This window comes from Phodopus roborovskii, unplaced genomic scaffold, assembly GCF_943737965.1.
Source record: "Phodopus roborovskii unplaced genomic scaffold, PHOROB, whole genome shotgun sequence".
NCBI classification, from domain to species: domain Eukaryota; kingdom Metazoa; phylum Chordata; class Mammalia; order Rodentia; family Cricetidae; genus Phodopus; species Phodopus roborovskii.
In genome coordinates, this window is record NW_026125489.1 from 11430711 (window position 1) to 12007426 (window position 576716).

General features: G+C 37.8%; 1 protein-coding gene, 1 non-coding gene and 1 pseudogene across 2 annotated transcripts; 2 read left to right on the forward strand and 1 right to left on the reverse strand.

Annotated features, from left to right (window-relative positions):
• The first annotated feature begins 8439 nt into the window (after window positions 1-8439).
• Trhde (thyrotropin releasing hormone degrading enzyme) lies at window positions 8440-344401 on the forward strand. Its single transcript, XM_051176235.1, has 19 exons — window positions 8440-9494; window positions 21732-22005; window positions 109560-109686; window positions 185268-185422; window positions 188073-188186; window positions 206889-207026; window positions 238566-238631; window positions 253625-253690; window positions 254672-254859; window positions 258886-258974; window positions 267129-267262; window positions 267375-267430; window positions 306077-306224; window positions 308167-308264; window positions 309601-309708; window positions 331456-331623; window positions 332156-332296; window positions 335634-335715; window positions 344258-344401. Exons 1-19 carry the CDS (start codon window positions 8566-8568, stop codon window positions 344399-344401), a joined length of 3225 nt encoding a protein of 1074 aa, XP_051032192.1. The 5' UTR covers window positions 8440-8565.
• Window positions 219878-220730, forward strand: LOC127215749 (ras-related protein Rab-9A-like; annotated as a pseudogene).
• LOC127215868 (U6 spliceosomal RNA) lies at window positions 340309-340415 on the reverse strand. The gene has a single exon (XR_007833986.1). It is a non-coding gene; the product is annotated as a U6 spliceosomal RNA (small nuclear RNA).
• Window positions 344402-576716: the final 232315 nt, after the last annotated feature.

Genomic DNA, 576716 nt, shown 5'->3' on the forward strand with positions numbered 1-576716 from the left:
CACCGAGAATCAATTCCCACAGGACACCGTTGCAGAAATGATGATACCAAGACAAACATTTTTTTTTTTCTTATAGAAAAAAAATTCACAAGTTAGAGCTTGCCATTTATGCTATCCTAGATAAGTTTGGAGATTATCCTGTAAATGAACATCGATTTTTGTGTAGACTCCAATATTTTCAATCTCTGAGAAACTTTTCTGGTGTCCTGAATGGACAATTGCAGAATTACAGCAAATAACTTTTGGTGAAGAGTGTGTTTATTTTAGAAAAAAATAGAAATTGTTTCATATCATTTACTGTTGCTGTTTTCTAGAACCAGCCTAAAAACAGCAGAGAAGGAGAGATAGAGAGGGTCAGAGAGACAGAGAGAAGCCTGACTCCAAACTCACACCTCTGTAGTAAATATTATATTACTGTCTAACCCACAAGGTGGCAGTAGAGAAAACTGTGACAAAATGAGGACCCCAGGCAAGTGATCACTAAGTCCATTCTGTTCTATTAAAAGAATTAATTCCATTTGACGAATGGCTAGTGTCTCCAAATGTCTGTCTTCAGGTGGTTATCGTCCACAGGCCCTCGTGGAGCACAACGCTTCCTTCAATTCCAGGGTTGGCCATCATCTTCCTTTTGTAAACAATAAAGCATGATAAGATAAAAACAAAAATGGACATGGCGAAATTGGACAAAGCAGTCAGTCATAAGGGTAAGGTACAAGAATCAGAGATCCACTCATTCACGTACTCAGGAATCCCATAAAACCATTAAACTGGGAGCACCCCATACACAAAGAGGACCTGGCGCAGACCCGAGCAGGTCCTGCATGTGCTGCTTCAGTCTGTGAGTTCATATGAGCTTTGACCATGTTGATTGACAGGGCCTTGTTTCTTGGTGTCCTCCATGCCCTCTGGCTCTTACATTCTGGATGCCTCCTCTTCTGAGGCGTCCCCTGAGCTCTGAGAGGAGGGACTTGACTTTTGGAGACATCTCATTAAGGGATGAGTGTTCTAAGGTGAGGGATTGTCACTCTTAAAAGCAGCAGTTCTCAAGCTGTGGGGTGGTGATCCTTTGGCAAATCTCTGTCTTCAAAAATATTTCCATTATGAGTTGTTGCACTAGAAAAATCACAGTTCTGAAGTAGCAATGGGAATAATTTTCTTCTTGGGCATCTGTCATCACAACATGAGGCACTGTATCCGAGGGTCACAGCAATAGGAAGGTTGAGAACCACTGTTCAAATGGATCATTTGGTTGATGCTTTGTATATATTTATTCTGTGGGAAATTTTCATCTTATTTCCTTCCCAGATATAGATCACACAACTATTGCCTGGTCATAGATCATGCCTAGTTTCTCTCTCTCTCCTCCCTATCTTGTACAGCACCTAGCATTTAATGTTCTTGGTATAAAGTTTTACAAATCTCAACATGTGTAACCTTAGAGAATATCTAGTACAGGGCTGTATTTGAGCTTTTAATATTTATACCATTATAACATACGAATGGTTTTTCAATTTATGTATGCATTATGTGTGTGTGTATGTGCACGCAATGTACATGGGCTGGCATGTATGCCATCAAAAGTCCGTGGATGTCAGAGGACAATGTTATGGATTCAGTCTTTCCTTCTATCTCTATGAGAGTCCCTAGATTACTAGGCTTTCACTGCAAGGACCTTTACTTGAAAAATCATCCCTTCTTTCCTAAGTAAGGTCTCTTAAATGACCAAGAAAAAAGGCATTCTGGTCGAAGTTCATTTGTCTGAACCTCAAGAGTAACTCCTGGACCTAGGCTCTGAAGGTAAGCTTACATTCTTCCTTAACTTCAGAGCATCGTGCATGAGAGTGTCCCTGAGCCTGTGTGGGGTATGAAATAAGGTGCTCTCAGAACAGCTTGCACAGAGAAAGAAAAGAAGGCATTACAATGGTATAGTTCTCATATGCAATCCTAAAATTAAAGAATGGAGAATCCATCCACCATGGGATGGACAAGGCTGGGTGTTTCAAGCTTGTATCATTGAACATAAGGGAAAATGTTGGGCCAGGAAAGGGTGCTGTCCTTCACTTCATGTTAAAAAGATGCACAGGCCAACATCCTATGTGCCACAATACATCTTTTCCTTTAATTTCAAAGTTCAGCCTCGTTGGAAAATTAATCTTAACTTTCATCACAATTATATACATATGCACATACACAATCCATATATGACTGCACTTTTGGCCAGAATATTGATTCATCAAACCTATATACTATAGCTTATGTTGTTTAAAGTAGTAGTTAAAAGTTATCTTCAAAAATCTCAAACTCAAATATCAGTGATATTTACATATGGAGATTACATATGAAGGAAACTTTGATTGCGTTCTAACTTCTCTTTATCAACCCCTTCACCGTGATCACTTGCTACTTAAATTAAAAGAGCAAGTCACTCACTTCGCTTAAAGAGCTATACTGATACGCATTTATACCTTGTGAGGGTCAATCTGCGATCAGAAAAGGATTTACACAGGTAAGTGGGATGTTTTATTAAAGGAAAGAAGATGGGATAAATTATTGGAAGAGCTACATGTGTGGAATAGAGGATGCGGGGCAGGGGAGAAATAAATAAATCAACACATTTTGTATCTTTATGTGACTTTACATTATTACCCATGGAAGTGCGTTTTTGAAGCAGATGCTGTTCCTTGTTTCTAAGAGGTCAGACACCGGTTAAGCCACTGTTTGAGCTGGACTGTAAATCCAGGTTAAGGATATGTACTTGATGTATTCAAGGGTCAAGATTTATGAAGATATAAAAACGCTGATTTTGTGTGAAAACAGATCTAGTCAAGTCTTCCATTACTGTTTTCTCAATCCAGGATGAACAATACTGTCCCCCCCCCCGCCCCCGCCCCCATCCACTTTCTCCCATTACTTCATAAATGGCTACTTTGCTCAGTCACATTTTAGTACAATTTATCTATTTTGTTTCATTTAGCAACCACGCTAATAGCTGTAAGTCATACCCAGAAACTGGTCTGCTCCGAGGTGCTTGAGACCAAGGTTGACTGGCTCTATTTTAAGGTCTCTACTATTGGGCCTAACACTGACCTCATGATTTATGTATCAACTATCAGTTACACAACTGGCTAGTTTACATTGGTTTACCTTACAGAAACAGTATGCCACAGTGTTAAAGGGACACTGCTTGGTTTTGAATTCCAACTCTGTCATTTACTAATTAAGTGTCCTCATATGTTTAGTTGGTCTGTGAGCCTCAGTTTCCTTATTTTCAGGATGGGGGAGGCAACAACTTTGTCCATATGGTGGCTATTATTTTATGATTACATGAGCTAGGACAAACCACTTGAACAAGTGATGTGACACAAAACAGTTGCTAGCTATGTTATTCTACTAGAACAACCACTAGGAACTTATATTCTAGGTGGCGACTGTAATTTGTAAATTTGATGTTCTGTTTCTTCAGCTACTGGACAAGTTGAGTAGTTCTGTGGGAAAAAAAATCGCTAGGTTAACCAATTTCTATTCTGTTTGTAGACTTTGGTATATATTATCTTTTGCAGCTTTCGTGAATACACTATAAACATTTCCATGATACATACTTTGCTTTTTATGGAGCTTTCTTATAGAAATCATAAACCAAAAGGCCCTGAGTGAACACTGAAGAGTTTAAACCTAGCAGTAGAAACCCCCAAAGAAAAATAGAACGTTCTTGAATTCTCCATACTTGCTCCTCTGCATATAACACACTGAATGCTGGGACTGGGAATTTTATCATAGATTACAGTCATACTTTTTCTTATATTTGCCATCTAGAGGGGCTCATTTTGTGCTAAAACTTATTCTGTTTTCCCTTCAGCATAACTGTAAGACTTCCCTAGGACTTACAATGTGTGCTACTATATATATCGATATTTTAGTCGTTTTAAAAAACAAACAAACAAACTTCAGTGGTTTCAGGTGGTCTAAAAAGATGTATGCAGATTCAGGTGAAACTTCCATTTAGGTTAATCCCTATAAATAACAAAACTCAAACAACCGACAGTTAAATTAAGGTTTTAACTTTAATTGGCAAACTGTATACTTCATGAAATATTTTTGAAAAATCCTATCCTTTATCTTCAAGGTCTTGAGGAACGTTCTGTTAGATAAGGAGACTTTTCTGTAAGAATGTCTTTAGAAAAGATCCAGGTCAAAGGTTATGGAAATTTCAAACTGTGCAATATATATATCATGAATAACTTTGACACAATAAATATGGGTTTGCACAATTTTAATTTTTTCATCAAATTGTCACTGCTTTGGATTTCAAAGGTGCCATTTTTTTGTTGCCACATGGGGGCGCCACTTCAGCTGGTAAACAGAGATTTCTAAGTTCCACTGTCACCAAGAGTCTCCAACTGTGTGAGGTCTTCAGAAATGTATTTCTGTGGTAGAACCCACCACTGTTTTTGACTGCCTGAATAGAAGGTTGGTTTGTGTACTGACTGTTTCCTATGTTTTAGCCAGTATAGTGTGTTTTTATAAAGTCGTTTTACTCCCTAAGGTTTGAAATGGAATTTTGTGGTGTGTGTGTGTGTGTGTGTGTGTGTGTGTGTGTGTGTGCATGCATGTGCATGAGTGCGTGTGTGTATGTGTGTGGAGACCAGAGGTTAACTTGTGGTATTGATCTTCAGACACAGTTCACCTGTCGGTATGCTTTTTATTTTTATTGGTGTTTTGTGAGACAGTGTCTGGCATTGCCCTGAAACTTGCAAAGTAGGTTGAAAGGTCAGAGAGGCCATGGACTCCCTCATCTCTGCTTCCTTAGCATTGCACTTACAAGCGGGCTCCACAATGCCTGCTCCAAAGCCCTCGGGATCCAACTGACTTCCTCACGCTTGCAAAGCAGGCACTTCATTTATTAAGCTTATCTTCCCCAATATAATTTTCTTTGTCTTTTATGGAGAAGATTCAAAACCTCTTGAGAGCATGAGAGCCTTGAGACCGCCAAGGCTGCCTCCTCACATTCTCTGGTAATACCAAATGTAAGTTAAGTGGGCTAGGATAATACAAGGTGGGAGAGGGTTGAGGAAAGCAATCACAGACTTCTTACAATAAATAAATGGTTCCTGCTAAGGGTGAGACACTCTGGGAAGGTGCCTCCCCTGTGCAAAGCACTTCCTGGTTATAGCATGCGAGAGCCGAGCCATTCTCCAATCAAGGGACTTAAACACTAAGTACAACTTTTAGACCAAATATTAGTGGTCGATCCCTTCAATATTCCTCTTAGGTGCACAGCCTGAAACTTTGCCTTCTCCTTATTGTTTTTGGTTTGAAGTAGAATGAACATTTTCTAGGGAAATAGTACAAGAATATGTCCTGCCAATGCCTATTTCTCAGACTCTTTATACTTTCGGAAATTACAAAAGAAGAAAAAAAAATTACCGTTACATTAACAAAAGATGAAGAAATAGTTACTTCCTCGATCTTTGATACCGAGTTTATTGAGTAAAACTGCATTAAAGGGGAATCAATGAGCTAATAAATTGTGCCCACTTTATGTTAATAAACTTGAATTTGCTTCACTTGGGTCACAGAAACAATCCATTTGCTAATTTAATCAGCCCGGAGAAACTTTTGTAACGGTAAGCGATTTTTTAATTGCAAAGTGTTTGAGAGTTACGTTGCAGTAGTTTTCACAAGTACATAGACATTGCTGAGTTAAGTGAACAGTAAAAACCTTCTTGGAGTCTCCATGACAAACATCACAAGAGAGAGAGAGAGAGAGAGAGAGAGAGAGAGAGAGAGAGAGAGAGAGAGAGAGAGAGAGAGAGAGAACCTTAGAGACCCCATAGATTGTAGACTCTCTTTTAGGCAGTGGTTCTTAGACTCCCAAGGATCATTCTAGAAGCTGTTGGTAATCTGTGTCCTTTAGGTCAGTAACCTGAATGACTAGATTAGATTTCTGAAGTCCAGAAGAATATGGCAACCTCTCTGAGGGTCAGATGCTCTTTTGGCTTGCTAAACTGTTTTTCCTAATTCTGGGTGAACAATCTAACCCCTGAGCCCTCAACTCCTAAAATGCACACAGCCAGAGACATATGAAAGCCCAAGAACAAAGATGCTTAAAAACAGCAGAGAAAGTAACTGGAGCAGAATGTGGCATTTCCCTTGGTCTGTTACTGACGGCCCACATGCAACATGCTTAAAAATACCCACCCTGGCACCTATTTCCATCGTCATTTATGATGATGCAAGTGGACATTTAGAATACGAGGCACTGAGCAAGTACTCCACCTAGGGATAAAGAGGAAAGAGCTTCCTCAAGCAACGCTGTGAGCTCTGTGGCTCCCAGATTAAAGTTCATGTTGTGTAAGTGGGCTCTTCTTACCGACCAGGTTTTGAAATATTTAAAAATTCTCAGTATCCCAAAGCCAATAACATTCCTTCTCCTCCTCCTCCTTCTCCTTCATCATCATCATCTTCTTCTCCTCCTCCTTTTTCACTCTAAGGAAAATGACAGGCTTGACTTCTTAAAAGTAGTCTGGACTTAAAGAGACAAAAGAAACGCATAAAGAGGAATCTCTTCATTTCCTATTGGCTGAGCCACAGACTTTGTTAAAAAGCAGAGACAGTAAGTCTTTGACTGTCCCTGTCGACTTGGCTGTTTTCTGAGCATTGTTCTGGATACAGCCTTTTAGACACATTTTTGAAGTTTGGAGAGCACACTCTTCCACTATAATCTAGAACTCCAACTCATGAGAGTTCAAAGCCAGCCAGCAGGCTGTGAACTGGGCGCTGATGATGCTTGCTGTCAAACTCTGGGACTCATAACTATCTGAATGAAGTTTAAACAACCATCACGATAATACTGGGAAGTTGCAAAAAGTAATTGTGGCTAGGTGAAGTGACAGACTGACCAACGATGGGTTGTATTTATCCACTGTAGTAAAATCCACAGTCATGGAGCCTCTGTCCCCAGTTTTCTTTATAAAGTTTTATTTTTAATGTTGTACTGTAGGCATTATGTTTTAATCCTTTTCTCAATCTAAAAATAAAATGTATCCTCGTCTTCTTTCCTGGGTCTTTACTTATGGAGGAATCTACTGCTTCATTGCTACCATTATTTCAGTACTGAGCACCTGGGCTCACTACTCCATAATAATATATGCAGTCAGGCTTTGGAGAATTTATTTCAATTTACATACAATCCTCCAAATCCTCTGGCAAGCTTGATGTGTGATCTGACTCTGCCGCTTCTCCCCAGCAGTTTCTTCCTTTCCTCTAGATGCTAAGAGCCCAAGGCTCCAGCCGCCCCTCTGGGGATCCGCAGTGGGGCTAAAGAGTCTGGAAGAGGGGTGACTGCTGGGCTTGTTGCACTGAAGATTTACAATGTACTCTTGCAGGCAGCTCAGCAACCCCCTCTGTGGCTGTGGGTGTCTGGTGTGACAGAGCGGAGAAAAGCTCTCTAATCTCCCCGCGCCTGCCTCTGCCGCTCAACCTCTCCCCTCCCTCCCGCCTTCCCTGCCTTCTCGCTCTCTCTAGCTCCTTTCCCGGGGAGTTTCAGTCCCTGAATGCAGCTGGAGTAGCCTTGGCAATCTAGACCCGGAGCCCGTGTACACACACACACACACACACACACACACACACACACACACACACACACACACGCACACGCGCGCGCACACATGCACACGCGCTGGCACACACGCACTTCGGTTCTCCCCCCGGGGACAAGGCTCAGACCTTCATCTACCTGAAGTGGATGCCCCGGCGGGACACTTCTTCACTTGTCTTCTCCGGAGGGCAGAGGAACATCGGAACGCGGGAGGCTCGCTGTCCAGTCCGCATCCTCACGCCTTTTACCGCCACCACTGCTTAAAGTGTCCAGGGTGGAGAAGGCTTCTCCAGGACGGATGCTCCGCGGCCGTGGGACTTCCTCCGGCTGGCTCACTCCAGTCTCTCCTTCGGTCCACTCGTCCATCCTCTCCTCTCCCGCTGCGGGGTGGAAGGCTCGGGCGCCTTCCGGGCTGCAGCCGCCGCCGCAACTGTCTTTGCGAGCACATCCCACCCAGAAGACCGAAGGCTGCCTGAGTGCTGGGAGCTGGGCCAAGCCCTAAGTTGCCTGCCTGCTCTGTCGCTCTCCCCGGATCTCTCTGTCCTCCCGGCCCGAGGCCGGTGCAAGAGCCGCCGCAACCAGCCTGGGAGAGTGCGGCGCCCGGGAGGACGCGGGAGCCGCAGGCGCACAGGGGCGGGGGCGGCGTGTGCCCGGGCGCCCGGTGGCAGCCCGGCGAGTAGCGCGCACACTGCGAGCGACAAGCTCCCCAAGTTGGGCGCGTCCCAGAGCTGCTTGCCCCGCGATCCGCAGCTGGTGTCCGGAGAGAGGCGGGGCTGCTGGGGGTCGCCGCGTTCGTCGCCAGCCATCAGAGCCTGTCTCCGGAGCACCGGGGCTGGCCTCCCCAGGGTCCCGGCCGGCGTTGCGCCCTCCTCCCGCGTGCGCTCTCCGATGACTGCGCCGGCGGTGGCCCGGGTGGCCCGCCCGCTGGGGGTGTCGGAGGGGGCGGGGGAAGAGGAGGAGGCTGTGTGATGGCCCTGGACGGCGAGAGGGGGGAGCAAGAGGAGGAGAAGAAAAAGAAGAAGAAGAAAAAGAAGAGGAAGAAGAAGGAGGAGGAGGAGGGGGCCGAGAAGAGCAGCTCACCCTTTGCCTTTGCGGCCACTATGGGAGAAGACGACGCCGCGCTGCGGGCAAGCGGCAGGGGGCTCTCGGACCCGTGGGCTGCCTCGGTGGGAGTGCGACCCCGCACCACCGAGCGCCACATCGCGGTCCACAAGCGGCTCGTGCTGGCCTTTGCCGTGTCCATCGTGGCACTACTGGCGGTCACCATGCTGGCGGTACTGCTCAGCCTGCGCTTCGACGAGTGTGGAGCCAGCGCGGCGGTGCCGGGCTCCGACGGTGGCCCCGCGGGCTTCCCAGAGCGCGGCGGCGGCGGCAACAGCAGCCACCCAGGATCCGCCCGGCGCAACCACCACGCGGGTGGCGAATCGTCGCAGCAGCGCGAGACCAGCAGCGAGGTGGACACCCCGGGGACCCCGTCTGCCCTGCCGCCGCCGTCGGAGGAAGAGCCAGAGCAGTGGCAGCCTTGGACGCAGCTGCGCCTATCCGGCCACCTCAAGCCCCTGCACTACAATTTGATGCTCACCGCCTTCATGGAGAACTTCACCTTCTCCGGGGAGGTCAACGTGGAGATCGCGTGCCGGAACGCCACCCGCTACGTGGTGCTGCACGCCTCCCGGGTGGCGGTGGAGAAGGTGCAAGTGGCGGAGGACCGGGCGTTCGGGGCTGTCCCGGTAGCAGGCTTTTTCCTCTACCCACAAACCCAGGTCTTGGTGGTGGTGCTGAATAGAACCTTGGACGCGCAGAGGAATTACAACCTAAAGATTATCTACAATGCCCTGATAGAGAACGAGCTTCTAGGCTTCTTCCGCAGCTCCTATGTGCTCCACGGGGAGAGAAGGTACGGAGGGAGGCGGTGCCCCGCGCTGCCCCACCCCGCCAGGCGGCTCGCACTGCTGAGCTGGTGCGGGCGACCTGGGGACCCCGTTGGCTTCCAATATGTAGACACCCTGGGGTTGAGGAAAGGAAGCCAAGGTGAGGTGGGATGGTCCTCTGGCCCCATAGGGGTCTGTCTCCCTGATGTCTGCTGTCTCACTGTCGCCAAGTCCACAAACTTAGCAATGCCAATAGATGATGCTTGCTGCCCTTTCCTCTATTTGGGCCATTGCTCCTCTTGACCAATAAGGTAGCCATCTGGGCTTTTGCCGTTTCCCTCAAATAAACAAACAAAAATATCCCCCCCACCCATCCACCCACCAAGAACAACAACAACAACAACAACAACAAAAACAAGTTAAAAGCTCAACTCAGGCATCAGGCCATGGCAGACACGCCCACCTCCCTTGACTATGAATAGTTCCTCTGTCCCCCTGGGATACTCAGAACACAGACTAGGTTTGGGCTTTGTAAAGTTCTTAAAAATTGCAAGTTGAGATTTTGATCACAAAGAGAAGTTAGAGGGAAAGGCAGGGCTGGGGGGGGGGCTGGGGAGGGGAGCTGGGGCAGGCTGGGGCAGGGCAGAGGTCTGAGGTCTGGAAAGGCAGGGTTTGGGGGGGGGGCTGAGGCGGGCTGGGACAGGGCAGAGGGCTGAGGTCTGGAAAAGCATTGCTGTGGTCAAAATCAGAGAGAGGGACTTTTAAGGCACTGTGATGTCTCCTCTCCGGAGGGCTCCTTTCTCCACTTGGTCCCTCAGCTGTTGCCAATGGAAAAGACTACACCCTGAAGGGAGGGAAAGTTAGCAGCCAGTCTCCAATGCCTCTGCAGACCTTAGGTTCGGGGGTACATTCTCTTAAGTTTGTGTGAGGTGGGACTTTCTTTAGAACCAGCAGCTCAGTGTCCAGATCTTCATAGCTCTAATAGCTGTGGTGAAAGTTTGAGAAATGTTTAGAAGTTGACAGTGTTTGGCAATGATTGACAGCTGCTTCTAATGTTGACTGAGCACCCCAGGTGAACTAAGTTTCATCAGATCCCTATGGGGTTCAGCGCTGTCTGTGTTACAAGTAGGAAACCGAAGGCTCAGCAAAGTCATAGTCTGACTGAGATCACAAAGTGAGACCCAGATAATTTGGCTCCAGAGCTCCTACTTTAAATTCTAACTTGGTGATAATAATAGTCTCACTCTCCATTATAGCGTAGATCAATATGGCCTTGAAAAGTACTTCACCCAAGGCCCGGCTGCGATAGAGTGATTCAAAGTTCAGATGAGTGTCCTACGGTAGTCAGCTTTCGCATTTACTGTTGAATGAATGTATGGGTGAGTTTTGTTTTCATTGCCTTTAAAATAACTTCAATTAGTTAAGTGACTATTGGGCAGGTGGACAATCAGAGTGAACTAATACATGAAATCATCGGGGAGACTGAACTGATCATTAGTAAGTGATGAGGCAGAGCCTTCTTCAGTAAGTCCCTTAACGGCAGGACACCAGGGCTCAGAGCAGCACAAGGGGCCTGAGGCCAACAGGCTGTCTTCAGAGAACCAGAACTTGACCTTTGGTTTGCCCAGTCCTGGACCAGAGCGCTGGATGCTTGGAAACACTTGGAAACACTTATTGTTAGAGGCTGGGAAGTAGTTTTCCTTGTGGTGTAGAAGTGTACACAAGTTTTATCATTTATAGACTGCTGTGAATTAGCCGTGCATAAAGTACTCCATGTGTTAGCAGTGGTGTGATAGGTACAACTTCCTCTAAGTCAATACATAAAGTATTCACTTTCTAACACCCAGGGTCGGGTCTGGGTAGTTTAAACCCTTCAAAACCACTTCCTGTATCACAGATTATGGATTAATAAGCACACAATTATGTAAAACATGCAGTAAAATCTGCAGGGGGCAGATTTGCCTGTGAGGGTTGGAAACAGGTTCATCATGTCAAAATGTCAACAGAGAGAGTTGTGAATCCTCACCGATACAACTTACTGTGGTGAAGAAAAATTGCTTCCTCTCAAATTCTGTATTTTTTTTCTTAAGCCATGCCAAGATGTATTTGGCAGAACTCAGCTTGTTTTGGTCAGTGCTTTCAAATTAAGAGGACTCTAAAAAACGACCAGATGTTTCCACTTGCCCTGTAACGGATTTCTTGTACCCACAGTCCATGTTTGTATTCAGACTTCCTCCTTCAGTTTTCCCTAGAGATGTAAATGCTTTGGCTGGAAGTTTAACCTCCGATGCACACGTGCTTTCCAATAGAAATGCAGAAGTCAGTGTTTGGGAAATCCCATGATGGATTTATTTTAGAGAAAGTTTTTGTCTTCCACCCACAATAGCAAAGTGAATATTACAAGTTCTTGGCTTTTATGCCTGGAATAGATGAGGCAAAAATAATCTAATAATTTCACATATATACCAACATTCCGTACATCAACTTTTGTTGTTCTTGTTATTACAGCTACTTAGAGGATTTAAAGCTGACCAATATTAGGAACTCAGCCAATGATGGCCTTTTAGTGATAATGATTTTGTACTAAAAATATTCAATGTAGATTGGCATTTAAAAACCCACTTTGTAAAAGGACACAGATGCAAACTCAGAATTTTCATTTGATTAATGATTACATATCTTGATCTTTAGTTAATCATCATTTTTGCCAATTTAATTATAGGGTAATTTCTGTAATGAAAACAAATATTTAATCTGCCAACAGCAGTTACACTGAATAACCTGAAATATTTAGGAGAGACACCCCACTGCTCCCTTACTTTCTTTAGCTCAGTAACCTTGTCTCCTTTCTCAGAGATCCAGGAGAAGGAGTTTCCTTTTCATTGTTTGCCTGAGAAAGAGTCTCAAGACAAAGGCAAGGCTGACTGGCGGCTCTGGGTCCTCCTGGCTTCCTTACACTCACTCCTGAGTGATGAGCTTCTAGGTGCTCACCAACCTACCAGCAGTAAGAAGGAACTTCTGGAGGGATGGTCAGCCTGTGAGCTGAACTATGTACCCTTGACCTGGAAAATTTTATCCTCCACTATGTTTTGGAGAGTGCTTGTGTCTACTCTACAAAGAAGACTGTGTTTCCTACCCAGTAGACGAACTTCTCAAATTGAACTCAAGATTCCTTAATCGTGGACATATCTTCCATTCTTACTTATTCAGTTGGCTGGGAGAAAGCCTGCCACTTGTTGAATACTGGAAATAGCAAGTTACCCTAAAATTAAGATGTCCGTACACATATAATTAATTATTGCCTTTAGTCAGAACACATACTTACCCTTTTCCAAGTAGATGTGCAGCAGGCAGATAAAAGGGGTGTGTATTTATGGCATTGCCTCTTATGGGAGAATACACTTCTTAGAATTAGGTAGAATGTTCATTTACCTGAAGTAATTGCCGCTCTTGGGTAGCCAGATGGTGTGCACACCCGTGTTCAAAGTAGGGTACCTTAATTTAGATCCAGATGGTCGGATTGAGGGCGGAAATTTACCCAAAGTAAATGAACATTTTATTCACTTTTAGAAAGGAGAGTATTTTTCTTTGACAAAACTTTGATTGGGTCCATAACATGCCAAAGTGACAGAAGACAGAATAAAAATAGACATTCATTTTCTATAAATGTTTGTTTTTTTTCAGAGATGCCATGATCTTTGAAAAAATGAAAATAATAATTCTTGTGGTTCTCAAAGGGAATCAGGGGCCATTTTTCCCCCTAAAAATCTATGGAATCTGATGGACTTTCTTTCTTGGTGGCATATAGTCCTTTGTGACTTTATTATACACATATATAAGTGTTAGAAAGCCTAGTCCATTGTTTCGATGGGGAAAAACCCTCATTCCTCCAACTCACTTTAGTGAGTTGCACATGAGTAAATGGAATATATATATATATATATATATATATATATATATATATATATATATGACCATTTCTCCCTCTCTTGAGGATTGTAAACCGAAAAATCCAGAGAGCATTCATTATTTATTTATTTGCTGCCAACCCATTTTTATATGATTCCTTGATAGATTTGGCTCAACGTTTTTTTGTCAGACACACATAGCCATTTGGTAAAACTGAGTCCAGTGTTGGATTTTGGTCATAATTCAAAGTGTTCTTCATTAGGCAGCAGCAACAGTAACACAAGTCCGGGACATTAAATAATAATTCATTCTGATAGGAAAATTCTCACAACTGGTCCTCATCTTGCGGTATTTTATTTTCACTTATTTATTTATTTGATTTTATTTTACCACTTTGGATAATGAGCGAGCACTCAGTTCCTTTGAAAAAGTCAAATGAGTTGGAGTGTGTTTTTTGTATCCAGTGAGACTTGGGACAGAGCCTATCTGCTATGGATGGCTGGTGAATGAAAATAGATCTGTTATTGAGTTTCCCAGTATATACTAGGTTTGTACAATGCATCATTTCCTTAAAGTATTTTTTCTGTTGTATATGTTTGGTAGGCTTGAGGCAATGGTACACAGGATGGTCTAGAGTTACTGAGGTTGGTCACTATGACTACAAGGACAGGATTCAACACTTCAAGTATGGTTTCAAAGAATGATACAAAAGCAGTAAGGGACAAATATTGGCTTTTAAAACATAACTGCTCCGTGTTCCCTGTGTTGATGCCACCCCCCAGCAACAGTTATCCTCATTGCTGTCAACATAACCATTACTCCATTCTCAATACCCCCATCACATAGTCATTTATTATTCTCTTAGTTTCTTATGTGCTCTTTAATATTTCCAGGTCTACAGCAATGCCTGCTTCTACTTCATCTGATTTTTGTTAGTTCTTCAAAGCTGTCTGCCATCTTTCCATCTCCGGAGAGTGGATGCTTTCTCTGTCACTGATAAGAGTTTCTCGAGGCATACATCGGTGAAAATTCAACAGTGAAAATTCATTCCCGGGTCTCCTAGCTTTTCCACACACTCTTAGAAGATTCATAAACAGTCACAGATCAATGATAGTGGTAGATGTAGGGTGTGGTAAGGGGCTGGGTTGGGGCATAGGGCCCAGGCTTCCTGCTCTCTCCAGCTCTAGGCCTTGGTGTGCCTGGGAAGTCCTGACTTATAGGGAGCTCTGTTATCAGTGTGCAGAAGGATGTGACTGAGTCCTCCCTCTGCGAACGCACACGCACACACACACACACACACACACACACACACACACACACAGGAGAATTAATAGTATAGACCTTTTCTCTTGCAAAGTGCATAAACAAATAAATAAACATCAACCAGAAGAAGTTTAAAAAGTACTGTTATCTTTTTCTTCACATTATTATTTTACTATTTTTTTTTGGTTGTTCTGCTGGAAAGAGAAAAGTATGAATGCATGCATGTGTGTGTTAATGTTTGTATGTCTGCATGTATGTTTGCATGCATGTATGTATGTATGTATATTCCTCACCCTGCCTACTTGATTCTGTGTCCTGCCTCTGCTACTGACTGCTTCTGTGACCTTGGACATTTCACCACTGCTTCCTGTTTGGGGTCCTCCTCTGGAAAACAGGGACAATAGCACTGTTTTATAGGGTTGTTGTGATGATTGCATGGGCACTGCGAATCGTGCCTGACAGTTTGTAAGAGCGCCTTTGGGTTAAATGTCATTGAACCAGTTCCGTGACTGGCGATCTGCTCTGCAGGCTGGCACAAGGTGGGCTAGGATTGGTGTTTCTGTTTTGACATTTTTTTACCCCATTCTGCGGGTACCGGGGGAAAGGTCACTTTAAAGGACTAGTCACAGTGTCCTTCCTCTGGCCGTTGTCCATTCTCTGCCCAAGCAGAGGTCAAGGGAGAAGAAGCCAAGGCTACAGAAACCCAGGCTGAGATCAAATCTTACCAACTAGAAAGGCTGGGTGGAGGAAAAGATTGTTCAGCAGAAGAAAATCAAAACTCTTTTATTATGGTAGCACAGCCTGCCAGCAGCCACCAAGCACAGAAGAGTCCGTATGGTACCCTTACAGCATGCAGAAAAATGCTAAGTATCCAAGCAATGGGTCTTAGTCTTACAGATTGCTCCCAAGACTTCCTGTGGGTTTTTTTTTTCCCGCTCAGTTGTAGTGCTTTATGATACTCTCATAACGCTTAGCCCGTTTCCAATCTAAAACAAATGAATCTCAGACATTAATTTTATTTATTATTATCAAAAAGTTATTATGACCTGGGAAAGTGATTTTAGTACATGATCGTACTTTTTATCAAGGGTGATCCATTACTCAGTACTCACTTTTGATAAAAGTACTTAGTACTACATAAATGAAAAGCAATTACGAGTATTATGCTTTGTTTTTATAACACGATTATTCACATATGCACCACTTCCTACATACATATTGCTGGCATTATTGCATTATGTTTTTAGTTTACTAAAATGGTTATTTAAAAAATAGACTACACACTTGCTTAGAGCATTGAATATTCAGTAGGAGTGCTTCTCCTCTGAAATGGCAGAGGTTTAATGACTCATTGAAGTACATAAAAACACACAGTCTAAACAAAGACCCATTTTGGCTTAAAATGTTTTTGTCATTGAGTAACAATTTGCATTTTGATTAACAACCTGAACTTGAAATGGTGTGTGTGTAACTTGTATGACCTTGTAACTTGGTGGACTTTAAAAGTATGTGGGTAGCTTCTAGGACTCTGTCACAAACTAGCCACCACAGCAATATAGTAACCACTTTGGGTTGGTGGCACTTAAGACTGTCCTTGAGCTACTGTGATCCTGTAGCAGCAGTAGCTGTTCTAATGCCATAGAATTCAATTTAAAAATTACTTTCTTCACTGTATGCTATGTGTGTGTGCACATACATGAGGCCCTAAGGACAACCTGGTAAACATGTCCTACCACATGTGAAGGTCTGTTGGTTTTGCTGGATTCAACTGAGAAGTCATGAATCAATCTTCATGCTAAGTGTTATGCCAATGCTTTCTTCCTCTGCATATTTTACCTTTATGAAAAGGCAGAACTGAAAATAATGGAGCAGAAATTGTCTTGTATCACACACACACACACACACACTGTAATTTGTTGGCAGTATCAACCAGCGTTAATGGATTACTTCTGCTAAATGGTATCATAATGACTTGACACAAGTAACTTGCCTGGTGAACTTCCGCAGAAATAAGACGAAATCAATTCTTTGTACCCTTTAGAGGCAATGCAGAGATTCAAGCCCTCCCTCTTAGCTCAACCAAAATGTCAAATAGACAAATTGTTAGGAAAATCAAATAATTTGATTTAGAGAGGAGAGAATTAAAATATATGCATGTTGCTCACATTTTTTTCTAGTTATGCTAAGGTGACATTCTTGGAATGACACTTCCAGAATATCACTTTGAGGAGTGGAATTTTTTATGCTAATAACATATTCATTAAAAGATAAAGATGACATTAGTTTTTTAAACAAGGCAGAAGGAAAATAGACAGTGAGACATTTGACCCTGTTACCTTCTTTCTTATTTTTCTTTTTGCTGTTTTTCTGCACATGCACATTTGGGTGTGTGTATATGTGTGCATATGTATGTGTGTGTATGTATGTGATGTGTCTATGTGTGTGTATATGTGTATGTGTGATGTGCATGTATGTATGTGTATGTGTGTGATGTGTGTGATATGTGTGTTGTGTGTCTGTGTCAGGTGTATGTATGTGTGTGTATGTGTGTGTGTGATGTGTGTGTATGTAAATGTATGTGTCTGTGTGTGATGTGTCTGTGTGTGATGTGTTTCTGTGATGTGTGTCTGTGTGTCTTCTATTTATGTTGTACTTTAAAGTGGTGTCATCCGTTAATTAATTTCTTGTGTTTCTCACACTTGGCATCCCATCACCACCTCATATTCACCTCAAATTAACTCAGGCATCAAAATCTCTATTTTCTTCTTTAAACCACCCTTTCTAGAAGCCCCTTTGAAGTTTTAAGTGACAGGGAACAAGGAAGAGGTCTCCTTTCTCCCAGCTGAAGACACTCATGAAATGTAAGCAGTGGCAGTGAAACCATGTTTCTAAAACCATGTCATCCTGCTCTCTGTGAGGGCACCCACCTGACATGTGCTGCCTGTTGGAGGACAGCATTATCAGGGTGAAGGAGGTGGACTGATAACTCTATTCTCTAAGGGAGAAGAAGGTGGACTGATAACTCTGTTCTCTAAGGGTGAAGTAGGTAGACTGATAACTCTGTTCTCTAAGGGTGATGTAGGTGGACTGATAACTCTGTTCTCTAAGGGAGAAGGAGGTGAGACCCTGGAACTGGAAAGGACCAGAGTCCTCACAACAGGCGCAGTGTAGCAGCTTCACGTGTGCCAGAACTCTCTGTCAGAGGGCTTTCCTGGTGTTCCATGCAGTCTGCTCCTGCTGTCCTCGCTTCTGCACCTTAAAGTTCGTCAAGTTCTCAGGCCAGTTCTTATGCTCATTCCAGAAAGCCTTTGCGTTATTTGGGCTATAGGTTCCCAATTGAGGCACCTTGCCTTCAGAGGAAAAGTTGAAACATTCAGAGAGAGTTTTGGACATCTAAACTGGGGAGAAAACATTGGACTGGCTGGTCAGATTGCTTCACATCCCACACAATGAATGATTATTCAGCCTAAAATGTCACTAATGTCAAGGTTGAGAAGCCCCGCCTAAGCAAATTCAGTTTCTTCATACATTGTCCTTGTTTGTCATGGTTTCCGGTATAATAATTGTTCAGGCTTATATTTATTAAACTCTTTATAGGAAGGAAAGCATATATATATATCTTTTTCTCTCAAACTTAGAACTCTCAAAACTGAATTGGTCGAGAGGAGCTAATACATTGAAGAACTTGCAGCATCTATGTAGTGCTTGTATAATTTAATGCTTTTTATAGAAACTTGCCAGATTTGGGGAACATTTTATTTCTAATTGTCTAGTTATAAGATTGTGACCCTGGAAAAGACTCTAAATGCAACCCAGTCTAGCTGCTTTTGTTTACAACCTCTTTTGATTTTCCTAAATACTGAATTGAAATTCAATTGCAATCGTTCTCAGGTGCCAGACTGTGAAATTGGTATTTCCTCATTTAGACATTATCAGAATATATGGTAGCCCTCTTTGCATAGATATATACTGTGTGTATGAATTCATTAAGAATATTAATTGCAGAAAAAGTCACTGGATGATCTTGATAGCTCTTCTCAGCCCTGACTTAAACTGCTACCTTCCCTATCACATTTACTTACTAAGTAGTGTGAAAAGAGACGGCACGATGCATCTCCTATGCATAAATACCCAACATATTAATTTCTCTTGGGCCCAGACACATTTAGATCTTTACCGCTAATAAATTCCTACCCCTTCTTTACTTAATGTCAAAGGCATCTTTTATTTTATTCTTTATTTACTTAAAAACTATTAGGGTTTAATTGTGCCTTTGATGATAAACCCTTTTCTTTTTAAAACAAAAATTATTTTTCATTTTACATATCAGTTGCACTTCCCCCTCCCTTCCCCTCTCCCTCCCACCCTTCCCACCTCCCATCCACTCCTTAGAGGGGGGCAGGCCCTCCTGGAGGAGTCAACAAAGTCTGGCATACCAAGTTGAGGCAGGAACCCCTCCCCCATGTATGATTTGATTGTAATGACTTTTGGAACAAATTGCTGCACCCTCTTAAAAACAATCCAAGTATGGAATACAGTGAGAAGCTTCATACAGCAGAGTATATCTCTTCACCCAAAGGTTGGAACTGGAGTGTTCCGATAATTGGATGATAAAAGGAAATGTTTTTCCTCATCTGTACAGTTCATGGTATCTTTTAAATAGCCCCAGGAGAGAGGAATACCAAGCTCCACAGTTTAGTTTTTTAACTAATAAGCCGAAAGATAAGATTCTCATATGTTATGTGATATGAAGGCGCAGGAAGACAAAGCTGGGAGCGAGTGCATTTTAACATAAAGGTACTGACATTTCATTATGCAAAATAGCATTACTATCAGCAGAAAATAACTAGAAGAGTATTGTGATTCAAGAACATTCGTTTTTACTTAGAGTTGACTTAAACCATTTTCGTTTTATTGCTAAAAATTAATTGTATTGCTTTTGAAATGTATTTATCTTTTATTTGGATAAAGAGCATGTGCATTCTAGGCCTTTGGGCAAACCTTACTGGTTGTACATTTTTATTTTGGAAATTTATAGGAGTGGAATAATTTGTTTCTAACAGTTTTCCTACATTAATACTTTGTATGAAGATTCATAACTAAAACTTCTTTACGATATATTATTACATTTTATCATTTGGGCAGTTTCGTGAGAAAGGCCAAGAGAACAATATTTAACCTTTACAAATGAAAAACTAAGATCAAGCAGTTATGTGACTTAACCAGGTCTGGGATGAGCCCTAGCACTTCAACCCTCCCTGGACAATCAAGTTTTAAAACCCGCCGTTTTGCTTTATTTCAAAAATGAAACCTTAAAATGTACACCACTGATGGCACATATAAACTCCATATTTAAAAAAATGGTATGAATATTCACACCTCATTTACCCAGAGATAACCAATAAAATAAGATCTGCTACACATAACAACCTATAGAGATTGGATAGCAAATCGAATTCAAGATGCATGTCTATTTGTTGAGATTGGTACATCTTCCTGTATCCTAGTCTGGGAATTAATTGTCAAGCCAAGTTTTAAGTTCTGTATTGGAAGTGTATCCTGTAATATTAGCCACATATACCCTGAGCAATAGAGAGCAGGGTGGTAGAGAACTAGTTATGGACAAAAGAGCCTTTGAAAGAAATGCCTTGTGGATTTATTAATGTCTTATGAAGGGTCTAATATTGACCTGCCTTACAGCAGATGCCATATCTGAAAGGTTGAGATTTTATTATAAATTATTCCTTAATTGTAAGGGTGTCCTTTACTTGAGGTCTTCACTTGTAACTGTAGACTATGATAGCATGGAGAAATTTCTGATTAACTAATTAATACAATACAGCCTTTCCAGAGATGTATTTGATACACATGTGATACATATCAAATATATGTGTGTATTTGTATGTGTTTTGTATATTATACATACATGTTTAGTTTATCTATTGTACAGATCACATATGTATTTATTGTGTGTGTGCACGTGTGTGTGTGTGTGTGTATTATAGTAGTTTCTCATTACATATGGGCTAATCCTGACCACTATATATACTATATTTGTTACAGTGTGTATATACATATGATAAAATTTAATTTATAAATTAGTAATGCTAAGGGTTTAACAGCTAGTAATAAAATAAAACATTCTAATAACATGCTTAGTAAAAGATATATAAATATGGTCTCATCTCATCACATATTCAAGTTGCATCACTCTATGGTGATATTTCTGAGCTTCAGGTGACTATGGGTGACTTAAACCCAGAAAAATGAAGCCATGTGTAGGCTGAACCATTTTCCTAAAAATCAGTACTCTCTGGACTGTGCGGTGCAAATGTAAATGATAGTGTTAAGAAAGGATGAAGATCTTGAGAACCAATGTGGACACTCTTGGCCTTCCTACTGCAGCTATTCCTAGCAATGGGGGATTTATAACCCTTTTATCCTCCATCTGAGCTGTGCAATACTTTTGGAGTTAGAATTGTGGATTTCCTTATTTGGGGGGTGGGGTTTAGAATTCTCAAACTTGATGCAGCTAAAAGAAGTTTTGGAGCCAGAATTCAAAACAAGATTTTAATAGTTATCAATGTAATTTATTTTAACATAAATAGATTACTGGATATAGATTTGAGAGTATAGATATTTCCCAGTGAAGACCTTTAAGACTCCCTCCCCCAATTTGAGGAGAGTGTTTGGGTTTCTGTTTCATTATCTCTATAAGCTGGATGCCCTAGGCTTCAAGAGGAATGTGATATATACAATAAAAGAGCCATTATTTCTCAATGTTTGCCAATGTACCCGTGAGTTGTTTCTCTGTTGAGTGTAGTGTTTCATCCAACAAGGACTGCTCCGGGTTTAGAGAGTTTACTTTAATTGAGACAAAAACTTCCCTGAAGAACTTTTATTGTTGGGGCAGTATATTATACATGAACCGTACTTTTATGTTATTCACACATAGAGGCACAGTTTAGGGGAAAAATGTGAATTTTCAGATTTATCAAAATATACTACCTGAAGTATGCAGTAGGGTCATTACCTTAATTGAAGCGGTACATGTAATTTGCATGTCACTTTCTTTTTCTTCTTTTCCCCAGATTCCTTGGTGTTACTCAGTTCTCGCCTACGCATGCCAGGAAGGCGTTTCCATGTTTCGACGAGCCAATCTACAAAGCCACTTTCAAAATCAGCATCAAACACCAAGCAACTTATTTGTCTCTATCCAACATGCCAGTGGAGACTTCAGTGTTTGAGGAAGATGGATGGGTCACAGACCACTTTTCACAGACCCCTCTTATGTCCACATACTACTTAGCCTGGGCGATTTGCAACTTCACGTTCCGAGAAACTACTACCAAGAGTGGGGTTGTAGTAAGTATTTTCAGCCTGATGATGCTTTGGATAACGTGTTCCCTGTAAAGTGACCTGGTTTATAGATTCATAGGTGTCACTTGTAGCGTGTTCACATCTGACACAAACAGTGTCTTTAGTTATTGGATGTTAGATGTGATCCCCATGTCAAAGTCAGACAAGAACTTCCCTGTCCCTAAAGTCTCTGTTTCTATTTTTTTTTTAAAGCCAGCTCCATTTCTCCTCTTTTATGGGTCCTGGTTTTCTTTCTCTCCACCCCAGACCTACGTATTCCTAGAACAGCTCTAGACTTTTCTCGAAAATTTCTTGATTCCTGTTGCATCTTTCAACTGTGACTTTTTTTTTGTCTTTTCAAATATATACAAAATGTACCCAATGGTACAATGAACTCTACATACCTATTAGCCAGGTCTCAGAAGAAAGTAAATGATGGAATGATGGTAGTATATAGAACTGAAACTCTCTGGCAGGAGTCTCTTGGGAACCCTAGCCTAAATGTTGTGTTTGTCTTTCCCATGCATTTTATCGTACAGTTACTATATGTTTCTATTCACTTTATTAATACTTAGCATACTTTAAGATCGTAGAGGCTTCAGAGAATAACTGTCACCCTACATTGTGTAATTATTTCGTTTACTTTTCTTAGGTAGTGTAGACATTGTCTGCATTAAATTTGTGGTAAAGACAAGTGGTGGTCCTCCTTAGTGACATTAAGATGTATACGCACTTTTCTATTGCGTTGTACAATGCTAGGCTAAGCCATGTTGAAAGAGCAATTTCTTCAACAATGACTATAAAGGCATTGTGGTTCTTCTTTTCCCATATGAGTAATTGGGGTTTAAATAGATTAAGTAACCTTCCCAGGGTCAAAAACCACAAGTCAAATCTTTCGGTTTGTTCCCAAGGTTTGGGTTTTCTCTCCTATGTCCAGGGAATCACTTTTATAGCTCCTATATTCCACTCTCCTTGCTCATAACATAATAAGTGAACAGAAAGCTATGTTTTTAACCTGTAGGGATTCACAGCACTATAATAACCTGAATTTTGAAAAAAAATAGTTTTGGATAAAGATTTTTTTCTCACTGCTACTTTTAATTTAAATCACTGTGGAGCCTTCCCCTCCTTTTTTTTTATTTGCTCGTATACAAAATTAATGCCATTATTGATACAAAAAAACCGTACAGGGTACAATTCCCTAAATGCTGAGTATATAGCGCTAGCAGGCATTTTACTCTTTGGACTTTTAATAATTTGAGATGTTGAGTTCTTCTGATGCTTGTCGATGTCTTCTGTGGACACTTTACGACCGAGCTTGTTGGACCATACACAGAAAAGGAACACGGAGACATCCCATTTCTTTTTGTGTCTATGACTTCCGGTAGCTCAGCTGCCAAAAAAGATACTGGAAATGCTTCAGCCTGGTATATTTTCCTTAAAAGACCACGAGAGTACCTCAGCCTTACATAATTATGCTTGCTGCTAAGCCCTGTTTGTAAAACCACTCTTGTTTTTCAGACGTGACTTCTTTTATTGTTAAGAACCTCTAAGTAATCAGTGAGCATTTTAACAGCTATACTTAGTAATTTTAATGCAGAGAAGATAAAACACGGTAGCAACGAACATTTAAAGGTCAACCGAAAGGAAACTTCAGACTGCATCATCTAAAAACACTGAGACCAGTAGAAAGGAAAGCAGGATCGCCACCGGGAAACCCTGTTTATCAACTGTGGAAATATAATTTGAAACTCCACTCTCTTTCCCTGTCACCCCCTTTGAAATGCAATCTATTTTCTTCTCACTGACTTTCCCCTTTATTACTGGGGGCATGCGGGAATGGCATTTCTCAACCCTTAGCAGATGGGAGGAGAAGAGATTTAGCTTCAGAATCTTGGCTGTGGGATGGTTGTGTGAAGTCCAGGTGGTCATTTTAGATCAGAAGCTGCTTCAATTTTGTTTGAGCTGTGAGGTAGGAACTTGAGTAGCATATTAATAGTATGGAGCTGAATCTCACAAAGCCCCAGGTGTGAGTACTAGAGCCACTGTCATCAGCATCATTACCTGCTTTGTAGGCTACCCTTTCTTTGCAAAGCACTGTTCAAAATAATTACAAAGATGTCTAAGGTACCCCTGGTATAGAGGTTGCAAATGCAAATTAGATATTTAATCCTAATCTGTAAATGTATTGAGTTTAATCATGCCTAAAACACCTTACCAATTTTTTCTTAAACGGTGTTAATATTTACACATTGAGAGATTGCACATAAGATATTTTTTGTCTTTTCCTGAAGAATCAAAAATGTAAATGGAGGTTTCTCTGTCCTACCACATCCCACAGCTGCTTCTAAATAATCACTCAGAGGCTTAGTATTAATTACAAACTGCTTGGCCTAGAGATCAGGCTCTTATATCTAAATTAACCCATTTCTATTCATCTATGCATTGTCACATGGCCGTGGCTTTACCGGCCTGCTGGCATCCTTCTTGCCCGCATCTCCCTCAACTCCTGTATTTCTTCCTCACCTGTCTTTCCCCCTCTATTGAGTTTGGCTTTCCCACCTAGCTATATTTTGCTTTGCTATAGGCCAAAGCAGCTTTTAATATCAACCAATGAGAGCAGCATACATTCACAGCCTACAGACCAGTTATTCCACAGCAAGATCTTGTGTCACTCGACTCACATCCGTATTGTGTGATATTTTCTCATCCATTTATTCCTTCAAGAGACGTTTATTGACTGGATGCTACAACAGATACTGGACGCTGGTAATACAGCAGCAAACAGTGAAAGGGTTGCTTCTAGAGATCTTGTGTTCTTGTGAGAGGCAATAATCATTCAAACATGTACCACATAAAGTGATTATTTATACTGTGAAGAAAGTCAATGGGCTGAAGTTAGGTGGAGATCAGACCATTTACATTTGGCATTAACTTCTCATGACAACATACTCAGGTTCAGTTTTGTTCTTTGGGGCTCAGTCTATCTCATAGTTATATATTACCTGCTACAATCCTGTACACAATTAGAGTACAGCCTTAATCTATGAACACAATTCGGGAGTAGAATCAGGGACTGCACGAAAGGAAAACAACAAATTCAACAGTTATGAATTAGCATCACTACTATGATGGGGGGTGTGGTCATTGCCATTTCCAGCTCTCGTACACATCATTTAGTAGGAAAACAATCCCAAGACCACTAGAAGGCAGAGAAATTCCTAGCAATTGCCATGTAGGCATGTGTCTCATGGAGGAGAGGGGAGATAGGAGGACCTTGAATGATGGTTTGGTCCCAGGGAAGCAGATGCTATGTGCATGCTGTGCTTGGTTGGGGAAATATTATCAGGAAGAAATATAGATATCAGGAAGAAATATAGATATCTGGAAGTCTGTATGGAAACTGGTGTGGTAGGATGACTACAGATGGGGTTTTGCCATCAGATAGATCTGTTTCCGAGTTCTTGCCTTGCTTCTCTGTGACCTTGGTTCATTAGTTAAGCTCTCCCCTTTCTAGTTTTCTTGTTTGAAAACTGAAAGTATGACTTCTACCCTTACCATGCTGTTTTAGTTCCTAAACTTGCAAAGCAAACAACTGTAAAAAGCATTCGCATGATGCATTATGTGAATTATATCTAGAGCTTCTGTGGTATGTAATTGGGACACACAATGGGAACAACTTGTCTCTGCTCAGCATTGTCTGGGTCTCTGATGGGGTGGCATAATGACTGGCCTCTTACAATCAGGAATACAATCACCTGGAATCGTATTTGTTTGGAGGTTTATTGTTATCCTGAGATATCAGCTGGGGCTGTGTGTCATAGCCTTTTTTGTGTGGTGTCTGCATGGCTCAGACTTGCTTAGAATATGGTATAGCATCAGAGAGATTCCATTTCTTATGAGGTAGTTTAAAACACTGTTGTAGTCAAGGTTTCTATTGCTCTGATGGAACACTATGGCCAAAGCAACTTGGAGAGGTTTATGTGGGTTATGTAACCCTTATGTTTATTTTGCTTATGTATTTGTTACAATTCAGTGAGGGAAGCCAAGGCAGGAACTCAAATTGGGAAGGAATCCATAGTCAGGAATTGAGGCTGAGGCCATGGAAGACTACTGCTCCTCATATTTGCTCCTCATCCCCTGCTCTCTTGTAGAACCCAGGGCCACCATTCTACAGATGATGCCATCTGTGATGGGCCCTTCCTTATCAATCACTAAGAAAACGATCTACAGGCCTAGCTATAGCCTGATCTGATGGGGACATTTTGTCAACAGGTGTTCCCTTATGTCAGATGACTCTAGCCTGTATCAAGTTGACATAAAATTGACCAGTATAAACACCCAAAGTAAGTGCCTTAAGTAGCCACAAGAAAGCTATTTGTGATATTATATCTTATTATTTTTTTATGATCGTCTTCGTCTTCGTCGTCTCCTCCTCCTCCTCCTCTTCTTCTTCTTTGTGGTCTTCTTATAAAATTAGCACTCTGGTCTCTCTTCACAAACTATTTATATCCAATCCACATAGAATACATGCTCTCTAATGGGAATCAGCTAACATATAACATAATAACATATGCTGGCATTTGAGATCCAAACTCTTCTAAGGTAGCTGAGATCCAGGTGCCGATGAGTAGATTTCTTGGGCATGTTTCCCCTCACTCAGGAGACCTCTTACAAAGATCACCAACTAATTTATCTTTCTCCCATGCCCCCCCCAACCCACAGTCCATGGTGAAGTTAGACTATGATTGTAGTAGCCTCCTGTATTCCAGAATAGAAAATAATGTGTAGATCCAGCAGTCAATGGCCTGTAGCAATTCTGAAATCCAACTGGGCGGTCTTGCCAGTTCCTCAGCTACGGTTCAGTGCTGTTCCCTGTGGGTTGTTTTCTTGGCATTTGACCTCATCCTTTGGGCTTTTAATTTTGCCTCTGAAGAAATTCTTTTCCAAATACAAAATAGTTTGTGTCTATGACTGGATCACCTCAACTCCACTCTCAAATGTGCAAAATGGGATCCCACAGGCTTTGCAACTTTACAGCTAAGCAAGAATACATGATGAAAATCAAGGTTTTTATCCCACCAGGCTACATCCAGTCTCTCAGACAACACTAGACCCACAAATGTCTTTAAGATAAACCTTTGTCTATGTGGAGGCTTCATGGAATAAAGATTCTCATATACTCATTGTTTAACAGAGAGACTTCATGAGACATCTTTTTAAAATTTTTGTAAAGACACTTATCTTTTGAAAAAGCCTTGGGGTGCTACTTCAAGAGAATCTCGGGGCTTAGAGAGCACTAGCTCTTGCTTTTAGCTGCAGGCCGTGTTTCATGTTGGTGAACTGCATGTACTATTGTTATTTTCTTGCAACTCTTCTTTAATAATCTTCCATCTAATGAGGCTAAGAAGGAGAACGTGTTTACGGTTCAAATTCAAAGAGTCTTAGCTCTTTTGTATTTCTCCTAAATTTCAGTTCACATTAGGCAGTTTATTCTTAAGCTTATATATTCTCCTTAAAAAAAAAAAATCCACAGCCAGCGAGAAGAATCAGATGTCACTTTCAAGTTTTTGCCTGGAAATCTCTTCCGCCTCAAAAATTTATTTCTGTAGTTAGATTCCTTATTTTTCTTGATGCCTAAGGTAATCAAGTGGCAATGCTCTTTTGTACTGTATAACAAAAACCTCCTTTTATTCTGCTTAACTTTTTCTGTGTAATGTGTGCATGTGTGTGTGAGTAGATGTATGGGCTTGCTGAGCCACACATACACATGGGAGGGCAGAGATTGTTTAGTGTTCTCTCTATTGTTTGTGAGTTTTTGAGAAAAGGACCCTCACTGTACTCTGAGATCACCATCTCACCTAGCATGTTTGGCCAGTGAGCCCTTGGGATCTACCTGTCTCTGCTAACCAGACATATACAGTACCTGGCTTTTTTCAGCTGTTGGGGATCTGAACTAAAGAGTGTTTCAACAGAAAGCATCTTAGCCACTGAACCAGCTTCTTATTCAGCTTTTCATAATATTTGCCACATTATCCTTCAAGCCCTCACTACCCACCTCTTAAGGCCCATAGGCTTCAGCTATCTTCTACTGTCTCCAAGGCTTTTCCAGTTGTCACAATAATCTGTTCTCAAAGCCAAAGCTATGTGTTTCTAAACTTTCTTTTCTTTTCTTTTTTTTGTTGTTATTTTTTCTTATTTTACATATTGATCCCAGTTCCCTCTCCCTCCCAACTTCCCCTCCCTCCCCACCTCCCTCTCCTATTCCCCCCCCACTGCACAGGAAGGGAGATACCCTCCAGGAGGCATCATCAAAATCCATAAAGTCATTTGGAGTAGGGTCTAGGCCCTCCCTCCTGCCTCTAGGTTAAGGGAGTATCCCTCTATGGGGAATGTGCTCCCAAAGTCCTTTCGTGAACCAGGCATACATCCTGTTTCCACTGTCCGAGGTCCCTTAGACTGCCCAGGCCTTCTAACTGAGACCCATGTTCAGGGGGTCCCAGCTATCAGTCTTGGGGTCCTTGAGCTCCCCCTTGTTCAGGTCAGCTGTCTCTGTGGGTTTCTGTAGCCTGATCTTGATCCCTTTATTTATGACAAGGCTCTACTTCCAACATTTGATTTAAGTTGTACTGCTGAGTTAGACATGATCCTAAGTGTTAGCAATAAAACAATCATGTTTATGTGTGCTGTGGGTGAAGGGTTTGAAGAATGCTGAGCCCGTAGTGACTTAACAGGGTTTCACAGTAGCTAGGGCCTTAGGTCAAGAAGCTCATTTACTTGGTTAGGGCTCACATATGAGCTATCTACAGTGTTTCTCCATGACACTAGAGCTTTCTGATAGCAGGTGGCCTCATATTGGTGGACTTCTTAATACTGATTCCATCTCCCCCAAGAGGACACATGATCTGTTTGCTCCATTATTAATGATTATATTGATCCCATTCATCTCTGTCATTTTTATCTTCCTCCCCTTTGGCAGAAAGGGCTGAGTGCTCTTTCTGATTCATTCTAAGAATTGGAAGTGTTGCTTTTGGTGAATTATGTGAGCTGATAATCTTTTGGTTCATTTTCCAGGCCCTAGAAATCTCGGAGCATTAACACATAGTGTCTTTCAATGGCGATGGTGTCAGAGAAATTTGAAGCTCCATTTAAAAGCTATCACAGTTGTTATCAACATTATAAAAGATCAAGTATATAAAATCATAATTTTATTACTTAACATAGTGTTCATTGGGGTTATCCTATTTAAATAAATAATGCTCGGGCTCAGATATCCTACAAGGGAGGAGTGATACTTAAATTTGAACAGTATATTGGAACTAGGTTGTTGCAAAGAACTTGATGCTGGTTAAATTTTATTATTTCACTTTGTCAACAGCAAGAGCTGCTAAAAAGCTAAAAGCCGGGGACATGATATGTATTATTTGATGATCTGTCTGCACACAACGTCTAATACATCTCACTAGGAGGAGACTGGAACCAGGGGGATTCTTTAAACTAAGGTAAACTGGAACAGAGCATCAGTTACAGATGATATAGATATAGACATGAAAGACATTTGAAGGCAAGAAATGGTAGGATTTGGGTGAGGAACATGAAAAGAGACCTTGGAGAAACCACAGATTACATGATCAAGAACAATTGTAACATTTACGGTAGAAGACCTGTACAATTCCGTGCTCTGGGTTCACTGTGTACTTTTTTACTTTTGACATCATTATGTAAGGAGTAAGGTTTTTCCTGATGCCGGGTCCCACTGCCGTGCCAGCCCCAAATAACACACTGAGACTCTGTATCCGATATTATGCCATTGGCCAGTTACTAGTTTCTTATTGGCTAGCTCTGTCTTAATTATTAACCCATTTCTATTAATCTAAGTTTTTCCATGTGGTCTCATCTTACCGGAGAGTCTGCTCTCCCCGTCTCTCCATGTTGACTCCTCCCTACTACTCCCTCGAATCCTCCTTGTCTCCTAGTCCCACCTATCTTGCTTTCCTATTGGCCAACAGTGCTTTATTCATCAACCAGTATGAGAAACATATTTACAGAATGACATCTCCCATCATTATAATATTATCTCTCTATTTCATTTCCTCTTTTCAAACCCCCTCACATTTTCCTTCCCTCTCCCCTTCAAATTAATGGCCTCTTTTTCATTAGTTTTTTTATTGCATGCATATATGTATGTGCACATACATATATTCATAAACATAACCTGATCCACTGTATTTAATGTTATTTGTATATATGTTTTCAGGGCTGACCATTTGACACTGGAGAACCAATTGGCATGCTCTTCCCTGGGGGGAAAGACTACCAGCACAACCAATGAGAGTTTTCATTTTCCAAAACTAACCTTTTAGAAGTGTGACTTATATGGCTAAAGTGATCCATTTACTCTATTAAAAATGACTGTGTAGAGGCATTGTGTGTATGTGTGTATGTGTGTGTGTGTGTGTATGTGGTGTGTGTGTGTGTGTGTGTGTGTGTGTGTGTGTGATCAGCAAGCAACAAAACAAGTTCGAGTAAGAAGGGAAATATATCAGAAGTAGATCGGAGAATACCCTCTCCCTCTACGTCTCTGTCTCCCCTCTCTGTCTCTGTCTGTCTTTCTCTTGTGTTGAGATAGGATCTCATGTGTAGCCCAGCCTGCCCTTGAACATGGTATGCATCTGAACTCTCCATACTCCCAAGTGCTGGGATTACAAACCTGCACACTCTGACATATTATTTTTATCTCCCTTGAATATTTAGTTCATATGCTTCAATATTATGTGTTTTGCATATTGCTGTGTCATTAATGTGACCATTATCAACTTTAAGTCTCTTGGGAATACATTACTTGCCCTTGCCTGCATCAAATAACTAACTGCAGATGCTGAGCATAAAGCACCCATGTGGCAAATAGGAACATTGATACCTTTTGTTGCAAGGCAGGGATTTTCTAGAGAGCGGGTGTTGGGACATCAATATATTACAAAATATAATTTTTAATTTTTTTGTTTAGACTGACAACAGTAGGAAGTATGTACAGCATGTGCGTATATGTGTGTACACCCGTGTATGGGATATGTATGTACAAACAATGTGCCTTTCTGTTACTGTTCTACTGAAGAGATTCTGCATTTTTACTACAAACATGGGACTGCCATTCTGTGTAGTGTTCTAGTGAAAACAAAATTGGATTTCATGTTAATAAGAGAATTAGAGATGTGTCAGTTATACAGTCTCAGCACATCTTGTTGTTTATTTAAATTATGATACTAATAGCAGCTTCTTTGTCATTAGACATATTGGTTGTATTGTATTACAAAAGTACCAATGGTCCATAGAGAAAGAAAAAGAAACAGTAAAAAAGGAGTTGAATTAAAAACTATTTAGGAACATGAGGCAAAGCTTCCTGCAAATCCTAGGAGAGATATCCCTCCTCTTCCTCTATGCTCTGATAATTCATTGTTTGCCCATGTCTTGTACCCATTGTTCTGCTGCTCATGTGTTATCTTGCTGGCTGTGCTGTGTCTCTAGAAGGTATTTTACTTGCCTTCGTAGGATCAGCGGTTCCTAACACATATAGAAAATGGCATTTGCTTGGTAGAATTCTACTGGATGACTAAATGATGAATCTCTTGAGAGATGGCGCAATGTCAAGGGGTTGCAAACCCGTTTCTTTAGGTTAGTGTGTGGGAACTGAAGACTCACAAAAAGTAGTTTTTATAAATATTGAGATGTAGAGAGCAAACGATGAAAGGCAGATACATCACCCACAGGGAGCTCTGCAGGGAAATGTCAGCCAAACGTGTGGGTAAAGAGAGTTGAGAGGCAAAAGATGAAAGGGGTCAAGTACATACTCTAGGCTCCGAGGAACTGGTATAAGGCATAAGGAATGAGGTAGATCAAAACAACCAGGAATCCAGTACTCATTGCTCTCTACTAAGGAAGTGAGGTCCGAATATTGCTGGTCAGCCAGTGAGAGCTGGGAGGTAACTGGGTAAGCATGGCCTGACTGGGTGATGTGAAGTCATATGCATATCTGTCTTGGTATTAGATGAGAGAGATGGCTGATCGAGGTTTGGGATTACCCAGGCAGTTTTTCAGGGGCATGGGTAGAATAGATAGTGAGATTAAGAGTCTGAACACTTAAGAAGTAGAAAGACAGAACTAATGAACTTGCAGAAATTTCATTAGTGTGGTAAAAGCAAAGCCAATGGTTTCTATTAAGAAATGAATACACAGTGGGGGAAAATGTGTGTAGTGTGTCAAAGTGCACATAGAACTGTGTGGAGCTTCCATCTCTCCCTAGTTAAAATGGCTGTCACCAAGAAAACAAACAAGTAATATTGGTAAAGGGGAACACTATTCACAGTTGGTGGAAATGCACTCTGGACATCAGTATGGAAGTTTCTCACAAAGCTAAAAATAACATTACCATAAGAACCAGCTATGCCATTTCTACGTATATCCCTGAAGGATTCCAGGTCTTATACAGAAATGCTGGCATGTTTATGGTTATTGCTACCCTAGCCACAACACCTAGGAAATGGAGCAAGCCTAGATGTCCATCAACATATGAATGGATAAAGAAAATGTACATAAATGTAATGGGAGTTTACTTAACTATAAAGAATGAAATCTTGACATTTTTCAGGATAATGCATAACACTGGGAATCACTAGGTTAAGCATTGTAAGCCAGGCTCAGAAAGACAGTCACTATGTTTTCTTTCATATAAATGTTCTATACTGTGTGTGTGTGTGTGTGTGTGTGTGTGTGTGTGTGTGAAGAAACTAGAAAGGGAACCATGACAAGGGAAGAAGAAAATAAAGGGTAGGGATGGGATAAAACAGAGAAAGTAATAAGATGCATGTGACGTTGGAGCAGAACGGGGCGGGGATATCATGTAGAGGAAGGGTACCAGCAAGAGGAGTCAAGGGGAACAGTGAAGGGAGAGGGAAAAGCCATTGCCTAAGAACAAAGGAACAAAGTATGTGTAAAAATGCCACAATGAAGTACATTATCTTTTCTGATAACTTAAAAAGTTTAAAAACTTTTTGATAGCTCCATTAAAATGGAGGAAATAGGAAGTAAACCAGGGGTTTGCTTAAAGAAGGAGAGCAGTAGATGTGCATGGCAGGCGGCATGGTAGGCTGGAGGGTGTGTTAGGAACAGGGCAGGAAGACCATACAGGCCAAATCTAGTTCATGGGGAGGGTTTTAGGACTCTCCAGCCTCTGGGTTTCCCACTGGATCTCAGTGTAATGGAGTGTGCCTCAGCAAATCTCCATTCCCTAGTGACTGGCTTGGGCTGAAGGTGGATTCGGTGATGGATGTTAATGGGTTTTGTTATACAATCCACTATTTATCAAATGCCCTGAGGTTTAAGAATCTATATATTAAGGAGGTCAGTAGACAATAAGGGAAAGCCAAGTAAAAAGCCCTCTAACACTAGGCGCAGGTAATTTGGGTGGTATGCTGCGCCATTATTGCAGGAGAGTCACACTTGATAATGTGTGTGTGATAGGCTGTCTGGTGTCTGGCCAGGTATATTTCTCTCCCCCCTCTCCCTCTTTCTCTCCCAACCCCCCTCTCTCTGTCTCTTTCTCTCTCTCTCTACCTCCCCCCCGCCCCCCCCCCCCGCTGGAGTCTTTCTTCCTTCCATTGTCCCAGAAAGACTTGGAGTGACTGCACCTAGTTAATGCCCACAGGAAAATCTGATAGAGGCAATTCTCAGCCGAGGTCCACTCTCCCCAGATGTGTCAAGTTGACAACCCCAATGAGCTGTCACAGTAACCGTGTTCTATTACAAACAACGGGGAAGGCAATCATACTTTAAGGTTGTTGTCACTCAAATCTAAATGATTCTTACAGGACCTACTGTTAAATTTCAGAAATACCACAATGCGCTGTTGAGATCTGTGAATATGTCGGGAATTGGACTTAGAGTTTACGAATTAAAAAAAGCAAAACTCTTTCCTGAAGACGGCTGAGAGGCCCTTGTATTCGGATGGATGTGCTCAGTGTTCAGAAGGGATGGAGGAGCTATCCAAAGTACTATCAGTACTATCTGTCCTTAGCCAATGCCACCTACTAATGTTTGACTTCCTTATCAGACCAGATGGCAGGAGAGGAACTCGCTAGGTCTGTTCCATGCTGCTGTTTCCTGATTAGGCTTAATTTCGGGAGGAAATGGTGACTGTCAGAAACCAATCACTACCCATATGCACTGAAGATTAAAACCAAAGAAAACCATTCTTTTATTCATTTCAAAGACATACAACACAGCTCTGTTTAATAACAAAGGGCTACGTTAACAAAAACAAAAGCAAAAAACCAACCTGTCATAATTAAGGAGATCAAACAACATTTTATACAAATGCCTGAGAAGTTCACATAGAAGTAGGACTTTGAGTGATAGGAAGGGGCAAAAATTCTTAAACTTTTCTGGTTGACTTTGACCAGATAGCTAAGTAATATCCAGGGTCTCTGGTGGGTAAGGCTTAGCTTCCTTTTTTAAGAGGCTTAGTAGTCCATTGCAGATAAACACCCTGCTACACGCTGGAAGGTACAAGGCAGAATTTCAATTCAGAAAGCCATCTGGTCTGATAAAGAGTCAAGAAACATTGGTAGGTGGCAATGATTGAGCACAGACAGTACTGTTAGTACTTTTCATGCCCTGCTCTTCCTCTAAATATTCAGCCCAATCCATCTGAATATAAAGGTACAACACACTTACTGCATAAAGGATGGGTAAATCAGCTGGAGGAGAGATACCACAGGAGAAGGAGAGGATATCCGTAAGAAGATGGATAATAGTTCAGAAAGCATTGGATTTGAGGGGTGGGAGTCAGTGGGTAAATAGAAGGTAATTAAAGAGACCTCTCTGGGAGAGGTAGGGTGCCAGGAGGAAAGGGAAGAGCCTTGGGTTTTCTTTAGAGTAAGGTGATTGATATATAAACTAGTTCGTTGTAAATATTTGAAAGCAACTCGAGCAAAATTAAGCAGAGGAGAAATTCAACCCTAGAGTCCGGAGAAGCTCACATATGTGAGGAATTAAACCATCAAGTCTTAAAGAGGATTGCTTTGAGGTTCCATAGAGCAGGTACAAATTCATGTCTTCATAGGCAACATCAGCAGATGCTCAGAGCTGCAGTCTTCAGGTTCCAGGGAGGAAGAATGAATGTTTTCATATAGATACTGGATTTGTTTTATTAGCACCTAACAGTGCAGGCAGACTTCAGGAGAGATGGTTTCTTGGCAGAAAAATGACAGGACATTATTAAGAAAGGGGAAAACATGTCTTGTAAAGAAATATCCTCTAACACACACAGGTATCATTTATTTATTGCTTATTAGCTGCAAGACATCACTCTAAGTATCTTCTTGTTTAATATTTAATTCGAGGGTTTGGGGCATTGACTGTTATTAATCCTTGTGACGATTAATCTTAGCAAGTTCATTAGTTTGGGGAAACACCTAAGAGACTAGCAAGCACACCTGTGGTGTATGTATTAATTGTTTCTAGATCCAAAAGGATCATGAGGACTCTGACATAGAGAATGCATTTAATGCATAGGTTCATAATATGAGAAGTGAATGAGACATAGTGCAAAGTCAGAGGCGGGACCCATCAGGAGGAAGTAGTTCATTGGGGGTGTGTTCTTGGGGGCCCTGTGCTCCCAAATGCCTTCCTGTATTCCTTTTCCTATGCTCCTTTCTGAAAACCCAGCTCTATCAACCTCCATGGCATTCTATCCAGGTGTTTAGGATCAAGCAACCATGGGCCAAACCCTCCAAGGCTGTGAAGCTAGGAGCCTGCATCAGTAAGCCCTCCCTGTCTTGAATTTTGTCCTTGCAGTGATGAGAGTAGTAATGACTATATCTGGGATTCAGGTGACAGGAAAACAAGGGAAAGAATACCCGCCTTTGCCATGGTTCTGTAGCCCACTTGTGGCAAAGCTAGCATCGACCTCCAGGTACAGACATGCTCCAGTGCTTATCGGCTTAAACACTTGGAACCCAGAAGAAGATGCTGGGTGGGGAGAACTGCAAGAAGTGAGGTAGATTCAACAGAGAAGGCTTAGAAGACAAATGCAGACCAGCAAAAAGAAAAGAGAAAGGACCCTAATAGGAAAGGAGATGAGTAGAGTGAGGTTTACATATTACAGAGAAGTATGCCAAATAATTTGGAAGGAAAATGCCGAGGTCTTGGAAATCCACCAGAGGGTCATGGCTGAGATTACAAAGTGGAAATTTCAGCCCGGTAATGGCAATTCCCTAAATACTCATTTGCTTTTCTCACACATAGTTGCCATAGAAGCCATGATTAAATTACTGAATTTATATTTGAAAGAATATATGTATTACGAAGATGAAATATCCTATCCTCAGAGCATATTATCCTTCCAGGCAGTTTTAGGTTTCATCTCCTCCGTGAAATCTTTGTGAATTGCACTAGGCCTTCCATTGAGATTGTCTAATAAGTTCATATTGTATTGTGCACGTCTGATCTCACTTACTACATTGCAAGGCTATGAGGATGAGAACCATCTCTAGTTTAATAAACATGCATGCACTATATATGTGTGTGTTACTCATGGAGTATTACACATGCATGTACACACACACACATATACAGATGCAAATATGCACACACCACACATACCACACACACATATACTACACACACACACATGACACATACACAATACAAACACATCACACACCGCACCACACACATACACACACATACCTCACACACACCACACACCCATACCATACACCACACATACACACACACACACACACACACACACACACACACACACACACACACAACACCATGGTACATAACATAGTTGTTTGCCCACAGCAGTCATTTAGTAAATATTCACAGTGTGGATGATTTTAAAGGAAATCAAACTCCCTTGACATGGGAGGAAGGTGAGAGAATCAAAGGGTTGGTTAAATGATGGTTTCTGACATCAAGGTGCTTCCTCCACCCTGTCTTCCCTCTGTGTCCTCTGCAGAGCTCCTGGTCCAGGCAGCAGGGTGGCCGGAGGAGTCATTTCACTTCCCTTTTCTTCCGCAACTTAATGCTCCACAATCTTGTCACGCCAGTGAGAGAAAATGAAGAAATAAGGAGTTCTCTCTCTCTCTCTCTCTCTCTCTCTCTCTCTCTCTCTCTCTCTCTCTCTCTTTAATACAGCAAATTTATTATATGTGTCTCTCTGATGAAATGTAAATTTTTAAAGTGGGAAGTCAGGCTGAAGGGTAGGTTATCTCCACACATGCCCAGAATTAATGCAGAAGTGTTCTCCCAGCAATTCAGATAACGGAGAATAATCAAATGAAACATACTCCCTTTGTCTGAGTGAGAATTTGGTCTTCTTTTTCAGTACTTCACTACACAGTGAGAAATTCCATCAGAACAGCCTCAGGGGATTAGAGGAGGTATTCATGGTGGAGGGAACCCTTTTACTCCACCGCCCCCTATAGGGCAATGGGAGCCCTAGTAGAGTGAAACCTGTCCTGTGTACAAGATCAGCTGAGTGCCCAGGGATTCTGTTAAGTGCTGTGTTTTGTTTTGTGGGGCGCTATGGAGTTGTCAAGCACAGGTTGGCCAGGGAACATTAGTGGAAGTGGCATGGCTGTTCAGTAGGCTGGGTTGGGCTTTGGATCCCATCCCTTATTAAGGGCAAGTCACTTGACTGGAGCCGCAGTCTCTTGTATAAAACAGGGATAACAGTGTGTATCGCAAACTACTTAAGACACAATGAAAGTGATGTCCTCATCGAGTTCCAGTCACATAAGGACTCTCAGTGCTTGGCAGTATACAGATAAAAGTAGCCAATTTTATGTGTTGCTGGTAGGCAGGCGGGACTGAAGGATGGCTAAAGGAGAATGGGCATAGATGTTTAAAATGGGAATGTTTGCGTGAACAGCTTTAATAAGTTAGTTTGCAAAAAAGCAAGGAGGCATAGCTCAGGATGAGAAGACAGCAAGTACTGGCGTTTTATCTACCCCTACCCCAAGCACGATGCCACTGTGCACAGCATCGTAGAAATTTGTAGCATTTATTTTTCTTGGTATTACCAACATTGTGCAAACTAATAATGTAATTATTAGAGGAAGTGAGGCTCTGTTTTATGTGCAAAGAAAGAGTGTTTGTTTGTATGCTTATGGAAAAATTGCTCCCAGGGAAAAAAAAATACCAGGGTGGATAAGTTGTTTGAAGAACGATGGAGATTTAGCCAGCCACACGAAGGTGCCTCCGACTGTTATATGAGTCCATAGATTAAAAAAAAAAAAGTAGCACCCTACCAGCTGTCAGACTGTGATTAAAAGTGGGGTGAAAGAATAGGGCATAACAAATGAAAATGTGGAAAAGATCTTTTATATTCTGGATGCCATTAAACATTCATTGAATTTTTTTTTGAAAAATAGCATCATCTTATTAATTACTTATTATGTATCAGGTTGTGTCCTGAGACAATATGGATTAGCTACTTTCTTTCTACAACCCTCATTCCTGTAGTGTGCTGATAAGGGAATGTGGATAGAGGTGGCCTGGCTTGCCTGTTGTCCAGTGCTGGATCACGGGCTCTGGCTCAGGGGATCTGACAGCACAGCTCTGTTCCTGCTTCATTGCGTTGGCTCACACAAGTGAAGGGTGAATGTCTAAAGGCAGGTTTAGGGGTAGAATTGAGAAACAGTTACACTCTCACCAGAGAACTTATTTTCTGCTAGATGTTAGATGCTTCTTAGAGAATATGTATTTAGGGAAATATCAATATTTATGTAACCAAAGGACTCAGTTTCTACATGGTGACATTTTGTGCTAGATAAGACTTTTATTCAGGGGGTGGTCTGTCTTACAGGATGTTTATCAGCAATAGCACACACAGCCATGACACATGAAAGTATCTCCAGATACTTCCAGATGTACACTGACAGAACCATCCCAGATGAAAAACTGCCAGTGGAGAACCATCACTGTAGACGGTAGTCTTTGGTCTTTGATGTCTATGCAGTGATGGCGTAGATGGTCTTTGGTCTTTGATGTCTATGTAATGATGGCATAAATGGTCTTTGGTCTTTGATGTCTATGCAGTGATAGCATGGATGGTCTTTGGTCTTTAATGTCTATGCAGTGATGGCATAAATGGTCTTTTGTCTTTGATGTCTATGCAGTGATGGCATGGATGGTCTTTGATCTTTGATGTCTATGCAATGATGTCGTAGAGCCTGTTGCATAGAGACGTGTCACAAACCTGGAGATTCCCAAGAAACTACAGAGGGCTTCCTAAGCATCCTGTTATTTACTGATGCCTTCTTGCTTCTGCTGGTAACTGTGGTACATGTGCAATTAAGAATAATCTATACTCTACCCATGGAAAGTTTAGGGGTGGGAAATAAAATATGTATTTGTGATAATTATTGTAAATGAAAAAATAGCTCTTCATGCAGGAAGAAAAGAAAACAAGAATCTTTTCATATTCATCTCATGTCTGGCAGAAAATAAGTTCTCTGTGTTATATGGTCATATATTGCTTGGGTGTTCTAGGGACAGACCGAGGGTTGTTCATTTTGCAGTGCTTCTAATGTAGTATTTAATGTTGATTTACCCTTTATATTCTAGATGAATGAGGCTTGGTATGGTGGTTTCAAATTATATTGCATTTTGGAAACAATGGGTGTTTTTTTTTTTTTAAATTCACTTTTATAATTCTATCCTAGACTTATTACATCTGAACCTTCAGTTATGGGCAGAGATCTTAGACAGTAATGTCTCTGGATATGGGTAGAAGCTGTTCATCCCATGCTTCCTAACAGAGATGATTTTCTGTGATCCTGCCTTCTCCTTCAGAGTGTACATCTTGGATGTCACATACAAAGCATTCCTCTTGAGTGTCTGTTTGCTATAACTCTCATACATACTCTACATAGCTGCAAGGGATTCTGGTAAATACTGTCTTTATTTCACAACATCATGAGTGGAGCTAGATATGAGGGGAGCAGGGGGATGGGTTTTGGATAGTCATTAGCAGCAGTCATTGTTAGGGACAGTTTTAAGAACACAATATCAGCATCGGGTCTTTACTGAACACTAAGTGTGCACTCTGGTAGGGTAGAAAAAAAAAGGCAAAGCTGTGTTGTTACTACCCTCATCATTGCTGTCTTAAAGATGGAGAATGGAACATTGTCTTATATTGGATGATAGAATAAAGGGCTGATGGAGTCTATGCACTGTTCCAGTATTTTCCACAAGACATCAATTGACTATCTTGATTTACTCAAGAAGCATACTAGCTGTAAGGTTTTTTCTTGTTGTTGTTGAGAATTTAGACTTATAGAAAATATATGAATCTCTTGTCGATAATAGGAATGTCAACAGTCATTTACACTTCAGGTTTTATTAGTATTTTAATCTTCTGTGCTTCAAACTTAAAAGATTCTTTGTTTTCTTAGATCTAAGTGGGAGAAAGAAGAGGCCATCATACGCTCAGGCAGTTGGAGAAAGTGACTTTGCCAATAATTGGAGTTTACAGTGACCAGTAATCCAGAGGCTTACACACAAACTAAAGAAGTGTGGGAGTCACACTGGTCTTGTTAGACCACGATTCATAGAAAATCTGCTTACATTTCTGTGAATATATAGGCCTTTCTCCATGACAGCTCTTTTGTGAATCAAGGAGAAACATATGCAGTTAAACTTATTTATCATCTTGAGATGACAGAGTCAAACGATAATTTCTCAGAAGTCAGCGGGGCATGTATTTCTAATCAAGAGGAATATTTGTAACAAGCATTTTACAGTTAGGTTCTTCTGAGAGGATCATTCTCATTTAGTCTTTCTATAAGCTTGGCTCCCAGAGTCACTGAGTCAGAGTCTACACAAGTGAACAGGAGTTGTGTGAGGAGCTGGGTGATAGAATCCATTTCCCCAAGTCTTTTCTATAATAAGCAATCAACAGTACACTCATCTCTTTAGGGAGGTTTTTATTTTTCTGAATAGATTGTATGAGATTCAAGATGATAAGCATAAATCAGTCATATTGTCCCATGTGTCTGTCATTTTATCTTGTGTTTGGATAATTATGTGAAGAGAAAGGAAGAAGGGAGAGCAGTGGGGAGAGGGATGGAGGGAGGGAGAGGTGGGGGATTGGCTTTTTGGTTAGAATACTTTCCCTTCTTTGCAAAGAAAACCACAAAGATCTAAGGAAATTCCAACAACTATAAAATCTCTTTATTCTGGGAAATAGTCACATGGAGATTAGCGCATACACACAGACACACACAGGCATCCACACTAAGGAATAGTGTCATCATCATAGCAGTGTCAACCAAACAACTATGACGAAGACGAGGAGATGTCATATGCTCAGTAGAAAATAATAAATGCTAGTCTACAAATTAGGTCAGATTATTTTAACTATTTTTCTTTCCTCAAGAGTGAGTGACAGGGTGCTGTTGGAGGGCTCTGGACTGGGTAATAAGGGACAGCAAAGCCAGGTGAAATTACAGCGTGATTTCCGCAAATAAACCACACAGCTCTAAATCAGCATTAAAGACAGCTTCAATAAGTAACCAGCTAGCACTGACTATGAATCCGGAAGAACTTTTGGCTATAAGAATTATTTGCCTACTCAATGATTGTCCCTAACATATTCAGTGGGATTCAGTGTAATTCTGTGAGGACAGTTGTATCGGGAACTGTCAGCAGCTAGAGAAAGTACATTTTTCTTTCTGTGTAATATATAGGAGCAAGGCATTTCCAAGGCAGGGCTTTTTTTTTTTGTTTTTGTTTTTGTTTTTGTTTTTGTTTTTTTAAGCACCAGTTCCTGTTCAGAATGAAAGATTTATCTAAATAAGTGGGTATAATTAGACAAAAGTAGATCATTTCTTGCAAGTAATTTTATTGATTTCACTTACTCTGTGTCAAGTGATCTATATTTCTCCTTCATCCATGGCTGTGTTACATGCCTTCCTCAGGGACACTCCAAAACTTAGAGGATTCTCCAGTATGTCCCTCTTTGTTGTCTACCTTCTTATGTCTTTGCAGTTATTGACATTGAATTCATTTGACTTGCGCCCCACCTTCTGGGGCTTATAATTAGGGATGAACACTACTCTAGAGATACGTGTTTCATATAGGTTGAATTATCTGCCATCCACCTTTGCCCCTTTTGCCTCGTGGCTGAGAGTATGTTTGTCCCACTGGTATGCGTCCAAATGAAACATTTTTAGCCTTTGAAATTAGAAAACTTAATGCAATATTTTACTGGAGAATGAAGGATGTAAACTCATTTTGTTCCTTGTGAATATTTCCCATCTTTGTAGTTTTCAGTGAAAACAAGCTAAAAAATAATATTCATTAATGTCCCCATCAGTTTATGACTCCATGTCAAAAAGTAATTACAGACTGTGTGTAATTTCTCTGTACATCACAGGCTACTAAGTGCCTTTTGAAAACTTGCATAATACAAACACTGTTTAGTCAAGGAGGGCGGGAATCATTTTATGACATACACATCTCACTACTCAAATATGTACAGTTTTGATTTAATGTGTTGTTTATTTTGACATGGCATTGGCTGACTGACAATGGTAGTAGAGGGTGTAGATGTAGTTACTTCCTACTGTGTATTTCTAGAACGAAGATGCTCATTCTTGTGTTCCCTGAAGTCATTTTTCTCCGTTAGCCGTATAATGATGTTCACTCAACAAATACTCCCTCAAGCTATGTTCCAGAAATGTTCTCAAAAGTAGCCTTCTAAAGCTGGAGCGGAGTGGCTGAGTTGTGGGATATGTTGAGCAAGCAGTTTCCAGGAAGAGGAAACAGCCAGGACCAAGGGGTCCAAGCAGGAGAGTTGAGTATTACAGGCATTGTTAGAAGTGTTATGGGGAGGAGAAGGGGATGGCAGATGATGCTTTCAGATGTGTATACATATGCATGTGCACGTGAATATTAGGCCCTATTGGTGACTATGAGGTCTTTTGTTTTTAATTGGAGTCCTATGAGAAGGTGTGGAATGGTTCAGATTTGTATTTCAGAAACATCTTCACTTTAGTCTCTAAATAGTGAAGGCAGATAGAGAAGCTAAGAAATTACTGCTAAGTGTAGACATTGGGGTTTGGGGAAAGTAGTGCAGTTTGAAATAGAGTTTAAAGGCGGAGATGCTAGAATTCAGGAAATGTAGGATTGTGAGAAAATGAGAAACCCTGAGGAATCCTCCCATTTTATTATACACTAATACGATATCTACAATTTTGAGGTTATATAGGGAATAGCTGAGTTTAGTTGTTCATTGCTCTCAGGGAACAGTTCCAATTTGGCTTAGCTAAAGCTAAAATAGAAATCTTTCCATTGTCTAAATAGATTATACTAAATAACTACCTTCAACAAAGTTGAGCTTTTGTGAGTGTATTTTGCAGCAACACATATTCTACTCACCTATGAAGTTCAGTTTTGATTAGGTCAGATAATTTTGGTTAAGGGAATCTGTCATCCATTTCTCGTCCATGTAATACTGTGAGGAGCATTTGCTATTCGACCAATAATGGCCCAAAAATGTAGAATCTACACTGATGTCATTTTGGAGTCTTCTGATTTGGGCCATTAGAGAGAGGGGCAGAAGAGAATCCAAGGTGGCTTCATGAGGCAAAACAGCACCAACTCCTGCATAGCATGATGTCAAAAGTGGATTTATTCCCCTCATAGTGTTACAGACTATTGGTACTCCATGGAAACTGACTGTACGTACAGATTGCCAGCATTTGCCAGTGCCTTCTTCAGATAATTGATGTCTTTGAGAAATAATTTAGTGGGCTTTTGGACAATCCTCTCCTTGATGTCAGTGGCACAGTGGATAGATGTTAAAGATTGACACATCCTGGAGCTCATTCTGGTCCCAGTATGTATTAGCTGTGTTAAGTAACCACTTTACACAAGTAATCTCATTTTGCCTAAGAAGCTTTTATCATGTATGTTAGACAAAATGAGATTACATGGATAAAGTACCTGGCTGGTGGAAGGCCGTTTTTCTTCAGTTCTTATTTATTCCCACAGTGTGCTATATTGTCAGGAAGTAACAAGCCCAATCCAGGCCAAAGCAGTGGCTATAGAAATGCTTTCATGGGGTAATAATCATTATATACTCATTTTTAAATAGAAGACAATATATGAAATAGCCAATCAAATGTTATTTCTGCATTCTTCAAAGATGTCCATTACCTAAAATCTCATCTGAGAAGACTGGGTGATGCATTCTTTGTTGAACTACTGTACCAAGAAAAATTTTCTCCAGTCCACTACTATTTCCTTTCTGACTTGGTTGAGGAGAAACTCACATTTCACTTCAGCATCTGGATGTGTAATTAATCATATTTCACCTTTTAATAACTCCAGTGTACTTTCTTTTACTTACACTCTTTGTTCTTTTAAAAATGTTAGAACTCTTGTCGTATTGAGTTTATTTTTTAATCAACTTCATTGAGGTGTAATTTATGTGCAGTAATTGGTGCCCTTTTAAAATGTTCAATTCACTGGGTTTTGACAGATAGGAAATCACCACTATAATTAAGACAGAGACGATTTCCATCACCCTAAACTTTCCTATGTCCCTCCCTTTATCTTTAGTTTGAGGCAACCACTGCACTGAGTGTAATTTTGCAAACTTTTGCAAAGTCTTTTTTTCCCCCCTTCAGTGGAAGACAAATGCTTCTCTTTGAAAGGAGGGAGCACAGTGGACCTCTATTCTGTCAGAATATATGTGAAAAATAGCACTGGTCAAATACTTTATAGGGGTTGTGTTTTGGAAATTGACAAGAGATTTTAGCATGTGCATGAGTGCTCATAAAAGTAGTGTAGAAGGAGGTTTTGGAGTGATTAGAAATATGCTTGGCAGTCGATGGTGGAAAGGAGGGAAAGGAGAAACTCTGGAAGTGTGCCCTGGGATCAAAGGGACACACCCCAGTGCAGGTTCAAGATGAAGCGATGGCAGGTACATCCTTGTGCTTGGGGGACAGCTGAAGCATTCATTTTGGATGGCTCAGTTTCTTCAGTCACGTGCAGGAAAAGTTCACCTGCGGAGAATTATGGTTGTGTGGCTGGAGAGGATCGGGAGGCTTTGAGAATGCAGCCATGGTGACATGGGTTCTGAGATTCTGACAAGTGTTATTAAATAGTACCCATGCCTTGGCTGATACTACGAGTCTAGCTTTGCGATGGGATCAATGACATTGGGGTCTCCCCCTGCCCCAATCTCCATGCCATTTGTCTCTTGGTGGCCAGGATATAGTTGCAAAAAAAATGTAAAATAAAATTTATCAGAGTTGGGCAAAAGTGGCAATAAGAGTATAGAAGGAAGACCGGAGCAAGTAGGAGGTTGACAGGTGATTGATTCCTAGCATAGTTGGGCACCCTGACATGTAAATTAAGGAAGTCAGAGAGCCAGGACTGAAGGTAAGGAATGGTATGTTTGCACTACCAAATCTGAAGCCCTGTTGGAAAAGAAGGTGAAATAGACCATTCTGAATTGTTACAGTGGTACTAATTTGCACAGTGATTTCATTGAAATAGATGAGGGGTGTACGTGGATTCCAGTCAATCTTAAGCCAGCAAAGGAATAAGGGAAAATAGCCTGATACCTCCTAACTGCCTGCATTGGCACTCTGGGCTGCTTGTTATAATTTCTAACTGTGTGACCTTGGATAAATCATTTAATCTCTGTTTCCTTGCCTGTTAAACGATGACAATAATATTGCTTACCTCATGGTGTATTATAGGAATGAGGTGCTATAATAGATGCTGTAATTGAAGTGGAGCTATTATTTATAATAGCCTTAAGGCCTGAATTTGAGATTCACATTGCATTTTAGACCCAGGCTCTGCACTCTGAGCAAACCGTTCAGCCTTTGCCAAATGCTTTTCATTTACCCTATATGTAAAACAGCTTTAACAACTTTGACTGCACATCTTGTAATGACAATTGAAGGGGGTAATGTACCTAAAAGTGTTCTAAAAGTCTGAATGGCCATGTTACCTCAGGAAATGCAGTATTAATGACATTCACCTTACACAGAAGTTGCACATAGTAATGAATGTTGGTGAAATGGTCCGTCCGACAAGCAAAATGTTGCCACGAACTCAGATCAACGTTGAGAACTGGAAATATTAGGATTTTTAATGGAATAATTTTGATTAGGTATTCATATAAGTATATTGTTAACCTGAAGAAAAAGCATTAGTGTCCAGAAGACAGCAATTTTAAATCATAATTAAAGTGAAAATTTTGCTTTCCTTGTGACCTCATGTCCTTCCTTAGCTTTAGCATGTAGGGTTAAAATTTGAGTTTGTAATCAATACCAATTTCAGTTGACTCTGACCTCTAATCCTATTGAACCCAAGAACTTATTCATGTACAGAATGTTGCAAGCTCCTTTTAAAGATTTGTGACAACTAGGCATTTTAGCTTCATGGAATATTATTTTTCTTTGGGTAGGAAAAATTATAGCATTTGTTATTCACAAAAAGTAGAGACTTTCTTTTTACCCGTTCACAATTAGGTTTATTATTATTATTTATTGAACTCTAACCACAGATATGGAAGTTTTATTCATGTTATTCATTCTGCTTAGGTGTGTAGTTGCATAGGTTTTGACAAATGTATGTTGTGGTTTAAATAAGTGTCTTCCCCTAGACTCATGTGTTTGAATGCTTGACCTATAGGGAATGGCACTAGGAGATGTGACTTTGATGGAGTAGGTGTGGCCTTGTTGGAGGAAGTGTCACTGTGTGGGTGGGATCTTAGGTCTTATGTGTTCAATCTATGTCCAATGTGGGACCCAGTTCACTTCCTGTTGCCTACAGGTCAAGATGTAGAACTCTTGAATTTCTTTGCGCCCTTTCCAGCATTGTGTCTCCCTGAATGTGGCCATGCTTCCCATAATAATGGACTGAATCTCCATTAAAAATGAGTCAGACCTAATTAAAGGTTAAAAATTAAATTAATTAAATTGATTTTACTTTAATTTTAAGTTAAAAGAGACTTTGAACTTTGCACCTTTAAACATTGTGGAGACTGTGTGAAGTTGGACTAAATGCATTTTGCATTATGCTATGGTTATAAGGCTGTGGGGATCAGAGAGTTAGCTATGATGGTTTGAGTAGGAATGACCCCCATGGACTAATGTGTTTGAATGCTTGGCCTATAGGAGGTATGGCCTTGTTGGAGGAAGTGTGTCAGACCCAACTAAATGTTTTCTTTTCTAAGAGTTGCTGTGTTCATGTTGTCTCTTCACAGGAATAAAGACCCCATGTCAGAAGTATGTGATTCACAAATTACTACCGCAGTTAAGTTAGTAAACATTTTCACTATTCCCAAGTGTTCCTTCAGGCTTTTAATCTCCTTCTGATTCCTAAGCCTGGACAGCTACTAATATATATTCTTTTTTTATTTTGTCTTTCCCAAAATGCTATTATTATGCCAAAGAGATATTTTTAAAACAGTAAGTTTTGGAAAGTAAGTACTAGATCCCATCACTAACTACATTAAATTTATTCATCCACGTGTGACTATGGAACTCATGAATGCCTCTGTACTTGTGGTTAGCTTTGGGCAGTTGAAAGAGGATGGTGCTAGTGAGCCCATGGATGCGGGCTCCATTCATAACGTAAGTCACCTAAGGCTATTGCTGCGGTCTTCCTAGATGGAATCATCATACGAATATGGTTGAAAGCCTGGTAAATATTGCCGACTTTGTCAAAGAAAGGATGCTTTCATGGAATACTGATTAAATAGCTTCACCTATGGCCATAGGGAAGCTCAGTTAGTCCATATAAGAATGGCAATAAGACCACTAATCCCATTTCATCCATCCCACCATCCATTTTGGAGGACCACAGATGAGTCAGTGCATTCAAGTAGGTGTTGAGTAATACAGAAGCTGGAGAAAACAAAATTGTCTGCAGATGATAAACTAAGGGAGAAGGGAAATTCTTCTCACAACTTATGAAAGCAAATGAAACTCATTTAACTATCATCTGTGATAGCTTCAAATCACATGGTTACTTCCTTTCAGAAAGGCTTCTTTCCTAAAATTATCTTTTCCCTTCCTTTCATACTCAGGACTGTTTGTAAATTTCAATGTTTGGGCTATAGCATCAGCATACTCGAGGGCTCATGTGTAGCTCAGTGGACCAGCACCCGTTGAATTTCTGCTGCATGTGATAGACTTTAAACAGATCTTGCTTAATCCTCACGAGAGTCAGGAAAAGCAAATATTGCTATTGCCATTTCTGAGCATGGACTTGTTCAGGATCATGTTACTGGTGAAATTCATAGTTACAGCCACCATACCTTGCCTGACTTATTATCACTTATACTGCTGCTCATTTCTCCAAGTGACAAGCTTCCAGAGTCATTACTAATGTCCCATTTATCTTCTGGGTAAATGTATTGACATGGATCACAGTATATCAACCTTATGATTATGTATAATTGTCTAGCAAATAACAGGAATTGTTTTTCATTTTCTATATTTAGGAGGGTTAGAACAATTTATAATAAACACGATGACCTTTAGGTCAGGCATTTCCTGTAAAGCAATGACCGGGCCTTCTCCAGCCTGCTATTAATTATGGTCCAAGAGCACTCAGCCATTGTTCTAAAAATGATAAAAAATAATAAATAACACAGCAAATGATGCTTTGGCTATTATGTAACACTGTGGTGGGTGTTAAAAAGGCAATATCAGTAGCCTACAAGTATTTCCCGTTACTGTACTCACAGAGACGATGAATACATTTTCCGGTAGGCCACATTTACAAGGTTTCATGGCTCTTCTTCCAAGCACTAACAACAACAACAAAAAAACAAAACAAAACAAAAAAATTCATGAAGGTCAGAATTCTGTCAACTTTTTAAGCTTATGCCACTTTAAAAAAGTGAGGCAAAGATCCACTTATGGGAAATGGAAAGATATTGGTTCAGCCTGACATTGGTGGCACATACCTTTAATCCCAGCACTCGGGGGAGGGGGGCAGAGGCAGGCGGAGCTCTGTGAGTTCGAGGCCAGCCTGGTCTACAGAGTGAGTGACTGTATTAAGTGATAAAGGAGCGAGTTAAGTGTCCACTCTTCCTCATCCTCTCCATTTTCTCTGAAGAAACTTCGTGAGTGAAGAAACACCATCTGAAAGTTGAGGGCCTTAAGCAAGTCTTCTCTCCAGTCTCTTGTTTGAGTCTCTCTTGCCTCTCCTGCATCGCCCCGAGCTTTCATCCCTTCTCATTCACTTTTGTTCTTTGCTTGCCCCATAATTTTAACTTTCCATATAAGCTCTTAGAGCAGCTGTTCTCAACCCGAGAGCTGTGATTTGTGGGCGGAGCAGCTCTTTCATGGGGGTCACCTAAGGTCACTGGAAAGCACAGACATTTGCATCATGATTCAGGACAATAGCATCATTACAGTTATGAGGTAGCAATGGAATAATTTTATGGTTGGGGGGGGTCACCACAGCATGAGGAGCTGTATTAACGGGTCGCAGCATAGGAAGGTTGAAAACCATTGCTTTGGAATGTCTCTGATTCAATTAGGAGTATTAAAATTTCTTCTAGCTATTAAGCTTACCATTGCACCAGTGGGTAATAATTATAGTTTCAAACAACTAGGACACAGACTCCCCACACTCTTTTCTAAGATTTGATACATTTGTCTATTTTTTAATAAAGTATGGCTGGATTTCAATGATGTATAGGACATACCGCACTTTCTGAATATTGCCTGTTATCATCTTTCATAGATTTTACTGAGCATGGAATGTGCTGTGTTTTGGATGGTGCTTTGGACTGAACCCAGAGGCTTGCACATGCTGAGCAAGCTGAACAGACCAAATACCAATCTTCTCCCCATGTTCTGTGTGCATAGCTGTTGAGTTACATCTTCAACCCCCAATAAAAAAGCTTGTTAGGGGCTCAAGTGAATGTTTATTAAAGCCTGCATTATGAACTTAATGTAGTATGTTCATTGTATTTAAAGTGATTACATCTTCAAGGTTTGTCAATTTCAACAATAATTTTATCATTGAAAAAATATCCTTGTATATTAGGGATAAATACTGATCCATTACTAGTGGCCCCATAGACTGCCCAGTCCTCCTAAGTAACATCCACATTCAGGGCATCTGGGTTGGTCCTATGCTGGTTTCCCAGCTATCAGACTGAGGTGCATGAGCTTCCCCTTGTTCAGTTAGCTGATTCTGTGGGTTTCTACAGCTTGTCCTTTACCCCTTTGCTCATCACTCCTCCCTCTCTGCAACTGGACTCCAGGAGTTTGGTTCAGTATTTAGCTGTGGGTGTCTGCTTCTGCTTCCATCAGCTACTAGATGAGGGCTCTAGGATGGCATATTATGTAGAAGTCAAACTCATTATTGTGGGAGGGCATTAAAAGTATTCTCTCCACTATTGTTTAAATTGTTAGTTGGGTTTATCATTGTAGGTCTCTGGGCATTTCCCTAGTGCCAGATTTCTCCTTATGGATTTTGGGAGCCCATCCCACATAGAGGGATTTTTTTTTCTCAGCCTAGTTACATGGGGGAGGGCCTAGGCCCTGCCCCAAATGATATGACAGACTTTGAAGACTCCCCATGGAAGGCCTCATCCTCCCCTGGGAAGAAGAAAGAAGATAGGTTGGGGTTTGGTTGGGGTGATAGGGGAGGATGGGAGGGTAAGGGAACTGGGATTGATATATAAAAAATCTTGTTTCAAATTCAAATAAACAAGAAAAAAAGAAAACCTTTTACCTAACAAAAACAAAACAAAACAAACAAACAAACAAAAAATCCAAAAACAAAACAAAACAAAACAAAAAACAAAAAACAAAAAACAAAAAACAAAAAAAAAAAAAAAAAAAAGGAAAAGAAAAATTATTCTCCTCGGACTGGACAGTTTATGGGGCCTCTGGTAACAGATCAGTACTTATCCCTGGCTTCTCCTTTGGAGAAGAGGGTGGATTTATTTCCTTAGTTTAGGAACATTTGCTTACAGCTCTCTGTATGTCTGAGGAGTTCCCAAGTTTAGGGTTTCTCAGCACAAGGGGCCCTGTGCACAGCAAGTTCCTACTGCTTCTTCTCCCAGGCTGGCAATCTTTGCTTTTCTCTGATTGGGACTTAGTCATCTTGCCATGTGGAGAAACTGTGTCAGGCTAAGCTGTGCACTGGAAGCAAAGTGAAATGTTCAGGTTCTTTGTAGTTCTTGGCAAAAGCTGTTTTATTACATGTGTGCTAAGTAGTATTCACCCAAGCACCAGACCTTTCTTTCCTTTTAAAAGAGAATTAAAAAACACCTTATACATTGGAAACTTGTACTCTATTACTCTGCATTTCGGGTTGATTTTGTCAAATACACCGAAAAATAACCATCTGTATATAATACTTGTCTTATAAAACAGTTTCCACTTGGTGGGGTTTACTCTAGATCAGCAGTTCTCAACCTATAGATTGCGACCCTTTGGGAGTTAAATGACTCTTCACAGGGTTTGCATATCAGGTATCCTTCATGTCTGATATTTACATTATGATTAATAACAGTAGCAAAATTACAGTTGTGGAGTAGCAACGAAATAATTTTATGGTTGGAGTCATCCCAACTTGAGAAACTGTATTAGGGGGAGTCACAGCTTTAGGAAGGGTGAGAACCATTGCTCTAGATACAATATATGAAGGTGAAAGTAATCTCCTTTGTAGAACATGGAATATCACTAAAGGAAAAAATGAATTTGCTCTTGACATAGCTGTTTCTTTTGATTCTTTGGTGTTCAACCACTTAGATCTTACAAAGAACTGCAAGGGAAGTCTATACCTATTGGTAGTAGAGACATTTGTGTTTTTCTTTTATTTTCTTTTTTCTTTTTCTTTTTCTTTTTCTTTTTTTTTTGGTGGATATGTAGGTGATGAGCTGCTGCCCCCGAACCATAAATTTCTGCTAATTTAATTCACGACTTCCATGCAGTTATATCAGCTTAATGTGATGCTACCTAATTAAAACTCAGTTTAATTTGGCAGATTACTTTATGTAATTTACTTAAAATGGTGTACTATAGTTTATTTAGAATATTTTAGTCTTTAGCCTTAAATATGTTCCATTTTTTCCCCCACTTTAGGACAACTGTGTCCTTTATGGGGATGCTGGTTTGTGTGAAGGCCTTTGTACCAGGCTTCTTATTTGCATGACTCATGTGAGGAAGACAAATGTTTACTTAGACATTGGTGATACTAGAAAGTGTCTCAAGGTGCTAGGATAAGAGTTGCTTTCTATTGATTCTTTTATTTTTATTTATTTTTTTTTGCAGCTAAAATAGAATAAGTAGGCCTTATGTAAGTTCCTCGAGGTGGAAATATTTTAAGGAACGAGAAGTTTTAATTTTGTAAAGTTCATACCTACTTAAAATTTCTTTTTATTCCAAGATGGCCAAGCAGCCATCTGTGCCATAACTCATGATTTCTTGTGCATTTTAATCAGAGCCTAGTTACGCATAGCCAGATCCTCTTCCTGCGGTCTAAACACTTGAGACAGTAAAGTGATTCAGCATATTAAGACGCCCAAAGTTATGGCATGCACTTTCTCTTTGTACCATGCTGATCAGCAAATCTAGGGCTCCGGATAGCTCATGTGGACTGGGAATGTGGCTGGCACCAGGAGTCCAGGACTACTGTTGGAGGCTGCCTGGGGGCCTGACTTCTTTTTGGTTCAGCCATGCATCCTGTCCCTAAGGAGGGCAGCTTGCCGCCTTGCCTGGTTTTGACAGCCTTGCAGTCTGGAAACAAAAGGAGAGTTGGCAGCATGACATTATCGCCATGTCGCCTGGTTTTCTTCAGGATTTTAATTGTGTTGCATGGCCCTGTAATGGTGGTTACTTTAAATGGATATACAGCATTTCCAGCTCTCTGTGTGTAATTTAATGGGGTGTGTGTGTGTGGGGGAATGCAACAAAATTTCATTTCAAACAGAAATATGTTGCTCCAGCTGCAGATTGAGGCTTGGCCTTGATTTGCAAATTTTTGCAAATTCAGGGGATGTTCTGGCAGCAGCAGTGTAATATCTGGGATATGGCCAGAGAGCGGCTTTTCATTGGATATATTCTATTCCAGCTTCCGAGTGCACAAATCCAGGGAACTCTGCTCCTCAAGACGACACTGATGTATTTACTTCGAGTAGCATTATATCCACATAAATCAGGAGCTCTGGCACGGAGATCAGCACTTGCAGGTTTTAGTTCTGAGTCATGGATTTGTTATATGACTTTGGGGTAGTTACTTATGCGGCCGCATCCTTCTCATTTTAAAAGCGAGTTGTATTACCCATGAGCAGATATCACTGCAGCCTAGCAGCTTCCATGGGGTAAGGATAATGTTTGGGGGTATAATTTTTTAAAATAAGAAACATTTATACTAAAATATACACCCAGAAAAGTGCTCAACTCATACACTTATTTTTCTCGACAAATTTTTGCAAGACAAAATAAGCCAGAAGCTGCTGCTCAAAACAAACAAACAAACCAAAAACTGAACATCACTGACACCCACCAAGGTCTTCCTCCAGGGCTCTCCCAGTCACTGTGCTCATATCCTTCCCAAGGAAAGTACTCTCTCTATGTTGTAGGTGTTTCTCGAGCTTGTGAGAATGCTTCTGACTTAACTCCCTTCACTAGCTTGTTTGTAAAATTCGTTCATGTTGGTGCCGTAGAAAGCAATTCCTTTCTATACGAAGACCTCTTGATTTATCCAGCCTGCAGTACAGTGGTTCTTAACCTGTGGGTCACAACCCCTTTGGGGTCAAATGACCCTTTCACAGGGGTCACCTAAGGCCATGAGAAATATCGAACGGTTACATTATTATTCGTAGCAAAACGTGAGGAATTATATTAAAGGTTGAAGGGTAGGGAGTTGAGAAGCACTGCTTTAGGTTTTTTTTTTTTTTTTTTTTTATGTATTGGAGCTCATAGAGGGGCGTTTAGTATTTAGTAGCACCTTGAATTCTAGAGAAATTAGGTTGTAGCAGCATTTAATATGAATATGGATTTTTAAAGAGGCACCATGTGTACTTTGCCCTGGAATATTTCGTTTATTAAGCACATTCTAAGCAACTGATGCTGTATTGACTACTTTTAGTTCTCATGGCAACTTTAGGTGGTGTTAAAATCACCATGTTTTTTTCCAAGTGGGAGAACTCACATTCAGAGAAGTGAACTTAGTTGTTCATTTTTATAAAACATTGAACTCATCAATCAACTTAAAATTCACAATTTTGGGCTGGATTGATGGCTCAGAGGTTAAGAGCATTGGCTGCCCTTCCAGAGGACCTGAGTTCAACTCCCAGCAAGCAAGTGGTGGTTCACAACCATCTGTAATGAGATCTGGTGCCCTCTTCTGGTGTGCAGACATACATGCAGGAGGCAGGACACTGTATACTAAATAAATAAATAAATAAACCTAAAATAATTCACGATTTCACTATTGCATCCCCTTGGTGATTATTAAGTTCCATTGCCAATTGCCTGGGGCTGGTATTCTAGTAGGGTCTGGAGATATGCATAGGCAAAGCCGGAAAATAGGATGAGAATTTGGGGATGGTGAATAGAAATTTCAGTGTAAGCATCTTGCTGTGTTTCTCCCACTATAACAAGATAATAAGACTGGATAATTTATAAATGGAAGTAACCGATGTCTTAGGAGTTGGAGACTGGAAGACAAAACGGTGGTACAGGGCAGATTCAGTGCCTGGTAAGGGATCCCTTTCCTCTTGGAACATGGCAGCTTGCTGGTCTTACCTCCCGTTGCAGAAAGACCAAACACTGTGTTCACTTGGCAGAAGTATTGAAGAGCTAAAGAGGCTTTCTCAAACTCTCTTGTGAGGGTGCTAAACTGCTCTGTGAGGGCTGCCCCTACCGCCTGCTAAATGGCCTACTTCTTAATACTCTTGCAGTGGAATTAACTTTCAATAAAACTTGGGAAGGTCACAAACCATCAAACGATAGCAATGTGTTTGAGGATTGTAGGCGTGTTACAGAGAAGGATACCAGTGCTAGCATACAGAGTATGGAAGGACAGTAGGTAGAACGTGTAGAGTGAACTCAAGGAAGAACAGCAATAAGAACAAAGGTGTGGAAAATCAGAGAAACATTGCTAAAGTAAGATGTTAGGGGTGGGTTGCAGGGTGGAGTTCCAGAAAGAAGAGTAAGGCTTAAAGAGTAAGGCTTGAGAAGAGCCCGTGGGCAACAGAACTGGATTCCGTGGCTTTCCTTTCAATGAACTTGGACTTTCTAAGTAGATATTTGCTGCAATCAAAGTTTCATTATGGAAAAAACTAGTTGGGGCTGTAGTTCCAACTAGTATTGTGAATGTCCTTCAGACCAAAGCCGCCAGCAACACGTCTTTAATGGCTTGACTTTGATTCAGTGCTTGAGTCAATGATGAAAGTATCCCAAGTTGTGGGCAGTGAGAGGGGTGTCTTGGTCAGAGGGTATGAGGAAGGACTTTCTGGATTTGGGTTTACTCTACATTAAGGTGTATCAGAGAACATCTGAAGATGAATGAAGATAATTCCATTATCTGGAGGAAGGAATGCCAGAGGAGACGTTAGCCTTTAACTGTTAAAGAAGTCACAGGAACTCTAATGAGCAATACAAAGAGATGTTTGGTGTTTCTGTCATTTGCACAGCAAGCAATGACTTTGTGTGTCTGCTTAGACCAAATGAGGAAGATGTCTTGGTGATGAGTTTGCTCTGTCATTGCAGGAGTGACCTTGGCTAATGCAGATGTTCACTGAGATCATTTCTCCCAATAAGAGAATGGTGCTGCTCAGCCATGAGTGACATTCCAACTCCCTGACATCAGAGGTGTTGTTCTCTTTGATAGTGGTTCGATGTGCCATGTATGAGTTCAGCTGGAATCTTCCCATATCCTGGCTCCATTATATCATACCTGAGTGATACTTAGAATTTTTACTTTGTGTCTTAATTTCCTTATTGGGGCATTTCAAAGAGCCATGAGGACAGTATCGGAAAATGTAGCAAAATACATACAACAATGACTAGCATTAGTAGAGGCTCAAATTGCAGTTGCTATTACTATGATTACTGTTCTTTCGGAGTATTTATTAGAATGAAGGGATAGGTATGATGAAGAAAAAGGCAGAGAAGTCTCTTGAAGGGTGACTTTGGAAGGCAGATGAGAGGTGGGACTAGAGACATGGAGAGAAAGCATGGTCCCAGAGACCTAAGGCGAGGACAGGCAGCAGGACGGTATGCCCTGTGTCCTGGGTGCGGCAAGTGGCAGGGAGGTGGGTCATCACTGAGGATTGGGAATACAGGAATAGAAAAACATAGATAAGGGCAGACATGGCCAGGTGGAATATTGAGCATACTGCTGTTAACACAAGAATGCAGCTCCAGAGAGTGGTCAAGTGCTGTAACCTTGGTCTCCTCCACTCTTCAGATAGTAGCCTGGGCGAGGAAGGAACGCCACTGGTCTTGCCCTCTTGTCCTTTCTTGGAGCCACTCTTTAGGACTACACAAGCACTTCTACCCTTTCGTGTGAACTATCAAACCTAGGTCTATTTCAGCAGACTGTCAGAAATTAGATTTGCTTTAGTGGCCAACATAAAATATTTTCATGGCGAGTTCTTGTCAGGGATCTTTAACCTTATAGTCTTTTATGCACAGATTATTAATATGTGCCTGGTGGAAGAAGGTGTTATGTATATAAAGTCTGAAAGTTACGCTGTTAAGACATTTTCTTAGATGATCTACTATATTTTATTATCATCTACCATTCATCTATCTGTTGTGTATCTATGTAGCTATCATCTATCAATTATCTGTGCAATGATCACCTATGAGTTGTCTAGTCTATTAATCATCTGTTTATCTTCTATCTGTCAATCATTTATAATTATCTATCAGTATCTATCATCTCAGTCAATTATATATTATCTCGATCTCTCGGTCACCTATCTAATTATCAGTCAGCATCTGTATTTCCATCATTTAATCTATCATTCACTATCTCTGTATGTATGTATTTACTATCTATATTTACATCTATCTTCTGCTTGTCAGTCTATCACTCTAGTCTGTCCATTTTAACTAACCACACTGTCAGATTTGCTAAGTAACTGGATTATATTATGTTACACTCACATGAAAAGATAGGAATATACATTTTAATTATATATAATGTGAATTATAATTATTTAAAATATTTTGATAAATTCGTTGAGAATTTCATGCAACGTGTTTGGTGGTTTGGGTGAAGATGACCTCCTCAGGATCGTTTATTTGCTCACTTAGTTCCCACTTGACAAACCATTTGAAAAGGATTAGAAAGTGTGTCCTTGTTGGAGGAGGTGTGTCATGGGGAGTGGGCTGGGAAATTGCAGAAGCCCATACCAGGCACAGTCTCTCTCTCTCTCTCTGCTTGCCTGCATGTGGATCATGACATGAGCTTTCAGCTCCATGTCTGTCTGCCTGTCACCATGCTCCCTGTCGTGATGATCATGAACTAACCTTCTGAAACTGTAGGCAAGCCTCTGATTAAATGCCTTCATAAATACAACTTGCCTTGGTCATGGTGTCTCTTCACAGTTACTATACTTTGCAGAATGCTAACACAGAGAAATTCGCTCCAGGGCTGTACTCTTGCTGCAAGTTGGACGAATATGGAAAAGCTTGGAATTTAGGACCAGAAAAGTAGTTGGACACTTTAAGTAGGGTTTAATGAACCATCTTAGTAGGAGTATGATAGACATTGATGCTGAGAGCAATGTGGATTGTAGTGTCTCAGCTCAAGAGATTTCAGACAGCGAGAATATTAACAAGTGTTCTGGAGACAGTGCTTGTGATACTTAGGTAAAGAATTGGCTGGTTTCTGCTCTTGTCATAAAAACATCTGCTGGAGGCTAAATCGAGTTTTGCTACTAATGGCACTGGCAGAGGAGATTTCAAGACAGCCTAGTACTGGCTGTGTCACGTGATTGGGCGTGATCACTCTTGTGAAGATCTATAATGAAAAAGAGCAAACAGAGCACCAAGAAACACAAAGTGCACAGTTTGAGAAAAGGAGCACCAGTAAGTATAACGTTCAGGCCAAGGCCTGTGCTTAACGAGAAAGGCCTGTTTTGAAACGGAATAAAGGGCGTGGTGTACATTGAGCAAGACACCACCTGGCTAATCTCAAAACCTGTGAAAGGAATAAGACAGATATTGCCTTGCCCTAGACACTATCAAGAAATCAAACCATATACGAGTGCAAGTCATCCAGGGAACCAGGCATCAGCCCAACACAACAGCTAGCACAACTTGGCCATTTTGGCCGCGTGGTTGTGGTTCTGGCTTAAGAGTCAAGGACCACAGGAAGCAGGTTATGGAATCATCCTCTGGCTAAGGAAAGCCACTGAGGTCAAATATTTGGGCAGGACTGGCGAGGCATTTGCATGACGTTGTAAAGGTGAAGTCTGGATTGCCTTGAGACCCCGGATGTCGGAGATACCAGAGCTTTAGGATAACTGCCAAGGAGAGCTGAAGACAGGGTGAACCACCAGCACAAGAGAAAGACGTGTGTTGCAGTTAACAGAGATGAAAGGGGTTGGGTTTCTGAAAAACACTTTGATATCAGATATGGACATGCAGAAATTTGAATTTTCTCTCCTGGGTTTCTGACTCTCCTTTAGTTCAGAATGTCCTCAGTATGTTCTCTTTCTTCCTGTTTGGGATGGTCATATATCTGTGCCAGTGTATGTGGGAAATATGTGATCTGCCTTTTTCTCTAACTTTGATTTTATAGGGTATAATTATTATATTATTACCTTGAGTCTCAGAAGAGACTTGAATTTTTTTTTTTTAAATTATAATGACCAATGGCTCAGGCATATTGCTAACTAGCTTTCACAATTAAATTAACCCATTCCTATCATTCTATCTTTTACCACAAGGCTCATGGCTCTCCTCCACTCAGCCTTCTTTCCCTCCATAAGTCTGTTTGGATTTCCCACCTCGCTCTATTCTGCCTGGCCCTTGGCTTTTTTTTTTTTAAAACAGAGTTGAGATGGTGAAAAACGTTGGCGACTATTGAAATTGGACTAAATGCAGTTTACATTATGATATGGCTACAAGCTTATGGGAACCAGAGAGAGTGGAAGGTGTTGGTTTGAATGAAAATGACTCCTCTATTTGCATGCTTGGTCTCCAGTGGAGGAACTGTTTGGAAGGATTAGGAGGCATGGCCTAGCTGGAAGAGGTGTGTACTTGTTGAAGAAGTTGAGTGCCTGGGAATGGGCTTTGAGGTTTCAGAAGTCCGTGCCAGGCTATGTCTTTTTGTGCCTGCCAGCCTGTGGATCATGCTGTAACCTTTCAGTCCCATGCCATTCTATCTGATGTCATGATTTCTACCATGATGATAATGGACTAATCCTTTAAAACTATAAGCAAGACCCCAATTAAATGCCTTCTTTATAAGAACTGCCGTGGTGATGGCACCTCTTCACAGCAATAAAACAGTACCTAAGACAGTGTATTTTGGACATATTCAGCACCTCAGCTTCTTAGCTTAACACCCTCTCAACTATCCCATTCCTTTCCACCTAACTTTGAAATTACTTGTTTTTTTTCATCCAATTTGTGTTGCTCAGCTATTATTGGACCCTGCTCTGTTGTGTGGATCTTCTCTATGGGGGCATATCTTTAAAACAAACTGACGTTTCTTCTCTCAGTAGCTACCAAATGCTAGTAGCTCCTCGGCTAGTGGTATGATTTTGTATCTTTCTCAGTCCCCCCCCCACCCATTCTGGGGCTTTGTCTAGATTGGGCAGGTCCTGTGCATCCTGTCACAACCACTATACACCCATATCTACATCCGTCCAATTAAATCAGGAAAACATTATTTCTATGAAGCTATCTCCCTCCCCTGGCTCTTATAAGTTTGTTTGACACTGGTTGAATGTGTGTGTGTGTGTGTGTGTGTGTGTGTGTGTGTGTGTGTGTGCACTTACATGTGTGGTACTTAGAGAACAGAGGTCATCCTTGGGGGTAGTTATTCAGACGCTACCCATCTTGGTTTTATTTTGTGGGAACCTGTCTTTGTGGGCCTACAGTTGGAACCAGCCAACTTGCCTGGTTTGTACCTGAGGGGGAGTGTGGATTGAGGAAGGGCAGGTAGACATGTAAAGAAGACAGAGACACAGGATAGAGTCAGGATGACATTCCAGTGAACACTGAACACCCCAAGTTTATTCTTCACCACTCTTAAGTGCCCCATCCCAAAGGGGTGACACAGCAGAAGACTTCTACCATCATGTTTAAGGATCAAATAGACTTTCTTTCCTTAATCTTTCAAGCATTTGGTAGCCACACCTGCTATTGAGGTTCAAAAGTGAACACACCTGAGCCCAAGTTTGTTGGTCTCTAGATAAGACAGTAGCCAACGCTTAGACCTTTGAGTCTTTTGACTTACTAAAGACAGTTTTGAACTCTCTGACCTTGAGGCAAGATGAAGGGGAGCCATTTTTACAGGGCTCCTACAGTTTTTAAAACAGGGCATCTCATTGCCTGGAACTCACTGATTTGATTACAAGTGTTGGTCAGCAAGTGCCAGAGATCCATGTCTCTTTCTTCCTCATCTCTGGGTTCCCACAGCTCCTTAAACATGGGTTCTGAGGACCAAACTCAGATCTTCATTGCTTGCATGGCAAACATTTTGTCAACCATATTCTTATGTTTCTCATTCTGTGTTGCTATTGTTGATGGTATAATAAGAAGATTCATTTCATAGTTTTCAAAATGTGTATTTTTAATAACAACTGCGGATGATATGAGCGAAGTCCTCATTCCAGTGGAGCTGGCTCTTCAGTGCGGAAGCAAAGGCAGCACATACACCTGCCATCCCAGAGTTTTGTCTTGATGTCAGGATATATTAAAAATGTAGTATGTGAGAAAATTGTCAGCCTTTCTGTTGATGCACACTCTGTGTTAGACAAAACTCTGGGATTGAAAGTCAGGAGGCTGGATTTCACCCTTCTACCTGCTGCAAGCTGGCCAACTTTGTGCTAGCCGATGGTCTTCATAACTTCTTGATAGTTGGGGATTGAAAGTACTTGATTTACTCACCTTTCCATTATCATGAAAATTAAGCTAGGTGATGCAGGAGCCTACACAAACTGTAAGAGCTGTCTGTAAATGTTATCTGAGTTTTGATTTTGTGTGAATATTTTAATTTCCTTTAAAGCCTAATTTACTTATTTTTTTTGTGTTCCTACATAGAATCCTTACTCGTTTTTTTATAACTAATTATTGTTTTTATTTTATAACTTTATGGCATGTTGTGGTGTGGTATTTCAGTACCTGTATTCAGCTTGCAATCATCAAGCAAGGACCACTAACATTTCCCTCACAAAATCACATTTAGATAGAGGTGATTGGTTTGGGTGTTCTCCAGCATATACTGAGGCTGCGGTTCATAATCTATCATATATAGGTATAAAATATAACACTCAATATAATATATATCACATAATAAAGTCTATCATCTATCTATATAAAACTAGAAAGAGAAGCTAGAAGTCCCCAGTGAAAATGAGGACTATATAAAAACATTAATTACGCTGACTTCTTCAGTACATAAATTGAATACATGTACTGGGACACCATATTGTCCTCCATGAACATTTCACTTAAAATTTTTAAATAAATGTTTAACTTGGTGACCAGGGCATTTTCTCATGTGTAGAGCAGGAATCAGCAGCTCCAGTGCCAACATAGACGATCAGGCTGTGAGAAAATAAATAAATAAAATAAAGAACTGCCGTTCTTTCTTATTTGTTTCATTTGTGGTGTAGGGCATGGGTAATTAATGAGAATGCTTTACCTATCTCTAAATTTTCAGTAGGAAAGTGACCCCTGACCTTCCTCCATGGTCTGAGCTGTGATAGGAAGCTGTAGAAAGAGAGGTTAGTAGGACAGAGAGATACCCTGTGCATGAGGCAGGGGCTCTTTCGTGCCAGCTAATGGCTTCAGAAGAGAATTAGGGATGGGCTCCACCATCAATGTTCTAGGAGAATTCTGAGCATTGGAGCTATTGTAATTAATCGAAACTTGTAAGGTTTGACAATTTCAAATTGAAAAGGGAACAACTAGCAAGGATGCCAACCCTTTTGACATTGAAATATGCCATTGCCACCTACAAAGAGTGTGGCCTAGAACCTTACAATCAGCCATAGGAGGGCGGGGAATCCTTACCACAGTTCCTTTGGGCACGGGTGGGTCATTTTCTTCTGTGGTGTAGCCACTGACAGGTTAGGGGTGGTGCAGTCAATAACCTTCCTCCTCCCGTCTCATGCTAATCATGCTGTGGAAGATCACACGCTTCCCATGGTCAGGATAATTGTGTTGTTGTAGATAGCCCCTTCCATGGGCATGCTAGCCATGCTGTAGTAAATAACCTCCTCCCATGCTTATGCACTCACTAAACTCAGCAGCTCACTCGTAGGAAGAAGACATGAAAGGCAGAGGGGGACTTGGGTGGGTGGCAGTGTGCCAGTGGGAGAGGGAACAAGGCAAAGAAAGGCAGCAGAGGCTGACAGGGACTATAATTCATTTCCTATGCGTATCAAAGATTTTTGAAAAAGAGAAAAATCCCATGCTTTAAGTAGGTCAATTATTATGTGTTGAGCCTTCTTCACAGCTGTCCTCAGCACATGTGGCTCATGGGTGATAGTGAGATAAAACTGTTCAGGTTAAGTTGGACACGATTTTCTACCTTCAGTGTCGCCTTCTGTTTTCAAAACTCCATGTCTGAGGAGCTTCAGATCTAAGGAAAAGACATTTCTAAGCTGATTTAGCGCGAAAGTGTGCACCTATTTTACCAAGTGTTAGAAAGTTCTGTCTTTGGTGAATATTCATTGAATGTATATGTCCTGTTCTAGATGTATTCAGCTTTGTTTACAAAGCAAACCCTTTACTGTGAATGCATTGAACACGTGTACCTTTAAAATGAAAGGTTAATGTAGATACAGAGTACCAAGTAGCAACATTTATAAACAAAGATTTGTAAATAAGGTTCAATTTGACTGACCGTTGCCACTTTCTGCCTGACTGTAGATAACATAATAACATAAAAACAAAACAAAACAAGAGATGAAACCCTCCTAATCTCTCGGGCTGAGTTCCACAAAGACCAAAGGAAGTCTTGAATGCTGATTTTGTCAGTTGTGGTTCTTATGGAGATCCCAAAATAGGAAAAAGTTTAATAGTTCAGACCACATATTAATCTTCTTCATTATTAACGAGTCTTCATTAGTTACCAGTTCCCAAGTTTTGAAATCTTCGTACTTGCTAAAATTTGTTGGTAAGTTCTACAATCAATACTTGTTTCACTTTCATGATTACTTCTAGACAAGCATGTGTAAAAAGCAAGGAAAAAAAAAACAAAACAAAACACAACAACGAGCCGCCTTCTGTGGATGTGATCAGTTTAGGGCAAAGAGGTGTCCACATTGTGAAGAGTCTCTGTTGTGGTGCAGTAGGTGCTGCATTGTTTTGCATTTCGGGCTTTCTGTTTTAGGGTTTCATGTTAGCATGACCCTCAGTGTAGTGCTAAATTTCTGTCTAGTATTCTCCTCCCCTCCCACCCCTCCACCCCGAGACAGGGTTTCTGTGTGTAACAGCTCTGGCTGTCCTGGAACTTGCTTTGTAGGCCATTCTGGCCTCAAACTTACAGAGACTGGCCTTCCTCTGCCTCCAAAGTGTGATCTGTCTAGTATTGTTAAGTATAAGAAAGCTATCTGTCGTATATTTTAGTGTGCATTCAAGTATGTATGTGTGCGTGCCTATAGGTAAGCTTTGTTCAAGTATGTATGTGTGCGTGCCTATAGGTAAGCTTTGTTCAGCCGTGAGTTGTGATACCATTGATTATAGCTCAGTGTTCATGCATGAACAGTATGTCATAAATTTAGTAGAACCACACACAATCAGGTTTCCTAGTGTCATGAATGTAAGAAGGCTTCATAGAGGAATTGAGAGAATGGGGTCAGGGGTAACAGATGAAAAGTGAGACATAAGTGATTGCTAAATTTGATCTCCAGGAATTACTATAGAAAGGCTGAGGATCTAGGGTGGGACAATCAGACACCAATGGATACAAGGAAACGACTTGATACTTGTGACATCATTAGCAGCAGCATCAGATGAAAACAGGTGCCGAGACCCACAGCCAAACATTAGGCTGAGCATGGGGAATCCTTCTGAAGAGAGGAAGGAAGGATTAGAGGAGCCAGAGGGCTCAAGGACATCACAAGAAAACCCAAAGAAACAACTAACCTGGCTCATAGGCTGCAAGAAATGGACCTAGGCTCTCTACATATATGTGACAGCTGTGCAGCTTGGTCTACTTGTGGGACTCCTAGCAATGGGGACAGGGGCTGGCTCGTGGAAACCTATTCCTCATACTGGATTGCTTTGCCTAACCTAAATACAAGGGGAGGTACTTAGCTTTACTGCAGCTTTGTTGCTACCCATAGGAGGCCTGCCCCTTTCTGAACAGAAATAAGAGAAGTGGATGGGGATGGGTGGTTGGGAAGGGAAGGTTGGGAGAGAGGAAAGGAGGGAAACTGCAGTTGGTATATAAAATAAATAAATACATTACATAAAAGAATAGAAGTGGCTGGATCTGTAGATAAATCACAGCCAGAGAATTACAAAATTTTCCACAGAGAAGGAATGTATATGGAGGAAAACTTGCTCTTGTAAGATAGAATATATTTCTTCTTTGAGTTTTTAAACATGGGCCTTTATCATATGTTTAGATTTTTGTATCAAAAAAAGACCATTTGCACCTTATTTAGTATAGAGTTGTTTTGTTGGTGGTGAGACTTGGTGTCTCCTGTGTATGTATGCTGGCCTTGAACCTGATATCCTTTAGTCTTAGCCTCCCAGGAGCTAGATCTTCAGAAATTTCCCACCATACCTGGCTTAATCGAGTTCACGAATGGTTGTTATCTAAGTACATTTTGTGCTGTTACAACGGAGTATCTAAGACTGTGGGAATAATGAGTACAATGAATTAATTTTTTTTACAACTAAGAAGGCTGTGTTTCTATGATCAGCATGAGAGCTTCATTGCTTTGTTGTATCATGGTGAAAAATGTAAGTCAGTAAAGTAGGAGTTTATGATCTTTAATTTTTTTTCCTCTAATAAAGCCATCGATGCTATCATGGTGGGGGGCATCCTCATGGCATCATCTGACCCGAGTCATCTCCTAAGGGTCCCACCTCCAGGTACCATCATGGTTTGAACTGGGGAACCAAGTTCTGACTCATGAACTCTTGGGGAGGCACATTCAAACCAAGGTGATAGGTGATGGTACTTAAATGATACTCTCTCGTTTGTCACAAAAGTTGCTCTGGGCTTTGAGTATGGCTTGAGTTTTGAGCACCATAATGATAAAAATGGCAGATGTATACAAGTTGTTTTTCTGAGGAGCTGATTACCAGTTGGGAGACTTTGAGCTGAACTGATTCTCTCAAAGATAACACAAGAAACGAACGAACTGAAACAAAATGAAAATCATTTAGAAAAGGAAAACAAATCTCTCAGTGGAACTCTTTTGACTTAACACACTACCCATAGCTGTTTGCTCCATTTTGAAACCTAAGAAAACCCTTTTATATTTCATACGTATACATAGTATTGCTATTTCAGAAAAGAATTAATTCTAAATGAAATTGTTTTTTTTTTTCATTTTGAGCCTGCATCCTTCTGTTTCATTCTGTGTCACAATTCTTTTTGGTTTTTGAGGTTAGGTTTTTTTGTGTAGCTTTGTATACCAGGCTGGCTTCGAACTCACAGAGATCCACCTGCCTCTGCCTCCCGAGTGCTGGGATGAAAGGCGTGCACCACCGACGCCTTTTTCTGTATAGCTCGCCCACAGTTGGACATTCCCCACACCACCGTGGGAAATACTCCCTATTGTAGAGGCAAGTTTAATCCCTTTAAAATGTGGAGCTATTTGGCAAAATTGACAGAGCAAAACCAGTTTTCTTCTAAGTAATAGGCTTGAGACATTTGTTGAACTTAACAACCCTATGTTTATTTGTTCAATTTACTTGTGTGTAAAATTTAATTCTTGGTATATGGAACTGTAGAGCAAACATTCAGTGCAATATATCCAGCCAAATAACTAGCCAGTTTGTTTGGGGACTAAAAGCCTTTTACATGTAGACTACTCAAAAAAATTGTCAATGTCATTCTTGAAGTGGGTGACATTTATTAATAAACTGCATAAAGACAACTAGAACCGCTCAGACATTGTAGGGGGCTGTACTTAGCCTCTGGCTGCTCCATGTTCATGAACTAATAGTCTAATATTATTTTTGAAAGAATGCTTACATGGTGAAAACCCAAAATATATTGAGTTGTCAACAAAAGAAAGTAAAAAAAAAAAAAAAAAGTTTAGATTGAATAAAATTTCCAAGCTTAGAGAATTCATAAAAAAAGAAAACAAAATTATTGTGAACCAAACACATTTGGCAACTTTTAGTTTGTTAAGGAATGACAAATAATTTCCCCCCAACATACCACCACCGTCATTGCCCTAATCAAATCCAATAAAAAATTGTACTTGATATGAAAAGTTAGCAAGTGCATTCACAGAAAGCAGGTCCTTCATCACACTGAACAAACTGAGCTCTGCCAAAATTCACCCCTTTGTCCTCAGGTTTCTCATTTTAATTCAAATGATGAAGGCTTTGATAGCCACCTTCAGATGCCTATTCAGGAAGTTCCAGATTGGGTGATTATTATGCATCCATTTCTGTATCTATCTGTATCTGTCTCTTTGAGTTTGAAAGCCCCTAGATTGGCTGATTTTAAGCTTCTCCCCTTCCTTCAAGGGACACCTAACATAGCAGAAAAAGAAATAATATCTATTACTATAATACTTAGAAAGTCTTTGTGAGGTCTTTTTTTTATTTCTAGCATATCTTTCTTTTACAAAAATCAAACATCTTAAGAAAATGTTTTGAACTGACATACCCAGTAAGGATGAAGACACAGGGGTTGGAAATACAGAACAGAATCTCCAATTAGTGAGAATGAAGTCGAGTTGAAGCAGCCTTCCTTCTTTTTGCTTCTTACTAAACATCAAAACTTCTGAGAAACGTAGAACAGAGAGACCCGAGGTTTTGATCAGTGATAAAAATACAGCGACTGTTTCTTAAGTCACTAGTAAGTATTGTTTGCCAGAGCAAGTGAATGAATGAATAATGTCCTTTTCACATCATTAAATCCCCCTTCCTATTAAAGTACTTAGGATAGATTTATGGCAGAACCATCACACTTGAGTGGGTCATCCAGCAGAACACACTGACTTACTGAATCATCAATAGACACTTCTTTTCAGATTTCAGTATCGCATTCATAATGGCATTATCAATAGAGGAAAAAGCTCTGAGATCACAATTAAGGGATGCCACATATTTCAGGGGTATGTTTTTTTTCCTGCGTATAGACTTGAACATTAAAAAAACAAAACACAACTTTCTTTGAAGTATGCTAAACCCCAGATGAAACTAGTTCCTAGCTCTCTTTTGAGGGAGGGCTGACTCTGAAGGCACAAACCAGAGACGCAACACAAAGTTAACACCTGAGCTGTTTGATTGCATATCGGATTGTAAATGAAAGAGAACGTAGCTTTGACTTTCAAAGATTTCGGAAATTTGTTCAGCTCAGGCTTCCTTTTGTCAGTCATCTCTCACACATCTCGTCCTCACTTATCTTGTTAGAAAAGTTTGCAAGGCAAGCAGCCCAGTTTTACTAATTGTCCTTTGGTCGGCCCTTGCCTAATCAGCATCAGTCACTCAGGACTGTTCATATTGATGTGCTCTGTACACCTTCCCGGAGGAACCTGGTGTAGTAGGTTTAAGCCATGTTCAGTTATGAATTACATTGACCAAAGTTAAAATGCTCAAATAAGAGACCCCAACGATCCCTTACCGATTTGATGCTAGTTTGTTGGGCCTACCTATTGCTGTGCATCGACACATACCGAAATTGCATTCTGTAAAGGCTGTCATAGAGAGGGCAGACTTGGCATTCAAGGACAGTTAAATTAGACATTGAGTGTCCCAGACAGCTCATAAGTAATTATTTAATTTGGACTCCATCTCTTTCTGGAGTGACTATAACTCAGAGGTTCAAATTTGTTTGAGTTGCATGTTCTTTACACATACACATTGCCCTTCCTTCCTTCCTTCCTTCCTTCCTTCCTTCCTTCCTTCCTTCCTTCCTTCTTTCCTTCCTTTCTTTCTATTTTTTCCAAGACAGGACATTTCCATTTCTATTGCTCTTTTTATACTTGATCTGAGCCAGGAGATGGAGAAGTTTTGTCTGTTGACCTTGGAAATAGTTGTTGATAAGCCTAAGTAATAGTTAAAGGGATTTTCTTCCGCCAATGATTTAATTCTTCATGATCATACAAAAATAATAGAAGAGAGCAATACGTATTTGCAGGGTTTGAGGGACTTGTGAGAACACACAGAGAATTGTTATTCAAGACATTTTTGATATTTTAGTACATCTCCACAATGGTTTGTTTTATAGGAAAAAAATTACAATGCACATGCATCCTAAGTGGATTGAGCCCAACATTTTTGCTGAAATGGTTTAATTTTATGTTGTGTGAAGTAATTTTTTAAAAAAGTTTCTTTTCTCTTAACCTTCTTGCTGTACTGTTGGTTTTCAGTTCACGCAATTTCGAAGGCAAATTGGTACAATCAAATTCAAGTAAATAGCTGATTCATTGTTTGCATATCTCATCGGCCTTCCATTAACAGGTAAATAGGACAAACTTCTGTCTAATAACTCTCCTCTGTGCAGGCTAAGGATAATGATTCATCCTTCTGTGGTTCCTTTGATGTACACATCTGTATAAAAAGGCAAGAATAACATTAAAGTTTTATAAAGTTATTATTAATTCTGTCACACAGCATTTGCATATAAACAGCCCTATTCATGTCTTTTGCTCTGAGTTTTGGGTTTTAGTTAGCATTTTCTAGTTTAGAATACAATGCATGGGAGGCAGATAGGAAAAAGAATGATTCCTGGGTTGGGGATATAGCTCAGTTGGTAGAGCATACACCAAACTCGAGTTTCAATCCCCAGCACTGCATAGGCCTGGTATGACTTCACACACTTGTAATCTCAGCACAGGTGGGAGAAGGAGGAGGATTAGGAGTTCAAGGTCATCCTTGGCTTCATAGTGAGTTTTAGGTTAGCCTAGGCTCTTAAACAAACAAAAACAATCAGTGATTATTATTTGCCTATAAAATAGAGAGTTTTATGGAAGAGTTAGCTGTACTTGCTTTTGCTTATTAAATAGAGTAGTAAGTATAGAGTTCATTCACTTCACTTCAGACCATCCAGTCCTTAAATATTTACATAACAGAAATCCTATTCAGCAATTAAAAAAAAATAGGCTGCAAGAAAAACTCAGTGATCTTTGGAAATCAGAGCACTAATATAATGATAACAAATGAACCATTTTTGCCCTTTATGTTATCAAAGTAATACTTTTTTTTCCCTACCAAGTGTAAGAAGTTGGTGGCATGTAGTTTTTTGCAAGCCAGAAATATTTTATTTAATAAATAAAAACAAAATATCGGTATCTTTGGTTTGGGGGTGGAATTTATACTTCCAGTTATGTTTGATAACTTCATGGCAGGTTTTGACAGAGGGTAGAGTCATGCATGTCTTTTCCAAGAAGGCTCAGTGCCTAGTGGACTTGCTCTTTGATTGTCTCTTGTTACATTTGTATGGAAAAAAGAGGCTCTCTGGTTTTCGCCATGATATCATGGCACCAGCTCCCAGAGGAGAAACGGAGGTCCTGGCTCTTGATACCCCAAAGAACCATTTGTCCTGTCTTCCAACAGTTTATTCTGCGAATCTAAGTACACTGGCATGACAAGAGGTGAGGAGGGGCGAGGGGGGAACCAAGAGGGGCATAAGGGAGGCAGCGAGATGGGAGATGAAAGCTGGGTGCCCAGAAAGATGGATGGTTTTGTTGTCAATTCCAAGTAGTGAACATGAAACCAGACTGGACTGTGTCCATTCCCCTTATCATGCCAGACCAAACGCTGCTTTAAATAAAACATATTTCTTTTATTTCCCATTTCTTGCTTGCTAACTTAAAGATAAATTACTTGCTTGCAAGTGCAGTGAAAAGGAAATAAAATCAGTAACAGGCAGTGCCCAAAATGCCCCAGCTGCTTAACGGTCTGGCCTTGAGCAATACACAGTTTTTATGGAAAAGTTTTACTGGTCCTGTTGTTAAGGAAACAAAAGCAACTCTTCCCCACCCCCACTTTCCAGTCTCAAGAAATAAAAGTGAAGAAATATCCAAAGCCAAAAATCAAAGCTCAGAAAAGCCATAGCGGTTTGGAGTGGCACGTGTAGCTGTTTTGAGTGACCACAGTGAAGATAACTGTATTCAGAGTCCTCAGCGCTGGAAGTGCATAGCCAAGCTCAGCCTAGGATATTGCTCTCAGGGACAGAGAGGGCTCTGAGGTCAGGTTTCTGTTGCCAGAGGTCAGTGGCTCATAATTAGACTCAAAGGTTCTTTTCATTAGGTCATTGGATCAGCAATTAAGTACTTTCTGAGACCAGTTTGGGGCATCCTCAGAGGCTGACATTAGGCAGTTTTATGACTGGAGAAATTAGATCGTTCAACACACAGGGCAGTGGATTTTAGTGTTCGGAACTAGGAATGAACCACATAAAAAGAAATGACATCTTATTTAATGTAAGGGTTGCTTTGTAGGTGTGCCCACCTGTGCTGGACACAAAGCTCACAGGATGTACACACACAGCTCCTTGAATAGCTAGAACCACACTTGTCACTGTTAGCCACACAGTAGAGCTCACGGGAAGGCTTGTTCAAACACAGATCCCCAGGCTCCATTGGGGAAATTTGCAATGAGGCCTAGGAATGCACATTCCCAATGAAGTTCCAGGTGATGCTGTGGCTATTACTCTGAAGACCATTGTTGAGGAGCAGAGCCCACAGTGAAATATCTCTGGTAATTCTGGGGATACAGGCTCTGAACAACTGGGCATACCAGGCACTGATAAGTAGCTCACATCTCTTAACTCTTTTATTCTTTGCACAGTTCTATTGAGCATTGCCACTTATTCCCTTTAGTGCAGAGATCTGAGTTCCTGCAAGGTGAATGACTCACCCAAAGCAGTAGTTATGACCAGCAGTGGAACCAGGGGTAGACTTTGCATGTTGATCTCTCAAACAAATGTTCTCATCACAGAATGACACTGCTTCCCAGTGCCTTGTCTTTTCGTAGAACTTGACTCATAGGTTTGACCTGTCCTTGTGGTGGTATCGAGAAATGATGGGGAAAAGTTATGAACTAGGTTTGATTATTTTGAGTTAGCAGGGAGAGTGCAAATACCAGACAGCGAACCCTCTCAGTGAATTTTACCTTGACAGAAAGACGTTTCATTGCTATTTCACCAGTGAGCTAATTATCCTCACTTGTCATTTCCCTTTACTTTCAACACTCAGAAATGAATGTGAGACAGAGATTTCTAGGGGAAAGTAGTATCAGGGATAGATGGCAAAGCTAGACAAGACTTTGTGGATGAGTTGGGACTTCAACCAAAATGATAGGTGAATCTGGGTCTGTGACAGCACAGATAAGATCTGTGTGGTTCTCTTCTGGGTGTTGGTATATATGCAGTGAGAGAAATGACCCGACCTGAGTGGGAGGAGCATATGGAAGAGCAGAGGCGTGAGGCTGCTCAGTGAAATATGGATCAAATGAATAGAATGGGAAGTTAGGGATAGATATTTCTAGGTCGGAGAGGGTGAAGATCAACATGTCCCTTCCCTGTGTTTCTTTATTTCTTTGAATATGACTTATACACTAATATCTCTTCATTGCAGATTTAAAAGTGTGTGTGTGTGTGTGTGTGTGTGTGTGTGTGATGTACAGCTTTTGTGGAGTTGGTTCTATCCTTTTATTTTTACATGACTTCCAGGATCAAACTCACATCACCAGGTAGCATAGTGAGCGCCTTCTCCTTTAAGCTATCTGGTTGACTCCACTGTAAACATTTATTGAACATTTACTACTTACCAGTCAGTACTTCAGATGCAAGCTCCACTGGCTAGGCACAAGGAAGAAATACGAACGACCAGAAATTTTACAGGTTGTCCCTTTTTATTCAATGGTCAGCAGGATCAGTGTTACACAACATCTGGAAGCCTGTGAGAAATGCAGGCTCCCAGGCACACCAGAATCTGCACCTGAGCAAGTGTCCAAGGCAATTTATACATCTACCAACATTTGAGAAACAACAGATAATTCGGTTTTTACTGTGTTGTCCTCTGAAATTATCATTGTCTGTAAAGCATAGTCTGAGATGAATGTATTTCTCAGAATGACCAAAATAAATAGGAGCTTGTGGGGATGAGATGGGAACAAAATACATACTGGCTGTCAGGTTCCCTGACTGGATAGCTCCAGTAATGGGGAGTCCACTTATTATCCGATTTCACTTCTTTTCCAGCTTCTAAATCACAGCAAGGCATTTCGGTGGTGTTCAGTGAAGACCGATAGGACAGATGTCAGAGAAAAGAATACAAACTAAATCAGCCAATACGGTTTCTGATAGTTAACAACATGCACTGATGTTTTAATATACGATTTTTAGCTGGGATAAAAGTGCTTAAGGAAACATAGCTTGGAGAGACTTGGAACATGAGGTATGTTAAAGACAGACATCTGGTGTAGGAGTGGTGATGACTGAAGTCAAAGTTTTATAAACAAACATGCTTCAAGGAGCTACAAAGAAGGTGGCCATAAAGGAGTTAAAGTGATCTATATGACCGCCATCTGTATGGCTTCTTGTTCTGTGTAATAAAAGTGGATGGATGTGTACTGTAGCATCTCAGCAGATGTCAGCTCACGAATCACATCAATTAGGTGAATAGATGGGTATCTGTCTAGTCTTTGCTGTTAGTAAATCATGTTCTACCCTATATAGTCTGAATGCTCTCTGTAGGAGACAGTATCTCTCTCTACATCTAGACTAAATCCGTACTTGGTCCTGACACTGAGTTGAGGTGTTTATGCTTTCCAATCTGCTCTTCTGCTTTCTGAAGCTCCAGTTATTCAAGGTCAACTATACTCTGAAAATTTAAATGAAAAAACAAACAAAATAGATTATGAAATTTAAATTGCATGCTGTACCAAGGAGTGTGGTAAAATCTCCTGCCGTCATTCTGAATTGTTAGATACATGAACAGCCTCTTTGTGCACGTGATACAGGTGATTCATATCTGCTTAGGAACCAGATCAGCCACCACTGTGTTCAAGCAACTGTTATTTACTTAATAACTGAATGGCCCTCCTCACTAATTTTCTTTTAGAAGTGGAGAGAGAAGAGTAAGAGTGGTTTCCTCTACCAGGTTGCGTTCCAAGGGGGAATGCATAAAGTAATAACATAACTGTGTTCACGGAAAGTCAAAAATCTCTGTGTAATACATTGTTCAGCAAATCATTTGTCATTGTAATTGCCATGGTTGACATGTTACTCATTTATAGATTTTTTTCCTCTCTTGCCAGAATTTTTCTTCAGTAGAAATGATTTAAAGAGTAGCTATAGGGTTCAATTCTACCCTTCATGGCAGAACAGGGACAAGAAAGGCATTATTTTCCAAATCATCTCCCACTCTAGGCCTAGCTTATTGTGAGTGCATATTCACTAGTAGTTGGCCAACCATATAGCATTTTCTTTATGTTCTCTTGAGGGGCTGAATTCTAGATTCTAGTCAGACACTTCAGGGTGCATATCCCATTACACTGTGTAGCCTAGAAATGCCATTTCATAACTAGTTTAGGACGATTCCTTTTTTTTGCGCTACAGGCATTGAGTTCAAATGAACTGTTGAGCACAAATACGTGATGTTACAAATTGCTTTAGCATTTAGGCATCTTGTATTTCTGTCTTTTCTGTAATGGGCTAGAGATATATGGAAGATAGAACTCAACACAAAAGATTTGGTACACAATACCATAGTAGATGATTTGTATTGTCTGCCAATTACCTCCATGCATCACACACACCACCTCCTAACATATGAACTCCAGGGAAGGCACAATAACATAGCCATGTGAGCCTGCCCCATGAGTAGTTGTTTTAAAGTAAACAGTTGAATTTATTGAGTAAAAGATTTAGTGAAACATCTTTGGCAACTCAGAATTTTCTAATTTATTCCTTGGGTGAGCATATTTTTCAGCCAAAAATTCGAGACAGTTGTTTGATGAGTGGGCAGAATATTTGAAATCAGAGCTTCCTTGGAAAAGCTCTGGGTGTCTGTTCCCCATCTCTGTGTTTGTTAAGAATATGTTTGTGAGTCACTATTTTTAAAATGCTCCGTGAGCCAGTGGGATAATAGTCTTAACACATCTTCAAAAGAGAAGCGAAATTTGTAATTTCATTGTGATTTTCCCCAGACATAAGCACATTGAAGTAGTCAGGGATGGTTGAGGCCATGCGCACAAGGAAGGAAAGCATATATTGTGAAGAGGGAGAGGCAGTTGGTTTTGGTGCAGGGAAAGACTTGTAATGTTTGTTTAAAATGTATGTTTGTTATTCTTACCCCAGATGCAGCTTTTAAAACGTGAAATTCCTTTACAACTGGGGACTGAAGTTCCGAGGGTCATTCCATTTCATGCTCTTTTGTCCCATGTGGATTTTTTTTTTTGGCTTTGTTTTGCTTTGTTTTTGTTGTTCCTTTGGTTCAGGAAATTTTTGTGGCCCTGCCTGGCCTTGTACTTGCTTTCTATATGTCTTAGGTTTCTTTTCTTTCAAATAGTCATAAAATGATAGACCCCAGGATCTCACTTAATCTTGAAATTATCCATATCGGCTGTCTGTGTGTGGAAACGCTGAGGGAATGTCCTGAGACTTCTTCCTCATACTCAGTTTTATTTTTCCAACTTGAGAACTAGACTCTCTGAGGAGCCTGCTTTCTCTGTGTCCGTCAGCATGTTCCCCTCCCCCTATTACCTCAAACCTACTGAATTAGTGCCTGCTGTTTTAGGAAGCTCCTAGACAGTTTCCATTCACTGTCCTAGCACCTGACAGCCATTCACCTGCATAAACACACACAACAGTAAGTAAGAGTAAAGGGCGTGCAGCGAAAGTTCTCTGCTTGTGTGTGTGATAGCAGGCTGGGCATGCTCTGGCTTCTGGGAGTGGCAGGGTTTGGTCACCAGACTGTCCTCTAGAAAAGGTCTCACCCTTCTCTCATAGTGATGTCCCATTGGGGAAGATCTGAGCTGTAGGGCGGGGTTTGTTTATAGTGCTCTTCATTGATGGCCATGTAACTGCAGGAACTACCCGTCTGGGGCTCTGCCACGATAGATTCCAAGTAGGGGCAAACGACGCTCAATACAAACACGCTTTAATGCCAAAAAGAAAGGAAGGGAGAAGTAAATCTCAAGCTTCATTTTTACACCTACTTCAGAGACAGTGAATAGTTCCTTTCCCTTAATTATTTATGGTGTTACCTTGGCAGTATTTATAGATTATGATCAGGTTCCCTCCTTGAAGTTCATTCTGCCGACTGTATAAATTTAGTTGCCCTGAGTGTGTCTCATATGTCTTTCCCTCTGAGCCAACCTGAAATGCATTCTATTCCTCTTTGCTGGCTCTGTGATTTATCTGCCTTACTCCTAAACTGATGGAGTTAGAAGAGTCCCTGCATTTGGCCTTTGGCTGCCTCAGATTCACTGCTATTTCCCTGGCTTTACATGCTGTTCCTAATATGCATATCTGAAAGATGCACTGAGATTATTATTTATTTGTATTGTCAGTCCAGTGCAAATGTTTAAACTCAGTAGAGTGGATAAATATATCACCTTCCTGCTGTATGGATGTGGCTGTAGTTATAGGCACGATCCCGGTGACTTTTTTAGGCATACCCTTTTAGAACTTGTGGTCTGTGAAAAAACGGACCAAAAGAATCAAGCTAATCCCAAGCAGATCCAAGAAGAAGAGTGCATTGTTTAAAAAAGTAGCTTCTGTAGGAATTTTTTGCTGATCAGAACTTAAAAATATGTTTCATATGACTTTTTTGAGCAAATGTCTCTCTGCCTGCATGTTTTCACACAAAATGTTGGAAAGAAATGAATTTCCTTTTTCTTGGCTATGATTATTTATTAGATTGGTGCCAAGAATTTCATCTGAGGTTTTTCTTTATTGCCAGATGAGAGCTTAATTCTACCATCCCACCTCAGGCAAAATTCAGGTTGTTTTCTAAGAGGGAATGGTGGTAGTGATTTTCTTTTCTTCTGATTGACAGTTGTTATGACAATGGTCAGGGTTGGTCACAGGAATACAATGAAACCCCTTCACTTATGTGTTTCCCTAATCATTGCACTTACTTTGTAGATACTAAGTAATTCAAGGGAGATGAAGAAGCATAATTCAATTGACCTTTAAGTAGAAATTGTTGTTAGTAATGAAGAGAATGTATTTAGTGGGAGAGATGAAAGGAACAGGAATTCCTGATCAGAGGAGCTAAGCGTACATAGGTTCTGCCTCCAGATCTATAGTATCTGTCTTATAGTCCCTCCTGACACTTGCTAATTCTGAGGGCTTCTCCTGCTTCACAAGGGTAGAGGGATGGTCCAGCTTGATGCATGTAAAGTCCTTGTATACAAGGATGGGCTGCAAGTATATCAGACAGAAGGTGATGCTGAAGGTGCTAATACTGTTGCTTATGTTGATACAGCATCTGTCCTCTGAGAAGACATATTCGTAATGAATTCTGTATGCCCACAGCATGTTCTTCGAAAGAGAAACTAACAAAAGATGATGTAATATATGGGGATTTCTCTAAGAATTCCAAGACCTCATGATCCATGTGGTTTACTTTCTTTAAAGAGGAAACACTTTCAAACACTTTCTACTTTAAAACTTACCTTATGTAGGAGGAAAGGATAATATTAAGGGAAACAAATTTATTGTCTGCATTTTTTTCCCAGTAATGGATCTTCTAGGAGCCTCTGTCTGTTGCAAAATGAAGCTTCTGTGATGAGTGTGAGAGATTTTACTTATCTGTGTTTAGAATACAGTTAAAATGTATATTGATTAAAGAAAAATGGTGGTAGTAGTTGCACCTCTAGGGTCTTTATAGTATCAGGCTTATGTTATCTTGCATTGTATGGTCCTTAAATACCAGTAGACAACTGTTGATTACTCCCAAGATATAGATATAAATGCCATTTGTATATAACCATGGATATGATGCTGTGTTTATCATTGTGGTTCATAGGCTTTACAGAAGGTAGGTGTCCTTCCTTTCTTTCCTTCTGTCATCTACTTATCATCTGTCTATGCATCTATGTATGTATGTATGTATGTATGATCTATCTATCTCCTTCCTTCCTTCCTTCCTTCCTTCCTTCCTTCCTTTCTTTCTTTCTTTCTTTCTTTCTTTCTTTCTTTCTTTCTTTCTTTCTTTCTTTCTCCTTTCTCCATTTGGACACAAACCAGCATTACCTAAGAGGGAACCACATTTAAGTAAATATCTATGATATTTGCTTGTAGGCAAGCTGTTACCAGTATGTTTTTTCCCCCTGCCGGTCAGGTCCCACAGTCACACCAGCCCCAAATAATACACAGAGACTCTGTATTTGATATAAGCTGTTGGCCAGTTGCTAGTATTTCTTATTGGCTAGCTCTGTCTTAAATAGTAACCCATTTCTATTCATCTAAGTACTTCTACATGGTCTTATCTTACTGGAGAGAGGGGCTGGTGTTCTTCTCTCTCCGTCCTCCATCTTGGATCTCCTCCCTCCTACTTCCTCTTTCCTCCTCGTCTCCTAGTCCTGCCTATTTGTTTTCCTATTGGCCAACAGTCCTTTATTTATTAACCAATAAGAGAAACATAATTACAGAATGACATCTCCCATCATCTCCCCTTTTCTGTCTAAAATAAAAAGAAAGGTTTTAACATTAGCATAGCAAAATATATCACACAACATTTATCAAATAAGAATCACAGTTAACAATATTTAGTCCATTAACATTTAGTAAGATTTAAAGAAACTATTTCATCATCTATCTTATCTTTGTGAATCTAAAGTCCTATATGTAACTTCTCTTTAATCCTAACTAAGGAAAACTATAACCATAGCTGTCTTCAATTCCATCAAAGACCACAGAAGGATAATATATACACTCTAGAAATGACAGAGACAACTCACTGCCTGGTCAGTCACCTGAAGTTCTTCTGTAATGTTCCATCTTCAGCCCATAGGCCATAGTGTGTCTGGCAGACTTCTCAGCAAAGCAGGAAACTAAACTGTCCACCTGTATTGGCAGTTTGTCAGTCAATTTTGTCTGTGTCCTGCAGACTGTCTGGCAGACCCTTCCATGAAGCAGGAACTCTGTAGCAATGTCCATCTTGCATCAGCAGTCACTTTCCTGTGGGTCCTGCATGTCCAATTTATACAGCGTGAAGTTAAACAGTCCAGAAAAGAGCAGTATCTTGTCCAAATGGTTAGTCTTGCCATATTGAAAGCAAACTCCATAATGAACTTCTTTGATGGCCATCTTCCTTTCTGACACAGGAGTGTTTCCAGGAGCAGTTATGTCTCACTGTCAAGAAAAACCCTAAACCATTTTAAATGCCATATTCTGTAGGTCTTTGAAAGGTTTGAAGAATGCCTATTTATCTCAAATACATCTCTGTATATCTAGAAATCCTAAGTAATTTAACTCTAAGTTTTGACTGTCATAGGTAATTATTTATAATTTGTAATAATTTATACATTACATTTCTAAATGAGCTATAAAAACACAATACCTAAACAAGAGAGAAATATACATATCACAAAATTGACCTTAAATTGTATCAATAAATGAAAATACATTCTAAAGCAAAGTATTCATATCTATACCATAATCTCCTTTTTATAACCAAACCCATATAAATGAAAACAAACATTCATAAACAATATTTGGGAATTTGGGCATCATTCTTTGCAAACTACTTCCTGCTGGTAAGGGGCGCTGTCATGGGGATCCTAAGAAGACTCAGAAATCCTGGTTGTAGTGGTCTGCAAGGCTGCCTTGTCCCAGCTGTTTTGAATGTTGGATCACCTGGGACACTGCTTCAGGGGGTCTTGCTTGATCAAACCATGTTAGTCTGCAAGGAATCCACAGCTTTTTATTTTCTGTGGAAACAAAAATGAAAATTCTTTTCCCCAGTAACCTGTCCTTAGACTTAAGTTTTGAAGTCAAAGCATTTTAAAAATATATAAATTGAATTAATCCAGCAGTATTTAACAGTTGTCATTTCCTTAGCAGTCAAACAATTTAAAGATAATAAAATAGCATATAGTATCCAAAGTTTCTCAGTGCTTTCTATCTTTATGTGGCTTTTTTTTAAATTACTCTATTTCTTCTACTTCTATCTTTTCATTTTTTGAGACAGGGAATTAACTCTGTATACCAGGTTTACTTTGAAATCACAGAAATCTGTTTGCCTCGGTCTCCCGAGTGCTGGGATTAAAGGCGTGTGCCACTGCACCCTGCTCCTCTCTCTCTTTTTATTATTCTTTTTAAAAACCATTTTATCTTGTTTCTTTTTCGCTCCCAAGCCCATGTATATTTTAGAACACACTGTAAACGTTTAGAGGTTTTTCTTAATCTGAATCTGTCTTTGCTGTAAATCTTTATCTTTTTCTGTCCACCAGTCTTTTATCTGGTAAACAACAACATTGCTAAAATGAAAGTCACAGCTGTGTTAGCCGTGGTCTATCAAAGATGGCGGCGGGTAGCTTTACCGCCAGAACTGAGAGCTGTGCTCACTGCCTTGGTCTACGATGCCATCCAGCAGCATGCTGCCGCCTTGGAGATGTGGTCACTGCCATTGCCAGCTCTTGTACACACCATTAAGTTGTTCCACGGAGCTCTTTAAAAGCCTTCCTGATTTTTGCTGCTTATGCTGAGTCAGGAAACATCCATTAAAGGAGCCTCACAAATTTCTGCTTGAGTCTAGCAAAACAGAGTCCAAATGAGAAAAATACTGGTACCAAGAAGCCTTGCTTGTCTCTGTTCTTTTGTTTCTAAAACGCTTTTTTAAAGCTTTTGTTAAGTGTTAAGTGAAAGTTCTTATTAGCCACGTTAGGTGCCATTATGCTATGAGCAGGTTTTTTGCCAGCCTGGTCCCACCACCGCACCAGCCCCAAATAACACACAGAGACGCTGTATTAGATATAAAGCTGTTGGCCTGTTTCTAATGTCTCTTATCGGCTAGCTCTGTCTTAAATATTAGCCCATTTCTATTAATCTAAGAATTTCCACGTGGTCTCATCTTACCCGAGAGAGGGTTCAGACATCTGTTCTCTCAAGTCTCTAAGAGATTCCTCCCTACTACTTCCTCTCTCCTCCTAGTCTCCGAGTCCCACCTATCTTGCTTTCCTATGGACACCAGTGCTTTCTTTATTCATTAACCAATAAAAGAAACATATTTACAGAAATACGTCTCCCATCAAAAGGGTGTTGCAAGATGCTTTCTAAAGAATCTTTTGTTTATTATTTGGTCATTTTATACATGTGTACAATATATTTAAGTCATATCCACTTTCTGCACCTAACCTTCAAAGCTGAGAATTGGATGGGGCTAAGTTTGAAAGCAGTAAGCGTTTTGAAATTATGTACATTATAAAATTAAATTATATAGCCGCACTAAGGGTAGAAGTGTAGGGTGCTGTTTGAAAGATATTTAGGAGACAGAGTCAACAGGTTTAAAAACTTGTGCATTTATTTATGAACTAATAACAACCAGTAATAAAAACTAGGTCGATGTATATAAAGATACACCTAAAAGAGTTTTAATTCTTGTTTGTTTCTATCATTTTTATTCTTTTTAAATTTATTTTACATACCAACCACGGTTTGCCCTCCCTCCTCTCCTGCCATTTGCTCCCCTCACCTTTCTTAGAGCTCATGTAGAAGACGAATTGCTCATATGAGCAGTTCTTTTCCCAAATTGCTAGCATGCATTATTGTTACATTTTCATTCTATTCACTTATTTTATCATTGCATACTAATTTAAAGAAAATTATGGCCACGAGCCTTTTGTTGGATCAACAAATACCAGGAATGTGTGGTGTAGGAAAACTAGCTCGATCAAGTGTATCTAAAGAAGTGGTTTGGTTTTCCAATAATTGTTCTCTAAAGGTTCACTTCACTTTCAATGTGTTGGCCTCATGGAGCACAGGACATGCTCTCAAGAGGAAGGAGACTCCCTATATCATTTAGTATTGAGATATATTCATTTCCCAAAGTATCTACATGTACACTTTGTTTCTGAAGAAAAGTAAAATGATAAAAATGTAATTAGTCTAAGTTACCAAGATGTGAACCTAGAAGAATTACTTCATTAAAAACAAACAATCAAACAAGCAAAAAACCCTCACAGACTAATTGGGGAAGCAATGAATGAATAAACAATAAGTCATCAGAGCAGAATTCATTTATTTACTCACAAGATTCAACTGGTATCTTCAAGGAAGAATTCTTTCTATTATCTTCCTTAATATTAAACAAGGTAAAGTTTGCATGTAAGTGCTGGAAGGGAGTCATTATTTTCTGCCTTCTCTATACTGTGGGTAATAAAAACTTAGACACACAGAGTTTTCCTTTCTTTCAATTTCTGGACTTTAGCCATTGTAGTGACTCGGCTTCGTAATATTAATGAATTTCCATGACAGTGCTAATAATCAGAGACAATATACACCATTTACTATTGTCCAGGCACTGTTCCAAGTGTTATGAATACAATAACTCTTAAAACTTTGGGGTATGGTGTTCCAATACCCCTTATCAAAGGTAGACCAAGGAAACAAAGATGCTATGCAACTTGTCCAGAGTTACAAATCTGTGGTGGTAGGATTCCAATCCAAGAAGTTAAACATCAAAATCTATAATCTTAATTGTTGTGCTTTATGGAGTGTATTGGAGATGTCAAGTTGAGGAAGAAGAAACCAGAGGAAGAACTTCTTACAAATATTGAGTTGAAAAGTTAAATATCAATAAAGTTCCAAGCTTCCTAGTATGGCCCACAGTGCACAGTGGTATGCATCAAAAAAAAAAAATGTTGGGTCAGGTCTAATTGTTAACATTATTATCTGCTCCTCTCATTGAACTTCTATGTATTCCTTCCTGATTATGGTGCCAAGTTTGATTTTCTCAGTGATATTTGCTGTTTGAAATAGTGTACATTCTACTACATGGATTTTCTTTATATTTTTAATAAGGCAAGAAATGATGAAATATATCTATAAATAAGATACTAAGATTATATGTATGTATGTATGTATGTATGAATATCCTCAAAATGGGTTGAATATTCAACAACATCTTCTAGTCCTTCTAGTCCATTGATTGGAAAACATTGATTCTTGTGCCTGGGCAAAGGAACTCAGATCAAGAGTGTTTAGGTTTCATGAGACCCTAGTTCAGTCCTTAGTGGCAGGAAGAGGAGAAAGAAAGATAAAGAGAAGGGGATGTGGAGAGAGACTTAACTTGTGATTGTTATTCTGGTTTGTGAAGAAAGCTTTATAGAATCATCATATTTTATTCCCCCTGTATTTATTACTTTCTTATAATTCATTTTTTTGGGGTTGGGGTCACTAACTACTTGTTTTTCAGTCCAAGTGAACAGACAGACACATGGACAAGCTAGTGATGTACTATTTATTTATTAATATTTCAACAGTTACCCTATTAGAATTTATTCTCAAATTGAACACAGAGAAAAATATATTATTTCTGTGCAGGGACAGAGGGAGGATTATTGATCAAATGGAATGCTAGTTTACACGGATGTACATTTTTTTTAGAGCCTGGTTTTCATCATTCCTGGAATGGGCTTAATGATAGTGACTATGTTCAAGAGTTAATGTGTGAGTTGATTAAAATGAGATACTCTTCCTGAGCAAGTGCAGTGCCTTGCAAGTGAGTTCAAGTAGACAAAGCTACTGTAAGGATCACATATAATATGTAATGTTTAAAACAATGACCTTGCATTTGTCTTCATTTACTGCCAAATGATAAGAATGCCTAGGGCACTTAAATTTCTTGTCTAATGCCATGTTGTTGTCAATGGGCCAATACTGAAATCCATAAAATCCATTTATGTGCTGGTAAGCTAAAACCATTGTGTGCTGCTGGGCTCCAGGCTGGGTTCTAGTTCCAAGGGTACCTAAGTAAAAGGGTATGTCATGCACACGGGTAACATGAGCCCGCCATGCTGAGGACACTGTGGTGTGGAAAGTGGCGAGAATTCTATGTCGTCTGGTGCTGGTAGTGTGAAGAGGCAAGGCAATCAGAGAGTGACACAGAGTCTGAAGTGTCCCTCATGCTTTCAGGACCCTGTTGGAAACAAGGGCAGGGTGTCCCTAGCTTCCCATCCTTGAGATCTAGTTTGCTGCTCACACATTTTATCTTCCTATTTTGGCTTGTTCAAGCATTACGCAGAACATGTTGTACGTAGGTAAATACCCATGGCCATCACCTGTCCCATAGCATTATCTATTCTAGGCAGCATGGCTCACTCTCAGGAGAAGGATCAAAGCCCCTATCTGCCCTAGGGGTAGACCTATAGCCTCCTCACATTATTTGATCAATACTAGGACTCTGAGGATAGTGTCTACACACACTGTGACTATCATGTTCCTTTATATTTATAATTAAGTGAAAATAAACCAAGCAGACCTTCACTTGTTTGACAATGGTGTGTGCATCTTCTTTGCCAAGTTGTTTAATGGTTTCTGAGTACTAGTTGCATTTATTCTCAATTTTTGAGTACATTCAGTGACTACAGACAGGGTGAATTTTAAGACTTAAGCTGTATTATCAGAATTTTCTACCTCATTTTCTCCTTCCAGGATAAGTAGAAGTTAAAGAATAAATCTATAACTTACACAGTTGGTTATAGTGAGTACAGATTATTTCACAGCAACTGATATCAAGCTACTAAAATAATGCCATTGGATATGAGTTGGGCAGAGGTATTTTAGATGGTACAGATATAAAAAGCATGGATAGCAAGCACAGGGATTGCAAGGCAATAATTATGAAGTAATTACTGTTGTTTAAAATTTATTTAAGTTTATGTGATCGAAATTTAATGAAGACCACATTTAACCTTAAGCTTGAAAATTTTCTGAGAAACTGACAATGCACTTTGGTGAATTAGTAGTGGTACCCTGTCTGGGCCATTTTATCATAACATTCAGGTCCCTGGGTATCCAGAGCAGTGTTGAACAGGATGGAGAAATGCATGACCTACAGGGAGATATATTTCCTTGGCTACCATAGTTCTTTACCCCCTGAGGATTGGTTGCAGCTGGAGAAAAAGCCAGAGAAATACTGCAAAGCACAAGGCCAGTACAGGTTTCTGGACTTAGGCCAAATTACAGAGTGTCTTTTCAAATATTCCCAAGATGAGCGAATCAGTAAGACTAATTGTCATTGTGTGTGTGTGTGTGTGTGTGTGTGTGTGTTTATTGTCTTTCTGTACACTCTGGGAAAGTCTGTCATTCTTCCTTGCTTCTATGGGGCCTTCAGTGACCATCAAGAGCTTTTGTATGGTCTGGTTCTAGCCAATCGCTGCCCGTGTCTTTGAACAAATTGTTCTCAGATTTTGAGGGATCCATGGAGACCTTTCTCAGACCAGTCATTAATAGCTTTATATGTGGTCTTCTTGCCTAAGTGGCTATCTATCAGGCAGAAGCAGGTTTGTTTTTTATCAACTTTGGGATTTGTTCACTCATGCAAGTTGGTTTTATCCAGTTGTTCCTGTCAGAGGAGTGTCTTTTTGTCAACTCATCTTCCACAAGGGGGCGCTGTTTTATAATTTGTCAACTTAGAGTTGGCCCTCTTAACTCCAACACTAAGTGCTGGTGTGCCATGCTCTGCAGCTGTTTCTTGCTTTCTGCCAAATGTCCAGTGCTAAACCTAGAGCTTGATATGCAAAAGGTTTTTGTTTGTTGAATTAATAAACGGGTAAATAGCTCCAGTGACAGGTGAGATTCCTGTTTCAACTACAACTCTTGCAGCAAGTAGTTGATGATGTATTAGTTTGCACAGCTGCTGTAACAAAACAGTCCTCAGTGTTTAATACCGCAGAATTTGAATGTCTTGCAGTTTTGAAAGTTAGAAGTTCCAGACCAAGATGCTGGGAGGTCTATGTACACTATGGAGATGCCAAGGGGAGATGTGACCCAGATGTCCTCCCTCCTGCCTTCTAGTGGGTTCTTGGTTTTTGCTGTCACAACTAGAGTCTCACTGGGTGTTCTCCCTGCAGGGATATCAGGGATCCATCTGGGTCCGCCAGGGATGGACCAGGGTCCATCCATTTTCAGTTGGATTTCATGACTTAATCATATGAATTTTAAACAGACCAATGACAAACATTTTTAAAGAGATTCAAGATTCTGTGATTACATAATTAATATTGGGGTAAAGACAAGGATTTCTCATTGATTTATTTATACAGTACTGTGCCTCTGTGTTGAAGGTATTCATTTCTCTCATAACAGATCTGACTATACATGCCCACATGCTACTGTTTCACGACGAGGGACAAAACTGTTACCCTGTATTCTTTCCCCCACCCTCAAGCTACTTTTGTCCTTCCTTCCTTGCTTCCTTCCTTCCTTCCTTCCTTCCTTCCTTGCTTCCTTCCTTCCTTCCTTCCTTTCTTTCTGTTTCAAGAGAAAGGATTTTCTTTTTTAAATACTCATATATTTTATTCATAGAAGGCATCATTAACTAGTAGGCTATTTTTCTTTCCTTTTTTTTCTTTAAATTTGAAACAAAGTTGTTTTACATGTCAAGCCCATTTCCTTCACCCTCCCATCCTCCGCTATCAATCCCACCAAGCCCCAGACCATCCCCTTTCTGTTCCCCAGGGAGGGTGAGGCCTTCCATGTGGAGTCTTCAAAGTTTGTCTTATCATTTGGGGCAGGGCCCAGGCCCTCCCCATGTGTCTAGGCTGAGGGAATATCCCTCTGTGTGGAATGGGCTCCCAAAGTCCATTCGTATACGAGGGATAAATACTGATCCACTACCAGAGGCCCCATAGACTGCCCAGTCCTCCCAACTAACACCATATTCAGGGCATCTGTGTTAGTCCTATGCTGGTTTCCCAGCTATCAGACTGGGGTGCATGAGCCCTGCCTTGTTCAGGTCAGCTGATTCTGTGGGTTTCTCCAGCCTGGTCTTGACCCCCTGGTCACTCCTCCTTTTCTGTAACTTGGTTCCAGGAGTTCAGCTCAGTGTTTAGCTGTGAGTGTCTGCTTCTGCTTCCATTAGCTACAAGATGAAGGCTCTAGGATGGCATATGATGTAGTCATCAATTTCATTATCAGGGAAGGGCATTTAAGGTAGCCTTTCCAACATTGCTTAGATTGTTAGTTGGGGTCATCCTTGTAGATCTCTGGGCACTTCCCTTGTGCCAGGTTTCTCCTTAAATCTATCATGGCTCCCTCTATTATGGTATCTCCTTTCTTGTTCTCCTCTACTCTTTCCCAGTCTCAATCTTCCTGCTCCTTCATGCCCACCTCTCCTCATCTCACCTGCTCTTTCTCCTAACACCCTCTGCCCTCCCTCCATGTTCCCAGTTTCCTTGGGAGATCTTGTCCCTTTCCCCTTCTCCAGGGGACCTTGTATGTCTCTCTTAGGGTCTCCCTTGTTTCCAAGCTTCTCTGGTGGTATGGATTGTAGGCTGGTGATCCTTTGCTCTATGTCTAAAATCCATATATGAGTGAGTACATACCGTGTTTGTCTTTTTGTGACTGGGTTACCTCCCTCAGGATGGTTTCTTCTAGTTCTATCCATTTCCCCTGTGAATTTCAGGATTCCATTATGTTTTTCCACTGAGTAGTACTCCATTGTGTAAATGAACCACATTTTCTCCATCCATTCTTCAGTTGAGGGACATTTAGGTTGGTTCAAGGTTCTGGCTATTACAAATAATGTGGCTATGAATGTAGTTGAATGGAAGTCCTGTTGTATGAATGTGCATCTTTTGGGTATATGCCTAAGAGTGGAATTACTGGATCTTGAGGTAGACTGGTTCACATTTCCCTGAGGAACCACCATACTCATTACCAAAGTGGCTGTATGAGTTTGCACTCCCACCAGCAGTGGAGTAGAGTTTCCCTTTCTCCACATCCACTCCTAAAGTTTGCACCACCACCACCATTAAATTTTAATAAATTTAAATTAATTTAAAAAGTCATTTTGCATAACAACCCCAGTTCCCCTCCCTTCCCTTCTTCTGCCCCCGCCCCCTTCCCATTCCCCATCCCTTCCTCAGAGGGGATAAGGCCTCTCTTGGGGAGTCAACAAATTCTGACATCTTTTTATGCATATTGTTATTATTTTAAATTACTTTAAAATTGGTGGGCCTAAATAGCATTTTTTATTATTATATGACACTTTAATACACATGGCTCAGCTTTCTGAACACTGATTAGCTGGGCCTAGTGGTTCCTTCTGAAGCTGCTATTGAAGTCATTGATGAGGAATGATGTCATCTCACGTTCCACTGGGAGACAGGTGGCTGTTGGTCGGCTTCATTTGCTTGAGGGTGTAGTGCTGAGGGCATTAGCTGCTTGCTTTAGTAACTGTGGGTTCTTTGTCTCCATAGGGCGGTTTATAACATAACACCTGGGTTCTTGGGAATGAGCATGTAAGAAGCAAACAGAATGCAAGAGGGAAATTAAACTCCAAGGTGTCAGATTTAGAACTGACTTTCCACTTTAGGCACGTTCAGTACATTAGAAGAAGTGGATCCCTCGATGCAGCCAGCATCCAGAAGGAGGACACATGAACACTAGCAAGCAGAGAACCTCTGGAGTCCTCCCAGAAAAGTTGTCTATAGGTACTTACATTGCGGGCAAAGCCTTACACTCATACAGATGTTCAGGTTTTAAAAGGGATGTTTGTAGGTGACTTTTAGTCACCTTTGATTCATTTCATTAACCCCGCTAAGGCAGTAGAAAAACCTCAGAGCACTGGTTTAATTCTCGGGGTGTGTAGGCTACAACACATCTCTTCTGCATCACCCTGAACAAAGGGTGAGATAGTTAATTGTTTTGATCCCTGACAGTGGCCCTTGTCTTTTTCATCTAGGAATCTTGCCATTTGAGTACTTTCTACTTAACTCAGGACATAGGGTTGATCTCTCCTTTGTTGAGAGAGAGAGAGAATATTAAATTTTAAAGAAAGATTATTCTGGAAGTCTATATAAGTCTTCACATGATTTAAATATGGCAAATGTTTTTCAAATCCCTCTTTTCTACTTTTTTTTTAAAACCTATTAGAGAAACTGTGACATCAGGTTAACTGTTGCTGGGATTAATTTCATAATGGAAACAAAAACTTGGAACAGTTCCTGCCAGATTTGGAGTAGCTGATATGATGCTTCCTTAAACTCAAAACTAGCATGGAATTTTGTATATGCCAGTAGACTTTTGATATTTGTTCATGAAGAAACTGTCTGTGCTTTGATGGCTATATTCAGTCAAACTAAGAGCTGTGTGAATTATCTGGAATTTTTCTTAACCTATATATGAGAGAGAAAGAGAGAGGAGAGGAGAAAGAGGAGAGAGAGAGAGAGAGAGAGAGAGAGAGAGAGAGAGAGAGAGAGAGAGAGCCTTGGAAACATTTTATTTGGTAGTACTCTTTTTCACTAATAGATTTTTCCCAGTAAGATATGGTATATGGAAAGTTTGATTTTTTTTGTTTCCCTATTTCATGGTTAATGGATTTTGCTTTTTCGAGCTGAAATGTATGTCTTTCCCCTCTGACATGTTTCTAGCTTCAGGGAACATAGTCCCCTCTGGTCCATTAATATTAGCAATTGCCTGTGATGTAATCCCGTTTCATTTCTGCTATGGATTTTACACCATAGCTATAACTTCTCACATAGTAAGTTCCAGTTTAGCTACCATTTTCTCCTATGAATATCTTTGCATTTCTAGAAATTCTAGCTACATCAGAAATGTATTTCCTTGCGCAAGTATTCTGCGATATAATGGAAAGGCGTAGTTTGGTTTTAATCTGACTGGCTTTTTCATATTGCTAATATTAGACAAATATGTGCTCTTTATCTTTCTGAAAGCTTGAAGCCTTGTGTGACTGACTTGAAAAGGAATATCGCCAGCTGAGGTTGGAGTGACTTTGATGCCTGGGAACGGGAAATGCCACCATGTTTCAATTTTTCTTTCTGATTTGCTTTTAACAAGAACATTTCCTTAATATGTAATTGACATGCTTATTAGTCCAGTTGCCCCTTTTTGGCTTACAGAAAAATACACACACAGAGTTCTGAGGGCAATGGCCAGAGGGTCAAGCTTGGTCAGACTTAGGTGCAGTAATTGAGCAAGGAATTTGAAGTAAGAAAATCTGATTAATTTTTGCTTGGTGACTTCCAAGATACATGTCTGTTTTTGAGACTAACTTCAGGCTTAGTTTTCTCATCTGTGAAATGGGATTTTCTATATATGTTTCTCATGCAGGGATACTAGTCATGACCCAGAACAGGCTCATTCTCACATAGCTCTTGAGAACAGCAGAGATTGTGGGATCATTCTTGTTCCTCACTGGTGGAATGTATTAATTTGGAGTACTGATTTACACATCCCATCTACATTTGCCTTTTGAATGCCTGTTGCTCCCTTTTAACCCACCCCTTCCTGGCAAATATCAGTTTATTCTTTCCTATCTCCTTATTCTTGCTGAATTTTAATTCTTTAATTTTATTGTAAATCACTATAAGATCAATTCAGTCTTTAATCACAATATATAAAGAGCCAGAAGATAACTGGTACAAACCTTTCCTGCTAATGAGCGCTCTCCATCTGTGTATGGTGTGTCTGTTGGATGTCAATAGCAGGGATGGTAGCCACAGCTTCTGAATATCTCTGCTTCTAACACTGTATGCACTGCATGACTCAATGTACGTTATAGAATGTGTTACACTACAGTTTTTCCTATAGGAAACTATGCCTGGCATGTGACAAGTGAAAAGACATTTCTGGCTGGTAAATGGTAGTGTGATACATAATATGACCATATTCAACATTTTTAACCAGTGCCTGATTGTACTGATGGATGAGCCCAGAATTCCCAGAGATGTTTGGAATGGCTCACTCTACTCAACCAGGCCAGAGTGTTTCAAGTGCTAACTCCTTTACAGGGGAATTGCTGTATTCTGAAGAGTAAAGGTGGACTGTTGTTTATAATCTATGAATGAATAACAACAAACAAATCTGTTAGCACTATTGGGAGATAAACTTGGCAGTAATTAGAACTTCCCTGGCAATAAATACTCTTTTTAAAAATCATATGAAGATGTGTTGTGACTATTCCTCAGTGGTTGAGTGTTGATTAGGGTAACATGAAGTTTCTGGTATGGCAGGCCCCACCGATGCTTCAGCCCCAAATGACACACACAAACTTGTATTAATTATTAAATAGTTGGGCAGTGACTAGTGTTTCTTATTAGCTAGCTCTGGCTTAGTTATTAGTATATGTATTTCTACATGGTCTTATCTTACCGAGAATGCCAGACTCATATGTCCTTTCCTCCTGAGATCACATCTCAACTCTGTTCTACATTTCCCACAATCATCTACTTCTCCTAATCCCGCCTATCTTGCTTCCCTATTGGCCAGTAGTGCTTTATTCATCAACCAATAAGAGAAACATATTTACAGAATGACGTCTCCCATCATCTCCTCTTTTCTGTCCAAACAAAAAGAAGGGTTTTAACATTAACATAGTAAAAATTATATATAACAAAAGAGTTATTAAGCAAGAACTACATTTGCAATATTTAGTCCATTAAAATTATCAAGAATTAAAGAATATTCTATCATCTATCCTATCTTTGTGATTCAAAAGTCTTATATGTAACTTATCTTTAATCCTAACTAAGAAAAACTATAATCATAACTGACTTCAACTCCATCAAAGTCCACAGAAGGATAATATATAAACTCTAGAAATGACAGAGAAAACTCACCTGGTCAGTCACCTGAAGTTCTTCTGTAATGTCACATATTCAGCCCATAGGCCATAGTGTGTCTGGCAGACTTCTCAGAAAAGCAGGCAATTTCAAACTGTCCCACCTGTATTGGCGGTTTGACGGTCATTGTGTGTGTGTGTGTGTGTGTGTGTGTGTGTGTGTGTGTGTGTGTGTGTGTGTGTGCAAGTTCAGCAGTCACTTTCCTGTGGGTCCTACATATCCAGTTTATACAGCAACAGCCAAACAGTCCAGGCAAGAGCGGTTTCTTGATGAACTAGCTAGTCTTACCATATTGAAACAAACTCCAAGATTAGTTTCTTCGATTCCTATCCTCCTTTCTGAAATAATTGGTTTTACCAGGAGAAGTTGTGTCTCATTGTCATGAAAAACCCTAAAACATTTTAGATGCCATTTTGAAAGGTTTGAAGACTGTCCATCTCAAATATGTCTCTGTGTATCTAGGAAACCTAACTAACCTAACTCTAAGTTTTGACTGTGGTAGGTGACTATATACACACTGTATTTAATTACGCATTGCATTTGAAAAGATCTGTATAAACAAAATACATAAACAAGAGGAGAAATTTACATATTACAAAATTGACCTTAACTTTTTATCAATAAATGAAATTTCTATATCTTATCCCCCCTCTTTTTTTTTTTTTAAAAAGAGATTGGTTGTGATCCTTAACCAGACACACACACACACACACACACACACACACACACACACAAGGAAATTGAGGAAGTTGTTCTGAAAGACAGGTTTTCATGATCAAGGCAGTTTATTAGCAGGAATCCAAACATTTTCTCTAAAGGAGAGTTATTCATTTGCAGACAGCTGACTGTAAACTTGAGGAGAGTACCATCACATTTCCTTCAAACATGTGTACATCTCTGTCATGTATGCCATGATCAGCTTGTGGAAGGTCCAGAGAAAACACTTCACATTTTTCTCTGTATTTCTACAAGTTATGCAGATAAAATGCCTCATAAAATGTAGCAAATCCACAGAATAGGATGAGACCCTGGGAAGTAAGCATCCTGTGTGTAGTAATCAGATGTGCTGAAGAGGCAAATGAGGTTAACAACAATGAGAATAACTGATGTCCCACAGGGTTAAAGAGGATCAGACATTCGTCTTCCAAATTAGTTCTGCTCTTTCTGAAGTGTAGGTTATGGAATGTCTACAACTACAGGCATTCTTTATTGTAGATTGTCCTAAAGCTATTTCTTTTATAGATGTATAAAAAATTGAGCCCTTGTGTCCAGAGTGTCCAAACAGTTGCAAAGAGAGTAGTTCCTTTTAAATCCACAGGGATGTGACCACCCGGCAGTCATTATATAGAAAGTGGTACAATACCTCGAAAACTTCATAGAGAAATTATGAAAGAGGCTATTGTTGTGTCTCTCTTCTCCTATTTGGTCCTATTGATTTTGCCTCTTCAGTATCTCTAGAGGCCATACCTCTCTCCATCCCTGTCCGTACCACCCCAGTCCAAGCTAGTTAGTGCTGGACATCTGAACTGAACTATTGCAACAATTTTATAATTGCTTTCCATTCTTTCTGCCTTTCCAATCCATTCTCTAAATTGTGACTCTCCTTCTCAATCCCATCAATAGCTTTCCATTGCATGTAAAGAACAAACGTTGGGGGTAGCTACATAGTCAGGCACATCTGAACACTGGCCTTTCTCCGGAGTTTTATCTTGCTTCCTTTTTATTCATCATTCTCCCAGCACTTGTGGGTTTACTTGCAGCATTGTGTCCTGAGCATGCTGTTCTCTTGTTTCATTTGTTTGCCAACTGAACTCATTCTCTTCCTATAGATAATGGCTCAGGAAGCTTTCTCTGCCTGTTTGGGCTAGGTCAGCTCACATGCTCTTGAGCACTTACTCACACACACACACACACACATGCACACACACACGCACATGCACGCATGTACACACATGTGCACACATGCACACACACTCACACAACATACACACACGCACACGCACACACACACATGCACACACACGCACACACACACTCATACAACATACACACATGCACACGCACGCACACACGCAACACAGACACACCACCAACATACACACACATATGTATGCATGTATGTATTAGACCTTCATAATAGTACTGACCATAAATCTGTTCCCCTTGAGTCATTTTTAACCTCTGTGTGATTTTCAAATGAACAATTGTCACTGTTGCTAAGTCATAATCACTAAAGTTGTTATACAATTTGGCTCATAGTTGTTATTCCAGAATTCAGTAGTTTTCTAACTAAGCATAGCAGACAGGTTGAATGAATCTGCTTATTAGCTTTAGAGTTTGTTGGAAAAGGAGGGATCTGGCCAATTTAAAAAAAAGAAATCTGTGTATTTTTACCTGTGGTTGAAGCTAGGGACAACTTACTTCTCACCTAAGATGCTTTCTCTGCTAATGAAAAGAGTTCAAACAGTCCCACAAATCACAGCCATACTGGGTACAAGAAGCCATCTGGGCACTGAGTGAAAGTAGTGGTGGTCAATGATACATGTCAATGAAACTAACATTAAGGCTAGAAGGGGCAACTCAGTAGGAGAAAAGGGGTCTCAGGAGCAGGCAAAGGAGTCAGAGACACCCCACACCTCCACTCCCATTATTAGGAGTCCCACAAGGTCTTCAAGAAACACAAACATAACATACATGCAGAGGATCTAGCTCAGACCCATGCATGCTCGGTGATTGTTGCTTCATTCTTTGTGAGCACCTTATGAGCCCTGCTTATTTAGTTGACATCTCTGGCTCCTACAATCCTTCCTCCTTCTTTTGGTGGGGGTCCCTGAGTTATTTGTAACACCCTTCCCTCAGTTTTCATGCATTCATTTTCTCCCAAGATGGAGATAACTTCTCCTTTTCTACATGTGATTAAAATATAATCCAGAAGTTTATTGGCCAAGAAGTTTACATATTCCTGTCTTATCTGTTTCTATGTTGATACTAGGAAGATATTCAGAAACTTTAGAATCCTTTGTGCAGATTTCCTTTGAACATTAATTATTAGTAAATATTTGTTGTTGATATATTATGATGTATTCTAAAGTATTTCCCCATGGGTTTTTAATAAGCAATTTCTGAGAAGCATATTAGATGTCATCTTTTAATGGTGATAAAATACTTTTTCTGATATTCTTGCAGAGAATTTTACTAGAGTGGCAGCCCATTCCAGAGATTGTTTTAGTTGAACAATTAGCTTGAAATTAAGCAAAATTCCTTGTTTCAGGTTTGATATAATTTATATCTCTGTGTACTAGATTTCTACAGTAAACAACACCCAATAACATCTTGAAATACCATTGTTTTAATTTTCCAGTGTAGAGCTAAGATTTCTCCCATACAATTATAGACGTTATGAATTATTGACATAGGAAATGGAACATGAATTCAATTTTATTTAACACATATTTGCCACATTAGAAATTCAAAATTTTGTTCACAAAATGACCTAGAAAGACAGTGAGGAGAACTAGTCAACATTTGGGATATTGCATGTCAAAACTGCCCTATTTAATCTCTTATTGCTCACTCATTTATTCATTTAAAAACATTGTAAGTGATTGATAGCAAGAATATTCAACAAGTTTGTCCTAAATAGAAAGGAATATAAGGAAACATGGGAGGACATGGTTGGTATTAAAAATAATTTTTGCAAGAAACTAGTTGATCAAAAGGACAATAATTATAATAAATAATACCAATAGGTGGACTAGTCTAGAGGAACAAAATCAGTAGATTCTCTTTCTTCCATTCTCTCTGACTCTGTGTGTGTGTGTGTGTGTGAGAGAGAGAGAGAGAGAGAGATAGAAAGAGAGAGAGAGAGATAGAAAGAGAGAGAGAGAGAGAATTAAAACAACTGGGTATTGGTTAGATAGTGGATTGACTTATTGGACTGGAGACTGGATAGTCCAACTGTAGCCATCTGTGTGCTGAGGAGCTAGAGGACCTGGATTCAAGATGCCCAGTCCAGAAAGCCAAAAGCCTTAGAGAAAGAAGTAACAAAGGTGCAGACCCAGGCTCAGATGAAGGCTGTAAGGTTCTTGGGGGAGTTGCTAATGTGAGTTCATGTTTGGATGCTGAAGAAGCTGGGGTCAAGTACGCTCCAAAATTGCTTACTTGACAATGAGAGTGACTTTGCTGAGCAATATGTTCTGTCTTTGTGTTACTCTCAGTCCACAAACATTAGACTGCATTAGACTACATAAAGCCACTCATTGCATATATACATTAAGTGCATCACTGAAAGATTATGCAATATACAAATGAGTCAAAGGCTAAAAATGAAATGAAGAAAATCAAGCAAGAAAAAATAAATAAAAGTAAAAATTAGGTTGTTAGATAATACTGAAAAACAAGAAAAATACAAATGTCTGTCTGTCATATCTATCTATCTTCATCATCATAATTTTTCAGATATGCAAAAATTATCTAAACTCGCTTGTGTATTTTTCAGTTAGGTAGATTTAATTGTAAAATGAAATATGAAGCTATGCTATTCATAGAAGAATACATTTTAAACCTAAGGCTCAACACTTTGAGTGCAAATAGTGTGGCTAATTAAATTTGATGGAATAGATGTTTAAGGCATTAGTATTACTAAGCCAAAAGATTATGAAATGATTTAAGTAGAAAAACAGGAACCAACACACACCTAATGTGGGTTCAATCTAGTGCCATTCCAGCAAAATCTGCAGTAGTATTTCATGTGTACATGTGGAAAATGATACTGAAATTTATACAGAAGGCCTGAAAAAACAAAACAAAATAAAACAAAGAAAACAACAAGAAAAAGAAAAACATTAGAAGCAGGCACTGGTATCACTTGACTTCAAGATTTATTATTTAAAGATCGAAGAGTGCGCTCTTGATACGTTGTCAGTTATAGGACCGACAGAACCCACCTGGGCTCCAAGCCTACCTGAGAGCCTGACATGTGTGAAGGTCAGTGTGGAGGGGAGACTCCATGAACAGTATAGAAGAAGCACTATCTAGTGATTTAATGATAAGCAAGGCCCCTTACTCACACTGTGCAGTCCATGTTCCAAGTCACAAACTCTATCTTCAAAATGCAAAATCAAGACTTTGTGGAAAAACTAAGTCTTTATAGGTAAAACATGTCCCTCTGGCCTTGTGGACATAGAAAGAAAAGAATTTCCTAAAAAAAAAAAAAAAAGGGGGAAGGGGAGAAAGCACACATCCTAAAAGGGAACATTTGATATTTGACTACATTCAAAGTAAAACATTCTAATCGGTCAAGGGCATATCATATAAAACCAGCACAGATAGGGAGATTTTTTTTTATTTTGTTTTACCCATTACTCACTGATAACCATTGCCCTCCGGTATACATGGGAAGCACAACGAATAATATGAAAACAGTAAGTAACGAGGCCAAAGGCAAAGGACAGTTTGCAGGCGGGGAAAAGTCAGGAGTTAATGAATTGAAGGAGACACACTCATTGTCATTGTGACTAGAAATCACAACTAACAAGGAAGTAGCTTTCATAGCCACAGCCAGCCATTTCATGGAAAGAGTCTAAATGGAGGGGGGGTTGTCTCCATAAAAATCTCTCCCTTCAGAGCTCATAAAACCACTTGGATATGGTAAGAGCCTGAGGGGATGGAGGACGCCAGGAGCACAAGGTCCTCTGAATCAACTAAGCAAGACACATACGATCTCACAGAGGCCGGAGCAGCAAGCACAGGGCCTACATAGGGCTGCGCTAGATCCTCTGTTAATATAATACAGCTTTAGCTTCATATTTTTTCAGTGACTCTTGACTGAGAATGAGAGAGTTTCCAACTCTTGTGCCTACTCTTGTTTCAGGGTTGTGGAGGTAAGCATCAGGTAGAAGAGAAATGCCTCTTCAAACATTTGTGACGCGTTCACATTCAAAAGAATACTTGAAAAAAATTTGAGAAATAACATTTGGAGGAATTATTTTTGACATAATGACAATGCTGTGTTTGTCTCTGTGATTTTCTATATGTTTGGAATCTATGTATTTGGAAGTCTTTAATGCTTTGTTTCTTTAAAGACAGAGTTGAATGGAGGATCTTTGGGATGGAAGTGAAGAAAGGTTTTCAAGATTTTGACACGTTATTGTCCCTGGAATTCATTGCCCTCAAAGAGCTGTGTCCACATAATTCATTTAGACTTCATATTCTATCTGAAAAACCCGCCTCCTTAGCGTAGCTTGTTATATCTTTTCACACTTCTAATCATCTCCCTGTATTTAGATTTCTGTTGAGACCTAACCACTGTTAAATGTTGCTTAGATTCCTTCCATGCTACCCATCTTCTATTTTCTACACCACAAACTCTTTATTATAGAAATCCTGTTTGGTTCACTCTGTATCCCCAGCACCAAGAGGAAAGCCTGACACAGAGCAGTCATTTAATAAATTAGTGAAACGTTTCTCAAGTTATGATCTTGAGAGGAAAAAGGAGGCCAGAATCTCTCAAAGAGGCAGAGGAGATGGTTGAGTGGGCAGGGTGCAATGTTCTCACTAGGTCTCACAGACCAAGAGGAGAAGATAATATACCTAAGAGGCACCACCAGACAATGGAAGCTTGAGTGGGTTATAAAACTGAGAGCTTATAAAGACATTTCCTAGATCTCTCTTTGCTTTAGAAACAAAAGCACAACATCCAGTCCAGTATACTACAAAAACACCCTGTCTCAGAAAGGGATTAAACACTTCTGTGCTATCTATAGGATGTGACAGGAGTAAATGACTTTTTCCGATTCCCAAATATCGAATCTGACTCTTGCTGGCGATTGTTTACAAAGGGAAAGAACGACTAGGGCTCAAAGTTAAAAGTAAAGACAATCTTGTTGAATGTGTCTTCCTTGAAGACAGATATTGGAAGAGATTTGAGAAATCACTGGGCAAACTAGATATTATTTTTCTAATTTGTTAGGCTTTTATTACTATGTTATCACATGATAAATATTATATATCACATCTAGTAAGAACTAGTAGTAATATACATAAACATATGTGTGTCTTTAATGCTTTCTTTATTTTTTTATATATATATATATGTGTGTGTGTATGTGTGTGTGTGTTATGTGTATACACACACCCACCCACCCACTATCTATAGAGAGCCAGATCATGTATGCTGACTAGGATTCTAAGTAACCTACGTGGTTCTGGGTCTCATGTGGTGAAACTACACGCAGGGGGAAAGCCTTGTAGATATCATTAACTTTTATTCACTCACCTTTCTGCTTATGTGTGTACCAGTTTTGTACAACATCATGCTTGGAAGTAACATAGCTGAATAATGCAGGTGTGCCAAAGTTAGCAGACTGAAAGCTGTGAAGAATTATGTCTAGGCTACAGAAGCATATAAACATAAAATGTGCTCCCAGAAGATGCAGAAAATTCAATACACAGTGGCGTATTAACTGCCGGGAAGACAAAACGTTATAATAGATTAGTGCCCTATTGCAGCTGTCATAAATTGCCACAAATTTAGTGGCTTTAATGTAACACAAATTTATTCTCTCCCTCTTCTGGAGGCTAGAGATCCCAGAGTAATCCAAAGGGCTGATTTGTTTGGAGGCTTTGAGATTGATCTGGTGTCTTGTCTTCCTATCTGCTTGCCTGATACCCAAAGTTCACGATCTTCTGTCTATTCTTGGATCTTTACATTTCTTTTCTCTTTTCTTTTCCCTTTGTAATTTGTTACCTGCTTGGCATCCTCTGACTCCCTCTTAGAAACCCATGTGGGTAACCTAGATCATAGTCCATGTTAAGGATTCATGATTGAATCACATCTGCAAGGCCCTTCCCCACATTAGGTAACGTTTACAAGTTCTATAGCTAGGTCACAGGATGTTGCTACCTCGGTGGGTTGTGTTCAGTCTACCGCATATGTTTAGAAGCCATGGCCAAGAGAAGCATAATTATTTAAAAACAAAACAGACAAACAAAATCCAACCAACCAACCAACCACCCAACCAAAAACCCACTCTTTCTTTGAAGTACTTAAGTTCCACAGTGAAGTAGGGAAAACCATCCTTAGTAGATAAATTTAAAGTAAGTTTCAAGCAGAGACTGGCGCTGGCCACAGTGCTAATTTTCTTGCCTGAAGCAAGTTGGGAGGTACAGTGTCTCTATTATAGCTGTGTTTTAGTACAAAAATGGACAAGGACCTCTAGAGCTTATTCCCATACAATGTCAATCAGCAGTATGCCTTCACTCCCTGTCAGGAGCCAAGTACTGTGGTAGACGCAAAAAGGAGTGATGGCATTGGCTGGAGGCTTATAAAACCTAAACTATGACAGAAGGACGAAGTAGCATGCTTTAAATATAGATAGCCTATTCATCTATAGCATAATGGCCTCTGGCCCTAAAGTGAACCCCATGGTGGGTAGCAAACCAGTGTCAGGATTCTCGGCAGGTGTTTTTCTCCTGATTCTTTAATACAATTCTATAAAGGAGAAAAATAAGAAATGTAAGTATGGGCAAGCTACCAGAGCCTTATTATCAGCCCTAATGCTCTGGGTTCTTTTTAAAACTACACTTGGTCTGGTGTGCAATTTAGGATGAGGCTGGCCTTCAATTTCATTAATGATGTTTTTCTGATTGTTTTTGTACTCTGTGAGTCTGTGACATGGATGACAAGAGGAGGCAGACCGAGGGGTTCTGGTGTTTCTGATGTCTTTATTCTCACTTGATAGGTTTTCAGGTAGTTGTGATTTTAATGGTAGCGTGTATCCCGTTTAAAGTATTATGATTTCACTCCTTATCCATTCTGTTTTAAAAATCTTCCCTGTTCTCAGAAATTGTTCCTTGATTAGCGTGGGGAATAGGTGATGGAGGCAGGGCGTTTCCAGCTCTGCCATTCTCTCTAGAAATGCTACAGAATAAAATTTCCCTTGTAACATAAAAACTTCTGTCCATGGCCTCTGTCTGAGGAGTCCTTGATTATTCTGTGGGGTAATCTCCCTTAATGGTTACCCATCATGGTGCTGCCTTAGATTCCAAAATAACTCTTAGCTTCCCAAAGCAGTCAGGTTCAGACTCCATACTTCATGTCATGTTGGTCTCAGTTTCCAACCTCCAGGGAGTCTAGAACTTTCTATACTCCAGTGGGTTCTTATGTTCTTGTCTTTTTGCCCCCAATTTCATGTTTCTTAGCCTCACACCTGGGCACTGGTTCTCCACCCCATTAAGAGTTCTGTGCATATTTATTCCCCTTTACCTTAGAAATAATGCTATCTTGTGAATTTTAAGTAACACTAAAGTCACAGACATTTTTGTTGTTGTTCATTGCTTCCATTTCTTTTCGTATCAATATGTACTTTTCTTCTTAGAACCCAGTCTCTGACATTTCCCTGGGGCTGGCTCTATTTTACCCTATTCATATACATGAATGAGTTCAGCTTTATTGGCTGAGAATTTAGCAACGGCATATCATTGTTTTGTAATTATTAGTGAAAGGTGTCGTTTCTTTAGTTATGTGAAAGAAAAGTAAATTTGTTTTTATTACAATGATACTTTAAGGCTATGAAATAATTACCAGGCCTTGCAGAATTTCCAATGTACTCTCGTGGTACACACACACATATATATTACAAATAAACATGGCAAGCCAGAAGGTCTATTTAACTTAAAATACCAGATTACAAATGCCAAATCATAGAAAATGCTATTCAGGTCTTAAACAGGTGCACAGCTATTGTAAGTGGGATTTCTTTCTCCTGGCTGTTTAATGTAATGATACAGCATTCCTCATAATTATATAGCAAATACCACAATTCACTTTTTAGTACACCAAATAATTAAACAGGCTAGAAGGAAATCTGCAGGCAGAGATTTAGTTTCACTGTCTTCTAAAGCAATTCAACAATACAAAATCTTTCCAAATTCTTGACCTACAAAGCCAGAATTTATTGCTAACACTGTGCTCATTCCGCAGGAGAATTTTGTGAAGATAAAATTTAAAAAGTCAGGAGACTGGTGTCTAAATTTATTTTGTGGAAGGTTTCAGTGTGTTTCTGACAACTGTATGTGCATTTTTTACTTTTTTTTGCTGTACATTTCAGTTGTATGCATATCTTTACTTTTGGGGACTCTCTAATGTAATGAAATGTAGACTTTCATATGTAAGTGTGTAAATAATTGATTGCCCATCTTCGCTTCTGTGATATGTAGTCTGAGTTCCACTGGATCCCTTGTTCTGTGAATAGGATTTCTCTAAGGGGACAGTGTGCATTAGAACCCCTCTCTGATGTGATGTCATCAGACCTTGTTACCATGTCTCCCCATGTAGATGGAGTTTTCTGTTCTGACCACCTGGTACCAAATAAATACACAGAAACTTATATCAATTACAGAATGCCTGGCCACTAGCTCAGGCTTATTACTAATTAGCTCTTACTTGTAAATTAACTCTTTTTTTTTTTTAAAAAAAAAAATTGATCCTGGCTCATTGCTTTATCTGTCTTCTAGCATATTGCTTCCCCAGCAGCTGGCTCTCCCAACTCTACCCTTTCTTATCCCGGTCTTCAGTTTGATTGTACTGCCTAAGGTTATCCTGCCTTACTATAGGCCAAACAACATTTTTATTAACCAATAAGAGTGATAAATATTCACAGAGGTGTATAGAGGGATTAACCCTCAACTTCCCCACTGTGACACAAAGTCTCTGAGAAGGTAGACCTTGTCTTGTTTGCTTATCTTTTTGTACTCATCATGTAATGAGTTGCCTGACAGTCAGTGGATGCTTGTTAAATTTAAATCAACTATGTAGAGCCCTATCATGATGTCCTCAAACAGTCTCCATTGCTTCTTTCCCTGAACTGCAATTTGAAAAGAATAATCCACCGTCATATTGTCATGTGTCTATTGCTAATGCCATCCTTAAGTAGATCACATCCTTTCCTGACAAATCTGCGGGTCATGGCAGCGTCCTCCCCAACTTGCCTTCTAAGCAGATGATTTAGTTTTCAGGACAGCTGATACTTCATTACCACCCCTGTTTTTATGAGACAGTCATGCATAAAAGAGATTGAGGAGATCAGCCTATAGAACTTTTGTTCCTTCTGATGATTAAAAAATTTAAACTATTATAAATGCTTGAACAAGCATTTTTAATATTGATGATCCATCAAACTATATGCAGCCCACTGGGTCTCACAGGCATTCTTGTTTTGCTTTTAATGGTGAAATGTATGTTTACATGTTGCTTCACTTTCATTCATAGCTGTGGAGCGTGGTCATAAGGGTGGGGCTATCAAAATAAATTTCTGGAGTCTGTGTATTACTCTTCTTTGTCCTGGTTACTCCAGTAATTTTTGTAAATCACTACTATATTCACAGACATTTTATGGAATAATAGAGCAGTTTTCAAGGGCAAATTGTAGAGAAAAGTTACTGAACAGTTAGATTGTATTTTCAAGGGCAAGAAAAATATAAAGGAATAAGATTATGTATAGAAAAAAATCACCTTTTCATTTTTCTCAAATTAAATGAGGACAAGATGTGACAAATTCAGGCAAATTAATATGACACACCACTCTTTCAGGTATTCTATAATAAATGGGTTATGACAAACTGTTACCCTGGCAAGCATTTTGAACAGAGACCCAGACAAGTTAACTGACTCTTACAAGTTGGCAGAATTTGGCAGTGAGAAACCAGTAGCTCCAAATCTCATATACCAATCCTAGTGTTATTTCCTTACTTGGGATCTCAGAATCCATAGAGTTTGGTTCATATTTGTTGTGGGTAGAAGCTCTACAATGGACAGATAAAGCTTGGAAAGCAATTTACATTTCCAGAGTTGAACTCTTATCAGAGAATGTCAGAAAATGCAAATATACCGGTGTAATAAAACTATATTTCATTGCTTTGAAGTGATAACTGTGTTTTCAGGAAGATTTAGTTTCCGTATCATGATTAAGTTGGATCTAGTCACTTTCAGAGAAGCAAACAACTGTGATGTTCTCCCCTCAGTATATAGGGGATTATCTCCAAATTCACTCCATTAACCACACAGGGATCACTCAGTTTGGGAACTACTCTAGCTGTTTCCCCTGACCCTTCAACTAGCTCTCACTCGCTTCTGCTGGGCCCCGGAGTGAGCAACCAGAATACAGATTAGGTGAATAATTGTAGACTGTGACTACAATTGGCTTTACTTGGTAACTAAAAGGGCTTGTTCAGCAGCTTTAGGATCAATTGAATGCATCCATCCATCCGTTTCTTTGCATTCCTCCTGCCTCTTTTCAGTTCTAACTTCTACCATCTTTCACCTGGACTTCTACGTTACTATAACCTATTCTCTTACACTTATGATCTCTTTTAATCAATCGTCTTTGCTATTGTTAATGCAGCTACTCCCAAATCTAATTCTGATCATGATGTTCCGTGGCTCAATCTGCAAATGACTGACCTATGCCCACAGTATTAAATTCTTACTTTGCAACATGGGTTACACACACGCGAACTTGTCTCTTTAACTTATCCAATTTATCACTGTACATCTCTTCATCCGCCTCTCTGCGTGCAATCTTAAGTAGTCCGCTATATGATATCTTGGTTTATTTGCCCTGTGATCTTTCTCAGAAATAGATTTATCACTTCCTTGCTCAGGGTCTTTCTTTGAATCTCCATATCTATTATAACACAATGCCTATAGCTAGCAGTCCCTTCGAGATCGCTTACTATTTGGTCACTGATGTTGTCTTGCAATGCTTTGGTCTGATAGTTTGACCAGATGTCTCTAGGCTGCCCCTAGGGTTGATGCCATGAGTTTGACCCCTAGGACCTGCGTGGTGGGAAAAGAAAACTCACTCTCAAAAGTTATCCTCTCATACCCGCACACATACTATGACCATACACTACCTCAACAGATAGATATGTAGATAAATACATAAATAAACAATGGAATACTTTGGTCTGGGATATTGCACACACTCCCATTTTGTACCTTACTACATCTAGCTTTTCATAAACCTCCAAATCCATGTATTAATATATTACACCTGCAAAGTCAGTTTTGCAGGCAAGGATTAGGACTCAAACACTATTATCTGGGGAATTATCCTGCCTGCCACAGAAGATCAAATAGAGACAAAGATGATCAAATAGAGCCTCACTTGTGGAATAATATATCAGCCTCCAGAGAGCATAGTATCTGGGCTTGTGTTCATATTCTTAAAATAACACGGTTCAGTGGATAAGAGCTCTTACTGCATCTAGTTTTAATGTTTTTCTTTTTTAAGTAAATATTTATTTTCTTTACTTTGAGTGTGTGAATGTTTGTCTGCATGGATGTTGCTGATACCTAAGAATGTCAGAAGAAGGGATTGGATCTTACAGATGGTTGTAAGCTTCCACGTGGATGCTAGGAAACAAACCTGCATCCTCTGCATGAATGGCAAATGTTCTTTACTGTTTAACCATCTCCTCCAGTGTCCCAGATTTAGTTTTTAAGATTCAGTTAAAACATTTGCCCTTCTGAGACATAGGTCCTATTCCTTAGGATCTTTATATCCCTATAAAATTAAATTCATTTATCAAAGGCTTACCTTGCATGTCATGCACATTTTTACCTAAAAAAAATAACACTTTCACATGTTTAGATATTGTAGACTAAATTCTTTGTCCCCATTCAAGATATAGGAAGAAAGCACAAGAAGTAAGATGGGTAATCAAAACACATGCTTTGTTACATGGGAGTATCTCTGGATAAATAAATCTTGGGAGGGGTTAGACAGTACTAGGGTGGCATGTAGGTTCCTCCAAGTGTGAAATCTTTGGGCAGCTATCTGATGGTGAACGGATGAGCCGTGGAGATATGAAGGCAGAATTCAAAAGCCTTTGTATGAGCAGCAGCGGAGCAGTAGAAATAAAAGTCAGAGAGTTAAAAAACAATCACAAGTGTGTGGGGTTTTGGGGTCTTATAAAGCAAAACAAACAAACCCTTGGGATTACCCACGGGAAGATGATGAAAGCAGATGAATAATATGATTTGATTCTCATGTATCAGAAAGATTTTGGTTACTGTGTGTGGAGGACAATAAGAAAGAAATAGCTAGGACCAGAGTGGTTGCAGTGGGGTGGTGAGGACAGCAGGGGTGTGGCAAGGCAATAGGATATGCTGGGATGAGAGAGAGAGAGAGAGAGAGAGAGAGAGAGAGAGAGAGAGAGGACAGTGAGGATGATGATGCTGAGATGCTCAGTCCAGACAGCTGGATAGAAGAGTTATTAACTGAGATGAGGAGGTTTGGGATGAGCAGCTGTGTGTATGGATCAGCAGGAGATTACTTTTTGAATTTGAAGACTGAGATGCCAAGCAGAGATGTCACGTGTACAGTTGGCTAATGATTCTGGAAATTGGTAAATCATCGGTTTGGCAGTCATACTTTAAAACCACAAAGCTGCCCTTCCCCTATAATGAGATGGCTACCTTATATATGATGGCTACCTTATATGCCATCATAGAGCCTTCTTACAGTAGCTGATGGAAGCAGAAGCAGACACCCACAGCTAAACACTTGAGCTGGACTCCTGGAATCTGGCTTCAGAGAGGGAGGAGTGATGAGCAGAGGGGTCAATACCGTGTTGGAAAAACCCACAGAAACAGCTGACCTGAACAAGGGGGAGCTCTTTGACTCCAGACTGAAAGCTGGGAAACCAGCATAGGATCAAGCTAGACCCCTTGAATGTAGGTGTTAGTTAGGAGGACTGGGCAGTCTATGGGGCCTCTGGTAGTGGATCAGCATTTATCTCTAGTATATGAATGGACTTTGGGAGCCCATCCCACATAGAGGGATACTCTCAGCCTAGACACATTGGGGAGGGCCTAGGTCCTGCTCCAAATGATGTGATAGACTTTGAAGACTCCCCATGGAAGACATCACTCTCCCTGGGGAGCAGAAAGGGGATTATAAGGGATTGTGAGGAGCACAGGAGGAAGGGAAGGGAGAGGGAACTGGAATTGACAAGATTGTTTCTAATTTAAATAAAAAAAATGTTTAATAAAAAATTAAAGGACTGAGTGTAAACATAGAATAAAAGAAGTCTGTGGATTGAAACAAGGAACCCCTCAACATTGAGAAGTTACTGGTCCATAGGAAGTCATTAAATAAATAATCAACTAAATGTAAATTCTGCTGTGGGGAGGGGGGTTGAGCACTGAATTGGAGTTGAACTTGCCACCATGTGTTATTAATGATCCTGTTGAGATCAGTTCTAGCATAGCAGTGGGGACAAAAGCTGTTTTTTGTTTTTGTTTTTTCCTGAGTGTGAGGGAAAATAGAAACGTGGTATAGATAGCAAATGCTGTGCTTAAATCTATTGTATCTCAGGCAGCAGTGTGCCCATCATTCTTTAAAGTGCTCTGGCTTGGGTGTTAACTCACTCATTGTTTCTGTGACAGTTCTAACTGGAAGATCTACACAAATTTCAAAATAAAACAAAGAAGCATGGGAAGTTGGGTGTGGTGGTGTATACATACAACCCCACCACTTGGGAGACTTAGGCAGAAAGAGCTGGAGCTGGAGCCAGCCTTTGCTACATAGTGAGTCCTTGTCTGAAAAAGAAAAGAAAGGAAAACAGATAACAGCAACAAAATCAAGGAAGAATACAGATATCTGCACAGTTGAGACAAAAGTTGATGACATGAAAAGAAAGGGGATATTTTGGGAATGATGTCTTTGAAAAGATGGGGGGGGGGTAAAGATATAGAGGATTGAGCTTTGTGTGTCTGTTGAGTGGAAAGACAGAATGTACAGTGCTCTATTTCTTGGGCTGTATTTTTGTTGGTGATTTATTTGTTTGTTTTCCACACACTGTGAACCTCTTAAGAGCAGTAAGTATAAATGTCGTGTTCGTTTTGTAGTAGGGGTTTTATTGTTCTATTTCTATTCCCTAGTACAATGCCTGGCACACAGCAGGCATGCAATAAATGTCTAGCTAGGAAATGAAGACATTGTGTTAAGCATGTGTCTGTTTTGTCTTCTCATTCAAGTCGGATTATTTCCATCAAACCTTGACAACCAGATTGATTTAATTGTGTTTCTCTGGCTTGGCTCTACAGAATGCTTGAGTAACTGGTAGGGTTGATTGACAGTTATGATTGTGTGTCTACCCAAGTCAACTGTGCTGCCTAAATGTTAAGTCAGTGACCCTTGTTATGCCACATCACAGTTTCCTTGCTATAGATTTAGTATCAATTTGCTACTCACCAGGGAGTTTGTGAGAACCTCATCTTTCCTCAGTGTCCATCTGCTATCTATGGTTATTGTCCATATGTCATCTATTGCTAGTTGTCATTCACTTCACCTAATTACCATGAAGGTCTTTGAGAATGGTCATTACACATGCATTTCTTTTTGTCTTACACTTTTGTGGCTCTTCTGGTTAGGTGGATGCCATGTGTTCCTGAGTATGAAATGAAAAATGCTTAATCTTGGGTCTGGTACAAAAAAGTACCAAATAAACAGTCTTGTGATTGAATTAATGCATAATGGAGGATGATCAGTGGTCTCTGATGGGTGTGGCCGGTGCACAGGCTGGATCTTTTTTCTCATTGGGTGTGCTCAGCTCCAATCTCTCTTTATTTGTTTGCTTTTTTATCCTCTTATTCTGCTTCTCACTTCCTTGTAAGCCATCTCTGCCAATGAGTGCCATGGGTTCTGTGAGTTCACGAGTACACTAATACTCTCCTGTGCTGAGGAGACTGTTTGCAGGGCCTCTATTTCTAAATCAAATGTCTATGCTATCCACTCTGGGGACATTTTTATTTTTGGAGAACTTTTATAAGGCATCATTTATTTGTAAAGAGCTGATGTCAAGGCAGAGTCATTACTGCCTCTCAGAGTGGCAGATTCTAATGCTGTTGCTTGTAGATGGGTCTGCCTTGATAGCTTTTGGTTTTGTACTATTCCAGTCAAGACTGCTGATGAGTATCCATCAAATTTGTCATTTGATTTTTGCCGACAGGGCATAAGTAGTTTACAATTTTAGTAAACAATTGTTATTGGATTTTTCAGATACCTTATTGAATTTCATGTCTTTCTAACATGAGGACAGAATGTATTTCCTTATAATTTCTGACTATACATCTCTGTTCTCTCTTAGGCAGGGATAACAGAGAGTTAATTGCATAGTCAATGTTTACATTATAACCAAATACAGCCTTTTTGTTTTCTTGTTGAAAATAAATATCCATTTTGGTATATTGAATAAACCACTTATTTTTTTTTTCTGTAGTGATTTAAAAAGGATACAGACTCCATTATTTGTAAAATGGAATTGGGAGTAATGTGTTTTAGAACTGAAAAGCACTTCAGCAACTAGCTGGTGGCCAACACCATCACTTTATAAATAAGACCCAAAGAGGTTAAATGATTTGTTCAATATCCCTCAGCTTGGTTAGTGGCAGAGTAGGTCTAAAATCCAACTCCCATGCTGCAATCCTTTCTACTGCTGAATGAAATGCACACTTCTTATTCACAGAATTGATATGAGGATTAGGGACCACATCTGTGAAAAATAGATTTAGTCTTTGGAAGAAAAGATGCTGGATAGCTTTATGAAAACTAATCTCATTTTAACCTTTTCTATACGGTTGTTAGCTTTGTTGAGTTTTATGTTTCTCACTTTGGGACTTTTTTATTTTGGCCAAGGACTAGATAATTTATGATGCTTGTTTTAAGAATCAATAATAAATGCCCAGATTGTCTTAAAAGTATGAATTGCATCAGCTAGTTTTGAATCTACGAGCAGGTGCAGACAGCCTTCCAGAGTGGTTATTGCTTATGTACATGGAAAGTTTTCCGTTCAAATGCTGTATATTTGGAATAAAGACAGTTGATTTCAAAAGAACAAAAATGAGAAAAAGGAAGCATAGATAAGATATATGTACACACACACACACACACACACACACACACACACACACTCACACACACACTTTTCCAATCTGGTAATTCTTCTAAAGCTTGATGCAGCATGTCTTAACAGACCATGAGTTTTCTCTCTTGCTGAGCCATGGCCTATTATACTAATCCACCATGCCTTCATATCTCTAGAAAGCACATGTAAGTGATAACTTAGAATATTTATTTTGACACAAGGTGTATAAATCTTCTCTATGTCATCCCTGAAAGTGAGGAAATTGTGACTTGCTCAACTTGGCTAAGTCAATTGTTTAAATTTGGCTATTTCTCCACAGTGTGTTTTGATATATAAACAAGAATCCTGTTTAATTTTTATGCTATCCAAAGTGATTTGTGCATATTCATATGTGCAGGGAAACTAAAATTCAAGTACCAAAAGGCTAAAGTAACTTTTATATATATTTTTAATTAGGTCCGATTATATGCGAGACCGGATGCTATCAGAAGAGGATCCGGGGACTATGCTCTCCACATTACAAAGAGATTAATAGAATTTTATGAAGACTACTTTAAAGTGCCCTATTCTTTGCCAAAACTAGGTAAGATTTCTTGGTTATTTTATTGGAAGGACTCCTGGAAGGTGGAATTTCTTCTTCATCATCAGTTGAAGCATCTGGCAGCATAAGAATTCAATGGTTTATATTTTTAGAGATGAGGAGCACAAAAGTAATCTTTTCTGAAGAGGTAAAATAAGATTAATGTCCTGGAGTCTTGCCAGTGAGTGCTCATGGGAATTAAGGAAGGCATTATGTGAGTCAGAAGCCCTGAAAAATAACCTAAGTAGCTACAATTTGTTAAATAACTCCTATGGAAGTGTGCTTGCCAAAAAATCAGGTTAATCCCTACAAGGACTATGTGGACAGATGCAATAAGAGCACATGCCATATAAGGGGATTGAAGGTGTTTCCCCACATGGAGACAGGCACGTCTTCATGACTCTCAGGACTAGCCAATATTGCATACAGCACCTATGTGGATAGCCTTTTTCTCTGCAAATTGTTGTATGTCAGATCTTAATGAATTGGCTTTCCTTTAGATTATTTTTTTAAGATTGTATTTGTAGTACATGGTTAAGCTAATAAAAAAGTGACAGAAGAGAAGCTTGGTAATCATGGAAATTGTTATAACAATGGAATGTTCTTGTACGTATTCCTTTTACAGAGCGAATGTGTTCAGCAATTGTTGGTCCTGTGAATAAATGCATTAACGCATTATTATAATTTGAATGAGGCTGTGCTTTTTGGCAGAAAGTGAGCTAGAATGTTCCAGAACATTATAAAGGGTGCATACATGCATTAGAAATGCTGAAGTTACTTTCCCTTTTCAGAAACTTGGGATTAGACGTGACACCTCGGCAGTCCTTTGTTCCCCACACCCCTCTTGTCAATTTTCTGCCCAAGTGTATTTTCTTTTGGTCAGACTCCACTTAAGAGACATTTTTTTTTTGGTTGGAAAGAATAAAGTGTTTTGTTTTGTTTTTATCAAAACATGTTAGTTTGAACCACAGGTTCACCTCCCTGGACAACTGGGCCTATTTCATTAAAGTACCCGCCTGCCGTGTAGCTTTATTGGCCTTACAATGAGTGGTTCGGAAAGTAGATAGAATGGCTGACATTGTCATCTATGGGCATGGCATTCCATTTTAATGAACTGTATAGCAGAATTGTAAGGCCTTTTGGAAATATTCACTCAGCATTTATAGACAAAGTTTTATTCCAAATGGTCTCTGTATCTCCTCCTCCTCTTCTTTTTCCTCTTCTTCTTCCTCCTCCTCCTTCTTCTTTTTACATCTACTTCCTTTTTGGAGTCTGTTTCACTGGAATCTCCCTGGTAGTCACCCAAGGCACAAAAGACTGCCTGACCTTATTTGCATGGGAGGTGGTGCTGTTATTTATACCAGCTAACTAGGGACTTCCCAGCTTGACCCCAATGTAAGATTCACAAGTGTTTATGTTGCAGGTTCAGCAAGAGAAGTAAAATGAGGGCCTTTCTCTGTCCCCTTCAGACCAGTAATTAGCAGAGGAAGTCAATTTCTAACTTCAGGGGGTTCCGTGTAACTGTCAGCCTGCAGCAGGATCCATTCCTGCTCTCTCTTTCACTCACAATCGAACCATGCAGGCTTTCATCTGTAGAAGAAAAAAGCTTTATTCACCGTTACTGTTACCTGTTAAGCTACCTTATGGTGTATATAATTGTATGATTTGACTTCCCTCAGCATACTCCTTTTTATATATCTAGGGGAGTCACCACAGCTCAAGGTGCTTTATGAAATTTCTTGTAAAGGTCTACTTATTCCATAGGTCTGTAGATGTGTACGGTAATGGATTTGCAAGTATGCCCTCTGAATACACCTTAGATAAAAGGCCCTAGTCACAGAATCCTTTCTGACAAATCCTGACCTTCCATCATATGTTATGAATTATACTTTAGGTAAATTTTATATTCACTAGCTCAGCCTTTGTTAATGATGCCTGCAGATGGAGTCTAGATTTTAACTGAGACTGCTTTTACCCTTCACGTTTATTAAAAAAATTGTTTCCAAGGTTCATTCTACCCTTCTTTACTTCCCTCATACATTCTGTAAGCATTTTGTAAGAACCTGTCATAGTCATTTTTCTTATGATGAATATACTGTAGTGACTAAAATAGGGAAACATCTGATCTGTTCTCTCCAAGAGATTTCATTCTACCAGGTGGAGACAGATAGTAAACCAATTAGTAACAAATAATCACCCAAATAGCTGACATGTTAGGTGTAATGGCACCCATTGGTGACCCTAGCACTAAAGAGGCTGAAGCAGGAGGATGGCAAGTTTGAGGTCAGCTGGGCTGTATTGTGAGACCTGGGTTAAATCAATCAAGCATTATTAATAAACAACTAGAACAGAGTGTTAGGAAGTATGTGAGGGCTAGATGTGGCACTGTGAGAGACTGAAGTTTTTAAACAATTAATTAATTAGTTATAGTTTCTCACATGGGAGAATTTATTTGGAAGAGGTTAGATGTCAACTCAGGAGAATGAAAAAGTGAGCCCAGTGGAAAGCAGGGGACCTGACTTGTTATTATTAAGGGGAACAAAGTGCCTAGAGTTTAAACTTAGATCTTAATGGTGTGTTTGAAGAACTGCAAAGACGCAACATGATTGGAAGAGAGTGAGTAAAGGGGTGGGCATGATGGTCTGGACATAAGGGGGTTGGAGGTAATGCAGAAGCAGAAGGCCTTCTCCTTTCCCTGCACTCAGAGAGTTCAAGCAGACCAAGAGCGTGTGAAGTAGCTCAGAGAGCCCCCAATCTCAATGATCCTCCTCCACACTATCTCAAGTCCTGGGGTTGTAGGCACAAGCCACTATTCCAGGCTTGCATCTTCTTTTATGGAAACCCACTTGGCTGTGTTTGACTTCTCAATGTATTATTTCTGAACTTTTATTTCTGTTTCATTTACAATTCTTAACAGTCTAACTTCGTTGGCCATGGCTCACCTCATGTTCGCTTATATCTAAGGGTTTGAGCTTTCACCGCAAGTAGCTAATGGGGAAGAGTTCCTTGAGAGGAATTCTAGTGTTTTTTGTTGGCTTAGGATGCTAATTTACTATCTTTGATAAGCAAAATTTCTTTATCATTTTAAGTCAATATTAGCCAACAGTGTACACAGCATGATTAATTTTAAGACCTCTAAATTGGATAATTAAAATCATTTGTATGAGGTGCATAAAGTTCCTACTTCTTGGTATTAAACTATAAGTAGAATAGAGTATGCTTTCTATAATACAATGAGACATTCTATGCTTATGCACACTATTTCCATGAGCACTTACAATTTTGTAGTACATGTAGTATAAAGAACACTGTAGACAAATATAGAACTGGGTTATCCTTCCTAGTATGTACAAAACATATTGACAGCAGCAAAATGGCAACTGTGTTTATGTTTATGAAACATAAGTTACTCTTAAGAGCTTTGTACATTTTTACTCATTTATTACCTTGGCCTTGTTAAATAGTATTTATTACTTTCTAACTTTCCAGATGAAAAAATTTAGTGATTTGGGTAAGTGAATTGTGTGAATAGGTAATGTAAGTAATAATGAATGGATTAGGAGTTCGAATTCAGAATTCTGTTTAAAAAAGATTTTTAAAAATTTGAGAACTCCTAGATTAAAGCATGTATCACTTTAATAAGGTGAACTATCTATTAGTGGAATAATAGATTAGCTATTTTTTATTAATTTCTTACTGGTAAAAGTAATAATACATACTAGAGTCATTGCAGAAGAAACAGAAAGGAAAACTATAAAGAAACAAGTCCAGGAAATCACAGTGACATCAATGTGAAGACATACTTAAATATTGCCAACATGTTTTCATCATAGATGTTTATAAGTTAATTAGATGGAAGATAAAATGACGGGCACAATATTTTCTTACTCTCCACATTTAGGTTTCAATTAATTATGGCAGATAGTTTTCAGTTTCCCTCTGCTGCTTCTCTGTAATTTGTAAATCAATGTGTTGTAAAAGAGGTTGCTTGATTGCTTCTTTTCAAGACACAGAGCATTTGCTTTTATGGGGAATTCATTACCTGCCTGGCACGGTGCTGTGATCTTAGAGGGAACACAGGTGTTTTGTCACAAGATTCTGCCCTCGAGGAGATTGTGGGTATGTTGAGGAAAGAGTACAGTATTTACAGGGATGAATGAGTTCGATATTCCCAAAATATAAAATACAGCCAAGCACTTTGGTAATACTTAATACCACTTACTATACTTAAATGAAGAGTCTGAGTTCTGTGTGATAGACATGAACTGTACTTACAGAGAGCCCTCCTCTTTTTGTGAATCCAGAGGAGAGTGGCCATAAGTAAAGGGGAGAGGGAGATCATTCTGAGGATTGTGTAATACAGGAGCCCACAAAAACCTGGGACTCTACAGACCACACCAAGGAGCCCACATTTTTCTAGAATGGAGTAGACAAGAAGGAGGATACATTTTCTTATTAGAATTTGGGAAGAAGAGATACTGGTTTGTATGATAGATTTTTGTTTAAGTAATAATAGACATACCTGATTTTTCTGTATTTGCATGTATGTGTATGAGTTTGTGTGTGTGCGTGCATGCGTGTGCGTGTGTGTGTAGTGGTCATGCATGTGGAGGCCAGAGATCAAGCTCAGGCATTATTCTTCAATAATTGAGCACTTTGATTTTGAGACACAGGGCTTGCCTAATGATCCACTCTTATTAAAACATAGTTTTTATTAATTTATTTCATCCCTAGTGTCCCATTTAATCAGGAGCATGAGGCTCACCAATTCAACTAGAACATCCAGGGATCTGTCTACCTCTGCCTCTTCAGTGCTCTGAGTACAAATATGTCACCACAGTTGGCTTTCATGGCTTCTAGGTTTCTAGTTCAGATCTTCTTGTTTGACTGCAGACATTTTACCTATTGAGTAACCGCTCTAGCCCTGATGTATCTTTTCATTGAAGTTTTGGTAAGGGTTTCAGCGACGTTCTGCTAATTGCAAGGAATAAATCTTCATGAAATATATCATGATGTAGTGAAACATGTACACACATTTATATAATTTGAAATATATTAACAGTATATGTTATGATATTTCCATTATTTATATATACTACTGATGGGGGATGTCCTTCTGTATATATGTTTCTCTTATTGGTTGATGAATAAAACACTGTTTGGTCAATGAGGTAGGAAGATAGGCGGGGCTAGGAGACGAGGAGAATTCTGGGAAAGGTAGGCAGGAAAGCCTGCCAGAAGGGGAGGGCATGTAGCAGCCAAAGGGAAAAGAGTCGGACCCTTCTCCAGTAAGATATGACTTAGATTAATAGAAATGGGTCAATTATTAAGACAGAGCTATCCGATAAGAAGCCATAGCCTCATCTGTGGCTGAAGCTGCAGGACCTGGTTAGACAAGAAAATCCAGCCACAGACTACGAAGCCTCTTACCTCTTGTGCCCTTGGTTTGTAAGTGGTATATATAACTGTGCTCAGGGACGACGTGACCAAGTGGTTAAGGCAATGGACTGCTATAGTTGGGCCTAATTTGGTAACATAGCAATATGATACCATTTCATAATAATTGTAACTCATGTAGTTTAAGTGAGATGTATACTGATATCTTTTAAAAGTATGACTTCTCTTTCCCTATCTTTTAAAAAAGTAAATAACTAGTACAATTTGACCTTATATAATATTGCTTTTGAAGGAAAAAAATCTTAGGTGTGGGACAGACATGAATTTCCTCTCAAAATACTTCCTTCAGTCAGAATTCCTCAAAGAGTTCTGTCAAAAGAGATAGGGGTTTAATTAAAGGTGGGAAAGAAAGATTATTTTGAGAATTGTGTAGGAGACGAACCCCCTATATACCTTGGACTCTATGAATCACACTGATGAAGTCAATATTTTTCCTACAGTGACATAGTGTGACTGCTCAATGTTGTGATTTCTCGGTGGGATCTCTTGTGGGCTATGATGATTAGTGCCCTTTTAGGGAGTTTGGCACAACAGAGCCTTGCTTTATACTCTACCAAGTCCCACTGCTGAGTCTTCAAGTAGCTTCCCCCTTCCCTTAAAAAAATAAGAAATGTAATCTATATTTTATGAAGGCAATTTATTTTGGAAAAGCCCTTGTCTAGTGTTTTTTTTTCTTATAAACCCAAAGGATATTTATAATTTCTTTCATTAAGAAATGTTTTATATGTTCCTATGCCTCATTCTGACAACCATTTGTGAGAGAACAACATCAAATCCTATTAAAATAGACACAGTTATTCCAAAATTTAACAGTTGTTTTACCACAATTTAACAAGGCATTTTATTCCTTCATTAATTATTCTATAATATGGACACTTAACTGCTCTTGTTAAGCTATTTTGTAGCTATTACATGCTGTATACTTTCAGGACTACACTAACAAACAGAACTTATATACAATACTCACTATGATATTTAACCACTAATAGAAAAAAAATAAAGGAAATACTACAGATGAAAGAAATCAGTGAAAACAAAGAATTTCAGTGGAAATGATGCACAGGATTATTACACTATAAACAAGCAAGCCATAATTGAGGGTGCAGGATTTAATGTAACACAAACCAACTGTAAGACTGAATTAATTAATTCAGCAGGCATGTATTGAGTGGTTACTATAAACATTACACTCCACAGTGGTAACACGTTGGCGAATTTTCCACTAAAGACCTCAAATCTAATCTTCAAAAGTTCTCAGAATTAGTCTGCTGATGTGACAGTGTTATTATGTGTTCTTCCTTCATTTAAGAATTTCAGGCATTCACGACCTTGGCAGTTTTCCTAAGCATATTTTTACTAATCCAACCAGAGTCTAGCTTAAGGTGTATTTGTGAGGAGGCCTGCAGCACATTGTTTTACTTATGTGAGCAGAGACATTTGGCTCTTAGGTTAGGGATGGCTTCCCTGTGATTACACATTGGATTATCACATAAGACTTCTGCTTACTCCACTCTCCCACCTGATGGCCAGGAGTAACAGGCGTTGATCTGGGAGAGAGGGGCCCTCGTTCTGCGTGTCTGCCTCATTCACCTTGCCTGCTCAAAGACGCCAATTCCTCAGTTCTTCTCAAAGTTCACTTTTTCCTCTTTCCTGGTTCTTTATCCATCAGCATTAGAAATACAGTGGCGTTTCCCCATCTCCGCTAACTGCATGTCCACTTACTCCGGCTGTGGGATCAATTTCTTTCCCTCGCTTCACAGCTAAACTGCTTTGAAAAGGATTGTCTATGTGCACGGGCTCTGAATTCACTTTTTCTCGTTTTCTTGAATGTCCTCTCCGCGTCAGCCTTTTGCCCTCAATCCTGCACTGAAGCGTCCCTGGTTTTCTGGTGCTCCCGCACTGTGAGTACCACCATGGGTGTTTAGTCTCCATCTTCAGCGGATTCTGACACAGTCGTTCTTCCCAACTCCTCGACATGCACGCAGCTTTGCTTTTCCATTTTGGTCTTTTAGGACAGCACATCTTTATTCTTTTCTCATTCCACCCGTTTCCCCTTTAAATCGTTCTAGCTGCTTAACACTTGCGTGCTGCAGGAGTCAGCTTTGGTTTATTTCTTCTTTGTTTGTGCATTTGTGGTCCTGTCCAGAGTTGTAAACACCAGACACCATGCACCGGTGCAGATGATTTGAGGACAGACATCTCAGACTTGTTATCTCACGTTTGACTATTACTTTCTCCCTGGCGTCTGCGCCGGATGACACTGGGAAGAAAAGCAGAGTCAATGTGAAGTACCATTTCCTTTCTGCTTTTACAGATGATACATAAGGAGGACCTCCATTCCCCTCTCCCCTAACCTGTTGCATGGGTATTTCTCCCCACCAGTAGGCAAGCAAGCAGTTCTGCAGTGGCAGCCATCTCTTTGACCAGCACCCTCCAAGGGCCTCCTAGTGTTTAGCTGTCCAGAGTTTCTGTCCATTTATGTTTGAGTTCTGGATAACAGTACAGAAATGTGATTGGCAAAAGTGGGGGGGGGATCTGTTCTAATGCTAATAGATCAGCAGGAGAAACCCAACAAGGCCCATCTGATTAATTTCTTTGGGGCTTTCCCTGCCTCCACTTTGTGGTGCTACACACGTTCTGAGTTCTGAATGAAGGTCTTTTACATCTATCATCAGACAAAGTAGGATACAGAGTGTTTTAATGGTGTGCCCTAAGACCAAAAATGGTTACATTTTCTATAGCTTGTCTTGGGAGCAAGACCTTGTTATGACTGCCTTGGAAAGGATGTTGTGAGCAGGGAACAATAGAAATACACACACACACACACACACACACACACACACACACACACACACCATAGCATTGCAGATACCCAATGAGCCTAAAAAATTAACATGCTAGCAGCTGATCAGTGGTAGCACACACCTTTAATCCCAGCACTTGGGAGGCAGAGGCAGGCGGATCTCTGGTCTACAGAGTGAATTACAGAATTACAAGGTTACACAGAGAAACCCTCTTTTGAAAAATCAGAAAACAACTTAATATGCTCAATGTGGACTCCAGACTTTCAGCCACTTTGAAAACAACTTGGACCAGTTTTTTATTCCCACTCACCTACACTCAGTCTGCATGACTCCAACTTCCTACACTCTCTTCTCACCATTTCCTTAGTTAACCCTCTTATTCCAGCCTTCATGTTCTCAAGCTTATGTCCTGAGTTCAACCCGTGGGATGGCGAGGCTGGGGGTTTGTGAGTTTGGGCTAGCCTGGTCTATTGAGTGAGACCTTATCTCAAACAGAGCAACAACGAGAAGACACAAGTTCAATGTAAATAAAATGTTAGGTTCTTTTGTTTTTGTTTGTTTGTTTGTTTTTGGTTTTTCAAGACAGGGTTTCTCTGTGGCTTTGGAGCCTGTCCTGGAACTTGCTCTGTAGACCAGTCTGGCCTCAAACTTACAGAGATCCGCCTGCCTCTGCCTCCAGAGTGCTGGGGTTAAAGGACACCAATGCCTGGCAATAAAATGTTCTTAAACAGCATGAGAACGTGGTGGCTGAAATTATGGATAGCACTTGACATGCAGTGGTTCTCACCTCAACCATTTCCAGCTTTAGGATGACACAGAAGGTATATGTTCCCAGCAGAAACCGTGCTTTTGATGTTTGCCTTTTCCTGAACTAACCACATATAGTTTGATAGTCTTGAGTCTCTGGAAAGCAGTTCTGAGACACTGCTCCACTCAGTCATGGAGGTGAGGGTGGACAGCTGCTGCTCCCATGTTCTGTAGGTTAGCAGTATTAAATGCCCCCTCCGTCTCTGATAGGATAACTGGGTTTCTATGGTATCTTAAGCCAGCGAGCATCTGTACAGACGTCCCACAATGAGTGTTAGTTTTATGCTACTTGGCTGGTCAATACCCTGATGATCCACTTTGCTCAAAGAGAGAACCCAGAGCTCCTTTGGCCAGGAGTAGCCTTTCTAATCTGGCCCCTTCATGACACTCAAATTTCATTGCCTATTTCTCTGGAGCTCACTGTTTCTGTTTTTTACTACTTCATTCTTGTTTTTGTTTTTGTTTTGTTTTGTTTTCCTCTAACACACCAATCAGTATCCAACCAAAGGCATGCATCCTTGTTCTGGCCCTACAGATATGAACCCAGCTGAAGTGCCTTTTCTAGCCATGAGATCTGATCCTCTACTTAAATATAACTGTGGTGGCCACTTCCCACCATCTCTCTTTCACACTTTACCCCTCCTCACGAGCACTTCCTAAAGTCACCCAGAATATATTTTATTTGTGTATAAATTATTTTATTAACTATATCTAATCTCTTCCTTCTCTCCTTCTCTATCTCTTAATCTCTTCCTTCTGTCTCCTGGAATGAACTCTTCGGGAAGACAGACTTTTTTTTTTTTTTTAATGTATTGATCTATCTAATTCATTTGCCTAGAACTATGCCTTATCCAAAGTAGGCAACAAATTAATGCTTATAATTGAATGTGTGGATGCCAATGTCTTTCCACTTTTAGCATCCTCACCATAGAGACCAGGCAGAAAGCAAAGAAAACCCTTTGTCTCATAAATGTAAACGTGATAAGAATTTTAGCTTATTAAGCAAAAATAGAAGTAATATACTTTATAAAATGTCCCCTTTGGTAAATATGGGTAGAAAAGATGCAATATGGTTTAGCTATAGTTGTTGCCATATTTTTAAGTTAAAATTTATATAAGTAAATTTTTAGCCACAAATGGGTGAGTTCATGCATTTGGTTTTATGATGGTATTCTAATGGAGAGATTATTAAAAAGTTGAGCTTTGAATTGAGGATGTTTTGTAATCTAAAAGTATCCATCCATTCACCAACTCTCCTCATTGTTCTTTGAAATGAAAACAGTAATTATCCATGTACTTGATAAATATTTGTTGAGTGTCTATTGTGTAGTAAACACTATTTTATTTGCTACAGGAATATTGATATCAGTAATTAACATTAAGAGATAGTAGTCTTCAGTTGGACTTATATATAAGCATGGATTAAAAGCAGATGTGTACACAGTTACATTTATAGTTATGTTTAGAAATTGATAACTGTGAGGAAGAAGATCAGAGAAGAAAGTGATGTGTTGTTGGTAGGAGCAGAGTTTCAATTTTATTTAGGAGGTTGACAAGGGATATTTTTTTCTGAAATAATAATAGTTGTGTCGTATATGAAAGCGAGACAACTTAAGAAGGGGCATGTCTCACTTACTGGAGGATCTGCAAGGAGACCAGTAAGAATGAAACACAGTGGCTAACACAGAATGGAATCTTTGAGGGTAACAATCAAGAAGATGAAGGGTCGATTTGAATGACTGTTGAAAGATGCGCATTTTCATATTGAGCAAATGTATTGTCTTTGGGAAGCCATAAGAAAGTGCCATAGATTGGATGGATCAATTAATAGAAATGTATTTTCACGGTCACTATAAAATGAAATTTTTAAAACAGGTTGCCAGTGTGGCTGGGCTCTGCTCGGGGCTTCCTTCCTGAGTTACTGATGGCTTGCCTCTTCTTTTTGATGCTTTCACATGGCCAAGAGAGAGCAAGTGCTCCGACTCTCTTCATGTGGGTGCTAATTTCAAGACCTCATGTTATATTCTCCCCAGACCCATTTCCTAATACCTTTATACGGGCTTAAGCATTCGATGTTGGGGAGTGAAAGGGGTGTGTGTGCACACAGCCAGCATAGGGCATTTTGTTAGCTATAACCCAGTGTGGCATTGCTAGGCAATCACATTGACATGTGAAAAGGCCGTTGAGGTGAACAAGCCCAGACCAGAATGAATCCGATGTATCAAACCGAGAAATAACCCTGTTCTGAATCAGACTGGCAGCTACAGGAAGTGATAAGAAGTGAGCAGATTCTGTACGTATTTTAAAAAGGAGAACCAACACAAGTTTCTGTGTCACAGTGAGACTCCAAATGAAATCTTCAAAATGAAAGTTCCGAAGACTTTAACAAGCTACTTGGGTAACTATGACGTGTGGCTATGTGTAGGTACCTGCGTTCTACAATGCTTCACTTTCTCTTCCTTGGCTCCTTGAAACGGACATAGCAAGATAAATAATTTATATTTTCTTCCAGTTTTTAAAAAGGTTAACTCTGTCTTGGAAGTTACATGTATGTGTGTGGCCGTGTGAGTGTGGGTGCCTGTGGAGGCAGAGGTCATTGTGTACCAGGGGACTAAGGTGTGGTGCGGGGGCATCACACTCCACCCTCTGTAAAAAACAGTCGAGCCATCTCCTCAGCCCCCATTTTCTGCATTTTCTAAACAGAGTAGCTGCACTTGGAACAAAATAACTGGAACAAAATAACTGCCGTAATAATCCTCTTCTTGACGTGAATTGCTTCCTTCACTGCCCATTGGTCAATCTGGATTTAATTATAGCAGAACTGGAATCTAAAGCCCTGGAGAAAGGGAGGAATGTTTCATTAAAGTCTACATGGGGATTACTGCCCACAGTGGCACTCAGGAGCAGGCAATTTTCAAAGGAAGGTGACCATTCCCATAAACTTTAGAGCAAAAAATAGCTTATACTGAGAGCAGAAGGGTTTTCCAATTAGTTTCATTTCAAGGAACTGAGACTGGGAGGCTGTTATGTAAATTAGGGTTAAGCATTCAGAAGTCAGCAAGATGCTCTGTTACAGAGACACAGTCAAAATGCACGGCTTTCCTTCTTTTCTTTTCCTTGCTGTTATTGTGGCAGGACCTTTCAGGTGCTTGCATTGTAAACATATGCAGGGATTACATATTCCCCAGGTGTAGGGTCTGTGGTGCTTAACACAATCAGGGCACTTTTACTTTAGGTTTTCCATTAAGGTCTCTCATGATCTTATTAAAGGTTGATGGGAAATTAAATAATTATTTGTTTGTTTCTTTACCTTGTACTGCTAGGAATCAAACCAAGGACATCTTGTATGTTAAACAAATACTGTACTACTGTGCTACAAGCCTGGCCTGTGCTTTGCTTGTTTAGCTGTTTGCTTGGTATGCTATTATGTGGCTTAAGCTGTTCTTGAACCTACAATCTTTCTAGTTTTAGTCATTTGAGGGTCAGGACTACTGGTATATACTGCTGTGCCTGTCTTATACTGTAGGATTTATGCTTATGATCATGTAGGCCAGGGGCGGTGGTATTCCGAATACTCATGTTATCAGTTTGTTTATTGAAGGAGATGAATCCTCATCAAACTACATGTATTCATCGTGAATGGATGTTTGTGGATAACTGCCAGAGAGAAAAAAAACAAGCAGCAAACAAAGTAGTCTTTGGAAAAGTTCTAGCTGGTATACAATATCATTTTATGATCATTTTAAGAATAATTTTTTAAAAAGAAAATCTCCTATTTTAAAATGTTTTAAGCTTATGACTTTATTCATCACGACACCTGAAGATCTAGGAGTTTTATAGAAAGAGATTTCTAAAGATTTCAAGTGGAAATGTCCTATTCTTGATCCAGCCTGTAGTATTAAAAAATGTTTATTGCTGTCCTTAATAATTTTTATGTGCTGTTTACACACTTTTAAATGTAAGACATACCGGAGAATAAAACAAGCCTTAGTCTGTCAGAGAGGTTGTAACACATAGGCAGAGCAGATACAACATGGTAGGTATAAATGAAACCTTCAGGGCATTCCAGAAGCATTTTAAAGGGTAATTTTGAGTGAGAGGGCGAGACTCAGATGTCATTTTTCAGTTGGAAGAATTTTAATGGTTTATTACTTAGATTCATTCTTTATTGCCATTATTTTTTTTCTCTCGTAGGTTCTGCCTTTACACAAGAAACTATTCATGAGTGACCTAGAGTGAGTTCTAAACAGTACAGAATGCTTTTTAGATCTTTGAAATGTTTCATAGGCCTTTTTATTTTACAGACTGAAAAATACTCACTGAAGTGTAAAGTAAGTGGTAGCTGGTAATGTTTAGCATCATTTAGTTTGAGATACACCCTGCCAATTTTTGTTAATATTAATAAAAATAGCTGGTAACTGGCAGAAAACTTGATGAGCCAAATTCTGCTAGTGGACGAAACCAGTAACCCCTATCTATAGCAAACACAAGTAATTTCTTATGGTCCGACCCATGTCTCTGCCAGATTAGTGTGCTGGAGTTCTAATTCCCAGTGCAACTGTGTTCAGGATACACAGCTATTCAAGGCAGTTGGGGACTAATTAAAGTTAAATAAGGTAACTTTAGTGTTTCTAGTCTGATAGGATTAGTAGATTCGAAGTAACAGTGAAGGAGATACGGTAATGAGGGGCCGTTCTTTCCCTTTCTGGTATGTTATGTGAAGACACAAAGGAATGGCCATCTATAAGCCAGGAAAAGATGTCACCATAATGCCAACAGTGTGGACTTATAGCTACCAGCACTATGAGAAAATACAATCTGTTTAACTGACCCTGTCTTCTGTGTTTTGTTCTAGCTACTCAAGCTACTGCACACATATTGAGCCTGGGTCATTTTTTTTTTTTTTTTCCAGTACTGTTTGTTTGGATTTACGCTGAGTTCCAGTGAGGATAAGGCCAAAGTACTATGTCAGCCACTTGAATTATTCAGGCCTTTGTGGCACAGTTCTGTTTTATCCCAATATATGTTACCCTGTTTCACCCTTCTTTATAAGTCATTAAAATATACCTAGAAAGAATTTTGATCATAAGAACACTCCATAGTTAATAGTGTAACCATCACCAAATTTCCTTTGGAAAGGGTCAGGCAAGGAAATAGTCTCAGCTTTGGGAACTACACTAGCTCAGTTCCAGCTACTGTTTATTGTAACAAGGAAACTGCCTCAGATAACACATAAATGAACCAGTGTGGCTGTATGCCAATAAAATCTTATTTACAAAAGCAGACAGCTGGCTGGATCTGGCCCATGGGCTGTAGTGCACTGAACCCCGGATTTCTCCATAAGTTCAGTTCAGTACAAAAATTAAAATCCCTCAAAGGTCTCTTTACTGAGTTATTTTCTATATACTCTAGAATTTAACTGAACTGGGTGTTGCAGGCAGCTACTGAGTTGTTTCTTTTTATCGGCACTACTCATTTACATATGACAAATGTAGAGTTTTCACAATAATGAAATTAATGTTTATAGTAATACTATAGTTTATATACTATTTATGAATATGCCGAGTTATTAATACCTATATTTTATAATGATGTTTTTACTTTCACACAAAATCACCTACATATGATGATGCATATTCATTCTTTTTATATTATACTTACTTCCCATATTACACAGCCCCATGAAGACTTATATTTTGATTCTTTCTTAGGATTTATTCCACATTTGCACCTTACATGAATAATGTCTGAGACCTTAATATTTTTTATGTTAGAACGAACACGTCCATTTTATCTACAGCCTCTAATGCTGTATAAAGCTAAGAAGGAAGGAGATAGAGAGTAATGACTCTTCATAAAGACATTTAATCAGGCAACCAGACTCACTCCTCAGATCAATATCTAGTAAGAGTAGATATTATTTTTATTTTTTCAGTGTTTTCCCCCTCCAAGTCCTGAGTTCCCAAGGCCCATGGATAGGTCATGAAAACCCCTTTCAGAGCATGGGCCTTGGGAAAGTGACCTATATAATTGATATAGATAGCACTTTGCTGAGAAGGTGTGGAGGACGTGACTTGAGGGAGGGGAGACAAAAGTGTAAGCAGTCTCAGGGAACACACAACATGTTTCAGACTCTGTCATAGTCTTAAACCTTACAAACGGCAAAACTGATGATCTGTTCCCACTGTGACAGATTTTGTGTCTCCGTTGTCAAATATACCAGTCACCGAGAATACAAGATGAGAAAACCCATAAACAAATGATCACACGAGAGAAAATCCGCTGATGCTCATTCTTAGATGGAGGTTGATGTACTTTGATCGATACAGAGCTGTGTTGGAGTTGACACACTGTTTTGTACTGAGCCAAGAAAGGGAATTTGAGAACGCTGAGCTCAAATGTGAAGTATGTCACAAATACCACAGAGTTGTTACTATATCTCATGGACTTGCTAGAGCCTGCTGTTAACAAGTCTTTCATTCTTTTTTACTGGGATCATGGCTATATATCTATATACCTTTCTTGCATTTTCTCTCTAAAATGTTTGTTGAGAGGGAAAGAAAATCAAATTATAATAAGGATGGGTCTAAGCCTAGCTCTGGTATTTCTTCCTGCACCAGTGTCAGCAATAGCTTTAGAAATATAATTTAGACAATGGATTGCATTTATTTGTAGACCATAAAATAAGTTATCATTGGTATTACTTTAATATGTTTAATTTGAATCTTATAATAGTCACCAGGGTCTCATAAATGGGATAAGGTGAATTTTCCTGAGCTCCCACATTATAAATGCAGAGAAACTTGATTAGTCATCCAGATAATAGATTCTGAAGATTCCAGTTTCTGTGGGATTTAAGGGAGATGCAGAAGGCAGCGAGTATTCTTGACATGACTTGTATTGCCTTCACCTCCCCACACAGTAACAGATTGCCTAAGAGATTAGTACAAAGATGAAAGTCATAATTGCACTTATTAGTGTTCTCCCAAGAGATCATAAACTCTGTTCAACTCCATCAGCTCAGCATTCCAATCAAAAGCATTTTAAAGCATGTCTCTTCATGACAGTCTTCATGGAAAAAAAGTACAGTTAATATTTATCTGTTATATTATAGAATATTATATATGCACCTCATGACTGTGACTGTTACTGTTAGCTCGGCGGAGAACCACTATAATGGTTATGTTTTCAGTGGTTCAAGGCTTTTCAGTGTTTCTGAACTGTGATTTGAATGCATTTGCTAGCTGTACTTTGGAGCTTCTGGTCTCCAATTCTTAGCTAATTCCTAATTACACTTGTTGCCATAGCTGTCACTTATATTGAATACATCTCATTGCCAGCCTGTTAGCCTCTCCTCTTCTGTCCAAAACCTTCTTTTAGTATGTGCTCCCCAAGTACTTTGATCACAGAAGTGAAATTGAAAACAAATAAATAACCACTTGGATCATTCAAAAAGATTTTAGGGAGAGTGATTTAACGACCTCACATAAAGTCCTTCGTGATGGTTTGTAAAGGGTGAATGCTTGGTCGGTGTAAAGGAAAGCACAACGTTTTGTGAGGATTAGATTCCCAAGCAAGCTGGCAGCATTCCATGCCCAGAGTAGTTCCAGAGCACTAGATGCAGGGGTGTGAGGGTCGAGTAGATGGTCAGTGCCTGTGTTCAGTTCATGCCACACTTCCCTTTGCCTCCACCCTTGCTTTGTAAGACTTGCCAACTGAAACAGCTCTTTCTCTGGGTCAGTAATTCCCTTCAATATCAAGTAACACTTTGCCACAGGTCTACTATTCTTGTACCCCTGCCTCTGACCCGCCTGGCTTCACCAAAAAACAGCAGCTGAAACAGCGGCTTAAGTAACTTGGCTGTTTTACTGGAAAGCACTCAGGGATGCAGGACTCTAGGGTTTTTTTTATATAAAATAATGTGTTATTACTTCAAATACTGTGTTTGCAGAGCTCATACAGCTAAGGATTAAGGGAATGTGCCATGACCAATCTGATTGAGGGCAGGATTGGCTCCTCTAAAATGGATCGGTTGCAGTCAAGTAGAACTTTTGATTTATGGGAATTAGAGTCTCCGTGCATGTCATTATAGCCCTCTGCGTAATATCAGCAGAGTATTGTTTCCCTTGATCTCTGGGCTTGATGTATCACCGCTTCTAAACAGAGGTCAAGGAAGATGGTTGGCCTTCTCCTCATGTAAAAGACCCAAGGCTTTCAGAAAAATAGGGGTTTTCTGGTAGATGGTAGTCATCTTACTAGGGACTGGGTGAAAGTATAATCATATGTTTTTGGTGAGGACATTCCCTGCTTCTCACAGAAATTTCCCGTGGCATCTCTGAGACATGTCTTAATCTTTGAGAAAGCTTTATAGAACCCCTCCCACTCGCCTTCCTTTGAGAGCAGCATAATTATTGTCTTTGCTTTACTTCTAGAATTTGGATGTTGTAAAAGTTGGCATTTATAACATATAATTTAGCCTGCATCTTTAAATCCTTTCTGTTAAATCAATTGTGTAAGTAGGTCATAACTTTCTTGCTACACACATACAAATTATAAAGGAGGGTTTGCAGTTTAACAAAAACTTTCATAATTTGTTTGAATATGACAAATATCATCAAAGTAAAGAATGTGCTTTCCTTTGACTGACTTGTCAAAGCAGCAATTGCAGGGCAGAATAGGACAGATATTTCTTAGAATTTACAGAATTCGGAGTTGTTCCATGACTTTTGGACCTGTCATCACGATGAAGGGCATTGAGGAAGACGTGGGAGGGTGAGTTGTAGGGAAGTTGCTCTTTGGAGAGGTTTGGCCAATTGTGAGTCTTCATCTACCATTTCTGGAAGAGCAGTATTCTCTCCCCTCAAAGCTAGGCATAAATGGCTTCAGCGAGACACCTTATATTTTAAAATGCGTTTTCCATAGAGGGAAACCATAGAAGATTCATGTGTGACAAAGCCAAGGCAGATATTAGATTGAAATCTAACTCCTGGCTGGTGATGCTGAAGTTGGGAAAAGTCTAATAGGCTGCCTGTTGAAAATGCCCATGGCTTTTGATTGGCTTTCACATCCAGAGTGAGGGCAAGGGATGAGGGACCTTTCCCAGCTACTCAGCATGGTCCACACAGGTGCCAACAGATATGGTCTCCTCTGGGGATTTGCCAAATCATCACTCTTAGAGGATTGCGTATTATAATTCTTACTCAGACCAACTTTCACATTGGAGTAAAACATCTAGACATGTTACATACCAGGGAAATATACTTTTTTAAGCAATGTTTTTTATTTTTAAATTATAATATATTACTTTCCCCCTCTAAAACTTCTCCCCTGTACTTCCATCCTCTGTCTCAAATTCATGACCTCTCGTTCACACACACACACACACACACACACACACACACACACACACATTCATTACATAAATACAACATTCCTAAGTATATAAATATGGTTCGTTCACTTCACATAAAGTAACCTTTATGTATATGACCTCAGTATTGGATAACCAATCTGGGGAGCAGTCCCTGGAAAAGACCATTCCTTTTCCTCTTAGGAATTATCAGTGGCCACTGATACACAAAGTGGAGAATGGAAAATATCCTTTCAACATACACAGGGGAACATTTGGTCAAAACTAACATCCGATTCATATAAATATTTATAATAAATTAGGATAGGCGCCTTTTATAGGATAAAAGAGTATTTCCAGCTGTGCACTAGGAGTCTGGCTTCAGGTGACGCATTAAAGGTTCCCTTTTGATGGAGAATCCATGATATAATGTCTGCCACCACCATTCAACGTCACTCAGAAGGCTAAGACAGGCGAGGGGTCAAAAAACATGAAGACTGAAAACAAGATGCAAAATTGCAGGTGTTCAGTGGTGACATCATCCTGTCTGGGGGTCTCTAAGTAGTTTCAAGTTGTGGGCAGACCAGGAGTGTCAGGAAGATGTTTGCGGCCAAATTTTAAAGCCACAATATAAAATATGTGTGTTTGGAGCTCAGAATACAGTGACTTCCTCAAAGACAAACAGGACAGCAGACTGTGTGATCTGGGGAGGTCCTCTTTCTCTCCTGTGTTTAGGCTGCTTGGTGTGGTAATATGTACATTGCTGCGTGCGTGTGTGTGTGTGTGTGTGTGTGTGTGTGTGTGTGTGGTGTCATGCAGGGAGACATGAGTGATGCTATAGTTTTTATTAGGGCTGTAACAAATCAGAGCTCACATCTAAACTCAGGATTGTCTTTTGATGTGCGTGGTAATAATGCTGGCTCAGGCACACTTCTGGATAAGTTTGAAAGACTAATGGAGGAAGACAATGGTATCCATGTGCATTAGTACTAACCCCGCATTAGTTATTCGCTACTGGAGTGATCATTTGCATAGAATTAGAAGGAAAAAGAAAGCAAGGTTAAAAAAGACGGCCGTAGATTTCAGCTTTAAACGATGCATTTTGAAAGGCAAAGAGTTTCTCAATACTCATTCTGTCTTGAAGCCTAGAATTAAGAGTGGAGTGTGGTAATTTGTTAAGGTCAAGAATAAAGTGACTTAATTTGCAGTTATGTAAACAATAGGGACCAGCATCTTGGCAATAAGACAGTTAATCAGTATGATAGTCCACTAGGAATGGTTAGGTGTTCGACTGCTCTCCCTTAGCCTTTAATATATAGTGGTTCATTTTGGTAGGGAAATGGGAGTGTATTTCTTAATCTCCATCTAGCATCTTCTAGGATAGAGAAGGGGGGAAGGAGGCCATAATTTATTCATCTACTATGCTCTACTGATCTCTTTACATACATTAAAACATTTAATCATTATAGCAGTCCGTGAAGGCAAAATTCATATGCTTTTATCTTTAATTTAGAGACAGACTACGACAACTCAAGACAGTTGTCTGAAGTCACACAATTGGAAAGGATGTGAATAAAGATTTGAATTCAGTCACACTTATCTAGGTGTATGCAGTTGCCTCTGTTGCAGGGCTCAGGTTGCTTGTTAGCTCTGAGTCTGTTAGTATTTTCATCACGATGGGGTGTTTCTTTCTCCCTTCTTTTCTTCCTTCCTTCCTTCCTTCCTCCCTTCCTTCTTCCCTCCGTCCCTCCCTCCCTCCCTTCTTTCCTTCCTCTCTCCCTCCCTCTCTCTCTCTCTCTCCATCCCTCCTTCCTTCCTTTCTTCCTCTTCCTTTCTTTTGGTTTTTCTAAACAGGGTTTCTCTGCGTAACAGCCATGACTGTCCTGGGACTCCCTCTGCATAGACCAGGCTGGCCTTGAACACACAGAGATCCACAGGGTCTTTCATTCTTTCACACCAAATTGTACAAACAAGATCAGTGTGTGTGTGTGCGTGTGTGCATGTGTGTGTGTGTGTGTGTGTGTGTGTGTGTGTGTGTGTGTGTGTGTGAGAGAGAGAGAGAGAGAGAGAGAGAGAGAGAGAGAGAGAGAGAGAGAGAGATCTAGTCTTGCCTCACTATGCCTTCTTCTCACTTGGGAAGCCATCACCATATTTCATTACTTTACTATTTACTTGTTCATTCCATTTATTTTGGCAGCTAACCTGTAAATGACAGATGCAGGTGACCACAATGAGGCTGAAAATGACTTTGATAGTCTTTGAGTTTCAAGTGTGTTTTCTCAAATAGTCATATAATGGGAATTGGTGGGAGCTCCACCTTGGTGAAGGTTCATGATTATCTGTACATAATTTCACATTAGTTTTGGCTTATTTGGTCTCTCTGGTTTTCTTTCATGTTCTGTGCATCTAGGGCAAATGAAGATATTTCTGAGTCTCTGAAAAGAAACTGGGCCATGTGTTGGGGTTACTGTCAGAAACCAATTCTATAGATTCCCTATATAATAAGGATGATTTTGAATTTGACAGAATTTTCTTCCAGAGGAAATATTTTATTGGAGGGGAAGGACTTTAGCCATGTTCATTACTGGGTTTTATTTATATTGGGTTTCTGTGATAGGTTTTTATAGTTGTTTCCTAATTCTCATGGGGCTGTAGCTCCTTTCTGTTAAGCACATGTGTTTTTATATTGTTATCCTGGTTTTATCCCCAAATTTCTTAGATAACCCAAACTGTCCTGTATCTAATCACCTAATTTAGGCTTGCATACGTTTAAATCATTGTAAAGAATTAGATTGATCTAGATATAGAACACATTAATATTAATGATATATTTTCTTTAAAGCTTATTGGGAATGCCTTAATATTTTCAATTCCTAAGACAGAGTCTATGTATATGTTAATTATTTACCAAATTTGGTAGGGAAGTATGTATTTGATATGCACAAGTTGTCTGGAAGTATAAGCCATCTTTGCTACCCATCACATGGGCAGATCCCAGGAATTGCATCTTTAAGCTGTGTTCTATCCAGAGAGCCAGGAATCCAAGAAGACAGCAGATTTAACATCCTAAAGTTTGTCTTACAGCTTATTGTTTAGCCATCAGATGATGTATATAGGTAAAACCAAGGCAGTCAATCATTTCAAAGTTTAGTCTTATGCTGTTGGTGATTTTAGCATTGTCTTCTCTCTGTAATTGGCATCAGCATGGGTAGTGGTGGTGATGCTTATGCATCCCAAGGTCATTGAGTCTTGCAGTCATCCGCAGCTAGTCATTTGAATGACCGCCAGGCTAAAGACTAACTCAGAGGAGGCAAACAGCTACTATCGTGTGCATATAAATTTCTTCCTACAGAACAAAGTACAAAGATGTTCATATAGAATAGGTTCTACCCTTATCAGAGATAGAAACTTAACCTCAACTGGGGTGTTAAATGGCTTCAGATGTTTCAAGCACCATTATTATAGATATTTCAAAACTTATTCTAAAGTGTAAGTCTCAAATAGTGCTCCTTTGAGAGCTGTGGATAATCTAATACCTACTCCAGGGAAACTTCTAGTTGTAAGAAAAATGTAAGAGACTCCCAGAACAGCATGTGCTATTGTGTGTTGTCTTTGGTTACCCCCAAAAACTGGAAGGTAAGAGTCTATTGATGAAGCAATCATGCACTTCAGACACTGGACTTAGAGGAATTGATTAGAACTGACCTGGAACCCTATTCTTGGAGGAGTGGTCCTCTAGTTTCAGAAAGTGTTATGCAAGCCCCCGGGACAGAAATGTAATCTATTTTCCATCCTGGCTCTAGTGCCTATGGTTTATAAAAATGACCAGCATGGCAAGAGAACCCCAATATATGTTCTGGAAGTATGGAACCTGTGCTTGAATCCTTTGAACCCCTGTAAAAAGTAGGTCATAGCTACACTTGCCTGTAACCTCAATATTGGGGGAAGCCAGCCAGGTGGATCACATGAACCCATTATCCTGTCGGAAGTAGAGATATATCATTTCAGCCAGTTCAAGGAGAGACCCTGTCTCAAACTAATAGGTTGGAAATGGCTAGAAGAAGAAATTGCTGCCTTACATTGGTCCCCATATGTATACATAGGCTCACACACCCACACACTCACGTTGATGCTTCATACAGTATCAAATAACTTGGAATCCATCTTGTTTTTTTATTTGTGACAGCAACTAGTCTTAATTATAAAGTTGGCTAATAAAAAAGATGAATCCAATACACAGGATATAGCCTGGGACTGCAACATCATGCTTTGTGAGCTGAAAGTACCGCCTACAGCCTCAGAATCATAGCCAGGTAATCTCAGTATGTGTTAAGAGATTGTTGGGATCCCTTTGTACCACTGTGAAGCCAGCCTGAGCGATCAGCTCCATGTCCTCCTATCTGTTGGAAACGAATCCACTTTATTTACATGGTACCCTAATCACTACAGATTTGCATAGGGGAGTTAGTACAGCTTCCAGGGAGTTATCCAGACTTCTCTATCTGTGTAACCTAGTATCACATCCAGAGCAAAGAACCATGGATAATATCATATAATCCTATCATATAGGAACACTGAGTGATACTGAGATCAGAAAAGCCCTAAATCCCCTTGAAGTTGCTGATGTAAACGGCCTGCGTCTAAAGGATGCGTCTCACGGAGAGACCGTCTTTCTTTCCCCCAGACTGTTTCTTGCACTTGTCCTGTGAATATCAGAAGCACAGTAGCCACTTCTAATGCAGCAGTAATAGCACAGACACGAGCAGGCTGTACCGTCAAAAGTTCTAAGTTAGCAGTCATTAACCACATTCAACTTAATGTCAGGGCGGAATCTAGAGACATAAAGGGGAGGACGTCAAGTTGCACCAGCTGTAGGGCGGAGCAGGAAAAGGGGCAGCTCAACAGAGGGTGTGGCCTCCTATAAGCTTCATGGTGTCACTCTCAGAAACAGTATGTGGCACAGTAGAGTCTGTTCCTGTGCATTTCATGGTCGTGTTTATCTGGAATCTTTGGGAGATGGGAAATCTTCCAGGATTAATTAGAGCTCACACATAATAATTCAGCAGAGTCCTTTGCATCTCACTGAATTACATATAGCTCATCAGGGTGCACACATGATATATATTTGTTAACGTGGCTGTAGTTTACTTTGACACCACGTGTCACCTGTCTCTTCTAATCTGCTAACTTCTAGGAGGTAGGTTCTTTTTTCTCCTAATCACTCAGGGTAATAGTTAATGTTACATGCCAAGTTGACTGGCTCGTGAATGTCCCAATGTCTGGCTAAATGTTATTTCTGTGTGTGCTTAGGCGTTTCTGGAAGAGGTTAGTATTTAAAGTGGGAACAGGCATTATCTGTCTGTCTTTTCTGCCCCCCTCTCTTCTTTCTCCTTGCCTTTATTCTGATCTAGATCATATACGTAATCTAGTACATAAACAAACTGTCCTCCATCCTCTGAATTTTTGGGTCTACACACTGTTAGACTAGAATTGACATCAGTTCAGATGCCTTATCAGTATATACCTAGCCTTCCTCGGTCTCCGTCTGTCATAGTTTGAATGAGAATGACCCCCATAGGCTGATATATTGGAAGGCTTCATGCCCAACCTATGGGCAGGAGGTGGATTAGGATGGATCAGGAGGTGAGCTTTTGTTGGAGGTGCATCACTGGGGGTTGGCTTTGAGTTTCAGAAACCTACACCGGGCCCAGTCACTTTCTGCTGCCAGTAAGATGTAAGTTCTCAGCTATTATGCCAGTAGCATGCTTTCCTGAAGTCACACTGGCCACCATGATTGTCACAGACTAACCCCCCAAATCTCTACACAAGCCCCCATTTAAGAGTTCCCTTTGATAAGTTGCCTTGGCCGTGGTGTTTCATCACAGCAACAGAAGAGTGACTAAGATGCCATCTTACAAGGGGCAGACCAAGAGAATTGTCAGGCTCTGTAGTCTTATAAGCCATTTTTTTTTTCCTTCAGAAACAGAATGAATGCATGTTTCTCATCTCTCTGAAGATCTGTCTAATCCAGCAGATGTGGACGCTGGGATACAGAAAAGTTTAATGTCTCACACAAAGTCAAAAGCAGTAAATGCCAAAGCCCAGATTCTAACCTACGTATGACTGTTCACAAAGGTTAGGTATTTCCTATTATGACTCAAGTTTAATTCCATCTGGAATATCTAGTTGCCCTCCTGTAATCTCACAAAACATGAATATGCTCTTTTTCATTATAAATATTTCTCTCTTTTTTTGTAGCTGTGAGAATTCTCTTTTCTTTTCCATCTATTTTAGGTAATACACCCACACCTTTCCTTTTCTTGGCAGAAGGAAAAGAATAGATTTACTATAATTTTTATCTTAAAAAATAATCTTTACCTAATTCTGTATCTTTCATTTACAATCAACTTCTTATGGGGTGTATACCCTCTTTTTCAGTAGTGTATGCCCTTAGGAAGCGTGTTTATCCTCTATGAAGTTCAATTATCTTGTCTCTAGATGGAAGTAAGAAGAGTATCTGGGGTTGGCGTATAGCTCTTGGTTTGTCTGTCCAAACTTCCTAGTAAATATCATAGGCTACTTCCATGGTTACCCCTAGACCTTCCATCCCCCTCCATCCTCATGAACACACCCTTTACATCTGTAAAAGCTCATCCATGAAATTCCTAAACAGACATATCAATTTCTTTAAGCATACGCTATAAGGTCCAAGTCTAACTAGGAGCCATTTTATATTGTTCAGTACCCATATACTCTTCCTTCACATCAAAACAAAACTTTTCTATAGGAAATTTGAATTGTGATGTGTTTAAACAGAGCCTTTCTGAGTAGTTCTTAGATGATATGGATGTTCTATCCTAGGTTTATGTCACTTCCTCTTCCTTCCATGATTTGGCATATTATTGGCCAGATTTGTCAAAACAAACAAACAAACAAAAAACCAAAAAACAAACAAACAAAAAACCCCCAAAAAACTAGGACCTCTACTTAGTCTATCTCTCAAAAAATAACTGTCTATCATTATTATTATCAATATGTTTCCTTGACACCTTAAAAAAACCCAACAGATCCTATTCTGTAGGCTTCTTTAGCATCAACACGCACCAATGCTCTTTAGGTGCAGGAACAAAAGACAAAGTTCTATTATCGACTTGATCTCTGACTTAGCACATGGTTTGAACAATGAGCCCTCCGGATAGTTCCTCTTTCTCTCCTGAAATACTGCAACAGTAATGTTTTCCAATTATTGGTGTGAGGATTAACGAGACGGTGCGTGTGAAACACCTGAGTTAAAAGTTGCTCTCTCCGCTCTCATTTGGCCTCAAAAGACAGGGAAATCAATTCATCATCCTCAACGGAATGTTTTTTGAAAATCCATTTTACCAACTTTCTGGGACCGAGGACAAAGAAATTGATACAGGAAACAGATTCAGTTAATTTACAGTACATTTTGTCACCAGAAATGAAAATCATATTAAGTGTGCTTTGTATACAAATGATAGTTTCTAAATATTTTAGGCATGCATTTAGCTTATATAGTAAATACATATTATTCTATTATGCATCACATGTTTTTTGGTGATCGATGAAAATATTCACTTTATACTTAGCTGCTAAAATGCAATAAAAAACAGAAACCTTGTAGTAATGAAAACTTTGAGTTATGACCAAATAAATATGTAAATTAAAAATTACAACTGAGAACAATTCTTGACTCATAACTGTATGATTCAAAAAAGTGAGCAAAAGACTAGTAGTTATTTTTGAAAACATGACCTCTTAAAAACAGGAATGATTTTTATTTAAATATATTTTTAATAGTATTGGTATTTTACATGTGGATATTTGCCTGCATCTATCTGTGCACCATGTGTGCAGTACCTCAGGAGACCACAAAAGGGCATTGGATCCCTTGGGACTGAAGTTACAGAGTGAGCTGCCATGGTTGTGCTTGGGATGGCACATGGGTTCACTGGAAGAACATCCAGTGCTCTTACCCAGTGTTTGAGCCGTCTTTCCAGCCACCTCAAACTTCAAAAAAAAAAAAAATATGTTCATTCCTTGTGATGCTTGTATCTGGTCTATTATGTCTGAGGCTTTGGGAAGTCTTAAGTGTGCAAATGACCCTCAGATGGGTGAGTCATCATTTAAAGGTTCCATGTGCATACAGCAGAAAGCTTGGCCTTGTCATCATCATCATGGTGGCTGATGATAAGATGTAATCGCCTGAGAGAGGAACATACCTAGTTACTTAGTTTTTGTTAACTTGATCCAACCTAGAAACATCTGGGAGGGAGGAACGTCGATTGAGGGATTGCCTCCGTCGTATTAGGCTGTGCACAATTGGAGGTCATTTTCTTGATTTCTCATTGATGGGAAGGGCTTACCTACTTTGGGCTGTGCTACCCCTTGGAAAGTAGTCCTTGCCTTAAAGCAAGTTGGTAAGCAACGCTGCTTTATGCGTGGTCTCTGCTTTAGTTCATGAATCTAGGTTATGATGCAGAAAGTGTAAGCCAATCCTCAACTGCTTCACACAGGCTGGTTTTGGTCGGTGGCTTAGCAGAGCACCAGAAAAGAGAATTGGTGAGTTGAAGAGGGAGGGTTTTAGTTGAGACTAAGGCAGGGACTGGGTGTTTCTAGGCTACGGGTATCTGATGTATACAGTATGACCTTTCCTTCATTTTGCTGGTGACCATGGCCTCTGCAGCTAATTCAGTTTTGTGGAGGAGAGGAACAGGAAAATCCTGGTCTGCAAGATCTTGGGGGGAATGAGAAAGTTTGCTGTGGGCAGTTTTAGAAGATGCAATCTGCCACACTGTGATGTTTTTTTGGTCACTTAGTTTGATTGATTAACTTCTGCTGTTTCTGGACAATGAGTAAAGTAGAAAAAAATCTCAGAAAGCCTATAAGTTATTTCTTGTTATGTGCTTGAGTTTTCTTCGACTCATTTATGGCAGTAATGGCAGTTCGATTATGAGTTTTAAAATCTCCATAGCTTTAGGATATTTTTGTAAAAGCTGTGATGCGTGTATACTGAAGTACTCTATTAAATAGAAATGTTGTGTAAACCAGAATGCCAAATATTTTATGGTACAGTGGCGATAGATATGTATGTCCACCTTTATTCCTTAATATTGACATAGATTTATTGTTATAAAGAGTCTAGTGTGTTCTTCAGGGCGGCAATGATTCATTGTACCTCATCCTGAAACAATTGTGTTTAAATGTTCTGAAGCTGTTGTTCATCTCTCATATTATATTAAATTTTTGTTGGTAGAAATAGTTTCTTTTCAGCTGGGATTTTATAGTTCCTAGAAATGGTTTATGAGAATGTGAAAATTTTCCCAATTTTATAGTGTACCTTCAAACAGCATTGCGAGCTTGAAGCCGGTTAACTAGTATTTAGTTATCATGTTGAAAGAAGGGGGCAACATTTTTTACAACTCTCCCATTTAATCTTTGCATTCCCCATGCAGTCCTCCAAGTCTATATTCATTAGCATTGAGAGAAAAGATACTGTGCTCTAGTTACATTCTGTGTCAAGCGACTGAAACATTTTGATTAACAATCTATCTTTTCAGTTCTAGAGAGTGATTTATTCTTGAACAGAAAAAGATTAAGATAGGGATAGTCATTTTTCATGGCCTTATAACTGAGTAATACAGTCATATTATTTCAATATTATATCTTCAAGGACTACAGCACGTTTTTGCTTTATTCTTGGCACACACTTCTTTTTGAGAGACTCCATTTCTCTAGTGTGCTTGGTTTCTTGACCTTCTAAGTGATGCTAACTTTATTTAGATTGGGAAACCCAGTGCCACAAGAATGACATTAGCCTCCTCATGAAGCCACAGCCCTCACACCCTATTTACCTTTTAAATATCCCACTTCAGCATCAGTTGGGAGGGGCAAGTATAGAAACTATGTCAGAGGTATAAAAATGGATCAATCAGGAAGGTTTGTTCTTTTCCACTCTGGATCTTATCTCTTCTCAGGCCCAGATCTGTGAGTCAATAGATTTTTATTATGTTTAACCTATCACATCTTAGGTACTCTAACACCACCACGTGGACTCAGAAGCCCAGTTCTTTGGGATCAGACCCTGTTCTCATGTCTAAATCAATGTATTTTTGCAACTCTTCCCAGATGTTAAACTACTCTATTTCCATCTTTATGGTTATGTCATTGAGTCCCCTTTCTACATGTGAGCTCTAACTGTTTCTCCTCTGGAGTGTTCTTCCTTTCAAGACCACCAGTCAAAAATTGTCTTCAACTTTTAAGAAAAATGTGGATTCTGATTTCTGTTCAGTTTTAAGTCCAATTAGAAAATGGTTGGTTACTGCCAAGACATACGTGCCACTGCTTCATCCTTAGGGTATGTTGCCAGGGTGGCTATTGTTGGGGTTCATATGTATTATAGCTGGTAAGACTGTTGATTGCTTTTCTCTTTTGGAAAAACCCTGGTATGTTCTGGATCCATGGAAGCTGAGCCTTGGGAATGAGGCTTTTAGGTCAGTTCCAGCTTGGAGGCCTCTGGGTCCTATGTCTGAAATGCATGGTGTAATCAGGAATAGAGACTTATCTTTTTCCTCTAGGAGCAACCAAAGGCAATAACAATAATCTGTAATGTGTGGGGAGTGTCTTGCATAATCCTGACTAAAAATTCAAAAGGGGGCTTCTCATGCCTGGTGTTGGGTTTTTTGTTATGACTTTTTCAGACTTTTCCCTTACTAACCCTATTTCTTTCTTCTGTATTTACTTCTCTGCTCCTCCCTAGTTAGGAACCTCACCGTGTTTTACTTATTTTCCTGATCAGGTCACTTGTACCCTGCTATTCCCTGCCCTACTGCTCACCACACACACATGCGCACACACGCACACGCACGCACGCACGCACGCGCACACACACACACACACACACACACACACACACACACACACACAATGAGCTCTTTCTCTTTTTCTGGTTTCTGCAGTTACTCTGGGATATGCACTCACACATGAATGTTTGGAGCTAGGAGCCTTGGATAAGAGAGAACCTGTGACATTTGTCTGTTCGAGTCTGGGCTACCTCATTCAGTTTGACATTTTCTAGTTTTCTGAAGGAGAATCTATGACTGCCACTCTTCTAAGCAAGCCTGATCCCTAACTACGTTTTGAATACTTGTCCTTGTACCCAGAGATAAGCATACACTTCACCTGTCATCCAGAAAACTTCTCTTTGCAAGAGACAGAGGCCATTACAGGAAAGTGCTTCTGTGTGCTGCGAATGGTTTTACTCTCATTGGTTAATAAAGAAGCTTCTTTAGCCTATAGCAAGGCAGAATAAGGCTAGGTGGGAAATCCAAACTGAAAGTAGAGAAAGGAAAAAGGTTTGAGTCAGAGGAGATGCAAGCAGCTGCCAGGGAAACAAGTTGCTAGGCCACAGGTAAAGCTACAAGAATGTGACAAAATATAGATGAATAGAAATGGGTTAATTTAAGCTGCAAGTACTAGTTAGCAATAACCCTGAGCTTTAGGCTGAGATTTTATAGTTAATATAAATTTTGTGTGTTTATTTAGGCCTGGGTGGTCGAGACAAAAGAAAAATCTCTGCCTCCATTTACACAAAACCACAACAGTTAAAATATAGAGTTATGGTGCCAGTCCCAACCGCTAACATCTACAAAAACATCCCTGCACATAAAACTCAGAGAGCATTGTGGAGCACAGGGTGGAAAGATTGTAAAAGCCAGAGGACCAGGGAGTTTGCTGCGAGATTGTTTTCTAGTGATGTCAGAAGCTACACCAATAAGCTCACCTTCAAGACTGCCTAAATGTGAGGTGAACAAGGACATGCTCACGCAGAGGTGGGGGGAGTTACATTAATTGGTTATCCAATACCAATGTTCAGTTCTGGAAAGATGTACAAATAACATCGAACACACTAACACACAAAAACACATATTATTCAAATGTCGGGCCTTGGATTTAAATACAGACAGCAAGGGAGGGTGTGTTGTGTAGTTACATCACGCTCTCGAAGATTTAAGATTAAAACAAGTCCAAATAAAAACGAGGCAGTAAAGGAGATCTCTGGAGGCTGAAGACAAAGATTCATGCCTTGTATTAGGGTCCTATAGCTGCCACAGGTAGCTGGGTAGCTCAAGACAACAGACATATTTTGTGTTGAAGATTTTGAGGCTTTTAGTTGAAAACTTTGACATGCGTAGTTTTGCCCGTGCTCTGGGACTCTGGAGAGAGTCTGTCCCTGCTTCTACCCAGCTTGGGGTGGTGGCTGCTACTCTTTATTTGCTGCTGCAACACTTCAGCCGCTGTGCATGCAGGTGTCTCTCCCTGTGTGTGTCTGCTTTTATGTGTCCCATCCTCTCTTTGCAAGGTCAGTGGTCATACTGAATCAGCTCATGCTTTAGTCACCTTCTCTTAAGTAGGTTGTTTCTACAAAGATTATATCTCTTAAATAAGATCTCATTCACAGGTATTATGGGTTCAGACTTTAATTTTTCGTTGTTGTTTTTGTCTGTTTTGTTTTTTGTTTTTTTTTTTTTTTTTTAGTACACAATTCAATTTCTCATACCCTTTCAGTCTGCAGAGATCACAGTACTATCTGATTCTTGTGTTTAGTCTTAGGAGACCTATTGCGTGGGAAATAAGATAGATTCCGGGACACAATATAGGATGATGGATGTTTATTCGGGGAAGAAATCACTTACACCAGAAACAGATGACCTCTGCAGTTTCTCGTTCCAAGGATGCCCCCGATGCTCTCTGTCTCTGACTGACCAGGAAGTAAGAGAGCGAGCTGGGGTCTTGGACTTCAGACCTAGCCCCCACATGTCATGTCCACACCTGTTCCCATGCCCCAGGGGTGCGGAAGAGGTAGATATTTCACTACAGAGACCCATATTGGATTCTAATCCATACAAAATTTGGCATTATTTGTGCTGCTTTAATGCACTAAATTTGGGGTGCAATATGCATGAAGGAAGGTTTGTTACAATGGCCATAAAAGTCATCATAGGGCTGAACAGGATGGCTAGCTCATCTCTGAAGACTTTGCTCCCTTTGCATAATTCTATTTCTTCTAACATGAGGTTTTCTTATACTCATTAAATTAAATATTCATTAGTAACCACTCCTAATTGATTTTGTTATGGTTTGTATACCTAAACACTAAAATTCTTGAAAAGAGAAGCAATTTGTTTATCTTTTATCTTATCCTTGAGTAAGTAGTACCTAATAGACATTCAATTAGCATTGGTAGGATTGTTAACTTATCCTGTAGAGAATCCCTTTATCATAATGTCAAGTAATTCTCCTAGAATAACTACTTAAAATTAAAATAAAACAGAAGCTGGAAAGGAAAAAAAGGTCTTTTAAAAATATACCATGAAGTAACACTCAGATGAGATAAGTAAAACCAGCATTAGTCTTATGTTTTAGATCAAACCTTGTTGTTGGTTTAGGATATATGACCGAGAGGGAGTTGTAGGCACTGCGCTTACACATGGCGTGTGTTTTGCAATCACAGCACCTACAAAAATCTTAATGCTTTTCTTTAAAAGCTCTAATGGCTCTGTTTTACTTTTCTATTTGATTCAATTTCAACAGCTAATGCAATATGCTTACCACCAATTAAATATGCCTACAAGATGTGGTTACCATTAATCTTTATTTTTGTTTTATTCTCGGTGACTCTTATGTAGAACATTCAGAATTTGAAAATTCTTACAAATATAGTTTGAAAGTTACTGCCAGGCAGAGCATCTGTGCCATGTATGCTGGCTTCATTTAGCTGAGCAATTTCATTTCAAGTTATCCAGTCAATAGAGTTTCCATAATTTGTCTTCAGTTAAGATCCTCATTTCATGACAACTAACAGAAAGCCCTTGAGAGAATTTTTTTTACTATAAGAAAGGTGGGAAATAGATAGAAAAACTATAATTTTATAATTTTCCTTGGTATAAATCCTAACAAATAATTTCTTTAATTGTTTGAAATGTTTTTTTTGTTTGTTTTTGTGTTTTTTTTTTTTTTTTGGTGTCTTTCTTATTCCAACCTATGTTTTGGAAGAAAGTATTTTCAGAGGAAAACCTTTACCATCTCATATCATTGATCAAAGAGCACTAGTTCATAGATTTAATATTTTAGTCTTTTCTTTTTAACTATATGTCTGTGAGAAACAAATCACTGTCAGTGTTGGGGTTAATCTCAGCTGCGGTAGAACAACAACGATAAAATAACAAATTTCTGCTGAGGAAAGTAAAATGCCCTTGAACTGTCAGGACTTCTCACAAAGTATAAGATTACAGAACAAAAGAGGAAAGCAAGGTGTCTACTGTCCATGCTTGTAAACACTGGGCACCAGTGATGGTATGAATAGCTGCCATGCTTGCTAGTGTTTGCTGTCAGGGACTACATACTTCAGAATGTCAGTCATTTGGGGCTAAGAATGGAGCTCAGCTGATAGACTCCTTGGACATGAACAAAAACATAGGTTCAATACCCAGCGTAATGCATTGTCACTCAAGTAATCAGAGTGATTAGAAGGTGGAGTTAGGAAGATCCAGAGTTCAAAGTCATCCTCCATTTCATAATGAGCTCAAGTACAGCCTGGGTTACAGGAGTCTCAAGTCTTAAACCAAAAATCAAACCCACATACATGATAATAGACAAAATAATACAGATTTGTATATGCCATATAAAATAGTATGCGAAAATACAAAACAGTAAGGAATCTCTCTTATTCAAGGCATATTTTGGTTTTAAGGAACATAGAGATATGTCATTGGAAATATCCTAGATAAATATGTATTTTCTTAAATGAGTAAGTGATCATTTTAGTGTATATGTTTGACATTGTTTGATATGATAATAATATTTTATATTTTGGTAATGGGTTAAAATGGCTTCACAATGGTTAATGCATTCTGTTTTCTAGTGTGAACAGGCATATAGCCAGTTTTCTACCATATAGCTTGTTTTCTAGTGTATAGGAATATAGCTTGTTTTGTAATGTATAGGCATATAGCTTGTCCATCTTAATCCCTGTCAAAGCAACTCGAGATTAAACTTTCAAAATTTCTAAAAACATTTAATAATATTTTGTGTGTAGTATAATTGAAAAATTAAGAAGTAATAACAGTAAATAACTTATATTACCCCAGACACCTCTTTAAGTAATGTAACAAATGCCAACTTTGTTAATTTAATAGTAGCCTTTGGGATAGTAACTTTACTATTCTCAGTTTCCAGATCTCCAGAATTTGCGCTAAGTGGCCGAGATGGGCTCAACAGCTCATCATCTGCCTACTGAACTGATATGGTAGGTGATGTTTTGTTTCAAATGCTGGAAAAAGAGCAGGAACAGAACAAAAATGTTAAAGTCAAATTTATTATGAAACTTACATTCTTGATGTTTGGTTTTTCCTCAGGGAGGGGATTAGCTGTGAGGAAGTAAAAATTATCTTTCAGTAAGCCTCGGAGAAAATTATTGCTAATATCTAATTGATGTTTTTTTTTCTCCCACATTTTATTACTATCAGACCTCTTTAGCCACAAAAAGGGAATTAATTCTACTTCATCTTAATAATTTTCACTTAGTGGCCAGATGCCACAAGTATATTGCTTTGCTTCTCTGTTAGCTCAGAGAACTAAAAGTAAATCTGTAGTCATTCTGGATAATTCTGTTATTTGAGCAGTGCTGCCTTGGAGGCTTTGTGGACTTCATAGCACCTGTAACAATGATTCAGCCATGGTTTTGTAGGTGGAATGGCCACAGACCATAATGGAATGCATGTGGTCAGCTTTACTTCTGAACAGGCTACAGCTTGCCAGCTCCTGAGCTAACGAATAAGGATGTCATCTGGAGGAAAGAAAGATTCTCTCTCTCTCTCTCTGTCTCTCTCTCTCTCTCTCTGTCTGTCTCTCTCTCTATGTGTGTGTGTGAGCATGTGTGTGTGTGTGTGTGTGTGTGTGTGTGTGTGCACTATGTTTCCCGAAGAAAGGTCCATATTGTGGACTCTTATCTTCTCTTCTTAGGCTATTCTTAGAAGTCCCACCCCCATGGAGTCTTCTGCATAGAGAGTAATTCGTTCATCTTTCTCTGTCATGCTGTGTAGAATGATTTACTGCTAGTACAGCCCATGGTACATAACATGCAAAAGGATTACCACCTTTCACTCATCTCAATGCCTGTTCTTTTCATCTGTATGTATGATTTTATGTTATCGTTGTTGTTTGGAATTATCAAAAATGTGCCTTTCTACAGGATATTTCATGCTCTCTCTTTGACCGAGTTGCTATACTATTTTTGTGTTGCAAATAAGTCATGAAGAACACCAAACTAGCATCAAGGCAATAGCTTTTCATAATAAGGATAAATAAAAAGAATAGGCTGACAGATGGTGCTCCCTAATAATGCCATAGTATATAGTCTGAGGTTGGAAGACCCCTTCAGTATCTACTCTAGGCTGAATGGTCATATATTTGAGATGCTATGGAGATAATTTTCTAATTAGCCTATAAATTATATTTAATAAATTAATAAATAACACAGATGTGCCAGACTAGCTGTATCAGAACAACACAGATAACTTGAAAAGAACTGAGATTCTTAAATCATATCCCCAGAAATGCAAGAGGTTTAAGGTAGATTGAATGGCCTGCTCTGTAAAGATCATTAAACCTCAGATAACATAGAAAGCTTAAAGTAAATCATAACAGTAATCTTAATAGTCAGATATAATAAATCCTGTCGATATTTTTGTTTATATTACTATCACCCCCCCCCCCAGACAGGAAGATTGAATCAATCTTCATTTTGTGTTGTACTGTTTTATTTTGTGATTTTTATTTTTGCAGAGAGGTGACCAAACATTTGTTCACTCTAGATAAAGAATAAATGACAGACAGTAGTAAGTGCTCCACCAAACTCCATCTTGGTGAACCAGTGAATTTTTATTGGGGATACTTACATGGGTTAGGGCTGTCTTACAGAAGCAGAAATGACTGAAAGCTGCATCACCAAAGCCTACCTCAGCATGGGTGATGGCTGACAAAAGCTTGAACCTGGTGTGCATTGCACAACTGTGGGCAGTTCACAGTTTGGAGAGTTCCTTTTCCTGGCAATGCGGCTTAGCCTCTTTCAGGCAGCTATGCTGGTCTCTGCTTCCTCTAGGAGGCTTGGTTGGTTTCTGCCCCTTCCAGGCATCCTGTCTCCTCTGAAAGTGTTTCTCAGCTGTCCTTTACTGCTTATACATGCTTGAAGAGGGAGAGGCCCAGTGTATCTGGTCAGTTCTGGGGACTTCTTGAAGCCTTTGAGCTGTTTACTTCCAAAGAGTAAGAAGCCTGTCCACAGAATGGATGTTTCACTTCCCTTTAGAACATCCAAGTGCTTCCCTTCAAGACGGAATGTTGTTATCAATCAGAAAACTGATTCACAAAACTCCACCTCTTCTGGCTCTTAACATTCTTTCTGACCCCTCTTCCTAAATGGCCCCTGAGCCTTAAAAGGGCTAACGTAGAAGACAGACTTTTCTAACTCCCTTGGGATACTAGGTCCTTCTCACTTATCACCCACTCTTTAGAACACCAGTTCTCAAACTCCCTAATGCTGTGACCCTTTAATACAGTTCTGCATGTTGCAGTGACTCCCAACCATGCAATTGTTTTCCTTGCTACTTCATAATTTTGCTATTGTTATATAATGTAAGTATTTTTGGAGATAGAAGTTTGCCAAAGGGGTCATGACCCACAGATTGAAATTCACTGTATTCAAATACTCCACTCATCAAATAGGCATTCACCTCAAAGATTTCTTCACTGAATCTCCATCCAGGATTCTCTTCTGGATATAGAACTAAATGTGTCTGCCTGTCTCATCATCCATGCTAGAGGCCATAAATCATTGACAGCAAAAACATACACTATCCCATATCTTATAAGGAAGGTAGCCAGACTACGATTCCTCTGATGGCTGCTCTGTCTTCAGGCTGTCTAGCCTCAGTTGCGATCCTTCTACTCATAGCCACTACCATTAAATCACTGCTTTCAAACTTGTTGGTCCTTGTTTGGGTATAATTATGTTGTATGTCACTTTACCTTATGAGAGGTAAACAAATGTGTATTCCCTCCAGATAGGAAACCAAGGACAGGCTGCCACCAAAGTCCAAGCCAGAGCATCGCTAGAATTTATTTGGGTAACTGACAGCAGTATGGGTGAGGGTTTACTTATAGGAGCAGAAATGACCCAGAGACCCATCCCAGTATGGGTACCAACTTATGAAAACTGGAAACCTGTAGAACATTGCACAACTTTCAGAAAGCTCAATGTGTTGGGGTGGGGGTGGGCGGAGAGATAGAGATAGATAGAGAAATAGAGAGAGGATGTGAGGGAGGGTGGGAGGTAGAGGGAGAGAAGGAGAGAGAGGGGGGACAGGGAGAGAGACAGAGAGTTATTTTTTATAGGCAAGTAGACTAGTCTCTCTCTTACAGACAGCTTGACTTGTCTGCATGGCCTGTAGACATCTTGGCTTGTTTGACAATGTCTCTCAGCAGTCCTTACAACTTATGTATGCTTGCAGTAGGGAATTCAAGTAAATCTTATTAGTTTCAGGAACTTTCTGAGTCATTTTCTTTCTGTGCTTAACAAGCTTCCATGTAAGAAAGATGGAATCTTTTATGTAGGAAAAAAATTGCTATACTATATCTTGTATCTTGTGTTTCATATTATATTAGTAGCTCATCTATGAATGTAAGCTTTTATACATCTGTATATTATACATACATAATACATTTGCATATTATAAATGAATATATATGTACCTTAATTGTGTTTGTTACAGGTAGTGTATTTTATATTATTGCCTATATATGAACTCTGAAATTAAGGAGACACTTTCAATGCTAGGGAATGCGTTCAAGGTCTAGAATGATAAGCAAGTGTTCTACAATTGAACTATAAGTCAGGCAAAGGAGATATTTCCAATTAACACATATGAACACATGTGTTTACTTCATAGTTTTGAAAATAAGTACAAAATACTTTCAGCTTTGGGTGTATTAAAATATCTCACGAATTTTTAAATTTTTCTCATAAAGAAATCAAGATGGACATTAGTGTGTGTTGTACAGTATTTCTATTTATGCCTCTATTTTTATTTATACCATGTATATATCTCTATTTATATGTATGTGGATATGTGTACATTTATATACGTATTGAAATTCTTTTGACTTCTATGGATACAGTACTAAATAGGCTTGAGATTCTAGCATTTTATTGACAAAACCAAAATTAAAATATTTTAATAGGATAGATTACATAACTTTAAAATTCAACAGCTCTATTTTTATTTTCCTATTAGAAGGGAGGAATGGGTGTGCAAGAGTCAATTACAAACATACGTATGATGCACATATCATGCTATTAACTCAACGTATACAATCAAATGTTTTTAAATTAAATTTATTTATTTTACATTACCTCCCTCCTCTCCTCCCCTACCCTCCACTCATCTCCCCTCTGTCCCCACCCTAGCCAGAATCCACTCCTCCTCTGTTTCTGTTTAGAAAGGGGCAGGTCTCACATGACTATCAACAAAGCATGGCAAATCAAGCTGAGGTAGGACTAAGCTCCTCCCCTTGTATTAAGGCTTCGTAAGGCAACCCAGTATGAGAAACATGATCCCAAAAGCATGACAAAGATCAGGATCAGACCTCGCTCCCACTGCTAGGAGTCCCTGAGTAGACCCAGCTATACAAAGCACACTTAGACCACTGTGCATCAATTGCCAACACAGTTACTTTTATAATATTCTCAAAATCCAAGAAAGGAACTCCATCCTCCTGAAGTGTCCCGAATTTACATCTAGGCAATTGTTAGTTCACTTTGTGTATGAACTCACCTGTTTGGGCCAGTTTGTGTAGAGTACAACGTGGGTATTTTTGTGCCTTCTACTTACCCTTTGCTTTCAAAGTTCATCCACTTGCTACATGAATCAATACCTCATTCACTTTTCTTGCTGCATGAAATCTCACTCTACGGATTTACCACATTTTACTTATTCATTCATCGTGTGAACAACATTTGGGTGTTTCTATTCTCTGGCTGTGATGAATAAGGCTCTAATGAATATTCATGTTTACATTCTTAGTATATATAGATTTTCATTTCTCTTGGCTAAGTCTCACATCGGAATTACTAGGTCGCATGATAACACAATATTTAAATTTCTCAAGTTTTGCTTGTTTTCCAAAGTGATTGGGCCCATACCACATTTCAACCTGCAGTTTCTAAGCTTTCCAATTTTTCTGCATCTTTATAAGCACTTGCTGTATTACCTGTCGTCTTGTTTATTGCCTGCTTGCTATTGGGTAGAATGCCTTTGTGATTTGATATGCATTTCCCTGATGGCTAATTAGGTTGAATATCTTTTCATGTACTTATTGACTATTTCTATGTTTGGAGAGGTGGCTGTGCATATCTTTGCTCACTTTTAAAATGAGTTTCTTTTTATTATTGAGTCATTATACTGTTTTGTACCATCTACCTATAGGAAGTACATTTATCATAACTAAGAATTAAAAATATTTTCTTGGTTGCCTTCTCATTTTCTTGTTAGCATGTTTTAAGACATATTTTACTCTGTTTTGAAAAAGTCTAATTTATACTTTGTAGTTTTGCCATGTTTTTACATATTCAGCAAGAATATTTTATCTTATCTGAGGAAACGATATCTGCTTTCCAAGGTTGTCACTTATAACTATGTCTCTTTTTAGTTTATTGTAATGAATAGTTGAGAGTATAAGCAATGAATCAATTTTAGTCTTTTCCATGTGGATGTCATGCATCCCCACATCAATGAACCTATGGTTGAAAAGACTACTACACACTGATAGCAATGGTACCTTGTCAAAATGAATTGACACTGTGACTTCTTATTCTAGACCTTTTATTTTGTCCCATTCTTCTACCAATTTATTCTTATTCTAGTATCAAAACTGACTTAATTTCTTGAACTATGAAATGTTGTACAATACTATTTTAAGGTGTGTTACCTTTATTTATGCCCTGGAACATTTGTTTAATGATGTAAAGACGCGTTGCTTTTGTTTATGCTGCGTCTCTCTGAAGCTGCGATTCTTTGCCTGTCTAAAACACCTGGTGATCCTAATAAAGAGCTGAATGGCCAGTACCAAGGCAGGAGCAAGGATGAGTGGGGCTGGCAGGCAGAGAGGATAAATAGGAGGAAAAATCTGGGAAGAAAAGAAGCAGCAAGAGAAGGAGAGGAGGACATCAGGGGCCATCCACCCAGCCTCCCAGCAAGTCGCTGAGTAAGAGAGAAAGTAAGATATATGGAAGTAAGCAAAGAAAAAAAAAAAAGCCCAGAAGCAAAAGATAGTTGGGACAAGATAAGAAAAGCAGGCTAGAAACCAGCAACACTGAGGCCGGGCATTCATAAATAGGAATAAGCCTCTATACATTCACTTGGTAGATGGGTGTCGCCCCCCCCCCAAAAAAAGCCAAGAGCCAAAAAAGTAAAATAACAACCACCAACAATGAATTATTAGGAGTCCAACTCTGATCTTTTCAAGGGATGGTTTGTGATTAGTTTGGGTGTCTCTCGAATGAACATGGATTTTGCATTGTCCTGTTAATTTCTGCTGAAAAGGAAATTGAGATTTTTGACAAAAATGCTTTGAATTCCAAGATTAATGAGGAAAACAGTATCGTCTTAATATGAAGCCTTTTTATTAAAGCATATGCACCTCATGTTGATTGTCTCTCATGTTTGCAGCAGTGGTTTGTAGTTTTCAGTGTATACATCTTTTACCTCTTCTGTTAATTTATCCCTAAGCATTTTATTTCTTATGCCAATGTAGGTGGAACAGTTTCCTTAATTTGATACTTGGGTTGCTCATTTCTAATTTATAGACACACTATTGATTTTGACATGTTGAATTTTTATTGGGTAACCTTGCTTAACTCACTTTTAGTCCTAATCCCCCATTAGTGGATTACTTTGATATTTAATTTTGACTGACAACATGACTGGCTTGAGGAGCACCTTGGAAATTGCTAATGCACACTGTTGGGAGTCTTCAGTGATGTTCCTGTGGGGATTAATCCAGGGCTGAAGGTCTAATTGGAATGTGGGTAACTTCATCCCTAGGCTGGGGATGAACGAAGAAAAGGGAGAAAAGGATAAAGCTTGTAGGATAGGGATTCTCTCCACCTGCTTCTTTAATGCTAGAGTTAGGAGTGTCCATCATAGGCTCCTACAGCCATGGTATTCAGCCTTATCATTAGGCCCAAAATAACAGATCCAGCTAACCATGGGCTGAGGATGCTCAAACTGTGAGCTCTTCTGTTTGAATTGTTCTGCCAGATACATAAGTCATAGTCATAGAAAGTTAACTAGCACAATTCCTCGGGGTTTTCCTTTTCTGGCATTGTTTTAATGTTCACCGATAATGCTAAAAATGAACCCATGGACTTGGGTGCAGGGACATCTCAGGAGGCCGCAGTGATTGGAAGGCCTTCCTGAGAAAGTACCATTAACAGGGCTCGTGTTCCAGCTCAGGGTATGAAAAGGTCCCAGTGTGCATGAGTTTGATCTTCATGGTTGCAAGAACACCAAACCAAACCAAAACACCATAAGCGCCATTTAAAACTCACTCTCCTCAAAATATCTGACTGCTGGTGTTGTCCAGAGAAAGTTAACAGGCTTTATTTCTGAGCATCATAAAGATGGACCATTGAAATGTGCAAGCAGAAACACTGCATTGTGACAACTGCTTAGGTTCCCACGTTAAGTTAAAAACCCACACAAATAAAAATGGTAAAAATCTGATAACAACAATTTCATCCTTTACTTTTCCACTTGAAACCATATACTTACGTGTGTCTTTGGAAACCGTGGGGATGGCATCTCATGTTTAGAAATGCTGATGGTAAGGGAATTTTGAACAAGGCAGGGTGATACAGGCCTGCCTTCCCAGCACTCAAGTGGATGAGGCAGAAGGAACATAGCTTCAAGGCCAGCCTTAGATATGGAGATATATATATATATATATATATATATATATATATATATATGTGTGTGTGTGTGTGTGTGTGTGTGTGTGTGTGTGTGTGTGTGTGTGTGATACATATATATACATATATATGTATATATATATATATATATATATATATATATATATATATGAATCAAAGATACAAAACAAGATCCTTTATGAAAAGAGACAAAAAGGAATCTATTTTTTTCATAGTAGAGAATTTTTTTATGTAGTTTCCTATATGCATATCTTTAGGCATGATCTGTTATGGTTATCACCCAGGCTGATATCTTTCAAAGACAAACACATGTATTTCCTCACTCCTATAAAGAGCAGTAACTGCTTAGAAGCACTCTTGAAAGCAAATTTGTAAAACTAGTAGAACTTTGCTGGTGATATAATCATCTGTCTGTGTGTCTGTCTGTCTCTATCACGTATCAATCTATCATCTATATGCCCATCTTCTAAATATCCATCTATGTGTCATCTATCATCTGTCTATCATCTATCTATATTATCTCTATCTGTATGTTACCTATCATTTATCTATCTCCTATCAACCTACCATCTATATATCCATCTATATGTCATCTATCATCCATCTATCAACTATCTGTCATCTATCCATCCATCCATCCATCCACCCATCCACCCATCCATCCATCTATCTATTATCAACATTATCTATCTATCTACATACCTACCCACCTACCTACCTATCTTTGGGTTTCAGAGATAGGATCTTACTCTATAGCCTAGGTTGTCATGATACACACCATGTAGCCAAGGCTGGCCTCAGTCTTGTGGCCATCCTCTAACTTGAGGTTCTGGAATTACTGGTGTGTGCTACCACACACACCTGGCAATGGAACTCAGCAAGGGGTAAGTCCACTCATTAACATCCTCTCTGGATACAATTTTCCAATCCCTTATTTCCTGGAATTGTTCTGGATGGAGCCCTTTCAGAGTTCTTTGGGGGAAATGCAATGTAAGAATCTATTTTTTATCAACTGTTACAAGAGAAACATATAACCCTAAACTAATGACCTGATAGGTAAAAGAATAAATAGCAGCAATATAAAACTAGTTCCCAAGGATATAGTTATATTATTACTGGAAGACAGGGAGTTTCTGGTTCATTAAGTAGAAAAGGCCAAATAGAGTATAAATAATAAAGGTTGAGCACATTTTCCCTAGTCATTCAGATATTTACCTCCCCATCAATAAAACAAGAGGGAGTTTTCTTTTTTTTATTTTCACACTATATGAAAATATAAATGATGAAGCCTTTCTTAAATCCAAGGCCATGCATCTATCCTCAAGTGATGTATTATTGTGAAGTCTGACCTTTCTTTAAAGAGCATCTGTGCTCGATGATAATTGATGGCACTTGGAATGAGAGCTTGTGACACTACCTCCACTTATTAAAAATATTTTTCTTAAGGTGAGGACGCATCTTTTTAACTCTTGTCCTAGCCTAACCTTTGGAAATACCATGCCAGTTTAGTTGCATTTATAGATTTAATTAATATGTTATGGGCTTTTCTTGGGTCATTAATAAGGATATGGGCTATGACCAGACTTATTTGTAATCCTGATATTCATTTGTTTGTTTAACTTAATTAATCATACATTCCCTCCCCCTTTTTTGTCTTAACAGATTTTAGTCTGACTCGATGATCATAATTCAGTTCATTACAATTTTAAAGTGTTCTTTATAGAAAAGCATTATACTAATTAATACACAGGGATTAACTTGAAATGCTACCTCAAAATAATATGGTTTCTGTTCGGTTCACTAAAGCTAGCCCCATCTGTTGGCCTTCACAAGGTTCTTATGAGGTCACAGCAGGGAGGGGGGCATCCCTTGGGTACAAATGTAAATACTTCCTTTAATAATGTTTCAGAAGAATCAGCCTAACATGCCCTCCAGAATTAAGTCTGTTGTCTAATTCAGGAAACTTGAGTCAGTAAAGGACAAGGTGTTATTTTCCTTACCTCTCCTGTTCTCTGACTTCAGAAGTCAACTCACTTCTAAGTATCATAGGCATGAAGTGTTGTGAGCCTCACATCTCTCACAGTATGAAGGCAATATGTTAACATGGAACCACCGACCATATCCGTGTTAACCTGCTATTAATGTTGGATTGAATCAGGGCTGGAGAGATGGCTCAGCAGTTAAGAGCACTGGCTGTCCTTGTAGACATCCTGAGTTCAATTCCTGGCAACTCCATGGTAACTCATTACCACAAATAATGGAATGGGATGCCCTTTTTTGGCCTGCAGGCATTCATGCAGATAGAGCTCTCATATACATAAAATAAAAAAATGCATAAATGTTTTAACACAAATCAGAAACTCCACTAAAGTGGCTTAGTCAATCTAAATACACCAGCTTATATTTGACAGGTACACTATAGTATAGCTCTGTCTTCCAGATGGTTTGAATGCAACTCTTTTCTATGCCTCTTCCTGGCTATGTACCCTACCGTTAACTGAACTCATATTTTTTCTACATATAAAGCAGTAACAATTGGGCAAACTGCCTTTTGTTGCGAGGATTAAAGTATTATGAATAAAGTCCCAGGACATTGCTTGACAGAGGATGAAGAGTCTATCAGAATGATTACCACTGTGCTTCCATGTACCTGTTCATTCTTCCCATGTCAATGCTTCGTCGTCATTTAGTTTCTGGCATTTTGGCTCCGATCTCTCAGTCACACTCCTACTCCTGTGTATACAGGAGTCCTACTCCTGTGTATACAGAAATGGTACTGTTGCCTTCAGTCTGTTGTCTTTAGGATCTCTGTAGGTTTTGTGTAGTAATTCCAAATGGAAAGAAGGTAACCCGTTAGAAGCTGTCACTGTTGCTTCCTGTTTATTCTGATTTATTTTGGAATTGTGTCATGGTAGGAATCTTGGAAGACTCATTTTAATAAATGTAGAGATATTCTAAGTATACCTCTCTGCTGCCTTCTTAGTGGGGCTCCTAAGTATTCTCTGCCCAACACAGCATCTGTCTGTCATAGGTAAGGGCCGGCTAAGTTCTTGTGACTGGTGACACCCATGACTCCCGATACCAGGGCTCAGATTACAATACTCTTTTCTGTGACTGCAGATGGAATGAGCCTGTGCATATGGGATTTATTTTTTTAATCAAGGAATGAATGATAAATATCTCAGTATACTATGTACTTGGCCATTTTTAGCAATGAGGCATACATGTGTTAGGACCCGCTGAAATACAGGCCTGGATAAAGCAGGGAGGGTCAAAACACTATTTTACTAAGTTCCATTTTGTTGCGCTAGCTTTATGTTTTATTTAAGGTGGAAAAGTTCAAAGGAAAAGAAAGCATAAGTTGTAACTACAATTAAGGCAGGCTATGTTATGATAGGTCTTTGTATTTTGTTTTTTGTGGTTGATGCTTTGTTTTGTTTTTGAATTGACCCTTGGCTTTCCTCTGGGACTAAATTTTCCCTGCTTGACATGAAAATTGTCTAAGTCATTTGCAAGGAAAAAAACGACAACCCTTGGCTAGCGCCATAATAAATCTGCCTGAGAAACTTCAAGTACTCCTTCGCTCTTTCTGATTCCTCACTGCCCCGGGTGACGGACTTGCTCTTTCTGCAACAGCCTGGATAAGCGATCCTTGTAGATGAGACTTTCCATCAGTGTCACAGGAGGCTGGCATAGGGCTTACAGATAGGAAAGGGACAAGGAGAGGATGTGAGGATGTCTGATTAAGTACAGCTTCCTCTTAATTCTCTTGGAGAGGACTCTCTTAAAATCCCTTTAAATGGTTTACTGTTGCAGGGAGAATCCTATAAGGGATATCAGACTCGGCGATTGATAAGGAGTGCTGTTACAGTGAGCATTCTCATTTCTAGAGAGAACCAGATGCTTGGCCATTCCTGCTGAGTTTGTTAGACCAAATCTTTCACACGCAGGTTCTGTCTGATCAGTAACAACTATGGTTACAGGTGAGAATACAGTTAATACTCTGACAAAGAAAGAAGAGGACAATAATATTTCAGCAGGAGCACTTGAAATGTATGAAAATTAATAAGTGGACTTGGATCAAAATGGTCACTCATGTTTTGACTTGAAAAGAAGGCCCATGTAGCAAAAACAGCTAAGTGCTTTCAAGTTCCTTTGAGATTAAAATTTAATTACATCATTTCTCTCCCCCCCCTTTGATGGGAGATGTCATTCTGTGAATATGTTTCTCTTATTGGTTGATGAATAAAGCACTATTGGCCAATAGGAAAGGAAGATAGGAGGGACTAGGAGACAAGGAGGAGAGAGAAAGTAGTAGGGAGAAGTCAGCATGTAGAGATTAGAGAGAGCAAACACCAGCCCTACTCTCCGGTAAGATGAGACCATGTGAAAACACTTAGATTAATAGAAATGGGTTAATACTTAAGACAGAGCTAGCCGATAAGAAACAAGTAACTGGCCAACAGCGTTATATCTAATACAGAGTCTTGGTGTGTTAATTGGGGTTGGCGTGGTGGTGGGACCAGACCGGCGGGGAAAAAACCTACTCCTAACACCCCTTTCCCTGCAAACCCTCCCATATGCCCCTCCTTGCTCTCTTTCAAATTCATGCCCTCTCTTTTTATTGATTATTATCACGTGCATATACATATCTCTATATATGTATATTCCTAAATATAACCTGCTTAGTCTATGTAATGTTACACATATGTATGTATGTTTTTAAAGCTGGACATTTGATATGGGATGACCAATTGGTGCTGTCTTCTCTGAAAAAGGCTAGATTTTCTACTCTCTGCATCCCTTAGTTGCCTATGGTTCTTTGTATAGGGTTGAGCCCTTTTTGTTTCCCTTGCCCCCAGTCTACTTGGGCTCGTCTGTTCTTGCTGTTGTTGTTCAGCTCATGCTTAGGCAGTCATATTGGCAAGATTTTATGGGTATAGTTTCTTATATTAATAAGAGGTATGCTCTCATGGTAAATCTAATCCTCTGGCATTTATAATCTTTCTGTACCCTCTTTTGCAGTGTTCTTGGGTCTCAGACTTGTTTCGAGGATGCTGTCTATTGGAACTGGGCTTCATAACTCTGAATTTTCTTTTGTTGTAGCTTTCTTTAACAGTCTCTAACTGTTTAAGAGAAGTGACCTTGGTGAGGAATGAAGACAATGTTTCTCTGTGGGTATAAGGACAGACACTTAAAATGTACTTAGGGATTGTGCTGCTTTAGTAGGGTGGCAATTGTAAGTTCTTCTCCAAGATCCATGACTTCATTGGCACTGGTAGTTGGCTAAGTTTCCAGTACCAGGCACAATTTCCCTTTTGTTGGACAGATTAGACTGAGTCTAATTAGGGAACTATTGGTTTCCACCAGGATGTGCATACTACTCCTGCATCCTCACAGCATTATTGTGCTATGGTGTTGTTGTGGTTCATAGGCATCATAGCTGGTAAGGCTTTTGTCCTTTGAAATTCTGTATGACGCCTTCTGGTACCATGAAAACTATTCCCCTTGGATGAGATTCTCAGTACCGTTTCAGTTCAGGGGCCTTTGAGTCCTCTTTCTGAAGTGCATGGTGTCTCCACAAATATGAACGTGTTTCCCTGCTGCAAGGAAATTAAAGGCAATTAATAGCAATAGCCTACATGTTTTGGTAGTCTCTTGGACAACTCAGACCAATAACTCAGAAGAAGGCTTCTCGTGCTATGTTGGATAACCCCTTTTCTTGACACTCCTCCTCTTTGAGTAAGTATTGGGATAACGACAGGAAATTTGCTAGAACAGAAATTCATTCAACATTCCTAATTCCGTGACACTTTAATATATAGTTCCTTATGTTGTGGTGACCCCAAATCATAAAGTTCTTTTTTTCCTCTACTTCATAACTGTAATTTTGCTACTATTATGAATCATAATATAAATATTTGTGTCCTCCGATGGTTTTTAGGTGACCTCTGTCAAAGAGGTCATGACACATAGAATCACTGCTCTAGGACATTCCTTGTAAACACCGAACACAAGCCTTGTTAAATTGAAGTCACAAGTCCCTTTGTTGTTTATAATGCTTGAAGTATATTTAGGATAATATTTTACCTTGTGGTCCCTAAATGATTCTGCCTCATTCTGCCACTCTACTGGAGACATATTAAGGTGCTTGATAGCTATTATTCTCCAAGAGTGCTAAATGTGATTAAGGCTTTCACTCAGTTTGAAGCAAAGGATTGTAATTTTTCAAGACATCTTAATAGATTTCCTCACCGACGAGCGATTAAATACAAAGGGGTTTTCTGCTACATGTAGAGCAAAGATCCTTGGGCAAGTCTCACTGTCACATGGGCTTGCAATGTCTGGATTTCTCTACCACTTAGTCACCACTCAGCCTGAATCAGTCAGGTACTCTTCCTTAATAGTCTAGTAAAAACTGCCTAGTGGAGTCACAGTCACCAAACTGAATACTCACTGTTTTGGTATTTACCCTACTGTACCCCCTTGCTGAATTTGATGATATTGAGCCTTCTTGGGACTTTATTGCCTTTGACACTACTACCTTCTGCTCCTCCCTCTTTTGCTTTGATTAATATATGCTGAATCTCATGCAACTACTCATTAAGAGAGTAGATGCAAACAAAATGCACCTTACCTACACTGCACGCTAGGCAGTCCAGCTCCTTCCATAGGTCTCCATCCTGTTTGAAGTCCCATATAATGCATTGGTGTGAAACTAACCAGGATGAGTTGCTTAGGCTCTACCACTTGGCAGACTTTCTATCACTCTTCCAATGTCATATTGTAATTTAAAAAATTCTGTCTACTATCCCACAGGCCTGAGGACTCTATTTGTCTCCCATTTGTTATAATTTCCACCTGAGGTTCATCTTTCAAACTCAAAAATGTAAACCAGTCTCTTATATTCCTGTATATTTTATTGACATCTTATCTCTCATAAAATAAAACCCACATTCTTTGCATATAGTATCCTCCAGCTTGTAGCCATTGACTACTATTACTGTTTCAATTTTATTTTCTCTTATTCATTTCTCCAAAGTCTATACTACAAGTGTACAATAGTACAAGGTATTACTATAGTGTTCTGCACTTTATTTCTCTCACACCCAGTATTATTTATGTATCCTATTCCTATGCTTCTGGCTTCCTTTTCATTGTTGTTTATAATCTTGGTTTGCCTTTAGGAGCTTCATATAATCAGCATGATTCTAGAACATACTTATTGGATACTGTGACTGAATTAGAATACTTTTTTGAGCCTGGATCTCACAATGTAGCCTGTGCTAGTCTCAAGTTCATGATATAGCTCAGGCTGGCCTTGAATTCAAGGAAATCAATCTTCCTCAGCCCCTAGTGGTTGAGATTGTAAGCTTAAAGCACCATGTCCAGCCTATTATATTTTAAGCATCCTAAGTGTATTTAACTTTCTATGTACCTTAACTCCTTGTTTTGTGATATTTTTAAGGTCAAGAATCTTTAAGGTCTTTGGTTATGTATTTCTTCATTTTTATTTCATTAGTGCAAACATAGCAATACTAAGGAAGCAAACTCATTGAAAAAAGAAAAGGGTTTTTTCTTTTCGTGTTTTGTTTTTTCTTTGTTTTGTTTTTCCTTTAGTATATTGTGTAAATAAAGAGAATCTGTTGACTGGAACAACTTGCATTATGCAGAGAACATACTTTTCATTATAAGTATACAGAGTTACAATATAATATGGTTAAGTCTGGGAAGAAAGATAGAAAGATATTTCACTTGGGTCTTGTCATACACCTGTCCTAGAGCTCTAAGTTTCTGATTAACAAGGACATAAAGGCAGTGCCCTTTATAAATATGTGCAGCTCATATCAGAAGAGAATGGTTCAGTAACAATGGCTTTTGTGGGACTTTCTTCCACTGTGATTCATGTGTGATGTAGAAATCAGCTGATTTAAATATTCCATAGAAATGAGATAAGTTCTCAATGAAGTGATCCATAACATTCAGTCATTCATTATCCTATCTGATGGGGGGTGTGCAAAGCACAAAACTTGACAGATACTAGGAGAGTATCTAATAATAAAGTCAACATTAGGTTTTTTTTCTTTTCATATAAAGTAAACAAAATGATGACATCAATTTGAAAGAAAACACCAAAGTGTCTGTCCTTGGATAGTACACTTGCTTGCAGACACATGTAAATCGAGAAATTGTTCCCCTGACTTATTTAAGTTATTGTCATATTGTTTAAAACAGGTTGATACTGTTGTATCTTGTTGTCAGTAGACATTTTTACGTGCCATCCCATGCCCTTTGTGAAACTTTGCTGGTTTACTGTCCTCCAGAAGAGTAATACGCAGTTTTCACAGCTTTTCTATTCTTTTCCCTGTCACTCAGATGTACTATTTGACTTTCATGGCTCTTCTCTGGCTTTGAAACTGTTTCCTGCGTGTTTTTCCATTCCTGTTGACCTTTCTGAGATCTTTTCTTTATTATCCAATCAGCTTCTCAAAGGTCTTTAACAATCAATTATATGAGGATTGAAAGAAAACTACCCAGTGGCCAAGATTATGAAATGCCATACTTTGCACACCCTGTATGTCTCAATTAGATTTTTGTTTTCAAAATACCCCTTAAAGAAAATGGTGGGACTCAGTGCTAGTGAACATAGATAAAGAAAGACCAAAAAGGTTGTCTTCCTACATCTTTCCTAAGTGAAAATAATTCTAAACATGTAGTATTACTATTTTGCACCATTAAGAAAAGCTTGAAGCCAGAAATTTTGCAGTGCCTATAGGCGTCTCTATCAGAAAACACAACAACAACTCTTCATTTCTCACCTTGAGACTGCTTGCTGGCACATCTCAAGCTCCTGGGGAGGCAACCTGTGCTATTTCAGCATCCTTTGTCTTCTAGATGAATATTAATTCAGCCATAGCCAGAGTTTCAGAGCTTCAGTTTCTGGTATCTCTGCTGCTCTGTTGAGTTCACCTCAGGTAGACATGTGCTCTATGAAAAGTAATTAACTGTTACCAAATATGTCGTTTAGCTTAAGCCATGAAAGGAAGTGTTCTGAGGGGATTTCCAGCGTCTTATTTCCATCTCTAACTCAATTAATGATTGATGTTTTGTAGACCAGAGGTCATTTGTGGTCATCCTGTTGGCCAAATACAACACACAGATACACAAGTGTCTTTTATTTATATATTTATTTTCTGGCATTGAACATCTTAGGAAACCTTTTGAATTGACTACCATCATTTACCATTGTGAAATTTCACATAGAAATCTGGATCACTAGATGAATGAGTTTGCTTCCTTTCTTCCTCTAGCTTTCCCAAAACATTAGATTTGAATTCCCACATGGACACTGTTAGGTTGGAGCTAGAGGTTTTAGAATTTAAGTTCTCCAATTCCAGGAGTCTCCTGTTCACATTGTAGAACAACTGTGGGTATTTCACTCTCCATATGTCTGTGAAACATATATACACTATGCTTCTTTCATATGCAATATCCATATGAAAAATATTGATTTATAAATTGCTCACAATGTTTTTATAACGGCAAAATGATGTTAATTGTTTTCTGATAGGTACATCATTAAGCACCACAAAACCCCTAGCCTCAATCTTTTCTGAAAGGAAGAGAAATCTCGATTGATTCTAACATTCAGAGAGCCAAGAACCATGCTTAGCAAAGTAGTTTGTTGGTCAGCTGAAGGTTCAATAGCTCTCTCCAGAAGAATTTCATAATGAACTCTATTTCAGTCCATTTGCTTTGCTGTATGTGCTGCAACATACAAAGCAGCTGGTTCCGATCATATTCCTAGTGATGAGCGGATCCTTTGATCAAATCCAGTGTTCCATAAGTCATCTCTACAACAGTCTATTTGCTTTTTGAAGGCCTGTTTCGCTTTCTCCTTGCAGGGTGCATTAGACTTTGGTGCTGTGAGACTGGAAAGTGCCTTTTGTTAATGCTGTTGACATAACCTAGCAGAGTGAGTTGTACATCACAGAACTCTAGAAGGATACTGCTCACTTCTGTTGCCATCATAGGTTTGTGTATCATTATGAGAGGCGACTACTTCTGAATTATATAGCAGCTTCATCTGAGCTACCACAAGGGCTGAGTTTAGCTTAATAAAGCCGCTGCACATTGATGACAAAAACAGATTTGTCTCAACTGAAAAACACTCTAAGTATTCAGTAGTTTGGAAAATAAGCATTTCTGTCGAGTATCGGAGCAGTCAATCTATTTCATGTTAGTAAATGTAGCTAAATAGGAAATAAGCTCATAGTAATAGTAATTGAGGAAAAACAGTTTTAAAGTATAATAACTAATTTGGTTGACTGTTCTAGAATTTTTTTATAATTTATTTATTCTTTTAAATTTCATTTTACATTCAAACCACAGTTCTCCCCACCCCCACTCCCTCCATTCCCCCCCCCCCCCCAAGTCTCTTTCCACCAGCCCAAGCTTCATGACTAAGGGCACCCATGAGGAGTCAACAAAGTTTTAGAAATTTTTTTTAAAAAATATATGCTCATTGTATACTTTGCTCTGAACTGTGGTATAATTAGGAAATAGCATTTCCTAGATTTAATGCATAAGTAAGGTAAGTACTGCCATAGGTTAGGCCAATGATTTGAACCACAACATTGCAGAAAGCAATTCAGAAAGAAGAAAGAAAAAGAAAAAAAAAAAAAAAAAAAAAAAGGAAAATCAAGAGTTATCTTGTTTGCATTTGGAGGTAATGAATGAAAATTTCTCCTTTGTTCTCATGTATGTAGAAGATGTAACAGCACAGCTTAAGCTAAATGCAAATGCAATGGGTCCTTTGCCTTGGGGCGGAAAGTGCAAGTGACTGGCTTCTAATGTCACTTTACCCCATGCTGTTATAAGCAGTCAGAGTGGAAATGAAACATTGGGATTTTGCAGTCAGTGCTGGGCCATATATATTTTCTTAATTTGAGAATGTCAACGGAGCATGCTTTGTTTTGGATCCAGCCTCCTCTTTGCCTAAGGGCTTAGAACTAGCTACTTCCTGTTTGTGCACGTTTCATTATGCCTATCTGGAGTTTCTTCATTAACACCGGCTAATACACCTTGTTAAGAACTCAGACCTTCAGCAGACAGAAAAATTATGTTGAAAATGGGGACATAGTTAAAGTTTTGCAAGCACTCATTGGCACTGAAAGAAAGGAGTTTAGAAGGAGTTCACTAAGATGCTTGGATTTCCTGTAAGAGAGGATTGGGCATTGTGAGAATTACCGGTTAATCCAGGAGAAATCCAGAAAACACTGTTGGCTTTATGTCTTTGTAGACACACCAGCCGAATCCACATGACCTCAAATTTCACATTCTTCCCCCAGAATGCAGATGAACTGCATGTATTATTCCCCTGCCCTCCCCAACCTGAAAGCTTCTTAGAGGGTATAATCAGGAAGAGAATAGACAAAGGCAACCAGGATCTGTTTGGTGTCTTATAGCTCTGATGCTAATCCATGCTATTTTTGACTTATTGTTTGGTTTTTAATTGAGTCCCTTTGTTGTCAGCATAAAAATAGAACAGGATGCACCACAGAACAGAGATTACTAATATGGACTCTAAAGCTAGGCAGCTGAGGGGGAACTGTTTGAAAGGATTTAAAGACACACATGGTATTAAAGACAGAAACGTGTTATTTTCCATTGCTAGCAAAAAAAAAAATAGATGTTTTGAAGATAACAGTATGGGATATTTTGTTCTAGTTTTAACGCAAAGCTTGTTCTCTCTTTTCTTCACACATCTTCTCTTTCTCCTGTGCGGTCTCCATGATCCTTCATTTTAGTTGATAGAATATCACAGTCTCAGTCATTTCCCACTCACTCAATAAAGTAACATGTTATGTGTTTCTTTGCTGGAGAAGTTTACTTTCAGCATTTAATTAAGTGGCACTAAACTCACTCCTGATTTCCCATCATCATCTATGTTTTGCTTATAAGTCTGTTGTCTCCTCCCTGGATCTATGATAGTCTTCCAGGCAGTCATTCTGCTGCTATTCTTCATCTATCTACAACAGTGATTTTTTTCTTTCATTCTACCTTTATCTTATCTTGCAGGCATGTGCACAAGTGTGTGTGTGTGTGTGTGTGAGAGAGAGAGAGAGAGAGAGAGAGAGAGAGAGAGACAGAGATGGATTGATGGAGACACACAGAGACAGAGAGACAGAGACAGATGGATTGATGAACACACACACACTCACACACACACACACACACACACACACACACACACACACACACGAGTGGGGAGGAGGCCTGAGGTTAACATCCATGTTTTCCTTAGTTGCTTCCACATTCATGATTTCCTGAAGGCAGAGTCTTTTACTGAACCTGACTCATTGATTCAATTAGACCTGCAGGTCTTCAAGCTCTAGGTCTCCTCGTCTCTGCCTCTTTGGGGCTGCAATTTCAGGCGCTTGCTGCTGCCACCATGGCTGACTGTTATTTGGGAGCTGGGGAATCATACCCAGTCTTCGTTCTCACACAGTTAGCACTTTAGCCACAACCCCCACTGTACTTCAGACACATTTAAAGAACAAGACAGTTAGCCAGTTCCCACTTTTAAATTGATTAAGCCTCTCTTGGGGGGGGGGGTGTAAACACTAAGCAAATGAATTTTTGTTAATTGATGTTTTTTTTTTAAGTTGCCAAATGCAAATTGTTTTTATCATGTACTACATGTTTTCAAGTGTGAATACACATGCCAGTGGGCATACATAGCTAAAAATCATATTCATTGCTTCACATTCGTACGTGTGGATGAGAACACTTAAAATGCACTATTATATCAATTCTCAAAATTGTACTGTATTGCTATTAATATTGTCACAAAGGAGTACACTGATCTCCTGAAGTCGTTCCTTCTACTTCACTGAAGTTTGGATTCTTTCATCGGCATTTCTTATCCATCCACAGCCCCTACCCTACCTCTTCTTCTGTAAGTTCAAACTCTTTAGCTTTCACCTATCAGTGAGCTTGTATGATATTTGTGATTCTGTAACTGTCATATTTAACTGAACATAATGTTTACCAGGTTGATATGTGTGATCATTGATATAGCTTTTTTTTAAATTTAAACATTGTTTACAGTGCTTCCTTTATCTACTCATTGGCTGAGAGACACTTAGATTAATTCCAGAACTTTCTCTGGTGCATCATGCTGCAATGAATGTCGAAAACAGAGGTGTCTTGGCCTACTGATTTCCTGTCTTCTGTATTTCTGCCATAGAGTACAATCTCTGGATCATATAGCTTTGCTACTTCAATTTCTTTCAGAAGCTTTGTCCTGCATATTTTTCTCACCATGCTTTTATTAATTCACACACCCATGGATCATGTTCAGATGTCCCTGTTTTTCTGTGTTCTTTCCATTACTCTCAACCTATTGTAACTTAATATCCATTCTGACAGGCGAAAGCAGATGTCTTCATGTAATTTTAGTTTCCTTAATTGTTGTCATGGACATTTTTCTTTCACATATTCGTTGACCACTTATATATGTTTTTTTGTGAGAAATATCTATTTAGGCCTTTGCAAATTTAAATAACTAGATTATGTGCAGTGCAGGCTTTGTAGGTTTTCTTTAGCCTTATGGTCTGATCTCAATTTCATTGGTTGTACATTTGGGGTCATGTCTACAGTGTTCAAGCATTCACCACCCAGGGCAAAATTATTGAGCATTCCCATTTTCCTCAAGAAATGCAGACTTGGGTGATGGGATATGTCATTCTGTAAATATGTTTCTCATACTGGTTAATGAATAAAGCACTGTTGGCCAATAGGAAAGCAAGATAGGTGGGACTAGGAGACAAGGAGGATTTGAGGAAGTAGGAAGGAGGAGTCAGCATGTAGAGTCTGGGGAGACCAGACGCCGGCCCCACTCCCCAGTAAGATGAGACCACGTGGAAATACTTAGATTAACAGAAATGGGTTAATACTTAAGACAGAGCTAGCCGGTAAGAAACAAGTAACTGGCCAACAGCGTTATGTCAAATACAGAGTCTCTGTGTGTTAATTGGGGCTGGCGCAGTGGTGGCTCCAGGCTACCGGAAAAACTACTTGTTAACACTTGGGTTTTATACTAAACCTTTCTTACATTTTGGTTTCTGTATGTGTGAGATGAGAGTTTAATGTCATCATCTTTTGGGGTATCGAGGTTTCCCACACCATTGAAGAGGTAGTTCTTTATCATGTGTTCTTGAGAACTGTGTCAAAAATTCAAGTAGCAATAAATGCATATCTCTTGTTCTGACATTTTAAAATTACTGTAACATTGCAACAGATTTTCATGTAAGTAGTATGATCCTTCCATTTTCCTCATCATCTTCATTGTTATCATCATTATTTTGAAATGGGGCCTTCGATATGTATGCCTGGCTGGGCTTGAGCTCGCTTGCCTCTGCCTCCCAAGTCCTGAGATTTAAGGCTAAAACACTGTGTTACTAAGCCAGACCCTATTATTTCTATTCATTTATTTTTCTATGTAAATTTTTTAATTTACATTTTTCATGCAGTATATTTGGGTCACGTTTTCTCTTTCTCAAAATCCTCCCAGATCCTATGTGCCTTCCTACCCACCCCACCTCATCTTCTCTGTCACTTACAGTAACCCCCAAACGAACAAACATATCAGGAAAAACAACACCTATAATAAAGAACCTGTCAAATGAAAATCAAGACAGTCAAACAACTAAAAATAAGAAATCAGTAATACAAAAATACCCAAACCAAACAAAATTTAAAAATGTGCAAAATAGAAAATATGGAGTTTATTTTGACTTGGCCAGATTCTCCTGGGTATGGGGTTTGCCCTACAGTGTGGTTGACGTATCTAGTGACATCCCATTGGAGAAAACAGATACTCCTTTTTCCAAACAGGCTACCAATTGCAAACAGTCTGTTGGTTAGGAGAGGGGCATTGTATCTACCTCCCCTTCTCAGTGCTGTGATTTTGTCTGGTTTGAACCTGCGTAGGTCATATGCATGCTGTCAGTCTTTGTGAGTTTACATGTATGTTAGCCCTCTTGTGTCTAGATGGTGCTATTATCATGGATCATCCATCTCCTCTGGCTCGTAAAATCTTTTATATCTTCTTCTGCATAGATCCCTGGGCTTTGAAGAGAGGGAGTTGATAAAGATATTCTATTCTGGCCTGAGTGGCCCATCTCTGTATCTTTGAATATTGTCCAGTTGTGAGTCTCTGTACTAATTTCCGTCCTTTGAAAGAAGAAGTGTATCTGATGTCAGACCCTATTCTTTTTAATTTTTTCATTGATTTTGAGAATTTTATATATGTGTACAAAAAATATGACTTTCAACTATTCCCATTTCCACCTCTAGATCACAGTTTTTGCAAACTGGATGTTTTGGGGATGACTCTCCTAAAGTTTCCAGGCAGCCTGTCATTGTCAAGCATGGCTGACAGGTGGGCTTGATGTTGGAGTCCTCCCATGGGCTGACCTGGTTCCTATGCCAACAGATGTACAGACTTGCTACCCAAGTCTGTGGGATTTGCATTGGAAGTAGAATTTACTGGAGAGGGAATCTTGATGAGGTTCAGAGGGATAGGCGTAGATCTGACTCTATGAATGGACTTCTGTAGCCAGTATCCACAGATACAGGGTTGAAATCGCCTCCACACTGCAGGTCTAGAACTGTTGTTGGCTTTCTCCTCATTTGTAGGCGCTGCCAGACGCTGATAGGTATACAGACGCAATCTACAAGGTCCTGTCTAGAGTCCGAGTCCTTGGGAAATGGCTTGGTGCTGGTGTAGGCCTTGAAACTGAGTGTACAGCATAGGCCTGATATTTTTGTTAATGAAGTTTAGTTCAATAGTGGAGAATACATGAAACCTGAGGAAACTGAAGTTCTTGTTGGTGGATTGAAAGTCTTGATTTGTACCATATGATGAAAATACTTGTTTTTAAATCTTAAAACTACATGGAAGTTGGGTTTAGTGACTAGAGGAGTAAAATCAGATTACCAAAATGCGGATCCCTTCTTTGTCACTACCAAGTTGGTTTAAGTAATTTATTTAATGTCCTCATTCCTTATTTTAATAGAAAACCTAACACTGAGCTAATAGAATTCTAAATCAGGTGATGTCTAGTGCTAGGGTAAGGCTGGAAAATGAGCGTGCAAGGTAGTTACAATACAACTAGAATACAATTCTAATATCATTAGGAAAAACCTGGCCCATATGCATTTCACAAAATTGCTTATTCTTACTAAAAATCAAAACAATATCTGCTATGCCATTTTCGTGTGTGTGTGTGTGTGTGTGTGTGTGTGTGTGTGTGTTGAATTATTACTGTTAGCCTCAAACTAATTATTTCTTTTTCCAAATAAAACTGAACCCATTTCACTCAGGTATGGCCACATAGTCTAGTTCCTTGAAAGTGAACTAATGAGAAAGTCAGTACTATAATCCATCTGTGGAGCTGATACTCCCAGTTCAAGGTCCTTGCTGCACACATTAGGAGAATGTCCTTGCTTCAACTTTTATAGTAAATATTGGAAAAACTTAATTTCCACCAAATCATATGAACATAAATACACACAGACACGCATGCACACACACACACACACACACACACACACACACACACACACACACACACAGGCATACATGCATGAAGTTCCAGTTAACTTTCCTATCTTCTTGAGTAGTCTTGGTAACCCTAGGGGAAAGCATCCAGCATGGAGGCTCTGCACTAGGTCAGCGCCTCTCAGACAGGAATGTATGCGTGGGCTGCTTGAGGATCTTGTCAGAAAGCAATCTCCACATCCACAGATGAGAGGAGTTGGTTCTGAGAGTCTGCATTCCTAACAAGTCACCAGGCCAAGCTGAAGCTGCTGACTCCTCAGCCACACCTGGGGGCAAGGTGACTGCTGTGACAATTTCCTCCTAAATGCAAATTGTTCCTGGGTTTCCACTGCTGGAGTAGAAACTCCTAAAGCGATGTGGTATCCTTCAATATTTATTTGTTCCCATCCTAATTTGCCTCCTGCTATTTTCCCTCATGCATCTCCTGCTTCAGAATACAGAGAACTCCTTCTGATTCACTGAACGCCTTATTTTTTCTACCTCTATCCCAAAGCCCAAATAAACAGAGTAAGAAGGCTGGAAGAGGGAGAGAGGAGACATGATTATTTAACAGAGATCTGAAAGACAACATGATTTCAGATTTAGAAAATTAAAGTTTTGATACTTGCATTGTTTCTGAAATTATCTTGTGCTAAATTTTCCCCTTAGATATTTGAGATAGAAACAAAATACAAACTTTCTAGGTTATTTTGGACTTTTGGAAATGGCATATGTAACTCTGTACTGTAGTATATATCTTTGTGATGTAATTATAACAACAATTAGCATATTATATGATGTAAAATATCTAGATACCTGGTATTATTTAGTACTGGATACTTTAAAATATTTTTATTAATCAAACCTCAAGATTTTGAAGCATAGATTTTTTTTTCAAGGTAATTGTAGACTTTATCAATTTTTCTGAAATTGAGTACTTCATCTTTAATGATTTGTAATTCTAGTACCAAGTGAAAATGTTAGGGATAGCAATCACAATAGATTTCAGAGCCTACCAAGTCATTAATAACTGATTTAAATGTTAGGGTTATTAGAGATTGATAAGTCACCTGAAAAATGCAAAATAAGCTGATATGCTAGAAATATCAAAAATAAAAAATCAAAGGTATTTTATTTATATGGTTAATTTGAATACCATGTGATCTCTTTTTTAACCTTTTCATATGCATTGAGTTTCATAAGGCTACATATAAGAGTGTACTTTTGACGAGAGCTTCGAATCATAGGCTCAAAATGCAACTGTATTTAGATCTTACATAAATAGCTACCCTCTCTCTATATAATCTTTATATTGTAGATGTCAACATGCATATATGTAATAGTATGTAGTATATACTTACTCAAAATATGTTACATAACATATATATTATATAACTATGACATATACACATATGATATACATGTACAGATACAGCCTTATGTCAAAAAATGACAGGCTACAATCAGAGGAATGAAGGATTACTTATTATGCATTACTATGGGAACTCTGTGTATTTGCATGCATATAAGACTGAGAACCACAGAGCAGTGATGACAAGTACATCTTCTGGGGATATCTCAACCATCTTGTAGCATTCACTGGCTAGGTTGGAAGGATGCTGTTCCTTTTCTGGGAATGGGATAAGCCAATTCCTGCTGCAGAACTCAAGTAGGTGTTTTTATCTCTTGGACTTCTGTGCTTAGTAAAGTGCTTGTTATACCAAGATTGATGGAGGTGATGTTAAAATAAAAGAAAGAGGAGACTGGCCTCTTCCAAAGCAGAAGGTCCTTTAATCTGAACAATGAGGGGTAATGGTTTCTGTGAGGACGTAGAAACTGTGCTGATGTGCAGAGGCTTTGGAGTTTTATACAGCAGAGAGGGGAATGGTGGCATGCAAGACTCCGTGTGCAGGTCTCTTCCCTTGCAGCCTGAGAATGGCGGACGCCAATTCTTAGCCAAGCTTCCCAGTCTTAGCACTCGGAAGTGTTATGAGTCAAGTCAACTTCGCAGCCATCCTGAAGATTTTAAGTCATTAACCCTTTGGGGCTTCATAGTGTGTCCACATCAGAATACTGGAGACTATTTTAGTAACTATTCAAACATATTCCAGTATATAGGTTCCAGCAAGGAAGACTTGCAAGGTGTGTCAAGAAAAGCAAGTGTGCATAATAAGAGGAGGGTTTTCATTTTCCCCCTGGTAATCTCCCTGGTCTAAGTACACTGTGATCAGTCGCTTGTCATTCTGAGCTGCAGAACCCTCATGTTCTATTAACTGTGGTGTTAGGAAAATGGCTGCAAGGAATTTTCCATCGTGTCAGTTTCCTGATGATGAGTACAAAAAAATTATCTCTTCCTGCCATTTCCCCCTTCTGGGTACAAAATATTTTCCTTCTTGGAGAATACGCTTTGAGAGTGGATGCTAGTAATGCCCATTAGGTACTGGAACATTGGAGGGTAAAGGGTTCAGTTTGACCCCTGACTCTTTGCTAGATCTTTCTGGATTTCGTTTCTTTATCTAATGTGAATTAAACTAGGGAGTCCTTGGATCTCCAGTAATGGGTTTTGAAGAATAAAAGCATTGTGTAGATGCGCTTAGAAACTCTTTTGTGGAGAGATTTGGAAAAGGCAGTTTCTTTGCACTCTCAAGAATATTCTTATCACAGACATCGAGTTCCTTCAGTAACAAAAGACACTGCTCATATTTTGATCAATACCCCACAGCTGATACATAATTCAGTCTGAACGGGATGTGACATTCATTTTTCTTCATGACATTGAATGACATGGTGCTATTTCAAATTTTAAATCTATAGTTCTGGGTTATAAAAACATAAAAGTCATTTAGTCTGAGGCAGGGTAAAAACCAAATTGATAGAAGGCTCTATTTTAGCTCATTTCAGGCAAATTATCTTTGTGTTAGTGTCAAAATACTAAAGTAACACTATCAAACACACATTTCTTCTTATAATTGTAATGTTTTTAAAACACTATTCCCTGACCCCTTCAGAGTTTTCCTTAGGAAACCTTAAAATTCATAATGTGTTTCCACATCTCTCTTTTTAATATTATTAGAACTCTAAAACCCTATATATTGCTAGATGCCAGTTAATATCAATTTACACTTTGTATTGCAACAAGAAGTGATAAAAGAAAAATCAACAAATAATCCATGATGCCAATGGTTTATTTTCCTTGGCACTTCAGAAGTATTTGGTTTTGTGTGAAGCTAATGTTATACCTCTCTAGACTAAGAACTCAACTTTGCTTCCTTTGAGTTATGCTAATTTTGTATCGAATGCTGTGTGTACTGCTAGTGTGGCTCATACTGAGAAACTGGCCTTCAGGCACCATAAATCCTTATTTAAATTTCCAAAACCTACATAAATAGTTGCTTTCAGAGTAATAACTTTATAGTTTACCTGAAACACATAGAAATTTGGAAACATCCATATTATTAAATTTTAGGATTTAAGAATGCTCATTTACAAAGTAAGCTATTTTTATGATTTCTTTGACTGGAAAAGTGAATGTGTTCATTAAAGGCATTGGAAGACCGATCCATATTCTCAGAGCACTCCCAGTTACCCCAGATTTCTACAAGAGCTTCCAGAGTTCCATGTCACAGGATAAGCCCATTCCAAGGAATTGACTAGTACCTACTAATGGGTATAATAGTTCAGCCTTTACTTTTTTTTTTTTTTAATTTCTAAGGTTTCATTGAACCACAGTCAACCATGGTTCAAAAACACTAAATGGAGAATTCCAGATATGAACAATTCATAAGTTTTAAATGATAAGCTGTTCTGAGTAGTGGGATGAATTGAGATATGAATAACTGGTTGTCTAGTAAATCCATGATATGTCACATGCTCACAAGGCACTTAGTAGCTGAGAAGGAAACACATCTGCTGTTGAAGTATGCTGACATTTAAGTAACTCTTACATAATAATAGCCTATGAAATACAATACTGTGCCACAATGCCACTTCCCCGTTATTCTGTAGAGACTGTTATCATCTCAAGATGCAATATACTATCATCTCAATATATTATCACATGATGAGTAAATCTAATATGATAAGATAATTTGGAAGAGGTAACATTCACTTAACTTTATTATAATGTACTTAAATAAATTTTTTTCAATCACTTTTGATGTCCAGTATATGAACTAATTATGTCACATGTATGAACATGCAGGAATAACACAATGTGTGTAGGCTCAGTACTATGCTCAGCTTAATGCCTCCCCTGGGTATCTGGAAACTTCTCTGTAGATAAGGGGGGGGGGATTTCATCACTTTTCCATTTAGGTGGCAGTAGTTATACATGTAGTTAGATTGGTGTTATATCTGTGCGAATAATGTTATTTAGTTTTAAAATTATTTGAAAATGAGCGTGCATGCTAAGTCAGAACTCTTAGCAAGCACTAACTGAAATTAACTGGTTCAGTATACATTGTCTGCGCTACCTATACACTGTGTCAAGTTTTCTCTCCTGTTAGGATGTATCACCACTCTTGACTGATGTCAGGCTCTTCCTCCTGTTACGATGTATGATTAATGTGACTGCGTACTCTATCAGCATTCTTTCCCCTCTTATGACTTTGCTCCCTCTCTACTCACCTCGAGCCACAGTCTCTCCTTCATCTAGCCATATATAATGACTTGAAATTTGCTTCTTCACCTATACCTCTCCTCCATGCAACAACCTTTTATATTATGCTCCAGTCTATTTAGAAGTTTCTGGAACAACTACACTTAACTGTGCAAAGAGAGTGGTTGTCCTAATATGGGATGGCAACTTTGGCCTGTACTCTTCTAGTTTGGTGATAGTACTATGTTCTCTTGCTGCTTTATGGGACTGCCTTCTTAAAGTAAGCACACTTTCCTGAGGCCACCCTCCATTCATAAGTAGAGCTCATCATTGACTTTCCCTAGGAAGTGTTTCTTCATTCTTACATTAAGAATTTATTTTATATAGCAATAATGATGATGGTAATGATGATAATAACAATGGCTTAGATTCCTATTGATCCTAGAAGAACTTAGCCCACACTCATTTTATCACAATGCATACATTAAAAGTCTGACCTTATGCCCATTGGAGCTTTAAGGGAAGAATCTCCACATTTTCGAGACTCCCTGCATCCCATGGTTCGTGGTCTTCCTCCTACAAAGAAAGCAGAGTTTGGTAGACTTTTCTCATGTTACGTCATACATTTCTCCTTTTTTTGTTTTTATTTATTCATTCTGTTGCTGTTGTTTAGTCAATATAGATCATCCGGTGTATTCTTCCCATGCCAATGTCATATGATCAGCAGCTTCAATTATATTTGCAGTCTTAATTATCTTTTGCAAAATGACCTAAAAACAAATGAAAGATAGATAGATGATAGATAGATAGAATGATAGATAGATAGAAGGATAGGTGAAGCTGTGAGAATGAAGATATCAACATCCTCAAAGGACCATTATTTCTGTCTGCCATAATAGCTGATAGTTATTCAAACCTTCACAACTTTCCAATTACTCAGCAGGAAGTACATATATTAGCTCACATCAGAAAGTATTATGTCCACTCTGAGATTCTGTCACCCTATTTGTAATTTTAACAAGACTTCCTGACATTCTTTCCTGCATGGTAGCAGAAGACAGGATTTGAAACAAAGTACTTTGTTATCTCTCTCTCTCTTTCTTTCTCTCTCTCTCTCTCTCTCTCTCTCTCTCTCTCTCTCTCTCTCTCTCTCTCTCTCGCTGTGTGTGTCAGTTCTTTGAGTCTCAGTTCCCTAGAGTGACAAAAAAAAAAAAAAAAAAAGGGCCAGGTGAGACCTGTACACACAGTAGTTTATACCACAGACCAGTGACTTGGAGCCTAGAAACCCGTCGCTTAATATGATGATGTACATGCATGCCCTTTGCTCTGGATGGGACTTACATTCATTGGTATATGACCATCTTTATTAAAAAGATTGTGGAGAAGAAGTCACCCACAGAGTATAGCCACGTGTGAAGGACTATGACTTTATTGTTCAAGTTTCTATGTCTAGAGCCCAGATCCCTTTGGTTTCTAGTAAGTTATAGCAATTTATTTAGAGAATAGTTGGATACTATGTCAAGCTAGCAAAATGGTAGCAATAGGGTCTCCTTTAGCGTTGATGAACTCTTCAGCCACTAGTCCTTAGGTAGATCTATCTGCAGTTCCATCATGGCTTCCCTCCTACTGAGCAGACATTAAATCCACTCAGACTGCTGTTGGTTAGCACTAAGATATCAGTGTAGGTAGGAGTTACTGTTCTGCCGGCGACTCCCAAATACTGGGCAGCTGCTTCCCAAATGACCACACGAGGCTTATATTCATTATTAAAGCTTGACCAGTAACTCAGTCTTATTACTAACTAGCTCTTACACTTAAATTAACCCATAATTCTTATGTAAGTTTAGCCATGTGGGTTGGTACCTTTTCTCATCTTGCCTGCTCTGCATCTGGCTTGCCACTTCTGACTTCACCCTCCCTCTTCCCAGCATTCTTAGTTTGGCCACCGCACCTATATCTCCTGTGTGGTTACTGGCCAGTCAGCATCTTCTATAAGCAATCTGAATGACAAATCTCTACTGAGTACAAGAGGGTTACTCCACGTCATATTAGTGACACCATTGCACTGCTGGGCACGGATTGTTGGGGCAGCAAAGCTGGGTATGACTATTTATAACTCCAGCAGCCTGGATAGTGCCCTCCAACATTACAGAGTTATCCATTAGAAAGGAGGCTTCCAGGTCAGGCTCAGCTTGATTTCTCCAAGACCTATGATTGAAGTGTATAGTGTAATCAACGATAGAGCCTTACCCTCAAGCGCTGTCCGGTGACCAAGAACAAAGGTCATTAGCATTTGTTGTGTTTGGTGGTTTCACAGATAAACTTGGCCACATGCACTGAGCAGTAACTCAAGAGAACTCCATTCCTGATGATTTCTCTCCTCCCTACTCCTCCTCTGCTTTACCCTTCCATCCCTTTCTCACTTAACTTTATCCCCTATTTCTCCCTTGCCCCTTCATAGCATGTGCACTCCATTGTCATCTTCTCTAGAGTTACTTCTTGTTCCCTAATCCCCTATAGACTTTCATTTTCTTGGCTTTTATAATAACTCTGAGCTATGCATCAAAACCTAAAGATTAAGATCTAGGATCTATATATGAGTGGTCCTGCGGTGGTTTGTCTTTACAAGTGCATTGGCTCACTCAGTATAATAATTTCCAGGTCCACCTATTTACCTGCAAAGGAGCAATCAATAGGTATGTGATGCCTGTTGAGGAAAAGAGAGTCAGTTTGGTTTTTTTCTTTTTCAGGGACAAGTGCATGATCGACTACCCATGCCCAAGGGGTCACCACTCCATTCATTTGTGTGTGTGTGTGATACTAATTGGACTCAGTAGGCTATGTAATATATGATATAACAACACTATATATATTTATACCAATGATGATTTTAGAAGAAGACATGAATTTGAGAGCAGATGTGAAGTCATAGGAGGAGTTTAGGATGAGGAGGGGTGGATATGACTAAAATTCATTGTAGTGATGTTTGAAATTCTAAAATAAATAACTAAAATAAATTTAGAAATTTTATTATAATAGGTACATTTTCAATTTCACAGTTCTGTTCCAAAATGGGGCAGAAAGTCTAGAATAATAACCATCTGAAACAATCTTACAACATCTATAATTTTATCATTGCTTAATTAAATGTAGTTATAGGTAACAATTAAGGAATAAAAGTAATACATTTCTAGAGATAGGAGATAGGTTTGGAATATTTTCTCAGAAAGAAGGGAGGAAATGAATTTTTCAGAAAATATGTAAATCCATCTATTATTTTGGATAGCAAGTAGGATTGCCAAAGTTTGGTAGATAGTTATTGTTAAGAAAGGAAAATTCAAACAATAGGGGTCTTTACATTTAATCTGTATTCGCTTGCATTATATATAGCCTTTGTTATACACAAAAGCTATTGAACTTGACCTGTCACCAGTTCACTCAGATGGGGTCACTTAGTGTATTTACTATGTTCAAGTCTGATCATAACCCTCAGAGCAAAGACAATGAGTTACAAACAAGCTAGAGGCACAGCAATAAAAATGCGTAATACAATAAGGGAAGATAAAGTCAGAATACTTTTAAAATTTTAAATGGATGAAAAGACTGGCGGATGTGCTCTGTGTATTCAGAAACGCCCTTTGGCATATACAATATTTCTCAGGGATAAAACAAATCAAGCAACAGATGAAAAATGTTGCTTCTTTACAATTGATACTAATTAGTATGTGTTGAGTAAAAGTGATTGCAAAAATGACAAAAAACAAGACCCCCCCCAAAGAAAACAAAAAAAAAATAAACAAAAAACCCCAGCAATCTTTTTTTGAGCATCTGGCAGGAGAAGCAGAAAAGGAACATTGACTATGTATGATGGGCTAATGTTAATTCAGGAGACTGCTAGAGCTTGGGAAGTAAAAAGCAAAGCATGTGAACACGAGTGGTATTGATGAAAAATTCTGTCATAGGCCAAAATGTGGAGTTGCAATTGGTCCTTTCTGGGTGAAGGATGCCCATTAGGAGAAAAGTGGAACTCTGAAGGATTGATTCACTTGTACATTTTGGAGAATGCATACTGGAATAGTTAACTGCAGAATCTCCTTTACAAACCAAACTTAAAAACCATCGTTGGGAAGTTAGCCTGCTTGTAAAAAATTTCTTCAGAGTAAGACATACTTAAGACAAAGCAAAAACATGCCTGGTTTTATAAGTACCAAATGGAGAGCACTTATATAATTTATTTTATCGATATTACCGTTTAAAACTCAATTTCTATCTTTATGAATGGTAGCCTTCCAATAAAGGAATTTTACATTCATGCATAAGTAAAGATACGCATGTTGAGGGTCCTGCATACATACATGGTGTCTTTTACAAGTGGTAGCCATGGCACAGAGAAAATCTAATTCTTTTTTTTTTTTTCTTTTTTTTGGCCTGACATGCCTTCAGGTTTTCTTCTGTGTCCCTAAATATTAATGCCATGGTCACATTCTGCTTTTAGATGTGTCACATATTGGTTTAAATTTTAGGTTTTTAATTCAGAAATCAAACTCTCCAATGAGACAAACTGACTAAAACTTTGCTTCAGAACTTCCAGCTAAAGTCTGTGATGCAAATTATCCCCCAACATGGAGAGGAAATGAAAAACTCTGTAAGAATGAATTGTTGATGTAGCATGCGTTCTACCTAGAACTAAGTCCTTACACGATCTACCAATTAATCTTCACAACTTGAAATTCAAGTACTCTTACCTCCCATTAATCAATGACAAAATGAAAGCTAAAAGAGATTGAGAAATTTGTTCAAGGTCCCATAGCTCATAAATGAAATGTCTGGGTTTGGATCTCAGGCACTATGAGACCTGAAACTTGAACCTGGAACCATTATGTACACCATCCTTCATCATTAATGCCTGCACAGGAAATCTAGGGGAAAAAAAATGTTGCCTTGTGAATGAGATGCTGTTAGGATACAGTGTGCAAGAAGAAAGTACTGGAGATAAGATTTAAAGATAAAGTGAAGTAAAAACAAAACAAAAACAAATAGCAACAAAAAAAGATATGAGTTGGGACAAGAGAGTAACAATTTGAGAATAAGAGAGATTTGAGTTAGAAGGACCAAGGCAAAGAGTTCAGACTCTTTCTGAGACTCTGGAGTGAAATTAGCAAAATAAGTAAAAATTAGACTAGGAGTAAAAAGATGATGAAGGATGTAAGGGCAATAGAGCCCTTCCTGTGGCAAAGCCCTTCCATGGAACGGATGTTTGCGCCTGGAAAAGTACAATCCCATTCTCAAATGATTATATTGATAGCATACATCTGTGTATCTTGGGGATAAAAACTGAGCATGACTTGTCATCCAAAGGAAAGCTACTGCTCTGTGTGAAAATTATTTTCATGAACATCAGTCATAGGCCCATTTTTCTTTACTCCTCCCTCCCTCCTTCCCTCTCTCCCTTTCTCTCTCTCCTTTCTTTCTTTCCTCTTTATTATTTTGGTTTATTTGCAAATATACATTTGTATGTGCAGAAGTACAGGAGCATACCCATAGTGGAGGTAGTAACAACGTTTTTGAGTCTGTGCCCTTATGTGTGGGTCCTAAGGAGTGAAGCTTGGGTCATCAGGCATGATGGCAAGTACCTTTACGTACTGAGAAGTCTTTTAGGCCCCATGTTTCTTTCCTTGGCATTAAACCCCCTTCCTTTTTTAAAAAACAAGATTTATTTCTTTTATTTGTGTGTTTTTATGCATGTGCTGGTGTGTGTGCACATGAGTGCAGATGTCCATGGAGGCCAGAGCTGTCAGAGCCTCCTGTAGCTAGATTAACAGGTGATTGTCGATCACATCACGTGGATTCTGGGAACCAAACTTGGGTCCTTTGCAAGAGTAGTACAAGTCCTCAACTGCTGAGCCATTTCTCCTGCCCCTCTCTCCTTCAGTTTAAAAGCTGAAGTCTGGAATAGTGGAAAACTGAACTTATTAGGGATCAACCTACTCTCTTAACCAATCTGCATTGAGAAATTGATGAAAGATCAAAATTAATTGGTGAGCTTGGGTGTGTCTGACTGGAAGCCTGGCAAGGCAGAAGAATGTCAAGGTTTCTGAGACTGTTGGTCAGGTAAAAGGGAAAATGTCGCGGAAGAGAAGTTTAATTGATAAAATCTGAACCCATGCCTCCATTCTGTCTTCACTCAAACACAGAGTGTGGAATGATCACCGAAAAACACAGCAGAGGTGTAGGAGTAAGGTTTTTCTGCCAGCCTGGTCCCGCTGGTCCCACCGCCACGCCTGCCCCAAATAACACACTGAGACTCTGTATTTGATATAACGCTGTTGGCTAGTTACTTGTTTCTTACCGGCTAGCTCTGTCTTAAGTATTAACCCATTTCTATTAATCTAAGTATTTCCACGTGGTCTCATCTTACCGGGGAGTGGGGCTGGTGTCTTGTCTCCCCAGTCTCTCCATGCTGACTCCTCCCTACTACTTCCTCTTTCCTGCTTGTCTCCTAGTTCCGTCTATCTTGCTTTCCTATTGGCCAACAGTGCTTTATTCATTAACCGGTATGAGAAACATATTTACAGAATGACGTCTCCCATCACAGAGGTTCTGAACTGCTGGGACATAGGGCTATCATACTGGAGTGAGGACTTGAGGAACCCAAGTCTGGGCATCTTATATCCCATTCACAGTCTGTGATTATCTGAGGTCTCAGAGTATGTTTTGGGAGTGAAGAGAGGCCTGATATGCATGCATTTCCATTTGCTAGTGGTTATCTAATAACGTAGTGCATACTAGAGTCTATTTCTAGGTAATATGGTAATGTATCAGAAAGGTAATCACCATAACAACTGCTGCTAATGCTGAAGAGTGATTAGCTGTTGATGACCATTGGCAGACTCCATTTGATAGCCTTTTGGGTCTTTCTATATGGTTGCAGGTTCTCACCCAGATGGTCTTCTCAGGGTAGTAGAATAATGTTTTGTGGTGGCCGACTTTCCCCCAGAGTACGAAAGAAGTATCTAGGGTTTCTTAAAGTTTTAATCAGAGTTTAAAAGGACACCATAGGAATGTTTAGGGCCAACCAAGCAACATCTCATTTAGAACACTTAGACATTTTCACCTAGACATTATATCAGTTGTTCGTTCATCTGGGTGGTAATGGGTGACATTAGGGTAGATGAAAAGAGTCCCATAAACAAGTAACAGGTTAAGCGTCTTCTCCTGATTGTATTGCTGTGACATATTCCTGTTTCTCACTGTTCTAGAGGCTAGAAAGCACAAGTTAAAACACTGCTGTGTTTGATGAGGGCTGTGCTCTGATCCCAAGACAACACCTTGATTCTGCAGCCTTCCAGAGTAGATAAGTGTCATTACAGAACAAAAGGGGGGGGGGGAAGGAACATTTAGCCACTCAAGCTCCTTAAAAGGTAGAGCCAGGTCTCTGAACTAGGGCTCATGGAATGCATGCACCCTACGATAGCTATGGGTGTAGTCTAAGATAAAGTCATGTTTAAAACATGAGTGTTCCTTTTCAACTTCCTGTCTTAAATTGGTCTGGAACATGAACTTTGTAGATGACAATGCATTGTGTTGCAATGTCAAAAATTTGACATATTTATGACTAATCTTTTCATGAGGGCAGAGTCTTCATGAGTTATCACTTCTAAATTACTCTCCTCTTAGTACCATGACAGTGGAGACTTTTTTCTTTTTATTTATTTTTCTCTCATATAATATACATTCTAGTGGAAGTTTACCCTCCCTCCATTCCTTTCAGTTCCTCCCACTTCCCATCTCCCCCAATCATCTGCTTTTCTCTTTCCCTTCAGAAAAGAGCAGGCCTCCCAGGGATATCACCCAAACACAAAATCTCAAGACTCAGTAAGACTATGAACAAACACATATCGAAGCTGGATGAGGCAAGCCAGTAGGAGGAAAAAGAGTCCCAAGAGCAGGCAAGAGAGTCAGAGCTACCCCACTCCACTGTTGGGAGGCCCACCAAAATTCCAAGCTAAACAACCATGCAACATATGCAGAAGACCTAGCTCAAAGCCATACAGGCCCAGTGAGTGTCACTTCAGTCTCTGTGAGCCCCTATGGGCCCCGTTTAGTTGGTTCTGTGGGCCGGGTTCTCTGGTGTCCTCTACACTTCTGTCTCCTATAATATTTTCCTCCCCTTTCTTCTGGGGTTCTGCCTAGATGTTTGGCTGTGGGAATGTATATTGCTTCCATCAGCTGCTGGAGGAAGCCTTTCTGATGACAATTGGGCTAGGCACCAATTTATGAGTACAGAAGAATATCATTAGGATTCATTTCGTTGACTTTTCTTTTGCCAATTGTGTTTGATTCTGTGCTATGTCTCTGAGCTATCCAGCTTCTGGTTTCTCTCCATGGTCCAGGTAGTGAGTGTCAGGCATGGGCTCCCTTTCTCCGTGGTGTGGACCTCAAGTTCCATCAGTCATTGGTTGGCAACTCTTACAAGTTCTGAGCCACCATTGCCCCAGCATATCTTACAGGCATGACAGGTTGTAGCTTGAAGATTTTGTGGCTGGTAGGAAAAGTTTTGAATGAGGTATAGTGGAATTTAAAATGAGCAGCGTTTGCAGGAGAGCACAGTGAAATTCAAGCATACAACATCCTGTACAGGAAACTACACATGGAGATTCTGAGAACTTTGCTTTCTTGACAGTCACAATGTCAAGGAAGTGAAGACAAACAAACAAAAGCAAAGCAAAATGACAATAAAAAAGACTCAATCTGAGGATGGAGAGGAAGACATGGGCTCCCTGATGTTATCTGGGTCAACCATGTAATTCTCAGAAATACCACAATAAAACAAAAGTTGAGGAATATGTCTCAGATTTTCAAGCTTCTTTCTGTCTGAGACATTTAAGCCCTGTGCTGGGATGGTAGAGTTTCAGTAACTTAGCAGTGTCAGGAGGAAGGGAGCAAGCAAGATCTAGCTATGTAGTCTTCTGAATGATAGTTATGATTTGGAAGAACAATATGTATAATTTTATCTAGGACTTTCTTTGAAATTTCAAGTAAATTGTATCCTGAAGTGTGAGTTTTCTTGTTTTCAAGTCACATAAAAAAAGTTATGGATGCACATTTTAATGGATATAGTGACATTACTTTGCAAGCTTAAAATAACTTATTTCAATATAAGTGAGCATCATGTGCCTCAAATAAGCAGACCACGGCTTCAGTTACTAACACACTTTACAAAGTAGTTCCATTGAGGTATGATTCATGGGTAAATTTTGTGTACAACTTGATGCTTTAATGGATACATGCCCATCGCCATGATGAATGCTGTGACCCTGAAATGATTCCTGGTGCTATCCTGCAACAGATAGACAAAGGGTGGAGTCACACGACATCTTATGTGGTGGGATTGGAACGCAGGTCCTTATGCATGTGTGGTAAGTGCTTTCCTTAGCTGTGTCTGTGTTTTCTCTGCTTATCAGCACTTTGCAATCTGTAAACTGCCCCTCACTGTGCTTTCCCTTTGATCTCAGACTTCTAGGTCGCATACCTGGATCATAGGTTTACAGTTTTCTCACCTTGTCATTTGGCCCATCCAGACCCAGGTGTGATCTGCTCACTCAGCCATGAGGTTCAGCCTCCTCCTTGCTCATGGGGATCTACAGAATTCAGAGTTGGTTCTTCATTGCAACAGGATTTGTCTGGGGGAAATTTACATATAGGTCCATCTGTTTCCACAAATAAATAATGCTGGGCAGGCTACTGCTATTGCCATGCACTAATGACAGGCAGAGTTGACACACTATGGGCCTGTTAACTAGTTTTTTCATATTTAGGCACCATCTTCATTTAGGTAAAGTGAGTGAGTTCACCATTTAGATGCTTTCCCTATGTACTGGTTCTGTAGTCTATATCTCCCCTTTTATATGTTGTAGACATGCAGTGTTATGAGTTGTCCCCCCACCCCAGCCTGGTCCCAGAGCTGCGTCAGCCCCAAAACACACAGAGACACTGTATTAGATATTAAGCTGTTGGCCTGTTACTAGCATTTCTTATCAGCTAGCTCTGTCTTAAATATATTAACCCATTTCTATCAATCTAAGTATTTCCATGTGGTTTTATCTTACCAGAGAGAGGGTCTAGAGTTCTATTCCCTTGGTCCTACATTTGAATCTCCTCCCTCTTCCTTGACTCCTCCTTCTCTCCTAGTCCTGCCTATCTTGCTTTCCTATTGGCTAACGGTACTTTATTCATTAGCCAATAAGAGAAACATATTTACAGAATGACATCTCCCATCAATGCAGCCTCTTTTCTGTTTGTCCAAAGTCTCTGTCACTTTCCCACCTGAGCCCTGGTATGTTTTCTATCCTTCTTCAGGACATACTCCTGCATGTCTTCAAATAAGCCAACCTTTCATATCGCTCACATGTCAAGTGAATGTGACTATAGTAGAGAGGCCTGCTTTGCCCATGCCCCCCACACTTATTCATCCTGTAACTTTCATACCAGAATATAGTTCCTAGTTCTTAATTGCTACATTTCTGTCTTTCACTCATTAATTGCTAGCTAAACTTTTCCATGCGTAAGCACCACCATGCAGATAGAAAAAGTCTTACCAGAACAATTATACAACAAATAGTATTTAAGATAAATAAAAATGCAACAAATAATAATAAAACAATATTTTCAGGAAGGCAATGCCCAGTAAGTGTTTGCTATATACATAGGTGCACAGGTGACTTCTTTTTGTCAAAATAAAATTCCTAGGAATAAATAAACAGGCTACCCTACAAACCTACTGAAATCTTAGTCACCATTTGAAGCTGGATAAACAGCATTCTTTTCAAGGATCTTCCAAGCAGATTTTTTTTTTTTTACCTTCCCTCATAACCTTTTAAATATTCCATTTTGTGTGTGTGTGTTATAGTTGCCTTGCCTTCATTATTAGTTTAAATTGTAGAGAAATTAAGAGATATGTTTGACTTACTTTAATACATATTTCAGATTTCAGAACAGCGCCAATATTGAACATTTATTTGCTGAAGTCAGAAATAAATAAAAATCAATAGTATGCTAAGACTGTTGACTATTCCATTCAATTACTTGTTGTGAAATATTTAAAGCATACATAAAGGATGATACTATTATGCTAATGTCAGTGTACTCACTGCTAGCTTTAAAACATTGATGTGAAGATATTAATTCCTCATGTGGCTGTCCTATAATCTTTTTATTTTTATTTTAAATTTTTTTTTGTTTTTTGTTTTCTGATCCTGAAGTTAGTGTCTTTACTATTGCTTACTGTGTATGTGCATGGACATTTTCCATTACTCTCTCTGTGTGACCTGCCTGTGTGAAAACACATTTACACCATGCAGGATTATTTGAATCATTTCTAATGAGGACAGGGGTCGTTTTATCACTTCTCCTTTTCATTATTGTGTTTCTCAGGTTGTCTGTCTTTAACAGTAGAACCCAGTGGTGAGATCACTTATTTTTAATTGCTATGTACTATTCCTTTATAGAATGCTTTCATGGCTTCTTTGTGTATTATCTTGGAGAAAAGGCATTTTACTTCCCCTTCGCACTTTTGGAAATAATACTATAATGAACATTCTCATACAATGTATTGGTAGCTTTGGAATACATTACTCCAAGGATTATACTGAGGCAGATTTCCATTTCATAATGAGGGTGTTCATTGTGATTAAGAACAAATGGATAGGAACCAGGGTTCAAATACTTATTGGCTCTTACTAGTACTTCCAGGAAGCAGCGGGCACCAGCTATTTTCTGCTCTTCTCCTCAGTGCGCATGCCTTACCTCAGCCTTTGGCATCAAGCCGTCAACCTGGCATTGGTAGTTTTGGCTCTAATGTGTCCTGCCAGAGCCAATTCCTGGCTGCTGCCACCTGCTCTTGGGGCCAGAGACCAGCAGATCTGAAGCTTCACGTAATAAACCACTTTGCATTTGGGTTCCATTTCTGATCCACTGAGAGGTTTGTTTGTTTGTTTATTTATTTATTTTTGAGCCTGGGGGATTGACTTCCTTTCTAAATATTTTACTTACCACTGCAGTGAGTCTGTAGCAGAGGGATCAAATGAAACCCGAATTTATTGAGTTCACTGTAATCAGAAAGTTGATAAAACCTGGACAACCTTTTGAAATAAGCACACACCCTTCGACTTGTCTAATCATGGGTTTTTTGAGCTGGGAGGCCTTTCACAGAAAAGGGCAATAACATTACTTTATAGGAGAGGGAATTGTGGTCCTGAGAAACTAAGTGATTTAGTGATGTCGCATCTGTTGTTGACAGTGGCAAGTCCAGACCAAAGCCCATGGGTCCACTCTGTGCTCTCCTTGCTACCACGCTCACCGTTGTAGTTTTCCGTATAAACTAAGATTAAATGTAGCATTTTATTTTTCACAGGACCAAAAGGATGTACTAGAATTCAAGAAATTAGAAAGAATGGCACCGTATTTACAAACTGATGTGAAGTGTTTTCTCTGAGATAGGTTTGATATAAAAGCGATAATACACTCGCCCCTGCCCTGAGCTGAGTATATTTTCATTAGAAGGTGTGATGCCGTTGACTCTGGGTTCCTGGCTCGTTTGGTTTCCTTGACTTCCTGGAACTTACTAGGATGGGCCCATCAATAATGTTGCGGATACTTCCAGCTACCTGGAGTGCTGGGCCTGAAAATGAACGGTGATGAATGAATATGACCAGCATCGATGGTGATAGCCTATATTTCTACTGTCATGTAGGCATGGCTAAGTATTTAATTACAAAGAAAATAATAAAGAGCAAGTGTTCCTCCTTGTTAGGATTTCTGAACTTTTTACGTTATGAAACTTAGAATCCGGTGTCGTCGTTAAAACCTTTGGAACTGTCTTATTCTCTTTTTTCTAGATCTTTTAGCTGTGCCTAAGCATCCGTATGCTGCTATGGAGAACTGGGGACTAAGTATTTTTGTGGAACAAAGGATACTCCTGGACCCCAGCATTTCATCTATTTCATATTTGCTGGATGTCACCATGGTCATTGTTCATGAAATATGTCACCAGGTACGAGAAAAGGAACAGGTGTAAGTATAATGTGAAACTGTCTGAATGAGGAGCTTGGTTTGTATCCTGCCATCTACGTGTCGTACAAATTGCTGTGTGCTTCTTCTGCATGGCCTGCCATTTCCTTTTCACCCCCTCAGACAATGAAGTAAGCACACATATGTAAGCTGATGGTCTCGAGTAAGCCACTGCCACTGGGTTCAGTGGGAATGTGTGATGGAATGGTTGCCCCTTCAGAGCCCGTGTGTGGTTGCTGATCAGCCATACTTCCATTTCTTTGGTTATTAGTGTGCACGTATGGTAAGTGCGGCGACAGAAATGACTTATTGTATTGTGGAGAGATGGAGCTGAGTGTTGTGGATGTGTCAAAATTTGATCTTGCCAAAATCGGATTGTTATTCTTCTCTCCTCCCCATGCAGAATACACGAAGTCTTTCACTAACTCAGCTCTAGACTCTGCTCAAAGCAGTGATATATGTATAGTTAATTTGGCGTATTTAGAAACTCATATGCAAATTGGACAACTTCATAGTGAAGCTAAGATAAAAATTAATTTAAGTTTATGGACTTTCTCACTGGTGGGAGGTTGTAGATTGGTATATTTCACAACACTTGTTAAATCATGGTTTTGGTGGTGTGGGGCGGGAAATCACCAAAAACAGACGTTGTTAACAGATGGCAGTGCTCACCCTATTTGCTAGGAACTGTGGTTACCATTTATGCTTTAAAAACCAGAAATCTCAGTGTGGTGCAGTAAGACTTTATATATAGTATATATTCCAGCTACTGAAAGAGTGATGTGAAAAATGCTGATAGTGAAGAAATATGAACAGTTAACTGCTTGGAAACGAACCTGATTTGACGAGGTCCATGCTGGGTGACTGTTTGCCTGGGAAATTTCTGCCTCTTGCGGTGAAGCAGTGAGGGAGGTTTTCCCTTCTGCTCACCCAGCCAGACATGGTTCTGACCTCAGGGCATGGAGGAGTCACTGTAGTTGTATCTGGGGTTCTTTAGGGCCAGGCTGGCTCCTCCCGTGACTTAAAATTCTAAGGCAATTATAATTTGTTTTGGGGATATCCCTGTAAGTGGAAAGAGATCTGTGGGTCTGCTGAGGAGGCCAGTGATGGTGCTGCAATTGTTCACGGCTCCTGTTATATGATAATGTCCTGTGGTGGCTCCGTGGTAGTAGACCCCTTACCACAGAGAAACGAGACAAGCGAAGAGAAACATCTGTCAAGTTTCACCATGATCGCCACATTTGATTTCCTCTATTGTTTGTTGTCAGAGTTCTGAAGACAGGTTGTCAGTTTGAAAGAGAAACCTGTATTTTGGATACAGCAAAACATTCAAAATTGAGGCTGCATGGCCATTACCTTATTTGGAGATGTATTTTTTTTTTCTCTTTGAACTGGAGATTCCTTAAAGGAAATGATACTGAATTATTTACATTGGAACACTTGCTCGGGTACTTGAAACACCCTTATGGTGGTGACCCTTGAAGATATCTATGATCTGGTATGTCTTTATCTGTCAACACTGTTTCATTTCTCCTTCCACTTAGCCAGCCAGAATCCAACTTTCTGTATCTCTTGTTTCTCAAAGAATATATTCCTGCCCTGACTCTTTGCACTATGGTTTGCTCTTGTCTGCTGCCTGCCTGGAATCCTCTTGCCCAAGACTGTCTCATGCCTGGGTCCATTGTTGTCTGCTCAGAGAATGCCGTGATTCTATCATGATAAGTGGTCCCATCTTCATCCCTCTGTTACTTTATGGAGATTTGAATTTATCCTGTTCGTTTTTTTTTTTTAATTATGTATCATCCATAAAAGTCACCTCTGTGAGAATAGACACTATTTAGGTTTTCTCCATTGGGTTTCAAGTGCTTTTGAATGTTTGTGGCTTATAATATATTTCTGATACCAAATTAAAAAAAAAAGTAAAGGTTTCAGAGTTGTGTATTGCCATTTATTGTTATTTAATCAAAATACCAATTAAAACTCTCTCATGAGGCATAGCGGATTTGATTGGCTCAATTCTTCATTATCTGCAGTCTAGTACGTAGTGTCTTCAGCCTTTGATTGGATGCATTAGTCAGAGGGAGATGCTGCATGTCCTCCCACTACTTGTCTAGGTAAAATTTCTGGACCACCATTCAGAGTCTTTTGCATCTTCAGCCTTTGATTGGATGCATTAGTCAGAGGGAGATGCTGCATGTCCTTCCACTACCTGTCTAGGTAACATTTCTGGACCACCATTCAGAGTCTTCTGCATCTTCAGCAGACACTGGCTACTTCTGATTTCCATCCATTCCTCCCAATCTATTCCTGTAATGTCACAATAAACCAGTGTGTCTTCTTCAATGCAATAGGCCTTCCAACCCCTGAAGACAGTTGATTCCCTGGATCCTTTCTTCATTAAGTATTCCCGTTGGTGCCTGTTTTTGCTCTTAACTGAAAACATTCATTTGAGTGTTATTCCGGTAGTCTTATTAATCTCAACAGTCTTGGCCCAATGCATTTTAAGATCGCATAAACAATTTGGGAATGACTCCTATTTATGATCATCACAGTTTAGCACATTTTATTTCAGGTAAGATCATTCTGAGATAGATGTTACTTTTTTCTAATGCTCATTCATTTTGTTCTTGTAGTGGTTCGGTGACCTTGTGACTCCGGTGTGGTGGGAAGATGTGTGGTTGAAGGAAGGCTTTGCTCATTACTTCGAGTTTGTGGGTACAGACTACCTCTATCCGGGCTGGAACATGGTAAGTGCCCTTTTCTCCAATTATATGGAATCCCCAGGGAAAGGTTGAGCTGGTGTACACTGCACTTATGTGAAAACACCAATCACTGCAAGAAAGTTTTCTGCCAATAAAAGAGAAACAACCAGATTATAAACATTAGATTCCCAGAATTACCAAAAATTAAATAAAATATGACTTATTATATATGTCTTCAAAATGCCACTATTTATCTAAATGGAAACAATTTATATGCAGAGTTTTATAATATGAACTATCATGTTAGCAATAATAAAGGGATTATCCTTTAAAATAGAGTTCATTATAATTAATAAGTGACATTTTAAGTATATGATATATTTCAAAATGGAGGAAAATGACAGCATGATTTTGCTTTCAAGACATGACACATGCTGATTGAATAAAATATTATGATGTCCTATTTCTATTGATAGGTGCATTTTAGGATTAGGTGACTTATAACAAACATGTCAGTAACTTTTCTTATAGCATTGTGCATTTTACTTGCATGCTGTAGGAATGTCCCGAACTATGAACCCTGAGTAGGGCTCTTTGTGCTACAAGCTGTGATGTTTTAAATCTCTCTGAAAGAGAAAGTGGACAATATTTTTTTACATCAGTTTTTCATTTTACATACACTTCCATTTGCCTAGCATTGCCTATATTAGTATTGAATAGAACCCACAGTTCTATTTTAGATCTCAAAATCAAAGCAAATTTGAGTTTTATTTTAATGGGTATTAATACATTGAGGAAAAATTTCAGTGTACCAACATTTAACTTTTAGAGGCTCAAATTTCACTTACGATTTATCTAAAATTTCTGATTGCCCTACAGAAATCTCTACACATTTAATATGCACAAGGCCTTTTGTTTGATCTCCAAACTGAAAATAAATAAGTAAATAAAGAAAATACTCATAAAGCCATTTCAATCAAAGCCACAACTACTTGACAGCACTATTGGAAATATTCATTAGCAAATGTGAAACTTTGATACTTAAATGTTTAAGATGATTAAAACATCTCAGAAAGTGCCTTTTGGTTTTTAGATGACTTTGAACTAGCTTTGAATTTCATAATGCTGTGGATTATTACAGATTTATAATTTCATTACATCTCAGTATTAAAATATGTTCTTATTACAAATGTCATGTCACACACATAGGTAAGGCTTTTTTTTAAAGCTCATTCAACTTCTTGTAATAAAATCCCTTCTATTCATCATTATGAAATGTACATCTTAGATTAAATTTTAATCAGCGGAATAGTACGTGGGGAGAGAATGGATAGGTTTTGATGGCCCTAAGCATGGCTGTATAGCCTTGGTATCAATGCCCTTAGGTTTTTGCCTTGAAATGTTTTGTGTATTTTATTAGGTATGTTATGTCTTATGGATACTTTAAAGAGGTATTAAAAGTTAACATAAGGTATAAGTGACATGTCTTTGTCCTTTTATAGAATATGTATGGGAAGTATGCAAGCCTTGAGGTGTTAAGATATAAAATTTTGTTTATTATGACTCAATACATAATAATTATTTGGAAACTAATAGGGGCATAATTACAGCCACTCAGAAAGTTCACCCTATCAAATTATGAAATGAAAGGAAGCTCCATTAACATTGATTTGGCAATTAATTTGAGAAGAAAGAAATCTTTTTTTATTTTCACTTTTAAGAAGTGCAAATATTTTTTGATCCCCGGTAGCTTTTTGCTTTTAGGCATTGTGTTTTTAAATTAATGAAATTCTTCAATATACAAAATCCACAAACTCCACATTAAGAAACCCTTTGTATAGATTATTCTACCATAAAACATTGATATCTTCTTTGACAATAAAATTTCAAGAATAAGTTAGCCACATAAATAAGAAAGGATGTCAAGTGTCTGTATGGCTGTGCCAGCACTATTTTTCATAATGGCATCAGCAAAAGAGTGAAAGCAATACTCTACAAAATAAGAGTGATGGCTGTGTCAGCAGCAGCTCACTATTGTGGTATGTGCATAAGCTTCTGTGTGAGTGCATGTCTTGGGCTGCACTAGAGCTGAGCTGAAAATAGAAAATCCAGAAGCCAGACTCATGTCAGGAGTGAAGACATTCAGAGAGTTGACCTTGTTTGTGTCTAATATCAAAGACAAGTGCTTTTTTTTAAAAAAAACTTTTATCATTTTTAGACACCAAGACTCAAATACTGAAATAGAATACCAATTTGTTAGGAATATTATTATAACAATATACCTTGCATGGGACAGCGATAAAGAATCCCAGAATTATATGGTATTGTTAAGGAGCTTTGTTCTGATGTGGGCTGATATCCCTGCTTTGCTAACAGTTGCTCACAAGAACTATAGGTTGTACTATGTGAGTGGTCATGTATTTTCAGAACCAGTAGTCAATACTAAAGCAATCAGCTTTTACATTACAGCTACTACATGGAATAAAAAAATTCAATAATAACCATCTCTCCTTGGGGAAAATGCCTGAATTTAGCATTTTATAGATGTGAGTCCTCATAGGTACTATGATGTGATGTCAGTAGAATGTAAAAAAAAATCAACTCAGATTTTAAGAAAACAATTTACCTATGTCATCATTTGAAATACAAGACAATTGTACTAACTACACTCCTATAGTTTTTGTGAAACCTTTGAAATTAATGAATGATTATATCAGTGGTTGTCAACCTTCCTAATGTTGGGACCCTTCAATACAATTCCTCATGTTGTGTTGACACCAATCATAAAATTATTTTCATTGCTATTTCATGACTGTAATTTTTGCTACTGTTTTGAATCATAGTATAAATATGTGATATGCAGGTTATCTGTTATACAACCCCTATGAAAAGATAGTTTGACCTACAAAGAGGTCGTGACAACACAGGTTGAAAAGCACTGTATTATACAAATGTGAGAGACTGTCATGGTCTTTGAAAGAGATCATTCTATTAGCAAAGTGCATAGCCTGTACAGAGAGATGCTCTAACAATTCCAATTCCAGTAATGTCTTCTGACAATCTAGATTTATAAGAGCTTTGCAGGGAACAGCAAAGAAGATTTCTACTTTCCATGTCTGCATTATTCTTACCAAACTAACTTGCACCTGTACTGGCAACATAAACTACTCTATGGGAACATACACTTTAGGTAACATATGAAATTTATCAAGGAGAAAGGTTGTGATCTTTAGAAGCAACTTCCTTTAGCTTATGGTGAGGGATGTGTTTCATGTTTTGTTTTTTGTTTTTTGCTACTTGATGTAATTTTATCAATCATGGCTATCAGGGACTTGATTGGATAGCTTAAGCTACATTGATGTTAAATCCTACTGTGATGGGGATTTAGCTTACTGGTTGAGCATTTGCCTTGTGTTCTTAGGCCCTTAGCTGGATCCCTGTACTTCAGGGGGAAGAACAATCATGCTTTCTCAGAAGGTACAAGCTAACACCATCTTTTTACATTCTTCAACACCTCTTGATCACTTTCTCTTGAAAACCAGCCTGTGAGGATATAATTTTAATTCTGGAAAAGGACATAGAAAACTTTCCTGTGCAGAAGTTCTTATGTCTAGATTAGATTCTGTTATGGGTCAAGTCATACCCCCCCAAACGTGTACACTGCATGGGTTGTCATTGTGGTTTGTTCTAAGTTTTTTGTAGGCACCTCTTCAGTCTTCTGAGGGTAGTCAGAGAATGTGCTTCAATGGTGACTACTAACCACTGGCCTTGGTGGTTTTTCAAAGGAAATTGGCTGCCACAGAGCCTCTCATATCAGTAAGCTTGAAGGTACACATTTAGAGAGTGCACAGATTAGGAATTTCCTCTATTTTTTTTAAATAACACTAGGCATTAAGAAAAATTTTAGTGTAAATTAATCAGCTAAACTTCATTATGCTAAATACTTAGAGTATCTTAAGTGTATTGCCTAAAGCTTTAGCAAATGCCCTAGTTGTCTCTGTCATTGGCAGGAGTAAAATCAGAAAAAAAAAAAAAATGAACTCTGCCGTAAAGCCAGTGCCACTGTAATAAATCCATGATCACATTTTAAATTATTTTATTTTCATTCAAAAAGAGGGAGAAACTCTTTGGTAAATTGAAATATTGAGCTTATTGAGTTTATTTTTTGTTAGTTTGTTTTTGCTTTTGGGTTTTTTTTGGCTTAATATAGATACATATCTCTCATTCATTTTAATTCACAAAGAATACTCTGATATTCAGAGGAATAAGTGAAAAAATAAAGAAAAGAATTTGATTGAGGCTAATACTTTACTTGTCCAGTAAGCTGTTCATTTCTTATACCCCTGTGCGATGCAATGGCTGTATGGAAAATGCTGTCATGGAAAATGTCCTTTTCAAAGGTATTTAATTTGCATTACAATGAGCATTGGCATATTGGTGCTATTGCCTGCAAATCAGGAAAAATAAAAACAAAATATGTTCATCTAGTAGCAATATGGGTCCAGAGACAGGCCAAAATAAATGTAAATTTTAGCATGTTACTTTGTACATGCAAATACCAAGTCAATACATACATGCATATACTTTGTTCTTCCTATAGTCACATTTGTTTGTTACGGTCGGAGTCCACATACAGCATTTGATTAAGTAGAAATGGGGAATTGTAAGATGATCCAATTGTTTTTAACTGGGTGATGTTTTAATCTTGAGTGATTCTAAATGTGAAAAAATTTTAAAGAGTTTCTGAAAAGTCTCAAGGTTCTGTGTCTTTTTTAAAAATTGAAAATAAATGCTCCTTTATACAATATAATCTAATTATGTTTCCCTCCCTCAAATACTCCTAGATTCCCCCACAGCTCCCTATCCACCAAAATCCATACCCTCTCTTGTTCTCTCTTATTATAAAATAAAAAGGCATATAAAATAATAATAAAATAAAAGCAAACCTGAATAGGGCCAAACAAACAAGCAAAAAACAGAGCCCTAGAAAACAACAAGAAACACAAATAGATGCTGAGACATATTCACACACACTGGAAACCCATTTAAAAAAAAAAAAAAAAGAAAACATACTATATGAGCAAAAGATCAATAAGGTTAAAAATAAAATGCACAGACAAGTCATTATGAGTTCAAGAACTTACAAAAAAAAAAAAATACCATACAGTTCTTTTGGTGTTGGTCATCTACTGCTAAATGAAATAAGAGTTCCAATTTGCTAGGAAAATTACTATAACAATATACCTTGCATGAGACAGCAATAAAGAAGTCTGGAATTACATGATAATGTTAAGGGGCTCTTGTTCTCATGTGGGCTGATAGCCCTGCTTAGCTAACAGTTGCTTGGAAGAAGTGTCAGCAGTCATTAAACCCTCAGTGTGGTTTGTATCCGCAGTGAGATTCTGCGGGTGAAAAATAACGTTTCTGTTTTGGGTGGCTTTTTGACCCTGTTCAGTGACAGAGCTTCTTCATCCAAAGACTGAACCAAAGCAGAAGGAGTGTATGGTTGAGTGTCTTGGGAGCTTGATCTTGGAAACAGGCCTCCTTTGTGTATCTCTTTTACCCACCCCTCTTATATTTTTTACAAGATTTTTATTCATTTTCTTATCTTGCATACCTAACCACAGCTTCCCCTCCTGTCCCTTCTCAAGTTCCTCCAAACTCTGCCTCCCCTCTAGCCCGCCCCTGCACCCCATCAAAAGGGTAAGGCTTCCCATGGGTTGTCAACAAAGCCTGGCACATTAAGTTGAGGCAGGACCAAGCCCCTCTCCACTGCATCAAGGCCCCTAACCTGCCCCTCTTCTATCTGTAAATGTGTTTTTCTGCTGAAAGCAGAGGCTTAAAAAAAAAAGAAGAAGAAGAAGAAGAACACTATCTCCTCAACCCCCTATGTTGAAAGACCTGGAAACCATGCTTCCCTATTCTGAGAAAGTCGGTTTTACTTTTCCCTAGCAGTGTTCGCCATGTGTGGCCCATGGGCTTGTAAAGAGGAGAGTGGGCTGTGAGAAGAGCGTGTTCCCGCACTAGAGTCTTGCAAGCATCACATCTGAATCAGTGTTAGTGCAAGATGAACCCCAAAGTGCACCGGTGAACCTGGTGCCCCATAGACTCAATTTTCAACTAGGCTCATATGAGGCTAACTAACCCCGTAACAACGTCAGTGTTAAGAGCAAACCTGGATCCCAACCACAGAAGAGGGAGAAATTAAGGGTTTCTACCGAGAACTGTGCTTATCGCTTTTAAATAGTGTTCATTGTGATTACTGTCATGACACTTTTAAATAGTGTTCATTGTGATTACTGTCATGAGAAAATGTGTTCATATGCCCATTTTAGGGTTACCTCCTTCTTTGAGCAGGAGTACCCTCTGCTAGTAGACCTCCTTGACATTTGTTACAAGTCTCAGGAAGGTCACTCACCTGTGAATGTTTAAAGTGTGTTAACTGTCTCAGCCTGTGGCTTTAATACATTTTTGAGCTTAAAGCTGTAACTGAAGACTAGTTGATGGTTTTTACTTTTGGTTTCCAGTTATTTATAGTTTTTAAAGTCAAAATCAAATTTTGGCCTTTTTTGAGGTGGGGGAAAGGATTGAAGCTTTAGAAGAACGTCAGTGTTAACAAGGGGTGTGTGTGGTGTGTATTTGTGGTCCGTGTATTTGTGGTGTGTGTATATTTGTGTGGTGTATGGTGTGTGTGATGTGTGTATATTTGTGTGGTGTATGGTGTGTGTGGTGTGTGTGTATTTGTGGTGTGTGTGTGTGTGGGGGGGTGTTTAGCTTGCAGCTTTCACTCACTAACACGGTTGTAGAAAGAAGAGCATAAGGAAGCTGTCAGTATGGCCAACCACACTCATGCCTGGCTATTCAGGGTCTTCTCAGAGGTCTTCTAGAGAGCTGCCTCATACTTTCCTGTGTGGATGTTAAACTTTAAGATAAAGCTGCAAATGAAGAATTTCATACGTGTTCTTAATGGATGATTTTGTAAAATGCAATGCCATTTTTCCCCCCAGAAAGAAATTGTTTCTGGTTTTTATACTTTAAACCTAGAGATCAAAGATAAATGAGCATTACCTGGGGAATAACACGTTTCAGCTGAAGAACCCGTTCAGATTTGCACAGTGCCAAGGGCTTTGAACCTTTCCTTGGGAATTTCAAAACCAATGCAAATTTTATAGGGTTAGGCACTGTCTAGGATGAAACCACCAACATTGCCTGAAGCCTAGTATAGTGAAAGTTTAATTTTTCTTAGGCTTATCAGTATTGAAGAGCTACTTTTCTTATTCTTTAAAAGAAGGGTCATCTGTAAACAGAATACCCCAGCTTACACAGATAAACAACAACAAAACCCTACAGGAAAAAAACTTATGCTGAAATGTCCGTTTAGGAATTGCTATTCTGAAATGCATAGTATTGATCATAGCAGATTATACCACTATTTTAGCTGTTACTCTCCTTGCTTCTGAAAAAAAAAAAGGTTATCTTTCTATGTCATAAAAATTATATAAAGTCTGGTAATGTTCACAATTTTCTAGGTATAAAGCATTTGCTTGCCACAGCTTTTAACCTGAACACAACTAAAGCTGAGGCCTCAGGGGGCAACTAAAGGAGAAATTACAACACAGCTCATTTGGGAGCCAGGAGAGGCTTTATCAACCCCTCACGTCTTTGAGACTTCTCCCATCTTTCATCAAGGGTCCAGATGTTGCCAGACAAGAATTTCAGGAACAACAAAGCAGCATGTGCAAGTAACCAAGTTGAAAAACACAACGTGTAGAAGAATATTTTGTGAAAGAAAAAAAAATACTGAATGATTTGATAACAGTTCATATACTGCTTGCTTTACAATTCTCATGACTGCAATAATGCATATGATTAGAATAAGTACTGAATGTACCAAACACTTGGCACATGTAATGGCCTGTGAGGTGGAGTAAGACATTCTGTTAGGCCGAGAGTGTCTACCTTCTCTGTTGTGTTTTTAAGGTGTATCAGACGAACTGCATCACTATGGTTTTTTTTTTTTCCTAGTGGGCAGAGGACTCTACATAAAACTAGGACATTCTGAATACCCTCCCTGGTTCGACCATTCGTAGCTTTAAGTAGTTGCTTTTGGAGAAAACTGTATATCTTTATCTTTTTAAAAGAAATCTTTTCTGAGGACGGATGCTAGAAAATCTTACCAATTAGAGTCCTACCTTGGCCAGTCAATTGTCTTTAAAATATGAAGATTCTAAGGGACCTACCTTCTCTCTCAGAACCTGCTCCATGAACACCCGTGTCTGATTAATTTCTTTAATCATTTTATTTTTCTGTCTGCAGATTTCATTTACAGCTCAGTGGTGCTCTTCTTCGGGGCTGCTAATGTAAAGTAGCTAGATAATTTCATATAAATTAGTTGGCTGAGGCCATGCCATTTCTCACCTTCCTATTCATTCATGCATTCAGCTTAGGATTGAACAAGTTTTATTTACTAACCTGAATGGAGCCGTCTGCTGCGGAAATTCTATGGAGTAAACCTCATGTGACTGTCAGTTTGGAACTGCCTCCTAACAGTATTTTACATACATATAAGCCTTGCTTTGTCCCATGCATGGCTGTTTCAATGTGCGTAATTTCCCTCTCTATCTGACCAACCATATCACTGTCAGCAACGCCTTCGCTTGCAGAGTAGCTCAAACCACAGAGCTGCAACCTTTTCCAGATTACTAACATTCATACATATGTTCTGAAAATAAAATATGCTCCGTATGCCTCAAGGTTTTAGCCAAATCAGAACAAGAAGGACATTTAATTATTCACACTCACTTTTACTTTGAATGTCTTATGGGTCTTTTTAATGGCTGAGATTTATTTTGCTATGACGACTGTTTCGTTTAGATGTCGGATTTCTCTCTGCTTCTGGATCTTGATTTTCTTCAAACTTGTCAACTTTGCTTGGATGAATGGCAGGCATTTAAAAATATTTTTTTTTCAAAAGCAAACAAGAATTTCTTTTCTGTTTCCTTTTTGTCCTGTTTTGAAGGTGATATACTTTGATTTAAACATGATACTTCTTTCAAATTTCTGATTAAATCAAAGTTAGGCTGGTTGTCCCTTCTGAGCAAAATGTGATGTTAATGGTCTCCATTTCCCATACATACTCTCTACTGGTCCAGTTTTAAGTACCATGAATGTGATGTACTCCAGATCATGACTACTTGAAATCTAAAGCTCTTCCTATGCTAAGCTTATTTATTGCCATCCCTTCAAAACAACAAATGAATTTTCTGTAAATTTCTGATATGTTTGTGAGCTGACAGGTCATATTAGTTATCACGACTGAAAATAATTTGACTTCACACGAGATAATATATTTCATTTTCTTGCCAACTATTAAGCTTACCCAAAAAAGATTAAAGATTTCCAAGATTAGCCTAGATTGCCTTGTTTACCTTTCACAATAATAAAGTTTTATTGGGTGATATTTTTGCTTGTTTCTCAGTTAGGAAGATTGGGTGTTCCAGTGAGGATTAAGTAACTAATGATGGCCTCCTGGCCTCACAAAACTCTTCTGCCAGCTAAGCCAGATTATTTATTACTGTAGTGATGTTATAGTTTCTAAGAATGAGATTGAATAATTTGTGTGAAAATAGTAGGAAGAATTGAAGAATTACATTTTACACTGCCATTTGTTTTTTAACAATCTCTCTCTCTCTTTCTCTCTCTCTCTCTCTCTCTCTCTCTTTTGAGACAGGATTTCTCTATGGCTTTGGAGATTGTCCTGGAACTAGTTCTTTAGATCAGGCTGGTCTTGATCTCACAGAGATCCGCCTGCCTCTGCCTCCTGAGTGCTGGGATTAAAGGTGTGTACACCACCACCACCTGGCATAGCAATATTTCTCTTACTACTAGTCACTGAAGTAAAATGGCTTTCTGATGAGATCTATAGTGAATCACATATCAAGGTATTAGCAAGAGCAGGAGATTACTTTATATATAATTTGAAAAATATATGTTAATTTTTGAATGACTTTGGGATGCTAATACTTCAGTATTTTTGCTCTAAAATTTCTAGTCTAGGTTTTTACATTGAAGAAGGAAACTTTGCCAACTACACAATGGTTGTATTGTGGATATGCTTGCAGTAGTCTGAGACACAGTAATTTATCTGATTTGATTAAGTATATAGGCTCTTGGGATCCTGTGTTCTGAAGTTGTTTGATATCCCTTATTAAGCTTTGAAGTGCAGCAAACCCTTTATCTTCACTGAAAACATAAATTCTTCTGTTTTCAGACTAGTATAGTTTTTCTGAGGTTAAGTTATCAACAAACTGACCATGTATATCCCTAAATACTGAACCTGCCATTTAAAATATGTCAATATAATAAGTAAGAATTTTATTACAGATTTAAGCTGATTATTTATTTCACAAATTAAAATAAAAAATAAATTAGTCACTTAGTAATCATGGTAATAAGGAATTGGAGTTGATTAGTTCATCTTTAAAGTTACTCCAGATTTGAATGCTGAGAAATTTTCCATTAGAATTCAAACAGAAATGAAATATATTTAAAATATATACCTCATATATATTAGATATGCAATATATATGTGTATATATAGTGTATATATATATATATATATATATACTAAAATACCCTTAATTACTCTGTCAATCAATCATTAAAGCTTCTCAATGCTATTTACACCTAAAAATATTGACAGATATTTGTAACAAACCTGACAAACAGCTATTTTTTAAAAAAGTGACTGACAAGTTAGATTTTATTGACATGTCTTTCGAGTTGGTCAAAAAATTAAGAATAAAGGAAATTTTTTTTTCATGGCCAGAGTACAAATGGGACCATTAAAACAAGATAGAGAAATTACTTTTCAGAAATGTGAAATTTTATGTGAAGGGTCCCAAAGGAAGGGACACTCTGGTAGAGTAGGAATGATTTGGATGGTCCAAAAGGAAGGGACACTCTATAGTAGGAATGAGTTGATGCCAACTCACAAAGGATAGGAGGTAAATCTTCCTACCCAGACAGCATGCTTCTTTAGGGTAGAGACTTTTATTTCACTGTAAATTTCAGTGTTTAACTGTAAGTGTCCCATATATGAGGTGTTCCACAATAACAGTGTGCCCCGAACTTACCATGCAAGTGTGAACTAAAAGTCAACAGAGAATTAATGAGACACTGTAATAGATTCTCATTGCATTGTGAACTCAGTTTATTGAGCTATGAGAGGATTCTGAGGTTAGAAATAGATTGGATTTGACTGAAGTTACACTGCCTGCCCTTTTGACAGAAAACAGGGAAAGATGTCAAGAAATCCACACATTCATGTTTGGAGAGGGTTATATGACATCATAGGGCATAATGAGACTATTCACAGTGAAGCAGAGAGACTATTAGAATAAAAAATATTAGACACCATGTTCATAAATTGTTATGATGACTGACATTGGAAGCACACTCAGAACTATTATCTAATAAATCTGGATTGGCATAATTAATGAAGATGTGAGTGATGGTAACATATGTTTGAGGGGATCAGGAAATGTTTTTGTATAATCTGTATTTTTTTTAACTTTTCAAATATAATTACTTTAAATTTCAGTTTGGGGATTATAATATAATTACAACATTTCTCCCATCCGTTTTTATTGCACTAAGCCCTCCTATATGTCCCTTTACACTCTCCTTCAAGAACATAGCCTCTTTAACATTAACCAACAATATCTGCTTGACAATGGCACGTTATTGAGTTCACCTGCCTGCACAAGATGTTCAGAGTCAGCTTCCTCTCCGCTACTTTTATTTATTGTGTGCTGGCACTGAGAAAACACTTGTCAGAAGTGGACTCAATAATGCTGGATTCTTCTTCTTCTTCTTCTTCTTCTTCTTCTTCTTCTTCTTCTTCTTCTTCTTCTTCTTCTCCTTCTCCTTCTCCTTCTCCTTCTCCTTCTCCTTCTCTTCCTTCTCCTTCTTCCTCCCCTTTCAACCTCTTTTATTATTGTTATTATTCCCCTCCATCCTCTCTTCCCAGTCCTTCCCATCAACTCCCCTATGCATCATTCCTCCTCCATCTCTACTCAGAAAAGGGCAGGCCTCTCTTGGAAATGGCATATCATTTTGCTGTAAGACTAGATACCTCCCCTCATATTAATGCTGGGCAAGGCAACCCAGTGAAGGAAAAGGGTCCCAAAATCAGGAAAAAAAGTTAGGGACAGTCCCTGCCCCCACTTTTAGGAGTCCCACAAGAAGACTAAACATACGCAGACAGCTCCTTGGTTGTCTGTTCAGTCTCTGTGAGTCCTCTGAGCCCAGGTTAGTTGATTCTGTGGGGTTTTCTTGTGATGTTCTTGATTCCTCTCTGGCTCCTACAATCCTTCCTCTCCGTCTTCAGCAGGATTCTCAGAGCTCTGTCTAATGTTTGGCTGTGGGTCTCTGTGTCTATTTCAGTCATGAAAGGCTTACAGAGAACAGCTAAGGCTTGGCTCTTGTGTGGGAGGGACTGGGCTATCTGAAGAGAGGCCAGGAGAGGCCATTGGTGATGGTTTAGCCTCAATTGCAGTGGAGAAATCAGGAAGACTGCCAAGGATAGAAGTAGGTGTTTGTTGGAGCTGACTGGGCTTAGAGATAAGGTATGTGTGTCGTAGGCAGCAAAGCAGGGGAGATTTAGCTGGCTAGAGCATTTGGAGACCAGAAGATGAGTAATTTTAGATGTTAAACCTTAAATTATTTATGTGATGGGATTTGGGCTTTTTGTTTGATCTGATTGTGATTGTGACATTTCTTCCCTTTTGAAGTAAGAATGTAGGTGACTAGGTAATTTTTTTTTTAATTTACTCAAATCCAACTTTAGTGACTTTGATTTATAGCAGGACATTGGATTTTTAAAGATAACTTAGACTTTTAAAGTATGAAAATTTAAAGACAGGTAGTCGATGTTATAGTGTTTGTATTGTGAAATTATGATGTTAACATGAGATGGAGAGGATGAGCAAGAACTGGAAGGTTGTGGTTTAATGAAAGATATTTGTGCTTCAAATTGAAAAGAAAAAAGGTCATGGCCTCCATTTTCACTAACTGTTAATCTGTAGATTTCAGCTTACTATAGCTAATGCTGGCCTTCAACTCTCCAGTGGTCCGGCAGTACTTCCCAAGTGCTGGGATTGCAGGAGGTGCTTGCCAATATTGCTATGCCTCAATCATTCATGGACACATCTGAAGATGATTCATAGTTTGGTTATATACAATTCAGCACATTTCACGTCACTTCTTGCCTTTTCCCCTTCGCCACATCAAGCCTTGAGTGATATGAAACATGACACATTCAGCCTGGATGTTAAAACAAGATATCAGGCAGTAGTTGAGGATGCATTCTCTGGAGAGTCACAATTTAATCCACTTCCTCTAACTTAGTCATGTTTGAGAGTATCATAGCTCATAAAGACATGCACTAACACCTAGGATTTGAGAGGTTTATAAAATCTTCAAAGACTTTTTTTATGGAAATATAACTTCACTTTTAGTATATTTATTGGTTAATATTTCTTAGGGAATGTGTGTGGTTTTTCAATGGGGAAAATGTGGTTGATCGTAGAAAATACAATGAACGTACAATTTCAGTTACTTGTTGAAAGGTTTGTGTGAAATCAGCCACTAATATTGCATCGGTTGCACAATATTTTTCTATTTCTCTTTTTCATTGCTCATTGCTCTAGGCCAGCAAACTCAGTACTCTTCAGACTTCTCATAGGGCAGGGCCCACAATGTCATGTAACTGCAGCTTCTCTCAAGAGTTCTGTCATCACTTGGGATTTGTTCCCTAACCTGTGCCATGAACTCTTGCTTCAGAGCTTCTCCTGCCTTTCCCGGGCATGAAAAATCATATCCTTCTCGATGCAGTCATTTTGGGTCCTGAGCCCACTTCTATAGTCACATATAACAGGTTGTATTTTAACACCTGCTTTCATCTTTACCTCTTTTTCTACTACCGTGAATTCTTTGAATGTAGACTACATTGCTCTGTCTATCCTTAGAACCAAGTATGCCATCTGGAATATAGCAGGCACTTCACAAATATATGTAGAGCTAATTCACTTATTCAGTCTTCACAGCTGCACATGGGGTTGAACGAGAATGCCGAGGTCTCAAAAGTTTGTGGCGGCTCACAAGGTTGTGTGGCCAGTGAAAGGCAGGTGTTCACTTCCAGTGTAGGACTCTTGAATCAACTTCACATTCACCAGCTAGCCTTTCCTCCTAAGAATATCAAAAGGATCAGTTATGTTCAGATCCACTTTGCAGGGGATAATTGAGTCTTTGATTGGATGCTTCTTGAGTCTGCCTTGAGATTTTTTTTTCTACTTTTCTAAGCCTATGAATACCTCACAACTACTCGAGTTGCCTCAGCCTTGTCCTCTCCTTCCTTGTTGTTGACCCGATGCCCAATTTTCTGATCTTTACTCAGACATTTCTCTTAGATTTTCCTTTGTCTGTTTTTTTCTGGTGACAGATTTAATGCATGTGACTAATATTATACCCTATTAACATTCCTTAGCCTTTCTGTATGAAGTTGCCAATAGCTTTGATTTTAATTTTGACAGTCTATATTCAGCAGCCGTGTCCAGAGCAGACAATCTCATCTAATTCCTTAGACTTGACATGTCCAGTCAGAAGCCACTTTGTAGTACTAAGGACTATAATTTCCTAGATATCTAATGATGTGTTAATAATTTTTAACTTCCTTCAAATACACAGCCAAAAAGGAATCTGTGAGCTGCTGATGTTATAAAAATTGATTTGAGAAATGAATTCTGAGACTCTGTTCATACTATTTAAGAACTACTATGTGTTGTCAAAAGATAATTTAGTCCTTTCTCTTAGACCCAAGTCCTTATTTGCAAGACTCTTTATGCATGCTCATGGGCACTTTTCTTCACCTTGTATAAAACTGAATTTTTTTTTTAAAGAAAAGCATGTTCTCCAAATTGCATTTTCCAACTTTTCTGTCAATAGTCTTCAACTTTTCTTTTCAAGTCTCATTGATGCTAAAAAGCCACATAGTTATTTCAAAGCATGGGAAATGCTTTAAATTTCTCCCAAATCCAGCTCTCCTTCAGCAACGAGTTGTCCTAATACATCATCCCAACTGCTACTCTTAGGTAGTGGTCACTTCCTGTCTCTTGCTCTATTAGCCATCTTGTATACCACAGCTACAGTGCTACATTTATTATGCCATGATGCTTGTTACCACCCATTTATTAACACCAAACTCCTCAACCTGCTAAATGAGAATTTGAGTGGTGTGGCTTTTTTATTGCATGTTTACTCTGCCCTGGATTTGCCCCTTTCTAGCTGTTTCCCCTCTCATCCATCAACCTCTTACTTGGAGGCTGTTTCTTCTGTTAAATCTTCCTGAACTAATCAACCATTCCATCCTCTCAGTTGTATAACAGCCACTGTATTATAATAGTTTTTGCTGTGTATCTGCCTATTGTAGTTCTTTTCTATCCTTGCGTTCAAGATTAGGAAGTTCAAGATTTAGTCATCCACTCATTTCATAAATGCAGTATGATAGCTATCATAGAGTGGGAATTCAATAGCCATTTGTTGAAGAAATATATGGGCAAGTGAAAAAAAAATGCCTGTGGGTTTTTCATTAAACATTCTGTAGTTACCCATTCTTTATTGTTTTTGTTATGTCTTGGTAAATTTCTTGAGTTCATATGACACACACACACACACACACACACACACACACACACACACACGCGCGCGTGCGCGCGCACGCGCAGGAAAAATGACATTTTATATTACTGTAACTATTGAAATGAAGACACACATGTAACAACTCCAAGTAATATTTACATTAAGACTGTGGAATTTGTGGTTATTGTTAACAGTGAAGTTTCTTAGTTTTTAAAGTACCCTATCTTTCTTTATGTGCTAAATTTTAAAAGTGGTAGATTACAAAACATACCAACCTTAAACACGGGAATAAAATAAAAATGAGGCGTTGCATATTCACTATGAGTATACTATACAGACACCCCACAACACAGACATGCACACACATTCTAATTAAATATTTAAAGGTCATATTATTCCCTACCTCTTTAAGGAAGGTCCTCAGAGATAAGTGAATTATTGTATAGATTCCATAAAAATCACTTTGACAACTTTAATCTATAAAATAAAACTATTATTTCATCCACTATGGCCAACAATTTTATTTTATCTCTTATACAAATGACTTCTTTTACTTCAGTTTTTAACATTCGTAGCTCCAGATAAATGGTATGAAATTAGCTAATACTAGGTAAGATGGCTATTTTTATTGTTGGTGTTGATAATGATATAGGCTTTAGCAGAATAGTTTCTTACTTTGTAGTGATGCAGGTGTTTATTTAAAAACTAAAAAATTGAGTGCACTTTCACCTGTGAGCTGTTTGTAGTACTGTCAAATTGAATTTGCCTCTGGCTAGAATTTTCTTTCTTTTTCTTTCTTTTTTTTTTTCCTCATAAGTTTAATGTATTCTGTCCCCTGTGCTTTGTATGTGCTTCCCTACCAGGAACACAGGTCCCAATCTTTTTTTGCACACAAGCCTTTCCTTTCATGATTTAATATCGTTTTTTATTTCAACAAGGTAGAAGATAAATCATTCACAATGATCTACCCATACTGAAGTTAAATAATGGTAATAGAAGTTATATTAACTAAACAAAGATTGAGTTTTGCTTCCCTCCAGAATCATGAAGCAATGTATCATATATAATTGATACATAGTTCCTATAACATTAATATTTCTTCTTTTAAATTAAGTTTAGGTTTCAATTTTAAACTCTGTTTATGACACTTAACCTTCAAGGTCTAGCAAAGAAGGACTCTTCATCAATTTTAACATTGATCAATATTGTTGCTAAGGATTAAAAATTATGACTCAAATAAGCATCATTTTAATCTCATTTTACATGTCTGTTACAATCAGTCACGCTTTGAAGAAATTGATGTTATTTAGTCTTCTGAATGACATCATGTCTTTAATTGAAACTATTTGAAAAAGCAAAGCATTCTTTGGTCAAGTTGAAATAGAAATATTCATTTTATAATTTTTACTTATAGCCCAATATCAGATAATCTTAGCATATATTTTAAATTTGAATGACTGAAAATCTTAGTTGCTTAATCACAAAATATAGGTTAAGTTTGGAACTGCCAAATGATTTTCTTTGCTTCATTATTTCTTTACAGTATTATTGTTGCTTTTAATGAACCACCCTCTGTCCCAATGTTAAAATGAATAGGTTCAATGGTATGTCTTTGTTGTGAAGTGGAAATTAATTTGAGAGAAAACATGCAGTTTATGCATGTGACACTCAACACTCAGTTTAGGAGGAGTTTGAGCTCTCCACCTGTGGGTCTTACAGGGTCAGAATCAGCCTTCTGGGACTGAAAGCAAAGTTGTACTATTCTTTGCTGTGTAATGTTCTTTGATGGATAATAGACAGTCATTGTGAAAAGATAACTAAAGACAGTAGATAATATGAAGGGTAGACAATACAAACACTGTTAGAAAATTCCCTTCTTATAAATATAGTTAATCAATTAATTAAATTTCTGATTCAGTGGACTAAAACATTGATCAAGTGAAGATGAACCAAACCACTTTCTCAAAAACAGATTTGAACAAATGCACACACATACACACGTACGTTCAGTTAACTTCTCTTCCTAAGTCATATTCCTTCTTTGTTTCCATTTCTTTAAGCCTGAGGATTGCTGTACTCTCAGCTGGAAATTACAACTCAATCCAAAATTACACAGTGTTTATCTGATTTCTCAAAATGAACCAGACTGTAGGACTGAGTTCAGAATTAAGCAGAGCAATTGAAGCATTGGAGTCTTTAATCTCAGTAATGATACTCCACAGTTCTTAGCTATCTAGGGGGTTATTTAGGCTTGTTATCTTTTGCGACTCATTTTCCCTTCCCTTCCTCCATCAACGAAGGCAGGTGGCCAGAGGACTAATAGCTGGTAGCATTTTTTAAAAAAAAAAAAAAAAACAGAATCCAAGCTGTTTTGTTTTATATTTTAGAGCAGACTTTCTTAAAACAAAACAGCAAAATGTACCATTATTTACAGTTCATTTTTAATGCAACAGGTCTGCTTTTATTAGAGAAATACCACATGTGGTAAATAGAACTTTCCTGATTCTGGTTGTTTTTAGTACTTCGTGGTGATGGATAATTAAAACTTTAATCTAAATTTGTGTGCACATCTACATTCACCCTAGTTAGATGAAAGCAGTGATTTTACTATGTGTTGTGAATTTGTGTGGTGGGTTGGAGGAGACTGGAGACAGAGGTTAACTTTTTCCAATGAGACTAGCTATAGTGGCTTAAATAGATAGGATTCTTGCTTTGATCTGACATGAAAATGTTGTTGTATCTTATCATTGTTGTATGTGTCCACTCTTCAGACTTGCTTTATGCACTGATAAAACAGTCGGCTGTTTTTATTACTCAGGGCTTACAGTAGCCTATTGATTTTGTTTCATGTTATGTTTAAATCAACTGTCTTTATTTTATAGTATCCTAAGGGGCTATTTTATTTACTGAGTTTCCTTTAGATGTGAGTCTCACCATGGAAGACTGATGAGCACTGTCGGTTAAGTGACACACACGCTATATGTTGTCTGGCAGATTCTGCTATAACCATGAATCGTCTATAATATTACCCCGTCTACTGTATTACAGGAAAAGCAGAGATTTCTGACAGATGTTCTGCATGAAGTGATGCTGCTTGATGGCTTGGCCAGTTCCCATCCGGTGTCACAGGAAGTGCTACGGGCAACAGATATTGACAGAGTATTCGACTGGATCGCATACAAAAAGGTTGGGTACATAAGAGGCACATACCAAGCAACCATTTCACTATTGGGAGAGACAGCTTATGTCATGTGAGGTGTTATATTTTTATGTTATTTCTAGCAAATGAAAATGGATTGTAGGTATGGAAGGAGTTTCTAGGTTCATGTCATCCCATGGATAGGAATTTGCTTTATAAATGAGTAAGATGGAAATGAGTGTTTGCCAAACACTGCGTGGAAATAGACTAAGTATTAATGAATAAATGTTTGGGAACTTCGTTTGAAATTGCTGTACAAATGGTCTTATGTAAATGTCAGTTTTTAGTATTAAGAACGTTGACTTAACTAGTGACAAATTCCTTCTGCTAATGCCCTCTAAATACTTGATTGACTGATGCATACGGGTCTGTGTAGTGACAGAACACATACATCTAATAATACTTATTATCATATAATAATAATAACAATAATAATAATTTCGGAGTTTTAAAAGAGTTTTGGAAAACTGGGTATGTTTCATGGATGATATGGCAAAGTAAATAAAAATTAGCTTTTAACTGAGTGAGAAAAGTTTTGAATCAGTGACTAGTTATAATGTTTAAGGTACATTTCAGTCTTTTCACTGTTACAGGATTAGGAGTTATCCTTCTATCTCTACCCCTTGATTTAATTTTTATGTGAGGATGTATGTCTTAGCTTTGACATGTACTAGTCACCTGTAGTCAGAATGTGGGTAAAGACTCATCCCATTTTTAGTATACATTAAACACTTAATGAAATTTCTATGTAATTTCTATTGATTCTTTTAGTGTCATACGCTTTGAAAATTACTGAGGTTATCTTGTCTATGAGTATATTTATTTGTGACAAGTAGAAATAAAAAGCATGTGTCAGAAGTCCTTAAAATGCTGATTGTGCTAATGTAGACACTTGGTTTTCTGTTCAATGAATCTCTAAAAGAATACTAATTAGTAATGTAGGCAGTAGTATGTGATGATGTTTTGTTAAGAGAAAAAGTCATTATATTTGACCAAGGAGAGAGTTTTTTTTGTATTTTTAGGAGCAATATTATTTAGGCTCATGACATATTTATCATTCTTATATTAATTTTATATGTGGTGGGTTTGGGCTATGCTAAGTTTGCTGTATATTTAATTTATTTAATGATAGTAATATTTAAATATAATCTCGAAAATGATTTATTAACACATTCCAAACTGATAGTAATATATATGGCTATTTCCTCACTCTTGATTTCAAAAGGCTCTTTGCAAATACTAGCTTTACTTCAACATGATTAAAATCATGACAATATTCTTCTGATCAAATGTACCTTTATATGGTATACCTAGTCCTTACTCTGTAGATTTGCAGTGTCAAGATGATTGAAGGAGAATAACAATAGACACAGTAGTACATCTGAATATATGGCGATTTTCCGTCTGCTCTCTTTACATTTTGGCAAAGAGGCATGCCAGTCTGCTGATGGGAAAAATCAGCCACCTGTGTTGAGGTTCTCAGGACCACCATTGAAAGAGTTTCTGATGAACGTTTTACCAGCTGTATATCATTATGTTTCAAACGTCAGTAAAAATGCAGCCTTTCCTCTGATATTTGAAGTGCAATTGTTGTATGATAAACTGTGTGTATTTAGAAGGTACAGTCTGATAGGTTCCAACACATTTAGGCAGTGAGAATGCCACAACAATCATGCAAGTAATATATACATCGCTATAAGTACTTTTGAAGCCCATTGTAAAGACTGCCTTATCCACGCTGATTATCTTTACTATGGGTGAGTTTTCATTTTTTGATAGTTTTACAGAAACAATGAGTTTATACACACACACACACACACACACACACACACACACACAGTTTAATTTTCCTTCTTTCATTCACTATACTTATCTCAAGATACATACACATTAACAATTTATAGGTATGTAAACAATGTGTTGTTCATGTCACTAGATATGTGAGCTGTTTCTGGGTTTGGCTACTGGAAATATTACTGCTCCTGGCTCTCTGCACAACCTCAGGCATCTTTACTAGTTGCAGTGTCTGTGTCCCATCTACTCCCTGTGATTTAACTCAGGGTGGGTCCATGTGAGTCTTGTAACTCTCCAAGTTAACAGCATCTGCTGAGTTGCATGACTTTCCCCAGCCTTGTAAATTGCATTAGCTTTTCTCCACCCTACCAGAGTGTTTCAATTAAGATGAAATGCCTAGGCAACCTAGTCAGTCTTTTTCTTTCTTGAGTTGCCTTTGCACAGAGCTGAGAGACACTGACTCATACATGTATGGACTGGTTTCTGGGTTTCTCACTCTGCTGCACTTGCGTGGGTACTTACGTGCTCTGACACCTCGCAATATTGCTTGCTGCTGTTTCTTTGTAATGAAATAATGAAATAAGACCATGCCAGTCTTCCAGATGGCTTTTTTTTTAAAGCTCTTAAGCCCTTCATGGTCTTTTGCATTTTTCACGGAAATGGGTTTGTTAATTCCTACAAAAACTTACGCTGCAATTGTTAGGATTGTGTTGCATTGCTAAAACAATCTGGGAGATTGACAGCTTAACAATACTTCTTTAACAGACAGAGTGGACTCCTACTCAATTCTGTCAGGTCCTCATCCTGTTCTCTCAGCTGTGTAGGTAATACTGCTCTTTCATACCATCTTACAGGGTTATCCCTGAGTGTTTCACATTGCGAGCTATTAGACATGGTATTTATTACCTACGTAGAATGAACATTATGGAACTGAAGGGGTTAAGAGCATTGGTTGCCTTTTCAGCAGCCTGGCTTTTGGATACCTAGCACCCATGTGGTGGCTCACAACTTTTTTATCACTCTATTTCCAGACCATCTGACACTCTCCTCTGGTCACTACAGGCATTTCATGCATGTGGTGAATAGATATACATGCAATCAAAAACATTCTCACATTAAAAAAAATGTTGTAAAGTTAGAATTAAACTTGCTTTTATATTTCAACAATAACTTAGTTATAACTTTTGTATATGAATGCTTTATTGGCTATTGGAAAATAGGCCTATTGCAGCCTTTATAAAATTATACTTATCTTGTCTCTGAAATTTTCATAAGTGAGTACAATGTATCTTGATCATCTCCATTCATCATCTGCCACCTCCAAGTCTTTTAAGGAACCCTTGCGATATCTTCCTTCTAAAATCACACCCTACCTATCTACTAATTTATGTGTATATTTTTAAATTGAGTCCAGTTTGTTATTCCCATCTGTACTCCGGCATGTTGTCATCCACTGCTGCATGAAAAACCTACCAGGGGGACCACATGCCTAAAAAGTACAAATGAATAATAATTGTTAATATTTTTTGAATGTTTAGTCTGTGCTGGGCCATGTGACAATATTTTATAACCTTTTATTTTAATTCTTATTGTCACCACATAAGGTTTTTATTAATATGATTGTCATTTTAAAGACAAGAAGACAATGATAGTCAATTCAGGGATGTGTTTCCAAGGAAATCAGGTTTTAGAGCTCTTGTTCATCATTATTGTGGTTGAATAAAAAGCTTGGCTGCTTTCAAGATTTTTGGACAAACTCACTGGACAGGGTTTTGCCTATGTGCTGTGTAGTTTCCACAGAGTGCTGTGGGTATAATACTAGGACATAAAGGAAGAAGGTCACAGAAATAGTTGAGTGCAGTAGCATGTACATGTTTACATTTTAAATGAAGAAACCTTAGTGAAATAGTACAAACAATTGAAAAAAACTTGTCGGTAGAGCAAATTAAATTGATTGATAAATTAATTGGTATATCTGAGGTGTAGTAATAACATTAGGATTGTCAAGTGGGATATATGAACTACACTATTCAAAAACCAACTTTTCTTCAGTTTCTTAGCTCTGCCACTATCTATTAGATGTTTTAGACAGGTGGTATTTGACTAGGTTAGTCTAGTCAGGTCATCCCTATTGTAATGTCAATATTCTTCAAGGAGAATTCCTTATTTACAGACAGAATGTGTGTCTGTCTCTCCAAAGAGCTGTGCTTTATTTCAATTATGTAATTTGACTGACATGTATCATCAGGGATGTAATATTCTGACTTGCCAGTCTAGGCCAGCAGCGTATCCTTTGCTGTGGTGGAGTTGGCAGGAAACTCATCCTGTAGAGAAGACCCAGTAGTGAAACTCCATGGAAATAATGGAAGTCATGAAGGAGTCACATGAAGGGAAGGATTTGAGGTAGTAGACCTTCAAGTTGGGCAAGCTGGGTAAGCACCACAAAGCCCTTTTGTCATGAGGAATTCAATACAGCAGGCCGAGAAGATCTGAAGTTGTTAAAAGATGATGTATCACACTTTCAGTACTATTCTACAAACAAACAAACAAAAAACAAACCCCCAAACCAAAAGACAACAACCCTATAGAACCAGCAGAGATGGAACTGATTTGCTTGATCTGGATAATTTAGAATAAACATAGGAATTGTAAACTATAGACATTTTGGAGTTATTATATGTATCATTTTACTGAAAACATTGCTTGTTCCTTCTGTGGTTCTCTCCCTGAAGATCTGTTACTAATCTAAACTGACCTTGGCCAACAGCCAGTTCCCATTGCATTTCTATTTCTTTACCTTATTTATCATATTATATAATTATTCCTTTAATAACACCCTAATTTGTGTTGCTATATTGGTTATCATTTAATAAAGCCACTGGAGGTCAAAATGCAAAGCTAGCCACAGCCTTAAAGCCAGACAGAAGTGATACACACCTTTAATCCCAGCAGTTATACTAGATAATTATAGAAGCCAGGCAGTGGTGGCACACATCTTTAATCCCAGGACTCAGGAGACAGGCAAATGGATCCCTATGAGTTCAAGGCTACTTAAGAGTGAATCATCCAAAGAATAACAGAGCTCATGTCTTTAATCCCAGCACTAGGGAGGTATAAAAGAAAGAAGCAAAGGATCTCATGTGAGATTTAGTTTTCCAACAGGGTGAGCATTCTCTCTGAGGATTTGAGGAGATGGGATTACCATTTCAACTTGGTAGACATAAGAGCTACTGACTTGGGTGCTTTGATTTTCTGGTCTTCAGCTTGAACCTCAGTATCTGTCTCTGGGTTTATATTTTTTTTGTGTTACACTAATTATTCCTACATTCCTATTCTTTTTGAATTATAATTTCATTGCACCTTAAATAATTTGCAGAGAATTATATAACAAGAGAATAGAAAGTTATAGAGAATTCAAGGGCATAACTAGTAGATCACATACTGATATTTGTGGAGTTGAGTTTGAAGATGGAAGATCTTCAAAGAAATAGAGATTTTACAAGTAGTCCCAAGAATGGTATTCAAAAAAAAAAAGAAAAAAAAAAAAAGAAAAAAAAAAAAACAAGAAAGCAAGCAAGAAAACAAACAAGCAAACACAAGCAAAAAGACTTCCTAAAAGCACAGTTTTAGGACAGAAAAAAGTCTGATAACTACTATATTATAAAAATGTAGATTTAATGAAATAACAAGTTAGTTTATAATTGTAAAATGAAGCTTTTCATTGAAAAAACATGTAACAAAATGTTGTAAGATACTATATGCAGACAAGAAAGGCTATGAAAGATAGATTGAGACAGCGTCTTTGCTCTAAAAGCACACAGGGAAATGAGAATCAATGACCCAGTGACCTGGATGATGAAAGTGAGTGAATACTCATTAAATTTACATATGATGCCAAGGTGGAGGAAACTGCTGCAAGCTTCAAGAGAAGAACAAATTGGACGATGACTTCAGCATTTTAAATAGGGTCCTTTAAAAGCAGGGACGTTTTCAGAAACTGTTAAACGGACAGGTTTATTTTGAAGATTAAACATATTATCACATCAAATAAAAATAAAAGGTTTTGTAAAATAGAGAAAAATCTGTCATAGTCACGGTAACCTCAGTCTTTGAAAAGGGAATGGTAAGAGAAATTCAACTTGTGAGATTTTGGTAACATATTCTACAACTAGAATTTGACGAAATATGTTTATGGTTCTCACATCCCTTGAAATAAAAAAGGCCATGCATCCATTTTTATGTATCATCCTTTGATCTCTAAGAACTTTGGCCACTGTGTGTTCTCAGTGGATACAGTGAACATACAGCTAGGACCCCTTCTGTAGGAGGAAACCAGTGTCTTTTCTTAAACTGTAATCTAGTAGATTCAAAGAACAGGAAAATGAGCTAATGGTTATGATAACAATAACTGTATTGGGAATTCATGCATGCCCTTTAATGAACTTCTAGATATGCAAAACTTCTGGGAACTGTTTCATGAGCATCTTATCATTTATTTCCATGGGAATCATGGAATGCATGCATCTTTCCTCATGTTGAACATTGATACTTAGTTAAGTGACCATGAAGGGTCAAGTTTTTAGCGGGTGGGTAAGACAATATTTGAGATAAATGTAGATTCTAATTCTGGGCTCTTATCTAGTTGTCTTAGAAACGGACTGTAGCTCAGAAATGGTAGTGGTGGGAACAATTTCTACACAGTTGCAACTTAAGTTTCTTAGGCCACTCTCAACCCTCTTATCTGGGTTATCTGGTCCCACTTCTGATGTCTGCTCTATCCAAAAATCTGAGTTTTCATCATCATCCTTGTGACATGCTTGTCTGAATCACTGTCACATTTCGGCAGATGTGTCCTTCAGTGGAACACACAGGGACATGGTTCTAGAACCAAGACAGATTATGTCACTTCTTTGCTGGAAATCCTACAAAAACCCAACAAAAATAAGAATGAAAGACAATGTTGTTTCAGTGGTACACAAGGCCCTCCCAGTCCCTATTGACTGACTCCATACTGTTTGAGCCAAACAGAACTATTTTCTTTTGCCTCTGAGTGCTCATTTCTGTCCTCCCATTGGTGGTGTCCTTTCTACCAAACTCCCTGACATTAGAGCTGATAATTCCTTCTATTGTAATGCTGTCTTCCTAACAGTGTCCAGATTGCTCTCCAGGGAAGCTTTGCTTACATTTCACTTTCTAAAAGAGACTTCCCCTAAATGCTGCCACCATGCTTGCTTTCCATCCATCCCTTTTTTGGAATCCACTTGTTTGCCATGATGTTGGTCACTTTCTAACATGTCCCACACTTGTCCAGCATTCTGTGTCTGTCTCACCCATTTGAACATGAACTTTATGAAGTCAGACACCTATGTCTGGATATTCCCCTAATAAATTTTTACTAATTAGTATATTGTTTCTATGTAGTTGGCATTAGGTAGGTATCTGTTGAGCTAAAGTAAAGAAATTGTCAGAGAAACCACAGTGGCTGGTATTTGAAAGCTCAGCACTGGGGAGGAAGCTGCGAGAGAAAGATTACTAGAAGTTCAGGGCCAACCTGGTCTATATGGCAAGGTTCAGTCAAGGTAGAGTTATGTAGTGAGGCCCTTTCTCAAAAATAAAAGAAAATAGTGGAAATATTACTGTAGTATTTCCAAGAGAAGGCTGTCTTTAGTTTATTAGATTTGGGAAAATGGAAGCCTCCTTTAAGAAGTTTCAGTCACAATAACGTAAGAATTTCTGAGGGGCAGGGGAAATTGAGTTGGCCAGTTACTCTCTTCTCTGATGGTTTCTGGCTCTCATGGTTTGATTGTGGTAGGGCGCTTGTGGTCTGTGCTGGGTTCATGTGATCTGATTATGCTGGGGTTCACATGGTCTGATTCTTGTGGGGTCATGAGACTCCTCTAATAGCTTGATTCTTGCTCCTCCTCATTCTTTTTCCTCAGGCACAGTCATCCTTTGGTTGAAAAAAATCTTTCCACTTCTCACTTTTCCAAACAGATTCTCCCTCCTAGCTTTATTTTCTTTATTCTTAGTCAACTAAAATTAATTACTTACATATGAACTTATCAGATGAGCTGCTATGTTGACCTCTTTGGCACATTCTTCCATCCTGGATAGCGGCTTGTATGTACACGGACTGTACCTGTGATCATTTCGGTAAAACAGTTGGACCTTTAGTTCCACCAAGTTCAATAACAGCGAATGGTACTGTCAGTTGTTTTTCGAGGGGCTGACAGGAACCACCTGCTGTCTTCCTTAATCTATTGCTCCTCAAGGAAAATGGTATTACCTTTAACTCACATAAGAGCAAGCAGAAGCCTGGAGAATTGAGGGTGAGATCAGGCTCTTGGATGTTAGAGTGGAAATTCACATCTCAGTTCTCACTCAGGGTCTTCTCATTCTATTAGGGTTCTTTTCTATTGTGATATTGCTTCATTAAGAAACACAACTGATCTCCCAATCTTTGCAGACACAGCAAGTACTGATATTTTAAAGTAAGCAACATATTGACATGCAGATAAAAGGACAGTTATGAAATCTGAGAAACAGTTATCAGTGGTTATGATCTCATTAAAACGTGAGCAAGCTCAAGGGATGATGAAAATTAAGCAAAAGGAGAGAGGGAGAGGGAGAGAGAGAGAGAGAGAGAGAGAGGAGATTGATTTAGAAGCATTTAAAGATGGGATCTGTCATAACAGGTTACAGATGTACATATGAATCCCCTGTGGGCTAGAGGGCTAAGTGATGACTATGTAATTGTCTCTAACATATAAATGGTCATTATAGCTAGCCTGCTCACCACTTCTCTGTCAACATCAAGGTCAAAGTAAGACTAATGTCCTCAAATTACTGGAAGCCATCTCAGTTAATATCTGAAAGAACTTCTTGACATAAAAGGGAATTAACGATTTCAATATGAGCTACAGAAAAAAATCATTCTTTGATAGTATTTAAGAATAAAATAGAAAATCTGCTCTCAAATTAGCTAACCAAATTGCAGGACTACTCAAGAAGTTCCCTCTGATCTTACTTCATAGTGCATAATAGGCAATGGGATAAAAATTCATAGTTTCTGGAAATTAATTTTGCAGTCACACATTGATGTGTGAGAAACCAACCCAGTTTCTCCTTTTTTGCATTAAACACAAAAGCATGAATGGCCAAGTGAGCAAAAGGCTTGCTTCTTAGGCAAGATTAGAACAGTCTAAAGCTAATTCATGGCAGTCTCCGAAGGGCCTGCCCCTCATCTGTGACAAGTCATCAAAAGAATTCCCCTACAGAAGACACTTGACTTACTCTGAGTTCTATCTTTGCCTTTGTGCTGGGCCAGGGATGGTTTTAACATGCCTGTCTTTTCTGACCTTGGAAAGAAAATGTGTATAGCATGAAGAGGTACTTTTATTGACTTTTTTTGATAAATGCCATTATCACTCCCTGGTAAATTATTAATTTCTGCCTTTGACTGATGGAAGGAAAGTTTCTTTCCCACATGTGTTTGATTCATCACTACTTCAATGTGTTTTTTTCTTATAAAATAATCCAAATACTTAAGACATCTTATTTCTGTATTTCACTTACACTTCTGCCTATTAGAGGTTCCTTTCTTATTAGCCATTTAAATGGTAAAACTGAAAAAAAAAAAAACCAGCATGAACGTGATGAAACTAGGCAGCAGTTTATTCAATGGTGTAATGGTAAGAGTAAAGTCATTCAAAGGAGTCTTACTTACTGTTAGTATTCAGTATTAGCCTGTCCTTGGGGTTCTGACAGGATATGCCCTCAGCTGCAGCCACTAAGAGCACCACCTGTACACATTCACTATGTTCCCTTTCCAAAGGGCCCTGCCCACCTCCCATCTTCTCTCTCCCCCTCTCTCCCTCCCCCTCTTTCCCTCCCCCTTTCCCTTTCCCTCTCCCTCCCCTTTTCCCTCTCCCTCTCTCCCTCTTCCCCCTTTCTCTCTGTTTCTTTCTGCCCCTGTGTCCTTTCTTCTGCTGCTCCTGTCCCCCGAGGCTGGTTTCCCTTTCTCCTCTCTGCTTAAACCCTGTCACATGGGTGTCTTTCTCTCTTCCCATGCTTTTTAAAATGACAACACTTACCCATCTGCCCTTCTTTGCCTCATTTGTTACTAATGATTTATATTGCTGCTTTGGAATCCACCTGCTGCACACACATTTCTTTCTTTCCTTTTCACTCTGCTGAAATGGTTTGGAAGGGGCACTGTTGGCTTGGGCTTTGTTCTGGTCTTTTCTGTGCTGTCTCTGTGAAAGAGTGGAGATCACAGGTTTAAAAAGCTTAGGGCCAGATCAGGGCGACTTTGCAGGTATTCACTGTGTGAACTGTGTCTGCTGCTCTGGGTGTCAACTAGAGTTCTTCAGCTGCTTATGGAAAAAGCCCAATCTGAATGACTGTTGCAATGGCTCATCTACGCCAGTTTCTACCAACACTTATAATTAACGACAGAAAACATTCCAATTAGTATAAATGGAACTATAAAAGAGTGTTTCATTTCTATAATGTGCTCACCCTGCAACCATATGTGGGCTGTGATCCCATTAAGCTAGGAGGCTGCCACAGTGCATCTCAGGAAGCAGTGGGCCTCTAGGTAACAGCCCAAGGTCATGCAGTCAGGTGGTTTGTGAATCTCAACTTGTTTTACAGAGAATATTGAGAAAGAAATTGCAAAAGATGAAAACCAAAAAGAAGCCAGTGTGTGTTTCTCTGGACTACAGTTAGACAAAGAAAAGTATTCTTGTGCCTAAATTGCTTTCAGGATGAGGGGACTCTAGTGTAGCTGAAAAGGGGGAAGCCAAGTTTAATGGCTAAAGAAGCAAGGTCCCTGGTTTTGATCAGTTTTTCTACTGACCAAAAGACACAAAGAAAGGAAGGATGGAAGGGAGGGAGGGAGGGAAGGAGGGAGGGAAGGAGTAAAAAACAAGGATGGATGAGCTTCCATATTACAGAGAGAACATTTGTAGCAAATTCAGAATGAAGACCCACTCACTGCTCGCAGTTCACTTACTTACAAGAGAAGGCATACGAAGACGATGAAGTTGAACCGTGTTTTACTGTAGAATATTTGTAAGTGACTATGTCTTATCATTGGTAGATCTCTTTGATATGGGGTCTCAATTTGAACTCAGACTGTCTTTCACTCCCTATTAAACCTAGACTGGCTTTGAACTTGAGATTTCCCCCAGCCTCTGCCTCTGGAGTTCTAGGAGTATAGATTATAACACCACTGTCACATCAGACAGTTCTTTTTTATTTAGATTCATTTTATTTTATGTGTGTGAGTGTTTTGCTTGCATGCACATAGTATACTGTGTGCAAGCCAGATGGAGGTTTTTATTTGGCATAGCCACATGTCTGGTTTTAATCAGCCACACATGACTTATTGATATCATACTGTATAGGGTATCTTTACAGCCCCAGATTACCAACTGTCTTAGTGAGGGTTTCTGTTGCTGGGGACACACACCATGATCACAGCAACTCTTCATCAGGAAAACATTTATCTGAGGCTGGCTTATAGAATCAAAGAGTTAGTTCATTATTACCATGGTGGCTCCCAGGCAGATATGTTACTGGAGAAGGAGCCCCGAGTTCTGTAGTTAGATTGGCAGGTAGCATGTGTGGAGAGTGAGACTGGGACTTGCTTGAGCTTCTGAAACCTCCAAGCCCACACCCAGTGACAGACACACTTTCTCTAAGGCCGTACCTCCTTTCAGTAGGCCACACCTACTTCAACAAGGCCACACCTCCTAATCGTGCTCCTCCCTTTGGGCCTATGGAAGGCCCTTCTCATTTAAACCACCAGACCAAAGTCGCATTTAAAATTCAGAAAGACTAGGCACTCCTGTCTTATTACTTGGATGTCTTTTCTTAGAATCTGCTAAATTGTGAATCCAAAGTTTATCTATTTCTGTCCTTAATAATTGTACCTGCAAAGAACCAAACAAATGCTACTAACAAAGATGTAAGACTCAAGAGTTTCTGCTTCAAACAGGTCCCACGTCCCCTGGTGTTCATAAAATTCTAGTCATGCAACAAAATCAATTCTTTTTTACCAAGTTGTCTTGATTTTTGTTTTAATGGAAATGTGCCTTCTCCCTAAAAACACTCCACATGAGACTTGCACACATTTCTGCACATTTCTTTTTCATGGATTCATTCAGGAGAGACTGAGGGCCATTTGATAGCCTGCTAGGGAAGATGTGGTGGATCTACCATGTTATCTCTATCCTTTATCTTTATGATGCTACATAGTTCCTGGAGGCACAGAAACCAACTTGCTGTTTTTGCTGTTTCTCAAACACAGAATCTCTTTCTTTTTCCTTCCTTCTTCATAGAAGTACTAGAAGGCTTGACTCGGATTTTCATCCGTCATATTTTTGCATTTAAGGAAGAGTTAGATTTTTTTTTTTTGTAAAGTCACTGAAGCTGACTTTTGTCTTAAGGTCATTTTTCCCAAGCAGGACAATTTGAGAATAGTGTTCAGTGTTTCACAGAGGCAGAAAAAAGAAGAAGAAGCCCAAGGTGAGTTGATTAACGGGAGGACTCCTGCAAAGTCAAGGCCTTAAAGACGTGAAACTTAGTACAGGATGACCCAGAAATAAACCTCCATCCTTAAGAGACCCTAAAGAAACTCTGTTGTAAACTTTGGCAGCAGTAAGGAAGGGAAGAAGAAAACCTTCTGGAAAAATTCAACGCTAAGCAAGCCTCAACTAGTGTTGGAACTCAAATGGAGCCTGCCTTAGTGCATTGTAAACCCCAGGCCAAGATTTAATTTAAAATGCTTGTTATGTCCCAAGATGCCTCTATATACCATGCAGAACAAATATAAATCCTTTCTAGAAAAACTTACCTTCATATGACATCTCAGAATTCCAAAACTGAATCTCAATGAAAAACAATGGTTTGCCATTTAAAAACCCCATAATACAAAGAAATCGATTGCTAAAAACATGCTCCAGAAATGACTTGCAACAGAAAAAATCATACATATGTTCAGTGATGCATACCCTATATAAAGAATAGAGTTATGCTTCTGCTGAAGTCGCCAGCTTTTGGAGCTGGAGCTGGGTACCTCTCTCTAAGCTGGCTAGCCTCTTCTTCCCTGGTTGCACTCAGGCAGGCTGGCTAACAGCTCCCGGGGCGTCCTGTGTGTGGCTTAAAGATAATGAGGCTTGAACTGAACTACTAAGGATTCTGAAATAAAAACTCATACTATTAATAATGGTAGGAAAATCTTCTCTTTTTAAAGTAATTATTCTTGGAAATGGTGGAGTTGGCAAAATTTCTCTTATGAACAGATATGTAACCAATAAATTTGATTCCCAGCTCTTCCACACAATAGGTGTGGAATTCTTAATGATTTGTTGGTTGATGGACATTGTGTTACCATGCAGATTTGGGACAAGGCTGGTCAAGAGCTATTCCGAAGCCTGAGGATGCCATTTTACAGAGGTTCTGACTGTTGCCTGCTTACTTTTAGTGTTGATGATTCACAAAGCTTCCAGATTCTGAGCAACTGGAAGAAAGGATTCATATTTTATGCAGACGTGAAAGAGCCCGAGAGCTTTCCTTTTGTGATTTTGGGCAACAAGGTTGACATAAACGAACAGCAGGTGTCTGCAGAAGAAGCCCAAGCCTGGTGCAGGCACAACGGTGACTATCCTTACTTTGAAATGAGTATAAAAGATTCCACCAATGTTGCAGCTGCCTTTGAGGAGGCCGTTCGGAGAGTTCTGGCTACAGAAGATAGGTCAGATCGCCTGATTCAGACAAGCACAGTCAATCTGCACCGAAAGCCCAAGCCAAACTCATCTTGCTGTTGATGGCATTAAAGAGATGGTCGGTACATTCTACAAACACACACAAACACACACACACACACACACACACACGTGCACGCACGCACGCACACACACGTGCACGTGCACGCATGCACGCACGCACACACACACGAGGAGGGTGGAAATGAGAATTCATATTTGCAGGAGGGTTCATCTACAAGTAAAATCCAACTAACAAATGAATATTGCTGCCTCATTAGTTGTTGTGAGAAGGGACACATTCGCTCTGGAGGAAATCTATTTACTCAGTAATGGCACCTTACATTTATAAATTGTAATGGTGGGCTAATGTTTGAAATGTTAGTGCTAATAAGATGACCAAGAATTGAATTGTAATTCAAAAATCTTGAGTATTCTAGAAATTACACTTAGGTTGTCTCTCCCCCCCCACACACAAGAAAATGGAGAATTACTTTAATATGTGTATATTTTTTATGTAATTAGCATTCTATTCTTGGTCCAGAGAAGTAATTCCTATAGCAGTATTATTAAAGATTAAAATCTAATGCAAAAAAGAGTAGAGTTAGTGCATTAATAAGTTGAGAAAATGAGTGATGTGTGAGAAGATTTAAAAACTGACTAGGATTCCTAGAAGTGAATAGTACCACATGCTGTAAAATGTATGTATAAGAAGTGAGTTTGCCATATATTCGAAAGCTGCATTCTAGGCACTATTTGTATACATCTATCAATTGCTAAATGTATCAAAATTATTAAAGACAAATTTAATTAACACAGAAAAGCTGAAGATATGATTATGAACTAGAAGACAGAACACTGAGGATACCCTAGAGTGTATTACATGGAGATAGAGGAGAGATCCAGTCATATAATACAGGTAGTACAGGAGATTGGGTGGGAAGGGGCAGTCTATTAACTAAAGGATGGACTTCACTTAAGTGTTCAATCTTTTCTTTCTTTGTTAAATTTTTCTTTCTGAGCACAAGAGACTAAGGATTTTCTGGGGGGGGGGGAAGCAGTGATATCATTAGAAATTGAACTCTAAATTTGGACTCCTAAGACATTCATCTTTAGCAAAGAATTTTACCCATCAACAAACCCCTGTTTTATCAGTTTAAAATGTTATTGCTTGTGTGTGTGTGTGTGTGTGTGTGTGTGTGAGAGAGAGAGAGAGAGAGAGAGAGAGAGAGAGAGAGAGAGAGAGAGAGAGAACACAAGCACACATACCATGGACTACTTTCGGGAAGGTTAAGCTCAGAAGCAAGTGCTTTTAACTGCTGAGCCATCGCAACAAACCTTGTTTTACTACTTTTATTCTCTTTTGTAGGTTGAATAAGATAAAACTGTGATAGTAACTTCCAAGGCTGCATTTTCTCATGTTATTAGGTATTATTTATTGAGGGTTCATGGTTTCTGGTACTTTACCCCACACCATATTTTTGAAGAATTACAACAAGCTAAAGCCTGAAATATATTTTTTTTTCTCAAGTGCAGATAGCTTTCTGAGCATCCTAAGCAAGATTTAAGCATTCTCTACTGTGTATGCGATCGCTTGCTGCACATAGTCAAATGTTACTGACTTTTGCCATGGAGAAGATTATTCACTTATTCTAAAATTTCCTTCATCTAATCATTTACTTCTCTCTCTCTCTTTTAATTCTTTTAATGAATTTTAGGCACAACTTCTTTCTTGGTTAATAAGGCCAGTGTTTACATTGGTAGTTCTCGAAGACTTGATCTACAGATACTTTAGGGAGTCTCTTTCCCTTCTCATCTGTCCCCATTTTATCTCTTGCAGCTTTGCTTGGCTTGGCGTGGTCCTTTGACTGTAATTGGCCCCTCCAGAGGCTCACAGGGAGTGCCACCATTAGGAGGTGTGGGCTTGCTGGAGTAGGAAGTGCACCACTGGGTGTGGGCTTTGAGGTCTTGCATGCTTAAGCCAGGCCAGTGTGGGACCGGTTTTTCTTCCTGCTGCCTGCTGAATCTGGATGTAGAAAGTTTAGCTCCTTTCCCAGCACCTGCAAGAAGGCATGCTTCCCACCCTGACGATAATGGACTATACCTGTGAAATTGTAAAACAGCCCCAATTAAATGGTTTCATTTTAAGAGTTGCTATGGTCATGGTGCCTCTTCAAAGCAATAGAAACCCCAACTAAGACACCTGGCTTGCCTTTTCTATAAACTTGAACCAGCAGCCTGAGAATCCTTAGAGGAATTCTATGCCATGAGGTCTGAAACCCAGAAAACCTGAGTAGAGAAATCCATTGTCTGAGACTACCAGCATCTCCCAGGATCTGTGCCGCTTCTGCAGAGAGGAACAGGTCCAAATCCAAACCCGTCATGCAGTTTGGTTGTGACTGCCTCTGCATTTCGTTTTATGTCAGGATTCAGTTAGTTTAGTGCCAACCAAATATCTGGCATGAAGTTAAGAATTTTTGGTACATGTGCCCGTGTTCAGCACCATAAACCTAAGCCACACAATAACCAAGCATTTGAATGTTTGTGTTTGTTTATGTATTCCCCAAACTGTTTTCCAACCCCTTCATTTTAAGATGAAGTGTATGAACATTTATTGACACATAATTTTCCTTCTGGAAGGTCATTTAGCGAAGCAGGAAACTTGTGACTGATTCAGGTTGGTTGAGATTATTTTGGTCATCATGTCCATTTAAGTTGGTGTTTAGGGGATTAGCATATTTAAGTACTATAGTATTTGAAATAATAAGATCAGTTGACATTTATGATTATGTGCACGGTCCTTTTTTTGTATGTTATTTATATAACTGAATCCTTTGACTCTTACAGCATGGTATGTGTGTGATTACCACCCCTGGTCTGTGATGCAGGAACACAGGTAGGGAATTGTACAATGTTATCAAGTCAGGAAATGGAAGAAGTTGGATTCTGACACTGGCAGGCGTATCTTCAGTTAACTACAACCCGATGATCATCTTTTGAAATTTTTCCTAAATGTTTAGGGAGCACATTGCCCATAAAATATGATTTATCAACTTGAGGTATTCTAGTTATCATTTAGTGGGGAGATAGCAATCAGAATGGATTCACCAGAAGCGAAGTCTGGCTTTTCAGTCCTCCGAGACTTGTAGTTGATGTTCATGTTTTTTTTTTTTTTTTTTTTTTTTTTTTTTTTTGCTTCAGATAGCAACAACAGTGAATTTGGAGAATTTTTTTGTTGTGTTTTATATTGGAGAACTTTTTAAAATCTTTATCAGTAAACATGGTTCCCTATTGTTTAGCAGTGATACAGTATTAAATGCTTGCATTTATTTTATAAAAGATAAGGTCTCAATATAGGCTGGCCTTGAACACACAGATATGCGATTACTTCTGCCACTCGAGTGTTGGGATTAAAGGCGTACATCACAACCCCAGCCTTTCCTTCTCTCTCTCTCTCTCGCTCTCTCTCTCTCTCTCTCTCTCTCTCTCTCTCTCTTTGAATTTCTCAGATCTTTTAAAAGACTTTCTAAAATTTTTGTTCTTTGATTAAAATTTAACCTTTTTTTCCTACAAAATATGAAACATAGGAAGATGTATGTTGGACAATTTTCATAATTTTTTTGAGATTGTAATGTAATCATTACAGCATGTCTTCCCTTTCTTTCCTTTTTCCAACTTCTTGCATACACCCTGCCTTCTTCTCTTTTAAATCCATGGCCTCCCTTTCTTGTAAACATTACATGCATACTTTTAAAGAGAGTTCTTCAGTTTGAGGTGACACCTCATCTGTTGGCAATCATGGAATAGGACCCTCTCCTGTGTGTCCCCAATTTCTCTCTTCAAACTTAAGTGTGTATCCCTTCCTTGGTTCCTGGGTATTCGTTAGACAGCATTGATGGAGAAATTAGGAATATTCCAAGAACACCCTTTGCCTCTACGATGAAAGCCTCATACAGTTCTGCCCCTCCACATCCCTGAAAGCCAGTTGTCACAGAGCTCACTGTCCAATGAAACAAACCATTGATCTGTTCCCTCCTTTTTTTTTTTTTTTTTTTAGCATTTTTGTTACTAATTCTACTTGTACTAATATTTCTTTGTTTTTCACTTTTGCTTCAGAAAACATTCTTTTGTTTTTAATTTGAATTTATTTTGTATCCTTGCTGCAGCTTCCCTCCACTTCTTTCCTTCTGTCCCCTCTCCTTCCTTCCAACCCCCAATCTATTCCTCTGTTTCTGTTCAGAAAGGGGCAGGGTTTCCCATGGGTATCGACAAAGCATGGCATATCAAGTTGCAGTTAGACTAAGTACCTACCTCCTCTTGTATTTAGGCTGGGCAAGGCAATTCACTATGAAGAAGAAGGTCCTAAAAGCCAGCCAAAGCATTAGTGACAGCCCCTACTCCCATTGTTAGAAGTCCAACAAGTAAACAAAGCTACACAACTGTAAGGTATACACAGGACTGTGTCAGTTCCATGCACATGGTTGGTTCAGACTCTGTAAGTTCCTATGAGCTAGTTTAGTCGTTTCTGTGGGTTTCCTTCTGATGTCCTTGACTACTTTGGCTCCTACAATCCTTCCTCCCTCTCTTCCTCAGGCTTCTCAGTGTGTGGCCTAATGTTTGGCTGTGGGGCTCTGCATCTGTTTCTATCAGATATTGGACGAAGGCTCTCTGATGACAATTGGAGGTAGACAAAAATATGATCACAGGAGAGAGTCCATTCTGGCTTAATATGTATTATTGATAGGAGTCTTAGCTGGGGTCATTCTTGCAGATTCATGGGAGTGTTTCTTGCATCAGGTTTATACATGACCTTGAAAAGACCTTCCCCCATTTTCCTGTCATCTCTTTTAGTACTCTCCCCCCTCCATCTACTTCAAATTGGATACCTCAAGTTCACATTCCCACCCCCACAGACCATCCCAGAGGTCTCTCCTATTATCCCTTCCCAGGGAGATCCAGGCATCCCCCTGCACCTGCTTTGGGCCCTCCTTGTTACCTATAGTCCCTGCATCTATTGGACAGTAGAATGGTTATATTTTAGTTGACAGCTAGTATTCACTTATGAGTGAGTATATACCATGTTTGTCTTTCTGAATCTGGGTTACCTCACTCAGGGTCTTTTGTTTTTGTTTTCTAGTTTTATCCATTTGCCTTCAAATCACGTATTTTTTTAACCATTCTTTGGTTGAGGGGCACCTAGGTTGTTCTCGGGTTCTGGCTATTACAGACACAGCTGCTATGAACATAGTTGAGCAAGTGTCCTTGTGGTATAACTGAGCATCCTTTGGGTATATGCACAAGAGTAGGATAGCTGGGTCTTGCCAGTTTTCTGAGAAACCATCATATTGATTTCTAAAGTAGCTGTACAAGTGTGTACTCCCATTAGCAATGCGGGAGAGTTCCCCTTGTTACCCATCCTCTCCAGCATAAGCTGCCACTTGTGTTTTTGATTTTAGCCATTCTGACAGGTATACGATGGAATCTCGGAGTTGTTTTGATTAGAACTTCCCTGATAGCTAGGGGTGTTGAACATTTCTTTAAGTGTTTCTCAGCCATTTAAGATCTTTCTGTTGAGAATTCTCTGTTTAGGTTTGTACACCATTTTTAATTGGATTCTTTTGATATCTTGTTTCTTGAGTTCTTTATATATTTTGGAGATAAGCTCTCATTTGGATGTGGGGTTGGTGGAGTTCTTTTCCCATTCTGTAGGCTACCGGAGAAAGCATTCGTATAGCATTGAGATCCAATCATTTCTTCCCCTCCATCTCATTTTAATGTCTTTTCAGTGATTCTGGTGCAGGTTGGAGCCATGATGTGGGAGGAGTGGGAAATTTGACATGAGTGAAATAGAATTTCTTTTCATTTCTATAAGAAATAAGACAAAGAGTGGCCAGTTTGTTTCTCCTTTATATGTATTGTATCACAAGAAGGTTAAGTTGGCTTTTGATATTCGAAAGAAGAGGATGGGTGATTTATTCTTTTTTTTTTTTTTTTTTTTTTTTTTTTAGGCTTCTAGTAGTAACTACGATCAATGTTTCTTTCTTATATTGGCAGCTGGAAATAACGATTTTGGAAAGACATATATATTCAAGAAGTCAAGGTTTTGAACAGTGATAGATAAACCTGTGATGTATATGTTTGTGAGGGGAGTGTTAATAACAATTCCTTGTAGGTCTCAAGGGGGAAAGACCATAGCATATTTTTAAGATTGTGGGGATATTTGTTTCATAGAGCTGTTGTTCTCAAACTGATTTGTGGATGCCATTTATATGATGTGTGTTTGGTTTTTGAGACAGAGCCTCACCTCACAGAGGTAGCCTGGGCAATCCTTCTGCCTCAACCTCAGGATTGCTTGGGTTGCAATGAGTACAACTACAATGATTCCTAAGAGTTATTTTCTCCCCTTCAAATATGAAACTGAAGCTTTGGATTTCATTGGCTTAGCTTGATGGCAGTAAACGTCAAATGCAAAGACTAAATAATGAATTTCTCATATACAATTACTGAATTTATTACAGTAAGGTTGTCTTGAAAGGAAAACTCAGGCTTCTTTCTTTCTGTTCCTGAACCACCCCTGTCAGGAGAATTTACTTCATGATAAATGCGGGGCTGCTTTGTTCTCCTGGACGATATGTCTTTGAGTTTTGGATGTCTCTAGGGACAAGATACATCTGTGCTTTGCCACACTGAAAACAAAACCCAAAAGCTGGAAGCAAAAGCTGTCCTTCTGTTTTACAAGCAGGGGTAGCTGTGGGATTTTCCTTATTGACTGACTTCTAGATGCTATCTAACCCACTTGCCACTGCCCTCTGCAGCATAAATGCAACAGAACTGAACCTATGACTTGTCTTTTTCTGGAGGAAAAGCAAAGCAACAGATAACCCATTTATCAATGGAACATGTGAAGAGGCTAATTTATTTTCTTGAAAACAGCTGAATGAGGTTTGGTCAAACTTTAATCTTGGCATTTCATCCCTTTGTAAACTTGTCCTCAAAACAGAATAGCAGAGGGGAAGACAGAGAACAACCTTACTCAAGCCATCATTTCTCTTATTTTTGCAAAGATGAATGCAGTAAGGTAATTTTATTACCTTTTGGAAGATCAGTCATACCATGCATTAAATACAACAACAAAGATTCAAATGTAGCATCCAGTTTTCATGTCCTTGCCATAAAGAAATTGTATTTCTTTTTTGCCCTTTTACACACACACACACACACACACACACACACACACACACACGGGTGATAAGATGAAATGCAGAACCCAATGGGTTCATTTCCTGTCTGGATTAATTGCAATGATCGAAACATCAGTTTGTTGGCATTGTCTTGTAATGCATGTTTTATTTATCAAGGATTGAGTAGGATGGTAAATGCAGTTTTTATAGCATAGTGGAGTTAGGAAGCATGGCTTTATTCAGCATTGCTCTTGAACTCAGTGATGGTCCTTCTGTGTAAGTAATCTCATCAGCCTCTTGTGTGAGTCCATCCTTGAAGAATTCCTCATATGGATGCTTAATGAAAAAATATACTATGCTTTTGTCCTTGTCCATGGTGTCAGAACATATGAGAGGCTCAGAGCAGCAGCTAGGTAAGGCTTCACTGCAGGGGGACATCCAGAGACATTTTGTCTGAATGAGTAAGTGACTTGCATATCTCCATTTTCATAGGGGAAAAAAACCCCTCACAAATGACAGTCTTGCGTCTACATGAAGGACAGAGTTATTTATGCTTCTATCTAATAAATCTCATTCATGTGGAACATATGCCCATGATTCTGGAGAGCTGACCTCCAAGTCTCAAGTCTTCTTGACTTGAATTTCCTTCATTTTCTATGGATGCTTGTCTTAAAATTGCTGGGCAATGATGTATTTACCCATCAAAATCTATAGTGAAGCATATTTGATCCCGGAGTTTCTTAATTGGACCAATAAACCATGGATGTTTCCACAAAACATATGAATATGGTGTACTGCGATATGGTTTTACTCTTACACGTCATTTTTCTATTCATGTGCATCTGTGCGCATTCTCCCAGGAGGTTATTGTAGCTTGCAGAGTTTACAGATGGGAAAGACTATTGGTAACTTTTCTTGGTCAGCAGCCTACATAGCACTTTCTAGTAATATGAAAGATAGCCAGCAAGTAAGAAATCTTGGTCAGTACTGAGTTGATATCTGCATGTCCTGTGTCCGTAGTATACTTTTTACTTTCAACCCATGTCCTCTGGTAGGAACAGCTTTCCCTGTATAGGGTGATAGTATGTTTTACATGCTTCTATAGAGGAAGTGTACAAAATAATAGATTTCCAGATGACTTTTTCAAACATCCTTATACCCTTCATATTACCTGTGTTCTACTATTCCATAGTTCTTTCTTCTTCCTCTGTGAAAATCTTTTTCTTACTTAAATAAAAGTCACAAAATGACATGCATCCAAAACACGTTTTTTACTGTTTGATCTAGAATGTGGGTTACGCTATGCATCTTTTTTTTTTCATTTTAGGTCTAGCAAGCATGTAATAATTATCAATGTTCCAAGCAAAAATAATCTGTAATTGACCTTGGCATGCCCTTTCCTTTCAGGCATTGGTACTTGTGTACATGATGCCTTACATGATGTGTATTTACATTAATATGTTATACATGGGGTTTTATATACAGGTGGAATTTCCAGAAACATTCTACCCAAACACACCCATATATTTACACCTATTTTCATAGATTACATAGTAGTTTCTCAGCATCATCTAAAGTTATGAAGTTTTTATTTTTTTTCAGTTGATCCGTTGTTTTTTTCTAAAGTAAAATATTATAAAAAGCCCTTAAAAGTCTGCTTACATTTAAACCTGTTTTAAAGAGTATAAATTTAGGATTTATGACTTTTTAAATATATTGTTAGACTTTTTACCTCTTGGTTAAAATTTAATGAAAATTCTTTTTAATCAGAGATTCCATACATAATATGAAAGTTGATAGAAATCATATCAACTTTAACTTATAACATTTTCTGTAGTTAGATCCCTACTCTTTCCCCTTAATATCACTCATTTGCATGATTTTTTCTTGCCTTTTGTCTTTGGTCATTTAAAAATCCAGAACTTTCTTATTGTTTTTCATTTATAGATTCTTATGTTTCATTTTTTATCTTAATGACCATTTCTTTGTGTCCCATTTTGTTAACTACTGCTCTTAGTTCTATCCTTTTATGTCCATTTATCTGTATACAGTATCATGTTCATCCATACCCTTTCTCTTTGTAACCCTGGCTGTTCTGGAACCTATTCTGTAGACCAGGCTGGCCTTGAACTCAGATGTCCACCTGCCTTTACTCTCGAGTGCTGGGGTTAAATGTGTGTACCACCATGCTGAATGAAAGTTCCTCATTTTCTTGTCTCTAGACATGTGGTCCTTCCCTTGGATGGAGGCTCTGTGTTTCCTTATTTGATTACCTCTGCCTGAATACTGAAAATCTATGTGGTACCAGTGAAGAATATCTCTATATATCATGGCATGAGAGCCGAGTACCTGTGTATTGGCTGGATTGCCAAAATCTGGATTATAGAGTTGCAATTAACAAAGAGTTAGTAGATATACCTCTTCTAGTTAGGCTTTTATTTAACTGGTAATGGGGAAGTTATAGTCTCAGTAAGTTGTAGGACTGCTACTAGTATATATGGATAATAGGAACTAAATATAGTTTTACTTATGTAAAATAATGACAGAAACTCTATTTTAGATATGAGATATGACTTCAGAAGAGAGGGTAAACATTAAGAGTTAACACAGCTTTGAAAAGTGTCCTATCATATGATTAATTTTAAAAAAATACAAAAAAACTGTATATGAGCCAAGGGCCTGTGACATGGCTAAGCAGGCCAAAGCACTTTACCTCTGAAACTCAGTGAGCTAAGTTAGCTCTCTGGAACCTATGTCAAGGTAGATAGCGAGAACTGATTCTACACAATTTTCCCGTGACCTCCACATACACACTGTGGCACAATCCACTAATTATTAAAAAAACTCTAAAATTTATGAAAAATAATGTGTAGGTATCATTGTGCTTAGTGCAAGGTGATAATGATAGCATGTAAGACATGGTTTCATGAGCAAAAGAGTTTAACTGCATTGGAAGCTGACCATTGGTTATACAGGAAGATGAGGAGTATTCAATATTATTATTACTGTGACCTTGATTATGATCTTAGGATGGGTGGTTGGAAGCAAAGATTTTAGGAGACAAGGAACTTAGATGATCACAATTCAATATGACTGTATTGAAGCTTGTTATATGGTATGGCAAACGCTATTCCAGTTATTTTATGACTAATTTTAATGAGTTGTCAAAAAAAATACAGGTGGACTTCCTTCTTGTTCTTAATTGAAATGATACAGTTGTCGCTGTTACTACTACCTCTAAAGTCTAATCGTAGATACTTAAATCATCTTTCAAGCTTGAGTTGACAGCAGAACCAGGGTGCTTAGCGGACATTAAGCCTCTGAAGTACTTATTAAAATTAGTTTGATGTGACCCACAGGATGCATTTGTGAGGGTGAGAATGCACCCTGGGCTGTCATTAAGAGGCCATGAAACAATTCAGCTGCACTGAGGTAGAGGCGTGGCCTCGGGAAGTAATAAATCAAAGAGGACTCCAAGGCTCCATGGGTGGGTGATGGAGAAATTGGGCATCCGTTTTGCTTTCATGATTAGAATTAATTTTATTTACGTCTTCATCCTTTGCCTACTCTTAATCCCCCCTCCCTTAGATTATAATATAATTACAGTCAAATTAGAAAGCTGAGAGCAGGAGAAATAATCTTCCCCAGGGAAGATCACACCAATTGGTAATCCAATACCAAGTGATCAGCTCTGGAAACCATATATGTTTATATATAAACATTTCACAGGCAGAGCAGCTTATATTTATGTATTGATGTACACACAGACATATGTATGTGACAACAGCTAATGAATAAAAGAAGCCATGAATTTGAAGGAGAACACGGAGGGGAGCATGGCTGGGGGGGGGTGGTGGTTGATCAGTATGTGAGTCAGGGATGTTCAAGATTAGGTATTTTCCTCCCCCACCCCATTTTTCACACGTTAAAATAGCACTTATCTTTAAAAGCAGAAAGCATGTTTTCTTTAAAAAGAAATGGGAAGGTATAATATCCCCCCCCTTTCGGACCAAAGGCACTCTTTAATAACAAGTAATGCCAAAATGTTCTTCTGTATATGTGTTCATGCTTAGTGAAGAGATTTCTTTCCGGAAGTTAACATTTGAAAATCAGTTTGATTTTGAAATCAGTATGATAACCCTTTCAACAACGCAGACTGTAACTGGGATGTCTCACCGCACAGGTTTCTCTGCTTTTTTAAAGACCTAAAATTAAAAGCAACATAGTGTATGGAAGCTACTTTAGACAAGTACCAGGGCTAACTGTGCCCGCAGATATTGAGCAAATGATCTCCTCCCTTGCCTTCAGTCTCTCTGTCTGTGGAAGCGATGATGTGGATTACTCCCTTCCAGCTGGACAGTGGAATGAAGAACCACGCGCCCTGAAGAACCATGCGCCCACGACATAGAAGGTCTACTAGCCAGGGGCTTGAGAAGAAACTTGCAGTTTTGTGTATACTCTTGTTACTAGAGTAGACTGAGTTCCAGCTATGTCTGTGACAGAACAAAATCAGCTCATACTTGTGGGGATCTCCATATGGCAAATCCTGATTTTCTAAAGGACAGACACCATGATACATAGAGCACCACTGGTTGAGGGAACAGGAGGAGTTCTGAGAGATGCCCTCATTGTGAGGCACAATCCACACAAGGGAAGGTTGGGGAAAGAAGCTTGCATAGGAGAATGCCGTCTGGGTAGCCTGTTTCAGGAAATAGCTCCCAGAATAGGGGCGTCCTTGAATCATATCCCCACTGCCGGAGCTCCCAACGCACTGGAATTCATGGACGTCCTTTGGTTATTCTTAAGCAGTCATTGACTTGGAGTGAGCTGAGGGCTGTGGCTTTCACGAAGGAGAAGGTGAAGGCAGCCAGCGATCTGAGCAGTGTGTTTTCACACAGTTCCCGCTTCTGTATCCTGTGCTTTGCACCGAACTGGCACTAAGGCGGCGTGGTGTTTCTTAGAACGTAAACATGGTCCATTCTGCCGTGCCCTCCAAGTGTCCACTTTATTTCCAGCCTGAGAGCATTGGGAACGCATCTTATTGGATTCATTTCCCTTCGTTCTCGGCTGTCAGGATGTTACTGACTCTAAAAGGAACATTTTAACCTTTTCTGTAGCAGCCTGTTTCTTCTGAGCTATCAGCCATCTCGCAAATCATCACACAGAAACTTACGAATGCTAGGTCTAACTCAGGCTCATTCCTGGCTAGCTCTTTTAGTTTAGCCTGTTTCACTGTAGCTGCCTTTTTGCCTTGGGGCTTTTTACTTTTCTTTCCTTCTATTTATCCTTCTTTACACTTCTCTGTGTCTGGCCCACAGCTGTCTGCTCCCTTGCTTTACTTTCTCTTCTCCTTGTTCTTCACAAGCCTAGCTTTCTCCTACTATTCTCTCTCTGCCTGACCTTTCTCTGCCTAGCTTTTGGCAGTTCAGCGTTATATTAGCCCAATCAGGTGCCTCAGGCAGGCAGCACATCTTTGCATAATTAACCACACATCTTTACATTGTTAAGCAAATGCATCATAAACAAATGTAACACACCTTTACACAGTTAAAGTTACTTTCTACAGCCTACACAGGTGTACCACACTTTTGCCTAGTTAAAACAATATTCCGCAGCATTTTCCTCTCTGGGTTTTCATTTCGTACAGTGCTTTAAAAAGTGTCTAGGTTCTATCTTGATTGCAAATCCTAAGACAGTAACCTGCGTCAGTTGAAGCGAATGATTTCGAGTTGGATAGAAGTGGGTTTCTAATCATAGCTCTTTCACTTAATCTGGGTCAATTTCGGCAAGCTATACAGCCTTTTAAGCCTCAAACTCCTGATTAGACAAAATAATGGTATCTTCTTTGTTATGTCCTGACGATATCACACCACGGTTCTTCAGGGAATGATACATTCTGAGTGGTTTCTGCCCACACAGGGCTTTTCTACAGCTCCACAACTTTCATTCCTTCCCACTCACTGTGGTTACTTTGAATCCAGTTCCATTCTCAGGATGACATAATCTAAAATCTGCCTTTGCATTGTTGAATGAGACAGACCTTTGCTTGACTGAGAATCATCATGTGTGTGCCAAGAAGTGATTTGGGTGTGTGTCCACAGTGCTGACACAGACTGACAGGACCCTGCTTCCTTGCACAGTTGCACACTGTTGACCCGAGACTGTTTCCATCTGTGGTTTGGTCTCTAAAATCCCCCCCTTTCCCTCTCCTGTTTTGTCTCAGGAAACCTAGTGTGTTCTAACACCCATCTCTTGATCTGCATGTCTCCAATCACCATCTCTACTCAATTATTTGTTGGAACAACATTTCCTCCCATATTAAAAAAAAAAAAAAAAAAAAAAAAAAAGTCTGGACAGTGGGTGGTGCTGCACACCCTTAATCCCAGCACTCAGGAGGCAGAGGCAGATGGATCTTTGCGAGTTCAAGGCCAGCCAGGCCTACAAAGTGAGTTCCAGGACAACCAAGGGCTACACAGAGAAACCCTGTCTTGAAAAACCAAAAATAAGCAAAACACCAATGCCTCCTGTTCACATGGTTTTAGCTTCATTCACACCCACGGGATGTTAAAATAGTCCTTTCTTAATTGTTACTGACTACAGTCGCCTGTTAAATATTATTTTCCCTGAAATTGGAAGCATAAACCTCAACCACATCTTCCATGAGGTTGTTTTCTGCTGTCTATCACACTCTGGCATCCCCTTTGCCTTTAACTTAATTTCCCTGGTGCTTACCCTGAGCTCTGCAGAGTAGACTATATGGTCTCTGGAAAGCTCTATAGATTCTGCTTCCCGATGTCTTCACTGAAACAAGAGTACATTCGCCTGGCATCGTAACCCTGTTTATGCCTCCAGCTAAACCCTCTCCAGTCCTCTGCTTCTTTGCCTATCTTTAAAACTACACATTTTGCAAGTGATTTTACTAGTTTAACTGCTTTCTCCTATGTATAGATGCACATCTTCCAATGCCATCTTCCCCTATCTTAGACTAAAATTCAAATTTACCTCTGTCACATTTGTTAAACTGTTTTGTTATTACTCATTTCTCTTGTTTGTTTCTGTTTATCTTCCCTGTTCTGGTAAGATGCTTTTTAGCTCTTACCAGTTCTGGGTTATCTTGCTTAAGCCTCATCCCTTCCAAATATTTAGCTCTGCAATTCAGAGTTCTAAAATATGGTTCAAACTTATTGCCCACACAATCCCACACTACATGGCTTCCTGGCTTCCGATCTGTCTGACCGTCTATACATCAGGTTTTTCACCTCCTCCACTGCCTGGCTATGTACATACTATTCCTGTTACAACATGTAGATGGCGCCTGAGTATGTTCACCTTTTAAGGCTAGCACAGATGTCATTTTTTAGACCCTTCAGCTCCCCAGGATGAGGTGTGCTTATGTCATCCCGATTTGTATTCTGTGGGATATTGAACCAACAACAAACTCACCAAACATATGCTAAGGAAGTAATTGAGTTTGGAAGATTACCTTCTCTTAAAAAGTGATTACATATTGTGTAAACATACCAGTGAAACAATAAAGGCTGTATCCTTGATGAATAGCTGGTGTTCAAGAATACAAAGTAATTGTCATGTGTGCATACAGTTTCTCTCTTTGTCAACCGTTATTGAATTAAGGGAGCTCATCTTAGCCAATTGCAGGGAAGGGATGTGCCAAATCTGAGGAGAGGATGTCCTTTCTCTGGAGATGTTTAGTATCTCTGAAGCCATTAGGTACTCAGATTGTTACAAAGTTATATTAATAATAACACACACACACACACACACACACACACACACACACACACGAGACAGAAAGAGTAAAACTACTAAATGATAATTGAGTTTTCAAGTCTCCTATTGTGGCATATTGTTTATGATATTCTATTCAGACCAGTACCTCTCCTGGACCTTGTTTTATGAAGGCATGATGACTCTTGCTAAGAAACAATCTGATTCCTTTCCACAAAGCGCCTCAAGGTGTGTCACTGTCCATTTCTTTTCTTCAGGCTGGAATTTTCAGTCACAAGTGATTATAGGTTGCCACATTATCAACCAGGTTAGCTTGGTGAATAGACATTTTCAAGATACAGAGAAATGTGATTCATCCTCCTTCAAAACAGAAGTATGTACAGCCTTTAGCTGTGCTGGAAGGTGTGGCCTTTGTTATAGCCATGCATATTAAGTGTCCTGTACACTGACTAAAGATCATATGGTCAGCCCACTGGACACCTCTTTGCAGACTTCTTTAAAATAGGTGTTTAAAAAAAAATGGTGTTCACCAGACCAGGTCAGTTAAATATAGAAGTGTGTAGACTGCTCCAGGCAACATCAAAATATCCAGGCAGTATATCCTCTGAAATGTAATGAATTATAGGATATAGCAATAATGAAGAGCTCAGTGTTACTTTGACTTTTGAATATTGGCTATATTTCTACATCTTATTTCTGAGCTCCCTGGCTCCAGCCTCGCTAAGACATGGGAAAACAGGCCAGTTCTTTATGATTACAAAGTACTCTATTTTCATTAGTCCATAGCAAACTGATTGTGTTTTATAGGAAACAAGGGATCGAGTCATCATTACCTTGAGGGGACCACTTCAACCATCTGAAGATGCTCTTTTGTGCTGAAGGGAAGCTGGAGCTGACTGCTTCAGAGTCTCTGTCTCCCCAGGTGGCAAGGGTTAGTGCCTCTGAAGAACTGACAGGTTTTCCCCTCGGGGTGGGTAGACAAGATTGGAAAATACATAGGAGGAGAGCTTGTCAAGGAAATTCAGGGAGCAGAGCTGATGCGTTCAAAAGAGGAGTCTCACCGGCTCCCCATAAATGCTTATGTTTTATGGACTCATACAAGTGTACAGAAGACCAAGATTAAGACGCAATGGAGTATAGACAGAGGAAGGAGTAGAAGGTGTGAGAGGGATAGTATCTGGAGGCGCATCAAACGCTGTGGTTTGTCAGCTCATTTGCTGGGATGATGAGAACATTCTCATTTGAGGAACAAGTCCTTTGGGAAATTGAGATTTTTTTTTTGAGAGAGAGAGTGCTTTAAGGGTGATTGATTAATGGAGTGAGAATATTATATTGCATAGAAGTTCCACAATTAAAGGGGTCAATGTTAGTGTCAAACAGTGTAAAATCACAGCCGTGTTGTTGGACTGGCTGCCTGTGGCAGGGCGGTGCAGTTGCATGGGTGCTGTAGCAGGTTGCATGGGTGCTGTAGGGTCCTTTCTTGGAAGAGTTCACCCTGGGTGTGTGCTTTGATCTGTCATAATGGACCTTGTCGGCATATGACAATGGTATGCATTAATGAAAGTTAAAGGAGATGCCTTGGAGAAAGGGTTTACTGCAGTCTGTGTATTTGTAAGGATGGCGGGTGGAGAGGGACATGTAGGCACAAAGGAGTTTCCAATAGGCTGTCATTTAAACATAAAGAGCCATTGCTTACTAAGCCCTGAGCAGCCCAGTATAAACTAATGACTTCTGGAAGACTATGTCATAGTTGACAGATAGGTTTGTCATCATCCTGGCTTACACCTTATCACTTGGATTGGTTCATATTGATTACATAAGCACATTTTGCACTTGTATTATTCTATATTTCTTATCATGGTAGTTATCAAATTTTATAATTCAGTATTTTATTTCTCAAAATATATTAACCACATATGCTTCCTTACATATAGGTACATGTAATTATATCTAGCCTCTATAAAAAGTAGACATGAACAAATAAAGAGCCATCATGAAAATAACATTGACGGCTCACACTTTTCTTTTAGATCCTGTTTTGAACTGCTCTATACAAAATACACACACCCCTTTTTAATATATGTCCTTCACACATGTGTACCAATTTTAATATGTATTCAACACACATATGCTAATTTTAATATAATACTTCACACTCACATATACACTAATTTGTACCCCCCACGCATATGCATGCATGCAAATACATACATGATAATTATTTAAGCTCCAAAACTGTGTCACTGAATAGGGCTGTTGGCAACTCCATGTTGAAAGACAAGAAAACAAGAGAGTCTAATCATTTGTTTTGGTAAAAATATTTAAAAAGAGAGTCTAATCATTTGTGTTGGTAAAAATATTTAAAAACGTAGCAGAGATAGAGTTTGAACCCAGAAAAACTGAGTGTTTCACACGACCACTTTCAATTCTGCAGTAAAGTATTCTCCCTTGAGTCAGGCAGTCAGCAAACAGCTATGGTACCTGCAGATTGTATGTTCATATGAATATTTCTTTCATCTTGTGTCTCTGAGACAGGGTTTTTCTGTGTAGCTCTTGCTGTCCTTGAACTCGTGCTATAGACCAGGTTGGCCTCAAACTCACAGAGATCCACCTGCCTCTGCCTCTCAAATGCTGGGATTAAGCCACCACTGCCCGGATCATATGAATATGTCTTAACATGTGTGTCCTTATGTTACCAGATCATAGGCTTTTGAGTATAAGTACAGTGTTTTATTAAGTTTGCCATGTACCATATTCACAGAAGTATTAGTTACTCCTAAATAAAGACTGTTTCTTGGGTTACTGTCTGAGGGATTTTCATCTTAAAATAGTAGATTTGGATCCAGAAAACATGTAGATGCAGAAAACATGGCATTTTCAACCTGTAAGCCAGATACTGTTTCATGGTTTTCTCCTTGAATATTTTCCATATAGAATACCATGAACGAAGTGAGTGAGAGATTCTTGATTGACACGTGGCTCTGCTAGAATTACACTTGTTGAAATTCTTTTCTTTTCAATACCTTTCCCACAGGGTGCTGCTTTAATTAGAATGCTGGCTAATTTTATGGGCCATTCAGTTTTTCAGAGGGGTTTGCAAGTAAGTAAAATGCTTTCTATTTTCTCCTATCCTTTTTCTTGTTATTTTAATGTGATTTCACAGTTTGGGAGATTTATTAATACCCATATTCTACTCTGATGGAGAAATTGAAGATATGCAAGACAGTCTCAGTCCCTCAGGATGACAAAAGAAAAAAAAAAATAATCATAGAACACTAAGTGTATCATCTACCCAAACTCAAGTCGGTGTACAATTCAGAGGTGTTTAAATGGTGTTTACAAACTCAACTAATTTTTACATGTCAGGTCCTGAACAACTTACATAAGAGCTTCATTGAGATGTTTAAGTAATATGAAAACAAACCGTGAGCTTTACTAAAATTTCATAGTTGAGAAAATTTTGTTCCTGCTTTTCAGTTATATACCCAACAGTTCTACTACTGATACACAGAGTTTCTACTTGTCCCAATGAAAACAAAATATGTTTATTTGAAAGACAAGTGAGTCATTTTAAAAGAAAGGGGATAATCATGTGGTATGTGTTTTATTGCTGTTTCTTAGAAGCCTGCTCTTTTACAATGTGAGGAAGATATGTGGTGGGTATGGATAGGATGGGAGGTGGGGAGGAATTGGGAGGGGTAGAGGGAGGGGACCCTGTAATCAGGATATATGGTATGAGAAAAGAATCTATGACAGTTGTGTATACTGCGTTTAGGGTAATAAGCCTAAAATGTAAGGGTGGATTTGTTTAACAAAATTGTTAAAAATGTAGAGCAGGTACAACTATAGAAAATGAGACCTTTGAATCCCTTGAATCTGCTGGAGTAAATCACTCTCCTAGTCTCCATGATTGATGAATTATTTATGATGCATTCTGCTACTTAGAAGTGTCCTTTAAAGTAAATTGATGTTCACCTGAAATACAATTATGCTAAGACAGAGAGAGCAATCAATCTTATCTGTTCTTAGTAAGCTTTTCATTTTGAAATTTAAATAAACTGCAGCTGGGGGACTGGGTCGTATTTTTGTAGTAGGATTCTATCTTTATCAAAAATAAGCCAACAGATAAAAAACAAAGGCAAGAGTTAAATTTGATAGGACAAACTGTAAATTTAATGCAACGAGTAAAGGGAGCATATAAATTCATTGAAGAATAATTTTCCTTGCAAACTACTTTTGCAGATTAGTTTTAGCAGGCATTCGAATTTACTTCAGTGACCCTTTTCAGTACAGACGCCCGCGGAATAGCTGAATCCACTGAACATTGAACGTATTTGCTGAAGGATGTAGGTTCTCTTTGCTAACGGGTGAAGGCTCCATTCTGATCACATAGTTGGTGAAACTCTTTTCTTCTGCTTCCCCTCACAGAGTGCCTCCATGAATACAAACCATCTGGAGGAATGTCCTTCCTTATCCCAGTTGTTTTGTTTTCCCCCATCGAATTTGTGACAGTTTCAGAAAATATTTAAGTTTTCATAAGGGCAATATAAATTGAATTTGGATCCCTGGTGGCAAGCTGATATGAAATCATTTTCTGCGTACAATTTTTATTATTTCTCCTTAACTTTGTACATTTATTTGCTCATCAGATTGAGTGATTGTAGTTACGTTATTTGGGCAGAATGTGTTTGCAGCCTTTTTCCCCCTTATTCTGTCATATCCTGTGGTATGTAAAATATATTATTTTGAGTGCATCCTATATTACATCCTATATTCTATTCCTCCAACCCAGCCTGTTCAGTTTTATCTGAAACTGCAAAACAAACAAAACCATTAAGGTAAACTTTCATCTGAAGCAAGTGTTAACATGCAATTTTATGCTCCAAACTTGATTTGGTTAATTCTCAACTAAGGGAGTCAATGTTTGTCAACATTGCATTTCATTTGCCTCGTGACATCTCATTCATCAGATGGGTCTGTATCCTTCAGTACCTTGCTTCCAGCTTCATTTCTACGGATCACTCAAACTGATTTAGTGTGTCATCAGCAGTTTGGATTAGTTTACAGTAGATCCTTCTGTCTGGGTGATAAATTATCATCTCCTGTGCATGAAGATGCATGGGGTGCGTTTTGGAGATGACCTCCTGAACAGACACTTCATGTCATGGTTCTGAGTGTTGGGAGAGTTCATATTAATAAGCTTGTCATTCACAAGGCTCTGGGGAGTCTTTCTTTACAAGTTGTTGAAAGGGCTACTCTGGAATGTCAGCACTCACCTCTATTCATTATTTTTACATTAACCATGGCTATTTCTGTGTTGACAAATGAAAGTGTATTATTTTCAAACGACTATATTAATATTTACTGGCTCGGTCAACCTCCAACTGCAAATGTGGTATGTTGTCATATGTTATTTTTCCTTCTTTCGGTCCTTCCTCTTTGTTTTTGCTTTAAATCTTTTCCCTGTGTGCACCGATTATTCCCTCATGCTATGATATGACATCATTCTATGATAGCAGCATCTTCATTATCTAACTAGATTTGTGTTCTTGTGATAATTTCCCATATCTGTATGGACTTTCCTGAGATATTTTTTTTTTTTGCAACAAAAGTATTTACAAATATGTTATTTATAACTTTTTTACATAGTTTCTTTTTTATTTAAATTAGAAACAATCTTATTTTACATATCAATTCCAGTATCCTTTCCCTCCCATCTTCCCATGCCCCCAACCAAACCCCACATCCTATTCCCCATCCACTCCCCAGGGAAGGTGAGGCCTTCCATGGGGGAATGATCAAAGTCTGTCACATCAGACCCTCCTCCGTGTATCTGAGCTGACAGAGTATCCATCCATGGGGGAATAGGCTTCCAAGTCCATTCATGCACTAGTGCACTAAATACTGGTTCCACCACCAGAGGCCCCATAAACTGCCCAGGTCTCCTAACTGGCACCCACATTCAGGGAGCGTGTTTTGGTCCTATTTTGGTTTCCCAGCTGTCTAGCTGGGGTCCATGAGCTCCCCCTTGTTCAGGTCAGCTGTTTCTGTGGTTTTCCCCAGCCTGGTCTTGACCCCTTTGCTCATCGCTCCTCCCTCTCTACAATTGGATTCCAGGAGTTTAGGTCAGTGTTTAGCTGTGGATCTCTGCTCTGGGTGAAGGCTCTGAGGTAGTTATCAATCTCACTATAGGGGAAGGACATTTAAATAGCCTCTCCACTATTTCTTAGATTCTTATTTAGGGACATCTTTGTGGATCTCTGGACATTTACCTGGTGCCAGATTAGTAGGTCTCTGGGTCAGTTTATTATATATTCAAATTTTCTTAGATATTTGAATAGACATTCAACAATATTGTATACATTGCACAGTAATTTGTATGGAAGTATGTACGTTAAATTTTCAGTTGAATGTAAACCTCAGAAGTCAGGGATTATAAAAGTTTTTGAGGAAAAAAAAAAAAACCCTGTTGTTGGACATTTGATTGCAGTGTGAAACTAAGACTGAGTTGATAAAATTAACCATGGATCAGGGCGTGGAGCCAGCTACTAGGTGACAGGAATTAGCCATAGAGAGGATGGAGAATTCCAGGAATACAGATGGAGAGATGCACAGGAAGGGGTAGGGAGGGACTTAGAGATTCATGGGCCTTATTAGATTGGGATGGAAGGAGAGATGCTCTCTTGCTGGGTCTCCAGACAAAAAGGAAGGTCAGATGGTCACACTCCTAGACGATTTTCACCCCATGTCTTGCTACCCATGTCTTTATTAGTAAGGTACTGACTGTTTTTTTTTTTAAGAAAATTATCTGAAGCATCTTGTTTTATGAATAACGTATGTTGTAAGTTTAGTTCCTAATGTTGCTAATAAGGCAGCTTTACTTTTTGTGTTTGAATTGAAAGTGGAGCCTTGCAAAATGAGCCTAGTTTAAACTTTTCTGTTGTTGATTACCTGTGCCATTCATAATATATATATATATATATATGTATATATACATATACATATACATATATATTAATACACAGAAGTGATTATATTTTTGCAAGTTCTACACATCCACTGTTATATTTAATCCATTACACAAAATGACAGCATGCATTTTGTGGGACGCTTGAGGCAACGGGATAAGTAGGGAGAAATAATTCTCATTTCTCTTAATTAATGCTGAGCCTCCTCTAAGTCATGAAATCATAACCTCATAGTTACAAAACTCAAAACTAAATTCTACAAGGCCTCTTCCATCCTCCATGGTTTCTGAATATAGGATTTGTTCAGGGCAGTTATCAGGCTGGCAATTTTATTTCATATTTTAATTTGGGATGGCTGTTTTCAACCTGATGGAGGAGTACCATAGACTGCATGTGCAGAAGTGGCTTCCTGCTCTAGAGCTTCTTGGTGGCCATTGGTGTTCACAGCATTGCAGCAATGCAGCTGTATCAAACCAGAAGAGCATCTGCTGCATTGTTACAAGTTTTGCTAATAGTGTGTTTTGTTTTTCTGGTATAAAATTCGACTTATGTTGCCCTGGGGTTTAAGCTATATATTCATTCTCCTGCTTTGCTCTAGATATTTATTTAATTTGTTTTTTGTATGATTAATCTATGGTTGTCTTACGTGACATTTGCTATGGGCTTTTTTTTTTTTTTTAATTTCTTGATGATTCCCATAGCGTACGTTGTGTTTTCTAAGGTCAGAATTTCTAGTTGTACCCCTTCATTGTGGAGTTGACTCTGTTTATAGGTGTGGTGGCAGGACAGTGTCCTGGATGCTGGCTTTGAGGAGAATTTAGGACTCCCTTTGTTGACTATTACTAAAGGGAATTCTGACAAGGGAGGGACTTACTTTCTCAACAAGTGGAACTATTTTTGACACTAGCAAGACATCAGGGAATTTAGACCTTTGAAGCCCGTGTGCAAAGCCTTCTCATTATTTGTTTTCTTATCTTTATTCCATTCTTAACACAAATACAATGAACACGTGTATTGCTACAGTCTTATTATCCTCTGTCAATTCTGCCTTTTTAAAGGATCTAATAAAGACAGGAAACGTGTAGATACTTGTTTTTTTTTTTTTTTTTTTTTTGCTTTGTTTTTGTTAAGGCGTAGAACCATTTCTTACTAAATAAACTTCAGCTTTCGTGTTCTCATTAACATGGACCATGGGGAAAATCAAATATAAACTTTTCTGTTGTTGGGTTATGCCTTCCATTTACAAATCACATGTACTCAAAATGTAGAAATGTATATATTTTCACATTCTACATACTTACTGTTCTGTGAAATGTATTCCACAAAACTCAGAGGAATCTTAAAATGAATCTATTTAGTTCAATGGGAAATGGATTTAACATTCTATGCAAGCATTTTCTAATGTCAAGAGAGATGCAAGAGAACAATTCAAGAAAGTAGTTTTCAGGAAGTCAGGAGCTTTGGTATCATATATAACTAATATGCATTTGTCATAATATCTGTATCATCTATGTTAGTTACCTTGAGTCATTCATACTAGGTATATCAATACCAGTCATGTGTATACAGATTTAAACATTTAGAAGTTATTGCTCTTCTACAATAAGGAACAGAACAAAAGGCATATTGCTGACCCATCCATAGGGTACCTTGCCATTGAAAATAATTGTTTTGGTGGTTTCAGTAACGTAAGATGTACAGACTTTTGTCTTGCATGATCACAACTGTAGGCTCCTTCCTCATTATGTTGCCCTAGGTTAGCCAATACTCCTGAGATTTGGCAAGCACTGTGAGAAGAATCAGCAGTGGCTGTCTCAAGCTGCTTCTTTTTTACATGCAACTCTGAATGTGATATCGGAAGTGAGGTTACAGTTCCCCAGATTTTCTCCTAGGATATTGCCAGTGGGTGATTATGACCAGAAAACATCTGCATTACCTATTGAGACTTCCAGTCAAAGACAATGAGGAAAGCAGGGCACTGGCAACCAGACATATTCCCTGGCTACAGGCTCGGGGTACACTGTGTAAATATCTTGTCTGTGTCATGAACACTCCCTCAGCCACTGTGGAAGGCCACGGAAATAAGATGTACAAGTTCACATCTATTTGAAAATGATTTCTCATTGCCATTCTAAATGGAGTTCTTTCTTTGTGGGTCTCTGGGGCAGAAGACAAGCAGTATGCCTCCATCCTTCTCTTCTATTTGGACTCAGTGTCCAGAATTAAGTATCTTTTCCATGCAACATATATCCCTTTGTTTTGTTTTGCTTTGTTTATTGTTTCTGTAGAGCATCTTGGTCATTTTACATTCCTTTTAGGAATCTCTCTTGATCCTAAAACTAAATATATGCATCAATAACTTAGCAGAAAAACAATTCCCACCTCCTACCGTCTTGTTGATAATGTGTACATCTTTTATTTGTCACAGAGCTTTCACTCAATACATACACATTATTTTTTACCCTCAAGTAGAAATGCTTATGGCCATAACATACACAAGAGCAATTCAATAGTGTCTACAGTTTTGAACCTTGGTTTTGTAATTTAGGTTCAGTTCCTATAGCCTGAAGCCCCTATTCTACTTACGTACTATAGGAATACCTTAAAATAGCATATGCTGGTAATGCTGTGCTTAGGTAGAACCTCTGTGAAATCATTTGGAGCCTCCATGTTTCTCTGTTGCTTGTTTGAATCAACCTAAATTCATTTTTTTCTTTTTCCCTGATTTTTATGAAAATATGAAATCTTTAAGGAACACTGATTGATTGATTCAACAGCTATTAAAATAATTAATCCACACCGTCATCACTTTTTCTTTTGAAATGAAACATTTTTATATTAACTATCTGGGCCTTGCACTATCACTCTTCATGTTATGATAAGTCAACATCGGGGAATTAAAATGTAAAGAAGATCAGTGTTAAGCTGGATGCAAACTCAAACCCTAAAATTGCTGTCAGAGAGGGAGACGGTATCCTGCTCAGTCAGTGAGAATAAGTCAGTAAAGTTTAAAATATGCTTGGATAGAGAAATATTCCTCTTAATTAGTATTTAACTGCTCTCTTCCATAAGGTAACCTGCAACAACATGTTTGGCTCCAATTATCAGGGTGGAAATTGCTTATGCAAATCAATGTAAGCAATGAGGTGTGGATAAAAAGCAAAAAGAAAATGTCATTATTATTGGTTTTGTGCTCATAAAATTCTGATAGTCCAAGGATAATGACAGACACAAAGCCATAGTGATTATCAGTAGCAACAAGACCCTCAATAGCATGTTCTTGTGTTTTTTATATGTAAGCATGTGCATTTGAGGTTTTTATTTGAGAATCATCAGTTTATGAATGTGAGTACTTGATCCCTTGCATGTGGATTTTAAAACAAACTAAAAGTTAGCCATCAGAACAGAGATAGCACACTGTGGTTAACTCCTAAACAGACAGTATGGTATATTTATTATGATGATAGCTGAATGACTCTTAATGTAAAATTACTAGAGATGCTTCATTCAAATTTGTCTATGCGCCACTTAAAGTGCTGGGAAGGTTTAGGTATTTTGTAAATATAAAGGTGAATATTTCATAATGGTTTCTTGTGATCAATCAATATCACATAATATTGATACCATTGCAAGTTTTTGGAGGTATTGGGTTTGCTTTAATTAACATTTAAATTTTCAAATAATTAACTACAAAGCTAAAATGAGTGAGTACATTACAGAAAATATGCATGTGCATTTCAAATGCACGAGAGTCAAAACTTTTACTTCTTACATGAAAGAAGAACTTTTAAAAATAAATGAAAATCACCATTCATATTTTTGAAGAGAAAAAAATTATATTCATCAATTTAACTTAAAAAAGACAAATTGGTATGCAATAAAATATGCCAGCAGCATTTTCTCTCATTTCCACAATTATAATTATAATCCATAATTCATGCTCATGTAACTTTGGTAGAGCTGTATGCAAAACTGCATGGTCTACCCCAGTACCAGAGGAGCCACATAAGACCCAGTCCTTTCTGATTGGACAGCCCCTTCTGATCAGTCCTTTCTGATTGGACAGCCACTTATGCCCTCCCCTTTCCATTTTCTTTCTCCTCTTCTCTTTCCCTTAACTTCCTCCTCACGATATTTTCCTTACTGAGCTTAGAGCATACGATTCCTTTGTTTGGCTTCTGGGACATGTTGGCTTCTCTTGGAGGAAATGTTGAAGACTATGCTGACTCTTGGCTTTTTATTTAAAATAAGAAAACTTTGTATTTATTTACCATCAATGTTCCTATTAAAATAAACAGAAGTACTTTATGTGATAAACATTTTCTAAATGTTTTCATGTCGCATTCTTTATGAATGTTTATCAGGTAGTTAATTATATATGGTTTTCAGCTGAAGAAATTAATGTTTAGAGAAAATAGATAACTTCTAAAATCCACATTACTGGGGAAGATCAGGAAGAAGTCTTCTAGATTTTTCAGTACACAAACAATGGATTGTTTTGTTTCTTTCTGATTGATTGAATTATATACTCTTCTCCAAGTGTTGCTGGTGCCTGAGAGGTATGAGAAGAGAATTGAACAATGAAGGCACTCTATGCACATATCTGCAACCAGTATACATCTTAGGGAAACACTAAGGCACCATGACTATTTCTGTAAGCACTGGGCATCTTGATTTACAAAAGGCAGTGTACTTTTTTTTTTTTTAATCTGCCAGGATATACTTTATCTATATTTGAGAGCTTGTAGTGGTCAAAACCCTTTATCAGGGCATCCAGAAAAAAAAAAAAAAAAAAAAAAAGCTTTTCTCAAACTTCAGGTTTTACCAACAGATCATTTTATGTCTTGGTAATATTTCACACTAGCAGCAACAGTGAGAGGTGGGTGTATTTTAGTACCTGGAAAACCCCCTGTAGACTATTATATTTTCACTATTTCGCTGACAGGTGTAGAACCTGTTCAGGTTGTTCTGCATTGGAGAGCAAGTCTAGCAGTGACAATATTGTAACTCATAATACTCCTACTTGTAGGCATTGATGCTGCGATCTGTAATTGCTACATAGGAGAGACTTGGAAGCCAAAGTTGTGTGGGGATATTCTATTGTCTATAATTTAAAGCGACTAAACAAACAAAAACCCTTTTCAAATGCTGGCAGGTTGTTTTGATGTAAAAGACTCTGTTTCATGCTTTATTTGACAACCTCTTATGAAAAAATACTAATTTTTACAAAATTTACATTCATTAAACAGGAGGATGGATTTTTAAAAATATGTTAAACACCTTTGTGTTCCTGGGGGGGGGAAAAAACTGAATGAATACATGTTTAGGCAAGCCACTTCTGAAGGTAAATTTAGGATAAACACACATTTAAATTTCTGACTCAGAATGGCTTGCAAACAATTATGACCAACTATAGTTCTAATACCATCTCAAATAGATTTATTTTCTAAATGCCTCACTTATTTTCTTGTATTTTTCTACTTTATGCAGCTGCTCGAAACTTCTTACATGAAACATGCTTGGCAATGGATTTAGTTCCTCTCATACTAGAATTTGGAAACTTGGATAATGACTTATTCCTTTCCATTATTGATTCTTGTCTGACAGAATTAAGCTACAGGCATTCCTTCCATTATTTTTGTTTGTTTGTTTTTGTTTTTTGTCTTTTTTTTCTTTTTGCACGAGACTTTCTCCCTCAATCCTCTGCTACTCATGCTCATTTAGTGTCATAATTTCTAAAATACAGTCTGCAAATATGAACCAAAATAAACACCTTGGTCTCTAGTGTAGTTTTCTTTGTTCTCCGTGATGGTTCTCATGAGTTTGTTCTATTTTTCCCGCAAGGCCGAGGTATTGAATGTATGCACTCAAGTGCATGAGCCAGGCTCTTGGGCATCTTTGCTATTACAGGAGCATCTAATCATGTCTGTTGCTTGTGAATTGCTTGGAAATCACCTTATTTACCCTATCTGCTTAAAATGGCTAAGTTTCATAGGGTGGTGGTTCCCAGTTTTAAGCCCCTTGGCCTAGGTGCTCAATTTAAGTCAAAAGCTTCTTAAAAAAATTTTTTTTGTCACTCTGTCTACACACCATTTGTGAAACTTCCTGCCTTCTATCATATTCATTTGTTTACCTTTATATTGCTTGTCTGACCTTTTTTGTGATTGTTGTTTTTGTCATGATCACATCTTATCCCCATACCTTCTAGCCACAACACAGGGGAAACCTAGAACATTTACAGAACAAACCTACTGTACTTTGTACAGATTGTTTAGGGATCACCGAAATAATCTTTCAAAAGCATTTCTTTGTTGAAATCAACTGTTGATATATTAGACATAACAACAAACCCTGGCAGATTTAAGTAGAAGTAAATTTATTAAAAGGACCAAAAGTGATCCTCTGTATTATTGCGGAGGATGGGAAAACAGAACTCACCAAAAGGTAGCCGTAAGGCTTAGAAATCAAGACCACTTGCCAAGGTCACACCTAAGAATCTCTGGCTCAGTTGGTGCTATTAGTGGGATTGTCAGTCTGTGCTCGGTACAGACTTCTCACCTCAGGATATGATCTCTGTACTTCGCAGGCATTTTACATAACCTCTTTAGGATTGACAGTCCTGGGCTGAAGCATCCTCTTGTTGGAGGCCAGGACACATGCTTAAACTTTAGCTGCCAGGGGAAGTGAGAGGGAATATTTAGCATTTTGTCCTTTCCATTTCATCGCCGAGAGGGAGTTCTTGCTTCCCTCCCACATTCCACATTGAGTTATTGCCCCTGTATAAAAATGGAGCTCAAATGTTAGATAGCCAAAAATTGACAAATGCTCACTATTTTTTTTAAGAGATATAACTGTTCTTGATAGAAAGCAACAATATTTCAAACCTTTGCTTCAGCCTCCTTGTCAAGTCTTCTGAAAAAAAGCACTTGAGTTCATCTGATCCTCTAGAGACTAGTTGAGGACATTCTTCCCCTTGGTGTCACTGAGGTCCAAACTTGAGTGTCTCTTCTCATCCTAGAAATGTATACAGTTGTACCGGTCTATCCAAAGCTAGGCCACTGTGTTTTCTTATGAGCAACATCCTATTTTCTTTTAAGTCCTTCAGCCATTTGCTTTCGGAGGCCATAGTTTCTCTGTGCATGGAACCTAATGATGCTTCCTTAAGCGGTATTAACAGCCTTCTGCAGAAGTATGCAATGTGATTTCGATGAGTGATAAATGTTGAAAATGAGTTTGCTGCAGGATTTGAGGGGCATACTTCCTGGCTTTTAGACAGAGTCCCATTACGGTATGCTGTCTTTCTCCTCTGTGCGAGTTCTGGCTGAAGGCGATGCTGCCCTCCAGACAGAAACGTTGAGGGTGAGGCAAACGCAAGGGGCCTCAGCTCTGCTCTATGTAGCTCTGCTAATATGAAGAAGTTTTCCTATTTCAAAAGCCACTGAGCTTTGGACAGTTTTGCTACTTATAGCTCGACACAGAGAAAATAGCCACAAAGATTTTATTGGGCCATTACCTATGGTCTCAGGAATAAGTCACTTACATAGTTAATTCTCCATCCATTCTGGCTAAGGGACTTATTAAGAGGAGAACAAGTATTCCGTAATTATCTTTCATGTCTTAGAAGATAAAAAGAGTGCCTGTGCTTTACTTAGCTCTGCCTCTTTACTTTTTCCTCTCGTCATTTTTGTCTTACTGCCTTTCATACATGAAATGTCGTGAATTGTGCCACGTGTTAACAAAGAAAGTAAAAAGTTGCCTCAGCTGCAGTAATTCAACCTTTTGATGAAGTTAACATATTTGAAAAGTGTTCACTGATATAATGAGTCATGCCCTATATCACTATCTTTAGAGAATGTCTTAGGGAAGTAAGGCAAGTTAATACTGCATTATCATTATTAACAGAGAACCATTCCTGCCCATCCATTGATGTATCACAGACATATATTGATGTGTATACCAGGCTATGCATTGTGATGCTGGTTACACAGTAATAAAATGGCATGACCCTTCCCTTACTCCCTTGCAATTTGCATAGGTAATGTGGGCCATCAACTCAGACTGTGCTAAAAAACTAGGCAAACTTACTTCACATGTGTTCGACTCTTCAGTATGACCAAGGATACTTTCCCTTCCTTTTCCCAGTTTTCCAACCAATAGCCTGAAATTATTAAAAGGATTATGAAATATTGCCTACAGAATTATCAGAGTATACCAGGAATTCTTCACCACTCTAACATTATGTGTATTCTCAGAAAAGTAACTACGTGTAGCATCCTTTTACTAGCTTCATCGTATACATGGGAAAACAGGCAGAACGAGCTTAAATATCTTGGCTTGTTCATAGCGCACATATAACACAGCTAGTGAGTGTTGGACCTCGTATTTGATTCCAGACTCCTCAGATTCCCAATCTTTATTCCCCAGTGCCATGATGCCTATCTTCATGAGTAGATCTATCAAAAACTTATTGTCTGCATGTTTGGCTTTTAACTTATCCATATTATATGTACTTTCAAATAGGCTAATGGTTCTCTTTTCTTACTTTTTCCAATAACTTCATTTTCTGAAGTAACTAGTGTGGAATACCCACAATTCTTTACACATTAACACTAAAGAATTTAATGCTACCTAATATGCCAAATCGATCACTGATTGTCTTTTATACCTGGAGAGAAACATAGATTTCTATTTCAGATTCATGTCTGAGATCTCCTTTTTCATTGCCTTGCAGGTTTGAAAGAAACAAAAAAAATTTATTCATTACGCACATACATTTGAATATATCTTGCAAACTGATAGTTAGTTGTATCATGGCATCTCCAGGTTTACTCATCGAAGTAAGTCTTCCCACATGAATTACACCTAGGTTTATGCAATTGTTCTTAGTAAGCTTTCCCCTGCTGACATTGCCTCAGCACCTACACAGTTCTTGGCATGCTAGGTATTTATATATTTTATGAAGTTAATGAATGGATGACTACGAGAACAGAATTCATTATCCTGTGGATTTACTTGTAACCATGCTAGGCAAAGACATTTTGTTCATATAATAAGTGATTGTGTTTGTGCAAGAAAAAGAATAGAATGACAAATCCTTTTCTGGGAAAAAGTATTTGGCATATGTAGATTTCCATTATGTCTGAGAACTGTGTCTTGAGGGGTCCTAAAGAATGCTGCCATTACTTTCCACTGAGGCACCAAGGCTGGGTTGCCACTTAAACCTGACAAGTGACAATTCAACCCACTTGAAGTGGCACTATTTTAGTGGCCTATGAGGTGAAAAATTAATTTATTGGCCCTCATAGTAGCCTTTGTTTCTCCTCATTATTATTCTAGAAGCATGATCCAAAAGCAGAATCAAACTCTGAATGATTTTAATTTAATATGTTCAGTTCAGTTAGTTTAATATGTTCTTACAAGATGATATGTTTCTCTTTTTGATATTTTTTTGAGAATTTCATAAATGTGTACAATGTACTTACATCATTTCTACTATTTCCCCCGCCCCCTGAGCTCTTCTCTATTCACAAAATATTCTTGTATTATAATAATAGTAATTGTTATTATATACTGTGAGATATATATATATATATATATATATATATATATATATATATATATACATACATATATATTCCTTGAGAATCCATTGTTGCTTATATACCCATGGATTTAATGTTGACCACCTGGGATTGGATAACTCATCAGTGGGGCTTGTCCCTGGGTACAATTGATTCCCCTCTGTCAGCAGCCATTGACTGCCTGTATCCCTCCATCTAGTGGTGTAGTTAATGCTGCATTCTTCCCAAGTCAATTAATTTAAATACTGAAAGAAATAAAGAAATAAGTGAAATTGAAATCTGAACTCATATATTTAAAACCCATCTCTCTACCTCCCACGCACCTTCCGCCACCAAAGCAAACAAACGTAGTTCCTGGGTTTATATAGAATAAGCTTCCTGAAGCTCAGTTAAATCTAAATTGTCGTTCTTATTGGTTATAATGAGTTGTGTGTGTGTTCTAAGTTTAATAAAGTTATTTGTAACACCTGATGATGAAGTTGAGCATGTGGTGGCTATATTGGGGTTGGACATCTCTGAACCTATGAATAAGTGGGAACAGTCATTTTTTTCTGCTGTGAATTGCCAGCAAGAGCTGAATCTGTCACAGGTTCTACATTTGTATCAAAATTTCCCTCCCTGATGTTAATTATCTTCAAGGTGCCAAATCCCTCCTAAAGTATTGAAAAGTCAGCAACTTTTTTCAGTTCAAGAGCTTTGAAAAAAAAATATTAGAAATTGTCTTCTTACCTACATGTTATTAAGAAAATAGAATTTTGAATGTAGAATTCCTTCATCATTTTAAAAACTGAAAATCAGTCCTTCTTGTTCAATTTTTGTAATTTGAAATCAGAAAAAGAAAATCCAGTGCTAATTATCTTGATAGCTGTCACCTTGATAATGAGATAGGCCATACTTCTTAGCAAGGAGTAAGGTGTGAATCAAAGTATGAAAGGCTAACCACTAATGGAGCTTGATGAGAAATGGGCCGTCCTAAGGCTGAAGCTGTGAAGCGAAGGAGGGAAGTTTCCTTTCTTTCTTTTTTTTTTTCTTTTTTTTTTTTTGTTATTGTTGTTGATAGTAATGTGTCTCACATTTGCCATTGTCAGAGAGCTTATGGAGAGTGTCCAGTCCCCCCTCAGTGTCTGCATAACCCCTAAAGAACATTTTTTTCCATGAAAGAATATGTTTCTCTTTGAGCAACTGAACAAGGTGATGGAATAATTTGTTCTTGCGTATTTCATTGCAGAGGCCATTGTCTCCTAATGAGCTGGTGTTGACCAGCTCACTTAGAGTATTTCCTTGACCTTGGGAATCCGTAAGACATGATTATAGCTGTGAAAATCCTTGTTAAGAAATTAGTATTGCTGGGTGACTTAGGAAATATGCTCTAGTTAACCCTCTTGGGAATATTTTTAAATGCTATTCTAAATCTTTTTGCATGTCTTCCTCTTTGCCTTAATGCAATTCCACACATGGAAATGGTTAATTGAATTGAGAAATAAATGTGTTTACTGGTAATTGCTTAACCTTTGAGTGGTAATTACAATTTTGTATTCTTATAGGATTATTTAACTCTTCACAAGTATGGCAATGCAGCCAGAAATGATCTCTGGAACACTTTATCAGAGGTAAAGTAGAGGAAGCTCAAGTATCAAAATATCTTCCTGAGCAACTGAATTTCATTTTTAAGATATTAACTTTTGCTGACATGGAAAGTTTATAATGATGTTGTATAATTCCTCTTAAAGACTTAAGATTACATGACTTATAGATGTTGGTTAAATATCTTGTCTGTTTTGAAAAGTGACATTGATTTTAGTTATGTGAAAATTTTATAAATATCTATATTCTATTTGGATCAGTAACTCTACCTCCATCCTCTCCCCTCAAATGCCTCCTATCTTATTCCCATCATGATACTATCCCAATTTCAAATTCTTAAAAAAATCTCATGGAGTCTAGTTACTGCTGTCAGTATGTGGCTTGGTATTAGTATAGGGTCATCTGTATGATGCAGATAGGCCTGGGTAGCCTCTCCGGGGTGACATACTTGAAGAAATTTGACTCTCCTCACACTAGTCACCAATTGCCAGTAGCTCCTCAACTAAGTGTGGCCTTTGTGATCTCCCTTTTCCATCCACATTGGGGATTTTGACCGACATGATCTTCTACAGGTCTTGTGCATGAATCATGACAATACTTTTGAAAGAAATTTTAATGTGGCATTGTAGATTCGTGTTCAAAACAGAAATACTGAAGTTTTTAGAAAAAAATTTTACCTCGTGATAGTAGACCTGTCTGGAATATAAAATGATGTAGAAGCACCTGTAGTAGCAACTTCCACTTTATGTACTGCGATGTAAAAAAATGTAATGTTAGTAAAACACAGCTGTACATATATGTACACACACACACACATATGTGGAACAAAGCAATATAAGAAGCTCAAGGTAAGAAGATTAATTTTACTAGCACTTAATGTTGGCTTCACTGATTTTAAATGTTTTTATATTGAGGTAAATTGTAATGATAAAAATGTGGACAGATTAATGTTAATTATGCTTACAAGAAGTGTGATTAGATTAACTTGTACAACTTTGTTTGCAAAGGCTTTAAAGAGGAATGGGAAATACGTGAACATACAAGAAGTAATGGATCAGTGGACACTCCAGATGGGATATCCTGTCATCACCATCCTGGGTAACATGACAGTAGAAAACAGAATAATTATCACCCAACAACATTTCATTTATGACATCAGTGCTAAAACCAAAGCACTCCAACTTCAGAATAACAGGTATGACATGCTTGTTCTTTGGAAGGAGCTTGTGGTTTTTAATATTTCACATTGCGTTTTAACATTATAAGTTGTTGAGGAAAGTTTTACATTTAAAAGCTTTAAGATATATTTGATTTACCATTGAGGAACTTCTGAAATGTAAATGGAATATAGTTTAATGTTTCTATCTGCTGTTGCGTTGCTTTTCCTCTTTTATTTCTATTTCCTGGAGATTTTTAAAACTGCATCATTTACTTATTTAGTGGGTCTGGTGTTTTGCCCACATGTTTGTCTGTACACCCTGTGAGTGAATGGCGTCCAGGTAAGCCAAAGGGTCATTAGATCCACTGGAACTGGGGTTATAGGCAGTTGCTCGATGGCTTGTGGGTACTGGAATTCAAACCTGGGTTCTCTGGAAGAACAGCCAGTGCTGTTAGTCAGTGAGCCTCCTCTCTATCCTTCTTTCGAGATTTTAGCTTTCAATGTAAAGGCATTTATTTCAGAGGGCAGACCTTTGAATCAACATGGTGACTTTCAAAGATAAGATTTGCATCTTCCCTTTTCTACGAATAGCTCTTGATTTAAATTCAATTGTTAAAATGTGTCGCTATTAATTTAGTGGAATTGAACCAAATGTTCTTTACAAGACAAATGAGAGGCAAAACTAACAATCCAGAAAAAACAACCTCATTAAACCAAAAGTTCTGTACTTAATAATGTCTGAGCTAAAGGAACATAATGTAGACCTTAAAATAATCCAAGCTTCAGTGGGGCCATGTAGCATCAACATATGTTCTTTTGATCTCAATTACAGTGCTTGAGCTCATTGGCTAGATATAACATGTAGGGAACTGTTCCTTGTTTAGTTGACTTTTGTCAAAACTGGAGCTCACTCTGTGGTCCAGCTGGTTTCAGGCTCACTATAGCTACCCTATAACTCATAGACATTCCTGTTTCCCAGCCATCGCATTGGCTCGAAAACTTGATTGGTTATATTTTAACTTTACCTTAAATATCTTATTTATTTTATTCCATGTTTTCTGCTTTGTCCCTTATTTTAAAGGCCGATCGAAGGAAGATCAAACTTTGATAAGTCATTTTCAGTTTCTTACAAGAAGCGTTAGTAAGAGTGGACTGCAAGGGGCTGGGGAGGAAAGAGACAGTGAGGGACAGAGGGGATAGTGAAATTAGTAAAGAAAATTGTAGTACCCGTGAGCCCTGGCCCACACAGTTTGGCATCAATTAATAGGACTAGAAACCATTTCCATGTCAGTTTGGTTCAGGCATGGATGTACAGAGCCATGGTTGAGAAATCCATTGGTGCTTGTGATGAATGCACTTCACAATGGCTTTAGGAAAGTATGTACAAATGTACATGTTTGTGTGTGTCTAACTGCACACGTGGAGGTTAAAGAGCTACCTCAGGTACTAGTCCTCACCTTACATCTTGATTTGGACAGGATTCATCATTGTGTATGCCAGGCTAGATGGTCTGGATTCTGCGGTCCTGGCTCTGCTTCCTATGTCTCCATTGAGATCATCATACATGTGTACTACAACTTTATGTGGGTGCTGGGTATTTGAACTCAGGTCTTCTTGTTCAGTAAATCTGTTGCCTGCTGAGATTCCTCTCCAGCAATAAATCAGGGCCTTATACCCCTTACTCCGCATATTCATTGACCGTTGTACCTATCTCACCCAATTCTCTGGATTCTCAAAATATGCATCACCATGCCACAACCTCACTGTGGTCAGGGAGAGCCAGGGCTTCTCTAGTTTTTTTTTGGTCCATTCAGCACCTACTGCCTCCTGTTACTCCCTCACTGTCTGGGTCCAGGGTTAACAGCATCAGGCATCAAACTTAGCTTTGCCGGGAAGCAGTTTGCTGCAGCAAAGGTAGAGAGAGAGAGAGATCGGGTCAGGCCTCTGAGAACTGCTATCCTGACATAGTGTCACTGATGCATAAAGAAACATAACGGATACATAAAGGGTGACAGGACAAATTTTGTACAAAAACACCTTGTCAGTCTGTGACGTTCGTTGTGATACTAGCTGTGAGCCCGGTCTTTTAAGTGAAAATGTATCATCTGGGCTGTGTAAACATACACAACGACAGAGCTTTATGTCTGCTAGAATTACAGAAACATGCAGAGGAGCCAAACCCTGCCACACAGCATATAAAGAAGATGTGATGCCGATGCAAAACAGCTCATTAGTCCCAGGAATTGTTTTTCTATTTAAAAAAATAGTGAAGTCTATACTTGAAATAGAGTATTCTAACTTTATAGTATTGATCATCCAATTCTCTGTGACATTCTGGTCAAGGATTCAATGCCATCTCTATATGGCCTTTGCATACAGCCTTACTAACTCTGCTATACACTGTGTTCTATTGATGTAATAGAACTTGATCACCTGTGCCAGAATTTCTAGTAAGCTGTGCATATTTTCTAAGCTGAGTTCATTTTTTTTTTATTTTCATTTTTTTTCTGAGGATATTGGAATATTACTACAATACACTAGAAAGATTTTAATGGATCCAGTAGTTACATTTTTCACACGCACTCCTTGTATTAAAGCTTAGGGAGATCCTTACATAACTAAAAATTTCCTAAAGTTAGCTGATGTGTGACATAGTGTGACATTTGGACTAGAATCCTGTTACTTAGAAAGTTGGGCATTTTGTGGCATTTTAAAAGAAATGAAATCACTACTTTGCAGTGTTGCATAATGTCTCCTCATATACCGAGTTGCTTCTTGAAGCTGGGATCTACACAGAATTGTATGTACCAACCCAGCCAGGCTTTCCTTCTCCAGTGAGTTGATACTCACATTTTATACTGATCTTTCTTTCACATAGATACTATTTTTTTTATAAAGAATTCTTTCCTCCCAACTCAAACATGCACACACATTTTCAGGCTGTCTCTAATAATTAGAATTAAATGTTGATTTGCTGTAAAATGAAAACTATTGAAGAAAACAGACAGCTACAAAGATGGGGCCATGCTCATTACACTACAATGCCTCAGGCATTCTCTCCTAAAACTTTTCAATACCCTTTTCACTCACACAGTGATAGAGTATGGACAAAATTTCTTGTTATACTTCAGGTATTTCTCTTCCTAAAAAGAAATTGCTAGCTACCACTTTTCCTAGAGTTACAATGCAAGGTTGCAATTGTGTATATTTCAAAAAGGAAACAGAGTAAAGTTGATGGATTTATTATAAAATCATCTTACGTATGCCTGGCTACTCATTTGAGATTTCATTGGTATTACTTCTTCTATGACCTCAATTTTTATCCCATGAAGAGGTAAATGAAATAAAATGCTTCATTTAATAGCCAAGACTCATGGCTGACCCCTCCTGTTGGTGGCTTCTTGGTCACAATCAATTTAGAAATTTCTTTCAGAAAACAGAACATGAAGTATGCCCACATTTTTCTTTATTTAGATGTAAATTTTAGTGAATATTGGCTGCTTTTTCTTACTTTATTGTTTGCTGAGTTACTTTGGTGTGCCATATTAATCTCTCTGTAAGATATGTGGATAGTGCCCCTCAGACTTGTTAGGCAATAAATAAGGACAATATTAATATGCAAATATAGGAAACTACTGACTTGTCTATTAGTCTAATCCAGAAAAAAATGAGCAGAAGATGGCTAATTTTTTTTACTTTAATCAATAAATGGTGCAAGCTCAGATTTATAGATTTTAGTTGCATTTATTTCTAAAATGCAGATCTCTTTTTGAAAGATAAATTGTTTTGTAGAAATTCTTTTCCATAGAATTTAAAACTATTAGACACCAAGTATCTCTTTACTGGCCTTGGGAAGGTATGTTTGCCCTCTGCATACATTCTTTAGGCTTGGGACTTATTTTACAAATTGATTGACCAATTGATTAGTTGATAATTTAATTTCTTTTTCAAAAAAAATAAAAAAAGAGGAATGAAATTTGCACAGAAGGAACATAGGCAATGCTTGCTTCATTTTGTTTTGATATATCTGTTTTTACTCTTAAAGCTTTCTTTATCTTCCAGTTACCTGTGGCAGATTCCATTAACCATTGTGGTAGGAAATAGAAGCCATGTGTCTTCAGAGACAATTATTTGGGTGTCTAACAAATCAGGTAAAATATAAAATCTCTCCCAGGGAACTGTTTGCATTCACATAATTGTTTAGATCTTAACCTCTGTTTTCAGCCGCTTCAAAATGTGAATAAAGACAAATTATGGAGAAAAAACACAGTAATGATAATCACTTCTGAAAAATTAGGCATGTTACTATATCCAAATAGCCTGATTTATAATAATATATTAATATTATGTTTATGTTTCTTTCAAAGTCAAGAGAAAGTATTTAAGTAAGTATAGTATAATTTTTTAGGACTGTATGAATTTATAATCCAAATCATAATTGAAGTATGATCACAATTAGTCATACAGTATGAAGGATGCTGAAGCAGGGACCTCATTTTTGTTGGGGGCTTCTTCCTTGTTTTTAATAACACATTAAAAAAATGATCCTTTCCTGGTTCTGGGGAAGTACAAGAAATACAGAAAGGAATCCCTCCTGTAAGTTTATTACAATTCTGTCAAAAATAAAAGAATTATCAAGAGTGCCCCTTTCTTAACCTTTTTGCTATAAGCATTTTTGTATGTTGAAAGCTACAGTGCACCTAAGACTTTGCGAGTGATTCAAATGGGTTATTTTGTTTATTTATTTTTGTTTTTTAAATTAATTAATTTATTTATTTTATTGTTTTATTTTTTTATTTGTCTCTTTATTTTACATCCTGGCCATAGCATCTTCCCATCCTTCCCTCCCAGTCCTTTCTTTGCATCTAGCCAATCCCCAATTACTCCAAATCCCCACCACCTCTGTCTCCATCTGGGAAAGGGCAGGTCTCCCATGAATATTAATAAAAAATGGCTTATCAAGGCTGGACAAGGTGACCCAGTAGGGTCCAAACGCCAGTAAAAGAGTCAAAACTAGCTCTTGTTCCTGCTGTTAGGTGTCCCACAAGAGGACCACACTATACATATTACATATATGCAAAGTGCCTAGGTCAGTCCCATACAGGTTCCCTGGTTGTCCCTTCATCGTTTGCCAGCACCTATGAGCCCAGGTTGGCTGACTGTGTGAGCCTTCCCATGGTGTTCTCGACTCTCCAGGGTCCTACACGCCTTTCCCATCCTCCACAGGATTCCCAGACTCCACCCAGCGTTTGCCCGTGGGTCGCTGCATCTGCATCCATCAGTTGCTGGATGATGCACCTCTGATGACAATTGGGCCAGGTACCAATCTGGTCACAGGACATGGCCAGGAGTCTAACCTGGGGCCTTCCCTGTAGACCCCTGGGAGGTTCTCGTGTACCAGGCTTCCACCAGATTCTGAAATGTGCCTGGCCAGCAGTCCCCCTCCGTATTTTCCCCTCCCCCATAACCTGATCGCTCATGTTTCCATACCCACCCATCCTCAGTCCACTCACAAAATCTCAAATATTTCCCTTTCCAGAGAGATCTGGCTGCCCTACCCATGAACCCTCCCTTATTACCCAGATTCTCTGGGTCTGTGGATTGTAGCATAGTTATCCTTTATATGACAGCTAGTATCCATTTATGAGTAAGTACACGCCATAGTTTTCTTTCTGTATCTGGGTTACCTCACTCAGGATAATTTTTTTTCTACTATCCATTTGCCTTCATATTTCCTGCTCTCTCTCTCTCTCTCTCTCTCTCTCTCTCTCTCTCTCTCTCCCTCCCTCCCTTCTCTCTCTCTCTCCCTCCCTTCTCTCTCTCCCTCCCTTCTCTCTCTCTCTCTCTCCCCCTCCCTTCTCTCTCTCTCTCTCTCTCTCTCTCTCTCACACACACACAGATGAGTTATGCTTCATTGTATAAATACCACATTTTCTTTATCCAGTCCTTGGGTGAAGGACTGGTGGTTATTTCCAGGTTCTGGCTATTACCCATAAAGCTGCCCTGAAAATAGTTGAGCAAGTATCCCTGTGGTATGTTTGAGCAGCCTAAACTAAATCCAAGAACACATCAAAAGGATCATCTGTGATGATCATCCCAAAGATGCAGAGATGGTTCAGTATATGAAAATCTGTCAATGTAATAAACCCACATAATCATCTCCTTAGATACTGAAAAAGCCTTTGACAAAATCCAGCAGACCTTCATGATAAAAATTTTAAAGAGATCAGGGATACAAAGGACCTACCTGAATATAATAAAAACAATATACAACAAGCTGAGAGCCAACATCAAACTAAATGGAGAGAAACTCAAATTAATTCCATTAAAATCAGAAACAAGACAAAATTGTCTACTCTCACCATACTTATTCAATATAGTACTTGAAGTTCTAGCTAGAACAGTATGAAAACTAAAGGGCATCAAGGGGAAGGAAGAAAGTAAAGTATCATTATTCACAGATGATAAGATAGTTTACATAAGTAGACCCCCCCCCCCAAACTACCAGGGGACTTTTACACCTTTACTCAAGTGACTGACTTCAATACTAACTCAAAAGAATCAGTAGCCATCCTATATTCCTATATAAAAAGGATAAAGGGGCTGAGAAACAAATCAGAGAATCAACACCCTTTACAATTTGCCTCAAATAATATAAAATAACTTGGTTTAACTATAGTCAAGCAAGTCTTTGAAGAAAGAAATTTAAAAAGCTATCAGAAGATGGAAGGATCTCCCATGCTCATGGATCAGTAGGATAAACATAGTAAAAATGGCCATCTCACCTAAAGTAACCTACAGATTAAATACAATCCCCATTAAAATCCCAACACAATTCTTCACAGACCTTGAAAGAACAATACTCAACTTCATATGGAAAAACACACAAACAAGCAAACAAACAAAACAAGCAGAATATCTAAAACAACCCTGCAATCTTAGTGTCTCTACCACAGAGCTATAGTAATAAAAACTGCATTGTATTGGCATGAAAACAGACACATGGATCAATGGAATAAAATTGAAGACCCAGATGTAAATCAACACAACTATGAACCACCTGATTTTCGACAATGGAGAAAATAAAGCCTCTTTAATAAGTGGTGCTGGCCAAACTGGATGCTGTCATGTAGAAGAATGCAAATAGATCAATATCTATCACCCTGCACAAAACTCAAGTCCAACTAGATCAAAGACCTCAATATAAATCAAGATACACTGATCCTGATAGAGGAGAACATGGTAAGTAATCTCAATTACATTGGCACAAGAGATAACTTCCTGAACAGAACACCAATAGCACAGGCACTAAGATTGACAATTAATAAATAGGACCTCATGAAATTGAAAAGTACCTGTAAGGAAAAGTGTACTGTCAATTGGACAAAATAGCAGCCTAGAGAATAGGAAAAGGTCCTCACCAATCCCACATCTGCCAGAAGGCTGATTTTCAAAATATATAAAGAACTCAAGAAACAACGCATCAACAAACCAAACAGTGCAGTTAAAAATCGGTATAGATCTAAAAAGAGAATTCTCAACAGAAGAATCTCAATTGGCTGAGGAACACTTGAGATGTCCAACATCCTTAGCCATGGGGGAAATGCAAATAAAAAAGACTTCAAGATTCCATCTTACACCTGTCAGAATGGCTAAGATCAAAAACTTCAGCTCATGCTGGAGAGGATTGAAGCAAGGGGAACACTCTTTCATTGATGGTGGGAGCGCACACTTGCACAGCTGTTTTGGAAGTCAGTGTGGTGGTTTCTCAGAAAGCAGATTTTTAATCTTACTCTGTGGCAACCTTTTCTTTATCAGACTGTCCTTTTGGGTGGAATAAGGGACAGCCTGATACTTCTTGAAGTTCTTGTCAAACAATTTGATTGAATTAATCACATGTTATTGACAATTCAGTTAAAAGATATATTGGATGGTTACTCAATAGGTAAAGTGTAGTTGTCTAAAGTACATTAAAGTCTAAAAGTAATATTTATACCAGCTTTTATAGTTTTAAAAGCATATTAAAGTGTTTTGATTTTTGATACTTCACTATGGAAATACAAATAATTCAAACATTTATGAATATAACAACTTGTATGCTAAACTGACTATTCCTGGATAGTGAAGGGAGGGAGGTAAATTTAATGCCAAAAACCATGGAAGATGCAGTATTGAAGATAATTTGATCCCAAATAGTAAAAATGGCATGATGTATAGCATTCCTCCAAAGTGATTAACTTACAACCCACAAACCTTGAAAATCAATATTATATAATGTCTTGATGAATGCCTCCCCAGTTTGCCAATTGCATAGCCATGTGACAGGTTCTTTTAGGAGCTTTGTTTTCTTTTCTTCAAGACCTGAACATACACCCACTTATATTTATAATAGGTTGCTTTGCAACTCTGTTAGTATACTCTGTTAGTATACAAGTTTTGGAAACTTGTATACGGGTGTTAATGGGGTCCACTAGATATAATTTCATTGGATTTTCACAAACATCCGGTGAAAAAGATCGATATATGTCGATATATGTTATAATTTCTGGATTAGTTTTTCTTGTATAATTACACATGCCATTCTAGCTGACTTTTCTGCTTATATTATTTATAATTATCATTTTCTATAAGTACCATATTTGGCTATCATTTCCACTATCTTTCCCATAGTTGCTATAAAGTAAAACATGTTATAAAATACCAACTCATCTATCTATGCCTTGATATAGTCTGAGTCCTGTGCCATTTTGGATATAAATAAGATTTTCAATTATTATTATGAATATTTCAAATATAACTTCTATACTTTTTGCTACAGAACTCATCAAGCACCATACCTCATTAGGCCATCAGAAAAGATCTTTTTAAAATTCATTGCCTGCTATTAGTTAATTTGCAGAACATTTTGGAAATGTAATTAACCAGTACTGAAAAGACATTTTAAAATCTATTAGAAAATCTTTCTGGGAATTGTTTCCCAAAGATCTCATTTATAACAAAGCCATACAAATATTAATGAATAATAATAACTTAAGGTTTTGGGTATAAGTTTAATAATAGACTGCTTTAAAACAATCGATGTCTATCTTTCTTATTTTCATCAGGGAATGGAGAAGATACATAGATTATTTTCATTTTTTAATATACATACTCACCATGTTGACAAATGAATTTAATATTGTAAATTATGTTATCATTTGATGTTTCTAAAATGTATGTCCTTTCCCTATATATTCAGCTTTATTCTACAGATTAACCAGAAAAATCATTAATGAAATGCATCTAAATAAATGGGTCTGAAAATGTTTTCTTACAGAAGATACAAATTTGGTTCTAAGTGACTCAAAACATCATGTAACTCTACCTTCATGGGATCCAGTGTCTTTTGCATGTGCCTATAATCATTGAATGTACCTTTGCATGTGCACACACATACAAATACATACATACACAGTTAAAAATTAGTAAACCTTAAAAATAAAATTAATTACCAAATTTGTTAATTTAAATGTGGGTCATTTATTCATTTAGAGTGTTTATTAGAACACAAAAGATATATAAGTATGTACATATATATATACATATATATAACATGTATGTGTATATAAACAATATAGTCTTATAAATAGTAATATGTACAATATATTTTTTAATGTAGGCTCTTAGTGCTATGAATTATTTTTTAGAACTGTCTTCATTGACTCCCATAAGATTGGGTAAGTTGTGGTTTCATTTAATTCACATTCACTATATATAATATAATTATATATCAAAGGAAAAATCCACCAATATTACATTTCAATTCTTAACACCTATGCACCAAGCACAGAGACACCAAAGTTCATACAGAAACAAGACTACAGCTTAAATTACACACTGACCCTAACTTAGTGGTAGCGGGTGACCAGTACCCTACAATTGCCAACAGACAGGTCATCTAGATAAAAGCTAAATAGGAATGTTGAAACTAACTGAAAACATAAACCAAATGGACCTAACATATATTTATAGAACATTTTACCACAAAGCAAAACAAGTGTACCTTCTTTTCATCAGTTCATGGAACCTTTCCCAAAATTGGCCACAAACTTGTACAAAAAGCAAGTCTCAACAGATACAAGAAAATAGAAATAATGCCCTGCATCCTATCAGACCACCATGGGGTAAAGCTGGATACCAACAAAAGAAACAACAGAAAGCTTACAAATGCATGGAAACTGGACTACTCTCTACTGAATGAAAAATAACAGGTCAAGACAAAAATTGGGAAGGAAATTAATAATGTTCTATAATTGAATGATTATGAAACAACTACATACCCAAACTTTGGGAGACAGTGGAGGAGGTCCCAAGAGGCTATTATAGTACTGCCATCACAAAAAAAAAAAAAAAAAAATGTAAATATCTTAGGAGTAACTTAACAGCACACCCAAAAGATCTACAACAAAAAGGAAAAAGAAAAGGAAAGGAATCACACCCAAATGGTATAGAAGGCAAGGAATAATGAAACTCCAGCTGAGTTTAAGAAAATAGAAATAATCAAACAATACATAGAATTAATGAAGTGAAAAGTTGGCCCTTTGAGAAAAATCACCAAGATTGACAAACCCTTATCCAAATTAAAAATCAGAGTGAGAATATCAAAATTACCAAAATTAGAGGCGAAAAGGGGGACATAAGAATAGACACTGAGGAAATCCAGAAAATTCTAAGAACATACTTTCAAAATCTGTATTTCACCAGTTAGAAAGTCTAAAAGAAATGGGTAATTTTACTAATACCTACCACTTACCAAAGTTAAGTCACTATCAGATAAACAGACCTATAACTCCCAATTAAATAGAAACATTGATTTAAGTCTACAAAAAGCAAACAAATAAACAAGCCAAAAGAATAAAAAAAAAAATAAATAAAAGCCGAGGACCAGATATGGTTTTAGTGCAGAATTTTATCAGACTTTCAAAGAAGAGTTAATGCTAATAATACTAAATTATTCCCCAAAATAGAAACAAAAGGAACATTGCCCAATTATTTTATGAGGTCACAGTTATCCTAATACTCTCTGATGAACTGAGAGCAACATAGACTCATGGGTAACAGAATAAGTATTTAGAAGGCAGTTTGACACCATGTCCATTTAGCAAATTATCAGTAGGTACTCCCTAGATCCTGTGACCACCACAGTTTTAAGTACAGTATAAAGCATAAATTTGACTTCTGTTAGATATCATTTCATGGCTGATTCTTGAAAATTGCTGTCCTGTTAATATTCATTGAATTTTCTTGTGGACTGTTTATTTAGAGTAATGTATATATCCCTTCTCTTAAAGGGTTGCAAGCATGCTTTTTTTTAATTACAATTGATTCTGATTTGTAAAATCTTGGTAATGATTCTGTGGTTCTGAGTCATAGAAGTTAAAACATATCTGTATGTTTTATTCTCTTTTGGCTGTTTTCCATCTACTGTTAGATTGTGTCTGTGTGTGCCTCCAAATTTTAATTCAACCTCACTGTGAAAACTCCATGAAGAATGAGCCTGAACATCAACAGGAAAATTATTACAATGGTGAATGATGAGTGTTTTGGGAAGTGTATGATTGCTAACTTTGCACAAGCGATAGTAACTCTAGGCCATAATTGAAAGAGATATGGAAGAGATTATAACATTTTTCTTGGCCTTTGTTAATTGAGTCACTTGTTGGACACAAGTTCTAATTTTTCCCTAAGTCATTCCATTAGGAAGGGTGCAATCTCACTGTTCCTAACTCTGTGTGAAGCTGTGTGAGTCTTGAACAAATGTGGTTCACTTTTTCTGTCACTGTTGGTGGGTTTTGAAAATCTGTTATTTATTTGCACAGATAGAACAATGACTTTCAAATAAGTGAGCACTATTATTTTGACCACTTTCCTGAATAAAGCAAATAGAATATTTGTCTAACAATGTCTTTCGTTCTAGCTGCATATACTCGTAAAATCTAATTAAAAGCCATAGGGATATAGTGGGGGAATTGAAGACACCATTAATTTTAAGAACGAAAGTTGTGAATAGAATTGAGATCTATCCAGAACAAAAGTGTTAATTATTAAAAAATCATTAATGGGTGTAATAATCAGTATCAAAATAAAAATTTTCTATTCAACTGTAGATGGAAGGGATTAATTAGTGATTCGACTTCAGTTGCATCTTAGGGTGATATTTTCTTTCAGTTATTTGTAATGCTATTTCTGGTATTTAAAAGACGTACTCTATTCTATTTAAACTGTAAAACCTTAAAAATCTACTTATTCTCCAATGCTACTTTCAGAACATCACAGAATAGCATACTTGGACAAAGGAAGCTGGATCCTTGGAAACATCAATCAAACTGGCTACTTTAGAGTCAACTATGACCTAAGGAACTGGAAATTACTCATTGATCAATTAATCAGGAACCACGAGGTACATCCTTGATCTGTGTATCGGTGCTGTGTTTTGAAGTGTGAACACCTGTCATTTTAATTATCAGAATTACCACCCCCCATCCTTTCTTTTTTCCTAACTGGCCTCATAGGTACTTTCCGTCAGTAACCGTGCGGGCTTAATTGATGATGCCTTCAGCCTGGCCAGGTATGTTTTCCTCTGGATTGCCACCAAAAAAAAATACATGATTATAGGATTTTCACATTAATTTAAGTTATTTATCATGTATTCATTTTTATATGTAAATTTATTTCTTATGATATTTTTTGTTTGTATCAGAATCCTATCCAGTGCCCCAAACTCTAAATCAATAATAGCCATAGGGTATTTCAGATACAGAACCTTTACCAGTTTCACTGCAAGTTCAGTTAAACACTCTGGAGATTCATATAATCTCTTAATTAATGAACTCTCCACAGTGACCATTGTGCCAAATTCTAACTTTTGATAGAAAACACCTTCAAGCGTTAGCAATATTATTTCTCACAAATGCTAGGGCATTTTTAATTTATAAAAGTATGTTTGAAAATTACTCATTATGAAAAGTTTAAGCTGCAAGACAGGAACAAATATATTACTGCATATCATTCATTTTTCAAAAGATTTTGATTGATTTAATTATAATGATATTAAATTGCTTTCATAATTAGATTTATAATGTTAAAATGATCTATTTCCCTGACTAGACAGCAAATGAAAGGATGTTGGTTGAGCTATTTACTAAGTTTGGATACAGCATAATGAAGTAGACACCATCATTTAATACTTTGTACTTTTCCATATTTAGGTAGTTTTTAATCTAATAATCTATTTTAAAGGATGAATATTGGGATATAGAGAGCGCTCTATATTTTAGTTTATTATAGTTTGCCACATTTTCCCTCTTTTTATGTGAATATAGTTACTTGTATGTACATGTGAACACAAGACTTGGGTTAGTAATAGGTATGGGCTCTGAAAAAGCTTTTGTCGTTTATGGGCTTAACCAAATCTCGGTTTTCCTACGTATGTTAAAAATCCTCCACACCTGTGGCATTCTCATCTGTCAAAACAGAGGAGCTCACATGCAGAGCACTTGGCAATTATAAAACTGAAATTTCTGCAAACAACTTAAAGAGATTGTTGTTACTGCTGCTGCTGCTGCTGCTGGTGTGTGTGTGTGTGTGTGTGTGTGTGTGTGTGTGTGTGTGTGTACAAGCAATGTCCAATAGGAAATTTACAAAACAAGCACAAGGTACTGTTCTTTTGGCACAAAGTAGAAAAACCAATCAACTCTGATCTTTGCTTTCATTATTACCACAAAGGAGTACAGGGCATCACTAATAACCTTTGTTATTTGGCCCACCATGACAGGGCAAACCATGTTGCAGGCAGGGTCCCGTTACTCACTGGGAATACCCAAGAGTGATTGTCTACAAGGAAGTTTCACTAAAGATCATACTCACTGAGGCTCACTGGGTAAAACAAAGAAGCGTGCCACAGAAGCCTGGTTACCTGGATTGGAAGGAATCTGATTTGTGAAATAGTCTTCTGACATTCACACAGGAGTGCCATGGCTCATGTCTACTTGAACTCAAACACGCACTTCACATCACACACAGACACACACACACACACACACACACACACACACACACTAACAATAACAATAACAATGATAAATAAAAATTCAAAAACATACTAATTAAGCCAAGCTAGTAATGGAGCAAAGGTAAGTGAGCCTTTCCATGAGCCCTTCCATGCTGTTACACAAAATGGTATGGAAAGACAGGAAAATAGAGATGGACAAAGGCTTATAGAGATAGTGATACATGAAGATAATGGTTAAGATATATTTTTTGCTCTGCAGAAAACTATGAAGACATTGAAGAAAATATAACATGCACAAAAATTATTTTTACACAGAAGTTTAGAAAGTTCAGTAAACCATAAGGGAATATACTTATGTTTTCAGTAATACTTTATTGAAATAGAAACAAAAATGAGAGAGAAATGTTGAACACAAAGAATAAAGGGTTAGGAGCAAAAACAGAAACAAAAACCCCAGTGTTAGGATCAAATAATTAAATATATAATATATGCAGACATCACCCTGTTTTCATGAAATACAGGCAGCTCTCCTTTTAATGACAGAGTTGCTCTAGGACCCTGACAGACACCATATGTCCATAGTCTTATGTAAAGTGACATAACTGCTTACATATACCTGAGTACATTGTTAAGTATCTCTAAATTCTTAATTACTCAATACTTAATACAATACAAACACTATATAAACACTTGTGCAGGAAACAATGACCAGGAAACTTTGTTTCTAAAGACCTTAAAACTTTGAAATATATAATCTTATTATTATTTGTGGAAAAGATGAAAATACCCTGAACTATCATTGACTTCATATTTTTAATCTGTTTTACTATTCATGGATTGTTTCACTACTAGAATGAAAGTAAATAAATAGAAAATAAGATATGCTTCTGCAAATCTGCTCTATGCAGTTGGACTTAAATAGCAATATATTTTTTACATTCAAAGAAATATTCCACCTGTTAAAAATTGTGTTTATTCAAATTTTTTTCAAATACAAGGGTAGTATATCAATTCCTCGGCCTCTTTGAAAATAAAAAGTGGACAAATAGCCCATACTTACCAGACAAGAGCAAGTTACAATCAAAGCTGAGGCTTGGGGTTAATGACTTCATTTTACACCCAGAATTTTCGACTTTATTTTAAAGTATTTATTATTATTTATTCTGTGTGTGCATCCCTTTGTGTGTTCCTGTGTGTGTGTGTGTTCATGTTTGTGTGTGTTCAGAAGAAGATTCCATTGATTGTCTTCTATCATGTCAGTCCTGAGGACTCTATTCACATGGTAAGGTTTGTCAGGAAGCACCTTTACCCACTGAACTATCTCTGGTGCTTAAGCCGCCTTTTGGGACTCCAGCCTTGATGCACCGGAGAGAGCTTGGTCCTGACTCAATTAAATATACCATGCTTTCTTGACTAATGATTCTTAATCTTAGTGAATGCCTCCAATGCCGGTGCTCGCCATGGCTATTTCATAGTAGAAACTTTGAAGTTAAGAGGGATTATGTCACATAGTTGAGATTCTACCGATTCTAAAGTGTATGTGTGTGGTGAAGGTGCAAGCTTAATACCCAGCGATGACACAACAGAGTTCATGAGATCAAGGCCAAGTGAGGTTCTTACCTACAAAATCCTCATCAACCCTTTGGATTACTACTCACTTAAGCAGAAAACAAAAAAAGTGGAGATATTTAGTCTCTGGCCTTGAGTATAGACTTGTCTGCCCTTTCATTGGAACTAAAGATGGCTTCCTGGTTGTTCTTGCATAATTCAGAGGAGAGTATTTTGTGTTACCTTTGTGGTTACTGTCACTTCATTTAACATCTGCTACAGAATTATGCTTTTGTATAATCATCCCTAGAAGCTGTCATATCACTATTTTGGTGAAATTCACTAAAATCTATTATTAAGTTTTGGTTGTTTTTCGCTATGTAAATCTAGAGCAAATGTTGTAGTGCATAGTTGTAATCTCAGAACATGAGGGGTTAAGGCAGGAGGATTTCTGTGAGTTTGAGATCTGCCTGGTATACACAGGGAGTTCTAGGCCAACTTGGAATACAGAGTAACTATGCCCAAAATAAAAAGAACAGCAACAAGCAGAACAAAAGACATACTTGTATATTCAAATGTTACATTAATAGACAGACAAAGCAATAGTGTTAAGGCTTAATTTCACTATATTTACCGCATACCATTGCTTTATCTTCCTCAGAGGTAAAATATGGAATATTTCATATATATTATACCAGACATTTCCCCCTCCAAACCTTTATGCCGTTAAGTTTTAAGATCTTGGAGAGAGATTTATTCTGTCCTCTGAGTCATTTATAAAAATAAATCTTGGGAGACTTCCATCATTTCTGAATTCTTCTTAGGATGCAGCCTATGGCAAGTACCCTGGGTTAGTTTTTCTGTTGTAGAATTTGAGGATGGAAAAGCATAAGATCTCTGAAAACAATCAAAGAAGTGTATTTAAAGTCATTTCCAGTCAATTTGTCCTACCAACCATATGGAAGGAACAATTCCCTCAAATTCTCCATTACAGCAAATGGATAATTATTTAAAATTGGACAACTTGATAGCTCAGAAGTTGTGTTGTCCTTTATCTGTATTTTTCTTTATTAATTATCACTTAGTCAAAGACAGAAATTACAAACTTAATAGAAAGCAAACAGAATTATTTTCATGTCTATGCTTTGTACGGTTTGGGGTTTTATTCTGTTCTGTGGCATCTGTTTGCAGAATTCTCTCCCTCATTGCATGGAGCTTTCATACTTCATGGTAGTTCATCATTAAAAGGCCTTCATTTATACATCAAGTAAAATGTTCTGGTTTCCTTTAATTTTTATTTTGTTTTGCATTTATCTCATCATTCTTTCTTAAATCAATTTGTATGTATTGAGTGAAAGAAGATTAATTTTTCTTTAAGATTACTTAGTTACTAAGCATTCCATCTATAGCTGCTTAAAAATATTTTTTCTTTTACATGTTAGAAATATAAAAGGTCACTGTATTGAATTAATTTGATCTGGATTACACCATTACTATGCTCTTTTATTATTTGGACATAATTTTTGTCAGTTTAGATTTATAATTATTGTGTGTGATAAAATATCTTTTCTATTTCAATATCTTACATTTTACATACATTTTGGAACCATTTTGGTGAATTCCATAGAGTCCTGCAAGAGATATACATAGGGTTATAAGTGAGTAGATAGAGAATTGTTATCTTATATTAATTTGCTTTCCACTTTTAGTGTATTATTTATCACTATTTGTTCTGGTCTCTAGGTGAAGCCTTATGCATTTAGAAACATGGATTTTGGCAATACTGCTTTCTTTCTTTTATTAAAGATACATGCTGCTACAAAAAAATAGATACAATTTTTGTACTTACACATCTTAGTTACATTTCTTTGTTTTAATAGAACTTTCTGCAATGTGATTTTTGTTAGCTCTTTTATGCCTTCTGTGGGACTAACTTGTTCATTGTTTAAGATTTCTCTTATAACAGAGGTGTTAACATTCTTTCATTTAATGCATAAAATAGTAGCATGATTTGAAGAAATATGACTGCTACAAGAACCCACAGGATGGGAAAGGCTTTTCGTACTTTCATAAATAGTTGTATAGATACAGTATTCTACCCTTTCCTAAGGCAGTTGCAAAGGAATGACTTAGTAACCTTTGCTGAAATTACTTTGATTGACAGGACTTTTGCCATGACCTTCCTGCTCAGGTTTGGAGATGAGCAGATTCCCTCTTCAGGTGAATGATGGTTTTGAAAAGACTGATCAACGTGAGGGACCAAGAAAGTCGAGTTGGGGGAAGGGCAGAGAAGGAGAGCAAGGAAAGAGATACCTGTGATAGAGGTAGCCATTATGGGCTTAACAAGAAACCTGGTAGTAAGGAAATCCCAGGAATCGGCAAGGGTGACCCCAACGTAGCATCTAAGCTACCTTAAATACCCTGCCCCTATAATGAGACTGATGACTGCCTTAAATGCCACCACAGAGCCTTCATCCAGTAGCTGATTGAAGCAGAAGTAGAGATTCACAGCTAAACACTGAGCTGAACTCCTGAACTCCACTTGTGGAGAGGGAGGAGTGATGAGCAAAGGGGTCAAGACCATGCTGGGAAAACCCACAGAGACAGCTGACCTGAGCAAGTTGGAGCTCATGGACCCCAGTCTGATAGCTGGGAAACCAGCATAGGACCGACCCAGACTCCCTGACCGTGGGTGTCAGTTGGGAGGCCAAAGCAGTCTATGGGGCCTCTGGGAGTGGACCAGTATTTATCCCTAGTGCATGAATGGGATTTTGGAGCCCATTCCCTATGAAAGGATACTCTCTCTGCCTAGATACATGGAATGATGTGACAAACTTTGATGATCCCCCATGGGTGGCCTTATGATGTGGGGAGTGGGAGGACGGGAAGGAGATAGAACTGGGTATGTAAAGTAAGATATTTTTAAATTTAAATTAAAAAAAAATTAGAAAAAGCAAGAAAAGACAGAGAAACGACCCTGAATACTCCTAAAGCTATCTACTGCTGTGTGGATTCTGAGTACATGAGGGTATTTAGTTTTAGAATTTTTCCTTCCAGTTTTAAAGATCTGTTGGTTTTTGGCATAAACACTTTTCACAATTGCATTTAAAATGTGATGATTGGGGTTATTTTATTAACTAAAATTGTTTTTCGTTTGGTTTTAGAGCTAGGGTTTTTCTCTGTAACAGTCCTGGCTGTCCTAGAACTTGGTTTACAGACCAGGCTGGCCTCAAACTTACAAAGATCAACCTGCCTCTACTTCCCAAGGGCTGGAACCAAAGGCGTGTGCTACCAAACCCAGCTGGGTTATTAATAATAAGAGAGCACTGATTCCTACATATAGTTTATTGTACTCACTGGACACAGAGAGAAGCGTGATTCCCTGGCTGTTTTATTAGACTTTTTTGAGGGAACTATTCACATATGTTTATGCTTTTAGTTATTTTCTGTTAAGGCACTGGATCAAATGTGCGAAAGAATTAAAATTAAATATTTATAAATCCTAAAAGTGATAAAATTGTTTATTGCTAAATGAGATCTATCTATGTTTCCAGTCCTCTTTGCTGAATAAAAGCCATAAAAATGACTTCACCAGTATCCCCTCAACCTCGCTTCCCAGTGGAGGGTTTTCCATATTATGTATCGTGACTCATCATGAATCTTTTCATGAGGTTCATGTCCATCCCCAAAAGAGCACATCTCTCACATCCCTAGGCTGTGGACTCTAATTATCTATTTGTCATCCACTGCAAATGCACATCTCAAGACACACAAGAGAGTCACCTTGAAGGCTGCTTTGTTTCAGACCTTTCTGCACTGCATGCAATTATTTAAAAACCTATATCCAAAGGGTCTCTAAATTGGGCTTAGTTTTGCAACACCTCGCCACAGATAAATGTTAAAAATAGTCTGAGAGCATTTTCAGGACATTTTACTGTAATGAGCTGGGAGTCTTCGGTTTTCTTTCTTTTATAACCCAGTAAAGTTTCAGACTGTATTTCTGGATTTTTCCAGCTATTGCTGTTCTCTTCCTCCAGGCAAATGCTGGTTTGTTCAAGGTTAGAGAATGGGTTAACTTATTCCTTTGAGCTGTCTTTAGAAGCCTGTTGAGGGTGGAGTCACAGATGTTGTCCTTGGGAGAAGGATTTAGGGAAGGCATTATACCCTCTACTGAGGGTACATAGCCATCTCGCCAGGTATTAAGGGTGGCCCCATGACTCTTGAGGATGGCAACTTCCTTACAGAGCTTTAAATCATGCTGCATTAAGTCAGAACCTTGTAACCTTGACACACCAAAATTTGTGTTTTGGCTCTGTAAGGGAGAAGGTTTTAATATTAATGTCTAATGCCTGCAAGTGAGAAATAGAAGACCAGAGAGAGGGATTTTGACATCACTTCATCGGTTTGATTCATTTTCATAGCAAACAGCTTGTTCCTTTAAAGTTACAAACTTGGGTGGATATCTGTAGGTTACATGATTTTTTTTTTTATTTAAGCATTCTTTTTGTGATAATCCTTCTAGATTTTTCAAACTCTAGTACAGTTCTATTTGAATAAGTCTATTATTTGTGTTCTTCGGTAGCTCACGAATTAAAAGTTAGTTTATAACTTGTATCCTCTTGTATATTCCCAATGTTGTTGTACTCCCTAGATATACATGACAAAAGCTCAAAAGCTCTCACTCTCCTCAATTCCCTAATTTATATTTCTTTCTTTCTTTCTTCTTTTCTTTCTTTTTTTTTTTAAATTAACCCTGGGAGTTCAGAGGGATGCTTTAGAAATTCTCAAAAATTTGAAATATGTAACATTCCTTAAGTGTTTTTTTTTAGTTAGACCTCCACAAAAAAATGTTCATTTACTTTAATTGATTTATAAGATATTTTAAAGATGAAATGTACCAGGAAGACAAAAAAAATTCTAAACAAACTTCTTAAGATAGGAATATTTATTAAAATATTTTAAAATTAAAAAAATATTTTCTCCTTTCATTTCCTGTCTTCAAATCTTCACATATATGTCTCTTTGCTCTCTTTCAAATAATGACTCCTTTTTCCAGTAATTGTTAGTGTGTGTGTGTGCATGTGTGTGTCCCTAAATAAATAACACTTGATACTGGTTAACCAATTGGTGTGCTCCTTTCTGGGAAGACTATTTCTTTGGTCTTCAGCATTCTTTAGTCGCCTGTAGGGTTGAAGTTCCTTGAGCTTTCCTCCATCCACACCAGTGTGTCTGTTGGGGTTCTGATTATTCAGCTAATGATGATGTCTGATGGAAGGAGCTTCTGACATTCCTAGGAGACACAATCTCACAGCAAACTCTGTTCCCTGGCTCCTATTCTCTTTCTGCACCCTCTTCTTCAGTGTCCCTGAGCCTTAGGTGCAGGAATTGTGTGGTAGATGTGTCACTTGGTTGGTTGTGGTTTTCTGTAATGGCCTCTGACTGTTGCAAAGAAAAGTTTCTTCATGAGAGGTGATGACTACACTTCTCTGTGGGTGAAGGGACACATATTTAGAATGTAGTTAGGGGTTATACTGGCTCAGTAAATTGATGGTTGTAGGTTTCCTTTCCATGACTTCATGGAAGATCTATGACTTCACTAGCCCTGGGTAGTGGGGTTTCAAATATCAGGAATGATTTCTTCCTTGATGAGTCCAATTAGAGAGCTACTTGTTATTGCTAAGATATGTGGGCCACTATTGCACACTTAGGGTTATTGTGCCATGCTGGTAATTATTTCCTTCATAGGTATTGTAGGTAAGTAGGGCTTTTGATTGCTTATCTCTTTTGGAAGCTTGAATGGAAGCTTTATAGTATCATGTTATCTAGTCTGCAGGGAGGTTTGCAATTCTGTTCCAGATCAGGTTCCTGTGGGCCCTGTGTCTGAAATGCATATTGTCTTGAGGAATAGGGACTTATCATTCACGTCTGGGGGGGGGACCAAGGGCAGTAGCAACAAGCTATAAAGTTTTGGACATCTGGAAAACACTTAAGAGGGATTTTCATATTTAGTGTTTGGAATGTCAATAGATATTCTATGAAGGTAATATTGTCATCCCAGATGGTAAAATTTAGTTTAAACTATTTTTGTAGTATATGTATGTAGGAATTATCAACAGAGAGTAAATAATATGATTCCTTATAACTTTTTCAGATGCACTCCATTTTTTAAACCCTCTTTTCTACTTCTTCCATACTGATTTTCCTCTTCCCCTCCTCACTTCTTGAGTTCACTTGTACCCTACTATTCTCATCCATTGATCTGCACTTAGCCCACTCAGTTCCATTTGCTAAAAAAAAGTTATCATATGAGTGTTTGAACTTTATTATTTTGCTTTATTTTACATGCATCTTTATTCGAGGCAAGTTATGAGCTGATTCTTCAGCATACCAGAATTGTGGATCACATAGTTAGTCAATATGTGTCTGGTAGATTATATAACATATAGAAACATTGTTACAGTACAGAAGGAATATAAATGATAATGGGCCATGTCAGAGAATCCAAGAGGTTGGTTGTTGTTAACCAGAGTAACAATAGATTAAAAATAACAGTGTGTTGTCCCTGTGTTTGAATACATGGAAAGTTAAAATAGAGTTTACATTTTAGGAACTCTGACCACTTTAATGTATTTCATGGTCCTGCCCATCTATTGTGTGACAAAACTTATCCTGGGGATGCAACACACACACACACACACACACACACACACACACACACACACAAACACACACACACACACACACACACACACACACACACACACCCCTACTCACCCCAAAGAGGGAGTCCAGGAAGGACAAAGTGCAGTTATCACCAAAGTTCAACTTGGTGAATCAGTGAGTTTTATTAAAGTTAATAACTGGAATATGGGTAAGGGGTTAGTTAGAGCAGCAGCAGAAATGTCTCAAAGGCAGCTGTTTCTCCAAATCCCACTGAGAAAGTATGTGATAATTCACAAATATGGCAATCTGGAACACACTGTACAACCTGAAGGCAGCTCAACAGGTTGGGACTGTGGACCTCCCAGTCTCCTTTGCTTGGCTTGTCCAAGAATCTCCTTTGAAGCTTGACTTCACTCCTCCACAAAGCACTCTTAGCTTTGGTGACTAAACTCTGGACGGGGGCGGGGGGGAGGGCCTAGTGAATCTGGTCAGTTTCAGGGACTTCCTGAACTTAAGGAGCTTTACTGCTTAATGGAATGCTTTGATCAATGTCATACAGCATCTCTAGAGAAATATGTGCCTCCGCCTGGTGCCCTACTTTCTCACCAGTTACAGTCAGGCGCACAAACCTGGATATAACCAGTAGGCATCCTGGGTTTTAGCATCTTGATTATTGCTTGTGACCATTGACTTGGTTAAGACTATAGTGCTTATAAGTTTCTTTCTACATTTTTTTTTCCAGATTGAAGCCATACATTTGTTAGCCTGTGCATTCTAGAAATTCCCTTCTGCCTGTCTTTCTTCTTTTGTCATATATTTTGAATACTCACCCACATCTTTTAATTTGATTTCTCTTTCTAATTAGTACGAACCTTGGCTATCAAGATAGACAAAATTGGAATTCTCACTCTATGAATTACTGACAGTTTGATTAGGACTTTTATGAGGATTAAAGTAGATCTCGTATATACTGGCCTAGCATAACTAACTAGCAGACCCCAGAAAGGCTATCTCTACGCTGTGCCCTCCTACCTTCAGGGTGCAGACAGCATTCCAGAATGAGAATTCACATCTTTTTTCTTTGCTGCAATTCCTCTTGCTTTTTGCATATCTATTGATTTCATTCTCCATGCACAATTTCCCTGGGCTGTCCCAAACACTTTAGATGCATACTGGCGCTGACTCTGTGAGGGAATGGAACAGGTGAAGGATAGTTGTCTCTCCTTTGGCCAAAGAGCATGGAAGTTTCATACATTCAGAATAAAGCGAGAAGTTTAATAGGAATCCATTCAAAACAGGACAATCTGTTTACTCAGAGTAGAAAAACTTCATCTATGCAAATAAATAAATAAATAAATAAATAAATAAATAAATAAATAAACTGTCCTTTGTGTGTGTGTGTGTGTGTGTGTGTGTGTGTGTGTGTGTGTGCACGAGACAGGGATTCTCTGTTACAGACACAGCTGTCCTAGAACTCACTTTGTAGACGAGGCTGGCCTTGAACTCACAGAGATCCAACTGCCTCTACCTCTCAAGTACTGGGATTAAAGGTGTGTGCCACTACTGCTGGCTTATACTATCTTTTTTTTTGACATCACATTGTAAGTTTTTACTTCCTTACTGTTTTTTTAATCAAAAATGATTTTCATACAATATATTTTGATCATTTCTCCTCCCTAAAAATTCACCTCCCTACATACCCATACAACTTTATTCTCTCTCTCTCTCTCTCTCTCTCTCTCTCTCTCTTTGTGTGTGTGTGTGTGTGTGTGTGTGTGTGTGTGTGTTTAATCCCTCTTTCTCTCAACAATAAAGCTAGAAACTATACACTGGTTAAGCAAAGTATCAATAGCAAGGTCTCCTTTATGAACCATGACTACATGAGCTGTGGGTCACTTACAGTACCAGACATGACTTCCCTCTCACTGAGTGGGACTTAAGTCCATCTGAACCCTATTAGTAACCATGAGATATAAGTGCCACTACAATACAAATACTTATTTAGCCTTGGCCATTGCTTTCCTATTTATAATATCTAGGAAATAGAAACACCTTAAACATCCTTCATTTGTTTACCAGTCATCTGAAAAGAAAGATGAAATCATGAAGTTTGCAGGTAAATGATGGAAATAGAAAATATTATACTGAGTAGATAAACCAGACCCAGAGAAACTAATGTAATATGATCCCCTCTTATTTATAAATCCTGCTTCTGAATCATTATATATGGGTATATGACCTGGAGTGATTGCAGAAACCAGGGAATTAAAAAGGGTCCATAGGCTGGCAGAGCCCCAGAGATTAGGATATGCAGTGCACATGTATTTACAGCTGTTGTATTTTCTCAATCAGTGGTTCCCTTTATTAACTCTTAATGATCTTTACTCGGAACAATTTCATTTGGTCTACTTAATGGGATACCTACAGCTACTTGACGAGCTTCCATTTGCTTGGCATATTGACTTCCATTCTTTTATACTCAGTCTGTGGATGAGTCTTTGACAGTGAAGTTTGTTTTCTAGAGACCATGAGTCTAGGATTTAATCCAGTTATCTATTCTATGTCTTTTTAATCACCACCTGAGGCTCCATTTGCACTTTGGGTTATTTTTTGTTGGGGTTTGCTAATCCCTACGGGTTTAGCGGTTGTTTTTCCTTTCTCTTCCCCTGTAAGTATCAGAGGCTCAGTGGTTTACTCCGGTGGACTTGATGGATTCCTGCCTGTCGCCCCTTTTTTTGGTCATATTTTACATGAAACTTAATCTTTCATGTGCTTTCATGATTAAGACTCCCTTTCTTCTTACTTTTCTGCCCACAGTATTTCTCTCAGTTCTCTCTGTAGTCCTAGCTTGATGGTCATGGATTGCCTTAGCTGGTGCTTATCTTGAAATGCTTTCATTTCTCCATCAATTTTACAAATGGCATTAATAAGAGATCAAAGTAAGGCAACCTAGTTTTACTAAAATTGCTGCTCTGAGTTGTGTTTTATACTATATCCAGATGTACATAGAGACCTTTTGTATAGTTATCTTTCTTAGGAAACATGCTAAAGCAATATCAAAAGCTGTTTATAGTATTTTAGAACTCACCAGATCAAATTACCATCAACTGGATTTTTAGCATAATGTAGAAATGCCTCCATAATAAAGATAAAAATAAATCGTTTACATTATTTTTATTAAAGGGTGATAATTAGAGCAGAGGAAAAGGGGAAAAATTAGTTTCAAGGTTCTGTGAAGTGGAAAGCATACACATATATGGGCCAATTCTAAAATCCCTGAAAGATGTTTTGAAATCCATGATGTTCCTCTTTAATTGCATGTGATTTGAGCTCTTACACATGACATGTTTAGATGTCCTCATGTGAAGTAAAGTATCGACCAATGAGGAAGCCCTTGTGGGTTTGGATGTAAGAAAACATATTAGTAAAACCTAAAATAACTATGGCAAAGGTGTTTAATATAACTTAAAGGTACAAGATCAACCAACCCAGAATCTAAGAATTTGTGCTGAGCTTTTTGTATTCAGAGCAGAAGGGAATCACAGATGGAAATCTCTCTGCCGATCATGGAGATCATGTAATGCTTGGGCACCATCAGTTTGAGAAGCTTCAAACTGCTCAGCTCTTTGCTTAGTTAGGGTCAGAACTAAACAAAAGTTCAGTCTCAGTTCTTCAATTCAACAAGTAGTCATTATAAAAAGAAGGGGGTGGAGAGAATATACAGCAAGAAAGAAAATGCTAGTCTAGAAGTCCCCATTTGACAAAGGCCCAAAGGCAACCACCATTGAATGTCAGAGAGTTCACCAGTAGAACCTAAGTTAAGCACACTTCAGATTAGGACAGAGTTGGAATTCGACAAAAATCACTAAATAGACTTCAAGGTAGTTGGTTTTATATGCTCAGTGGTGAAGCATGGAGCTTTAATTGTGAAGGCTAATGGGAAACCATGAATAATATCTTCAGCATACTATTGAAACTAACTTTCAACAGATAGTACAACTAAAATTGTCATAAGATACAATTCTTATACAGAATAACTATGCCTTTAGTTACTTGGTTTATTGGACTTTTAAAGTTCTATCTATTTAAATGGTTTTTTTTTTAGCTTTTCTGTTTCCATTTTTATAAATTATATTCTGCTGACTATAGGTATTGATGGTTTATCAGTTATTCATGGATGTTTGGAAAGTTGTGAAATCTGTATAAATTATATATTTCATTGCATATGAAAACAATATATAGGGTATTTCAATGCATTTTATAAACACTAATAAGTTTGTTGACAGGTAGATGATATCACTAGATTATGGACAGATGATCCATAGATGTGCCTGAATGTAAGTGGGTGGGGTACATAGAGCCATCATATTCATTTAATATTAAGATGACATCACTATACTTGGCCTCAGAAAGATTATTTTGACATTTTTAAAAGCTGGAGGAATATAACTTGATATTTCATTGAAATAAATTCAATTTTCTTCCTACAAGGAAGATACTGAGAGGCAAGAATTATACCCTTGAATTACATAAATCACATGTAACAATATACAATTCAAGTGCTATAAGCATTCTCAAACATGCACTTACTTCAACAGTATGTCAAGTTAGAAGTGAGGTGGAGGGAAATGCATATTTCTTCTTTGTTGACTTGAATTTTTATCACTATAACAAAGTACAGATGCCAGTGAGACAATCTCTCAATATTTATTTACTTGGCTTGTAAGGACTATCATCATGTGGCATCCATTTTTCACTGTCGATAAGCTAATCGGTTTCTAAAGTATGTACATGATAGCAAAACAAATGGTCCTCTCCTTATCCTCTTCAGGTGAGTGATTTGAGAGTATCTTTAACAAACAGGCCCTGGAGAAACAGTGAGATACATGGGGAGTTCATCGTGGTCTCTTTAATTGTTGAAATACATAGGCATTCAAGTATAAAGTTATAAAGGACAGATATAGTCACCTCAAGTGACCTATTCACAATGACATTTACTCAGAAAGACATCTACTTTGTGCCACACACTGGTATGGACACTAGAATAAGTAACACTAAGTTACAACAGCTAGTATCTCAGATTAGTTGGGAGAGCAGTTAAGTAAATTTACCAAGCAAATAAATGCAGGTCAAGTGGTGACATTTGTAGAGGAAAATCATACAGCAGAGAAAATAAAGATCGCATACAGAACAATAGGTTATTGTAAATATGAGGGTTAAGGGATCTTTCAATTTCTAGTAGATACTTCATAATCAACCAGAAAAGGGCACTAGGAGGCTATCTGGATGGGACGTTCCAGAAAGATGATCAGTGAGTGCAAACATCCTAATGTAGGGTGTTTGGCAAGACTTGTTGAAACCAGAATAGGTACATATAGCTCTAATGAATGTCTGGAAGGGAGTGTAGAAGACGCATCAGCTTGGTAAACAAAAGGCTGCTGAGTAGGGATGGTTTTGCACACTGTTGTGACAAGTGATGCTTTTTATGTGGCATGAACAACTATTCAACAGAACTATGATGACAGGAATATATTCATTTTTTCCCAAAGTGATCTGGCAATGGTTAGGGAACACCGAGGAGCACCCACATAAATAGGGAACCTGGTTATGAGGGCAGCTGGAGCTTGTATGCTGTGATTGTAATACAGCTGTAGTCTTGGGGAGGGACAAAGATGTCCCATAGCATCTCATTGGCCTCATGAGTGGCAGAGATACACATGCCTGTTACAACCCCATACAAAAGTGTGCTTACAAAAAACTGTCATTATGTATCAACAGCAAGACAAAATTTGGAAATTGCAATCCTTTTCAAAGCAACTGTTTGTCATGTGATCCCCTTATTATAGTATCTTCTTGGCCCATACTGTGGATATTTGTATCATCATTTTATTTTTAACTTTTTTTGTCTTTAGAATTTCGTCATTTCAATAATATTTTCTTAAATATGATTGAGAAATTAACTCACATGCCAAGTGTACTCTGGAATGTCTAACATCCCATTCTCTTGTGCTTTCTACAAATACTGCCAACCTCAGTTACATTGTTTTGCAAACTTCTGGGTTTAAACTAGGGAACTGTCCCTTGGATTTCAGTGGGTACACAATAGAAAACAATGATGACCTTTAGAGTCACAAAGTTCTTATTATATAGATCTTTTACTTGTTTGGTAAGCGTTACACCAAGATACTTTATGTTGCTTGTGGCTATTGTAAAGGGTGATGTTTCTCTGATTTCTTTCTCTGCCTCTTTGTCCTCTGAAAAAAATAGGGCTACTGATTTTTTTGAGTTTATCTTGTATCCTGCTAGTTTGCTGAAGGTGTTTATCAGCTGCAGGAGTTTCCTGGTAGAGTTTATTGGGTCGCTTATGTAAACTATCATATCATCTGCAAATAGAGACAGTTTGACTTCTTCCTTTCCAATTTGGATGCCCTTGATCTCCTTTTGTTGTCTTATAGCATTAGCTAGAACTTCTAGTACGATATTGAAGAGATATGGAGAGAGAGGACAGCCTTGTCTTGTTCCTGATTTTAGAGGAATTGGCTTAAGTTTCTCTCCATTCAGTTTGATGTTGGCAGTTGGTTTGCTGTATATTGCTCTTATTATGTTTAGGTATGTTCCTGTTATCCCTGACCTCTCTAATACCTTTATCATGAAAGGGTGTTGAATTTTATCGAAGGCTTTTTCCGCATCTAGGGAGATAATCATATGGTTTTTCTTTTTCAGTTTGTTTATATGGTGGATCACGTTGATAGATTTTCGTATGTTAAACCATCCCTGCAATCCAGGTATGAAGCCTACTTGATCATGGTGGATGATTTCTCTGATGTATTTTTGAATTCGGTTTGCCATTATTTTATTGAGTATTTTTGCATCGATGTTCATCAGGGATATTGGTCTGTAGTTTTCTTTCTTAGTTGTGTCTTTGTGAGGTTTGGGAACCAAAGTTATTGTGGCCTCATAAAAAGAGTTTGGCAATAAACCTTCTGTTTCTATCTTGTGGAACAGTTTGAGGAATAATGGTATTAGTTCTTCCTTGAATGTCTGGTAGAATTCTGCACTGAATCCATCTGGCCCTGGGCTTGTTTTGGTTGGAAGGCTTTCGATGACTGCTTCTATTTCATTGCGGGTTATAGGTCTATTTAAGTTTGTCTGTTCTTGATTTAATTTTGGTAAGTGATAGTTATCCAGAAACTTTGAATTTTCAATTTTTGTGGAATACAACTTTTCAAAGTATGACCTGAAAATTGTCTGGATTTCCTCTGTGTCTGTTGTTATGTTCCCCTCTTCGTTTCTTTCTTTCTTTCTTTTTTTTTTTTTTTTTTTTTTTTTTTTTTTTTGTTAATTTGCATGTTCTCTCTCTGCTTTTTCGTTAATTTGGATAAAGTTTCTCAACTGTTTTCTTCCTAAAGCTTGATCATATTGATGCTCCTGTATAGAACCATGATGCTTATTTAGTCAAGTTTGTTTTGGATATAGGGTAAAAGTTAGGGTTATTCCTTTCCATGTAAATTTTCTCTGTGTAATTTTCAGGAATAAAACTTTCTTTTTCCATTGACTTTCCACAGCAACTTTGTAAAAAAAAAAATCAATGGATCATATAAATTGTGAATCTATTTTTGACTCTATAAACTGCTGTGTTGTATGCATCTATCATTATGCCAATATCACAGTATCTTAAAGTCTTTTAGGATTTTGGTTGAGATTGCTTTGAGACTGTAAATCAATTTGGAAGAATATTGTCATTTTAATAACACCCATGATTGTGGCACACATTTCATTACTTGCTTAAGTATTTCAACTTGCATTTCCTATTATTATACTTATACCTTTATCATGAAGTTCTGACAACCTCTCTTAATTTCATATTATTAAAAAATGAAATAATTGCTTCACTTTGTTTTTGTAGTCTAGATTGGTCTTGAATACATGATCCTCTTCCTCTGTCTCTGTCTCCAGAATTCTGGTGTGCATATATATATTCAGTATTCATTTTATAAATATCTAATTTGTGTAATTTTGTGATCCAATATATTTGAAGTGGAAAGTGAGGTCTATCAGATTTTGCTAATAAAGTGATTTGGGAAATATCCAAGGCTATTAATTTTTATATTGGTTCTGATGACATTTTTGCAACAGAGTAAGTGGTTCCAATAGAGGAGCCTTATTGTCTGTAGACCTGAAAGATCACATGTTCTGTTAGTTTAATGTAGCATTTCACCAATTACATAGAGATTCGTGAGTTTTAGCAGCTTTGCTCAATTAACTAATTTTTCATTTTATAATCTTTAGGGTGTTCTCTAAACTTCCTAATATTGTCCAATGTAACCATAATTTTATTTATTGCTTCCTAATAACAGACATTTTATTTCATTTTCTTTGAGGCAAAAATCTAGAAGTAGGAGTTATTGACATTTAGACACAATGGAGATCTTGAGTAGAATATTTTAAGATTGCAACTATTGGGAATGACATCAAGTTTATTTGAGCACTTTATAATTTTAGGGAAATTATTTCCTATTTTTTGTTTGTTGAAAGAGTACAACCACAATGAGAATCCAAGGATTATCAAATTATTTTTGTGTATCTATTAAAATAATGATATAATTAACCTGGAAAATTATATTTACTGATCTTTTTGTGTTAAACCAAAATTACATTCTTGTTATAATGACATACCAAATTTAGAAGAGTGTGAAATATGGTTGTAATCCCAGCATTTGAAGTTAGAGGAGTTAGAGTGGTACGCTATGAAGCAAAACTTTTAAAAAAAGTAAGAATTAAAATAAATATTAAGTAATAAATACATTTTGATTTGTTAATATATTTATTGAAGTTTTCTAGTAGATTCTTAAAGAATACTGTTTTTCATTTTGCACTTCTTATATTTTTTGTTGATGTTAAAATGAGATTACTTAAGATTAAACTAAAGGTGTTTCCCTTGAGTTTACAAATGGATTTGTGTAACTGGTATCACTTCTTCCCCATACATTTGATATATTTACCAGTAAAATCTCTTGAAACTAAAATGTGCTATATTTAGGAAGTAATTTCATTTTAAACATATATATGGAATACATTTAATGTTTATTCTTAGGTCTTTTTTTGGTAAGTTATTCAATCTGTCTTTTATTTTTACTGGAAATAATTTTTTCATACAATATATTTGATCAAAATATCCCCTCTCTCATCTTCTCCTCTATTCTCTCCAACCCTCCCATCCAACTCAAAAACTACTTTCTCTCTCTTTAGAAAACAAAGGGGAAGAGTAATAATAATGGTTATGGTAATAACAATACTTTAAAGAAGAAAAGAAGGATGATAAACACACACACACACACACACACAGAGAGGAGAGAGAGAGAGAGAGAGAGAGAGATCACTGAAAAAAAACACAAAATCAGAAACCACAATAAATAAGCAAAAATTATTATGGTTAAAAAAAAAAAAACAAACTTCCAAACAAAGCAAAATGAGACAAAAAAAAATTCACAAAATATTACTACTGAGTTTGTTTTGTGTTGACATGCCCTTAAGTGTGATTTACATACCCTTAAAAGCATTGCTAAATGGTTGTGTGTGGCAATCCATTATTACACTTTACATAATGACTCGGGGGAGACAGTTGAGGTCTATGCTGTAGAAATATTTAAAAGTATTATCTATCTATCTGTCATCTATTTATTTTATATATACCTGCAAAATTATACTTCTAAAATACATTATGGTTAGATAATGTACTCTATATCTTTATAAGCCCAAATCTTCACCTTGTTTTATGTCTCAGACCCTTCTCTATCCCAACCAGAACCTGCTTGTTTGAGAATGTGTCTTCTATTCTAGTTGGGTGCATTAAGTTGAGGAAGTTTGAGTGTGCTATACACACCTAGAGTTTTCCTGATTTTGGATTAATGTTTTCATCTGATGAGACAATGGTTATATAACTATTACAAAACTATTAATTTTGATTATGTCAATTTTTGATTTAGCTATTGTAATTTGGGGGCAAATGGAATGTTTGCTTGATCTTTCTCCCTAAGTAATTAATTATTTTATTATTATTATAAGTCTTCCTTCTTTGTTACTGATAGTACATTGCATTGTGGTGGCCTATTTTCCTGCACACTAATATTATCACTCCAGTCTTCTTATTCCTCCACTTTTCATGATAATTTATTTAATTATATCTACCGTGAATATTTAACTGTCTTTATGTTAAAATTTCCTCTTTTTGCAGACAGCATATACTTTACATTTTTATTCTGAATGGTGTCTGCTTTTTAATTATTATTTAGCTTCTTAATATTAATTCCTGATTCAGATAGATTTAGTCCTACAATTTTTGTTAATGTAATGTATTGTGACTTTATTGATGTTATTTTCGCTTGAGTTTACCTCCTTATTTCTGCTGTATTGGTTATTATTTATATGTTATTACTACCTTTTATTTTACAATGTTGTTGTTATAGGATAGAAAAGTCACAGAAGACACAGTTCCTGAAAGAGATTATCCTTTCCTCTCTTTCCCTTTTGTGATCAATCTTACTCTTCTGTGCATTGGTATTCAAGCTTGTGTTTTGGTTTCCAGGACAGGAAAGCTGGCAGGATTTCCCATTTGTTCATCTCTGTCTCCATACCAGTGATCAGGATGCAGAAAGTGCACTTAACTTGAATCTGAAAGTGCAATGCTATCCGTTTTCCTAGATAGTATTATCGTTATCAGACTAAAGATATCATCAGTGCAATTAAACCTCTCAGATTACAGGTGTAAGAGACAGCACAAAGAAATACGAACTCTGGAGTCACGTAGCTAGGGGATTGGTTGAAATTTATCTCTTATTTATAATTGATTGGGCATCATGAAATAATTTTATCCCTTCTGAAATTTGGTAGCATTTATGAATATGGATAAAAGCATTTCTGTGCTCTGTTTTTTTTTTTTTTTCTTTTTCTATCTTAATTGTTTGCTAAGACATATATTGAAATTTTGGTTACTGTACTTATAAATATGAATGTTTCCAACTTTTAAAACGAATTGTCAAGTTACTCTTAAAGATGGGTAAATTTCTCAGAATATGTGTTTTCAAGAATAATTAATTTTTAGTACTGAAGCCATTCACTTTTTGTGTTATTTTATACCATAGACAAAATGAGTTTTAAGAAGCATTTATTTAAGTGTTAGGTAATTAATAATTGTTTTTATTTGTTCTTCTAGTTTGAAAAAGTCTAGAGATTCAGGTCATCCAGTTTAAAGTTAGATACAAATGTTGGTGTCAATTACAAAAAAAAAAAAATGACTGGAAACAATAGTATCTCTTATTGTCACCCTACCCATTTACAAAGAGTAATGAAATAACATTTACACAAAGATTTTTATTTTGATTATTAAACACAACAGGGAAATTGAGATCTTCAGGATGGCCCCAGGACCAAGTCATTCCTGATACTTCCTGTTGTTATGTGACATTCATCACAGACCATCATCTTAGTCATGCTATTAAAGAGATACAGGGCAGTGAGCTGAAAGACTGGGTGAGGAAAACACAGAATGAAGGAATTCTTTCTTTACATTAACTTCACTTTTAAGCGAATATCTGAGGTTGGGTTTTATTGGAAATATATAATCAAATTTTAATGGGAGTTCATTTTAATAATCCAGTTGAGTCTCAGTTTTAAACTTTATCCTTATTTCTCCATAATGAGTTCTCTGTAGCTTTCCTTTGATAGAAAATGTCATCATAACCTATTAGTCCCTTAAAATATATCATAAAATCTTAACTATAAAAGTCAAATGCTAACTTTATATTTAAAACTTCTGGAAAGTGGCTGAAGTAGGCGCACACATCTTTGCATAAAGACGTTGTTGTGGATTTGAGAGTAGTCTACCTTACCTTTTACCCTCGGTTTTTTATTCAATCTTATATGGTAGAAATGTTTGTGTTTCATCAAGTTGATGACTATATGAACCTTCTCACCATTTTCTTACCTGTACTTAAAAGTTTTATGGCATATACTGAAATATCTTAAATTTCAAAATTATAGTTTCATAAGGTTTTCTGGTAGAATATGTTGAATATAGGTGGTGTTTATATGAATGTTAGATAATTAAAAGCTGGGTGTGTGCCTATAATCCCAGCATTCAGGTTGCAGAGCCAGAAAGATTTATGTAAGCTTGAGGCCAGCTTAGTATACAGAGTGAGTGCCAGGGCAGGCTCTAAGGCTACACAGAGAGACCCTCTCTCAAAACCTAACCAACCAACCAACCAACCAAAAAAAACAAACAAACATGTGTGGACTGGTGAAATGGCTTTGTAGAAAAAGTATAGTGCTTCAAAGCCTAGTGACCTGAGTTTGATCCCTGGAGACACATAGGAGAAAGAGAGAACCTCATCCTGAAGTTGCTCTTCTGAGATCTACATTTGAGCTGTGTCCTGCATGTGTGAATACACAGAGGGGGGCAGAGAGAGAGAGGAAGAGAGAGAGAGGAAGAGAGAGAGAGAGAGAGAGAGAGAGAGAGAGAGAGAGAGAGAGAGAGAGATGAACCAACAAGAAAATAACCCAAAATTTAGTAAGGAAGGAATGTACATTTTTTAACAGACTATTGGCAGGTTCCCTGATGATTATGGAAGAGAAGATAGCAAATGAGTCTTTAAGATATTTAAAAATGGCTGTAGGAAAGAAATAATATTTTGTACATGTTGCAGTTCCATTCATACCCAGTATTGGGTGCTATCAGTAGTTGCTAAAACCAGCTTGGCAGACCTTAGTTGAGGGAGTAATTTTCAGAGTTTCCAAGATATAATGGTTATAATAGAGAAGCATATCAAAGATAAAACCATGACAAGATCAATAAGAGAGATTATCAAATTTATGTTAAAAAGAATTATGACAGTCTGTTTTGAAATCCAGACTAAGATACATAGATGTTTTGCTTTTAAATGTCTAGAGCATTTAAGGTTTTCAACCTTTGTAATGCTGTGATCCTTTAATACAGTTCCTGATGTTGTGGTGACCCCATAACCATAAAATTATTTTCATTGCTTCTTCTTAACTGCAAGTTTGCTTCTGTTATTAATCTTAATGTAAATGTCTTATATGCAGGATATCTGATAAGTGCCCCCCCAAAGGGTTTGAGACCCCACACATTGAGAACCGCTGGTCTAGATAGGGGAAAACTGCTTCAGAGTGACTTATCAAAATAGAAAGGCCATTTTCAAAAGTCCTCTTCGCCAACCAGCTTCACTTCTTTATGTTATCTCTGAATTATGTCGTTAATGAGTCTGCACTGTAAGAGATAAATGAGCTGTCCCTCTGAAGACCACATTACAGGAAAGAAAAGCTCTGTGCTCCTGTAGACTGTGACCTGCTTTGTGAAGAGCTCACAAGCTATGGGGACATGTATATATCTTTCTGTTAAGACTCCTTTACCTGCAACTCCTTGGGGTCTTTTAGGATTGGGTCCAAGCTTAGAATATTGTAGCATTTTATTTTCCTTGTGAACAACTATTAGTGATTTTTTTGTGGACTTTTTGTATTATGTAGTTAGTCAAAAGCTACTTGTATTTTGCTTCGAAATGTTAAGATAAAGTTATACACTATATGTCTACATTTATATTCAAAAATAGAAGTAACATGGGACTTTTTAAAAATGTCTAAAATAGAAATTTTATGTGGGGCTTCTTCAAAGCCACATATGTTCCAGGATATTTTTCCTTATATAATGCCATAACGGAGGAGGGAAAAGGAAAAGAACCTTGTCATCTCTCCGTTTCCCCCTTAAAATACAGTGTGCTTAAAAAGTACTATTTATCTCAGACAACTATTAAATAGGCATTTAACCAAATTAAATTAAATAACCTTAAGCACTCTTTCACAATTATTTATCATTACCTGTCATGTAGCAAGAAAAGACATAAATAAATATATTCCTTAATGTTATAGATTTACTAATTAGCAATGCTTTTCTTGTGTGTGTGTGTGTGTTTGTATGTGTTTAAATATATCTAAAATTACCTATGAATTTTAAAAGGTTTTCTTAAGATAGGTTCTCACTGTGTAGCCCAGGCTAGCCTTAACCTAACAATCCTCCTGTCTCAGCCTCTTGAGTGGTTGAGTAGAGAGAACACAGGTGTGTGCCATTAGCCTTGACTCAGGGCTGTTTTTCTAAATATGTAGCCCTTTCGTCAAATCAGAATTGCCTCAGTTACAGAAGGGATTAAGGTATGGAGAAACATATGCAATTTTAATATGCCAGTCTGAATACGATTTGCCTCACGTCTGCCTACTCTCCTAAGAAGTGCATTATTTACAAGAGTGGCGCCTAATTCTAAGGACATGCAGAGACAGAAAACATCGAGGTGCTGAGTCATAAGCAGAATAATCTACTGATAACAACTTAATATGCCCTGAGCAATATCGTACAGGAGGGTGCCCGTGCCAACAGCCCTCTCAAAATCACGCTAGCAGGACCAATTATTTTTGCTTTGTTTCTTCGCAGATATTTATTTGAATAAAGTGAAACATATATTTATTTTCCTCTAATTCCCAAATACCAACTGCGAATAGCAGGAACACTCTCCCGACTCCATAAAAAAATAAGACAATAGAGATAAAAAAAAAAAAAAAATAACGACTCTGTATTCGTGTAAATGCGATTTAAAGACAGACGTGATGCCAAGTCACGAGAATCACATAGTGGCAAATCCGGTCAGTTATGAATCAAAACACAGGCATATTCTGAGAATACATGAAAGCAACTGCAGATCTTCTATGGGGCGTATTATGCTGCAATGTTACACGCCACACCACCGACGGGATCACTTGGAATGTTGACACCAGGAGGCATGCTAGGTGACTTTGCTGAAGATTTCTCTACACAGAACATCAGGAAACAAATTCAATCCTGTTACTGAAGACTTGTAAGCCTTCATTTTTGCGCGAAGCGGTGGTGGGCTGGAAGATGCATATGTGGCAATTGGCTTGGCAGCCGTAAATCGAGGCAGCTGGAAGAAAACAGTTAAATGCTAAATCGCCACAATGAGAACCTGCAGTGCACAGGGTTCAACTGTGAATCACACCGCTCAGTTGCCTATCTGAAATGGGAGTATGGAGAAGAAATATGCCCCTAAACAGATGGAACCACTGATTTGATCAGAACCAGATCCGAAATAACAACCCTAAATATAAACTGCTTCTGCTCCCTGTCTACTCGCCACAACTGCTCTCCACCCATGCTCCATCAAAGGCAACTCATGTCATACAGCACTCCCTGCTCCCTGTTTTAAATGTGAATGGTAGTGAAACCATCCAGGAGGGAAAGCCTTGCACATAGAGAAAACTGCAACAATAAAGAAAGGTTTAGGAATCACAATTGCGCAGAATTTTACTCTATACAAAAAAAAAAAAAAAAAAAAAAAAAAGAAAGAAAAGAAAATGCCCATCTCTGCAATTTATATTCAAACAATTAAAACAAAAATAAAGAAATGTGACTAGTAGGGTGTGAAGGAAGCATACAGATGGACTCAAAGTAAAGGAACCCTTAGGGAACAGTCTAAGGACAGTCTGATGGAATTGAAATAATGTTCCTTGTGAGGAAGGGATAAGGTATACATTATTTTTTTTTTTTTTGTTCTTTAGAGTTCATGTTTAATGTTGCTTGGTAGTATATATAAATTTCAATTAGAAACAAGCTTGCTTTACATGTCAATCCCAGTTCCTGCACACTCCTGCCCTCCACTGTTACCCCTACCAACCCTCTTCCTATTCCCTTTCTGCTCTTCAGGGAGGGTGAAGACTTCCAGAGTCATCAAAGTCTGTCATGCCATTTGGAGCAAGGCTCAGGTCCTCCCCATATGTCTAGGCTGAGAGAGTATCCTTCTATGTGGAATGGGCTCACAAAGTCCATTCATATACTAGGGATAAATACTGATCCACTACCAGAGGCCCCATAGACTGCCCAAGTCTCCTGACACCCACATTCAGTGAATCTGGGTTGGTCCTATGCTGGTTTCCCATCTATCAGACTGGAGTCCATGAGTTCCCCCTTGTTCAGGTCAGAAGTTTCTGTGGGTTTCTTCAGCCAGGTCTTGACCCCTTTGCTTATCAGTCCTCCCTCTCTGCAACTGGGTTCCAGGAGTTTGGCTCAGTGTTTGCTGTGGGTGTCTGCTTCTGCTTCCATTAGCTACTAGATGAAGACTCTAGGATGGCATATAAGTTGTCATCAATCTCATTATCATGGAAGGGCATTTAAGGTAGTTTCTCCACTATTGCTTAGATTGTTAGTTGGGGTCATCTTTGTAGATCCCTGGACACTTCCCTAGTGCCAGATTTCTCTTAAAATCTATGACGACTCCCTCCTTTATGGTATCTCTTTTCTTCCTCTCTTCTATTCTTTCCCTGACTCAATCTTCCTGCTCCCTCATGCCCACCTTGCCCCTCTTCTTTCGCCTAACTCCCTTTATACCCCCCCACATGCTTCCAGTTTGGTTGGGAGATCCATTTCCCCTTCTCCAGGGGGACCATGTATGTCTCTCTGAGGGCCCTCTTTGTTTCCTAGAAACCATCCTGAGTGAGGTAACCCATTCACAAAAAGACAAACATGGTATGTACTCACTCATCTATGGCTTTTAGACATAGAGCAAAGGATCGCCAGCCTACAATTTACATTCTTGAAGTTAACTAATTTTAAGCAATGTGGAGCACAACTGGTTTTGTTTAAAGCTACTTTTATACAAAACTGTCCATTTTAAAAGTGCATTTCCACGATGGAATTTCGAAAGGTCCAAGCTTGCACGGGCCTTCCCTAAGTTCCTGCAGCTGCTCTGAGTTCATGAAAGGGCGTGGCATGTCCAGGAGACAGTGTTTCATACTGTTTCTCCCATTCTCTAGCTCTAGAATTCTTCCTGCCTTCTCTCCTCTAGTGTTCCCTTGCCTTGACAAAGGTGATTTCAGTCACCATGTAGGGTTGGGTATTCAATTTTCTCTTCTTCTTCTCAGTACTTTGACTCATGGTTAGGTTTTGCACTAACTGTTCCAGAGTGTAAAAAGGCTGACAGTACCAAAATATTAGGATTGGGAAACTCCTGTGTGGTTAAAGGTGATAGGAAGTCATTTTCTTCCGTGGGTAGGCACTGGTTAGTTGTTGCCTTTACTTCAGAAAAGAGCCACAACCCAGGGTCATGAATGAAACTATAATTGAGTTTAGTGGGCTTGTTTTTTAATTAAAAGATGGGGAAGTAGAAGGTGAAATGGACTGAATGAAATCCAGGAGGAGGGAGAGAAGGTGAGAGATGGTTACAGAGAATAGGAAGGCTGTACAATTTAATGCATCATCTAAACATATGAAACCATCAAACAATAAATACTATTAAAAAGACTTTCTTATTTGGATATATATTATCCTAACTTTCAGGTACCCAATATGAAATTTTGTTTCCCTGAAAATAACTGGTCTATTATTAGTATTACACTTTAATCAACAATGGAAATTACTTTACTAAGATTTTTGAAATTGTCATATAATTATTGATCTTTCACAGGAGAGAAATGTATGTTTTTATACCCATATTAAAATACTATTGAACTTATGTGTGATAATTTTATCAAGATACAACTTTTGGAACTAATACAATTTTTAAAACTGATGAACATATGGGTTTGGAGCCATATTTTGGAGTAATAGGAATATAAAGCTTTTCTGAAGTAGCTAGCACATTTTTAATTGTTGTCTTGTATTTTCATCATTTCTTCAACTTTAGAGAATTACTTCTTATAAGTGGTAATGAAGGGTAAATTTTGAGGCAGTAAAATAGGCTTAACTATGGGGCTGTTATTAAAATTAATGAGTGTCACTGTTGGAACACAGTAAATCTATACTATTAATGCACTCTAATTGTTAATCATCATTAAGCAGTTAGGACATCATCATCATTATGTTTCCTAAGTTTTATGTGAACATTGCCAACATTAAAGAAAATAATGGTAAAGTTAAGGTCTCCTATTTCAAGGCTCAGAGTCCAGGATTAATTAAATATTTCTACACAACTAATGTGTGTTGGATTACTAGCCCTGGGAGTTGCTGTTGAAACAGAGAAAGCTGAATGCCAACTTCCCACCTAACCCCTTGTTTAGTACTGTTCGAAACAAAATATTTTGGAGGGTACAAATCAAAAATATTATAATATTTTATAATATATTATTATATATATTATTATATTAGTATGCATTATTATAATTATAATAATTATAATATAAATATAAATATAATTATAATATAAATATAAAATAAATATAAATATTATAATTATTATAATAGTATGCATAGCTGGCAGCAGGTTTCAAATAATTTGATGATTTTAGTTTTATGAATTGAAACTTCTCAGCCCCATCCCCATCTCTATGTATGTAAGCTATTCTTACATACATTGCTAGCATCATTCTGATGCTACTGCTGTTTACCCTTTGATGCTTGTGGCTCTATTGATGTGCTTGGTTTTGTCCTTTATTTCTTCAGGTCATTGATTGTTACTGCTGTAAGGACAAAGTACCCAAAACATGAACGCCATGCCTGCTTATTTAATGGTGGTTACAAGTAGGCATATGCATTATGTCTTTAGACATGTTTTTTCCTATATAATGAATTATATATTTGAAGTCCTTTTTCCATCTCACTGGTAATAAAACAACACATATATATATATATACACGTGTGTGTGTGTATACATATATACATATGTGTGTGCGTGTATGTATATATCTTTCCACATTTCCTCTATAATGGCTCTGGATAGCTCTTATATCTAATTTGGAATGAAGTATAATATTCTGAGATATGGGAAGATATCACTTTAAGTCATAAAGAGTTAGATTAGCTATTTCATTTCTCTGTAAGTGCAGAATATTTTACTAAGATTACAGAAGAAGAAAATGCATGGCACACACCAGAGGTGGATTATCTCCTGTCCCCTTTTTCATCATTTTTTATTGCTTGAAACTGTTCCTTTGAAATGTTTTACTATGCCTAATGGCAGCTATCTAGTTTAAGAAAATGAGGATGATAAGCCATTAATTGTTATTAAATAAAAAACTGGTTTATTTTTCATGTATCCAATAGAATTTAAAAAAAAAAATTTCCCATGTGGCAAGCAATGTACATAAGACAGATGATGGAATATCTCAGAATACTTCACTTACTGAGAACCAAGTCAATATCTTTTCTGTTGTTTCCTTGGTGTCAACCAACACATGGCCAGCCGCCTTGCTTCCCACTCCTGATTTAAACACATGATTCAGAATGACTCTGGAGGATTGTGATGCTCAGGGATTTATGGGACGTTTGTATGTATGATTCTTACCGCTCTACAGCAACCCTGTCCTTTTTGTGATGGAGACTGTGTGACTGGTCTGGGATTTATAGAGGAAATAATTCAGAATAGCGTAATAATTTTCCCTTGCCCATTACACTATCGTTTGGTGCTTTGTCCCTACAGGGAAAATGGATGTGCTAGGATCTGTACATGGGTTTAGTAGCTGGATATAAGGAACAAATCAAGGTCAGAATACAGATGTTGAACATGAGGCTGCTTGAAGTCTAACTCTGGGTTTCCATTCTTAAAGCTTTCCATGTATGTACAGCTCTTTACAGTACAAAATGCTTTCACACTTCTTCTCTTTTGCTTTCAGATGATTCTAGAAGTAAAAGTTCAATTACATCTATGTCGATACTTCTGTAGATATACTGGTGGTAGATTTTGTTTTGAGATTTTCTTCTGAGATTTTTTTTTTTCGGTGAGATGGACAATCTTCAGTCTCCAGGATCCAGGCCTCCTTAAAATAGTTTTAAGAATATCATGGGTTTGGGAAAAGATTATTTGGTAAACACTAACACTACATTTGTTTAAAATATGGTCCTGTGGGCATAAGGTAATCTTTCGGGGCCTGTTTTGAACTGCACATTGGATATAGTTACAATATTTTAGGTTTTGATTAAATAACTCACATGCAGAACTAGTAACTAAGTGGGCACACACAGAATGATGTATCCATGTTGGTCATCAGGGATTGGTGTGTGTGTGTGTGTGTGTGTGTGTGTGTGTGTGTGTGTGTGTGTTTAGTTTTTCATTTATTTGGGGCAAGTTGCTCTTTCACAAAGATTGAAAACATACATTTACAGATTTACTGAAAAGTACTTGATGTTGGCTATGTGTCAACATCTCCCTTGATAATATGAATTTAGATAACCTGTATATTCAGAACATCCAAATCACTGCACATAGGACCTTCACAGCCTTGTTATTCAGGATCTGAAAGACACATTTAATCAAAGTACTCCACTGTAGTGAATTGAACTTATATTCCCAAATGTGTAACATGTAGTATTAGAACAAATTCTGGGGTCCTTCTGAAGAATTCTGATGGCGGGAAAATCATAGAAGCTAAATATAAACACACACACACACACACACACACACACACGAAAAAGCCAAACTTTTGACAAAATTTAGACTGAAGGAAGTGTGCATGGTTACTTTGAAGTTATTTGGTTTGAGGGATGTTTTTTTCTCTCTTTTCTAGTTTCCTGTTATTCACTCATTTCTCTCAAAGCAGTCATAGAGGAAGTTAGCAGACTCCCTGATTTATGGGCCTTTTGGTAAATGATTTGATATCCTTGTGGAAGTAAAGCAAACCTCTGCAAAATCTTGCTGTTTATTATTATTATTATTATTCCTCTTACTCCCAAGTGACTCCTTAGATCTTTAGAAAACTTCATAGCTGAATAAGCAGAGTTAAAATATAGCTGTAGGAATTCTATTTTCCCTGGGAAGTATAAAATGTCTTGATAAATTTTCTGGATTCAATCAATTTATTTTCTGCATTTAAATTTGCTATTAATTCTACTAATTAACCCAGTTATAAATATTCAGCTTTCTGGATATAAATGATATTTTATTTTAAAATATACCCCCTTATTGACTAAAGGATGTATGATGGGTCTTCCCTCCATCAACAGCTCTGTTTTTAAAAATAATTTGTGCATAGAAAAAGTTGAGGCATTTTGTTTTTTATACATTCAAAGGAAAACTTTTTGCTTAGTAAATTTCAAAGCTCAGTGGTTCTGTCTTAACATCATTCGTTTCACTTAGTAAATATAGTTTCCAAGTCGGCATAGTTAAAGGATCAACTAGGAAATATCATGATTGGCTTCTTCCTTATCTGGAAAGATCATAGGACACCTTTGAGTATGTCCTCCACAGGTTTTCGAAGCTTATGTCAGAGCATGCTGTTCCTCAGCTCAACAACTTACAGTGCCTTTCATCGTACATGAGAATCATCCCAGACCCTGCTGTGCAATGAGAGTGTAGACACCCACACAACTGTGTGCACCCTGGTGGGCTTGACCTGCAGGAGAGTCTACCCTAGGCATCCCATTTCATACCAAATAACACTGAGCCGTAGCAGAAGGCTCCTGGAGAAGTAGACACAAACTCCAGGATGTCTGAACTGCTCTGGAGGACAGTTCTACCAGACACACAGTAGACCTCAGCTGCTCTGCTTCCTTTGTTCCTGTGTACTCTGGCCATCAGGCTAAGTGGAAGGCGCTTGCCAAACTCTTTCAATATTAATTGCAGACCTGGATCTAATTTTCCTAGTAGGATAAGAAAGCACTTCTAGATAAAGCTACTGAAGGAAAACATTGGGGAGTGCATTCAACAAGATGATGGTCATTTAAGAAAGGGCAATCTCTTCTACTTTTCTGTATTCTCAATTCAACTTCTGTTGACCATAAGCCTCATTTTTTCAGCAAATTTTCTCATTTGGCAAACCTTCACTCTTATAGGTATTTAAATTTAAACATTATTACCTTACAATGCAAATAAGACCAAAGGAGAAGAAATTGACTTCTCCCCCACCCCCCAACCCCACCCCATTTATGACCGTAGTAAGCTGTAGAATCTCTTTTCCATCATGAATCCTCATGTTCTTCTCACACTTTCAGTGATAGATATAGTGTCCCATTGCATCTGTTACTCTCGTATGCAGAAAGAACCATCATACGTGACTTCAGGGAGAAGGATTCACGTTGACTTGTGTTTGCAGAGGTCGTCTCTCCAACATCATAGGGAAATCATGGCGGGTGGTGGAAGCATCTAAAATGATGGCACAGGGACTTGTGGTTGCCTATTCACATGGCTCAGACCATGAGATTGAAAGCACAAGCTGCACCCAGAAGCATGTGGGGCATTCAAAGTTCCAACAGTAGTACCCACTCCTCCCACTCAGGCCCCACAATGGAAGGGTGGCACAGCCTACCGAACAGTACCATCAACTGATGGCCAAGTGTTCAAACACATGCACAAGTTGGAACAATTTTGGGCTGAAGCTCCTAACACTAGCCTGCTTTACTTTGTCTCCCATAACAGCTTGTATTATTATACTCTGATCTAATTCATGTGGATAGAAGGAAAGAATGAAGGAAGGAAGGAAGGAAGGAACGAAGGAAGGAAAGAAGGAGGGGAGGAAAGATTTAAACTTAATTAAAAATGGAATTTTGAGAGATACTTTCATGTAGAGGAACCTGACAATGCTTTTATTAACAACCCTGGCTTTGATTTCCAGCTAAAACATTTATCCAGGTAAGGTGGGAACAATTTCTTATAAACTACCATTTTATATGATAAGTGTACATAATTGTAGTAAACTTGAATCTTAGCTTCATTATTCTTAAGATTATTAAACTTGGCAATTTTCCCATACTATCACATCTGATAAACATAGATTATCAATGTGCAGTAGCATAATTTCTTAAAATAGTCTTCTACAAATTAGTTTTTCATAACACAGATACTTTCTTTTCCTGAGTCTAATACTTCATACCTATTAACCTTTCCAATTAATGGCCCAACTAATGACCCTATTTCTAACAATATTTGACATACACAGGACCTACTTACTAAGGTGATGGCTGATTTCTTATGGATAAACAAGTCTGTGGGAAGATAAAAAGCTGGTTGCTATGGTAGAATAGCGTGTGTGTATGTTGTCAAAATACACATTGCTTTGTTTTAAATATTTACTAAAGAAGAAATCAGTGGGAAATCGAGGGCCACCTTTGTTGAGTTGCTGATCAGGAAGAAGAGGCCTCTCCATGCTTCATCAAAGCACTTACGTTTCTGATATAAATATCCTTGCTTTCAGTAGAGAAGTTTGCTAATCAGCAATATCAAAGGTGTTCAGTTAATGGTCATGTCCTCTCATTGCCTGTGAAGCTATTTTGTTCTGCTATTGACTACTGCATTCAAAGCTATTGACTAGGTATCAATGAGCTTACAATCTATATGTGTCAGTAATAAAAGGGATAGAAGTTACACTGTATCGTTCTACTACAATATCCACATTATGCTGAAACCTTTTAACTTTTAAAAATACTGGCTTTTGAACAATTGTGATAATGTGTAAGTTTTAGAGAACTTGGCTCGTGCTCTTTTTTTTTTAATGACACCATGTTATTGACATAATTTAAGAAATATTTATCAAGTGCCTATAGTGCCAGTTTTTACAATAAGCTATGGGCTAAAGAAAGATAGGTAAAACACACTTTCCTTTCCTAAGGACCTTAGCCCAGTGAATGAAAAGAAAATTTGATAAAAAATAATATATTCTTTTCTAACTATTTACAACTATTTATAATAGAAGTTGGTCTACAATCCTTGGAAGCACAGACACGAGGTTCCTAAGTGTGTCTTGGGATTGGCTAATTTGAAGAGTATGAAAAGGAGGAGGACTAGGAGAAATGGGAGATCTATTTGCTGCACCACTTCTCATATTCTGAGCTCAATGGAGCTACAAATAAATTACTTCTTTTTCCATCTCTGAACACAACAGTTCAGAAAAGTATAGACTATAACTCTCTTTTCCTCCAAAGCTGTACAGTTGGTCGGATGAGATACTTCCCCATGGTTTCTCTCTTTTCTCCTATGCCCCAAGTGCTATTGGGAATTCTATCTGAGCTATAGGATCTTCCTACAAAGAGCATATAAAAGTCACTTAATAATGAATAATAAAGAATTGCAAATAAAACCCAGTAAATCCTTCCAATTAAGCATTCCAGCCATGCTTTAAAATTCTGTGCCTAAAGGACATGAACAATGTCCTTTGTCTTTTTCATATATTATGAAATACATAGTTAGTTATTTCTTGGCTTTAAAGGATTTCCAATAAGCAGTAAGTGTGTGGGTGTGGGATCTGTGTTTGTGTTATCAGGCTAGTCTGAGAATATTACATTCCAACCACTAGATTTGAAACACGGATGAATCAATTATTTATTTTTATAGGAAACCCACATTGAAAAGTAAGTTATTTGTATGAAAACTACCCATCACTGCAGATTCAAGAGTTAACATCCATAGGGCCCCAGAACAGTTTTGTAAAAGCAGTTCTGGATCCCAGGTGAAAATAACTAGTTAAGATCACAGCATTTTAAGATCAGCTAATATAGTCTGGTTTTAATCTCTTTCTTATAAAAATGCTGTCTTGTATGCCTAAAGACACATTTCATTGCAAGCTCTAGCAAATTGGAAAAGGAGGAGGGAAAGGAGGGAAGGGTGTGGGGGTCCATAGAAGGCGGGAGAGGCAGTTTTATGATGCCTATGGACAAGCTTTGTCATTAATGTTCCTCGTTGCCTCGTCTCATATTTCTCATGTCTACCCTCTCCACAGTAGTGGAGGGGCTAGTTATTATCAGATATGACATTTTTCTAAGACATTCGTAAACACAATTACACGGGAAATATTCTGAAAACGTGCTTTTTTTCATGTTGCTAGCAACACTTGCCCATGGTGATGGTGATGGGGATTTAAGAAAGTGCATTTCAACATGAGGACCCTTGTGTGTTCCCTACCGTGCTGAACACTTGAGGCTAATGTGGTGCTTCATTCTCGGGGATCTGTACTCCTCCTATATTGATGTTATTATCAGTAGTAGTAATCACCAACATCATTACCAGCCAATTACACAAAAAAACATCTAAGCTAGGTAGCCAACATTATCTTCTACTATCTGTCATTTGGTAATGAAGCTGATCATCCCCTTGGCCAATTAAGGTGAGCTGCATATTTTGATGTAGTAGACTTAAATGCAAGTATATTGAATTATGCAGTAGGTAATTACTTACATATGTTGGTAGTAAAGCAGAATGAGGGTAATTTGAGTGTAATCTGTTTCATATTCTATGGAAACGGCATTAGAGAAGGTTAACTGGGGAAAAAAAAAAAAAACAAAACAGATCCAGGCATGAGTGTGGATTGAATAAAATGGTAGGTATTTTCTACTGCCATAATAGATCTGGAATAGGCTAGTGGATTTGCTATGCAATTCTCCACGGTTCCAGGTGGATTATTTGATATATATAAAATCACAGTAATTCCAGCAGTAACTCGTATTCATATTCTGTCATTAGAGCTTTGTCACATGGTTATGCCTAACCGCCAGGAAAGAGGTTTGTGTTCTGTCTAAGGAAGAAAGAGAAAGCCTGAGCTTTGCTTCTTGGTAGCAGTTTCTTCCATAAAGCTTCAAAACAGCTTGCTGTATTCCTGTATGTAATTATTGCTGTATTCCTGTATGTAAGATTGCTTTCTTTACCTTGCTGTCATGTGGGACTTTTACGGCCTAGATTCACTTTTCTTCTTCTGTTGCGGATTGCCAGATGTCTTTAATTCCTAGACCTAAGTCTTAACTCTTTGACTTGCGTATGTTAGCAATTGAAGAACAAAATACGTGAATCTTCTTTGTAAACTTTTTCAAGTTTACAAACTTATAATTGTTTTTAGCAATTGGAATTGTTGATACGTAGGTTAGAGTTAAAGTATCAGTGCCAAAAATACTGTTTTTTATTTTAACTTTGTTATAGACCAAAAAAAAAAAAAAGGGAATTATTTACCTAATTTTACAGGGAGCATTAATAGTAGAACCAGATGTAAGCGTTTTTGCCCCTTGCATGTCTAGTTCTATAATGTCATTTGTCATCATTTTTTATAGGAATCACACTGCTTATAAGACATGTCAGGTCTAGGATATCTCCAGCTGCAGGTAGTTGGCTCAGTTTCACAGTACCAGTTATGAGTTCCTTCCTACTGAGTGGTATGTCAGTCCAATTAGACAAGTATTGGTTACCACTGAAGCTAAAAGTGCGTCTATTGAACCATTATGGATTTTTTTGCCAGCTCAGTAATTATTGTGGTTCAAAGAATTTTCACCTGGGTAGAACTACTGAGTACCCATCTCCATTGGAAATTTTATGTACAGCTTGTTTTGATACTGTGAGAGACAGTCCTTGGCCAGTTCCAGCTTGAATACTTTATATCTCATGCCAGAATTGTATGTTGTCTTCACCAAAAGTTCTTACCTTCAAATTAAGGAAACCAAGTCAATGGCAACATCCTACAGAGTTTGTGGGGACCCCTGTAGTCCTTTAACCAACAACAAGAGCAGAATTTCTCTTGAAATGATATTTAATTTAAATCATGCAACGTTATTAAAATGATATTCTTCTTTAATTGCAACAAATGCATGAAAGCAAAATTTAACTGGTATTTACACCATCCTAGATAATAGGAAGTTGCTTATACAAGGAAATATAAAATGTGAAGTGTGTCATTTAGGTTGTTCTAAACCATCCTTGCTGATAGACAAAGTAAGAAATTAGGGTTAGTTACATGAGCTATCATTGATCCTGTATCATAGCTAAAGCAAAATCTTTAGAATGACATATAGTGTTTTACTTCCTTCCGAAAAAAAAAAATTGAAGTGCATCACTCAGGACTAGGTTTTTTTTTTTTTTTATTGCCAACAGAATAAACACAGCAGCCAGACAATACAGCCTAATTTTGGTATATCCATTAAGCACATTAAATATTATGAAAAATGTATAAATAGAAATGACAAACTTGCTTCTGCTCTGATTACTTTCTATTGTGCACAAATAATTTTTTTTCACAATAATACCAAAACAGACAAAGAAATGCTAACAACAGAACAAAACAGTGAGGTCCTAGGAAGATGGCTGGATAGGTAACAACACTGCTTGCTCTTTCACAGGATCTATGTTTAGTTCCCAGCACCCAAATGGCAGCTATAGGCACCTGTAACTCCAGTTCCAGGAGATCCAATACCCTGTTCTTGGCTCTGTTGGCACAAAGCACATATGTGGTGCAGACACACATGGAGGCAAATACACATGTGAACACACACACACACACACACACACACACACACACTAAAACAAGCAAACAAATATAGCAATAATTAAAATCTTAAAAAGCATGTGAATTCAAATAAGGGAATGATTTGATTTATTGTATTTTATACTGTAAGTCTGTATGTATGCAGTTGGCCATCAGTGTTAGAAGGAGGCAAGCTTAACTGAGCTTCTTCTATAGCTCAGTCATGCCACCCATATTTTACCTAAACATCCTCTGCCTCTGAGACCATCACATTAAATATTAGTCCCTAACATAAGAACTTGGGAGGACATCAGTATTCAGGCCATAGCAATAGTTAAGGTTAAAAAGAAGGCTAGTAAAATGGTGTTGCTAATACAGTTGAGACATCAAGGTCATCTTCTAATATACTATTAGGTATCTGATCTGTGGGGGATTCAAGAGATACAAATCCTTCTGGTCCCCCTTCCCCATAGAACCCACTTAGTGATGAAATGTACTCAGACAACTTCTTAAAGCTTCATTTCAGTATATACTAAATAATTTTGTGTTTGGGCTGGCAATGTGGGTAAAGTGTTTGCAATGTAAAATACAGATCTGAGTTTAGAAACCCCAGCATCCCCCTTTTCAGCTAAAAAGCTTGATGTGGCAGCACATGTCCATTATCCCAGAATGTACATCTAAGAGGAAAGGAGGCCAAGGCAGGCTTGCTGCAAACTCATGTGTCAAATGGCATGAGGTGACCGAGAGAGACCTGGTTTCAAGCAGGTTAGAAAATGAGGGCTCATGCCCAAAGATTTCCCCTGACCTCCACATGGTCAGTGGCATGCACACATCTGTAGTAACATGCTACACTCCAACGTGTACAAACACACTGTACTGGCTACGTCTGTGTGTCAACATGACAAAAGTTAGAGGCATCAGAGGAAGGAATCTCGGCTGAGGAAACGTCTCCCTGAGATCCAGCTATAAAGCATTTTCTCAAATAGTGATCAATAGGGGAGGGCCCAGCCCATGGTGGGTGGGGCCATCCCTGGACTGTGTATACTGGGTTCTATAAGAGGTGGTCTGAGTAAACCATGGGAAGCAAGCCAATAAGCTGCTCCCCTCCATGGCCTCTGCATCAGCTTCTGCCTCCAGGATCCTGCCCTGTTTGAGTTTCTGTCCTGACTTCCTTGAGTGATGAATACCAATGCTGAAGTGTAGCCAAATAAACCCTTTCCTCCTCACTTTGCCTTTTGGTCATGGTGTTTCATCGTAGCAATAGAAACCTTAAGTAAGACATACATATACACAACCCATGCAATTTAGAATGTTTATATTGTTATATGGCATGGACATTTAAACAACAAATTTGTATTTTAATTTAGTGATCCTATATATGGCAAAGTGAGCTAAAAGTCATTACATAGAATTACAAAAACCACAAAATAGTGTTCAATTACTTTCAATTACCCGTTATCCCTGGAGTTTCTGTCAAAGAAATACCTATTGGCTCACTTCAAATTCCAAGGTTCTCTCCTTTACAATAACATATTCTTGTAAAGTTCTAACTCTCTGCCTCTGTATGCATTAAGTGGCTCTGGCATTCTAACAAGCACTGCTTTTTTTTTTTTTTTTTTTAAGTGAGTAATTTTATTTTCATATCACTGCGTTTCCTTTCTCCAGACTGTGATGAGTCTTGCTTTCTGTCTTTTATTTGCATGAGTAAAATCTTCATTTTTGCATTATTGTGGCTCTTTTCTGCATCTAATTAACATTAACTTCCTTTTGACTGTGCAGGGCAGGCTTTTTGCCTCAGAATATTCCCCTGGAGATTATCAGATACCTGTCTGAGGAGAAGGATTTTCTTCCTTGGCATGCTGCCAGCCGAGCTCTTTATCCTCTGGATAAATTACTGGACCGTATGGAGAACTACAATGTATTCAATGTAAAAATATATAATTTCTTCTTTCTAATTTTCAGAAGATAAACTGTTTTCTCATTATGCACTCTGTGCAACTGAGTCTGAATTATTTTATTTCCTCTTGCTATGTAGGCTGTTATTTTTGTCCTGATTTTCTATGCAGTACTGATGGCAGTTATTTGAAAAAAGGGAATTTAACACAAGCTACCTTTTATTCTGGCCTAAAAGTGTCAATTAAGCTTAAGTGCCTGAGAATTTATGGAAGAAAGTACCTAGTAAATCTATAAGTTCAAACTTACTTCCTGAGAGTTAAAGGTCTCTGTTTTCACAAAGGACGTAACCTGAGTAGTAGGATCCCAGAAAATTTAACAGAATATAGACAGTTTCAGGAAAGATTCTTAGTCATTATTTTTATCCAAAAGGGCATGGTGAAGCCAATGCACCTCCTTAATTAACAAGGATAAGATCAACATTGAGGCCAAACCCATTCATAATTGGGTCCAAGGGGATACAGGGCAGCAAACAACAGATAATCCAGGCAGATATGGAGGCATGACACACATTCCAAAATGATACCTGACCAGATTTTTCAAGCTCAAATCCCAGGAAACCAAAATTGTACTACCAGCAGCACCTAATCAGATTCAATGATCATTTTTAATATCATAATTTAGTAGAGCTAATGAACTTTTGATTCCTCAATTTCTTACAGTTTTCTTAAGCTGTTTTAAGAACCTGAAATTGTTCTGTGCCTTATGATATAGTGGCTCTGTAAATTAACATACATAATTGAAATTATTCAAGGGTGGATTGTCAGTGATTTGATGTTATTAGTGCCATCAAGGTTGTCTGATATTCACCACAGTTGCCTCCTTTCATCTTACCTCAAGGCTTCATGAAAGTGACTGTCAATTTACTTTTTAAATTGAGAATAATCATGGCTTGCCTGTTCATTGTTGCTAGTTTTGCATAAGCCTTTCGCAACAGACAAGCAAAGAAATGTGTCATTTGCGTTAGAGGCTAATGTTTGTCTACTAGAAAGTCTTATGTTTCCCTTTCTCCTTAACAAAGAGATGCTGAACTATGAAACTCCTAAAAAGGCAAAATACATTCTTGTGTATGTTTATACTTTTGAATAGCATATCATGTAGATTTCTCTTACAGTAAACATTAAAAGATGTTCTTGCTGTAATTTTACCACTTTTATTCCTTAGACAAAAATCTAAGATTACATTAAAGTGTGGGAGAGCATATCTTACATTGGCATTGATATTTAAATGTATCGCTAGTTGAATATATTTTTGAGTTTGTGATACTATTTCACAGTATGGAAGTGTTATTTACATCTTCTCTTCCACAATGCTAGCCTGTTGGTTGGGTCACTATAATAGCTTTCCACTGAATATCCTCTACTGATGCACAATGCACAAATGTTAGATATTTCCGTTGAAGAGCATGGCTCAGAGGTTGAAAATGCTCGCTGCTCTTCCAGGGTACCCCAGTTGAATAGCCAGCACCTGAGTCTGGCAGTTCACAATCAACGATAACTATCTATATCAGATCAATTGTCCTTTTCCGGCCCCTACAGGTACCTGTAGACATGTGACATCTACTCACACCAGCACACACACGTCTATACATTAAATAAACATAAAAAATCATAAAAACTACATTAGATACTGGATTTTCTTAACATGTAGCTACATATGGTTACACATATGTTTGCATAAATGTCAGCTGGAATATTCCCAATTCCTCTTACTTCATTAAAATTGGTCATGTGAAATATTTAGCACTGCAAATTATTCAGTTAGATGAAAAGAATACTGTCTTCTGTGTCTTAAATAGTAAGTGGAATAAAGGTATAAGGGACATTACTATGAATTACCCAGATTTTTGTTTTTAAAATATCTAATTTGGAAAGATTAAATTAATGTTATCTCGTTTCCTCCCACTCTCCATGTAGGAATACATTTTAAAACAAGTCGCAACAACATACATCAAGCTTGGATGGCCGAAAAACAACTTCAATGGATCTCTTCTTCAAGCATCCTACCAACACGAGTACTATTTTATTTTATTGTTATCCTTTTTTTTCCAGAGCTGTACAAAAACACACTTCTAGTAGCACTCTGCCTTTAGCAGCATGAGACTTCCTTTCTCTCAGTCTGCATTTTGCATTTCACTTTCCTGGGTGGACCGAAGCTGAGCAACAAAGTTGTTGCTGCCTGATCTTGAGAACAAAGCAGTTCATGACTGTTTTAATTCAAGATCTGCCTGTGTTGTGAGGTTGGGATCAGAACCTGTGCCCTTGATTAGAGGTTTATGTCCAGTAAAGACTTGGTGTGCATAACATCCATTCAGCCTAATTCAGTTTTCTTTCCCAGCAATATAGGATTTCTGTACCTATATCTGCACTATGTTTTACTTATCTACTGCATTATTTACTTTTCCCAATGATGTAAAAAAATACTTGATAAAGGAAACAAAGTTTATTTCATACAATATATTTTGATCATATTTTCTCCTCCTCCAAAACCTCCCTGATAGTCTCTACTTCCTTACCTACCTAACTTCAAGTTTTCTCATCTGTCTCTAAAAACCCAAAGCTAAACAAAATGAAAAACAAGCAAACAAAACCCAGTGAGACAGAAAAAAAAAAAAACCAAACGAAACAAAATAAAATTCCATAAAACAAAACAAAAGCCATGCTACCTATCTGGTAATGGCCAGCTCAACCCAGGCATGGAGTCTATCGTGGAGTGTGGTTTATATACAGTGACACTCCATTGAAGAAAATTACTTTTTCCTTCCCTAAAGGTACCAATGGTAAAAGCTGTATGGTTGAGGTAAATTTTGTGTTCAGTTTACCTTCTCAGTGCTGTGACTTCCTGTGTGTATCAGTTCTCGGGGCTTACTTGACCCTTGGTATACCAGGACACTTTCTGTGTGACACCATGTATGATGGTGACGGAGAAGGTGACCATCATATTCTATCCACAGTCCAGAGACAAAGAGAATTTAAAGTCTGCTGGCATCTTCCTTTCCCCTGAATAAGGTCTTAGACCCCTGCTGATGAAATAGTGAATATGTATATTCACAATGGGTATTTCTTCTTCAGAAAAGTATCCTTGGAACACCAGATATATTCAGAGATATGTCGTCATGGTAATTGTAAATCTGGTCAAGTTGACAATGAATATTGGTCATCATATCTGAAATAGCCCTCTGTCTCTGTCTCTCTCTCTCTGTCTCTCTTTTTCTCTCTCTCTCTGTCTCTCTTTCCCTTGTATTGATCATCCTGTCTGTATGCAACCATCTGTCCACCCACCCGAAATAAATTTCTCTTCTTCAGAGAGTAACATTTCCTTTAATGTTCTCCCCTGCCAACAACGTGTAGGGAGCTACGGAGAGAAGTCATAATGCTGGCATGCAGCTTCGGGAACAAACACTGTCACCAGCAGGCATCAACACTTATTTCTGACTGGATTTCTAGCAACAGGAACAGGTGAGTCAGAGTATGCACAGTGCTCCCCGAGTATTTAATGCATGTCCTGTATTTCTGGTAGCATTCAATGATGTTTCAGATCTAGGTGGGCACATTCCTCTCACCAAATGGAGAAAAGCAAGATCAGAAAAATATACGGGCAAATCTTTGTCTCAGCTTCACTCTGCAAGGTGGCAGCCAGGAGACTATACCACACTTGTCCTGGGAGTGTTAAGTTTTAGGCTAACTTTCCTAGTCTAGGCCCTCATTCTTCATATATGGGAGGGTATCAACTTGGATTAAGTAACTGTCTTATAAGAAAAACAAGTAAATCCAATTTAAACTCTACAAGGTTTTTGTAAAGGTTGAAGTGTTTATTCACAGTCACCAGCATATATTATCAACAAAGTAGCAGAACCAATCTTCAAATGGAAAACTAAAAACAGAAAGGTTACAAGCAAGACCTTTGCTCTTTGGGTGCCCCCTTGACTGTGACCTTAACTTGTATCTTACCTTAGAATTTTATGGTGCATAATTTTAATACAAAATGGATAATTAGGATTATTTAAGAAAACATTTTAAGGAAAAAATGGCATTTTACCAAATACCATATTTTAATAAGAGTGACAGATATATCTATATATGTCTTATAGACTATACACACACAGACACACACACACATACACACACATCTTACAGATGTAAAGACACCTCTTTGTATTTCTAGGAGACTTAATTATCCTAATTTTGTGTGTGTGTGTGTGTGTGTGTGTGTGTGTGTGTGTGTGTGTGTGCGTTCCATTTTTTCTCTGCTTTCTGGCTTTCATGACTGTCTACAATCTCATGGTAAGGGAAGAAAAACTACTAGGCAATTTGAAGAGATAATGATGTTTTCTGTGTCACGAGAGGCTTGTCTCTGACGTAGGTGGTAAACTTGCCGATAAATGTATAGGACTACGGGCACTGTTGCCTGTTTTGGGGAGAAATTGACAGTTATCCCAATGTCAATTACACATGTAAATTTAGCATCTTGCTGAGTCCATATTATAGAATGCCGAATCTGTTTAAAGTTAAGGTCCTCAGGAAAATCTTTCACTGTAGTGTTTAGTAATTTTATTTTAATGTTTCTTACTTTCTGTTAAGTTTCCCACTTGTCCTTTAAGTGAACCATTGCTGGTTCTGTCGTGAGTTAAAGAGGAAAGTATTGTATCACTGTTAGTTGTCAATTGCATTTAAGTCAATGGTTAAATGTCATCTGTCTTTTTTAGTACTAATGTGTCATCATTTTAACATTTTTCCAATGTTAGCACTAATTGTCCTTCATGCTTAGTCTCCTGAAGACTATATTATAGAACTGGACACATTGTAAGTTGTATTATCCTGAAGTTACCACCTCCTTCAATTCTATCCCATGCAAAAAGAACACGAAAATATTTATCCCTAATACAAAATGTAAAATTAGGACACATGTTTTATATATATATATATATATATATATATATATATATATATATGAATGATAGAAAAAAGATGAACAATAGTAATATTTATAAATTATGACATCTACTTCCTTATCTTTTATTTTTGTATTGTTTCCTTTTGATATATTTATTTATTTATTGACTACAAACACATGCACTTTCTTAGAACTGCTAATTGTTTTTAATCTTTCAAAGAACTTGCTTATGTAAACATATTTTCTTACCACTTTATTAATATTTGGCTCACAAAACTGTATTATCATGATTTTCCAAAGAGCATTCAGGCTTAGCATCTATATTTAAAAAGTGTAATTATTAAAAAGGCACTAATTTTAAAATAATTCACTGACTTTACAAACTTATTAAGCAACCTCTTATTATGCAAGCTTTTGTAGCAGCCAGTAGCCGGAAAGCAAATAGAAAAATGATCTCAAAATTAATAATGCCTTGTTCTAATAATAATATAGTGTGACAGTGGTATTCTATGAAAATAGAGTTTAATTTTCTCAAAAAAAATGTGAGCATAAGAAAGAGTCAGGGAGGCCATGGCAAAGGAGGAGATTCCTGTTTGGAAGAAGTTCTTTCCCTCCCCTGGGACATGAGTAAGATTATGTTAGTAAAACAGCCTGGATTAGGGCCAACAGTGGCTCTGGGCTAGAACCTAAGGCAGGAGGATGGGATTCCATGTGGCATACACAGGATGCTAACTAGTTTAATAAATACAGTATTTTTCATTCACAGGCTTTCATAATCTATTGCTCCCATAATTTCCCTATAAATGAAAATTACGCATAATTTGCCAGCTCACTTTGGTCTTGAGAGTTTTGCCTTTGTTCATGGCAGAAATGATAAACTGATCCCAAACATTTTATGATTCTTTTCTTGCTTTTTTCATTGCTTTTATGTTGTCTGATTTGCTTCAAATTATATTGGGACCTGCAGATTTGCTAAGTGGAATTTACTGTTTACTTAGATTTACTTAACCAACTCTTGTATGTCCAACAGTGGTCTACTGGAGCAAGGATACATGATAGCCACTGAGCTACTGTATGTGAAAAACAGAGGCTTTATCTCAATTTTCATGCAACAGCTTAACAGACGCCACCACAGAGGACAGGTGGTAGTTGATAGTTGGTGCTTTTGTTTGATTCTGTTACTAGAGCCTTAAAAAGAATAACTTACAAGAAATTATCTAAGAGAAAAGCCCTGGAAGCCACATCAACTATAGGTGAAACACGCTGAAAGATGCATACTTACGCTGAAAACACAAAGAACAATTAGTCAAGAAGAATCAGTGAGGCTCACAGATCTTAGTGGCTGCCACAACGCTGTTCAGCGCCTTGACACATTGGGCAGATGGGCAAATCAGATACATTAGAATCAGGAAAATGGAGCAGATGTGAACGTCAGTGCACAAGGAGGGATAATGGAAACAAGAGCTGCATTCGGTAGCTGGAGATGATGGCAGCAGAGAGAAAAATTCTGGAGTTACAGTGGGTGATAAATTGAAGAGCCGACACTCTGATCCCTTTTAAAATATTCAGATGCTACAATGTGTTGAATTGTAATGGTGATGTCATGCATAAAAACAGCCTGAGCTACAGTCAGGTCTTGTTAGGTTGCAATTTGCAGGCTAAGTTCAGCTGAGTGCCACGGTTCAGAAAGGAGACAAATGGCCCAGCCTTCAGTAGAGAACAATACAAATGATAAAAAGATCTGGAAAATATGAACTAGGAGAGAGCTTGTGAGACCTGGAAATCTCACTTCTAAAAATACAATAAAGGAATAAAAATAGAAAGACCTGGGTTTTTTATTAATATATAAAAGCATAAAATGTATTAATATATAAAAAGCATACACTGGGTTAGAAAGTAGTTTCTCCCAGTTGCTGATAATTAGACAACAAGTAGAAGTTTCACTGAGTCAAGTGTAGAACACACTGCAGATTAGTTTCTATTTGACAGTCTCTGTAATGGACACAGTGGAGTTTATACAGTTAGCCACACAGGGACTGTAAGTCTTTTCTGATAACTTTCTAAACTGAAATTAAATGTGCTCCCATAGTAATGTGTTATTTTTCAAATAGTATTAGAAGACACAATATAAACTGTAAGTCCATATTGAGTGTAATGATAGTTACCATCAATATTGCTGGACTACACAGCCCATATGACATAAGCCTACTTAGTAAAACCTGTCCATAATACATATTCACTTTGATATCTCTTTTGTAGTAGAGAATCCTGATAAATGTGCAAATTAATTTAACACATAGAAGTCTTACTTAGTAGATAACAATATCATTTTCCAACACATAAACTAGAGACTGATATCTTTACTTAAAAAAACAAAACAACAACAACATTAAAATGGGCCTGGGAGATATCTCAGTTGATACAGGACTTATTAATTCCATTTGTAGAACTTTTATATGTGATTGCATGCTTCTATAATTCCTGTTCTAGAGAGACAGAGGCAGGTGACTCCCTAGAACTTGCTAATCAACAACCCTAGCTTACTTGGTGAGTTCCAGGCTCAGTAAAGTACTCTGTCTCAAAAATCAAGGGAGGAAATTCCTGAAAAACACCATCTTGTGTAATCCTCTAGTTTCCTTACAAATACACACATGCACACATGCATTTATACGCACATACATGCAAAAACATACTCTCACACACATAATTTGAACAAAAACAGGAACTTCTGCATAATGAAGGTCTATTGAACTAAAATAATTTTGAAATTCCTTTTGGAATCAAAATGATAATAGGAGAACATCGCTGGAGTTTTATGAATTTAATTCACAAACTTCACTGCCCATGTAATTATTCATAATGTTGTGAATATATCATTAGTGTTACCTTACTTTTAAAGCTTCTTACATTTCAGAGATGGCCAGTGTATAATCTTACAATTTTTGTTTAAATTTTTTCCCAAGGAAAATGTAGGTCTTGCAGAGATGTTCTGCTAGTTGCCATCCTGATCAGTGGATGGATCAGGCTACATAGTTCTACCACCCTGATACTTGCCCTTACTTTTGTTGCAGTGTACATCAAACTGACATATATAATTTGCCAGGCATGGTTTAAAACATTGAAGAATAAATGTGTAATATATATTAAGAACTCTACAGTAGAAGTTATAGGTAACTGGAGAAGAATTGGTGCTCTATGAGCATTAACACGGTGTCCTGAAGTTTCAACAGCATCAGCAACACCCAGGGACTTCAGTTGGTAGAGTGGGGTCTACCAGCTTGTATTTAAATCATGATCAGGCAGTGATAGCACAGCTTCTCTGGGAAGCACACTTTGGGAACTGCTGATGTGATGTAAGCGAAGCTAACTCTCCATAGTAAAGGATATTCCTGATCAAACTGAGGTTGTTTGAGTAGAAAACCTGAACAAACTTCCTTAGCTTTCTTGTCAGATAAGTGATGAAAGCTTCTGAAGTAAAGTCACTCAAAGGCTTCAGTGCTTATATCAAATTTCCATGCCTAATGTTTGTGCATACAAACCATACACTTTTCTTACACTAGTCCAATTGTGGTTCTCTTTTGGTCATTTAATACAAGGGCAGATGTAGCTACATTCAGTTAACATGGATTGAGCAACTCCTACCTTTTGGGTGCTCAAACACTTGGAATGTAGCCGTTTTCATTGGTTTGATGCTAAACTCTCATTTGGCGTATGTTGAAAATGTATTATTCTACTTTACAAACCACGAAGTCTAATAGAGTAGTCTTAGTCACCTTTCAATTGCTACAATAAAACTCTATTGCCAAGGCAACTTATAAAAGAAATCATCTAATTTTGGGTTCATGGTTCTAGAGGATTAGAGTCCATAACCATCCCAGTGGGGATGAGGTTAGTAGGAAGGCAGGTGTAGTGCTGGGACAGTAACTGAGAGCTTATGTCTTGATCCACAAACCATAAAGCCCACCGCTACTGACATCCCTCCGCCAACAAGGCCACATCTCCCTCCCAAAAAGTTCTATCAAGTCAGGACCAAGTGTTCAAACTTATGAGCCTGTGGGGACCATTTTCATTCACACCCGTATAGGTAGAGACCAAAGGTCAAAAATAGTCACAGAAATCTAGAAGTGAAACTCAAACAGGGGCCACCAATGAGTGACATATGATCTGTGTGAGAATATAATCCGTGCAATGACTGATTAAATCAAAACTGTTTTAAAGTGTGCTCAAAGGCAGGTAGTAGAAGACGAAAGAGGTGGAAAGTTTGAGCATTACTGAGGAAGAGTGACAAGATTTAAGGATTGCATTTTTGAACAGAAGAATTATTCAGGGACTATCATTAACATAATTCCATAAGCTGCTGCTCTGTGCCCATATGTCCTCTAGAATATGCTTAAGATGGTATCTCACAATTTCTATGAAACAGACATTTGAATCATTTCAAGGCTTTAACTCTCCATATACTGTTAACATGCAAATATGGTCCTTACAGACTTTCCAACTGCAACAGGTGTGATCTAAAAGGCACATTTCAGTTGTGCTTATTAATTAAACATTTGGCAATATGACTGCTTTATTTTTCACATGATATTTTCATTCTTTGGAAAATTTTACAAAATATATTTTGATCGGCCTCTTATTCCTCCCAGATCTATCCCACCCTCTTTACTTTTCCTCCCAAACTCATTTCCTCTTTATTTACTTCCTAAACAGCACTCTAGATCCAACCTGTACTGCTCATATACTAATGAGTTGGAGGCCAGCAGGGAGGAAGCCCCCTGCTCATTGTGATCCACCCATGTCCGATGATTTAAGAATGTGATGTCTTCAACAGTAGGACTGGAGGGCAACCCAGAACAATGGCAATGGTCTCTATGGTTTTGGGAATCAGGACAACCTCTGACCATCAATTTGAGGGATATACTGGATATGCATTGGGCTTCTTTGTAGTCACAGATACTGATCATTCTTCCCTTTTCTCCTGGCTTTCATCCTAATGTAATGCTACTCAGAGACCTTTCTATGATACCTTTTTTTGCAACGTGTGCGTGTCTGCATGTACATAAGTATATGTATAAACTTACATGCATACACTCAAAAATATTTTTAAATAACAAGAATAAGAGAATGGAAAGTGTTTCCTTGAAGCATCGTGAAGGAATTTTTCATAATATTCCCAAACATTTTGCCAAATATCATAAGTATCAATTATCAGATTTTGATTACCATATAACTTGGGCCTTCCTTTACATATTGTGAATACAAGTCATTTTAAGAGCCTAAAATCATAGTTCACAAATACATCACCAATATTTAAGATTTTCTTTTCCATTGCAGTGTCATGCACCTCTGGAAGATAACATATAGGTGAGAATTATTTTTCCTCTAGATGGTGGAAGAAATAGAAACACTTTTATGGAAGGAGAATGTAGTTATTTTGGAACTTGGTTCATGTGACATAATTCACAGGTCCTCTTATTCTTTAGGTATAAATCTATCACTTTGAAGACTGCTGAATTATTGTATGGTAGAAAGTCAAAGAATGAAAACGATTGCCTAAACAGAAAGCACACATAACAGAGAGCTGATCAAGACCAGTAATTGGTATACCCTAACACAGAGGTCTGGGGTTCACTGTGGCTAGAACATGTCCCTCAACCCTCACTGTTCATTTGGTTCTGTAAATTTTAGGGAACTTGAAAAATATTGACTGACATCAACTCTTAATTAATCTCATCTGCGTAAGTTGTGAATAAAAAAGTCATACGTAATCTATAATTACCAAATTCTCATTTTCTGAACACTTGAAACACATTTGTAGTCAGTGTTGATTGTGAAATTGGTGGAAATACATCAAGTCCACTTAATAAAAAAATAATCATTTTCCATTAACATTCCCCAGAGGAAAACGTTGGTGTATTTTTTTCCCACTTTAGTTATATGATTAATCAAAAACTAAAGGATAATTTCCCTTCCTTCTTCCTTCCCCAGTTTGCCCTAGGATTTGATACTTCCATAACAATGCCAAGTCATGCTGTGAAGGGTTGCCTTCAAAATGGAAATAGGATAACTCAGAATTTGGCCATGGTTGCCTTAAGGCAGGATGTGTTAAGAGTCCTCTGGCAGTCACAATCAACATCAAAACTCAGCTCTTTATTGACACCAGTTACCAATTCTTCCATTGTTTCAAAGGCTAAGAAGCAAATCATCATTGTCATTCTTTGTGAAACTTGTGATATTATAGGGCAGCGGTTCTCAACCTCATGACCTCTTTGGGGACTAGAAGGACCCTTTCACAGGTGTCACCCAAGTCCATCAGAAAACACAGATATTTACATTCAGGTTCATAATAGCAAAATTATAGTTATGAAGTAGTGATGAAAATAGTTTTGTGACTGGGGGTCATCACAAAATGAGGAACTATATTGAAGGGTTACAGCATTAGGAAAGTTGAGAGCCGTGATAACAGGGTCAGGTTCCTAGGTCTACATTTAGGTAATGGGAATATAGTTAATGATCCGTTTAGTGTTTAGGTTTCATTTGTGTTTTTAAAAAAATATATAACATTTTTGTTTGTTTTTCATTGTTAAAAATATACCTTTAAAATTAAATAAAACTATTGTAGTTCTTGATTGAGATATAAAGTGTATTCTGAGTCTCTGCCATTTCCTAGCCATCATGCTTAAAAGACACTAGGGATCGATGGTGTAGAGGATAACATGGCTACTATACAACGTTAACCACATGTCACACGAATAACGTCTGATTTCAATAGAAGGTGAAGAGCGAGCAAGGGGCAGTGTCAGTGAGGCTGACTCCACTGCAGCTCTCCAGCTGACCCCGCATCCACAGAAACGATTCCTGTTACTGTCTACGGGAGAATGTGAAAGTAAAGTTTTCCTTATCAGCATCCTTTCTCAAGATTAGATTCTTGAATATCTCCAAAAGTTTAGCTGATTAAGCAGAATCGGCTGTCATGAGAACATCCTTTAAAAGTTTTGCAAGATTTTTTTTTCTCCTCCCCATTTAATCCGCTTGTTTTGGTTTTATTTGTTGAGTGAGCAGAAGTCTTGGGTCATTGATTATGCACCTTCATCAGAGCTTTAGGGGGCCGTGCTCTAAAATCAGGGAATATTACCAAACAAGGACTTTGTGGAAGCTATGTAGATATAAGAGAAATAATGTACAGAATGTTGTAAGGATGCTGCTCTGAACTCTAAGTTGGGCTGGGAATAAGAACCAGTACCAATAATCGCCATGAGATAGAGCATCTGTAGACACAGAGGTTTTTATGTAGAAGAGAGATTTGTAAGTCTCCTTTGCCATCTCTGGCATCACAATGAAATTCCACTTTTTCTTCCAAGATTTAATAAATTTATTAATTATTGTTATTCTCACTACATTAATTTCATATTTCTATTCATTTTCTTACAGTCACTTAAATTTACTCTGAATGTGTTAATTACTGGTTTTATATTTTATTTTAATGTAGAAATAATTTTGCACGTTTTTTCTTCTAACACTTGGGGCTTTTAATTGCCATTTCACTTTAAAAAAACAGATTACTAACTGTGTATAAAGGCAAATACTCAATACTATTATTTCAAGGATTTTAATTTTTATAGAAGTATGCTTTTTGATGGTGGCTATATAATTTATTTTTTCCTTTACACTGTAATTGGATTTTTTTCTCTATTTCTGCCAATAGTAATTTTCTTATTGTGCTAGTATTGTTTGCCTAATATTATACTGATGTCAGGTACAATTCTATTGAATTCTCATGTCATTTATCAAAAATTTACCTATTGATTAATTATAGAACAGTCTTATTTAAGCAGCCTGTTTTTAAGAGAGCAAATGCAGAATGAATATAGATCTATATAAACCATAGAGGAAGCTATCCTGATCGACATTATAACAGAAGTCATTATTATTTACCAAGTCAAACCTGAATCACCAATGCAAATATGTGTAGTTTCCTGAGCATTCTTACTCAAGGAAGTAGATTTTGCTTATAGCTGCAGATACATTGATTGGGGTCATTGCAATGACTGTTGGCCATAATCAAGATTGCTTACACACTTTAACAAAATAGTACAAGCACTTCTATGACTACTAAGGATGGTTCTTTAGCAACACCACTCCTTTTAACTTTGCCCCTTGTGAATAAAGCCTATAATTGATTAAAGATATAAGATTCACTCTACATCAAAAGAAATAAATGAAAATAATTCACATTAGCCTTTCAATACTGTGTAGCATTTGTGTAATATCACAATTATGACCTAATTAAATATTGGAAATTGCTTTAAGCATATCTTAAAATGTGTGAAAAGTAAAAAAAAAAAAAAAAAAAAAGGACTTTAATAGCTTCTTGTTCCCTAGTAATAGCATAAAAAATTAAAGGCATGCACACATAAAGCCATGTATTAATTGAAAAATTACTTCTGAAGAAAGACAGCCTTCCAAATTTCAAACCTTGTTTGTGAATATAGTCTTATTAGAAATAAGGTCTTTGATGGGCTAATAGAGTTAAAGATGACATAATCCTGGAATCAGTGAGAAGCCTCATCTAATGATGAGCATCTTATAAGACACTGGGGAAAAGGCATGGGATGCAGGAGCTGGGTTGTATAAAAGCAGAGATGTATAACAGTACCTCTATAATGACAGGATATGGGCTTTTGACCATCACCAAGGCAGGAGAGAAACATGGGGTAGTGTTAATCATAAAACAGAAACTGAGAGTGTGTGCACTAGTTTTCTGGGGTTTTTTACTATGACAACTTACATGAAGCTTTTCATAGTAGCTTGATGGCAGAAGTCTAAAAGAACATGGTTAGGTCTATAGGGAGATTTTTAAGGGTAAATCTACCCCATGTTTCTCTCCTGCTTTGGTGATATATATAGGAGATACTGTGAAGCAAACTTTTAACCTTATTTTTATTATTGTTAGTATTTTCATGAATTCGCAGGACAAAAGGCCGTTCCTCCATGTCACTCACAAAAGTCATAAAACTATGTAGAATTACCAGCTATAATATCATGTTCCACTGTCTACATTTAAAAAAAAATCACAAGAGTGTTCAATAATGTGCATAGAATAATGTATGGAAATTTTCATAAAATTTTTGCTATGCCCCACAGATTCACTTTCAGAATTCTTCCACTTGTATATATTTAGATGTATTATAAAACCAAATAGAAAAATATTGGTAAATGCTATTTAATTTTCAAATACAAACACATTTTTGTTTTGTCCTGAAACATATAGCATAGCCACTCAGTGTACTCACTGTTTAGTTATTGTTTTGAAAGCATGCAGCTTTCAAACTTGTTCATGACAAGGGCATTTGTACATAGACAAATTTGCATTTCACTTATTTCACAAAACAATGAGTTTGTATATTTTCCTCAGTTATAATGTTCCAAAGCATAGCATACCTCTTTATGTAATGCATAGTATTTTTATCTATTCATGCCTGCCTTCTTTTCTTAAGAATCCAGGTTGTTTGGTAATCCCATATTATGTAATTTGAACTAGATTTTTTAATGACTATTTCAAATGAGTACCCTTTATCAGATATAATGACATAAATTGTATTCTTTTGAATATTGAATATTTACATATAAGAGACTTAACAGAATTTTTGCAGATTTTCCACCTGAAAAGAGAATGGGAAGAACTAATACATATTTTTAGTAAATTAGTAATACAGTTTCAGGTTTGCTAAATATAAGAATTATTTTCTAATTTCAAAAAGTATACCGTTTTCTTGTGTTCTGCATGTATCAGTGAAAATTTGAAAATTATTTTTTGGGTAAAACACACACACACACACACACACACACACACACACACACACAAATACTAACATTTGTATTTTCCAAAATAAGATCTATTTTGGAAAGAGGACATTTCAAGTGAGAAATAGACATTAGTCACCCCCTTCTCAGGACAGCTTTGTTTTTATGTCAAGAGATTAATTTATGATGGCCAGTTCTTCCCAGGTTGAAGCATCAGCTGCTTAACCTCACTGACACTGGCATGCATTAACAGTATGGATGGGACCTGCATTTGCCCTGATCAAGCCCATTTATAGAAGTTCTACTTTGATGGCCACAATAGAGCTGTGTAATTTTTCATCCTTTGTATGACTACAAAGGATGATAGCAGCTGCCCTAAATTATTCCTAGGTAACAAATGCCATTTGGTGAGGGGGAGCTGAATATATTGCTGGGACTTTTCAGTACGCTCATACCTGAGTCATGATTTGAGCAGCACTGCTAATGTACTTGCTATTGTAATTGGAGTGGGCTTACCCATTGTGACAGTTTAGCCAGAGTACTGATCCCTAATTATTGTGATTCAGGGAAGATCGTTAATATTTTTTGACATATGTAGACTTCGTATCATAGAAAACAGATTTATATTGCTTTGACAGAGATGAGCGAAGAGTTCACTTGCTTTGCTGGGACCTGCAGATGAGGTAGAACGGTCCAGGTGATGCTTGAGAAACGCATTGTCTCATCTTTAACCCAAAACTCTATAAATAGGGCGATATATCAGCCCCTTCACAATTTCAACTACAACTGTATACAATTTTGGTTTTAAATTATGCGGTGTTCTTACAGCTATTTTTATTAGCAGCCCGATGCTCACTGTTTAATGAATCATCATAGAAATCCTAATTTGTCTATTTTTGTCATGAAGCATTTTGATCTGTAATGGAAGAAACTGATTCTGGTTACATTACAGAGTTTCTAGAGGCTCTAAGAAGTGACATGCTAACTGTCATTGTTCTCAGCTTTCCAGAGGGTGAACTTAAGCCCAGGGGAGGGGAAACAAAAAATCTATAAATGCTCCAATTACTTATTCTTTACTAGGCTGCCTTTTCATTGCTTGTTGACATTCTTTTCTTTTTGTCATTGATAAGTAATTTCGCCCTCATGCAAGCCATTGACTCTACTATGCTGTCTTTCTACTTTGTCTTTGATGGCTCTGTGTGTGTGTGTGTGTGTGGTTTAGCCATTTAGCCATCACAGTTTATAAAATGGTTATATACTTAGCTTTCATCATCCTTTTCCCTGCCAGTAGGGGAAGAAAAAAAAAGCCCTACATTATGTAGAAAGCACAAACATTTAAAGTATTTTTGTATGCTTTATTTGAACTTAATGGAACGTCCTTTTCAAAGGAAGTTTTCCCTTAATTATTTACATCCTCTCAAAAGAAGTATGGCTACGTTAAAACACAGATACTCTGTGAAGAGTTAAAAAAAAAAAAAAAAAAAAAAAAAAAACAAAAAACATCGCCACCAGCCACAACTCTTCTTTTTTCATCTAGAAAGAGCAGCCCAACCACTTTCAGACATGTAAAAATTAAAATTTTAAGACTCCTAGAACATCACCATCTCAGAACACATTAAGATCTTTAAGCACATTTCTTCCCTCACGGTTTTCCTTCCAGGGTAGAACGGACATTGCAGACTGTTTGTGGGCTGATTTGCCTTTGCTCTGTGATTTTAGTGTCCCTCTATAACACTTAGGCTTCGCTGGGAACAATCACGTCCTGAACAGAGGAGACAGAACTTGCTAGGGCAGAGCCTTGCTACGTATGATGCAAACGCGCTTCACTAATGATCTTGCTGCCTGATGACCCTTTACATTGTCACTGGATGTGCATTTTATGCAGGGTTTTGTCCCTCTGCTGGGGTCATTATGGAGACACTTTAATCCTGCACTCCTCTTGGATGCTGGAGCTGTTATACAAATTCCCAGGACCATCATATTTGATTAACAATTGTCCAGAAAGCTAAATCTCATTGTAAAAAGCATCTTATGTGACTGCCTTAAACTCCTGACATTTTAAAAAGATAAGTTATTCAGTTTTGGTTTTGATTATTTAAAAGTATTTATGCCTGCTTTTAAAAAAAATCCAGTTGATCACTTGGAAAAGACAGGCATATTGATTGATTACTATTTATCCTAAAAATTGGGGCTGGGGTCATATCTAAATAGGTAAAATGCTTGCAGTGCAAACTCAAGGACTGGAGTTTGGTCCTCAGCATGCAGACTTAAAAGAAAATTAAAAGGCCAGGCATAGTGGTATCGTGGGTCATTTCTTGTCATCTACTGCTAGGGAGTTGGGCGATGCGGATCCTGGTATGAGGTCTCCAAAAAAGATCACCATCTGCCAAACAAATCATCAAAAGGAAGCTGAATGACATCCGAGGAAGGTCTTAACAGCTGAAGTTGTCCTTTGACCTACACATGTATGTGTATACATCACACACACACACACACACACACACACACACACACACACACACACGCGCGCGCGCGTGCGCGCACACACACACACACACCGTTAGGAGAATAAAGAGGAAGAAGAGGGTCCTTCACATAATTTGTCACATTCTTCATTATTCTCAGCACGACACCATGCACCTCACAGAGACAGAAGCCCATGCCAGCTGATACAATAACAGGCACTAGGCAGTGTGCCAAGTGCTGGATGGAGAGTATCCTAATTCTCCAGAGCAATGGCCCTGTCAGGAATGGTTACCCCTATTTCCCGGACGAGTGAACTGGTACGTCAGTGCAACGTCACAAATTCCTTCTAAGTAGCCGAAAGTTTTATTCGAGGTTGTGTTCTGGGAAGCTGACAAGAGGCTGAAGAAGTGTGATGGAAAAGGAGGCAGAGGACATTGTGTGCATGGTCGACCTGGGCAAACGCAAGTTGTTTTTCAGTTGGGTGCTTTTAACTTTGTGAACTGGCGGCCCTAGAAGACAAAAGAGAAAGGACACTCTTTAAGATGTGGAGCTTTGCTGCTTCCAACAAAGCTGCTCATTTGTAGAGTCCATAGACGTTCTTTCAAATGAGCGGATTCAGTGTTCATTAATTAAAATTAATTGAATGTTGGGTTCCACTCCTTATTGATGGCGTGTGAGACTCCGCTGAGAGGCGGTGGTGCTCCCAGATAGGCTCCTTTGAGCTATATTTCTCATTGTCTTTGAAAATAATTAAACCCACATTTCAATGTTAATATGATCACTAATGAAAAGATTCTTGTACTAACAGAGCAAGAAGGGACTTTAGAACCCTTGGACATTAGCCCTGTCCAATTATGATGAAAAACGAAGCCCAAAGCATTGACCTTGACTCACCCCGACTAGAAACAAACTACTGGCCAAATTAGTTCTAGGGAACCCACTTGAAAATAGATGAATATTTTTATTAATTATAAAGAAATTATATTTTAAAAAGTCATATGTATTTTTTCTTCTATCAATGTAATTTTCTTTGGAAGATGTTTTAAGTTTTAGCATTTAAATAATTAGTATCATTTCTTAATATTCAATAGAAGCTTTACAGGATATGTTTTATTCTAATAATAATAGACTTGTCTTTGCAGATGTAATTAAATGTTTGGTTATTTCCCACATAATAGCAAATTTATTTAATTACTAAACTTGAAATAATATTTAACAAAAATGCTATCTCCCTATGATACTTAGACCATGAAGAAGAATGTTGTTAACATTCTCCTGTATATCTCTTCAGTATTTTCCCCCATGGATAAACACATTGTATTATTTTATTAAAATATCATATTAATTTTCCTCCCTGACAATATCACACATATACATAATGCATTCTGGTTATTCCCATCCCACACTTTACCTCTTTCCTGCTCCTATAACCTCCCGTCGTCTCTACAACTCCTTTTCCCACATTCGCTATTTATGTCTCTTTGTTCTGTTTCATGACCCCTGAGTTTAATGAGGGCAGTGTTCAAAAAAGGAGTGCAGAAATACTCACTTGAGTCTTGTGAGTGCATCTGTTAGTACACAACTTAAAACAAAACCTTCTACTCTCCCAGTATCCATCAGCGCCAATCGTTTGCCCAAGACAGGAAAGGATGTATGAGGCTCTCTGGCTAGGAAACCTTTGGCAATTTTATTTGTTTGTTTGTGCATCTCAATTCTAATTAATTAATCAAAGTATTAAATTACTCTGATTTAATCTCATTATTGTTATGGACTAAATCTTTGTATGTATTGAACTCTACCAAAATGGCTGTGTTAGGAGGTGTAGCCATTGTGAATTAATTAGTCCATGAAGTAGAGACCTCATAGTGTAATCTATTTAAAGACAAACTCAGAGAGCTCTCTAGGCTGAATTATGCCCAGGCAAGATCAAAAGTGAGTCCGCATTGTATGTCCTTGAAGAAGGATCACACCTGAACCTGATAGTGGTCACAAAAATTAAGTCTTCAGAGTTGTAAGAAATAAATCTCTTTGTAATAAGCAACCTAGTCTATAGTAGGCCCCACCAAATAATACTACCATTGTTATTAACTCAGTAAAAAAAAAAATCACCTGAAAGAAATGTCTTTATCTTTCTCCTACTAAGTTTTAAACATCTATGTCCAAAGCTTTTCATCTTCAAACACTTGCCTGTAACAGGATAAAAAAAAGTTAAATCTATCATTGAAATGTGAAAATAAGTGGTTCCATAATGATAAGCTAAACTTCTATGTATCCAAAACTTTTATCACGCAAGTGAACTCTGTCACAATCCTATTTAAAATGAGAATGGAATGAAAACCAGAGTACAAGCTACTCTAATTAGACAACAATTTTTGCAGTGTTCTTACTCTATGAAAGATAAAAGCATTTCATTTTGGCAAAGCTTTACCTCACTCATCTTCCATCAGGTAACTAGGTGAGACAGCTTGCTTGCTTTCCATACTTGTACATCATATCTAAAGAAAAAAATAAAATCAGCACTGCTTCCCCCCCCCCCAGCAGATTAAATCCCATTAAAAGACTTTCTCCTGAAGCACCAGTTAAAAAGAAATGACCGTGGGGATATTCACATCTTCATAAACAATTTTCATGTTCACCAGGAAGGGGCCCCCGTCCCTGTAATCTTGATATCCAGTGTCTCCTAGAACTCATTTGTACCACTCATAACTATGGGTTCTGTGGTCTCTTGGATAACGCTTTACAAACAAATGGGCTTTTTCATTTATTCCTAATGACTTTGGTTTATACAAAGAGATCTTAAACTGTCCCCAGAGCAATCATTTTGTGAAAATGTTATTAGAACATCTTTACAAATTTAGAAACAAAGGGGAGTTTCATTAACAATGGAAGTCATTGGGAATTGAGGGCCGCTGGCGTATCCAGTTCCTACCCATCTTGTTTTATTTTCAGTAATGAGGCAGATTGATCTTGTGGACTATCCTTTGATTCTTTATCTGGTGAATGGCTAAGGAAGTGAGGTGGGGAGAGTCACTAGAAAAATCAGCATTCTCAGGTTAATCAGCTCTGCCTTTACTCTTGGAGGAGATATGTGCAATTACATATCCCGGTATCTGCTTATTGAACCATTTCTTTCCTGAGACTTGGGGTTTGTTCTCAAGGTTGAAAATTATTTTTCACACAGATTAACATATGTGTGTCTCATTTTCCTCCTCATCGAGTTTGCTGTGTGTGCTATGTACAAAGGGGCAGACAGCTTGTGATAAGATTGAAAGTAGACTCAACAACATCCATATTATGCAGTATTCATCTTGATTTACAGCTGCAGATTTCTACATAGAACCTTCTCTCATTCTATGTAGTGTTGATTTTAAATGGCTGCCCAGGACACTTGAGTTACATTTCTTCATTCCATCATTGTATCCAAACTTTTATTGCTGGATTTTTTTTCAAGGCGTCTTCTCATTGCTTTGCTATACAGTAGATCCTTAGATTGTTGCTAAATTGTGTCCTTTTCAGACACATAAAGGCTGTGTTTACTGCCTATCATGGCAGTGTTGGTAATAATTCTGTTTATTGCTAGAAACCCAGTCTTGCCAATACTGAGTATTTTTGAAAGATGATATGAAAAATAAAATTTAAAGATATTAGAGATGACATCTATGCCCAGCTAACTTCTTAGAGAATTATGTGTTTGCCCTACAGGCATAGAAATTTCTCATTGACTAGGCTCAGGGAGTCACAATGGTGCTCTCTTAAAAGGTGCCCTGAACTTGGCATGATCAGCTTCGCCAGTCTTAAGAGTTCTGACAGATCTGACAGAGGTTAGGCACCAACAGAGTTCAGAACCAGCTTTGGACTAGAAAGTGCAGCTTACCTTCCCTGCTGCTCAACACAGACCCAAAGTGGGTGGGGATTCCAACTGTTAGCTTCCTTCTGGGAGAAGCATTAGCCTGTGCTACAGGCTACAGGCATACAACCTCCCAGTTTCTCTGAGTCTTTCTCCAAAGACAGCATCAGGCTTTCCAGACATGACTTTCTGATGCATCTAATGTGATCTAGAAACCTAAGGGAGAATGGAGACAGTGGATTGGACTGTTAGACTTCACAGTTCCTCTCCTAGCTCAGCACAGAATAGGTACACAAGAGCCTCAGTTGTCTGCTACTTTCCTGAGAAGGAGCTGTGAGGTAGAGGCCTTCCAGAATCTGCAGTCAGGCTGGTTGGCATAGGTCCTCTCTTGCATGAAGCTTCTCTAGGCACTTGTGCAAAGAAGAATGGTATGCGGAAACCCACATAAATAAGAGCCAGAAAATGAACATATAAGCCCAGGAAACCTAGAAATTCCTCTTAATGAAATAGACCTTGTTAGGGTAAAATCACTGTCAGAAGTGTGCTCCCTCAAGCCAAAATAAAATGATAGCAAAGCCAAGAATTCCAGTGAAGATTCAAATAACCTCAAGGTACCAGCAGGTATGGAAATGAACATCTGAACTACAGTTCACTTGAAGGCTTCATCACCAGCTGGAAGCAATGGCAGGCATCAGCAAAGCAAGTGGTAGTGATCATAGATAAGAAGGCGTGAAGAAAGAGGAAGGGCCGTTTAGGACATTAGGATGCCATCAAGTAGACGAACATGAGCACTGCACAATTCCAGGAGGGGGAAAGACAGAGAGAAAGGATCAGAAAGCTGTCTGAAAAACACAGTGGCTGATTTTTCCTTAGTCTGTGGGAGGAAATTAGCATGCAGGTCCAAGGAATCCAAGAATGCAGAATACAAGACTCCTAAAAATGCATACAGAGATATACCACAACCATTAGCATCTCTCATCTCTAAGCTGAAAAGGTAAAACAGATACACATACACAAAGTTTATAAGTAACTATATTTTATTTATTTTTCATGTATTTTATTTATGTCATGTATGTGAGCACAGTTTCCCTTCCCTCCTCTCCTTCCCACCACCTCCTTTCAAACCCCCCCCATCCATTCATCCTCTGTATCAATTCTGAAAGGGTAAGGCCTCCCATAGGTATCTCCTGGGTAAACTGGGGAGGGCTGATGGTGGGTGGAAGTATGGAATCATGAGCCATCAGGTAGAGCTGGAACAGGTTGGGGGTGGGATGGACAGAAAGAATAATAAAAGAGATGTCTTTATGGAGGTTCATTTGGGGTTAATCTTGATGGGTTTCCATGTGAGGTTAGGGAGAAACCTGGTGCCAAGGAAAACTCCAGGAATCCACAAGGATGACCCCAGTTAAAACTCCTAGTAATAGTGGAAAGTAATGTGGTGTTACAATGTTTATGATTTATTAAAGCCACTGTACATCAAAATAGCAAAGCAGTCATACTAGTTGGCTATAGAAGCTAGGTGATAGTGGTATACACCTTTAATTCCTGGACTCAGGATTAAGAGGTAGAAGGATCTCTATTAGTTCAAAGCCACACTGGCTACACAAAATTGATCTAGTCTTAAAAAGCTCACACAAAGGTGATCTCAGCACCTAGGATCGCACATCTTTAATCCCAGCACTAAGGAGATGGAGACAGGAGTGATATGGCTGGGCAGATAAAGGAATGTAAGAAGGAGGATGAAGGATCTGGGAGCCTTTTGTCTCTGGGGATTTGTCGAGATAAGATTGCCATTTCAGCTAGGTAGAGGTAAGATTTACTGGTTTGGCTGCTTTGTTTTTCTGGTCTTCAGCTTGAAGCTTGAACCCCCAATATCTGTCTCTGGATCTTTTATTTTTTGTGTTACAAAGTAACTATTTTTATGATAGGAAATATCCCTTCTGAGCTCAGAGTCCCTTCTGCTATAAAAAGTAGTTGACGACATAGATGCCATGCAGACATTAGATGCTGACAAAAACAATTCAGACACAGATTACAAAAAGAATAACTCAGAACATGGCATTCCAAAAGACGTTATTTTTGGCCCCTGATGACTCTTTAGAACGTCTGTAAGATGTTGTCATGGCCAAACCATGTGTTGATTTATGTATGTGTGTCTTAGACAGTTTAACTTGCATAGCCAGTGGTTGCCTCTAGAAGATAAATGAAACAGCCTTTGCTAGTGGCTGTAGTATAATGTTCATGAAATTTCTAGGGAATAATATAGTTTAATATTTACTGCTATTTTTTCTTTTCTCTAGTTTTTGTACTTTTCTATAGAGAATGCTGCTCATGTAGCCATGGAAATCCTAGTTTATTGGGCTTTATTCTCATCTTCTCTTTGATCTGTCAAAAGCTCAATGGTTTGCTTTTAGAAAGTAAACTAACATCTAATATTAATTGATGAGTTACTGATTTCAGGAGAAATTCTAGAGTTTTGGGGGGTTTGTTTGCCAAGTTCTGTATGAAGATCTTGGTAGTGTTGACCACCATATGTCATAGTATTTGGAGAGACGACCCATCCTGATATGTCAGTGCTGATTTATTAAAGATATCTGGTATTGAAGACATCTGGCTGATCTTAAATTATACTTATTAAGAATGAGTACTTTCTCTAAAAAGTAGTAATAGTGCTCTCCTTAGTGAATTTCAGTATGTATTGTGTGGCAAGCTGGTCATAAACAGAAAGGAGGAAATCGGTGTCACCAAGTATTGGTAGGGGAGGACTCTTGACAGAGGATCCAGACTGAGATAGAAAACAAGATAAACAGTGAAGCCCTCTAATGCTGTGGACTATACCTCTATCCTCCTCGTCCTTTCTTCTCACACTTTAAAAAACAGGTGAACAAAAGCTTGCCTGCTAACTACTGAGGGAAAGGGTTTTCTCCCCCATGAGCATCCTTTCTTAACATCTGGAAAACATCCACTCACTGGTAGATACTCGGACTTTCATATACTTTCCCGTAGCCCTTCAACCATACTAGTGTTTAACAATGAAAGTTCTGAATCTTTAAAAAGCATTGTTTCTTCCCATGAGTTGGAAAAGACAGACCGTGTAATCACATTCAAGTTATTAATGGGGAATGTAAGTAGTAGACTAATGAATATTGCAAAAAGATATACACACTTTTCAGCTTTTAAAACGTCTTTGGATATCTCTTAAGAGAATTATTTTAAAGAACCAGGAAATGTGGTGCATAGTGGAACACCACTGTGAGAATGTTGACTTGTAAATTTATAATTCATTAATTGCCATGCTAGGTTTCTCACTCTGACTTTTTATTTTGGAGTAAAAGTAATAGTTTATTTTCCTTTTTATAATAGCTATGTAAACATAATGAAAAAGGATTTTCGTTACATTTTATTGTTTATCATTAAATTTATGGTCCTGTATTTGTAATGTTTGAGCAAATTACTTAAGATAATAATATAAAATGTAAGGTTGACCAGTTAGCTCAGTTGTTTAGAGTGTGGAGCTAATAACACCAATGTCATGCATGGGTCATGGGTTTTAGTTCCTCTACTGGCCACATGGAAGTTCCTTAGTGCTGAACAGATGGCTCAGTGGTTAAAAGTACTTTCTGGTCCTTTTGATGACTTTACTTGCGTTCAGTTCAGGGAAATCAACTCAGGTGGCTCACATCCTATAATTCCAGTTCCAGAGGACCTGATGCCCTCTTCTGTTCTCTCCAGGGTCTTGCACAAACCTGATGCAGTTATATACACTCAGACCCTCACACTTACACATTGTTTTGTAAAACAATTTTTTAAAAGAATTTAAAATTAAATGGCTATCTTTATTTCAAATCAGTTATCCATCTACTACTTTTGTTGTCAATTCCTGAGTGTGAAAGCAAATTTTCAGATAGCAAGTCAGATAATGCCATTGAAAGTAGAAAGGACTTTATTTTTGGTTCATAAACACAGCCTTTTTTAATGATAATTTTATGAGTGTAAACAAAAAATTAAGTTCAAAACTTTTTTGGCATAAAAGACATTATTTTCTAGTCAGCAATATATTTACACTGTTTTAGGGGAAATGGAACTGGCAAATCAACTTTTAAATAGCTGGCTGTAGGAAGGCAAAATTGGTCTTTATTTTCAAAAGCACGAAGTTCTTGATTAACTGAAAAGCTACCCGGGTTTACTTCCTTAGGATACCACTAAATGTTCGAGACATCGTCTACTGCACTGGGGTGTCTCTGCTGGATGAGGATGTGTGGGAGTTCATCTGGATGAAATTCCACTCCACCACTGCAGTGTCTGAGAAGAAGATATTGCTGGAAGCTCTCACTTGCAGTGATGACAGGAATTTATTAAATAGGTGAGCCCATGAAATCTCTCAAGTTAGTTTTTTGTAATGAATGTTATCATCTACAGTCAAACTGCTCCAGAGTTGGTTTTATTTCCCTGAATATATGGTACTGTAAAATTTGGCACTGAAAAACATATCTTTCTAGAAATAAGGTAAAATGACTAAAGCAATTTGACTTAAAAGATAACATGGTTTATGGCTAATTATTTTATAAAGTCTTATATGTATCTAAGAAAATATTTTATTTGAAAAGGGAAATATATAGTGTGAAGAATTTGAGAGTGGAGTTGTGTCAACAAATAAGATTTGTGATTTTTCCCATTCCATAGGAATTCTTGGAGTTTAAGTAACATATTTCATGACAGTGCTATGAATTTCATCTACATTTTTTAAACAGAATTTGTTTCTGCAACTTTCATTGGGAAAGTGATGACCTAAGTATTTTTGAAGGATATGACTAAATTGTGATTTTTTAAAATATAATATTATAAAGTGTTTAAGTTTTTAGACTAAAAGTTTCCCCACAATTTTATCCTTATAGGCTTCTAAATCTGTCTCTGAATTCTGAGGTGGTGTTGGATCAAGATGCAATTGATGTCATAATCCATGTAGCCAGAAATCCACATGGTCGAGATCTTGCCTGGAAGTTTTTCAGAGACAAATGGAAAATACTCAATACAAGGTAGAGCTTATAATCTATTCATGCTCGAATGAATAAATGAAAACCAATATTTGAGGAATAGATATCCAAGACTTATGTTAGAGCTATGACCCAAATAATAACATTAGACCTTATAATATTCAGCTAAGATGGCTGTTGTCATTCCTTGAAACATGATTATTTTGACACTTCTCTAGCATTCCTCATTTAATAGAGATTGGTAACCTTAATTAATCAGAAAGCATGAAGAGACTAAGAATTGTTTAGTAGGGCAATTTTGCTTGGAAATTCATCAAATTGCACAAAGTTGAAATCCTTTCACAAAACTTGTATATATATTCTATGTAAATTATAGAGAAAAACATCAATCACATATAAATGCCATTACAACAAGAAACTTTACTCTTGTAGAATTGTTTTAAATTCTCTTTAAATGTAAATATCATAAAACACCTCAATAAAATAGTGACACAAAGAAGATTCATTAATCACTTGGATCATTGTATTATTCCAGCTGCAGTAGAATTAATTCCCAGGATATCTTGTTTCGTGGTGAGAATTCTTCAGCTTCAATTTTAGAATTTATTTCATTATGCATTTAAATATATTATAATAAATGCTAATTTATGTCTCTGATAATCTCTATGGTATTTTGAAATTAAATCTATTATGGAGCAAGTAAATGCTCCATGTTATTCTTCAACATGAATTTCTCCCAGACAGTAAGCAAACCTAAAGTTTGGTCTCTTGAAAGGTGATGTAAAAGCTATTGTATGTTTTTTTCACTCCTTTATCACTTACCCTTGCATAACAAGTTCATCAGAATGTGCTGTTACAGTTACATACATTTCTGCCCATAGCTCCTTTGTCAGAAACCATTGGTATACCTATAAGACACATATTGTGTTTTCAATTCACATCTTAGAGTGATAGGAAGATTAGAGCTTGCCTTGCCAATTGGGTTTATAATGAGTCATGTAACAGGCATTAATACACATGAGCATTTCAGTTCAAGGGATTTCAAGCACACACACCAACCTTTCTTTGGTTTGATAGACTAGAGATCAGTGGGATCATCCACATAGCATTTATTTCCTCTTACTCTGTTTCTCAGCATGCGTATTTTGTCTCTGAGAACCTATGGCCATTCAAAGGGTAGAAAGACTGACATTTCAGTCTACAAATATAGTGGTGGTTATCTTCACAAGGATGAGTGCTTTTATGAGTTCCCATTGTCCTATCAGTTCATGAACATCAGGGATCATGGAGGAAGGGCTGTCTAGGATATTATTTTCTCACTATACAGGGTCCCTCTGGTTTTAAGTATCATGTGCTCTCATGGCTTCTATCGCTCTCAGAGCCACATAACTTCGGATAGTATCATGTGGTAAAGTCATTTTCACTGAGGATCCCTATGGGAGTACACCAGAAAACTAAACCTATAATTTGTGCTTGTCTTTTTTTTCCTTGGTAAGTCAGGTAAGTATTCACCAATTGCTTAAACCACACAGCTGGAAGTCTATAGAGATATTCTCCTTCCTTGCAGTGTATATAGTGCAGATCTAAGGCCCTCTCAACAATCCTAGGTGGTGAAGGCTTCCTTGCTATTCCTAACGCCACTTCTTTAGCACATGTTTCCTTGTTTTTGTTTTTCTTCTCCAAGAGTCTTAATGTGGTCTTCCATCTTTCTATCTCTTTACACACACACACACACACACACACACACACACACACACACTCACACATACACACAGACACACACACTCTCTCACACACACACACACACACACACACACACACACACATACAAACACACACACCTTGTTCTTTTCCTGTCTTTTTTTTTCCCTCTTGGTCTAGAACCTTCTAACAAGTGTGGATAACTACCCTCTGTAATATTACCAATGATTCTGTGCCACTCTTTCCCTCCGGCCCAGCCTCATAGTTTATGCCCTCCTTATGAAAATAAATTGAAGCTGTGTTCACATATCATGCGTTTTTTCTTGTCTTTGTTTATGCCTGATTTCTGCCTGGCATTTCTTTCTCAGAACAATACCATATTCATTTCTATGCATCTCCTAAATTGCAGAACTGTAGACCTAAGAATTCTGTGCATCATTTTATCAATGCTATATCGAGTCACATGAGAATTACCTCTTTATATCTAGGCCTTAACTACATAAAATATAAGGTAGAAATTATGTTCTATTACTCCTCATCTGAGAGTATAAAGGAAAACTATTGCATCTCCCTCAGAAGGAACTGGCTTTTTTTCTTGTATGGTCAGCCACTTTTCTGACCACATGACCTTGACAACAGTCACTTGTGTTAGTATTGGAGTGATGGGTTATTTACTTTTTAGCCCTCTTGGAGCTCAATAAGTAGCTCCTTACATTTGCATCATTCTCCCTACCGACTTTTCCTGAGATTGCAAGTTTGTATCATGGCACCTGGCAGTTTATAATACCAAGTCTCCATCTATTTACTTTGACTAAGTTGTCATTTTATCTCATGACAATTCTCCCATTTAATCCCCTCTTTTAAATGCTAAAGTACTGAAGAGCCCGCAAGTTGGGGAAGCAAAAGGAAGCATCTAGTAATAATGGTGCGGCCTTTGCTTCCACAAGCTCAGTCTTATTGTTGGTTATATTTGATTCTAAGAGCATGAAATCCTTGATTACTGGCCCTAATGAAGTAGAGACAAATCGACAAAGCGAGAGCTTCTAATTCACAGACATACATCAACCAGGGTTCATAAGTCAAGAAATGGTGTTCATAGTGCAGGAACTATATAATGTAATTAATAAATAAATAGATATTTTAATAACTACCTATTTAGATAAGTACATCATTTAATAATTAGAGCAACTGATGCTATTTATGAAATATTTGTTAGTGAACTTTGCCTTGGTTTCTGAAACTTATTAGAGTTCTACGATTTAGCATGACTAGCCAGACCACAGAATCTTTCTCATCTTTGACTTTTTCCTTACAATGATCTAGGTTGCTGTACCCTAGAACATTTAAAAATGCCCCCCCCTCTCAGGTATTGGCTTACACATAGAACAACAATGCTTGTATCCAATTCTAGAGGCCTAGACTTGGAGAGACTCTCTGACAATCACAAGTCTCTGAAAAACTGCAGACGGTTAGGTGGACATGATAGAACCCCATGGCAATAAATGCTTCTTTGCCTCTCTCCCTCCTGAGAGAAGCAGCCAGTTCTTCCCTGAGAGCTGGTGATCACCATGGCCTTGGCAAATGCAATCCTTGGGAAAGACTCCAAAAATCGTTCTAGCCAGATTGCTTAAATTACTACCTTGATAGATATTAAGACTGTTTTCTTTTATCTTTATAGGTATGGAGAAGCGTTATTTATGAATTCCAAACTTATCAGTGGAGTTACAGAATTTCTTAATACAGAAGGCGAACTTAAAGAGGTAAAAATCTTGTTCAATCTTATAGCATCACAAGAAATTACAGACTTACTTCAAATACTTCTTTCCATTACATTCATACCAGTTCCTTTTGCTACCTTCTGCACACTCTCCATACATGAATGGAGACATACACACATAAACACATGTATGCATGCATGCATGTGCACACACTCACTCATTTTTGTTTTTATTAGATTTATTTTTTTAAATTTTAGTTTACATCCCAACCAAAGTTATCCCTTCCATCCCTCCTTAGGCCCCCACCCTCACCTTCTCAGTCCCCCACCCCCTGCAACTCTTCCCAATAGGTAATGGCTCCCATGGGAAATCAACAAAGTTTGGCGCATTAAACTGTGTTAAGTCTGAGCATGGCATCCTCTCATAGAGAATGGACTTCACTGAGCTAGCTCATACACCAGAGATAGATCCTGGTCTTACTTCCAGGGCCCCCCCAGATAGCCCAAGCTTCACAACTGTCTCGCACATATGGAGGGCCTAGTTAAGTCCCAATAAGGCTCTACAGCTGTTGGTCCAGTGTTCATGAGTTTCCATGAGTTGATCAGCTGTCTCTATAGATTTCTCCATCATGATCTTGACCTCCCGTGCTCACATATTCTCTCATCCTTCTCTTCAACTGGATTCCTGAAGCTCAGCCTGTGGTTTGTTATCTCTGCATCTGTTTCCATCAAGTACTGGATGAAGGTCCTAGTTAGGGCATTCTCCAATCTGATTACAAGGGAAGGCCAGTTTGGACACCCTCTCCACTATTACTAGGAGTCTTAGCTGAGGTCATGGTTGTGGATTCTTGGGAATTTCCCTAGCACCAGGTTTCTCTCTAACCCCATAGTGGTTGGGTCTCTCTCTCAAGATAAAGTTTTCTTTGCTATTTTCTTAATCTATTGCCTGCAAAGTAATCTCTAACATTTTAAGCATGAAATGCCTATGAAGAATGGTGAGGGCTGTGAAAAGTGTCCAAATATAATGAATTTCATAGTTGGTGACCAGGCATTCCAGAGAGCTTGTATTCAACCACTGCTCCTCGAATGCTTCTGTGAACTCAGTTTGTAAACCATTCACTAACAACTATACCAATGGCTACGTGTCCAGAAGGGATTATGTTTGATGATGAGGTACACAGTAAAAGTCTGGGTGCTTATGTAGCCACAGTAGCCTACTAATAGCTATCCAGTCTATTAAGTGGAATAAATTTGTATTGTAGGAAGGAATACCACCCCTGATAACACACATTTAAATTAATAGTTCACCTAAGATATATTTCTTGGCTCTATTACACATTAAGTTTACTAGTGAAAATAAACTTGGCTTTTTAATGAACTTGTGTCCAGGTTCTGGAATATTTATGTTATCCATTCCCTATATCTTATCGTGTAAGCCATCTATGTGCCTCCTTTCCCTCCAGTGACTCCTGTCAGTACTCGAAAGTGGTATGAACTGAGGACTATCAATCACACAGGACAATAATATCACAATAAAGATTCTGTTTGGTTATGATAATGGATGCTGCCTTTTCCTCTTCTGCTTTGCACGGTATACAGCTAATATTTAGCACTGAAATTCCTAGTTTCATTAGTTTCCACGGGCGACAGGAAGGAAGCTGTGACCCACAGATGCTCCTGTGGAGCAGCATTGCTTTAGAAGCATTGGACCTGGCATCTCTGTCACATCTTCTGCTACTGCTCAGGTTCCTGAGAGCATCTCCTTTGTCCAACTTAGGGTCTGGCACAATGAGTATGTGCTGATCTAAAGCTCAGTTTCTAATGATTTCAAAGTCAGCACCCCCCCACCGCCCCGCTATGTGTGTTCTCAACCCTGAAGCTTTTAGCTCTGAAATCCCAGAATATTTTTGTTACTTTTTTTTTTTTTTTCAAATGAAAGGGGCTAAATGGAAAGAACTTTTATGTGTCCTTAGGAAACAGAAGGCATGTGTAAGTTATAGTTGCTGTTGTTGTTTTTACATTTAAACAAAATGCTTTTGATATCATGATTTAATATTCGGTAACAAGAAACAAAGTATTTGATACCCATAACCACCACAAATATTGAGGAGAACTCAGAGTCTCTCCTCCCGTCCTCCTTCACCCTGTCCATCCTGTTCCCCTCCCATCTCCTGCCTTCCTTTCACCTTTACCCTTCTTTTCTTTGTGTACCATTCATAAAGTCCCTGTTTTGATGATACAGAGGTCACAGAAAACATTTTCTAAATTGAGGTTTAATCGAATTCATCACATGCAGACCTTCTTGCTTTATGCATTTCGCTTACATTTTTCATTTTTATCCTTTAATTAATTGCCATTTTAATGTTCCAAGCTACCCCATCATGAAAGTTGTGATTTTTTTTTATAAAAATGAACCTAAATTATGGCTTTTATTCTATTATCTTCAAAGCATATAACTGAACAATGCAGGCTCTCACTGGAATGAGCAATGAGCCATGTCTCTGTGGACTTGTTTGCTCTCACTTTCCAGTTTAGCTGTTCTGCCAGACGCCCTTCCATACTCCCACCACTGAACTGTTCCCTGCAGGTGTAGGGAATGTGAGTTTTCAGGTGGGACAGGGTTTAGTTTGTGTTGCCAGTCATCCCTTCCTTAAGCAGAATGCGTTAGGCAAGATCAATGTCTTCCCTTTGAGGCTACACCTTATTATTGCTAAGTCTGCAGATCAGAAGGGAATAGGCCTCTTTGAGAATTATGGCATAATTTTTAATTTCTCCATTTTTAATTATGCAATTTTTGTTGTCTGTGTGTGGATGTGTGGTGAAACGGCAGGTGCACCCCAGAGGCCAGAATAGGTAGGCTTTCGGGGGCTCTTAAACTGGGGTTTAATGCTGTTTGAGCTGACCATGGGTGGTGATGGGAACCTAGCTGGGGTCCACTACAAGAGCAATGTGCTCTCCATAGCAGAGCCATCTCTCCAATGATTTCATATTGGAATGTCCATTATCAGCTTCAGTATTTTGATGGCTACTAATTATATAAACAAATTCTGCTTTATGTCCCTGTTCCTCAAACCATTCTAACACCTAAGACTGGAGTTTATTATTAAGTATGTGCAACCAGCAGTTTGACTGAGGCAATTTATCCTTTCCTTAGTTTTTAAGTTAGCAGGAACATAGCCTCATAGAGCCTCAGAGACCTTTGCAATTCCCAACTAATGTCCGTAGAACGCTTTCCCAGTGTACTGGATCCTGCTGTGAACCTAACACACAGCCCTGCTGTAAAAGACTATGTGTCCCCTCCATCAAGAAGACTCCAATTACAACTTCAACAGGAAAGTCATATATATGGTTTTATTTTACATATCGATCCCAGTTCCCTATCCTTCCCTCCCTCCCTCTTTCCCTCTCTCCCACCCTCTCATGCCCCCGACCACCCTCCCCCCCGTCCCTCCCCACTCCACATGTAGGGTAATTCCCTCCAGAAGGGGTCATCTAAATCTGTCAAGTCTTTTGGAGTAGGGACTAGGCCCTCTCTCCTGTCTCTAGGTTAAGGGGTATCCCTCCATGGGGAATGTGCACCAGGGATACATCCTGGTTCCACTCTCCGAGGTCCCTTAGACTGCTCAGGCCTTCTAACTGAGACTCATGTTCAGGGGGTCTGAGTCAGTCCAATGCTGGATTCCCAGCTATCAGTGTGGTGGCCCATTAGCTCCTCCTTGTTCAGGTCAGCTGTCTCTATGTGTTTCTGTAGCCTGGTCTTGTCTTCCCTCTCTGCATCTAGATTCTAGTTTGGCTCAGTGTTTAGTTGTGGGTGTTTGCTTCTATTTCCAGCAGGTACTAGATGAGGGCTCCATGATGGTGGATAAATTAGTCATCAACCTCATTATCAGGGAAGGGCATTTATGGTAGCCTTTCCACTGTTGCTCAGATTGTTAGTTGGGGTCAGTCGTGTAAGTCTCTGGACATTTCTCTAGGTTCAGTTTTCTCTTCAAACCTATAATGGCTCCCTCTTTTATGGTCTCTCTCTTCCTCTCGTCTATTCCTCCCCTGACTCAGTCTCCCTACTCCCACATGCTTTCCTCTCCTCCCCTTCTCTTTCTCCTAGCTCCCTCTTCACTCACTGCTCCCCCCACTCCCCATCTGCTCAGGAGATCTTGTCCCTTTCCCCTTCTGTGAGGGACATTGTATGAATCTCTTGGATTCCTCCTTGTATCTTTGTTGCTCTGGTGGTGTGAATTATAGGCTGGTGATCCTTTGCTCTATGTCTAAAATCCATATATGAGCGAGCACATACCATGTTCCTCTTTTTTGTGACTGGGTTACCTCATTCAAGATGTTTTCTTTGTTTTCTTCAAGTTCCATCCACTTGCCTGGGAATTTCAAGATTCCATTGCTTTTTTTTTTTTTTTTTTATTTCCTCACAGAGTAGTATTCCATTGTGTAGATGTACCACATCTTCTTTATCCATTCTTCAGATGACAGGCATCTAGGTTGCTTCCAGGTTGTTGCTATTACAAATAATGCTGCTCTGAACATAAATGAGCACATGTCTTTGTTGCATGGAAGTGGATCATTTGGGTATATGCCTAAGAGGGTGATTGCCGGGTGCTGTGGTAGGCTAGTTCCCATTCTCCTGAAAAATATGAAACGCTTCACGAATTTGTGTGTCATCCTTGTGTAGGGGCCATGCTAATCTTCTCTGTATCTTTCCAGTTTTAGTATGCATGCTGCCGAAGTGAGCACAGAAAGTCTTTTACCTTGTAATAGACCAATAGCTAATTCTATTTAGTTCTATAATTATCAAGATCATTTTATGCTTTGCAAGTTTTCTCTTTAAGTATTTTGATGCCAGAGTCTAGGATACCCTTAAATAAGATGTCATTCAATGTTAAAGAATTTTTAAAAGATAGATTGATAAACAAACCTAGAAATTGTGCTAAGAAAATCAGAGGGCACAACACTGACATTTCACTAAATTTTATTTTACAAAAGTGTCTATACTTATTCAAAATAAAAGCAGGAGAGATAAATACCCAAAAACCCAATTACGATAAAACCTAATGGTTTTATTTTTATTTTTTACCTAGCAAAGAGCCTGAAAAATAAACAGGATGGGATTCAAAGTGCCTTTGTCTATACTGAGCTTGCACAGACAAGCAAACTCAGCCAGACACTGTAGGCCCCTGGGGACCTGTGAGAAAGTTCCGAACACACATTTCCTATGAGCAGTGCTGAGGGATACAGGACAGAAGATCAATTTATGGCAGCTGCGGAGAGAGTGCCAGATATGCTCTGATGACTAAGCTTCCCTTCCAGTGAATGAGTCACCTCAGGATCACTGAGCTCACAGGGGAAGTATTTAGTCCTCAATCATAATTTGAGAAATGAAACTCTAGAGATCCACTAGTTACATTGTCTATGGGGTTCTCTTATATGATAATCTGACTTTGTATCCAATCATGTCCAAGCCTTTGTTTGGAGTTTTCTTCAAGCGTTCATCTCTTTTCATGAAGAGACCTGAGCATCTTCATGTAAGTGAAAGGATCATTGATCCCAATCTCAAATGCTCAGTGAATGCCTAGGAACAATATGATAATGCAGAACACATTTTGAGGAGAGGTGGGTGTATTTTTCATTGACTTGTAATATTAATTTAATATACTACAATATCATATTCTATAAATCACACAATTCAGAATTCAATAAAATGCCTTATTGGTTGCTGAGTGGCCATAGAAGCTATCTGAACATAAATACATGAATGAAAATGCACCATTGTATTAATGAATATCAAACTGTAATCCAAATACCTTGTGTGAATGTATTTGTCATTACAAGCATAGTGTATGGTACATATTTATATAGAGCAGTGCTTTAAAGGTTGCAAATGTGCAAAAAGTATTCTCAATCCAGTCTTTCCTCCTCTTTTCCTTGATATCTATAATTTTAGTTAAATATTGCATTAATTTTATGGCAATATAATAATTCTCTCTTACGCCTTAGATATCTTAGGTTGATTTAGCATTCAGTGATTTTGATATCATGTAGTTCTGTGGCATGCATTGCCATTGCCAACATTGTCTGATGATGAATGTTCGGAAGGCCCATCAGTATCAAACAACAACACCAGCAAACTGTCCATGAACTAAAATCCAAATTAATTTGGAAATGTAGAATTAACCCCAGTTTCAATACCTCCAAACATCACTCTCCCTGCCCAGATTTTATCTTGAGGCTCTGCGTTTCCTCACCGGCAGAGCCTCCATGTGGCACCCTCTATGTGATGAATCACACCCACACTAATTACACCACATAATGTCTCCTTGCTGCGAGTTGATTTTTCACGTTTGTCTGTTAGCACTGTAATTGTTGGTTGGTTGCCAGTTTCTTAAGGCACATTTGAAAAGTGAAGCTGCCAGTGTTTAATCTTGAAGTGAATCCTTGCCTCTTCTCAGAGTACATGAACTCTCCAAATAAGAACTCCTATCACTAATAATTCTGACAAAGCACTTGAAAGTTTTAGCTTCAAATTCTCTGATTCAATGAGACACCCATTTCTTCCTCATTCTTTCCAAGTCTATTAGGTTGGCTGTAATGTCGCTAATCACCCAGGTTTCATGGCGCTGTTTCTTTGTTCTGCAATCCAGTTACTTTGGTTATCTCTTGACACTGACAATGGTTTTAAGTCCTATCCTGCTTATTTTTAGACCATGACTAACAATTTTCTCTCTTTAAAGAAAAAGGTGAACCTTTAGCATTACCGTCAGTTTCTCAGGCTCTTTGTAGTGTTGAACGTACCTTGTATTCGGAACTGGTCTTCGAAGCAATACCAGCAACCTAGTTTTTCATATTGTATGTTTATTATTTGCTGTGTTGTGTGTGGCTTGGGTCCGGGAACTCTAGCTATAGGCACTGAAGTAATGACAAAGGATAGACACACATATAATGAAGCTATGATCAGGAGGGTTTCTCTAATGCTACCTACCACTTCCACTACAACTTGGAATTTCTGTTGGTTTGTTAGCTACAGCACAGGGGAGGGAATAACTGGTCTCAGTAGAAGGTATCTACATGTAACTAGCCTCAGGCTGTAAACATCCAGGAGGAGAATGACACAGTCTCTAGTCTTTGCACACACTAATTAATCTTTCATAAACACTCAAACTCCTAATAAAAGCTTTGCCATCACTCTTGAACCAGGACTGTATGGGTAATGGCTTTGTCAATTTCCCATGGGCCAATTCCTCTTAGGGTCTGTGCTCATGTCAAAATACACGTTTATTGAGTGTTTCACTCACACAGGATTCCTCCACTCACTACAGTTACCTCTTAATGAAACAAGAAGCATTTGGAGTTGTTGAAATTGTAATTTCTGAATTTCAGAGTAAATCATGTCATCTGAAGAAACAACTAACCTTTTGTTTTAAATGTGTTTTTATTAATCAAATTTGTTCTTCACAGTTCATACATGTATGGTTCCTCTTACTTCTGACTCTCTGTTTTCTGTTTCCAACCTCTGTCTAGTCCCCTCTTTTCTACAAATCTCCTTCCATGCCCCATGTCTTTTTTGTTTAGTTTGGTGACCCAGTGAGGCTTGCTGGGGTTGGAGTGGGCCTTTAACCCAACTAAAGACAATGACTGTCTCTTTTCACATCTCTATCGGTAACCAGTTGGCTCAGCAATGAGCTATAGAGCCTTATGATTTCCCTTCCAACTGTGACTGACAGGTGAAGAGGTCAGATTCTTGCAGCCCAATTGCCAGTTACTAACTTCTGTGGGTGCATGATTTCAATGGCTGCATCTTGTCTAGAGCATGCCACTTTGCAGCCCCATCTTCTTGCATTCTTCGCACCTCCTGCAGCGTTTATTCTCATTTCAAACTTGTCCCACAATTTATATACTTCCTATCATGATTATGTTACCAGTCCAATCTAGTAAATGAAGGGGCACTATGTCAATCAAATGAAATGCAAGTTTGGGTTTTATAAAGAAAAGAGAGGTCATTCATATGGTAGCCACGTGTGGAAAATGGGTAAACGAGTGTCAGAATTCCAAATCTGAGAAAAGGGTTGGGAAGGACGCATGGGATAGACAGGCAGTTAGGAATAGCACTTAAAGGTGATGTGACCCGTGTGTTGTTCATTCAGGGTCAGCCTTCATATCTTTTTTGTAGGATCCCCAATCAGAAAATGCCACTGTTAACATGATATATGGGGAAAGGTATTGGTTCTAAAATATCAAAATGTCATTTAGGGGACATCTGCTTAGTCCTAAGCGAACCCAGTAGGATATACAGGATGCAGACTTCAAGTTCCTGAAATGTAGTGCAGGCAACTATTGTTGACATCATAGCCAACATAGCAGGTGTTAGCCCTATAAAGCAAAGGCAGTGGAAGACTCGGAAGCAGTGTTTGGGTGCATGGCCTTTTAAATTTTACTCAAAACAAGCAGAGACGGAGGGTTCATTCATGTTTGCCCTAGGCGTCCACATGGCACCTCACCTCAAATATATTCTTTGCCATGTGTGTTCCACACAAGTTCTTAGTAATACAAGCAGATTCACCATGGTCAATTTCTATTTCCAGCTAAAGAACTTCATGAAGACCTATGATGGAGTAGCCTCTGCTTCGTTCTCACGAGCCGTGGAAACCGTGGAAGCCAACGTGCGCTGGAAAAGGCTTTATCAAGATGAGCTATTCCAGTGGCTGGGAAAAGCCGTGAGGCACTAACTAATATGTGCCAGTTGTCAGAAACGCAACTCAGACTTTTAAAAGGACCTGCTTTTGTGGAATGAGGAGGCTAGCAAGTATTTCAGTGATAATGTGTGGGTGTGGGAGGATTGTTTGTTGTTGTTTGTTTGGGTGATGGGTGTTCTTCTTCGTTCCATCCACTCTCCATGTGTGTCTCTACTGGATATTCCTCTGTATAGAAACTCTTTCAAGTGTCACTTGCCCTGGCTACTTCAGCTGTACATTACCTGCCGTTCAGGACCAAATATGATAGTGGTGCATGTTGATATTGCAGTCAGTTTGGAAAATCCTATTCAGAATACTCTGTGCATGGATATATGGTCCTGCCTGTGTTCCAGCATGCTCCTTTAACATGTCCAATGTTGTATGTGAATATATGTACATCCAGAATGGGCATTATGCGAAAGCACAAGGATTATCTATGACAATCAGTGTTGTAATGAAAGTCAAAACTTGAGGAGGGAACTCTTCTCTCAGCCATGGACAACAGGAGAGAGAAAGCAGCTCTCTAAACAATCTGTGTCATTTGTTTCAACACTTGGATTGTCTAGCAATGATGATTGCGTTGCTAACTCATTTTCTTTGAGTTAAAGCTGTGTATACACTTGCAAAGATGTATAGATAGTATGTACATATGCATATGTACATAAGGAAGCTCTACGTGTATATAATATGTTGTACATGCATCTGTGCGGAGAATCTCTTCAGATCAAAGGAAACAACTCTTTTTTTTTTTTTTTTTTATAAAGTGTGGACACTTGGAAAAGGCTTCGTATAATTTATCTCAATACTACTATTCCTACTTTATAACTCACTTTCTTAACTGCTTTTTCATCTACATCATGAAGAATGAAGTTTAACAAAATATATGCGCAAACTAACCACTCTACAAAATCTCTAAAATCGATGGCTGCCTTTCACAAATTTCTGTCATCATTTTGGCCAACATTCCCATTGCATAAACCAATTCTGTGTAAACTTAGGATGATCAGTACTAAGAAAGTGTTTATTTAGAGCTCCTTTGTCTTTCTTACCTTAGATAGCACAGAGGTGAATTCTCTCTCTGTGTTGATCTTTATGTGTAAATTGCTCCTATCCTCCATTAAGCAACCATACCTCAACAGGTCTATTAGCATTTAATGACCTTTTATACCAGTTGTGCCCTCCCTGAAGACGTCTACAAAGTTGCTTTTATGCTGTGTTAATGTACAAAATATTTCAGAATTTGGAACTCTGTTCTACCTGGGAATTTTGAAGAACCATTTCCATGGCTGTGTTTAACACAGCCATGTTTCAGCATTTTTCACACCCAGTAGGCCTGTTCCTTGCTTCAGAGTTAACATATTTTAAGTTTAGCATTGTAAAATACTGATTACAACTACTATAACTATGTCAACTGTTTTAAAACCCCTTTCTGTATTCCTGTTGTGTTCAGCTATTCCAAATATTGCAAATCATTGAAACAATGGATTCAGAGACCATCACTCAATGCTAGGGGAAAATTATATATAAACCAGGAGTCCTAGAATTGTTTTGTTTGAAGAAATGAAAAGCAATTTCTCAGTCCATTCACTAAGTTGCAACTAAATTTGAACCTTATCATATGAGCAATTAATGATTACTTCTTGAACCTAGAATTTTCAACATTTCATTCAATTAAAATACATGAATTTTAAGTACTACATGGCAATAAAGAGTCATGGAGAGGCTTATAGTGAAATCTGAAATTTAGGTTACCTATTTGAAGTGAGCAAATTCTAAAACATAATACTCATAAATAGTATACATCCACAAAGGCCTCTACATACCATTATACCATGGGTAAATTCATTCATGGAACAAAGGTGACCAAGGTGTAGGTTGATGTTTTGTTTCCTGAAGTACTGAAAATCCAGAGAAAAGGCTTTTTATTTTAAGGAAGTCATAATTTCCAACTTTGAGTTTTGAGACTTTCTTTGTTCTTTATTCTCCCTGTAATATATGATTATAACAATCATCATAATCCTCTTTCAGTATTTTTGTGGCCTTGAACACAACTGGTTTAGCTATAGTCTAAATCCTCTGTATCCTTATGTGCAATGTTTATACCTCATGAAATACTTGTTCAACAGAATAGTGGTACCAATGGAACGGAGATGGCATTTTTGTTCTACACATGTTTCAGTTGTTTAAACTTTCCAATGTTGAAATGATATTTGGCTTTACAGGTTTTTTTTAGTTGTTTAAATAGTAATATTTTCAAAATAATAAAACAACCAATGATATCTCTTGGAATATTCTGTAAAATGTAGCTATAAAATTATATTTTCTACTTAGAGTTTTTATCGTTCTCTCTTGTGTGTTTTACAGATCAATTATCTACATGAAATAACATGTTGAAGGTTTTCATCATCCAGTCTCAGAAATATCCTGTGCCAATATATGTATAAAAGTAAACCTTTGTTTTAATTAGAAAATGCTAGATTATTTGCCACTTTGGGTATTCATTATCTCCAAATAACTTGTAAATAAAATGTTTTCCCCATTTTTACACTTTTTTGCCATAAATTTTCTTATAGTCTTTGAAGTTTTAAAAACTGCAGAGTTTCAAACTTAGAAAGTGGATATTTGTAATACTGGCTGTTTCTCTTGAAATTCATTAGCATGCTCTTTTGCTGGGCCTTAATCCCCTTTGCTTCATATGATTTTGAGATACATGTATTTATTCTGATATTCCAGTTTACATATATACCAAAAATGTTACAAGGTTATTAATGTTTTAACCATGAATTTCTAAAACTCATTCCATTATTAATAACTTCTACACACGTTGATTTGATTTTTCACAAAAACACAATGCACGTTTGACTTCTTTAAAATGAAGTTGAGAACAGCCATTCACACCTTTAAAACTCCAATTCTCTCACATAGATGGTCTGTAACCAACATACAGCAGTATCTATCTATCTATCTATCTATCTATCTATCTATCTATCTATCATCTCATTAGCTTGAGACTTCACAAGTTCTAGACCAGCATAATATATGTTTGAACAAATCTACAATTATTCTATTTTCTTTAACATTTATATTTCAAATTTGTACAATTTCATATGAATTTGATGAGCATGGTAAACACCATTTTCTTTGTCCCAATGTAAGTAGTCAAATATCTGGACACAGAATTTAGTCTATTGTTTATGGTTCCCATTGCAGATCTGTTATAGAACATAGTTTAAATGAAACCTTAAGACTGTGACACTTTACTTTCAACACCTTCTTCTGATAGTGGAAGGAGATAACAGCTACAGATGGTCAGAATACACACAGAAGGTTATAGCATCTAAATAACTGAAAACAATATTCAGTAAAATGTATTTAAATCTGCACAGACTGACTTGTAGAGAAATTATTTTTCAGAACTGTGGCACGGAATCAGTTGCAATAGATAAATCATAATGAAGCATACAATGTGCATATTTCAGATTCACTGCTAATTGAATATTTAAGTTAAATATTTGAGATATTTAAATAATTGTCTTCTGGGATACTGGGGCATGCAGATCAAATACTCTTGTGAATGCTCCTATGATGGATCCATAAATGTCACCTACAATAGTGAAAGAACAGATGATGAGAAGCCAGCACTTCCATGGCATGCTTCCCTTTATCAGAGATCATGGCTGAATTATCATTTGATACCAATAGCCATGTGCTGTTAGAATTCAACCAAGCTGAATAAGGGTTTATTGAATAGATTGGTTTTGACTGAGCATGTGGTGACAGAAAAGAAGATGGTGGAAAATAGGTTCAATAATGTTCACATGAAAAATGTAAAGAACTCATGAACTGGTGGGAAGGAAGGCAACGAGAAACAGAATGGCATGCTCTAAAGGGGTCGTTCACTCGTTTTTTGCTATGAAACCCAACTACTTCCAAAACATGTGGGCAATTTTCACTGTTTGATTTCACAGTGCTTGTGTCTTTAGAAATATGTAACATTTTCAAATTATAATAATGCCATAAAATTTATGCAATAATAATTGGAATCAAAATTGGGATAGAATCTAACCTTGAGAAAAGCTGTGCAATTTAGGGATGTTGTTAATTTTTGGAAAAGTTTAATCCTCTTGTAAAAGTATCTCAAATTCGCCAAGATGATGTTAACCTTATTTGTTGACTTTAAGGAAATCATTTATTCTTTTAAGCAGGTTCAGCAATTGTGAACTTAGGCAATAATTTATTTCTTCAGATTAGTATATGTGAACTTGGGCACAAAAATATTCTCATGAATGATGCTAAAATTTCAACTTTCTAATTATATAAAATTTTACTGCCTTGAATTAACTAGCAGGTTTTAAAGTCAAATTTTTATTTCATTTTGGGGTGGATTCAATAAGAGTCTTAGAAATATGTAGTCTACCAGTTTTTGTTTTTAGTTTCACGCCAATAAACTTGGTTTTAAAGTTTAGATAGATAAGAAAAGTTACAAAGCTTCTAGAAAACCTTTAAAAGAAGTCATTACAAAGGGGTTTTCAGGTTGGGGTGCTCATATGCGCCTTGAGTTTTGTTTGTTTTTAAGCTATCCAGCTATTCAGTGTCATAGGGGTTTCATATAGTTTTCACAATCCACGCGGAACTGCTTGAAGAGTTTGTTTTCTGTTATTCCTAGTTCATATACTGTTTCAGTAACAAAGAGGAAAAGGGAGGCTGCAACTTGTTCAGATTTTTTTTTCTTTTTAAAACACGAATAATTAATTGTAGGGTAGGATCAAAGATGTGAACGTGTGTATGTATATCTATCAAACTCCCTACACTGTGGGTATCGTCTCATGTAATAACCCCACAAAATCTTATGAATTCTAATCCATCATCAAGAGGACGGAGGGTAGAAGCCATTGGTTTCTAAAATGAATTGCTAATATTAGTGGGGCTGTAAATCCATCACCCTGGTGCCTCTGTCAAGCCTGAGACACTATCCATTCATAAAGACTCTTTGGGATATTTGAGTACTCCTTCGTGTCTCTCACACTCTCGTTGTTATGGAGTTGTTTGAGATAAGTGCTAATCGGTGTTTTTTTTTTTTTTTTTTGCTTATCACCATTTTCTTACCAAGGTAACTTTGTGTATTTTCTAAAACTGTTCACAAAACCCCTACATTTTGTTTGTGGGGGTCTTTGAACCACTAATAATTAACAGGCTCTCAGCATGGATAAAGTCACTGGAAAAGATAAAGAAAAAGGATGGATTGCAAAGCACTTCACCTCTATCTCATAAAGATGAAGTTAAGCTTGTCTCAGCACGTGGGAAAGATCTATTCTCCTAGCCAGAGCTTTCCTGTTGTTTAGCAAAGAGATCTGAAATGTTCCTCTTTCTGCATAGAGCTACAGATGGATTGCACTGCTTAATTTACTCAGTGTTACGTTTTCAACGGCCCTGCTGTGTGTAGATACAGTCGAACCTAACTGCTTTGACTCGCTTCTTTACAGGTCAACTTGCTTCTAATGGCACACATTTTTCTTATGTCATGAAAGAGCAAAGTGTTTTGTAGGAAATATAATAGGGGAGTAAGAACACCCGCCTCAAATGTGCAGAGCATTTCTTTTCTGTTAATCATCCCTGCAAGGCTCAAGGGATTACACTCACTCTTATGTACAGGCCTGCCACCACCTTCGAGTAGTGTGTAACCTACTGAGTGAGAAAACCATTAGATAGTCTTTGTTCCTCGTTTTTATCTCAAATAGGTTTCTTAACTCTCACATCTCAAGTGAAAGCTGTTTTTCAAATGAATTGCCTCTCAAATGTTTTGTTCTAGATTTCACAGTATTGTGCAATGGTAATCTCATATCGGCTTTTAAATTACACCTGGACATTGGCGTATATTAGTGAAGTCTTTCATGGCTATCGTTTAGTCTCCTTTTAAAATTTTAATCAACTTTGACAATAGGTAAATACTATAAATAAAAAAACCCGCAGCAGTATCGTTATGATTTTACACATTTTTCAGTTACTTACACAGTAAAATAAATTTATTTTTGGCTGTTTGGCCAAGCCTGAATTTATCAGAAAATTAAATATTACATTGTAGGACTATTCCTAATAAACAACCTTGCTCAGTAACAAAGCATATTTACCTAAAACCATCACATCAGACTTACTTAGCATGTGCCATATGGAACCATATTTCCTCCCTTTCTAATATTTTTATGGTTTGGGTATGAAAAGGTCACTGGTCTCTTAGTAAACACAAGTTCTAAGCATTTTCCAAATAAATAATCTTTTGTTGGTTTAGCAGAAAAATGTTTTTATGGTGTGACCTTAAGATTACTCAGTAAAAATTGAATCTATGTATTGAACATGAATTTCTTCTTCTTCTTTCCAGATCAAATACTAAAAAAAAAAAAAAAAGAGAGAGAGAGAGAGAGAGAGAGAGAGAGAGAGAGAGAGAGAGAGAATTTTTCTAAGTGAGTAAATTTGTTGACTTACCTTAATCAGGACAAATTTGAATTTTGCCTCTGATAATAAAATTTTGTACAATAATGTGTAACTCATCACTGTCTTAATTGTCTGACATTTGCATATAAGGCTAAGAGGAATAAGACCTTTTGTGTCCTTACTGTTCTTCTGCTTTCCCCGAAAGCCCATTTGGAAAGCTGTGAATATCCAGAGTGTAGAGGTTCATGGAAGGAGAACCACTTTTTCTGACATGGGGTTTTTAAAAAGGAAATCCACATGCTGGAGATAGAATAAGGAAGTCTATATTTGTAATATATTGTATAAAGAGAAAAACCAATTCAGCCTCTGTTCTAATTATATCTTTAGGATAAATGAAGTCATCTGCACTTTGGTAAAAGTGATTTCACCTGAAATGCATTTCAGATTGCTTTTTAATAGGTTTCCCTGCATTTGTCAGGCTGTCAAGCTCCCAGGATCTTGAGAACAGTTTCCAATAACAACAGAACATAAAATATACATAATCACGGCTCGTAAGAAGTACTCTAGCCACACTTTTCAATGCCTCTGGATTTTTCTCTTCATAAGACTGGGTGAGGAATGTAAGAACTGGCTCTGCTTGGCCAATCATTTAACCCTAATGTGCAGTGGTTTATACAGCCGTAGATAACCCTTTGTTGTCATAGCCACAAGGCAAGAAACCATGCTACCAAGTTATATACAGGAGTATTCTTAGAAGAGACAGTGTTTACCTATGTATGTCTACATTTATAATGTGTTTAATAGCTCATGAATTTTACATGTATTCTCAAACATATCTCCAAGCAACCCCATATCCATAACACACACACACACACACACACACACACACACACACACACACACACACACACACCTTTATATCTATTTAACTGGTACTTCTGGTACTTATACAGAATCATCAGTCACTCATCAAAAATAGCTATTGGGAAGTATCAAAGTAGAGATTAGGCATGACTTTTTTTTTTTTTCCTTTGCTCTTTGGGGGCCTACCAACCAGCTCTCAAATACATGGAGATTTAATTTCACTTATGAATGCCTGTCCTTAACTTGACTTGTTTGTTGCCAGCTTTTCTTAAATTATCTCCTCTACCTTTTGCCTCTGGGCTTTTTACCTTTCTCTATTCTATATGTCTTTCTTTACTGCTTACTCAGTTGTTGGTTGTGTGGCTGGATGGCTGGTCCTGATGTCTCCCTCTCGTTCCCCTTTTCTCTCTCCTCTCTCTTCTTCTCTCCTTATCTTATTTATTATATCTGCTTGCCAACCACACCTTTTTTTCCCTCTCCTGCCTAGCTATTGGTCATTCAGCTCTTATTAGAACAATCAGGTCTTTTAGACAGGCGGTGGTGGCACATGCTGTTAATTCCAGCACTCAGGAGGCAGAGGTGGGTACATGGATCTCTGTGAGTTGCAGGCCAGCCTCCAAGGCTACACAGAGAAACCATGTCTAAAAAAAGAAAAACAAAAAAAGAACGAAAAAGAAAAGAGATGTAACATAAACGAATGCAATACATCTTTGCATCATTAAATAAAGATTACACAGTATAAATGAAGGCAACCAGCTTCAACTAACATTCCACAACACATGGCTGTCATATTTACTAGAGAAGCAGCTTAGAAAGTGCCACCTGAATTTTGACAGTCTGTACATGATTCTGTTCAAATAGTCCACATAGAGCTCACTTGACTTTAATAAGGGCAGCGACCACAAACTCCTGATTCTCATATATTTACGTGACTGGCTTCCATTACACATGGGTTTCTGGACTGCAGGTCACACTCCAAAGCAACCAACAAGTCTCTGGAGGGAGGTCTGAGCAAGAGCATCTCTAAAGGGCACAGAGCATCCCAGCATGCAGTAAGTGTCAGGAACCCCTGGGCCAAAGACACCTAATGCAGCAGTTGATTTAGCTATAGAATTTCACCAGCAACATTGTTTTTCAAAAAACCCTAAGCAGTTGTTATTATTCAACGTTTGCCACCAAATATAGACTCGAAAATATACTCTCAGCATTATAGTAGAAAGCAGGCTATCTGATCAGTTGACCTACCTACACTGATATGTTACTACTCCTAATAATGCTCACAGTAGTTTAGTGACACTGTAGAATGTTCCCCATTTCCTTGTGTTCTGAGAGCAGTATTCTCATGTCTCTCCTGTTCTCCTTTGCTGTCTTCTATTTGCATTAATTATTACCATTAGTAAGTTTATAATTTCTATTTAGTTATGATATAAAGAGCAAGTCTTTAGGAAAGACCTCATTCAATGACCTTTGCTCTATGGAACAAACCCCAGATTGCTGGAGGTGGGTGAAGCTCATATTGAAAGTGTTGTAAACAGGAGATTAGGCAAGAAGCACTTTGCAAACTATAATATGCATTCATGTTATTATCACCTTAGACGGTTCCTTTTGCTGTAGAATATTATTGGAAGGCACATTACTTTTGTTTATGTTCTTGAATAGTTGCTTAAATGATGCAAAGGCGTGTTTCAGTAAATAAAATTCACCTGTTGTCAGGAGGCTGGGTCAGCAACTAGCTGACAGGAAGTTGTAGGGAGGCAACAAGTGGAGAAGGGTCTATAAGCAGGGACAAGGCACACGAGGACTTCTTGGGAGACACGAGGAGGTGAACTGCTTGCTATTCGGCCTCTCGGTGAAGTGGGATTCTACCTCAACCTTTGAATCTTGAGTTCTTTAGCGGTACAGAGAATTAAATGAGTGTCCTTAGCAGCTTTGAAAGAGTAGGTTTCTGAGGGAACAGGATTTTTTTTCCCTCAGGCTTTCCCTCTTACAGGCAGGTAGGTGCTGCTGGTAGTGGCTGAGCTGCAGCTGTTGAATAGGATAGCTGTAGCTTAAAAGTCCTAAAAAATTAAAAAACAACAACATCTGTTTTCTAGTTCTTTGTCTTTTTACTTGAGGTTTCCTTCTTCTTGCTTTTACATGACTTCCCAGCAGGGCAAGTCTCTGAAACTTTACTATATTTTCACTCAATATTAGGCAAAGGAATATGGAGGGTTTTGTGCTGTTTTGGTATCAGTGTGCATAATAGCAGATGCCGTGGGTTCCTGGAACTGTCAGACAAGACTCACAGGACACCCGAGTACATTAAGGATGCTTCTTCGTGCCCTTAAAGTCTTGTAGCTCATGCATCAATGACTTTTCTTCCCTAAAATCTTCAGCTAACTGGGGCTTTGATAACACGAACTATTAATTATTTTATTTGGCTAACATGGAGTTACAGATATTGCTAGCTTTGGTCCATTTTACTGAGCTAGCAGGTGGCTTACCATCTATTGGATAACTCTTGAGTCATGTGTAATAACCAAAATTCCTAGCTCTATAATATATCTATGAGTTTCCCATTTGTGTGTCTTACCCCCTGTAGTTAATGGTCTTCCTTGGATTTAGTGCTTAACATCCTTTTATAAGAAAAAGGAAAGATTTCTGTGGAGTAAGACCTCCCTAGTTAACAGATTTTGTTAAGTACCAGTTTTTATGATAAGTCACATTATTGAGCCATATTTGACAAATTCAACTCTACCCAAGAATGTAACTGATGGGCAAAGAAGGAATGACTTTAAAAAAGAAAACCCTAGATCCACGAGGAATTCCAAAATCTAAACCTTAATAGGAATGTGTCCATGTGTCCTTTTCAATGTTAATATGAAACACACGCGCGCGCACACACACACACACACACACACACACACACACACACACACACAAACACACAGAGAGAATGTAGCACAAATAGGCTTTCTGTATTTAAAAAGGTATTGGACTTCAGCAGACAGGATATGCAGAAGTGCTATGGGAATTACTGTAAGCAGTAATTAAAGTAAATTGTGAATATATTTCCCATGCATCTACAAGTTTGGTGTTTGGTTGACCCAGTTATTTCCAGTGTCATTTGAATGAAGCCGTTGAGTGAAGTAAACGGGATGTTTCCAGTGATAAACACGAACTCAGAGGTAGATATTTATTCTATGTCCTGATAAAATTATGTATAATGAACAAATAGTAACTAATGTATGTGGAATAGCATATGAGTGTGCATTTGTGTGCCTATGTATCCATAGAAGAGAGTGGACAGAGAAAACAAACTAGAAACAGATAATAGAATTTTTAAAGCAGCTTACTTCCACATGGGAAAAACCATAAATCTTATTCAGTTTTCTGGTTTGAAAACATTTCATTTTTCACGCAGGAATGTGGTATTATATATACGTGGTAATTGAAAGTAAAGCTAGACTGAAGTACGCACACACATACAATCTTTTGGTCCAATAATAAGTGATAAGAGATCCTAGAACTGTCAAAGATTAAGTAGCTATCTCACTACGTAGCAACTGTGTGTACTCTTGAGTACAATGGGACATATCAAAATCCATTTGAACTAATTTGAAGAAGTCTCAATTGTCCTTTCTGGTTAGTAAAGGTGATTTTGAGCATCTGTTTGTTCTGTCACAAACAGATTGCAATTGAGATCATTGTGTATTAAATGTAGAGTACTCCTCAGTCACTTGGATTTTAAAAAAACATCCCAAGTAATTCATAATCTTTTCATGTAAAAATCTTTCAGATGGGAATTTGATTTTTCCTTTCACCATATTTGTTCTCTTTTCCTAATCTCTATGGCTAACACAAACTATCCTCATCTAGACCATGGGACAAAGTGGGGTGGTGGTATCACATATCTTTAATCCTAGCACTTGGAAGTCAGAAGTAGCTGGATCTCTGTGAGTTCCAGGCTAACCTGGGTCTACAGAGCAAGTTCTGAGGCAGACAATATGTTATACAAATAAACCCTGTTTTGGAAAACAAACAAAGGAACAAACATATCAGCATATGAGACAAGCATATTTCTGTTCTAGACATCATTGTCTGGTATTTGATGCCTAGCAGTGACTACTCACTTGGTGAGACAGTCATACCCAGTGGTTAGCTATGCTTTCATGAAATTTATCTGAGGAAGAAATCTCTGTTTAAACTGTGTGCTATACCTTTCATTGTTCAACAAAGGGACTAGAGTAACATGGTGACATACCATACACTCCTATGTTTCTCATCACTTCTAATTAACTCAGAAATACAACATGCATCTAGCTCCCAAACAAGTCATTGTAATCTATTTTTACTCTGATATATTCCCTACAATCTTAACATGAGAATAGAAATATATATATATATATATATATATATATATATATATATATATATATCTTCTCTATGCTTTCAAATACATTTAAATAAACTTAGGTCTTTAGAAATCTTATAATTCATGCTAGACATTAATAGACACAGTTGTTCTTCTGTCCCTTTCAAGCCCTTTTTAAACTCTCCCCCCTTCCCAGTGTGCAGAAACTTTACTTTGCATTTGTTGGGCATGTCATATAAAAGTACTTTATCTTTCAACTAGAATATAAATTTCTCCCTGGTCAAGTTGGAATCTGCTTTCCCCTTTGACAGCGCCTTCCTCCTGGTTGAGAAGCACCTACCCACCTGTAGGGAATCCTGTAGCTTTTCACTGTAAGCCAAAGCCACACCAAGCAAGAAGTATGGTAGAGCTTTAGAGGCATAGCTAGGAGTTATGTTAATCATTTTAAAGTTTAATGTTAATCATTTTAAAGTGTTACAAACCTAAAGCTTTAAAACTCACTCGATCCCGTAATTTGTCCAGAAACATCATGTGAAAGCCACACTTACTATCACCTGCTTGGCGAAGAAAGTGAAAGAGAGAGGGTGATGAGATGTGATCTCACCACACACCTGTTTACAGTAATCCATTTGTAGTGTGGGGTCTTTGCCTCCCTCCCTCCCTCCCTCCCTCCCTCCCTCCCTCTCTCTCTCTCTCTCTCTCTCTCTCTCTCTCTCTCTCTCTCTCTCTCTCTCTCTTAACATCAAACCTGCCAAAAGGTTTCAAAATGCACAAGGCAAGATAAATTTGAATTGAGCCCAAGAAGCTTAATTTTAAATAAAGTATCCCTGGTTTCTTTGAAGGGATTTTTGTTCACAGTAGATGGAGATTCTGTGATTGAGGAGGAATAAAAAAAAAAAAAAAAAAAAAGAGCACAGTTTCCTTTTAATATTCAACAGCTTCCCATATACTTGATTTTGCATGTGTACTGTAGTGCCTTGTAAAATTATCTCTGTGTAAAAAAACAAACAAAAAAGAACAAAACCAACAACAACAAAACACAGTGTCTTCCTTATTGCCTAAAATCTAAATCTGTCAGGGAATTCATGACATTTATGATGACAGTGGAATTCCTTGTAAGATCTTCGGCTGGCTGTGGAAAATTGTGGTAGGGTTTCATTCTCCCACACTTTAATATGAAAAAGAGTTCAGGAGGAAGTATGGCCATCTGGTTCTCATGCGACTCTGTTATTTTAGCATCCATTAAATGTTACAAGTCTTAACTACAATCACTGAGGGACAAGAATAGTACCGTTTACTTATATTAGAGCGGCAAGTCTACACAAGACAGTTCTGACACTGGAAAAGGTACACAGCAGACACTTAGCATGGAAGAAGTTTTTCTGCTTTGGTAAAAGACAATTATATGTGAAACAAATAGCCATAAAGCAATGCAGAAAGACATACAGTACTTACTCTGGCCACTGTGGAGAAAAGCCAGATTGTGTGAAGGCTCTATTCCACAGGAAGACTTTAGCGTCTGCTCTGAAGTTTGGATGAGAGGCAGGGTGTGAAGCTGAGGCAAGGAAGTTAGCACAATGGGGTCACATAACAATGCACACAGGGACAAGTTAAGTAAGAGCCTGAGTTCCTGTCTGACACATTTGATTTACACACGCAAGTTGGGGAAAAGCTTTTGCTGGATTTCACTTAATTCTTTATGATCTGATAAGGACAAACACTGTGTGAGCTTTTCTTTATCCTCCCCCCTCATTTGTATATTTTTTTTATTTTTAACTATGTTTTTATTGAAATAGAATTACACAATTCTCTGGCTGGGGGTGGTGGTGCATGCCTTTGATCCCAGCACTCAGGAGGCAGAGGCAGGTGGATCTCTGTGAGTTCATGGCCAGCCTCATCTACAGAGGGAGTTCCTCCCTTCTCAGTTTCTTTTCCCCTCATGCCCCCACAAGGTGGTTGATTTTTCATTTGATTATTACTACATTATTGTTGTTGTATACATATGTGTATATGTATACAACATATATGTATGTGAATATATATGATAATTTTCCTCTCTACAGATTAATATTCCCATAGATAATAGCCATTGTCCTACTCTTGTTTATACAGTTGGCTATTTTTTTGGAAGTAGTAGTTATAGTGGGAAGATTCCAGTGATAAAAATATATGAAAGGAAAGAAAAATATATAGATGTAATGCTTCCAGTTTTCATTATTTATGCAATTGTTTATAAAATGTAGGCATTCAAATCAATATTTATAATAAGGCCTATGTGAATCTGCTTTGAACTTTACCAGAAATTTCTTTAGCAGGTCAGCCTGAGCAGGTAGCACTGCTGAGCAATCAGTGTCTCCTAGTTTCTGTGCCTTCTAGCCTTAACCAGTTTCTCCACATTCTTGTAGCCCAGTGGGATTGACCTTTTCTGCCTCGTCTGGCATTTTATGAGCTGATGTCAAAATGCCCTTTGCTATGGCCTTCGATATCCTTCACTATCAGCCTCTGATGTGATGTTCATTCTTGGAGTTTCAACTCCTTCCGTGTACCACACCTTGGCTGTCGTGTTCTCCACTCTTGCAAGCTTTTTGTGGTGATGGACATCTACAAAGTCTCATTTGCTGGACATTGACTTCCTGTGCTGTACTGCTTACCAACCATACAGAGGTCTCTCTTGCTTCCTACCTCCCAGAGTGGACTGACTTAGCCATATGATGACATGAATGAAGATGGAAAGGCTTCATTCTTTCCTGCATCAAGTGTTAAGTGAAGGCTGATATTTCGTAAAGTAGGGATGTGAGGGATAATAAAATGTAAATGAGGGGGATCTGAGTTTATGTCTAATCAAGCATGGAGACCACAGGACACCGTCAATTAGGTTCAGCTGAACATAATAAACACCAGCACATATTACCAGAGAGCAGTGCCTACTGGCTGCAGAAAAGGAAGGTAAGTTGAGCCTTTCTGGCATCAACAAGACAGCAGAGCTGCAGGCCCAAATGTGCTCTGTTCTTGCTCCAAACTTGGCTTATGCCTTTCTGTTCTTCTCTGAAGCATTACAGTGAAGATACTTCTCCTCCTGGAGTCCTGGATCTGTTTAGAAGAGCCTGTAATCTCAGGAACACTTGATGATACTTGAGATAGCATTCATCAGTGAGGGGGGACCTATGGGTCATTATTATGTAAGATAAACTGGTTCTGTGGTTGATCTTCTAGTTGGAAGTCCATACAACTTCTCACCAGGAAAGCAGCACTGTTTAAGTTGATTCATAGGGATGAGGCAGAGATCCAAAGACCCATGGATATCAGAGGATATTCCCACCTTCCCATCTCCCTGTTTTGTTCTACTAGTCCTCTCATGTAATTAGAACTCCCTTGGCATTGTCTATTCAATGGTACTTATCTAGTAAGATGCTAGCACATACCCTAAAGTGCTACTTAGTGTTTAGGGTACTACCCATTAACAGAGATTCTGGTTAGATATGATAGCCTTTTAAGTTCAAGTCTTTTGGGGTGGTCCCAAATTACAGTTTCAACATGCTTCCCAGTTATCTTTTATGCATGCAGAAGTTTGAGAAATCACATTCTATTCAAATGTCCTCATTTCCATCAAAAAACAATATACTTGGAATTTTAAAAAGTTTACATTTTCCTACAGTATTTATAATATTGTCTCCTGTGAAAACTTGTCATAACATCACGATCAATACACTTGTTTTTATTCCCTTGATAATAGGTCTATGCTTCCCTGAGAGCATCCACACAGAACTTGGCTTCTAGGGTGATGCTCAATTCTTATCTGCAAGAATGCATGAAATGTTACCTCCAGGCCTTTCCCTCCCCTTCATTCAAAGCCCTATGAATATAAGCTACAGTGTAACTCCAAAACGCTTGTACCATATTAAAATAAATGAACTGCTTAGAAAACCTCTTGCTTGAACTAAGCTTAGTTCACAGAATTTGGTCCCAGATAAATAGTTGACTTGGGATTTTTTGTTCTTTGTAAATCTCCTTATCAGCAGAAGGGTTATTTTTGAAACTCTTGGCTCAGTGTACTGAAAAGTAGTCACTTGAATCAAGAACTAAAGCTATTCATGGTTCAGGTCATAAAAATTACCTCTATGTCTGTCATTGGTGAATCATTTATGATGTCCTTAGTGCGGTGTGAATTTTCAAAAGGTTAAAACGTTGGATGTGCATTTTTAGAGTGTGGTGTATTTCCTTAGAATATGTCAAGCTACATAAGGGGCATTTTTTTTTAAATCGCTATTTAATTTTTACGAAATCCATGTGAATAAAGGAAGCAAATTTAAGTCAAAGATCAGACACCTGACTTGAACTTCAACTTTTTGGATGTAATTACAATGAAGCATTTCATTGGCGTTTGGCATGTTGGAAATCAATATATAAAAACAACCTTTGCACCCATATGTGTCTGTGAACTAAAATGATTTAAATGACCTCAATGATTTATTTTGTTTGTCAACATTGAACCAACATGCTGCTTATTTATTTAGTTAGTTTTTAAGCAAAATCTAGAGTCTTGGAGGTGAGGTAGGGCACTAGGGGTGGATTTCAATCAATAATTTCTTTAACACGCATTTATTGAGCTTTTTATGCTGCACCAGGTAGGTGAGCAAGGGCCCTGAAAATAAAGTCAGTTTGGAGTACAGTTAGATTTGTCAGATATTGAAAAAAACCAAACAAACAACAAACAAACAAACAAACAAAAAAACTGTAGGACTGTATCTGGGGTATCAAATGTGAGTTTGGACATGTTGCTAACTTCCCTCCAATGTCAGTTTCTCAACCATCAAATAGTGTCTCCAAGACTCAAGGAACACTACAGAAGAGGATGCAGAAAGACTTTAAGAGGCCAGGATGGGGCAGGATGGATTGGAATGATGTCTTCTGGATGTGACATGGCCACTGCACATATGAGCTTGCAGGAGCTGTGGTCACACGCACAAGCTCAAGCCAGTTAAAATTCCAGCATGGGTGGAGGATGGTGTCTCAAGGCTCACCTCTACTTAGAAGCTATTGGCAGTTGGCAGATACTGGGGAAGAATGGCCAACAAAGGTTGTCCATGTCCCAGTGGATGGCTCCATGCATGCTCATTTGTGTATGTGCATTACTAACTAGACTCAATGATCTTTGAAAAGAAAAGGACATGAAGTTTGGAGTTGGATGGAGGTGGGGGCATCTAGAGGGAGTTAGGGGAGGAGATTGAATATGGTCAGGATACACTGTATACATGTGTGAAAATTTTAAAAGAATAAATGTTACTTTTTTTGAAGAGTAAAATTTAATAACACATAAATATCCCTGTGTGTGTGTGTGTGTGTGTGTGTGTGCGCACTGCAAATATTGAAGGAGCTTTAATTAAAATTCAGTACTACATTTCAATAATACATTAAATATCTACTACTGGAATTATATTAATGAATTGCACTACAGTGGATAAATAGTGTATATCATAGAAAGGACAGCATGAACACCTTTATGGAGATGGGATATGTACAAACATTTGGATATTTTGTAGACATATGTCTTTGTCAAGTGAAAGGGGAGGAAAGCATTTTGAAGAGAAAGCATTTTAGGTAGGAAAAGTGTGCAAAAGTCTAAGATTCAAAGAAAACATAAGCATAGTTTTGAAATTCAAAAGAAAAGTAAGCTATTAGGTTGCTATAAAAAAGTGATAAATGCAAAAAAGGGAAAATAAATTGTCAAATTTTACCAAGCACACATTTAGAAATATAAAATCTTTCCATAATTAGATAAAATTGCCATGACACTTGAATATTTCACAAAGGAGCGCAGTTACTTTACTCCAGAGACTCTCCTAAATCATCTTTTATCTCCAGATTTTCTTTTCTACAGATCTGTATCTGTCTCTCTCTTTCTCACTGGTAGTATGTGTGGGAGGTAATGTATGTGCCCATGAGTGTCTGCCCATGTAGACACATGGGGAGGCCAGAGGTTGACCTTGAGAGTTAGGTGTTCCTCAGGAGCTGCTCCACTTTTTTTTTTTTTTTTTTTTTTTGAAACCAGGGTCGCTGCTCATCTGGACTTGGGGCTCAATAATTAGTCTAGACAGGATGGTGACTGAGGCCAGGAATCCAACTAACTTTACTTCTACAATTCTGGCATTACAAATTTAAGGTTTGCAAGACTTTTGTATGGTTATGAGGGATCTACTTCAGGTTTTTGTTGCCTGCTATTTCTCACTTCGCCAACTTTAAGAATTCATCTTACATATCCCCACTAAAATGACGTATTCCATTTCTTCCAGTGTCATTACACTGAACATTTACAGTGATTTTTTTCCATCACATGTTATATAAAATATTAACTTACTTTTTATTAAATGGACAGCCCATCGTCCAACCGACAATTACTATAAGAACATGTTACCCAGTAAATCCTATAAAATTCATGCTTTTGGATTTTTGGGAAAGATCACTGGTGCTAATTTTCATGGAATGCTGGATATTATCTAGAGTGGTATTTGGTGATAGGGTTATGGTGTGTGCAACTTGAATTGCACTTAACAGCACATTAACTTCTGGAGGGATGGTTGCAGTACAGATGCCTCCTCCATCTTCAAAATTGCAAATATTGCTCCTACTGGCATTCTGAAGACTGAGAAGGTATTGGGAAGTTGGGATGATATGTGCTCTTATCTCTTTTTAGCTCCTTCATTAGTTAGTTAAAAAAATTAAAAATTTTCTGAGTCATACTTTTACTCTTTTGCAAGTTATAATGAAAATACTTAATGGAGTCCCTATGATACCTTTGTCATATAGCTTCCCACAATTCCTCTGTGTGTGTGTGTGTGTGTGTGTGTGTGTGTGTGTGTTTTGTGGGATGGTCTCCAATGTAAAGCAAACATACAGATAAAATGAAGTTTTGAGATGCCTATTTAGAAAAAAACACAAGCAAGATAGTGTGCTGAGTAAAGAGGAATGTTAATTTCTTTGGCAACATCAGAAACACCACTCTGCTAAGGGCATTTAAACATTTACAAAATGGAGCAAATCATTCGTCCATGGAGGTTAGGGAGAGCTAGCATCCCACTTAAGTGGAACACAGAGTACAAATGCCCCATGGCATGCACCTCAGCAAAAGGGGCTCAGTGTAGGTGAAACTGAATGAGTCCCTGGGATATTAGTTCTGAGTGTGGCCCTGGGTAAGTGTAGAAACATGCTGGCATTGGGAAATCATGATGAATTTTTCATCGTTTTCGGGATTTGATTCTTTTCAAGGGAAATGGAGCATTACTGGAGAGATCGAGTTCCATTATTTCTATTTTACATGGGAAATAATTATATATTCTAGTTGTTACTAGGTGAATAACAGATGTGAGAATTTTTAACCTGTCAGGGAACAAGGCGGTGTCTGGCCCCACTACTGATAAGGCTCCAATAAGAAACCAAAAGTAGTTTTCACCATCTTTCATTCTAGGGGGCAAATGAGCTTTTAGGATTACTTAGAGAGCACAGACTTTCTGGCAAAAGCCTGGGTGATCCAAAACAACCAAGCTGGAACCTTGTGTGGGTAAGGCCTTCTGTGTGGCTGAGGCTTTCCTGAACTTTGTGAGTTTATATTATCTAGCCCCTCCTCAAGACTCTGTGGTGATATGTGGTTAGGACAGAATTGTATACAGTAGGCTGATAGGAATAGCTGTATACTCAAATGAAGGTGTCTTTGTGCTCTCTAGTCCCTCACATGAGAGAATGGTAACAGTCAACAATCCCAGCTGTGATAATCTTTTCCAAGCAGGTCATGCTCAGATTTTGAAGATAATGTCAGTTTGGTATGGAGAACTGTCTTATAACAATTCAGGGAGACTAGGTATGAAGTTGTAGAACTGAATCATGCCTTCAAAGAGAGAGAACAGGAATGGGATAGAGGGAGAGGAACCATCTGAGAGTTACCTAATTACCTAATCTAGAGGCAGAGGCCACAATGATTCATCTTCATTGTTAACTGAATTGGATAGAGAATCATCTATGAGACACACCTTGGGCATATCTGTGAAGGTATGTTGAGGGTGCTTACCCAGAGATAGAAGATCCTTATTGCACATAAGTAGCACCATCCCATGTTCTTGGATCTTGAGCTGATAAAACAAACAAACAAGCAAACAAAGAAAGAAAGAAAGACAGAAAGAAAAGGAAAAGGAGAGAAAGACAATTGAACAGTGATATTCCTTTTTCCCTACTTCCTGGTCAATGCTATGGACCAAGACACATTTGATTCCATGCTCTCCCTGACCATAATTGAGTGCATTTTAATGAAGTGTGAGCCAAAATACAGCCTTCCTGAATTTGCTTTTTTTTTTCTGTAAAGCACAGAAAAGTAACCAACATACCTAATACACCAATGCATTGTCCTTACAAGAGTGGCCAAACTGAGGTCATTGTCAATTAGTGTAATGCCTAACCTAATGATTGATGTTACTAAAGAGTGAAATGTGGACAAGACAAGCAGAGTGAGTCTGTCCTATTCAAGGCAGAGACTAACATTTCATCAGGGTGTAACAAGAAGCTAAAGGTATCAAAAGATACCAGTGAGCCTTTCCTTTGAGGTTCAATGTATACCTCTATGGACAGCTTGAATTTAGGCTTTCATATTCTAGACTAAAGGTAAATTAAGTTCTCATTCCAATCTATCAAATATATAGTGTTTTCTCAAAGAAAATCGAAGAGTCTACCAAATAAAAGGCTATTGTGATAATTTGTTATAGAGATAAAGATGACCTTGCCAGATGGGCAATGGTAGTGGCTATGAGAAAAACTGAATTCATTCCATTTTCAAGGTAAAATCAGGGTCTGCAGATATCTTCCAATGGGTAAGAGCATTGCCCTGCAAATATTGGAATCTGTGTTTGAATCTTCAGCACCTACATAAAAAGCCAGGCATGAATGCATGTGCCTAGAACTCCAGCATTGGCAGCAGAGACACCCTGGCAGTTAACCAGAGAAGTGAGTTTTTAGTTTAGTAGATATAATTTCTCAAGGGAATGATTCTGAAACAAAGGAAAATAACCGAAGGTCTTTTCTTTACTCAGCCTGTATATACATGGGCACACACACTTACACACTCATATGCTTATAACACGTATGTGTATGCATACATACATACATGATAAACAATAGACATTTCTGAGTCATGAGGGGTGTTGTAGAGCAAAGTCAAGAGGAATGAAAAATCAAATGTAATGTTTAACTTATGGAAAACTTGACATTTGATGCATTTAAATTGTAATGAGTAATATCTAGATTTTTTTTCCTGAAAATTTTCAAGAGAGATTCATTCTGAAAGAGTCAATTATGAAGTGGTACTTACTTGGTTTCATGTACAGGGCTCTTAATATACAGGCCTCACATCTCCCCAAGACTTGTACAATTTAGCCACAGCATCTTTATTTTATGCAAAGAAAAACTTACTCAACTATGATTTATATTAACACAAGGAACTCAGAGTGAAGATCAAATCTTGGATTTTTATGACATCTTCAGTGATGTTTTATCAAGAAGTATGCAATTCTTTAGAAAACTGAGGGATATGGATGCCAGAAAATGTTTAATTATTTTTAACTTTATAGTGCTTTTCATATATTTAGAATTATGAGTCTTTATGCTTTTAGCATATTTATCACAACATACCATATGCTCGGGGAATCTACCTGTTCACTATGAACAGCCACTCAATAAATATTATTTGGACTTAAGTTAATTCAACAGCTGGTCCTAGCTTCAACATAGATTGCTGAGGTGTTGTGCCATCCTGTATATAAGCACATTCTTATATATAATTTATATTGGCTAAGTAGTATTTCTTCATAATTGATTTACATTATACTAAGTTCAGTCACACTTGTCTCCATAAGATCAATAAGGCAGGAAAGATTCCTATTATCTATGGTTATATATTAACCATTTTAAAATTGAAAGGCTTAAACTATTTAATCTTTTACTTTCTTGTACTCATTATAGAGTCAAGAATGACCTTGAACTTCCAATCCTCCTTTCTTCACCTTCCCAGAGCTGAGCTGGGATTATAGGTGTATAGCACCAGACTTTGTACAGTACTGAATTCAAACCCCAAACCATCTTTACATGCTTTAAATCCACACATGTAAAGTATTTAAGAATAAAGTTCTATTGTGGGATATTATTTTAACTAGGAAAACATGCGTTACATTTGTTTATGCTGCACAATCTTACTTTAACTGTGCAAAGGTGTGTTACTTTCCATGCTTCATTCGTTTAATTATGTAAAAATATGTTCCATGTGCTTCTCCTTGCCTGCCTAAGGCACCTGATTGGTATAATAAAGAGCTAAACAGCCAATAGCTAGGAAGGAGTAGGCAGAGAGTAAAGAGGAGAAATCTAGGCTCAAGAGAGGAGAAGAGGAAGAATGGGAGAAAATGGAGGAGAGGATGAGGAACACACCAGGGCAAGCTGCCAGGCAGCCACCACCAGCCAGCCAGAGATAGCAGGAAAGTAAGGAATACTGAGAAAAGGGGAGGCAAAACGCAGATGAAGAGAAACAGGTTAATTTAAGTATTCAAAACTAATAATAAATCTCTGTGTCATGATTTGGGAGCTGGTTGGTGGCCTGAACGAAAAAGCCTGGTACAAAGTTCAAATAGAAAAGGCTTGAATTGATAAGGTGATATAAAAAAGTGCTCTGAGCGGGGACTAGCTACCATTCTTACATTTCTCATTCCAGTGAATCATATCCCAGTCATTATGTTTTCCACACTGAATAGCAATAAGGTGCTTATATCTCTCTCCACCAGAGAGAAGGAACTCAGGGAAGATGAATTAGCTCACTTATCTCATTGTTGGGCTCAAATGCCTGACAAGGGGTTTATTTTTGCTTCATGATTTGAGCATATAGCCCATGTGTCACAGCAGCAGGGATCTGAAGTTGCTTTGCTTCAGCAATCAGAAAGCAGAGGTTCATAAACGCTATTCACCAGCTTGCCTTCTCCTTTTCATTCAGTCCAGGGCTTCAGCCCTTGGAATAGTGCTACCAACATTTATAACTGGTCTTTCCTCTTTAGTTAACCCAAGCTATAAACTTCTTCCCAAGCAGGCTAAAATTGGTTTGCTGAGTGATTCTAGATCCTGTCTAGTTGACTATAAATATCACTCATTAAAAGCATATCCCTTATAAGCATTGCATGCAACAGTATCGATTTTTAGGAATTTTTTCTCTTATTTTTAAGATTATAATACAATTTTCCACTTTCATCCCTTCAAATCCTTCCATATACCACTGTTTCAAATTCATGGCTTTTTTTTTTTTTTTTAGTTGTTGTCACAGACACATAACTGTATGTATACAATATATACTCCTAAATATATAAATGCAACTTGCTCAGTCTGTATGTTATTTGCCTATACATTTCCAGAGATGACAGTTTGGTAGATAACCAAGGCATTGTTTTCAATAATTCCTGCCTCAGCCCCAAAAAGCTCCTGAGCAGATCATAATGTGAGATCTATTCAGTCTAAGTATAAAAGTCCAGAGCCAATAACTGTTCCAGTATTTGTTAAAGTGTATGTGCTATCTTGTATCCCCGATTCTCCAAAACATTAGTGACAGGTTGCATAGTTACAATACACAATGGCACAGACCAGCAATTCTTATTCCAAAGGGGAGAAATGGTATCTTAGCAAGGAAATACTGGACCTGAGCAAGAACAAAACATAGCAAAGAAAACACAGAATCTTGCAGGTGCCAAAGGATTGGGGTGGCGTGATGCTCTATGCTGTCTGGAGCACACATTGCCTTTCTCTTGGGATGAATCCACTCAATGCATGTAGCTTTCCTTACTGGAGGTGTTCCCGTCCTGACATCTTCACATGCTTGGGTGTCTACTGCAGCTTACTGCGGGCTCCTGTGGCTATCTTTAAGGGGATCTCAGCTTGTCTCACACCGACTGACTTCTGGAATTTCATCACAAGACTAATCTCTTTTGCAACTTCATGGCTACGTAATATTGTCCTACATGGACAATGCTTCTGCATTCCGGTGCCAGTTGAAGATGTGGACTTCTTGGCTTGTGACACCATTGCTTTAGCCTGTGTGCTTTCCAGGATGATCCCTGGGAAGTACTTTCATAAGAAGCATTTTTCAGCAGTAAAGCCCTACAACATACTTAGTTTAGATCCTCTCCTTCCAAAGGAATGTGAATTGAGTCTTCTGTGGTAGGATGTCTGATGGGAGATGTCATTCTATAAATATGTTTCTCATACTGGTTAATTAATAAAGCACTGTTGGCCAAAAGGAAAGCAAGATAGGTGGGACTAGGAGACAAGGAGGAAATAGGAAGTAGGGAGGAAGAGTCAATATGGAGAGACTGGAGAGAGCAGATACCAGCCCTACTCTCTGGTAAGATGAGACCATGTGGAAATACTTAGATTAAAGAAGTGGGTTAATACATACTTAAGACAGTGCTAGCCGATAAGTGGGCTGAAGATGGAAGATTACAGAAAAACTTTGGGTAACTGATCTGGCAGTGAGTTGTCTCTGTCATTTCTGTTTATATACTATCATTCTGTGGTCTTTGAAGGAGTTGAAGACAAATAGTTAGGTTATAGTTTTCCTTAGTTAGGATTACAGATAAGTTACATATAAGATTTTAGACTCACAAAAAATAGAATAGATAACAAAATATTTTCTTCAAATCTTACTAAATGTTAATGGACTAAACATTGTTAACTGTGATTCTTATTTGATAAATGTTATGTGATATATTTTACAATGCTAAGGTTAAAACCCTTCTTTTTATTTTAGACAGAAAAGAGGAGATGATGGGAGATGTCATTCTGTAAATATGTTTCTCATACTTGTTAATGAATAAAGCACTGTTGGCCAATAGGAAAGCAAGATAGGCAGGACTGGGAGACAAGGAGGATTTGAGGGTAGTAGGGAGGAGTCAACATGGAGAGATTGGCGAGAACATTTTCTGGTAAGATGAGACCACACGGAAATACTTAATTTAATAGAAATGGGTTAATAATTAAGACAGAGCTAGCCGATAAGAAACTAGTACCTGGCCAACAACATTATATCAAATACAGCGTGTCTGTGTGTTATTTTGGGGCTGGTACGGCTATGGCTCCAGGCTGCTGGAAAAACTACTCTTACAGATGTCTTATTTGGGTGCCTTTCTTGTTGCAGTGCAGAGGAAAAAGTTCCTGCTAATAGTTTTAGTCTCTAATAATTACAGGTTGCTTTCTTTAGTACAGGTTTTGTTTACAACTTTAAACTTCCCTGTCTTCACCAAACAACATGATTTTTATGTTTTTCTTGCCCATTTCTTTTTCTCACCATAGACTTGTTTAACAGCATGACATAGGGACCCTGCTAAACTCTTAATGCTATGATGTTTTAAGATTTTTGTTCATCAAACAAATTATTACACTTCTATTTAATTTATGTTTATGTTCTCAGGACATGGGCAGAATGCATTAGTTTTGTTGTTTCCATAATTCAACATGAATCGCCTTTACCTTAGTTGCTGATGGAGTTCTTATTCTTGATGCAACATTCTGGTCTTTCAACTCGTACCAGATTATCACTTCTAGGCCTTTTGGCTAAAATGAAACTCCTACCAGATTTACTCATTAGTCTCTGATTAAAGTGTGCAAGTGTTTTCCTAGTCCACAGCCCCAAAATCTGCCTTAGTCTTCTTGTAAACCTGTTTCAAAAACCTAAGAACTCAGTTTTATGATAGCAATGGCTCCACTTCTTAGTACCATTCCCTTTCATTATTTTTCTCATTTTATGGCCCAATGCCTAACCAGAAATTACTTAAGAAAGGAAGGGTTTCTTTGGCTTAGAGTTTGAGGGGACACAGTTTATTGTGGCAGGGAAGACATAGCAACAGTCAGAGGCAGCTGATCTCATTTTGTCCTGCAGTAAAAAAGGATGGGGGAGGGTACATGTGCTGGTTCTTATGTATTTGGCACCTTTTTATTCACTCTAGGACTTGACACATTGGAACTGTATGTCCCAGAGTTAGAGTGGGTTTTCCACTTAAATTAACCCAACCATAAAGAAACTACCTGAAAGGTTTGTATAGACAATTGTCTCCTAGATGATTGTAGATCCTCTCAAATTGACAACCACAGAAGGGAAGAACTTGCTATTGACCCTTGTATGGCTACAGAGAATCTTATATATATAGTAGGTGCTTAAGATGGAGATTAGATACACGCATAGCATTTCAATTCATTGGACAGAAACAGAAGTTATGGACAGGTGCTGAATTCTATTAGGATTGTCATTTGTGAACTTGTGAGCTCATTTTTTTTTCTCTGCAAATTTACAAGAAGGGACATTTGAGAGACATATAAATTGGGCCATAATCAAATAACTTAATTACTCCCAAATTTACTTTGACTCATTCACTAGAGCATGAACATTTTCCTTTCTCCTTAAAACAGAGTGCTGAATTAAGGTTGTCTTTAGAGATACATTGTCATATTTTATACAATCTAGACACTCTAGTTTGGACAGGGCTCAATTGTATTTTACACTTAAAAGAAAATATCTTGGATTTGCAATTAGTCATCATATAAAATAAACATGGAAAGATAAGGTTATGATTCAAATAACAAAAGAAACCAAGGAATTATCCTGCTCTATGTTTGGTGATTTGAATATATTTTTAAATTCATGTATTATTGTGATTTATAATGACCTTTATTGTGATGTTAATAATCCCTTGGGAAATAGGAAGGTGGTTTGGAATTCTAATGCTTGATGTCAATATAAGAAAGTGATTTTAAAGCAAGTACCAAAATTTTCCAGGATGAATGGACTTCTGATGCAGAGTTACTGTTGACACATTTCAGTGCTGTCCTTCTTGATATGTAAGGTAGAGTCCTGACTTTTGCATATTATATAAGGGAGTTATTAAATGTAGATTATCTTTCAAAGCCGAGTCAGAGATTAATGGGTAAAACCATAGTGATGCATTAAATGAGCTTGACGATACAGTTGACAAACAGATTTGGCACAAATATCCAGGAAGCAAGACTTATTAGAAACTGATTAATGAATGATCAACTTGAGGAGAAAAAGCTTATGCAATGAAGCAGACAGTGTAGCAAAAGATATATTACCGTAATAATTAAAGCATTGTGTCTCAGTAATTTTCCTTGGAAAATGTTCGCATCTTAATTTTTTTTTTTTTTTTTTTGTGAGTTCATCACCTTTTCTACCAAGGGTAAGATTTAGAACAAACTGGAGAAGAAAAATAAGAACTTGTGGTCCTTTTGTCTATATCTGCCCACCTGACCTAGATTGAAAATAGAAGGCATGTTCAGTGCTAGGGAAAGACAGTTTCTTGAATTTGTTCAGTGTAGATTTTTTTTCCCTCTGTAAGTAAATACTTGATTCTCTAGAGGTTTAAAATCTCTCAAGAAAAATTACTCAACCAGCGAATCAGTTAAAGTTATTAAAAAGAGGGCACTGGCCAGCTGTTCTCCTTCTCAGGGGACAGGGCTGAAAGAAATAAAGTTACACAGGAAATGGAAAGTTATAAGGAAAGAAAGGTCCCTCATGAGAAGGTTGATAGAAGTCTGAAGGGTTCAAGCTTCACCAAGTGTTAAGAGTGATCCAGTGGATGAAAGCAAGTCTATAACTAGAGATAGATCCTTCACCTTCAGTTAAGTTTTTGCCCTTGGAGAATTCCAACTTCCCTGACATAGTATTTAAAGCTGCTATTTAGAGATGCTTTGAAGAGTGTAAATAACCTCTATGAAATTCTTGACATATAGTTGACATCAATAATTAGATGTCATGATTATTATTTCTACCAATGCTTTGGGAATATTTGAGTGTATATCAATTCAGGGTTATTTTAGTAACTATAATATTACTAGCCTTTTCTTGAAAGTAAGAACACATTGGTAAGGTAATGTAAGAAGTAGTTCACAGAAAACATAAATATCAACAGTTCTTTCATCTTTAATAATAGGAGCAAGGGAATTTTTAATAGTTCCTGGAGAAAGAAATCCATTTTTCTCTCCTGGCATTTCATAATGTGCTTCTGCCCATAACCTTGCATCCTAATTTACAATCATAACATGCTAATTTTATGCTTGTAACCTTAGATTAGATTAAGTGCCAAAATTTTAGAGATATAAATGACAAAATATATTTCTTTGGGAGTATATTTATATAGGCATAAATACTTCCAGTGATATTAAATTATATTCAGCATGAATATCTAAAACTTAATCACATCTTGCTATGTTTGGTCTTTTCATAGTAATATGTAAATGTTTAAAGGGGAGATTTTTTTTTTATTTTGATATTGATTATGGAATTTTGGAAAGAACTACATTTTTCATTCCTTAAAGAGTCCATCTTTTTTGCTTGTTTGTACTAGAATGAAAAATAGTTCTATTCTCTTGAGTTTTGTTTTGTATCTTTCCTCTGCAACTAAATGTACAAACTATACCAGTATCTATTATTTGCAGAAGACAAAAGTATGCAGCGAAAATTATGTGGATGCAATATGTATTTTTAAGCCATAGAAGTACGAAACTTAAATTAGATATATACAGAAAAGGAACATGATATATACAGCAAATGGAACATGATGGCTTTTCTTACAAGATAGAGTCATAATCACTGTAGATCAGATACTCAGTAAATTTTACATATTCACCTAGAGTTGGAAGGGTTGGCTACTCAGTACTTCTCAGGAACAAAGAGAGGCAGTGGATCTTCTGTCTACTGAGTAAATGCTGCTTTTTATTTCCCCTTGTGAAGTTCTGTTCAACTTTCCTTCAAAATTTTACATGGTATATATTTTACATAAGCTTTCTAGTAATGTTTAAATCATTGTTTCGGTGTGCTGTGTACTTGGATAAGACTCAAGACAATAATAGAGATGAAAAAGACACATTAGCAATGATGTAAGGAAATACTTCCTGAAGGGGTAAGATTTTATTCATAAGGAGTAGCTTCTAGGCGATCGTTTATACAAACATCCTTCCACTAAAATATATCAAGGTTTAACATCGTTTTACTTTGAAGGACCCTCTTTTAAAAACGGCTACAGAATTATCAACACCAAACTAGCTTCACATATTCCTGGGTCCTTACCACAATTTTAGGAGCATCTTCAAATTGTTCTATTCTGTGTTGCTATTCAAAAACTGCCTAAAACAAGGTAATTTAAAATGAATGAGGTTTCCTTTGGTACAGGGTTCTGTAAGCCCAGGAGTACAACCCTGGCATTGGTTCAAGACAGTAATTGAGGGTGGTTTTAGTTTAAGACATGAAGAGCAAGGGCAAGGAGATGCCTGGAGAGATAAAAGAGAAAGCCAACCTTGCTTTTGCAACAACCTACCCTTGTGATTCCTAATCCAATCCCACAAGTACAAGAGCTCAAGAGAAACCATTCATGCATTCATGACAGCAGTGGCATCGTGACTCCGTCCATTCTTTTGAGAGCTGAGCAGTGTACTTTCCAACGAGTATATGAATTCTTGCCCAATGGGTGTCCAAATGAGGCAAAGCCCATAGGGACAGTCTCAGTCAGCAAGGACCAGTAAACTTTGGAACAGCAAAGAATACTGCTGGGACCGACCGACCTACACACTCTCTTCTGTCTCATAATATTGATAATTCTTTTGGCGGTTTTTAGTGTCATGTTGTCAGTCACACATAGAACAGATGTAATAATTCCTTGAAAAGCCATTTTTTCCCTTGAATCTTTTCCCCTAAAATGCTTTGGGAGCTGATGCTTTTCTTGTCTGGGGATGCCAGCTGCCACTCCAAACCTTGGGGGCTGTCCTGATTCAGGGTTGACATGATCAGAGACAATTCACCTCTATTTCTGTAAATATGTTTTGTTAAGTTTTGGATGATATTGTTGCTCTTGAAAATGTGTGTCTATGTTTATCATCTTTTAGTTTTGTAAAGCCAGGAGGTACCTGGCTCAATATTTGGGCAAGCTGGCAAAATGATAAGCATCGTTTTTGGTTTAAAAGATGTTTTGATGTAAAAGTTGGGGAAGTAATATGGATAAGCAGGCTAGTTTTTGAAGTATAAAGACAGCTTTAGCTATTTGGGACGGGCCACTTGTATGAAACTCATCGGGTGGTCCGACAATTCATTTCTTCACACTGATGCACCGTCCTCATCTCAGGACCTGAACCCAGGCTGCAGCAGGATCACAAGCACCACTCATTACTACTTCCTAAATGTCTGTAGCAGGGACTAATTGTGGTGAAATCATATTCAAATCGTGTCTGTCACCCACTACTGGTCCTGTCTTAGTTTCCTTTCCTGTTGCTGTGGCAATCTGCATGACAAAGGCGTCTTAAGAGATGAAGTTTATTTGGCTGAAAATGACAGGTTATGCTTCAGCATTCAAGCACAGTGAGAAGGAATGCCTGCATCGCCATGCTGTGCTCAGTTAAAGCTCTCCTTTTCATTTAGTCCAGGGTCCCCAGCCATGAATGGTGCCACCCACTTTCAGCATAGTTTCTTTCGCATCAATGCAACCAGTGAAGAATAACCCTGCCAGGCATCTCTACAGGCCAGCCTTATCTTCGCAATTCCTCATTAAGATCCCCCCGGCTCGGTGAGCACACACTGGGTTAAGGTTGACAAGCAAAAGTAATCCTCGTAGTTTCTTAAGTTTATTTCTTCTATTAGCGTCTCCACTACACCCACTCAGGCATGCACTTGTTCAAACACATGTGTCCATGTTATCTATTCTGTTTTTGCAGCCTATTCTCCAACTTCAAATCTTGTGGCCCTGATAACTTTATAGATAACTCCCTTGTGAGAAACTAATAGATTATTTTTTTTTAATGCAGCACAAGACAAAGGATTGTTTCTAGTTATCCCATAAATACATTTCTTACTCATTTTATTTTTTATTAAAAATTTAATGCCATATATTTTGATCATGCCCCTCTACCTCCATACCCACCCAACTTTATGTTCACTCTCCTCTCTTTGTGTTTCTCTTAACAATTAAAAATATGAACATCAAATGAAACAAACAAACAAAAAAAAAACAGTTAAGCAAACATTGACAATGTTATATAACCAAGCAACTTTAATGCTTGGCAGTATTCAATATTTATTACCTAGGCACAGTCAGCAAATGTGTTCTTTCTCCTTATATTAATGTCGCTGAGCTTCATACAGAGAATTCACATTTCTTTTCCTGCTTTGCAAATGAGAAAATAGAGTCACAGAGGGGTTCAATAGTTTCCTCCTGCTGGAAACTGTTGACAAATGATGGCCCAGGCTTGATTCTCAGCAGCCTGGTTCTAAAACCTGCACTCTTAAGTGATGTATCACTCCATTGCTTCTGATTGTTTTAGTCATGATATGACTTTGTTCATTAGATAGACATGAAGCACAGGAAATTTTAATTTTTTAGGCATTTTGTGACCAGCGAAGGTATGAGCTTGCAAATAAAGAGATGAGTTGATGGAAATAATAATACATATTTGTTTTTTTTTTTTTTTTTTGAGTGCTACAAAATATCATGAGTATATACGGCTTTGCTAGGGAGACTTCTTCTCCCATCTCTGTTTTGGAGAGGGGGAGTATCTGAAGAATTAATTTCAGAGTAATTCATGTTAGATATCCATCATTTAGTTTCAGAATGCCCTAAGTTGATGGTCTATCTGTGCTTAGATATCCCCATGGAATTGCTAGGATTTTCACATTGCTGTCTTTGACTGTTATTAGTGTTGGTCCCCTAACCCAGTAGATCTGTGTCCTCGGTCTTCCATAGAACTTAGATTATGAACAGAGGTATTTCCAGTCAGTGAGGCAGTGATTTCCTCATCATTTCACACTGTAGGTAATATAAACCTATACATATCGTACCCAAAGGCAAAATAATTCAGCTTGAAAATAATCAAAACAGCAAACGTACTTAGCCAGACAAATCATAAGCAGAGGCTGCTTCTTTGGTACCCATCTTGTGTCTCACTAGTCAACCTCTTTGCAACGTGTCCTTCCTTCTTCCCTTCCCCTAGAGATAAACCGTTCCTCCCAATCCCAGGGGTAGAACCCGGTCAACATACTAATGACATTCTAAAAGCATCCATACCCTTGTTTCACAGAAACCAAATAAGCAATGCAATCTTGAAGAGGTCTTAGAGATTGAAAGCATAAATGGAAAAGATTATTCCAGATTTTTTTTTCCATGTGATGGTGTGTGTGTGGGGGGGCACAATCTAATCAGGTGATATTTTGAAATAGAGATTTATCAACAGCTGTATAACTACACGGAATACAAAGAAAGCAAAACTAAGAAGCAGATCTCTCGTTGTTGGTGAAGCTGAAAGAAGCTCCCTTCTGTGCAGAATTAAAACCATCTTGTTGAGATTTATTAATTTGAGTAGATGTCTCTTGAGGTAGGACCCTAATCCTTTCTCAGACCCCATGGCCACAAGATACTTGGTTCTCTGAATAATCCAAAGCTTTGCAGAATCTGTGATTTTAGACTTGTGGTACTCACAGCAGAGGATGCCTGAGCCATGAGGGGTCTGAACTTCAGCAATGCAGAAAATCTGAGATAATAAAATGGGAACCTACCAAGTTTTTGGTAATTTATTATGAAGGTATATATATATTTAAAAAAGTAAGTCACTGTTCCCACCCATTCATTTGTCTTGTAAAGTGACATCTCAGGCATCAGCTGCATATTAATGGAATTAATTAAGGTCTATTGGCCCCAGAGGACAAGTAAAAGAAAAAGAATTCTGGGCCTATGGCTGACTGGAAGACTAAGATAATGCATTAAGAGAAAAAAAAACAAAGCAAAACAAAAAAAAAAAAAAACAAAATAAAATAAAAAAAGAAAGGAAGGAAGGAAGAAAATTATGTTTTCCCTCTGTGTACTGAAGCATTTAATGCATGCATTCTTTTCTTTACTCATCTCAATTGTTTTTCAGTTGACATGTAGTTTTTTGTTTGTTTGTTTTGTTTTTGTTCCCAAATGAAAGTTTTCTGGGACTTCAAACAACAAGTAATATTACCATATTATATCAGAGTCAAATCCTAGATCTTTGGATTGTAGGAAATACGGAGAGAGGATGAGGCTTTCACTTACAAGGTGTTAGAAAGCCGAGGTGGACACAAAGTAGCTTCCTTCCCTTTGGCTATGAAGCCTTTTTACCACCTGTGTCCATAATCCTTTCTCTCTTTTCCTGGGGAGCTGATCTCACCCAAATGCCTTTAACCAGTTTTCTGACTTTGAGTTGATAATTCAGAGCAAGAGAACAATTGCTTAATTTCTGCAGGGCTTTTGTTATTTTATTCAAGTTGCTGTAATTCAAAAGCCATGTTCTAATCTTATGTGGAGTGAAATGTTTTGACATAGTCCCATAAAATATCTATGAAACAATGATGTTAAGTTAGCTGAGTTAACTGTACTATAGCCACACACTCAGTTTCTATTATCCCCAGATGCACTTATTTATGCTGGAACATACTGCTATGGAAGCTCTGACTTTGTATAGCATTGTAATATTCAGTAAAATCAAAGATCATATATCCTCTGGGTTACCTCCTAGAGCATATGCCTTTGGGATTCAGTAAATATTTGTAGAAGTAACGGACAAGATGACATCATTAAAACAATAGAATAAAATGTTTAGGAAGGCAATGTAGGAAGGAAAGCTGGGCACGGACTGGTCAATAGGCATGGAGCAATAGGAAACACAGCTTCTAGAATCCTGAACAGCAGACTATTAAGACTGGCAAAAATCATTTTGATATTTCAAAATATCGAGCACAGTGTATTAGAATGTTCTCAGCACATTGAAATGATATGTGTGTGAGGATAGATAAATCAATTTTATCATTACACATTGTTACAGATACTGAAACACGACACTGTACCCTCTAAATATATTTATTGTTTCAAGTGAAATCTATTTAAAAATTTTAAAATATGACAATAACAGCACTTTATAATTTTAGTGGAAGTCTTTCTCTGAACATAGCGCAGACAAAAAGAAAGTGATTGAAAGACATATGATAGCGCAGTAGAAGTTTGTCTATTTAATATGAGCCTAGGGCTCCCTAGCCTGTGTGGACCTATGTGAATTAAAGACCAGGACTTCCCCAGGGCAAATGAGATTCCACATACATTATCTATCATTTACGTCCAATTTACACAGGCTACACAGTGACCCCGAGTAGTTGGACTTAATTATAGATAACACCTTAACACCGACTAAAGCCAATTAATTGAAGTATCACTTGACCTTTAAAAACCCAGTTTTCTTTGTCTTATACTTACTTTCAAGCCCAGAACTGCTTCTGATTACCATATTTTGGGTGGTGATCAGAGTTACTTCCTTGCATTTTTATTTGAGGACATTTTCCCCTGGATTTGACTTGGTTCTCTTCTTTGTTTCTCATGACCCTGATTTCTAAGAATACAACAGCTCTGTTGTCAAAATTTAATTATTGTAATTCAATTTTAACATTTTATTTAAATAATGTATTTGTAATTTATTTTACACACGAGTTTCCACTTGTACTTGTCATCCCTGTCCCATTCCACTCCTCTGCTCTTACTCTGACTTTTGTCTTAGCCCAGTAGAGTCAAGTTGGCCCACACTGTACCCCCAAAACCAGTCTTAGGGAAAGAGAAATAATTAAGCCAACACTGGTGTTTTTTAAATGACCTAAATAAACAGAGAACAAATCAGTTTGGAATGCACACAATTCAGAAACATTAAGCAAAAGCAGATTCAGTGTGATTTTCAAATTGGCCATGGATAAAACTGCATGAAATATAGGGCAAATCTGACTATTTTTTATTTTTAGCAAAAATTCCAGAGCTAACTAAAACATAAAAATCACTACACCATTTAAAATTTCATTCTGTGAAATAAAAATTTTGCCTATGCAAAATATAATACATGAATATACATATATAATATATAATTTGAACATACTCATGTGTATATATATATATATACATATATATATATATATGTATATATATATACTGAAATTTCATATTATCAACTATTTGAGCACACAAAGTAAATGAGCAGATGTTTCAGGCCATCTACTATACTTAAATTTTTGTATTATGGTAATCTAGGGAAAACATTATTATTTAATAAGAATCTCTTATTCCTAGAGATCTAGTATTTCAAAAAAATAATAATGTGATTATTTTAAAAATGTAAACATTTTGGGGAAGACAGACTGAGTCTTTGTTCTGGTCCTGGCCATAGTTGCAATAGATTCCTTCAAGCATCCGGATTTCTTTTTCCCTGCGTGATGCTCCAGAAATTCTCTTTGCACAATCCACTGCTATCATAATATTTTCATCAGCTGATCCTCCTGACTTTGTTCCTGCTTCTGAGTTGAAATTCCGAAGATGAACGAAGTGATGGGAGGATGAACGGACACATGCTAGTTTGGAGCTGTGTTCGGAGAGGCTGGAATTAATTCAGCAAGTCAGCACAGATGGGGATATAGGAATGCTGAAGGTCAATGATGCTCTGTCAGGTTATAACCTAGTGATTCCTTGAGCTGCCGGGAAACAAGCAGCTGCAGTGGGAGCCAAGGGAGTTGAGAAAGTTCATGGTTTTATCTGTATGACTAGAATGTGTACCTGAGTGTACCTGACTCTTCAGTACAAAGAACTTACTTTGTCTTTAAATATATTCTTTAGATATATGTGATATCTTTTGTCTCCTCTCTTCACAGAGCTGGCTCTGGAGTCTCCTCTCAGGTTACTCTGTTTCCTACTTCATATCACCTGGATCCTGATGGGAGATGTCATTCTGTAAATATGTTTCTTGTATTGGTTAATGAATAAAGCACTGTTGGCCAATAGGAAAGCAAGATAGGCAGGACTAGGAGACTAGGGGGAGAGAGGAAGAAGTAGGGAGGAATTCCAAGATGGAGGACCTACAGGGAAGGATACCTGTCTCGGGTAAGATGAGACCACGTGGAAGTACTTAGATTAATAGAAATGGGTTAATATTTAAGACAGAGCTAGCCCATAAGAAACTAGTAACTGGCTAATAGAATTATATCTGATACAGTGTCTCTGTGTGTTATTTGGGGCTGGCAAGGCGGTGGGACAAGACCGGCAGGGGAGAAACTACTCCGAACAGGATTCTGCTAGTCTCCTTCCACCCATCCTTACCATCTCATGGTTCTTTTATGCTTTCCTGGTTTCTATGGTTACCATGTTGCTGTAACCTTATAATCGTATCTGAAGTCTGGGAGCTTAGAGCCACAGGTGAGAGAGAACACGAACCTTGCATGTGGGTTATTTCACTTGCTACAGTCTTTCCTAGGTCCTCTTTATCTGCAAATCTCATGATTTCGTTTTTCTTTGCATCTGAATAATATTGCATTGTGCACATGTACCATTCGTATTGAAATGATAAGGAAGGACTTGTAAGTTTTTTCCATTACCAGGGTATTGTGAATAGGATGGCCATGAACATGGCTCAGAAAGTGTCTGTAGAGTGGAATGTCAAGTTCATTAGGTGTCTGCCAAGGAATGGTATAGGCTACTTATTTTTTTCAATTTTATATTTTTTATGTATTTTGTATTTATGTATTTTTGAGGATAGCACATAATGATTTCCAGAGTTACTGTATCCATTTTCATTTCCCATCAACAGTGAGTGAGGGTCATATCATTGCCAGCATTTGCTGTCAGTTGCATTATTTGTCTAAGCTATTTTGATTGGAGAAAAACGAAATCAATCCCGTTTTATTTTTTCTCACAATGACGAATTTTGAGGAAAAATGTTTTGTAGCCATTTTTATTTTTTTATATAGTTATTTTTTTTATTTTATTTAATTTTATATAACAAAGTCCAATTAAATGAAAACAAACATTTATACACAATATTTGGGAATTTGGGCGTCGTTCTTTCCAAGCTACTTACTGCTGGTAAGGGGCGCTGTCTTGGGGGGATTCGAAGAAGATTCAGATATCCTGGCTGTAGTCTGTAGGGCTGTTTTGTCCAGCTGTTTTGAATGTAGGATTAGCTTGTACTCTGTTTCAGGCGGTCTGGCGTGATCAAACCTCATTAGTATGGAAGGAATCCACATGTTTTCATTTTCTGTGGAAATAAAAATAGAAATTCTTTTCCCCAGTAACTTGTCCTTCAACTTAAATTTTGGAATCAAAGCATTTTTTTTTAATTTAATTTATTGTTTTACATGTTGATCCCAGTTCCCTCTCCCTCCCTCCCCCCAACCCTTCCTTCCTTCCTTCCCTCCCTTTTACCCTCTCTGCCCTCTCACATGCACTCTAAACATCCTCCCCTCCCATCCCTCCACCCCAATTCCATGTGTAGGGGAATGCCATCCAGTTGGGGTCATGTAGATCTGACAGGTCCTGTGAAGTAGGGACTAGGGCTTCTCTCTTGTCTCTAGATTAAGGCAGTTATCCCTCCATGGGGGATATGTTCGCAAAGTCCTTTTGTGCACCAGGGATACATCCTGGCTCCACTGTCTGAGGTCCCTTAGACTGCTCAGTCCTTCTGTCTGAGACCCATATTCAGGGGGGCCTGAGTCAGTCCCATGCTGGCTTCCCAGCTATCAGTCTGGGGGGGCCGTTAGCTCCTCCTTGTTCAGGTGCTTCTGCCGCATGGTCCTGTCCTCTCCATCTGCTTCTGGGTTCTAGTTCGTCTCAGTGTTTATGTATGGGTGTTTGCTCCTATTTTCAACAGGAATTAGTTGAGGGCTCCATGGAGAAGTTAGTTGTTGATCTCACTTTCCGGGAACACTCCTCCACTGCTGGTGGGAGTGCAAACTCATACAGCCATTTTGTAGATCAGTATGGCAGTTCCTCAGGAAAATGGGAATTAGTTTACCACAGGACCCGGCAATCCCCCTCTTAGGAATATACCCAAAGGATTCACATCCATGCAACAAAGACATCTGTTCAACTATGTTCATAGCAGCACTATTTGTAATAGCAAGAACCTGGAAGCAACCTAGATGCCCCTCAATTGAAGAATGGTTAATGAAGATGTGGCACATCTACACAATGGAATACTACTCTGCAGAAAAAAATAATGGTATCTTGAAATTCGCAGGCAAGTGGATGGCACTTGAAGAAACCATCCTGAATGAGGTAACCCAGTCACAAAAAGAGGAACACAGTATATACTCACTCATATATGGATTTTAGACCTAGATCCAATGATCACCAGCCTATAATTCACATCGCCAGACGAACTAGGTGTATTCTAAGAGATTCATATAAAGTCCTTCACAGAACTGGGAAGGGACAAGTCCCTCAGAGCTCAGGTGAAGTGGGGGGGGGCAGCGAATGGAGAGAGAAGTAGGAGAAAATGAAGGGGAGGAAAGGAAAACCTGTGCGACCAGGAAGATTGAGCCTTGTTAGGAATAGAAGATAGGAAAGAGAGAGACAGAGAGACAGAGACAGAGAGAGAGACAGAGACAGAGAGAGAGAACATAAAAGAGGGAGCCAATATTGGTTTGAATATAAAATTGAACACAAAGAAAGGTCGAGAGAACTACAAGACTGCTCCCAACTAACAATCTCAGCTTCCGTGGAAAGGCTATCATAAATGTAGCCATTTTTATTTCTTCCATTGAGAATTCTCTCTTTAGATCCGTAGTCCATTTTTATTTTTTAAATCAGGTCATGTGTTTCCTTGACTTTTCACTTTTTGTATATTCTAGATATGAATCCTCTATCAGCTTTATAGTTGGCAAATACTCTCTCCATGCTGTGGGCTTCTTCTTCACTTGATTGTTTCCTCAGCTTCACAGAAGCTTTTTAGGTTTATGAGGTCCTTGTTAAAAAGTTTTGGTTTAATTCCTGGCAATGGAAAGACACTCAGAAAGTCCTTTCCCACACTAATGTCTTGTAGCACGCTGCCTATGTTTTCTCTATAACTTCCAGTGTTTCAGATTTCAAATTGAAGTCTTTGTTACACTTGAATCTAATTTTTGTTCAGGGTAGTAGATATGGATCAAGTTCTGTTTTTCTTCATGTGGGCTTATAGTTTTCCCACTACCATTGGTAGAAACGTTATTTTTCTTCAATGTATGTTGTTTTTCATCTTTGTCAATATCAGATTATTGCAGTTATGAGCACTCACATTTGGGTCTTCTATTTTATTCCATTGCTCTACATGTCTGCTTTTGCTGCTTTTGTTACCAGTACCATATCATTTTATTACTATAGCTTCACAATATACCTTATAGTTCACAGCAGCAATTCCCCCAGTGTTTTTTTTTTTTTTTTTGTTTGTTTTGTTTTGTTTTGTTGCTCATGATTGCTTTGGCTATCTAGTGTCTTTTCTTGTTCCATAGGAAATTTAGGATTTTTTTTCTTATGTCTGTGAACAATTTTGTGTGTGTTCTCATTAGGACTGCATTGAATCTACAAATTGCTTTTGGTAGGATGGTCATTTTCACAATATTAACACTAGCAATTCATGAACATGAATATCTTTCCATTTTCTAGTATCTTTATCTATTTCTTCGAAGATTTGAAGTTTTCATGAAGAGGATTTCATGTAACAAAATTAGGTTAATTCCAAGCTACTTTATTTTCTTTGATGCTATTGGAGATGGAAGTGTGTTCATGATCTCTTTCTCATGGTGCTTGTGGTGGTACAAACTACTATTTCTTCAAGTTGATTTGTAATTGTTTTGGGAGTGTTCTGATAGGCTTCTTTGGGATCTCTTAAGTATAATGTCTACAAATACAGATTGTTAGACTTTGCCATTTCCTATTTGTATACCTTTAATTTTCTTCTTTTTCTCTAGCTAGTGCTTCCAGCACTGTTATTGAAAATGGTGGGATAGTGGGAAGCCCTGTCTCATTCCTGACTTTAAATGGATAGCTTTGAGTTTTTCTCCATTTTGGATAATGTTGGTTGTGTGTTTGTCATTTCTTAAAAGTTGAAGTATGAATTCTTCAATCCTATCTCTCTAGGACTTTTATCATGAAAACATGTTAGATTTTGTCAAAGGCAGTGGTGATAGCTTGCTTGTTCGAATAAACCCTGTCTGAGGATTAGAGAGAAGGAGATACAGAACGCCTTACCACCTTAGTGTCTCAGCAGACAAGAGATCGATTCCTGTTTCTCTCTGCTTATATCCTGTTTCTGCATAGCCCCCTCACTTCCAGACCTATACAGGAGCTAGTGGCAAGCTCCATTCTCTGACCCTCAGACAGGCTTTATATATACAAGCAAGATATCACTACATATGCCTCCTTTTGCCTAAAATTAAATAAAAAGTTATAACTAATATAAGAAAAACTATATACAATAAGTATATGCATTGTATAGAGGCAGTAAGTACATTAGCAATGTCTAGTCCATTAGCATTAGGCAATTCAGAGAAAATACTCCATTATCTATTCCTTCTCAATGGATTCAAAGTCCTGTAGAAGATGCTCATGTGGAACTGACTTTATTGTGTCAGTATGGATAAAGATGGTATAGCTACCACCAAGCAGCACTGTCTAACCTTCAGCAGCAATAAGGATGTGACCATTACTTGGGGGGACTTACTTTTGGAGATCTATCTTATTTAATAAGCCATAGAGTTGGCCATGAGTTAGATGGGTCAGTAAACTATAGTCCGTGGGCCAAATGTAGACATTTGTCTGTGAAACACAGTCAAATCTATTTATTTACCTATTGTTTATGGCTTTTTTTTTTGGCCACAATGACAAAGTTAAGTAAGTGCAACAGAAACTGCATGACCTAAAAAACTATGAAGTATTTACTATCGAGACCTTTACAGAAGTTTTCTGACTCCTAACCCAAATAATCAAAAAAAAAAAAAAAAAAAAAAAAAAAAAAAAAAAAGGTCAAAAGCTGTGAGGAGAAGATTGATGTTGTTGGACTCTATAATAGGAAAACACAATCCTTTTTCTCAAACCTTAGCCAGTTTTAAACTCAGTTATTGATTGAAAAAAAAGAATGTAGCCACAGAAGAAATATATATATATATATATATATATATATATATATATATATATATATATATGCACACACACACACACACATACATATAAACACATGTTCAGAGGCAATCCTTCCCAAGTTTCGCCATTCCTCTACCATTTGAAGAATATCATATAATGGGGGAAACATTAAATATCTGGATATTTTACATCACGGAGGTCCTGAACTCATAACTGCCAGAAGGGCTCCCCATTGTTATGCCCTCATTTTCTAGGTAACATACCAACATCAGATACTCAATGAAGGGCAAGTACAGGATGGATAAACACTTTCAATAGGAGAATGTTGTGGAGTATTATTTAAAGGTTTGTGACTTTTCTTTATGGTGCATTTGCTTAACTCTGTGAAGCTGTGATTCTTTGCCTGTCTAAAACACCCTATGGTCCTCATTAAGAGCTGAACCATCAGTAGCAAGGCAGGAGCAAGGATAGGAGGGGATGGTGGGCAGAGAGGATACATAGGAACAAGGAGTGAGGAGCAAGGGGAGACAGAACGCCAACACTCGTGGTACATAAGAGGGTCAAGACAGATACCGTGGGATCGACACTACACATGGGTTTGAGTACACACGCTTAGTAGGAATTGAACTCAGCTTCTGGAAAAGAACAGCAAGTGCTCTCAAGCACCGAGCAACCTCTCCCGACCGCATTTTTTCCTTCAATTAAGTGTTACCACCACTCCAGACCCAAGGAAATTATATATATAGTTTTCTTTTTCATTTACATCTTTACTATTAAATTGAGCCTTATGCATTTATAAAATTACTTATTAACTTATTTTTTAATTTTTTGTGCACATCTTAACTTTTGCCAGAGAATATGGTCTGAGATAACATATTTGAATGGTTTAAATGGTGCACTTTTCCAGAAATGGTCATTGCCTTTAATATATTATACATAGAATGGGTTGGTGAAATGTGGAATTCAATCTGGAGCCTTTTCTGCTCTTCTTAGATTTATGGAGACTGCTTCAATGGACCCTGATTGCAGAATCCTCACAATAGACTTGAAAAATGCAAACTTGAGTATCCTTTCCTTTTATTAGAACAATTACAAGGATGAAGAAAACCCTAATGGGCAGTTTATCACCTATATGGATTGAATATAAGATGATCCATTGATTTGTTAAAACAGAAGTAAAAAAGGAAGTCTCCTTTCAATTTTCCATGTGTAGAGGGTTTTGTCAGTTACTGAAACAAACATTCATTCCTGGTAGGCAACATCACTGAATGCTACCTCATTTTTACAGGGCTTAGTGCAGACTGTAAAATGCCTGTCATTCCCTTCTCCCAACAAACAAACGGCAAAAAACAAAACAAAAAAAAATATTCTTTTATTTGATTGACTATTTTATTTGCTGCTGATTTTGTTCTGAGACAGGTCTCAAGGATTTCAGACTGACCTCAAGCTCACGGTGCTTAGTAGACAGGAGGACTTTGAACTCCATATCTCTGCCTCACCTTTCACATAATGGAATTTCAGGCATAATTTCATCCAGCTAAACTGTGCTCTAATACTAATATTATATTGAGTAGTTAAGAAGCATAATTAGGAAGATAAACCAGGTTACTATATGTTCTTAAAATATATTTATGAGTATAATGCCTTATTGACAAGTTCTTTCCTCTCTCTCTCTCTCTATCTCTCTGGTGTGTGTGTGTGTGTGTGTGTGTGTGTGTGTGTGTGTGTGCATGTGTGTGTATTTTCTGAATGTGTAACACGTTAGAAGGAAGAAACAATTTTTTTTGCCAAGACTCTCAGCCACTGAGAAATAGAGGCCAAAGACAACTTTGTGGTTTTGTTCATTCTTAAGCAGGTCATGTGTTTGTTAATTTTGAAAATTCCCTTCATGGGGTTTGGAGTCACGTGGAAGCACGTTGCTTTTAAGTCCGTGGTGGAAATTGGTAAACTGAGGTGGGAAGAGCCATCAGAGAAGTAAGCAATAACGTTCCATGTTCTGGAGTTTCAAATGAAGGGGGAGGAGGTGGAGAGAAAGGCAAAGGAGGAGTGGGGAGGGGAAGGGTGGGAAAGGGAGGGGAGGAAATGGGGAACACAGCTCTTGTCTTCTGGATTGAGGATGCAATGTGAACATCTGCCTCCCAGAGCCATGCCTTCCATGACCTGGTGATGACCACTACCCTCTGAAACCGTGAGCTAAAATGAACTCTTCTTCATTGAGTTGCTTTTGTCAGGTGTTTCCTCACAACTACCGGGAAGTAAATAATGCTCAAAAATGATGCCAGGAACTGTCTGGGGATTTTGTGATGAAACTGACTGTGAGCCTCTTAAGCCTTTGGAAATAGCTTGTCAGTTTTATAGAACTCTGAGCTATAAAACTCCCTGTGCCATTCTGGCGAATTCTTAGAAGACAAGAATGCTGTCAGAAACAGACAGGGTAAGCCGAGTTGATGAAATTTCAGAGCAGAATTAAGGTTCTATCAATGGAGCAGAGGGCATTTTGTATGTCATTCTGGAAAATAATATGGTTGTAATGTGTCCATGTTCTGAATCTTGAGTTTGGATTGGAAGGAACTTTAATCCATTTAGCAGAAGAAACTTTAAGACAGGATAATGTTTAGCATTGTAGTTACTGTTCACCGGTCTTATGGAAGTTTACTGTGAGGTAGAACAAAGCATAAAGCTGAAAAAAGGAAAAGTATATAAGCACGTTTAAGGTTTCAGACAAGGAGAATACAGGAGACACAGCACCTGTGACTTATAGAGAGATTCGCATCACCAGGGAGAAACCAGGTTCTCTTGACTAGGATGACAAACAAGAGGCCTTGAGGATGGAACCCATTGGAAGATCCCTGTAATGAAATCACAAATTCCTCTATAAAGAGAGAGCCTAAATTAAGAATGCCTTCCAAGGAATTCACCACATCTCAAATGCTACAGTCTCTGTTATACAGGGTTTGCAAAAGCAAGTTGATTTGATTGTTGAACAAGAGATCTGACTCTGTTCTGAGCTGGCAGTGTTTCCCAAATAGTACCGATTAGAAGGACTTGAAAGATACAAGGTTGAGGGAGCCATGGAATTTTCCATTATGTTTCCAGAGAGCCATTGAGGCCAGGGACTGTGCAGGAGGATTGGAATCTCTAAAAGGAGGCCTCAAGAAGCCACTGTATAAATCTGTAACAATAAGCCCAAGTTGTAAAGGAGACCACAGATGTTGGAGATATCTTAACTATGGGACATCATCTACCGAGGACAGGATAATATAAGGAGTATAATCAAGAGAAATGATACATATGTCAACAATGGCAGAGCTGGAGGACAAAGCCCTAAGCCATTTGGATTCTAGATAATTATAATGGATCACCAGATTCCACTCATGGAGTTGAGGATATAGGCTACTGTGATTCAGCCTTGCTTTGGTTCAATATTCCTTGTTTTTCCAGTGTGTTTCCCTTATAGCATGGGAATAATTGTTCTGTGTAATATATTCTAAAAGTATGTAACTTCTTTTTGGTTTTATAAGAGCTGAGAATTAAGAGTTGGCTTTGACTTCATAAAATACTTGAACTTAAAAACAACAACCACCACAAACAAAAAGCATTGGAACTGAAGTTTTACTGAAGGCTTATTGTATTATAGTTCATACATGAGCCAATGAGAACAAGAGATGGAAGGTTATTGTTCAAAATTATGTCTTTGGTTGCTAATAGAAATACTTTACTTTGCATTACATTTACTTCTAATTGAAGCATTTCTTCATGGAGGGAGTCCTGGTAAAACTGAATAATTTCCAAATAGAACCATTTCATTCTGGAAGGATGTTTTTTAAAACTCAGGGATTAATGAACAAAACTCAGGATGCCCCTGAAACTTATTATATTTACAAGGGCTTTCTATACCCAAGATTATATAAGCAGTAAGAACTGTGGCAAAGAGAGACACTCTGACCTGTAGATCTGTCTGAAGGTTGATCAAATTCTTCCAAGGATACAAAGCTGGTGTGGGCTTCTTAGTGATGAAGGTGCTTTTGAGATTTTAGGCTTTTGTCTGGTAGGGAACAAATGAGAAATGAGTAGGCATTTGTTCACATCTATCCAGGAAGAGTATACAACAGAGGAAAAACAAATAAAAACACGTGTGGATTAGAAAAACAACCAACGAACCAAAAAAAAAAAAAAAAAAAAAACCAACAACAACAACAGAACCCATGTGATTAGTTGGTCACTGAAGAAATTAGGTAGTAAATTTCAAAAAACTCCTAAAGCAAATGAAAACAGATATATAATTTACCAGATGTTTTGGAATGCAACAAAGGGAAATTAAGATTTTATAGCTATTCAGATGGATCTCATGACACTGCTTAGTGATCTACCTTAAGGTTTTAGCCAAAAAAAGAGAAGTCAAACAATTCCAGCACTTGGGAGGCAGAGGCAGGTGGATCTCTGTGACTTCAAGGCCAGCCTGGTCTACCCCAGATGTTTTGGAATGCAACAAAGGGAAATTAAGATTTTATAGCTATTCAGATGGATCTCATGACACTGCTTAGTGATCTACCTTAAGGTTTTAGCCAAAAAAAGAGAAGTCAAACAATTCCAGCACTTGGGAGGCAGAGGCAGGTGGATCTCTGTGACTTCAAGGCCAGCCTGGTCTACACAGCCAGGTCCAGGACAGGCTCCAAAGCTACAGAAAAACACTGTCTCAAAAACAAAAACAAAACGAAAATCAAAGAAAACAAAAAATAAAACAATAACAAAAAAATATCATAAAATTAACAAAGAGTAATAAAAAATAAAAGGAAGTGTAATGAAAAACGATTTCTTTGTAAAGTTAAATAATATGAACCAACATTTTATCAACTAATTAAAAAGAAAGAAAAGGTCCAAATTAATAAAATTAGAAATGACAAAAGAATTTCAGGAGCTACCTACTGAATACAATGATCATCAATAAACATTTGGAAACCTCATATTATAAAAACCTGGAAATTGTAGAAGAAATAGATACATTACTAGATACCTGTGAACTCCTAAAATTAAATCACACACACAAGCACACACATATTATCTGCAGAACTATCTTAAAACAATGATACTCCTTCAACAAGGAGTATCCACCTGACTGACTTACTGCTTTTCACAAAACCACTAAGAAAGAAGTAACATTATAATTTTTAAACTATTCCATAATACATAAAGGGAAAGACTATCATTACAGTTGTCCCATGAGACAATATTATACCAATAGGATTCAGATAATGACACAACAAATACAGAAACTGTTCATCAGTGTCCCTGATGGAAAATCCTCGGAAGATACTGACAAACTCAATTTAGTATCACACTTAAAATACCACACACCATATTCAAGTGGGTTTAATTAGAGGGTGAGATGGAGGGTCGTTTAATATTTAGAAATCAAGCTACACAGATGTATTCCCAAACAGAAACCTCAAACAATTCCAATACATGAATAGAAGAAGCAAGGTAAGGAATAATATCTCATAATATTAAAATCCCTAAATATAAGATGAGCATTGATCATAAGAAAAGTTATATGACATAAAGTTACAGTCAAGACTATAATAAAGGGGGAAATGCTGGACCATTCCAACTTAAATTATGAATTATTATTGAAGGTTATCCACATATTTCATGTGGTCTCCATTAAAATTCCAATGACATTCTTCAGTAAAATATTAAAGCTAACTAAAATTCACTTGGAAGTACAAAACACCCCAAACATACAAAATTATCCTGAAGAAAAATTACAAAGCTTGAAGCCTATGGTACTCAATTCTACATTATATTTCAATTGTATAAAATCAAACACATTTTCACAACACACACACACATACACACACACACACACACACACACACACACACACATGTGCAAAAACACAAAAGCAAACACATAGATCCATAGGTTGGAATGAAGATTCAAGAAATGCACTCTCACACGCATACCCACCCGATGTTCCAAAATGACACTAAAATGTACTGGAGAAAAGTACCTCTTCATCAATGATGCAAAGAAAACTGGATATCCACATATAGAAGAATTGAACTATATCCCTGTCTTATAAAGTCAATTATAAATGGATCAAAGGTTTCAATGTAAGACCTGAAGCTACAAAACTAGTAAAGGAAAACATGTGGCTGTTCATACATAAGCAAAGATATTGTGATTCTGACACTAGTAACCCAGAAAATAACAACAATCATTGGGTAATGTGATTGAATGAAATTTAAATTCTTCTGAATAGGAAAGCAAACAGGCGTCCAACAGAACGGGAGAAACTTTTGACAGCTTTATATCCAAGAAATTAATTGATAGGATTTAAATGAACTGAAAAAAAAAACCCTAAATACCTAAAAGAATAACCTAATCAATACATGAAACAAATAGTATAGACAGTTTGAAAAGATGTACATATAGGCAAAAAAGTATGTGAAAAATGATCCAACACCCCTTGTCTTTGCAGAAATGAAAATCCAAATTGCTCTGAGATTCCAGTCAGTATGGCTATTAGAAAGAAAAAAAAAAACATCCACTTATCTTGGCCAGAATGCAAGGAAAAACAAATTTTTAGCCACTACTGGTAATAATATAAATTAGTATAGGCGCTCAAAACAAAAATGAACCCAAAAATAGGAATACTGTATGAACCATCTATACCAGTTTGGGATATAAACTTAAGGGAAATGATGTGAAAAAAAAAAAAAAAAAAAAAGCACATCCATGGTTACTGTGACACTTAACACAGCCATATATGTAACCAGCTTTGATGCCTATCATCAGTATATTCATGGATAAAGTAAACATGATACCTATTCACAACCTTCAGTCATAACACATGGATACAACTCCATTTGCAAGAAAATTGATGGAACTTTACAACATCTTAAGAAACATGAGCCAGATTTGAAGGACAAATTCCACATGTTTTTCTCTCACAGGCAATATATGGATTTAATACATTGGAACACTCATCAGCATGGAAGGAAAATGGAAATTGTTTGGGTGATGAAAATGTATGGCATGAGGGAAGGAGCAAGAGAAAGTCATTGGGCCATGAATATGTGCATAGTAGATGATTGTACTGGCTGATTTTGTGTGTCAACCTAACACAAGCAAGAGTCATCAGAGGAAGGAGCCTTAGCTGAGGAAAAGTCTCCTTGAGGTCCAGCTGTAAGATACTTTCTCAATTAGTGATCTATGGAGGAGGGCCCATCCCATGGTGGGTGGTGCCATCCCTGAGCTGGTGATCCTGGCTTCTATAAGATGGTGGACTGAGCAATCCAGGGGATGCAAGCCAGCAAGCAGCACCCCTCCATGGCCTCTGCATCAGCTCCTGCCTCCAGGATCCAGCCCTGTTTGAGTACCTGTCCTGCCTTCCTTGAGTGATGAACAGCAATGTTGAATGTTAACACAAATAAACCCTTTCCTATCACTTTGCTTGCTGGTCATGGTGTTTCACTGTAGCAGTTGAAACTCTAAGACAGAAATTGGTACCAGTGTAGTGGGATTCGGCGGTGACAAACCTGACCATACATATTTTTTTCGAGGATTGTGGGAGGATCTTGGAACTTTGGGCTAGAAGAGCCATTGAGTGTTAAGAGACCTCCCTGGGATGTTCTGTGGGAACTTGGAAGCTAAGAATATTGGGAGAAGCGAAGAAGATGGAGGCCTGGCTTGCAAAGTTTCAGAGGCATGTTTCAAGAATCTGTTATTTTGAATTAAAATCCTGGGCTTATGGTTAGCTGAGGCTGAAGCATCAGCTGTGATAAACAAGACACCAGAACTACTGAACAGAAACCTTCATTTTAGTGGGACAAATGATGCTGGTCAGCCCAAGCTAAGACATCAGCAGTCATTAGGAAGACAGAAGCATCACTGACGTGAAATCTTCTGGGAAGTGTTTTCTGAGAACACGAGAGACAGGCTGTGTTCCAGAGGCAGCCACGGTTGTACCTGGTGTTGGCAGCAGGACTTGGTAGTGTGTAAACATCACCAGGTGGTACTGGGTTTGAAGGCACCAAGGGGTCATGGGGAGCGGCTGAGCTGAGTCTTGGCACTGTGAGAGGTCAGGAGAGGCCATTGGTGAGGATGCAGCCTCAGTGGCAGTTGAAGGCCCAGGACTGAAGGGGTCGTGCTAGGAAGCTGAGGCTTGGCACCCTGAAGAGAGCCTCTGAGAGAATGTTGGTGAAAGTGCAGCCCAGTTGTAGCAGCCCAGTTGTAGCATCTTGGAGAAGCCGGCATGGGAAGACCACCAAGAGCAGCAGCAGCCGTGAAGTGGAGCCAGCCGGAGCCCAGGAACCCTGCGTTCTACCTAGAGCAGAGCTGGAGGAATGACCAAAGCTGATTGGAGGAGTCCGGAAGATCGTGAGTGGATCCCAGATATCGTATGCTTGGTACTTTGTTTTGCTTTGATTTGATTGTGACAGTGCCCTGGGTTTTCCCTCTTGAAGTAAGAATGTATTTTACTAGAGCTCACAGTTGAGAAATTTCGCATTTTAGAAGATTTCAGTTTTTAAGAAATCGATTATTGTAAAGGGACTAAATTTTCTATGTGTTTCAATTTGTGAAGACTGTGAGACTTTTAACGTAATTCAAGGTCTTGCGTATGAAGAGAAAGCAAGGATGGTGGCTGAATGGTGATGTATATATGTGTGTATCAAGTTGATGGGGGGGGCTGTCAGCTGATTTTATATGTCACCTTGAAACAAGTTAGAGTCTTCAGAGGAAGGAGCCTCAGCTGAGGAAATGCCTCCTTGAGATACCTCCATAAGGCATCTACTTAATTACTGATCAATGGGGGAAGGCCAAGCCTGTAGTAGGTGGTACCATCCATGGGCTGGCTAGTTTTGGAGGTCATACCTTGTGAGGAGGAGTGGACTGAGGGGGGTTAGTGGAGAGGTGGGGGTGGGGGAAGGAGGCAAGGGGCCAGGAGGAGTTGGAGGGAAAACTGTGGCTGGAATGTAAAATGAAATTTAAAAATGGGGTGTGGGGGAGGTGGGTTGAGCAAGCCAGGGGAAGCAAGCCAGTAAGCAGCTCCCTCCATGGCCTCTGCTTCAGCTCCTGCCTCCAGGATCCCAGCCCTGATTGAGTTCCTGTCCTGAATTCCTTGAGTGTTGAGCAGCAATGCTGAAATGTAACAGAAATAAATCCTTTCTTCCCCAACTTGCATTTGGTCATGGTAATTTGTTGCAGCAATAGAAACCTTAAGTGAGACAATGATATGTCTTACTTACCATACCATCATGAGAAGTGTTTTCTAAGAACACAGAGATGCTGTGTTGCAGAGGCAGGCAAGGTTGTACCTCCTGCTGGCAGGAGGACTTGATTATGTGTAAGTGTCACCCAGTGGTAATAGTTTTGATAATGATACCATAATGAAACTCATTTTTATCTCTATAGTGCTTTCCTCTCTATGAGAGAAAAAAAACTTCTCTTGTTAGGGAATATAGCATCACACTGTCAAGATTTGATGCTTGAATGTCTCCCACTTGTTCATATACTTAAACACTTGTTTTCTAGCTAGTTACTGTATTGTAAGGCTGTGTAAGATGGAATATGAGTGGTGTAAATGATTCAGAGTTACTGGCAGCGTATGTTTTAAGATAACACCTATTTCTGGTTTAAGAGTGTTCTGAGTGCCCTTCCCATTGCTATATGAAGACTAGAACCATTGATTCTTGTATCCACTGATGGTGCTACACCTGATACCAGGGCTCTCTGACATGGTAGACTATAATCTCTCTGAACCTGCAAGCCAAAATTAATGTCCTTACTTTTATTTTTCTTTTAGGCATTTGGTTATTAAAACCTGATTTTAAAAAAAAAAAAAAACTAGTACAGAAAATTAACATCAAGATTGAGTCTTCCTTCTGGTTGATAGACATGAAGCTTCAAGATTTAATGTTGGTCATTCTGGGTTTTGATCTTATGTCAATTGTTTTTTGATTATCTTTTAATCCCTTCTTTTGTGATAATTCTTTGTCTAGGCCACTGTGAACTAGAAGTACAACTTGGCTCTTATCTCGAAGGCCTCATAGGAGAGGGTTTGCCTTGAGTCTCAGAAGAGACTTCTGAACAGTGTTCAAACTGTTAGGATCTGAGTCCTTCTGAACTAAGACTGAATGGATTCTGCCTTATGAAATGGTCATGCATCGCTAGGGTTCAGAGACACAATGCTACAGTTTGAGTCTAAAATGCCTCCCACAGGCTCACAGTTGGAATACATTTTCTTAGCTGGTGTCCGTTGTTTGAGGAAGCTGTGGAATCTACAACCTGAAGCTGGGCTGGCAGAACCGAATCATGCTTTCTTGGACATTTTATACCTGCTTCTAGTTTTGGTCTTCATTTTCTGTATCCTGATTTTTTTTTATCAATCTTGTTCTGTATTTGTCATTAATTACTAGTGCCATGGATAAGGCCTGCTATGATGGACTTAATTCCTGTGACATCATGATCCATAAGTCATTACGTTCTCTAATAAGTCATTCTGTTACATATTTTCTTATAGCAACAAGAAAGTTATTTAGTCCATTGCCATATTCTGCTGCTGTTGTTTCTATGAATAGAATTCCAGTTTAATTAATTTTATTTGATTACTCCTTAGAATATCACCTTCCATAAAATTCTGCATTTTCCTATGTATTACATCTTCACTAATCATGTTATCAATTTTTTGTCAGCTTCTACCTTGTCAACTGTCATATGTTGTAATGCTTTGGAGTCAATTCTTAGACTTTTTATCTACCTATATGCATCCTAAAAAGGATTACCTGACTATAGCTAGTAAATAGACAGTGACAGATTTTAATTCTGTTACGAACTTCAGATTCCTCCAGTAAACTTTACATTTAATATACTTTAATATATCATTTCCTAATCTTCTTGGCTCCATGAAAACCAACTTTTTTAATCACTCTCCTTATATAGTAACTCCATTTTTCCAGTTTCTGAGGTGAAATACTTTCTCATTGTTTTCTATTGTTCAACATATAATGCATTTGTAAATTAACATAGACCTTCTTTATTAAATCATAGAATCTGTTCACCTTTCATAATGTTCACTGGGCTTCAGCATTTGTTTATAGTACAAGTATATTCATCCATTCATTTTCCCCTCCTCTCTCCTTCTCTTGTATAACCCTTTCCGAGCTATTTAATAAACTGTGAATCAATTCACATCACTGTTTACATAAAGTCATCTGGTGGTAATACACTTCTGTCAGAGTCAATACCATCGTTCTGGACCCTGTGTGATCTGCTACCTGTTCACTCCTGATAATCACCTTGTTTCTCCCCAACTTTCCTGGATTTTCTTTTTCTTTTGTCTCTATTTCTTGTATACTCCATGTCTATTCTTGGCATAGGACAATTTATTATTGTCTTTCACTTTTATATTTAAATATTTAATTATTTGTCATTCTGTTCATCTAACCCCCTGAGAAATCATATATTTATTACCACCTCCCATATGAAGTCTATGAAGATGGATAAAACTCTATATACCTGTTGCCCACACCAATCCTTAGTACCTGTGAAACAGAGACTAACATTATGCTTCTTTATTGATTATGCTCAGAAACCTTTAATCCTTGCTTAGTAAGTAGTTGAACAATTTAAGGCAGTGGAATTATACGTCTAGAGCCCAGGATGAATTCGGTGTGTTAAATGTTCACAGATTATTAACCATCCACCTAAAACTCCAAAACTGGCTACTACAATTTTGCAGTTTGTATTTTCATTCATATCTCAGAGAATAGTTATTTTACACTAATTTATTTATACAAACACATTCATGACAAGATGAATAGGGATATTCTCTCCTGTCTCCAGAAGAGTTCCAGCCATCTTCAAACAGAACTTCCTTGCCTCTATGGAAAAGGTTGACTACTATGTCAACAATAAAAAGTTGAAAAATTCAAATAGACCACTGAGATGGTTAATTTTATACTGTAATATAAGGAGTAATTATATTACTGGAAACAACTATAATGTGTAATAGTATTGGGGCCTTTGGTGAAAATAAATATAATAAAGTGAATACAAACTATAAAAACTGACAAAACCCTCTTGACACTCTAGCTATAGTTTTCACAAGAAGAAAATGGCTCACAAAAGAACTGAAAATAGATTCAATTATCTCTTTAATTTTAACTGTAATTTTGCTTAGCTAGACTTCTTATTTTTATACAAAAATCGTCCCAAAAGGCCTACATCCCACAAAATACTTAACACATTTTATGTATCAACTTTCTTAGAGAATTAAATGGTCGCATGAGAAAATGCCAATATAATGAACTTCATTAAATACTAAACAGTAATGCGCATATATATATATATATATATGTGTGTGTGTGTGTGTGTGTGTGTGTGTGTGTGTGTGTGTGTGTACAAATAAATTATCAAAATAATCAGGTCACTTCAAATCAACATTATTCAAGAAAAAAGAATGTTACTTAAATGCTATGTTCTTGTGCATGAAATTGTGAAACTTAATCTAAACAGTGTTGGATAGAACAACATCATAAAATTGTTGCCTCAGTGATATATGGTGAATTACAGTTCAATTCTGCCTAATTGACACAATGTTGTAACTTGATAACATGATGAACATAACTAATCAGAATTTTCTAGAGAAACATAACATACGTGTGTGTGTTTAAATAATTTGCTAAATCAGTGTATGCTGAAAGTAACAAGAGTTGTCTCACATCTGAGAGGATGAGAGCTGGGTGCTTGCTCAGCCCTTGAGGCCATTAGAGTGGTCCCACAGTGGCTACCTCACACTGGAGACTCCTGAGAACCTTGTAACTGTTTGATTTATAAGGGTGATGGCTCAGCAGTATCAATATGAATGTTTAAGTTGTTCCTGGAGAGTAGATCATCCATAGTCAACAATGGAAGCCTGGAAATGCTGGTTCTCACATCAGTGAAGAAGTCAGAAGTAGTAACAACAGGGTAAACAAACTCTATGGCAGAGGGGAGGCCAAGAGGGTGAAAGATGAATTTTCTTCCTCTGCTCTTTAATCCAGACTTATCAGTAGATGACACACATACCCAGAGTAGACCTTTATTTATCAATTAAAGCCCTCAAGAACAGTACTTCAATGCAACTCTCTACTCATGTGTTTCTAAATTGTGGCACATTGACATCAAAACCAACCATCATACAAGACATATTAATGTGGACCAGAGGAATTTTACAGCTATACTGCTGTTTGTTTTTCCTTTGCTCCAAACTTATTTTTTCAAAAACCTAATTAATAATGCCTCTGTAATATATAATGAACTTGGAATGTCTTTGACAATTTGCTTGATCATATAAATCGATGTAAAACCAAACAAACAAGCCAACAAAAACAACAAAAATCCCCCAACATTTTTCATTTGTGATTTATTTACTCTTTTCTTTGAATGTAGCCATTTACATGCTTTTGGAAATAAAATAATATGACAAATTCATTCCAAAAGTAAGATTGGTTCATAGAATTTGAGAGTGCTTTAGAAAGGCTCATAAGAATTTTTTTTCATGTTTCTATTGACAACAGTCATGAAACAAAGTTGTATTTCATAATTATTTTATAGTCAGTAATCAGTGTATTTTAAACTTGTGAATTCTAAGACACTGTTGAAAAGTTCAATGATTTGCAACAGAATTTCTTAGGATGAGACTGTTCCATCTCTCTGATCATCTATATGAATGCAAACAAACATAAAGACGCAAATTGCTCTAGAAAAGTTCAACTTCAACATGACGGTTTCATTACACTTGTGGGTAAATAGGATCTCACATGCTATTGTCATTTGAATCAATACAATTACTCAGTTCTGGTAATGTGAAAGCAACGGAATCGAATGTGTCTGAATACATCTACTTATAAAAGCATCTCTATCTTATTGTATTCAATTCTGTATTCATTAGAAGATTAGCCAGAAAATATATTCTTCCTGCTGTTTAAGAAACACAAACTGCCTTGCCACTGGATATTCACTATTGAATGGTAAGTGAATAAACAAAAAATATGACAAGAAAGGCCAATATTGCAGAGCAGATGAGAGGTAGGTATAACATAGAAGATTCAAGTCATCTATGAAAATTAAATCTTTACTTCATCTATGATCATTCTTTTCTAATAAGTAAAACTGCTAGTCAAACTCATAAATCTATGTAACAGGAACATTCTTTAAGAATTTTAATATTTTGATCAGAGAAACACAGTTTTAAAAACACTAGGTGTCTCTTGGCTAAGAAATAAAAGTAGTACTTCTTGATTTGGGAAGTTGCAAAAAGTATTACTTTATAATGTAAACTTCATTTCAATTAACTTTCTGTAACTATTCCTAAGGCTGTCTTAATGAACCTCATGTTGGGATTATGTGTATAGTAGCCTTAAATACCTTTTTGAATTAAGCATATAATGCTTATATGCCTTTGCCCTTATAAAAAAGTTTTCATAGTGTAGTGTCCATTTGACTTATGATTCGCTCTCTAAGGGACTTCCAATAAGAAAACAAGCTAAGAGAAAATCTGTTTAAGTAAAAATACAAAATAAAACAAAACAAAACCAAAAACCCAAACAAACAAGAAACCCTATGGAAAAGGATATATTGGTCAAGGGTGTCATACTAGAAAGAATTTTCTAAGGAGACAGACCACATATTACCACACATGGGAGTCTGTGTTCATTGAAAATCAGTTAAAGTTTAAAGCAAATAAGCCCCCAAATGTCTATGGAATGTATAAATCAACCTTAGGTTGAAATCCACTCTGAGTATAGACTTTGAGCCTACATTTTATGAGTTGGACACCTTTGAGTACATAGGCCTGGTTTTCTTCTCCGAAAATGAGACTGAGAATTATATTTGAGTCTTAACTTCATCTGACTGATTGCATTTGTAGCATGTATTGAGCAACTGGCATAGAAAACACTGAGCACTCATGTGTGTTGACAATTATTATTACATATTATAATTGCAAATATCATGAATATCACCATGTAATGAAAACAGACCAAGAGGAAGGTTTATAAGAGATGAAATGCTACAGGGACTCAATCTGAAATACAGTTTAAGAAGCTGAGCCGGTGAACTCTGGGCATTTAGCAGATGTTTCCATGTGCTGACCTCAGCATGTGGTGCCAGAGAAGAAAAAAAGTTCTTCTAAGAGGTTCTCCAGACTAACAATGAATCAAGAAGAACACATACAGCCACAGACTATCATTCCATCCACATTATCTAGCTAAAACTACTTTTTCAAATGCAAACCTTCTTGAGTCATGTACTATAAAACTTAGCTGAACTAGATCATAGTTGAAAATATGTCTTTATCTCAACACCATTCAGTTGGAAAGCATTGGTTAAAAGGCAGGAATACAAAGCAGTGATTTCTTTTTTTTTTTTTCTTTTTTTCTTTCTTTTCTTTTTTTTTTTTTAGGTATTCAGCTATTCAGGTCTATTTTTTTCTTTTATCGCTATTGAATTAGATTCCCCATGTTTTCCAGCTTCTCCAGGAAGTAGAAATATTTGAATCAAATACAAAGATAACCCATTAAAGTGTGTAGAAATATAGCAAGAACTAACATTATATGGGTTGTCTTAACATTCCTGAACTGTACAGAGTCAGATATGAGCTAGGGAGCAGAATGATAACTAGAATGCGTTCATCTGAAAGCAGTCTGAACACAGACCCTGACATTGCATAAGGGTAATTGTTAGTAAAGGGTAATTGTAGCACAGTAATCATTTTAAGACATAAATTAAACCTTGCCACCAACTTTCTGTGCATAATTATTCAAAAACAATTCCTCTGTCACTTAAACATATTCTACTTTACAAAGTTCTCAATAGTCTCAAACAAACTCATTTTTCCTTTCTGAACTTATCTTTCACAGATTGTACCATGACAGATTCTACTTAAGTCTTTATATCTCAGCTGAAAACCCACCATCCCCAGATATTCTTCTCCTGCCAGTTGCTCCAGAAATCAAATCATGCCACAGCACTTCTGAATGTTTCAGGTCACACCTACTAGGGTGTGTACTTTCCATTATATACTGATGTATTGCATAGCAAACATGGCAAAAACAAAACAAAACAAAACAAAAAAAAAACCCACTCTCAGACCATAGGCTTATTGCATGGAGTAAAATACATAAAATGATACAGCTTAAGAGCTTGTCTTCACACTTCATAATGGGAAACATACCAGTTGTGTAGTTATGATGCTATTATTGTATCGCCATCACCATCATCATTATCAACAACAACAATCACCTTCAAATGAGCAAAGAATCCAAGGGGCAATAAAACAAAAATGGTGTGGGTGGGGGGGCTTTAGGGAAATAAACTAGAAAACTCTAGGTATGAAGTAGGCATTTCTTTCATAAAGAATTGTCTATTTTCTTACTGCTATTATCACTACCAAAAATCACATTTAACCTGGTGTTCCCTACAGGTCATCGGTAAGCCTAGAGGTAGGCAGATTTTAGTGTTGTGTTCCATACCATTTTTACAACTCTTTGAAGCATACTTTAGTTACAATATAATGATATAAAAATATTTCATACTGCTAGTGACCCGTAGCAAACCTGTCAGAAGGGAAACTCTAATAGTTATACAGCAGGTTTCCAAAGCTCCATTGATTCAAATATTAACCCTTTAGCTGTAGAATGTTCATAGATTTGAGGACAGTGAGATCCCGAGAAGGAGCTGAAGTGGCAAGGATGCCTGACAGCTAAGACTGAGATCTTCCAAACTAGTAGAAATTGTGTTTACTCAAAGCTATAGTATACCTGTTAGAAATCCCTGCATAATAAATAGAATGCTGAAAGCTCTTCGTATCAGTTGCTTTTCTAGTTGCTGTAACTAGGTGCTTGACACAAAGCAACATAAGGGAAGAAGATTATCATTTGGCCTACAGTTTGAAGGAATACAGCCTATCATGGTATGAAACAGTGGCAGGAACATTGGGCAGCTGGCCATATTGGAGCCTTGGCCAAGGAGCAGAGAAAAGACAGGAAGTAGGGCCATTAGGAAACCTAAAGTTTTGTACTCAGTGACCTATTTCTACCATGATGTCTTCACCTCAATGTTTTCTTTTTGTGGTGACAACATTTTCAAATACATAAATACTAGGGGAGGCATTGCACATTTAATACTGTGACACTGCTTTAAAAGAATGTGTTGCTTCATATATTCTGAGTTAGATATCTATACATGTAACAGCCTCACATGTAACAGGCTGAAATGTAAGGGCCGGGGGAGACTGCACTTTGTCCTGGAGAATATTTACAGCCTCAAATAGGTATTGAAAGAATTCAGTTTCTTTTAGGCATGGGGCTGGGTTTTCTGTTAACTTGATAGCTTTTACCCAGGGGCAAACCTCAGCCATCAGCTGTCTCTTAAAGTTCTGTAACTTGTGAGTCTCACACCTTCTCTTAGAGTTGCTAAACCCTTCTAGTATAACAGGAGAATGCAATCTCAGAGAAACTTTAAAGTCTCTCTTTAAAGGTTCAGCTCTGTCTACCATAGCTACTGACAAGACTATTGCATAAGACACCAAACATTTCTTTAGCAAGACATAGATCAATCTCAAACTGACTAGAAAGTATTCCTCCCTGCAGTCTTCTGAGGAGAAAAGAATTGGATATTGGCTGCTAAAATAACTTCCAGGTAAGATACGTCCATTGGTACAAAAGTGGCATTACTATTATAGAAATAACCAACTGCTTTCTGATTGGATTTGAGACCTTCTCCATGTGAGGGAATTTCATTTCTTTTTTCCGTATTTTATTTTTACATACAAACCATAGTTTCCTCTCCCGCCTTTCCTCTCATTCCCTCCCCTACATTCTTTCTACTCCACCCCATCCATTCCACCGCTGTCTCCATTCAGAACGGGTAAGGTCTCACATGGGAGTCAACAAAGCATGGCATATCAAGTTGAGGCAGGACCAAGCTCTTCCCTACTGCATCAGTGTTGGGCCAGGCATCCCACCATGCAATCCCATGAAAAAGCTCATAGACTTTAAAAGGGATCCAACTACTGTTTTACTAAACTGCCATGTTGCCAAACTGCCTCCTAAATATTTATGTTCATAGCTATAGATTTGTGCTTCTCTCAGCTTTGGCCAGGAATGCTTCCATTTGCAATGGGTTGGAGCAGTAGGTAATGCTGAAATTCATTAAATTCATGACTGGTCAAAGAGCTGAGGATGAATGCTCAGGGACCATTGTAGAGGAGAAGGTGGAAAGAATGTGAGAGTATGAAGAAGGACACTGGGAACTGCCATCTTACGGTTATGAGATGGCTGTCACACATCTAAACACACAACTGTGTTTAGCTACCATAAGACTTGTACAAGATAAAACTAGTGAAAATTCCAGCATGGATGCAGGAGGACTTCATTTAGCCAAAGAGCTATAAACCATTGGTGGCTACTGGGGAGCAATCATTTTCTTTTGGCTTTGTGGCCACTGATAGGTTTTTTTCTTTGGGTAGCTCCACAACCCTGTGAATATGGGCATATCAGTGGACTTCCTGGTTGAAAAATGAAAAGAGAAGATGAAGACAAGACCTGGAGATGGAAATATGTTGTTAGGGAATCTAGGAGAGTTTAGGGGGAGGCCATGGATATGATGAAAATTAGTTGCATACAATTATGAAATTCTCTTAGAATAAAGTACTTATTCGAAGACAAAAAGGTGAAAATAAAAGTGGCTCATCTGATTAAGTCTGGCCCATCTGATATAATTTTTTATTAACTCAAAATAAAAGCAATTACTAATATACTTACATCTAGATGATTCATTCACAATTGCTTACTAATATAAAGCATGGGCTAATCTCAGGGGTGACACCCATCACATTCTCATCTCGGAACTAGGGAGCAGATGACACTGGCCATGAACCATATACCATATACCAACAGACAGTAGGCATTTGAGAAAACCCTAGTCTTCATGTTCATTGGGTGCCACAATAGCCTTGGGTACCACAGCAGCCTTAACAGAAGGAAATGAGCAAGGAGTGTACACACTCAATAACTTTTTCTTTAAGGTTGTCAGATACAAATTGCAGATACAATGCAATTTTTCTTTTTGAGCCAGAGAATTTGGCAGTTAAATAGACAATAAAAATGGCTTTGAGGTCAACAGAAGTAAACATAACAGAAGGAAAGAGGTTCTCTTATGGTGTGCTTAGAGGTTTAATAGCCGCACTGTGAAAATTTTACAGTAATTAAATTTGCATTCTTACATTATTTATGTAACTTTGGAATTTGAAAGATAGCAAAAAATACACAAAAACAGACAAATATTTTAAAAATACTTCATGCAACATTGGCCTAAACATAATCTCCAAAGTACACATCATGTCTTTGAGAGAAATTCATAAAAGTATTTGTGTGCCATTTCATTTGATGTTAAGTCACTTCAAGCAATTGACCAGCTGTGTATTTAGGCACGGATGTAGGAAACTTATGTTTTTCAATGAAAACAAGAGGACACTTTACATAAGCACATAAGGATATTGGGAATTCTAATGAGCTCTTTTTTGGCAGTGTACTTTGCTTCTGTGATAAAACTGCCATTTCTGACTGTGTAATATTTTAAGACAGACACTTCTGTCTCCCCAGCAAAGAGTATAGTATTTGACCATTCAATGTAAAACACACACACACACACACACACACACACACACACACACACACACTCACACACACACTCACACACAAACCAAAATACAACAACAACAAAACACAAAACCACTAGGGTGTAAACAAATTCGAAGTAGCATCCTCAGTATATAACTTGAAGGAGAGGGTAATTCCTTGGAAAAAGGAAAAATGTGAAGTGAATCCCAGCTCTGGCTTTTTGCCTGGAGCTGATTTTCAGACAAGAATACACAGATGGAGAGGAGACTCTGGTTGGGTTTTGTTTTGTTGAAAGATCAAAAATTCAAGAGACAAATGCAAAAAAAATTCATGTAGCAATACATGTCCATGGCTAAAGAGCTCTGGACTGCATTGGGATCCACCCGAGTCTTTGGCTAGGGTTTATCTTTGTCATGCATACATTGTCATGCATACATGAGTTAACTAAAGTATTAGGCCAGTAGCCCAACTCTGGAAGTCCCAACATACTAGGTTTGCTATTTTTCAAAGAAAACAGACAAAAGTAGTAGTAAAAGGAATAGGCAGGAAAGGAACTCAATTAAAATAGTTGGTTTAAAAATATGGAAAGTAAGCATTTTAGCCAATAGACAAGATACTGACACACACTTTAAATTTAACTGGAGGAGGATTTGGAGCAAGGGAGAAGGGATATAGGAATAGCTGAGTTTTAGCTGACATGGTCTAGTTAACCAGTATTTCAGTTCTGCTTTTGAAAAATGGCCCTGAGAAGTTCTTATTACTTGAGATTATTAAATCTTCTGACCTGTTTATGAAGGTCTGCTCCTATAGTCATCCAGGTGACTGCATGTTTAAGACAAAAAACAATGGCTGGGACCCTTTTTAGGGTTCAAGCAAAGTAATCACATAATCTGATGGACATTTTGGTTACTACTATCTTTATGCATTCATCCTTCGAAGGGTTTAAGTTCTTTTCTTCCAGTGATTAACATGTCTCTATACAGAATAAATCAGGAATCTGACTGAAATAAAAGAGATAGATACAAAATACAAGGCAAAATTATCTTTTTATTCTTTTCTTTATGTTGTAGACCAAGAGAAAGTAATTTGTGGCTCCATAGCAAAAGCAGTCTCTGTTACATGTGGAGACTGGCCATGACTAAAGAATGAATACCAGAGTGCTATAGGTCATGTAATATCTATCGTTCACACAAGCTTGAGAGAAGACCAAATTACAACTAATTAGATCGACATATCCCATTGTATAAAACAAAGACATTCAATGAAGACCACTAGAAAATATTATGTCCTAATTATATAGTTAATGAAGCTTTGACAGCTTAATACCCCAACAAAAGTAAGAAAAATTATGTCTAAAGTTTTATATATGTATATATACATACATACATACATATATATATTCTACCAAACTGGTTAAATGAGCAAAGAATTCTTTATTTGATTCAAATCTGTTGCAATAGAGGCAGAGACTAAATTCAGTTTCACAGAAACAAAATATTAAAACACATAACGACAACTATAATCTTCTGAGTTGGTTTAGAGTTTTTCATATGTAGATATTAATATTAAATAAATATTATGTATTCCTAGTTTGGTATTTTAAGTCATTATTTTTATGTCCATATATTTCATTCTTAGTATGCATTTATAAAGGGAATATAATTTGACTTCTATTTAATATCATCAGAAATAATTTGAGTTATTTAGGGATAGAATGGACTGTGTATGTATGAGTGTGTGTGTGTAAAAGCAAAAAATACATTATCATATGATCCCTGAAAAGAACTATTTTCTGCCTTTCATTGTGTTTTTAATAGATCAAGTACTTTAATGAAATGCAAAGCTTCAAGAAAGAGTTGGGCATTTGGGGGAGCTAGTGAAAAACATTAGAAGATATCAGTGAAAAGGTTGGTTAATGTGATTATGCCATTTACATCATTGATTTCCACTTATGAACATGAGACACCTGCTTTCCAGAGATAAGAGAATCTGATGTTATATTGATGTAAACTATATATTCCTATCCTACTTGCATGCGGGGTAGGATATATGCCACTGAGAATCTATGGGTATCAGAGGGCAACATATACCTTACTAGGTGAGCCATCTTTTTTGGCTTTGGATCCTGTATTCTTGACTATTACATTTCAGTGGAATGATTTTCATGTTCTTGAGCAAGACATTCCTGGGACTGTAAAATATTTGTATCTCAAAGGAATAGAGAAAGAATTAAGCTACCTTAAAATAAGTACTTTAATAAAAAAGGATGACAGTAGCTTGTAGTGAAGGAGAAATCTATCTGAATTTTAGCCCAAGGAGAATATGAGGGCACACATGGCCAGTGGCCAAAATAAATCATCACACTTTGTAAAGAAAACCTGGTATGCCTTATGGATTTCTGTCCTAACTAACCAGCTCCCAGGATCATGTAAGTCAATTTCTAGAGCTAAATCTCTTTTCCCTCTGCTTCATCCTACTCCACATTTCTCTGCTAATTCTTGACAGAAATAGGGTGTTTTGTTCCCTGGTCGCTCATGCTCTGCTCACTTGCATTTCCATACCACTTTTATGGTTTCTTGAGTGGTGTGGTAAAGAGAATTGCACCTTACTTTTGCTACTCTTTCCAGCAAGATCTGGCTTATGTCTCTTCTTGAATTGGAATTGTTACTGCGTCAGGATAACCAAGCTCAGGTGCTTGGAGTGAGATTCTGACAGCTCTAGCCCAGAATGACTGGTAATGAGCCATGTTCTCTGTATGAACAGCAAGTGGTCAAGTGATCTTAACTGCTGATTCCCTCAGTCTAGCCACCTGGTTCAATTGCCAAAACTTACATGGTGGCTTTCTCTAAAGTTAGATCCACTACCTTCCACCATGGGCCCAAAAAATACATGTTGTATACAGACACACTCACACAAATAAAATAAAACTAAAAATTTAAAGGACTAGGAAGACTGACTTTTATAGGGTAAATGGTACAAGCTCACTTTCTGTTTTGGACATTTACCAAACTCCACCAAACCTGAGCTTGAAATCCTACCAACCCCTGGCCTTGCCTTGAAATACTACCAATCCCCATCGTGGAAAACTTCATCCCACGAGAAAACCATATAAAGCTTCTTACCTAAGCACAGCCAGCCACTCTGCTGGGCTTTTCCCTCCCAATAAATCTCTTATGGGAGGTTTGTAACTTTGTGGTATCCCTTGGCTCTCAACTGCCAAGATACCTTTCCCTTCTGAGCTGCAACAGTTCCACTGGGAAAACCTTCTGCGTCAGAGCTGCAATACTTCCACTAGGGATACTTTTCCCCATAGAGCTACAACACTTCCGTTGGGGAAGTCCTCCCACGGAGACCTGTAACACGTACAGTATTGCTATAGGTGTACCATCTGATACCCAGTTAACATGCTAGAAGCAACATGATGCCCAGGGAGAGGCCAGGTGGAGCTGATCTGGTCAACACCCAGAGGGAGCAACTCATCAATAGAAAAGTAAAGAAGTTATTACTTCTGAAAAAGAGATGAACTTGAGTGCACTCTCTAGCTTTATTTACTCTACTTTGATATTTTCTGTTTCTAGAGCCTGCAAAGAAAATGCAAATACGTACATAAAGATCACATTGGACAAGAAAAAGGAGACACTTCTCTGCTCCGTTATTTATCTAAGACTCTCTAGTGTGAGCTGCAAAGGAGTCTTGTGGATACAGTCCAGCTGCTTGCTCTGGGAAAAGATGAAAACAGACTTGGAGAATACTAAAGAGACATTTGAAAACAAGGGCACGCATTTTACTCCTAAAAAAAGAGTTAGCGCATATAGATTACCAACCCCCACCACAAGTAGAATCAATGCATAATAATAGTAAAGATGTTGAGGAATGAAAAGTAACTTCTTTGTTTAGTCAATGATACAGTTATTTTTAAACACCCAGTCTATGGTTAGTGAGGAAAATAACTCATTTGTTTTGAAATTGATTAGTTTCCTTTCAATTTTTTTTCAGGGTCTTAAGGACTGAAGACTCATGTTTCCTTCCTTTAGCCAAAGCTTGTTGAATAGACAGAGATATGTGGGAATACACAGTCTCAAGTTAAGATAACAAAAGTAATTTCACATTGGGTTGGGTTTCTATGACTACTCAGACAAACACATGTAATAGAGTAATTGGATCCCTAACAGCCTCTGGTGATCATATGATGCATATGTAGTTCACATGTTCATATGATAAACCAATTATGATTGTCTATTTTACCTTTGTACCATCTTATTTGGCACTCTGTCATCTCGGATTCTGCCTTATGTAGAGCCTCAGCATATATCATATTCCCTTTTCAAAGTCTTCACTATTCCTACAGTCGCTGTCATGGCAGTGACACTTTGCTCATTCATAGTGTGGGCCTTCATGGAAAATTGACTGTCAACCCACCCATACGACATGGAACTGTTACTAGATTTTTTAGTGGATAGATTATTTCTACATGACCTCTAATCATGCAATGGAAATATCTCTACCCTCTTCTTTGATGGATCCAAGAGAGGAAATAATTGCTTTATGCAAGACATAGATGTCAGCCAACACCCATAGTCCTCTGTAGGTTCAGATATGAATTCTCACATTTTGTATCCTCTTGAACAGAAAGTTTTAATTTTATGTATAAGTGGGTATAAAATAAATGTCTGTGTAGCTATTTTTACAACAGATGTATAGCTTTCATTTTGTATAGAATATGGAGATGTGAATACAAAACTTATTCTGTCTTTGTTCTGTGCATGTTTAGTGACTTCTACCAGTTTCAGTAAAATAAACAAGTGCAAAAAAAAAAAAAAAAAAAAAACAAACCTGGCTTTCATAGAAATGCAGTGTTCATTGTGATGCTAGGAGGAACTCAATATATCTTTTGACCTTTGTGTTAATGAGGTAAATGTGGGGATCAAGCAAATAAACTCGTTGTCCAGAACACAGGTTGGATGATAGCACTATCATCTTGATACAGAACACTGAGTTAACCTATTGGAGGTCAAGTATTGTACTGTTCTTTAAACCATGAATCCCATACCTATGAAACCTCACACTGCTTGTGGCCACTCTAGACACTCTTTATATGTTGGGTTCTACAGAGAAAGAATGTTTTTGCTGAACCAAGTAGAACAAGTAGAAGTTTCTTCTTCAGGAATTCAAAACACAGAAACTCATAGCATTGAAAATATTATTCCTTTTATACATATATTCATATTTCTCTCAGATATATTTTTCTCAGTAAATAGGAAATAGGGTGATCAAACATTTCAGTACTGACAATGACACTTGGGGTTTTCTTGGGGTATGGTTTTTTTTTTTTTTTTTTTTTTGATTGTTAAAACTCTGTAGTTCTGGGGATACTTGGATAATTGTTGAGCTACCCACTTCCAATGCTAAGCAGATATGAAATTAGAACTATTGTACCAATTTGTCCCTCAAGCATGTGATTCTCACTTGTTTGTTTTATTTCTTTAATTTCTATTGGAGGTAGTATCTTACTACATAGCTCTGGCTAGCCTGAAACTCATTATACTGGCTGTGCTGGCCTTGAACTCACAGATATCTACCTGTTTCTCTCAAAAGCTGTGGTGAAAACCATGTGTCCCTGAACCAGGCCTGATTAAGTTATGATATCTTTAAGCTCACAGTTGCTCTGTTCCTACAAAGATGAAGGTTAAAAGAGAACACAATCACTATTTGTTGCTATTGTCACTCAGTTTCTGGCCAGTGGCTGAATTATTGCATCTGAGCTATTAGATCCAATCCATTCTTACTTGGCCAAATTTTTGCAAGCATATATTTGGTTTTGGTTCTTAACTTTATTTCAAAGTAATTGTCTTACGTTCATCTAGCCATACATAGTTCCCACTGTGGTTGATTCTAGGATAACTACTCTCTAATCCTATTTGTGTATTTTACTAATCACTTCATTTTATAAATGCTTTTACTATAAGTTTACATAGTGAGTGTTCCCCAGAACCTTGCCTGTTGAAGGTTTGGTCCAAGCATTGGTGCGAATTAGCTAATAGTACCTTTAGGAGGTCTTATTGGAAGGTATGCTCTTTAAGAGATTTCATATTTAGTTGCTTCCCATGTCTCTTTGTACTTTATAATACTCTGAAATGACTATCTGCCAATCTGTCTGTCATTTCTAGGAGTTCTCCATTTTGGTGAATTGACTCATCACTGGCCCAAGGGAAGAGATTGGACAAGTATGATTAAAAACAAATGTTTCTTCCTTTCAGTCCAAATATCTCAGGTGTTTTATCATAGTGATGAAAAACAGGATAACAAAATTTTGTTTTTTTTTAACAATAGATTATGCCTATATTTTCTCAAACAATGATAGATGAGTTTATTTTTTAATGTTAAATATTTATTACTTTAATTAATTAATTAATTATTCTTATTTCACATATCGATCCCAGTTCCCTCTCCCTCCCTCCCATCTTCCCCATCCACCCTCCCATCCCATTACTCCCCACATACACACACTCTCCACAGGGAGGGTGATGCCTTCCAGGAGGGGACATCTAAATCTGTCAAGTCATTTGGAGTAGGACTAGGCCCTCCCTCCATGGGGAATGTGTTCCCAAAGTCCTTTTGGGCACCAGGGATACATCCTTGTTCCACTTACTCAGAGGTCCCTTAGACTGCCCAGGCCTTCTAACTGAGACCCATGTTTAGGGGGTCTGATCGGTTCAATGCTGGTTTCCCAGCCATCATTCTGGGGGTCCATGAGCTCCTCTTTGTTCAGGTCAGCTGTCTCTGTGGGTTTCTGTGATCAATTTAAATTGCAACCTGCAGTTAAAAACTAGGATTCTTAAATCTTCCAATGACATATTTTTCTATTAATAAATAATTTTATTTCATAATGTTATGAAATAAAATTTTACATTTGTGTAATTATTTTATTACTTGGTAGAATTACTCATTCATTCTTTTTTCTTTTTAATTTTGCTTTTTAAATGGAAACCAAAAAACCTGCCTTAGCAGGCACCAAAATTATCAGTCAAAAGCTTCATATTTCTATACTTTAGCCCAGAATAAAGAAGTCAATATTTCTATGATTGGTCAAATTTAATAACTTTCTTATGTATTTTAACATTGTAGAAACACTGGGCTTCTGTACAAATTACTAGCACTCAAATTTCTGGCAACAGTTACAACTGTAGCAACCCTGTGTGTGTGTGTGTGTGTACGTGTGTACGTGTGTGTACGTGTGTGTGTGTGTGTGTGTGTAGATAATCAGAAGCTTTCTAATTCACAGATTATTATTTTACTACATGAAAATTGATTCTGTTTTATAACCTTCATATGAGATATATAATATACAAGAAAACCAAACATTTCTACAAGCAACAAATACATGTCTGCAAAACTTAACTTTATTTCATAACTGGATCTCACTTCCTTCTTTATCCCCAATTTCACTCAGGTTCAGATCCCACATCTAGTTAATTGTAAAGAAATATAAATATTTTCCTGATTTTAGAGGAATTGGCTTAAGTTTCTCTCCATTCAGTTTGATGTTGGCAGTTGGTTTGCTGTATATTGCTCTTATTATGTTTAGGTATGTTCCTGTTATCCCTGACCTCTCCAATACCTTTATCATGAAAGGGTGTTGAATTTTGTCAAAGGCTTTTTCCGCATCTAGGGAGATAATCATATGGTTTTTCTTTTTTTGTTTGTTTATATGGTGGATCACGTTGATAGATTTTCGTATGTTAAACCATCCCTGCATTCCAGGTATGAAGCCTACTTGGTCATGGTGGATGATTTCTCTGATGTATTCTTGAATTCAGTTTGCAGTATTTTATTGAGTATTTTTGCATAGATGTTCATCAGGGATATTGGTCTGTAGTTTTCTTTCTTAGTTGTGTCTTTGTGAGGTTTGGGTACCAAAGTTATTGTGGCCTCATAAAAAGAGTTTGGCAATGAACCTTCTGTTTCTATCTTGTGGAACAGTTTGAGTGGTAGTGGTATTAGTTCTTCCTTGAATGTCTGGTAGAATTCTGCGCTGAATCCATCTAGCCCTGGGCTTGTTTTGGTTGGAAGGCTTTCGATGATTTCATTGGGGGTTATAGGTCTATTTAAGTTGTTTGTCTGTTCTTGATTTAATTTTGGTAAGTGATAGTTATCCAGAAACTTTGAATTTTCAATTGTTGTGGAATACAACTTTTCAAAGTATGACCTGAAAATTGTCTGGATTTCCTCTGTGTCTGTTGTTATGTTCCCCATTTCTTTTCTGATTTTGTTAATTTGCATGTTCTGTCTCTGCTTTTTCCTTAATTTGGATAAAGGTTTGTCTATCTTGTTGATTTTCTCAAAAACCCAACTCTTTGTTGCATTGATTTTTTTTTATTGTTTTCCTGGGTTATATCATATTGATTTCAGCCCTCAAGTTGATTGTTTCCTGGAATCTACTCCTATGAGGTGAGTTTGATTCTCTCTGTTGTAAGGCTTTCAATTGTGCTGTTAATTCTCTTATGTGACTATCCTCTGTTTTCTTCATATGGGCACTTAGTGCAATGAACTTCCCTTGTAGCACTGCTTTCAAAGTGTCCCATAAGTTCGGGAATGTTGTATCCTCATTCTCTTTGAATATTAGAAAGTCCTTAATTTCTTTCTTTATTTCTTCTTTGACCCAGGAGTGGTGCAATTGCACATTGTTCAGTTTCCGTGAGTTTGAAGGTTTTCTGCTATTTGTGTTGTTGTTGAATTCCAATTTTAAAGCATGGTGGTCCGATAAGATACAGGGGACTATTCCTATTCTCTTGTATCTGTTGAGGTTTGTTATGTCACCTAGTATGTGGTCGATTTTAGAGAAGGTTCCATGTGGAGCAGAGAAGAAGGTATATTCTTTTGTCTTTGGATGGAATGTTCTATAAATGTCTGTTAACCCCAGTTGAGACATAACTTCTGTTAATTCTTTTGTTTCTTTGTTGAGTTTCTGATTTGTGGTCCTGTCTAGTGTTGAGAGTGGTGTATTGAAGTCTCCCACTATAAGTGTGTGAGGTTTTATATGAGCTTTCAGTTTTAGTAGTGTTTCTTTTACGAATGTGGGTGACTTTGTTTTAGGGGCGTAGATGTTCAGAATTGAGGCTTTGTGTTGATGGATTTCTCCTGCGATGAATATGAAATGACCATCTTCATCTCTTTTGACTAATTTTGGTTTGAAGTCTAACTTGTTAGATATTAGGATAGCTACGCCTGCTTGCTTCTTATTTCCATTTGATTGGAAAATCTTTTCCCAACCCTTTACCCTTAGGTAATGTCTATCTTTGAAGCTAAGATGTGTTTCTTGTATGCAGCAGAGGGATGGATTCTGTCTTCGTATCCATTCTGTTAGCCTGTGTCTTTTTATAGGCGAGTTAAGACCATTAATGTTGAGGGTGAGTAAGGACCATTGATTGTTGATGCTTATTTGATTTAGGTTTGTTGTTGGCAGTGGTATAGTGAATATATTAGTTCTGCTTCACCCTTGGTTTCTGGTGTAGTTGGATTATCTGTTGCCTACATTTTTGTGGGCGTAGTTACCTTCCTTGGGTTGGAGTTTTTCTTCCAATACTTTCTGTAGGGCTGGATTTGTAGATACATATTGGGAAAATCTGGTTTTATCATTAAATATCTTGTTTTCTCCATCTATAGTGATTGAGAGTTTTGCTGGATATAGTAGCCTAGGCTGGCATCCCTGTTTTCTTAATACTTTTAGAACATCTAACCGGGATCTTCTGGCCTTGAGGGTTTCCATGGTGAAGTCAGGTGTAATTTTGATAGGTCTGCCTTTATATGTTACCTGTCCTTTTTCCTTTGCTGCTCTTAATATTCTTTCTTTACTCTGTATGCTAGGTGTTTTGATTATTATATGTCGAGGTGTCTTTTTTTCTTTGGTCCAGCCTATTAGGGGTTCGGTATGCTTCTTGTACTTTCATGGACATGTCCTTCTTCAGATTTGGAAAGTTTTCCTCGATGATTTTGTTGAATATATTTTCGGCAACTTTGAGCTGGGCTTCCTCACCTTCGTCTATGCCTATTATTCTTAGGTTTGGCCCTTTCATGGTGTCCCACATTTCCTGGATGTTTTGTGTTAAGGATTTTTTGGATTTATGATTTTCTTTGGTAGATGAATCTATTTCTTCTAGTTTATCTTCTGCACGTGAGATTCTCTCTTCCATCTCTTGAAGTCTATTGGTTATGCTTGTGTACATAGTTGCCGATTATTTGCCCAGCTTTTCAATTTCCAGCATTCCTTCTGTTTATGTTGCCTTTATTTTCTCAATTTCAGTTTTCAAGTCTTGAACCGTTTCCTTCACCTGGTTAATTGTTTTTTCTTGGCTTTCTGTACTTTCCTTAAGGAATTTGTTCATTTCTTCCACAAAGGACACAGTTGACAAGACCAAACGGCAGCCCACAGACTGGGAAAAGATTTTCACAAATCCTATATCTGACAAAGGGCTGATCTCCAAAATACACAAAGAACTCGGGAAACTAGTCAACAAAACACCAAATAATACTATTAAAAGATGGGGTACAGAACTGAAGAAAGAATTCTCAATGGAGGAAATCAAAAAGGCTGAAAGACACTTAAGAAAATGCTCCACATTCTTAGCTATCAGGGAAATGCAAATCAAAACAACTTTGAGATACCATCTTACCCCTGCCAGAATGGCTAAAATTAGAAACACCAGTGATGACTTATGTTGGAGAGGATGTGGAGAAAGGGGAACACTCCTCCACTGCTGGTGGGAGTGCAAACTCATACAGCCATTTTGGAGATCAGTATGGCGGTTCCTCAGGAAAATGGGAATTAGTTTACCACAGGACCCGGCAATCCCCCTCTTAGGCATATACCCAAAGATTTCACATCCATGCAACAAAGACATCAACTATGTTCATAGCAGCACTATTTGTAATAGCAAGAAACTGGAAGCAACCTAGATACCCCTCAATTGAAGAATGGTTAATAAAGATGTGGCACATCTACACAATGGAATACTACTCTGCAGAAAAAAATAATGGTATCTTGAAATTCGCAGGCAAGTGGATGGCACTTGAAGAAACCATCCTGAATGAGGTAACCCAGTCACAAAAAGAGGAACACAGTATGTACTCACTCATATATGGATTTTAGACCTAGATCAAATGATCACCAGCCTATAATTCACATCACCAGATGAACTAGGGTACAAGGTGTATTCTAAGAGATTCATATAAAGTCCCTCACAGAACTGGGAAGGGACAAGTCCCTCAGAGCTCAGGTGAAGTGGGGGGGGCAGCGAATGGAGAGAGAAGTAGGAGAAAATGAGGGGGAGGAAAGGAAAACAGGTGCGACCAGAAAGATTGAGCCTGGTTAGGAATAGAAGATAGGAAAGAGAGAGACAGAGTCAGAGAGAGAGAATATAAAAGAGGATGCTAATATTGGTTTGAAGATAAAATTGAACATAAAGAAAGGTCTAGAGAACTACAAGACTGCTCTCAACTAACAATCTCAGCTTCCATGGAAAGGCTATCATAAATGCCCTTCCCGGAGAGTGAGATCAACAACTAACTTCTCCATGGAGCCCTCAACTAATGCCTGTTGAGAATGGGATCAAACACCCATACATGAACACTGAGTCGAACTGGAACCCAGATGCAGATGGAGAGGACAAGACAATGTGGCAGAAACACATAGAGACAGCTTACCTGAACAAGGAGGAGCTAAAGGCCCCCCAGACTGATAGCTGGGAAGCCGGCATGGGACTGACTCAGGCCCCCCTCAATATGGGTCTCAGACAGAAGGACTGAGCAGTCTAAGAGACCTCAGACAGTTGAGCCAGGATGTATCCCTGGTGCACAAAAGGACTTTGTGAACATATCCCCCATGGACGGATAACTGCCTTAATCTAGAGACAGGAGAGAAGCCCTAGTCCCTACTTCACAGGACCTGTCAGATCTATATGACCCCAACTGGATGGCATTCCCCTACATGTCGAATTGGGTTGGGGAGGATGGGAGGGGAGGGTGTTTAGAGTGCATGTGAGAGGGCAGAGAGGGTAAAAGGGAGGGAAGGAGGAAGGGAGGGAGAGGGAACTGGGATCAACATGTAAAATAATAAATTAAATTAAAAAAAATGCTTTGACTCCAAAATTTAGGTTGAAGGACAAGTAACTGGGGAAAAGGATTTCTATTTTTGTTTCCACAGAAATTGAAAAGATGTGGTTTCCTTCCAGACTAATGTGGTTTGATCACGCCAGACTACCTGAAACAGAGTACAAGGTGATCCTACATTCAAAACAGCTGGACAAAACAGCCCTACAGACTACAGCCAGGATATCTGAATCTTCTTCGAATCCCCCATGACAGTGCCCCTTACCAGCAGGAAGTAATTTGGAAAGAACGACGCCCAAATTCCCAAATATTGTGTATAAATGTTTGTTTTCATTTAATTGGACTTTGTTATATAAAATTAAATAAAAAAAGAAAAAAGAAATATAAATATTTTGTAATAATTTTAAGCTTAAAGTGTAATGTCATGGAATTGCTTTTTATTACCTCTTTATTCTTAGAGTATATTCTAAACTACTGAGAATATCATTTAAAATCTATAGAGAGTGATGTGGTCCATGTACTTATCCAAGGAATCACACCCATCCCTGCCCCTCCAGCGGGCTTGTTCTAGGGGAACCTTTCAAAGAACAAGTTACTCTTCATGACTCAAATGAGTTGAAGGACATTGTCCTGTGTTAACTTTATATTGTGTCCCCATCTTGATGTCACTTTTGACTATTTCCTTACCTTTCTCCAAGACTGAAGATCCTCATAATGTGCTTCCTATTATTGAAATATCAGTCACTAACCAGTTAGATTTTGAACTGTTAAATATTGACTAACTATTGATTTAATTTTCCTAATGTACAATGACAAATCTATTTGGGATAAGTGCGGTTTTATTTTTCATTCCCAAGTTGAGGAAAGTATTCGACTTTATCTACATGTAGGCTCAACGGGGATTACACAGTGAAATTACGAGTCCCTCCATTTTTCAGGTTTATTTTTTTCCCTTTGCATACACAGTGAGAAATTAATTCAAACTGGAAACACTGTAATAATGTTTTTGACTGAAAAACTGAGCATCTATGCATGAAACTGTATGAAGAACTCTATTTATAATCCTATCCAAAAGTCATGTTACAAAGAATGTGGAATTATCATCACCATTTTACTTATGTGAAATCTCAGTTTGGTTAATTAAATGATTTTCCTAATGACAAGCAGCAAAAGAATGACCCAGCAACAGGATAGATGAACTTGTCAATAAGACTGAGTTCAAACAGGCAAAAGTAAAAGTTTCATGTCCCTTTATGGGGGTGGTATCAGAAGGTGTGGTCTACTTTTTGGGTAGGTCTTCCCACTTTAAGTGATAATAAAGATAGTCCCACACAGGCTTCCCTAGTTTCTTGATTTTTAGTTGATTACAGACATAATCAATTTCACAACAAAGATTAGCTATCACATCTGCCAATTAGAAGAATGGAAATTTGTACCACATCTTCTTTATCCATTCTTCAGCTGAGGGGCATCTAGGTTGCTTCTAGGTTCTGGCTATTACAAATAATGCTACTATGAACACAGCTGAACAGATGTCCTTGTTGTATGAATGTGCATCTTTTGGGTATATGCCTAAGAGTGGAATTGCTGGATCTTGAGGTAGACTGATTCCCATTTCCCTGCAGAACTGCCATACTGATTTCCAAAGTAGCTGTATGAGTTTGCACTCCCACCAGCAGTGGAGGAGTGTTCTGCTTTCTCCACGCCCTCTTCAGCATAAGCTGTCATTGGTGTTTTTGATTTTAGCCATTCTGGCAGGAGTAAGATGGTATGTCAGAATTATTTTGATTTGCATTTCCCTGATGGCTAAGGATATGAGCACTTTCTTAAGTGTCTATCAGCTTTTTTAGATTCCTCTATTGAGAATTCTCTATTTAGTTCTGTACCCCACTTTTTAATCGAACTATTTGTGTTTTGGTGACCAGCATCTTGAGTTCTTTGTATATTTTGGAGATCACCCCTCTGTCAGATGTGGTGTTGGTGAAGATCTTTTCCCATTCTGTGGGCTGCTGTTTTGTCTTGCTGACTGTGTCTGTAGTGGGATGTTCAGTTTCTCTCCTTCTGTGGCACTGATCTTGCCCATTTAGGGTGGAGCCAGGGGCAGAAGTGACCTGTGAAACTAGGTCTGAGGAGGAGCCAGGAATAGCTCTCTTGCTGGCGGGACTAGGAGAGGAGAACATCCAGTGGAACTTGCTGGTGTTCATCTGTCTAGGTTGTAAGTTATTTCTCCCTGAATAAACATCTGTTTAGCCTGTTTATCCTGATCCTTATTAAACTGCAATACTGTGTCCATTGCCTTACAGAAGTGTCTCAGTTTCAGGCACTACCATTTATTAATTGTCTGTTCTGTTGGTGTTATGGTCAGGAAACAATCTCCTGTACGAATTCGTTCAGGATACTTCCTATTTGCTCTTCTAAGAGATACAGTATGGCTGGATTTATGTTTATGTCTTTGATCCATTTGAACTTAAGTTTTGTGCATGGTGATAGATATGGATCTATCTGTAGTCCTCTACATGCCAGCATCCAGTTGTGCCAGTACCATTTGTTGAAGATGCTTTCTTTTTTCCATTCTATAATTTTAGCTCTTTGTCAAATATCAGTTGTTAATTCCCTGATAATGAGATTAATGACTACCTTATATGCCATCCTAGAGCCCTCATCCAGTAGCTTATGGAAGCAGAAGCAGACACCCACAGCTAAACACTGAGCCAAACTCCTGGAATCCAGTTGCAGAGAGGGAGGAGTGATGAGCAATGAGTCAAGACCAGGCTGGAGAAACACACAGAGACAGCTGACCTGAACAAGGGGAAGCTCATAGACCCCAGTCTGATAGCTGGGAAACCAGCATAAGATCAACCCAGATTTCCTGACTGTGGGTCTCAGTTAGGAGGCCTGGGAAGTGTATGGTGTCTGTGACAATGGAAGATGGGATGTATCCCTAGTGCAGAAATGGACTGCAGGAGCCCATTCCCCATGGAATGATATTCCCTTAGCCTAGAGACATGGGCAAGGACAGACTTTAATGATCACTCATGGAAGGCTTCACCCTCCCTTGGGAGTGGATGGAGGATGGGATCAAGGGTCTGTGGGAGGCATGAGAGGATGGGAGGAAGGGGAAACTTTGATCAATATGTAAAATAAGAAAAAATGTTAAATACAAAATTAAAAAGATGCTATAATAATATATAATTAAAAGTGAAACCTTTCCATCTTAAAAATAGGATTGAGTCAGTGTATAATGTATAAATAATAACAAAATAAAATTTGTGTACAAATGCAAGCCCTTATTACTAATGTTCTGAATTCTTTGTTATGGTATTTATCATCAGGGATGATTTTTTTGATTTTCCATGTGAGAAAATCTTAGTGTAAGTGGTTTTGTAATTTTCTGTTGTGAAATTTCTGATGGGTTTGCTGCTTTAGGTTTTGCTTTTTCATTAAATGTCAACCTTTAAACAGACCTCTTGCAACTTAATCAAAGTGTGTTCCACCAAGATGTTTGATCATTCATCTTGACTCTTTGAATGAGTCCACTGGCTCTCCCTGGCTACCTGTTAATTTGAGAGAACCAGTTTTAGCCCTAATTTATTCTCTGTTATTTTACTTTGTTTCTGCTTCAGTATTATTTGGCAAATGATAAGTGAAAAAAATATGAATTTAATCTTAAATGAGTTTCAACTTGGCACAGGTTTGTGAGGAAGCTCCCTACATTGTAGCATGGAACTCTAGATGATATTTTGGCTTTATACTCATAACACTTAAAAAGAAAGGAAGAAAGAAAGAAAATAAAAAGAAAACCCTGAGATTTAAGGTAATTAAAACTAATGATACAGACCAGGATCTTTAGACAAATTATTTCTAGAAGCTTCAATATTTGTTTGAAGACAATGTAAATGCATGGTCTAGTATATGTATTCATTTGCATATAATCAACATCATCCCAAATTTGTTGATTACAAAATCAAAACAAAATAATGAGCCACTCAAAGTCTTTTATGTGTATTGGCACCAACTGTGCAGTGCAAGAGCTGAATGGATTTTTAGGGCTGAAGCAAATTTTGTTGGATGGATTAAGATGCTATTGTATAAAAACGAATTTAAAACTGAGATGAGCTGGGCAGATTACACAACCTCTAAAATACCAGCTGAACCATCATGAGGACCTGAGTGTGAAGCTCCACAATCCACACTGGTTATGATTGGTTATGATTGTACACATTTGCAACCATATCCCTTGGGGTGAGCGGAGATTGGTGGATCTTCTAAGCTTAGTGGCCAGACAATCTAGCCTATCAGTGAGCTCCAGGTATAGTGAGAGATCCTGTTTGAAAAGATAAATTAGAAATCAATAGTATAAGTCATCTGAAATTAACCTCTGGCTTCCACATATTTATGGATACTCCATACATCACACACACACACACACACACACACACACACACACACACACACACACACACATGAACTAATGTAACATGCTTTACTTTGTACATCTTTTTTGGTACAATCTTGATACTTTCTCAGAAATTAATCCTATGTAGACATTCTGGTCTTTGGCACCTTTCTGTGGAGTGTAATCACTCTGTCATTCATTCTGATCCTACGGAAGGGGCTTTTCTCTTTATTCAAAGAGACTGTTTCATAATCTGCACTGTGACATTGTAGGAGTCATTGAGAGCCCTGTCATGGCTGGTGACACTCTTGGAAAACTCATATGGGCTTTGTCAGTTGGTTGCTGTTCTGAAGAATTGAGTAGAGTTCTAATCGCGTAAATAATGACTTTTAGTAAAGATATTCTTGGAGCCTGAGGTGGTACACAGAAGCTTCACGTTTCGAGAGGTGTCCGTTATCCCATGGCCAGTTAACTGAACATCTATGCATTGCTTCCAAAATTTGAGTCTCAGTTCCTAAGACCATAACAAGTTGACATTTGGTTAACTTGGCACCGACTCTGCCGCTGTGAACGTCAGCAGTCTTGGGTGTATTCGTTCTGTCTTTTCGCCTATACTGTTTTCGTCGAGATTGTGGAAGTTATATTACTCTTGTCATTGTTGGTTTGCTTAACGAAAGTAACGTTTATATCCCTTGCCACTGTGAAGCAATGCATTCAGTAATTCTGGAGTTTCTAGGTGAACGAACGAGATGGGCTTGGATGTAAATTCTGGATGATTCTCTTATCACCTATGAACTTAGTCCAGGTTATCTAGAAAGCAAACTATGTCTTCATATGTATTTCAATTTTCTCAGTGTGTGTGTGGTTAAACATACAGAGATTCCCATGCAAGTACTTGGCTGAGTAAATTCAAGGCAGAATTCCCAGAGACATGATGGGTTACAAATGCCTTAACCCTGTCCTCTTTCTCTTACAAATGAGGCCCCTGAGTTTTAACTGGGACGATACTACTCCATAGGCAGAGGTTCTTACTATCATACTATGAGCACTGAGATATTCTAGCAATACAAATGCCTACCACAATGTTTAGAACATACTAGAAGCTGGAAAAATATAACTGAACTTCTTTCTAGTAGATTCTCAGAATGTTTGGTCTGTACCCAGAGAAGTGGTAAATTCCCATACGGTTTATGTGACATTTGACACCAAAGAATGGAGTCTGTGACAAAACTTACATTTACTTCCATGTAGTATTTAAATATGTGACTTTCCTTTGTAGATCAATCAATCTTCTGTACGCTTAATAAAAGCCATTTTCCTAGGAGCTAAAAGACATGCATCTTTTGAGGCAGATGAAAAACAAAATGGCAAAATTTACGGAACAATATATTTCAACTGCATTTTCTACTGGGACAGAGTGAGAGGTAATTGCACAGTTCTAGTTTCTCCAGGCACTGGGTTTGTAAGAACATGTTTAGAGCAACCAGAAACAAAAATCATATCCCAGCAGCATTTCAAGGAAAAGTACCTTCCCTCTTCCCATCACCGTAGAAACATGCTACATCTTAAGGGAGAGATTTAAATGCCATTGGAGGCTTTTCAAATACTGGAGACTGTGTGAAGGTTGTGTTGCCAGAGTCTTTAAACACAGGTCTTCAGTGATGACTCCAGTATATAAATGGAGAGATGGAGAATTAATTCATCGTACAGTGGAGCAGAACACTCACATCTGTTCTTTCTACAACCCAGTACACCCCATTTATTAATGCTGTTCTCTGTACTGTCAGGTCTAAGCAATTAACTGGCACATACTGGCTTCTCTGAGGCTAGATAGACGGGGTGTTTATCAGCAGAAACATACCTTTTAAAGCATTTTCAGTAGGAGAAAAGAAATGCATTGTTTTTTCTGCTCTGTCTGGGCTGAGGACACCCATACACATCCAGCTTTAGGCTGATGGCTGATTTTCATGCCTGAGTTATATTCACCAATTTCAATAATAGAAATTTGCAGGATTTTCGTTAGCCAACCACAAGTAAATTATTTTGAATAAAATATTATGCAAGTGTGTTCGCTTCTTTGTGAATCTTTTCTTTCTAAATATATTGGTAACCCACATATCTGAGTACATGGAAAGGAGGAAAGGAATCAATTTTTTTCTGCTGAACAGCAACAAAGAAGTACATATTTGCATGAGGGCTATTCTTCTGTACTCCATTATAATTATAAATAAAATGCCATGTTTATTGTGAAACATGCCCCATTATTTTATCAATTGCTTAATCAACATCTCATTTAGACATATAAACTTCATCCAGTATACCTGGAATTAAATCTTTCTTTGCCTTTTAGCTGCTCAATAACGTCCTCCCTCCTTCCCCGAGGTCCCATGTTCAATGAGTGGTCCAGCCATTCACTCTAGTTTCCTAGTTTCATATGGACATCTGAGCTCTTCTTTCTCTCGCATCAAATCTATTCACAAAACTAGTTTATTTTAAAGGCCAGTTGCTACCATTTATTATTGACCTTGCCCCTCACTTAATCCCCCAACTTGGACCTATGCAGTACCTTTATAACCAGTATAGTTTATTCCCCTCTTTTTTGTTTATTTTTCATAACATAGTTTCATAACTGAGTTTTATTCTTTAACAATTAGATGTCTCCATTCACCTAACTTTGTTTCCTGTAACGCATATTTCTCTCATGGGCAGGCCTTATGTCCTGCATGAAGCTCTCATTGACTGATAGCTCATGGCTTTGTAATATTCAAAACCTAGTATTCGCTGCCATAACCCAGGTTTCACCTACACAGCTTCACACAATGGTTTGTAAGTCTAGTTCGAGAAAACTATGGAGAAGGCATCAGTGTTCCCCTCTTTTCTGGCTACCCTCAAAAGCATTTCTCATATATGGGGAGATGGATCCGTGTTCAAACTGTTTGTTACACAGTTATGGGAACTTGAGTTTGCATCCCTAGGTTCCACTTAACAGCTAGGGGTGGTGTAGTTGCAGCACTGGGTGTGAGTGTGAGTTTGGGTGGAGAGTGTCCAGTCCAGAGGAGGGGCTGGTCACATAGTCTAGCACCTTAGGTTCAGTGCAGGAACCTATCTTAAGAAATAAGGTGACAAGAATTTCAGGAAGATATCCACCTTTGATCTCTGGCTTCCATTCGAGAGAGAGCACATCTGCCCTCACTACAAGCAAATGTAATTTATAGGCACACACTAAAAGGAAAAGCATATTTGTATCATTTAAGCCTTTCAGTCTGATGGTTGCTTTTCAAATGTATTAGCATTAGAATATAAAAACAAATTATTTTATTGTATTATCTTTCCTAGTCTAAACTCCAAAGATACATTAAGTATGTAATGAAAGCACAGTTGAGCATTTTTAGCTGAATAAACATATAATAAGCTCATCTCTGTAAAAACTTTATTCAGGGTAAGTTCCCTTATAAATTTAATTTTGTCATATGGCATCATTGGCTGTCTCATACATATTCAACTGCTAGAATTATAATCAATTAACAAAACAGACTCAGAAAATATTCCAAACAAAAAGAGGAAAAATTATTATAGGAGATACTAATAACATTTATTTTTACCTGATGATGTTAAAAAACCCACACCCTCTAAGTGTTATTTCATAACTCAAAGTATTTATAGAACTGAGAATCTCTCTTTAATTTGGTGAAGTATAGAAACAGCCTGAAACTGATATTTACCAAGAGTTATGGAGCTCTATTGTTTGGGTAGATGGAGAACCAAACTCTTGAAATGTAACCCACCAGGTTGCCACTGAGATTTTTCAAACAATAAGCAAAAAAAAAAAAAAAAAAAAAAAAAAAAAAAAAAAAAAAAAAGAGGTGAAGTGTTTTATGGTTTTGTTTGTTTTGTTGTTTGGCTGGTTTTTGTTTTTTGTTTAGAGAGTTTGTGGGTTCCATAGTGTTTATTTATCCTTTCTGCCTGAGCATATGCTAGATTCTTAGACTTGAGTACTTAGTTTATCTACATTTTTCCCTAAGTAAAAGTATTTCTATTCATGGTCTTCAAGCTAAATCCAGGGTATTTGTGTAGAGAGAATGTCCAAATGAAACACAACCCAGCCCAGCATCAACTTCTTCCAGAAATTCCTTGCTAATCTCTCTGGCTTCTCCCTCTGTCATTCATAATTTAGTGGGAATTAATTCAAAAATGAATTACATCCTGACAAGGAAAATGCAGTTCTTTCTGGATGATTTGACAGAATGTTAACTCTGCTTATTTTTAAGAATTCTTTTCAAGGAAAATAACCCCCTTAAATCCTACTTCTTTATCTTCATTTTTTATAATTCTTTTATTCTAAATGTTAATTGAAAGAATCGGTTTAGAAGATGAATGTTAGAAATAGAAATCTTAAATCTCATGGAGCAAAAGTAGATGCCTGTGTCCTCCAGTTGCATATCTATCCTGCATGGAGAGACTGTCACTTAGCCCCAAGGATTCTGGAAGTCTCAAGCCATTTAGCATAACCTCAAGTCCAAACTCATCTAACATTTACCTCCTAATAAATTCTCAGTGTTGTAATCTAAATTGGATGGCGTGAGAATCTGAAACGAATTTATCCTTTAGCAGAATTCCTCTCAATCTTTCAACTTGTAAAACTAGAAAGTAAGGTATCTGTTTCAAATACAGGAAGGCAGGAAAGACATTCAAATATTCAACTGTAAGCCAATTAAAAAATTGTTTGTTCTCTCTCTCTCTCTCTCTCTCTCTCTCACACACACACAAAGAGACAGAGAGACAAAGAGATGAAGAGACAGAGAAACAAAGACAAGGAGACACACAGAGGGAGACTGAGACAGAAAGACAGAGAGACAGGCATTAAAGACAGAGAGACACAGAGACAGACTCAGAGAGATGGAGAGACAGAGCTTGGAAGAGAGGCACAGAGATAGAGAGACACACACACATACACAGAGACAGTGATCCATTCAAAAATGAAAAATATAAAAAGAAAACCAAAGGAACAACAACAAAGCAGGCAGTTGTCAGGAACAGGCAATTCTGAGATCAAAACAGAAAGAGATAAAACCTTGACATGAGGCTGTGGAGGCTGCACCTCTGTTCCCTGAGCTTGCTGTTCATCCATTGGGACTGAGCTTCCTTTATTTGGAAGACTACTAAGTAGTCTCCAATGAATATTTATAAGCCTGTTTTCTGCACACGTAAATTGGGCATCCACCAGTCATCTTTAATTCTTTTTATTAATTCTCTTTTAGTCCTACTCATTAGTGTTAGCTTTGTTGTTGTTGTTTTCTTTTTCCTTTATTTTTTCTTTATTTCTTTCTTTTTTTGAGACACAGTAGTCACAGAAAATGATGGGTTCTCAAGTGGGTATCAGAGAAATTCCCTATGTTGGACTGATGTTTCTTACATATATCTACTTGATAATTGTAGCTCTTATTGTAGCTTCCACCCAGCATATTTAAGAGGATCAATAATTCTATATAATATACCCAATTTCTTCAAGGATCCTCCTGTGAGATTGGCTGCCAGGCATTTTGCTATTATTTTTTTTAAGGCTACCAAAGGGACACAAAACTACACCAATTCTCTCTCAAAACTGTACTTTTCTAGCAATTAAATTGTAATTTTGATGTTATTACACTATTCTTATTCTCTGTTTTGCTCCACAGTTCATCTTTGATCTACCTCTTTTCCCTGTCATTTACAATAAGGGAAAGACAAAAATAAGCAAGCAAACTAGGTCACACTGTCGTGGTTTGAATGAGAATGGTCCCTGCAGTCTCATCTACTTGAAATGTTTTGCCCCAAGTTTGTAGAACAGTTAGGGGATGGTTTGAAGAGGAGGTGTGTCCACGTGGGTGGGCTACAAGCATTTACTGTTTTTACTGCTCTCACATGATGTGTTAGTGAAGACTAACAAAAAGAAGATGGGACTGTGATTTCATAAAGCAATAAAGCAGGATCAAAGAACAGCCTACCTGAAAACATACTGCATGATAGCAATATCCTTACATAATGCCATTTAATTTATCTGTAATTTAATGGCCACATGTAAACTAGATCACCAATACACCTACCATTTCGCCTTATTTTGAATATAAATAGAACATTTATTCATGTATTTAGCATTTTCTTTTTTAGATACAAAATAAGCACTCCAAGTTCAGGTATGTTTCTTCTTTCCTGAACTACTTACATTTTGAAATTACAAACTTACTTCCCATGAAAGATAAAGTCATATAATATGTAGTACTGAAAACAGTAAAAGCTGAGGAAAAATGAAGTTCAAATACAAATGGATATATTAGATAACTAATAGACTGTCAGAGGTATATAAAATATTGCCTGTTTTAGATAAAGAGACTAGAAAATATCCTATATCTCAACATGCAAAGGTGGGAGAAAGTGTGGAACTTAGAAATGAAAACTATAGTTAGTATTCATGCTGGTCTAACAGAGTGGTGGTACTATGTTTGGGGATATATATATATATATATATATATATATATATATATATGAGCTCATATACTGTGCTCATATATATATATATATATATATATATATATGAGCACAGTAGCTCATGGCTAAATTGTCAGTGCTAGGCATGATTTACCTCCTGTTGGATGGGATTTAATCATAATTAGATACTTTTTTCTTTTTCTTTTTTGATACAGGATTTCTCTGTGTAGCCCTGCCTGTCATGGAACTCACTCTGTAGACCAGGCTGACCTCGAACTCACAGAGATCCCCCTGGCTCTGCCTCACAAGTGCTGGCATTGCCAGGCTTTAGATACTTCTTGGTACATGTGACATCTTAGTGGCAGATTTGTGCATGTGTTGTTGCCTTGTCATTGTCGTTTTGCCATGGTAAATTGGTGGTGTAGCTGAGTAGACTCTTTAATTTCTTCACCCTTGTCAGCTTTACAGTATTTTCTAGTACCATGGCTACCATAGGAATGAGATTTCTTTTTTTTAGTCCAGACACAGTTTAAATTGTGTTGTGATCTATGCATACAGTGTCTCTATTAATACAGAACCAGTCTTAATATCCGAGGGTCAACCAAGAGCTCAACAACAACAACAGGCACAGTGTTGTGTGTGTGTGTGTGTGTGTGTGTGTGTGTGTGTGTTACATATATACATGTATATAACAACTGAAACCAAAGAGACAATCAATTTGAGCAGGGGGATGGGAAGGTATGAAGGATAAAAGGAAGAGGAGAAAGTGAGTAATTCTTTTCCAATAAAAACCATTAAAATGTATTGAAAATTAAAAAAGTGTTTAAATTATTAAAGAAAAGTTTGAGGCCAGTCACTGGTGGCACGTGTCTTTAATCCCAGTACTTGGGAAGCAGAGGTAGGTGGTTCAAAGGCAGTCCAGTCTACAAAGTAAGTTCCAGGACAGTAGCCAGAGTTGTTATACAGAGAAACATTGCCTCATAAATAAATAAATAAATAAATAAATAAATAAATAAATAAATAGAGGCTTGAAGGACATTCCATATCTACTCAGTCTTCTACTCCATTCTTGTTCTGGTAAAATACACAAGGCAAGATATTTTATGGTTGCTAAGAGGAGAGAGTGAACATTTAGTAAATGTCAAATACTTTAAATTTCTTGATCTTAGCTTCCATTATGCCATTTTATTATATGTCCCCTAACAAGTGTCCTTGGTTTTCCATGGTTACATATGAACATTTCACTATCTCTTTGGAAGCATTATTTTTCTTTTAATGATTAATAACTTGTTCCCACACTCAGAAATATGGTCTTATTTTTGAGATCACTGACTATAGTAAAAGGACTCCACACTGTTTGGGGAACTACAATCATTAAAATCTTCAGACATCCAGTGGAAACATATTTTTCTGATTATGAAAGAATTATTAATTTGGAACATTGTATTTTAAAATGATTTTTAAATGAGTAGAGCCCAGAATCACATATTTGAAGAGAATGCCTCAGAGCCTGTTTCAGGCTGTTCTCAAGTCTGTTGAAGAACCCTTCAGTCTGTCTAATCCTCTCAACTGTGGCCACTTAGCACCAGAAAAGAAAATGCAGAGGAATAAAGCTTATTTTGAATAGAGGATGGATCATTAGCCCTCTTTATTTTAAATCAAAGAAACCAAATAGTTACAAATGAAAAGATTTATTTTGCAATGGGATAAAGATTGGAGTTGCACCTATGTATGAAGATCAAAGGCTGAAAACATAAGAAGTAAACAACCGGCAGGAATAGTTTCTTTAAAATTCTTTATTATTATTATGTTATGTTTAGGGATGGTTTGTTTGCTTTTATGTCTGTTCACCGTGTGTGTGTGTGTGTGTGTGTGTGTGTGTGTACATGTCTGTGTATGTGTGTGTATGTGTGTTTGTGTGTGTGTGGTGCCTGAATGGACCAGAAGAGAGAATCATGAGAATCATGGCCCGTGGAACAGACTTGTAGATGGCTGTGAGATGCCATGTGGTTAAGTGCATCATGATGCATATTTGAAATTCCAACAATGGGGTAACAGATGGAGGAGGACCCCTGTGCCTTCATGGACAGCAGGCCTAGCTTAACTCATAAGCTTCGTGTCAATGACAAACCCATTCTCAAAAACAAGGTTTACTACAGCTCCTGATGAACAAGACTCTATGTTTTACATGTATGATCACATGCACAGACACTCACACAAATGCATGTACATTAATGCACACAAAAGGGAGTACGTTTTCTAATTACTACATAAATATTTTCCAGTTATTTTATGACAACATAATATATATTCATTTCCAGTTATTAATATTATATAATTTAACCATATTTTTGTTACTAATTGTACTTCTTTTATTAATGGTTAAATTCTGGAAAGGCCAATTTTACATCAGTGTTTAACTCCCCCCTCTTGGTTCTGGAAGGTCAGTAGTCATCCTTCTGCAGAGCTCTCTTCACAGTGGATGGGATATCCTTCTCCTATTGTTTCAAAGGCTCGCTCATTCTCACAGTAGGTCTGAAAAAGTCAGATACACATATTCAGTGTACAACAGATTAAAAAGACTTTCTTTGCACTAATATGTCCTGATACTATGGTTTTGCTCACACTTCTGCTACAGGCTTCTTCATGTAGAGAGACGTTTCCTTGGATAGTTATCATGAAGGCAGAGTAAACTCACATGCCTTCCACAGAAATCATGCAACCTAAGGGAAGTACTCTAGAACTATTATTTCAGTGGAGAACAGTGCCCATAGAGCACATACTGACCCAGAGTGTTTCTAAAGATGTCCTCCTAATCTATGTTCCCCCTGATAGAACAAACAATGAAATAGCAGCCTCCTGTCTTTGCAAGTTTCTCAAGTTTATAAATGGACCCCCAGGAGGAACCAAACCCAGTTTCTACTTGTGATACCATATGAAGCATTGCCTGTTCAGAGGCAGCATTTGAGATTGATTGAGGTCAAGCACTCATTGAATGCGATAGGAAGTTGACATTGGGAAAAGTACAATGAAGATACGGAGAGATCTACTTTGAAGTCCAGTAGATCTCAGTTCAAAACCTTGGTCCATACATTCTGTGATAAGGTCATCATGTAAGTGAACCTCCAAGAGATTTCATTATTGCATGTGTATAATAAGATTCTTTGCTTGAAGGGGAATTAGCAAAATTTATACCTCCAGAAAGGCCGAGTCCACTTATAGAAAGACAAATATGGCCCCTTCGTGTCTTCTACCTTTCTATCATTGCCAATCTTGGATCCTTTCACATATACATGGATAAACCCGGTTTAGTCTGCAAGAGGAAAGGCTAACCCACAAAGAAGCATTCCAGAGCCAGATTGCTGTCAAAGCAGGCCAATGCTGTTGTGTAGAGGGATGAATCAGCTGCTCTTGTTCCAAATGCACAGAAATGGTTTCATTTGCTGGAAAATGTACTTGTGAGCTGCACCGATGATGCTTGCTTTAATTGGTTGAATTTTGCTTTGGCTTGTTAGTCACAGGACTAACTAATACATATACCCCATATATAAATATATATATGTTTTAGGTAGGATATAATTTTTTGTTTTTCAGTATTTTCTTCTCTTAACTCTAATATCTTTTTTATCATCACGCTCCTTCCTCTTTATCTCTTCTCTGTCACAGGAATGAATTTTAATTAGAGGAATTTTTGTTTTGTCTTTCTTTTGTTTTCTACATTCATATAACCTTTATATTTTTCAGTTGCATTGCATGTTTTCATTACCTTGCAAAGTAATGTGCTTTATTGGCATTAAAATAAAGTTCTCATTGATTCCCCTCTCTCCTGTCTTCCCTCTCACCTCCTCCAATGGAATTTATTCAGTGGTAAAGAAACCAATTTGTCAGAGAATGAATGCATCTGGAAAGAACTATATTAGATGAAGTGACCCAAATTCTGATGGAATTTAATGTTCTATCTAGTACACATACACGAAGGTTCCATTTGTATGGGTACATATAAATGGGTGCGATAGTCTGAATAGCCATTGAAACTGATTGAGGGCACAAGAGATACTGAAGGTGTGTGGAGGGGAAAGGAGGCGTGTGGGGCAAACATGGAAAGACCCTGGGGCTGGATCTTCTAAAGGGAATATCCCTTCACACCCACAATCAAGATGGCGAATAAGAGAAAGGGAAGGTTTCTTTTATAAAAAAAATATTATTTTTTCTTATTTTATATATCAATACCAGTTCCCCCTACCTCCTATGCCCCCAATCCCCCTTTCCACCCCTACCTCCACTCTACAGGGAGGATGATGCCTTCCAGGAGGAATCATCAAATTCTGTCAAGTTATTTGGAGTAGGGTCTAGGCCCTCCCTCCTGTCTCTAGGATAAGGGAGTATCCCTCCATGGGGAATGTGCTCCCGAAGTCCTTTTGTGCCCCGGGATACATTCTGGTTGAAAGGGAGGGTTTCAGACAGTCGTAGGAACAAGGGCTGTTATTTCTTATGGTGGCTAAAATGTGGAGCCTTGAGATGCCCTGGGAATGATACTGCATTGGAGCAAGAACTACAGCTCTGCCGATCGGTACTACTCCTTCCTTCTCCCCCCTTTTAAGGAAATGTTTTATTTATTTTCCTTTTAGAGAAATTTTTACTTAAATATTTTCTCATATCGTCATGTCTCTGTATGAGCTTGTCTCTATACAGTGTCTACCTTTGGAATTCAGGTAATTTATGGTCATGATAATGACAAAAAATTAGTACACACCAAGATCTGTAAAACATAAATAATGACTTGAAAAGCAAAGGACACATTGCGTATTTGGCAAGTATTGCAGCGATTCAACAGGATGATTTAGGCTACTCAAGTGATCTTTACAAACCTAGAGCTGTTTAAGTTTTAAAAAGTGGTACACGAGAGAAAGAAGCCATTTGACAGGGTTCAAACAGAGGCCTTTTGTAGTTGGGAAAGGGATCACACAGAAGGGAAAGGGGTAAGTGGGGACAGGAGAGAGGAAAAAGGGGCACACACACACATACACAACACATACACACACAACACACACACAGACACACACACGTATGCACGCACACACACACACGCATGCACGCACACACACACACACACAGCACACACACACACAACACACGCAACATACACACACACACAACACACACACACACAATACACACCCACACACATAAACCACTCTCTCACACACACACACACAGGGGGAGAGAGAGGGAGGGAGAGAGAGGATGGGAGGTGGGTAAACCCATTTTAAAAGGAAACATAGTGGATGTGCACAGGTGGTGCACTTAATGTCTAAAGCTGAGGATGGATCCTGTCGGAACCCTAAGGGCAGGCCAGTACAAATGCCTGAATACTAACAAGAACAACCCCAATTATTTTGAAATACACTCTGTGTGTTGTCTTATATTTACAAAGTGACCTGGGATCCAACAGAGTAGTTTAACTTAGGGGCCACATTTTTAGCTTAATATTTTAAAGTTATTGCAATAACTTAAGGTATATAATCCATAAAGAATAAGACCCTGATCACATGTAGAGGTACTACAGTTCAGAAATGGAATGCCACTAATCAGTTAATTTTGACGCATAGCCTTCCTTATACTATTCTCTGTGGACCAGATCTACCAACTTCCCATACTTGATCATTATTTTGCCTGTAGTTTTTATGACATATACATATATGATAAGATGTCTGTAGTATTTTCACATATATAGAAAATATATGCACATGTATACATATACACAGAAGCATATCTTTGTAAATATTACCTGTGCATTTTGTTAAACAGTACAGAACATTCTTTGTAATATATATATATATGATTATCATTATTTAATATCTTTCTAAGACTCACTTTTTCTCTCACTCTCTTTGTGTGTATGTGTGTGTATGTCTGTGTGTCTGTGTACTTGTGTGTGATGGCATATGTCCATGTATATTTACATGCATTTGATGTCAGCAGTTGCTGTCAAGTGTCTTTCTCAATCATTCTCCATTGGATAAGCTCTTATCATAATAGCAGTTCATAAGCAATATTCAGAGTTCTATTCTTGGGTAGGGGTAGATTCTCATCTAGTTTTCAGTATGTTAAAAATATACTAATTCATCACAGACTTCCTTGTCCATTCTAGTAGGTCTGGCAGCATACCTTGACAATTAAACCCTAAGTTAAGACAAAGAACACAATTTATAGTGGAGTTGCTCAAGTGTTCATAGAACTCATGTTACAATAGATTTATCATTTTGACTTCAAACAAAATGTATTGCTACTTTGGAGAGGTAATTAAACACTCTCTCATTGTTCTAGGAGAAGTTCACACATAAAAGCCAGGTTACATCCACAGGACATTTAAATTCTTAAGAGTGTGTAGGTGCTAATACTGTTGTTAAAGCAAGACTCAAGAAATTAACAACGTCGTTAAAATGCACCAGTGATCAAGGCAGACACCTCTGTGGAAGTATTTATAGGATCTGCTGATGAGTTTAACAATGCTTCAAATATTCCTGTTTAACATCTGTGATAGTAGCTGAGGTATTCTAAATATGTCTTATAAACTCATTCTTTTCAATCTCTGTGATCAACAGGGTTTCCTTTTGTGCCAATCAAAGTAGTTTAATTCTCTGTCTCACAGTTATTTTCAAGTGTATTCTACTTTCAGAAAATTAATGCAATCATATACATTTCCAGATAATTGTTCTCATTTTAGTAAGCTGTTTCGTAAAAAGACCCACGACCACATTCTTCAGAATAACTGGCTCCATTAGCACACCTAAATGCTGATTCACACACACTAACAATTTATACAGAAGGCAGCATCAGGAATAAAGGGAAGAAACTTAGAATAATGCTATGAATTGGCTAATAGTTGGCCGTAAGAATCACATTTACCTGAAATATATGAACTGTATCAGCGATGAAGTATATGAATGCATGAACCATTTTAAGCCTATACCTATGTTAGGAGCTAAAATATGTCTTCATTTATTTTTTTTCTTTTCAAAGTAATTTAGGATAGCCAGCAGAAATTTTCTCAGCTATCTTCAAATCTGAAAAAAAATGTGATAATAATTTTTCCTACTGAATAATTGTCAGCTACATTAAATTCGCAGGTATGAGTTGTTATAGATGCCCATGGCAACTTAATGTGCCTACAATCACAGGATTGGGAATAGTGATCAATAGCACACAGTGACTTTAATCAACATGCAGATTAATGAACAGGGCCATAGTCATGAGGGAACACCAGAACAAAAACCAGATGAGCATTTTAATTGCTAAGTTGCTACTCAGTCTCAATTCCCCATCAATCTCTATCCATTACAGCCATTGATGCATAGCAGACATTAAGAGGAAAACAATAACATAATGATTCATATGTGTGAGGGTGCAAATGAACAGTTAGCACTGGGAAAATTACTGCTGTGAATATGCTGTGGCGCAGACTGCCTAAAAGATCTGACACATTATTTCCAGTTGTCATTGTTGCCTGGACCTGACCTGCCTGTGTTTAACGAGTTAGTTTTCATGGAGCTAATAGCACAGCAAAAGGTCAACTGAAGATTCTTTTCTCAAACCATTTTAACATAGGTTTGAATCACCCCTTTAATATAAAATCACGGCCAAAGAAATTAGAAGTTCATACAATGTCATCTAAAATATTATCATCCAGTAGGGGCACGGTTTTCTCAGGCAAAGATTCCTCTTTGTTTCCTGGAATACTGACACTTCACTTTATAGTTCTAGTTTCTTAATCCGTATCCTAGAAGTTGACTTCATAAGTTGTGCAAGTATGTCTCTTGATGTAGACTATAGGTGCATTGGAAGCTAGAGAAATGGTTTCATGTAAATTCAAGATTGTATTAGTTTACATGGTATCCTTCAAGGCTTACATTTTATAGGGTAGGCAGCTCAAGAGCTCAAGCTGGATGACTTTGTCAAGTTTTACTTCCTGTAGGGAGTGAAACAAGAATTCATAAACCAGGGTGCTCTGACATTCAAGTGTGTACTTTCATATTCATTTGGCAAAATACTAAATGTGAAATCTGGTCTTGTTTCTTATGTGTTGTTCTATCAACCAATGATTTGTAAAGCTTTTCACTATTGTACCAAGTATAAAGTGTATCAAACTCCTGTGTTCCAGTCTATCTTAGGATGGACATCTTTCTTCTGATAGAAGTCAGCCATTTAATATTGCATCTAATCTTACATCCTTGCCTCTTTGTTGGATGGAATTCCTACAGTTTCATGGCCTCTGTCTGATGGCATCCATATGGAAATTAAAGAATCCCAAAATGTCAGGTTTTTGGCAAGATCATATCTTGATTTGTACACACATTCACTGTCACAAAATTTCTCTTATAAATCTTGCAAAAGCCCAATCTATTGACCTTTCTGGGGGTAATTCATTTGTTGGTCTTCCGTTGCTACATTAGAAGTTGAAAATTGTAATATTGAAATAATTATTCAAGGTTTCAAACTGAACTCATTTAATGGTTTTCCTTTTCTCTGCTGTCATACTATCATGTTTGGAATATGATTCATCAGTAAGCTACATCTCTTGTCCCATTTGACTTGGACTGTTTCTACAAGTAAACTTGGAGAATATCCATAAATGACTTGCAGAGAATAAATGTTTATGCAATCTACCACTATGGAAAGGGCTCCTCTTTGGTTCGGTAACTTCTCCAAGTAAGTGGTATAACATTTTAATACTGTTTATAGAAATTCATACACTACCAAGTATCTGAATGAGAATCAAGATAGAACAGGGGAGGTGGACCAGTTGGTAAAATGCATTCCATAGGAGTATGAATTAAGACTCTCTCAGTTCCCAGCACCCACATGAAAAGCCTAGCAAGGCAGCATACATGTGAAACATGGCTCTGGATACGTGCACAAATGTGTGTGTGTGTGTGTGTGTATGTTATTGGTGGATCATTAGAGCTCCCTGGTCAGTCTGTTTAGTCTAATTAAATACCTCCAGGTTCAGGAAGAGACCTAATCTCAAAAACGAAGATGGGGAAATTACTGAGGAAGACAACAACAACATTTGACCTCCACAGCATACATGTGCGCGCATAAATAAATATATATATATACCTATATATATGCATATATATGCATAACACAGAGAATAACATAATGTAAACACATAAAACATAAATTCATTTTAAAAATCAGGCTATTTTTCAGAAGTGTGATGCTGGTGTTCACACAGGACTTGGTAACAGCACAGAGTTACAGCACAGAAAACAGTAAACAGACTAAGGCTCAGTCAAACCTTTGATTTGGGACCTTGACCTATCATTTTAAGAGTTAAAGTGATATCACTTTAAGACTTAAAGTTTAGTTTAGTATTTTTTTTTCTGGTATGGTGTTCATTATCAATAAATGGTTTCATTCTTTTAAGATCATAATATTTGATGATGCTTCCCTTGTAAGTTCAGAACAATTATGGGTCCATATAAGAAGTCTTACTTTTATAAGTTGTTAATCGCCTGATCCATTCTTTTTGCTGCATTTAAAAATGGATCCTCTATACTTTTATGCTGACTAGTGATCAACTCATAAGGGGTAGTTTGAATCTTAAAAGCATTTTGCCTCTTTGAGGGCAATTCCTTCTAAACTGTATCTCTGGCTTCTTAATTTTGATCACAGTATTAGCATATTGTGTCACCTTCAATTCCACAGTCATGGAACTGTGGACATCAATTCAAGAATCTCAACTTAGAGAATTCAACTTTTAGATGATCCTTCTTCTCAGATGTCTATTTCTATCTTACTGTTTGTAACCTCGGAGTCTGTATCCTTTGCTGGCATGTAATACACCTTTCAATTATGGGGCAGCTGTGAATTTAATTAATGTGCTGTGGACTCTCATCCTTTCACAGGCCATTAATGAGGAGGTTAAAGCAGAACCGAGTGGTTTTTACCTGGAGTCTCTGGAGGACCAGTGGAATAGCTTCTCCGTGACATTTATTTTTACCATTTTCATTGCTTTAACAGTTCAAGCTGCATGATAACGAATGCATTTCAGAAGGACCGCATCTTAGATGCTCTTTATTTCTTTAAGAGTTTGAATCTTACCAAGAGGATCCTGTGTTTTTCAGCCATGTTTTTTGAGACCGTTGCTCTGGTGGGAACTGTGATCTGTGGTTAAGTGGCATACATATTCTGGAATGACTCGTTGATTTGGCTTGTGAGATAGGTAGATCAGTGGCGTGATATGAAACCATTTATAAAACCCAACTTCATAGGAGATAGGATAGTCTGAGATGATCACTGCGGACTGTGGGAAGACTGATGAAACAGGTCATATGCACATCCTACAAGCATTGAACCATTTCAAGTTTATGCTATTATCAATCTGTTATATGGCTGCACCACTACTCCATAAAATCAAGGGCTTATTTCAGTACTTACATGTTTTGTATAATGATAAATATAGCCAGATATGTAAGTATTCATCCAAATTGACAATAGAAGAGGTTAGGCATTTTATTCACAGTTTTTCTAAAGGAGCAAAATAAAGTACTGATTGGATTCCAAAATACAGCCTTACAAATCTTTCATTTTGGTCACACAATTAAACATTTTAACTGTTGGGGAAATTGCTTGTAAACCCCGCTTACAGTGTGATGATACCCACTTCCATTTGAATTGCTCAGGTAACTTGTTAAATATACTGTGATTTTCAACAAAAGATAGGTAGGATTCAATAAGCTCTATAGAGTTGCAAAAATACCACTGCTCACTCAGACTTCATCTATGACAGTCTTCAAAAGCTTATTTGGCTGTTGCTGCTAATGAGAGGTTAAGAGGTGTAGGCCTTGAGTAGCAAGAGGAACTAAGGAAGACTGGCCTTGAAGCTTCTTTCCCAAGAGCATGTTAATGTCACAGTGACCCCTTGATAGGAGGATTTCCAGAGAATACACATGAAATAGATTCCCCTTCTTTTCCATTCATTCTTCCTGACTATGGTCTCTAATAATTGCAGAGATGATTCTAATAAAATGGAATTTCTTCCTGTTCTGAGAGGTAGCATAAAGGGCTTTATGAATTTGAGGCATTCTTATAATAAATTATTGTGATTAGAATGCTTGAAATAATGGAAATGCACACTGTCTCACTGTAGAGGCAACAAATCTGGTGATATCATTGTTGTGGTCTCTCTAGAGGCTGACAGGAAGAAGCTTTTCTTGCTTGAGGTCTGCAGATGTCCCTTACATTGCTGCTGCCAAACTTCAACCCATCCTCCTCCTCCTCCTCCACCTTCTCTTCTCCTCCTCTTCCTCCTCCTCCTTAAGGCTCATTTCTGCTTCTCTGCACATCTTCTCTTAAGACATTTCCCAGTGAATTAAAGCTACACTGATAACCCATGGTGTCATCCTCTCCAAAGCTTCAATAAAATAATGCTTTTAAAGACTTCCACTTCTTTCCAGATAAGGCCACGTTCTCTGGGAACTGGACATACTACCCCTTGTGATATTATGACAGCAAACACAGGCATGAACGGGAATGAAAGGAAGCCATTTTTTGTAATTGAAGAGGGAAGATAGAACTTGCCAGTACATGATTGTATCATACCATTTGAAGAGATTCATCTTTCAAAAACTAGCCACTGAAGTGACCAGTTCACTCCAAAGGCAGGAAATAACACTTAATAAGGTGCTTTAATTGTATAATGTATGCTTCCAAGTCAACAGGTAAAACATTATATTTGAGTGAATTGGAAAAGGTTAGGGAGAAGTAATGCAGATACAAAATTCTGTAATTGTGGATGTCAGTGGTCTCAGCATTTTCGCCTGACTTCAGGTAGTTAAACGACTTCATATCAAGCCCTCTACTCTAGGCTGAAGAAGAACTGAGTAATGTTCAGGTAGAACAGGCCGCGGATGGATGCAAGTAAACTGTACCTGCTCTATCTGCATCAGGAGATGAAAGGTATACATGTGCCCAGTGGTAGAGAATGATAAAGACAAATTTGAAACAGTTGAATCAAACACAGTGAAACACAAGGAAAAACAATAGCATCACAAGTAAATACCATTCACATTGGAGAACATTTACCTTTGCAAACTTTTAAATGAAATTCTTTTGTTTCTTTCAATTTAACATACACGCATCAGCCTATTTGTTCAAAGCATCAGTGAATGGGATGACAGCATTGAGCAGAGACTGAAAAAAAAGTCTTTCCAGATAAAAATAGGGAAGTTAGAAAATAAGAGTTGATTTGACAAAGTGTTAAGGGATAGTAAAGCTTATTATAGTTTTAAATAGAACACTTAGAGTAGGTATCAAGAGGTTCACACCGTCCCTGTGAAACACGAGGTGAACAATAAGGTGATATTACTAAAGAGTAAAGAAACAAGAAGAAGAAAAGCAGAGGGGCAATTAAAAATGATGTGAAATTATTCAACATTTGTTGGTTATAAGAGAATCCAGATGCAGAGAAGGAGGACAGGACCAAGCTACAGAAACCCACAGAGACAGTTGATCTGAACAAGGAGGAACTAATGGACCCCCCCCCCAGACTGATAGCTGGGAATCCAGCATGGGACCGACTCAGACCCCTGAACATGGGTCTCAGAAGGCCTGGGCAGTCTACGGGACCTCTGACAGTGGAATCAGGATGTATTCCTGGTGCACAAAAGGACTTTGGGTGCACATTCCCCATGGAGGGATTCTCCCTTAGCCTAGAGATAGGAGGGAGGGCCTAGTACCTACTCCAAATGACTTGACAGATTTTGTTGAACCCTCCTGGAAGAGATCACCCTCCCTGTGGAGTGGAGGGGGGTGGGATGGGAGGGTGTTCGGGGGGAGGGTGATGGGAGGGAGGGAGGTAGAGGGGACTGGGATTGATATGTAAAATAAGAAGACAAAAAAAGATACTGCTGAACAATAATATGAACAACTACATAAAGAACATTGGTTGGAAGGAGGCTTAAAACATAACCGGAGAAAATGGCCATACTAAAAGTAAAACCAAGGATAGCACAGACCCTGGGGGCATGCAGTGTGTGTCCAAAATGACTTGCTTGAGATCCTGTTGAGATTTCTGTGTTGAAGTGGGAAAAGAGGCAACACTCAGGGACCACAGTGTTTCCTGATTCATGGAGGGTATAATCTTGATTGTTCAGATCCCATCAAGAGATTTGGAGGCACAAAAACTTTAGAGCTGGAGTGATCAAAAAGCAAATTTTACTTGGAAAACACTGAAAATTGTCTGCTTTTCTACAGGCTAATGATGGGGATGACCATAGCATGCTTAACAGCATTTCACTGCACACATGATAACTATAAAGCTCTTCCAAACAGCCAACAAAATCTTGTGTTAACTGTTATAGATACGTCTGTGGTATCATGTATTTCTTCTCTGACCAAATTGTTCTCTCTACTCTGCACTTGTGCCTTTCTTTTATTTTATGACTATGCCATATTTGTGTTACTTCTTGTATTTTTTTTTAACATTTCCTCTTCTCACACAGATCTCCCATGCACAGAAGTCTCATAACCTGCATCATTATTATCAGTTTGCTTGTGTTTGCCTTCAAAGCGTTTACACTAACTGGACTATGCTAGCCTTTGTATGTGTGAGCATGTGTATCTGTCCTTTACATCTGTGTGAAGAGGAGATTAGCCATAGTATCACTAAAGATAGATAGATCCTCATCCTCTTAGTGCTGAACATATACCAAGTTCCCAATAACTGTTGAAAGAATAAATGAAATAAATAGAAAGGCTCTTATCTAACAAGAGGTGTTTAATAACCTCTTCTGAACGTAGTGCTGAGGTCTTCAACGGGTCTTATTTACCCCTTCTTTACTTTTTATTTTTATTGTTTTCTTTATAAAGGTTGTTCAACACATACATTGAAATTATTTGTCTACTCTGTCCATTTTTTTTTATTTTGAAAGACTTAAGACATGAACCCCAAGTAAGAAGACAGAAGACTAACATATTATACCCAAAGAAAGCCAACTACCACTCCCCAAGTCATGTTTTATTTCCTTGGTGTATGTATGTGTGATTCTCTGATAAAACAGCATACGATTTTGTTAGTCAAAAATATGAAATCTTTGGAGTAAAAACTGGGTTAAAAATCAGGTTGTGAATGTGAGGTTGCATATTATATTTGCTTGCTCTCTGTAAATAGGATTTAGTGCAATTAGGTTATCAAGGAGCAGAGACTCCCCAAGGTATCTAAATATAAACTGAACCATTTCCTGAATGCTTAATTCCTAAGGACAACTCAATAATACCCACAGTTTTCACACTCTCTACTGTTCTGTGTGCCAGATTTGTTTGCCATCAATGATACGGCAAGAGAAAAGTGCTTCACTCCCAGACATATTTCAACATTTACAAAATGTATTGCTTACAATTCCAGTTTCCTTCCTTTCCTCAGGGCTGATGAATTTTCTGAATAAAGGTATTTGTTTTAAGGGGAAAATTCAGAATACAGCAGTAGGACCTGAATAGCATCTTGCTTCTTCATAATTCATCTGAAGGACTGACATGAAGGAGCCTTTAATGTATAGCTAATAAATAAATGAGTATGTGTATACCATCAAAAAGAATAAAGAGCCAATTTAAAGTTAAAAACAACCACTTTTTTTTACATTTTTGTATTTTTTATCTCCCCTTTCTTTTAATCATATAGCATTGCTTTTATTTCACCTAAGGTTTTATTGTCCTCTCCATTTCAAATTATTTGTGAAGCAGGAAGGTTATATTTCAATCAAAACTCCCTTTTTCTGCCTCCATCCATAGTTTTGTGTGATTATATTCAGTTTGTTATACCCTTAAATTCTTTAGAAAGATGAAGTTTACAATTAGTCCATTGGATACATTTATGCTTTCAAATAGATATGTGTGTGTTGGTTTAATAGATACAATAAGTCTTTAGTTGTTGCCTTGAGACATTCAATGAGAAGGTTTCCTATCTCTTGCTTGTGGGTGAAAGAGACCTTACTCCCTGCCTCATTTTACTATAACTTTCACATAACCTAATGAGGGAGTACTTGTGGCTCTGAATGCACACCATGAATGATTAGTATACCATTGTATCAGATATTTTAGAAAATTACAATGATCTCTGACTTCAAGGGTTTCCCCAGGCATGCAAAAAGCAATTAAAAAATGGCATAGTTGAATGATCTAACATGGCTTACATTTCACAGCGGAAGCTGTATGTTAGGGAAATACAGAAATTTCAACCTTGTGCATGTTTGTTAATGATGGCAACATAAATTGTAGAAACAATCCTTTAAAGACAATCCTCATAGAACCTTCTTTAAAAATCTATTCTGACATGGGTTGGTAAAGATGATTTAGCAGGAAAAGGGAACTAATCTGTGTCCTTTGAGTCCACGTGGTAGAGGGACAAAACTGACTTCCAAAAGTTGCCCTCTGACATTTTTAAATGCTGTGGTAGGTATTCAAAGCCCCACCCACACATACACAGAATAGGTTAATTTTTAAAATATTTATGGTCACATTATATATGATTGACTTCTAAGGACTTCATATAACTCCCCATCCAATTATGTATGGCAACAGCAGCTGTGTTGGTTGAATAACATCGTCTTTTTTTGTTAACCATGCATGATATTATCAAAGCAGACAACTTGTGTGTTGCATGAAGTTCTTAAAGAATTTGAGCCCTGTGGTATCTGAGCTTTCTAGCATGATGTTCAGTGACACAGACCACCAGACTACAGAGGAGCAGAGAGAGAGAGAGAGAGAGAGAGAGAGAGAGAGAGAGAGAGAGAGAGAGAGAGAGAGAGAGAGAGAAAGAATTTTCTTATACTCCTTGGTGCCTACCTGCTTTCATTTATTATCATAACAAATTACTCCAAGACAAAATGCCAGAATAAAATAATACCCAGTATATCCTATTGTTTTTGTAGAATGAGAATCTAAACAAGACCTAACTTTGGGAGTCTTCCAGGGCCTTTCAGTGCTTCAGTTGAGATACTGACTTTAATTGTAATCATCTTAAGGTTTGATGGGTAATACCATTTCTCATGTCACTTCTATGGTTGCTGTAGGAAGTCTTCTTTTCTATTAGCTCAAGTCTCTTGTCATATGGGTCTGTCCACTGGGTACTTATGTCCCTTACGATTTTTTCCTAATAGTCGTAATATGTAGGGATGTGTGGGAAAACAAGGTAATAGTCAATTTTTTTTCAGCTTTTCTTGTAACTTTGTCTGATCACTGTTGCTCTATTTTACTCATTATAGTTAGTAAAGTCAATCCCAGCTTATGCATTAGGAAGCTTACAGGACTCCATGAATACAAGGATGAGGACACCATTAACTCCTATTTTAGTGTGTGCTACAATAGCCCATGCTTTAGCTATGGATGATTCATAACTTCACTATATTCAAAAGGCACATAGTCCCTCCTTAGGTCCTATGAAGTCTCATTCTCTTCTACTATCACCTCAAAGCTCTCAATGCATCAGAATGAGGTGGAGAGAAAGATTCTGAAATACAGTATCTTAAGTGTAGCCCTTAGATGTATTTTTCTATTATCTGTAAATCTGTAGATTTGCAAAGCTGAGAACAGCTTTCCATATATCCACACATACTTATGGCCCCTGCTACATCCCTTTAAGTAAAAGATGTGAGAGAGGAAAGGATGGGATACATACTAAGATAGACATTGTTGTTAGAGCCACTTAAATCCAAATATTGGAGGCAAAATTCTACCTCTTTGTCATGTTTATTTGTCATAATTGAGTCACTAAGTCTGTCTTTCATACACATGAGGAAAGAACTAAAATGGAGCAATTGTTGGAGATAAGATCATGGTAATTACCAGAGGGTAATAAGGAGATTGTGTACCCTCTCTTCTAGAGGTCTAGTACTTCAAGTTTATAATAACTTCCAGTATGTTTTTACTGTATATTTTCCAGTATGAATTCTAACTTTTAAAATTTAAATTAGAAACCATCTTATTTTATATATCAATTCCTGTTCCCTCTCCCTCCCGTCCTCCCATGACCAACACCAACCCACTTCCCATCCCTCTTCTGCTCTATAGAAAGGGTGAGGCCTTCCATGGGTGATCATCAAAGTCTGTCATATCATTTTGGACAGGGCCTAGGCCCTCCCCTGTGTGTATAGGCTGAGAGAGTATCCCTCTATGGGGAATGGGCTCCCAAAGTCCATTTGTATACTAGGGATAAATTGTGATCCACTATTAGAGGCCCCATAGTTTGCCCAGGCCTCCTAACTGACACCCACATTCAGGGGCCTGGTTCCATCCTATGCTGGTTTTTCAGCTGTCATTCTGGGGTCCATGAGCTCTCCCTTGTTCAGGTCAGGAGTTTCTGTGGGTTTCTCCAGCCTCATTTTGATCCCCTTACTCATCACTCCTCTCTCTCTACAACTAGACTCCAGGAATTCGGCTCAGTACTTAGCTGTGGGTCTCTGATGGAAGCAGAAGCAGATAATCCATACTTCTTACAACCCAAAAATCTGGCTGTTAAGTCAGATCTTTTCTTTCCTTGCTGTGCCCCCCCATTTCATTGTATAAGAATTTCATACCTACATATAACATGTTTTGATCAAATCTATCCATCATTCTGTTTCCCAAGTCTTACTTTACTCTATTACCATTTATGTGCTCACTCTCTTTTAATTTGGTACCTACAGAGGAAGGTTAATACCACCTATATGTACTTTATTGTAGGACCATCTATTGGGACACAGGTAACCTTTCAGGGTCTGCATCGCCAAAGAAATTTTACTCTTCCCACCTCAGCAACATTCAATTGTCAACACATTCTCTTATGGGTCAGGCTTCATGAACCTCCTCCCAATGCACGCTGGGATTTCCTGTGGTTTGATGTTGTTCAAGGATTCCTTTCCTGTAAATTGATACTTATTCCCTATTTCTCTTATTCTGAATTCTTCTTATCTATCACTTGGCACATTAAGCAAAAGTCAACTTCACATAGAGCATCTAGTATCGCCTAAAAGTCTCATATTATCAGTAAAAGTATACCCATTTTTTTCATAGTTGCTAGTTACCTCATTGCTCTTATATTCATTGGGTAGTTTAATATTATTTTTTTAGTAAACATCTCTTCTGTGTTTGAAACTGTTTCTGGTTGTTTCTTCCTTCTAACACTTGATCCCTCTGGCTTCTGTGACATCACACTCTCCTGAGATGGCTTGCCTGTTTCCTTGTGAGACTTTAGATTTGCATGTATAGCGTAATCACACCCCCCCACACACTGTATAGTCTTCAAATGAGTCTACACTCATTCACTTTAATGACCAGCTGAGGTTGATGATGTCTACCTCATCTGCATCCCAGATTTCCATCAACACTAGTGTCTTAAGTACCTATTCAACATCAGTTGGTACTGAGCACATATTAAAACTTACATGTGTCTCAATTTCTCCCTGCACTCAGCATTTTTTGTACTTCCTACCATCTTCAGCTAGAAACTTGAATTTCACCCTCGGATCTTTCTCTTATTCATCTTCTACTCATGTAATTCACTTCCAAATTTATTTTAATTTTTCAGCCTTTACAACTCCTTGAGGCATTTTCTGTCATCAGTCTTACACATAAAATAATAAGTAGTTATATTTTTCTTGTGATATTATATATACAAAGAGAGTTAAAGCTAGTGAAACATTTTTTTATAATTTTTTATTGAAATTTGAAACAAGCTTACTTTACATATCAATCCAAGTTGTCTCACCCTCCTGTCCTCCCCTGTTACCCCCACCAATCCCCATCCCATCCCTGTTATGCTCCCAAGGGAGAGTGATGCCTTCCATAGGGAGTCTTCAAAGTTTATCATACCATTTGGAGCAGGGCCCTGGTCCTCCCCCATATATCCAGGCTGAGAGAGTATCCCTCTATATGGAATGGGCTCCCAAAGTCTATTTGTATACTAGGGATAAATACTGATCCACTACCAGAGGCCCCATAGACTGCCTAGTCCTCCCAACTAACACCACATTCAGGGAATCTGGGCAGGTCCTATACTGGTTTCCCAGCTATCAGTCTGGGATCCATGAGCTCCTCCCCTTGTTCAGGTTAGAAGTTTCTGTGGGTTTCTCCAGCCTGATCTTGACCCCTAAGAGAGACATACATCATCCTCTGGAGAAGAAGAAAGGGACAAAACCTGCCAAGCAAATTGGGAGAATTGGGGGGAGGGGAAGGTATTTAGCAGGAAGTGGACAGGAAAGGTGGACATGACAGAGCAGGAGGATTGAGTCAGGGAAAGAATATAGGAGAGCAAGAAAAAAGGTATCATAATAAAGGGAGCCATTATAGGTTTTAAGAGAAATCTGGCACTAGGGAAATATCCAGAGATCTACAAGGATGACCCCAACTAACATTCTAAGCAATAATGGAGAGGCTACCTTAAATGCCAATCCCTAACAATGAGATAGATAACTACCTTATATGCCATCCTAGTCTTCATCCAGTAGCTGACAGAAGAAGAAGCAGAAGCTAAACACTGAGATGAACTCTTGGAATCTAGTTGCAGACAAGGAGGAGTGATGAGCTAGTGAATCTTGAGCAGAGATACCTGGCTTTGACTCTGGTTCTGTTAGCTATAAATTAATTTGCCCTGTGAACTAAAGAAGACTTAAATCTATGATTCACACTCATCTCCCATAAAAGGCAAAAAGTAAATCTTTATTTTACCATTTAAAAATCAAATAATGTAATTAAAACATTTGTAACAATATTAGACTCATAGTGAATACAAAATAATTATTAGTTTCCTCTATATTAGTAGATGACTACAAGGATGTCTTAAGCAGAATTACTTCCCTTTTTTCTTCTTGGTCATCAATCAAAGCCATTTTAAGTTCAACAGAAGATAGTTGAATTGTGCCTTTTAAGACTCTCATCAAAGTCTCAAATGGCATCAACCTATGTTGGTGTTTGAAGTATCATACTGTGATGTCATGTTATTGCTGCTATTAGTTTTATAAGTTTAAAACCTCCACAATTTGATGTCGTATTCACGCATCGGCTCATTCACTCCAAGTTACTGCATGTTATTTAGCTCAGTCTTAGGTATGTGGTATATAATCACACTTTTATTCATTCATTTTATTCTTCCCGAGTAATTCCTATGTCTTAGATCCATCTTAGGCATGCAATATGCATGTTCTCTCTCTGTTTCTTTCTTTTCTTTCCCTTGCCTTCATTTCTACCTATCTCCTTCTTCCTCCTTCTTTCCATTCCCCTCCCTTATCTCTACTTCCTTCTGTAATTTTTATATATCAAGACAGTCTTAGATATGTTACAGTCATCATGATCATTCATTCATTCATTCATTCATTCATTCATTCATTCATTCATTCATTCAGAGTAACTACTAAATTAGGGCAATCTTAGGCCTGTGGTATGCTGTCATCCTGTTCTGGACTCAGAGCTTGTATACACTTCATGGAACCCTGTATAGTATTTTCATCTCCAGTTCTATAAACTATCACATTTCACATTGGTTTTAATCTTTTGAAAATTGTGTGTTCTCTGATCCTCTTTGTGTTTTTATTTTTGTGTGTGGGTATTTGATGTGATAATCCCCTTAATGCATGTGTTTGAGATTATATGTGCTATTCTCCAGGAAAGGCTACTCTAATTACTATTACTCATTTGTTCTTCATCATTAACCTCATATAGTATGTTGGAATTAGCTCAGTTACAATTTCCAGTGTACTCTTTAGTTGTATCCATAGGCTATGTGCCCTTCAAAAGCTGACATTAAGTTCTTATTGCTCACCTTTCTCTTCACTATGTAACACCATGCCCAATAATGTGTAGACTTTCAACTCACACTTGTCAGATTTCTATAAACGTTTCACTGATTTACTGTTGAGGGAAATGCTAAGTGTATAAAACACTGCTGGATACACCTTGGAGAGAACTTTGTAAAGTGACAAATGCAGGATCAAGTGGATCATTGCTATCAATGAGTAATAAAACCACTTTACATATAGAGTAGAGCTAGTTCCAAAGCCACTGGTCCCGTACAATAGTGAAGGGACAGGGAAGGGTGGTCACCTTTGGACTCCAAAAAAAGGCACAGAGCACACCCAAACACAAATTTCCTACACTAAACAATCCCTTTATTGAGCAAGACAAAGAGACAGAGTGACTGGATCTGAATCAGGCAGAAACAGGAGCAAATAACTTTGTAGTGTTCATGTTAAGAGGCAAAGGGCTAGGAAGTATTGGGAAGTTCTGCCTGGAGGTTTTAATTAGGGTAGGCAAATGAGAATTTTTGATTGCTGGATCTTGATGTTTTCATCTTTGGTCCTTAGTGTTCAGCTTTAGGAGTGACTCAAGCATAAGAAAGTGGCCAAATAAGGAAACAGATATTGGTGGCTAGCTTTAGGAATATAATCTGTGATTTAGCAAGATCTGCTGGCACCATGTTTGCTATGCTCCAGCCTGCTAGAGCCCTTCTAACAGAATTATCTCTTGTGTAAATTGATATCATGGGGGGGTGGGCAGTGGGAAGGGTGGAAGGGGAGAGTGGAGGAGGGTATTGGTGTTGGGACAGCTATAAGGCTCAATTTAAATAATTAAAAATAAATAACAGAATTATTTATCACTAGTGAAGGAAAAAATCTGAAAAGAGAGTGAATGGGGAGGAAAGAGAAGAGGAGTGAGATAGTGGGCGTGAAAAGAGGGACAGAGAGAGAAGAGAGAATGAATCTAGGGAATGAGCTAGTTTATCTAAATTTCTGAAGGACCCAGCCGTATAAGGGATCAACAATATCAGTGATAGCAGCTGAGTAAGCAATTGCTACTTTAGCAGGGACGTAGATCTTGCAGAATCAGCTCCCTGGATATCTGGCATCAGATGTCTCAGCTCAGACACCAAGAGACACCCAACAGCAGTGACGATGCCCCTGGTGTGCACTAGCTGTGGAAATCATCTTTCTTATGCTGGCAGATACAGAAGACATCTGTTCTGCAATCCTAGCCAAAAAGGGGGAAGTGGGTTATTGTTTCAGGAAAACCAAGACAGCTAATATTGCATCCCCTTTAAAATATTACAGACGTGTTTCCAGAAATGTGTAAAGGGAAGTTGTGCATTAGGATTCAGTGGATATAGAATCATTGTGGCAGAGAAAAATAAAATTTTATTTTTGGTGGTTAACATGGATCTAATTTTATCTTCAATATGCTGCAATCAGTGATTACATGCACCTTTTTTTTTATCTTACATGGAGTTTTTCTAAATTGGTTAAAATATCATTTTTAGATCCCGTGCATACATCTATATGAATACATATGATGTTTAAGTGCGTATCATTAGTCAGTATTTGCAAGGAAGTGCTACAATAATAAACATCTGCAAATCTCTTTTCATTACAGCAAAAAGAAAAGTATACTTGGGGCTGGTTAAGAACGGTTACTTCTTTTGCAGAGGAACTAAGTTTTTTTTTTTTTTCAATACCAGGCATCTCACAACTGCCTGTAAATTCACTTCTAGAGGACCTGATGCCCTCTGGCCACTGAGGCTATATATATTCTTGCGGTGCACATAAACTCACACCAACACACACGTAGCCACCTACAAATACATCTTTTTAAAAATTACACGAAGCCTTAATTCTTTATTGTAGGTTAACCCTACAGAGATTATCTTTGGTTTTATTTTCTGGTTCTTCATTCTAGGTTGTAACAGCAACAAAAAAGCCTTCTTGACAACACACTGTTCTTGTAACAAAACAAAACATTAAGAAGGACGCAAAACTTCACAATGGTTGCTAATGCACCACATGATTCTCTCCCTTCCCTGATACAATAGGGAAGGGCATTGTAGATAACAGAATAATGGAAAGGATGGCTAATCTTCTCACTGTACTTGCAAGGAGTTGAGAATGGTAATCCAATAACCCACATGCTTAATTACATAATTACATACAAATTAAAAGTACTTTGTTTCATTCCTTGAGAATTATTTCCCCAGCGAGCCACAGTACAGCATCTGTGGTCGATTTACCCTCTTGCTATATTTTGTTTTATTCCCACTGTGGTGATTTTCCCACCTCATTTTAATCATTGATTAGGGAGAATAGAAAAATAGCAGCTGTGGAATTCTCACAACTCCACGTCCTCAGTTTTTCTTAATACTTTGAGAGCTCCATGGCCATGGCAGTGGCCACAAATTTCCTTTGAAATAATTTCTTGTTTGTGGTTGTAATCCTAGCCTTTAAAGGCTGAGCCATCTCTCAAGCCCAAGCTTCTTCCTTTTTAAAAGAACATATTTTATCTGCTTACATATTATTTATATTTTGTAATTGGTGCAGTTTTAGTTTTTGTAACCACTAGTTTTGATTTCTAGGTAAATAAGTATATTTACTTAACAAGTTTATTTCATTTGCAGACTATTCACACTTTAAAAGGTTTTTTTATGTCATATTCTAGACAATTAAATGCTCCCATTTTATCTTCTTTAAATAAGAAACAATTTACGTTTCTAAATTGAGACCCAGGTATTCCAGATTCTATAGGTATTCCAGAGAACTAAGACAACCCCATGATTTAGTTTATCCATGGATGTATTCTTTAAATTGATGATTGTTCAATGATTCAATTTACATTTCTATGTCATGTGTGCGATTTTATCAACATTTGTAATCTTTTTTGCATATGCATCACGTATCTTATTTTATCCAAGTAAGAGAAAACTTCCATCAAAAGGACCCATTCTAAACAATAAGGAAATTTATTGACTCATATAAATGGAAATTTTCAATAGGACTGGTTATAGGATAAACACAATAAACCTGTGATTATTTGAATTCTTTTCTCTCCTTGTTTTTCTTCTTTATTTTTGAGCTGATAGCAAGAAGCACAAATTTTATATTCATGCACAACTGGAATATAAAGATATTGTCAATTTTAGAAGCCTTTTTAAGGAAAGGAAAGAAAAAATGACAACAGGCTTACTATAAGCACTGAAAGCTCTGTGGTATTTCATTGTCACAAATGTGATCACAAGTCAGCCCTTAACTAGGTACCAGGGACATCACTGTGTTGACCCATATAAATCCTCTTCTAAAGAGTTGAGCTGCTCCCAACAGTCCTTGGAACATGTGATTTCAAAAGAAACCATGAGAGCCCTGAAATCATATACATGTAAATTACTTTCTTATATATATATATATATATATATATATATATATATATGTGTGTGTGTGTGTGTGTGTGTGTGTGTGTGTGTGTGTGTGTGAATATGTATTACATATAAATATACATATATATGTTATATGTAATAACAATGAAAATAAATAGAATCCATGAATTTGAGTGCAAGTCTCTATGTGTGGGGTGGAGTATTAGAGGGGAAAGGGGGAGGGGGAAATTATGCAATTATATTTTAATTTCAAAATACAAAATAAATGCTTTTTAAAAATAAATAAATAAATAGAAAACCAGAAGGTGTGTGGATAGCAGAGCAGCATCAACACTCACCCCGTGAAAAGTCAAGGGTATTGAGCACTAACAACCAACCTCAATAACATTTTCAGTTCGTGTTTTCATGGTGTTTCTCTTCCTTCCTGTCATTAAATCCATAATGACATCAACCAAAGCATTCATTTCGTTAGCAGACAGAACATGGGTGTCTGCTTTCTCTGTAAGCATTTCAGTCATTTCTATGATTTCCAAGCAGTTTGAGCTTTCCCTATAGTCTCTTGTGAATTGCATTCTAATACCTCATCACAACAGGTGTTGGGTAATAGGGACACTTTCGTTCTTTGTCATTCCTTCCTTTGGGGACCTTTTCCTGGGGCGTCTCTTCTTTCTCTCTTGAGTGTCTCTTGTTTCTTTCTCAAGGTCATTGTTTATGCTTGACCATCCTCAAAGACCACATCTTGAACTCTGTCTTTGCTTTAAGCAGCTCTCTCTTTTTCTCTCAAGTATCACAATCTGCCGAAATGAACATAATTTTTTTTATCTGTCTTCATTGACTTTTGTATTCCGAATCCAGAAAAAAACAATACAAAACAAAAACATACAGAAAGATGCTCAGTCTTTTGAGTCTGCCTTTTTATACTTTTTCTTAGCTGACCAATGTCTTCCCTTAAGTCCCTCAGCAATGCTTTCGGCCACTGTACTGCATAACTCTTTTAAATTTTGTGTTCATCTATCACACAGCTACACTTGTTTAGGCAAACGGAATGAAATTAAATGAAGGTTTCTCAAACTCTATGCATGCGCATCACACAGCCAAAGAAAATGGAGCCACAATGCCTCTACTTCTTAAGATTATCTCCTGGCAATTCCTCCTTTTCTCCTGTATCTTCTTACCTTTGCTCATAAGCATATAAACTTATTTCTTATTAAGCAAAAGCAAAAACAAAAAACTCCAAATCCTGTATTGACCCTATAGACTTGGCTGTATTTTCTCCTTTTGTTTATGTTGGATCCAACTGCATCAAACTTCTCAAAATCATTGTCTCCAGTTGCTCTCTCTAGCTAATATCCTCTAGTTTTTCTCTTGTGTATAGTTCCATTGGCCTTTGACCCTGAGTGTTGCAATTGTTTTGTCAAGTTAGTTAGTGGCATTCCATATTTATTGTTAAAGTAAAGGTTAATTATCATTCACCTTGTTTAGAATAAGATAATATTATTTAGCACAGTTGACAACTATCTTTTTTTTTTTCTTTCTCAATTTGTAGATGAGGCTGGTCTTGACCTCAACTGAGATCCACCTACTTCTGCCTCCCAAATGCTAGAATTAAAGGCATGGGCCACCACCACCTAGCTATTTGACAATTATCTTATCATTTGAAACTTTGTTTCCATAGCGTTCATATGTTCCTGGTGACGTTTTCTTCCTCTCTTTTTTCATTTTGGAGAAGTCTGTTGCTGCCCGGTTTGGCAGGGGATGACCTTGAACTTCTTATTTGCCTTTTTCTTCCTACCCATTGCTGAAATTTTAGGTGTGTGTCACCAAATTAAGTTTTATGTGGTGGTAGACTCGAACCCCAAGGCTTCATCCATGTTAGGCATGTACCCTTACAATGAGCTACATCGCAAGTCCTTTGTGGTTCCTGTCTTCATGGTTATGTTTTCCTTTTTCCCATCATTCTCTCTAACTTTCCTTATCTTTTATCTCCTAAATTTTCAATAATTCTGCCTCTTGTTTCTAAGTATACCCTACAAATTCCCAAAATCTCCAGAAATATATCTCTATTTAAAACGCCCTTCCTGGATACCAGACATCCAGCACTTACTTGGCTTCTACACATGGGTAAATTTAAGGAAAAAGAAAAGAAGCAGTGAATGGAGCTAAGGTTGGAAGTGAAGATAAGTAACATGTCCTCATAAATGTTGGCTGAAGTTAAAAAGAGCTATATACTTGATGTGATTTAAAAAATCTCCTGATATCTTTAGAACTAGCTCTTACTAAAAAACTAGGTTTGGCATTGGTTGGAAATAGAAACTACATCTTAAGGCATGTAAGTCATACTTGGGTCTTAAACAATGGGCTTCTAGTGCTCTATTGTATAATGTTGACACTCTGCGCTTCTATTTTCTGCACACACTAGCTAATGATGGAGAGAGTGCAGTTTGATCTTTAAGAAGCAGTGATGCTCCTTGGTAAGGAGACTAATATTTAGAACCATGTTGTAGAAAAGCCCTTAATACAAAGTTGGGGATTGAAAATATTTATCTGATGAATCACACATGCCTAGTATTTTGTGAGCTTATTAGAATAGAACAGCGAAACTCCTTCATGAAGCACGCATCTATAAATCTGTGTTTAAACTAAGCTTGACATAATTTCTTAGAAAATTAGAATGTGTCAATTAAGAGGAAAGGGGGTATATTGCATACATGGTTGAGCTAATTAAGATATCCAATCAGCTTTATTAACTGTAACAGGACTGTTATTGAAAACTCTATTAGAGTCAGTATTTGGTTGAGAGATTATTCTCCTCAGTAACTAGATATTTAGGTGATGGGGAAGAAATCGAACAGTGGGGGTCTGAGAGGAAGGTTTTGAATTCTGTTTAAAACACATAATCAGTATGTTAGTGGATATAAAACTTCTACAGTATAGATGCAATAGAGAGTAATCAAAAGTTTGTGGGGCCTGGTACTAACAATATATCCTTTCAATAACCATCATGTCACATACCCCCAAATCTCCTACTGCCAGTAAAAAACATTTGGGAGAGAAAATTTCAGAGTGAAAACTTGTGAAGAAGTGAAGCTGGAGTAGTGTGGTTGTAGTATTTTGATAAAGGCAATAGTTCTTTTTGACAGGAGGACATTGAAGCATGCCTGCCAAGTATCAGGAACAGACAACCCACCTGAGCTAAGGAAAAACATACCCAGGCGAGTCTAGAGGATCTATTCATTGGCTTTATAAATAATTAGTTAGTCAACAGTTAGCTTTATTTAGCATAATTCATCAACCATGAGAACAAATACAGAAACTGTGTCTAGAATCATACTTTTGAGTCTTAGTAGGTATGCTTCCAAGTTGTTTCAGGGTAGTATATTCTGGCATCTAGGAAAGGAATCAATATCAGAAATGGAAATATATTTATTAAGTTGTGAAATGTGTGCAAGTGAAAGGAAAGAATTCTTTCAAGTGCTTAGATGGTCTGCATCACTAGCATTTAACTATAATTACAGATGCACTGAAAGACAGGTAAAGAGAGGGCTTGAACCAGGATTGCTGCACTTGTGACCTCATGGCAGCTGTGGTTGACCTTCATAAGGTCAAGGCAGTTACCATTCTGATGTGAATGGGGCAGAGGTAGAAGAGATACTGAGATCTGATGGCTTCTAGGGGAATAAATAGAACTTCTCTTAAAGTTGTGGCTCCTGGTACTTCAACCATACTCCAATAGGTAGCCCCACCCATGCATACATGTGCAGCAGAAATTGAACCCCTTGTGTGTGTGTGAGGGTGTGTGTGTGTGTGTGTGTGTGTGTGTGTGTGTGTGTGTGTGTATATATATATATATATATATATATATATATATATATATATATATGAAACCCATGAGGTTGGGAGTGTGTGGAATCAATCAAGGAATAGTTTAAGGGATAAGTATGAATATGATGAAAATAGACTACATGCATGTATGCAAGCATCAAAAAAATTAATTCAAAATATTACATTTTTAAAAATAATAACACGTGGGCAGGCAGAATGGTGGCAATGCAGAACCTAGACTCTAATCACTAAGGAGACACACATCCGGACATTTCTAGAATTGGTTATAAGAGCGGAGAAGCCCTGACCTCAACGTGATGCAATAGACCTGTCTGGCAGATCAAATATCTCCTACAAAAACACTTCTCCCTTTTTTGGCTCTTATATTATGAAAATGAACTCTGAGAAATAAGAATTACTGTAGGAATTTCCTGTTGGAAGAAGAAAAGGCTAAAGCTCTGCAACTACCAAAGAAGGAATTTGTCTCTTAGAAAAGATTTAACTTTGCAGATGACATTGGAGGTGAGCAGTAGAGCTGAGGCAATGATGGGCTAGGGCCTGCAACTTGACTAGATTACGTAGTGATGTATATTTCTTACCTTTTATTTCAATCTAACACTCACAAGATGGATTTAGGGGATCACTGGTGCTCATCTCAATATGGCATTTTGAATGAATCTAATCTAATTTCTCTACATTTCTGTATTAGGTCTGCTCTTTTATTTGGCTAAAGGACAGATGATTGAACCTGGCTTATTAGGAAATAGACTCTGATCCCCTAAGTCTGATAACATTTGCACTATTCAGGCCATATTTTATAAGGTTATCTAATAAATCCCTTCATACACACACACACACACACACACACACACACAGAGAGAGAGAGAGAGAGAGAGAGAGAGAGAGAGAAAGAGAGAGAGAGAACATTGTTTCTGTTTCTAAGGAGAGCCTATTTAATAGGGTGGCAAGGGCTTATTGCCTGACTACATTGAGATCTGAGGCAGGAGGATTACAAGGATTTTTTCCTGTATTACCAAATAAATTTAACAAAATACTTCACATATTTTCTTTTATTTATTGTTTGATTTTATTTTTGAAAAGGATTTCATACAATATATTTTGACCAAGTTTCTGACTCACTCAACTCTTAGTCTTCATACTCACCCAACCCTCTTTTAAAAAGAGGAAAACAAAACAAAACAAAGTAGAATAAGCTAAAAATCAAGACAAGTATATAAAAACGCAAATGCCCAAACAAAACAAAAGGCTCATTCTACACACAAAAACATGGAGTTTGTTTAGTTTTGGCAAAATATTCCTGAGTGTGGAGCCTGGTCTGGAGTTTGATTGGTATATCCAGTGACACACCAACAGAAAAAACTGATTTTCCATTTGTCAGCAGGTATCATTTTCAGTTACCTTCTTAGAGATGGGAACCTGTGTCCACTTCCTTTTCACTGCTGGGCCCCTTTTCGACTTGAATCTGTAAAGATATGAGCATCAGTCCTGTGATATCTAGTAGTAGACACTGTTTCCTAGGAGTTATCCACAACCTCTGGAATTTAAAACTTTCTGCATTCCCTTCCTCATAGATCCCTGAGCCCTGAAGGGAATTGATGAAAATACCTCATATAAGACTGAGGGTTCTGAAGTCTGCCTACTGCCTGGTTGTCTCTATGTTAATTCTCATCTATTGGAAAAAGAAGCTTCTCTGAAGAGGTTGTGTGAGGCACCAAGAGGAGCCATTTTTTTCCCCCTGTGTTCCTTTAACAGAACAATAGTATTAGGTTATTCCCTAGATGGGTGATTTATCTAGTCTCACATTCTTGGCCATTTTAGCAGTGTCAAACAGGTTCCAGCTCATGGGTCTTTAAATCAAATAAAACAGATGTGGTTGGTTATTCCTATAATATTTGTGCCACAACTGTACCAGTACATATTGCAAACAACTAATCTTGTTGGTCATAGAGTTTGTAGATGGGCAATATTATTTTCTTTTCTTCAAGTAATATGTGGAGTACTTGTCAAGCACCATAGATACTCATCACTAGGGGTGAAGCTTTCTGCTGGGTACTAGCTTGATCTTTGTGTTTGATGACATAAGTAAATGTTGTATTCTACAAAGTACCCTTTCAATAATGTTGTGGAGTACAACCCCTAACATCAATAAGAGTCCTGTGGTGTTTGGGACATTAAAACATTGGCCTATGACTCAACAAGATATAATCCATTCCTGGTATTGGAGGTTTTAGTTAGTGGCATACAATGTCTAGTTGAGGAATTCTCTAAATAATTATGTAGTATATTAGGATTCTCTAGAGGAAGAGAGAGAGAGAGAGAGAATTGTCTATTAAAGAGAGTTTCAGTTTTCTGTGTAGATTATCAGGTATGGTAATACCCTTGACATTGAGGGACAGTGGTGGCACAGGGCACACACCTTTAATTCCAGCACTTGGGAAGTTGAGGCAGGCATCTCTGTGGGTTTGAGGCCACATTGGCCTACAGAGCAAGCTCCAGGACAGCTCCAAAGCTACATAGAGAAACCCTGTCTTGAAAAAAACAACAAAAACTAGTCTTGGCATCTATTATAACCTGAAGTGAACTTATATATGCATATTTTATATCAAAATATATCTTTAAAGCTAGCTAGATATCAACTAGTAATGATATGATTAGGATTATCTTGTATTTATTTGGATCAACAAAATCTTCTATCATATGAGGTCAAATATAAGGCAAAGAACTATAAATTAAACCACAAAGAGCACTGGATTACATTGCTGGGTTCCTTTAAGTTCCACTTTCTAAGGTGTTCTCTGCCATACTTTATTCAATAAAGGCATTGAAATATAGTAAGGGTTTTGAAATTTCACAAAATAAAGTAAATAAGCAAAGGAAAATATTTATTAAAAGTACTTCCTCAAAGACTGACAAGGGTTGATATCAATATATACATTGCTGACATTTTCCAGTGAATTAGGGAAACTTGTTCATTTACATTTATTTGAACTTTTGCTTATTTACTGGAAATGTGACACAATTGGGTAGGATGATTTCTTTGTACAGCTAAAATTTCTCAATTTGGCTTATTGTTACTTTCTTGAAGATGCATTTTTCCTCTTTTTACTTTGTATTTTCCAGGCATCACTGTAAAAGTGTCATTATGAAAAACAATGATTGCTAATAAGTATAATGATGATATCATCTCAAGACACTTCAAGAAATACTTTTTTTCCTCCCAAAATGTGCTCACATTATTCAAAATTAAAAGAATCAGATACAAAGTCATTTAATGTAGGCTTCATGACAATGTAAGAATAATGCAGTTTTGCTGTTTATATTTTAATATGAAACATCTGAAGGCTGTTTTGTGTACAGGGAAACTTTGGCTGCTTTAACCTATTTTATTGGAATTCACGCTGACAATAATAACTTGCTATGTTATCTCTATTGTGGAAAGATGAGGAGATACTACTGAAGAAATATCGTGTAAAGGTGACCTGAAGGCAGCTCAGACTGGTTTTTCTTTTTCTTTTTGTTGAGCTCGTTGCTTCATAATCACAAGTCCTTTGTTGGACTTTGTTAAAATTGTCAGATTGTTCAGTTTAGGCGATGAAGACCTTATGTCAACCTTGACTCAGACTCTTTTTAACAATGCCTGAAGTTCCTGGAATAAGATTGGTTTAGCTGCAGGTTACATTAGCTTCTCAAACAGCCCTGTTGAAGGTGTCATCCTAACCCTTCACACGGTGGTTTCTTCTACTGAAATTGTACATAGGATCAAAGGCCAGATGAAAGACTTCCCATGGCTTCAGACACATTCTCTAAGATGGACCAGCTAGCTCACGAGTCTTTCATCTCACCAATATTTTGACCTATTAACATTCCCAGTGCATTCCAGATATTTTGCAAAGATCACTTGCCATTTTTCATTCCAACGTTCTATTTTTAATGGACTATAGTTACACATGTGGAGGCATTTTCAATTTTTTTCCTTAGAAAAAGGTAAATCCAATTATTAAATGTATTAAAGCTCTGTATTAAGAAACTTACTTCTGAGTTCCAGTGACATTAGCAATTTGAAAAGTTACATGAGGGTGGCACACTTATGAAAAAGGGCTCCTGGCTACTAATCATTTTCTTAGTTGATCTGAGCTAATAGTGAGACTGTGACATTCTAATTTGGTGTATTTTGCTTGCTATTGTAATTTATGCTGTTAAAGTTCCTGGTAATTCCTGTGGCCAAGTGAGTGTTGAAAGACACATTTTGCAGAATTCTTTAGGCTGTTATATGAACTTGTGTGATACAGTTATACGCATTCACAGCACATAAGCTTATAAGCTTCCTAATCATGTAATGCAGATGTCAGTACTTCCCAGATATTAAAATACTTACCACAATTTGCTTACTGCCAATGCCCTATACATGCATTGGCTATCATCACTGTTTGTGATACAAGAGAAATGGAGAGTAGTTTTCTTTATTTTCCCTTGTGTGTGTGTGTGTGTGTGTGTGTGTGTGTGTGTGTATGTATGAATGTATATGTATATATGCTCCATTATTTAATGTATTTACTTACATCATTGTCCCTGGATTTGTCTTTATTTGTTATTTTTTTCTGATTGCAAATTAATTACAACATTTCTCCATTCTTTTCCTCCTTGCAAACCTTCAGGTATACCCTACCACAAAATCATTTTGTTTTTTTCAATTCATGTGCATACACATTGTACATATATATATATTTCTAAATATACCCTGTAGAGTCCACATAATGTTACTTGCATGTACCCTTTCAGGGTTGAAAATTTGGCACTGAAAAAAAATAAGAAACTACTGCTCTGCTCTTTCTTGTCCCCTGAAACCAGTTAGTTTTCAAGTTGCAAGTAGAAGGGAGAGAATTAGGAGCAGGTGAGTCCTATCATTGTGTACTTTAGTCTGGTGCATTCAAGTAAAGAGAGAAACCTCAACCTTAACAGATGGTTCACAGCAGTCTGGTAGGCCATGTGATTTGAGATAAACATTTCTGACGTTTCCACTCTTGCTCTGTTTTTATGTTTCTGGGTATCTTATTTGTCCATGGTATACATATTCCTGTAGGGAATTCTTTCTTAGTCTACCTCGCATTAGAGGGGGGCAGGGGTTCCTAAACTCAGGCATCGGTATGCTGCAAAGTAAGATCAGCTGCTGACTGTCAAACATGTATCTGTGATAGTTCTTTGTGTTCCTGTCACTCAGTTTATGAGCTGGAAAACAGGGAAGAGGGAAAGAACTTAGCTGTCCTTTCAGATAATTAAATCTCTTTTAAATTTGCTTGAATTTTGTTGCTCTTTGATGGTTGTCATAAGACCTCAGGTACACGCTACAGATAGAATTGTTAGGAATCACAGGACAGGGCTGGGCCATGTATTTGATGGTATATCTTATAGGCACTTTACTAATTAGACATTGTTTTCGGATGGGGTCCTCAGTAAAACTCCGAAGCAACATAAAGTCTAAGGATCATCTGTTACTTTGTTAAATTCAATTTTGTGCTTCTGAGTAATCTATTTTTCTAGAATCTTCTCTTTAGAACTCTTCTACTATGCTGATGGCCAAAGTAGAATTACTTATTGAATTCTGGTGAGAAAAAAGAAAAAAAAAACTTATCATTCATCTATCTATAATCTATCACCTATCATCTATCTATATTGCATCTATTTATTTTAAACAACCAAGAAGTAACTTTGTAACATGAAAACTCAGCCTCAGTTTCTTCACTTAGAGAATTAACTTTAATTTTTCCTGTCTCCTGGGCATAATATGACCTTAAAAAAATAAATGTGAAGTGGTTAGTTCAGAGCCTGTTGCATACTTGGTTCTCAGCATGTAATTGTTGTAATTTGTCTTATACCCAAAGGTTTCTCACTCTTAATTACAAAATCAGAATTTCAGTCCTGTTTTCCCCCTCTCTTCCTCTCAAAGTCCACTCAATCACTAAGCTTCATTCATTAAAATGCAAATACCTCCTGGCTAAGATTACCTCCTAAGCTAATTTTAACACCTTGTAAGTAATAGTTTCTAATGGGCCAGCTATCTGAAAGTGTAATGTCTTGAGCAAAAATGCTAGAGATGGATGGATGCATTCCCTGGTGTGATGATTTTGGAGATCAGACGAGGGTTAACGTGGGGCTGGACATTGGAGATGTGACTCTGTCTTTGTCATATTACAAGCTTGACTGCACAGTCAGTGCAAGGAGAGGGCTGCTTGAATATTAATTAAGACAATATATTCTTCTATCCACTTGGGACAATAATCCTCTCCCTACTACATCCCAGCTCACAATATTTGTGGAGTTAGAGCAAGTATCTCAAGCTCCCCGTAAATTCTGACTTAACACTTTAATCTTAAGAGTTTATTTTTCAGCTTCTTCTTTTTACAAGATAATATTATATTGATTATATGGGAATTTCACATAATTTACCCTGATAAGACTCACAGCCTTTTAAAAATCCCAGATCTGGAGTTTTTCTTACCCTGAATTCTTTGGAGCAGAGCTGAGGATCCAGGCTTTGTCATATTGAGTGTCCAGGGTGTCAAAATTCACATCTAGCCACATATCTTGGAAGGAGATAAAGAAGCTACAAATGTCTCTGGACATTTCAGTGACCAGGCTACGAAAAATATATTCATAAAGTCGGCTCATATTCAGGCATCTGTCCTTAAGCTGGGTCAGGAATTTACATCTCCTTGTGTAATCAAGATGGAGAAAAAGATCCTCAAGGAACTGAGTTGTTTTTACTTCCATCAGAAAAACTAGGATGTCATTTGGAACCTCTGTGAGAGCAGTGACAATATGGACATATCCATGAACAGAGGACAGTATAGTAATGTAGAAAAAATTATAAGTAAACATAGCATGAAGGCATACAAAAGCAGACAAACAAAGCCTAATGAAGATGAACAGAGAGTTATCTACACAAATCCTATCAGTTGTTAGTTAGGCTTACAAGTTCTCAGATTTGCTCATTTGCTAAGCACGGGTAAAGCTCAAGAAAGCAGTGGCAAGCTTTGTTCTGAGGAATCCTGCCAGAAGCAAATAAACCGCTCTTATCTAGAGAAAAGATGCTGTCTGGCTGTCTGGATTGCAGTATATGCTACCCTACACTTTTGTCAGGCTCCTTAAACATAAGTCCTGAGAACCTGATGGGTGTGTGAGAGATGCTAGGGCAGGTAGCAGCCTTGGTCCAAGTGTCCTGGGGAGGGCAGAGAGGCAGAGTGCAGTGGTTGGGATGGGGGGTGGGCACAGGGGGAGCGGAGAGGCAGACTGCAGTGGTCCCGTTAAAGAAAGCACAAAGACTGATTTTCTTTACCTACTACATTAGTTTTGAGACAAATCAGCCTGTGCTTGTGGGATCCTATTAACTGTAGATTTGCTTTGAGTGAAAATAAGAGGTTCTTATTAGGACATGTGATGTGAGTCCTTAATGACTGTCATTTGTGAGGTTTGGGAAGCTGTGTATCACACTTGGAGACATGGCCTTCTAGCAGCTGCTGGGAAACCACTACTTCATCTTCTTCTGAGTCACTGGTGCTAATTTTACAGTGTGACCAATTTCTGGGAAGCTTAATTCCTGGGTCCAGCAACAGATAGCTGTAGAATGGTTTCTCCCTCTGGAAGTTCTAATTTAGTCCATCTTACCTCAAACTGGAAAATAAAACAACAACAAAATAGAAACAAAACATTGCCAGTGAGAAACTTTTCACTTTGAAATTAAGGTCACGGTGTCCCAGTGAGGGAATGGTTGCTGGTAGTGAGGTACAGATCCCAGCAGAGTGTTAAGTGTGCGATACTTCAGTATTGACTATGTCATTTCAAGATAGTAAAGGTTCATTGTAAAAAGTACATGAATATAAATAACAACTAACAAAGCCACCACATCATTTTTATCCTAGATATACTATGCTATTCTGTGGCTGGATATCCGTTTCACCACAAACTCTACCATATTGTACATTCTTGAATTATTGAAGTGAGATTTTAAGCAACATATTTTGAATACAGTTTTTGTATAATTTTCTGTTTTTCTTTAACAACAACATGAAATTTCTTCGGTAATAATATTGTCAGTAATTTCCTTGCCTATACTTCTCTCTTGTCCTTTGGCATGAGTGTCCTTTCATGTTGTTCTGGTCTTATCGAAGTCAGTATGCTGAGTCCCTGACCTGTTGTAGTCACTCCATCACACTGCTCTAAAGCATTCTGCAAATTGCATATCTGTACACAGTTGTCTGATGCCCTCTTTCCATTCCTCAGTTCCTTCCTCTTCCTTTCCTTCTATTATTTTACTTTTGGAATTTCTGTTCTTTCTTTTTATTTTCACTTCTCTTTAGTCAAGCATAGCACCCCTTAAAGGGGTTAAAGCCTGCAGGATTCTCCCACAATGTAAAATGCCTTTGGCTCTTTTAAAAATATTTATTTGATTTATTATTTATCTGTATGTACCTATTTGTGTGTGGGTGTCCACCGAGGACAGAGAAGGGGATTCGGTTTCATGAAACTGCAGTAACATGGGATTGGAGAGTTACCCAACATAGGTGCTGGGAATGGAGGCAGCTGTCCTTCAAGAGTGGCAAATATTATTAACCATGGAGTCATCTCTCCATCTCCATGACTCTTTGACTTTGGCAAGAAAGAGTTAAGTCCAAAGGAAGTCAAAACCAAACAGATGCTACTTAAGTATTTTAACATATGCTACTGATTCCAGCAAACCCGAACCACATAAATTATTGTCAACTATTCACTCAAGATATTTCTAGTTCTCACTATAAGAATGACAATAGGAAGGAGATAAAGAGATTCAGCCTGCTTCGGTCATGGTCTCCATTAGGTCTCAAAAGATACCCAAGAACTCACTTCATCAAAATAAATAGTACCAATTCCCATGCCTATTTCCTATCACCTTTCCTCTGAATCATTCCTACCCTTAAACCATTACTAGATAACTTTATAGTTATCTAGTAACAATTATAAGACTTTAAGTCCATGTTAAAAGTACATACAGACTTGTTGGTTTACAGTTCTTACTGATAAACTATACCCCTGCCACTCACAATGGGACAAAGTCCAATGTGAATTAGTAGGAATTAAAAGATAATTAAATGATGTAGGGTAAAATGTAAAATAAATAATCTATTGATACCCCCAGTGCTTTTACTTAACTAGTGTTGAGTGAGAGTATCTGTTGTTCTTTTGTTACAGTTGTAGGAATAAAGGCTGGAGAAGGTGGTAGTGGTGGTGGTGGTGTGGTCTCACGGAGTGAGTGGGGTGCCAAGGTAAGGAACCATGTGGGAGAGCAAGCAGCTTTCATAGCAGGTGAGGGTAACCGAGGCAGAGGGAATGACACACAAGGCAGGCAGAGAATAAGTGAGACATTTATATAGAAAGGGGAGTGATGGGGAAGGTAAGAGACATAGAGGCACCAGGAACAGGAGAGAGATTGAGAGAGAGAGAGAGAGAGAGAGAGAGAGAGAGAGAGAGAGAGAGAGAGAGAGAGAGAAAGGGAGAGAGAGACTGGAAAGAGAGCAAAGAGAAAGCAAAAGAAAGCGTAAGTCTGTCTTTTAAAGGGGTCCCTTACATCTGCCTACAGACTAGTACTAATGGAACCCTGGGCTGAAGAGAGAACTGCCTGAGTGCATTCTGCCAGGTGACAGGCCGACGTAATGCCCGAATCCTTACAATATCTAGTACATTACTATTTAAAGTATTATAGAATGTCTTTTGGTATATTAGATGACATATTGCTTTATTGGTATTTTTGTTTTTGTCCTCTCTGTTTGCATGCTATTCGTTGTTTATATTAGGGTGCAAGGCATAATTAAATTGCAATAGATATGAATATTGTCAATAGCCCTTGGAAAAGCAGTCATTTAAATCTCTATCAATAACCATGTCATGAAAATTTTATGGGTTCAAAAATATAGAAATGTCCCTGTAAGCAATGAGAGTGCCTCTGTGGAAATCAGTAGCCTTGGTGAAAAATTAATTTATCCAGTAAGAAGCCTTTGCAAAATATATGGCCCTGAATGAACTTTCCTTGAACTTGCCTCATGATCCACTCATATTTAGCATTAACTTTTGGTCCCTGAAGATAATGGGAACATTTTAAAGTAATGGTTTCTGCCTCTTTTTAAGCCATTGACAAATATTTTTTCATTTACTAATAATGTTTATAACACATGGTTGGATGCTAAGGAAATACAAAGTGCAGAATGGGCTTTGCCTAGGAAATTTCTTTGCACTTAGAGGCAAGTGTGTCTTTAATCACAGAAGACAAATAAGAATGAGAGGTGATACATAGCTCGTGCTAAATTAATGTATAATTTTACGAAGTTCAATTGGTGCAGAATTTTGAACATGTCTGGTGGACATATTGCATAGGACATGGGAGAATCCAGAGATGCCTTGAACACTTGGGCAGGAAGTCTTGGCATCTCAAATGTCAGATCTGTAGAAATAACAGATCTGTAGAAAATGAAGCTGATAACTTATTCTATACGAATATTCACCTAGGAAAGTACAAATTATTTTTTTAATTCTTGACTATTCATGTCTACGATAGTAACAGAAATGATAATAATACTAATTCATGAAACGGTATACACATTTGAGTGAATCGATTGACTACTTTCTAAACTGATAAGCAATTACGTATGTTCTCAACTTTGCTTACGTTAGAACAGTATGAAAAGTTGGAACATGATGAAAAGTAAAATATGCAAACAAACATATAAAACCATATAGATCTTGATCATCAGATCCAAACAGACCTAAGTGGGGGTCTACTTACGGTTTCATGAATGACCCCAAAGCAATTGCAACACCAAAAAAGCCCACTCCATTTGGGGTGATTGTTACGTGTAAGGTTTTTCCTACCAGTCTTGTCCCAGTGCCGCGCCAGCCCCAAATAACACACAGAGACTCTGATAGATATAATTCTGTTGGCCTGTTACTAGTTTCTTATTGGCTAGCTCTGTCTTAATTATTAACCCATTATTAATCTAAGTACTTCCACTTGGTCTTATCTTACCGGAGAGAGGGGCCGGCTTTCTGCTCTCTCCACCTTCCATCTTGGATCTCCCTACCACTTCCTCTCTCCTCCTAGTCTCCTTGTCCCACCCATCTTGCTTTCCTATTGGCCAACAGTGCTTTATTCATTAACAAATACGAGAAACATATTTACAGAATGACATCTCCCATCAGGTGAAGACTCATGCAAGCTGTATATTTGGAACTCTCTTATCACCAAAAGGCAGCTTAACTGGTCAGAAAGTACTCTCTATGGCAATTATTACTACTTCTATTATCTTTATGGGATACCTTATGAGTTTTATAAATTTCGGGAACTTCTTGAGACTTGTGAGATGCTTACTTGCTGAACTTTGGAATTTTTGTTTATGTCCCATATAATGAGCCTGTCCCTCCATCTAGGGAAAATGCTTAAATAGATTTTTAAAAAAAGTATCAACACTGCCAAATGCTATAGAAATAACAAGATATGGAATTGGTTAAAAGGAAATTGAAATAATAATTAATAACACAAGTTGTCTTATAAATACAGAAATGAATGAATTCCACCCTATAGATTAAAGAACTGTACTATGAAGATGTCATCACTACTAATATAAGAGAAGAATATATATATATATACATATATATATATATATTTCTATATATATACATATATATATATATATATATATATATATATATATATATTTCTGTGTTTTGTAGGAGCAATTTAAAGGAGTTCTTGTTGGATGGTTTCAATTTTCTCTGCAGACCGGTTTCCCTGAAAATAAGCTTGCCTAGCTTTTGGGATTTAGAGTCAGGGTATTACCATGTGCACCTATGAACAACAAAAGTTACTGTCTGTGGTATTTAAACTATTTTAATGATTGAACAATTTTCTTATACAAAGTTAGACTGAAACCTTCAGGGTAAAGGTTGTATGCTAAAATCAATAGTAAAGGCTAGATCTGGGTCTGCTTTAATGGAAAGGATCAATATGTTGTAAAAGAGCTCTTGAGAGTAGAATGTTGCCACTGGAAAATAGAAATTTATTTTTAGAAAACAAATAATGGTATGAATTACTGTGCTAATTAAAACACACGCACACACACACACACACACACACACACACACACATCTTTTATATTTACCTACCTGAATAAACTCATATCTATTATAACATTTTAATATCATACAGTACTGTCTAATCATTTTCCTTCTTACTGGTTTGTAAAATATGCTGCCTCACTTGGTGTAACTTTCCCTTGCATAGTTACCCCTGAAGATGTGTGTCAGAAATGTAATTATGCATACTCTATAACCATATCTCTCTCAAATATTCTGAAGAGTTGATGTATAAATGAATTATTTATATGCGCTAATATATTAATTATTTACTCTAACAGATCAACAGATATAGTCTAATTCACTCCTTTGAATATTTCAGACTGGGGTTAATTCTAGCGACTATTCAGTTGCTCATATGTTAATCTTGATTAAAAAATGTGATTATTTTTTCTTTTGTATACCAATACTGCCAGGATATTCTTGATTCAAAATTGTATGCTAGTGTCATTTCAGGGCATACGCATATATTTGCATATATATCCATATCTAGATAGATCACACAGTTAGTGGTATAGAAAAATACATAGAAAGGATGATTTTTTCAAAGGAGAAAAGTTTCTTAAGTGCATATATAAATTTCTTATTAACAAATTTGTGAAATTGTTTATGCCCATTAATGTAACAATTGATACTATGTGTACATGCATGTGTACATTTAATCATTTGTCCTGTGTCTGCATTAAACTGAGATGAACATTTTCAAATTAAATATTGAGAAAGGTTTTGAAGAGTAGTGATTGTTGATAGATATTTTTGAAAACACTTTTGTGTAATTGTTAACATATGAATTAGCAGACACCTCTGACCCATCTCTTATATTTTCCTACTGTTCTTTTATTGAAAATACAGTTTTTTTTGATACAATATATTCTGATTATGGTTTCCCCTACTCCAACTCCTCTGGAATGCTCCTCAAACCCTTTCAGTCTTGCAAGGAAACAAATAATCATCTAAAGAGCAACAATAAAATGGAAGAAGGTAAAAACCCTATAATAAAAAAAACCTAAAATACTACAAAGTACAAGAACTAAAGAAAAAGCACAAGAAACAGATGCACAGACACACTTTCCCTGTTACAGAGACACACACTTTCCTATTACAGAGACACAGACTTTTCTGTGCACAGGAATCCCATAAACAACAAAACACTGGAAGCCATAATATATGTGCTAAGGACCTGTAGGGTAAAAAAAAAAAACAAAAAAACTAAAAGCCCTGACAAACATCAAGTTTATTCTATATTGTCCATTTATTGTTGGTCATGGGGCCTGCCCTTCCAAGTGGTTTGTATAGTGTCTCTGATTCTTGGTTGCCCAGTGTCATAACTCACTTGGTGACAAGGGATGCCAGCTGGGACTTCAACAACCCCATCATTAGCAGACTTCATTACTGATGCCCCTTATATTTAGGAGGATTTCCTATAGCTTCAGGTTTCCATACCATTCCTCAAATACCTATGAATTCTAGTTCCTTTTTTTCTGCATTCCATACCTCTACCCTATGTCTACTCACACTAACACCTGTTCCTCTGATCCTCATCCCGACGGACCCCAAGTTTAACCATGAAGTCTACTTTATTCCCTCTCCCTGGGAGATCCATGTGTCCCCCACCCCCAATCCCTTTCTCTGTACCACACCTCTCTAGGTCTAAGGATTGTAGGCTTGTTATCATTTATTTACTAGGTAATATCCACATATAAGTGAACACTTACCATATCTTATCTTGCTGGGTCTGGGTTGCATCAGTTAGGGTGAACTTTTCTAGTTCATCAATTTGCCTACAAATTTCATTATGTCATTTTTTTTTTTAACAGCTGAGAAGTACTCCAGTTTGTAAATGTACCATCTACATAGAGAAGCATCTACATTGGTAGTTTCCAATCTCATGCTATTATGAATAGGCCAACAATAAACATGGTTAAGCAAATGTCCTTGTGGTAGTATGAAGCACCCTTTGTGAATATGCCCGAGAGTGAAATAGCTGGGTCTTGAGATAGGTTAATTGCCAATTTTCTGAGAAACTACAATATTGGTTTCCAAAGTGGCTGTACAAGTTTGCACTCCCACCAGCAATGGAGGAGTGCCCCCCCCCCCACAGTCCACATCTTCACCAGCATGAGCTGTTACTTGTGCTTTTACTACAGGTACAGATGGACTCTCAGAGTGGTTTTGATTTGCATTTCCCTGGTGAATAAGGATGTTGAATATATGTTTCTCAGCCACTTAATGTTCCTCCATTGAGAATTCTCTGTTTAGATGTGTGTGTACCCCATTTCTAATTGGATTATTTGGTTTGTTGATGTCTAGTTTCTTGAATTTGTTATATATTTTATAAGTTAGTTCTCAGTCTGAGGTGGCATGGGTGAAGATCTTTTCTGATTCTATAGATTTGCCTTACAAAACATTTTCAGTTTCATGAGGTCCCAGTTTTTAATTGTAAATGTTAATGCTTGCTCTATTGGTGTTCTGTTCAGGAAGTTGTCTCTTGTGCCAGTGGATTCAAGGCTGTTTCCCACTTTCTCCTCTATCCGTTTAAGTGTATCTGGTTTTATGTTGGGGTCTCCAATCCACTTTGACTTGAGTTTTGTGCAAGGTGATAGATATGGATCTATTTGCAATCTTTTACTTGCTGACATCTAGTTAGACCAGCAACATTTGTTGAAGATCCTTTTGTTTTTCATTGTATAATTTTGGCTTCTTTATAAAAATGAGGTGTCCATAGGTGTGCGGAATTTTGGCTGGGCCTTTGATTTGATTCCATTGATCCATGTGTCTGTTTTTATGCCAGTATCATGTAGATTTTATTACCATGGCTTTGTAGTATAACATAAAAGTGAGAATGGCGAGAAAGAGCAATAAAATGACTCCTAGAAATCATGCTGCTATTCTCATAGATTAGTGCTTAATTCACCCATAATCAGAGAAGCATTCTCTTGCAGCATAAGGGATCAAACAAAGAGACCCACAGCCAAATATTATACAGAGGGAAATAGCGAGAGAGAGAGAGAGAGAGAGAGAGAGAGAGAGAGAGAGAGAGAGAGAGAGAGAGAGAGAGAGACCTTAGGACACAGAGTTCTAAATGGAATGTCTCTATCAAGCACAAGGAACCCCATTGAACAGGACAGGGAAAGAATAAAAACCACAGGGGATGGAAGACACCAATAGAACAAGGCCTTTTGAGTCAATGAGCAAGGCTCATATAAACTCACAGAGACAGAAGCAGCAAAAACAGCCTACACAGCTCTACAGCAGGTCCTCTGAGTACACATTATAGCTTCCAGTTTAGGATTTTTATGGTACTCCTGAGGGTATGAAAAAGCATGAGTCTCTGACTCCTGGTGCTTTCCGTTGAGACTTTTGTGCTTTTGTTGGATTGACCTCTCTAGCCTCTTCATGATTTTTTTCCCCCTGAGTGTATTTTATTTTGTCATGTTTGGTTGTTATATCCTAGAACCCTGTCTTCTAGTGAGAGATAGAAATGGAATGTACCCAGGGGGGAGGGGAGGGAGGAAGGGGAGTAGAAGGAGGGGAAACTGTGGTAAAGAGATGTATTGTAGGAGAAAAGAATCCATTTTCAGTGAACAAAAAAAAAATTCAAAACATATAAAAATTATGTAAATATTAGAGATTCATTTACTAAAAACAAAATGGGTGGTTTGTACATACACATCCACTGTAAAAAAGAACAAACAAACAAATAACAACAACAACAAAATCCAGAATTTTCATTTGTGAACACTTATCTTATCAATTGGAGATAGCCTCTGGGTTAGAGATGGGGGCTTGTGTCCACTTCTCCAGTCAGCTCTGGGATCCTATCTGGAAAAGACTCATGGAAGCAGAGGCCTAGCGGTGTCCCTTCTGTACCTATGGCTAAGACACTCGCATTAACACTATCACCATCCTCTCTGCCGTCTTATTGCTCTTTTCCTTTTAGTTCCTCTCTAATATGTTTTAGTCCCTTCTCACATTACTGGTTGTAACATACAGTTATGTCTTTTCATGTTTGGGGCATCCACTTGTCTGATTTGGTCGGTGAAACGCAGGCAAAAATGATGTGTGTCACCTGTGTTATTCCCAATTACATTGAATGTTGGTAACATTTTAAGACATGTTGATAAAGAGGCCCCCCAGGGACAGCATACTCAACAAACTCTAGGTGAATATGGAATGTGGAAATAAACTCATTGATACCTGGTCATTGAAGTTTAGAGGGTGTCTACTACATTGACACAGTGTAAAAACACCCTTCTTTCTCTCACTCTGTGTGTGTGTGTGTGAGAGAGAGAGAGAGAGAGGGGGGGGGACAGAGACAGAGACATGGAGGCAGATAGAGAGACAAAGACTGATAGAGGCAGTCAGACATAGAGAAAGAGAGACAGGCATATAATCTTACCCATATTTCTGCTCTAAACTAGTACAATCTAGTTTTTTTCTTTTTTTTAACTAGCTGAATCATTCTAGAATGATATGATAATTTTAAAAATGCTGACATCGTATTATTTTATTATCCTTTTGTTTTATATAGAATTATTTCTATTTGAAAAATACAGAGATTCTACTTAAGTACAGCTTACGATATTTTCAGAATTTCTTCCTTAGATTATTGTGAATAATTTCAAGAAGCTGGGGCTTGTCTGCTGGATCTGACTTTGTTGGGTGATGCTCGACTATAACTCAGTGAACTGGGTTCTGTTGACAAAGCTGATTATTAAAATGGGCAGTTAGTCACTCCGGTAATTGTTTTCTGTCTGTAATTTACATTTATTTTCATTTTGTTGCATGCTGGAATACTAGCATTTTAATTATTCTTTCAGCACAAATTTGAATTTGACACCCATGTGGCATGGGTTCCTCTAGTTTTGATGTACTGACTCTTTAAATATTTCATGTACCCTAAGAAGATAAGTGTTAACTGGCATTTGTTGACCTTCTAGTTGGGTTATAATTTAAATGTCTGGTATTTCTTTTCTTCTCCTCACAGTTCTTCCTACTCTGCAATTCATGTGACAGAAAAAAAAAATCATGAACGAATCAAAATAGAGACAATTTATAGGTAACAGTTAAGCTATTCTGCTCTGGAATATTCCTTGTAATTTTGTCCATCATTTATCAAGTTTATTTTTCCATTTGCTTTCATTCTGTCTCCTAACGTCATATATTCTCCATTTCCTCCGTTTTTCTCTTACTGTGTGTGTGTGTGTGTGTTGTTGGTGAGAGACAGAGAAAGAGAGAGAGAGATTGTTCCAACATGGATGAGATCTTTGAAATTTACATATAAGTTGATATTATTCATCCTAATGAACTCATTCTGGACATATACATTATTACAAAGTCCTATTCATTATAAATCATATATTCTACTATGTAATCAACCAAGTTGAACAGAATTATAGAAAATATAATGTTATAGATGATGAAGCTAGGAAGGAGGAACAAAGATTTTTCTCATGAATGAATTCATATGAACTTGACTTTCCTTTCCTGGAAAACCTCATTGACTAAACAGAGAGTTAGAAATTACCTATAGGTAAGTTTCATTGGTTTTCACTAATTGAAAAGTAAAATATTTAGCAGATATTTACAAACAAATTTACCAACAAAATTTTCTAGCATTTAGATACTGAATCTCTCTTGTTCTATTCATTACATTATTCAAATTGCTTTTGTTATGTTGTAATATTACTTTTTCAATTATGTCAGAGAGATAATCTTTACAAAAACATATATAGGTGTTGACAGTGATATTTTAGTAATCTGTTTTTCACATTGTCAGTAAGAATATAATTGGAAAAAATTTAAACTATGTTTGGCATGTGTGCAAGGTGAATTTACATGTACAATTATATGCAGGTATTTGAGAAGGCCAGAGTTTGATATGAGGTATCTCTGTTTTTTTACAACACTTTTTGAGATAAAATCACTGGACAGGTATCTCACTGATTAGGCAAGTTAAGTAGTCTGACAAGCTCCAGGCATACCTCTATTTATCTCTCTCCCCCAATGCAAGGACTATAAATACATATGGAAGAAATTTATTGGGCAAAAAATGACTATCTTATATAATTGACAATTCCCATATTTCTTCAACCATTTCATTTCTCATTGTATATATGTAATATCTGACACCCATGAAGAGGGAATACGCCAAAGTATTCATAGTTACAGTGTTCGCAGAAACAGACTTAGTGACTATGGATCAATAAATTATGGTACCCAAGAAGAAATCCAGTAGGAAACAGGTGATTAAAACTGTAAGAGTTCATTACTTTTGCCTGTTGACTCTGAGATTGGCTACATGCTTTGGGCAACAGAACAATAACAAATGTGATGCAAGAATAAAACTTAAGTGATCGCTCATTGGAGCCTGTTGATTAATGAAACTCTGAAAATGCTACTCAGTCTACAAGCCCAGGCCAATCTACAATAAAAACAAAACCTTTCCCAGTTTACTCCATCACCATGACATGACAGATGTGACCTATTCACAGCCAGCATCTATCACCACACATGCACAAAATGCCATCTTACAACATCTTCACATAAATCTCTGCCCCTCCTTCAGCTACATGCATGTGCACAGAGAAGCCAGCAAGAGGTCTGCCCATCAGAGTACAGTCTGGCTTGTTGAAGAACAAAATTGTCAGTTAACGAATGGTCTCTTTTCTATACCATTTTGTTTTAGAAATGGTGTTTATATGCAGCAGAAATTGAATGAACACATTTAACACCTTGTAATTTCAAGTTAGCTTCCTTTTCCACAAAAGTAAGTAAATATGATAGAAGACATACTTGCATGATATAGGCACACATTTGTGTCATATTTTTCTTAAAGTGCTGCTAAATTTCCAGAAACACAAAACTGTTCACAGTACATAACATCAGGTAACACATTTAATCAGTGTTCTATTTTTAAATTTTAAGTTATTTATACTTTTAAAAAATAGAAGTCGCAAGGGACAGTTTAGAATTTTAAAGTGCTTGGGAAAACTTATAGAATAAATTCCTGAAGGTGGATTTAAGAAAAGCATAATTTAAGAAAATTATGTTTGTTATGAATACCATTTTAGTAATTGAATTTACATTAGTCAAAAAAACATTCCACACCAGAAAATGTGTATTTATTTGCTTTGTTAGATATTTGCAAGTATTTTTATTATTTTATCAAACTTTTTCAGTAAGGTAGGTTAAAATAACAATGACATTTCACTGTTATTTTAATTGCCACACTGTGCAGAGTATGCTGTCTCAATCACTAGTCATCTTTATTTTTAAAACTTTGCATTATGTTATCACACATTTTATTCAAGACACAATTTCTTTGACAGTTGCTGTGTGGTTGTTTGAGCTCCACCTTTATGAGCTACAGCCATACCTCCTGCTAACTAAGGAGTCTGTGCTGTTTTCCCTTGGATCAAAGTCCCTCCGGTATTTCCCATTTCTTGGTCAGATCTTTAACAATGCTCTTTCATCCATGATAACTCATGTATTTTTACAGTGGACTTTATTAGCTTAGAAGTCCAACACCGACACGAGAGGACTCAATTGAGTAGTTTATTTTGCTATTTATTTACTTATCTTTGGTTTTTCAAGACAGGGTTTCTTTGTGTAACAGCCCTAAGAAGCCTGGGACTCACTCTGTAGAGCAAGATGGTCTCGAGCACATAGAAATCTGCCTGCCTCTGCCTCCATAGTGCTGGGATTAGAGGCATGTATCACCACACCTGATTCTTCAGCTGTTCTTTTAATAACTACATAGTATATAATTTCTCTACAATCAAAGGTTTCGTTGCATGATTTCTTTCTGTATGCCACTTTCCTATCAGTGTACATTTTACCAAGACAATCTAGAGGAAAAGATTTTGGAGAATAAATTTTAGTATTTCTGTACAAAGTCTTACTGGACTGCATCACATCGGGATAATCACAAAAGAGATGAGAACTAAAGTAACGTTTTATACTGATTGACTATATCATTAGCAAAACTAAAATCAATCACTTTGCAAATTGAACAAATTGATAAGGTTCGGAGACCCCTTCACCTGCCACAAATCTCTTCTCTTGAATCACTTGTGCTATTTTGTTTTTCTGCCACACTTGCCATATTAAATAACTCGGTAATTTGGGGAAAATGAAAGCAACAAACAAACAACAAAAATACCGCAGCTTCAATGTTTGAGAAGGATCAAGAATTCAGTTACTCAAGCGTTAAAAATTGGGATAGAGTAGTAATAAGAACAGGAAAATAAGAAGTCATAAACGTGAGGAAATTGTACTATGATCCTACTAAACAATAAATACAAATATACAAAATGCAGTAGAGACCAGGTCTTTTTCCACTAATAGTCATTCCTCACTATTTATTTGCAGTCTAATTTGAACAATCATTGTGCTTTTGTTCTGGGTGAAAACATTTTTGGATGCACCCATGTATTTCTCTGTTAACATTGCCATGGTAGAGGAAAGGCTGGGGATGAGCTGTGGGTAGGAGTCTTAAGATATATTATGAGCTGTTCAGTATCTGAGGTGTCATAACAGGTATGAGAAATAACATATTCCTTACATTTTGTATATATTTTCTCTTCCAAAACTGAGTTTAAGCGTGTAGACAATTGAGAGTACATGGAAGCAAAATATTTTTTATCTTTTAAGAAAGTTCAAATTATAACTAGAAATCTGCTGTCCCCATAGGCTCAAATGCCTCAAACGTTAGCCCAGAATGTTTTATTTGGGACAATATTTTGACTCCCTAGGCAACTATTATGTCATTCTTCCAAGAGTACTGACACACAGAAATAGAATTAAAATGGATGTAACTAATAGAGAAATAAATAATATGTATCAGAATAGTCCTTAAAGATATGAATGATATTACTTGACATGGAAAAACCATCATAAGAGCCTTGCAGAGTAGCATAATTAAATACAATTTAGCTTTGTCCTGAATCTGCCTACTCTATCAAAACTATTTGTTTGGAAATCAGATTCTTTATATCTGTCTGAATGCGCAGCAAGTTCTTTTCAATCAGTAATACAATAGATGATTATTGTACTCTTCCAGGAACCTTTAGCATTCATTAGGTTTTCATTATGGAGTTAAGGGGGAAATGGAGAAATGGAATTGCCTTCGGTCAAAAGAATTTACCACATAGTTTGCTTTGGGAGACTGATTGCTACAGAGGGAAGAGAAAGATAATACGATTTGTTAATGATAACCAAACAACTTGTGGTCAACCTCGTCATCAGTGTCTTTCATTAGAATGCTGTTATTCAATGTTGAGAAGGCTTTCCATTTTCAGTTGTTACACTTCCGAGTTCAGCACATATCATTCCTAGAGCCTCTCTGCCATTCACTTGAAACAACCACTTGTGGGGAATGAGCAGCTGCAATTAAAATAAGAAAGGGTGGCAGATAAATATTTGCTTAGCCACACACATGCATATGGAAGTTTTTCCCTCTGAAACCTCCAAGTGCTGGGAGACAGCTGTAGGTAATTGGCAGTTTGAACTGGGAGGTGAGTACAGAGACCAGCATGGTGCCATTCTCTTTTGCAAAGGCTTCATAATTTGAATGCTATTGCTTTTATTGGCAAAGACATGCTCATAAAGCTATGTATACCATGTAGACAGAAAATCAAGTTTGCTCAAAAATGCTTTGTAGAATTATAATTTGTTACTGGCTTCTGAATTTGCTTGGAGTTCAAGCATAGAGCTTCAGACCTCCAAGTAATGCAGTCTTTACAATTGACTCATTTCTTTTACAAATGTTAGCAAGAGAGAAAGTTGTCCTACACCTGGAGCCAGTATCTCACAGAAATGGTTGCACACCCTTTCCATATGAAGTTTCCTCCCCATTAAAGGTGAGTTTGGCATGTTGGTCTGCCTAAATCAGCGTGTTATCTACACAGAGAAGACATTGCTGCTTTGTTTCCTTTTGGAGACTGATGGCTGCAGAGAGGAAGAGAAAATAATCTGATTTAGTAAGGAGAGCCAAACAATATTGTGGGCATCTGGACTACAAACATCACCCTAAAACCGGTTTGAGACTGTTTTGCTCGAGACAACTCAGGACTAGCTAGCTGTAACGGTGCACCTTCTTATTACACCCTGGCCAGAGTTTCAAATAGAACTACATTCAAGCATTTTCTGCCACACAGTGTCTAGCTACATATGTCACATCCAGTTCTGTTGAGAAATTTAGTTGCTAAAAATTTTCTTCCTACAGGATCCCATGGAGCAATCATCGTCCCATTTCAGCAGGAAGTAACCTTAAGATAACAATGCCCCCTTTCCCTACCCTTGTAATTTGGGGACAATAGTCATCTTCTTTGGGTTGGTTTTAGTTATTTAGGGTCGGGTATGGAAGGTAATGCTTACACTCGGGTTTATCTTTTAGACAGGAATAGGGAATAGGGTATGGTTGGGAAAGGTATGGTTTAGATGGGATATGGGTAGATTAGCCTATTTTCTTGTAAGAGTGAGATAATAGTATTTTACAGCTTACATTGTTATATATTCTTATTTGTAGTAAGCTATGTAAAATTAAGTTTATATTTTGTTATATTGTGTGAAATATTTATACTTATGATATTTCATGCACATTTATTTTTACCATATTCTATGTATGTATACTTTTACTTATGTTCAAGACATTTTGTATATTGATACAATTTATGCACATTTATTCTTGCCATATTCTATGTATGTGTACTTTTCTTGTATTCAAGACATTTTGTATATTGATACAATTTGGGATGTTTATCTTGTTGCCCTTAATAGTTCTACCTCTTGTCTTGACAATTCTACTCTACCTCTATTTTAGGGATTTATATGTATGTATATGTATATAGTTATATTGTTTAGGTATTTGTTCCTGTTTTACTCAGGGAAGTTTCAATCAGTATTTTTAGCTAAGTTCCTGAGTATTACAGATTATCTTCACTCATGTTTCCTTTACCTGTGAGATTAATCAGACATAGATGCTTAATCTTCAATCACTTTATAGACATGCAGAACATGACATTTAAATGTTTTAATATTAGTACTCCTTTGACATGAAACACTGTTGCTTCTGACAGCACCGTGCACTTTCCTGATAATATGTTGGACACTGTTGTTGCTCCTGCTGGAGTTCATTCTTGCCTCAGCTAATGGCCGGTTGGGCAAAGAACTGCCCCCACCTTGACCACTGATTTGGACATGCAGTCCTATGTGTTTGCAGAAGACAAATATAGAAGACTGCTGGACCTTGCCAAGTCAGGGTAAGACAGCCATTCTACTTCCCTGCTGTTGTTGTGGTCTGTCAAGTTCTCTTGGCCTTAGCCAAAACTGGGTGTACCAACTTTGCTATGAGACCTAGGGTCACTGTCCAGGTAGCTTGCTGTTTCTGTCCTCACTGCACCTTTTGGAAGATGCCATCCTCACTTCCTGTCTACCCTAGTATCATTATTTTCCTTCTCAAGTCTTGATGAGGTTGAAGATTAAACTATCACAACTATTATTCTCTCTTCCTAGTTAGATATATTAGGTACTAGACTTAAGTTTTCCAGCTTAGGACAACTCTATTGTAAACTCCGTTATGCTTTTACCCTAGGACTAGATACGTAGGTCGTTTTGTTCTTGATTTTCCTTTTCTTAGAGCACACTTGTTATTCACTGTTTTGTATATAGTTTTGTATCAAGCCTAAATCTTTTCTTTAGACTAAAAGGGGAATTGCAGTGGGATATTCACTTTGTCTCCTTCTGTGGCACGGACCACGCCCATTGGTGGGTGGAGCCAGGGGCAGAAGTGACCTGTGGGAGGAAGTCTGAAGAGGAGCTGGGGAACGCTATCTTGCTGGCAACAGTTATGTTTTAGAGTACTTTCAATGCAGCACTTGCTAGATTGTACAATACATTTATGCGTATGAAGCATTGAACCTATACTCTCAATTAGAAATGTATTTTGTTTCCTCTGAAAATACTATTTGGAAATAGTCAATTAAGCATAATATAAACTATAACATACTAATGTATTTCTTAGGCTATCATCATATATATATATATGTATGTATATATATATACATATATATATGGGTTCAACTTTTTGACATTGTGATGTTATCCTCAACAAATGTATTGGGCTTTACTCATAGCCACCCTGTTATACATGTAGCTCATACTCTATAAGGCAGATAAACCTGCACTATGAATGAAATCACAAAATCAGTCATTTGAATGTATTAAATTGTGGTAAAATACATTTACTATAATTCATCTTCTTAATCATCTTAAGTGTACAAATCACTGGAAATAAATAATTCATTCTGCTGTTTGATCAAAACCACCATCATTCTTTATAATCATTTCATCAAAACCAAAATTATAACTCTTCATCTACTCCCTCTATCTACCATGGCAAATATTTCCCTGTTCTTTGTGTAATTTGGGTTATCTCATATAAGTAGAATAATAAGGAATATGTTTTAGGGGGGATGGAAAAGGGGAGGGAGAATTAGCTGGGGTTGGTATGTAAAATGAAAAAAAAAACTTAATTAAAAAAATGTTTCATATATGAGGGAGTATATACCATGTTTTTCTTTTTTTTTTTTTTTTTTGACTGGATTACCTCACACAGGATGCTTTCCTCTAGTTCCATCCATTTACCTGTGAATTTCAGGATTTCATTGGGTTTTTCCACTGAGTAGTATTCCATTGCGTAAATGTGCCACATTTTCTTTATCCATTCTTCAGTTGAGGGGCATCTAGATTGTTTCCAGGTTCTGGCTATTACAAATAATACTGCTTAGAACATAGTTGAACATATCTCCTTGTTGTGTACATCTTTTGGGTATATGTGTAAGAGTGGAATTACTGGATCTTGAGGTAGACTGATTCCCATTTTCCTGAGGAACTGCCATACTGATTTCCAAAGTGGCTGTGCAGGTTTGCACTCCCTCCAGCAGTAGAGGAGTGTTCCCTTTTCTCCACATCCTCTCCAGCATAAACTGTATCTGGTGTTTTTTATTATTATTATTATTTTATCCATTCTGACAGGAATATGATGATATGTCAGAGTTGTTTTGATTTGCATTTCCCTGATGGCTAAGAATGTTGAGCACTTTAAATGTCTTTCAGCCATGTTAGATTCCTCTATTGAGAATTTTCTCTTTAGATCTGTACCACACTTTTTAATTATTTGGTATTTTGGTAACTAGCTTCTTGAGTTCTTTGTATATTTTGGAAATCATCCCTCTGCCACCCTACAATCCACACTGCCAGAAAAGCTAGGAAACAAGGAGGATCCTAAGAGAGACATATATGTTCCCCTGGAGAAGGGGAAAGGGACAAGATCTCCCAAGCAAATTGGGAGCATGGAGGGAGGGCAGAGGGAGTAAAAATAAAGAGGAGTGAAGAAGTGGGCATGAAGGAGTAGGAAGATTGAGTCAGCAAAGAATAGAGGAGAGCAAAAAAAGAGATACCATAATAGAGGGAGCAGTTATTGGTTTTAAGAAAAACCTGGTATTAGAGAAGTGTCCAGAGATCTACAAGGCTGACCCCAGCTAACAATCTAAGCAATTGTGGAAAGGCTACCTTTAATGCCCTTCCCTGGTAAATGAGATTGATGACTACCATATATACCATCCTAGAGTCTTCATCTAGTAGTTGATGGAAGCAGAAGACACCCACAGCTAACACTGAGCCTAAGTTGTGGAATCCAGTTGCAGACAGGGAGGAGTGATGAGCAACCCACAGAAACTGCTGACCTGAACAAGGGGGAAGCTCATGGACTCCATTCTGATAGCTGGGAAACCAGCATAGGACCAACCCAGATTCCCTGAATGTTGTGTTACTTGGTAGGACTGAACACTCTATGGGGCCTCTGGTATTTATCCCTAATATATGAATGGACTTTGGGTGCTCATTTCACATAGAGGGACACTCTCTCAGCCTAGACCTGCCTAGGACCTGCTTCAAATGATATGACAAACTCTGAAGACTCCCCATGGAAGGCTTCACCCTCCCTGGGGAGCAGAAAGGGGAAGGGATAGGTGTTGGTGTGGGGAACAGGGGGAGACAGGAGGGTCTGGGAACTGAGATTGACATGTAAAATAAGTTTGTTTCAAATTTAAATTAAAAATTATTAAAAAAATAATTTATTGAACTCTTTAAAAAAGAATATGTCCTCTTGTATGTCTTATTTCACTTCAACTGATATTCTACACATGCATCTGTGCTGTAGAATGTTATTAATCTGCATTGTTTCAAATATTTCTCTATCCTTATGTGGATTCTTAATTCTATTTAGTTCATGTACATGTGCAACACAATTTTTTATCCAGCTACCTGAGCATAGACACTTTTTTCCTTCAGCATTTTTGCTGCAATGCATATTGCTTCTATGATTATGGATACAAAAGTATCTTACTGAGATTCTGTCTATTGTCTATGACCAAAAGAATACATATATATATATGAAGCTTCTAGTATATTAGGTTTCCGTTATCCCTTCAAATGGCCCTTAGTTGGCTAACTTTATGTGTATTTCCTCCCTTTCCCTCTACTTCCCACCCCTCCGCATTTGATCCTCCGGGTCTTTCTCCCCCTCACTCATTGATAGCTATCTACTCTATTTCCCCTTCCATGGGTGATCTACTGCACTCTGAACCTAACCTCTGCAGTTATATGTTTATATGGATTGTAGATTGCTTGTTGAAGACTTAACAGGTATAAGCAAATACATATTATGTTGTTACTTTGGGGTCTGGGATATCTCTTTCAAGATTATTTTTCAGTTCTAGCCCATTCCATGTTAAATACCTGATTACATTTTTTTTAACAGCCGAGTAATATTCTGGTATGAAAATGCAGTGTATTTTCTGTGTCCACTTGTGTGTTGACAGACATCTAGTTGTTTTCAATTTTTTTATTAATTGAGAATTTCCTACTATGATATAATAAAAATATGATCCTATTCACTTCTCTCCATTGCCCCTGTAACTTCTCCAACATGTGCTCTTATTCATTCATGACTTCTTTTTTCCTGGTTTTCATCAATAAACTCTTAAATACAATCAGTATAATCTGGGGGTGTGTCTACTATAACATTGCGAACCTCCTAGTCACCACATCTTCAAAAAAACAAAGGTTCTCCCGCCACCATTGACTATCCAATGCCAGTAGTTCCCCAGCGATGGGTGAACTCAGAGATCCTATATCTCATGGATGCTAGGATTTTGACTGTCTTGCCATTGTGCAGGTCTGGTGCAGGCAATCATAGATTCTATTAATTCATGAGTGTGATGGCAATATCAAGTCTGAAGATAGCATTCACTCCTTCCAGTTATCTTGTTTTTATATTCTTTTAGATATCCTGTTTAGAGTGAAACACTCTGTCCCTTATTCTCAGAACTTTGACCATTTATGAATTTAACCTTCACTGACTATAGTCTACTACCAAAAGAAGACTCTCTGACCAAGGATGTGAGTAGCCCAGGTCTATGCATAAAAGAGTAATATATTTAGAAGACAATTTGACATCGAACATTTAGTAAAATAACAACAGCAGGTTCTGTCTTCCATGCTATGAGCTTTTTGCCAGAATCACAGTACAAGATCTGATATTCCCTCCTGTGGATCAGGCATCAAATGTTGGCCTGGAAAGTTGGTGTTGTAGCATGCTGAGTGCATGGCTGGAAAAGACCTTTGATGTCTTTTCTCTCCTAGAAGCCTACATAGCCTCCTCTGAAACTATGGAAGTTACCCAGCAACAAGGAAGATTCCCACTTTGGGGGGACTGAGTTTTCTGTCCTGAGGAAAAATATGCAGTATCATTAGCAATAGGATTTTACTGTGTATTTATGGTGGGAAACCAAGGTTGGTACCAACATCCTCACTCTTTTGAAGACTTCTGGGACCTCCCTGTCTAATAACTTGTAAGGAGTTATCACATGTCTTGTATTGCAATTTTCATTTAATAAAACATGTATTCTGGAAGAGGTACTGTCTATCTACATGGGGAAATTCTCATTGTTTTAATTTGTATTTTTCTAATGGGGACTCTTCAGCAGTTTCTGCGTGCTTATTTGCCATTGTTTATAAATTTTAGAAACATGTCTATACAAAATTCTGATTTGCACCTTCTGACTTCAGCTTTTGACAGTGCCAAACATGGTAGATAGCAAACGCAAGTCAGATTGAGTGACATTCTCAGAAGGACATGAGAAACAAATTTTCAACCAGTGAAAAAAAAATCTTAGAGATCAGTAAATTGTTATTAGGTAATTGGTCAGATATTCCAAGAAATATCAGCCTTGGGAAGTGGGGATGTTGATAGTAATGCTTCAAAAGCATTAGAAAACAAATGAGTTCTGGGGAGATGAAATATTGTTGGATGCTTGTAGTATTGTAAGACATACAGGTTTTTCCTCCCGCTGCCAGTCTTGTCCCGCCGCCGTGCCAGCCCCAAATAATACACAGAGACTCTGTATTAGATATTATACTGTTGGCCAGTTACTACTTTCTTATCGGCTAGCTCTGTCTTAAGTATTAACCTATTTGTGTTAATCTATTATTTCCATGTGGTCTTCTTACTGGGAGCCGGCTGCCACATACTGCTCTCTCCAGACTCTCCATCTTGGCTCCTCCTTACTACTTCCTCTTCTTCCTTGTCTCCAAGTCCCTCCTATCTTCCTTTCCTATTGGCCAACAGTGCTTTATTTATTAACCAGTATGAGAAATATATACAGAATGACATCTCCCATCATAGTATCATTTCTTTAACAGTGCTGTTTTGTGTGAGAGCTGGTGTGCACTTGCCAGAGTGACTGGAGAATAAGGACGACTCATATTTATAGGCTGTCTATTTATTAAGTTCCTACTTAACAGTGGTTATAGTTTAATAAACAAATAATTAAAATATATATTATTAAATTTTGACCATTTTTCAAGTTCAAAACCTGCCTATCAAAGGGTTTGTCTTTACTATTGAATTTATAGATTATTCCTGAATTAAGATGTATGTCAGCACCACACTACATCAAGTCATACAGCAAAGGCTTTTATAAACAACGTGAGATATTTCCAATACTGGTTATACAGAACCCTGAAAGAACATTATGTTGGGAAGGAAAGTGGAAAAGATGTAATTACATAATATGGGAGTCTAAGCATCCTACTTATCATAACTATGTGATCCCTGTAGATTGGCACAGAATATGTCCTAAACAAAACATTTTGGTTCCTTTTGAATTGTGGCTGCAACATTGTAGTGTGTCCTTAGTGTAGGGAATTTCTAAATATCTCTTTAAATACACTCACATACTAGATGTTTAGAAGCTTAGCAATGTGCCTGAATTTGAAATTTATATAAATTTTGAAATCATCCTTCTGTAACTTGGCATGCATATAGCTTAGGAAAGAAGAGAGCATGCTGTTGTTTCCTGTCAATGAATGAAAATATTTGATTTAATGGACTCCAGTAATTTCGGTAGATGAATCAAGTGACCTGAAGGCTGTATTATGACAGGGACAATAAGAGTTTACTCATTCCTTACATTAGATTTCTCTCTTCCTGTCAGTAAAAGTAAACTTCCCCCTTTGCTTTTTACTATGAAAATGTCAACAAGTATATACAACAGTCACTTATTATTTTCAGAAAATATATTCCAAGAAACCCCCAGTGAGTACTTGAAATCACAGACAGCATCAAACCATTTGGATCCTGTTTTTTATTTATTTATTTCTACAGATACATAATTGTGATGAAGTTGATTTTGTAAATCCAGTATGACAGGTGGTTTGGAACAACGATGAATAATAAAACAGGACAATTATAACAATATACTGAAATAAAAGTTATTTCAAACATAAATTATTTATTTCTGAAGAATTCTTTATGAATATTGATGGACCATGGGTAACTGTGGGAATCCAAAACTACAGAGTGGACCTATGGAGGAGGTGTTAGCACCAGGTTTTAATGGCTTGTTTGTTTTGTGAATCAATGGTGGACCTCTGCTGTGTGGCAAACCTCCCCTTTCAAGGTGACCTAATACAAGGACTAGGCAGTTCTACATATAGTTCTGTGTATAGAAGCCAAGAGTTGTTCTTTGAGCCTCACCTTCTCTGAATGCTTAAAATCCATGACGCAGTGAGAAAAACTAGATGACATAGTCATGCCATCTCCAGCCATTTCAAACTATCCTAGCTTTCCAACAAAGTCTCAATTACAGGGGACTTTAAAGACTCCATATAGAAGAGTGATTTTCTATTGGGCAAAAGAAGCTGACTTTTAAATAAATTAATCCATTCTAATATAATATTACATCTGAAGTAGTCATTTTTCCATAATGAAAGTATTGCTGTTGCCAACTTTTGAAAATATTTTTATTACATTCTCTAATGAATTTTGATTTTTGAAATGTCTGATCCATTGCATTTTATAAAATCTATTTCTATAGTTTCTTTATTTCAATTACTCAGTTCATTCTCACTCTGTCTGTATATATCATGTTGTAAAACCATGTTACACTCAATGAACCATATGAACTGGCATAAAATATCATTCTATACATTAAATCCACATAATGAAAAGGTTTTATTATGTTTTATATCCATGGGTAATTATACACGTTTAACCTTTTAAGTGAATATGAAATTTTATTCAACCTATTTATCCAACATATCTATTCTGTTTTTCATATCATAAATATTTTACCCACTTTTATAAAACATTTGAGTGGTTACATTAAGCCTCAAATTTTTTTCTAACCAATTAATGAATCTAAGAATAATACAAAATGTTCTGGTAGACCAAAAACTTGCAATGTTCTGCCCATTTTTGAGTTGCTCAGGGAATTGGTGGGATTGAAGGGTTAGCACAGAGTTGCATTAGCTGACCTTTAGCACTGTTTTACAACTATGAAAGCCTCGGTTGCTTTTTGGTTCATTTCCATGCTATGAAAAATTATTTTATATTGATATCAGAGGAAGCAAATAAGATCACTTTCACATTTATGAGTGGTTGGAAGACCCCAGTCTTCGGGTTTTCATGAGCTCTGTTTACCCCTTCATACCAGTGCCTTTCTAGTAGAGTCAACTCATCCACAAAGTTCCCTTTCAATGGCTACTTTCTTCACTTTGAGTTTAAATTATTCTATAGCTCCAAAATGTGGATGCTCACCCTCTTAAGTGGTTGAAAAAAATTCTGACTTCTGCAGCCAACACTGTGTTTTACATTTCTGTTAATTTGCAGAAAGCTCACACCATTTAAATCAAAAGCACCAATTCTGATGGGGTATGGAAGAAACTCCTATAATGACCCATGAAGATTTTGCTCCTACATGCGAAGTTAATGATTTCATTTCATTTCATTCGTAGAAAGCCTGAAGTTTTCAGTTCACTGTCCACTACCAAATCAGGGTAAAAGCATAAAGGTCAATATGGAATGGTTAATGACCAGAAAACTTGCAAACTCAGGGAATTTAGAATGTGTGAAATTGGGTGTTTTCATCTTCTGATGCTGCCTGGAGGAAATTTATAACTTGTTAGGTCTGATATTTAAAAACATATCAAAGTGTAGCAAAATGCTCCTCGTCCCTACTACTTGAAATGTGGCATTCTCTGCAGTCAGCTTTTGACTCGCACCTTTCCTAGGCATAAGAAAACATGTAATTCAAAGGAATCAGTGGAGACACTGCACTGTTGGATGATAAAGAGGTTTTGAATATATAAAGTTCAGCCTTTCCCCAATTGGGTTTAAAGACTTCCCTTAGGAACAATTTCTGCCATAGAGTATTTATTACCTTGAATAATGTGACAGAAAGAAATGGAACAAAGGAAATGATTTTTTTTTTCTAAATAAAAGCAGCCATCGGCTCTCAAAAGATAAACTAGCCGTATTTTAGGGGGAATACAGTGCCATGGAAAACGCTGCTCTTTTAATGACAATTTGCAAGGAGCAGGTTTTATTTTCAGTACAAAGCAGGCTCACCATCTACGTTTAACAGCTCAAGTGTACGCAGCTAGACGTCTGAAAAATCGTCAAAAAACTACCTTTTGGTCTCTGTGTTGTTAGTTCTACCCAAACAAGCAGGGAGGATCTGCTCCCTAGGGCCCAACTCTTCAGCACAGACAGGGATAGTGCCTAAGAGAGAAGCTCTTAGAGAAATCACAGCAGAGGTGAAGCCCTCAGAGACCCAGTTCTGCTGTGAACAGGAGGCCTGACTGGCTGCCAAGGAACATCCAGAAATCAGCTGTCAGCTTTTGACTTAGGGGTGGTTGTGGAGGGGAGTGTTCATTATTCTCAACTCCCTTAGCTGTGAAGGTATAGGAATCCCACAAAGGAGAGCTTTCTCTCTCTGATTTTCTTTGTGCACCTTCAATATATATGAGGTGAGATGCTAAGCGAGACTTGGAGTGAAAATTGTTTTCTGCCTTTAATCTAATTCTTTTCCTCTTGATGTAAATTATTGGTCTGTGTTGTGGCCCAAAATAAGAAAGTTTGAATACCTACATGGTGTGGTGGAAAGGAAATACAGATATGAAATAAAATTAAGTGAAAGTCCACACATAGGTTTGCATGCCTTTAAATACTTGTCTAAAATTTCTAATCTGCCTTTCTCTGATCTAGAGTCATTTTACAGATATTAAAACATTTTCTCCTAGGAATCAACTTTCCTTACTATCAAATTATGTTATCATTTGGTAAATCATGTAGTTCACTTTTATTGTTAGGTTGCTAATAATCAATGTACCATATAAATGAATATGAAAATGTTCTTGTGTAGCCCAGTATCATGTACGATGTACATGACATGACAATGAAAGTTATTTTTGTTAGGTTTTAAGAATACTAGTCACCAAGAAGACCTTCAACTTTGTGACAAAGAATCTCTGCTCTACTTTTAAGACACATAACCTATGAAATCCTAAGGGGCTGGGGCTTTACTGTGTGACTGTCGTTCCTTTTATGGCTTCTGGCAGTATTATATTACTTGCAGAAATGGAATGCTCAGAGGCAAAAAGAGATAATATATTATAACACATGTAAATCAGTGTTTATGTATCAATTTCTCATGTGATTTCAGAGCATGACTGTGAATGTCTGGGCAATAGCTCATAATAGGTACCTATGGAAGTCAACACCCATATCGTAAATAATTCAGGAAGACTAAAAATTATTGTGCACTTAGACAAATCACTAAGAAAATTCCTAACATTAGAGAAAGCAACAGTAATCGATGACATCATGACATCATTTCTCTCGTGGGGATATTTACAGTTCCTTATTTCACTGAGTGAAATCTTTGGGGTTTAGCTTCATTAACATTGCTGCCATAAGAATACTCATCTCAACATAACAAGAAATTCTTAAATTAAACTCATATTTAACATATGAAACTTCTAGATAGTACTCCCTTTGTAATGAATGTAATTCAAATTTATTATGTTTTCTTCTGGATAGTGTAGTTGTCAGCCATTTATCTTGAATAATTTAAAGTGAACCATTGAGTTTTGGCCCTACAATTAAACTTAACCTTCCAGTCTTTGAAGTCTTATCAAAATGCAGTTTCATTTATAGGTTCATTTGAATGTCCTCTTTGCAAAGTTTATTTTGTTGAGAAAGAAAAAAAAATAAAACATAATTTAATGTTCACTTTCTCCATACTTTAGAATGTGTCAATCTTTTTTGGAATACTACAGTTTTATTTTATTTTTCAACCTTGTGTAGTTTCAATCATGGAGTGTCTGTGTTTCTGAGAGGGAAAATCTTCGGCATGAATCATTTGTTGCTAAGGTAGTGTTACTACTTGGAGAAGCAGTGCTGATTCTAAGGAAACCATGTGACAATTGCCCCCAGCATTTTGCTTTGTGGTCCAACTCTTACCATCCCTTTGACAGTTAATGGGAAAACCCATAGACTCCAGGTAGTAAGGGGAAGTGGCTGAACTGTTTTCCAGAAGAAGAAGAAGAAGAAGAAGAAGAAGAAGAAGAAGAAGAAGAAGAAGAAGAAGAAGAAGAAAAAACACCATAAAGTACACTCCTTATGGCTCTAGAATCATAGCAGATATCACGAACACTATTTTTCCTTCGATCAATGAATTTCCCACCACCTTCTGGCTCTTCTGTAGTTATAATTGAATACTCAGGCAATGAAATGTAAGGAAGACATTTAGAAACTGTATAATTTAAATATCTGTAAATATCAGCTTTTCTGTTGACTTGCCATAGTCCACACACACATACAGAACAAAAGGCAAATTTCCTAGTAAAGTGTTGCTGTCCTTTCTGTAGGTGCCTTCAAAAATACTATTTTGTTGCTGTTGTTCTTAACGGTACAGTAAGAAGGTTTAGTTTATTTCTATCTGGTGTAATGAGAAGTCTATGTCATTTGATATTTTTATGTTCATAGGTTTATTAGAAGGATATGCTTGACAAAAATGTTAGTTGTGATGAGTACACAAGAAAGTTACTCTCTAACAATGTCTATTAAAGAAGAGTAGGAATCATAAGAGTCTTAGAACAATGAACATCACCCATGAAGTCCAAATCATGAAAAGGGTCTAAGTTAGAGAAATGGCAATACAATTCATGATTTATTGTTATACACTGTTATTTTCAATCAAATACTCAGATTTGATGGTTTCCTTGACAAACTTCAAAGTAAAATTAAGACCAATTCTGTAGGAACCATTGGAGCTGTAGAATTTTACAGCTATGCTACTGTGCCTTTTACATAAGACACTATTGTTGAGTCACTTTCCAAACCTGACCTCTGCAGTGATGCACTGGTAAGGGTTAGACTTTAGGCAAAGACATGTAAGTGACCTTTGACTCAGCCTCACTAATTGCCTCAGTGAACCGTTTAATCACGATGAAATATTGAGCAGCTCCATGACTTTAAGGTCTGAATTATGTTCCTACTGGGACCTCTGTGATGTCATAGGGGGTTTTAGCTATGGTAGGGGGTCATCGAGGCAGCTGGCGATTCACTTACACGGCAGTGAAATGTGGATATGGGTGGAGAAAAGAATAACTCATCATGGGGTGAAATTGGAAGAGAATGCTAGTTCTTTAAGGAAAAGTATGCATGCATTTGAATATATTTTTAAACGGATAACACAAAACCTCAGTAGCCTAAAATAATAATTATGATTAATTAAACACTACAAAAAAGGAATAGCTATGTGCCATTTAGTTATGTGACAGGATGATGGAACATTGTTGGTGACATTCCATTTCTAGATGAAACCTATGAAAATCATACCCCATGTAGCAACAATACCAGTCAAGTGTAATTCACTACTTGATACTTTTTAGTGTAGAAGTCATGCAGATGGCTTAATGATATAGTCACTCAAACAATCTGATGTCTGACCCTGCAAGTGCGCTTTCTTTATTATACAACCAAGACATGTAAAGGTCTTTAATTCTTGATCTGGTGAAGAATGATTTTGTGTTTCCTTGATATTTAATGAAAGAAGAAAAGGATCATTTTTCTGCCAAATGTCAAAATTAAGTGTATGCCACTTCTTTTTTCTGAGAAGTGAGAGTATGCTCCTGTTGTATGAGCCTCCTTTAGAGATACATCAAAACACTGACATAACACACATTGTTAAAATGTTTCTGGATGCATTATGGTGACAGTGTCAATTCATGTTTGTCGCCTGAAAAGTGTCCTGCACTTATGTAAGGTTAAAAACAAAAACACATAGAGGTTATTTCATGATCCCTATGGAAACGTTGAGGGAAAAATAGGCTAATTCGTTTGTGTTAGCTTGTTTGCATAGTGCTGACTTTTTTTATTTTTTTATTTTGGACCTTAAAATAGATAATTGATTAATATAAAAAGCAAGCTCAAACTAAATTGCAACAGATGTACACATTGTTAATTAATGCTGTGCCAGTGCATTGGTAACCTTAAGGCCCTTTAACTCTCTTGCAGTCACTTGAGATAAAATAATTATTCGTGGAATTTGAGAGGCTATTGATTGGAAGTTCTGAGATACATCCTCGGGTGCACTCCCTCTTAAAATATGTGCAGAGAATGTACTTGCACTGAATCTATTTGCCCTGTAGAACAGTTGAGGGCAGCTCTAGGAGGGCATATTCCCCCAAGTTGGGTAGATACAGAGCTTCAATTTGTAGACCTTTTATCTTAAATTGTCACACTAAATGAGGATTGAAATGCTGTTATTTTCAATTTCAACAAAAATTACCTTATTGGATTATCAAAAACATTTTCAGATAACCAGCTAACTCAAGTCCATATGACATTGTGAATCCTGTTTGCAAAATGGAAGGACAGACAGTATCCTTCTTTGCCTCTAAGCAAAAGACCATACTTGATATGGTCCTTAGATGCTGTAATAATGCTTTCTCAAATGTAAAGAGTGAAGAATCAGTAAGTAGCGACGCTCTCCAATAGAACCTAGAAAGGGACCTGGATATGCCATAGCCTCTTTTACTAGGTGTTGCTGTGAAACCTTGGGATGATATTTTTCTTAAATGAGGGTTACTATGCATAGTATTTTCCTTTAATTAATTAAGACACAGAAGACCAAGAAATCATTTTGATCATTTCGTATGTACATCTTTGATAGCAAACCAGTGAAAAACAATGGGAGACTAGTAAAAGAATGGGAAATAATAGGAGGGTAACAGTGCACGTCTAATGAAATAATTGTTTCATCTAAGGAAATCACACATATATTTGAGCTATTTTAAATTTGCTTGCTTCCTGAACAATATTTAAATCTGGATGACGTTATATGTTAAAAATGTATGTGGATAAATCGTTGCTAATAATGTGTAGACATGCTCTTCATAATACATATCATTGTGCAAACTAATAATGAAAAAAACTCATAACATCAGATCTTTTCAAACAGTATAATTCTGAATCATGATCCATACTTCCAAAAAAAATGCATTAAATTCAGCAAGCAAGGGAAAGTAGAAAATATTTCTGACTTGTTTGTCAAACTACAACTAAAGGAACATTCATTAGTACTGAGCCCTTTAGCTTCTTTATGAAATACATGTATGTATGTATGTATAACTATTCATGTAGGGTAGAAACATATTGTTTACTTTAAAATATCAATGGTTCTCAAAGCAATGGAATCAGAAAAAAAGAAAAAAAAGTAGAATGAAAATCTCAGACAGGCATATCATGTGACTCTCCTTCCTCGACACATAATTTGTAGGTCTCAAAGTGGCTGCTTTGACAAAATACTGGGCCTGCTAGATCTGAAAATGAAAGTTGTCCCACTGCCTGGCATTAGAACTAGCTTGGACTGGCGGTAAGTTCACAAATCAATGATTTTTCTCATTGAAAGATAACACGTTTTAGTAATACCAGAGAAGTCAGATGCCAGAGAGGTCACTGTAGGGGGTTAAGGAAAGCTACAACAGTTGTCAGAATAGCAATTACTCCTAGGCAAACTTGTGTGATAGAAGGAGTGGCAGCCTAGCTGGGCTAGAATTGCTTTTCTATTTGACTATGCTTATCAGTAATTAGGAGAAGGTACTGGAGGGAACCAAGGCAGGGAAAAGTTCTCTTGGACTGTCTCCAAAGACAGTAAAATATCCAAGTCAGAAATAACCATGTGGCTTTTGTCTGGATAGATGGTGCCAAATAAAAGAGTCCAAGGCTTTATAAAGCCAGGAATTGATTCTTAATATTTATTGTGATCAATGCATATCACAAAACAGTTTGAAACATATGTCAGTAAGTAAAATCTGTGTAATTTGGAGAACTTTTTTAAACATTTAAAAACACATGAAATACAAACGCTATTTTTCTCAAGACCTTCATTCACATGTCCATGTTTTGTATTAGACCAGCTAACCTATCCATCTTCTTGTGTGTTCTTGCCTCCTCTACAATAGAAAAGTAAGTATTCTTCAACTTAGTATGGCTTCTAAGAACAAACAGCATCTGAAACTGGCCTTTTGTGGTCTCCATGGAACCTTAGCTTGCCCACCATAATTTTTGATACCCAGGAAAGATCTGCAAATGAAAGATAAAGCCACCACCATCAACAAGTAACTGTTTCAGATCCTCAGCATCTCTTGCTGCCATGTTGCTTCTTTCTCCTCTTCAGAGGTAATCCTTGCCAAAAGATACCTAAAATTGTTTCCTGTTTCTCCACTTTATTTTTTTTTAATTAGAGAAAAACAGCATCCTGTGCCTCAACTTCAGCAAAAGGACTCTTTCTAAGGCCAGCAAAGGACTATAATTGCTAACACTAAATTTTCTTTCTTTAGCTTGTACTACCGGGGAACTCCATGAAACCCCTTCCATCATCTTCCTATTGCTCAGTAGCACATACTCATATTCTTTGCATTAAATGCTACACAATGAACATGTAGACTTTCATGTCCTCTTCTATAAGGGCTTCGGTCCAAAAACTTTCATTTATTTCGTTTCAAATATTATAAGTATAATCTGTCTTAGGAAATATTTTGCTCTATTATAGAATTTTCGGGTGTATATGATATATTTTGAGGGTATCTGCCTCCATTGTTGAGCTCCCATCATGGATTTTCTTTTATACTTGTCTTTCTTGCATGTCAGTTTCTATAGGATTCTACTTTAGGTTATTTTCTTATTCTGTAATGTCCCCTGTATAATCTCACCTATTCCTAAATCTCCAATAACCCCTTTCTACTGATTCACTATTCCCAGGGAATACATTCACATTAAACAACAACAACAAAAACAAAAAAAAAAAGTTGGGCTCTGATGCTGAAATAAAAAGGGTTTATAATTTTATTATCAATTTTATAGTATAAGAAGGAAACAAATAATTTAATACACAAGTCATGTCTTTGTAGTTATGTTTTAATGCCTTTATACTAGCATTTTGTTAAATATTAGCAGTAAAGGGAGGAGGAAGTATACTTCTATTTTTCTTTTCCAGATACCTTGATGATACATTTGAATAGAAACTGCCTATATTGGGTTGTTGTTAGGGAACAAAAGCTTTATACTTAGGGAACAAAAGCTTTATACACAGGGAGAGGTTGTGTGGAATGATTCAAGTGTAGCTCATGAGGATTATGAGGTTGCCTGGTGTGTTACAAAGGGGCATATATATTTATTATGGCTCAGATAAATGAGTTAAGATGTCAGGCTCATTATTACAAGAAAGGCAGGTTGCATATTCCAAACAAAATAGTCCTAGACTACCAAACTCTCTCTTATGAATGCTGCCTCAGGAAGAACTGACTCCTGTCTTTCTATACCAACATCGCTTACATCATTTTTGTTTTCAGTGAATAGTGCCTATATCCAAAAGCCAGGCTTCAAACTCTAATTTGAATTTCATTGTCCTCTAACTTGCATCTGAGGTCTTTCGATCCTACCCCTGCCAACTCTTTCTAGAACACTCTAGACAAAGTTCTGCTGCAAGTGTACCCTTGCACTTAAAGTGCTAATGAAATTACAGCAACGGGAATCCTTGTAAAATTATAATCTTGACAAGGTGTGTGTGTGTGTGTGTGTGTGTGTGTGTGATTGTGTGTTTATCCTTTCTTTGCTTATATCAGCAATAGGATCTATTATCTTTATTCCCCCTGTCGCTGGAATAGTTATCATCTCTATATAAATATAGTTAAGATATAGACTAGTAGTAGCAGGCACTGAAAGTGACCAGGGAATCAAAATGGACAGCAGCTTTCCTTGGGTACTTTTTCTTTTCTTATTCTCTGTATATTACCGTACTTAATCCATAAATACTTGAAATTCATATTTAAGTGTTCTGTACTTTTTTATGTTCACTTGTTAAAACTTGGAAAAATTAGTGAGCAGCACTAAAATTCTTCCAACGTTTTCTATCTTAAATCAATTTGCAAAGAGTCCTACACCTTCACAGCGTGGTAGAAATGGTCAGAACACATTTCAGTCTATCTCCAAAAACGTGCTCCCTCTGCCCTGTTTCCTACCTCACCGAGGGTTGTTGGACTTAGTCTGCAAGTATTTTATTTGGCTATGCAAGCTCTATTCATTTAGGCGACACCCATCCAGATTTCTAAAATACAACCCAGGTGCCTTTATTGTTTTTTTAGTTATTTTTCTTTAATGCCAGAAGTTCACCCTCTCTTATTTTATATACTTTCAAAATATCTCTTTAGTTTTGCTAATTTTCGTTACCTTACTGTTGATACCTTCAACACAACTGTTATGATCTGCCCCCTGACCCATGGTTATAAGGTCAGCTGCATTGTCTGCCTGAAGTATGGTCACTGTCTCTCAATACACATTCTAAAGAGCAAATCCAGCATCACCACTTCTGTTGCTCCTTTGAATAAACCTCAGTTACCTTTGCCCACAATGGAGGATACCTACAATGCTATTGTGAGGCCTCTGTCCATCTCTAGGATTTTCTGTTGGTTCCCTACAGATGAAAATTAATTGGAGTGGCTGGAGAGATATCTCAGTAGCTGTCACTTGCTTCTTCTGGGGAAGACTTGAGTCTGGTTCTCATTATCCAGTGCTCACCTCGATTGCCATTTCCCTGACATGTTTTAACTCTAGTTCCAAAGGATCTTATACTCTATGGCTTTTGAATCTTCTTGCACACCCACCCACCCACCCACACACACACACACACAAATTCACACACAATTAAAAGAAATTGGAATTAGCCTGTTGAGGGGAGGTGAGGAGAGGGAGAAGGGAAGAAGGGATGGAAGGACCAAGGAAAAGACAGAGAGAGAGAGAGAGAGGGAGAAGGAGACAGAGAGAGAGAGAGAGAGAGAGAGAGAGAGAGAGAGAGAGAGAGAGAGAGAGAGAGAGAGAGAGAGGAGCCTGGTATATTGGAAGATTAAGAGAGAGTAAACCCAGGTAGGGAAAGCATGTGAATGTGGGTAGAATTATAGTCACTGATAACCAGGTGGTTCAAATGTTTAGAGAACCAAATTCTCTGGTGGCTCCCATTTAATAGGCATAGCACAGTTCCTCTCCATTTAAGTGTGGTCTCAATTTTGGGACCTACTTCCAACTGGTGGAATGTAGAGAAGGTGGTGGTGGTTGTGGGACTTATGACATGGAGTGTGTTTCAACATTCACTGTGCCTTTTCCTTGAATCCACGGCTCTTGGTGAAGCCAGATGCTGTGTGACAAGGATACACACATTCCATTGAGGATTCTTTAGGTCAAAAAGTGAATCCATTTGCTAAAGCTCTGCAAACAATTGATGTGACAGTGGATTGTTTTTAAAAGGGTGCTTTGGCCCCAGAAACAAACAAACAAAAAAACAAAAAACCTTTTAGAAGTTTGAGCATTTTGACTGTAACCCCAGGAGGGTCTTTAAGACTCAACTGCATTTGGATTCATTGGGAAATTTGTTAGAAGGAAAAAAAATATGACTACTGCATATAAGAAATTAGAATATGTCTAGAATTGTGTTTTTCAAAAAGCCTTTTGAATTAACGAATCATATTTGACTAAGAACTTACTAGTTTTATTTTCTTCTAATAGTAATAATTAGATATATGGAATATGGCTTCTACTTTTGCTCTTACCTTTCAAGGTGGGCCAAAGCATAATCCTGAGTCCTTGTGTATCATTGCTAAGAAAACTCTGGTAATTTTTTTACTGTAATAAGGGAGTTGGATATGCAGAGCTGACATCACTCTGTGAAGGCTGGAAAGCTTGTGCCAGTGTGTCCCCGTGTAAAATATTATGCTTGCATAGTTGATCACTAGAATAGTAACTGGGATGATAAAAAAAAAGTGCCTAGAACTCTGAGGCAAGTCAGCCCAGATGGATCTGTTATGGTGCATAAGGGCTGTCTGACATGCAATCCTCAGTGGTGTTCAAGGAAGTTTCTTTATCATCTTCAGTTTAAAGCACTCTCCCTCTAATACCTATGTCTCTGTTGCCTGTCTGATGATGCTTCTACACCATACTGCATGCTCCAGAAAAACTTCTTAGGACATTTCAAATAACCACATTTCTTTTCCCTTTGAAAATGCCCCTCTGTCTTTCAAGGATCTCCTTTACCCCCCTTCTCTCCATTCAGTTTGATCACAGACCACAATCTGAAGCCTCTGTGATCCATTCATAAGTCTTTCGTCATTTTTTCCCCAAAGCACATTGTATTCAAGTGCTATTATCACATTCCAGGGGAGCTGTATGGTAACTTGTCTGTTCTTATAGTCAAAGACACTGTCATCTCTTTAAGGGATGTTATTCATTCCTGACACCTCTTCCAGTGACATGATAATCCAGGCCTCAAACAGTATTTAAAATGTAACATTTTAGAGCCGGTGAACGGTTCGACATGGATTGCAAGAACTCGGGGAAGACTGTTTTCATTTTGTAGAAATAAAGGATTACTCTAAAAGGTAAAATACAACCAAACCAGTAATGGCCCAATACCTTACTCCTGTACAGTGGTGTTTTAGAAAGAACATCTTTCAGGAGTGCTAGAGACACCATAAAGTGTGATGTAGCAATTACTATCTTACTACAACACATGATGTAAATCAATGGTGGCATTAAATCTTGTCTAAATGCCCAGAACATGGGGTTCTGCTCCTCGCGTAGAACTTATTTCTTTCTCTTCAGTTGAATTCACTTCCATTAAGCTTGTGGTTTGTGAACATTCTTTAATGACAAGGAAATCACAGATCATTTTATTTCACTGTTTTAAAAATAACCTTCCTAGAACAGCCTATAGTTTAGGCTACCTGCTGGATTGAACTCCTGGAAAACAAGGAACTCTTGAGAGAGTGATCCATAAGGAGAGAATTAAAATTTTTCAAATACTTGCCATAATAATTTTTAAGTGCTCAAAGTAATAAGATAATGTATACAGATTTTTGTTTTGTGAGTCCTGAGCTTCCTTGAAGAAATTGCAAGTATTCAAAACTAATATATTTAACTCTCCGATTATTTTTAATAGGTTTTTCAAGAGGCTGTTTTCAGAAAAGGGATAATCTAATAAAGAAGCAGTAATAGAGTTGCATTCCCAACATGTAGGAAGATTTGATTTATAAAACACAAATGGTTGTTCTTCTCCTAGCCCCAAAAAATGGAATTAAATATTGAAATCTAATGAAATATGTTCAGTTGTGCCTTTCTAACTTCAAGAAGATAATTGCACATGCATTCACATGTATCTCAACTTTATGAGGGTTTAAGCCTCAGTTTCTCAACACTGGAATCCCATGAATGGATTTTTCTATAATGGCATTTGTAATGGACACATCACTTAATATTCTCATTATTCAAGAGGAAAGGAAAAGACATTACATACTCTCACTTGCCAGAGGAAAGGGAGACAGTCAGATCACCTCAAAAGAGGCAGGGTGTGTTCAAGACAACTGCCTGTGTAGCTGTTATAATTTTAATGATGAACCCATACCAGCTGTGTGAATATAACAGAGCTCCACCTCGCTTCCCTGATACTTCAGTCAAACTCATCAATTAGAGCAGGATAAATGGAATGATTACAAATTAATTGCACCTGTTTCAATCCAGAACTAGAAAACCCATTAGTCTACTAGGCATTAAAATATCATTTCTCACAGCAAACATCAGATTAAAATGTCCTCTGAGAAGAGAAAGGGAACAGATCTCTTTTTCTTTTCCTTTATCTTTCTTTCCTTCTATTTCTCTATTTCTTCTTCTTCTTCTTCTTTTTTTTTTTTTTTTAAGAAAAGTTTCCCTTTCCTCTACTACCTCACTGCACTCTTGAAGGGTGGTGGTTTTCTATGATGCAGCACAGTCTACTCCTGAGATGACAGTGTGGAAAATTCACTAGGGGACTTGGACTGAAAAGTCCTCTAGTCCTTTAACACATCAAAGAAATAAAAAGTCCCACACATAGACCGGTGACCCAAGGGATAAAAGACAGGAGTCTCCAGCATAAACAACTATTGCAGATGTCCCTGGGGCATCCTGCCGGGGAGAACACCACTGCACTAATTCAAAAACTTGCCTTGGTCATGTGCCTCAGCAATGCACTAAACTAGAAAGATTGGGGAAAGACCTTAATAGTTATTTTTAGAATGTGCATTTATACTTCATTTTTCACTTTTCCCCTTGTTTGAAATCATCACTTTCATTAATTTCTTTTTTTCTTTTTATGAAATGACTTCGAATTGCAAACTTTTAAACAAGCATTCATGGATGTCACGGCACTCAGGTTCTTGTCATTTTGGGAGTATCCCGATCCTAGTTGTCTTTGTTTGTTCCTTTTAGCTTCTCATTCCCTGTACATATCCTGTACGTGACCATGGTGCAGTCCATGTGTAGCACACACAATGTTCATTTGTAGACGTGTTAAATTTCTCCCTCAAATGATACCTTAATCCCCCCATTCCACTCTTTGTTTAGACCTCTGAGATCCTTGCATACAGAAGAATTTGTCAGTCATTTCCATCCAGCTTCTGGGGAAGCCAAGACCCAGAAATTCAAGCAAATTCAAGATCACGCATTTCATGGTGATGGGAGATGTCATTCTGTAAATATGTTTCTCTTATTGGTTAATGAATAAAGCACAGTTGGCCTATAGGAAAGCAAGATAGGCGGGACTAGGTGACAAGGAGGAGAGGGGAAGTAGTAGAGAGGAGATGCAAGATGAATGATGGAGAGAGCAGAATGCCAGTCCCTCTCTCCAGTAAGATGACACCACGTGGAAATACTTAGATTAATAGAAATGGGTTAACCTTTAAAACAGAGCTAGCCAATAAGAAATGCTAGTAACAGGTCAACATAATTATATCTCATATATCATCTCTGTGTGTTAATTGGGGCTGGCTCGGTGGTGGGACCAGACCGGTGGGGAAAAAAAAACTACTAACATCATGGTAGGCAAACTGTGTCAACCTATTCATTTCAAATGAACACACAGATGTTGGTCCTGAGAATAGTGTGTATGCTCCTAGAGTGAGAGAGGAAGACTCAACTGCCAGCCTTCCTCCGGCTACTTCTCAGAGTGGAGCCTCAGTAGAAAGTCTTTCCATCACAATCAAGTGAATGAAAAACAACTGTTTCTCTTAGGAGAACTCAGCATCATTTAGGCTCCTGATGGCCAAGTTAAGAATCTGTGCATTTAGGAAGTGAACTCTGACACTTGGAGCACCCACACTGGCATATTCAGGGTTAGTCCTGTTAGTCCCGGTAGGCAAGCTACAAAGCAGACAAGTCCTAGAGTCTCCTAGTTGTTATATAATCAGTGTCAAGACAGTTGAATGAATGATCCTGCCAATGAAATACCAATAGGAAGACAGCATTTATGAACACTTGTTCCATGGGTGTGGTTATGCTAAGTGCTTTCTTAAGAAATTATTTCCTGAAGTACTTCCAGACAGGATTCTCAGAACAACTCGGCAAAAGGAGAGAATAACCTATTGTGTTTGTCTTTTTGTTGTTTGGACAAGGTTTCCTGTTTCCAAGACTGTCCTTGAACTTGGTATATAGCCAAGCCTCACTCCAAACTTCTGATCCTTCTATTTGGTGTGTGATAGAATGTATGTCACCACCACAGGTTCATGCAGTGCTGGGGATTGAACCCACAGGCTGGTGCATGGTGGGCAAGTCCTCTTCTACAGAGTAAGATTTATCTCCAGCCTCTTTCTTCTTCCTCTTGCAGTACTGGGGACTGACTCATGAGTGCAAAGCAAGTGCTCCACAATTGTACTGTAATCCCAGGATGCATGTGCTCTTCTCTCTGCCAGGAATGACTTTTCTGTGCCCACCCTACACACCACCAAGGGCTGTAATATGTTCTCTCAAGACATGACTACAAAATAACTCTCTCAAAGTTTCTGATTGCGTCCTATCCAAAGCTTTCATATACTCCACATATGTTTAACTGGAGCAAACATTGATTGCACTTCCCATGCATGCCATTTCATCTTTTGTATTTCCTACAGGACAAAAAGCTCCATGATGGGTTTCACGGTTTGTATGGTACTATGCCGCCAATGCATCTATCCCAGATACTGTGAATTCCCAAAATATATCTGCTGCTTGGATGAAATCGCTGTCGAAAGGAAAGGCTTAGGTACAGAAACCATCTGTGCCATTAATTGTTAGCCACTCTCTTCAAGCAATATGAAGAAACAGGACTACCAACATTGGTGTTCATGTCTCAACTCAGCCTACGGATCTTCCATTACTGACTAATTTGCAACCTAACTAGCACATTGTTTATATTTTCCATGTTCAGTCTCCTCTTGTAATCTAAGAATCAACCTTTAAGGGTGCCATCTCCCAGGGAGTTCTCCCTCTCATGGAGGAGATAATTTAACAATGGTAAATGACAGTAGCATAGAAATCGTGCAAGAGAGGGAGTAGATTTTCCTGCAAAGCTGCAGAAGAATGCATTCTTCTTGAAATCAACAGTTAGTAATATGCCTTAGTTTCACTAGGCTATATAAAAGTTGAATGTTTCAAATAGTGCTGTCTAGTTTTGGTTTAGTTTGTTTTAAGGAATAATAATGTGACATAATAGAATTCTTTACTTCATTTGGACTTTCTCTGTGTGATCATAATTAGATTCACTGTCATAAATATTTCTACGAGGTTAATTGATCTTAAAAAGTTAAAATTGCCTCAATCCTTTAATGTCTTACTATTTCTTCTTTGCAGAATTCTTTGTGTTATCATTCTCTTTGATTCCACACCTTATTTATTTCTCTGTGTGTACGAGGACACCTTCTTGTATGGAGAATACACATGGGAATGAAAGCCAGCACAAGCCTCTGCTATTGTTCCTCAGTCTCTCTGCTTTTACTCTTCTGTGCTTGAGGTAGGGGCTCTCACTGACCTGAACTTGACAAAGAAAGTAGCCGGGCTTGCCAGTGAGCCATACCTACCTCCCTAGCTCTGGGATAGCATGTGGTATTATTGTGTCTGGCTTCCACAGGTGGGCTCTGGGAATTAAACATAGGCTTTTGTCTTCAATACACCATTTTAAAGATTAAGCCATCTCACCAGCTCTTTCCCAAACCTTTATTTAGCTCATTGACTGGCTGGTTCTCCATTTCTGTTATCAAGTTCAAATAATACATGATTTCATATTCTTTGTATTAGCTTAGGTATAAGTTTACCAGAATTTGCTGGAATGCATAGTAAAGTTATAGATTCTTTATGAAGTTTGTGAAGAAGTTCAGTACCTCCATGTCTTTAATACACCAAGATATTATTCAGAATGCATCATTCTCATAGTTACATATGTATTTTAATCCCAAACACTGTAAGCATGATAAACTAAATCCCAATACTCTGCTATTAAATGAATACCCTTGTCTCAACTCCATGCATGCACCTGGACCTTCCAATACAGTAAACTTTTAAACAAAGGAGATGCTCTCATGGGACTTTTTTTTTTTTCCCAGAAGGACTTCATCTTGAATGCTCTTTCACCAAACATTTCCTAACTGGCTTGCCTCAAATCTTCTTACTAGAAGATTCATGTTTTTTAATTTATTAATTTAGAATTCTATCCAGCCTGCAGTTTTATGCTCAGTAATAACAGAGCTTTGTAATGAAAGTAGCAATATGTTTGGCCCTTGAGCACCCCATGTCCAGTATCTGGGGGCTGTTCTCTTTCTCAGAAACTTGGGTATAAGGAATTTTTCCCATAGGACTGGCTGCTGCAGCTTGGAGGGGACAATGAGTCTCATGTGAACTGGCAAGTATTCTTAAGTCATTGTATGAGAACACAAGGAAGAGGATCTACTTGAAAGCCCTGGCACAGCACCTGCCAGATTGCCGGCTTACTGTAAATTTGAACAAGATTAAAAGAATATAAAAAAAAAAAAATGAACTCACATTGCCTGGCATCTTTTTCCTGCAAGCAACAAATAACCATGAAGTCAAAATGCCTTTAAAAATAAGTGCATTTATACTCCTATCAGAAGTAAAAATACAGGTAGGGAGTGGCAGAACTATACTTCTAAAGTATATTCCCTTTACACTCTGGCTTCGTCTATCCCTGGCTTAGCCTATGGTCAAGCATCAATGAACCATAGAATTCTAGGAGTCATGATCGTGCAAAGTCCCAGATCCATTCTTGCAATAGGGCTTTGTTCTTTACCTTTTTCCTCCATGAGTATTCCTCTTCGCACATTTTTATTTTTTTCAGATCTCAGCTTAAAATCATGGCATAGTTTTTGCACATTAGTGATTATCTGGAGACAGATTTTTCTTTCTATACAAAGTATTAAGTTTATTGAAGCTATTGAAGCTACTGTTTGCTCAAATCACACTTTTAGTAGGCTTAACATTTGTTGTATCTGCCTAATTCAAAGGCCAATGTTCTTAATGATCGCTATCAGAGAAACTGAATATTTATTTCCTTTTAAACTATTAGCTAGTTTTCACAAAACATTTAGACTATATTTTCAATTTTGGTGTCCTTCAATTTGCACCTGAAGTAGTCTGCCTCCTTTATGTAGCAAACATTCTCCACATTCCTTAATGAATAACCCTTATACTAGGTTTTCTATATTGAACATGTCAGAGATCTGGTGAATTATTTGAGTAGAATGAATTCTTCTTAACATTATTTTTCAGTCATACCTTGTATTAGGACATATGCATCAATTTTTAAATATAAAGTGTAAATAAAGCTTTTTCCAGTATTTTATGTTACTTAGTATCCAAAGTTAATTATAGGTCTATTAAGAGTCTAAGGAAGGCTGAAATAAAGACACTGTTGCATTGTATTATACTATATTCAGGGGAAACTTTCAGAACAAGTTTTGAGGGTATTCTCTCAGATTGTAAAACTGAAGTAAGTGAAGTTAATGCATGCAGGATACTATCCAAATCTGAGAATATGGAAGAGAGCGTAGTCATGTCAAACATTTATTATGTTTAACTTCTGTCATCACTGATTTACAAGTAAGATTAGCCTGAAATCTCCAGCTAAATGGACAAATCACTTGAAATAACAAATCACTTGCTGTCTGTCACTTAAGACATACAGATAGATACTTGTGTTTCCAGCATAAAGATTGGTAGGCAGGATAGATCCCCAAATCATTTTTTTCTTGTTTCTTAGGACACAGTAACTGTAGTTGTTAAAGTAAATTTTGACTATTGTGGTTTGCTTCATCCCATCTTTAAGTCACAATCTCTGTGTCATGCTACAGTAAGCCTCTGGATAAACTCATGTGTTTGATCCATAAGCCTTCTTTCCACATTTTTCTCTATCACCTTTTGACTTTCTTTTTCTTTCTTTCTTTTTTTTTTTTTCTATTTTTTTTAACCACGTAGCACTTTTCACTACCTGAGAACTTATTTGTCAATTTATTTTTAACTTCCATCTTTCTTCAAAAATATAAACTCTATAAAATAAGTGCTTTTATTTCCTCCTGTGTCATTAAGGACTCAGAATGCCAGCACACCCTCAAAAGGTATGGTTGACCAGATGACTGAAACGATTTTACCCCTGTTTGATCATAAAGTCATATGTTGGGAGGGAGAAAGTCCCTCACTTTCCATGACTGTTGTAGATGAAGGACCTCAGATCTGAAGATGCTTTCATGTCCTCAATGTGCATGCTAGAATGGGTGCCATACACAACTATGTTTCTGCAAGGAAACAGTCAAGAGAAGTCCAAGTAAGTGGGAGAAAGGAATAGTATGCAGTTATTTTAGGGTCATAAAACACAATAATGCATCTAAGCTAAAAAGAAATAATTTTCCTTTTCCTAATTTTTTTTCTACCAATCCTGGATACCTCACAGGTGAAATCATACAATTATTTGATTTTTAACATTCTGCTCCAGAGTACAGCATGTGGCTAAATTGCTTCTTAACACAACCTTGCAGATTAAATCAGAAGAATAAAATGAGATTGAAATCTTAATCATTTTTATTTGAAACATGAAATAAAAATACACTTTCATCAGCTTTTTTATCCTTATTAAAACCAAACTAAGAAATATAATTTTCTATTAACAACTTGCCTTTCATGTATTTTTAATAGTTTGAATACTATAATAATCAAAATTCAACAAATCACTTGGAAGGGTAATGGGAATAATTTTGTATTGAATATTGCTACTAAGTTGTGTAAGCAATGTAGCTGGTTATTGGAGGAGATTTATTGCTTCAAAATTTCAATAAAAATTAGAAGCTATTTTATAACTTAATATCCATATTGCAGTGGGCTTTTATGAATTTGAAAGTGAGATTTTATTTTTTCTGAATAGTACATAATATGCTTGGGCAGTTGTATCTGAATCTTGGGAATAACCAGCTGTACCCACCTGCATAAGAGACTTGAGAAGTAAGTCAAACATCCATTTCACTCACTAGATTGTAACTTCCAGGAATCACAGCTCTGTGATACAGTGAAAAATGACACCACACCATTGTGACTAAAGACAAGGAGTTGATAAGTTCAAAGATTAAGATCTTCCAATAAGTGAGACTTTGTCAATGTTCATATTTGGAAACAAAACAAAAAAGTGAGGATTAACCTTCAAATTGTTTCTAAAACCATCTTGTTGGAGAGACAGCTTAGCCAGTAAAAACTAGGCCTACAACCCAAATGTCGAGGATGATGCTTTTGTTCAGTAATAGTTTGGAAAACATCATTCACAGAGTTTTGCTGTACAGATCTTTATTTCTACTTTTACATGATAAAAATCTATGGCAAAAATAAAATCTGAAAATCTGAAGAAGAGAGAGGTAAATACATGTCTACCCCAAGAGAAGGGACTTCACTCATTTGGGCTAAGTATGAACTATATCCATTTTGAAACTCTAAATATTTATTGAATGCGTGCTATGTGTCCTATATTTATTGTAGGCACTGGTGATGAAATAGCAAGTAAAAAAGACAGCTTCCCTACTTTTATTTCTTTCCTGTCATATATCCCTTTCTTTCTTACCTAATCTCTCCTTATTGTCTCCCAGCTGACACGTGGGTAGAGTTGTGTGCACGTGTATAAATGTAGATAGGTATTCTTTTGTTTAAAAAATACATGGACTCTCATAACTAAGAATGAGTTTGCTTAGTGTGATAATAGCTATCATGAAGGTGTAACAAATTATCTCAATTCTACAATGCCCAAGTCATAATTACATGTTTACTATTTATGTAACAGAAAAACAGACTGTACTTTCTGGTAAGTTAAGAGCCCTTGGATTCGACAGTTATTTTTGCATATGTAAATACTGAACATGGAAGAAAAGATTAATTTGTATGACCTTTTAAGAGTGAAATCCCTGTAGTGACTAAGAGACCACGTTTTTCTCAACTGTGACACACCTGACAAAGCAGTTTGTAATTTCATAGATTATCAGATTCATTCACTCATTCATCTGTGGAACTCCCTTCATTATGTCTTATTTTCTAGAAAGATATAAAAGGAAACAGAACTGTTTTACCCTGAGGAATAGTAAATTTGACAGATTAATAAAAATATAGATTTGATCAGATTAAGCACCATAAGCACCAGGCAGATAATTAAGCTGAGTTTAAGGAGGACCTGTGTGTGTGTGTGTGTGGGGGGGGGGGTAATGACAATTAGTTTGGACACAAATGATTCTTCTTGAAATCAAGACACATTTTACAAATATTTTATAAATACAAACCCATAGATAATGTTTTCAAGGAATTGGCTTATTGTCAACATTTCAAAGTTCTAGGTAATATTATATTTGATCAACAATTATAAGAAAATAATGATCATTTAAACTCATATAGGAATAAAACAAATGTATGGGGAAAAAATCTTTACCAGCTGCACAACTTACAGCGAGTTAGCATTGAGAACACACAATGAACTCAAAAGACTAAATATCCACAAAACAGCATAATTAAAAATGGGTTGCAGAACTAAACAGAATTTTCAAAAGATGAAACTTAATTGGGTGAAAACTATTTTTTTAAATGATCAATATCATTAGCTATGAGGGAAATGAAAATTAAAAGTAATTTAGGTTCTATATTACCTGTGTCAGAATGGCCACGATGAAAAACTAAGTGGTAACAAATGCTGGTGAGTAGGCAAGGAAGGGGACACAATTAGTCATTGCTGGTGGAAGATGAAACTGATTCTGCCACTATGGAAATCAGTGTGGAGATTCCTCAAAAAGCTAGAAATGGATTTACTACATGAGCTGGCTGTACCACTCCTGGGAATGTATCCAAATCACTCCTTTGCCTTCTTTAGAAATACCTGCTCATCTGTGCTCACTGCTGCCTTGTCTACAACATCCTTGCCATTTGTTTATCAACTGATAAATGGATAATCAAAATGTGGTACATTATTCAGGCGTTAAGAAAAATTAAGTTTTGAAATTTGCAGTAAATGGATGGAGCAAGAAACAGTTATTCTGTTTCAAACCTAAAAGGACAAACACCTTATGTTTTCTCTTACATGTGAATGGTAGCTTTGAATCTTTAGATCATATGTGCATTTCATTTGGTCATTCACACTCATGAGGCCAGAAAAGTACTACGGGGACACAGGGAAGAGGGAAGAACCTTTCAAGGGAGGAGAGATAGTATGCAGGCCAATGAAGGAGCAATTCAGCAGGGAGGCGGAAATGTGGTGGGAGTAGAGGGCAGGTTAGGGGGGCAAATACGGTGGCAAGGATAATTAACACTAAAGGGTTTTTTTTTCTTATTTTCCATATTGATCCCAGTTCCCTCTCCCTCCCATCCCATCCCCCCCACTCCAGAACAGTGGAAATGCTACCATAAATGCCCTTCCCTGATAATGAAATTGATGACTAACTTATCCAACATAATAGAGCCCTCATCTAGTAGCTGATGGAGACAGAAGCAGATACCCACAGCTAAACACTAAGCTGAACTGGTGCACACAATGACTAAAGGATTTTTTTGGAAAAAAATCATATAAAACCCACTACAGTAGACGTTTCCATATATATACTTCTTCAAATATATATACATATATATAAACCCCATAAATATATACACATAGATGTATATAACTCCCATTTATATGTTTATATGAGTTTAAATAGAGATCCTGGATAACACGGATGGCAATGTTTATAATACTCCCAAATAGACATCACATGCTAGCAAATAAAGCCTAAGTACAAAGAATGTGATGTCACTCTTGGAATTGTTAGCCAGTAAGGTCCTGTAGGGCCCCTTAGCCTTACCGACTCTTGCAATTGCTCTTGGTTACCCTCCTAACTTGATGATAGGACCCTATTTCTGAGGATATTGTAAAACATAAATCATCAAGCATGGATAAATCAAGTGGGTAGTGACCTGAAAGCTTCCTTCTTAACATCTCACTTTCACAATGCTGTAATGTTCTATGCACTCTATCAGAGGAGAAAAAAACCAAGAATCTTACACGTGTTATACACCTTGTGAGCTATAATACCAGTTTCCTGGCAAGATTTGTCTCCTGGCACAACAGTGCCACAGATGTTGGAGGAGTGACCAACTGTTCTGATTGGATTTAGAGCCTGATCCACAAAGAAACATTTGTCACTAATATTACTAATATCGGGGCCAAGAGACTGGCAAGATAGGTCATATACCCTAGAGAATGTATCATTATTATTCTGCTAAATGGACATAGAATTGAAACAATTCCTAATGACTCATTGCTATAGTCATAGATTAAGTGCATCTCTGATCCTCATCAGAGAAGCTTTTAGTGCAATAGATGACCATTAATAATTCAGACATCCATAACTGGACATGGTGTAAAGAACAAGAGAGTGATGTGTTCAACCCTAATTGAGACATCTTTATTGGACCACTTCTACAGTGCAGGAATCATGCTTGAAGGGTGGAGAGATTGCAAGAGCCAGAGGATATGACTACAGTGAAAGTGTCTGGTGAATAAAACTAGACAGTTGCACATATGAACACTTAATCATTGTATTAGTATACACAAGACCTGGACAAGCTGAAGTCAGACTAAATCCCAGCAAGGAGAGGCAATCACAAGAAACTTATGGCTCGCCATAATACTATGGGCATTTAATAATTGCTTGGGGAAAGAGAGTGAGTTTTCTTTAAGTGTGTAATCCCTGGTAGATCTGTGGGGACATGGAGGCAGGTGTTGGAGGAGGTGGTGAATGTGATTAAAACATATTGTATGGAAGTCTCAAAGAATTAATAATTTATTTTAACAATATAGTCCTGAAATGATAAAAGTGTTTATTATTGCACGTGCCCCTTAATGTGGCCTAACATGGTTTTCCTGGTTTAGTACATGGCACACTCACACATGTACATTACACCCCATGCTTTCTATATTTGCTACATATTTGGAATAGATGTTGTAAATTATAAAATATGGGAGGAACAAAGCATGTAGTGGGCTCTTCATAAAGTTAATTGGAAACATATATGTTACCATTCATAAGGAAAATTAGTAAGGGATAATAAGGAGGTTGCTATCTATGGGGAGACATTACTCATAGTCAAGGGGCAGTAGCTGTTCAGGAAGGGAGAGAGGGCAGTGTAAAGACATTTGGAGTAACTGATTCGGTAATGATCAGAATCACTTACAAGGAATCTAAAAGAGGATTGTTCTAGTATAGATATGCAGCACAGGATGACCTCAGTTACTGTTCAACATTTACATAAAGAGAAATGAGGCCAATGTTGTGAGAGTTCTAAGAATTCAATGATGATATTAAAGGGAGATTCAAGAGGTACATGCTCCTTGTAGCCCATGACAGGATTTTGCTATAGAATCAGAGTATTTGGGGAGCCACGGAAAGAGTTTCAGTAGAGGAATGCGATGATCCCTTTCAAACTTTAAAAAGGTTTCCCTGGCTTCTATGTCAAGAATGGATTTCAGAAAATGGAGACAGGATGCCAAGCAACCTGCTGGCAGGCTATTGTAAGAGCCCAGCTGAGAGTCTGTGTAGACTTGATATAGCACATGGTTGCAAATCGACAGAATTTATGTCAGCACAAAAGCCTGTGACCTGCTCACAGAGTCCCTTTCATCTGCGTCCTAAGCAGATATTGATTGCAAAGTGGAACTACAAAAGACAGGCCCTTCCTTTTCATCTGTGGAAGTTGTACCAACATAAATTTTGTCTATTTGCAACTGTGTGCGGTGTCAAAACTTGCCTTTTAAACATCTCTAATAAGAAATCAATGATGCCAAAACAGTCCGTTCTGTCTATAAAGTCACACAGAAACACTGACAAATATTGCAGGTGTGTTTGTCCACAGAGTTAATCAGATACTGAATGTATGAAGCTGAAATATGCATGCATGTGTTTGATATTAGGAATGCACTCCTGGAGACATCTCATAATATGAAGGCGAATGACTTTAGATTCATATGGAAAATAATGCAAATCTCCCTTTGGACTGAGACAGCCCTTTGTTTGCCTGCTGAGAGTGCCACCTGCCAATGGTTAGAAGAGCTGACATCATCTCCGGGACTGTCCTGGTCTAAGTGAATTGCCTTGACCTAAGTCTTGTCCCTTCCTTGGCTCCAGATCCAGTGACTTGTACCTGGAATGCTAGAGACCCTGGAAATAGCTTGCTTGTAGGTGGGACACTGAGGGTCAGCCTCTATTGAACTAAGCTGCAATTACATCACAGACTGCCCTCTGGTCAGCCTTGTTTCTCTCTCCCATAAGGTTCTTTAGGAAGACCTGGCGCCAAGAAAATGAAAATGCGGTCTTATCGATGTTTATTAAAGAAGCAGAACTAAGATAAAAAAGAAGCATAAGCCTGGCCCGGGGTGTAGCTTAGTCATAATGTCCTTTCCTTGCATGTGGATTTTTTCCCAACATTGTCACACAAACAAGTAGAGCTTAGCAACCATACCCTATCTCAAAAGAGTTAAGAGAAACCATTTTTTTTCTTGTGCATTCTCAAAATAAATGATTTTTTTACAAGAAATTGATTTACTTTTTTAAAATTAAAATTTGAATTAAATTATGTTCTTTGAACAACTAAAGAATTCTACACAAAACATGGAATTAGTATTAAACAAATTTAATACCACCAAGGAGTATGATGCCATTCATTTGCTTGTTGCTTATTTATGTATTTATTCACTGGCCTCTGATCATCTATCAGTGGCCAACATTACTGGAGGAAATGTGATGTTTAGAGGTTCTTTATTAAATTAGTAACTCAATTAAATTTTGACCTGTTTTGAACACTGTGGAATTTAACATCGAACAAAATTTTTAAATAGACATATAAAGCCTTTCCCCAGAGCAAATATATCTAAGAGGAAAGGGTCACAGGCTTTGCTGCCAGCCCCTGGTGTAGAGTATGGTGTGTCTGTAGCCAGGAATCCAATAGACCTTGTACTCAGCTAAAAATGTGGTTTTCGCAAGGGTTCTTAATCTACTTCTGATGGAGCCATTGAAAGATTAGATGAGTGGACATATATTTAAAGACATACCCACACTTTCTTTCAGACATGAATGGGGCTATAATAGACATAAATATCACTTATTTGCCGTGTAAGAAACTTCAGCCAGCATTCAGCCATTTTCCTAGTCTCTTGGGTACATAGTAGTTCTTGAACTACTCATCACCTTTATCCAGGAAGGAAATGAATCACGCTCTTCTTTTGTTTGTTTGTTTAAAAACCCAATGATGCAAAAATATGAAAACTGCTATTTAATAAATTTAGGAGGGAACAGGAGAGCAAATCTCATTAGCAGCACTGTCTCCCAGATATTTAAAGATTTTTTCCCCTCTCGGTTTTGTTGAGTGGCCATAGAATTCAGAAGGCTCAAGATTATTATCATGGCAATAAATGCCTACCTAATATATGTTCATAAAGCTCATGTTTAGAATCATTAACAAAAATGACCCAAGTTTTTGAGTTTCTTGTGAACCTGAGTGGACAAAAGAAGGAATATTTAACTTGTTCTCAACATATCAGTTCTGATGGCTGAACCTTCTAATGCTTGTCAAGAAACAAAGTTTTCATCCATCTTGATGGAAAGGGCCCCTTTTGATACTGATATTGCTATGTTCAAATGCAAACTAGGGTTGAAGATTTATTAGAACTTTAAAAGTCACTGATAAATTCTCTCTCTCTCTCTCGAAAATTACTAAAAGTTTTCAAGTGTATGTAGCACTCAATATTTCGTTAACAATTTCCCCAATGTGGTCCCAGAATCAACAGTTCATAATCTTTAAAGACATTGTACTACTGCTACAGTATCTTTTTGGAGGAAGATGTGAGATATACTCACCATATTCTGAAGTGTGAGGGAGGCTGGAATTTCCAACCCATTCCCATTTCACATCCCTGACATAAAGCAATAAAACATCCTACTTACTTTCCAAAGGTCAGAGAGCCAAACTTGTTTTCTTGATTAAAAGAGTTTAAAAAGGATTTCCCCCCAATTTGCTTAAATAAGGGGATTTATGGACTAGACTTCTGGAACAGTCACGAAACAGAAAATACAATGAGGACTCATGTTTAAGTTGGTCCTTTCTCCCCTTGCTGGGCCCCATCGCTCTACTGTATGTGCTTCAGAAGGGAGGAATGGTACATAGAGTCTCTGAATGCCACCACTGCAAAGCATACAAATAGCCATGGAACATGGATTCTGGGGAATATTATTACTATGGCCAAGGAGAGGCAGCACAGACCAAAATAATTTAATTTATCTGACTAAAATAAAAATCATAACACTCACATATTGCTCCTATTCCTCACCCTTTTTTATAGGCTTGAGCTCTTGCCTCTGACTCAAATCAATGTTAAACACTAGGATTACCATCTGAAAATTATCTGTTACATAATTTAATAGATGCCATAATAGATTTTTAGTTTCACAAATATCCTGTGTTATTTTCAATAATGCCTACTACTATTTTGCATATATAGGCACATAATCTTTTAGAAAGTTGATTGCACTGTCTTTGTGGGCCAGATTATGTTAGGCAGCAGCCAATGCTGTCTGAAATCTACCATTACAACATTACATATTTATTTATTCAGAATGAGTAATCAGCTTCATTTCTCAAAGGCAATACACTAGGAAATGTACATAAAATCTTGTCTGCTGATTAACCTAACAGATAATAAAAGAATATGAGTATCATAAAAGTTTTAAAAGTGTAAATGAGGACTTAATATGAGAGATAGGATTTACAAATCAGTAGAGAGAAAAACCAAATTCCAATCTACCTTCTATGGTGTTTTATTCGAGGCCCAAACAGAACAGCTTACCTTAAAACAATGAAATTGACTGCATTCATCATTTCCTCCTATTTTTTTTTATTTTAAGAGCTAATTTTTAATTTCAAGAGGTGAAAATATAAAAATAGCTAAATGCTTGTGGAAATATTAAGAACTCTATTTGAATTATTTTGAATTTGAATGTAATTTTTACTAATACTGTTGAGCTTTGGGGGTAATTAGAATGAGCAAAGCTGGGAACTTGAATAATTAAAAAGATAAGATTAATTTCAGGAGAAGCATCATTATCTAAAACCAAATATTAGAATTCTTGTAAAACGCAAGGCAGTTTAGGGATGGAGAATGGTAAGAGTAACATTTTCCATTTATTTCTCCACATTAAAATAACAGATTTTCTTGAATAGATATTAAGTTCATTCATACTACATAACATTTGAAAGGTTTATCGTACATGGCTATTTGATTTTTTTTAAATACTTTATTTTGATATTAACTTTTTAAAGAAAGCAATAATTGAACCACTATATCTTCAGTGATTACGTATCACTTGAACAATGGTTTCTTGAATCATTTCTTCCTAAATCATTTTTGAATTGGTAATGTGTGTGAATTATGAAAGCACTAACTAGTTCCCTGGAGCAACCATTCTCAGTGTTGTGCTTCATATGTCCACACATCTTTGAGTATTTCACACTCAAGGACTCTCCAATACACCGTCCCTGTCCTTTGTCGCTTATCATGCACCATATTGATTACTCTTGGACATGCCATACCACTTCCAAATGGTACTGGATGTTTCTCTTTCTGCTCTTGCCATGAAAACAACACGGAGTTGATTGTAAATGCCTGAGTATCTTCACAGATCTGAAATGCTCCTCACAACATTGACTTCTGCTAAAATGATTCATATATTAAATTTTTTCAAAAATAGCTTTAAATTGGCTCCTAGAGAGGCCTAACCAGTTATATTTTCAATAGTAATATGGAAGGGAGATTGTATTTTTAATTCTCTCCTAATCGTGTATTACAATTTTTGATTTAAGTCAATCTGGAGAAGAAAACATCACAATTTCATAGTAGCTTCACTTTTGGTTGTATGGTTCATGCGGCTGAGATTGTCTTACGTTCCTTTATGTCTAAATATTACAGAATTTTCTCTTCTGAAAGCTGTATTTTCATATCATATTTATTGTAAAATTTAAAAATTAAGACTGTCTTGGGGGCCCTCATAAAAGAGGTGAAGTTTACACCAGAATGTTTTGTGACCCAGTCTTCATGTCCCTGCCATACACATCTTGGACAGTCCTTATTTGAAAAAGAGAGAAATAACTTTTGAGTTAAGACAGATGAATCATGGAAAAAATGCATATTAATATCACCATCATCTTTGTGCAGAGCCAAGAGAAAACATTTTCAATAGAAAATATTCGATGAACTATAGAAATGTGGAGAAGTACCTTCCTAATGACAATCAAATTGTTGTTGAGAATAGAGCACCACACCGCACCCTGCATAAATACATGGCCAGGATTTCAATATCTGAATGATCAGGCTTCTGTAAGAACCCGAATTTGATGAGCATTGTGTGTGCTGTGTCTCTTTGTTTAGAACTCATGGGGCTAGTAAATATAATCCTCTTCCCCTGCGGCCCGCGTGGCGAAGGTGTACGCTGAGGTGGGCTCCTGCATGAAGAACAGATTCTCATGAATAAAGGATGGCATTCGTTTACTGCAATTTGAGGGATAGCAGCAGGTCTGAAAGCTGCCTACTTCAAGCTCTGGACAAGAAAAATGGCATGGGGGAAAAACTGGATCTAATTTTGAATAATGTGCCTGAGGATCCTTTCAGCTGGATCCTTTGCCACTTTGTTGTTATACTCTCTGAGAATATTTTTTTTTTATAGTTTTCATAGAGAGTTAGAGAGCTGAAATTGCAAAATGCAACTGTTGCTTCATTGTTTCATTTCAAATGGACCTCACATTTTAGAAATTGATTTTGTATAGTATTAGGCATTGAAACCAAGATAGAGAGACATCAAAAGATACCTGTGAAAATTCATATCTTTGCTTTCTATAGCATTAGAAAGTTAATGTAACATGTACAGTGCATTGCGTATTGTAGTTTGCAATAAGCTATACTCCTTTTTTTTTCATTTAAACTATTTTTCAACTATTTTGACCATTAAGTATGAAGACAAAATACCAGGATGAAATAAGTGCTTTTATTGATTTTGAGAATTGTGTGCTATTTGGATTGCTTAGTCACATTTGTGCAATTTATTAACTATCTTATACAGATCCAGAGAAAGTTAGAGAAAAGTGAAATAAGAACAAAAAGAAATTAAATTCTGTGTATGAGGTACTCAGTGGTTCTCAACTTTCCTCCTGTGACCCCTTAATATAGATCCCATGCTGTGGTGACCCCCCCAACAATAAAATTATTTCATTGCTACTTCATAACTGTCATTTTGCTACTGTTATGAATCGTAAAATAAACGTCTGAAATGCAGGATATCTGATATGTGACTCCCAAAGGAGCTGCAATTCACAGGGTGAGAACCACTGCCCTAAACTCAAAAATAGATACTCAAAGAAGAACTGAATAAAAATCTATAAACACACACACACACACACACACACACACACACACACAATCAAAAATGTCTCAATCTCCAAGATCAGCTAAATGGCCATCCAGGTGGAACAAAATTATTGATTTGCAAATACTCAAGTATTCCTGCCTCAATGCTTTGTAGGTGGCTGAGATCACGTAACTTGCTCTCAGCAATGGTTGATGAGAGAAAAGACAGCCCTCATCCCCATTCATAAGTAAATAGGTGCCATCAAGCAATCTCCAAACCCTTAAAGAAGTTAAAGGAGGAAACTGTCTGGAGATGAATTACAGAGGGAGGAATATCAAAATTCTTTGTGAAATGGTGGTGTGGGAAGATACTGAGCTCCAGACTCGACTATGCCTCAAAATCAAAGCACCTGAAACCAAGGAGAGCAGAAAAGACCCCTTGGATCTTCGTGGAGGAGCAACCTCTGCCACAGTCTTTTCAAATTGATTATCTACTCAGTTTGATGACTCAACTCACCTATATTTCCGTCAAACCCCTATGAGTAAAAGATGAGCATACAGAGTTGTTTGTTGGAATCAGATGGGATAACAGCTATAAAGGTAGCACCTTGTTCTATTTCATATTGTTAAAGCCCCCTTTTAATGCATTATTTGGCAAACAAAAAAAAATTCCATAGACAGGAAATAAATAGACTGAAGTTTGACATCTGGCTTTCTCTACCACTGCTTGATTGTGTTATCACAATGTACAAAAAGGCCAATCAATTACATATAAGAATTGCATGGTATATGCAAAGAATACGTGGTGGTGTCTTCTATTATAGTCCTTTATGAGAACAGGTGGTGGCTTGGATTTAGCCCAAGGGCTATCGTTTGCAGCCCCCTCTCGATACCATTTTAATTATAATTATGTTGAAAGAAGAGGGTTTGTCGAAATGAGTTGAATTCAAATGGTTTTAGACAGTGTATAATGTGCTCAGAAGGCTGTTATTTGCTATGAGAAAGACATTTATGTGTACTGAGTATTCTCCATGTGGCCAGCAATCTGTTAGGTACTTTATGCACATAATTGCATTTAATTTTTTATAGGTTGGCATTTGAAGATAAGAATATTGAGACAGGTTCAATGAGGAACCCAAGTTAGCATGGATAATAGTTTTCTAATGTAGGATTGGTGTTTACCTGACCCTACATTCTGAGGTCTTTTCATACCCTTTTAACTGTTACATTGAACAAGTACCACTCAGAGGTAAATCACAAGGACATCTATCCCTATTATAATTACCTCTATACACACAATCTATAAGAGTATTATTGTCCTCTCATATAAAACTTAGGCAGATAGCCCAAATAGGGTATGTGTTCATGACAGGACAAATATATATGTATTTTCTTCCAGATCTTTTAATTCCTAAAATCATCTCAATTTAGTGATGTACATGATCTGTCCAGTAAAAGAATAAAAGCCATAAGCTGAATGAAAGGGAAATCATAATTTTAATTCAGCCTTGGGTAATTTTCCTAACTCCTTCTTCCGTATCCTCATTTTTTAAATTGTTTTGAAATATTATGTAGCTCATGGATGTGCAAAGACATCCACTAGTCCCAAGCACTCATATGCCCCTCAGGAACCATTCCCTCAGGAGAGGTACAGCAGAAGAGTGTTCTTTCCTTTATGCTTCCCAGTTTCTTTTCACTATTCCCAATGGCATTTTCATATATTATTTCTTTTTATTTTACATATATATTTATTATTTTTTCTTATTTTACATTTTGTTCCCAGTTCCCTCTCCCCCTCCCAATCTATTCCATTTCTTATCAACTTCTACCATGTGTAGTTGTAGAGATGGAGGCCACCTTAAAGAGCTTCATCGACTCCTTCTACCTTTCACCGCCTTCTCTCTCTCACCCTCTCACTCACTCTGAAATATGGTACTCATGAAACTTATTAGGTTTTCTCAGGTTCTAGTGATCATTTTAAGCACTTTTCATTTGATTGGGAGTGAGCTAGAAATGTACTACCTACAGATATTTCTAGCCTCTGACTCATGTCAGTTGTAACTGTCTAGGATTTAAAAGGCTGCCTTTAGTCATCTGAAAATCTGTCCTCAACAAGTTGGCCAAACCCCTGCCCACGAAACATGGGGGGAATTTGTGTCTCTTATCCTTGGACACATAGATACCTTCAAGCAATGCTGTGGAAGTACATTCAATGTTGTTTTTTCCTTAAGACATTGGCAGTCTGGTTGTGAATTGAAAATTATTACTCTAGGATTATTTTCAAAATTATTGTGGATCATCATGGGCCTGGGGATCAATAAGTTTATTCTGTAACTGAAAGGATGAATATTTATTCATTTACTAATATTTCAAAATTGTAGATCTGGTATGTAAGTAAACCATGAGCTACTGTAGTCTCTGGTTTGAGAGAACTTACCATCTTTTAAAAAGTCACATGTCCATTAATTTATTTAAACCTTGGGTGTTTCTGATATTTTAAAAAAGAATGTTCCTATATAACAGAGCAAGACCAATGTCAAAAAAATAAAATAGAATTACAGATTTCAATTGGTAAAGAAGGGAATACTGTCTTTTCATTTGACTTTTTAAAAATCATCATATTTAGCTTTTCCGATAATTCTTAATGTGCCATACAAATGGCTGCATTTGGCCACTTTAAGAAGAGATGCTGGACTCTGATCTGCAGTCGACTCTTTATCACCATGGTGAAGATCCACTCCATATTTCTGAGAGCTTAGTAAGAGCTCTGGTCATCTCTTGCTGATGACTTTGAATATTTGTATATATTCCATTCAGGTCCAGTCCCTGCTTCATGGTGTCCTTGATTTTTTATGAGAATCATGTCCGTCAACATCATATTACCCAGCATCCTAAAATGTTGGTCTTTAAAAACATTTAGAGAAAGTTAATGGAGCCGTGGAACTAAAGAAGAGCTTAGAAATTTCCACAAGCTGTTGGAAATTAGAACATGATGAAATGGAACTGAATTGGAGACTATGTATTACAAAATATGCACATCAGAGAACAGAAGAGCCACAGGTCCTATTGTTCTGCTTCAGTGTTCAAAAGGTCGGCTCTTTAAATTATAACACTTTTACAATTATTGTATTTATAACTCCAAAAGCCAAGTTTTACTGTTAAAGTGATTTAAATACTAACAAATTTCTGGGTAACTCTAATCATTAGATGAGTTTTATTTATGATAAAATGATAAGCAAGAAACATCATAATATTAAATACATTGTGGTGGGAGATGTCAGTCTATAAATATGTTTCTCATATTGGTGAATGAATAAAGCACTGTTGGCCAATAGGAAAGCAAGGTAGGCGGGACTAGGAGACTAGGAGGATTCAAGGAAATAGTAGGGGGAGTCAAGATGGAGAGAGAACAGAGGTCCGGGACCTCTCTCTCCCAACGCTTAGATTAATAGAACTGGGTTAATATTGAAGACAGAGCTTGCCTATAAAAATGTAACAGGCTATCAGCTTTATATCTAATACAATGTCTCTGTGTGTTATTTGGGGCTGAAGTGATAGTGGGTCCAGACCTGCAGGAAAAAAAAAAAAAACTACTCTTAACAACATTGAAATACATTTAATGAGAATTCTTTAAGAAGCTTAAAACTATCTGTTAATCTTGAAACGATTTGATTTTGGGTAATCAAATCCTGATATGTAATACTCATTGTCTGTGTACTGAAATAATTCAAAGGCCATAATTCAGAATTAAATAAAAGACTTGAGGTGTTTCCACTATAGGATACCCACAGATTCAGGGATGAAGAAATTTTTCTGGTTGCCTGCAGAGAATTATTTTAACCCCATAACTCAGATTTTACATTTCCTAGTAATAGTGAAGTCAATTTTGTTCTGAATATACAGCAACCTTATTTTGTTGTAATGAGATATATATTGGATATACTGATCCTCTGCCATAGTGAATTACACAGGCAGGCTCTCCATGCTATGAAAAGTGTTTCTCTACTGGAGGCGCTCATAAAGAAACTCAAAGTTTCTCCAATTAGTCTTTCTAAATGCCCTAGGCCCCAGTCATCTCCTCTTCCATGTCCTACACAGCTCCATAACATTGTTGGACCCACTAAGCCCCCGGGATTTGGCTGTCTTCCCCTATGGCAATATTTTGTTTTTAAAAATAAACTTGTCACTGTTGTATAATTTTGTGAAGGGAGTGGGCACCTTTGTGATTGACCAAGCTGTGTTGAAAGATAGCAAGCACAGAAACTAAAGTTCAAGATATGAAAGAACTTATCCAAAGTCTCAGCAGAATGCTGGAGAGAAGAATTGCTTCCAGACTGAAAATATCTTGAGTTTTAAAATTGTGGTAATCTGGGATGGGCTCAGGACACACACACACACACACACACACACACACACACACACACACATTATTAAAGGTGATGTGACTTATTTCTTTATTTACTTATTTATTTATTTTTATTTTACATATCGATCCCAGTTCCCTCTCCCTCTTCCCCTCTTTCTCAACATCCCATTTCCCACAGACCACCTTCCCCTCCCATGCACCCCCCACTCCACATGTAGGGTGATGCCTTCCAGAAGGAGTTATCTAAATCTGTCAAGTTATTTAGGAGTACGGACTAGGACCTCTCTCCTGTCTCTAGGTTAAGGGAGTATCCCTCCATGGGGAATGTGCCCCCAAATTCCTTTTGTGCACCAGGAATACATCCTGGTTCCACTGTCTGAGGTCCCTTAGACTGCTCAGGCCTTCTGGCTGAGACCCATGTTTAGGAGGTCTGAGTTGGTCCCATCCTGGATTCCCAGCTATCAGTCTGGGAGCCCATTAGCTCCTCCTTGTTCAGGTCAGCTGTCTCTATGTGTTTCTGCAGCCTGGTCTTGTCCTCCCTCTCTGCATCTAGATTCCATTTCAACTCAGTGTTTAGATGTGGGTTTTTGTTTCTGTTTCCATCAGCTACTAGACAAGGGCTCTATGGTGGTGGAATCAATCTCATTATCAGGGAAGGGCATTTATGGTAGCCTTTCCACAGCTGCTCAAATTGGTAGTTGGGGTCAGCCTTGTAGGTCTCTGGACATTTCTCTAGGATCAGTTTTCTCTTCAAACCTAGTGAGCGTGTGCAGCACAAAAGCTTGTAGACAGAATGAGGACAAAATCAAGACAAGGACAACAAATCTTGGCCTCAACTGTTGCCATGGCTTGTGTCATGGCACTGGTTGAATTTCTTAGCTTCTCCTGACCTAGGTTATACACTGTCATTCTCATGGATAGCCTCATCTGTATTTGCTACCCTTGTCAGGCAGGGTTCTCTGTTTCTCTCACAGCCTCCCACATATAAGAGGTAGCTAGACAGATAAACAAACTAGCAAACAAACAAACAAATGAAAAAACAGGAAGCTTTCCTATAAGGTACACAAAGAAATGGTTCAGTAGTAGTGAAAAGTGACTGATGTCAGAGAAAAAGGGATATAATCCCAAAGTAAGTGGATCTGTGTTTACCTGAGGGGGAGGCTTAGAATAAACAAAAATTAGGATATCCTTGTCCAAGTGGTTTTGCTTTGTGGTCTGGACAATGCATCAAGAATATTTGTGTATTCAACAGCCTTTGTAGAGATAGGCAGAATCTTAGTAACAGAGAACAAGCTTACTGATAACCAGGTAAGCCAGAAGCAACACAACACTTGCTTCTGTAGAAAATGGCTGGCATTTTTACTGAACTTTTAAACACTCGCATTCCACGCATTTAGGATTCCTCATGTACTGGAGCTTACAGTGTATTCAGGGCCTTGATACATGTCACTTTAAGGGACAGGAAAAAAGCAGGATGTGGGTGCCTGCTACTGATGTCTGTTATATAAGATACAAGACACTTTTCATCCAATGATGGATGTCTTCTATGAATACTGCAAGATGACTAATGTGCTTGGGAATAGGAATATTGTATGATTCTTGATTTAAAAAACATATATATTCTAAAATAATAATGACATATTCATAGACAAAAATTCTGTTATGTTTTTTTATATAGACAAAATTTAAAATTTTATGTAATCAAATACATCAGTCTAATACTCTATAATCTAGTAGTTCCACTGGATTCTGGAAATATTTTATCTCCTCTCTTATATAAATACTCATTTATTTTTGTACTTAATTTTTAAAGATCAGAGCTTAAATCTATGTGATTATTGTTTTACAAATCTCCCACTCTGAACTTACAATTAATTATCTCAAAATCATGTAAGTTGTCCATCTTTACCTGTTTACATAAAATGTATTTCTAATAAATTAAAATTCCTGGATGGCAGTTTTATTCACATCTGCCTATGCATGTGCATAAGTATGCGTGAAAATACTTCTGTTTTCAGCACCTGTTTAGCTGGTGCCAGCTCAGTTTTACCCTGTGTATGCATTCACTCTTCCACAATGGTTAAGTAAAGTAATTCGACTGAGCTTTGGCTTTCCAAGTAAACAGAACCTTGCTGAGAAAGCAAATGCTAAAAGACTACTGGGTAAAGATGCAATTTAGGAAGTGTGAAGATGGGAACAAAATGGGCATGTTGACAGAGCATTGTGGTAGGTAGGAGATTCCAAAGTCTCCTCTGATGATGCCATTTCAGCCAATACCAAACTGTAACAACTGAGCATCAGAAGAAGATGGTGGAAAGATGTCATGATGGAAGGGCACAGAGATGTACAACTTTTCTCTTGAGGAGAGGTCTTTCACATGCGTTTTGATTACTGTGCTGGCTGGTTTTGTGTGTTAACTTGACACAAGCTAGAGTCATCAGAGAGGAAGGAGCCCCAGCTGAGGAAATTCTTCCACAAGATCCAGCTGTAAGACATTTTCTCAATTAGTGATCAGTGCAGGGAGGGCCCAGCCCATCGTGGGTGGTGCCATCCTCGAGGAACAAGCCAGTTAACTAGCATTCCTCCATGGCCTCTGCATCAGTTCCTGCCTCTAGGTTCCTGCCCTGTTTGAGTTATTGTCCTGATTTCCTTAAGTGATGAGTAGCAATGCTGAGTCATAAGCCTAATATACCATTTCCTCCCTGACTTGATTTTGAGTCATGGTGTTTATCCACACCAACGGAAACCCTATCTAAGATGATCACTCTCTAGCAGTTTTGCAAGTTGTGTGATATTTAGTGACAATTCTGGAATTTCAAGGCTCTTTGTCATATTTCCCTAGTTATCAACTATTATACCATTGCCTTTTCTTCTCTATTTGTCTTTAAGTAATTTCCGCAAGGTAGTATTGGGTGCCACATCCGTAACATCACATTCTTTCACTCCCATACATAAATCAGGGATAAAGAATAGAATAGAATAGAAGCAACACTTCTACTGGGGAGTGAAACTACACTGAGCTTGCACAATACCTTTTCCTTCCCTGAGTGCCTGCCTGACATGTCCAGACTCCAAGCCTTAGGGTGTTGCTTTATTAAAGCTTGCCTGAGGATTCAGAAAGCAAACTCAGCCACAAGCCATAGAAACCAGGTACATACCTTTAATCCCAGCACTCAGGATTAAGAGGTAGAGGTATCTCTGTTAGTTCAAGGCCACACTGAGCTACAGGAAATTGATCCAGTCCTAAAGAGAAACAGTTTACACAAAGAAGACCTGAGCACCTAGGATCACATGCCTTTAATCCCAGGATTCATAAGCGTTATTAAAGACAGGAATACGGTCTCAGGGCTGTGATTCGTTGTCCAGCCACATTGAGGATAGAAGATATTTAGGTCTCAGGATTCTCCAGCCACTCTGAAGAGAGGCAGCTATCTGAGATTTGGTGGAGCCAGGATTTCCTTTCAGTTTGGGGTACAATAAGGACAAGTGGCTGACTGCTTTGCTTTTCTGATCTTCAGCTTGAAGCTTGAACCCCAATACCAATCTCTGGGTCTTTTATTTATCACGCTACATCTTACTTTGTCTCGTGTTTGCTGCTAGGTGGAGATTCATGCCAATCTTATCTCCATTATCCCCTGCCTACCTACATATGTGTTCTAATACTGCTCTTAGTGATATTTTTGTTAGATCCAATACTGAGTCATTGTTTGTTTTGTGGTATTACAGTTTGCAAGTAGAAATATCTTAGTTTTCACAGACCCTCTCTTTTAGAGTTATTTTTCTATCTTGCAGTAATGGAGGTGTATAAAGTTAATATTATTAAAATTTCCTGTCATGTTAAAAATACTCTGATGAGATATTTTTATTAATATTTACTAGCCTTAGAGTAGCTCGCTAACATATTGGAATCATTTAATATGGAAGTCAGTATAACAATTGGCTTTGAACTTCAACCAAATATATTAATTTAGTCCATAAATCAGTTTAATCCATTTCTATATTTTCCAGAGAGAGAAATTAAAGTCTTCCTCTGGCTATTTTCTAACTTTTCCATTACTGGACAAAAATGCTCTTAGGTCCAATAGATTATTTTCTAGAGAGATGTTATTGATGATCATCTGAAAGCACTGGCGTGTATAGGGTGGTGGTGAATGTCTTACTTCTGGGAATATAGATACAAAATGAGGTGATAATGAAATGGCCAGAAGGACAAGTTTTGTGTGTGCTATGAACAAAATTCTTAGAAGCAAAGAGGCATGGAAGAACAGCAGAATAAGATATACAATGTTTAAAACATGTAGCACTTACATCATTAATTTATGATCTGAATTTGGTATTTTGGGATAAAAATGATGAAATGCAACTTAAATGTGTTATGCAGAAATTGAGGGGGGGTGTCTCTTTTTTTACCTCTAAGTTTTATGTTTGTTCCTCTTGTGGCTTCCATGTAAGGTACCTTCATAAAAGTCTCTGTGGGTCATTTATGATCTACACTGTCACTTTTTTTTTAACTTGTTTATTAGGCCCTTGTACTACCTGAACTTGAATTGACCATTCATACTTGTGACTTCTTTTTGTGAATTGTGACCCTTTACTTTTCTTTATATAAATGATCCCCCATGGAAGGCCTCACCCTTTCTATGGGGCAGAAGAAGAATGGGATGGGGATTAGGGAGGGCATAGTAGGATGGGAGGGAGAACTGGGATTGATATATAAAATAAGATTGTTTTTAATTTAAATAAAAAAGGAAAAATTAAAAAAAATAACATTCACAATCATTTCATATTTAGGTACCAGTTTAACATTAAAATTATTCATTGTACTGTTTAAATACTTCCTATGTAAAACACATTTGAATTCAATTTAAACCACAAAATAGCAGATAAGAAATTAAATGAGCATAAAGAAATTAGGTGTCCAGACAAGTGGACAGAACCTTAAAGCCACTCTGTCCTAATTGTACATGAAAATCCATTCACAGATGGAATGTCTGTGTCCCTCGATGTCATGGGAAAGAGGCCTTGTCTTGTCTCTCCGGATGTTGACACCAGTAGAGTTAGGACATTTTCATTTGAGAGTCCCTAAGTAAAACCACCAGGTGCAATCACCACTAAGAATTTCCAGGGAAATTTGTTCAGGGACTGAAGGTAAAAGAAGCAATTCCCAAAGCAATGAAAATGATAAGTCATGTTTCTGTGTATTTTCAGTTCTAACCAGATGTAACACTTACTTATGGACCACCATGAAGTTAACAGAGGGAGAATTGCAGATCAGCAGAGGAAGTGTGTGCAAACTGAGTTAGCACAGAGAGAAAAGAAACTTCGCAGAAATCCCAGATGAAAGGAGTGGAGAATTAATCATACCCTTTCACTCAGGGTTTTGAAACCCCCTTAGGATTCAGCAGGTCAAAGGTGAGATAATGTTCCCAGCACACTCTTGCTTTATTTTCTACCTTACCTGCCTGGCATTGGGCAGATGCCAGATGCTGTGGGGTGAATTTCATCCCCCAAAGACTTGTGTTGCAGTTTTCACTCCTAGTTGCTATGATTGGAATCTACTGGGAATGGAGGTCATTGAGAGGTCATGAAATTTAAAATGAGGTCAAAATGCAGTAGTGTTGATTTTCATTAAATTAAACTGATGCTTCTATAAGGAATCACTAAGAGGACTCATGTAGGGAAAGAAAGAAGCAATATGTAGATTTATTTGGCTTGGCTACAAGATAGGAGATACTTAGGGAGCCAGAAGATGCAAGGGATCCTTGTAGATCTTCCCCAGAGAGCATATCCTTGCAGACATGTGCTTTTGTATGTCAGCTTCTAGGCATGTACAATAAATTTCTCTCGCTTTCAACTAAGTATAAAACTAGTATGGTAAGTGCTCTCTTCCTATAAGATGTGGAATATATATATATATATATATATACACACACACACACACACACACACACACACAGAGAGAGAGAGAGAGAGAGAGAGAGAGAGAGAGAGAGAGAGAGAGAGAGAGAGAGAATCACACATTGCAGGACAGGCTAGCCTTAAACTCCAGGAAATCATGCTTCTTCAGCTTCCTAAATGCTAGGATTAGAGGAGTACACCATAGTAACAAGTCCTTTCTGACTGACTTCTCTTTCTTGTCCTTTCTAATTTCCAATAATGTTTTTGTTTGTTTGTTTGTTTTTGTTTTTTCATTTGTTTGTTTCCAGTAAAGGCATGTTGTAAGAATTAACTTGTAGGGTTTATGTTAATATTATAGAAGCCGTTGATTTAAAAACATACTTGAAATTTGACGTTTTATAATTTGAGGTTAACTTCCCCAAATACTCAGTAACAAACTTAAAAAAGACTCCACAGCCTGTGAATTTCTCTGCTCTCATGCTGTGGAGCCTCTTCAGGGGTCAAAGACTGTTCTGTTGGGGAAACATCAGAAGCTTCCTCCACATTTTCTGAGAAAATGTGTGGCAATCCCTGCCTGTAAGAATGTTCTTCAAAATAGCATACAGGACTCAGGGCATTCACAAGTGATGGCCGAGCCAGCTGCAGAGAGGATCTGAAAAATGAGATCAATAAGTCAATGACGAAAGTAACAGGCAGAGCAACTGCGCACGGCAACTGTGCAGGGTCTGATAGTCAGGGGCACAAATAGGTCAACATATTAAACACCATACACTAATTCTAATTTCTTCGTTTGACATATAATTAAAATACAGAAAATGAAAACAGGAACTATTTTTTTTCTGGGATGCTTTTTAAAATTGCATTTAAATCATTAAGTAACTATTCGTGGTGGCCTATATTGACTGACAACTTGCTGAGCTCTAAACTCACCAGAGATGGACCTCCAGACAGGCCGGTGAGGATTGGGTTAGTTGAGGTAGGCTAAGCCACCCACTGTGGGGGGTTGCAGTCCATGAGCTGGTATTCTACATTATATAAAACAGAGGATGAGAGCTAATGATGCACTAAAAGTCAGAAAAAAAATGTAACTAAAGAGCTAAATGTCTCCCTTGCAATACATAGAGGAAATTGCCACTATTAATGGTGCTGAGGTCTAGGGAAAGCCAAGTGCAGAAAAAACACTACAGAGGACAGGCTCCATTTATTATACACACGCATAACGAACGTATATGGATGCTTGTTTATGACTATGAGGTTTTTGCCTCAGCAGAGTCCTTAAGCAAAGAGAAACAAAGTGCAGATTCCTTAAGCATATTATATGTAAGCCAAAATTTGGTATGCTTAAGGGAGACTCTTCAGCATGTTCAAAAATTGTCAGTGCTAGAGTTTAAGGCTCACAAAGCAACAACTTTAAAGGTTGATGGAAGAGTTCACACAATATGCAACCACGAAGCTTAAAAGGAACAATCCATTTATTCTTCAAAATAATAAGTTTTCCCCTTTTTAAATATAGAGCAGAGAATGGGATCCAGACCTATAAAAGACTAATATCCACTATTTTTTTTTAGTAATTGTGGCTTGTAATTAATGTTAAAATATTAGCTTATACTGAAATATTTCAATTATAATAAATCCTATGTAACCAGAATCATTACTAATTTCATTAAAGATACAAGGTGCTAAATAATTTGCTGCATTTCTAGTAGCTAGCCTTTAACATACTTGGATTTGGATTCAAACAGTTGTAGTTACTCTTTCCACTCGAACCAAGGTAACACATGAGAAAAGACTCAAGTGACATATGATCAAAGTGACAGAGGAAAACTCAGCTCTTCTGATAATTATTAGAAAACAAGGTGAGTAAAATCAAAGAAATATGCATTACATAATCTAGAGAAGCAGCAGAGATATAAACCTCTAAAATGCAGAAGGAATATGTACCTCGACACAGAAATTAATGAAACAGGAAACAATCAAATAAAAGCTGCCAGATTGACCAATAAAAGGAAAAGTCAGTTCTTTGAAAAGATCAATAAGACACACAAGCCTTTGGCAAATATGTTCAAGAGCTAAATAAAGAGAGAAGGCACAAAGGAGGAAAAAAATGCTGTCAAAATGAAAAAAGGAGGTCATGACTGCAGGTGTAGAGGAGATTAAAATACCATTTTCAGAGAAGAGTTTCAACCTAGACAATTTTGAAGAGAACCCAGCCTTGACCCTGGAAAAAAGGAAGAAATCTGACTAAAACAATAATCTTATTAAAAACAAAAAAATAAAAATGCCTGTAAAAGATGTGTCTTTAGGGAGGTCATACGGTACGTGACATTTTACGGGAAATTTCAAACCCAAATTTGAAGTGATAGATATTTCCAGTCTCATAAGAAAGATTGTAGAACATGGAAAAGCAATTTTAAGTTACCCACTCAATTTTATAATGCTCAACATATATCTGTGACAAACTGTATGGAAACATTAGGGTCTGGAAACCAAAGGGTCAGTTTTACAGTTGAGTATTGTGACAGTGTTAATGGTCAGCTTTACGGTCACCCAGAAGAGAGGTGTCCTTGGAAAACAGGACTCTCAGCCTGGCTGGCAAAGATGGATGATATAGACTTGATACATAGAGACCCATATAGTGTGGATGCTACCAGTTCTCAACTAGGATAGTGGGATCCTGGAAAAAGGACAGCATCAGTCCTTCTGTCTGTCTGTCTGTCTGTCTTTATATGTACCAGAAACATTACATTTACAGAGTAGGAGTGTATGTCTCTCTCTCTCTCTCTCTCTCTCTCTCTCTCTCTCTCTCTCTCTGTGTGTGTGTGTGTGTGTGGAAGAGAGAGAGAAGAGAGAGAGAGAGAGAGGAGAGATACAATTCAAAGGAAAAAAGGACATAAATTTGATAGAGAGAAGAGGAGGGGTATATTAAGAGAGCAAAGTAAAGGCAAAAATGCTGTAATAATGTTTCAAGAAATAAAGAAATATTCATTGAATTTATCTTCATCTGATATGCAGTTTTTTTTGCCTTTATTGATGTAACTGTCTTGTGCTCATTTCCTTTGTAGGAAATTATATTAATTTCTCTTCCCTCTTACCATGCCTTAGGAGCTGGTCTTTCCATTTTGTTACATAGCTTTCTCCAGCCACTCTTATATACTCATTTGCTGTGTATTTTTTGCTAATTTTTTGACTCAATAGAGAGTGTAATGGCACACTTTGGACATTGTGTACCTTTTATTTCATGAGTATAGCTAATTGATAAGTAAAAATGGAAGACTATTTCCCTGAATTTTACATGTCAAAAAACAAATCCTTACTGTCTGACCTCAGAATTTATTAGATTATAATTATAGTTATTAATTATAAGATGCTAATGGCAAAAGAGAACAGCAAGATCACTAGTAGAGTGTACATAGGGAAACGTTTGGTATTGTTCATTCTCCAGACCTAACAAATAATAATGCATAATAGATGCCTTATGTATGATATTATACATATATTATGCAAGGCATACATTTAGTTCTTAAAACATTTTTTGGGAGGGTGGTAGGATTTTGCTATTCATCCCAGGCCTGTTAGCTTCAAATTCTCTATGGAGCCCAGGATGGTCTAAAAATCACGGCCCTCCTTTCTCAACATCCTGAGTGTTGGGATTACTACTCTATAAATCACATGGAGTTCTAGATATGCATTTCTAGTGTATATGCTCCATAAAATATTGGCCCAAAAGTATCATAAAAGTTATAATTTAATGTAATGTGTTCATGTAATAAGCAAAGCACATAACCCAGGTTAAATTTACATGTCATATATTAATGATATATTTTGAAATACCAGTACTTGCATTAGGCATTTTACATATCAGTTCTGTCTTGAATATGATTTCCAAACAATATTTCCCCCTATTCTGCTCTTCCTTCAATTCCCACCCTTCTTTTCTTTTGCTTTTTTCCTTGTTCTTCTTTATTTATTCTGGGCCACTTACGCCAATATATTTAAAGCAAATTTCACTTTAGTTGAATATGGCATAATGCACTTGGTTCTCGTCAGGTAATACACAACTTCACAGCGTTGTTGTTCTTACTTGCTTTTCTTAACTATGAGTTAAGTAAGTAAATGGACATTTGTAAAACATGCAAAATAATTTTATTCGTTATGTGTTCTGTGAAGAAAGTTCAGATTTATCAAATGTCACAGCCACATAATCATCTTTTGTTAAATTAATAATAAAATCATGTCTATTTTCTTAAGGTCACTGCATAGCCTCTGACAACTAATTTAAATATCTCTTTCTTATGACCTCAAATATTAAATTCTGACATGTATAAAACCAAGAGAGATAAAGAGTAAAAATTTTAATTAAACAAGTCTTATCCTGTATTTTCTGGACTAAGAATACCCAGGTTATTTAGATTTTTTTAAGTATTCCATATATTGGTCAAGAGATATATCTCAGTGACTGAGTAACTGACCAACACATGCAGGGTCCTATATTGCAAAGAAACAAATAACAAAAAGAACAGCAATTGAATAAATAAATGTGATGGAGTGAAATTGTATGTCTTAAGTAGAAAAGCTACTAAGGCTTTTTATAGGAATTTTAAATCTAGAATTTAGGTATCCCATTATGCTGCTATTCTGTGTTATAAATATTGTTTCGATGTCCAGGGCTCCTCAGTTCACTTCACCAGGTCATCATGTTTGCTTCAAAAATCTGCTTGAAGTTGAAAGAAACATGGGCTGTCATTCATTACAGCTCATTTTGTTTTGAACATTGTCCTTAGATCTAGTCTCCTTTGTCAGAAGAGCAATGTCATCTTGAAGCAGGTATTTATTTACAGAGATATTTTTTAGCTACAAAACTAATAAAATTAATTTTTTTAAAAAATCCAAAGCTATGAGTGGGATGTTTCATTTAATATATATATATATATATATATATATATATATATATATATATTGCAGCAAGATTTTTTAAGACTATATTTTTAAATTAAGGATTGATATATTTGAAGTCTTAAATGAGAATAACCAGAATCTAGTCCTGACCTTCCTTGAGTTGTTCAGGTAAAACCCTGATGATAGCAATTTACAGTATTTCTGAATCAGCAGGGGACACACATTCCCAGACACTAGCAGCAGAGTCTTGAAGCCTCAGATATAACTGAACTTTATATAGACTATTTCTTTTGGTATGCATCCATACCCATGATATTGTAGTTGCTAATGAGGCATATTAAGAGATTAATAATTTAGTAATAATAAGTGACTATTTTTTATAACCCGATAAATGTTATCTGGATGTGTTTAGCTAGGGTAACCAATACCACTGGTAAGGGGGTACTATGCCCATTCAGTCCACAGACAGATGAACTCACTCTTTACCCTTCATCATTTACTGTTCTGAATTTTTTAACACAGTACTACAGATTCCTTATCTTAGACTACACATGTGGAATATCCATATCACACTTTTGAAAGCTTTGGAAATCATGAAATTCTCTACTATCTATGTATCAACAATATCCCGTTTTCTCTAAATGCAATTCTTTTGGTGACTTCAAGAGAAATGTGTTATGCTGTTTAGTACTTTTGATGATTGGAAAAGAATGCCCCCTCCTCACACCACCACAGGCTCATATATCCAAATGCTTAGTCACTAGGGAGTGGCAATATCAAAAAGATTAGAATTAATAGGGGGTGTGGCCTTGTTGGAGGAAGTGTGTTAATTGGGGGTGAGCTTTAAAGTTTCAAAACCAATACCAAGCCCAGTGTCTCTCTCTCTCTCTCTCTCTCAACTTGTAGGTCAGGATGTGTCTCTCATTCAGGTTCTTGTGTGCAGTCGCCTATGATGACAACGGACTACACCTCTGAACTGTAAATACCACCCCTCAAATGAAATGCTTTCTTTGGTAAGTGTTGCCTTGGTCATGGTGTCTCTTCACAGCAATGGAACAGTGATTAAGACAGTACCCATTGTCAGCTTGACACTCTTGAGGAGGGGTCTTGATGCTAGCCTCTAAGATGGTCTGTGAAGGCTTTTACTTCCTAAGTGAACTCATGTGAGAGGATCCATCTTAATTGTAAAGAGGAATATTTTCTATTCAGGAAATGCTTACCTGCATAAAATAAATCCAGATAAGCGCCAACATGCATCCCTTGCTCTCTGCTTGGATGTAGCATAACCACCTCTTCTAAACCTCTGTTACTGCACCTTTCCCAAAGTGGTGGGCTACAGCTTTAAACATGACACAGAAGTATCCCTTCTCCTCTATGTTTCTTCTGTAGGGTATTTCATCAAAGCCCCAGTTAAAGAACCTAAGTCATGGACCATCCAGGCCAGTTCCTACCCATTTTCTATAAGGCATGGTTGTTTATATAAAACTTTATCAGTGAAAAAATTTTGTTCACGATGCCAAAATCCTTCTTTTTTTCTTTCTAATCCTCTCCCTTTTAATCCAATCTCTGCCGACACTTGTCATCTTCAAGTTTCTTCCTCTATGTGTGTTGTCATAGGAGTGAGTATACAGGCCAGCATCTTGCTGTTTGTCTGTAGTGATTTCTCTATCTCCCACTCAGTTTTCTAAAGTTACTCATTTCACCCACTCAGCAAACGCCATCAGCAGCACTCAGTGTCTGGGTGACTTCAGAAGCAGTGTACCTGAATTCATTGCAATACCACTGAGTAGATTACTGATTCCTTGTGCTGCTAACAATCCTGTCTAGCTCTGTTTCTTTTTCTATGTTCCACACATATATGTTGACTGCACATTTCATAATATTAACTTACATTTCTTAGGCCATTCTACATTGGTTTAATTTTTACCAAAGAAACCTATTCTCAAGTACATGGGCAATCTATGCAGTTATAATACTGACAAATAAAGACACGAGACTCATTTAAAAATCTTAACTCTATGACACTCTTCCAAAAACCTTCCACAACCTGATTTACAGGTGCCCAATTGATCTTGCATATATACCTATGGGTTTCTAAACTTTCCTTGCCTTCTTATACTATCACACTTAAAGTTATATTGCTCTGGGTAGGCTAAATAATATTACTGTAAGTCCTCGTTTATAAGGAATGCAGACTCCTTTGTTGACTTTCCCCAAGATATCAACATCTGGATTGCTCGCATAGTGGTTCCAAAGATTCTGCTGAAAGGTGGGCCCCTGCTTCCACCTTCTTCAAACAGAATTAGGAGCAATTGTTTAATCATGATGTATGATATAGGAAGGTTCTTTTCTCCCAGCATCCTCAGGAGTGATGGCTGTTTTGTGTTTTGCTTCATGCACCTCAGTAGAAGCTTGTCCATATCAACCAATGAACACAGAGAAACAGCATAACTTCAGGAGAAGAGATGCTGTAAGAACACAAATCTCGATCACTCTGTTCTCTAGTGCCATCCTGTCTGTCTGTCCTTTATCTAGACCGACCTATCTAGGAATGTTCTGCTTTAAATGAAGTTGACAGTATTTAATCTATTATTTTCCTTGTGTTTATTTGCTTGTAAATTATATATCATTCACCCTATTCATTTGCCTTGGACCCACATCATCCACATAATCTCTCTATAAGCACTATTGAAGTACATTCTTATTTTAAACCTGGAAAATAGTTGATAAACATAACAAAATTTTAAGAAAATTTTTTGTCTGTATCATATATATATATATATATACATACATACATACATACATACATATATATATATATATATATAAAGTGGGCCAATTTTTTCTCCAACACTTTTGTCTAAAACAATGATGGAAAGTTACCTTAATGCAATTTGGTGTAGTCTAAAGTACTTGCAGCAACAGATAGGGCACGGATGACTGTGGATTCTATTGCTCCCTTGGTTTCTGGCTTCTGGCATTTCTAGCCTTCCTGCTGCTGAGTTCACAGCTTAGGTTATAATGACCATTGGTGGGTAATTTTTGCCTTTGGCCATGTTGCTCTATTGGGAAGTATACCTAGAGGAAAGTATGAGAAAAGTTCGTAATAAACTTATGGCCCCTATGTAGCTACCTCTGAACAGAGCTATGTAGTAGTTAAAACAAAATACCCCTCTAAGTGAAGTGCCTGGGTTTTTAAGACAGAAGAATTCAGTAGAGGGTCAGGGCAATAACATTTAAAGCCTTACTGTCTTGATGTTTCATTGCCATCTATAACGTGTGTTTGTTATTAGAAGTCTCTCCAGGGTCTTAGTGGATTTGTCCAACACTGAAACTTTCAAATTCTGTCACCACATTCAATACTTTATAAAATTCCTCTGTCAAATAGCAAGTCCTTTTTTTTTTACTTAACTGTTAAGAAACATTTTTCAAATGTAATTTTGCTCATTTTAAGTATGTCAAAGTCGGGTAATAACTCTATTGATTGCTTGACTTGGCACCGATTGACTTAGCATGGCACTGTAGTCAACATCAACATCTTTCACTATCAATAGGCCATCATAAATACAAAGCCTGGCTGTTTCTGTAGGAGACTTTTAATTAGAACAGAAGATCATAGAACAGCAGTAAGCAGTAAACCTGAGATATGCTTTTTTACCTAACAGTCTGAGCATTCCTTAGTGATCTGAATTTTCCCTGCCTCCTTATTATCAAAATATTAGATTTACATATGTATCTGTATGTTTCTTCTTCATTATATACACTCCTATACAGAGAAAATGATATTTAGTCATTTATTTGATTGTAATTGATGAAACCAGAGTTAACTATAAAATGGTTTCTGTGAGTAACTTTAGAACCATCCTTAATTGGAAACTTATTAATTCAATAAATTGTTTTGTGTCTACTACATATTGCAGAAATGGATCTTTTTCTTAGGAGACTTTTATATAATAGTTTCTGGATCAAAAAATAATGAATAAGAGTTTGAATGTTAGGCATAGGACTTTGAACGTTTTGATATCATCAAAGAATTTTAATGCTAAATTAAATCATTTTCCTGAGCATCAACAATTTCCTACTTCCCACTGGTCAAGCAAATTACACAAGTTCAGCCTTATTAAATGGATCTGACATTTGGCTGAACTCAACCTACCTTGTAATGCATTACAGTCCAAACTTATTGAAAAAAAGAATTTAACATAATTAAATTTAGAGCTGTTCTTCTGAACTCTACTTCAAATATCTCACTATGTTAGCAAAGTTTTCCTTTTATCTCTTCATCATTCCTTTTGCCCTAGAGATAAGGGTGATGAAGCAACAGACTGTCTAATCCTGGCTCATTGAAGGTGAGCTGTAATCTGTGCATATTGCTTTTCACATATTCTTGAGGAAAAAAAAATCTTCTGCTGCAGTGAGTGGATACTTATGCATTAAAAACAGAATGCAGGGCTTGAACTGTGGAGTGAGAGAAACTGCAACCTCAATCTTTACAAAATTATAGTCTTAACAGACAAAGAGAAGGGTGCCAAGATGAAATATGGATTTTAATTAGAAGCATGGCATTTGAACTAGTTTAAGGTATCTATCTAAAAGACGAAATAAAGAAGAACACATATTATTATTTTAATAACTTTTTTGGTGGAGACCAAAAAGTTTAACTTCTGCAGGAATTGCTATTTACTATGAAATTAATGTGATAGTAAATTCCTTCACATCTAGTTCATTCTAATCAGCTTTCCATAGAAAATGACTCATATGAGAAAAAAAAAAAAAAAAGAATGTATGGAGAGAAGCTGATATGTCAACTAGCAGCCATTTCAATAGATAGAAATGGTATAAGGCTGTCAAATTTGTTCCCACATTGGAGAGATCTACATGTATTTTTACAGGAAGTTAATATATTAAAGTATTCCAAGTTGTTCCTTCCAGGAAGTTGGATTAAAGGAGTAAGAAACACATAATTTTTAAATTAGAAATGAGACCATTGATGTCACAGGAAAATGTTATAAATTTTCATACCAGGAAAGCATCTGAATATTAAAGTATGATACTTCAGTTTTAACAATGTAAATTTCATGTTGCCTGTCTCCATAATGGCTTATGTGTTTTATATAATCAGTATTTTGATTCGTGAGGCAGGTAATAGTAACATAGAAAATACATCTTTTTGTCAGCGTCTATAATGGGTTCTGGTTAACCTAAAAATAATGAGGTTCTAAGCCTCTTTTATATCACCATATCCACCAACACACACAAAATATGGAGTATATTGAAAGTTGTACTTCTTCACATACCTCACTTGGCAGCTAATACATATGGAGAGCCACTTCACTTTATTATAATTTCTTATATTACTTTCTTCAAAATTATTTTCTTGGTCATATTTCAAGTAGCATAACACAGACAATATTCTGATTTATTTACCTAAGTTGATATTGAGTAAGTAATGGCTGTTGTTTTAAGTCAGTCTTCTCTAAAATGTGAAATGATTGGTCTAAGGATATGCAAATAATATACTACAGAATTCCCCTGAACAAGGATATTTTGATCAGAATTTCATTTCTTATTTAGCAATTCACAGAATAAATTTGCAGGCGTTGGTAAAGTACCTTTGCTGTTAATTCATATTCACATTGTCTGGATTCAGTTTTACTGTTGCTTAGTGATATTTCTTGATGAATATCAGTTATGCATTTTAGATCCAAATTGACACAGGCCACATATTTACCTAAGGCCTTAAAGTACCAGTTGCTGTGGCTACACTCTGGTACATTAGTCTGCTTTCTTCTCCCATGAGCAACCAAGTATCTGCCCTTTCCCTTCACATTGTATAACATTTTACAGATGACATTAACATGGATAATATATCCCTAAATTATCGAATTATAATGCCACTCTAGATTCCACTTAAGAAAGAAAGCTTTAGTGCTTTATAAATGGTTTGTTTACATTGACTTCTTGTAGAAAAACACCCAACAAGGGATGAGCAGTTCAGGATAATGACATGTATCTCATATGGATGAATTGTCAGTAGTGTTCAGTGTCAACAAGCAGAGACAATAGACTCATTCATCTGAAGATCACTTCCATCTATAGATTCCCTCCTCCCTGACATCTGACCCTGTTTAATCTGAACCACCTACAGTTTCCTTATTACTCCAGGGCTGGTGTGTAGCTCGGAAACTGACTCCTGTGTCTTTTCCCCCCTTTTTTCTCATTCCTCCTCTTTTCTCCTTCTCTTTCTCTGTCTGCCAGCCCTACCTATCTTTTTCTTTCCTGCCTAGCTATTGGCCATTCAGCTCTTTATTAGACCAATCAGGTGTTTTAGGAAGGCAAGGTAACACAGCTTTAAAAAGTTAAGCAAATGCAACACAAAGAAGGCAACACATTTTTGCACCATTAAACAAATATTTCACAGCATAAATGAATGTAACACATCTTAAGATACCATTCCACAACAGACTATATTTGTGAAAAGCACATTTGATTTTTTTTTTGAATAGATAGTTGCCCGTGGATGTCTTTGTCCACTCTATCTTTGTTTTTAACACCTTTGTTTAATAAAGGGCCTCAGGTAATTCACAATATTTCAAAAACAAGACCATAAAAGTAAGCATCAGTGAAATGCTAAAGGATATGTGTCTAAGGAGGTGAAGATGCTGTGGTAAATGATGTTACTCTAAAGTTTATGAATTAAAAGGCATGAAGCCTGTTTTTATATGAAACCTGGCTCTAGATTTTCAAATTAAAAGTAAAGAAATATTTTGTTTTAGGAAACAGAGACCCCTTCAACTAAAGATGAACTTGTGTCTTCTAATTCTGTGACGAGAGAGAGAGAGAGAGAGAGAGAGAGAGAGAGAGAGAGAGAGAGAGAGAGAGAGGAGAGAGAGAGATACTTCTCCTTGTAGCTACACTAGAAGAAGACTGTTCCTGGTGTTTCTCCCTACACTATAGACCATAACACAGTAGAGCTGGCAGTCTACTTTGAATGAAAATGTTATTAACATTCACCACAACTGTGAATGTAGAAAGAGAAGGAGGTGGGGAGGACCTAAGAAGATACGAGCCAGTTATCACCTTTCACAAACGTCTGATTTAATTTCATACTCCTGCCTGCAATTGAGTGGATGACAGGTTTTCTAGGAATTTAAGCTACATTGAGTTTAAGATTAGGTTCCTTGAGATTTGCCAACAGATAGTGTCACTAAAAATAGTGCTACATGCTTTCATAATTAGCTGAACTTGGAGACAAAATTGTCATGTTCATATGCAAATTGAAGAACATTGAATTAACAGCCTTCATTTCTAATAATAAGTGTGCCAAAATTATATAGGTACCAGAATAAAATTTCCTTCTTAGGATGGTAAGTGTGCCTATTTTAAAAGCAGGTTTGTCTCATTCTTAACTTTTTGAGGTTTTCTAAACTGTACCATAGGTTGCTGCCATTGTTGGTGTAAGCTTTTCTCATGCATTCAGTAGTGTTACAGTTCACAGTTAACTAATTTTTGAGTAGGTGTGAAGCATATGTATATAGCTTAAGTCAGTACAGACTCAGTGCATTCAGATTCAGTTCAGATTCAGAGCGTGCTTTGCCCTATTTTAAGTGCAGAATTTATTACTAAATTCTATTTTGAGTGTTTATGTTCGTATCATAGATTTCTTTTACCTCAGTGGTGAAAGCTTGCCTACATTTCCCACCTCTGTTTCTCAGCTATTCTTTGGTAATATGCATTAACTGAATGCAAACATTCATTTCGAAGAGATATTTTGTTGCCTGTATGCTTTGAAGAATTCCATCCATGAAGAAATCTTTTTATATATTGAACTTTTCTTCTTCAAAAACATTGTTTATATTCATGAAGGCTTCCACGTATTGTGTGATATTTGCTCTTATATATTATAGTTCATTGCTTTTAGAACTTCCTTCAAGAGGAATTGAAAATGCTGAGTTGTGTGGGGGGGGGTGGAGATGGAGAGAGAGAGCATTGAATGAGATATCATAAGATAGGGAGCCATTGGGAAATTCCCAGAAATCCACAAGGATGACCACAGCTAAGACTCCTAGCAATAGTGGAAAAGGAAAAGGTGCCTAAACTGACCTTCCCTTATAATCATAATAGTGACTAATTGTCATCAAATAACCTGTGTCCAGTAAATGATAGAAACAGATGCAGTGACCCACAGGCAAGCACTGGGCTAAACTCCTGGAGTTCAGATGATGAGAGGGAGGAGGGATCATATAAACAAGGTGTGTGTGTGGGTGGGGGGGGGGGTGTCAAGACAATGATAGGGAAAACTTCGGAGACAGCAGGCCCAAGCTAGAGGGAGCTCATGGACTATGGACTGACAGCTGGGGAACCTGTAAGGAACAGAAGTAGGCTCCCTGAATGTGGGCAACAATTATGTGGATTGATCATTTGGGGGTGGGGCTTGGCAGTGGGACCAAGGTTTATCCCAGATGTATGAACTGGCTTCTTGGAGGGCTGACTTTGGTGGGACAGCTTGCTAAGCCTTGATAAATGGGGGGAGGGGGTTGGTCCTGCCTCAACTTAGATATGCCAGACTTTGTTAACTCCCCAAGGGAGGCTTTATCCCTATGAGAAGTGGATGGGGAAGTAGGAAGGGGTTGAGGTAAGGATAGGAGAACGGGAAGGAGGAAGGACTGGGATAGGAATGTAAATGGAAAACTTAAAATAAAAATAAAATTTTGCATATTATAGTGCCATTTTTTTTTTTTTTTGCATTTCTGCTCATTTGGTAATAAGAAAGGGAATGCATGCTAATTTGTGATGTTTACTCCTAGAGCAGTTGTATGGTTAACACCTCTCACCTCCAGAATTTTCTCTAGAGATTCCTGCTATATTCATTCATTAATTAATTTGGTAGGCAATCATTAAGCAAATGTACATAATTCTTTTATATGACAAGATAAAATATAATGAGATGAAGCAAAAGCTACCATATTGAAATTGGATGCAGAAACCCAACAGGAGGCAGAGAGTCTCCAGATAGGCTCAAGAGTGAGAGAGCCACTTGCTCTCACAGTCAGCAGTCCCATGAAAGCACTAAGCTAATACCTGTAACATAAATGCAAAGTATCTGGTACAGACCTGTGTAGTCCTATGATTGCTGTTTCAGTCTTTGTGACCTCATGTGAACCTTGATGAGTTGCTTTAGAGGACTTTGTTCTCCTGGTGCCCTCTATCCACTTTGGCTCCTACACAGCCTTCCTACCTCTTCTTTAGTGGCTCTGAGCTCTGAGCCAGTGCGGGGGGGGGGGGATTTGATGGGGAAGTCTTTTGCCAAATAATGACTGGTTATGGTTCTTTCATCTGTTCCGGTCTGCTGATGGTGGAGGACTTTCTGATGATGATGGGATTAGGCACCGATCTATGAGTGTAGCAGAATACCATTAGAAATCATTTTCTCGATTTAAATTTCTATTTTCTTATTTATTTTTAGACCCATAATGTTTGGTTTTACATTCATTAGCTGGGCTATCTTGACTCTGATTCATGTTTACCCAAGAAGTAGAGGCTGTGGGTTTATTCTCATTGAGTTGGCCTTCGGGGCTACTCCTACATGTTCTGTGGGATCAGTGCCCTAGCATATATTGCAAGCTGGAGAGATCATAGGTCAAAAGTTTTGTAGATCGGTTGTTGTCAATGTTTCTTTCTAGGTAGATTGGAGAGTAACTTTCTGCACCACAGAAACAATAGCATGGCGGTGAGAACTCCATGTAGGCGCCACCTTGACTTCCCCATGTTCAGTGAGTTTTTGGTGTGTATGCTGTCCTCGGCAATTTAGACACATTCTCAGTTTGCAGAAGGCAGCCCTTTGTCTTAGCAATAGTTTGGGTTCTCTGGGGACTTCAATGGGACACCAACAAATCAATTGAATATACCCAAGCCTCACCTGGCTAGAAAAGATGGCCAGCTGAGATTTCATTTCCCTCAATCCTAGAAGTCCTCATTAGGATCACCTTTATATATTCCAGGTAGTTTATACTGCAATAATTTCCCACACCACCATGAGAAAATGCCTTCACATTCTAGAAAACTTTCCCTGCACTCCCTCCCACCCGATCCCCCCAACCAGACTGCCCCAAAAATATATCTTCTTAGAGAGATCTCCTCCCCAGAGAACCCTCCTTTTTACATAACCTACATAGGCCTAAGGACTTTGCCTTGGTTATTTTTTGCTTAATAGCTATCATCCCCTTATAAGTGAATACATGTCATATTTATCTTTCTGAGTCTGGGTTATCTTACTCAGGATGATTTTTTCTATTTTATCTATTAATGATATCATTTTTAAAAAAACCAGCTGATTAGTACTCCATTGTGTAAATGGGTCACTTTTTCTTATGGTGAGGGACATCTAAATTGTTTCTAGTTTCTAGCTATTAAGAATAAGGCTGCAGTGAAATTGGTTGAGATGTTGAGAGAATGAACAACTTTGTTTTTTTCCTGACTTTAGAAAAAATGTTTTGAGAGTCTCTCCATTTAATTTGATATTGGCTATTGGCTTGCTGAAATTGCCTTTATTATATTTATGTATCCCTAATCTATCTAGGACTTTTATCATGAAGGATACTGGATTTTTTTCAAAGGCCATTTATGTGTCTGATAAATTAACATTTTTTTTCTTTCAGTTTGCTTATGTGGTGGATTACATTTACTCATTTTCTTATATTAAAAGTTACATCTCTGGGATGGAATCTACTTGATCATAGTGGTTGACCTTTTATAAGTGTTGTTGGGTTCATTTTACCAGTATTGTATTGAGTGTTTTTGTATCTATGTTTATAAGGGAAATTGGTATGTATTTTTCTTACTTCATTGAGTCTTTATATGGTTGGGTATCAGGCTGACTGTGGCCTCATAAAATGAATTATGCAATGTTCCTTCTGTTTCTATAATGTGAAATAATTTAAGAAGTATTGGTATTAGCTCTATTTTGAAACCCACAGAGACAGCTGACCTGAACAAGGAGGACCTAATGGACTCCTAGACTGATAGGAAAACCAGCATTGGACAGACTCAGAACCCCGAACATGGGTCTAAGTTAGAATTCTTGGGCAGTCTAAGGGTCCTCTGACAGTGGAACCAGGCTGTATCCCTAGTGCACAAAAGGACTTTGGAAGCACATTTCCCATGGAGGGATACTCCCTTAACCTAGAGACAGGAGGGAGGGCCTAGTCCCTATCCCAAATGACTTGACAGAGTTTTTGATCCCTTCTGGAAGGCATCACCCTCCCTGTGGAGTGGGGAGGGGTATGGGATGGGAGTGTGGGGGGGCAGGGGAGGGAGAAAGAAAGGGAGGGAGAAAGGGATGGAGGGAAAGGGAACTGGGATCAATATGTAAAATAATAAAAACTAAAAATAAACAACAACAATAATAATAATAGTAAAAAAAGAAAGTCTGGTAGATTTCTGCACTAAATCTGTGTGGACTTGGGGTTTGTTTTGTGTTGAAGGACTTTAAATTACTGCTTCTATTTCTTTGGGGATATATAAGGGTATTTAAATAGTTTATCTGATATTAACTTTGGTACCTATCCAGAAAATTATCCACTTCCTTTTGATTTTCCAATTTGGTAAAGTACAGGATTTTTAAAAGTATGTCCTTATGATCATCTGGATTTCCTTAATGTGTATTGCTAGGTCTTCCTTTTTGTTTCTGATTTGTTAGTTTGAGTATTCTTTCTCTTGCTTTTAGCTAGCTTGGCTAACTAAGCCTTTGCCCGTACTGTTGGTTTTCTCAAAGGACCAATTCTGCTTCATTGATCTTTTGTGTTGTTCTATGCTATTGACTTCACATCTGAGTTTGATTATTACTTGCTATTGGGTGTGCTTCCTTCCTTCTGTTGTAGGGCATTCAGGTGTGCTATGAAGGTTCTGGTAAGTGGGGGGGGGGTGATGGAGGAAGGACCACAGCTGGTTTCTATTGAAACACTTAGAGGGAGTTGGAGTCTAGGGGAACAGAGAGCAAGTCACGTATCTTTCTGAAAAAATAATCAGTGATGAAGGAAGCAGGCAATTTATTCAACAAGAGCCAGGATGAAGGGGTGCAAGGGAGGAGACTGTGGAGAGACAGAGCAAGAGACACATGACGAAGTGAATTCGTACAGACGTGGAAACTGCAAAGTTGAAGATGTTTGCAGCAGGGCTGCAGGGTGAAGATCGACAGAATTAGCAGCCTCTCAGTCTGGATCTTTTTTTTGCAGTAAGAAATCCCCTTCAGCAGTTACTCAGCCCTGTAGTTTGACAACTTTCAGTTTACAGGAAGTGGCCTGCCTCTATAAGGGAAGGAGAAGCTTCTGCTGCCCAGACTGCTAACTAAATGATAATCAAAACTCATGCTTATGTAAAACACTTTCACTGAGTGGTTTATACTCTTGTTGGACCAATAAACTGAGTACAGTGATATAGATAAATTAAGACTTCTAATAAGTCACCCACCATGGGGGCAGACATAGGAAAACAAACTGGTAAAAAACAAAACAAGCCAAATATAGTAACTTATGAACTTTGAGCATGGAAAACAGGAGAGAGTTAGAATTGAACTTACATATCACACTGATTTTATACAAATGTTCTTCACTGTCAGAGAACTATACACATCTGCTCTGAACTTGCCTAAAATTGTCATTAACTTATTCAAGTTTGTGATACAATAGTTAGCTAATGTTGTCATTGATAGAACTACATTCTCCAAACCTAAGAGTTCACCCTGCCTCAACCTAGTGATTTTCCTGAGCGTGTACATCACTTCATTCATCTCTTTCTTTTGCTTGTCTTCCAGTTTAGCTAATAGGTAGCCTATTTTAAATGTGACTCATAAGGAAAGTCTATGTTCCCCTAAAAATCTACTTCTTTTTATAAGAGAAGTGTGAAAGATGACTAACAAGTAAGATAAAAACAGAAGGAAGAATAGCTAGCATGTACTGGAATGAGGCATTGCAGTTTAAATGTGTAATAATTCTTAGTGTTGAGAAGCTAAAAGTTAGGTGAAGGGACTCTGGCTAGCTCTGGTGAGCATTGTGAGCATTGGAGCATGTGATCACCGCTTTGGTAGGCCTTGGCCTCTCCCCCATTTCCTCTGCTTTGCTAAAAATCATTAGGTTACACTCCTAAAGCTAGCCACCAAGGTCTATTTCCTTATTTAGCTACTTCTTCCATCTAAGGCTGAGTACCAAGATCCAGCTATCAAAATATTAAAATCCAGCAATCAGAAGTGCCCTTTGGTTCACCTAATTAACATGCCTAATTCAATTTCAGCAGCTCATCCTAACACAAGAGTTTCCCACTTTACTTTTAGAAACTTTCATTTGTCTAAGGGCCACATCTGTCTCCTCTATCCATCCTTTTCCTCTTCCCCTCTGTCCCCAGTCTCCTTTCCTATCACATCCCATTCTCACACGGACCTCCCCTTCTTCTTCTCCTCTTATAAATTGTAGCTTCTATTTTTTCTCCCTGAGTCAGAAAGCAAACACTTTAACTTTTCTTTCACACTTAATAAATGCTCTCTCTGTGAAAACAGGTGTTTTGGTGTGGTTCATGCCTGATCCGGGGTCTGGGAGAAAGCCTTCCCTGTATGGGAATCTCCTTCAGTTGGAATAGAAAGTTTGAGGATATTGAGGGAGAGTTTACAGAATGGTTGAAATTCATTATTATGGAAATCATTCATCTCACAACTTGCTCATGACCTTTATAGTTTTGACAGTCTTGAAATTTAATTGAGTTTTGGGTTATTCTTCTTATCTAATTGTATAATAGTCAATATTCTGTGCAAGCATTTGCTTTCCAAAAACCCCATCTTTGGTATCGGAGGAAATACATTGACTCAGTAGGCAAATCTTTCCCAAATGACATAGGTAACAATACTCTTTCTTTCTCATGACTTCTTTAAGATCTATGGATGGCTACCTGTTTACATGTGATAGAGTCAAGTACACACTTTTGCCTGTATGTCTACACCTGTGAACAAAGCCAGTTATACACAATCCAATATCATATTTTCTGTTTCATAAGTAGTCTTCTGATGATGACTGCATGTCCCCTGAAATTAATACACGCAGACATAAGTATTCTGTTTTGAACTGTTTGTAACATCTGATTGCAAAAGGTCCCAAACACCCATCACCTAACCTACCCCCCTGTAAAAGCCTAGGATTAAATCTCCCAGCATGGACCTGCAGGACACAGTATGCACTCTCTTGAAGCAGGATGGGTAAATCCACTATGTTGATAATTCATTGTCTTCTTTGGTACCTGTTTTTTGAGATGTCATTGAAACACAGAACAAGGAAAATAGAAAACTTGTCTGATTGATATACTACTGCTTAAGAAGGTATACTAGTAATGTCTAAAGAAATTTTGTGTGTGCATCTGTGTCCTTTAATATTCACTGTAGAGTGAACATTGAGATTTCTGGCTTCATTTTGTGATGTAGTTTCAACTCCACGTTTAACACAGCCACACAGCAACTTTGATTAAACTGTCAGACAGTTGAAATTTCTTGACAACTGACTTTGCTGTATTCTAAGGGATGAAAAGCTCCTTCAAGCAGAATGCTTGAATGCCTGGAATAAAGTAGCTAGAAGTATAATTCAGATAACATTGTTACCAAATTTCAAAAGCCAGGTATAAAAAGGAGTGAAACACTGTGGACCCTTTGGAGGGTGTAAAGAGAAGAGAAAATTCTCCTGCTTGGACATCTCTGCATCATACTCAGTGAATGCTCACAAAGTTTAAAACATATATAATAGCTGTCCTTCATGCTAGAAGACTGAGAAAAGAGCTAGTATACAGTACACCTAATAGAAAAATACCAAGGAAATGTGAAGCTAAAGACCCCTTAGGAACACTTTCTCTAGGACAATGCCCAACAGAGCTGAAGGGACAGGGTTGCTCCCAGCTTTCAGCACTATGTTCACTGGAGCTTCTGCATAGGCTGAACTCTGCAAACTCATGGAGATGCAATTGATGGGGCATCTCTCAAACTCAATGTGCAGCCCAGTATGTGAAGAACCTTTAACCATGGAGTCAAGAGATGTGTTTCTGAGGTTTAAGATTCCAACTCTTTTTCTGGCTTTTGGGATCCTACTCCTCATACTGGGTCTCCTTCCCCAGCATTTAATACATAGAGAGGTGCTTACCTTTCTGCAACTAGATATGCCATGTTTTGTTTGATACTCGAAGGAGACCAGCCTTTTCCTGAACAGAAACAGAGGCGGAGTGGATTGAGATGGGTGGGAACAGAGAGAGGTTAGGGTTACAGGGAAAGACGAGGAGGAGAAGAGGGAGGGGAAACCACAGCCTGGATGTAAAATAAAATAAAATAAAAAATTAATGCTTTTCACCATGTCGAGTTTTAGCCTCATTTAGGTCAACTATATCTTTCTTTGTCTCAGAATTTTTCCCTTTTGTAATGAAGATGTCTATCCTGTACCAATTTAACCACTCTTTGGAAACACATAATTAATTCATAGACTGGCAGATGGAGGGATTTGCCTCAGGATAAACCAAGCCTCAGATTTAATCTTATGATTTTAAAAAGTTTGTGGAATTTGGACTTATGAGTTGGACATGGAATGAGACAAGGGTTTTTATACTACAGAGATAAATGTTTTGTGAGTTTGAGGGATCAGAGGCAGAAAATATGGTTTAAATGCCTCCTCAAAAAAATCACTGTTAACTGCCATTGTGTTCTTTATAAAAAGGAAGAGTTCAACCTTCCCTTCTGCTCTCTTGTCTTCTCTTCTCTCCTGTGCCATACATGAGGAGCAAGGACCTTGCCATGTGCTGGATTTCCCAGTCTCTAGAAACTTCAACTAGTAAATTGTGGTTCCTTATAGAGTCCTCCATGTGGAGTACTCTGTTACTGGTATGCAAAACAAAGCAAGGCTTTATAGAAAGACAACTCATATAATAGTCAACTTTATTTTAACCCACTACCAAAACTTTCTGAATTTAAACCAAAACAAATACCATTTGAAATATCTCTAACAGCGAATGAAATAATCACACACAAATTTAAAAAAATGTTGTCATATCCTGAATACTTGAAACTAAAGTGCCAATGAAATAAGACAAAAAATTACTCTAAAAAAGACAATGTTCTCACAGATTAGTCAATATTGTTATGATGTCAATGAAATTCTAATCAAAAGCACAACATGATTTCATTGTAAATATGGACAGAATGATTCTGAAATCTATATGGGACAGGAAAGCAAATAGAGATGTCAAATGATTTGAAAAATAAGAACAAAATTGAATGATGGACACTTCCGACTTAAAGACTTATATAGTATAATAATCAAGACATTGTACTATTGATAAAAATAAGATGTGTTGATTAATGAAGCAGAAAAGTGCTTTCAGACATTGACACAAATAAATACAGTCAACTGCTTTTCATCTCAAAGGGAAGAAAGCAAATTAGTGGAGAACAGTCAGTGTTTTATTTTTCCAATAATAAATTGTGCAGAAAAATTGGATAGCCATGTGTAACAAGATGAAAATGCCCATACATTGCACCTTATACACAAAGAGACATAGACCTGATATAAAAAGCAAAGCTATAAATACCTTGGTTTGATTGTTCTATGCAAAAGGAGTTTTTGGATAAGCAACTAAATTCAAAGTCCCAAAAAAGCAATAACAAACAGACAAACAAAAACAAACAGATAAGTCTTGACACAATTAAATTTCTTTTTCAGTGAAATTCATTATGAAAGAAGAAAGAGATAGATAAGCTAAACTTTGAGAGAAATATATACAAATCCTATTCCTGTCAAATCACATGTATCATTATAAATAAGGAATTTGAATAGCAAGAATAAATCAAAGAACTCCCAAATCCTAGAATAGGATAAAATGTCAGTAGGTATTTCATCAAGAACTACATAGATTGTAAGACTGTTTCTGAAAGTTGCAAAATGTCCTTAATTATTAGTAAATGCAAATTAATTTTTACTAGATTTGTCATCACATTTTTACTAGAGCATCAAAATTAAACATAAAACAATGCTATGAAGCATCAGAATGCACATGGGCAAGTGCTCACACTTTTCTGGTGGCAATGTAAAAACGGTAAATTAAGTTTTGGCAGAGGGTAGAAGATTACTAAATATTAAATGTTTATCTTAGGCTTAGCATGACATTTGACTCAACTATTTCACTGCCTGTTATCTATTAACCATAATGAAAATGTACATGTAAAACTAAATGAACAAGTTAGTAATGGTTAATTTTCACTGTCATCTTAACTAATTTAAAATCGCCGAACACACCTATCTGGATATGTCTCTAAACGTTTTTCCAGAGAGTCCAAACTAGGGAGGGAAGACTTTGCTTCCTAATTGAGTGTACAATAGTAGGCAATGCCACCAACTACCTTAGCTTCTGCCGCTACGCTTTTCTCCAGATTGGACTATATGTCTTCAAATCGTGAGTCAAACCAAGTCCTCCTCTTTTAAGTTGCTTTTGTCAGGTATATTGTAATAGAATAAGAAAAGCAAATAATACAACATTTATAACACATTTGTTCATAGTCATGGAAAATTTTCTTCAGTTTGTGAATGCATAAACAAAAGTTCAAGAATCCGTAGTAACATAAAGAAATAACTACTCTCTTTTGACATATAAATATTATATTATTATATATATCACATTTATATAATGTCATTAATGAGTTTCAAGTATTCATACATGCATGCATAAATGAATAAAGTGAGAACCAACAGAGTATGTAGTATTTAATTCCATTATCAAATACATCAGTATAGAGACACCAGGTCAATAGGGAGCAAATGAACCAATAGTTGACAGAAGACTATGATAGACATAAAAGATATAGGATTAAAAATAAGAAGGAATTTAGATGGTGGAATATGGACCTATTCTTTAACTTAACTGTGGTTGTTAATAAATGGCTGTTCTTTTAAGATGGTATGACCTTATATCAAAAGGGAACATTATAAAGTACAAATAAAAAGCAAATCTTTAAATGTTACCTATAAAGAAGTAATACGCGTATACCTTTTCATAATAAAATATATAAAAATTATTAACTTCTAGTTACTATAATACCCTACAATAAAAATAAAAATGCCAAATACACTTCTTCCATATAATTCTTAATTTAAATTTTTTCTTTTTGTCTTGTAATTCCAATTTTATTTTTCAAAAGTCAGTTAAGTATCTAAATATGTTAGTGTCTGCATATTTTTATATTACTTTTACAATTCTCACTCAATTGCAAGACATGTGCAAACTGTAAAGCAATGAAGTCTACAATATAAGAACTATGTCAACTTTTAAATGTTCCTTTCCATACTGAGAACTAGTAGTTATTTTTTAAATAATGTTTTTTATTTAAATTTTCAACAAGCTTGTTTTACATGAAATTCTAGTTCCCTTACCCTCCCCTCCTCCCATGTCTCCCTTCCAATCCCCATCCCATCCCCTCTCTGATCCCCAGGGAGGGTGAGGCCTTCCATGGGGAGTCTTCAAAGTCTGTCCTATCATTTGAAGCAGGGCCCAGGTCCCCCTCCCTCCCCATGTGTCTAGGCTGAGAGAGTATCTGTCTATGTGGAATATCCAGTCCATGTAAAGTTTACTTTTTCTTTAAGCCTCATTGATTTTTACAGACTTATTTTTTTAACACCATTAACCTTTTGATATTTCTGTCAACTGTATTCATGATAGAGCAGATTTTCAAGTTCTTCCTTAAAAGTCATGTAGTATCAGCAACATAATTTAATATAAATGAGGGAGCCAGTTCTTTTATCTTAGTGATAATTGCCTGGGCATATTTATATTTGTGAACTATAAAATTATTTGAACTTATGTATTCAAAACTGAAAGCTGTAATACATAAACATATATATATATATGTATATATATATATACACACACATAATTTATACACAAAAAAGGAACTATAGAGTAAAAAATAAATCAATAAATATAAAAATTATAAAAGATAAAATTTAAAAAGCAAGAAAGAAAGGCTCTGACATGACATTATGAGACAAGAAACTACCAAAGATGCCTCTGAGTTCATTTTCTACTGGCCATCTACTTTCTACTGGGAACGTGGCCTATACTTATGAATAGTTTATTTCCACAGGGAGACTCCCTTAAATGAATTTTAGTTCTCATTCGCAAATGGCTATCAACTGGTACTACCTCTGCTTTAGGGATGTCAACTTCTTTCATCTCTGCACTATGACATGATGCACATCTGTATTAGTCACCTCTGTCTCTGTGAGCTTGCTATGTGCATTGGCCCTGTTGTGTTTATAAGGCCCCTTTCCCTTGATGTCCTCTATCCTCTCTGACCCTTATACTTTTCACCTCTGTTTTTGTAGGGTTCTCTGAGCTCTGATGGGAGGGTTTGGATATAGACATCCCATTTTGGGCTGAGTTCTCCAAGTTCTCTCACTCTGCATGTTGTATGTTTGTGGATCTCTATTTGTTCTCATCTGCTGCAGGAGGAAGCTTCTCGGATGATGGCTGAGAAAGGTGCTTATCTGTGTGTACAGCAAAATGTCAGTAGGAGTCATTTCATTGCTACATGTCTTTAGGGTTAGGGTTTAGGGTTAGGGTTAGGGTTAGGGTTTAGGGTTAGGGTTAGGGTTAGGGTATTTGTATTTACCTTAGGTCCCTGAGCTGCCCTCTAGTCTCAAGTTCTTGGTTACCCAAGCAGCATTGGGTTTGGGTTATTTTAATTCTAGTTGTTGATATGTAGTTTTGTCTTTGTTGAGTGGTTCTTTTGTTCCTTGGTTTCTGTTGCTCTCTCTGATACTTAAGAAGATATAGTGGCTGTGTTTTGCCTGGTAGAGAATTCTTCTGGGATCCTGGCAGGTATGAACACTTAGTTCCAAGTTGAATGTGTTTCTAGGTATTGGGAGCTGATACACAGGGATGAGGTTGGGCTAAGTGTGTGTGTGTGTGGGGGGGTGTATGTGTGTGAAAATTACACAAGAGGTAGGAAAACAGGTTGTCCCAATCAGATCTGATTGTTCCCCTGTGAAGAGGATCAGAATGAGGAGAGGTCATAGTAGGTAGTCATTGACAGAGCTGGGGGGTGAGACCAGGGGATTATATGTGGAGGGATGGAGAGAGATTGAAGTTCTAAAACTGATCTTGTTTTGCTAGACTGCTTGCATCTCTGGCAGGCTTGTCTGGTAGGTTCCCAGGGAATGCCTTTCAGAGTCTGGGGCTCTGACAATGGGATTAGTGGAGAGGAAGGTAAGAAGAGATCTGTGTTATCTTCTAGAGATGGGGGGGGGGAGGACACAGCAGGTGATCTGCTACAAAGCTGGGGGTGAGGAGACAGACCTGAAGGTCTGCTTCACTGCTGCCATGGCTTGTGAGTTCCCAAGGAATTTCTGTGAAAGCTTTTCTGAAGCCCCCATTCTTAAAGGTTCTTAAAGACTCTAAAGACTCTACCTGCCCAAGGCAACAGGGCTGGGGACCAAACCTTTAACACAGAGACTCTGGGAAGCACTTATCTAAACAATAGGATTATTGTATAACAGAATGAAGGACAGCTATACATATTCCTGCAAACTGGATATCTCTCATAAACATAGTCTCACAATACATCTGACAATTTACATAATCTTCAAGGCTATTATAAAGCAACCATCCTTTTAAAGAATTTTAGATGATTTGCATTACATTCTTATTAGCTAAAAAAAAAAAAAATCACCCTGCTGTCTTTCACAGGTAAAACAGAACAATCTCTAAGGTCATAGACAACACTTTCCTCATAGCTCATCAGGCAGCATCTGGGCTGCCTGCTGACACCATCCTTCCTTGTTGCTCAGTCCACAGGAACAATTTAGTCTACCCAGTGAGAAGCTGTGCATCCTGGTATGTGCACTATAGCCAGGAAACCCTGAACAAAGGAACTCAACTATCCTTTAAAGAATTCTTTACAAACCTGATCAATACTACCCTGACACATAGATGTTATCTTTACTCTATTGGACCAGAAATGTATCTCCTCAAACTGGTGACACCGCCTATAGTTTTCAAGTTGTTAGTTTCACAAATGGTTAAAATGGGAGTGGAAAATAAAGACTATTAGCACCTCTGCTGACATGGTATTCAGAAACACTGGAGTTGTGAACTATCCACAAGTGTACCTTGTGAGGGAAAGTACTTAAAAACTACTCTGCAAACATTGACCAAAAAGATTTTTCATTGAGCCGCCTAGTCTTTCCATGCTACCTTTCCCCCAATTGTAATTAAAGTCCACAATGAAATGAAGACCATATCAAGTGACCCAATCTTAGTACTCATTAGACACACTCAGGCATTGTACCAACACATTTCTCTTGAAAGGCATCATCTTGACTGACACTATGAAAGGAAAACTGTGGTCAGTTCTTTGTTTGATCTGACATACATCTTACACGAAGCCCCACAAAATACCTCTGAGTGGTTTTAAGAAAGTAAATCGGCACCTCCAAGTGATTGATTCATTTATCAGCGGTGCAGATGTGTAGACACATAAGATAGCTGACTTTAGCTATTTCTTCACTCTTCCAGGTTGTCAGTGTAATTCATGTCCAGTTATCAATACTAGCCAATGGGAGGCTCAGTCTTCATTTGGATTACCATTAGTTTGTCAGATGATCTTGTACTTCATTTTAAGTGATAATAAATGTACACAAAGTCTAAATCAGCATTTAATTGCACCAAACTTAATGTAACAAAGTTGTTTTTATTTAGATGAGTAGGAAGTGTGATCCCAATTGCAAGTGAGTTGGGTGGTCTGGTGTAACAGGGGTAATTAATGTCATCATTGCAGGAGCACAGTCTGCTTTGCAGAAGAAAGTTTCCAATGAAAGGCCTTGCTCAATCCCCAGTCCCAACACTATTGGCTGCCCTGCCTTTTGTCACCAGAAGACAATATGAAGGCCTTTGCCAGATGCTGGCCCTTTGATCTGGGACTTCCAACCCCCTCCCCACCAGCCCCTTGCTCAGAAAACAGGAGAAATACTGATCATTAGAAGCCACCTAGTGTGTAGTATTCTGCTGTAGCAGTGCATGGTAGACTGCTACTCTTTGGAATTCTTTGCATATCAGAAGTCTGCAACAACTGTTAGCTGTAGGATGCTGGTACTTATCAGGGACTCTCTTAACATGGCCATCTTAGTGCTTTTATTTTTCCATTGTTGTATTTCTCATGTCAAGTGTAGTATTTTGTCTAGTACCTCATAATAACAATACAATTTCAGTTTCCTTCATTATTTTCATACCTGGTAAATCTACATATTTAGTATTTACTCGGGCATTTTTTCCTGTTTTATATATTTTCTATGCCTTGTTTTATAGTTCTGTATGTGATAGTAGTGGGAATTGCTTTTCCAATGATCACACCTCCAAGTTCCCACGATATCCACAACTCTGATCATTCATAGCCAGGTGGGTCATGTGATCAGTCTTTTTGAGTTCTATTTCTGAAATTGCATTTGATACAGATATTGTGTCTCCAATTGACAGATTACTAATGGGATTTCCATCCAATATCCTGTCTTTTAGTGTGTATATTTCCACAAGTCTACTCTTGACCTGAATGTAGGTTTTTAGAACCACTCCAAATTTAAGGGAATTCAAAGACAAATTTGTTGTAGAATATTATTTTCAGGTGTGTGGCTTTTATGTTATATTTGTTTAACTCTGTGAAGCTGTGATTCTTTGCCTGTCTAAAACACCTGGTGGTCTAACAAAGAGCTGAACGGCCAATAGTGAGGCAGGAGCAAGGATGGGCGGGGCTGGCAGGCAGAGAGGATAAACAGAAGGAGAAACAAGGAACATAGGAGCAACAAGAGAACAAGGACAGGAAGACATCAGGGGCCACCCAGCCACCCAGCCACCCAGCACCCAGTCACCCAGACACCCAGCCACTCAGCCACCCAGCCACCCAGCACCCAGCCACCTAGCCACCCAGCACCCAGCCACCAGCCACCCAGCCACCCAGCACACAGCCACCCAGCCACCCAGCTACTCAGCACCCAGTCACCCAGCCACCCAGCCACCAGTCACCTAGCCACCCAGCCACCAGCCACCCAGCACCCAGTCACCCAGTCACCCAGCCACCTAGCACCCAGCCACCCAGTCACCCAGCCACCCAGCCACCTAGCCACCCAGCACCCAGCCACCCAGCCACCCAGCACCCAGCCACCCAGCCACCCAGCACCCAGCCACCCAGCCACCCAGCACCCAGCCACCTAGCTGCCTAGTTACCCAGCATCCTAGTCACAGAGTAAGAAGGAAAGTAAAATATACCAAAATAAGAAAGATAAAAGCCCAGAGGAAAAATGTAGATCAATTAATTTAAGATAAGCAAAGCTGGCTAGAAACAAGCCAAGCTAAGGCCAGGTATTTCTAAGTAATAATAAGCCTCCATGTATGATTTACCTGGGAGCTGGGTGGCAAAGCCCCATAAAAGGAAAAAAAAATCTTGCTACAAATATTCAAGGGATAATATAAGTATGTGGCAACCTGTGCATATCTACAAAGAGATATTTAATGTACTCCTCTGAGCTTGACAAAGAAGCATTGAACTAAGAAATGGTGGGAATAAAACCTTGAAAACTATAAGTTTTCCTCTCACAGCCTATTTATCTCACCGTACGATGGATATTTGTTCAGTCATACCAGCAGGGTTAACTGAGAAGAGGCCGATACTTTAAGATTTCTCCCTTGAAATAATGTGATATTTGCCAATTTTTCTTCTTTTGAATCTTTCCTGCTACTAAATGCAGAGCTCTAAACTGGAGCTTTCAAAGTCAAACCATACCAATACCCTTGGCTTCTCATGGCCTGCCTTTATTTCCAAACCACCTTGCCAATCTGAAAGGAGAAACTTTTTAAACACCAGAGCTTTGCACACAGAAGCCCCTCATGGACTTGTCATATTCATGTCCCTGTATCATCCTCTCTTTCCACTGAGTTCTTCAAATTTAGCGAAGGACAAATGATCACAATAATGTAGACTGTGCGACAGTGTTGATCAAGTAACACTTGCTATTAAAGTGTATTATGAAGCAAATTGGAAGTAATCATAGATTGTTAAATGAACTGTGAACATGTGTTTAGCAGTTTTCATGTGGTTGCCTGAAGAGCTGTCATAGTTCAGAAATATGCTTCAAAGCACTTGTGAAAATTGATATAGATGTTTTTTTTTTTTATAGTAAACTTCCATGTGGCAGTTCAACAGGAAGTTGATTGTTCAGCAATAAGCAATGCTTCAGTGCATATAACTAGATCCTTAGACTCTTTATTCTTGTACAACTTGAATACTTCATTTAGATTAGCATGGAGAGGCCCTTCTGTGGATACGTGCCACGAGAGTGTCAGAACCCTTCCTGTGAACTTTCTCAAACAGAGTGGCAGATTGCTTTATCTAAATGGAGGGTGTTTTCTCCTCTACCTTTAATTGTGGATCATTCCTTAAGGTGTTTTATTATAATTGTTCACAGCTTGTGTTGCTTTATTGATTAAGCCGCCGTGGAGCCCTTGTTGGAAGTGCTGCATAAACCATGTGATATGAGCCTTTTAAGGTTATTGCTATGCTTGCACTCAGATGACTGCAGCTCTGATGTCAGTGACTGAGGAACAAATGAGATGTTTTTAGGAAACTGTAATCACATTAGTCCTGACATTTCACGCCCCCTCCCCCAGCCCCCAATCAGGTAACTGTTAAATTCCATTTTTCCTTTTTAAAAAGAAACTTCTAATTAAATGTTATTTCCTTTTCTGTTGTTAGGAAGGATTTCAAAATTTATTAAAATCCCAACTCCTTGTGTGCAATTTCACCATTTTATATTTGGGTTCCTATTAGGTAGGCAAATGACTAAAGAATATTTGATATATATATATATATATATATATATATATATATATATATATCTATATATATATAAGAAAGGTGGTTCAGAATGTATCTGTTATTGGTAACAATCATAAAACACAAAGTCACTAGGTTCACTGAGCATGAATGATAAGTCAACAGAGTAGGTGGCCTGCAAGTCCCTTAAAATCTAAGCACAGAGAGATGTACATCACACACATCAAAGCCTTCAGGAATGCTGAGAGTCTGATCACTGTATTTCAAATTAAGGTTCCATCACCTGCTTGTTCTGCGATGTTAGTCAAACCCTCAAACTCCGTCAATCTTTGTTTCCTCATCTACAAAAGTAGCATAAGAGTAATGTCCCGCTAAGGTGGGTGATCACACCGCTAAGGTGGGTGATCACAGTGTCTGCTCTCCTCAACTCATTTTGCATAGACAGAAGGTTTTGCTGGCACTGGTAGGAGGCCTTGAAGAAAAGACAGGCAATTTCTGTTCATCAGGCTCTTAAGTAGCTTTGGATGGATGACACTGTGCTGAATGCAAACTTGTTAGAATTAAAATAGTGGCATCATTTCCCTTGGGTAGAAGAAAATATCACTGGAAGCACTGCTAGGTCAATAGTTGGTTGATGTTGTGCATATGAATAGTATTTGTGTTTAAAGGAAGCATTTAAATGGAGGAGGAGGCACCAATACTAATGCATACTTTAAGGCTGTGGCCGACCGATGTTCTCTTCAGAATTGATGTTAGCAGTTGTTTTGCATTCAGACATTATGCTAAGTGCTACTATCTTTACCTTATTATGTGTGCAAGGAGAGCACACATAGTCAACTCAAAAAGTAATACTAATCTTCTCTAGTAGGAAAAGTCTCAGGATATACCATTACAGATGACTCTGACTGGCATTAATTATTTGGGCATTGTAACATCAATATTCAATTTACCAACATTAGGACCCTTCTCAGGGGTGAAATAGACATGATTTATCACTCTACATTAAAAAGGTTGAATGGCATTATCACATATACATAATTCATTTTAATTAAATGCATATTCTTGAATAGCTTCTTAATGGCTATTCAATGCCTCATTAATCTTAAGTGTAACAACCTGAGATCCTTTGGGAGGTCATGTGATAATTCAAAATTCACAAACAAGACACGGAACTTCCAAGTACAGTGTATGTTAGGTGATCCTAATGGATTAACTGAATGTCAAATTTAATGTTTATTTATGTTGCAATTACTTCAAACAAATATTAAAGAGATTAAAGACACCGTTTTCAGGAAAGGTGTCCTTTTGAGCCATCACCATTTTTAAAATTGCCTTACAAAGGACACTGAAATGTGCAAGATCTGCCAATTTTTCAGTAAGTTTCATATAAGATTGTGGAGTGATGCTCTGCGGGTCCACTCAGAGTTCCTGCGGGCAAGATCCTTGACCCCCAAAACCAGGCCCCTGCCAAAGAATGAGGTCTCAGCAGGAGAGCGCCAGTTTCCAGTTAGATCCCACTACCCTGCAAAACCTTCTCAAGTTCCAGCCCAGCCCTCGTCCTCTTCTGCCCATATGAAGAAAACAGAGGATAGTCACATGAGAGAATTAACAGCCCAACTGAAAAACTTAGAACAGAGAGAAGCGAATTCACCCCGCATGAGTAGATGCCAGGAAATAATCAACTTGATGGCTGAAATCAACAAAATAGAAACCAGGAAAACAATACAAAAAATCAATGCAACAAAGAGTTGGTTATTTGAGAAAATCAACAAGATAGACAAACCTTTATCCAAATTAACGAAAAAGCAGAGACAGAACATGCAAATTAACAAAATCAGAAACGAAATGGGGAACATAACAACAGACACAGAGGAAATCCAGAAAAATTTCAGGTCATATTTTGAAAATCTGTATTCCACAAAAATTCCAAGGAAATGGACAAGTTTCTGGATAACTATCACTTACCAAAATTAAATCAAGAACAGACAAACAACTTAAATAGACCTATAACCCACAAGTCACCAAAAGCCTTCCAACCAAAAAAAGTCCAGGGCCAGATGGATTCAGTGCAGAATTTTACCAGATATTCAAGGAAGAACTAATACCACTACTCCTTAAACTGTTCCACAAGATAGAAACAGAAGGTTCATTGCCAAACTCTTTTTATGAGGCCACAATAACTTTGGTACCCAAACCTCACAAAGACACAACTAAGAAAGAAAACTACAGACCAATATCCCTGATGAACATCGATGCAAAAATACTCAATAAAATACTGGCAAACCGAATTCAAGAATACATCAGAGAAATCATCCACCTTGACCAAGTAGGCTTCATACCTAGAATGCAGGGATGGTTCAACATACGAAAATCTATCAACGTGATCCACCATATAAACAAACAGAAAAAGAAAGACCACATGATTATCTCCCTAGATGCGAAAAAAGCCTTCAAAAAAATTCAAAACCCTTTCATGATAAAGGTATTGGAGAGGTCAGGGATAACAGGAACATACCTAAACATAATAAGAGCAATATACAGCAAACCAACTCCCAACATCAAACTGAATGGAGAGAAACTTAAGCCAATTCCTCTAAAATCAGGAACAAGATAAGGCTGTCCTCTCTCTCCATATCTCTTCAATATCGTACTAGAAGTTCTAGCTAATGCTATAAGACAACAAAAGGAGATCAAGGGCATCCAAATTGGAAAGGAAGAAGTCAAACTCTCTCTATTTGCAGATGATATGATAGTTTACATAAGCGACCCAATAAACTCTACCAGGGAACTCCTACTGCTGAGAAACACCTTCAGCAAACTAGCAGGATGCAAGATAAACTCAAAAAAATCAGTAGCCCTATTTTTTTCTGACAACAAAGAGGCAGAGAAGGAAATCAGGGAAATATCACCCTTTACAATAGCCACAAGCAACATAACATATCTTGGTGTAACGCTTACCAAACAAGTAAAAGACCTATATAATAAGAACTTTGTGACTCTAAAGAAAGAAATTAAAGAAGATACCAGAAAATGGAAAGACCTCCCATGCTCTTGGTTAGGTACGATTAACATAGTAAAAATGACAATCTTACCAAAAGCAATCTACAGATTCAATGCAATCCCCATTAAAATCCCACCACAATTCTTCACCAACCTTGAAAGGATAATAATCAACTTTATATGGAAAAACAAAAGACCCAGGATAGCCAAAACAACCCTATACAGTAAAAGAACTTCAGGAGGCATCACCATTCCTGACTTTAAGCTCTACTACAGAGCTATAGTTCTGAAAACAGCCTGGTATTGGCATAAAAATAGACAGGTAGACCAATGGAATCGAATTGAAAATCCTGATATTAATCCACGCACCTATGAACACCTGATTTTTGACAAAACAGCTAAAATTATACAATGGGGCAAGGACAGCATCTTCAACAAATGGTGCTGGCACAATTGGATGAGGGTGTGTAGAAGACTGCAGATAGACCCATGTCTGTCGCCATGCACAAAACTCAAGTCCAAATGGATCAAAGACCCCAACATCAATCCAGCCACATTGAACCTCTTAGAAGAGAAAGTAGGAGGTACCCTTGAACAAATTGGTATAGGAGACCACTTCTTGAACATAACTCCAGGGGCACAGACACTGAAAGAAACAATTAATAAATGGGACCTCTTCAAACTTAGAAGATTCTGTAAGGCAAAGGACACAGTTGACAAGACCAAACGGCAGCCCACTGTCTGGGAAAAGATTTTCACCAATCCTATATCCGACAAAGGGCTGATCTCCAAAATACACGAAGAACTCGGGAAACTAGTCAACAAAACACCAAATAACCCTATTAAAAATGGGGTACAGAACTGAAGAAAGAATTCTCCATGGAGGAAATAAAAAAGGCTGAAAGACACTTAAGAAAATGCTCCACATCCTTAGCTATCAGGGAAATGGAAATCAAAACAACTTTGAGATACCATCTGACCTCTGCCAGAATGGCTAAAATTAGAAACACCAGTGATGACTTATGTTGGAGAGGATGTGGAGAAAGTGGAACATTCCTCCACTGCTGGTGGGAGTGCAAACTCATACAGCCATTTTGGAGATCAGTATGGCAGTTCCTCAGGAAAATGGGAATTAGTTTACCACAGGACCTGGCAATCCCCCTCTTAGGCATATACCCAAAGAATTCATATCCATGCAACAAAGACATCTGTTCAACTATGTTCATAGAAGCACTATTTGTAATAGCAAGAACCTGGAAGCAACCTAGATGCCCCTCAATTGAAGAATGGTTAATGAAGATGTAGCACATCTACACAATGGAATACTACTCTGCAGAAAAAAAAAATAATGGTATGTTGAAATTTGCAGGCAAGTGGATGGCACTTGAAGAAACCATCCTGAATGAGGTAACCCAGTCACAAAAAGAGGAACACAGTATGTACTCACTCATATATGGATTTTAGACCTAGATCAAATGATCACCAGCCTATAATTCACATCACCAGACGAACTAGGATACAAGGTGTATCCTAAGAGATTCACATAAAGTCCCTCACAGAACTGGGAAGAGACAAGTCCCCCATAGCTCAGGTGAAGTGGGGAAGGACAGCGAATGGAGAGAGAAGTAGGAGAAAATTAGGGGGAGGAGAGGAAGGCATGTGTGACCAGGAGGATTGAGCCTGGTTAGGAATGGAAGATAGGAAAAAGTGAAAGAGAAACAGAGACAGAGAGAGAGAACATAAAAGAGGGAGCCAATATTGGTTTGAAGATAAAATTGAACACAAAGAAAGGTCGAGAGAACTACAAGACTGCTCCCAACTAACAATCTCAGCTTCCGTGGAAAGGCTATCATAAATGCCCTTCCCGGAGAGTGAGATCAACAACTAACTTCTCCATGGAACCCTCAACTAATGCCTGTTGAAAATAGGAGCAAACACCCATACATAAACACTAAGTCGAACTAGAACCCAGAAGCAGATGGAGAGGACAAGACAATGTGGCAGAAGCACATAGAGACAGCTTACCTGAACAAGGAGGAGCTAAGGGCCACTAGACTGATAGCTGGGAAGCCAGCATGGGACTGACTCAGGCCCCCCTGAATATGGGTCTCAGCCAGAAGGACTGAGCAGTCTAAGAGACCTCAGACAGTGGAGCCAGGATGTATCCCTGGTGCACAAAAGGACTTTGCAAACATATCTCCCATGGAGGGATAACTGCCTTAATCTAGAGACAGGAGAGAAGCCCTAGTCCCTACTTCACAGGACCTGTCAGATCTACATGACCCCAACTGGATGGCATTCCCCTACATATGGATTTGGGGTGGGGGGATGGGAGGGAAGGGTGTTTAGAGTGCATGTGAGAGGGCAGAGAGGGTAAAAGGGAGGGAAGGAGTGAGGGAGGGCTGGAGGGAGGGAGGGAGGGAGGGAGAGGGAACTGGGATCGAAATGTAAAATAATAAATTAAAAAAAAATGTGTTGACTCCAAAATTTAAGTTGAAGGACAATTTACTGGGGAAAATGATTTCTATTTTTGTTTCCACAGAAATTGAAAGATTCCAGACTAATGTGGTTTGATCACCCCAGACCGCCTGAAACAGAGTACAAGCTGATCCTACATTCAAAACAGCTGGATAAAACAGCCCTTTAGACTACAGCTAGGATATCTGAATCTTCTTCGAATCCCCCAAGACAGAGCCCCTTACCAGCAGGAAGTAGTTTGGAAAGAACGATGCCCAAATTCCCAAATATTGTGTATAAATGTTTGTTTTCATTTAATTGGACTTTGTTATATAAAATTAAATAAAAAAATAAATAAACCTAAAAAAAAAGAAAAGATTGAGGAGTGATGTACTGGGTTAAACAACAACAACAAAAGGCACTTATCACTATGGAAGAGTCTCCACTACACCTTACACTATGAACTTATCAACATCAGAAAATTCTGTCTTGTTTATTTCAACATTTCCCTAGTCTAGAATTTTGCCTTACACATAGACACTTGGTAAAAGTTCCACAGACAGAATGATTTGTCTTTAAATAAGCTAGAATGCATTACCATTGTTAAAGGCTCAGGGATGAATCGTCCCTGTCTTAATCATCTGTCTATTGCAAGCTCTGAAAAAATAATATGAAGAACATTTGTCTAACCTAAAGTTAAGTCTGCACAATTGTCCCTAATGCAATGCATGCTGGTTGGGTGTCATCGAGCTTAAAACTGTGACTAGTAACTTTCCAAAAATCTGTTATCATACAGAGATGTGACATAGTACAACAAACAAACAAAAAATAATTATCTGTGTGAATTCTCAGTATTAGAATAATAATTACTCATCCAAAAATATGCTTCTAATGTTTTCCTTTAGTGTGTGTGTGTGTGTGTGTGTATGTGTGTGTGTTTGTGTATTGCCTATAGGATATAAGATCACTATATACTGTTGCTCAGTATTTCGCCGGTTTTACTATAATAATACACTTCTCCACAGTCAGTGTATTGCTGAAGAAGGAAAATAAGTCCCCGAGGTTTCGTTGGTAAATCAATCTGAGAGAAAGCATGAAAGCAAGAAATAGTGTATAGATATAGGCATGCTTCCAGCAGACCCAGCAGACATATTTTGATATCACAGTTACCTTTTGTAAATATGAATTTTGGACACAGGTTTCTGAGAGGAGTTGGAGGAGGGAAACTGTAATCATAACACATTGTATGGGGGAAAAAAACTATTTTCAATAAAAATAAATAAGTAAGAGAGTTGTGGGTACAGACTTTCACTGCCCTTATACGGATCCATGCACAAAATGGGTAAAGCATACAAATCAGTGACAACTTGCCTTCATTAAAGTATTTTTGCCTCCAAAGTTGTGCAATTCTTGTTCTTAACAGAAAGTATAAGATTTACAGACTTAGAATCACATATTTTCTCCTCTTTTTGTGTGCTTTTCGTAACTACATTTCCAAGGAGTTTTCCTATTTTGTCTACACCGACACTGACAAATTCTTAGCACGAACTTAATCACCACAATCTCTTTTTGTCTGAATAGTCTCTGACAATATCCTGTGTTTTCAGCCATTTATTGGAGATCAATCCATCAATCAATCAATCAATCAATCAATCAATCTATCTATCTATCTATCTTGTACAAATACTTGCCTTCAGACACCATTAATTTTGTCATTGCTTGTTATGCAATTCTATTTTATTAATTTTTGTTATTTCAGCATTTTTAATTTTTTCTAGTTGGGTTGCACTGTTAATTCAAAAATGTTCTTACAGGATATCAATTTAGGAGTTTTACCTCTATATTTAGTCATAAATATTGTAATTTTGTTGCTATGTTTTCTTTCAACAACTGTTTGTGTTTAATTATGGGTCGCCTAGCCCAGTTTGATACTAATTTTATGGCAGGTTCAACCTTTTAGTTGTTCATACTTTAACTCAAATACGAAGGTCTTATTATTGTTTAAAACATTCTTTCCTTCTTTGCAGGCATCATTAGACAATTTGTAGATGATCTGCTGTATATGTAAATAAAAGCATAACTACATCCAGTCTTCTGTTTAAACACATTTATGTAAAATAACTGTGTTTCAGCCACAGATGATAACCTAGGGCTTTAGAAACACCTTAGCAGCTTAGTTTAGAACCCCTGCAAGGGATTATCAGGGCTTCATCACGTTCTGCTTGACTGGTCAAGGAAGCTGCTTTCTTTCTCTGGGTCAGTCATAGGCCTTAAGGCTTCTGGAGTCATTAGACTCAGGAAAACTATATGAGCATTCACAGTGAGTAGTGAAGGAGAAAAGGAAGCATTGGTTTTTTTCAGGGGAAGGAACAGGAATAAAGGTTATGACAAAAGCTGTTCAGCAATCTGTTTAGAAATCCTAAATGCAGCACTCCTTCTGTGTGTGGGCCTGCCACCCATGGAGAGGTAGGAGAGAATGACAGATCCTAATAATGAACACTCTTTTTCTATCTCTTTGCTTAAATTTTATTGTATAATGAGTCTCTTGTCTTAAATATTGCACAGCCTGACCATGACCATTTAACTCACCCATTGAACTACTCATTGGGTAATCATCTTTTATATGGATGACAAATTTACGTGCTTCCCACTCCCACAATTCTATGCCTACACATGTGTACCAATGCAAGTGTTGCTAAGGGGAAAGTTAGTGATACTTCATGAATGCCTTCATGAAGATTTTGGAGACATCTCATACTAGTGACTTCACAGAACACTCTAGAACCAAGAGAGAGAGAGAGAGAGAGAGAGAGAGAGAGAGAGAGAGAGAGAGAAAGTAAAAGATAAAAGAAAAAAAATTAAAAAACCAGAAACACCTAAGAGGAGTAGACAGCAGGCAATAATCAAACTGAGGGCTGAAATCATTAATAAGAGAAACAAAGAGAACAATAAAAGAATCAATGAAACAAATAATAGGTCCTTTGAGAAAAGCAATAATATAGATAAACCTTTAATCAAACTAAATAAAAGGCAGAGTGAGTATATCCAAATCAACAAAATCAGAAAAGAAAAGTGAGACATAACCAGACTCCAAGGAAATCCAGAGATTCATTAAGTCCTACTTCATAAACCTGTACTCTGAATAAATGGAAAATCTAAAATTTTGATAGAAACTACTTACCAAGTTAAATTTTGATGAGATAAACAATTTAAATAGACTGATAATTCCTAAGGAAATAGATGTAGTCTTTAAAAGTCTCCCAACGAGAACAACAAATGGTCAAATTGTTTTAATGCAGAATTCTACCAGACTTTCAAAGAACTAATACCAATACTCTTCAAATTATTCCACAAATTGAAACAGAAGAAACACGAGGCGACAGTCACTCTGATACTGGAACCACACAAGGCCTCATCAAAGAAAGAGAATTGCAGTCCAATTTCACTCATTAAAAATTGATGCTAAAATACTGGCAATCTGAAGCCAACAACACCTGAAAATTATCATCCACCATTAACAAGTAGGCTTTGTCCCAGAGAGGGAGGGATAGTTAGTTCAAACTATGTCAATGTAATCCACCATATAAACAAATGGAAAGAAAATAAAAACACATTATCATCTTGTTAGATGTGGAAAAAGCCATTGACAAAGATTCAATACCCCTTCATGATAAAAGTCTTGAAGAGATCAGGGATACAAGGGGCATACCTAACAATAACAAAAACAACATACACCTGATTGTCAACATTGAAATAAATGAAGAGAAACTCAAAGTAATTGCACTAAAATCAGGAACAAGAAAAGTTTGTTCATTCCCTCCATATCTATTCAATATAATACATGAAGTTCTAGCTAGAACAATAAGAAAACTAAAGGAGATCAAGGAGATACAAATTAGAAAGGAAGAAATCAAAGTATCATTATTCACAGATAACAGGTTAGTACACATAAACGGTCCTACAATCTCTACGAGGGAACTCCTACAGTTGCTAAACACTTTTAGTAAAGTGGCTGGATAAAAGATTAACTCAAAAAATCAGTAGTCATCCAATATACAAATATAAATGGGTTAAGAAAGTAATCAGAGTATGAAAGCCCTTTATAATAGCCTCAAATAATATAAAATATCTTGGTGTAATTCTAACCAAGCAAGTTCTGTATGATGACAAGAACTTTACGTCTTTGAAGAAAGAAATTGAAGAACATATCAGAAAATGGAAAACTCTCCCATGCTCATGGATTGGTAGGACTAATATAGTAAAACTGTCCATATTGCCTAAAGCCATCTTCAAATTTAATGTGATCCCCATTAAAATCCCAATACAATTCTTTACAGACCTTGAAAGAAAAACACTCAACTCCTATGAAAAAATAAAAATCTCAGGACAGCTAAAACAATCCTATACAGTAAAAGTACTCCAGGAAGTATCATCATACCTGATTTCAAGATACCCTATGGAGTAAAAGTAATAAAAACAGACAGGTGAATCAGTAGAATCAAATCAAGGACCCAGATGTAAATCTACACACCTATGGACACCTGCTTTTTAGGAAAGAGGCCAAATTTATATAATGGAACAAAGAAAGCATCTTCAACAAAAAGTATTGGGCTCACTGAATGTTGGCATGTAGAAGAGTGCAAATAGATCAATATCTATCATCCTGCACAAAACTCAAGTCCAAGGGGATCAAAGACCTCAACATAAATCCAGATACACTGAACCTGATAGATGGTAGAGGGAAATAATCTCAAATGCATTGGGATAGGAGACAACTTCCTGAACAGAACACCAAGACTGAGTAGGCACTAAGATGGGACATTAATAAATGATACCTCATGAAATTGAAAGGTTTCTATATGGCATCGGACACCATCAGTAGGACAGGACACAAGTCAACAGAATTGGAAAAGATCTTCATCAATCCCACATCTGGAAAAGGGTTGATTTCTGAAATATATAGAGAATCCAATATATTAGATATCAAAAAGCATGTATTACAATTAAAAATGGGGTACAGATTTAAAGAGAGAATTTTCAACAATTGAATCTCAAATGGCCAAGTAATACTTAAGAAGATGTTTAACAACTTTAGTCCCTCAGACAGTGGAACTAAGATGTATCCCTGGTGAACAAAAGGACTTTGGGAGCACATTCCCCATGGAGGGATACTCCCTTAACCTAGAGGCAGGAGGGAGGGTCTAGTCCCTACTCCAAATGACTTGACAGGTTTTGTTGATCCCTCCTGGAAGGCATCACCCTCACTATGAGTAAGGGGGTGAGAGGGGGGTCAGGTGGTATAGGAGGGAGGGAGGGAGAGGGACCTGGGATCGATATGTAAAATAAGAAAAATAACTATAATATCAATAAAAAAACAACCTTAGTTATCAGGGAAATGCCAATTAAATTGAGTCTAAGATTACATCTTATACCTGTCAGAATGGCTAAGATCAAAAACACAAGTGACAGCTCATGCTAGAGTGGACGCGGAGCAAGATAAACATTTCTGGTGGGTGTGCAAACTTGAGCAGCTTCTTTGGAGTCAGTGTATAGTTTCTTAGAAAACGGAGCATCAATTTACACAAGACCAAGTCATACCACTCTTGGGCATACACACATAGGATGCTCAACCACACCCCAAGGACACTTGCTCAGCTATATTCACAGTAGTTTTTATTTATACTATTCAGAACCCGGAAACAACCAAGATGTTCATTACCAAGAATGGGTAACATTTACACAATGGATTTATTACCCAGCTGTTAAAAATAAGGCCACCAGCTGGAACTTGAACAAATCATTCTGAGTGAGGTAACCCAGACCAAAAAAGATAAGCATGGTATGTACTCACTCATAAGCGAATTGTAGCTGTGAAATAAAGGATAACTAGTCTATAATCCACAGACTCAGAGAGACTAGGTAACAAGGAGGGTTCTTGGCAGTTGCCCAGATCTTCCTGGAAAGGGGAAATATAAGAGATTTTTGTGAATGAATTGAGGATGAGTGGGAATGGGAACATGAGTCTTCAGTTGAGGGACAGCGAAGGGGATAGTACTGAAAGAGACTAGACTATTGGAAAGGTGGGGTATTTCAGTGTAATGTAAAAAACTGTTGCAAGGGAATGTTTCAGGAATCTGCAAGGATGAAACTAGCAAAGAATCCTAATAATATGGATACATAGCCTGAGCTGGTCATGTTCTGTGAACAGATTGATGCTTAGTCCAAATGTCAGCAGATAGGATTCATCCAGGAACTGATGGAAACCAATGCAGACCCACAACGAAACATTAGGCAGAGTTCAGGGAATCATGCAGAAGAGAAGAAAGGATTATAGGAGACAGAGGGGGGTTCAAGGACACCCCAAGAAAATACACTGAATCAACTAACCTGGGCTCATAGGGGCTCAGAGATACTGAATTAAAAACCAGTGAGCCTGCATGGGACTGACTGGGCACTCTGAATATATGTTACAGCTGTGTAGCTTTGTCCTTTTATGTGACTCCTAACATTGGGAGCAGGGGCTGCCTCTGACTCTTTCATAGGCCCTTGAGACCCTACTCCTCACACTGGGTCACTTTGCCCTAGACTTAATACATGGGGAGGTGCTTAGTCTTATTGCAACTTTATATGCCCTGTTTTGTTGGTACTCATGGAAGACCTGGCTTTTTCTAAACAGAATTGGAGGGGGAGTGGATTGAGAGGTGTGTATATTTATCTCCTGATAGGGGAAACTTGCTTATATTTCCACATGAACTTTATTACTAAAGACAGTTTTAGATTTAATAAACATTATGCAAGCATCAGTTGTACAAAGAATGATCCTACATTCAAAACAGCTGGACAAAGCAGCCTGACAGACTACAGCCAGGATTTCTGAATCTTCTTCGAATCCCCCATGACAGCACCCCTTACCAGCAGGAAGTAGTTTGGAAAGAAAAATGACCAAATTCCCAAATATTGTCTGTAAATGTTTGTTTTCATTTAAATGGACTTGGTTATATAAAATAAAACAAACAAACAAACAAGAAAAAAAATCAAAGAATGAACCACAATAATGAAAATGCTTGGTGGTAACCAACAGCTCTCTAATAGGATCTAAGACCTACTCAACAAGAGGGAATCATGTCTGCTACTAAAATCCTAGGCAACTACCCAGAGGCAGTGAAGTCATGGGCCTTGGAGGAGAATCCAATCCTCACTTTACTAAACTAGCGCAATCCCTAACCATGTTCAAAATATTTGTTTGTATAACCACACATAAATAAATACAGATCCCATACCTTACCAAGAAAATGTCTGTTTGCAACAGATAAGGACCAGTACAGAAAAGCACAATTAAAATGAAGAGTTGTGGAGCCTAGTCCCCACTGGATACACCTACAAAACACTATCACAACTACAGTTCAGGCATCATTGAACAACAAGTGGCATAGTGATTCTAATAGCAGAAGATCAGGGAGCTTGCTGTGAGATTGTGTCTCCTAGGAGTGTCAGAAACTACACCCATAAAAGTGTCATCAACAGGGCTGCCTAAACATGAGCAGAACAAGGACAACAATTAATGATGCCAAAGTAGACAGGGAAAAATTCCAATGGTTTCAATACTACACAAAGCAACACAGTCAACTAAGGAATGCTAGGAGCTGAACAGGTGTTCCTCCCCAGGGATGAGCATACCAACTGGTTGTCCAGTGTCAAATGGTCAGCTCTGAAAACATACATATAGTGAGCTGGAAAGGGAAATTAAGTCCTCACAAGCTTCAGCACTCATTCGGATGACAGAAATATTTGACCGCTTCCAAAAGTGGGTAGTGAGAACTTTGTTAGTTTTTGAGATAAGGTCACACCGTATCTCAGGGGCCTGAAACATGGGATGTTCTGCTATGCCTCCTAAATCCTGGGATTAGGGGCATGTTCCACCCTCCCTTACTCTTTGTTTCCTAGGTCTGTCAATACTCAGATCAGTCTGCTTGGTTTTTTTTTTTTTTTTTTTTTTTTTTTTTTTAGGTGTTTTCTGTGGAAGGATGGACATGTTTCCTGCACCCTTTTGATTTTACCACTCATTTCTTTGATTTGCTGAGAGGGTTATTCAAATGTGAGAATAATTTTTCTAAAGTGGTTACTTTAGTTCGGGTATAAGTATTAAGTTAAATATGCTAACATAACTATTTTATTTTAAACTTTCTTTTAATTCCTTTAACTGTATATATTTTTCACAGAGATTTGTTTTATTTTACTTAAGTCTTGAGTTTTAATATTTGTTTTATGATTGATACTTTGACATTATTTACAAAAATGTATTACCAAGCTGCAGGCTTCTCTTCTGTTTTCCTCCAGAAGTTTTATGGTTTTCTATTTTTTATATGGGAGTTAAGGAGTTAATTGATCCTTGTTTATTTTCACTTACTTTGTATGTAGGCATTCAGTTATTCCAAACCATTTATTGTTAAGACTTTTCTTTCTTTCTGAATCTTCTTTCGCTTTCTACTATCTCTCTGTCTCCTTCTCTCTGTTCTAAAATCACTTGACTGCATACTTGATTATATTTATATAACTCTTTTTTTGTCTTCTGGTATCTCTATTTGCTTCCATAGATCTGCTTGTCTATCATTGCATCTAACTGTATCACCTTACTTTCTCTGGCTTTATAACAAGCTGTAAAATCAGGCAATATAAGCTCTTCAGGTGTGTTCTTATTATTTGGTTATCTACTTGGCTATCTCTTTCATTCTACAAATTTACTTTCATTGTGTTAAGATTGTGTTATCTTTAGAGATCAAAGCTGGTAACCTCTGTTTATATTTCTGCATTTTTTTCTAAGCTGTTGAAGGAGATTTTTCTTTTTAAACAGATCATCTAAATTTGGGAGTGGAAGTCTAACCTTATGTGGTGGACCTGGTCAAGAAATCATGGTATGTAGAATGAACACCGTTCCATAATTTCAAAATTGTTTCTTAGCTCCAGCTTTACTCTCAACAGTTCCATATCTACATAATTTTTTTTGAGTGTGCTCTGATGATATTCTGGATATTCCCCACAATATCAAACACAGAATCATGTCAACCATGAGCACAAATTCTGGTTTAAGCCAAATTTTATTGGCTTAAACACATAACTTATTGCTCTAAATCATCTACCTCACAAAAGCAAACAGCCTGTGATATGTTTTTATAGGAAGATTTTTACTACTGAAAGTGGCCCACCAGGGAATACAAAAGGACATACACAAACTCCCTGCTTCTTAGCATGGCCTACTTTTCCCCTTGCCCTCAGCAGTCTCTGCCCCAATAACACCAGATACTATAAAGGGACAACAGGAATAAAAGCCATTCGGTTTCTTCAGGGTACATTGTGTAACAATGGGACCCTTTATTTTCACAGATGCAGAGCAGTTCAGAGATTTCCCTAGCAGTGCCACAGTGATATTAAAATTTTGGAGTGCAGCTAAATGGCATGTGGGTGCCCTTGGGACAACAGAACAATGACCCTGCACCTAAGTACCAACTTCTTTTAGCAGTGGCAGGGAGTTTGTGAGTGGGAGACCAGGTCAAACTCTTCAACAAATAGATTCCTATGTTCAAAATCAATCAGGTAAGTCACAGATAGGCAGCTAGGAAGGTATTACTTAATGACTTTACATTTTACTTCAGGGTTTGTGTTGGAACTACACATTTAATTGTATGTGGAACTCCTCTTTATTTTTTGTTTTTTTATTTGTTTGTTCTTTATTTTTCTTATTTTACATATCCCTCCCTTCCTCCCATCCCCCACAGCCCCTCCCCTCCCATTCTACTCCCCCCCCCCACTCCACAGGGAGGGTGATGCCTTCCAGGAGGGATCAACAAAATCTGTCAAGTCACTTGGAGTGGGGACTAGGCCCTTCCTGCTGCCTAGGTTAAGGGAGTATCTCTCCATAGGCAATGTTATCCTAAAGTCCTTTTGTGAACCAGAGATACATCCTGGTTCCACTGTCAGAGGTCCCTTAGATTTCCCAGGCCTTTTGACTGAGACCCATGTTCAGGGGGTCTGAGCCAGTCCCAAGCTGGATTCCCAGCTATCTATCTGGGGGTCCATTAGCTCCTCCTTGTTCAGGTCAGCTGTCTCTGTGTGTTTCTGTAGCCTGGTCTTGTCTTCCCTCTTTGCATCTGGATTCCAGTTCAGTTCACTGTTTAACTGTGGGTGTCTCCTTCTGTTTCCTAATTCTTTGGGCAAATCAAATTTGAAACATGTTCACATAAATTTTCAGTTTAGTATTGAGGAAGTAACTGCATCTCTTTTTAAGGGCGCATTCTAAAGAGAAATGAACTGTGTTAAATACGCAAATGTAGAGGACATGAATACATTGACTTTTTGTACTTTATGCATATACTTATGTAATGGCACATGGACAATTAAAATTTCTACTGTCATTTGAGTTTTATTACATTGTTAGGCCTAAAGTCACTTAATATAAACCCTCTATGGTAACAAAGAATGGACATAAATAAGTTGGCCTGACAATTGTAGATGGGCAACAACTTTGGCAACAATGGAATTCTCCCTATTTATGAAAAAATTGTCGTTACCTGTGAGTTATTTCTTAAATTCCTTCTGTTAAGGACTGAGTAGTCAAGAACATCAGCTACAAATTGGTTAGGTAGTTTTAGGGCAGTGACTGTAAAACAAGAAGATTCAGTTATTGTCCCCAGCCAGAAGCTCAAAAAACAAACAAACAAACAAACAAAAAACCCGAAAAACAAAGCAAACAGGGAGGAGGTCAGAAATGTCACAAGTGAAAGCTTTCCTTGTGTGGTTTCTTATCTTTCTTCTCCTCTTATGTATCCTCAATGAATAACCCTGTCTGGAGGCTACATATGAATAATTCTGAGAGATACCTGACCCATTTGGACCCACCCACGTGTCTTCCTCTCTCACACCTGTTTCAACCCTAAACCCTGCAAAATGTATCCATCCTGTAATGCTCCATGTCCCATACTTACTAGGATTTGATGCGTTTACAGTGGTTTTCTCTTTCTTTCTCCTACTCTTCTGTATATGTGTTCCTCTTATTGGTTGATGAATAAAACATTGATTGGGCAGTAGCCAAGCAGGAAGTATAGGCAGGGCTACCAGACAAGGAGAATGCTGGGTAGAGAAAAGAGAATCTCCCAGAGAGACAGGCCATGTAGCAATAGCCTTTTCCAGTTGGAGCCTTTTCCAGTAATATAAGGCCATGTAGAAATATATGGATTAGTAGTTATGGTTAATAATTACTAGAGAGCTAGTCAGTAAGGAGCCTAAGCCATTGGCCAAACAGTTTATAAATTAATATAAGTCATTTTATGTTCATTTGGGCCTGAAAGGGTGGGAGGGACCAGGCAGGACAGAAACTCAATATACACACTTCCACCTGTAATCCTGAAAATAAAATAAAATAAAATAAATGCCAGTTTAGACTCACCTCTCTGTTTATGATTTTCATTTTTTTAATGAGTTATACAAAAGACCCAGAAGTCGCTAGCTTGATCTGTTGATCATTCTGAGACCCTAGCACTCTATATTATACTTACGTAAAGTGAGCAATCAAGCCATATCAAAATCGTTGCACAAAAGTAGCATTATTTAAATGATAAAATGAGAGGAAATAGGTTAAAACATTTTAGTCATACAGTTAAAGGTCTATGTGTTTCTAAAAGGGGTCAAATCACCCAGAAGATTGAGAGGACAGTTTTTATGAAGTGCTGATGGCTAGATAGCTTAAGTGAACATGAAATAAAAGTACAAGGTAAAGGTGAGTTTAAAATATATGAAAGGACTCTTGAATGGAGGACAGAATTGTGATAACTCCCTCTGTGTTCTGAGAATTCTGAACAAAATCAAACAAATTGCTAGAAAAGGACCCACTGCTCACTTGAGGTCTTAACCTTAGATTAGCTTTAAGATTTTTGTTGTGGAAAATATCTTAAAAAAAAAAAAAGATTTGCTTTGTATGCCAGATTTTCCATTCCACTCTTGTAGCAGCACATTTAAGGGTATATAGCATTAACTACTTTCTGTCCACTCCTATTTTTTACATCTTTATTTCAGTGTAATCTTTGGAAGAGGATAAAATAGATTGTACCTTACTTTAAAACAGTACATCCCATGCAGAGATCCTAAAAGACAGAATTGACCACTAGACAGCTACTGGCTCACATCAAAACATTGCCATGAGAGGATCTCTGTTAAGCCATTCATGTTTTTCCATGTTAGACGAAAATATATTCTCTGATTTTCTCTGGCTGACAGGGACTCATGACTTCTTTTAATCAACATCTATTTAGAGACGGGGATGGTCAGTGGGCTTGTGATGTGGAAGAAAGATCAGACGCTTAAAAGAATATAAAGAGGCGCTGATTAAGTAGAATCTTTGGGGGCATACAGGTGGTGACTGTAAATCTTATACATTTATGTTTCCACCATGAATGAATGGTGTATCCTGGCTATTTTGTGCTACTTTTCAAGTGATTGTGTTAAAGGGAGAACATGTAAAAATTACCATTGATCACTATGTAGAAACTTAAAAATTTATGAACAAAGGATGTGTGGAAACCACTGCTTCTGGTTGACTCTAACCCTCTTCACACAAGACTGCTTGTATTTGTTTTTATTTATTTGCCCCCTAATTGTTTATTTCTAATTCTTTCTTACAGGATCAGCCCTTCCTGGAAGGACCAGGATGAATGGATCCTTCTGTGGAGGTTTGTGTTTTATGTAATGTTCTTTCTGTTGAACTTAGGACATGAACCTATATTCTGTGCCTCTGAGTGGCCGATTTCCACATTAGAATCCCAGTAAATTGTGTCTGCCTAAGGTTGTTGTGAGATGTTTTTGCTCTTTTTTGCTTTTTGGCTTTTTTGAGCAGCCCTCCACCCAGTTCCTGAAATAAATACCACAGAGAGGCTTAGTCTTAGTATTGAATGCCCCATCTTAGTCTGGCTTGTACCTAGTCAGCTTTTCTTATCTTAAATTAACCCATATATCATTATCCTCTGAGTTTTTATCTTTTTTCTGTATAACTTTCTTTCCTGTTTACTCCATGGTTGGCTGGGTGGCCGGGTATGTGACCGCTGGCATAGTCTTCCTCTTGTTCTCACTTTGCTCCTCTTTTATTCCCCCTTCTATTTATCTTTTCTGCCTGTCAGCCCCGCCCATCCTTGCTCCTGCCTTGCTATTGGCCTTTCAGCTCTTTATTAAGACCACCAGATGCTTTAGACAGGCAAAGAGTCACAGCTTCACAAAGTTGAACAAATGCATCATAAACAAAAGTCGCACACCTTAAAATAATATCCCCCAGCATTAGGTGCTTCCTTACACACATGGATGTTAGTAAGAAGAGGGAATTGATTCTAAGATGGCAAAACCCAAATACCATTGATGAAACATAGTCTGCTGGTTAGTGTTTGGTCAGCTGGCAAATTAGGTCATTTGGGAAGAGGCATCCTTCAGAAAAGCTTATAGGCAAGGCTGTGGGATATTTTCTCGATTAGTGATTGATCTGGGAGACCTCAGGCCCTTGTGGGAGGTGGCACCCCAGGCAGATGGTCCTGAGTTGTGAAGAAAAAAAAATAGAAAAAGTCTGAGCTAACCACAACATAGAGAATAGCTAACCATAGAGACAAGCTAACATCAGAGGACAGCTCACCCCAGGGAACGGCTAACCACGCACCGAGACCAGCTAACCACAGAGCAGAAGCCTGTAAACTGTTTCTCTGCCATCACTGCTTAAGTTCTGGCTCCCAAGTTTATTTCTTGCCTTGAATTCTGTCCTTGAACCCCCTCTGTGATAGACTTTGACCCAGAAATACAAGCCATATTATTGCAACTCTTCCCAGTTTGGTTTTGAGCAGTTTTTGGTCACTGAAATTTGTTAAGTAAACTGGGACAATGTCCAAATGATCTGTAGACCAGTCTGCTCTCAAACTCAGAGACTTGCCGGCCTCTGCCTCCCAAGTGCTGGGATTAAAGACCTGAGCCATACTGCCCAGGAATTATTCTATAGCTGATGCTTAACAATGCTCTTAAATAAAAACGTAAGTGCTAGGGTTGAAGGAGTCATTCCACTGTGTACATAATCCCTGGGAGTACAGAGAGAGGAGGGGGGAGGAGATGGGGGAAGGGAAAGGATATGATTAAAATATATTGTATGAAAAAACGCTGAAAGCAGGGATGAATTATGTTAAGATGAGGAAATTCTTCTTCATTTGTCAGAACAAGACATCTAAAATGGTCAGCAGAGAAGAAGGAATGCGAGCAAATTTCAATTTCCGGGACAAACACCAGAGAAGTCAGAACTAGGCAAAAATGTTAAGCACTTGCTCCAAAGCACTGGGTTTAATATTAAAAAAAAAGATATAAACTAGGAGATGGTTATTTTTCATTTTAAATTGTTGTCATTGGATAGATTGTTTTAATAAAAACCGATTTAAATTTTTAAAAAAGTTGTAAAATGTACAGTGGAGTTGCCTAGTAAATATGTATTGAACAAAGCATTACTCATTAACTTAGGAGTCAAAATTTCACCTGAAAAAAAAATTTTAATTAAAATTTTGTTTCATGCAATATATTTTGTTCATTATTTTTCTCCTCCCCCAACTCTGACCAGAGAAATTTTAACTTCTATTTGATGATATTTTTAAAAGCAGTTATGCATTATATTT

Excerpts from the sequence above, each read along its gene's own strand:
- Trhde (XM_051176235.1), top strand. The coding sequence starts at position 8,566 with ATGGCCCTGGACGGCGAGAGGGGGGAGCAAGAGGAGGAGAAGAAAAAG. Across the intron at positions 258,975-267,128 it reads TTGGGTGTCTAACAAATCAG|AACATCACAGAATAGCATAC; the intron begins GTAAAATATAAA and ends TGCTACTTTCAG. Across the intron at positions 331,624-332,155 it reads GACAGGAATTTATTAAATAG|GCTTCTAAATCTGTCTCTGA; the intron begins GTGAGCCCATGA and ends TTATCCTTATAG.